The sequence below is a fragment of the Choloepus didactylus genome, chromosome 1, assembly GCF_015220235.1.
Source record: "Choloepus didactylus isolate mChoDid1 chromosome 1, mChoDid1.pri, whole genome shotgun sequence".
NCBI lineage: Eukaryota > Metazoa > Chordata > Mammalia > Pilosa > Megalonychidae > Choloepus > Choloepus didactylus.
Genome location: NC_051307.1, coordinates 228,610,650 through 229,187,365, shown reverse-complemented (window position 1 = coordinate 229,187,365; position 576,716 = coordinate 228,610,650). Strand labels below are relative to the sequence as shown.

The window sequence follows — 576,716 nt, the reverse complement described above, 5'->3', positions numbered from 1 at the left end:
GCAACTAAGGAGTCAAGTGTAGCAAAGAGAAAAAGTTATGATTCCTGCCTGCAAGGAGTTCTCCATTGGTGAGAATGAACTGTGTGAGGGTGTGTGTGTTTGTGTATATTATGTATTTGTCTATGCCTACATTTGACAGAGGCAAAAGTAAAAAGGAGAGGGGAGAAGAGAATAAATAAAACACTGGAATTTAGATTCCATATGGAAGACTAATAATTCATTCATACTATATGTGATTTAGACATGTTGAATTCTGTGGTGAGCAAAAAAAAGACTAAGTAATTGGCACAGGATATTTGGAGAGTAGACTTGGGACTTGAGGCTTTCATTACTTATTTATAGTATTTACTCGTTTATCCAAAAAATATATAACAAATACTACTACAGTATGTGCAAAATACATTGGGAAGTGTTGGAATATAAATAAACCCATGTCTAGAGTAAAACAGAGACAGATTGTAAAGGTGGGGAGATCTTTGGAGTAATTCAAGTGTTGTGAGCTTGATTATAAATAAATAAATATAGAGAGAAAATGTTTGTTCCCACAATGTAAGTATGCTGATACCTATTAAAGCAAAAATAAAGGGCTGTAAGAAAAACTACATGCTGTTTCTTTCATGAGCCTTTGAAAATCTGAAATGGACAATGAAAGTGATTTAAACAGAGAAACATTTTCACACACACACACACCCCGCTCCAAAAGCCTCTGGCTTTAGCTTGTAACTTTACTTTTTCCTGGAAAATCTTAAACAATACATATTAAATGCACTTTGCTTTCCTTCTTGAGGGGAAATTTTCATCTATTTGCACTTTTTTGAAGTGAACCTATGTTCATATCCAAAGAATACATAATTTTTCCAAGAATTTTTTTCCTTATGTATGAAATGGGTATGACAATAGTACCTACTTCATCTATAAATATATATATGCACAGAGGTACTTATTTCATCAGTTTTCTAATCTATAAAACTGGTATAATAACAATTAGCTTTTAAGACACTGTGGGGATTAAATGAAATAAACTATGTGAAACATCTAGCAGAGCACTTGGCACGTAATTAGGGCTCCATAAATATTAGTTGATGTTGTTATTATTCCTGTTAATTTCAATCTATATTTGTTAATTTTGCATGTATGTTGAGAAACTTTGGAGAGGGGATCCATTGTCTAATAACGTAATTTAAAAGCAGTGTTATTATATGAATGTTCACAGAATTTTAAAATCTGTAAAATCAATAAATCATTTTTAACAATAAAATTAACTGAGGAAAAAGGATATTAATGTTACTTAGAACTTTTCCAATAAATCTCCACAAAGTAAGGGTTAGTTTGAGATTTCATAATTTATGGTGATTTATACTGTGTAAATTCAAGGACATGAAAATATATTTCAGAATTTTCACTTCTGACTACAAAGGAATAACTAGTATGAAATTTGCTTCCCACCATAAACAATTAGAAAATTTCATCAGGTGTTGGAAACAACTGTTTCTATACAGTTGTATAAGAAGTACTACAGGACTGTGATCCCTGACAGAATGGAAGAAATGATGCACTTTATAGTTGCCACAACTTCCTACCTGGAGCTAATTTTAGGAAAATTACACAGGAAAGAGGAAGCCAAGAAGAGAATAAAGTTCTTTATAAGTTGAGGATAAGCAGATTAGAGTTTGGGAAACCTAAAGCATCTATAATCTGTGGGAGAGAATACTGGATGGGAATGAACGTTGGCAAAAAAGAGCTCCGAAAACCTGCAAGGGAGGTTTACTAAGTCTTTGGCTGAACACTAATGATGACTTTCAAAGGGAAAGATTTCATCAAGTAAAACTAAACTAACCTAAAATCAGATGAAGATCTTCAAGGTGAACATCCCAGAGCTCTCACAGTACTGAAGACATTCTCATTTTGTCCAGCCAGAGTAGTGAGACCTTGTTAAACACTGAAGCAATCATCAGAGGCACCAGAAGAGTCAAACCTTAATACCGAGGCTAAATTAGGCTTAGTGTAATTAGACATGCTCTAATAAAGCTTAAAAAGAAGACATTTAAGAAGTAAAAAAAAAAAAAAAAAAAAAGTTGATCTGTAAATACCTTGTCTAACTAAACAAACTTCTACAGTAAATACGCAAAAGAGTAGCACCTGTGGTCCATAATCAGTAAGGAGAACAGTCAATAAAAATAAACCTAGAAATGACAGTGATAATGGATTTAACCCAGAAGGATTCTAAAAGAGCAATTATAGTTATTAAAAATATGTTCAAGAATTTAAAGAGAAAAGTCACATAATTAAGAAATAAATGAAACACAAAAATAACTGGAATTTTAGAGCTTAAAAACACAATATTGTATATTGAAAATTCATAGACTGGCTTAATATCACATTAGATACTGCAGAAGAAAATATCAGTAAACTTGAAAATAAAGTGAGAGTAATCATCCAAATTAAAGTGCAGGAAAAAAGAAAAAAAAGACTAAAAAGTAAATGCACACACTTCCACTCAGTTCCACCATGTAAAGAATTGGGAAGTTGTCAGTCCTGTCATAACAAAAAGAAAAAGCTGGACAAACTGAAAGTCAATGACTTTTCTGGAAACTAAAAAGAAATCAGTTTGCAGGTCAAACCCCCATTCCTATATCCAGAGAGAAAGGAGGAATAAAGACAGTCACAGATAAGATTAACTTCCTTTGAGCAAAAGTCATAAACTGGTAGGAACACTTGAATGATAATTTTAAAGAATTGGTGGATAGGTGAGTAACAGTTTGAGAGGGAGAAACTCCTAGGGCCATACTCTTATGAATCCTAATGCTTTAGTGGGCTTTACATTCAGGAACCCCACCAGGTTCTCAAAGTGAAGATCAGAACAAGATCCTCTCATGGTTATGTGAATTTGTGAGGGAAGAATAATCACTGTGAAATAAACTCACATTCGACATAGTAAAGGTGTACTCTCTAGAGGAATAGATTATTCCAGAGCCTTCTCTCAGCTGTGGAAAGGTAATCCCTAGCCTTTCCAGCCTTCCTGCCTGAACTAAGAGAGGACAAAAGCTACACCACTGGAGACTCTACCCTCATCAACATGGCAGAGTGAGACACTCAGGGCTCCGTTCACCCACAAAAGCTTTGAAAAAACAGCAAGAACTGGCACAGGTATCTTTCTTCATGATCTGGAACACAGATGAAGCATTGTAACAGGGAAAATGCTAAGCCAAGAAAAAAGCAACTTAAAGGTGGGAGGAGAATCTCATGGCTCCCTTCTTGGCCCCTCCTCCACCCCTTCAATGGACCAATGTGGATCTAGCATGTGTTTTCAGTGTGGGTCCCTGATCCTGGTCTGGAAGGAACAGAGAAACCTTTGTGCCAACACTCTGGTGCATGTATATCTGTGCCAAACTGTCTGAAGGACTAAACTAGTACCTAGAGAAAACTCAAAGATCTCTCCTGAAGAATATTATAGGGGAACAGTCAAAGTGTAGTCGCCTGGGGCTAAGAAGTGCCCATCTGTGGTACATAGAGTGTAGCACCCGGGATTGGGAGGAAATCCTGTTTTTGGGGGAAATGAGGACTTCATATCCACACAAATGGGAAATTCCTAGGGCCACATTGTCTAGGACAAGATGCATGTGTAAAAAAAGACAAGGGGAGACCCAAAACTTTTGCCTCTGCCTGTTCTCTAAACTCATTATTAGGACAACTAAGCTCGAAATTGAGCTCTCACATAAGCCGATCTACAAAGAATAGGAAGTGTTTTTTTCTACCCACTTCCTTTTTTTATTGTTAACTCCTGGCATTCAAGGTAATCTCTCTCATAACACAAGCTGGATACCCCTTAAAAAAAAAAAAACATGCCTCAGAGTCTATATTCCAGAGATACACTAAAGTAGCAAAATGTCCAGGTTACAAAAAAAGATTACAAAACATATAAAGAAACAGGAAATGATGGCCCATGCAAAGGAGAATATTAAAACATTAGAAACCATCACAAAGGACACCAAACCTGGGAAATAACAGAAAAGACTTTTAAAAAAAATGGTCCTAAATATGTTCAAAGAGCTAGAGGAAAACATGAACAAAGAACTAAATGACATCAGAAAATGATAGATGATCACAAAGATAATATCAATAAAGAGACAGATATCATGACTAGGAAACAGAGCTGAAACCACAGTAACAGAAAATAAAAATTCCCTGGAGAAGTTCAATATCAGAATGGAGCTTGGAAAGAAAAAAGAAGAAAGGATCAGGGAACTTGAAGATAAGAAAATTGAAATCATTCAGTCTGAGGAGAAAAAAGAACAAAAGAATGAAAAAGTTGAACAGAGCCTGTGAGACCTTGGTAGTAGACCTTGGTTGTGGGAGTGCCAGAAGGAGAAAAAAAGAGACCATATTCAAGGAAGTAATGGCCAAAAGTCCCCAGATTTAATGGAAGAGATGAATATACACATCTAAGAAACTCAAAGAACTCCAAACAGGATAAACCCAAACAGACAAACATTGACACCTGTTATAATCAAAATACCTATTACCAAAAATTAGAAAATTCTGAAAGCTTCATGGGACAATCATTGTGTTACATACAAAGGGATCCTCCAAATCATAAAAGTTGACTTTTCATAAGGAACCATGGAGATCAAAAGTCTGTGGAATGGTAATATGCAAGTGAAGAAGAAAAAAAAATTTCAAGCTACATTTCTATATCTGGCAAACTATCACTCAAAAGTGAATAAGAAATTTAGACATTCTCAGATAAACAAAAACTTACAGAAGTTCCTGCTAGCAGACTTGCCCTAAAAAAAATGCTAAAAAAGTCCCTCAGGCTGAATTGAAAGGACACTAGACAGTAACCCAAATCCACATGAAGAAATAAAGAACACTGGTAATGGTAGCTAAATTGGCAAAAACAAAATACATTATTAACATATTTTTCTCTGTAACTCCTCTTTTTTCCTCTCTGATTTAAAAACAAACTAAATAAGGCAATAATTATAAATTGTGGGCCCACATGCTTACAGACCTACAATGTATAAACTTGTAATTTATGAAGATAACAGCAAAAAGGGAGGGGGTAGGAATGGAATGATATAGGATGAAAGATTTTGTATATTTATTGAAATTAAGTTGATAGCAATCCAAACCAGATTGTTATAAATTAAGGTGTTAATTGTGATCACTAGGGTAATCACAATGAAAATAATTTTAAAATATATTGTGGAAGAAATAAGGGAATTAAAATAATATACTATGCAAAAGAAGGCAGTAATCAAAGAACTGAAGAACAAAAAGATATGACATACAGAAAAAATAGCCAAGTGAGAAAACTAAGTCCTTATCATTATTACTTAAATATAGTAAACATAAACAGACTAAACTCTACACAAAAGAGAAAATCAACAAAACTAAAGCTGTTTCTTTGAAAAAATCAACAAAACTGACACATCTTTAGCTACACTGACCAAGAAAATATAAAAGAGAGGGGACTAAAATTACTAAAATCAGGAATCAAAGTGGGCACATTACTACTAAATCTCAAGAAATAGAAAGGATTGTAAGAAAATTCTATAAACAATTGTATGCCAACAAATCAGATAACTTAGGTGATAGCTAGATTTGATTTCTAGGACAAAATCCTAGAAACAAACAAACTAACAACAACAAAAAAAAACCTACCAAAATTGACACAAGAAGAAATAGAAAATCTGAATAGAGCTATAAGAAGTAAAGAAACTGAGTCAGTATTTTAAAAAAAAAATCAAAAAAGAAAAGCCCAAGACTGGACAGGTTCACTGATGAATTCTATCAAATATTTAAATGATTAATACAAATCGTTTTCATACTTTCTCAAAAAATAGAAGAGGAGAGAACGCTTTCAAATTCATTCTATAAGATCATTACTACCTTGCTACCAAAGCCAGTAAAAGATACCAAAAGAAAACTACAGAATGATATGCCTTATGAATATAGATGCAAAAATTCTCAGTGTAATACAAGCACACTGATTCCAGCAATATGTTTAAAACACCATGCACCAAGATCAGGTGGGATTTATTCCAGGAATGCAAAGTTGGTTAAACACTCTAAAATCAATCAATGTAATATAAATTATTAATAGAATAAAAGAGGAAGAAAGCACAGCCTCATCTCAAAAGAGGTAAAAGAAGAATTTGGCAAAAGCCAACACTTTGCTCATGATAAAAACTCTCAGCAAGTCAGGAATATAATGAAACTTCCACAATCTGATAAATGTCATCTATAAAAAAATCTATAGATAACATCATACTTAATGATGAAAGACTGAAAGCCTTCTTCCTAAGATAAAGAACAAGGCAAGGATGTCCATGCTCACCACTTCCACTCAACATTGTACTGGAAGTGCCAGCCAAATCAGTTAGGCAAGAAAGGAAAAAAAAGTCATCCTTGATGGAAAGGAAAAATAAAACTGTCTCTATTCCCAGATGTTATCATCTTATATACAGAAAACCCTAAAGAATCCACAAATACATTATTAGAACTAATAAATAAGTTTAAGAGTAGCAAGACACAAGATCAATATACAAAAATCAGTTGTATTTCTGTACACTAGAAATGACCAATCAGAAAATGAAATTAAGAAATCAATTCCATTTACTATAAAATTGAAAACTATAAAACACTAGAAATTACTCTATCCAGGGATGTGCAAGAATTCTATAGTGAAAATAAAAAATATTTTTGCAAGAAATTAATGAAATCCTAACTATATAGAAAGAGTAACCCTATTTATAGATTGGAATACGTAAGATAGCAATACTTCCCAAATTGATCCGTAGATTAAATGCAACTCTGATCAAAATTCTGATTGCATTTTTTTCACTTTTTTTTATTTTGAAATAAATTCAAAGTTACATGAATAGTTGCAAAAACAATACTAGCCCCATACACAGAATTCCATCATACCCTGACCCTCCTCCCCCGATAGCTCAATCCACCAACTTTAACATGCTGTCAAATCACTGTTTCTTTCCCTCCCTATCTATCATCCATCATCTACTGCTCTGTCTTCTGAACATATGAGAGTTAGCGGCACACATCCTTGAGCATACAATATAATTCACGTATGTACTTCCCATGAACAAGAACATTCTTTTATGTAATTCCATTAAGCGCAGCTAAGAAGTATGAGATTCAACAATGATACAATGCTTACATTCTATATTTCCTTTTCCTTATGTCTCACCTGTGTCCCTTCGAGCCACCTGTCCTCCACCCTCCAATCCCATCCAAGTTCATCCTTAGCATTCAATTGTCATCTAGTTAGACTGTCTTTTTTTTTTTTTTTTTCAGTTGTGGAAACATATATACAGCCTAAATCTTCCCATTCCACCCCCACCCTAGCCTTCCATTAGAGGGATTAATCACATTTAGAATGATGTTATGCTCTTTCCCACCATCCATTACTAGAAATTTCCCTTCACCTCAAAGAGCAACCCTACACTCCTTTCTTAACTCCCCATTGCCCCTTCCCCATTTCTCTTAACCCAAACTCTACTTTTCATCTCTATGGTTATATTCTCTGATAATTTCTTTGTGTTTATTGTGGGGCTTAAATTTAACCTCTTAAATCCCTATCAATCTTGTCTTTCTTTGATACCACGTTCACTTCAATAGGGCACATAAACTATGTCCCTATACTCCTCCATTCCCCCACCTTTATATAGTTGTCTAAAATTACATATTTTACATTGAGTTCAAAACCACTGATTTGTCCTTAGAATTTGTGTGTTTTTTATCATGTAGGAAGTAAATAGTGGAGTTATAGTTCAAAAATTATTGACTTCTATTTGTATTCCATTGTGTTTGGAGAATGTTCATTGAGTATATTCAATTTTTTTTTTTTTCAATTTCTTGAGGCTTGTTTTATGTCCCAGCTTATGGTCCCTTCTGGAGAATGATCTGTGATCACTAGAGAAAAATGAGTGTCCTGGTGATTTGGGATGTAAGGTACTATATATGCCTGTTAAAATTCTCTATGTCTCTTTCTCCTTTCTTTGTCTCTCTGTTGGTGGGGCTTTCTTTAGAATCTGAAGCAGGGCAGGTCTTTTATTGGCAAAGTCTCTCAGCATTTGTTTGTCTGTGAAAAATTTAAGCTCTCCTTCAAATTTGAAGGAGAGTTTTGCTGGATAAAGTATTCCTGGCTGGAAATTTTTCTCTCTCAGAATTTTAAATATGTCATGCCACTGCCTTCTCGCCTCCATGGTGGCCGCTGAGTAGTCACTACTTAGTGTTATGTTGTTTCCTTTACATGTGGTCAATTGCTTTTCTCTTGCTGCTTTCAGAACTTCTTCCTTCTCTTCAGTATTTGACAGTCTGATCAGAATATGTCTTCGGGTAGGTTCATTTGGATTTATTCTATTTGGAGTTCGCTGGGCATTTATGCTTTGTGTGTTTATATTGTGTAGAAGGTTGGGAAAGTTTTCCCAAACAATTCCTTTGAATACTCTTCCTAGACCTTTACCCTTCTCTTCCCCTTCTGGGACACCAATGAGTCTTAAGTTTGGACGTTTTATTTTAACTATCATATCCCTGAGATCCATTGCGATTTTTTCGATTTTTTTCTCCATTCTTTCTTTTGTTCTTTCATTTTCTGTTCTGTGGATTTCTAGGACACTGAGATGTTGTTCAGCTTCCTCTAGTCTTGCATTGTGAATATCCAGAGTCTTTTTAATTTGGCCAACAGTTTCTTTTACTTCCGTAAGATCTTCTATTTTTTAATTTACTCCTGCAATGTCTTCTTTTTTTTTTCATTTTTATTGAGATTGTTCAGATACCATACAATTATCCAAAGATCCAAAGTGTACAATCACTTGCCCCTGGGTACCCTCATACAGCTGTGCATCCATCACACTTAATTTTTGTTCAATTTTTAGAAACTTTTTATTACTCCAGATAAGAAATAAAGTGAAAGATGAAAAAAGAAAAAAAGAAAAGGAAACTCTAATCCTCCCCTATCCCTAACCAACCCCCTCAATTGTTGACTCATAGTATTGATACAGTACATTTGTTACTGTTTATGAAAAAATGTTGAAATGCTACTAACTGTAGTATATAGTCTGTAATAGGTATATAGTTCTTCCCTATATGCCCCTCTATTATTAACTTCTAATTGTATTGTCATACATTTGTTCTGGTTCATGGAAGTGATTTCTAGTATTTGTACAGTAGATCATGGACATTGCCCACCATAGGATTCAGTTTTAAAAACTCCCATCTTTTGACCTCCACCTTTCCTTCTGGTAACATATATGACTCTGAGCTTCCCCTTTCCACCTCATTCACACACCATTTGGCACTGTTAGTTATTCTCACATCTTGCTACCAACACCCCTGTTCATTTCCAAACATTTAAGTTCATCCTAATTGAACATTCTGCTCATACTAAGCAATCACTCCCCATTCTTAAGCCCCATCATATATCATGGTACCTTATATTTCATGTCTATGAGTTTACATATTATAATTAGTTCCTGTCAGTGAGACCCTGCAATAATTGTCCTTATGTGTCTGGCTTATTTCACTCAGTATATTGCCCTCGAGGTTTTGTCATCAACCCATTTTTTTTTTTATATGGTTTTGTTCACTCATCATACATTCCATCCCAAGTAAATAATCGATGGTTCTCTGTATGGTCATATATTCATGTGTTCACCACCTTCACCACTATCTATATAAGGGCATCTACATTTCTTCCACAAGGCAGGAGGGAGAGTCAAAGAAGGTAGAGAGGCAAAAGAAAGAAGAAAAAAAAATGACAGCTAGGAAGCAGAAAAAGGAAAAATAACCTTAAATCAAAGTAGAATAAAGAATCAGACAATACCACCAATGTCAAGTGTCTAACATGCCTGCCCTATCCCCCACTCTTATCTGCATTTACCTTGGTATATCACCTTTGTTACATTAAAGGAAGCATAATACAATGATTCTATTAGTTACAGTCTCTAGTTTATGCTGATTGCATCCCTCCCCCAATGCCTCCCCATTTTTAACACCTTGCAAGGTTGACATTTGCTTGTTCTCCCTTGTAAAAGAACATATTTGTACATTTTATCACAATTGTTGAATACTCTAGATTTCACCAAGTTACACAGTCCCAGTCTTTATCTTTCCTCCTTTCTTGTGGTGTCTCACATGCTCTCCATCTTCCTCTCTCAACCGTATTCATAGTTACCTTTGTTCAGTGTACTTACATTGTTGTGCTACCATCTCCCCAAATTGTGTTCCAAACCACGCACTCCTGTCTTCTATCACCCTGTAGTGCTCCCTTTAGTATTTCCTGTAGGGCGGGTGTCTTGTTCACAAAGTCTCTCATTGTCTGTTTGTCAGAAAATATTTTGAGCTCTCCCTCATATTTGAAGGACAGCTTTGCTGGATATAGGTTTCTTGGTTGGCGGTTTTTCTCTTTCAGTATCTTAAATATATCACACCACTTCCTTCTTGCCTCCATGGTTTCTGTTGAGAGATCTGCACATAGTCTTATTAAGCTTCCTTTGTATGCAATGGATCGCTTTTCTCTTGCTGCTTTCAGGATTCTCTTTTTGTCTTTGACATTTGATAATCTGATTATTAAGTGTCTTGGCATAGGCCCATTCATATCTCTTCTGTTTGGAGTATGCTGCGCTTCTTGGATCTGTAATTTTATGTCTTTCATAAGTGATGGGAAATTTTCATTAATTATTTCCTCTATTATTGCTTTTGCCCCCTTTCCCTTCTCCTCTCTTTCTGGGACATCAATGATATGTAGATTCTTGTACTGTTTCATCCTTGAGTTCCCAGAGACATTGCTCATATTTTTTCATTCTTTTCTCCATCTGCTCCTTTGCGTGTAGGCTTTCAGGTGTTTTATTCTCCAGTTCCTGAGTGTTTTCTTCTGCCTCTTGAGATCTGCTGTTGTATATTTCCATTGTGTCTTTCATCTCCTGTGTTGTGCCCTTCATTTCCATAGATTCTACTAGTTGTTTTTTTGAACTTTTGATTTCTGCCGTATATATATATGCCCCGTGATTCCTTTACAGCCTCTATCTCTTTTGCAATATCTTCTCTAAACTTTTTGATTTGATTTAGCATTAGTTGTTTAAATTCCTGTATCTCAGTTGAAGTGTACATTTGTTCCTTTGACTGGGCCATAACTTTGTTTTTCTTAGTGTAGGTTGTAATTTTCTGTTGTCTAGGCGTGGTTTCCTTGGTTATCCAAATCAGGTTTTCCCAGACCAGAACAGGCTCAGGTCCCAGAGGCAAGAAATATTCAGTATCTGGTTTCCCTGAGGGTGTGTCTTAGAAAATTGCTCCACCCTGTGATGCCTCAGGTAACTGTGCTTTTCTGCCCAGCAGGTGATGCCTGTTAGCCTATAATTCTTGACTGGTGTGAGGAGGTATGGCTGTGTTCCCCCAGGCTCTGGGGTCTGGTTCTGAATGGAAAGGGCCCCACCCCTTTCCTCCTAGAGAAGACAGACCCCCCCCAGGTGGATGTCATTAGCATTTCAATGGTCTCTCTCTCTGCTTGTGCTGTCTTCACCCTTCCCTGAGTCACAGCCCTGGAAACTGAAAATGACTGGGGCTTTCTCCACTGAGCCAAAAAAGAAACAGACAGTCCCCTTCAGACCCAGTCCAAGGTGACCCTCCGGCTCTCCAAGGTCAGTCGTCACCCAAAACCTCTGTCTGTTTTTTGGGGATGCGTACCTGTAGTGAGCAGTTCACACTCGCTACTTAAAACCCCAGTCGGAGCTCAGCTGAGCTATATTCGCTTGCTGGGAGAGAGCTTCTCTCTGGCATCATGAGGCTTTGCAGCTCGGGCTATGGGGGAGGGGGTCTCACGACTTGGATCCACAGGTTTTACTTACAGATTTTATGCTGTGTTCTTGGGCATTCCTCCCAATTGAGGTTGGTATATGATGAGTGGGTGGTCTCGTTTGTCACCCCGCAGTTATTCTGGATTATTTACTAGTTGTTTCTGGTTTTTTGTAGTTGTTCCAGGGGGACCACTTAGCTTCCACTCCTCTCTATGCTGCCATCTTGCCCTGCCTCCATAAGTGCCGCAATGTCTTCTTTATGCTCTTCTAGGATCTTCTTTATGGCACTTATATCCTGGGCCATGATCCTCTTGATGTCCTTTAAATCCTTTGCCATGTTTTCGTTCTTCGATTGTAGTTCTTTGATTAATTGTGCGAGGTACAATGTTTCTTCTGAAATCTTGATTTGTGTGTTTGGAGCTGGATTCTCCATATCATCTGGTTTTATCATATGCATTAAGATTTTCTGTTGTTTTTGGCCTCTTGGCATTTGTTTTGCTTGATAAGTTTCTTTCAAGTTGTATCAAAAAAAAGGATATCTAATTTTTCAGAGACACAGTTTGGTGACGTACACTTTCTCAGCTAACCAGCAGATGGCGTCTGTGAGTCACCTATATCCCTCAAGTCAGTTCTCAACCTTTTTTCCACGGTGTGTGGGAAAATGATTCTTGTGTGTTCAGTTGGAGAACTCAGTTTGGGTGTGTTGCTAGAGCCATCTGCCCTGAATGTGGAGCGTGTGTACGTGTGGCCAGGGAGGAAGGGCAGTTCTACTGTTCAAATCTCCAAGGTTCCAGGAGATTCAAGGCTGCTGCAAGAGTCTAAGCCTTCATTTCAGTTCAGCCCCAGACCCTCTCTCTCGCTGGCTCACAAACCACCGGACTTGGCATAGTGCCCCTGGGTTCTCTGAGCGGATCCCCCTTCCCAGCCGTGATCCTCCCTCAGCCGAGGGAATGCCATGCTACGTCATCAGTGTGCACCGTCCCTCAAGGGAAGCCCTGGGCCACCGGGCTGTGCCGCGGGGCTCTCAGCTTGTTTCAGAATGCAGAATATCTGAGGCTGTCTTTACTGCAACACCTTGAGGGCTGAGAACAGCTGAGGTTTTCTCCACAGAGAGAGAGCGAGAGACAGAAAAACTCCCAGGTTCACCCGCCAGCCAGATATAGCACCCGATCCTCTGGGCTCCCTATCCTGAGACAGATATATCCCCCGATTCTCCCAAGGTCAGTTGTCACCAAAAGCCTCTGTCTTTTGTTGAGGATTCACTGTCTGTACTGAGCAGTTAATATTAAAACCTCACTTGGAGCTGGGCTGAGAAAGTGCATGGCGCGGCTTCCGTGAGGGAGGGGCTCTTGGCTCTAGGTTCTCAGCTCTCAGCATGAGTCCGCAGTTTTACTTACAGATTTTATGCTGTGATCTCGGGCATTGTTCCCAATTCATGTCGATGGATGTTGAGTGGGCAGTCACGTTTGTCTCCCACTGTTATTCCAGGTTATTTACTGGTTTTTTGTTCATTTATGAATTGTTCTGGGGGAGATTAAGTCTTCCACTTCTTTCTATGCTGCCATCTTCCCAGAATCTCCCTGATTGCATTTTTTACAAAAAATCGACAAGATGTAGAATCAAAACTCATGTGGAAATGAAAGGAACTCACCAGTCGCTAAAACAATTTTGGAAAATAAGGTTGGAGAATTCATACTTTCCAATTTCAAAACTTATCACATAGCTACAGTGATTAAGAGAGTGTAGTACTGGCATAAAGATAGACATTTAGATCAATGGAATAGAACTGAGAGTCCAAAAATAATCCTATAGATCTATGATAAATTGATTTTGACAAGGCTGTCAAACCCATTCAATGGGGGAAAGAATGGTCTTTCCAACAAATAGTGCTGCAAAATTGTTTACCCACCTGCAAAAGTATACACCTGGACTCCAACCTCATGCCACAAACAAAATTTAATTCAAAATGGATCAAAGATCTAAGTGTAAGACCTAAAACTGCAAAATTCTTAGAAGAAAACACAGTGGTAAATCATTGTTTTCTTGGATTAGGTTTTTTATATATGACTCCTAAATTGAAGGCAACCAAAGAAATAATAGGTACATTAGACTTCATCCAAATTAATAACTTTTTTACATCAAAGCATATTACAAATAATTGAAAAACAGCACTCAGAATGGAACAAAATATTTGCAAAATATCTGATATGGATCTAGTATCCAGGATACAGGAAGAACCTTTACAACCCAGTGATGAAAAATAAACCAGTTTTAAAAAGAGAAAATAGACATTTCAAAGAAGATATACAAATGGCCAATATGCCCATGAAAAGCTGCTCAACAATCATTAGTCATTAAGGAAATGGAAATCAAAAGCATAATGAGATACCACTTCAGACCCACTAAGATGGATATATATGTATACTTTATCCAACAAGAAGCCACAACTTTACTAATGATAGAAATAGTGCAGATTTCAAACCAAACTGCAGTTACTCTTTTGAAACACCAGAAAAAGTTTTCATTTTCAAATGGTTACATTGTGTAATTCCACAGAAGCATTTACAACACCATTACTATTGTTCTTCAGGGCTTGGACAACCTTTGTCCTTGATACATTTGCTTGTCACATGACCAAATCCACGTCCATACCTGTTCATCAGCCTCTTCCTTTTCACTCCTCTTGCACAGTTGGAGTCTGTGTTTTCTTGAATGTTCAAGACAGCTTCACTGGAATTTCCAATTACTCAGCAGCTGTTAGCTGTGCTGCCTTAGATAAATCCTGGATCTTGGCTCCCCCTAAAACCATGTAGATATATGAAGTTGGCCTCTTGTAGACATCAGGCTTTGTGTTGACAAAGAGGATATTCTTACTAGTTACTCTAGTAACCCCTGTAACCTGTCAAAACCCAGTTTGGACCAAGTCTTCCTCAACTTCTTTTCTCTCTGACTTGGTTTTGCTTTACTGACTGCTTCTTCATCGATTTCAGCTGCTACTGTCAGCCGGGTCTTTTTTATGGTTGCTTGCGTGGAAGCCTATTGCTCTAGTTCTAGTACTGATTCATCATTGTCAGAATCTGTTCCAGACCCTGTCTCAGCCTGTGGCTATGGCAATTCCTGCTCTGTAGCAGGGACCATTTCTTTGGTTTCACTGGGCTTTTTGTGCAGTGAACATGGAAACCAAGGCTATATTTTAAACAAACAAACAAAAAATTAACAAGTGGCTGTGCAGGAAATGAAACTCTCAAACACTGCTGGAGGAAAGGTAAAATGGAACAGCTGCTATGAAAAACAGTTTGGCAGTTCTTCAAAATGTTAAACATAGTGTTACCATATGACCCAGCTACTAGGTGTAGACCCAAAGGAAATTAAAACATATGTTCACAAAAAAAAACACTTCATACAAATGTTCGTGTGTCAGTCAGGGTTCTCCAGAGAAACAGAAGCAAAAAGATATATGTATATATCTATTAAGAGATTAATTACAGGGAATTGACTTATGTGATTGTGTGTGTGGCAAATGTGAATTAATCAGGCAGACTGAAGGCTGGAAAATCTGGTGAAATGATGAGAATGAGATTGAATTCCTGAGTCCAAATTCCTTATTTGGGAAACTCTATTAGTGGAGGGTATGGTTTTGAGGCAGAATTCCTTCTGATCTCTGGAACCCTCAGTTTTTACTGTTAAGATCTCCAGTGATTGGATGAGGTGCATGGACATTACAGAGGGTCATCTCCTTTAGTTAAGATGAATTGATTGTAGATGCTAATTCCATCTACAAGATACATCCACAGTAGTAAGTAGGCCAGGGTTTGACCAAACAATGGGACACCATAACCTAGTCAACTTCACACATAAAATTAACCATCACAGTTCATACAGGCATTACTCATAATGGCCCTAAAGGAGAAACAACCCAAAGTCCATCAACTGATGAATGAATAAACAAAATGTGGTATATATATTGGCATATTATTTAGCAATGAAAATAAATGAAATACTGATACATGCTACAATATGGATGAGCCATGAAAACATTATGCTACAGGAAGGAAGCCTGATGCAGAAGGCTACATATTATATGATTCCATTTATATGAAACATCCAGAACAGGCAAATCCATAGTCAGAAAGTTGATTAGTGGTTGTTTTGATGTGTTCATCAGTAGACTGGACACAGCCCAGGAAACAATCAGTAGTTTGAAGACAGGACAATAAAACTTGCCAAAATGTAATATAAAACAAAATTTAAAAACAGAAGAGAAAATCTTAGAACATTTGTGGATTTTGAAAAATTGATATTAAAGTTTATATGCAAAGGCAAAAGACACAGAATAGCCAACACAAAATGAAGAAGAAAGTCAGAAGACTGACAGTACCTGACTTCAAGACTCTTTATAAAGTTACAGCAATCAAGATAAGTGTTGTTCTGGTGTTAGAATAGACAAATAGATCAATGGAACAGAATAAAGAGCCCAGAATAGATTCACACAAATGTGAACATGGAACAAAGACAATTCAGTGGAGAAAGTATACTCTTTTCAATAAATATTGCTGCAGTACCTGGATGCCCATATACATATATGCCCATATACAAAAAAAAAAAACAAAAAACAAAAAAACGGTTAATCTAGACAAGACCTTACATCCTTCTCAAAAATAAACCTAAAATGGATCACAGAACTAGATGTAAAATGCAAAATGTAAAACTTCCAGAAGAAAATATCAGAATATCTATGTGACCTTGAGTTTGCCAATGAGTTTTTAGCTACACCACCACAAGCATGATTTATAAGAGAAAAAACTAAGTAGTACTTTATTTTTATAATTAGAAACTTCTTCTATACAAAGATACTGTTAACAAAATGAAAAGAAAAACCACAAATTGGGAGAAAATATTTGCAAAAAACATATCTAATAAAGAATGTATAAAACCTATATACAAAGAAATCTTAAAACTGTAAAACAAGAAAACAAAAAAACCCAATTTAAAAGTGGGCAAAAACCAACTTGAAAGGTGAAATCACTGCCCTCCCCCCTACGTGGGATCAGACACCCAGGGAAGTGAATCTCCCTGGCAACGTGGAATATGACTCCCGGGGAGGAATGTAGACCTGGCATCGTGGGACGGAGAACATCTTCTTGACCAAAAGGGGGATGTGAAAGGAAATGAAATAAGCTTCAGTGGCAGAGAGATTCCAAAACGAGCCGAGAGGTCACTCTGGTGGGCACTCTTATGCACACTTTAGACAACCCTTTTTAGGTTCTAAAGAATTGGGGTAGCTGGTGGTGGATACCTGAAACTATCAAACTACAACCCAGAACCCATGAAACTCGAAGACAGATGTATAAAAATGTAGCTTATGAGGGGTGACAATGGGATTGGGAAAGCCATAAGGACCACACTCCACTTTGTCTAGTTTAGGGATGGATGAGTAGAAAAATAGGGGAAGGAAACAAACAGACAAAGGTACCCAGTGTTCTTTTTTACTTCAATTGCTCTTTTTCACTCTAATTATTATTCTTGTTATTTTTGGGTGTGTGCTAATGAAGGTGTCAGGGATTGATTTGGGTGATGAATGTACCGCTATGTAATGGTACTGTAAACAATCGAAAGTACGATTTGTTTTGTATGACTGCGTGGTATGTGAATATATCTCAATAAAATGATTAAAAAAAAAAAGTGGGCAAAAGATCTGAACAGACCCGTCAACAAAATACGCAAATAAGCATATGAAAGATAATCAACATAATTTGTCATTAGAGAAGTGAAATGAAAACAGCAATAAGATATCAATACGTACTCATCAGAATGTCTAAAATCCACCCCTCCCCCCCCCCCAAATTTTTTTCCAGTACCAAAGGCTACCTAGTTTTTGGAGCAAGAACTCTCATTTCATTGCTGTGGAAAGTAAAATTATGCAGCCACTTTGGAAGTCATTTTGGCATTTTCCTATAAAACTATACATAGTTTTATATGATACATAAATCACACTATTAGGGTTTACGCAATTGATTTGAAAACTTACATACTTATAAAAATCTACACATGAATGTTTATAGTAATTTTATTCATAAATGCCAGAAATTAGAAGTAACCAAGGTATCCAATAGGTGAATGGATAAACAAATCATTGTATAGCTGTACAATGGAATATATTTCTGTCATAAAATAAAAAAGAATTGTCAAATCATGAAAAGACCTGGAGGAACCTTAAACACATATTCCTAAAAATGAAAGAACTTAGTCTGAAAAGGTAACATACTGTATAATTCCTGTTAGATGGCATCCTAGAAAAGGTAAAACCACAGAAAGAGTAAAAAAAAATTTTTTTTAAATAAAAAAAAAAACAGGAGTAGGGGAGTTAGGGGAGTAGAGGGCAGGAGTGATAGGTAAAGCACAGGGGATTTCAGGGTGCTGCAACTATTCTGTATATGACATTCCCTATTTGTCAAAACTCCTAGAATTTTACAGCACAGAGAGGGAACCTTAATTTATACAATTAAAAAAAAAGTCATTCAGTAGGTTAGGGAATACCAGGAAGGAATTCAGACTATAAGACAAGAATCTAAATGTATTACAAATATATGAAACAATCTCATTAAAGGGGTCAGGAGAAAAGCTGATGACTTCAGTAAGTCTATATTGGATAAACCTGACAAACACTATGTAAGCCAGATGATAAAGGTCAAAGTCAACAGTCACACTTCATTTTGATAGTATGTACCAAAGAATGATGCAATGAAAATGCACTTACTCAGTGTGATCTCCCTCTCCAAAACCAATAACCTTAGTCTAATCATGAGAAAAACATTATTCAAATTCTAATCAAGGGTCATTCAACAAAATACCTGACCAGTCCTCCTCAAGGTCAAGAACAAGGAAAGTATGAGAAACTGTCACAGCCTAGAGGAGCCAAAGGAGACAAGGGGCTAAATGGAATGTGGTATCCTGGATGGGGTCCTGGAACAGAAAAAAAAAAAAAAGAAATTAGGAAAAAACTAAAGAAATCTGAATAAACTATGGAGTTTAGTAATGTTTCAGTTTTGGTTTATTATATGCAACAAACATGCCACATTAATGTAAGCTGTTAATAACAGGGGAAACCGTGTTCATGGTAGATGGAATTCTCTATCTTCATAATTTTTTGTACATCTAAACTGTTCTAAAAAAGTTTACATACAGAAAATAAATGAGCAGAGGCACAGTAAGACAATACCAAGTGGCCTAACCTATGTGTAACGGGAGTAGAGAGAAGACAGCGCAGAAAAATATTTGATATAATAAAAACTAAAAATTTTCCAATTTCAATAAAAGCTATAAACTGACATAGATCAGAGAAAAACAAACCCAAAGCAAAACAAATAAAAAGAAAACTGCATCAATGCACATTATAATCAAATGTCTGAAGACCAAAGATAAAAAGAAAAAAAGATAAATTACATATACTGAATCACAATAAGACTTCCTATCAGATAAAATGCAACTGAAAAGACAAAAACACCACCAAGAATTTTTAAAATGCCATCCTAGCATTATATCTATATATGATCTTTTAAACAAATTTCAAAATAAATGTGAAATCAAGACTTTATTATATCAATAAAAGCTGAGAGAATTCTTCATTAGCAGATCTCCAACTTAAAAAAAAACAGACTTGATTTAAAAGTTTTCAGGATGAAGCAAAATAACACCAGATGAAAACCAGAATCACAGATAAACTGGAAAACTTCATCACAGAAAATAATAAAGATCATGAGAAATGATGGCTATTTATAAAATATATACTATGAGTAAAAGGTTATGTTGTATAGTATATTGGATCAAATATTATGAATGTTCAAATAAAATAAGCATTTTTGTTTCCAGTTATTTAAAATATTCTTAATGCCATCAAGTTAGTTTATGAGAACCCCGGAAGCGGCAGAAGAGATAAGCTAGTATTTAATTGTCACATTGTTTTACAGAGAGATTTGCCTGCAGTTCAGCTGAAGATCCTTCAACAACCCAGCACACAAAATCATAAGGTACTTTTGACAAATTCAGTTCTCAAAAGCAACTGATACAGAACCTAGGCAAATAGCAGGAACAGAAAACAAGTTTTTAACCCCTTCAAAATATTCTCTATTGTAATCTCGCCATATGGATCCTTTAAGAATATGTAAGCAACTGACAGTACACTTACATCATCATCACCAGCTCTATTGATTCAGCCTTTCCTATTTTGAAAACACTGCCCATCTACTTTGTACTGAATTCACATTTGGTCTGGGGACTCCTCTCTATTAACAAGCATTTGTTAATAAATTTAAGTAACTAAATGAAGGTTACTAGCACCTACAGGGCCACTGCATACAGTAGTGGAAGTCTTCCTACACATAAATCTAGGGAATTTCCCTGTAGATGATAATGTGAATGGTGTCCCATAAAGTTGTGCAGTGCACAATCTGTATCACCATACATGGTGGCCCTGTGTATATTCTCAGCATCTGGTAATGGTTATGATCCACTAATGACTGCCTATTCTCCATTCTATTTTACGGGATGCTAGCGTGCTCTACACTGCATCGTGTTTCACTGTACGAAATTACAACTTTATGCAGAAAGTGTCCCCATGAAGCATTCTAAAACATGGTATTGATATATTCATTGTTGAGCCAATCAATATCCAGTTAGGAATGATAATCACGAGCCATATGTACATGGAATGACCTGTCTAGGGCAATTAAAAATGTCAAATACCAAGACAGTTTCTATAGCTCTTCTCGTGATGCTGCACTGTATTTTAAAGTTACATTACTTGATCTAAAGGCTGAAATCAATTTAGACTAACCTGTTATTTTAGATTTTTTAAAAAGTATCCTTAATACTCTAGAAAGTATATTTAATAATGCTCTTACTTATGACATATGTATCGCTATTAACCTCCTATTTAGTTTATAAACTCCTTGAAAATATTCAATACTCCTTTCTAGTATTCGTTATAATTTCCAGAATCCTTCATAAATTTTGGGATGATTTATTAATTGAGATGCAGATCAAAGTACATATGTTTTAATATCTCACTGATTAAATGGACCATTAAATTATTGAAATAGAATAATGCATTACTACAAAATGAATTACTAATTATTACCATATAACTCAAACTCACAAAATACTTCAATTCATTTTTAAAGGAGAGAGAAAAAATTTAAAGCATGTGAAGAAAAACTATCATACTTGACAGTTGAATTATTATTAATTTAAAACTGAAATTTCTGGAAAATTAAGCCTCAAAACCTAGACTGCTTTTGATTTTTGTGCCTAAAATTATAAACAGACATTATAACTTTGACTGACTTTTAGATTTTAAAATTAGCCCTCTATTATCTTCAATATCTGGCACCACACACTATGGCTTGCTACAGATATTCACGTTACATTAAAATTAAGTGGGTTATCTGTAGTTATTAGAAGAAATAGAGATTACTGAATCATAGTGTATTTTTCATAATTCCTAAAAGACCAATTTCTGTTTATAAGAACTCATTTTAGACAGAAAGCTTATATATAGTAAAATATCTAATCCACTGAATGTAATTTCCTCTTCTCTGTTCAGCACAGTGAAAACATTCAGAGAAACAAAACTTGAGCCTCCTGGCCACATTCTGAAGACATTTCCATGTGGGATGAAGTTAGATTTCATACTGTGGAAGATAGACTATTCAATGAAATATATATAAGGAAAGATCACTCTGCTCTTTTACTTGTGGCTCTCATACGTAACATAGCTTCTCTAATAAAAACGTCAATACATTCTTGCTTCCTTCACACATTTCATCTCTGAATGTACATAGATATCCTCAAAATAAGACCTAACATTTATCAACTGTTTAATATTGGCCAGATATACATAAATGCTTTAAATGTATTTTCTTATTTCATTCTCTCCACAGCCCTACAATAGATGCTACTAGTATCACCCAATCTCTCTCTATTTGCAGATAAAGAAAGTGAAGTCCAGGAATAAAAATTTGGCTTGTTCAATATCTCATAACAAAAAATAATGGAGTTTGGGCTTAAACCAAGTTATTGTGACTCCAGAGCTATCCTCTTAGCCTTTACATTAACTACTCATTTAAAAGAGCTCCTATATCCCATCACATTATTTCTTGCTTTAAAGATATCACTGCCTTGGAATTGAGCAGGAGTTGTGAAGTCATAATAAAAAAAAAAGACAAAGGCCTGATTCACATAATTCCTTAAGTATTTTCACATGTAGAAATAGTGAAGAAATTCCCAAACCTATGTATTTTGACTGAAAAAATAGAACAAAAGTATGAGGCGGTGGTTTGATTTGGTAAAGCTGCTGAAATGCAGTATACTGGAAATGGGTTGACTTTTACAATGGGAATTTATTAACTTACAATCTAGGCCATGAAAATGTCCAACTCAAGGCATCAACAGGACAATACCTGGACTCTGAAGACAGGCTGCTGGCATCCAGGACACCTCTGTCACAAGGGAAGGCACATGGCCGGTGTCTGCTGGTCCCTTGCTCCCAGGTTTCATTGCTTTCAGCTTCTGGCTCCAGTGGCTCCCTCTCTCAGCTTCTGTGGGTCCTCTCTTTGCTTCTCTGGGGCTTTTCTCTATAAGCATCACTTAATTTCATCTCTTAGCTTCTGTATGTGCTTTATCCTCTTCTAAAGGACTTCGCTGAAGGATTAAGACCCACTTTGAATGAGATGGGTCACATCTCAATCGAAATAACCTAATCAAAAGTCCCACCTACAATAGGTCTGCACCCACAGGAATGAATTAAAAGCACATCGCCTTTTCTGGGGGTATATAACAGCTTCAAACTACCACAGGTGGCAATTTCACAACAGAGCCCATTTAAGTTAAAGACACATGGGCTTGGTTTCATTACTTGGCCAGAAAATTTGGGTCCTTGTTATAGTGGTGAACAATGGTAAATACTTCTGGGTTTTGTGATTATTTTGGTGACTTCATCCAAGCAGACTGAGTTGATGCAGATACACAAAGAACCTAAATTTCAAAATTTTTAAGAAAGACCTTTCAACACCAATTCTTTGTCTCATGGAATCATGTAAATTTTAATCTATAACAACCAAATATTTTCTCTTCAGATAGTTGTCAGATTGTTTTTTTTTTTAATCTACTCAATAGCCACACAGTTGGTACATTAGTCATAGGACTTAGAACATCAGACACAAACTCTGGCAACAACCCACAGTGTCCTTCATGAAATATTGTTATTCATCCAAATACCACGTTATATAAATTTGGCATAAAGAAATCACATTTTGGTAACTAATAAAATTGTTATCCAAAGGCTCTTCTTTTTATTGCAGGAGCGCAGTACATATTCAGCATTTGGATAGCAGGCACAACTGACATTCTGACAACCTTACCAACAAATCTAGCCAAGAAGAATTGAAGAAGAGATGTTAATACAAATGAATACTTGCGCTCTCATTGTCCAAAGATAATTATCAGAAAAATCTTATAAGTATGAAAGCCAAAGAGTCTCAAAAAGAAATAGTGATAGGATAAAGAGGAATTTGGGGGAAAAGAAAAAACATGGATAAAAGAAGAAAGAAAACAAGGAATATAAACAAAAGATAGCTTGTAGTCATGTCATTGGGAGCATGAAGAGGCTGGGGAAAAATGGTTTGAATAAACAGTACCTGAAAGAGATGACCTTAAACAGAAAATACAACTCAGGAAACTATGTTCCTATGATAACTAATTGGTCCTTCAAAAGCACCCAAAGACAATGCTTTTTTTGGTGAATGCCATGAGTAATGGATATTTATAAAAATGACCCTCACTGAGGCAGGGCAAGATGGCGGACTGGTGGGCTATATGTTTTAGTTACTCCTCCAGGAAAGTAGGTAGAAAGCCAGGAACTGCGTGGACTGGACACCACAGAGCAATCTGACTTTGGGCATACTTCATACAACACTCATGAAAACGTAGAACTGCTGAGATCAGCGAAATCTGTAAGTTTTTGTGGCCAGGGGACCCGCACCCCTCCCTGTCAGGCTCAGTCCCATGGGAGGAGGAGCTGTCAGCTCCGGGAAGGAGAAGGGAGAACTGCAGTGGCAGCCCTTATCAGAAACTCATTTTACTGATCAAAATTCCAACCATAGATAGGCTGAGACCAGACACTAGAGAATCTGAGAGCAACCAGCCCAGCAGAGAGGAGACAGGCATAGAAAAAAACAGCACGAAAAACTCCAAAATAAAAGCGGAGGACTTTTGGAGTTCTGGTGAACATAGGAAGGGGAAGGGCAGAGCTCAGGCCCTAAGGCGCATATGCAAATCCCGAAGAAAAGCTGATCTCTCTGCCCCGTGGACCTTTCCTTAATGGCCCTAATTGCTTTGTCTCTTAGCATTTCAATAACCCATTAGATCTCTGAGGAGGGCCCCCCGCATTTTTTTTTTAATCCTTTTTTCTTTTTCTGAAACAATTACTCTAAGAAGCCCAATACAGAAAGCCTCAAAGACTTACCATCTGGGCAGGTCAACAGAAGAGCAGAACTAAGAGAGCTCTGAGACAAAAGGCAATAATCCAGTGGCTGAGAAAATTCACTAAACACCACAACTTCCCAAGAAAAGGGGGGTGTCTGCTCACAGCCATCATCCTGGTGGACAGGAAACACTCCTGCCCATCGCCAGCCCCATAGCCCAGAGCTGCCCCAGACAACCCAGTGTGATGGAAGTGCTTCAAGTAACAGGCACACACCACAAAACTGGGCGTGGACAGTAGCCTTCCCTGCAACCTCAGCTGATTGTCCCAGAGTTGGGAAGTTGGAGCAGAGTGAATTAACAAAGCCCCATTCAGCCATCATTTCAGCAGACTGGGAGCCTCCCTACACAGCCCAGCAGCCCAGAACTGCCCTGGGGGGATGGCACTCACCTTTGACATAGCACAGTCATCCCTCAACAGAGGACCAAGGGGTGCACAGCCTGGAAGAGGGACCCACTCACAACTCTCAAGAGCCATATGCCAATACCAAGGACTTGTGGGTCAGTGGCAGAGACAAACTGTGGCAGGACTGAACTGAAGGATTAGATTATTAAAGCAGCTTAAAAACTCAAGGATCACCAGGGAGATTTGATTGTTAGAGCCACCCCCACTCCCTGACTGCCCAGAAACACACCCCATATACAGGGCGGGCAACACCAACTACACATGCAAGCTTGGTACACCAATTGGACCCCACAAGACTCACTCCCCCACTCACCACAAAGGCAAAGCAGGGGAGAACTGGCTTGTGGAGAACAGGTAGCTCGTGGATGCCACCTGCTGGTTAGTTAGACAAAGTGTACTCCACGAAGCTGTAGATCTGACAAATTAGAGATAAGGACTTCAATTGGTCTACAAATCCTAAAAGAACCGTATAAAGTTAAGCAAATTCCAAGAGGCCAAAAACAACAGAAAATTATAAAGCATACGAAAAAACCAGACAATATGGATAACCCAAGACCAAGCAGCCAAATCAAAAGATCAGAAGAGACACAGCACCTAGAGCAGCTACTCAAAGAACCAAAGATGAACAATGAGACCATAGTATGGGATACAAAGGATATCAAGAAGACCCTAGAAGAGCATAAAGAAGACATTGCAAGACTAAATAAAAAAATAGATGAACTTATGGAAATTAAAGAAACTGTTGACCAAATTAAAAATATTCTGGACACTCATAGTACAAGACTAGATGAAGTTGAACAATGAATCAGTGACCTGGAAGATGACAGAATGGAAAATGAAAGCATAAAAGAAAGAATGGGGAAAAAAATTGAAAAAATCAAAATGGACCTCAGGGATATGGTACATAATATAAAACATCTGAATATAAGACTCATTGGTGTTCCAGAAGGGGAAGAAAAGGGTAAAGGTCTAGGAAGAGTATTCAAAGAAATTGTTTGGGAAAACTTTCCCAACCTTCTACACAATATAAAAACACAAAGCATAAATGCCCAGCAAACTCCAAATAGAATAAATCCAAATAAACCCACTCCGAGACATATTCTGATCACACTGTCAAACACGGAAGAGAAGGAGCAAGTTCTGAAAGCAGCAAGAGAAAAGCAATTCACCACATAAAAAGGAAACAGCATAAGACTAACTAGTGACTATTCAGCAGCCACCATGAAGGCGAGAAGGCAGTGGCACGCTATATTTAAAATTCTGAGTGAGAGAAATTTCCAGCCAAGAATACTTTATCCAGCAAATCTCTCCTTCAAATTTGAGGGAGAGCTTAAATTTTTCACAGACAAACAAATGCTGAGAGAATTTGTTAACAAGAGACCTGCCCTACTGGAGATACTAAAGGGAGCCCTACAGACAGAGAAACAAAGAAAGGACAGACAGACTTGGAGAAAGGTTCAGTATTAAAGAGATTTGGTATGGGTACAATAAAGGATATTAATAGACAGAGGGGAAAAATATATATGACAAACATAAACCAAACGATAAGATGGCTGATTCAAGAACTGCCTTCACAGTTATAACGTTGAACGTAAATGGATTAAACTCCCCAATTAAAAGATATAGATTCGCAGAATGGATCAAAAAAAGTGAACCATCAATATGTTGCATACAAGAGACTCATCTTAGACACAGGGACACAAAGAAATTGAAAGTGAAAGGATGGAAAAAAATATTTCATGCAAGCTACACCCAAAAGAAAGCAGGTGTAGCAATATTAATTCCAGAAAAAATAGACTTTAAATGCAGGGATGTTTTGAAAGACAAAGAAGGCCACTACATACTAATAAAAGGGACAATTCAACAAGGAGAAATAACAATCATAATTGTCTATGCACCCAATCAAGGTGCCACAAAATACATGAGGGAAACACTGGCAAAACTAAAGGAAGCAATTGATGTTTCCACAATAATTGTGGGAGACTTCAACACATCACTCTCTCCTATAGATAGATCAACCAGAGAGAAGACCAATAAGGAAACAGAAAATCTAAACAATCTGATAAATGAATTAGATTTAACAGACATATACAGAACATTACATCCCAAATCACCAGGATACACATACTTTTCTAGTGCTCACGGAACTTTCTCCAGACTAGATCATATGCTGGGACATAAAACAAGCCTCAATAAATTTAAAAAGATTGAAATTATTCAAAGCACATTCTCTGACCACAATGGAATACAATTAGAAGTCAATAACCATCAGAGATTTAGAAAATTCACAAATACCTGGAGGTTAAACAACACACTCCTAAACAATCAGTGGGTTAAAGAAGAAATAGCAAGAGAAATTGCTAAATATATAGAAACAAATGAAAATGAGAACACAACATGCCAAAACCTATGGGAAGCAGCAAAAGCAGTACTGAGGGGGAAATTTATAGCACTAAACGCATATATTAAAAAGGAAGAAAGAGCCAAAATCAAAGAACTAATGGATCAACTGAAGAAGCTAGAAAATGAACAGCAAACCAATCCTAAACCAAGTAGAAGAAAAGAAATAACAAGGATTAAAGCAGAAATAAATGACATAGAGAAGAAAAAAACAATAGAGAGGATAAATATCACCAAAAGCTGGTTCTTTGAGAAGATCAACAAGATTGACAAGCCCCTAGCTAGACTGACAAAATCAAAAAGAGAGAGGACCCATAGAAACAAAATAATGAATGAAAAAGGTGACATAACTGCAGATCCTGAAGAAATTTAAAAAATTGTAAGAGGATACTATGAACAACTGTATGGCAACAAGCTGGATAATGTAGAGGAAATGGACAATTTCGTGGAAACATATGAACAACCTAGACTGACCAGAGAAGAAATAGAAGACCTCAATCAACCCATCACAAGCAAAGAGATCCAATCAGTCATCAAAAATCTTCCCACAAATAAATGCCCAGGGCCAGATGGCTTCACAGGGGAATTCTAGCAAACTTTCCAGAAAGAACTGACACCAATCTTACTCAAACTCTTTCAAAACACTGAAGAAAATGGAACACTACCTAACTCATTTTATGAAGCTAACATCAATCTAATACCAAAACAAGGCAAAGATGCTACAAAAAAGGAAAACTACCGGCCAATCTCCCTAATGAATATAGATGCAAAAATCCTCAACAAAATACTTGCAAATCGAATCCAAAGACACATTAAAAAAATCATACACCATGACCAAGTGGGGTTCATTCCAGGCATGCAAGGATGGTTCAACATAAGAAAATCAATCAATGTATTACAACACATTAAAAATTCAAAAGGGAAAAATCAAATGATCATCTCAATAGATGCTGAAAAAGCATTTGACAAAATCCAACATCCCTTTTTGATAAAAACACTTCAAAAGGTAGGAATTGAAGGAAACTTCCTCAATATGATAAAGAGCATATATGAAAAACCTACAGCCAGCATAGTACTCAATGGTGAGAGACTGAAAGCCTTCCCTCTAAGATCAGGAACAAGACAAGGATGCCCGCTGTCACCACTGTTATTCAACATTGTGCTGGAAGTGCTAGCCAGGGCAATCCGGCAAGACAAAGAAATAAAAGGCATCCAAATTGGAAAAGAAGAAGTAAAACTGTCATTGTTTGCAGATGATATGATCTTATATCTAGAAAAACCCTGAGAAATCAACGATACACCTACTAGAGCTAATAAACAAATTTAGCAAAGTAGCGGGATACAAGATTAATGCACATAAGTCAGTAATGTTTCTATATGCTAGAAATGAACAAACTGAAGAGACACTCAAGAAAAAGATACCATTTTCAATAGCAACTAAAAAAATCAAGTACCTAGGAATCAACTTAACCAAAGATGTAAAAGACCTATACAAAGAAAACTACATAACTCTACTAAAAGAAATAGAAGGGGACCTTAAAAGATGGAAAAATATTCCATGTTCATGGATAGGAAGGCTAAATGTCATTAAGATGTCAATTCTACCCAAACTCATCTACAGATTCAATGCAATCCCAATCAAAATTCCAACAACCTACTTTGCAGACTTGGAAAAGCTAGTTATCAAATTTATTTGGAAAGGGAAGATGCCTCGAATTGCTAAAGACACACTAAAAAAGAAAAACGAAGTGGGAGGACTTACACTCCCTGACTTTGAAGCTTATTATAAAGCCACAGTTGCCAAAACAGCATGGTACTGGCACAAAGATAGACATATAGATCAATGGAATCGAATTGAGAATTCGGAGATAGACCCTCAAGTCTATGGCCGACTGATCTTTGATAAGGCCCCCAAAGTCACTGAACTGGGTCATGATGGTCTTTTCAACAAATGGGGCTGGGAGACTTGGATATCCATATCCAAAAGAATGAAAGAGGACCCCTACCTCACACCCTACACAAAAATTAACTCAAAATGGACCAAAGATCTCAATATAAAAGAAAGTACCATAAAACTCCTAGAAGATAACGTAGGAAAACATCTTCAAGACCTTGTATTAGGCGGCCACTTCCTAGACTTTACACCCAAAGCACAAGCAACAAAAGAAAAAATAAATAAATGGGAACTCCTCAAGCTGAGAAGTTTCTGTACCTCAAAGGAATTGCTCAGAAAGGTAAAGAGGCAGCCAACTAAATGGGAAAAAATTTTTGGAAAGCATGCATCTGACAAAAGACTGATATCTTGCATGTATAAAGAAATCCTACAACTCAATGACAATATTACAGATAGCCCAATTATAAAATGGGGAAAGGATATGATAAGACAGTTCTCTGAAGAGGAAATACAAATGGCCAAGAAACACATGAAAAAATGTTCAGCTTCACTAGCTATTAGAGGGATGCAAATTAAGACCACAATGAGGTACCCTCTCACACCGAGTAGAATGGCTTCCATTAAACAAACAGGAAACTATAAATGATGGAGGGGATGTGGAGAAATTGGAACTCTTATTCATTGTTGGTGGGACTGTATAATGGTTCAGCCACTCTGGAAGTCAGTCTGGCAGTTCCTTAGAAAACTAGATATAGAGTTACCATTCGATCCAGCGATTGCACTTCTCGGTATATACCCGGAAGTTTGGAAAGCAGTGACACGGACAGGTATCTGCACGCCAGTGTTCATAGCAGCATTATTCACAACTGCCAAGAGATGGAAACAACCCAAATGTCCTTCAACAGATGAGTGGATAAATAAAATGTGGTATATACACACGATGGAATACTACACGGCAGTAAGAAGGAACGATCTCGTGAAATATATAACAACATCGAGGAACCTTGAAGACATAATGCTGAGCGAAATAAGCCAAGCACAAAAAGAGAAATATTATATGCTACCACTAATGTGAACTTTGAAAAATGTAAAAAAAAAATGGTTTATAATGTAGAATGTAGGGGAACTAGCAATAGAGAGTAATTAAGGAAGGGGCAACAATAATCCAAGAAGAACAGATAAGCTATTTAACATTCTGGGGATGCCCAGGAATGACTATGGTCTGTTAATTTCTGATGGATATAGTAGGAACAAGTTCACAGAAATGTTGCTATATTATGTAACTTTCTTGGGGTAAAGTAGAAACATGTTGGAAGTAAAGCAGTTATCTTAGGTTAGTTGTCTTTTTCTTACTCCCTTGTTATGGTCTCTTTGAAATGTTCTTTTATTGTATGTTTTTTTTTTTAATTTTTTTTTTAATTTTTTTTTTTCATACAGTTGATTTAAAAAAAAAAGTTAAAAAAAAAACAAACAAGGAAAAAAAATATGTAGTGCCCCCTTGAGGAGCCTGTGGAGAATGCAGGGGTATTGGCCTACCCCACCTCGATGGTTGCTAACATGACCACAAACATAGGGGACTGGTGGTTTGATGGGTTGAGCCCTCTACCATAGTAACCTTGGGAAGACGGTTGCTGCAAAGGAGAGGCTAGGCCTCCCTATAATTGTGCCTAAGAGCCTCTTCCCGAATGCCTCTTTGTTGCTCAGATGTGGCCCTCTCTCTCTAGCTAAGCCAACTTCAAAGGTGAAATCACTGCTCTCCCCACTACGTGGGATCAGACACCCAGGGGAGTGAATCTCCCTGGCAACATGGAATATGACTCCCGGGGAGGAATGTAGACCTGGCATCGTGGGACGGAGAACATCTTCTTGACCAAAAGGGGGATGTGAAAGAAAATGAAATAAGCTTCAGTGGCAGAGAGATTCCAAAAGGAGCCGAGAGGTCACTCTGGTGGGTACTCTTACTCACAATTTAGACAACCCTTTTTAGGTTCTAAAGAATTGGGGTAGCTGGTGGTGGATACCTGAAACTATCAAACTACAACCCAGAACCCATGAATCTCGAAGACAATTGTATAAAAATGTAGCTTATGAGGGGTGACAATGGGATTGGGAAAGCCATAAGGACCACACTCCACTTTGTCTAGTTTATGGATGGATGAGTAGAAAAATAGGGGAAGGAAACAAACAAACAGACAAAGGTACCCAGTGTTCTTTTTTACTTCAATTGCTTTTTTTCACTTTAATTATTATTCTTGTTATTTTTGGGTGTGTGCTAATGAAGGTGTCAGGGATTGACATAGGTGATGAATGTACAACTATGTAATGGTACTGTGAACAATCGAATGTACAATTTGTTTTGTATGACTGCGTGGTATGTGAATATATCTCAATAAAATGAAGATAAAAAAAAAAAATGACCCTCAGTTTTGGGTCCTGTTAACAAAAGTTCATTGTATTCTGTTTCTTAAAGCAGAACAGAATACAATACTCTTGAGGAAAATTTTTGTTGAAGTGGATAAAATTTAAAATTATATCAGTTAGAGAGAAAATGTTCAGTTATCTAAAAGCCGCATTGTTTTCCAATGCCTGGTAGACCTGGCATCCATGAAACTAATACATCATAGTGTAAACCTCTTGCTGAGGTATGGATTACATGATGTTCAGTTGGACATTCCATAATTTCACCAATTTCCTCAACTACAAAGTGCAATTATATAACTTAAAAGGAGAAAAGTCTACAAATGAATCTAGAAAGAAATCTTAACAGAAATGTTATGGTATATGTTTATTTTATTAATGACATTTTTCTAATACAAATATAAAGTCCCTGTAAAAGAGAGTCCCTTATATATATATAATTTTTTTAAATGACATTTGCTCAACAAAGTAGAAAAGTATCACGTCCTTAAATCAAAAATGGTAATTGAAAGTCCAGATTTTATCTGATTTTTGAAATGATCTAATACCATCAATCAATAGCTCTACTTCCTTTTTAAAATCAGAATTATTAAAAAAAAAAAAAAAAAACCTCCAAAGACAGTGCCCGCTGGGCATTATTTGACGAGCATTGGGAAGAATTATTTCCTTTCCCAGCACACAAAAGCCATATTGCAAAAATATCTGTTGTCTACCTTTTTGTTATTAAAATAAAAATGGTGCTCATTGTATGTGTGTGTGGTTTGGTATGAGGGGTGGCAGAGAGAGGAAAGTGGTCAAAACCAGAGGACCTGGAAACTGAAGATAGAAACGACTGAAATTGTAATAGGTACCAAAAAGGAATTGAGGCCTCCCATTTATCTCCAATCATACTGATGGGCAAACAATTGTATTTAATTGTTACAGTAAAAGTAGATGAAAATTTTAAGTCCACTTACTAACATGCACAACCCAGCAAAGCTATGCAAATATGATCAAATTTACAGAGAAAACTACATAATTGTTATAAACCAACTTGAAGAACCTTTTAAAACTATCAGGGGGATAGGGATAGCAATTTCTAAATAATGCTAGAATGCATTTAACAAAGGCACTCTGGTTTTCAGCAACCTGATAACTTTTCTGAATGACTTAAAAAGCTAATGCACTGACTTTTGATTTGCCTGCTGAAAGCTTACAAGAATTGTTTAGAAATTTGAATGAAACCTTCCTTGTTTAATTGCAACAGATCGTCTCAGCCTTTTTTTTTTTTTTTAACCTGCTTATCAGTGAATGTCCAAGTGCTGAAATCCAAGGGGCTGATCATTTCTATGATGGTTTTCAAATATGTGGAGAATTTTGCTCCAGTTAGCCAATTACATGACCAAAAGTGAAAATGTATTGGTTATAAAATCATTGTATTTTAGAAAATCTAAGACATTATAATTATAGGACATGCCAATAATTCACATTCTACTGAAAAAAAGAAAACTAAATGGTTGCCAATTAAACTGATAATTCATTTTCAACACTTGGGATATTTATGTTAGAATACTGCAGAGCTCTTTTAGACTTAGCTAACAATTTAAACACGTCTCTCCTATGTACAAATAAAAGAAACTACGAGCCAAATAAATTGGGTAGGGTATTCTCAAAACATCTTCATATTCAGAGTGCAACTTTTCTCCTCTGAGCCATGTGTGTTCCATGTTTTTCCACATAATATCCTCCCCTGTGCCATCAATGTGATTGGTTATGAAGCAGCTCTCTAAAGATTGCTCCTCTAGTACTGACAAATTGCTGACCCACTTTTTGCAGGTTTTGGTTTAGTGTTTTCTTGACCTTAAACAAGGAACTAATGGAAGGTTCTGGACCCCAGCTGGAACTCATACTCTTTCTTTAGTGGGTTCACAAATGGTGTGTTAACTAAAAATTCGAGGGGTATTATTGTCTCATCATGGCACCACAAATTACAACCAGTTCTTGCATGCACAGTCAATGAACAATTGCATTACATTTGCTGCCTGGTTGACAATGTTTATGAGATCCCATTAATGTATCCTGTTTTCTGAGCCATTAAAAATGTGAAAATTTGTACATCTTAGCAGCAATAAAACATGAGATTTGGGGAAGACAACCTAGAATCTATTTCATATTTGTTCAATATACTTGTATAACATGAATATGCAAAATAGGCAGATCACTTTCTCTTAACCTGTACCCATTTTACCATAATCAATGCATAGAGATATCTTGTGTTCCTCCCCCGAAATTTCCTCAAGTATTTCCCTTTACTAGGGCTTAAATTTATTTGTTTTGAAGGGGGGAACACTGTCAAATTAACTTCTCTAGAATTTACTTATTTATGATGCTTATTATTTATTTTCTGTCTCCCCCAACTAGTGTATTAGACTTACCAGAACAGATATTTGGTCTGTTTTGTTCATTGATGTATCCCTTGTGTTTAGGATAAGGCCTGGCACATTAAGTATTAAATAATTATTTATTGAAAATGGATGACAAAGAATTTTGATCATTTGTCATTTAATGGAATTCATAATTGTGCCATTAAATTTTCCCTTTTTTATACCTTTATCATAACACTTGTCACATCATAGATTGTGAATATATGAATAAACCATGAAGTTCTGAGGTCAAGAATCACATCTTACTGATGTCTGTATGACAAAGGCGCTTCCTTAGTATCTATCATGGTGTGAGGCAAACAGGAGGGCCTCAGTAAGTATTTGTAAACTTCTAAGTATTTAGTAAACCATTATAGTTTCATCAAATGTTATTCTAAATAAAATTGAAAAGAAAGTTAGTCAAATTAATAGTCAGATTAGAGAAGCTAGGATTCATCAATGGAACAAAGATATTAAATAATTCCTTATCTAGACTAGATTTTGAAATATTCTGATGAGTTTTTAACTAAGTCACTGAATTGTCCATTTGCCATTAATGATGATCAATTTTGTGCGCATTGGATTTTGAAATGATAAACTTTTAGATAACTATGTTTGTTCCATATTCAGAGATTCATTTTGGATGGTGCTAAACGACAGTAATGCAAATCTGACTTGAAAGGGTCTGTGGCAGCTGTGTTATTGAACTTCCTGCAACAACAAAAAAGTATAAACGACAATAAGAATAACAACAGCTCCATGACTGTGTTCAGTGTGACCAGTATGAAAGCATGGAGCCCTAGTTGTCTATTCCTGTCAATTAAAGTAGGAGCTCTCCTATATAGAGTTGCATTAGTAGGAAACAGCACATAAAGGTTTTTCGAAGTTCCAGGGCTATAAATAATGTTACTTATGGCAATGAAGTAATCATCATAGCCCTAATTATTCCTAAAAGATGTTTAAGACCCTTTTTTTGGAAATGATGGAATAAGAAATTTAAAAAATCTTTCCCCTATTCACATATTGAAATCAATGGAAAAGTAGGAATAAAATTCAAGAATCCTAATACTCATTTATAGCCATTTAAAAGGTAATACTCATCCCTCTCATTCATACAGTCCACCTTGATTTGCAAAGAGCTTCTTAACTACATGATGCAGACTATGAGTTGTTGCAGAGCAAAAGAGGATAATTGCGATTAAACGCTCCAAATACCTGACTTATGCCAAGACTTTCTTGCAGAGGAGGCATTCAAATGGAACCTAAGAGAAAGAAAGAGGATACACTTTATTCTGTATGTTTTAAATCATCCACTTAAAATAGGAAGTATGTGGTGAGAGCTGGCATATGATTTAACTTGAGGACCTGATCTTCAGGAATATTTATTAATAAAGGTAGGAAATGCACTCCAGGATTATAATTCATCAAAGTGAAATCAGACTAAATATACATAGATATTGAATAGCATAGCGTAAGTTCCAATCAAACTGCATGTTAAAAATAAAGCTACCTCCTTCAGAATAGTTAAGTGTCTATCAGAATATAGCCTAAATCAAAAAATATGTTATTAGTCATATTAAATAATAATGTTTAAGAGCCATAGCTCCAGGGAGGAAAACTAAAAATTGACAAGTGGGTATTTCATTAGAACTTGCCAAAAACTGCAACCAGCTAAACATAATTATATACGTGTCAGTGGAAATATGGTGTATATTACAAATGATCAGTTTACAAAATGTACAAAATATGAGTACAAAATGTGAGTTACTTCAGCAAACATTTCTCTTACTGATAAAATAAGTTGTACTCTAAGAATCAAGAGAGAAGCCTCAAGGATGAAACATTTTGGATTGCCTTTCATTGACAGCCAGAAGTATAGAAGGTTGGGTGATGTGTAGTTTTAAAAGGTTCTTTGCCATCTGTCCTCTCCATTTTCTATAGCAATGATGAAAATGGTTAACAGTATCCTGAAGGGCATTCTGGACCTTTTTAGGTCAAGCATGCAGCCTTTTAAGGTTATTAGGGAGAACAAAATAGGAAATAAATAAAAAGAAAAAATGCAAATAAATAGCTCCGCCCACCCCCACAGTATGACATCTCAGCACAATGGGAAATATATAAAGACTGAGCCAAAACAATCATAAATTAAGGCATTTGAGAGGAGAAGACATTTCCCAGATTCCATCCAGGTTGTGTGAAAAGTGAGAAGAAAGGGGAAGGAATCAAATCAAACAAGCCCATATTAAAATATAAAGGCCATATTTGACAATGTATAAACCCACTGTAAAAGTAAATATGACAATTAAAAAAAGAAAAATAAAATAAAAATTAAAAAATAAATATAACTACAATTTATGAAAATCAAAACAGGAGAATACATATGATCAATGACTAACACAATCAGGGATCTCTGAAGGAAAACAAAACCACTTTGTGCATAGAACAGCTCTCAGGTAATCTATGACTTTCATATTTTCCAGCCCTTCTTTTTTCCCATGCAGTGGTCAGCCTTTCTGTTGAACCGACTGATAAATTATAATGAGTTTGCTGAATGGACTGGAACCAGAAGAGAAAAATAAAAGTGAGGTTGTCTGGTGGGCACAAGTAAAGCCTCAAATTCATTCATGAGAGTGAATTCATCTACCCCCATGTGGTTCTCATGTATACTGTGCTTTGTCACACACGTATCAAATCCATTTTCAATACTGCAAAGCAACATATTTTACAAAATATGTGTGATAACTTCACACTTCTGAGATTAGAATTTGGCTGATTGTCCTTTCAAATGCTAAATAAAAACCAGGTTGATTGCTATAGCACTTTGTCAAAGATACCAAATGGAATCCATATATCACAAATAGAAGTAGGGCAAACATGCCAAATTCAATGTCTAAAAATATAATTCTTCAAGAAATATATTTCTATAAACCACCTTTAAAATTGGAGTCTTCCACAGGGTTAGAATCTCTTCTCTAACATAACTGGGATAAACCATTTGAAAAATTGTTCTATTGGCACAATCTAAATGTTTTAAACATTTCTTATATTTTTAAGAATACCAAACTTTTCATCTTAGATCAACCTCCTGAGAAATGTTTATAAAATAACATTTAAAATGTGTAAAAATTCTTTATCTAGTGTTTTTGCTCTTTGTCAACTCCCTACAAAGTGATATAAATAATAGCAGTGAATACAGTGTGAAATAAATACAAGTGCACAAAAATGATATTGCAGCTAATCAGACTTTGGAAAAAAAATAAACTTAAGTGGACAAGAAAGGCTTTATGGCAAACCAGTACATTGTTATAACTATCATAATATCATCCGTACTGATACTTTTCCCTAAATTTAATATAAACTAAAATTTTTTGTAACAGTTTTTGAAAAGTTGATGCAGACAGTTCATTGTTGTGTTTAGAGACTAGAAATAGACCTGTAAGAATATGAAGGGTGGATTGAGGCAGAAAATTTCTGCAGGCAAACTTTTCCTGTTCAAGGTTTGTCAAATCTGAGAATGTAACTACACTATCTGATATTCCTTTCTAGAAAAGTTATGACCTATCAGCAGTTATTCAAATGTGGTAGAAAGTAGTCTTTACCTGATTGGATCCTATAAATCTTGAGATGATAATAGAAAAACTTCTGGGGAGGAGAAATAAATCCTTCAGTAATCCCATAAATCACATAAAAGAGCCTTCAATCCCTATGTATCAGGGTTAAATTTGCACATTTTAGCACACTTTAATATAATGTGTAGACAGAGATGAATATTGTATTGGGGTTGATTTATGCTAGTTTTAAAGTTTCTATAAAACTAGTTTTGTGTTTCTTTATAAATTAGTGTCACACACTTATTTGGAATGAGAATTTAATGGAAAGCTTTCATTAATATTTAAAATATAAATGTACACAAAATAAGGAAAGCTTCAATCATTCACTAGTTTCTGAATAAAATTTTGCCAATTCTTTTGAGTTTAATATCTTTCTGCAACAATAAATCAAGTATTAATGTCAAGGTATTTCTATCAGCAATAGATCTAGATGTCAAGGACAAGCTGACATTCATTAATCCATATTAAAAAGCAAAAACACAAAGGGAAGCAGACCATTTCTTATTTGGAATAAACTTGATTAATCAAGTGGTTAGACAGTCGTAGGACAGAAATGCTGAAACAGAAGCTAAATATCCATTTGGCCAAGTTGTGGAGGAGACTGGATGAAACATACTGAAAGGTGTCTTGATTCTCTGATTCTAAAATAACACAGGGATAACAATACGACTAAGGATGAAAGAGGGCTGAATTTCCAAAAAAATAAAATGGGAAGGATTTAGTAAGAATATACTGTAAACAGTTTATGTTATACAATCCCCTACAGGAAATCATATTTGGTCATAAACCTGCCTTATCCTGGTGTGGTAGCTGCCGTCCTTGCCCTGCCATGTCCTTTTGGCACTCACCTCTTCACACCGAAGGCTGCTTAATGGGAATGCCTGTGACCTCCTAATGGCTTCTGTCTGGCTGTGAAGCATCTGCGGACTGTGTACGGCAACCCAAAAGAGACCTTCTGAGAGTTGAAGATGCGGAAAGGAGCTGCAACCAATGATGAAAGAAGAGTGGGTGGACTTCCTTGCCCTTCAGTTGGGATAGCTTTGAGCTGTGCTCCACCCTGTCTCCCAGGGTTCTCCAATAGGATTTAACTCCAGTGGCCCATAGTGGTAAATATCTTGGCAATATTGCACCTTTTATTGGCTTTCCTATTTTCCCTACCTCATTTCCCCACTTCCTCCTGAGTTTCCTGAAATCATCTTCCAAATAAACAACTTGAGCAGGATGCCTCATCTCTGGTGTCCTTCTAGGGAAACAGAAACTCTGGGCAGAAATATTAACACTAGAAATATATGTGTTTAGTTAAATGAGGCTGATTAGCTTTGGAAGAAAAAGCAACTTGCTGGTTATTGACTAAAAGGATATTTTATAAAGCATGAATAGTATATGTAAATGCCTGAATACTGTTAGGTATTATAGCTAGGTTTCTCAGCTTGGATAACTGACTTGCATAATTATTTACTGTTAGGGGGGCAGGGGTTGTCCTCTGCATTGTAGGATGTTAGCTGCATCCCTAGCCCCTACCCACCAAAGGCCAATAGCACACTCCAGCCTGCTTTGCCAACGAAAAATCTCTCTAGACATTGCCCAAGGGGTGGGGCAAAATCACCCCCCACTGAGAATTGGATTATAGAAATTATTTCTTCATTTAAAGCATTCAATTAAATTCACTTATTAGATTCTCATCGACAGATGAGAGACGTATTAGGAGATGACAAAAACAAAACAAAACAAAAAAAACACATATAGTTCCTGCTTTCACAGAGTTTATTTTCCAGTCAGAGGAAAATAATTAAAACAGACAATTACCTCACAGTGAGAAATTGCCCATAATTCTGAAGCATTTTTCCCATGGACACAGTAGATGAAGAATTTCCTTCCACAAAAAAATACAATATTTCAATAGTGCGAATGAATGTATATCTGAAAATTGCTTATGGTTTTAATTCTGATGAAGTAAAAGACTGCTGTTTTTCACAGTAGAATTCTTGCATGGTGGGAGTTAAGGTTGAAAGTCTGCCCTTGGTTCTTACTCCATGTCTTTTATGCTGAAATACTATGGAAGCCTGACTACATTTCGTTTTCTTCCACTCCAGCAATTTCATTCCTTTTCTTCTCTCTTTGCATGTACTTTGTCCCTATCTTCCACCTACCTTCTCCCTAAAAGTTTTTTTACAGACCATGCATGCTACTGTTGAGGAAATTTAAATGATCATAATAACAGATAAAAATTTAAGAGGCCCTGGAAGGCTATTTTTCTTTATTTCTAGACTTTTTCCGTAGAATTTTTAAGAGATTTCTTCCTCCTAACATTTTATAACTTCTTTCTAATGAATCATATTAAAATCATCTTCATCATGTACTGCTAGGATAGTTGTAGGAGGCACTGCTGGGTAGGTGTGGAAGGTCTTACCTTGAAATACCTGAGACCCTCCACTGGACATCTTCCTCTTGTCCTATAGACCTGTCCACACACGGAGTAGAAAGCAGTGAGGCAATAAATGCCTCCAGATCGGACCCCAGAGAATGACGGATGAGCACTGGAGAATAACCATTACAGCATCTCAGACAAGTGTTCCATGCTGTCTTCCAGAGCTCTCCAGAGGGTTTGAGCCACAGTGTAACTTGCTTATTGACTTCCTTTCCTTTTCTGCCTCACTTCCCCACCCCCCTAGGATACTTTGTATCACTTCATCAATAAAGCATTCCAGTGAACCCTTCTCTCAGGATCTGTTTCTGAGGGAGCCCAGCTAGGACCACAGTGTTGATCATACATGTCACACAGAGAAAACTCATTTATGGAAATAATATTGATTTGAATATTGGAAAACCACCTCTCTTCAAAAACAGGATGAACATGACCAAATTTTTAAGCAGAATTAATTTATTTAACAAATATTTATTGACTACAAACCACATTAAAAGAACTCAGCCAGGGGTCCCAGGTTGGAATGATGGGCCAAATAAAGAAGGTCATCTCTTTATCAGAGTTCATAGTCCAGTATGAATGGTAGAATGCGTACATAATATATAAAGCATTATTATTCTCTCAGAAACTACATAGGGCCTGAAGTTAGTGGGCGAGACCCAGGCTGGGGAGATAAGAATATATCTCTCTATATATTACCTATATTGATTTTCCTTTTTGGGAGGGAAAGGCTAATGTTATGCTTTTTAAATAAAATTCTTTAGTATTTATTTTGATCAGTCTTTTAATATTTTAGAACATTTTTTGTCTTCTTTTTTTTACTGCCATACTGTTCTCTTAAAAGTCAGAATTTTCTTAATCAGTTTTCAGGGAAGCACATAAGAAAAAAACAATTTCTTCAGCAGGAGCATAATACTTACACTCTGATCCAACAAAAGCTACCTTAGGAGGAAATATCACATCGATAGCTCTGAAGGCACAGATAGGCATCTGGTATATCTGGAGTGATTGCATTTCTGCACAAACCCACAGATAACATTAAGATTAAAATGATGCCTGGTACTTCAACATGCAAAAAAAAACATAAATTGGCCAATTGTAGCAGATAACTGTATAATATGATGCCACAAACTCTGAAAGTCCAGGTCTTAAGGAAAGGAAAGCAATTTTTATTTAAAACATTATAATTGTATGTTTTACTCAGGTTCTGAAAGCCCATATTTTTTGTTTATGATTAATATATTACTATTTTGCTGTTTTCAAGTGTTTAGAAATATAGTGGTGGATGTAGTAAATTCTTAATACCTAATTTAAAATTGTTTTGTGCTCCTTTTTTTGGCTATGTTAAATGATAAAATGCACATATAATTGTGCATGTGAGAAGGGTGTTTTTAAGTAAAGAAACATTATTATAAGGGATAACTTTGCAATTCAAGATAAATATTTCCAATATGTTTTCATCTACTGAAAACAAAAGATTATATGACAGTGTGGAACTGACATGTACATTGTCTTGAACAGCTATTAAAATATTAATAAAAGAGACAAAATATAGCAATTTATGTGCTTCTTTATTAACATATTATTGAACAAGGTCTAGCAATATGTCTAATAACCACCCTAATGTCAAAGTAACGATGCAGTGTTTCCAGATATCTGCAAAACTTTTAAAGCAATATGAAAATATCTGTGATTTCTACTAGCAACAAAGTCATAGGGACTGATAATACAACTGTTGCTTTTTTGCCGACATTCATACTTAAAGGTCATGTTGAAAATGAAGATTTAATTTTGTATATTTTACTGCCCGTGTTTACAGTCCCCTGGGTGCTGTCAAAGGATCACTGATAAGAACACTTGTTTAAGAGTAACAATATGACAATGTCAGTATTGCTAAAAGAAACTTGAGGAACTTCTAATCTAATACTGTTTTAGCAAAGAAATAATTATGACAGGAATTTTTCAATGTTTCCACAATATATGTTTTTGTTTTCTAAATAGAGATTCTTTAGAGCAGTGATAGCAATTAAAATACCTGCAGGAAAGGTAAATTAATAAAATGGACTGGTTTTATTTTTTTATTTTTTATTTTTTAAACTGGTTTTAAAGCAATAGGAGATATGAAGAACATGGTAAATTGGCAAACACAGACTCTCTAAAAGAAATCATTGATAGATATGATATATATACATGTATAATATATATACTTACATATCAGTATAAATCTATATATCAACATATCTATGTTTATACAGATATATTGATGCATATTTATATTGATGCATAACTGTATCTGTATCTATATCTATCTATAAAGTCCAAATAAAATATTTTAGGGATCAACTGGCCCAACAACCCCCAATTTGTAACCACTGATAGAATGTTCAAAAGCAAAAGATGGCTTTGAATATTTTACATTTTTGAAAAATATTTGCAAATATTCTCTTTTATCTTTATCACCTACCTGTCTTGCTATAGACAAAAATATAACATTATCTCAGTTTCACAAGAAAGGAAAATAGGTGAAGAATATCTATGCCATGTAGCTACTTAGAAAATCTAAGCACAATATCTAGTATTCCTCTCTCCTCTAAAGAATAAGTCATTGCTAAGCCCTTGTGTTTGAGATCTTGAATTTTTGAAGCATGTTTTGCGGGAAAAGGTCAAATTTATCTTAGTGTATGAGCAAGCAATAAAAGTTGACTTGAAAATGAATGCATAAAATAGTAACTCCCTGTGTGCTGATTCTCTACTATGTGTGTCGTGCTTAATGCTTGACTGGTATATATTTTGAGTCTTCATAACAATTCTGCTAAGGTAGGTGTTGGCATCAATAGATGATACTGAGGCTAGTATTAGAAGAAAAGGGAGCTCATTCAGAGAAACCTCAAAACATCCATCGGCATCATAAAATTGAAACACCAGCATGAGTGATATATACATGCATTGGAATAGTATTCATGAAAAGCAGTGAAGTACTGATGTATGCTGCAATCTAGATAAACCTAGGAAACATCATGCTAGGTGGAATAAGCCAGACACAAAAGGACAAATATTTTATGATTCCACTTATATGAACTATATAGAATACAAAAACTCATAAAGACAGAAAGTAGAATAGAGGTTACCAAAAGGAGGGAGGATGGGGAATTATTGCTTAATGGATGTAGTTTCTGTTTTAGGGTGATGAAAATTTTGGCTAATGAATGATAAGGATGCTAGAACAGAACTGTAAATACAATTAATGTCACTGCATTGTACACTTAGAAATGGTGAAAATGGAAAATTTTATGATATATACAATTTTGAAAAAAACATAATTATAAAACAGAACATTAAAAGTGATACACACACACATTTTTGTATGCTGCCCACAAGAGACCTATTTTAAATATAAAAACAGTGCTCACTTTGGCAGCATATAAACTAAAATTGGAATGATACAGAGAAGATTAACATGGCCCCTGTGCAAGGATGACACACAAATTAGTGAAGTGTTCCATATTCTTTGAAATCCTACACACAAAGAACAGATAGGGAAAAGAATGTAAAATATGAGCAGGGTCTGAAGAAATTGAATGACAACATGAAGTACATGAATATACTTGTCATAGGTGTCCCAGAAGGAGAAGGGAAGGGAAAGGGGGCAGAAAGAATAATGGAGGAATAGTCACTGAAAATTTCCCATCTCTTATGAAAGACATAAAATTACAGGTCCAAGAAGCGCAGTGTACCCCAAACAGAATAAATCTGAATAGACCTACTCTAAGACACTTAATAATGAGATTTTCAAATGTCAAAGACAAAGAGAGAATTCTGAAAGCATGGAGAAAAGCGATCCATGACATACAGAGGAAGCTCGATAAGATGAAATACAGATTTCTCAGCAGAAACCATGGAGGAGAGGAGTCAGTGGTATTATATATTTTAGATACTGAAATAGAAAAGTTGCCAACCCAGAATTCTATACCTGGCAAAACTGTCATTCAGAAATGAGGGACAGTTTAAAATATTTACAGATAAACAGACACTGAGAGAGTCTGTGAACAAGAGACCTGCTCTACAAGTAATACTAAAGGTAGCACTAAAGACAGATAGGAAAACACAGGAGAGAGAGGTTTGGAGAAGAGTGTAGAAATGAAGACTATTAGTAAGGGAGGGGGAGAGAGAGAGAAAGAGAGAGAGAGAGAGAGAGAGAGAGAGAGAGAGAGAGAGAGAGAGAGAGAGAATGAGAGAGAGAGAGAAATAAAAATAAAATAAGATATGACATATAAAATCCAAAAGACAGAATGGTAGACAGTAGACATTATGTTGAGTGAATTAGCCAGAAGCAAAAGTATGGATACTGTATGGACTCACTAATATGAACTAACATTGATGAGCAAATTTTAAGAGATAAAGTTGAGAACACACATTACCAGGAGATAGAAAGAGGTTAGAGATCAGGCATTTGATGCTGAAGGAGTACAGAAGGTTCAGCAGGATTGATTGTATAGATCAAGAAAAGGATAGCACATTACTGTAAGATGGTAGCACAATGTTGTAAGTACTCTGAACAAAGATGAATGTGAGTATGGGTGAAAGAGGAAGGTTACGGGCATGTAGGACATCAGAAGGAAAGACAGAAGATAAAGACTGGCATTGTATAACTTAGCAAAACCTAGAGTGGTCAATAATGGTGATTAAATGTATAAATATAAGAATGTTTTTAAATGAGGGAGAACAAATGAATGTCACCATTGCAAGGTGTTGAAAATTGGATGATTTAGGGGAAAATTACAATCAATGCAAACTAGGGACTATAGTTAACAGTAACATTGAAAGATGCTTCCATTAATTGTAACAAAGGCAATATACCAAAGCTAAATGTCTATAAGAGGGGGATATAAGGATGTGATTTGGGGTTCTTAATGTTATTGTCGTTGTCTTACCTTATCATTGTATTTTATTTTATTTTTATTTTTCCTCTATCTTTTATATTTTTATTTTTTTCTCCTCTTCCTCTTTCTTCAGGGAAAAATGGAAATGTCCTATATGGATTGTGGTGATAAATGCAAAATTATGTGATTATACCAGGAATCATTGATGGTTACTTAGGATGGATGGTATGGGGTGTGAAAAAAACTTTTTAAAAAATAAACATGCCCTCCCCACTATGTGGGACCTGACTCCCAGGGGTGTAAATTTCCCTGGCCACATGGGACACACCCAGGGATAAGCCTGCTCAGGGCATTGTAGGATTGAGAAAGCCTCTGGACCAAAAGGGGAAAGAGAAATGAAACAAAATAAAGTTTCAGTGGCTGAGAGATTTCAAATGGAATCAAGAGGTCACTCTGGAGGTTATTCTTATGCATTATATAGATACCCTTTTTTAGTTTTTGAAAATACCTGAAACTATTGAACTGTACTCCAGTATCCTTGATTCTTGAAGATGATCATATAACTATATAGCTTATATGCTGTGACCAGATGACTGTGAAAATCTTGTGGCTCACACTCCCATTATCCAGTGTATGGACAGATGAGTAGAAAAATGGGGACAAAAATTAAGTGAATAATAGGGGGGACAAGGAGTATGAGATGTTTTGGGTATTCTTTTTTACTTTATTTTTATTCTTATTTTTATTTTTTGGAGTAATGAAAATGTTCAAAAATTTATTGTGGTGATAAATGCACAAACCTATGATGATACTGTGAACAACTGATTGTACACTTTGGATGATTGTAGAGTATGTGAATATATCTCAATAAAATTGCCTTAAAACTATAAAAACACAGATTAAAGGTAAAAGGTGGAAAATAAACTTACCATTCAAGTATTAATAGAAAAGAAAGATGGATGGATTACTGTAAACAAAAAGACAAAATACAACACACTTTGGCAAGGATGGGGAAAATTGGAGCCCTCGCACATTGCTGGTGGGTATGTAACATAGTGCAAACACTTTGGAAAACTGGCAATTCTTTTAAAAGTTAAGCATAGAGTTAACTTATGGCTCACAAGTCTACACTTTGGAATATACCTCCTTTTGAGGCTCTAAGGGAGAATCTTCCTTGCCTTTCCAAGACTGTAGAGGATGCCAACATTCCTTGGCTCTTGGCCCCATTACTGCAACTTCAAAGCCATCAATGCCTAGTCTAATCTTTCTCATATTGCATCACCCTGAGACTTACGCTCCTTCTGTCTCCTTCTACTTTCAAGGACTATTCTGATTATATTGGCACACCCTGATAATCCAGGATAATCTCTCTATTTTAAAGTCATCTGATTAGCATCTTTAATTCCATTTACAACCTAAATTTCCCTTTGCCATATAATTTAGCATACTCAGGTTCTGGTGGTTAGGACATGGAAATCTTTGAGTGACCATTATTCTGCTTACCACTTAAGCTTTAGTTTTCCTTCTGTACCAGTTATGATACTGCTATTTATAACAGAAAGCCAACTTAACGTTGGTTTAAGAATTAGAGAAATGCATTGTTTGATGTAACTGAAAAGTCCAGAGGAAGGAGCTGAATTTAGAATAGGCTTGATATCTTCAAAGGACTGGTTTCTGTCCATCTCATCTCTGCTTTGTTGAGCATTGACTTCATCCTAAGCCATTCACCCTTGTAGTTCCAAGATGGTGGTCAACAGGTATCAAAGATACAAATTTCTTCCTTAACAATGGCAATGAAGAGAGCATTTTTTTTCCCGAGATTCACTTTAAAGGGATCAGTTCAGAATTACATACCTATCACTCCACCAATCAGGTGGACAGAGGAATGGAAAGTATTCATTAGCTTAGTCTTGGTCACAGGCTCCTGGGATGGAGACAGCTTCCCTGGAAGAGGAATCCCCAAAAGGAAATTGCTTAAAGAATAAGAGGAATGGAATGAGGGGACATAACTAACGATGTTTACCGGCACCAATCTAGCATCCAGCATTACAACCTTCTATTAACAGGATTGTGAGTAACTTACAACACCCTGGTAGTGCTGAATTTTACCTAACAACATCAAGTAAAACCATGCAAATTAAAGGAAATATGTAGATTTAAGCCCCATATTGATTGAATTACTGAATCTCAAGTTAAAATTATCAGTCTCCATTGTTTGCACTGTAGCAATACATGCTCAGTCTCCCACAGTGATTATAAGGCAAGATGTGTTTGGGAGATCGTAAAAGCAAGGAAGAGACAAATAAAGTTTTATTCAATGTGATCAGATGTCTGCTGATTTTTCATAGGAAAGTTTTTGCCTATAGTAACTTTGTATTTTTGATTTTAAAATCTTTAAGTTCTTTTTTATTTTTATGTTAAGGAAAAAGATTAATGAGTTATCCAGTAGTTTTTTTCTGCCCCATTTTATTTGCCTACATTCAGAGACTTATAAGTAGAATTCCTTTGTTTCCATAATACTTTCTGCTTAGCACAGCTACACCTTGTAGTACCTTTCCTTCACAAAACCAAAGCCCTCTCACAAGAAGTCAGTTGGGAAATAATCCGATTAATTAGTTCATAATTGAAGCCATATTCTTCATGGTGGAAAATTTCAGAATTGAAGTAAGTATAGAGGCACAAAATGGCCATTTAGATTCTTCATTGCAAGTTCTTAACTAAGTGTAAAAACTTTGAGGGAAGGTTTTTTTTTGTGAGCAAAGTATTTTATTATTAGTTTTCTTTGTTCTTCATTTTATTTTCAAAATTAGCATATAGTAAAATTGATTCTTTATGTTTGTACAATTCTATGAATTTTCATGCATAGGAAATTGAGGATACAGAAAAATTCCAACCCCACAAAAAACTCCCTAGTGCAATTCCTTTGCACTCACATGCTCACCTTACCCCTAATTCCTGGCCACCAGTTTCATTTCTTTTTCAACACCATTTCTTGAAAAGACTATTCTTTATTGAACTTCCACTGCATGTTTCTCAAAAATCAATTGACATATTTGCGTGGCCATATTTCTTATTTCTTTTCTTTTCCATGTAAATTTTAGAATATTATCTATAACTCCCAAAAATGCTGCTAGCATTTTGTTTGGAATTATGTTAAAACTCAGCATCAATTTGTGAAGAACTGACGTCTTCACTATCTTGACTCTTCCATCCATGAACACAAAATACTCCTCTGCTTACCTATGGCTTAGTTTATCTTTTGCATTGTTTTGTGGTTGTTAGAATATAGGTAACATAAACAATTTGTTTGGTTTACACCTAAGTAGTTTCTTGTTGTTTCAAGAGCTATTGTAAAGGTGTATATATATATATATATATATATATATATAAAACATTGGCTTCTCTAATTGTTCATTGCTAATACTATATATAGAAATAAGACTGAGGAAGATGGCAGCATAGAGAGGAGTGGAAGCTAAGCAGTCCCCCTGGAACAACTAAAAAAAACAGAAACAACTAGTAAATAATCCAGAATAATTGTGGGGGGACAAATGAGACCATCCACTCATCATACACCAACCTCAATTGGGAGGAATGCCTGAGATCACAGCATAAAATCTGTAAGTAAAACCTGCAGATCCAATTCGTGAAACCCCCTCCCCAATAGCCTGAGCTGCAAAGCCTCATGGTGTCAGAGAGAAGCTTTCTCCCAGCAAGTGAATATAGCTCAGCTGAGCTCCAACTGGGGTTTTAAGTAGCGAGTGTGAACTGCTCACTACAGGTACGAATCCCCAAAAAACAGACAGAGGCTTTGGGTGACGACTGAGCTTGGAGAGCTGGAGGGTCGCCTTGGACTAGGTCTGAAGGGGACTATCTGTTTCTTTTTCAGCTCAGAAGAGAAAGCCTCAGCCATTTTCAGTTCCCAGTGCTGTGACTCAGAGAAGGACAGAGATAGCACAAGCAGAGAGAGAGACCATTGAAATGCTAATGACCTCCCCCAGGGGGTCTATCTTCTCTAAGAGGAAAGGTGTGGGGCCCTTTCCGTTCAGAACCAGACCCCAGAGCCTGGGGGAACACGGCCATCCCTCTTCACACCAGTCAAGAATTACAGGCTAACAGGCGTCACCTGCTGGGCAGAAAAGCACAGTGACCGGAGGCATCACAGGGTGTATCAATCTTCTAAGACACATCCTCAGGGAAACCAGATACTGAATATTTCTTCCCTCTGGGACCTGAGCCTGTTCTGGTCTGGGAAAACCTGATTGGGGTAACCAAGGAAACCATGCCTAGACAACAGAAAATTACAACCTACACTAAGAAAAACGAAGTTATGGCCCAGTCAAAGGAACAAATGTACACTTCAACTGAGATACAGGAATTTAAACAACTAATGCTAAATCAATTCAAAAAGTTTAGAGAAGATATTACAAAAGAGATCAAGGCTGTAAAGAAAACACTGGGCATATATACAGCAGACATCAAAAGTTCAAAAAAACAACTAGTAGAATCTATGGAAATGAAGGGCGCAACACAGGAGATGAAAGACACAATGGAAACATACAACAGCAGATCTCAAGGGGCAGAAGAAAACACTCAGGAACTGGAGAACAAAACACCTGAAAGCCTACACGCAAAGGAGCAGATGAAGAATGAAAAAATATGAGCAATGTCTCCGGGAACTCAAGGATGAAACAAAGTACAATAATGTACGTATCATTGGTGTCCCAGAAGGAGAAGAGAAGGGAAAGGGGGCAGAAGCAATAATAGAGGAAATAATTAATGAAAATTTCCTATCTCTTATGAAAGACATAAAATTACAGATCCAAGAAGCACAGCGTACTCCAAACAGAAGAGATCTGAATAGGCCTACGCCAAGACACTTAATAATCAGATTATCAAATGTCAAAGACAAAGAGAGAATCCTGGAAGCAGAAAGAGAAAAGCGATCCATCACATACAAAGGAAGCTTAATAAGACTATGTGCGGATCTCTTAGCAGAAACCATGGAGGCAAGAAGGAAGTGGTGTGATATATTTAAGATACTGAAAGAGGAAAATCGCCAACCAAGAATCCTATATCCAGCAAAGCTGTCCTTCAAATATGAGGGAGAGCTCAAAATATTTTCTGACAAACAGACAATGAGCGACTTTGTGAACAAGACATCCGCCCTACAGGAAATACGAAAAGGAGCACTACAGCGTGATAGGAGAAGATAGGAGTGCGTGGTTTGGAACACAATTTTGGGAGATGGTAGCACAGCAATGTAAGTACACTGAACAAAGATAACTACGAATACAGTTGAGAGAGGAAGGTTGGGAGCATGTGAGACACCAGAAGAAAGGAGGAAAGATAAAGACTGGGACTGGGTAACTTGGTGAAATTTAGAGTGTTCAACAATTGTGATAAAATGTAAAAATATGTTCTTTTACAAGGGAGAACAAGCAAATATCAACCTTGCAAGGTGTTAAAAATGGGGAGGCATTGGGGGAGGGATGCAATCAACATAAACTAGAGACTGTAACTAAAAGAATCATTGTACTATGCTTCCTTTAATGTAACAAAGGTGATATACCAAGGTAAATGCAGATAAGAGGGGGGGATAGGGGAAGCATGTTAGACACTTGATATTGGTGGTGTTGTCTGACTCTTTACTCTACTTTGATTTAAGGTTATTTTTCCTTTTTCTGCTTCCTAGCTGTATTTTTTTTTCCTCTTTCTTTTGCCTCTCTACCTTCTTTGACTCTCCCTCCTGCCTTGTGGAAGAAATGTAGATGCCCTTATATAGATAGTAGTGAAGGTGGTGAACACATAAATATACGACCATATAGAGAACCATCGGTTATTTACTTAGGATGGAATGTATGGTGTGTGAACAACACTATATTAAAAAAAAAAAATGGGTTGATGCCAAAACCTCGAGGGCAGACACATAAGGACAAATATTGCAGGGTCTCACTGATAGGAACTAATTATAATATGCAAACTCATAGACATGAAATATAAGGTACCAAGATATAGGATGAGGCTTAAGAATGGGGAGCAGTTGCTTAGTATGAGCAGAATGTTCAACTAGGATGAACTTAAATGTTTGGAAATGAACAGAGGTGTCGGTAGCAAGATGTGAGAATAACTAACAGTGCCGAATGGTGTGTGAATGAGGTGGAAAGGGGAAGCTCAGAGTCATATATGTCACCAGAAGAAAGTTAGAGATCAAAAGATGGGAATGTATAAAACTGAATCTTATGGTGGGCAATGTCCGTGATTAACTATACAAATATTAGAAATTTCTTCCATGAACCAGAACAAATGTATGACAATACAATTAGAAGTTAATAATAGAGGATCATACAAGGAAGAAATATATACCTATTTCAAACTATTTACTATGGTTAGTAGTACTTCAACGTTTTTTCATGAACAGTAACAAATGTACTATACCAACACTACGAGTCAACAATTGAAGGGGATTGGTTAGGGATATGGGGGGATTCGAGTTTCCTTTTCTTTTTTTCTTTTTTCATCTTTCACTTTATTTCTTGTCTGGAGAAATGAAAAGTTTCTAAAAATTGAACAAAAATTAAGTGTGGTGATGGATGCACAGCTGTATGAGGGTACCAGGGGCAACTGATTGTACACTTTGGATCTCTGGGTAATTGTACGGTATCTGAACAATCCCAACAAAAATTAAAAAGGGGAAAAAAAAAACGAAATGTCCTCAGCAGGTATGCAAAGAAAAGAGAAAAAAGTGAATAAAATTTATGACAAGTCCTGTCTCTACTAAACTCATCCTTGGCACAATTCGTTGAAAAAAGTCATCTCTAAGGAATGTATTTCCAATAAAATGTTTACATCTTATGTTTTAACATCAACATTTATAATATGCTTATATTGTTTTGATCAACTGTGCACTAATAATTATAATGCTAACTCAATTCAGGATATTTTTTAATACATGGTCACAATTTTTTTAATTAAAATTGATTGCTAATAGACTTCTGAATATAAATGTCACATAAAAGTCTGTGGGGATGTAGAATGGAAATAAAGGAATAATGTAAACTTTCAAAAAAAAAAAACAGAAATAAGATTGAGTTTCTTGTGTTGACCTCCTATCATGCAACCTTGCCAAACTCACTTATTACTTCTAGGAGTTTCTATGTGAATTCCTTGGGATTTTCTATATAGCAAATCATGCCATCTGTCAATAAGGATAGTTTTATATCTTCTGTTTTCAATTTGCATGCTTTTTTTTTTTGCTTGCCTTCATACATTGGCTAGGACTTTCAATACAATGTTAAATAGGGATGGTGAAAGGACACCTCTTAGTTGTATATTGCTGTATGAAAAACTTTCTTCAAATTTGGCATCTTAAAACAACAAACGTTAAAGCTGCTAAGTTTCTGTGGGCCAGAAGTCCAGGCATGGGTTAGCTAGGTTCTCTGTTCAGAGTCTTACAAGTCTGACACCAAGATGTTAACTGAGATGCATTCTCTTGTGAACCTCAGGGGTCCTCTTCCAAGCTCATTCAGGTTCGTGGAACAATTCAATTCTTTGCAGTTGTAGTACTGAGAGCCCCATTTCTTGCTGGCTGTGAATCCAGGGTCACTCCACTCCTGAGGCTGCCCTCTGATCCTAGCCATATGACCCTCTCATAACATGGCAGCACACTCCTTCGGAGCCTGCAGGAGCCTCTCTGTAGTGAACTGAAATAAAATAGCATCTTTTCATACTGTTGTGCTGCCTCAGCCTCTCTGACCCTGTTCTTATAATATAAGGATATAATATAAATTATGCCTCTGAATCTAGACCCTTCCATTAGGTTCCTGAGTGACCACCCCAGACAACTGCTTATACAAGATAAACAACTTCTCCCTCTCCTCCCTGCCTCCTACCTGGGTTTTGCCCCTGCAAAGTCGAATACAAACTCCCTAATACCCACTCTTGCTTGAGGAACCGCTACGGCTCCACCATCCATACAGCATTTATAAAGGAATAGCCCCCGGGTTCCCTTGCTCCCTGCCTGCTTGGTTGAGCCTGTGCTCCTGATGTGTTTTCCCTCATGGTCCTTCCTGAGAAGCATGCCACTCCTCTCTCTCCTAGGAACTGTGAATACTTATAAACTTCTATTTCACAGGTATCCGGTGTCATTCGTTCTTGCCCCATCTGACTTAAAGATCCTTTTAACACATTCTCCAATATGGTAGGACAGAGTCTTACATAACCTAATATAATTCTGGGAGTGAGTATTCCATCACCTTTGCATTTATTGTTACCTTAATCAAGCGAATGATTGTCCCAACATTTTCAGAGGCCCTGCCCACATTCAAGGGATGGTTTTATAGGCGCCAATGTTCTCAGCCATCTCAGATTTCTGCCTGCCGTAACATCCTTGCCCTCTTCTCAGTCTTCTTAAGGGGAAAGCAGTAAGTCTTTCATCATTAATTTTGTTGTCCTCATAACACAGATCAGAAGTATGATGCTTGTTCTATTTTCTGAAAGAGACTGTGTAGAGTTGGTGTTATTTCTTCTTGAACTATTTGGAAGATGTCACCAAAAATTTTGTTTGGGCCTGTAGATTACTTTTTTTGAAGGTTTTTAGCAATGAATTCAATTTCTTTACTATTTATAAGAACACTTATGCTGTCCATTTAATCTTTTTTGTTTTTTGTTTTTTTTTTTCCGAAGAGGGAAAGAGTTTTATTGCTAGGCATAAAGCAGGAAAGCAGATGGCCTATCAGCCCAAAATCTATTTCCCCAAATGGCAATAATTCTGATAGATTTATAGTATCAAAAGACGGGCAGTTTTTAGGAAAAAGAGCACAATGGCCCCAGATAATGTAATTAGAGGTGATCCAATTATTAAGCACATGCAGATCGATTACATGCTTAGTCACAGAATGTATGTAAGAAAATGGCAGCCTCATTATGATGATGGGCATGATTTTTAGTATTATAAGGAGGATGACTTATAGGTTAAAGTCTAAGATACTACACATGTCAGGCAGGCCCAGTTTAGTTAGATCAAGCTTTGGTTATCAAGATAACTTTTGTCCATTTCATCTTGGGTGAGTTTTTAGAAGTTTGTGATTTTTCAGGAATTGGACCATTTTATCTAAGTTGGCCAATTTATGTTTATAGAGTTATCTGTAACATTCCTTTTTAATGTCTGTGGGGTCTGTAGGAACAGCCTCTTTTTCTTTCTTAATATTGCAAATCTTTGTCATCTCACTCTCTTTTTTTGTCACTCTTGCTAGAGGTTTATCAGTTATATCAATCTATTCAAAGACCCAACTTTTGGTTTCATTGACTATTCTCTTTTGTTTTGCTATTTTTAATTTTAGTGATTTATTTGCTTGCTTTGGATTTATTTTACTCTTCTTTTTCTAGTTTCTTATAGTGGAAGATTAGATTATTGATTTGAGACCTTTTTCCTAATGTAAGTGTTTAATGCTACAAATTTCCCTCTAACACTGCTTTAGCTATATCTCACAAACTTTGATATCTTGTATTTTTTTTTTTCCATTTAGTTCAAAAATATTTTCTTAATTCCCTAGAGATTTCTTCATTGACCCTGGACTATTTGGAAGTGTATCGTTTGATTCTAAAAGTTTCAAAATTTTCCTATTTTCTTTCTGTTAATGATTTCCAGTCTAATTTCACTTTAATCAGAGAACACACGTTGTAAGATTTCAATTCTTTTCAATTTATTAAGACTTGTTTTATGACCCATGGTTTGGTCCCTCTTGATGAATGTTCCATGTGCATTTGAAAAGAATGCTGTTGTTAATGACACATCCTATAAATATCAATTAAATTGCATTGTTTGGTGGTGTCATTCAGTTCTCCATCTTTGCTGATTTTCTGTCTACTCACTTTGTCGATTACTGAGAGAAAAGTGTTGAAGTCTCCAAACATAGTTGTGGATTTGTCTGTTTCTCCTTTCATTTCTCTCAGTTTTTGCTTCATATATTTAATTGCTCTGCTCTTTGGTGCATACACATTTAGGGTATTCACTCTATTTTTCTGTTTCCTTGTTTTACCTTTCCTGCCATCTTTTGGGTTATCTGAACATTCTTTGTGTACAGTTACGGTGCCTTAGTGTATCTATTTTGTTTTTATTCCAGGGACTATAGTATACATACTTAACTTTCCATAGTCTATTTCCAGTCAGTATTTTACCACTTTCTGTGGAATATAGAAACCTTACCACCTTAGGGGTACCTTCATTTTCTCCTCCTATATGTTGTAGTTGTGTTATGTATTGTATATACGTAGATCAGAGACTCCATCAAATATGAGTTCTCCCTCTATCTCAAGTTTACTGCTGTATTTCATACTGATATAATTAATAATAAACAAACATGTCTTTTTGTTTTGTTTATTTTCACATGTTCCATATTGTCTCACTGTATTATGATTATATTAGCAATTAGTAAAGGAGGCATTAGTGCTGCCTCTTCTTATTACCATTAGCCTAGTAATTTACATTGGGAATTCTCGCCACACTTTGCTATTCTGTTCTAGTCTGTGTTGAGTCATCTGAGGTTTCTGGGGACAACTCTCATTATCAAATTAATTCTGAGAGAAATAAGTTTTCATCCTTCCCATTTTTCAAGAGAGACCCACTAACAGATGTTCTTCTCTGTTAGACACTTGCCCCTGTTATACACTTTGGGTGGGGTGCATGACTTTGCTTTATATGATGCAAATGAAGTGTGAATTTGAAAAAAGAATGGTGTCATTGACTTCTTCGTATTTACTTTCTTAACCTTTTAAATGTTAATAGAAAGTAACCTTTTTCTTATTTTATGTTTAATTAAATCTCTTTACTCTTCAAAGAAAATCTTATCTTTTTTTTCCCATAAGGAAAGCTTGAGATTGTTATTGAACATTTCTTCTCAGCCAATATCTATTCAATAATCTTTTCTCAACCAGCAAATATAGTGCCTGGTAAAGATGCATTTATTGGGTGAATGTTTATTAATTGTGTGTTTATAATGTAAATGATTGTGTCCACAAAGATATTGTCCTATAAACATAATTTGTTTTCAGATTAAAAGTGAATATTTAGATTTTATTTGATCATAAACCAGAATAACATAAAATAAAGATAGTTTCATGGCTGTGAGGTGTTTGTTTGTTTAACCATTTAAAATTCATTTTTCAATAGCATCTGTAATTTAGACAAAATACTCCAATTTAGAAAGCAGAAGTTAATTGCTACTCTGGTTGAAACATCCCAACTAGCTTTAATGAATCACAATGTATCATGTGTTTTTAGATGTATATAGTTCTAAAACTTTCACTACATATCTGCTTATGCTAAGAAACTTTTTTATGATCTTCAGTTTTACTGATGTTAAAATATTTTTACTTTACTAAATAAAATTCTCTAGTAGCATCCTTTGTAGAGAAAAAAGCACACATTCTAAATCCTCTTCTGATTTGGAGCTAACAGGGAAAATTAGCTATCACTTCATGATTATAGTAACCAGTCTATAGTTCTCTGTAATTGTTTTGTCCCCTGTGCCTAAGTCTACACTTTACAACTTAACTTGAAAGACTAATTAAGAATATTTTTGGTGACTTCTATGCAACTGCATTTCAATGGAGCCAAATTTAAAAGATGAAATAGGTCATATAAAAATGATTCATTCATTCAACAAACATTTATTGAGCTCTTACTGTGTTCCAGGTGCTGTTATGGGTGATTAAAATATATCAGTGAGGCTGAGAGAATTACAAATGGAGTCGAGAGGTCACTCTGGTGGACATTCTTACACACTATATAGATAACCTTTTTTAGGTTTTAATGTATTGGAATAGCTAGAAGTAAATAGCTGCAACTATCAAACTGCAACCCAGTAGTTTTGACTCTTGAAGATGATTGTATAACAATGTAGCTCACAAGGGGTGACAGTGTAATTGTGAAAACCTTGTGGATCACATTCCCTTTATCTAGTGTATGGATGGATGAGTAGAAAAATGGGGACAAAAACTAAATGAAAAGTTAGGTGGGATGGGGGCAATGATTTGGGTGTTCTTTTTTACTTTAATTTTTTTTATTCTTATTCTTTCTGGTGTAAGGATAATGTTCAAAAATAAACTGGGGTAATGAATGCATAACTATATGATTGTACTGTGAACAGTTGACTGTACAACCTGGATGATTGTATGGTATGTGAATATATTTCAATAAAACTGAATTTAATTTAAAAAAAACAAAAAAAACAAAAAAACTTTATTATGGTACTATGAAGAGTTGATTGTATAGCATGGATGATTGTATGGTATGTGAATATATCTCAATAAAATGGAATTTAATTAAAAAAATACATCTGTGAGCAATGAAAACAAATATTCCTGCCTCTGTAAATGGTAAATTTTAATTTTGGAGATAAAGAAATATACTATAAATACAACAAACAAGTAAATTATTTATGGTATAAGGTGACAAGTACAATGGATAAAAGAAAATGCTGACCAGAGCGAGAGGAAACAGGTGTTTGTGATTGTTGTGGGGGCACGTTTCAGTATTAAATAGGTGGCCATGATAACTATTTGAGGAGAAAGGTGGAGGAGGTGATGCTTAGCCATGTTTGCAAGGGGAAAAACACCAAGTCCTGGAGAATGATAAAGTGGCGAAAGGGAGCTTGATTTCTGTCTATGAACTGCGAGCACCTCTCATTTCACTAGGCTTACGTCTCCATGACTTTCAAACCCTTAGCTTCTAAAAAATTCTCCATTTATCTTTTGCAAATAAACCCAACAATTAAATATTTAGATAATGTTGAATTATTTTTAACTCAGTTAACAAACTAAAATTGGGTAACATTGCAGTTAAAAATTAATGCATCAAATATGTTCTGTTCCTATTTGAAAAAAAGCATCTGCAACAATCATCCCATTTTGATTGCAACACCTTATTCTGCTAGATTGCTACTGTGGCTAAGAAGACTCTGTGAGTAAATCAATATCTTAGGGTGTCATAATTGAGAAAATGTTACTAAAGGTCTTGGATCAGAAAGTCAAGCCTAGCATTACAAATAGTCACAGAGACAAGAACAGACCAGTTGTTTACCTTTAATTTAAATTGAAAGAAAAAAGGAAAGGAGGGAGGGAGAGGAGAGGAAATATGAGTGGTGAGGAGAGAGGAGAGCCTGCACAATGATCAAACAAACAAGATGCCGAAGAAAATAGGGCCCAAAATCTTGACATGTTATATGCACTATTGCAATATAGAAATTAGATCTGTTGGGAAAATAATAAGAAATAAATAAATGGCAAACACATTTGCTTCTCCCACAGTTTGACTAAATGGCCACAGTTTACTAGAAACTATGTGGAAATTAAGATGAAAGGTACCTAGCATTTTTCAAGCATTAGACAGAATTTTAATTGATGATGCATTTTAAAAAAACACAACACATTGAACCTAGATAATACTAACTAAAGCCTTTTATTTTCCAATGCAGAAATTACGCAGTCAGCTATTTGTTTCCTACCATAAATGTCAATATATTTTATACAGAGCTAAACTTACCCAGGTTAGCATCATTTAGGAGTTTAAAAATTGTTATTTCTCCATCTATCAGGCTTAGGAAAAAGTCAGCTTATTTGATGCTAAAATTTTTATAGCCCTCCAGATTTGAACAAAGGGATGCTGAAAAAATGTGGCATTTAAAAAGCATCCACTGACTTGAATATATTCTAAACTTTGAATAATCTGAGGCTTGAAGTCAGATGTTTGCAACTAGAAATTGAATTTCTCCTTTACTAATTTTGAGCATGCATCAAAATTAAAGTCAACTATTTTTGCTAAGTATAATAAAACCACAAAACCCATCTGATTATCCACAGTAGCTCAGGTACTCTGTTATAAAAACAAAGTATTTTTTACTACATTCATGTAGCCTACTTACTTATTTTTAAACATGTCAAAGAGAAAAATACCTGTATATTAACTAAGCTTGAACTTTGCTTTGGCCTCCTACGTAAAGTTTAATTCCTATGCAGTCAACTCCAAAATATGACAAATACATAACTCTGATCACGTACTGCTGCAATAATTTTTTTTAAAACTTGCAATAAATACTACCCTTCAAGAACAGTCATAATTATGGGGTTGAACAGGCTCACTGCTAAGGAGATGATTCTCACTGCTAATTACAGCAATGGGAAGTGTGTGCATAAATTAATATAGTTGTTTAACAGAATACTCTCAGCTTGATACCTGGGATAATTCTCTTCTTTTCAGCATCTACGAGTTACCCAGTAAAACCTCTTTTACACTAAATCCTGTAGCCAATGAAATCTCATATTTAGAAAATGATGTTATCAAATCTACAAAAAGCATAATCAATAGAGTTGGGCTCCCAGAATTGGCAACTGTCAAGAGTTGGCATTTCTGTATTTCACTGACACTCTTAATGGCAATCAAATAAATTCTATGTTTTTTTCCAGTTCAGAAATTCAGCATAAATCTCAAGTAGAAACCACGAACAAGAAAAGGTATTCCAAGTAACTGGTGACTATTATTTTTCTGGAATAGAAATGAAGAATTTTTCCAAAACAGAAAACATTGCTAACCTTGTTTATAATAGAACCATGGCATTTATGGTATGCTCCCTTCTGTGAAACCTATTTACCTCTGCGATTTCCCACCATAAATTGGGTGTATTTAGTAGGGACATTGAAAAAATACAAAGATTTGTAGGCTTAAATATCTGCAGAAAAGAGATAACTAGTGACATTCAGCACAGACTGATCCTTTCTCTTATCATCCACTTTGCAGCACAAATGATTGTATGTAGAAAAATTACAAATACACACACATATGATACCAAATATATATAAACACATATATATGATACCAAAATAAATATCTTTTGTGAAGTCTACAATGCAAAAGAATTCAAGCAAATGAAAAAAATAATCAAATGGTGAGGAAAGGGGAGAAGGAAATATGATAAAGACAAATAAATCCTTGAGTCTATCAGGGAATATACTACAGAAGAAGACTTGCCTTTTTGAAATAAAACTAAATTGTCTGGAATGTCAAAAAGCCCAACATTTAACAAATGAATAACCCAATGACCATCATGCAATTATCTACCCCATTCTCTTCTCTGTAAACATTCTGCTCCTAACATATCTAGTTCATTTTAGCCTAAAATCCTGAGGTCTCCCAGCTTTGGCATTCCTTATATAACTGTTCATTCAACATTTTCCATGGGAATCACTTATGGTGTATCTTACAGTGTATTTTTGGACACCTAGCAGCAGTAAGCAATATAAACGTCTTTATACCCTCCACTTGAAATTTATGACTAAAGCACATTTTCTCAATGCTTCAACATTTCAGCTATTCGCTCAGACTCTATAAAAGATGCAGAGGACTGCACAATTCTCTTGTTACTTGTGATATTTAATTCCTTGAGTTAGCCACATTGGTGTTGACATGTTTCAGTTAGGGCATATATATATAAAGGTGTGTATAAATATTTGTATATTATTAAGAATGGCTTCAGACCTTGTAAACTTTGTCACTGAAGCCCCAAGATATCCATGAACTTCAGCTTAAGAACCCTCTTGCAAGAATTCCTTAGAGCAGGCACTTACTTCCTCCCATCAATCACTACAAAGAGCAGGAGCAAGTGGCTGTGCTGAGAGTTGCTTTTCACTTTTGTCTAGAGGAGATGAATTATTGACTCCAGCCCCTCCACAAAACTGGAAGGTGTTTTTGCTCAATAAGGTTTTCCTTCAGTAAGTCAGTATATAATATTTTCTCAGTGTTTGCTGTGTGTGAGAACTTGTACCAATATTTTGGGGAGATGCGAAAAGTAAAAATAAAAATGAAATCTTTGAGGTGTTTGTGCAGGAATGAGTTTAAGGTGTAATTGGAGCTCAAAACCCCCTGTATCTCATACTAGTGAAGGGTGCCTTTATAGACTGACCTAGAGTAGGAAATCTGCACTTTTTCAATTGGACTTATCTTTGAAAACATACATTTTCTCAACAAATATTGAGCTCTGTGTTAGGAATTCCCAGCATCAGCCAACTGGACATGATTCTTACCATTTACAGACTTTGATTTTAACTACATCAGTAGAGCATGTTATTTTGCTAATTTGTTCCCTATATACAAACATGTTTCCCCTCTTGCTATATTTGGTTTGGGGATGAAATGTTCTCATCCTCAGTTTTATAAAACATTGTTTTGCAGAGGGCAAAGTTGACACTTGTCAGCTAATTGAATAGTTTATGGTAATGGGTACATTTTTTCATTCCAAGACTAAAAACTGCTGTTACATGATAGTACTCACCAAGCAGACTTGAAAGACAAGAGCTGCCTGATAGGACAGAAAGAGCACTGAATCTAGAGTACAAAGACTAGATTCATATCCTGGGCCCCAGTGTCTATAGCTGTTTGACCTTGTACTATTAACGTAATCTCTTTGGAGCTATTTCCCATTTAAAAATTGGCTATAATTATACCTGCCCTATAAACCACACAGAGTTATTTTGAAGCTTAAATTAAGTGATGAGCTAGATCTCCTGTCCCAGATATAAGGGAAAGAAACAAAGAATAATAAAGTGCATGAGAAAGCAGATAAGGTAAGTCGGAAATCTTTTCCAAGTTACTATTTCTAACTTGACTTATGTAATCATGACAGGAAATGAAGGCCAAAGAATATTGAAAGAGGTCATCAAGAAACCATCATTAAAGACTGTGTTCTCTTTTACAAACTGATTCTGCTTCCTACATCTCCATTTTCTGATCTGATTGATCAAGGGAAAAATTTACAGTCTCTAAAATATAATTCCAGAATAAGACCATGTTCCATTTTTTAAAATGCAACAAATTTCACAGTATTATAAAGGATTTCAGAAGATTATATATAATCAATTCAAATTCTTATAAATTTCTTCTAGTGTTTTTGATGATTTTCAAGATACATCTGAAATTTTTCAAGTAATAACAACAATAGAAATATCACACTAACACATGGTATACTCTGTGCCAGTCACTGGGCTAAGTTCTTCATATACTTTATGTTATATAGACCTAATAATAATATATGGCATTAGAATTGTTATTATTATAAATTTACATATGAAAAAATGAGGCTTACCAGTAAATATCGGAACATAGATTTGAATTTGTATTTGAATTCAGTCTTTCTGACCACAAAGTCCACATTCATCTCAAAATGCTACACAGTCTCTTATTGTGTAAGGTAATAGGCATTAGAAAACAAAGTTAGAGGAGACAAAATCCTTATTTTTAAGAAACACACAATTTAGATGAGGAAATAAGATGAATACTAATCATAAAATGAGAAGGATTAAAAGGAGAATAATAAAAGCTACTGTCTTAGTTGTCCAGGCTGTAACAACAAATACCATATGTTGGGTTGGCTTAAACCACAAGAATGTATTGGCTCACATTTTCTGAGGCTAGGAGTCTTGCTTTCTCTGGGGTTGGTAGTGTTCTGGCTGACTGGCAATCCTTGGGTTCTTTGGCTTTCCCATCACATAGCGTTGCATATGCCGATGTCCCCTCCTTTCACTTCCAGTTTCCTACTGACTTTCGATTCCCAGTTCTGCCCCATAGCTTTCTCTCCTATTATGTCTGACTTTTTCTGCTTATACGCAGTTGGGCCAAAACTTAACTAAAAATAATGTCTCTAAGGGATCCTATTTACAATAGGTCTGCACCCACAGAGGCATGGATTAAGATTGAGAACCATGTCTAAATTTGGATGCATTAACTGATCCTAGCACAATTACTATTTAATGATTATTATATGATGCCATATAATGATTATTATACTATTTAATGATTATTATACGATGGGTAATCAATATGCCCCAACAATCCTATGAGAGATATATGATTGGTATCCCTATTTTACAGATGGAAAGACTAAGGTTTCAGAAAAGTTTCATAATTTGTCCTAAGTCACATAGCTATGGAATAGCAGTATTAGGAAAGAAACGCAGAAACTAAGACTCCAGTAGCATCTGATAATTACTCCAAGAGAAGTGCAAAAGACAATGGAGTATAGACATTGTGATCAAACTATTGACAAGTTTTAGAGGTAGCAATAGAAAAGTTTCATGATTAAAAAAAATTAAACATATATGTATATCAGTATGCCTATGTATATAAATAAACTGGAGTTTTGTTTTCTTATCTAGTTATTATTTACCAAAAATTTCTGAACAGATGTCCAAGAAATTAATTACTTTTGGCCTGCCAATAACGGAGCGTGCTAGGATTTTGCAGGTGAATAGGAAATGACACAACCACATCTCTGAGCACGTACCATCCCCCCAAACACTAAATAAGTTCAGACCTTTAAGCACTGTCACATTTTTTTTAAATGGGCTTATTTTCTTCTGTTCCAACTGCCATCTGATTTTATATACACATCATCAGTGCTACGGAACGAGAAGAACTTTCATCTCTACCACATTCTTGAGAATTAAAGGTGAACGGCAACAAAGAAAGAAGGAAAAGGAGCTATTCCTACTGTGGAGGTATTTCAAGATGAAATTCAGTTAGTTAAAATGTTCAGTCATATTATACTGAAACCAGGTTGCTGAAGCATTGAAAAAAATGCTTCATTGATTTTGATTGGGGTAAAAGAAAATTCAGAGAAACAAAGCGAGTATGTGCACGGGGACATGTGTGATTACTGTAGGCTGTGAGCAACAGACTGCGGTGTTGGAGCATTAGAAATACATTTAGGTTCCGTGGAATCCCAGAATGCTCACATTTAACAAAAGCAAAATAAACCCAAAGAAGTCACCTGGACCCCATCACCCTCAACCTCCACCTCAAGGTAAACCATAGCCTCGTTTAATGCAGTGAAATAAAATACACTAATTTATGGCTTCTAGACATGGAGACCCCAGCTCCAAGCCACTATGAGCAATGCAGCGTTGACTTTCTAACCTAATCCCCAGGTAAGTTACAATTCCACCATACATAGATTCATATTTTCCATGATTCTAAAGCTTCCATCTTAATATATCACTAGCATGTATAACAATTAAATAGACTTGCTGCAGAGTATTATGTCTAGATATAAGGTCAAACACCTTCATTAGTTAAATGATTTCCATTTATGCTGATTGTATCTAAGCAACAGAGGGGTGGCTGGAATAAAATAATTTAAGTCTGCTTCCAAACCCGGTTTTCTGCAGTGCTAATAGAAAGTATATTTATATGCCAGCATGTACCTAAGAGAGATTGTTTGCCTTTCTGTTTAGTTATTCATAGTCTAACTAATAGAAATGGAATTTTACAGAAGCAAATTACATATGTAAGGCATTTTTATTTGTATAAACTCTATTAACATCCAGTTTCCTTTTATTTTTATGCTATGAAGGAAAAAATAGAGGTATTGCTAGTCTCCATGGACAACCTTTCCTGTCCTTTCAGCTGATTAATGGCAGGAATGAAAGAAACGCCCGTTTTCTAAATCGAATTCCAAAATTCTTCTTCTAGAATAGGCTACAATCAGCAACTTCCCTCTGTTATCTCTATGTGAAACAAGAATCCAAGACAAAGCAAGAAGCCTTGCAGATTGGGGAAGACCAAAAGGATGTAACATTGGGGGAAGTTAGAATAAAAACAAGAACTAGGCTTAAATCTGTGGCTGTCCCCGCAAGGCACAAAGTGAGATGAAGACAAGATATCGGTCCCCTGGATGGGATCGTTGTGGTCAGCCAAATACCAAACAATCCCGCGGAAGGAGGGCTCGGCCAGGTAGCAATACCTAGTTTCCAATCCAAGCTCCAGGCCTTGCAGGCTATGTGTTCAACAACCAATCACCTCACATCCTTAACTCTTAATTTCTTCAGCTATCAAACAAGGAAAAAGTGTTAATAACCACTAAGTGTTAATAACCCAAAAGTCATACATTCTTTACCCCCACCTTGGCAACCTAAACGTCAATAAATGGAGAATAAAATATGCCTGTCAGCCTCTCCCTCATGTGGTTTTTGTTGCAATGATTTGAAATAATGGTTGTGAAAGCATTTTGCAAATTATGGAGTATTCTATTATCTATTTTCAGAATCATGGTTTGGTGGTCTTTATTTAAGGTAAGCTTCGAATAATCTTCAAATTGTACTTCTATTCATCGATGTGTGACAAACCTTAATAAAGCAAAACAAAAACCCAAGACTGGATACATCGGTCATCTGTTTTAGCCAACTGATCTTTTAAGGAATTCCAAGGGTGATCTTTGAATTGTGGATTTGAATTATGGTGACTTTGAAGGTATTGATGAAAAGCATTTCATGTATTTAATGAATTCAATGGATTCAATGAATTCAATTGATTAAATACACTGGATTAAACCTTGTTTCTCTTCATAGACTTCAGCTTGTTTTTGAGAAATAACCTAAGTTTTGCTTTCAATTTTGTGCTTAAGTTTACAGGCATATGTGTTAATCAAAGAGACTATGAAATTGTTGTTGTTTCAATATGCAATGGCAACTAGCCAAAAAAAAAAAAAAAAAAAAAAACACAGCTAAAATGATAGAAGTTTAGACTGATTAATGTCGAATGACAAGATTCATAAAAAGAAATGTTATAATGAAATCATTTTGTCTATCAGAATCAGGGATCAAAGTTTAATGACCATCTCACAATTCTGTAGCCTTATCACTATCGCCCTCAACTCAAAAAATATAGTAATTTTTTTCCTTCTGAAAAATATTTATTTCCTACTGCAAAGAATGTGGTGTTAATATTCTTCTGAGTATATCATCTGTCTTAGTGGTAATAAGACTCTAGGATGTTTGCTAAAATTTTTTTAAATTGTAAATATACCTTTCTTAATGGCTTTTATTTTATTTAAATTTCAATTTAATAACTGTGTCAATATACTTTTATGTTGACCAATCAATTATTGCCTGATAGTGATCTGTTTAACTAGAAACTAAAAGATTATTGTTTCTTATCTTCGCAATAAATGAGACTTGAGTCTTTCTATTTTCTCTTTCTCTGTTCCTTGTCTCCACCATCTTTCTCTTCCTCCTTTCTAAACAGCAGCCTGCTTCCCTCTGATAAGCACTCCTCCATATCACCTCCTCTATATGACACTGAATGTGATGAGTTATACAAACCTGGAAATGCATGATGGAGAGAGTACCCCTGAGATTCAGAGTGGAAGTTGATATCACTTAGAGTCATTTATGATGTCCGCATCACAACATAGTCCACAGATCCATCTAAATGACCCCCGTATAAACTGAGAATCATATATAATACACTGGGAATAGCAATAGATTGGGGATTAGGAGATATATCATTGAAACTCATTTACTGAATGACGTTGGGTACCTATCTACTGTTTGGTACTCTTTTCTTAGTATTTTGCAGACCAATGATTTGAAATCTTTGAACTATTTAAGAATCACCTGGGAAGATTGTTTAAAGTAGAGATTTTGGGACCCTATTTCTAAAATACTCTAATTTAAAAGACCTGGGATGAGGGCTAGGAAATCAACAAGCATTTCAGGTGGTTGTGAGGCAGGGAGTACAATTGGTTTTTTATTTTTAAATTGATTTATAAATTTATAATTGCTTGTCTTTGGCCTTTTATAAACGGAATCATACTTATATAATTTGGGAAGTCTAGCTTCTTGTACTCAAAATATTGCTTTTAGCGTTGATCCAGGTTATTGGTCGTGTTCAATCATCTGCACATTGTGTTATATATAATTCTGTTTCTGGCATACAACACATATGTGGGTCTTGCTTTTTCATCCAATCAGATAGTCTGTGGCTTTTAACTGGAGTGTTGGACCATTACATTTTTTTTTTTTTTTTTTTTTTTTTAATAATAATTTTATTGAGATATATTCACATACCACGCAGTCATACAAAACAAATTGTACTTTCGATTGTTTACAGTACCATTACATAGTTGTACATTCATCACCTAAATCAATCCCTGACACCTTCATTAGCACACACACAAAAATAACAAGAATAATAATTAGAGTGAAAAAAGAGCAATTGAAGTAAAAAAGAACACTAGGTACCTTTGTCTGTTTGTTTGCTTCCCCTACTTTTCTACACATCGATCCATAAACTAGACAAAGTGGAGTTTGGTCCTTATGGCATTCCCAATCCCACTGTCACCCCTCATAAGCTACATTTTTATACAACTGTCTTCGAGATTCATGGGTTCTGGGTTGTAGTTTAATAGTTTCAGGTATCCACCACCAGCTACCCCAATTCTTTAGAACCTAAAAAAGGTTGTCTAAAGTGTGCGTAAGAGTGCCCACCAGAGTGATCTCTCGGCTCGTTTTGGAATCTCTCTGCCACTGAAGCTTATTTCATTTCCTTTCACATCCCCCTTTTGGTCAAGAAGATGTTCTCCATCCCACGATGCCGGGTCTACATTCCTCCCCGGGAGTCATATTCCACGTTGCCAGGGAGATTCACTTCCCTGGGTGTCTGATCCCACGTAGGGGGGAGGGCAGTGATTTCACCTTTCAAGTTGGCTTAGCCAGAGAGAGAGGGCCACATCTGAGCAACAAAGAGGCATTCAGGAGGAGACTCTTAGGCACAAATACAGGGAGGCCTAGCCTCTCCTTTGCAGCAACCGTCTTCCCAAGGGTAAAACTTATGGTAGAGGGCTCAACCCATCAAACCACCAGTCCCCTATGTCTGTGGTCATGTTAGCAACCATGGAGGTGGGGTAGGCGAATACCCCTGCATTCTCCACAGGCTCCTCAAGGGGGCACTACATCGTTTTTTGTTTTTTTTTTTTTTCCTTGTTTGTCTTTTTTCTTTTCTTTTTTTTTTTTTAACTTTCCCTTCTTTTTTCAAATCAACTGTATGAAAAAAAAAGTTAAAAAGAAAACAAACATACAATAAAAGAACATTTCAAAGAGACCATAGCAAGGGAGTAAGAAAAAGACAACTAACCTAAGATAACTGCTTAACTTCCAACATGTTCCTACTTTACCCCAAGAAAGTTACATACTATAGCAACATTTCAGTGAACTTGTTCCTACTACATCCATCAGAAATTAACAGACCATAGTCATTTCTGGGCATCCCCAGAACGTTAAATAGCTTATCTGTTCTTCTTGGATTATTGTTCCCCCTTCCTTAATTGCTCTCTACTGCTAGTTCCCCTACATTCTACATTATAAACCATTTGTTTTACATTTTTCAAAGTTCACATTAGTGGTAGCATATAATATTTCTCTTTTTGTGCCTGGCTTATTTCGCTCAGCATTATGTCTTCAAGGTTCATCCATGTTGTCATATGTTTCACCAGATCGTTCCTTCTTACTGCCGCGTAGTATTCCATCGTGTGTATATACCACATTTTATTTATCCACTCATCTGTTAATGGACATTTGGGTTGTTTCCATCTCTTGGCAATTGTGAATAATGCTGCTATGAACATTGGCGTGCAGATATCTGTTCGTGTCACTGCTTTCCGATCTTCCGGGTATATCCCGAGAAGTGCAATCGCTGGATCGAATGGTAGCTCTATCTCTAGTTTTCTAAGGAACTGCCAGACTGACTTCCAGAGTGGCTGAACCATTATACAGTCCCACCAACAATGAATAAGAGTTCCAATTTCTCCACATCCCCTCCAGCATTTGTAGTTTCCTGTTTGTTTAATGGCAGCCATTCTAACCGGTGTTAGATGGTATCTCATTGTGGTCTTAATTTGCATCTCTCTAATAGCTAGTGAAGCTGAACATTTTTTCATGTGGTTCTTGGCCATTTGTATTTCCTCTTCAGAGAACTGTCTTTTCATATCTTTTGCCCATTTTATAATTGGGCTGTCTGTACTATTGTCATTGAGTTGTAGGATTTCTTTGTATATGCAAGATATCAGTCTTTTGTCAGATACATGGTTTCCAAAAATTTTTTCCCATTGAGTTGGCTGCCTCTTTACCTTTTTGAGAAATTCCTTTGAGGTGCAGAAACTTCTAAGCTTGAGGAGTTCCCATTTATCTATTTTCTCTTTTGTTGCTTGTGCTTTGGGTGTAAAGTCTAGGAAGTGGCCTCCTAATACAAGGTCTTGAAGATGTTTTCCTACATTATCTTCTAGGAGTTTAATGGTACTTTCTTTTATATTGAGATCTTTGGTCCATTTTGAGTTAATTTTTGTGTAGGGGGTGAGGTAGGGGTCCTCTTTCATTCTTTTGGATATGGATATCCAACTCTCCCAGCCCCATTTGTTGAAAAGACCATTATGGCTCAGTTCGGTGACTTTGGGGGCCTTATCAAAGATCAGTCGGCCATAGATCTGAGGGTCTATCTCTGAATTCTCAATTCGATTCCATTGATCTATATGTCTATCTTTGTGCCAGTACCATGCTGTTTTGGCAACTGTGGCTTTATAATAAGCTTCAAAGTCAGGGAGTGTAAGTCCTCCCACTTCGTTTTTCTTTTTTAAAGTGTCTTTAGCAATTCGAGGCATCTTCCCTTTCCAAATAAATTTGATAACTAGCTTTTCCAAGTCTGCAAAGTAGGTTGTTGGAATTTTGATTGGGATTGCATTGAATCTGTAGATGAGTTTGGGTAGAATTGACATCTTAATGACATTTAGCCTTCCTATCCATGAACATGGAATATTTTTCCATCTTTTAAGGTCCCCTTCTATTTCTTTTAGTAGAGTTATGTAGTTTTCTTTGTATAGGTCTTTTACATCCTTGGTTAAGTTTATTCCTAGGTACTTGATTTTTTTAGTTGCTATTGAAAATGGTATCTTTTTCTTGAGTGTCTCTTCAGTTTGTTCATTTCTAGCATATAGAAACATTACTGACTTATGTGCATTAATCTTGTATCCCGCTACTTTGCTAAATTTGTTTATTAGCTCTAGTAGGTGTATCGTTGATTTCTCAGGGTTTTCTAGATATAAGATCATATCATCTGCAAACAATGACAGTTTTACTTCTTCTTTTCCAATTTGGATGCCTTTTATTTCTTTGTCTTGCCGGATTGCCCTGGCTAGCACTTCCAGCACAATGTTGAATAACAGTGGTGACAGCGGGCATCCTTGTCTTGTTCCTGATCTTAGAGGGAAGGCTTTCAGTCTCTCACCATTGAGTACTATGCTGGCTGTGGGTTTTTCATATATGCTCTTTATCATGTTGAGGAGGTTTCCTTCAATTCCTACCTTTTGAAGTGTTTTTATCAAAAAGGGATGTTGGATTTTGTCAAATGCTTTTTCAGCATCTATTGAGATGATCAATTGATTTTTCCCTTTCGAGTTTTTAATGTGTTGTAATACATTGATTGTTTTTCTTATGTTGAACCATCCTTGCATGCCTGGAATGAACCCCACTTGGTCATGGTGTATGATTTTTTTAATGTGTCTTTGGATTCGATTTGCAAGTATTTTGTTGAGGATTTTTGCATCTATATTCATTAGGGAGATTGGCTGGTAGTTTTCCTTTTTTGTAGCATCTTTGCCTGGTTTTGGTATTAGATTGATGTTAGCTTCATAAAATGAGTTAGGTAGTGTTCCATTTTTTTCAATGTTTTGAAAGAGTTTGAGTAAGATTGGTGTCAGTTCTTTCTGGAAAGTTTGGTAGAATTCCCCTGTGAAGCCATCTGGCCCTGGGCATTTATTTGTGGGAAGATTTTTGATGACTGATTGGATCTCTTTGCTTGTGATGGGTTGGTTGAGGTCTTCTATTTCTTCTCTGGTCAGTCTAGGTTGTTCATATGTTTCCAGGAAATTGTCCATTTCTTCTACATTATCCAGTTTGTTGCCATACAGTTGTTCATAATATCCTCTTATAATTTTTTTAATTTCTTCAGGATCTGCAGTTATGTCACCTTTTTCATTCATTATTTTGTTTATATGGGTCTTCTCTCTTTTTGATTTTGTCAGTCTAGCTAGGGGCTTGTCAATCTTGTTGATCTTCTCAAAGAACCAACTTTTGGTGATATTTATCCTTTCTATTGTTTTTTTGTTCTCTATGTCATTTATTTCTGCTTTAATCCTTGTTATTTCTTTTCTTGTACTTGGTTTAGGATTGGTTTGCTGTTCATTTTCTAGCTTCTTCAGTTGATCCATTAGTTCTTTGATTTTGGCTCTTTCTTCCTTTTTAATATATGCGTTTAGTGCTATAAATTTCCCCCTTAGCACTGCTTTTGCTGCATCCCATAGGTTTTGGTATGTTGTGTTCTCATTTTCATTCGTCTCTATATATTTAGCAATTTCTCTTGCTATTTCTTCTTTAACCCACTGATTGTTTAGGAGTGTGTTGTTTAACCTCCAGGTATTTGTGAATTTTCTAAGTCTCTGATGGTTATTGACTTCTAATTGTATTCCATTGTGGTCAGAGAATGTGCTTTGAATAATTTCAATCTTTTTAAATTTATTGAGGCTTGTTTTATGTCCCAGCATATGATCTATTCTGGAGAAAGTTCCGTGAGCACTAGAAAAGTATGTGTATCCTGTTGATTTGGGATGTAATGTCCTGTAGATGTCTGTTAAATCTAATTCATTTATCAGATTGCTTAGGTTTTCAATTTCCTTATTGGTCTTCTGTCTGGTTGATCTATCTATAGGAGAGAGTGATGTGTTGAAGTCTCCCACAATTATTGTGGAAACATCAATTGCTTCCTTTAGTTTTGCCAATGTTTCTCTCATGTATTTTGTGGCACCTTGATTGGGTGCATAGACATTTACGATTGTTATTTCTTCTTGCTGAATTGCCCCTTTTATTAGTATGTAGTGGCCTTCTTTGTCTCTCAAAACATCCCTGCATTTGAAGTCTATTTTATCTGAGATTAATATTGCTACACCTGCTTTCTTTTGGCTGTAGCTTGCATGAAATATTTTTTTCCATCCTTTCACTTTCAGTTTCTTTGTGTCCCTGTGTCTAAGATGAGTCTCTTGTATGCAACATATTGATGGTTCATTTTTTTGATCCATTCTGCGAATCTATATCTTTTAATTGGGGAGTTTAATCCATTTACATTCAACGTTAAAACCGTGAAGGCATTTCTTGAATCGGCCATCTTATCCTTTGGATTATGTTTGCCATATTTTTCCCTCTCTCTATTAATATCCTTTATTGTACCCATACCGAATCTCTTTAGTACTGAACCTTTCTCCAAGTCTCTCTGTCCTGTCTTTGTTTCTCTGTCTGTAGGGCTCCCTTTAGTATCTCCAGTAGGGCAGGTCTCTTGTTAGCAAATTCTCTCAGCATTTCTTTGTCTGTGAAAAATTTAAGCTCTCCCTCAAATTTGAAGGAGAGCTTTGCTGGATAAAGTATTCTTGGCTGGAAATTCCTCTCACTCAGAATTTTAAATATATCGTGCCACTGCCTTCTCGCCTCCATGGTGGCTGCTGAGTAGTCACTACTTAGTCTTATGCTGTTTCCTTTGTATGTGGTGAATTGCTTTTCTCTTGCTGCTTTCAGAACTTGCTCCTTCTCTTCTATGTTTGACAGTGTGATCAGTATATGTCTCGGAGTGGGTTTTTTTGGATTTATTCTATTTGGAGTTCGCTGAGCATTTATGATTTGTGTATTTATGTTGTTTAGAAGATTTGGGAAGTTTTCCCCAACAATTTCTTTGAATACTCTTCCTAGACCTTTACCCTTTTCTTCCCCTTCTGGGACACCAATGAGTCTTATATTCGGACGTTTCATATTATCTATCATATCCCTGAGGTCCATTTCGAGTTTTTCAATTTTTTTCCCCATTCTTTCTTTTATGTTTTCATTTTCCATTCTGTCATCTTCCAGGTCACTGATTCGTTGTTCAACTTCCTCTAGTCTTGTACTATGAGTGTCCAGAATCTTTTTAATTTGGTCAACAGTTTCTTTAATTTCCATAAGATCATCCATTTTTTTATTTAGTCTTGCAATGTCTTCTTTATGCTCTTCTAGGGTCTTCTTGATTTCCTTCATATCCCGTACTAGGGTCTCATTGTTCATCTTTAGTTCTTTGAGTAGCTGCTCTAGGTGTGTCTCTTCTGGTCTTTTGATTTGGGTGCTTGGGCTTGGGTTATCCATATCGTCTGGTTTTTTCATATGCTTTATAATTTTCTGTTGTTTTTGGCCTCGTGGCATTTGCTGACCTTGATAGGGTTCTTTTAGGGTTTGTAGACCAGTTGAAGTCCTTATCTCTAATTTATCAGATCTACAGCTTCGTGGAGTACACTTTCTCTAACTAACCAGCAGGTGGCGTCCACGAGCCACCTGTTCTCCACAAGCCAGATCTCCCCTGCTTAGCCTTTTTGGTGAGTGGGGGAGTGAGTCTTGTGGGGCCCAATTGGTGTCCCAAGCTTGCGTGTGTAGTTGGTGTTGCCTGCCCTGTATGTGGGGCGTGTTTCTGGGCAGTCGGGGAGGGGGGGTGGCCCTAACAATCAAATCTCCCTGATGATCCTAGAGTTTTAAAGCTACTGCAATAGTCTAATCCTTCAGTTCAGTCCTGCCACAGTTTGTCTCTGCCACTGACCCACAAGTCTTTGGTATTGGCGTATGGCTCCTGAGACTTGCAAGTGGGCCCCTCTTCCAGGCTGTGCACCCCGGGTCCTCTGTTGAGGGATGACTGTGCTATGTCACAGGTGAGTGCCGTCCCCCCAGGGCAGTTCTGGGCTGCTGGGCTGTGTTGGGAGGCTCTCAGTCTGCTCAAATGATGGCTGAATGGGGCTCTGTTAATTCACACTGCTCCCCCTTCCCAGCTCTGGGACATTCAGCTGAGGTTGCAGGGAAGGCTAATGTCCACGCCCAGTTTTGTGGTGTGTGTCTGTTATTTGAAGCACTTCCGTCACACTGGGTTGTCTGGGGCAGCTCTGGGCTATGGGGCTGGCGATGGGCAGGAGTGTTTCCTGTCCACCAGGATGGTGGCTGTGAGCGGACACCCCCCTTTTCTTGGGAAGTTGTGTTGTTTAGTGAATTTTCTCAGCCACTGGATTATTGCCTTTTGTCTCAGAGCTCTCTTAGTTCTGCTCTTGACTTGACGTGCTCAAATTTCAATTCTTTGAAGCTTTCTGTATTGAGCTTCTTAGAGTAATTGTTTTAGAAAAAGCAAAAAGGATTTAAAAAAAAAAAAAAAAAAAAAAAAAAAAAACCGGCCCTCCTCAGAGATCTAATGGGTTATTGAAATGCTAATAGACAAAGCAACCAGGGCCATTAAGGAAAGGTGCCCAGGGCAGAGAGATCAGCCTTGCTTCGGGATTTGCATATGCGCCTCGAGGCCTGATCTCCGCCCTTCCCCTTTCTGTGTTCACCAGAACTCCAAAAATCCTCTGCTTTTACTTTGGAGCTTCTCGTGTTGTTTTCCTTCTATGCCCGTCTCCTCTCTGCTGGGCTGGCTGCTCTCAGAGTCTCTGGTGTCTGGCCTCTGTCTATCTATGGTTGGAGTTTGAATCAGTAGAATGAGTTTCCGATGAGAGCAGCCACTGCAATTCTCCCTTCTCCTTCCTGGAGCTGACAGCCCCTCCTCCCCCGGGACTGAGCCTGGCAGGGAGGGGCGCGGGTCCCCTGGCCGCAAAAACTTACAGATTTCGCTGATCTCAGCAGTTCCACGTTTTCATGAGTGTTGTATGAAGTATGCCCAAAGACAGATTGCTCTGTGGTGTCCAGTCCACGCAGTTCCTGGCTTTTTACCTACTTTCCTGGAGGAGTAACTAAAACATACAGCTCACCAGTCTCGGACCATTACATTTTAAATAAACAAAAAGGAGGTCCTTACAATCACATTTTGATAAATGTTTATAAAAGTGCCAAAACCACATCCAGTTCTCCGCATATTTTTTCATCTTTTCTGACCACATTGGCAAGCAAATATAGTATTCCTGAAAATAAGTTGGCTAAGAGGACAACACTAATTTGTACAAACAAAATGGTGTTGCTATTGAGCTGAGGAGATGTGCCATTACAAAGTACAGGACTGTTCTAGTTTGCTAATGCTGCCAGAATGCAAAACACCAGAAAAGGATTGGCTTTTATAAAAGGGGGTTTATTTGGTTACACAGTTGCAGTCTTAAGGCCATAAAGTGCCCAAGGTAATGCATCAACAATCGGGTACCTTCACTGGAGGATGGCCAATGGCGTTCAGAAAACCTCTGTTAGCTGGGAAGGCACGTGGCTGGTGTCTGCTCCAAGTTCTGGTTTCAAAATGGCTTTCTCCCAGGACATTCCTCTCTAGGCTTCAGCTTCTCTCCAAAATGTCACTCTCAGTTGCTCCTGGGGCATTTGTCCTCTCTTACCGTCTCTGGAGAAAAAGTCTGCTTTCAAAGACCGTCTTCAAAACGTCTCTGTAAGCTGCAGCTCCTCTCTCAGCTCTGTGCATTCTTCAAAGTGTCCCTCTTGGCTGTAGCAAGCCCACTGCTTCTGTCTGAGCTTATACAGTGCTCCAGTAAACTAATCAAGGCCCACGCTGAATGGACGGGGCCACAACTCCATGGAAATTATCCAATCAGAGTTATCACCCACAGTTGGGTGGGGCATATCACCATGGAAACACTCAAAGAATTACAATCTAATCAACACTGATATGTCTGCCCATACAAGATTACATCAAAGATAATGGTGTTTTGGGGGACATAATGAATTTAAACCAGTACAAGGACTATAAAGCCTTCAAAAAACATGATTTGTAGGCATGTTTTGAAAAAAGCAGAGTAGAGTAGAAATTGAAAGCATTCAGAGCCTTCAAAGTATGTGGGAAAAACAGATACAATTGTCAAAATTAAACTCCAAAGATTTTGTTTTAAAAGCATCCTTTTAAAAAGAGAAATTTTAATAAATTAATAAAGGGAAAAGTAAAAGACCTATATGAGGAGAAAAAAAGTAAGTTATATCCAAGTAGAAATTTTTTAACTAATATGAAAATGTAATGGTTGGGGTAACACAATAGAAATGACTTTTGAGAAGTTACTGGTAATAGACTATTTTCTAGGAGCAGATATTAAACTATCTACCAGAATTAGTCATGAATTATTCATATAGGATTATGTTTAAATCTTTTGTCTAATATATTAAATCTTTAGTTTGAAGATGGAAATATTTCTATTTTGTTCAGGATTGTGTAATTTATTAAGGATCAGTGCAAGGCTTTTATTATCTAATATGTTTGATAGTATTTGCCAACTGTTTTTCTAAATCCTCTATATAGTTGGTTGTTATAAACAAAGGAAGCATTTGAAAGGGATTAGAAATATGTGAGTGAATTACCATTTAAATAAAGTTTATTCAGACCAGAAGTGACAACAGAAAGGCTTTCAGTTCCAGTAAATCCACTTTAATGTCAGTAAACAAATGGCCCAAAGTAGTTCTGTCTGTATCTGGCTGTAAAGGGTGAAATGCAAGAGACAAGACTGGAAAAACCATCTTTCTGTATTTCAGCCAGCAAGAGGGAACTGGCTTGATTGTGTGCCAGTGTGGCCTCAATTCCTCAGCTTAAATGTTATCTATTTGTTCAGTTGCATAACTCAATTTATCTATTTGAATATACTAAATGGAGATTTCACACAGGTCTTCAATTTCTTCTTTAAAGGGTCATAATAAAAATCCTAAATATAGTTTTATAAATGATCCATGATGGAATTTTAAATGACATCATTAAAAATCCAAAATGCATTAACCTTTTTAATGATTTAAATTCTATTAAATGACGTTCATGCTATTAACTGATTTGTATATTGGCAGAACCATGTGACATTTTTCCTCTAATGTGTCTAAATATTCACCTCTGCAGAAAGTCAACTTGAAATACAATTACTCTGAAGTATAAAGGTTATGAGACTCAAAGTAATTCTATATGTGTGTGTGTGTTAAAATTTACAGTTGAGAGAATTAATGCAAGGATAGTTGACAGTGGTGGTGCTAATAATGCCAAAATGGTGCATATGATCCTTCTGTCTCACCTGCCATATGTGCATTGTTTCAATTAATAGTCACAACTCTGTAAAGTAAATACCATTCTTATCACCCCATTTTACAGTTAAAGAAACTGAGGCACAGAAAAGTTAAATGTTGCCCAGTTCATTTAAAGCAAACTCAGGATTTGTGGTCAGATAGCCAGTCTACAGAGCACACACTATCTAATAAAGGTACACAGCTGTTATTTACGATACCTGGCACATAGTGAGATCTCAGAATATGTTATTTTGGATGATTAGATGACTTTAAAAGATTAAACACTGCTTTTTTCCGAAATTAATACGGAATTCCTCATTTTGGGGCTTCTGGATTAAAAGCCAAATACACTTCATTACATTAGTTCGGCTATTTCAGACAATCATTGACATTCAGATATGAGGGTCTGCATTGTGACAATGTTCTCCCTCTCTCTCTTATAAAAGATGTAATAAATATAATAAAACCTTTTATTTTGGAATATTTTTAGAGCAGAAAAAGTTGCAAAGATGGTAGAGAATTCCCTTAAGCTCTATCCTACTTCCCCTACAATTACCTTATGTAACTATGGTACACATTAACACTATTAACATACTTTATTTAGATTACATGAATTTTTCCACTAATATCCTCTTTGTATTCTAGGATCCAACTGAGAACTCTTCATTGTGTTTAATCTTCCCCAATTGTGGCCATTTCTCAATCTGGTCTTGTTTTCTTTGATCTTGACAGTTTTGAAGCATACTGGTCAGCTGATTTGTAGAATCTCCCTCAATTTGATTTGTCTGATGTTTTCTCAGGATTAGATTAAGGTTATGGGTTTGGAGGAAGAATATCAGGAAGGTGAAGTATCCTACTTATCACATCATATCAAGGGGTGCATGATGTCAGCATGTATCCCAGGTGATGTTAACCTTGACTTGGTTAAGATCGTGCTTGCTAGGTTTCTCCACTGTAAAGCTAGTCTTTTTCCTTTCCATACTCTTGTTCTTTGGAGGGAAAGTCCAGCCAATAATCAATGGAAGTCTTCTGCAAGGAAGAATTCTATTTATAAAAAGTGCCTCATTTTCTTTTTTCTTTTTTTGATTTTTATTTTGAAATAATTTCAAACATCTAGGACAGTTGCAAATATAATACAAACCCCATACAGCGAACTCCAACACCCCACCATCCCCAGATATCCATATCTACCAATTTCCATTTTGCTACCTTTGCAGTACCTTTCTTTCTTCCTTCCGTCCTTCCTTCCTCCCTCCTCCCTCCCTCCCTTCCTTCCTTCCTTCCTCTCCCGCCTCCCCCCTCTCTCTTTCTTTCAACTATATCTATTATCTTTCTATCAATTATCTATCTACCCATTTATCATCTTCTGAACATTTGAGAGCAGGTTGCTCTTTGAACTCATAACACTTCCATGTACGTTTCCTACAAACAAGGATATTCACTTATGTCTTTAACTTAACTGCAGTTAATTCAAGAAAATTAATATGGATATAAAGCTTAAATTCTATATTCCATTTTTTCCTTATGCCCCCTTTGAGCTTTTCTCCTCCATTCTTAGATCCACTCCAGTATCATATATTGCACTGATTGTCATTAACTCTTAATTAACTTTTTTTAAATTAACTATATCAAAAAAATTTTTTTAAAAAAGATATACAATAAAAAAAAACATTTCAAACAAACAATAACAAAGGAGTAAGAAAAAGAAAACTAACCTAAAATAACTACTTTACTTCCAACCTGTTCATACTCTACCCCAAGAAAATAACCTAATATAGTGATATTTCTGTGGACTTGTTCCTGCCATACCATCAGAAATTAACAAACCATAGTCATTCCTGGGCATTCCCAGAATGTTAAATTTACCCACAATAGCTTATCTGTTCATATTGGGTTATCGTTGCCCCTTCATTAATTGCTATCGCTAGTTCCCCTACATTCTACATTATAAACCATTTATTTTAGGAGTGTGTTGTTTAACCTCCAGGTGTTTGTGAATTTTCTAAGTCTCTGATGGTTATTGACTTCTAATTGTATTCCATTGTGGTCAGAGAATGTGCTTTCAATAATTTCATTTTTTTTAAATTTATTGAGGCTTGTTTTATGACCACTTAGCATATGGTCTATTCTGGAGAAAGTTCCGTGATCATTAGAGAAGAATGTGTATCCTGGTGATTTGGGATGTGATGTTCTATATATGTCTGTTAAATCAAATTCATTTATCAGATTGTCTGGCTTTTCAGTTTCCTTATTGGTCTTCTGTCTGGTTGATCTATCTATAGGAGAGAGTGATGTGTTGAAGTCTCCCACAATTATTGTGGAAACATCCATTGCATCCTTTAGTTTTGCCAGTGTTTGTCTCATGTATTTTGTGGCACCATGATTGGGTGCATAAACATTTATGATTGTTATTTCTTCTTGTTGAATTTCCCCTTTTATTAGTACATAGTGGCCTTCTTTGTCTCTCATAACATCCTTGCATTTAAAGTCTATTTTATCTGAGATTAATATTACTACTCCTGCTTTCTTTTGGCCATAGCTTGCATGAAATACTTTTTCCATCCTTTCACTTTCAATTTCTTTGTGTCCCTGTGTCTCAGATGAGTCTCTTGTATGCAACATATTGATGGTTCATAATTTTTTATCCATTCTGCCAATCTATATCTTTTAATTGGGGAGTTTAATCCATTTACACACAATGTTATTTCTGTGAAGGCATTTGTTGAATCAGCCATCCTATCCTTTGGTTTATGTTTGTCAGATACGTTTTTTCCCTCTCTCTCTTAATGTCCTTTAATGAACCAATATTGAATCTCTTTAGTACTGAACCTTTCTCCATCTCTCTCTCTCCTTTCTTTGTTTCTCTGTTGGTAGGGCTCTCTTTAGTATCTGAAGTAGGGCAGGTCTTTTATTAGCAAACTCTCTCAGCATTTGTTTGTCTGTGAAAAATTTAAGCTCTCCCTCAAATCTGAAGGAGAGTTTTGCTGGATAAAGTATTCTTGGTTGGAAATTTTTCTCTCTCAGAATTTTAAACATGTCATGCCACGGCCTTCTTGCCTCCATGGTGTCCACTGAGTAGTCACTACTTAGTCTTATGTTGTTTCCTTTGTATGTGGTGAATTGATTTTCTCTTGCTGCTTTCAGAACTTGCTCCTTCTCTTCAGTATTTGACAGTGTGATCAGAATATGTCTTGGAGTGGATTTATTTGGATTTATTCCATTTGGAGTTCGCCGGGCATTTATGCTTTGTATATTTATATTGTGTAGAAGGTTTGGGAAGTTTTCCCCAACAATTCCTTTGAATACACTTTCTAGACCTTTACCCTTCTCTTCCCCTTCTGGGACACCAATGAGTCTTATAGTTGGATGTTTTATTTTATCTATCATATCCCTGAGATCCATTTTGATTTTTTTGATTTTTTTCCCCATTCTTTCTTTTGTTCTTTAATTTTCCGTTATGTGGTCCTCGAGGTTGCTGATTCATTGTTCAGCTTCCACTAGTCTTGTACTATGAGTATCCAGAATCTTTTTAATTTGGTCAACAGTTTCTTTTATTTCCATAAGAGCATCTATTTTTTTTATTTACTCTTGCAATTTCTTCTTTATGCTCTTCTAGGGTCTTCTTTATGTCCTTTATATCCTGTACCATGCTCTCATTGTCTGTCTTTAGTTCTTTGATTAATTGCTCCAAGTACTGTGCCTCCTCTCATCTTTTGATTTGGGTGTTTGGGTTTAGGTTGTCCATATTGTCTGGTTTTATCATATGCTTTAAAATTTTCTGTTGTTTTGGGGCTCTTGGCATTTGCTTTACTTGATAGGGTTCTTTTAGGACACGTAGGATTATTTAAAGATGACTCTCTAATTTGTCAGATCTACAGCTTGGTGGCACACACTTTCTCTAACTAACCAGCAGATGGCATCCGTGAGTCTTCTATTCCCTTCAAGTCAGTTCTCCCCGACTTTGTCTTTGGGGTGTGTGGGGGTCTGATTCTTGTGGGGTCCAGTTGGTGCACCAAGTATGGGTGTGTTGTTGGTGCTGTCCGCCCTGAATGTGGGGCATGTATCTGAGCGGTTAGGGAGGGAGGGCAGCTTTAACAATCAAATCTCCCAGGTGTTCCTGGAGATTTAAGGCTGTTGCAAGAATCTAAAACTTCATTTCAGTCTTGCCACAGACTCTCTCTGCCGCTGACCCACAAGTCCTTGGTATTGGCGTATGGTCCCTGGGATTTCTGAGTGGGTCCCTCTTCCAAGCCGTGCCCTTCTAGGGCCTCTGCTGAAGGAAGGCTGTTCTGTGTCACAAGTGTGTGCTGTCCCTCAAGGGAAGTTCTGGGCTGCCAGCTGTGTAGGGGCATTCCCAGCCTGCTGAAAGGATGGCTGTATGCGGCGTGTTAATTTCCCCCTTTTTGCACAGCTCTGCCTTCCCAATTCTGGGATAATTAGCTGCAGGTGCACGAAAGGCTATTGTCCACGCCCGATATTGTGGCATGTATGTGCGTTGCTGGATACACTTCCTGTCACACTGGGTTTTTTGGTGCGGCTCTGGGCTGTGGCGCTGGCGCCGGGCAGGAGCATTCCCAGCCCGCCGGGAAGATGGCTGCAAGGGGCATGGTTGTTTTTTCCTTTTCGGCTAACCTCTGCCTTCCTCACTCTGAGACAATTAACAGCGGGTGAGCAAAAAGTTATCTTCCATGCCAGATGTTGAGGCATTAGCACAGTCAGTTCCTGCCATGCTTCACTGTGTGGTTCTCGCTGCTGTATCTGCAGCTGCTTTTGGGTATTTTTAAAAAAGAACTAGTCTGCCTCCAAATACCAATCCTCAGTTTCCCCACACTGTAGCGTGGATGCTGCATATTCAGTGGCTTACTCACTCATTTCAGAACACAGACTCCCAGTTTCACCAAGTGCACGGTCCCTGTGGATTTAGCAGACCTTGTCTGGCTGATGCATCGCTGGAAACGGTGTTCTGGGTCACTTTCTAGCTTTTATCTAGTATTTTTCATGGAGGTGCTTTTTTGCCCTGTCTCTCCTAGCCACCATCTTAGGTTCTCTCCTCATTTTCTTTTGAAAAGAAAGTGACAGAAAACAAAAAATCAGAGGAGAGAACCAATATTAGTAATGAATTATATAAATCTGATCAATTGCTATTGTCACTTTGGAAATTTGGCCTTGCCATAGGATTAGCCTTTTCCATTACTTAACCTTTGGGCAGATTTTCCACTCATAGCTCTTTGTCCCCAAGAATCAGACAAAAATTCCATGATCTCACATTCAGTCATATTATTTATTGTCTTTTATAATCTATCCCAAGGAAGACTTTCTTAGAAGTCTTGCATTCCTTAAATGGGCACAGCATCGAAAGGAATAAATAGGGCAAAAACAGAATAGGGCAGGGAGAGGAGTTAAACAAGGATGTGGTCTCAGTAGAATCTAGCCTTGGCCTGGGGCATGGGGGACTCTGGAACATAAATTTCACCATAGAGGGTAATCACCTTGGTTTAAGACATTGGATTTTATTTCCCCCTTATCTGCGGGTCACTGGGTAAGACCATCTGAGCGACATGACTTCCATCGGCCGAGGCCAAATCTTCGTTGAAGGAAAGAGCTGTGAGCTGTTAGCTGCCATCATTCACAGCAGCTGGCAAAGGTACATCAGGCTGGAGAAGCAGGGTCTTGCTGGGGAACCAACAGCATCTATCATGTGGTGTGCCTGACCTCTCAATCCAAATGACCAAATATGAGAACAAACTATGGTACATACACAGCATATTATAATGAGCATGATACATATGATTTTATGTAATTGATACATAGTTCTAAAACTCAAGGGCAGAATATGAATGATATAATATTAGTAACACTCTTCCTTGCCTTTGTTTTTTTCATGGAATATTTTAGTTTGGAAGACAGTTTGTTTTTTCTTACAGAAAACAGGCAGAAATATACTTTGAAAGGATACAGTCAAAATACTGAGACAGAATTTTAGAAAGTAGATTAAGATTTAATGATTTCCAGGGTAAATCCTGCAAAGCAATAGGGTACATTTTCACAATCTCCTGAATACTAAGAACAAAACATAATTCTTTATGTACAAAGCAAATGACATACTTTTGCTGTGTAAATGGCATGAAATTACCCTTATAAATAGGGCATCTGATAGCAAAAGGAATCAAGTTTGCTTAAATCGAGCATTTAAGACAGATGGCTCAGCTTTGAAAGAATTCAGAAACCAAGGTCTTCAAATAACAAGTGCATGAGCAGTCACCAGTGCATATCTTGTGGCTGAAGAAATGTAAAAAGATCTGTTGTGCAAAAATAAATCAACCCTTTTGAGAAAATAGGAGGTGTCAGGTAGTATAACTGGGTCAGATACAGAATATAAATCCTATCCCTCCTGGGTTGCTGGCTCAAATCCAGCAAACCACCACCACGGTGATGGACATAGGGTCTCAGAAGTCTTCCTGAGAGTAAAATGTTAAGCAGCCTGACAGTTGAGCTCTTCAGAGCATGGAGAATAAAGCTGATTTTAGTACAGAAAGGTACTAACACCAACTAGCACTTATTTTAAGGTCTCAAAGGCTTAGACAATATGAAATATATCAAAGTTTTAAATAAGTAACTAAATTAATGCCACAATCAATTACATTACTAATAAGTGTAGAGACTGGATCTAATTTAGTCGTGCCCTTATGACCTAGCGGAGGCCTTGAAATGTAGATGATTCTCCAATATCTCTGAATGAGTTAATGTGTGAATGAATATATTTCAGGAAGCTGTAGAATCATCATTCTTATCTCTGGCTCCTATAAATGTAAACAGCCACAGTGTTTGACAGGCCTAAGTTCCTGCCCTACCTCTGCGAACAGCTAGCCCTGTGACTTAATCAACAGTCTTAACCCCATGGAGCCCTCTTTTTCACCTGTAAGATAAGTTATTCAAGAGGTGATGAAAGGTTTCCAGCAAATCTGAGTGTCTAAAATTTGCTCTTTGACTAAAGCTATCATCTTACGGATGAGAAGAGAAAGCGTAAGTATGCAATGAAACAGTATCCTAAAGTCACCAGGTACATGGATTTGAAATCTGGACAGACACACAAGGTTTGAATCCCGGGGCTACCACCTTTTAGCCTCATGATCTGCCTATTTAAAAATTCTCTATTTGTAAAATTCAGATGTGATGAGTATTAAATGGTTTACTTATACAAAAGACCTACCTAATACCTGGAACATAATGAAAAGTTCGCAAACATTGTTACCTGGCTACTGTGGAAGATTTACAGAGTAAGACGGGGTTCCTTAGCATAATTGTGCCTTTGCATTCCTAGGTCTAGATATGTTATTGACAAATAGAATCAATGTGTTGAGAATGTTAAAAAAAAAATTTGGATACTATTATCAATTACAATTATATAAGTGGAACAAAAATCACCAGATTCTAGTGATAACTCACACATACACATACCTACCCACATATGCACATACACGCTTATATTCACACACACACACACACACACACACACATCCGAGCTTCTTGGATGGCATGACCATTCCAGATCAAAAATGAAGATATGATATGCAACATTGTTCCCCTAAGTAAAGTAGAAGCCATGGATATTTTACTCATTAAAACATTTAAAAAATATTACATGTTTCCTAATTTTGCTATGTTGTAATTGCCCATTGGTTTGTGTGGTAGTGATTAGTGCTAGTTCAAGCAATATTTCTTCAATTTGCTTCTAAGCACATAGTAGGATGGCATTACCTTCCCTTCTTGATGCTGGAAGGGGCCACGAAATTTGATGGGACCATTACTGTGAACAAATGGTCTATGTAGCTTCTGAGCTAAAGCACCTGATTGCCCTCCCAAGACCCTTAAAAGCTCTCTTTTTCTCTTGCACAGTGACCAGCAATGTTCTAGATCAGCACTGTTCAGTAGAACTTTCTACGATGGTTGAAGTGTTGTCGGACTTGTCCAATATGGTAGCCACTAGCCACATGTAACTATTGAGCACTTAAAACATGGCTAGCGAGACTGAGGAATTGCATTTTAAATTTCATTTGGGTTTAAGTCATTTAAAATTAAATGTAAATGGCAACATACAGCTAGAGGCTACCATCTTGGATAGCTGGCTCTGGGTACTAGCTACTCTCTCAACCCAGGTCCTGAAGTGAGGATGAAGCAGAGCAGAGCCCTCAGCCAGCTAGCAATGGAAATGTGTTAGAGAATAAGAAATAACACTCGTTTAAACTATGAGGCTCTCTGTCACCACGGTATAACCTGGCCCATTCTCACCTCATGGTTTGTCTTGCCGGCTCTTCTAGTTGCTGAAAACCTGCTACCCTCCCCACAGAAGCAGACTCCTAGCAAACATATTACTGACAGGTGACTCTATCACTGGCTGTGGCTGGTTGGCCCAAAGGTAGACAACTCATCCAAACTGGACCAATGAGATTCTCTTTATTATAATTTTAAAGACAGAGAGTCTAGTCACTATCGGCAGGTGAATCATTATGCCAAGGTTCTTGAATCTGTCTTTATTCTTGCCATTCACTGACAAACTCTTGTTTGGTTTCAGTATGGTAACCCAGTACCTTTCTAACAGACTCTTTTTTGTCATCCCAAGAATAATTATACCAAGGTATATGTCTGCAATGAGGGAAAAAAAAAAAAAACCGCTTGAGAACTTGGTAAGAAAATAGATAGGCTAATACTTTTCAGAAAGTTGAGAAGAAGAGGAATTAGAAACTTCTCAATGGTATCATGCTTTATAAAGTCCTCTCTGATAAATTTATTCAACAACTGGGTATTTAGTGCTTGTTATATTCTGTGCTTTATACTAGATACTGGTAACTCAGTGGAGAATAAAACCGATTTGGTCCCCATCTCCATGGCATGCAAAGAATGTTGGTAAGTTTGGGTTCTCCAATGGAGTCAAAAGTCTTTCATTTCTGAGTCTGCACCTGGAGCTTCACTGATGGCCTGGGAGCCACTAATCATTGCCTAGGTGGCCAAAATAATAGCACACATTCCCCATCTTCTGTGCATAAGAAAATTCAGCTGGAGCTTAAGATTAAGACTTTGGTGATAAAAATGAAAATCTCCTGATAGATTATTCTTACTAGCTTTCCCTGAGCATTCATAGGTAGCTAATTATTGATATCTTAAGAGATAAAAGTGGAATAATTCCCTGATTAATAAGACATCCTACCAGAAGGAAGTATCAACAATAATAATAACAATAACAACATAGTAACAGCAGTATCATTAATTGTTCCCTAACTTTAGCCAGGCAATGTGCAAAGGGCTTGTGCATAACTGACATTTAATCCTTACAAAAACCTTATGAAGTGGGTATTGTTGTCTATGTTTTATGAATCACGAAATTAACACACGCCTAGAGAGAGGTGGAAACAGGTCCCCAAATTAATTATGTTTAATTCAAAGACTCTGCTTTTAATCACTGCAAAATAAAATGGCTCAAGAATAGAAGAGTAATGGCAGGGCAAAAAAACTCCAACTCCCAGTATGTGGGATGTTTTAAACTTTTGAAATAAAATTTGTTCATTTTTCCATGCTGTTTCTGTAATTGACGTACTTAAACTTATTGATGTGTTTTTAACATTGGTAAACACAAAAGTTTTACTATACTCAGTCCTCTTGGTATTTTCACTGACGCCTGGAATTGATCGAGAATCAATATTTGAAAACCAAATTACTGTAGTGGCTCTACTCAGAGCGAAAAGTTTTGAATCACATTGACTGGGAAAAATGGGAAATAGTCAACCACTATAGTCTGTAAAGTATGTGTTTATTTTTATTTTTTTGAAGCATGTCCAAAGTCTGTGGCGTTCAACTTTGTATGTGTTACCAGTTTCTGTTCAGTACGTTCAAATTTAAATAGTTAAATTAAAATTCCAGGGGGTAAGTACTATAGAATGTGATGAAAAAGACAGAAACACATACACATTTCCTTTCAGTGACAGTTAAGTGGTGTCAGTTTCTGTATTCTTTTATGGATGATTTGCACAGTGTTTTATTAAACATTAGTGAAAACAAGAGTGAATATTTCTGAAGATTCACTATAAAAATCCTTTAGAAAATAATAAATGTACAATAATTATAAAGACTATAATGTGGAAAATTATAAAACGGAAGAAATTAATTTGCCTACCATTGTTAGGAGCTAACCAAAACTTGGAAATTCTTACAAATTAGACAAAAGAAAGAATATTCTGATTGGTAAAGCAAGGTGAAAAAAAATATTATAACTTGCAAATATGAATTCTAAAATGTGAATTCATAATCAATAAATTAATTTGGTTTGAAAAAACACACTTTTAATGAGTAAATGGAAAAATGAAAATTTCATATTTATCTTATGAATATCTATCTGTATGAACATGTGGGGGCATGTTTAAATTTGAAAAGTTTTAAATTTGAAAACACTGAGATTTCAATATTTTCAAACAGAAAAAGTAAGCAAAACAAGTTTTCTAAAAACAAGGAGGGACATTTTATCATAACATAATTTTGACTTTTAAATTGCAGTACATGAATATTTGCAAATACATACAATAAATTAAATATACCTTTATACCATCGAATTCATTAACTTGAAAATATCTACTACTTGTACACTTTTGAAAAAAAAATATCTAGAATGTATAAATGTCTAAAATTTACATACAAATATATACAGAAAAATCTACTGCTTGTACATTTCTTCAATTGGATTTTATTTTGTTTATAGAAGACTCAGCTTAGTCTCAAGAAGTACTCCATCTCTTACAACGGCAACATTATAATGATGGGGGAGACTCTCCAAAAGGGGTAAAATCTCCTTAACAAGGAGTAGGAACTTGATCAAAATGTGTTCAATCTAATTTAACTAACATTACAGAAAAGCCTTGTTACAGTGGACAACTGCAGTGCTAGGCTCTTCATTTAGAATACACCAAACAAAATATGCTGATGATATAACACCTTTTAAAGCACAGATTCTAAACATATAGTAGACCAGTACAATTCAAAAATATGATCAGTTTCTGAGAAATAAAACATTTTTCAAAACACTCTAACAAAAAGCTCTCTGCTTTAAGCCTTTCTCTTCATTGGCATTGTCTTTCCCATTATGTCTTATTTGAAATATTCAGAAGGGGGCTCTTCCAAAAAGTTATCAAAAACCATATGAAAATATTTCCATAAAATAAAAATCCTCAATCTATAATATTGCACCAATAAGTGCAATATGTTGTTGGAGAGAGAAGGGTTTACATTTTTCTTTATGGCCATTCTTTAAATCTTATTCTAAAATATTGCTTAGTGGTGAAAGTAAAAATGATTGCTCTTGTCATGTATGTGCCATGTAAAAAGTTTACTACCTAACAATGACAGGTTGGCCTTTGCTACAGAAGCCGGATAAGTGTGATAAAACACAGATGTTGGAGGAAGGTGCCCATTTCTACTTTTTCTGATGCTGAATGGTATAGTCTGATTCCATTTTTTCTTTTTATCCTCTCATTGTTTTCAAGTGAATTTTCGTGTAATTTTTGACTCATAAAGAAAAAAGCCTGGGCACTGGAGTAAGGAAACATATGCTTTTCTGGAGGAAAAGGAATATAGCATCCAGAAGATGTCATTCATCTACATACTGACAGAAAGAAAGATCCACTTCTGATCCTTCCAACAAAAATGTGTGTGTATGTGTGTGTGTGTGTGTGTGTGTGTGTGTGTGTGTGTGAATTGTGTGTATGTGTGTACATGGTTGTGGTTAAATGTCAAATCAAATAAATTTAAGACATCCCAAACTGCTAACATGTTCAAATTACTTCTCACTTTCCTTTATCTCTCAGCTGTATTCCATCTTCCTGAAGACATGAACACCTATGTAGTCGTTCCGTGTTCGTAAATCAAAGTGCGTTCCAAAATCTCATCTGAACTGCAAGGAAGCAGAAAAAAAAAACCACTTTTCTCAGGTGGCTTCACTTAGTTTCCACTTTTTGTTACTTCTTGTAGTCCAACAGTCTCATTGATTATACTATACTTCCTCCTACCAAAATTAATTTATTTCACAGATCTTTGAAATGTTTAGAATTATTACAATTAATTCTTATATTATTCATTCAACCATATGCATTTTTAAAATTAGCCTAATAATTCAATTATGGAAAGAAAAAATATGTCTTAGATATTTGGCTTTTTTTTTTTCCTGTTCATCATAACTTCCTTTGGGAAACCAGCCTTCTCTCTCTCTTTTATAAAAATCATGTCATAACTTTAGGGTCCCAGTTCTCTCCCCTAAACCAAAAGTAAGTGACCTAGGTCTGATGAGGACTTTGGTGCCAAGCAGCCTAGAATAGAAACCTGCTTTCACCCCTGTACGGATGGCTGTGTGACCGTGGGTAAATTATTTAACCTCTCCATGGCTTAAATTCCTAATGTCTAAAATAGGAACATAATAGGACCTATCTCAGAGAGCTGTTTGGAGATTAAGAGACTTAATCCACGTGGAGTACTTAGAATAGTTCCTGGTACATAGTAGATAAGTAACAAACATTCTCAGTATTATTATTTTGATAAAAATAATAGCTATTTAAGTTCCTAGTGACCATCTTGTTACCAAATGGACAGAGCCTCGTGATCCAGCTGCGTGTGAAGCAGGCCTCTCGTGTTCCCATTACGTAAACCCATAAGATAACACCCTCCATTTTTAATACATTTCTTTTTGCTTAAGTTCATTTGAGTTATGTGTTTCTTACCTGCAATTAAAAGATCCTTGACCAATACAAAATATAAATTTTTGCATATGCTAACTTTTTCTTTGTTTTCTTCTTAAAATTGATTAATTCATGGTCAAAGTTGTTGCACGATTCTCTCCGCCTTAAAGGACAGGCTGAGTTAAATTTATTTTAAACTTTCTCTTCAGCAAACCTAAGAAGAAAAACCTCCATTAATGGAGTCATCTAGAACCAAGAAAGGGCCAACAATGGTCACAACGTGGTTATCTTCAAAGTATAGTTATTTAGTTGGATACAAAAGGTACCGAGAGGTCATCACCACTGCTCTGAGTACTGAGACTTCCCTTGTGTCTCCGTTCTCCTTGTAAGCTATATTATTTCTGCATTTGTCTTTTTTTCTGTCATCAAAATTCCCACACTGACTTCTCACGAGTTCTCTAATTAACTTAGTTATCGCTGCCTGTTCTTTTCCTACCGATTGTCAATTCATATCTTTGTTGGTTATATATGAAGGGTGTTTGCATGCCATGTTCTACGGATATTTAAAAAGGGGTTTTCTGTGCTCTTTTTACAACCTCCCTTTTATTTTATTTCAGAGAAATGTGAAATTTAACTGGAACATGTGATCATTTTGTAACCATTTATAGCGATACTGATTTTCTTTTAATGATGAGCTTAGAAAATATCATGTAGCTGGATCCTGTACTCCTACTACTTCGTGCTCTTAAAAATTTTATATCTGACAAGAAACTTCCATAAAAGATGGACTTTTGCTGTGTTTCCAAAAGCTGATTGCACACCAGCAACAGCACAGCCTCCACAGTATCCGGGGCTCTTACGTCTGATTCACTGCATGATTTCATGCAGCTCGGGAACTGGTAATTTTAATAAACTGCATTGTGAACTATTTATTTGAGGAAAGCAAGTCTTAGAAAGATTCAGGGATTTCAAGTTTCCCAAGGATACATGGCTAGCTTGGGGCAAAGCCAGAATTAGAACTCAGGGTTTTAAATGCCAAACCAGGACTTTCTTTCTATACCAAACTGCCTACATTTCTGTTATGGCCATTTCTTGCAGCCGGCTTCTCAGCATCCCTTACACTTTCTACTCACTCCACTTTCCAGAGGGAAAATGCCCTGCCCAGTCCTTGCGGTTCTGGTAAAGTGGCCAGTCAGGAGTCTCCCATTCTTCTGGCCACAGAGGAGCCAACCGAGAAAGAAACTCTTTCTTCCTTTTTGACTCTTAAGCAGGAAAGATGTAAACCAGAAGTGTGAACATCCATGTTAACCCTCTCCCCCCACCTGGTCACCAACAAAGTGTCACAAGTAAGAATGAGAGAGAGAGAAGTGGGGAAGCAAGAGAATGGTCAATACGTTTTAATCTCTGGATTTCCTGAAATCAATTCCATCATTGGGATTTCCAGTGGCATTAGCCAATAAATTATCCTTCTTCCTTAAGATAATTTGCATTAGGTTTTTCTGCCAGTCAAGAGTGCCCTAAACAATATTCCAAATTCTAAACAGAAATGGAAATAGGGCTCCAGTTGGATGAAGTCAATACATCTTGGCTGGGCGTAGAAGTCCCTTGGCCTCACAATGAGTCAAGAAGACAGGAGGACAAGTCAGTACAGACCAGGACCCTACTCATGGGACAGCAAAACAGCTAGTGTGGAAATGGAGGAGTTCACAGAACCAGCAGGAATGGCACTGGTGTGCCACATTTAACTCACGCTTCTTGGGTAAAGTATATTCCTCTGGTGTTCATCCTTTAAACATCCTCCTTGGTGTGGAGAGCTCGGGATCACAGAGAGTGATCAAGGTCAGCAGGTGGTCAGCCGGTGGTCAGAGGTCCACAAGCCAATGTGCGTCCTAAGGAGATGCTATATCAGGTGTATGGAGATCAGGGAGCAAACAGATTTTATTTTCCTTGGTAGAATCAAGCAGTCTCAGCAGTGTGTCTTTTAAACAATGAGGGGGTGGGATTTGTTATTGTTAATGTGAGTCATAACAGTCCTATCTGGGTGAAACCCGTCTTTGTTCAAATGCATTCTTGAAGGGGCACATTTACTTATGAAGGCTAAGTCTCCTGGGTTCTGGCTAGATGGCTTTGAGATAGAAAAAGCACTAATTAAACTATTATGCAAAAGAAGTTAGCAGGGTTTGGGTGAGGGGGTGAGTGAGGAGAGAGCTGGATAGAAAGTGAAGTATTGAGGGACTGAGATGCATGTCAGAAGGTGCTCGCTTTAGCAGACACAAGGTCAGTGAGAAAATTCTTCGTGCGTTAGCTGAATGAATTTTAAGAATGGGGATAGCTAATACTTCATTTCTATGCATTTCATAAATTTATAATTTATAACTGTCATTTGCTGTGTAAAAGTGAGGTGTAAACCCTGCACTCCCCACCCCCCAACATTCCCGTTACACATACTAATGTACTGTGAGTGGGGTGAGGGACTTCGGCCATGCTGTACTCCTATTGCAGGGATAGGAGAAAAGTACAGCTCTGCAGGTGCAGTTCCAGTGAGGTGACAAATTGAGATAGAGCAAGAAATGAGAGAACAAGGTTACCATGAAAGCACAGGCTTCTTGGGATTCAGATGTCTTAGAATAGCATACTTCCTGCTGGAAGTGAGATAGCTACGAACTAATTTTATGTCAATCTCAGAGGACAGGGTGACTTGAGTTGTTATCTAGGTTATACCTAGAACATAACTGGCACCCACTGATTCTTCCTGAATGGCCTACTTTTAAGTGGATACTTTGGATATTTGAAAATCTATTTGTTTTTTTACAGTAAATATTTACTCTGAGTATTATGCATTCTGTCAGGCATTTCAACTAGTACTAATTGGGGGAGTGTGAAAAGTTATCATTTTGTACCTATCCTATTGGCAACAATTAATGATGATAAAATTTAATTACCTACTGCTGTTCAGGGTGAGAGAAAATATCCCTTAGGAACTTGCATGGGCGCCTATATTGGTTAAAACTTTCAGGAAAGCAATTCTGCAAGATTTATCTAAATTCTTAAAAAATATGGGTTCCTATCTAAGGACAAATCTTGTAGGGATTTGCCCTAAAGAAATGCTCAGAGATAGGCTGTGACAATTCCTATGATAATGAATTGGCTAATTAAGTCCTGCCACATCCATGCAAAAGAAAAATAATAAACAAAAAGGCAAATTTTAGAAACTGTTTCACAGCATGAGGGCTATTTTCTATATTGTGCTCTAAAAGCTCATATACAATCTGCCTATTATGACATTTATTTTGTAAAAATGTATATAAATGCACATGTAAAATTTTGAAATATATAAATATGTATAATATAATCTTAATCAAAATATTTATAGTATATATGAGCATAAATAAAAAATGGGAACTATATAATAGTAATTTAACATTAGTTATTTTTAAGCGATAGTGAGTGATATTTTTGCCTTTCTCTGTGTGTTTTGCAATTTATGTATAGATGGTAGCTTTGTGATCAGAATCTCCCCAACTGTGAATTACAATATACTTATAAAAAAATAAAAATATTTTAAAACTTAGAAAAATATATATCACTTTAAATTGGGGAGACAGTGTGTTCCAAAAGCCTGGATTTGAGTTCAGGTGATAGTCCAGCTTCTTAACTTGGCAAGTAGCTTAGTAAACCTAAGGTAGTGTCTTCATCTTTCTAATGAAAATGATAAACTTTGGCATGACTTCATTTTTATTCTATTAATTTAAGTGTGTTTTCGTTACAAAGTAAGAAATAAAAGCATTAACAAAATACAGAAATAAACAGTCTAATGTGAATATCTCAATACTTCATCGTTTTCTACCATATCCCTCACCACAAATGCACACGTGCACACACACACACACACACACACACACCCTGCCTCTCTCCTCTACTGAGATAATCACTGTTAACATGTATGAACTTTAAACTTATAGGTATATTTAAATATAGCTATATAATTACATTAAAATATATTGCAAGTGCTATACATACTTTCAGTGATGTTTTAACTTATTATATCTTGGACATTCCTTTAAGTCAGTACAGAAAAATCTATCTCATTGTAAGATGTCTGCATATTACCTCATGATACGAGTGCATCAGAATTTATCAAATTATGCCACTACTGGATATTTAGTTGTTTCTATGCTCTGGAACAGTTTATATAATGTAATAAATATTTGGACTTTTTTGGAATATTTTATAGTATTTAACTTACTTGAGGATATGCATGGGTTAAGGATATATTTGTGAATCTGAATTTTTCAGATTTTCATTTGTGCAGCTATACTACTTCTTGTTTAAATTTTGAAAATACATACTGATGAGAACTTTTCTCTTTATAATTAAAAGAACTTCATATTTAGAGTAAGAGAATTTCATGTCCTATGAAATTCAAGGAACAAAAACAGATCTCAAGGATTTATTCCCCTGAAAAACATCAAGACCCCTTTACATCTGAATAAATTTTCTGATGCCTCAAATTTACAAATGCATTTGGCCTCTTTTCAGATACATATTACTAGTCCATTCCTTTCTAATAACCTTTTATAATTAAGTCACTAAAGAAAGGCTGATGTCATCTGGGGTTCCTCTGTCACATGGGAAGGCACATAGCCAGAGCCTGCTGGGCCTCACTCGGGATTAGCTTCTTATTTCTTTTGATGTTTCTCCAAAATGTCTCTGGGCCTCTGTCTTAGCTTCTCTCTCTCAGCTCCTGTGCATCCTTGCTTGTTTCTCCCAGAATGTTTCTCTCTTAAGCATCTGGGGGTTCTCTCTTACTTTCTCCAGGGCAAACTCTGGATTTCATTTCTTAGCTTCTTTCCTGGTTCTAGTTTCAACAGCTGTCTCCAAAATGTCTCTGGGTATTTTCTGTCTAAGTGTCTCTGGGCTTCTGTGTGTCCTTGCTTGTTCCTCCTGGGGCATTTCTGTCTCAGTGTCTCCAAGCTCTCTTCAAAATGTCTCTGCCTTTTATCCTCTCGTAGAGGATGCCAGTATAGATGACTGAGACCCACCTTGAATGGGCAGGGTCACATCTCCATGAAACAACCTAATCAAAAGATCCCACTCACAATATGTCTGCCCCTCCAAGATGGGATTGAAAGAACATGGCCTTTTATGGGGTACATAACAGATTCAAACCAGCACACCATGTCGTCTCTGATCTCTCAGAGACCACTTAATTTAAAGAATCTTCTGATTCCTCTGTTAACTTTCTTTTCTTTTTTCCCCAATTCTTGTGATTTTCTTCCACTGTGTCACTTTTCCTCAAATGCTTAAAAAAATTGCTGAGTCTTCACAATACAATTTGGGAAGCAGATTATGATTACAGGAGCTTGCTCTCAGTAGTTTGGGGTTAGAAACAGAACATGGTTTTTATGGAATGGGCCAGTAGCTTTTCCGCTATGGATCACAGCACCCTGTTTATTATGGGAATTGCTAGCTCTCTGATACACTCTCCAAACCACTGCCTCATTCCTGCCCTAACAAGCAGAGCTGCCCACTACACGGCATGGGCTGAAGACGGCTCAGGGGCCACTAGCCATCTGACATATGGTTGCCCAATTAATCATTCAAATGAACACCTCAATTTCCCCTCCCACTCCATTGACTTTCAATCTGAAGTACTCCAAAGAGACCTCAGCTCTTTAGCAAGGATTCTCCCTGTTGTAAACGTTGTCCTATATTCCTGTGTTCTTATTTCTCTATCAATGTGTCTGTCCTCTTATTTTTCAGAAAATCTCCAAACCTTTTATGGATATACAGTAGGATCTCAATTTACATGAACTCAACACATGCCAATTCAGGTATACGTGAATAAAGGCAGAGAGAGAATTAAAATTTCTAAAAATTATTTCTATGATTAATTTTGTTTACTTTTTGTTACTAGAGTGTTTATTTGCCTTATTTATAAAAAATGTGTGATAGGTATGTTTGTATAAGAAATACTTGTTAAATAATGGTGTTCGCTATTATGTGTGCCCTACACAGAGCCTGGGAGCATGGCAGTAGCAGCACAGGGCTAGGTGTGTATGCAGAATGCTGACCCAGCCAGGGTCTCCAGGCAACGCCACCCTCTACCTCTCAGATGTCAGGCAGTTTCCTGGCCTCCCATTGGTCATGACCAATTCTTTCCCTCTAAGGTAGGGGGTGGAGAGACCTCGGGTTGGTAGGGGGCTGTTGGGGTGCGCTCACATGCACACACGAGAATTAAAATTTTTAAAAATTATTTCTATGATTAATGTTGTTTACTTATTCTTACTAGTGTGTTTATTTGCCTTTTTTAAATTTAAAAACGGTGATAGGTATGTTCATGTAAGAAATACTAAATTATAGGTTTCTCTATTTTGTACGATTTTCAACTTATGGAAGGTACTGGTTGTATAAAATGAGGTCCTACTGTATATTCATCTCTCTCTCTCTCTCTCCCTCTTCCTCTCCCTCCTTCTGTTCCTCTGTTATTTCAAGGGATTTGGAATATAAGGGGAATTTAAAGACCTGTACTCTATTTGTTCATGGATCTAGCACGGGTGTGTGTAGGTAGGTATGGTTTCCAACCTTGGATTCTCTTTGCCAAGATTATGTGACTGACTACTATAAAAAGGATATAATGGATATATTTTTAAAGCTATCACACTTCATTTTAAGAACCAGATGCAATAGAAATAAATACTTAACCTTGAAACATAGTTCCACATCTTCATCACAAGGTTTTTGTGAGCATTCAATAAGATACTGTATCAAAGAACTACATAAAATGTAGAGTGGTGTGTAAGTATTTTCATTAAACTAATGATATTTGTTTTCAGTTTCTAGAAAGCACGAACCTCATTTGAACCCCCCACTTTTTCATAGTTAAGTGCTCATCTATTCAACTGATTGATGAGTCAAAATCTGCTGAATGAATGACCTTATCCACATCACATTTCTTTTTATAACATATGACTTACGAGAAGAATAACATATTTTATTTGCACACTAAAAGCACCTATCTATGAAAATAGCAATATATTTACCAGTTTGCATTTATTCTACTTTTAAGATGCACCAGATACTCTCCTGGGCTTTAAGAACATTGTCTCTTTTGAACCTGACAACAGCACAATTGAAATAGATGCATTAATTCCACCCAATTTACAGATGTAGTAACTGGAATTTAGGGAACTTTAGGAACTCCCTAGATAAGTAACAGAGCAAGGCATGTCTGACACCTGCATCAGCACTATCAAATGCTACACTGTATCATTCAACTTTATATAGCTTTGGAGTGGTCAAATGAATACCAATTTTGCATTTTAGCACTCAACATTATTATAAACTGAGATGTATATTTAAATTTTAAGAACTTTAGTTAATGAGAAATATAAAGACGTAAATGATTTACCTTGAAAACAAACAAACAATACCCCAAAATGATGTCTGATCATTTGGGTCACTTTCACAGTAACAGTTTATATTTGTATACGTTCTACTTACAAAATTACTCTATTTCTCCTAATCTAATCATCACTGTAACTACATGGGTATATTACCATCCTCAGGGTACAAATGAGGAAACTGCTGCACACTGAGTGGCTTATCTAATCCAAGACCATGTGACCAGTGAGCGGAGAAGCCAGAGTATGGAACTAAGACTGCATCTCTAATTCATGGTCTCATACCATGACTCAATGCTGCCGTCCTCATTATGCATCATGGCTTTAAAACCTGAAGAACACATTTTATAAAATATAATTCTTGAAAATAGGCAGATGAAACATAAGTTATAAAAAGGTATGAAAATGAGCTTTTCCCCTCATATAGGTACTATCAAAATGTCAAAGGTTTAGATTATTGCCAGATTTGAAACAAAGCAACAGCTACCCAAGGGGAAATATATGCAACACGAGGGGAAAAATGGTTGAAAGTATTTAGTCCACTAAGATGAATAAATGAAAAATGTCAACACTCATAATCCATATGCTCCAGCAATCTAAACTGAGGCCAGAATAATATAGCCATTGATGATTATTATTACAGTTTAAATGGGACAACTAAGGCACTATATTTGTAATATGTAGACACCAACTAATTGCTCAACTGCTGCTGTCATTCGACCCAGCATCTAAGATTGACTACGGAAAACTCACTTTACATTGGCTCTGCATTAGTAATAGTAATACTAATAATTGTGGCAAATTTTTAAGTGATTGTATGCATCCGTACTCAACTCTCTGATCTAGGTATTATGGTCCCTGGTTTAAAAGTAAGAACACAACGTTTAGCTATTTGTCCAAACTTACAGGTCCATGAATTAAAGAGTCAAGATTCGAGTCACCAGGTGAAAACCACCACAAACCTATGTCCTTGATCATTATGCACGCTGCTACAATTTGATAGAGGATGATCAAATGTTGACAGAAACCCAGCACACAAGCCACCACAATATCCAAGAATTTCTTCAAATTGATTATAACTCCAATTGAAATTAAGAATGCTGTTATTAAATTGCCTGTCCCCTTGAATAGATTTAGATGCAGATATTATTATGTCGCTAGTTAGTATTGACAGTCTAAAGGGAGGAAAAAGTAATTATAGCACCACTACAACAAAAAAAATGCCTAGGTCATGTGAGTATTATTTAGAAAGATTCATTCTGATAGTATTTATTTTTTACATTTTCCAAAAGGCTTCCCATGTTGCTCATCTCTAGAAAATATTAATACAGAATAAAACTTGCTTCAAAGCAAACGTTCAAACTACAATATCAGCTGAGTAATTGGAAGAGAGTTTATATTATGTTAATGAAAGCATGATACCTTAGTGTGATATCCTATTGAAAATCAGTTGCCTGATTCCAAAAGTGGAAAAAGAAATAGAATAGAGAAAATATATTCCCATAGAATAATAGAAGAAAGTACAAGATTGACAGAATAAGAAATAATGGCAGAAGGGAAGTAAATTAACCTTCAGTTTCGTTGCAGTATGATAAAGGGAAATAGATTTGAAAGTTGCATTCAAAATTTCTTTCTAGATTGTGAGGAAATATTCTAGCTGCAACCACTCTTAGGGCGATTTGTTACCAGTAATAAAATGACTAAATTTAGACTATTAATTCAAGGTAGAACAAATCACTTTTCCATAGTTAATCAGTAAAATGTCCATTGATGTAAGATTTCACTAAGGGAGATTTGAAACGTATCATGCAGAATATTAAATACCCATATTCATGTAAAAGTTGAATTTACTTTAAAAATAAGTTTATTGACAATCTGGCTGCAACATTTGTAATATTAAAGAATCCTTTAAGAAAAATGATGGTGGTCTGTTAGTCAGCCTTTAAAATAATCTTAAACAATGTGAACATTTTTGAAGAAAAGTTAGCTCAATTACCATGGATTTATGTCAATAAACAAACCCTCTCTTTCTAAATTCCTTCTTTTACACAATTCCAAGAACACAGGTGATTTGGACTGATACCAGCCTAATCACAAAGGAAAAATCTCTTCTTTCTGCAAGACTGAAGCACCTGCCTTACCAAATCCTGATAAATTCGCAGTAAGTACTCAGCTGCTTTCGTTTTCTTCCCTTAAAAAAAAACCTTCTTATTTCCCAGGTTCTGGGAGAGCCTCACTTGGAGAGTTTTCTCCTGTTGCAATCGCCTGAATAAATTACTTACTCCGTTGTAGTTTGAATCTGGGATAATTTTGAGAGTTCAACATGTTATTAAAATGGCAACTTTTAAAGGAAATCCATTACTGAAATCTTCAGTCTTTCACATTAACCTAATAGAATTCTTAGACATATGTTTATTTTAATACATTATTGCCATGAAAAATAAATACAAACCTGTAAAAATCAAAATATTTAAGAAAAGGTTATTTATGTTACAGATATTTACACAAATTGGAGAAAGAGCCTCCAATAATAAATAACTAAATTAAAGGTTTTGTTCATTTGCATTTCAACATTGTAAATTTAAAGTGAAAATCCATTCACGCAGTATTGAAATTCTTTCTTCTAAAAATAATATATTAATATCCTCATGGGAGTAATCAAATGATATTTGGCACCCACTCACAGATGGTAACCAAACCTGAATAATGTTCTCATATGTTCTGCTTCATAAAAATCCCACTAAAAGTTTATGACTGTATTCAGTCAAATCTCTAGCTTAAACTCTTTAAAATACAGTCTCAAATTTTAAAAATTTCTTTCCGCCAATTGCTGAGGCGTTAAGAAACATGTTGTGAGATCTGCGATTTGATTTCTACCCTACTTACAAGATAGTTAAGTTACTTTGTTACTATTCATGGATCCTGGCAAAAGACATGAGACTCTTGAGACAGAGACAAAGGACTCCATCACTCACATCAAAGCACGAAACATGAGCATTAGCATCTCCGTGCCAGTAAACCTTGCCTCCAAGTCCCATGGAGGCAATGTGTCGGGTACCACACATAATGGCTTTCTGTCACAGCTGACAATACTGAGACTGGTGAATCTACTTTTATAGCAAACCGTAAGTAAGCCTGCTCTTTGCTCAGACAAGATGTAACTTCATCTGTCAAGGTTACCAGCTGTATATACAACCCTGAGAAATAGCCTGGATAAAAGCTGTTGGGGTCTTGCAGCTTTAGCTCACCTAGCAAGACATGTAGAAGAGCAGAAGGCCCAAAGAGTACTGTCTCTACCATCTGTCTCTTCAAACATAGGTAAGACAATAAAGAAGAGCAAAGGAAGAAAAAGAAAGGACTTCCTGGTAAAGACAAATCTGAGCCCTATTCTTAAAAACTAAGTTGTTCTCCCCTACACTCTGATCACTGCCCTCCAGCTATTCTAGTCTCCTTTCATTATTTCTTGATTTTTAAAAACGTCTCTTCCACCTCAGGGCCTTTGCACAGGCTACTATTCTTTATTTCTTCCTGGAATGTTCTTTCCAATCTCTGAATAGCTCCTTCTCATCAGTCAGGAAACAGTCTACATGTCATCGCCTCAGAGAAGCCATTCCTGATCCCTCTGTTTAAATTAGTTCTCCTCATGCTGGCTTCCACACCCCCTCATTATCCTCTACTTCAGCAACCACTTAATTTTCTTAAGGTGATTTTATCCAATATGCAGTAAATTTATTATGATCTATGGTTTTGTTTTGTTTTGTTGTTTTTGTTTTTGTTTTTTGGCAGTCTGTCTTCTTCACTAGACTGTAAGTATCAAATTGGAAAGATTTATGATATCTGATTACACATGCATACCTAGACTGCATTGGAAAATTATCTTTGCTTGCCTATTATAGATGTACTTGGGTACAAATTAGCATTAGAAGAAACATAGTTTTTAATAGCTTCAAAAACAAATCAATTAAACTACATTGGGTGGGGGGCAGTTTCCTATACATATTTAGATATAGAAGAATGACAAAAAAATTCATATTGTTAGAAATCAAGGGCAGGATTTGGCAAAAATTTCTCATGGATCAACAGTCTGAACCAAATGAAACTGCCACTTCTGTAAGTGAAAATGGCTGGATATTAGCATTTCTATATGGTTCAATCATAAATAATTTTATATGAATGGAATAAAGTTATTGACCTATACCCTTCTTTAATGTTATAAAAATCCAGAAGAATAATATCAGTTTCAGACTATGAGCTGTTTAAAAGGTTTTTTGAAATATCTCCGTTATAGGATACTAAGTAAATGAGCAATTACGTTCTAATATAGGATAACGGCTTTGTACAAGATGATGGGAAACATTTTAGGATATGGTTCTCAATTGCTTGGAGATGTGGATATGAAGAGTCTACATATGCTAGGAAATTTAGCATATGAAATATGAGCAGTAGGAGCAAAATCCACTCTCAAAAAAAAGAAAAAAATAGAACTGCCTCTACCATTCTAATTAAGAATTCCATGGCCTTTCAGAGGCTTGGAAATAGAAAAATAACCTCATGTTAGAAAATATCAGGTCTGTGTTGCTCCTGGTGAATTTTCATGGTGTAAACCCTCATCTAATAAAGATTATATTATTAGCCTTAATTTATTGAAATATATAAAATGATTTATTGGAATGAAAATAGCTAATTTTTCAGCTTTCTGGCAGTGTTCTCATCCCCTCTTCAGGTCATAGTAAAAGACAACCTGGCCCCAAAGGTAGCATGTGACCCAGGTCTGGCCCCTCAATCTGTTGAACCACATGAAACTGCCAATATTTAACCATTCTGAACCTCCAGAAACAGCAACTGCCATGTTGAATTTCATAGTTCAACCCTGGGCAACTGTGATTGGTTCAAGAGGTGGTTAAGTGACTCAAAGCAGGGCCAATCAGATGCTTTCCCTGGGTAATCAGCCATAGCTGAGGTTGCTATGTTGGTTCAGGCAGCCACTTGCTCCACTACACTGAAAGGCCTTGGCTGCAGCTGGGGGAAGGGGCCAGTATAAAGATTCAGAAATGGAAGACAAAAACCTGAGATGGAATGTGGTAAGCACTGAGTCTTCATCTACAGTACTAAGGCCTTAGATCTCTTCCTTTCATTCTGAGACTAACCATATCATCCCCTGATACACCATGAATAAATCAATTGCCTTTCTACCTTGAGCTAGTTTGCGTGTGTTTTCTCTTACTTGAAACTAAAAAAATGTGACTAACATGAGGGAGGTCTGAGAAGTTCATGGAAAAGCATGATGACTATGAGAATGAAGATGCAGAATAATTTCTTTCAGATCTTTCTCTATGAGGTAAGAAAATGGATTAGGACAATCAACGTAGTGTCATTTGATGGAGTACTTTTTCTTGAGGAGAAAATTGTAATAGGATCTGGATCTGGAAGTATAAGGGTTAATTTGTGTTGAAAGGACAAATACATGACATAATTAATCAATTAATTTTAAAAATTAAATAATTAACTAGATCAGACATATTCCTATAAAAGTATCACTTTATGCTGATATTTTTTTTCATTTTTATTGAGATTGTTGAGATACCATACAATTATCCAAGATCCAAAGTGTACAATCACCTGCCCCTGGGTACCCTCATACAGCTGTGCATCCATCACCACACTTAAGTTTTGTTCAATTTTTAGAAACTTTTCATTACTGCAGACAAGAAATAAAGTGAAAGATGAAAAAAGAAAAACAGAAAAGGAAACTCTAATCCTCCCCTATCCCTAATCAACCCCCCTCAATTGTTAACTCATAGTATTGGTATAGTACATTTGTTACTGTTTATGAAAAAATGTTGAAATACTGCTAACTGTAGTATATAGTTTGCAATAGGTATATATTTCTTCCCTATATGCCCCTCTATTATTAACTTCTAACTGTATTGTCATACATTTGTTCTGGGTCATGGAAGCGATTTCTAGTATTTGTACAGTTGATCATGGACATTGCCCACCATAGGATTCAGTTTTATACATTCCCAACTTTTGACCTCAAACTTCCCTTCTGGTGACACATACGACTCTGAGCTTCCCCTTTCCACCTCATTCACACACCATTCGGCACTGTTAGTTATTCTCACATCTTGTTACCAACACCCCTGTTCATTTCCAAACATTTGAGTTCATCCTAATTGAACATTCTGCTCATACTAAGCAACCACTCCCCATTCTTAAGGCTCGTCCTATATCTTGGTACCTTATATTTCATGTCTATGAGTTTACATATTATAATTAGTTCCTATCAGTGAGACCCTGCAACAATTGTCCTTATGTGTCTGGCTTATTTCACTCAGTATATTGCCCTTGAGGTTTTGTCATCAACCCATTTTTTTTTAAATATGGTTTCGTTTACTCACCATACATTCCATCCCAAGTAAATAATCGATGGTTCTCTGCATGGTCATACATTTATGTGTTCACCACCTTCACCACTATCTATATAAGGGCATCTACATTTCTTCCACAAGGCAGGAGGGAGAATCAAAGAAGGCAGAGAGGCAAAAGAAAGAGAAACAAAAAATGACAGCTAGGAAGCAGCAAAAGGAAAAATAACCTTAAATCAAAGTAGAATAAAAAATCAGACAATACCACCAATGTCAAGTGTCTAACATGCCTCCCTTATCCCCCCCTCTTATCTGCATTTACATTGGTATATCACCTTTGTTACATTCAAGGAAGCATAATACAATGATTCTATTAGTTACAGACTCTAGTTTATGCTGATTGCATCCCTCCCCCAATGCCTCCCCATTTTTAACACCTTGCAAGGTTGACATCTGCTTGTTCTCCCTCGTAAAAGAACATATTTGTACATTTTGTCACAATTGTTGAAAACTCTAGATTTCACCAAGTTACACAGTCCCAGTCTTTATCTTTCCTCCTTTCTTGTGGTGTCTCACATGCTCCTCACCTTCCTCTCTCAACCGTATTCATAGTTACCTTTGTTCAGTGTACTTCCATTGTTGTGCTACCATCTCCCAAAATTGTGTTCCAAACCACGCACTCCTGTCTTCTATCACCCTGTAGTGCTTCCTTTAGTATTTCCTGTAGGGCAGGTGTCTTGTTCACAAAGTCTATCATTGTCTGTTTGTCAGAAAATATTTTGAGCTCTCCCTCATATTTGAAGGACAGCTTTGTTGGATACAGGATTCTTGGTTGGCGGTTTTTCTCTTTCAGTATCTTAAATATATCACACCACTTCCTTCTTGCCTCCATGGTTTCTGCTGAGAGATCTGCACATAGTCTTATTAAGCTTCCTTTGTATGTAATGGATCGCTTTTCTCTTGCTGCTTTCAGGATTCTCTTTGTCTTTGACATTTGATAATCTGATTACTAAGTGTCTTGGCGTAGGCCTATTCAGATCTCTTCTGTTTGGAGTACGCTGCGCTTCTTGGATCTGTAATTTTATGTCTTTCATAAGAGATGGGAAATTTTCATGAATTATTTCCTCTATTATTGCTTCTGCTCCTTTTCCCTTCTCTTCTCCTTCTGGGACACCAATGATACACACATTATTGTACTTTGTTTCATCCTTAATTTCCCAGAGACATTGCTCATATTTTTTCATTCTTTTCTCCATCTGCTCCTTTGCATGTAGACTTTCATGTGCCTTATTCTCCAGTTCCTGAGTATTTTCTTCTGCCTCTTGAGATCTGCTGTTGTATGTTTCCATTGTGTCTTTCATCTCTTGTGTTGTGCCTTTCATTTCCATAGATTCTACTAGTTGTTTTTTTGAACTTTTGATTTCTGCCGTATATATGCCCAGTGTTTCCTTTACAGCCTCTATCTCTTTTGCAATATCTTCTCTAAACTTTTTGAATTGATTTTGCATTAGTTGTTTAAATTCCTGTATCTCAGTTGAAGTGTATGTTTGTTCCTTTGACTGGGCCATAACTTTGTTTTTCTTAGTGTAGGCTGTAATTTTCTGTTGTCTAGGCATGGTTTCCTTGGTTATCCAAATCAGGTTTTCCCAGACCAGAACAGGCTCAGGTCCCAGAGGGAAGAAATATTCAGTATCTGGTTTCCCTGAGGGTGTGTCTTAGAAAATTGCTCCACCCTTTGATGCCTCGGGTCACTGTGCTTTTCTGCCCAGCAGGTGATGCCCGTTAGCCTATAATTCTTGACTGGTGTGAGGAGGTGTGGCCGTGTTCCTCCAGGCTCTGGGGTCTGGTTCTGAATGGAAAGGGCCCCATCCCTTTCCTCCTAGAGAAGACAGACCCCCCAGGTGGAGGTTATTAGCATTTCAATGGTCTCACTCTCTGCTTGTGCTGTCTCCACCCTTCCCCGAGTCACAGCCCTGGACACTGAAAATGACTGGGGCTTTCTCCACTGAGCCGAAAAAGAAACAGACAGTCCCCTTCAGACCCAGTCCAAGGCGACCCTTCGGCTCTCTAAGGTCAGTCATCACCCAAAGCATCTGTCTGTTTTTTGGGGATTCGTACCTGTAGTGAGCAGTTCACACTCGCTACTTAAAACCCCAGTTGGAGCTCAGCTGAGCTATATTCGCTTGCTGGGAGAGAGCTTGTCTCTGGCACCACGAGGCTTTGCATCTCGGGCTATGGGGGAGGGGTTCTCACGACTTCGATCCGCAGGTTTTACTTACAGATTTTATGCTGTGTTCTCGGGCATTCCTCCCAATTCAGGTTGGTGTATCATGAGTGGATGGTCTCGTTTGTCCCCCCACAGTTATTCTGGATTATTTACTAGTTGTTTCTGCTTTTTTGTAGTTGTTCCAGGGGGACTACTTAGCTTCCACTCGTCTCTATGCAGCCATCTTGCCCCTTACGCCGCCATCTTGCCCCTTATGCTGATATTTTTAAAATGAAATTTTATCGCTAATTATTTACATGAGCTGGGCATAATCTGATGTTAAAAGGTAAAAATGAGAAGGGAAGATATTCTAGGTAGGTTATAACAAGTGAAGAAAAGGCCCAGACCCTGCTAAAACTGCATAAATTATGAAAGGTAGAAGCTAAAGCTGGAAGGAGAGGCCAGATTATATGAGGTCTTCTTGGAGCATCAACTGGTAGAAAATGCAGCTAACTGAACTTTGTTGTTTGACTTCCTGTATTCCCATCCACGACATTCTTTAGAAGGGCTGTGTTTTCAAAGGTCACACATTTGTTTCCTGTATCATTAAAGGCTTGCAACAAAGATATTGAGATAAAATCTTAGACACAAAGTCATATTTTGTAATATTGATATATGATTTTGATAATTGATAGTTATAAGTATGTGGCTTTAAGTGAGAAAGAGAGAAAGAGAGAGAGAGAGAGAGAATATGAATGAGAGTATGAGAGTGAGGGAGGCAGACCAGAATTCATCAATTCACCATTTTCCCCTTGAGCTTCCTATTCTATTTTTTATTTAACATCTGAGGATTCATCTTTTACTTATCAAACGATGTCAGAGTGACTTAGTAAGTACTAGTGGATGTGATTCAGAGAGCAGTGGACAAGGTCTGCGAAAGCCTGGTTCTGAACTTGTTACAAGTTGAGGAGAAAATTGAAGTCATAAAGATAATGATCGATAGATGTGCCACCATTCTAATTAAGAACGCCAGAGTCTGTCAGATGTTTGGAAATAGAATTGATGACCTGAAAAATAACCTCGGATTAGAAAATATCAGGTGTGATTTGCTCCGGAGGCTACCAAGACAGCAGTGTCGGCTGAAACAATCTTTCAACAGTGGATGAAGTCTGATGACTGTTGACAATATATATTATGGCATTCCACATAAACTAGGACTATCACAGAGATGTTTGTACATGTACAGGTATACAGCTTTAGAAGTAAGAAGGTCCATTTGAATCGAATATATCTCCATTTAAACATTTGTTATTCTAAGTGATAATTTCACTCGATTGAAACTGTTCACCTGTTATGAATAAAAACTAGAGAATACACAGGTACCTACTTTCTCCCATCTTATGAAAATTGTTACGGAATTCAGATATATGTTATATTTTGAACCTACCCTGAAATAATTTTAGGCTATCTTCATCATTATATGTAGACTTTAAATGAAAGCATATACTAATAGATATTCCCATTAGCATCCTCAGTAATTCACAGCTTTTAAGTTTCCTTATTTTTTAAGAAGAAGATATTTGTTTCCTTATAATTTAAGTATTGCATAAGTTGACAACCTCTTTTGGGGAATGCAGAATGGAAAATTACTAGCTTGGGCTTTCTTTAGAGATAGTACCATTTAAGTCTCATTTCTTCAGATATTTACTATTTCCTTCTCTTGCTATTTTCAGTTCTTATCAATGGTATTTGCTCTAAATATATTTCAAAATCCAGCCACAGTTAGGCTTGAAAGGGATTTCTTCCAACATCTGCATTCTACAAGTTGTAAGCTTAGATATTTTTAGGTTATTGTTCATGAATTTAAATTTCATAATATATTGTTTATGTAAGGAGACTTGTGGAACCATATTCTTAAAATAATTACAAAATGAAAGCCTTTTATGGGCCAAGCAAATACTCTTCTAATCTAAGGCTTTTGGTTCATATCCCGAATCACTAACTTCTGCACATCTGCTGTAATTCCCTTTGTTTCTCCCCCAGCAGAGGATGCAAAATATTAAACCTCGGAACTATTGCGTAAACTTGTATTAAAATATGGTCATTTACAAATTCAAAAGATTAAAAAAAAAATCCTTAATTGGGGATCGAATCACGTACTCCCAAAAAGTATGCTCAGGTCCCAACCCCTGGTCCCGTGGATATGAATTCATTTGTATATAATTCATTTGTGCTAAAAGTGAATCAGTGTGGGCCTTAATCCAACATGGCTGAAGTCCTTATAAGCAAAGGAAACTGGAAATTTGGAGAGAGAAGCCACGGAGAGCAGCCAGAATCGGAAGTCAACAGATCTGGAAGAGGAAGCAAATGCTGCCATGTGCATTGCCACGTGATGGAAAAGCCAAAGAACCCCAAAGATTGCTGGCCAGCCAGAAGATACCAATCCTGGTGGAGCAAGCAAGCCTTCTAGCCTTCTAGATGCTGAAACTGTGAGCCAATAAATTCCTGTTGTTATTCCAGCCCATTTAATGGTATTTGTTTAGCAGCTAGGAAACATCTGACTTGTTTGTGAGGAAGTACAATTAAATAACAGCCTCTTTGAGCAGAGGTTCATGATTGTTAGTAATCCTCAAGGAGACAACTTCATTGGGGAATTTGCAAAACCAGGGCCATAATAAGGACCTCTAGATAAGGCCAAAAAAAACTAACCTCAGATAGAGTAAGCATAGCATAGCAATATTTAGCTCTCTATAAATATATGCAGTTTATATTTTAAAAGCAGTAAAAAGACCACTGTATAACAATGATTCAGGAGAACTTCACATATGATGAAAAGTAGAATCATCCTTAGATACCTTGGATACAATCCACAATTAAATCCTAGAACAGCAATAGCTACATTAAACTATCCAACTCCAGGACCGTTATTTCTTTCACAAATCTTTATTATAACCTGATATGGCAGAATGAAATGATGGCTGCAATTCTTCACCCCTGCCTGTATCAATGCCTTTTGCCCTGAGATTTTTCACTTCTTTCCCTAAACTTAAAGTGTACTTCAGTATCCACACATTGACTTTTGGCATAGCTGCATGGTTTCTTCTGTTTTTTTGTTTGTTTGTTTGTTTGACCAACTAGATGTTAGCACTGTGATGCACCAAAGGCTTGAAACGGGTTTACAGGTTGGGCTTGCTCCCTTGCCCCTCTGCCATTACCATGAGAAAAGGTTCCCTAGGAAACAGCTGTATCTTCAGCTGGGCTCCCAGAGTGACCAAACACACTTGGTATACACTTGGAAGCAGAGCACAGCCTAGCTCAGTCGAACCCAGAAGTGTGAGCAAGAATAAATGATTGTTGTTTTAAGCCACCAAGTCTTGGGACAGTTTATTATGCAGCATTAATGGTTATGGTTAGCCAAGATGCCAGAATCCATTCTTCCCGTATAGGAATTTTCTTACATTCATTTTATCACTCCTTCCATTTCCTTACTATGAAAAATAATTATGGACTGAAATTTATAGTATAGACATTGAGGATATAGAAATGGGGGGGAAAAAGCATCATTGTCCTTGCGTTTTGAAGGTGTCCACTGAAAAATAAGATGTGGCAGATACAAACTAATAAACATCACATGATGGAAGCATATATATGGTGTAGTGAAAGAGCCAAAAAAAAAAAAAAACTGATTGAGAGGTAGCGGAGTGCTGCTAAGGACTATTTCTTTGAGGGGGCAAGCCTTTATACATTCACATAAACAAAGGCAAAATGTGGATTTCACTACTGAATACATCCAGAACATCAGCACACACACAAGACACAACTATATCTAAAACAAATGCAAACTGAATGATCCATGACATTTCAACAGATAGGAATTATGTACTGACTGCGCTCAGAATTCTGTGATGGTCTTTTCCTAGCAGATCATATCCTCCAGATGAATAAATACAGGTTCTATCTTCCAGATGATTGTGAGACTATCACAAGGGTTAAACAAGTACACCATAAAAAAATATAAGCATCCTCAAAGTAATGTATAATAGTTCTTGAACTCAAAGGGTTATTGTCAGTAAGGGTAGATGAAGCAGGTGCACAACAATTCTAATTCAAAGCAGAAAATAATGAATACTTCGTGAGAAGTTCAGAACTTGCTATGAGGATTTAGAGGAAGGAGGCATCTGGAAGGGTTCAATAGAAAGAGATACAATTTCAATGGGGTTTGGAGCAGAGGGCCAGAGGCTGCTTCCATTTTGAGGCTTTCCAGATATTAAAAATGTTCTTAAATGCCAGAAGTGGGTTATAAAAGTTTTGGCAGATTTTTAACGTTTTATTTTTAACAAACTAATGTCAATTACATAAACTCACAAAAGCAAGGACTACAAGTAAACCCTTACAAACTTATTTGGCAATCATTTTAAAGAATAATTTGAGGTGTTTAGTGAATATGAGACAAGAACTAAATGCCCCAGCTAAGCCTTCCCAAGTTAGGTTCTGGCTATGAAAGATAGTTTAGAATATAATCGAGTAAGGAAATAATGATAAAGGATCTCATTTGGGCTGGAATTGGGATTGTGAAATCATATTAAATAAATTTTCGGAAGTCCAAACCCTAATGTCTGTCTCAATGCCTTCACCATTGTGTGCAGTGCTGATGGGTGCTATTGCAATAATAAGACAAAAAAATAATACAGGCATGCACTAGAAGGAATCACTGTTTATGTAGGGCTTGCATTGTTGTGTGCCTGTGAAGTGTGCATTGGATTGGCAACAAAAGCAATCCAAAGTCCCAAGCTGAACACATATGATGAAGGTACAAGGCCATTTGTTGGGTAAATCACAGGAAAGGTGAACAAAGACTGCCCATGACCCCTGCTGGATAAACAAAACAAACAGACTCACAAAATTAGATTAAAAAGGTTTAGGGTACAAGATAATGATGATGTACTCACCCATCTGAGGGTATCTATTCATATGCCTTGGGTGAAGAGTTGACCATGGGTGGTTCTCATCTCTCACTTCAATCGAGAACAGGGTTATAATAATAATAATGATTGTCATTATATAAAATATAAAATCTTTGAGAGATTAGCATGTACCATATACCATTCCAAATGCTTATATACATTAATTCACATAATCCTCATAGCAGTGAGTACCATCCTGATTTTAGAGTTAAGGAAACTGTGGCATGAAAAAGTTAAGGATTTTAGCCAGATTCACAGCCTGGCTCTTAACCACTACAGTCTATTGCCTCAAAAATATAAATTTCAGATACTAAGAAGATTGAAGCATTGCCGTTATGTGTGTCCTGATGGTCTAGATTCTAGAGTATAGAACAACACTTCCCAAACTTTAGTGTGCACATGAATTACCTGTGGATATTGTTAAAATGCAGAATCTGATTCTGTCTATCTGGCACGGAACCTAAGGTTGTGTCTGTCTAACAAGCTCCCAGGTGATGCTATTGCTACTGGTTCCTCAGTCCAGAATTTGAGGAAGAGCAAAGGTGTCTTATAGACACGGATAAAGCCTAAATAGCTTGTCCAGGTCTTCTGAGACCATGTCTAGTGGGAAACAGGCAGAGGCAAAGCCTCAAGGATCTTTCTAGATCAAGAACTTGTCTTTGCATCCTATTTTCTATTGGGGGGGGGGGCAGAGAGGTTTATTGCAAAGCAGTAGGTAGTGACGTAGTCAACCAGAAACCTGTTCTATGGTTCTTATTTGCCTTCTGCACTCCAGGAAAGTACAAAGATACTTAATTCAAATGCCAGGGTCCAGGTGTTGGAACAATTAGCTTACCATCTGTGCCTTGTGATGTTTAATATATGATTAAACCTATGTTGAACATATGATTAAACATCTCATAAAGGCCACAGCCATCAAAACTCTGGGGCAAGTTTAAGCCTTCACCCTGGCAGAGGACCAGTCTCACCAGAAACATCTGTCTTTAGGAATGAAGCTTGATGTCAAGATTAGGTTTTGGAAGAAAAACTAGTAGAAAGATTTTCTGAATATCTTATGTGGCTGACTGCAGTCTCTGGAAGACTATGTTTCCCATGATTGAAACGCATGACCTCCAAGTAAGCAAAGAGTCTCCACTGCAATCCTCCTGTGTGTCCTAGCAACGGAACCAGGGAGGACTTGACAGCTGGTTATTTAGGGGAATAGGGGAAGGCAGTCAAGACAAGAAAGGTAGGCTGTGGTTTCTGCTGTATATCTGTTGTAATTTCCTGCTCAGCCTCAACTCCTTTTTCTTCTGGCTATAGAACCTCACTTTTCCTACCAGGACCACAGGTCCATGAGGTTCAGGTGAAGCTGAATCCATGCCTAATTTCAAGGATGGGAATATTATTCAGGTCTGTCAATCATAGCATTATGGTTCAAGGATAAGCAAATAACCCAAGGTAGGCCACTGAGTGCAATGAGACTTCATTCTGGAATTTTGTTGGAACTCTTAGGTTTGAGAGAAATCTCTTTCTGATGGACTTGAAGCTAGAAGAATGGATGCCTGGGGCTGCCAGGGATCACCAAATAGAGAGAACAAGTTTGATACTGAATTCAGGGCAGAGGATAGTAGAGGCAAGGAAAGAGAGACTGAGCGTTGGGATGATTTGAGGCTCTGGATCCAGCTGTGTCTGAAGCTATTGCTAGCCTTGGAGTTTTCAATTCTATGAACAAACACGTTTTCCTTTCTGTTTGTACTGTTTGATACCCAAGACACTGTGACTCAGATGGAGTCCGCTTGTGAGCAACCAAAATGTAATGCTGAGGAATTTATATTTAATTTAGTAAGCAGTTGCAAGTTTCTTGAGTTGAAAAAGTTGGGGGTGGAGTGGGGAAGAGGTGACAGGCTGTGAAACGAATTTGCTGCAAGTCAATTACAATTTACTTCAAAAAAGAGAAAGGAAGAGAGAAAGAGAGAGGTGGGCAGATAATAAGAGGGTTAAATGCACGTATGAGGAACCTTCTCTTTGCACCTACTCCGTGCGTGTGTTAAAATACTTAAAGGTCCTCTACGTGTCTTTTATAGCTTGGTCATGCAGATGGGTTGGGGGTGCGAAGAGGGGAAATATATCACAGACCAGAGGCATCCTGCTTGTAGTACATCCTATAAAATCACTGTTAATTGCATGGGTTTCAGAATAGAGAGCTGATCACATTTAAGACGGATTCAAAAAGACAACAGTGCTTTCGAAATGTCTAATCTACAAAACATTGCAACAGATGCAGGAGGTTGGAGGCTTTGACAATTCTATTTAGCAAGCAATAAAGGGAGAAACAAGGAAGGAGAGACACATTTTCCCCTGCTCTCCCAGATTTAATGTCCAGAATACTTCCTGACTCATTGTAGCCCATATGCCTCTACCCACTTTTATGTTTTAAGCCCAAATATTTTATTCTCAAATTGAGGGTATTCGAACCAAGTGGCTTTCCCGTTTCCAGAATGCAATGTTCTGGAAGCCAGAAACCATTTTAAAAATCACCTACCACCTTCCCATGAGTCCCGTAAGCAACCAGACGTGCTATACAGAGAAAATGCATGTATCTCACTGCTGTATGTGGCATATGAGCACACAGTTATCCAAGTAGAAGGAAAAAAAAATGATGTATTGGAAAAATAGGTCTTTAAAACAGATATTTATATTTAAAAATCTGTATTTAATATGGTGTGGGGGAAGAAAATAAATGATACATGGAATATAACAGAAAAATCTCTAAATTGAAATACTGTTCTCATACTACTACTCTTAGCTTGTGTTTTACAGACATGCTTCCTTTATTTTGCTTTTGGAAATGGGGTTTTGTTTTTGCATTGATGGGTCTTAGTCAATGATGAGATTCACTATGACTATTCATTACTTGTCATAGCTAAATCTCTGGTGAGGTGTGAATATTTATGAAGGCTGTTCCTTTTCTGATTGGCTCTGATCCTGGTAGCCTTATTAAGAATAAGGTTTACACCAGATTTGCACTCTTGCTAAGCAGCGCAGCATACCAAATATGGGGTAGAGTTGGAGTGTTTTCAACAAAGGCAGCACCTGGGAGTATTAAAACTTGGGAAGAGTGTGTGTAGCCCCCAGGCTGCTTTCTTGTAACGTATGCCAGTTTTGAAATTCTGCCATTCCTTGCTCAAAGTTAATGATCTAAATTTTAAATACAAGGACCCTCTAAAAAAGTGGTGGGAAAAGAGATCAACAATGGGAAAGAGGCAGGTTTAACCTCAAAGGATCTATCACTGAACAACAAAGCCGCATGTCCCAGAACCCTATCATCACATTTTAAAGCATGTGGTGTAAAATCTGTTGCTTAAGAGAAAGACACTAAAAAAAATTTGATTAGAATAATTTATTAAAATATGTACATGTATGCAGAAAAGGGATGGTGTGACTGTGAAACTGCATCGTTCTCTAGTAAGTATTAATTGCCTGCAGCTTGTTGGGTAGAATTTGAAGATCTAGAATAAAGTTCATGAGTGATTCCTGATAACAAATTTACAGCAGAAATTAGAGAGGACTCAGAAAGGAAAAATATGAAAATATACTCAGGAACAGTTTGCTTACTTATTTCTTACAAGAACAAATATCCATCCTTACTAAGTGAAAATTTGGACAGAATAGCTAAAAATTGAAAGCACTGCTTTTTAATACAATTCAACTAACCTGTTAGCGTGAATGTCTTTAGCCATCATCCCAAACATACATAAGAATCCAGAACATTCCAAGTGTGTGCAAAAGCAGAGTTAAATATGGAAAAGTACAATCATAAGCTCATTAGGGTTTTTCCTAGGGAGACTTTGTGGGCTCAAAAGAACGCTATGCTTGGTTTGATGTTGTTGCCTTGATAAGCTTAATAATTATACACCTGACCTTGTGTTCTCCAAGTGAAATCTGATGACTGAGCAATGGAGCGTGCTTCTGAGGAGAGGAGACATGCAATGTGCCTGTCTGCCATTCCTTGCCACCCATTTTACAGATAGTGTTTGTGAAGCCCCATGGGCAGAGAATTGCCATGGGCCACTATTACGTGTGGGAGTTGAGTGAGACTGAGTACAAAGTAAACTTGTTACACCCTGGTTAAGCAACAGCGCTGACTGCCCTGAGAGGTCACACTTTCCATTGGAACCAAAACTTGCTTCATATAAAGAAAGGAGGCAAAGGCATTCTGAGAAACAGTAATGACCAAGGAACCCAGCATATCCTCCTTACCCATATTAATTCCCTGTAGTAGGCAACCACTATGTGAAATTGTGACATAAAAGGAAACTGAAAGATAGGGCAACCCACTGTTTCTTTCCCATTCAGTCCTTCTTTCCTCATCAGTTAGCTGTAAGTGAAAGTAGAGAGCATCTGTAGAATGTGCGCATAACAAGAACAGAAATAACAACAGCTTGTGCAGCATTTCCATTGTTCTGGTAAGAACAAAATACATATGCATGTGGAAGCTACACAATTCAAATTGTGTAATTTCGGTGATTTCGCATACAAGTTAAATGCTCATATTTGCATTTACACCTGGTATTGCACAATAAAAAGATGAAAGGTAAAATTCATGCCAATAATTAATGATTAATTTTTCTTTACTTGGAATGATATTAAATAGAAATTTTTAAATGCCATGACAATTCAGGAGCGAGAACATGGAAGAAAAGAAAAAGCTTAATATATAGCGTTTATGTTTTTCCTGTTTTTTGAACATGGGGCCCTACATTTTCATTTTGCACCAAGCACTACAAATTATGTATTCAGCTCTGGCTTGCTATTAGGTATATATAAAATACACTGCCTGGCTCTCAAAGGGGAAGAGATCTTTCCTCTTCAATCATTTGAGTAATTATTCTAATCCTCTACCTTCCTTGTATTGTGTGTGTTTCCTACCACGAGGATCTTGAGGATGTTAAAACCACAAATAGCCCCAAAGAAATTTGTCAACGGCTCATAATAGAATTAGCCAAATACTAGTAATGCTTATTTCAAGAACCAGCAATCTTGTATAGGAGAACTTCAAAGCTCTCTCCCCACTGGTGGTGTTGCTAATAATGTGAATCGCTAACCCTTCATGTTAAATTATCTCTATTTTGGGTTCTAAGCTGTCAACTAGGCCTGGCCTGATAGCTCTCCTCATACTTTTTATCATTACAAACCTTCATTGATAGGTGTGGTCTGGTTTCTGTTTGATTCAGGGTCAAGATACGTAACTATCCACACTTGGGAGTTGTAGTTTATAAATTTCCAGACCTTTGTAGTTTTGAACACATTCATGCTGTAACCTGGATATCACCTCACTAACTGCAGTCACATCTACTGTTACTTATCTGGTCATCTAAAATGGTTTACTGGCAAAAGGGCTGCTTTATCAGCATTTTCATTGCTAGAATGTTTATCTAGTATATCTATGACGAATCATGTCTATACTTATCTTCCCCAGTGAGTACAATAATTGTCATAATAGTTTGAAGATGACTAAGTCACCTGAATTCTTGTTTCTTTTAATCTCATCTTAAAATGGTCTGTAGTTTAGGGTTGCATTGTAATTACTGAAGAAACAATGGAATACTTTGTTTCCTTTTTTTTTTTAACACAAGAGGATATTTAAGACCCTAGCATCTCAGACAGACATTCCAAGAAAGTCATCCATTTTTTCATGGCTTTCAAATTTAAAAATATTTTGATAATACTGATTATATCCTGCAGCAATTTAGATTTTGTTAAAAGAGAAAATATCAGAGTGATGTAACTCTCAGAGTATTTAATGAACCATGAGAGAAATCCTATAAGCAAACAAATGCTTGGAGTAGCAAGTGGCAAAGTATAATCCCTAAAACTATAATGAGCCAGAGCAATGGGCTCATCAAAATATTGTTTTGAATTTGAATTTTTCTGCCTGTCTCAATGGCATTGATGCAGGATAAAGGAGGAATAGGAAGAGGAAAAATATTTATGCTGGCAAATTCAGTGAAAATCATTCTTAATTTAGAATCCTGCCACATTCCCACTGCAACACGTTGGCTAAATGAGAAACACCAAAAACAAAAAGCAAAAGCAATGGAGAAATCACAAACTACAAGCCTTGTCCTTGAGGTTGACTTTAAGAAGTGCTTCTCAAAATTAGCTACAATTGGAATTATACGGGGAGTTCTAAAAAATACTAGTGCCTGGGTATTGACCCAGTCTCCAAAGTATAAGGTAAAGCCAGGGTATCTAGATTGTTCAAGTCCTCCAAATGTGTAGCAAAAGTCTCAGAACACTAAACTAAAGAATTCTAGCTATCAGTACCTCAAAAGGATATTTTATCATAACTTGCAGGACACTGTTATCGAGTTCCGACTTGGCGGGCCTGGGCCAGGGGAACTGATCAGCCCCTAGGAAAGGTAGTGGGGCGCGGGTGGTAGCGCCCTCCACGGCCCCCCGGGCCTGAGAAAGTGGAGCCGAATGCAGGCCCCATTTCCTCACCCCAAAGTACAACCGTTGGGGAGGGCTTGCCGGAGAAAACCCCCCCCCCGTGCCTTACCCGCACCCTCCACCCTCTTCGTTACCGGAGCAACTCCCGCCCCTTTTCAAACAACCTCCGCGCCCTCTCAGAACCAATCCAAGCCTTTAACCCCTACAGCTACCCCGCCCTCTAAACCGCCCGATATAAGCTTGTATTCTCCCCTAATAAACTCTCTTGGCTTCCTCACCCTCAAAGAAACGTGTCCCGCCTGTTTCTTCTCGCCGCCCTCCACACCTTGCACGCCACTGCCGGGGACCGGGCCCAGTCCCCCGCCTCGCCCTCGCCTCCGGGAAAGAGCCCCCGCCGCCGGTACCCTCCGAGCAATCCCGAGAGCCTAGGATTTAGCAACCGGCCGCCACCCCCCCCCCCCCAGATGAATCAACTGCGACCGCAATAACTGTGTACTCTAACAAGAAAAAAAAATCTCTTTTCCTTTAATCATTTGATAAGAATGAAAAAAAATCAGCAGTAGGTAATCCACATAAATTGTATGTAATTAGAAATATTTTTGGAAACCTTACCATCTGACACGTGTTCATTCAATGAACATTTTAACGTATATTGCATATTAGGCCACTGAGAGGCCCAAAGACGGCCCGTTTTATGGTAACTTATCGTCCATTAGAATCTTAGACATCAGCCGCACTTCAGCTGAACTCTGAAGCAAGTAAAGGACTCATTTTTTTGGTCAGTTGTACTGATGGAAATTACACATTCCACAAGTGATCGCTCAGTTACCAGAAAATGGTGGAAAAAACAGATATCTTCATTTTTACAGATCAAGTGGCCATGGTGAGAAGTTCTACAGTCATGACAGAATTGATTACTTTGTGATCTTTTCTACCTATGGCTATTCATACTAACGCTGCATTTTAATTAAAGAAAAAGTATTTCTATGGGTAAACTGGCTGAAATGTAAAACTATGCCTTATGCCTCCTTTTTCAGAGCCTAAAAGACATAGTTGGTTCAGATACCTATATACATTGTCAACAATATTATTCATCATTCTACCTTGTAGGGTCTGAGGACCCAAAGTTGGCAACTAAATCAACACAGACTTTTTCTCCTGGCTTGTTTCTTAGATTTCTATATCATATTTTCTATTTAGCGTAGTATTTTATCTCAACTTACTTTGTATTATTATTTTTATTACTTATACTTTACTCAAGATACTTTTTCAGCTAATCCTGGCCATCTTCCTCCATACATAAAGAACCAGTTTTTGATCTACATTTTCAAACTGCCCTATGAAGACCTTTCTTTAGCCTAAAGTTTCTGTAGCCTGTAACCCATAACATTCTTTGAAATTTGTTCTTTAATTACTTGTTAAATTGTACTTTGAAAGCTGTCACTGTTATGTATATATGTTAATTTTCACAATAAAAATGTATCAAAAAATAAAACATACATATGAAAGGATTGTTTTCTACATTTTAGCATATGAAAAGTCTGTCTTTGTTTCAAGAAAGGTTGGAAGTCTTGGCGAAAAAATTTAAGTAGACTAATGAAATAATTATTTATTAAAACCCACATTAAAAATGTGATGGGACAAATTAAAGGTGTGTCACTTTGTGCAAAAGCACATATTTTCATTGAAGTGGCATATGAGCCTAGTATCCTTGTCTTCAAAACATTATCATATTTAAATGGGAAAGAAAGTGTTATTCTCAATAATATTGGGGCCAAAAAATCTCCCCATAGAACATAAATAGGATTACTGAACTGGAAACCTATGTCACTGGGGTAAAGTCACATACATTAGAGTGAAGGGTCTTTATGTGTATTATTCTTTAATAAAGCTCCTATGTAACAGATTTTTCAGTTCAAGAGCTGTGAACTTCAAATGACCTCATTTCTTCCTTAGATTGTAATAATCTCATCCCTACCAAATCACAACTACATTCATGCATACTTTCTTTACCAACACTCTTAAACTTGCCAGTCTGTTGCTATGACAGATCTCCATGAAAGCTACCTTTAAAGAACTGACTGAGAGGAGCCAGAGGGTTTTGGTCAAAAAGAGCAGAGGACAAGGCATCAGGACACGGTGGTTCCTATCCCAGCACTACTGCCAATGAGCTGGGGAAAGTTACAGAATCTTCCTGTACTTTAGTTTCTTTCTCTGTATAGGAAATTAAAAGTCCTTGTAATTTCACTCTGGACTAGTCACTGTAAACCCAAAAGAAAGAATTCTAACGTGAATTTCATGATTTTATCCCTATTTAATAATTCATGTATTGTCTCTTAAAAATCCATTAATTCACCTCCCTAAAGTTCAGGAATTACCATGTGGTTTATATGTTAACATGAAAAGTCTGTACTATATCCTAGCTACTCAAAGAGACCACAAACACTGGTGGCATCTGGGATCTCATTAGAAATTCAGTCTCAGGCCCTGCCCCAGGCCTGGTGAATCAGAACCTGCATTTTAACCAGATCTCCAGCTAATTCATGTGCACATTAAAGTTTGGAAGTGCTGGATTAGATGGTCAATGAAATCCATTTTAACTGGCAGGGATGTATTTTACAGAGCAGAAAATCTGGAATTAGATTCCTTGATTCAAGGTCAAGACCTGCTACTTAAAGCTTGTGTAATCTTGGAATAATATGCATCAAATATGAGAGCTCAGTTTCCTAAGTCCTAGTTCCTTTCTCTTATAAAAGTTGTAAAGTAGTAGTTATCTCATGAGATTGTTGTAAAGACTGGCGGTAGTGCATATAAGCAATTAATGCAGTACCTGGCATACTGGAAGATCTTTCAATCATTTAACAAACATTTACTGCACATCTACCATATATGTGCTAGACATGTGTTGGGAGCTGTGACTGCAGCAGTAAACAAATTACCTGCCTGCATGAAGCTTATGTTCTAGTGGGGGAAACTGGTAATGAACAAATAGCCATGTTAAACAAACAAACAAAAAAAAGGTCACAGAGTGATCTGTGAAGTAAAGAAAATGGCAGCAGTGCTATTACAGACAGGAAGTTCAGCAAACTTCTTCAGAGAAGGAAACAAATAAGTAGACATCTGAATTAGCTATCATTACTTGATTAATGCTATCTCAGTTTGCTGTGCTGCTATAACAAATAACACTCACAGGATTGGCTAGCATCACAGGAATTTATTGGCACATAGTTTTGGAGGCTAGAAGGCTTGCTTCCTCTTGGGTTTGGTGGTTTTCTAGATAGCCAGCAATCCTTGGACTCTTGGCTTTCCTATCACATAGCCATGTTTTCTTTTTTCTCTTCCAGATTCCCACCGATTTTTGGTTTCTAGCTCCTCCCCATGACTTTCTTTTTACTATGTCTGATTTTTGTCTGCTTATTAAGGCCTCCAGGAATCCAGTTAAAGATCCAATTTCATTCAATTGGGCCATGCTTCAGTGAAAAATAACATATTCAAGAGATTCTCTTTTTGATGGGTTCACACCCACAAAAATGAGAGTAAGATTAAGCACATGTCTAAATTGGGATATTATCATTCAATCAACCATAAGTTACTCAGAGCTAAATTCTAAGCATAGAGCTAAGCATTTTATAGGCATTCATGATTTCAGAATCCTCTAGTTTTGATCTCCTTCCTAGAATAGTAGAGAATTTGCCTGAATAAGGATATTCAATTAAGGCAAAAGTTTCATGGATTTTTTTTTTTTTTTTGCCTCCTTTATGCAGTTATTGTAACAACCTTATTTCATTACTCCAATTTGGATACTAAAAACATTATTAGTCTTCAGTCTGACTCAAAGAACTTCTCAGGGTCATCCATCTCAGTGCTGGAGATAATCCGACAATTCTGTATACCCAGCAATATAGTCTCTGCATTCAGAAATGAATTACCAGTCTAGTACAGTAACACGGAAATGCCCATAGGACTTTTCTGTCCACCCATGGAAATTAAAAGACTCCAAACTCCTTTTTATAGAAATAGATGTGTTTAACTTAGTGGCTTGGCTACACTCCAATTTATACTTTTACCTGAAAATTTCACTCCACGGGTTTAGGGGATACTTTTTTCATTTCCTTTTGCTGCACAATAAACAAGCAAACAGATAACTGTTATGTGGTGTCAGTGACATGAAATAGCTTCTATATTCCAACACAGATGGGGTATCTTAATAATGGGAAGATGATCTCACACTTTAAAGAGCTTTGATATAAAAGGTGCCATATAAAAGGAAGTTATTATTCTTAGTTATAATGCCCTAATAAAAGGATTTGCCATCTAAATGGCTGCTGAAACTTAACTGCAAAATTGCTTATAATGCTGCAATCAGTTGAGGCCAAATTCAATAAAAACTCCATCCGGCATTCACACTGAGAAGACCCACATGTGCCTTTAATTTTTTTTTTTTTTTCATTTCCTGGGCTTCCGGCCCAGAAGTTGGATGGAAATTGTATTCAAACCTGCTCTTGTGTATCAGCTTTTGGTAAATATCAGGTTTTCAGTTGATTCACATTATGCTTTACATTTTAGGCAAAGGGGAAAATAAAATGATGCATCTCTTTCTATATACATATATTTATACACCTCTTACCTGTTCTGATTATAAAACTGTGACTCAGAATAAATGTTCACCATTACACCTACAAATTTTAGGATAGCCTTCCCTCTTCTGCTGCAACCATAGGATTCCAATTCCACCAATCTTTTCCCAGAACTAATAAATTTTCACCAGAAAAGGCAATGTAATCTGAGTTTGGAAATGACTATTCAGAGAGGGTAGCGAGGGGTTCAGGGTTTAGATTCTGTCTGTCTAATTTAAAGAAGAATCTCTGTTGTAGTTTTCCCTTGTCATTTTGCTGTCTGGGGCCAGCTCCCCCTTCTTGATGAAAATGCTCTTCCCCTTCGCATTAGATAGGGTATATACGTATGTATTGGAGGGAATGCATTATGAGACATCAACTTGAAAATATTAGGAGAGGAAGAGCCCTGTGATGGATGTGGGCACGGCAGTAATTGCACCTGCTACTTGCAAGGCATGAGCATAATTTGCATGTAAAGTTCTCTCAGCTCCTTCCAGAACATACCAGTTCTACCCAATAAAACATTTTGTCACACTCAGGGGGTTTGCCAACATGTTCCCAGATTGCAAGCAAAAAGATTATTTACAGTAACCAGTAACAACTGAAATGGCCATAAACAACCTTTCTGTACCTGTTCTATTTTATTTTCTTTTGCTAAGTAGAGAGACCTTAAGGAATCCAAATTTACTGTAATTTAATTCTGATGGGAAAAAGCATATTATTTTTATTATAGCAATATATGCCATCTATTTCTAACCACCCCTCCTTTAAAACATAAATAACTCCAGTTTTTTTTTTTTTAATCCAGACATTACTCACACAGAGAAGAGAAGTTTCCTGACAAAGTGAGTGATAAGGCAAAAGTTGCCAACATCAGAGAAAGTTTTCCAGTTCTGGAACCTTGCTGCATGTTCGAGGGGAAAGAGTGTCACTGCTGAAGCAGTTCTGAGGAGAGCCCACCTTGCTCAAGTCTTTGAAGGAATTTCTTCCAGCAAGAAGAGCAGTGCCTTGTATCTCACTGACCTGGGTTCTACCTCCTATCTTTTAAGACCACTCCTAGGGAGAGGTTTTTTTTTTTTTTTTTTTCCCCCAGAAGTTCAAATTTCATTCTGATTTCCAGGGGACCAAGGCGGGAGCACTTATTTCTGGAAGAAATGATCTAGAATAAGGAACAGCAGTAAAAATATCCTAAATATCCTCTCAGATCAACTTTGCCTAGGTTGCTCCCCTTGTGAGGGATTGCTTTCCTCTGATTGCAGGACTGAGGGAGAGAGGAGAGGAGAGGTAGCAGGGCTGTTAACTCTTGTTTAGGTCCAATTAAATAGACACGACTAGTTATATAATACACACACACACACACACACACACACACACACACACATATATATAAATGGAAAATAAATGTATGATAGATTTTTAAAACAATGACAAAGAATTATAAAATGAAAAGTATCAAGTCTCCTCAGCCCCAATTTTAGTCTCACTCACAAGGACTAACTATTGGTAACAGTATCCTGGGACATCCTTCTAAAAATTGTGAAAACACAAAAATGCAGGTAAGTATAGATGTTTCTACACAGGCATACAGGAACATGTGTAAAGCACAAACACTATATATACTTTCCTGTAGCTGCTTCTTTCTCTTAACAATACCTCTTGAAGTCACTTCATGCCAATACTTTTGGTTGTACCTTCCTCTCTACAGCTACTGCATTCTAGTCCATTGTATTTCTCTACCGTATTTTAATTCACCTTCTGATGGGGTGGTAGGTTGCTTCCAATTGTTTTTTCAATCACAAATAATGCCACACTGAACAACCTTTCCAGAGTTACTGGAGTCAGTGTACTGAGTTTGGACCTTAACGGGCTAAAATTCAAGACCAGGTTCTCCAACCAACCACTGTCTGTTTTGGAATATACTGTCTGTACTTGGGCAAATAAAGGGAAAGAGACCTACCTCATGGTGTCCTTGTAAAAATGTAGACACAATTATTCTGATAACCGGTTATCATTGACTTCTTAGGCATTTTAATTTCCTCATCTGTAAATCAGCGCCTAACAGATCCAGGGTTGCTCTGGGGACTGCATGCACTAATTCACTTAAATTGTGCAGCCCAGTACCTGGAACACAGCAAACCCTCAATAATTATCCAGTTTATTATTAAAATTGGCAATCTTTGCTCACTTGTGGGAGTCAAGCTGGAGACGGCTTTCCTAGAAGTCGAATTCCTGCCTTTTAACCCCGTGCTCCCCGGGCTCCAGCTACGCCTTCACGAGGCCATTCAAGTCAGGTGTGACTCGCTGACCGCCGCCCCCTGCCGCGCCACCGCCCAGGGTCCTGCGGAGGCCCGGCACACGTGTGCGCACGCGGCGCAGCGCGTGGCGGCGCGGGACCCGGTTGGCTGCGGCTGGCGCGCTCTCCGCCCCTCCCTCCTGGCTCCCCTCGCTCCCGTGCCCGCGCCAGAGCCGGAGCGGCGGAGGTTCAGGCAGCGCTCGCTTGGCGCCGGGAGGGGCCACAGCAGCCTGGCGCACCGCAGCGGCGGGCGGGCGCCGCGAGCTCGGCCGGGAACGGCGCAGACGGGGACGCTGCGGCGGCGGCAGCTCGCGCGGGCGCGCACGACGGCCCCCCAGGTCCCGGCGAACGGCGGCGGCGGGCGGGCCGGCGGGGCGGGCGCTTTGGAAGCTGCCGTTTTCAGGTAGGTCGGGGATGCCTGGCTCCTCGTGCTGGCCGGGACCACAGGGCTGGGCCACCTGCAGGGGCAAACTTGACGCACTGGCTTCAAGGCCCCTCAGCCCCAAAGTTTGTTCTAGGTTAAATGCACTTGATGGGTCGAGAATTAAAGATGCTTCTCCCAGTCGATTTGCTTTGGGGAGATTGTTTTCTCCCTTCTAGGGCGAGGATTGGTTTCGGGATGGGAAGATTCCACATCCCCAGCTCGTGCGCAGGTAGATGCAAGGTGGGTCCTACAGGCTTGCGCCTAGCGGAGCGAATGTGGCCATTGAAAGTTGGCAAAAAAAAAAAAAAAAAAAAAAAAAAAAAAAAAAGTTGTGAACCGTGGTTGGGTGGGGGCGGGGGTTCTGGGCAAAAATCCCAGGCACTTGGTCCAGGGGTTGGGAATGCGATACCTTTGTACCAGAAACCCCTCCTGGCCTCCGAGTTCTCCGGAAACCAGTTTTCCGAGCTGCGTTTTCTTTCCACTTGCAAATCTGCAGCCTTGGATGGAATCCTCTGTCGCGTTTATTTGTCAGGCTTTCTCTTATGGGCTGTCATCCAGGTTTTCTGAGCTCGGACCCTGGTCTTAGCTGCTTTCCTGTTCTCTGAGGAGCCCTGCAGAACCAGCCAAGCAGGAAACAAATACTAGGAACAGAAAACAAGGTTGTCCCAACCAAGTCACAGCATCATCAGGATTTTTTTTGGGGGGGGTGGGGGGACGGGGATTCTGAACTGAAGGAACGACTTCCGGGCTCTGCTTGTGCAAAGCTCGGCACGGCTCGCCTGTATTGCATTTGCTTATTGATTTACAGCAAGGAGATGCGCTCAAAGAGTGATTTAATAACAAACAATGCCCGCTATGGTGAGGACGGCAGACCTCGGTTCTCAGCCCAAGGGAGGGAACAGACAGAGCTCCGGGAAGGGGGTAGCCAGACACTGTTAACCTCAACCCAAGATGTGGGGAAACGGAGCTAGAGGAAGCAGCAGACAGGAGATATGCGATGTGCAGGAGGGAGGTCAGAAACCCCAGCCTATATGATGAGTAAATAAATTCAGAAATGATTTAAAAATGATTAAGCAAGAATAACTAAAAAAAAAAAAAGAAAAAGAAAGTAGGAAGACTGTATGTGCTGTGGTTTCTGTCTACCCCTACGGAGATGGATATCACACTAGATGGAAAAAAAAATCCTGATCTGTAAATAGATTAAAAACAGAAATTAATCAGAACAATGAGTCAGAGCCCTTAAGAGATTGAAAGGAGGAGTAATTGCCTTTGAAAGAGCTATTATGTCTCAATATCTAAGTCAGATTTGTTACTTTTGCTTTGCTGGCTGTATTTATATGACTTTGGCTGTGGTAAACTGGCATCTGAGTTGGTGGTTTTAACCCTTTGTGAGTAATCGCACTAGCAAAGAAGTTGTCTGCAGGTTAAGTTTCATATCCATTTGAGTGACATTTGTGGAATACCTAATATGTGTAAGACACTGATTGCAACGGGACAGGGTCTTGTAAATGTTCATAAAATCCATCTGATAGGATTCCGCTTCACTAATGGAAAGATGTTTGCTGTCAGTTAATAAAAAGAGTGGGTTCAGGAATTACTTGTCTTTCAGTGCTTGCTTGGAATTAGTTGAGAGTCAACATTTGGTTTGAAGATCCCCCAAAGGATCAATAAACACCAGGGAAACCGAGCAAATATCTGCCCAGTTTTGTTAGACAAATGGCGAGGTAGAATGCATATGTGTGACTCCTCCTGGCTAAAGATGGGATATCGGAGACACCAGTGGCTAACTGATTTGCAGGGTGGTAGATTCAGGCAGTGGCTGCTTTACACAATAGCATGCAACCTTATGTCCTACTTGTTGTCTGGATGTCTTTAATGTCTGCCTGAAGACATGAAGGCATTAGGTTCATTTCTCCAGGAAAACTTTTAAATATCCTTCACAACACAACCAGATTGCCCAAGCATTCCTTAAAATGACAATAAAACACTTAATAGGACCAAAGTGCTGAGCAATTTCAAGTGGAGCAGAGATTACCTGCGGAGAACAAGCGATAACCTCTCAATTGTTGATTTATATTCAATTTTATAACTGTCACATTTCATATATTCCTGGTTATGACAAACTAATAGCCTCTTCGCTCTGCTAGCAAAATATTCATCTTTCTCTTTTATAAGTTCCTAACTCCTTCTCATGCATTCAGTACACATCTTCAAGCTTGGTTTTTACTGCGTAATTTAACTGTCCAACTTGAAGTTCTCATTAACTCTTAATATGTTTTGTGCTGAAACAGTATATAGATATAATTGCCCCTTTCAAACTGCCAGATCTACTTATCTCTATATTGCAGGAATGCCACAAAACAGAGAGAGGCATATGACTCGTTCTGTGTTTTCCAGTAGTATTCAGAAAGTCATTAGCAGTAAAATAATATAAATTTGATGTGGTTGGAGATATTCACAAAGCAGGAGGACTTATTGATGCTATTTGAGTTGGCTTGCTGTCTCTGATTTAGCCTCAGAGAAAGGCTTTTAGCCTCCTTTTAGCCTTCTTTGTAGCCAGTTACTTTGTCTTTTTAAAGGGGAGCACCTCTGAGGTTTTAAATATGTATCTATTAGTCGCTTATGCCAGTGGGGCCATTTCCTTTTTTATGCTTGATCATAATGATTGAAGAATTTCTTTTTGCAAAGGTGTTTGGCAATGGAGTGTTTGGCCACAGAATAATTTAAGATAGAACAGTTCTTTGAAATGGAGGTGTGAGAGATATTAATCTCATATCTGATTTGTATAAAGATTTCAGAAATTGATCAAGTGTGCTAAATGGTTTGTATTTTTTCCCCTTCTGTCTGCTAAACACAGTAGAACATTTCTTTTGGAAATTTGCTGCAGGTGAAACGCACTCCCTGGTTGAAACTTTGTATGCCAAGTTTCAATCCATAGGTTTTATTTGCCCCCTTTTATGTACATGTTATAAACAAGAAATAAGGGTTTGTAATAGAAGTGCTGGAAGAACTTTATAGCATTTCAAACAGCTCTGCTACTTGGAATGTAAATATTTGTAGAATCTTTACTGTGCAAGAAGCTGCCTAGCAAAAAGTGAGAAACAAATGAGTATTTTATAAAGTAGGATAAAATAATTCAGAAGGTATGCTCATTTCTTATAGCAGACGTATGGACATTTTAAGGAATAGATTATATATGTTACAGCAATTCTGTTGAATTTTTTAAGATATCTTTATAACTCAGATCACAGATTCTCTGTTCTAAAACAGAATAATTTTGTCCTCTCTGTTTTTTAAGTGGTTTGACTTTGATTACTTTTCAAAGTTAAAAAAGAAATCATATCCAAAATTCAGAAACTCCTTTTGATTATATTAATGAGAAATGAGTCTGTTCGTATAATCATTTTTAAGAGGATAAGGAGTTCTTGAAACCATTACAGTATTTCAAATGCTCTTATTTTGGGTAACCAGTACAGTTCAGATCTTATGTAGCCTTTTGTTTCAAACTCAGAGATGTTTCTCAAATTTTCCCATGCACATCACCCTGCTCCAGGCCACCATCTGCTCTCCTGGGACATTTGCTCTGGCATCCTAAATGGCTTCCCTGAAAGCCTTCTTGCTTCTTCCCCTAAATCATTCTTTACACAGCAGGCACACACACACACACACACAAACACACACATACACACACATATATGGAATGAATATATATATATGTGTGTGTGTATATATATATATATATTTAATGAGTCATTACTCCTCTACTCAAAACCCTTAAATGGTTCTCTATTGCACTTAGAATAAAATCTAGACTATTAAATATTACCTACAGTGCTGTGTAGGATTTAACGATTACCTATCCTTCTTTTATCATCTAATTCTCTGCTTTTGGGAGCAAGAACTTCATAAACTTTCTTTCAGGTCTTTGGATTTACTGAGCTCTTTCCTTCTTTTCCTGTTCCTTGCCTAAAAGCCTACAGCCCTTACCCACAGACAGACAGGCATTTGCTCACGCGGGCGTTCACGCGCACACACACTCACACTCACACATACATCTGCCACCCTCTTTATGTTTTTTGATTCCTGCTCATCCCTTAGGTCACCATTTAAATATCATTTACTTACAGAGGGCTCACTAATTTCCCTCCTCTAAATTAGGGCACATCTGTTAGGCTCCTTCCATTCATTTCCCTGGGGCACTTATTACTTCTTGGAAGTATATAGTTCCTTGTGTGATTAATTGTTTACAGTTCTGTAAGCACCTTGTAAGCAGTTACCACATCTGTTTTACTCACTATTGCAAAGCAGTGCCTAACACAGTACCTGGCTTCTAGTGGAGTTTCATAAACCCGTGAGAACTAAGCTTTAGGGGATGCTGGGTTTGCAACATGTGACCGTAGCACTCTTGTGACTGCAGCCTAGGATCCTGTCAAGAATGCCTGTATTCATCTGTAGTCTGCCACTGACTTTCACGGAGTGTTCTTTGTCACATTATCTGTGATCTCTTGCATCTCTTGGATATCTGCCACTTGAAATCTGTTGTGTCCAGAATGGGATTCATCATGTTTTCTCCCAAGTTGGTTCTAGCATAGGTGATCCCTTCTTTATGTTTTTGTTTTATTTTTTACCTTCAAGGCATATGGCACCCATGGTCTTTGATGGCAACCTCTCCCTTTGTCCCTGTAACCGGTCAACTGATGAAAAATACAAACAATATTCATACAGTCATTCAGGCATTAGCATGTGCCAGGCTGACTTCTAAGCACTTGACTCCCTTTATACTTATTACCTAAAGGCAGCAGATTAAGAAATGATCTCTCTCCCCTCTCCCTTTCAGTCCGTGCAGTACATGCTGCTATACAATCCATGAACCAGGACCCCTGTCTCATTGGGCACCTACTGCCTAGAGAAAAAAAATATTACTGATGCAGCCTCTTAATTCCCCGCTGATACTTAACATTCCAACTACAGGGGCCTTCTTGAACTTCCTTGAAAACTCAGTGTGACAATCTTGACTCCAGGAGCTTTGCATGTGACATCCCCTCTGCCTTGAACACTTCTGGCTTCCACCCCATCCCCTGCATTCCCATCTCAAATCATCTCCACCCAATTCACTATTAACTTCTCCCAAGAATACTCCTACCCCACCATTTGTGTGGATCATACACACCCACCAATTCCTCCCAGACGCCTTTACTTCCACGCAGACTACATCTGAGCCCCATGCTATCTGTTCTCAACCACTTTTTATTTCTTCCTTAGAAGGAGAATCATTAGAATATAATTAATGTTGTAAAATTGTTTACAGGCTGCTTTGTCCTGACAGGTTTGGGGTGCAATGGCAGGTGCACATGTGGCTTTGGTAAATATTTGTGGAGTAAAAGGGAAAAAAAAATTTTATTGCCTGTCCCTCCTTATCCAATCTCCTTCATTGGTGTGGAATTATGTTGTGTCAATATAAATTAGGGCTTCCTTTTCTAGTGCTTAATTTTTTTTGGCACATAATTTTTAGAGCCCATTTTATTTTGCAGTTTCTAGGTGACAGATAAATCATTAACTGATAACACATGACTATCACTCTTGATATGGAAGTATCTTGAGTCTGAACTTGGAAAATACTGAGACAAACATATGCGTGAAAGGAAGCATAAGCTAAAGGTTGTCATTAGCAAGGGCTGGTCCTTGATTTAATTAGCTTATTTTAGTGTAAGAAAGTAATTTGGAATTCTCGTAATTCATTACCTTATTGGAGTTAAATATTGACACATGAGAGCAATAGCTCAAGACTACACCACAACAGATGAAAAACACATCTTCCTAAAATATAATTACTTTATATAGGGGAAGACCTCATGGGCATCTGACATTCTAACCAGTTATCTTTCAAGTAGAGAGCTCCTCTTACTGGGCTGAAAAAACTCTATTCTTCTTCCACTGTTTCCCAGCTTGTGGTCACTCTCAATAAACATTAACTGGGTTTCTGGTGGAAAAATGGAGATTCCTTGGCCTTTGCAAGACCCTCTGAAACATCTCTGGGGTAAGGCATGGTAACCTGCAGTTTAAAAGCTTTTTATTTTAAAATAATTATGGAATCACAGGAAGTTGCAAAAATAGAACAGACTTCAGTATACCCTTCTCCCATCTTCTGCCAATGGTGATGTTTTATGTAGTTGTAGTAAAATATTGGAACAAGGAATTGACATTGGTAGATACTGTTAGCTAGACTACCAGTATTACTCAGTTTTTACTGTTTTTTAACCTGCATTCATTTGTATGTGTGCATATAGCTCTTTACTGTTTTATCCATCTACAGATTCATATATCTAGGACTTTAATTTAAAGAGCAAATATCCCAAGAGTAGCAATTTCCGTGTGAGCATACACTGATGAAATATTTTTGCAACTATCTTCAAGGTTACAGAAATCCAACTTCCATAGACTTTTTCCATGCAAATATTTGACTTGTTGTTCTTAAATATGATGAACTCCTTCACCATGGGGATGGCTGTATATAAAAGTAAAAGCTGCTATGGAAATGGAAGTCTTGGCACTTTATAAACTGGTAGGTGATATTTGGGTGGCTCTCTGTTGTCAGCTGTTTGGGAAAGTGAGTAGACTTTTCATACTACATTAAAAAATTATGCAGCTAAGAAGTGTGTTTATTTATCAAGGTAATCAGGCTTGAACAGGATTTTTATGCCAGCAGGGTAAAAGGCACAACTGAATATTTCCATGTACGTTCTAACTGAATCACAGCCCATTTTTATTTCTTACATGAAATATCCACTTGTTAAAATAACTTAATGCATTTCAGAAGGTGGTAATGACACTTTTCAGGCAATTAAAATCAACCCGAACAATATAGCCAGTGAGCTAATCCAATGCCTGCCACACACTCGGGCAGGCAGCCTCCATGCATGTAAAGCAGCAGAAAGTTGCTGATTACCAGTCATCATTACTAATTCTGGTGAATTTTCTGAAGGCTCTGGAATACAGATAAGGCACTTCTGTACAAAAATCTGGTGCATGTGTCAGTACCTACCTCTCCTTGTCCACAAAAGCCTTTTACATTTGTATATATTAGACATTTTACATGATTTTTCTCAACTACATTAAGTTGCCTTAAAGTGACTTCATTTTATTTTAAGTAAAACCAATCAAAAGCTGCTTGCAGAGGCTGTAAGATTTTGAAATTTGAACCTTGTAGGGCAACGTTTTCACTTTATCTTTCTCTTATTCCAGTAAATAAAAATTTTCTCATATACAATGTAACAATATACATGTTTACATTTAGTAATAATTTATTGGATGGTTGTCTTACCAAAATACTACTTGCCTCTTTAGAGTGGATTCTGTATAATTTTTAAAAAGAACAAAAGCATCTCAATATATGGATTTTGTTATATCACATAACAAACCGCATATTCTGTGATGATACTTACAAATGGAGAGAATATTTTCTTATACTGGGAAATTCTAGAATATAGGCATTATTCCTTTTATATCTAAAAGTGCCACAGTTGTCTATTGCTGTAAGTTTTTTTTGCATTATGACTTGCTTGACTAATATCCTTTGTAATTTTTCTAAAAATGACTTATGGGGTTTTCTCCTCAGTCTTGATTTTTTATTCCATTTTTCTAATCTGATTATTTCCTTTTCATTCATTTCCCACCCCTCTTGACCTTCCAGCAGCCCACCATACACACACACACACACAGACACACACACACACACACACACACACACACAGTAACCCAAGATTAGATTAAGATAGGGTAAAATTCGTAAGGTAAGAAATACACACATGTAACCATTCAAGCAGAAGAGAATAAAACCAAATGATGGGGAGGAATTTTGGATCATATATAGGCCTTAATTTGGCTACATCATTTAAAGTTCATCAGTTCTTTCCTCCTTTTTTTCTTCTTCCTCTTCTTTCCCTTTTTTCTTTTCCTCAGTTTTCTTTCCCCTTTCTTACTTTTCTTGTTTCTGTTAGTCTTATTTTAGGTTTGACTCTTCTGTACTGACCCCTAGTGGATAAGTGCCTTCAACTGTCTCCAATTAGATAGGTTACATGTATTTGTTTGATTTTATGTTTTTTTTTTTTTTTTGGCAAGGAGATTCTGTAAAACTTATTAAGTTTGATCTTCAGAGAAAACTGACTTCAGTAAAAAGCAGAACAAAACATAACACATACATCAGCCTGTGGTAGACTGATGGCCACAATAGTACCTTCCATGTCTGTTTGCAGAGTGCCTTGCCTCTCTGTTGACTGGTGGAGTCTGTTTCTCTTCCCCATGAATTTGGGCTGGCCAATTAAATTAGGACAATAAAATCTGGCTGAAGTGGTTTCTTTGTGAATTCTGAATCTCAGCCTTAAGAGGCCTGGGGGTTTCCATTCTTGCTCTCTTGCTACAATGACACCACCAGGTAAAGAAGCCCCAGCTGGCCTCTTAGAGGAGGGGAGACCACATAGAGGTGGAGGCCCAGCCATTAGCCAAAATCAGCTGTCGCTCATGTCAGCCATGTTGGACAACCAGTCAAGCTGCCAGATGACTACAGTTACGTAAACCACCCTGGGAAAACTAGCACATGAACTCTTCAGCTGAGCTCAGTTCAAATCCATAATCATGAGCAAAAATGTTATGGTTATTTAAGTTATTAAGTCTTGGGGTTTTTATGCAGCAATAAATAACAAACCAACTCAAAAGCATAAACATACACACATTCTTGCTCTCTTGAGTTTTTCCTTTGGCAACAAGCAATCTGGAAATCTCTGTGGTTTCTAACAACCAGCATTCTTGTTAGCTTGTTAGCTGTCTGCCATGCTGTGGATTGACTGTGTGCCTGTTCTTTGTGCCTTCTCATTCTGGGATCCACATTGAAGATACGGCTACATGGTAGATATCATGGTGCTCCACCAGATCCCCTAATTTTGGGCTGACATACTAGCTGCTGGGAATGACTGCCACTGATGTGCTGAGATGCAGCCTCTCTGGGAATTTCCCTTTGCTGTATTTGCTATAGGGTGGTACCTCAGCCAAGGTTACGCCTTATTGAATAGTATACTTCTCCCTCATCCTCTTGGCCATAAAGAGTAACACATCAAATTCAAAGTCAAGAATGGGGAAATATCCTCTGTACTCTTTAGTGGGAGTAACTCCAAAGTCACCTGACATAGATACAGGAAGGGAAAAAAAATTGGTGGCCATAATGCAATCCACCATACCACCAAAACTCATAGCCATTAAGCATTATAAATACCCTCTAGATTTTGGTTGATTGATTCAACTAAATAAGATTTTAGTCTGATTCTTTCAAATTAGAAACAGGAAATGTAAAAGGTCACTTTGTTGCCTATGAATGAATTATAACTCTCTAAGTGCTCCCAAAATAAATCCTGCATGAGTCCTAATAATACACATGCACAGAGGTGCAAAATATAGTGGAAGCTGCTCTCAGGTAGTATACAGCATAATTGGCGTTTCGAAGAACTAGCATAAATATTTGGAAATCTAGTGAAGAGTAACAAGAAGTTCGTCCTAGTAGTAAAGTGTGTGTTTTTTTTTAATCCAAGCAAACTAATTGATTTTTCTAAGCCTCAGTGTCTTCATCTGTAAAGCTCAATATTGTTTCTTGCTGTGAAGATTTGTTCTAAGGAATATACGAGGGAAGGCCAGGCCCTTAGCAAAATGCAATATCTGTTGATGGTTGTAGCTGTGTTGCTGTTGAAGTCCTCATTATTCACTATATACATTTTATATGTATTCATAGAATAGTAGAGATGTGGTCTATGTTAAAGAAAAGAGAGTTGGGAGGAATTAAAGGAAGCTTTGGGGGGAATCAACTAGAATGATCAGGGAATCACGCTGAATCTAGGACTTGAGCTAAATCCTCCGGATCTAGAGGGTTGGAAGTCAAGGTGGGGGTTGTCTGGTTGATAAAAGCTGACCTCGCATGTTCCTGAACCAGTGAGTCATCTCCATTGCTTGTTGTAGTTGAGAGTGTGTTTAAGGTGATGATCAGCAAGTTGTAGTTGTAATAGTGGAAGACCTTGAGGTGCCAGTTTGAGTGTATTATGTCTCCCCAAATGCCATTATCTTTGATGTAATCTTGTGTGGGCAGACCTATCAGTGTTAATAAGATTGTAGTTCTTTGAATGTTTCCATGGAGATATGCCCCACCCAACTGTGGGTGATGAATCTGATTGGATAATTTCCATGGAGGTGTTACCCCACCCATTCAAGGTGGGTCTAAATTAAATCACTGGAGCCATATAAATGGACTGACAAACAGAAGGAACTCAGTGCAGCTGAGAGTGACCTTTTGCAGAGGAGCTACAGCCAAGAGGGGCACTTTGAAGAAAGCACAGGAGCTGCAGATGAGAGACAGTTTGAAGATGGTTGTTGAATGCAGACTTTTGCTTCAGAGAAGCTAAGAGAGGACAAATATCCCAAGTGCAACTAAGGGTGACATTTTTGAGGAACTGCAGCCTAGAGAGGAACGTCCTGGGAGAAAGCCATTTTGAAACCAGAACTTTGAAGTGGACGCCAGCCACGTGCCTTCCCAGCTTACAGAGGTTTTCCGGATGCCATTGGCCATCCTCCAGTGAAGGTACCCAATTGTTGATGCATTACCTTGGACACTCTGTGGCCTTAAGACTGTAACTGTGTAACCAAATAAACCCCTTTTATAAAAGCCAATCTATCTCTGGTGTTTTGCTTTCCAGCAGCATTAGCAAACTAGAACACTTGATTTGGGCAGAATGTTGGCTATTCAGATAGTGTTAGAACATGGAGCGTCTGAGGCCATGCTGTGCTCTGAATAAGTAATAAGAGATGGGGGAGAAAAAAAAAATCTAGGCAAAATTTATTTGTAAAAAGCTTCTGTCTGTCATCCAGAAGTTCTTACACAACGTAGAATGTTAGAATAAGCTTTACCAAAGTGGCTGAAAAGATCTGTAGAATGCTTCAGGACCAATAACAGGTTAATGGACTAACCAGAAATGGAACCCATAGTCCCCATGTCCGGAAGCAGTGCACTTTTCACTCTAGAACAGCTTCCACTTACAAAAATAGAAAGTATATAACTGTAAATGTGAACTGCTGCCTTGTCCTCCATAGTGACTGTGAAGGAATTTTCCCTTGATCTCAGACCCCAAGTGGACCCACTTTTCTCTGTATATGGGATTTTATCCACAGGACTGAAGTTGAGTTTAATTTTCAGAAGCTCCTTCAGCTTCTCTCTGTACCTTAATACATTCTCTTCCCTTCTTCCCAAGGTTTCCCCTTTTTACCTATTCTTTTGGTTGCAGTTTCTCTGGTTGGCCTGGGTCTCCTGCTCCGTTATTTTCCTTCTTCCTCATATGAATCATTTCTTTTTCCCTTTTTTCCTCTTCTTTTATTAAAAAACCCTATATTAAAAAAAAAAAAAAGTCATTTACCAGCTGAGCCTTCCTCTCTATTGCTCTAGATATATACCAGAATCATCTTAATGGCTTTCTTTACTTCTGTCAAAATCATATCCATCCTTTTCAAGATTCACCATAACACTATCTTCCATCTCTCCTTAGCTCCAGGCCAGCTTTATCAAGAGATCCAAACCAATTTGTCTAATTGTTAGTGGTGTTACGGCATTACCGTTCAGAAACTGTTCAGAATCACTGCCTCTCCTTGGAAGAGGAGGATTCTTCCTTGCCTCATTGATGATGTCAGGCTCAGTCATGTGACTTACTTTGGCCAATGAAATGTGTACCTTGTGTATTTAGTCACTTCCTGGCAGGGGCTTTGAGAGCCAGTGCATGGTTCCTTGTGTTTGTTTTCCAATTGAACTGTATGAGGGTAGGAAACTTGTCTTTCTTGGTTAACCCCATACCCCAGTGCCTGGCATATAGCAGTCTCTAAAATATATTGAATAAATTAGATAAAATCCACAAATAACCCCCAAACCACAATCGATCTTTCCCTGCTTGAATTCTTGTAACCCTTTATATAGTTTTGAGTTTTCAGCACCATTTGAGGTAGATTATGCTAATGACTTCATTTAACCTTCACAACAAATGAGCAATGCACTACTTTTTTTATGATGCTTAGCATACTTCCTCAACATAGTTATTTCCAAATTTTTAAAAATCTCTGCATCTAGATTTTTAACTCTTTGTTATGGTGGCATTTACTCTGCTGTATCATAAATAACTTATACTTGCCTATATACCTCTCTAAATTGTAAAATTTTTTTGAGTGCTGGTCCCTGTAGCCTGGCACAATACCTAGATCTTAATAGGCATTCTTTACATATTTATTGAATAAATAGGTATATTTAAGCTCTCATTAAATGATGGATATTAGTATCATTAATTTTATTTCAATGCCTTATACATAGTAGATAACCAAGGAAGTATTTATTCAATGATTATTTTATAGAATTCATATGTTATTTACCATATTAGGGATGGAGTGTAACTATGGAATTCACAATATATGGAAGTCAACTGAGAGTGTATCAGCAATCTATTGCTGGGTAACAAATCATCCCCAAACCTAATGGTTTAAAGCATAAGTTCCATTGTTTACAATTCCATATAGGTTGGGAATTTGGACAGGGCTCTGTAGGATTGTTCATCTTTGATTCACGTGAGGTTGGGAATTTGGACAGGGCTCTGTAGGATGGTTCATCTTTGATTCACGTGCTGTGGGCTGGGGAGGTTTGCCTGGGCTGGAGGTTCCAAGATGCCTTCACTCACTACGGCTGGGGTTGATGGAATGGTCCAGGCTTCGTTGGGCTGCTGTCTCCCCTTGTCAGCATTCAGAAATCTAGGCTGGGTTTCTGTACATGGTGGCGATACCATTTGAAGGCAGTGAAAGCAGAAGCTCTAAGGCCTCCTAGGCTTAAGTTCAGGACTTGCAGAATATCCTATCTACCTCTTTCTGTTGGTAAGAGCATGTCACAAGACCAGCCCAGGTTCAGGAGTAGAAAAAGCAGAGTGTATCTCTTGATGGGAAAGAGCAGCATGGTCCAGGGTTAAGAGGAATTGTTGGCTGTCATCTTTGTAGATGATCTTTCATTCTAAGGGAACTACTTGAATCTACATATCTTCTAAATTTTATTTTAGAAATTTCTAAGATATCCCCAATTGGTATGGGTGGTATAAAGTCTATTGTATCTACAGTCTTACAGTTCACTAAAATTAACATGATTTGTAAAACCTGAAGTAATTTAAAAACTCCTGAGTCACTAATCTAGCGCTATTTTCTACATCATTGCTGCATTTATTTTTAGTATTGCTGGAGTTATCTAATTTTTACGATTAAGAACAAAAAACAAAAATTAATCTTGATGAGTGAATTAAGATGAAACGCTTCATCTGGCAAGATGGCTTTTAACATTGTAAGCTTGTTTCCAATATGTTGTGATGATATTTGATTGGTTTTAAAATTTGCATATGCAAAGCACAATTTGCTGAAAAAGAAACTCCACTATCCATAGTAGTGCAAGTTAGCAAGAAGTTTTCTTCCTATTTGAGTGCTGCTCTAACTTTGTCTGTTTTTAAAAATAAATGTGCTGATCAATATCATGAATAATTAAGTGAAAGGAGTTGTGGGATTTGGGGCTGTATGCTTTTTAGTAATTGTAAATTCCATTTCACAAAACCACAGCTCAGTAGCTAGGAGGAACAAAGTCTGGGATACTCTTTATTCATTAAAAAAAATCTGTTTGATAAAATGTAGTTCGACAAAGAAATTTGCTTAGGAAAGATTTTTTTGCTAAGAGTGTAGAGACATTTCACATGTAGTATTAAATCATGTGAAGAGGTTTATATATCTAAAGAAATTGTTACTCTAAGGCTAATGATTAGCTCTTTCTTCCTGAAATGATTATAAAGGATAGTTTTCTAGTTCAGGACCAAACAACCCGGTATAAATCCAATTCACAGAAGATTGTGTATGATTCATTGATAGATTTTTTTGCACTGATAGTTTTCTCATGTCAGACCATTGAACTGATGGGGGTACTGAAAGGAGCCCCCCACACCCATATTAAATTTTTGGGTTAGAATTCTAAATTAATGGAATGGATGTTGTATTTAAATTGCCTATTTTCCCTGATCCTGTATTTGGTAGAATGGCAGGGACCTGAATCCCAGAGCAACATTGGTTTTTACTTCCCTTAAATGTGAAGTGATTAATTTGAGGACATTTGCCATCCTTAAGGCATATATTGATGCTATTATGCTGAAGACACTGGAAATCTGCCTCTTAACAGTAATATCCTATAATGACAGTTATACCGTTTGCAACTGAAAGGACCCTTGGTGCTCAAGTCCATTGCACTCATTTATTTTACATTCACTGACTTGCTCAGGGAATGGGGTTCACTGATTTCGATTTTGCTAATTTTTGTATATATTGCTTAATAACTTTTTAGAAATGGGAAATACAGTTTTGAATATGTAATCATAGTATTGTGCCTTTAATAGTGGCAGGGACTGGAGAGATTATCCATTAGTAAGTGACCCTGTAACCTAGCAAGCCCACATGGAGTCCGGTAGGAATTCCGCAGCAGACTGGATGCTTACAACCCGCTCAGAGTCAACCTGTGCTGTTGGGCATATCCCCGTCTCCACCCTGGGCATGGAGTGATCCTTTCCTTCATCACTGGAGAACAAAATGTTCCCCATGGAATTTCTTCTCTCCCCTTTCATTCTCCCCTAGATCCTTTATTCCCTCTGTGTCTTCCATTCAAAGTCCATCTCTTCTTCACTTTCGGAGAGTGAATTTTCAGTCATTCCAGCATGCCTTGGTTGGAGGCAGTGGAGTGTTGGGAGGAGAGACTCTTTTTCTGTCCTTTCTGTAAGAATTTACAAGCTGTGAGACAGCTCTCACTGTCAACGTGGGCCTCCTCCTGGCAGATGCTAAAATAATAGAAGCAGCAGCTAATATTGATCCCATTCCTAGAGCAGTCCCAGCTAGTGAACAGGGTGGAGACAAGGTTTTACCTAGCTTTGCACCACTGACCATGTCATCCTGGAAAGTTAAATTCACTGAGCTTATATCCTCATCATTAAAATTAACGTTGCATGGGTCTGATGAAATTAAAAATAAACTAACACAGTTTCTGATACAGAAGCATTTGATCATTGATAGTAACTCTATTTAAACAGGAATAGTATATTCTTAACCACTAATGAAAATATTGCCCCTTCCTGTGGGCACTTAAACTTTATAGTACTATTAGGAATTCTAGACTATTATGTTGTATTTTTGGAAATTTAAAGTTATGTGTAATATTCTCCTTTCAACTTTCCATGTCTGCCCATTGTTCTTTGATGTTCAATAGCAAACGAGAAGTTATTATGAAACAGAAGAGAAAACAGAGTTTCTTTTCTTTCAACTACTTATATGGCTTGAAATTTTAGAGAGAGGTGATTCAGGAGAATCCGAGGTGAAACTTCCACAAAACTAATGTATTATGTATGTCAAACCACAAAAAAGTCATTAATTAGCCACACTGCATTATAGACTGCTTGTCATAAATTGTTCTAAAGTGCAAACACATTTGCCAAGCTATAAATCTCACAGTTAATTTGCTAGTCAGACTTCGTGTGACATCTTCTAAAAAAATTAGCATTCAACAATATATATGTTAAAATATTGAATCAATTGTCTATTCATTTACATTTTAGGAAGCTAAGTTTATTTTAAAGCTGTATATTTGCCAGAAACAGACTCAACTGCTTGTTCTATAAAGTAATTAAAGGTAACAATTTGTGACTTAGGAAATGGGACATATTTTTATTATATAGACTCAGCAAAAAAAAAAAAAGAGAGATCCTGGAGAGAATTTACGGTCAATGAGATGCATAAAATCCAGTTCGGTTTAAGGCCTTTAAAAATGAATTTTTGAAAGAACAGTAGAGGCTCATCTTCAGTTAGATGTGTCACACAATTGTTTGCTTGAAAGGAAATTCCTATTAAGAGTCTTTTAGCCTAGTTTCCCTTTAGGAAAAGAGTGACCCAGAATATCAGCCTCAGAGCCAAGCCACATGAGGCAGCAAAATATTGAAGTCTGAGGGCTTGGAGGAAGTGTTTGTGTTACTTTCTTTAACTTCTTAAAATAGAAATACACCTGCCCTCTTAACTTCATTTCCTCTGCTTGGCTTTGATTGCCTTCCAGCCTGCCTTCTGATCTTACCACTCTAGAAATGGCCTCCCTCAATATCACAAGCAGTTTCTTAACGTCAAATCCAGTGGTCGAGTCTGTCCTCCCTTCCTCTAAGCTCTTAGTAGTATTTCCTTCAGCTCTTCACCACCACTTTCCCTCCTTTGACTTCCATGCCCCCACACTTCTGGAGTTCTTTTTATATGTCTCCATCTGCCACTCTGGCTGATTTTTGTTTTTCCTCCGTCGCTTGACTGTAGATGTTCTCTGATCTTCAACTCCTGACCACCTTTTCTTTCTCTCTCTCCTTTCTCCCCTTGGGGACTCCACCCTTGCTACAGGGCTGTTCTCCTGTGTCCTGATGCATATATCCTCAGCCTTGGCTTCTTCCTTGTGTGTAAGTCCCAGATCACTAGCCCCTGCCCACCATTTCCATCCTGATTCCTTGCTGTGTTGACTTAAACTCGAATGTATGTGAACCTGGACTCATCTTTCTCCACTGAGATGAGATACTCATACTCACACTTCCATATTTCTGTCTCAGGACCATTAGCCTTTCCTGTCCGGGAAACCAGGAACCTTGGAGTCATCGTTGATTCCTCCCTTACCTCCCAAACCCTGTCACTTATGACGGATTCTTCTTTGCAGCCTTCTTTAGATCTCTCTTCCAGCCCTTTCGCCAGCTGAGGACTTTATTATTTATTACATTATGATGACCAGAGTTGCCCCTTCACTGGTTTCTCTTCTTTCCATGTCACCCTACATGGTGCCATGTGAATTATCTTAGAATACAGCTGTCTTCAGTCCTCTTTCTCAATGCACAACTGTAATGACTTACTGCTTGCAGAGAAATGTAATAAAAACGTCTGTTAACCTGGCATTCAAAGCTTCCCACATACTGATTCCAGTATTATTCTTCCAATTTCTCTCCTTGGAGTTAGTGGTTCTCAAACTCTCTTTGTAAGAAATATTTTGTAACATCCCCTGATATGAAGTTCGTGGTTATAAGGAACTAACTTATACTAAAAAGTCAAGATAAGGCCCTATATATTGTAAAAGGAGAAATAACAGGAAATTAATTCATAATATACTAAGTTGTTTTAATCTTTAAGTGCTTACCCATGAGTACATCAGAAGATGGAATGAGGTTGCCAATGCTTGTCCCTACTTGTAATAATTAAACTTTAATTTTAGAGGAAAAAAGACAGAAGTCAACTAAATCTTAGGGTCCTTTTTCTTCACACGTGACCTTTAAAATGATAACTATGTTATAGAGTCACTGAATGTGACAACTCTGGATGCAGATCAGTATCAGTGAGTCACGTTGTTGACTGGAGTGCCATCAGGGGTGTTGCCAGTGGTGATGGGATTTTCTTAAAAGGTGGACAACTCTTGGTGACATTCTCAACATGAGAATTATAGTCTTTCTTTGATTTGTGTAGGAGTTGCTTCTTTATATAGTAAAACCATGCAAATAATTACTTGTAAGCTCAGATAAGGATACATAGGATGGCACTTATGTAATTGCCTCATTGTAAGCCACATGGAACTTGTGTTGTAGGACAGCTAGCATCTGTGCTTCCTGCTTTCTGAAGGCCGCTAGTATTCCCCAATCAATGAGTGGCTAAACATCCCGCCCCCCGCCCCATGCTCTCTGAGAACTGCATGGGCATCCCTGCCTCTGTGCCTGACATTCACCTTTCCTTCCTGTATTCTTCTCTTTTGGAAGGTCCTCACTCATCTGCTCCTCAAAATGTCATCCATGCCTAAAGCATACATAGTGCTCCTTCATCTGCTTCAAAATGCCCATGGTAATCTAGCATCTGTAATATGGTTGCATATATTTATTTTCCTTTTTCCGCATGAATATTGTTCCTTTTTGTATTAGAAAGAATACTGTTGGTTGCAAATGTCAGAGACTGGACTCATTCTGGCTCAAACCTTTGTTCCCTCCGTCGCCCTCCACCCATCCCAGTCTCCTCAAATGCATTGGCTTATTTTATTCAGAAGTCCTAGATCGATGTCTCTGGGCAGAGAGAGATCCAGGAGTTTTATGTAGATATGCCTGTCTCTGTCCCAGTTTCCTTCTCTCTTTGCCTATGTATTAGTCAGGACAGATAGAGTCTTCAAAATCCTGATCGCTTAATACAATTAAAATTTCTTTCTTTCTCATGCTACACATCCAGCATAAGTGACAGGTGTGATCTGCCCATAGTAGTTACTCAGGGACCCAGGATCAGGGAAACACATTTTTGATGTGTGTTTCTACTCACCATGATTGGGAAAAGGAATACGACACATTGTGCATTTGTCTTCAAGCTTCTGCCCAGAGAAGACTTAATGTCACTTCTCTTTGTATATCATTGTCCAAAGAAAGTCAGATGCGGATGCCTGTGTTCAAAGGAAGTGCAGCCCTATCCTGGTCCTGAATGAAAAGGAAAACCATTATATTATGTGTATAAAACCATTATATTTGTGTACACCCCTAAGCCCTAATGTTGAACTTAGTTGTGTTTCTATTGTGTTGTCATTATCTACTTACATCACCCTCACTCCATTTGAGCTTTACATCCTGCTACTCCAGTTTTTAATATTTTAATGTTCACATCCCCCTACGTATTTACTTAATATGAAATATGAATTGGTTCTTTTTGGCCAAGTCTGGGCCATGTGCCTGTCCCTGATACTGTGAGCCAACAGTGAGAAATGGGAAGTGCTCCACCTGAATTATATGGATTTTATGGATTGAGAATACCTGGGAGTGGCAGTTGGTCAAAGTAAAATCAAGGCCAAATAGGTGCTAGGCAAGCAAACCCTACAGAGATCCTTAAGCTTTCTAATTGGATTTAAAGTTACTTGTGGAAAGAGACCTAAACATAGTGTCATACTTGAGTTATTGCTTTATTCATTCATTATTTATAATTTAATATTATTATTTGGTAATGTGTGTGTAATACTTATTATGTATCAGGGACTTTCTAAGTGCCTAATGCATATGAATTCACTGAATGCTCACAATCACCCTGTGAAGTAGGGCCTATTATTAACCCCTTTCATGTGATGGGAAAGCTGAGGCTCCAGGAGATCACTTTACTTAACCAAAGTCTCAAAGCTAGACATTTCTGAAGCAGGTGTTTAAAATCAGCCAGTCTAACTCGGTTCGATCACTAGAATTATTTATTAGCAGTTACCTGATATATTTCTTAATACATTTTTCCTCAAACTGCAGCCTTCCACAGGATATCCCCTAACTACAAAGTGGGTTAAAAGACGGAGAAAGGGTATCCATTTTACAACATGAAGGGGATATTTCTGGTAGTCAATCCAGGTGAGGAAGTTAATGGGGAATATGTATTTCAGCATTCCCCCTCCAGGCTCTCACTTTATTTATGTTTATGTGTTTTCTTGATTAAACAATCCAAGTTTGATTGGAACCCTGCCCTATCACTATAGAAGAACAGATACTTTGATAAGTGATTTTCTCAGGTGTGGTGCCTCTATAGAGAAACCATTGTCCAAGGCATATGCTCCCCATTTTTTGGCTGCCTTGCTCCGTGACAGCCAAGAAAAGGATGTTTTACTTTTCTTTGTAGTTGAAAGATACCTAACAACTTTTCACAACTTCCAAATTCTTTGAGGAAACGAAGTCTGAATGCCATGACAGTAATTTCACCATTTTCCCAGTAGGTTGGTATCCTACTTGATACATTGTAATTTTAACAAGGAAGTTACAAGAAAAGAATTTCAAATTGTATTTCTGTGGAAAGATGCAATAAAATGGAATGCAATTCCCGTTCGTTCTTCTGTAGCTCATTTTGACAGCTAAAATAACTGTCTTAAATGGGCATGAACAGGTCCCTTTTTATCTGTTTATCTGACATTAAAATGCATTTTTAGCTGTTTTTATTTGAAGTAGTGAAATCATTGGATTTAAAGCCATTTGATATTTTAAAATGGTTTATGTAAGGTTTTACAAAGTTGAGTAAAATTTTTAATTTAGTGGTGTGCCTTAAAATATACATAAACTTAATCTTTAATGATCAAATAAGCATCTCAGGTTTTTAGTATGACCTACAAAAGATCAATATTGCTCCATAAAAGTTTTTGGGATGAATAAAAATATAAATTTTGATTCACTTTATTATGTTATAAAGAATGATCGGTCATTTATAGTGCTTTACTTGTCTGAAAACTGATTTCAAAATGAGTAATCCAACACAATTTAAGCCTACAAATGTCAGTAAATGATTAATTCTGTACTTTGCAAGGAACTTGATTTCACAGTTCTTTCACAGAAAATCCATAGTGTTTGTACAGTTATTCTTTAACATTTAAAGTAATATAAATTAAATACTACTTGAACTTTTATTTCAATCATACATAAAAGCAGTATGGAATTTACTACTTAATTTGTGATTCTTCTAGTAACTCCAGTTTGGCTTCATTTGCACACATTCAGGCTTGTGACTTATGGATACTGACCCTCAGAATCCTTAAATCTAGTAACTTTCCTTGTATGTAAAAAAAAAAACTCACCTACAATATTTTATTAAATTTAAATATGCCACTTTTCTATTTTTCAGAAGGAAATATTGAAGGGAAACACTCTTTGTATTAGTTATCAGACTGGGTCAATTATAAAGGATCAAAGAGGAAAGGAGACCCTCTCTCTTTTCCTTCTTACACTTTCTGATACTGTGTGAAGATGTGATACCTCATGTAGTACTACCACCTTGAAATCTTCAGGGATTAAGCTGATTTACTGAGGCTGCTGGAGTAGAAAAATGGAAAAAACGAGGGATCTTGGTATTGAGCTTGAGATGCTGGCTCTACCATGTACCCACCTTGGTATCTTGGACTATGACACTTAACTTGTCTATGCCTCAGTTTCCTCGACTGTTGAATGAGAGTAGTAATCATTATCTATGTAATAGAGATGTTGAAAGAATCCGATGTGATAATCCATGTGCAGCACATTGTAAATGCAATGCAGCAGCAGTTCTTACTTTTTGAGAAGTAAGATTATAATAGACATACCATTTTCCTATATATTATCTTATTTGGTTCTCAACAACTGTGTAAGCTGTCAAGGGCACAGCTATGTAAAGGATATATTTCCATTTTATTGTAGAAAATATATAAAATTTGTTGAATTCACTGTTTCGTAGAAAATACAAAAGAAGGAAATGCATATCACAAGTAATTGCCTGATCCAGATGGTTGTTTGATGTCATTTTTAACAGTATTATCACTAACAGATTTGCTGTGATTACTCTTATCAATATGTGATGTTGCTTGAGTGGAAGCAGATACTGCTATCCCCAATTTTCAGATAAAAAAGCTGGGCTTAGAAAAGATAGGTATCCTGGTGACCAGGCTACACAGATTTTGACACAAGAACCAGGGAAAAGAGCCAGGACTAGTAACTAGGTCTCTTGACGCAAACCCTGTGCTTGGAATCATAGCAATTAATTGTTGTCTCCTTCTGGGCCTTAAATAAAGGATAAACATGGACGTTAAATCGTAAGAATATCCAAAGTAATTCTGTGTTTCAAATGTATAATCTTCTCCAGTGGATTTTTCCCTTCAGTTTTTACAATTGAAGTAGAATTAATATATAGCCAAGGGCACAGACCTTATGTGTTCAGTTTGGTGCATTTTGAAACTTAATTTTACCCAGGTAGCCACTACCCAAAACAAGATATAGAACACTTCCACCACCCCTATCCCCAGAAATATCCTCATTGCCCTCTCCAGTTACCCTCCAACCCTCACTCCCACCCTGGGCACCACTTCTGTTTCCTGTCACAATAGTGTTTTGCCTGTTCTCAGACTTCGTATAAATAGAAACATAAAGCACATATTCTTTAGAGTCTGGCTGTTCTGCTTAACAGTGATTTTTAGATTTATCTATGTTGCATGGATCAGTAGGTTTTTTTGTTTGTTTTTAATTGCTAAGAAATATTCCACTGTTGTGATATATCACAAAGTGTTTATTCATTCTTCTGCTAATAGACGTTTTGTTTATTTTCCAGTCATGGACTATTATAAATAAGGATTATGTAAACAATTGTGTAGAAGTAATTCTGTGAACAGGTTTTTATTTCTCTTGGGTAAATGTCTTAGAGTAGAATTTCCATGTCATATGGTGAGATACATGCACATATGCACACACACATAAACACACGCAATTAACAGTTATCCAAAGTGGTTGTACTTTTTGCATTCCTACCAGCAATGTTTGGGTATTCCAGTTACTGCCTTCTTTGGCAGCATTTATGTGAGTCTTTTTTGATTTTAGTTGTTCTAGTGCATGTGAAAGGTTATCTCGTGGTTTTAGTTTGCATGGATAATGATATCAAGCATCTTTTCATATGCCACTTGATCGTTTATGTATCTCCTTTTGGAAAGTGTTTGTTCAAGTCTTCTGCCCATTTTTATTGGACTCTTTATTTTCATCATTTTTAATATAATCAGCTTACAAATACAGGTACTGCTAATATGTTTGTACTAGACCAGGGCTTGTCTATTGATTTTCTTGATATTTTTTGATGAATAAAATCTTTTAATTGTGAAGAAGTCCAGTTTACCATTTTAAAAAAATTGTTAATGCTTTGCATGTCCTGTCTATAGTCATGAAAATATTCTCCTATGTATTCTTCTGGAAGCTTTAGTATATTGATCTTGTACTCTGCAACATTGCTAACTTGTATTACAATAATTCCAGGAGGCATTATATTTCATTTTCTTTTTGGTAGATTTTATGGGGTCTTCTAAAACCCAGTCAAATTGTCTCTGAACGATGACAGTTCTATACCTTTTTCTGTCTCCAGTACAATGGTGAATAAAAGCAGTGAGAGAGGACATCCTTGCCTTTTTACTGATTGTTGGGGGCAAGGGTATATTTTTCACCATTGAGACTCATTTAGCTGCATGTTTTTATTTGATACCTTTTTTTTATTTATCATATTGATGAAGTTCCTTTCTATTCCTGCTTTGCTGAGAAGTTGATGACTTTTTTATCTTTTTTTCATCTTTTGAGATGATTATATGGTTTTACCTCTTTTTTCTGTTAATGTTAAACCAACCTTATATTCCTGGGACAAACCTCATTTTTTCATGATGTGTTCTTATTATATATTCCTGTGTTTGATTTGCTAGTATTTAAAGGATTTTTCATTTTTCATGAGAACATATTCATCAATAATTTTCTTTTTATATGTTTGTTACATTTTTGATATCAGGATAATGCAGGCCTCATAAATGAGTTTGGTAGTATACCTTATTGCTCTGTTTTCTGAAAGAGTTTGTGTAAGATTTGTATGATTTTTTCCTTATTATTGAATTTTACCAGTGAAGTCATATGACCTGAAGTTCAATTCTTTAATAGATATTTGGTTTAATTGTTATTTTCTATTTCATTTTGCATTGGCTATGGTGATTTGTGTTTTTGAGAGAATTTATCCATTTCATCAAACTTATTAAATTTATTGGCATAGAGTTGTTCATAATATCTTCCTTTTTAGTTTTCTGATGTTGGTAAGATCTTTTGTGATGTTGCCCTTTTTATTATTGACTTGGAATTTGTGTCTTCGTTCTTTTTTTTTCCACCTAAGTACTATGGCTAGTGATTTATCCATTTTATTAATATTTTCAAAGAAACAATATTTGACTTTGTTGATTTTCCTGTTTGTCTTTTTAAAATTTCATTGATTTCTTCTCTTAAATTTTTATATTTTCTTTGCTACATTTATTTTGAGTTCCATTTTTTCCTATTTACAAGAGTTTAAAGATACATATTTCTTGTTAAGCATTGCTGTCTGTTCATCCCACAATGTTTGATGTTTTGTTTTCATTATTATTTGTTAAAGATATTTTCTAATTTTTCTTGTAATTTCTTCTTTGACTCATCAGTTACTTAGAAGTACGTTGTTTAAGTATGCTGTTAATACCTGTGGATTTATCTACATACTGTTTTATTAGTAATTTCTAATTTAATACTTCTGTTGTTAGAGATTAAAACCATTTATTATTTCAATTCTTTTGTGTTTTAGAAACTTGGTTTATAGAGCAGTACATAGGACCATATGCTTGTGCCTCCTTGGAGTTCCCTTGAAAATCATGTGTGCCCTGGTTTAGTGCTTAGTAAATGCCAAATAGGTCCAGTTGGTTGATACTGTTGCTCAAATATTCTGCATCTCTTCTGATTTGTGTGTGTGTGTGTGTGTGTGTATGTATATTTGTTTCCTGCTTGTTCTATCCAGAACTTGAGTGAGGTTTGAAAATCTTCAACTATTATTGTGGATTCTTCTATTTCCCCCTTCATATCTGTCAGTTTGTGCTTCCTGTCTTCTGAAGCTCTGTTGTTAGGTGCCTGCATATTTAGGATAGTTATGTCTTCCTCATGAAATGATTCTTTCGTCATTACAGAATGTCTTTTTTATTTATATTAATACTCTTTGTCTTAAAGTTTACTTTGATGTTGGTTTGCAATGCTAGCTTTCTTATGCTTAGTGTTTGCATGGTAAATATATTTCTGCCTGTTTACTTTTAAAAAAATTTTTTTATTGTGATTGTTCACATACCATACAATTATCCAAAGATCCAAAGTGTACAATCAGTTGCCTGTGATATCATCATACAGCCATGCATTCATCACCACAGTTAATTTATTTTTTCAATTTTTAGAACATTTTCATTACTCCAGAAAAAAAAGAAAGGCAAAAAAAAGGAAACTCAAATCTTCTCATACTCCTAACCAACCCCTTCCATTATTGAGTCATAGTTTTGGTATAGTACATTTATTACTGTTGATGAAAGAATGTTAAAATACTACTAACTGTAATAGTAGTTTGCAATAGGTATATTTTTTTCCTATATGCCCCTCTATTATTAACTTCTAGTTATAGTGTCCTACATTTGTTCTAGTTCATGAGAGAGATTTCTAATATTTGTGGAGTTAATCACGGACATTGTCCACCACAAGATTCACTGTTTTATACAGTCTCATCTTTTAACCTCCAACTTTCCTTCTGGTGACTTATGTGATTCTGAGCTTCCCCTTTCCACCACATTCACACACGATTCAGCATTGTTAATCATTCTCACAATGTGCTGCCATCAACTCAGTCCGTTTCCAAACATTTAAGTTCACCCTAATTGAACGTTGTGCTCATAATAAGCAACTGCTCCCCATTCTTTAGCCTTGTTCTATATCCTGGTACCTTATATTTCATGTCTGTGAGTTTACATATTATAATTAGTTCCTATCAGTGAGACCCTGCAATGTTTGTCCTTTATGCGTCTGTCTTATTTCACTCAATATAGTGCCCTCAAGGTTTCTTCATCAACCCATTTTTTAAGATGGTTTTATTTACACACCATACATTCCATCCTAGGTAAACAATCGATGGTTCCCAGTATAGTCACATATTTATGTATTCACCACCATCACCACTATCTACATAAGGAAGTCTCCATTTCTTCCACAAGGGAGGGGGAAGAGTCAAAGAAGGTAGAGAGATAAGAGAAGAAGGAAAAAAAGAGAGAAACAAAACAAAACAAAACAAAACATGACAGCTAGGAAGCAACAGAAGGAAAGACAACATTAAACTAAAGTAGAATAAGGAGTAAAGAGTCAGACAACATCATCCATGACAAGTGTCCCGTACCCTTCCCCTATGTCCCCCCCCCCCACCCCAGCCATATGCATTAGCTTTGGTATATTGCCTTCATTATATTAAAGGAAGCATAGTACAATGTTTCTATTAATTATAGTCTCTAGTTTGCATTGATTGTATTTTCCCCCCAATCCCACCCTATTTTTAACACCTTGCAATGTTGACATTCGTTTGTTCTACCTCATGTAAAAACCTATCTGTACCTTTTATCACAATTGTTGAGCACCTTAGGTTTCACTGAGTTATACAGTCCCAGTCTTTATCTTTCTTCTTTCCTTCTGGTGTCCCACATGATCTTAACCTTCCTCTTTCAACCATACTCAGAGTCACCTTTGTTCAGTGTCCTTACATTGCTGTGCTACTATCTCCCAAAATTGTTTTCCAAACCTCTCACTCCTGTCTTTTCCTTTCTGTCTGCAGTGCTCCCTTTGATGTTTCCTGTAGAGCAGGTATCTTGTTTACAAACTCTGTCATTGTCTGTTTGTCAGAGAATATTTTAAGCTCTCCGTCATATTTGAAGGATAGTTTTGCCAGATATAGGATTCTTGGTTGGTGGTTTTTCTCTTTCAGTATCTTAAATATTTCACACCACTTCCTTCTTGCCTCCATGGTTTCTGCTGAGAGATCCGCACATAGTCTTATCAAGCTTCCTTTGTATGTGATGGATCGCTTTTCTCTTGCTGCTTTCAGGATTCTCTCTTTATCTTTGACTTTTGATAATCTGATTATTAAGTGTCTTGGCATGGGCCCATTCCGATCTATTCTGTTTGGGGTATGCTGCACTTCTTGGATATGTAATTTTATGTCTTTCGTAAGAGATGGGAAATTTTCATTGATTATTTCCTCTATTATTGCTTCTGCCCCCTTTCCCTTCTCTTCTCCTTCTGGGATACCCATGACAGATATATTCCTGCATTTTGTTTTGTCCTTAAGTTCCAGGAGATGTTGCTCGTATTTTTCCATTCTTTTCTGTATCTGTTCTTTTGTGTGTAGGCTTTCCGGTACCTTGTTCTCCAGTTCCTGAGTGTTTTCTTCTGCCTCTTGAGATCTGCTGTTGAATGTCTCCATTGTGTCTTTCATCTATTGTGTTTCACCTTTCATTTCCATAGATTCTGCCAGTTGTTTTTTCAAATTTTCGATTTCTACCTTACGTATGCCCAGTGTTTTCATTATATGCTTCATCTCTTTTGTCATATCTTCCCTAAACTTTTTGAATTGATTTAACATTTGTTGTTTAAATTCCTGTATCACAGTTGAAGTAAGTTTGTTCCTTTGACTGGGCCATGATTTTGTTTTTCTTAGTGTAGGTTGTAGTTTTCTGTTGTCTAGGCATCTGGTTTCCTTAGTTACCCCAATCAGGTTTTCCCAGACAAGAATGGGCTCAAGTCTCAGAAGGAGGCAATAGTATCACGTCTCTCTGAGGGTGTGTCTTAAAAGATTGGTGCACCCTGTGAGACTCAAGTCACTGTGTTTTTCTGCACGGCAAGTGGCACCTGTCAGCCTGTAGCTCCAGACTGGTGTAAGGAGGTGTGGCTCGTGGCTGTTTTCCCTCAGGCTCTGGAGTCTTGTTCTGGATGGAAGGAGAGTATTAGAACTGGGCCCCATGTCTTTCCTCTTAGGGAAGATACAGCCCCCAGGGAGAGGTCATTAGCATTTGAATAGTCTCTCTCTGTCTGTGCAGTCTCCAACCTTGTCTGGGTCAGAGTGCTGGGAACTGAAAATGGCTGAGGCTTTCTCCACTGAGCCAAAAAAAGGGACAGAAAGTCCCCTTCATGGCCAGTTCGTGGCCACCCTCGGTTTCACCTGTCGGCCAGAGACAGCACCTGGTTCTCTGGGCTCCCCCACCCTCCCAGACAGGTTCTCCGGCTCTCCAAGGTCAGTAGCCACCCAAAGCCTCTGTCTGCTTGTTGGGGATTAGTAGCTTGTATTGAACTGTCCACGTTTGTTAATTAAAGCCCCAGTTGGAGCTCAGCTGTGCTATATTCGCTTGCTCAGAGAGTGCTGCTGTCTATCACCATGAGGCTTTGCAGTTTGGGCCATGGGGGAGGGGGCTCTTGGCTCGGGTTCACAGTTTTTACTTACAGATTTTATTTTTTGATCTTGGGCATTCCTCTCAATTCAGGTTGGTGTATGATGAGTGGACAGTCATGTTTGTCCCCCCACAGTTATTTCAGATTACTCATTGTTCCTGGTTGTTTATTAGTTGTTCCAGGGGGACTAACTAGCTCACATTCCTCTCTATGCCACCATCTTCCCACTGCCCCTTTGCCTGTTTACTTTTAACTTGTCTATAACTTTACTTAAAGGTGTTTCTGGTCCTTTTTTATTCAGACTGGTAGTCTCTGTCTCTTAATTGCAGCAGGTAGTCTGTTTACATATTGCACAATTATTTATATATTAGGATGTAAGTATCCCAAATTGATATTTGTTTTATATTTATTCCATTCATTCTTCATTTTTCTGGTTCTGTTTCCTCTATCCTTTAGTTGACTGTGTATGTTTTTATTATTTCATTTTATCTCCTCTAATGACTTTTTAGCTATCCTGTATTTGTAGTGGTTGCTCAATTGTTTTAAGTGTGCATCTTTAAATTATTCTAGTTTATCTCCACTTAACAGTATATTGATTCACTAAGAGTGGAAAGATATCCAAAGAGTGTAATGCCTTACCCTCTCCCTTATTTTGTGCTCCTTGTGTCTTAAATTTTGTTTTAATATATATTTTAACCCCCCATAATACATTATTATTATTGCTGGTTTAAATAGCCAAGAGTGTTTTAAGGAAAAAATATACATAAATAGTTGTATTTTTCAATGAGTGCCACAACAGTATCTCACATCCCATATGCTCTTTAGCTTTTTGAACCTTAACACTTTATGAAGTGTTGGAGTCTACATATTCTCCTCTGGGCAGGCTCTGTGACTGTTCTGACCAATAAAAACAGCAGAAGTGAATCTGAGCCACTTTTTGACATTGATCTCAGTTGTCTGGCAGCTTTTGGATTTTACCTGTTGGAAGCCAGCTACCATGTGGGAAATGTATGTACCCTGAGATCAGCGTGCTGTGAGGAAGTGCAAGATAGCCTTGTGAAGAGGCAGCATGGAGAGTGAATGAGCTCTGCCAGTCCTCATCAGTTCCAGTAATCCCAACCTACAGCCACTCCTGTGAGTGAAGCAGGTGGCTGGAACATATCGGCTCCAACAGACCTACCATCTCAGAGCACCTGAGCCACTCCTGCCATCTCAACATTCACACATTATCTTGGCCCTTCAATGGTAAAGTCCCAGATATCATGAAACTTAAACAAGATTTCCCCCTTTGTGATGCCCAGATTCCTTGCCGATGAGCATGATGCATTGTTGCTTTTTTATTCCACTTAACTTTGGGGTAGTTTATTAAACAGCATAGATAATTGGAATTTTGCATATGAGAAAATTTATTCAGCATATTTGGTAGTGTGGGTCTACTGAAGATGAATTGTCTCAGCTTATGCCTATCTGTAAATGACTTAACATTTACTTTTGAATTATATTTTCTCTGGATATAGAAGAGACTGACCACCCCCTCCCCCCAATTCTTAAGGATAATGTTCTATTATCTTCTGGCTTCCACTGAGCCACTGGAATCGTTCCCCAACCTCAACATGTTTTGCGTCTTTTGTTCTCTTGCTGCTTTTAAGATCTGTTTTTTATTTTTGGTTTTTAGAAAGTTTGATTTCTATATGTCTTGGTGTAGTTTAATTTTATTAATTCTGCTTGGGAATTTTTGAAATTTTTCGATCTGTGGGTTGATATTTTTTTGTCATGAAAGTTCACAGCTTTTATTTCTTCCCCACAGATCTCACAAACAGTTTTTATGTTCTTTTGTGGTGGTTGTTTTGCTTGTGTTTGTGTTTTACTTTGAGTGAATTTTGTCCTGCCTTCATACATAGCACTTTTTTTTTTGAAATAAATTCAAAGTTATAGGAACAGTTGCAAAAACAATACTAACCCCATACACAGAACTCCATCATACCCTGACCCCCCTCCCCCGATAGCCCAATCCACCAACTTTAATATGCTGTCACATCGCTATTTCTTTCCCTCCCTCCCTCCCTCCCTCCCAATCGTCCATCATCTATTGCTCTGTCTTCTGAACATATGAGAGCTAGCTGTACACATCCTTGAACAAACAGTATAATTCACATATACACTTCCCATGAACAAGAACATTCTTTTATGCCATCCCATTAAGCACAGCTAAGAAGTACAAGAGATTCAACAATGATACAAAGCTTACATTCTATATTTCCTTTTCCTTATGTCTCAACTGTGTCCCTTTGAACCTCCTGTCCTCCATCCTCCAGTTCCATCCAGGTTCATCCTTGGCATTCAATTGTCATCTATTTAGACTGTCTTTTTTTTTTTTCCAATTGTGGAAACATATATACAGCCTAAATCTTCCCATTCCACCCCCTCCCTAGCATTCCATTAGAGGGATTAATCACCTTAAAATGTTGTAATGCTCTTTCCCACCATCCCTTATCAGAAATTGCCCTTCACCTCAAACAGCAACCCTACACTCATTTCTTAACTCCCCATTGCCCCTTCCCCCATTTCTCTTAACCCATACTCTACATTTCATCTCTATGGTCATATTCTTTGATAATTTCCTTGTGTTTACTGTGTGGCTTAAAATTAACCTCTTAAATCCATAACAATCTTGTTTTTCTTTGATACCACCTTCACTTCAATAAGACATATAAACTATGTTCCTATACTCCTCCATTCCCCCACCTTTATATAGTTGTCTAAAATTACATATTTTACGTTGAGTTCAAAACCACTGATTTGTCATTAGAGTTTGTGTATTTTATATCATGTAGGAAGTAAATAGTGGAATTATTGACTTCTATTTGTATTCCATTGTGGTTGGAGAATGTGCTTTGAGTATATTCAATTTTTTTTTTTTTTAAATTTCTTGAGGCTTGTTTTATGTTCCAGCTTATGGTCCCTTCTGAAGAAAGATCTGTGATCACTAGAGAAAAATGAGTGTCCTGGTGATTTGGGATGTAAGGTTCTATATATGTCTGTTAAAATTTTCTATATCTCTTTCTCCTTTCTTTGTTTCTCTGCTGGTAGGGCTCCCTTTAGTATCTGAAGTAGGGCAGGTCTTTTATTGGCAAACTGTCTCAGCATTTGTTTGTGAAAAATTTAAGCTCTCCCTCAGATTTGAAGGAGAGTTTTGCTGGATAAAGTATTCTTGGTTGGAAATTTTTCTCTCTCAGAATTTTGAATATGTCATGCCACTGCCTTCTCACCTTCATGGTGGCCGCTGAGTAGTCACTACTTAGTCTTATGTTGTTTCCTTTGTATGTGGTGAATTGCTTTTCTCTTGCTGCTTTCAGAACTTGCTCCTTCTCTTCAGTGTTTGAGAGTCTGATCGGAATATGTGTCAGAGTGGGTTTATTTGGATTTATTCTATTTGGAGTTCACTGGGTATTTATGCTTTGTGTATTTATATTGTGTAGAAGGTTGGGGAAGTTTTCCCCAACAATTTCTTTGAATACTCTTTCTAGACATTTACCCTTCTCTTCCCCTTCTGGGACACCAATGAGTCTTAAGTTTGGACGTTTTATTTTATCTATCATATCCCTGAGATCCATTTCGATTTTTGTTATTTTTTTTCTCCATTCTTTCTTTTGTTCTTTAATTTTCTGTTCTGTGGACTTCTAGGACACTGAGATGTTGTTCAGCTTCTTCTAGTCTTGTATTGTGAATATCCAGAGTCTTTTTAATTTGGCCAACAGTTTCTTTTATTTCCATAAGATCTATTTTTTTATTTACTCTTGCTATGTCTTCTTTGTGCTCTTTTAGCGTCTTCTTTATGTTGCTTATATCCTGGGCCATGGTCTTCTTGATGTCCTTTAAATCCTTTGCCATGTTTTTGTTCCTCAATTTTAGTTCTTTGATTAATTGTGCCAGGTACTGTGTCTCTTCTGATATTTTGATTTGGGTGTTTGGATTTGGATTCTCCATATTGTCTGGTTTTATCATATGCATTAAGATTTTCTGTTGTTTTTGGCCTCTTGGCATTTGCTTTGCTTGATAGGGTTCTTTCAAGTTGTAAAAAAAAGATACCAATCTGATTTTTCAGAAACACAGTTCGGTGGCGTACACTTTCTCTAACTAACCAGCAGATGGCATCTGTGAGTCACCTATACCCCTCAAGTCAGTTCTCCTCCTTGTCCCCACAGTATGTGGGGAAATGATTCTTGTGGGGTTCAGTTGGAGAACCCAGTTTGGGTGTGTTGCTGGAGCTCTCTGCCCTGAATGTGGGGCGTGTGTCTGGGTGGCCAGGGAGGAAGGGCAGCTTTAATATTCAAATCCCCCAGGTTCCTAGAGATTCAAGGCTGCTGCAAGAGTCTAAGCCTTCATTTCATTTCAGCCCCAGATCCTCTCTCTCGCTGTCCCACAAACCACCGGACTTGGCGTAGCATCCCTGGGTTGTCCGAGTGGGCCCCCCCCTCCCAGCCGCGATCCTCCAGGACCTCTGCCGAGGGAATGCCTTGCTACCTCACCAGTGTGCGCCGTCCCTCAAGGGAAGCCCCGTGCTGCCGGTCCGTGCCAGGGCGCTCTCAGCCTGATGCAAAGATGGCCGAATGGGGTGTCTGAACCCCCTCCTCCTCGCACAGTTCCTCCTTCCCTGCTCCAGACAACTGGCGGGGCCCTGGGCTATGGGCACAGCCCTGGGCAGGAGTTTATCCAGCCCTCCGGGGAACCAGCTGCTAGCCGTGGGGTTTCTTTCTGCTTCTGGCTCTCCCCTCTGCTCCCCCCGGCCCCGAGGGTATCTGCAGCGGGCTATCCTCCAGGCCAGACACCAAGAGGCCAGCCCAGCCCCCTCTTGCTGTGTTTTACTGCATGGTTCCCACTGTCACACTGCAGCCACTCCTGGGGTTTTCCCTTTTTTTTTTTTTTTTTTTTTTTTTAATTAAAAGAACCAGTCGGTCTCCAAACGCCAACCCCTGACTTCCCCATAGTGCCGCGTGGCTGCGGGTCTTCCAGCCAGCTTACTCACTCGTTTCAGAATGCAGACTCCCAGTTTCACCAAGTATACGGCCCCTGTGGAACTAGCAGACCTTGTCCAGCTGGCACATCGCTGTAACCAGTATTCTGGGTCACTTTCTGGTTTTTATCTAGTGTTTTTCACTGAGGTGTTTTTTTTGCCCTGTCTCACCTAGCCGCCATCTTAGTTTCAAGCCATACATAGTATTTTTTACTCCTGCTATAACCAATTTTCTGTTAGGCCACATCTAATGGCCATTTCATTTCTGATGTCATGTTTTGAATTTCTAGTGTTTCTATTTGGTTCTTTTTTTTAAAGCGTGGTTTCCAGAATTCTGTAGAAATTCCCTATGTCTTTACTTATTTTGATCACCTTGTATTATAGATCCTTCAGCTTTTTTATCATAGTCATTTTAAAGCCTCTGTTTAAAAAGGTCAACATTTGGGACATCTCTTTTTCTGCTTTTATTGACTCTTTTCTCTCTTGATCATTGGTAACATAGTCTCTCCTATTTTCCTTTCTTATATTTGGTAAATTTTAAGTGCATACCAGATAATCTTTGTAAAAGAACAGTAGAAACAGAAGCAAATACTATTTATGTCTAGCATGGCTATCCTCCTTGTGTTAGGGTGCTACTGTGAGGAATGGGGCAATCTCATCCTTGATTCAGCTGTGTCCAGACCTTGTTGAAGCTTTACTTTTATTCAGGTCATCATTAGCTTCAGATCTTTTAAGAGAGGGATCAGGATTTTCCCTTCAGCAGGGTCTAAGGTCTGAGTACCTTTGAGATTTCAGTGATTTGCCTGTGTAAGAAAGCCCTACAGCCTTTTGAAATATAGAAGCTCTCTCCCTGCTTTGCAACCTTGCTGGCTGCTTTTTGGATCAAAGAAGAATTCCCTTTGCTCTTGAATCTTCCCCTTGCTTTTTTGTTTTTAAACCTTTGGAGATCCGTTTCATCCCTGAAGGTGTTCTGAGTGCAGATGTCCTGCATTTCTGACACACCAAGAATGCCCTGTAGGAGTTTCTTTCAATTACTTTAGTTGAAAAACTGCAGTGTCTTGGGAGTTTCTGTCAGTCAGCTTCTGTGCCTGACCTTAGGTTTTCTTGGGTGGAATTTGGGAGTGTTTCAGGCAGTTTCTATCAGCTTGCTCACCTGCTGTCATCCTGCAAGCCATAGTGGTACTGATGGACTTCTCCTGTCTTTCCTGCCATTACTCCACTGCCACCCTCCCCTACTTTCAGAGTTCCATTTACCTCGGACACATTGCACTCAGCTCTCCTCCTCTGCCTTGCCATTGATGTGTTACCTTTGAGCATTTGGTGACGATTGTGGGAAAGAGGTGGCAGATGGTTGGATGATGTGTGTTTTCATCTGTCACACCAGCTCACCCGGGATTGTTAAAAGTTTATAAAAAGTCTAGTTGGCTTCTCTCCATTGTTTTATTGCCGACAACTTCCTTCCTCTGAAGTTTCTCCATGGATAAGAGAAATAGTAAATCCCTTCTCTCATATGAAGGGCTTGTCACTTTCTAGAGTTTAGGTAATTTTTGATTCTTTGTATTCACAGCTCTTTGAGGTGTTAAAACAAAACAACTGTGTTTTTGAAGTTTATTCAGCTTGTTTCTCTCAAAAGTGTGGGGTTGGCGGTCTCGGGCTACTTTCATATTTGATTTTAAATGAAAGGTGAATTCTTTCAAAAAACCAGGAAAAAAGAGACAGAAGAAAGAATTTACATTTACTCTGCAACATATTATGTGTTTTGGTACTTTATGTGTTCATTTCATATTTCTTGAAACAGTGCTGTGTGGAGTGAAAATGTGTAAAACATTTTGAGCACCCACCAAGTACTAGTCATTTGTATAATATTAAAATAAATACACTTTACACTATTGAGAACTTATTCTGCTCTAGTACCTGCAGTAGGCATATTACATATATTTAATCCACATATAGCTTTTTTTTTAGTAAATTAATCACTCTTCTCATCCCCATTTTTATAGGTAGAAAACTGAGCCTTAGGGCTTGGTTTAAGTCTACTATTAGCACTTTGACCTTGGCAGATTACTTAACCTGCCTCCAAGTCTCCAGCTGTAGGATTTAGAATTTACAGCATTACGTAATACATGTTAACTTGCCAACACAGGATTCAAACTCAGGTCCATTTGCTGCCAAAGGTCATACCTGTTTTACCCTTGGGAGGGCCACGGGAAGATGGGTTGCTTAATGAGTCATAGTTGCCAAATGCTTCTGCTTATTATAGGAGCAGACACCAGTTTAGCAGGCATTCATTTTGAGCTAGGTGACTGAAATATTAAAATAAAAGTCTAGACCCTGAGAAGCTACAGCGTACTTTATTGCCATCTTGTCACACTGGCAGGAAGGAGATTGGAAATACTGAAAGCATACACTTACGCTATTTGACATTTAGAGGTGAAAGCTTGTAGTTTATTTTAAATAAGTAGAAAAATTGTAGGAAATGTAGCAACTAATTGAAGCCGACTTTAAAAAATATTTCTTTACACTATATTCTCATGTATCTACGGAGTATAGATCTCACTTGCTGCACTGAGGAGATGTATTTCAGTTGTGCAGTCTAGTTTGTAAGGGAACAACAGCTTCACGTTAGGGGGCATAATTCCCACAGAAGCAACTCCCAAGGGTTGGGAGAGGATACACAATTGTTTTTTTAAAGGTGTTAAATTGAATATTCTAACAGTAAAGTACCAGGAAGTCGTTCATTACACAAGAGGATGAAGAGTCACACATATCCAAGCCTAACTTAGCTCTTTTTACTTTCACCAACTGAATATAAAAATCATTCAGGGTTGCTATTAGTGCTCATAATAAGGTCTGAGACAGATTTTTTTACTCCAGGTTCCATGAATAGAATTCAGAAGCCTCTCTGAACTTTGATGGAAAAATTCACTTCTTTACTTACTTACTTACTTACTTACTTTACTTGCTTACTCTAGCTGAAATTTAGCATTTTCTTCAATTCTGGATATAGGGAGGGCACCACATTGCTAATAGTAATGCCTGTAACTTGGTCACTAATAGAAGTCCTAGATCCTTTTTTTTCCCTAATACTTTTATGTCGCTTTGTGACAAATGTTTTGCTATGCCATTTCTGTTTATCACTAGTTCAAAATTACAGCAGTTCAGAGACCCACTATGAGATCCTGACATTAAATGTGTTGATAAAGTAGCAGGTGCATAACTTGATCACACACTTGAAAGGTCTTTTGACAACTACATAGCAATAGAATTGTTTTAGTTGCACTCTTATGTATTTTGTTTTATATGTTTACAAATATTATTCTGAAAAGGGACTGTAGTCTTATCAGGCTGTCATGGTGGTTCATGGCATGGAAGCCTGAGTTCTGCTCTGGGTTATAGCTGTGGGAGTGAGCAGGTGAGCCTAGGTCATTAGATCCCTAGAAGAGAGGAGTGTGAAACCCCCAGAGGCCAGGCTGTCAGCAGGATCACCACTGCATACTTTAATATCATCAAGACTCCTAACGAGAGTAGTATTCAAGAGAGTGGCAGTCAGCCAGGAGCTCAGAGCCCCGGGAAATTAGGAGGGGGGCTCTAGGGTCTGTAGACTCCAGCAACAGTGAGTGGTGTTGGTGACATAATTAGATGACATACAGCACAAAGTTGGGGATTTTCAGGGAGGAGGGAAGGAAAATGGTCTGAAAAGTGGCACCAGAGGGCAGGAAGGACATTAAACAGCACCTCCCAGCCTCATGGTGCAAGGGCTGTGGGAGAAAATATATAGCCACCACTGGGGAGGGCAGATGAGGAAACGGAGCCCTCAGGGGAGACCCAGGTTTCTGCTGAGCGAGAGGCTGGAGGGAAGGCTGGGAGAAGAGGTTGAGGATATAGGGAACTTGCTGACAATAAAGATGAGTCCCACGTGTATGTACTGGAAAATTTTCACAAATCAAGGAAGAGTGGGTGAAGGGACAAAGAATAGGGGGTTTGAAGAGCCTTACAGGACTAGAGTGTTAGAGATAAGAGATGGCCAGGGAGTCTGGGGGCCTGTCATGGTGATGGAGTTGGGGGCAGGAAAAAGGGCTTGCTGTGAGATGAGTCCTGGCAGCAGATCATGGGAGGAGGCTGTGGGCATTGGTGGAGAGAGATTATGCCAGTTTGGATATATTATGTCCCCCAAAAGCCATGTTCTTTAATGCAATCTTGTGAGGGCAGACATTAATCTTTTGATTGAGTGTTTCCATGGAGAGGTGACGCAGTCAACTGTGGTTGAGACTTTTGATTACGTAATTTCCCTGGAGATATGGACCCTGCCCATTCATGGTGGGTCTTAATTAATTAAATCACTGGCGCCCTGTCAGAGGGCTCACAGACAGAAGGAGCTCAGAGCAGCTGAGAGAGACTTTTGGAGAGATGCTTGGGAGCTGACAGAGATGCTCAGATATGCTCAGAGATGCTTGGTGTTGCGGGCAGATGGACATTTGGAGATGCTAAGCTAAGGCCGCACAGGAGCTGAGAGAGGAGCTGAAACACAACCTGAGACCAGCAAACTCCAGTCATGTGCCTTCTCAGTGGACAGAGGTGTTCTGGACGCCATCAGCCATTCTTTAGTAAGGTATCCTCTTGTTGATGCCTAAGTTTGGACACTTTTATGGCCTTAGAACTGTAAATTTGTAACTTAATAAATCCCCTTTATAAAAGCCAATCCATTTCTGGTATTTTGTGTAATAGCTGCATTAGCAAAAGGGAACAGGCATGGATGGAGCTCTGGAGCCTCTTCACCTGGTGCTGAAGATAGAAGACTCGATGTATGCTCATAGTACCAGCATGGGGGCCTGCTTGTGGTGACAGCGTAGAAGGCCTAATAAAGACATGGTCTAAGTCTTATACATAGGTTCACTCTTGACCTCTGTTGGGGAAGGGGACAAATTTACAGTGCTTTAAAATTGAAGATAATTACAGCTTTTAAGCCTTTTGCAACTAGTGATCAAAACCTTGTGAATTTGTTCCCAAGTGAAGTTTTTGGAACACATGGAAAATGTAATAAGTTCGTGGGACCCTTTATGTCACATAGCCTTTCTGGGATGTGCCACTTTACCCACTTATAATTTGTTAATGACTTGCAACTTCACAGTGGAATTCTCTCAGGATAAATGAGTGTGCTTGTAAATGAACTTGCAGAACAGGTTTGTAGATAACAGATGTCCATATTCCCTTGCCCCTAAAGAAAGCCCTTTCATTTAATTCTAGATGACCTGGCAGTATGTCTGAGAACCAGGGTGCACATTAACTCGCTAATGCAAGTGATGCATTACCTGAGAATAGCAGGTGTATGTGCATGCTTGTGTGTGTGCATGATTGTTTCTTGTAAAACTTGACATTCTTTTACAACAGTGGACAAACTTTGGACTATGGCATCTGGTATTACATTGCTTGCTTTTGTTTAATCTGTGTATTTTTCTCCTCTAATAATTTTATAATTTCTTTTCCTTTCACACGTTATAACTGCAGTATGGTTAAGGGTAGTTTGTATTACAGCTCTGTCAGTAATTTGCTGAATTAAAATGGGGATTTTAAGTATCTTCTTTTAAAAAAACAATCATCTTGGCTGTCTTTAATGTGGAGTTAATAAATAATGTCAACTTAGAATATCAAGGAAGTTGATGTTTTTAATGTTTAATTTTCAAAGTTACAAGGATTTATCAGACTTTGATTTCAATGAAAATCTGGAATGTTTAAATGAATATGTCTCTTTTAAAAAAAATTAAGATGAAACTTTCAACAGTTAAACATTCATTTGTTCATTCAGTAAATATGTATAGAATGCCTGCCTTGTGACAGGCAGTTTTCAAGACTCTGCAAACTGCAGATCTGTTGATAACATAATTAATATTAAAATATCTAATCATGGTTTTCTGCCGGTAACAGTCATCATTAGTTCAGTATAAAACTTGACATTTTCCCCATATTTTAGTGATTATATTTTTGGAATCTTCAGCCTTCTTTCATGTTAGAGAAAGGTGATAGGTTGCAAATGCTACTAACCAAGGACAGAAATGGCTTTTCTCTTTTGGGTAAGTGAGAACATATGGATGTTACTGGGAAGGAGTGATCATGAATAATTCAAAATAACTTGACATCTTGCATGGTAGTAAAAAATGAAATATGCATAGGTTAAATGAGAGAGAACTATGCTATTTGAGTTTGAGGTCATTTCAGTAACATACACGTACTACTGCTGTTTTTATCCCACTCTTGAAAACGTGTAATAGAATAAGTAATACCATAAAGCCAATTGAAGAATGAAGTGTCAGGCACATTTTAATGAAATCATTTGTGAAGTCTGAGCAGTTAGACCTCACAACTTCCAAGAAAGAAACTGCTGCTATCACTTGGATTAACGCTCTGTTTTAGTGAAATCTTTCTTCATTTTTATAGTATGGGGAAGCATTTGATACTTGTTTGGTATTAGTTTATCCATTCATCTAAAATACCTTTGGCATGGTTCCCTGATCAGCGGTTCTCCTAAATTTAGGTTGTGATGACTTCCCTTTGTGTTGTGGGTGTTGTAACTGGGTCTTTCTCCAGGGAGAGGTGTGTGTTTTATTTTCCTTCTTGCATGTGGCACAGGCACAGTAAACTCTGGAGAGGTATTAATTTACATTACCATTGGGTGTAATAAGGAGACTCAGCACTGCTGCTTCTACTAGCAGGCTAAGGATGGTCTCTAAGATTCTATAGGATTTGGCAGCTAATCTGAGAAGTAAAATAAACTTAAAAATGGGAGTTTTATCCCAGAAAATAAACACTCTGTGTTTCTAGTAGACACGTAGGATTTAAGATTTTATTTGTATTTGTGTTTTTAAAAACATGCACCTATAAAACAAAAGTACGTAGAAGTATTTTTTCCTAAATAGGAAAAAAAATCATTAAGCATCAGAGGATATGATTTTTTCTTTTATGTAGTATAAATTTTAAATTATAAAGTGAGAAACTTTCTAAAGAATAGATGCAACTTAAGAGCATTTCAATGTAGCAAAGTAAGAGCATTCTGATATTTATCTCAGACATATACATGAACTTCTTTTCTGGCTTACATATAAATGATTAATGTAATTTTAATTCTTATCGATTTATGAAATTGTTTCCTTCTTGCTTGTGGAAAGCAAGTGTTTTTCTCTACTCAGGAGAATTTGTGCACTCTCATGCTTTATTGTAAATGACTTTTTGTTGTTGTGTATTAACTAGACATATTATGTATGACATTGAATTTTACTTTTCTTATTTAAGTGGGAAGGAAGAACCTATGGAGATAATCCTGTCCACTGTCTTTTGTTTTATTGATAACATTGGGTGTTTATTTGATATGCTGAAGCTCAAAGTACAGTATTTATTTTCACATATGTGTATGGCAGGAACATTTATGGAGACCTGAATCTGTGTGATGTACATATTCTATTCTTCTGCCCTTTCTCCCAGGAAAGTTTTGAAGCTGAGGATTTGAGGGAGGAAAGAGATAAAAGAGGAGATGGATGAGGAGGGAAGGGAACAACGTGCACAGAGAGAGGAGGACGGATCTCTAGATTAGAAGGAGGCAAAGGTCTGAGACGGTAGTCGGAGCAGGCAACTGTGGCCAACCCTCTAGAGGTGGCAGACTCTTCTAGAGGGTGTTTTGGTTGGGGTGGGAAATGTCTGTGCTGGACGTAGGGAAACTAGATACTAGGTAACAGGATGCCAACCTGGGAAAAGTTTACCCACCCGGGTATAAAAAAGGATAGCTTCTGGAGTTCATGGAACCATGTGACAGGATTAGTGGGTATCTCCATAGTAATTCAGAGGGCTGAGGAGCCTCCCCGTCAGATTTCATGTGTTTAAGACAGGGACGCTGAGTACCGAATGAGACTGGGGTGGAACAGAAGCTGAGAATTGAGGTCTTTCCCCACATATCCACCCCTAAATCAAAGGCCACAAAAGACCTACAGTTTGAAGCATATTGTGTGCAGGGTGAGTGTGTGTGTGTGTCTGTGTGTGTGTCCGTGTATGCCCTTTGAGGGAGACTGGAAGGGCTATAAATCACAGTTGAATATCTCAAAAATTATCTGTTCACTTTTTCTAATGAATAGAAAATATTCCTGGGAAAAGCGTTTATTTCCCTTTCCCTCACACTGGGCAGTCTCCTCTGACAGCACTTGCACCTGTTCAGATAGAAGGCAACGTGAATTCCATGGGGAAATCTTTAACTTCCAGAGAGCAAGCCTTGTGCTTTAGTCATGATGGAACATAAAGCAGGAACTTTAGAAGTTCGATTTCAAGTTTAAAAATGTTGTAGATAGTTTATTCATATACCATGCAATTTGCCATTTTAAAATGTACAATTTGGTGGATTTTAGTATAGTCACAAGGTTGTACAGCCATCACCACTATGTAATTTTAGAATATTTTCTTCACCCCATTAGCAGGCATCCCCTATTCTCCCCTCCCCAATGCCCCTGACAACTGTTGATCTACTTACTATCTGTATGGATTCGCCGATTCTCAACATTTCATATATGGAATCATACAATATGTGGTCTTTTTGACTGGCTTCTGTCACTTTAGCATAACATGTACCAGTACCTCATTCCTTTTTATGGCTGAATAATATTCCATTGTGTGTATATATGACATGTTGTTTATCCATTCATCAGTTGATAAACATTTCGGTGGTTTGCTGTTTTGGATAGCATGAATAATTCTGCTATGAACATTTGTGACAAGTTTTTACATGATTATATATTTTCAGTTTTCTGGGTCTATACCTAGGAGTAGAATTGCTGGGACATATGGTAATTCTATGTTTACCTTTTTAAGGAAGAGTTGAACTGTGGTTCATATCTGCAGCATTTTACATTCCCACCAGCATAGTCTGAAGGTTCCAATTTCTCCATATCCTTACCTCCACCTATTCATTTCCATTTTTTTTCAACATTTGTAGCCATCCTTGTGTCTGTGAAATGGTATACCATTGTGGTTTTTATTTCTACTTCCTTAATGATCAATGATGTTGAGCATCTCTTCATGTGTTTATTATAAGCCATGTTTATAGCTTCCTTAGAAACATGTTTATTTGAATCCTTTGCTCCACACACAGTGGACCTGAAGTTAAGCCATAGACTATAGTTAATAATACAGTTATAAAAATGTGCTATCATCAGTTGTTACAAATGTACCATACCAGTGCAAGGTGTTAATGGTGGTGTGGTGTGTGTGAATTCTGTATTTTGTGTACAGTTTTTCTGTAAAAATACAACTTCTCTAATAAAGAAAAAGAAGCAAAAAAAAAATTTTTGTTCATTTTTAAATTGGGTTATTTGCCTTTATATTTTTGAGTTGTAAGAGTGCCAGGTAGAAGGCAGATTATAGGGTCATTAAGACAGTGGTCAGTATATGGCCCAAAGCCATCAGTGAAACATCTAACGTTACACTCTGATTGTCAAGTAAGGATAAATAAGCTGCAAGAGAATGTGAAGACAGGAATAGCAAAGATGAACTTGGGTAATTATTACTTAAGAAGAAAGTGACAAAATCTTAACAAGCTATTCAGAATTGATATTTGTAAAACAGAGAGACCCCAAGGTCTGTAAATTTTATTTCCTAGTTACTGAGTATAAAGTGATGGTTACTAATGCATGTTATGTAAATAAATGACAGGAGTATTTTGGCAAACAGTATCAATAAATATATGTGTTCCATGTTTCTTGCTGTTGTAGTTTTTTAAATATATCTGAATAATAGGTACAATTTTGGAGCATTTACCACAGGCACTTTGGTTAGTGCTTTACATATATTATGTCATTTAATCCTCATAATAACTCTATGAAAGCAGGCGATAAAATAATTCCTGTGTCCAAGTTGAGGGAACTGAAGTTCTGAGAGGTTAAGTAGCTTGTCCAGGTTGACACAACCAATAAAGGGCAGAGCTGGGAGCTATGTCTTAGGTATAGCTAGTTTCCTTCTTCAAAAAACCCACTGTTGAGGCTGCATTCCAGGAGAATGACATTAGAATCTGGGAGCTGGAGGAAGGCAAACATCTGGAGGTGATCTAAAGCTCCCCAGATGATTCATTGTCCAACCCAGGTAGGAATACTGTCTAAAATTCAGTGGTGCTCATTTTGTACTGGAGACCACATTAAATACTTTTCATGTATTAAATGGTGTTCAAACTATTTTTGCTGCAACCCACAGAAGGAAATATATTTTATATCATAATGTAGTAGAGGTATATAGATTTATGTAATTCATAAATTATATTTTCATGTAATAGCACTTATCTTTGCAAATATGATGTGCTGTTGTTTTCTGTTCTAGTGTTTTCTATTTTATATTCTATTAGAGATATCCCAATTCAAATATAAATATCCCTCCATTATCAAATCCTCAAGGAAAAATTGAAGTCCAAAGATTAAATCCCCTTAGAAGTTAGATACCAAATATATTCAAGTTCAAATGAGTTAATGTCTTCAATGAAATTTTTTGACTTTGTTACAAGTTTAAAATTCATAAGTAACATTAGAACCCCAAATCCATCCCCTCCAATTTATTCTGAGTGATGCCTCAGAGAGCTGATAATCCTTCAGCAGCTGCCCTGTGGATGTTCCTTCAAGACCTCAGAAATTGAGGCCAGGACACTGATGTGCTATGCTTTAAAAGAGCCAAAGGGTTACTGTGACATGCAATATTATCACACAGCATTGGTCCGCGGCAGCATAATCTGAGGGAAAAAATGTCAATCTCTAGTCTCTAGAGCAGTTATCCCAGGCAGTATTATGTGAACAAAACCAAGCATTCAATGTTGCCAGAAACCCGGTGCTCTAAAACAAAGAAGGGTTGATAGAGGGTATCTTGCTTTAATCTTCATTTGCAGAATTGTCTGCAAAAATTGAAACTCTGTCTCTTAATAAGAGGTTAATTTTGATCCTTTGCACTTAGCATATCTGGTGGAAAAATCCACCTTTGCTTACTGTTTCCTAACTCAGAAAATGACATTTTGGATATTACTGCTGTTTTGCAAAATGTTGGAGGCAGGATTCTAAGATGACCCCCAAGAATTCTGCTCCCCTGGTGTGCATGCCATGGATAATCCACTTGAGGATGGCTGGAACCCGTGGATGTGATGAGATAGCACTCCTGTAATATTGTTACATTATATAGCAAAGGAAAGAGTATTCAGTGGGCCTGACCAAATCAGATGATCCCTTTAACAGCAGCATGTTTTCTCCAGCCGGTTGCAGAGGGACAAGTTAGGGAGGTGTGTTCATGCTGGCCTAGGATACAGCAAACATCCATGTTGTGAACTGCCTATGTGGGAAATAACCTAGCGAGGACTCAAGGGCAGCTTCTAGGAGCTGACTGGTCCCCTGCTGACAGCTAGCAATTTAACAGGGAGCTTGGAAGAAGACCCTAAACCCTAGAAGAGATTGTATCCCCAGCCTCTTGATTTCAGCCTGATGATACTCTAGGGAGAGGACTCAGATATGCCAAACTCTTAACCCACAGAAACTGTGAGATAATAAATTTGCGTTGTTTTAAGACACTGAGTTTGTGTTAATTTGTTACGTGGTGATAGAAAATGAATACCTGAACTCAACAAAAGTTGCAATGATGGTCACCCTAAGCATCAGGTCTTATTTAAGATATATATATTTTTTTCTTTTTCAGCCAGTGTATATTAGATCTCTTCCTGTTTACTCAGCCCAGCTCTGAATTGACCGGTCTTTATCATCACCTGACTCAGCATGTCTCTCATTACTGAGCATTTTCCATTCTGTGTCACAGCAGCTGCTCTAGTGGCTCTTAGTATGGTGATGCTCAGGCTCAGTATCTCCCTGGGAAGGTTTCCCCCTTATCCTCTTAGTGTTTCGGCTGAAGACCTTCTTAGCAGATGCCTGAAGATGCTATTGTACTGCTGAAGCTTATGCCCCTGGAGCTACTGAAGAACAAAACTTATGCTTTGAGACCCTTTAGAATTCTGTTGGCTTCACCAATCTATTCCCTTGGGGCCTGGGCATTACATACACACCCACCTATTAATAGCATACTTTAAAGTCTCAAAGTAATCATTGAGTGTTTTCCACTGTTGAATCCATGGATAAGCAAAATGAATTCAGTTTTAGTCCCTCCACTGTATTTCTGCTTGGCCCAGAAAACAGAATATCATCTGGGGCCCTTAAGTTAGTTAGCCGTGGCTACCTAAGACTGATACTGCAGTTCTGTGGCAAGTAAAGAAATGTTGTTAAAAGCAACAGAAATTGTTATGCACACCAAAGCCTAAAAAAAAGGCCAGGAAATGCTCCTTTCCTTACTATAAAATCTTTTCATCAGCCTTGCCTGCCCAAGAACAGCTGTGTCTCCTTAATAACCTGCAGCAGCCAACACTTGAAGCTTGCAGATACCTTACCTTGTTAGAGATATATCCAGCCTTACACCCCGTCTCCCCATCTGGCTTTGGCTCCCTGTGCCTTTGCAGAGGCTTAAGCACTTTTGCTTAGGGCCCAGCCTCTGCTCTAGTTCCCACCTCTGAGGAAGTAGCCACTCACTTGGGACACAGCTCTGGTTTCTTTCTGTCTTAGTGATTGTGCTAGTTATTTTTTAAGGAGATGCTCCCAGAGGAGACTGGTAGGGGATCAGGGGAGGAGAATAGGAAAAGGGGAGAAGTAAAGCAATGGGCAGTTACGAGGCAAAGCCCTCCTCCACCTGCTCTTCCAGGGAGCTTTGGAATGTAAATTATACCCCAGAATTTGTCCTATTTTGGGAAAAGGGAGTTCGGCTTTCATCCTTCCACAATATTCAGCCATTGGCTTTGGGCTACCCCAGGGGATATAATTCCCAGGCATTTTCAGCTCTATGGTTATAAATGTGATGTGGCTCCAGAAACACATGTGCCGGCCTGTGAGGGAAGTCACAGGTAGGAGCCTTTAGAAGCAAAGTACTGACAGACTCAGAAGTAGGCACACAGAACCTGTACAATGGATCCACATGGGTCTGGGGGACACCAACCATCTTAGCTAACTCCTCGAAGTTCATGATACTATAAGCTCCAAAGCTTAAATCCTCTTGTCCAGGGCATAGCTGTCGAACCCTGTTAGTTGAATATAGGCTTTATCAAACCATCAAAGTTCATATCCTATGCCTACCTATAAAGGCTAAGATTTAAAGCCACGGGTCTTGGCTCCTTGAGAGCCCCAGTCATTTCAGCAACTTTAATACATTGGTGTGTATTTCATAGGACTCCAAGATGAGCTCATCAAATGTTGATCGGCTTTGGAAGGGCCCCCAATCAATAGAATAACTTTGCCCACTCAGATTCTGAAAAAAAAAAAAAAAAAAAAAAAGAATTAAAACAAAGAAGAGGCTGTGGAAGACAAATCCTCACCTTTATTTTGACAGGCCAGGTTAGAGGGAAGAACTTTAGTTCTGTTGGTTAATAGCTTGTTAAGGCTGAACTTTAGCAGACTTATCTACCCACTTCTGGGCAAAGATGGATGGTGGAGACCTCACCCTACTGAGCCGGCTCCAGAGGAGCAACAGAGCAAGCTTGGAACCAACAGCAAGAAGCATGGAGTGAGCTGAGTTTGTTCAGTTCATTCTTTCCAAGGAGTGAAGTCACTTTACATTCCCTGGAGCAGCAGAATAAGTAGGTGCAGTATTAAGTTAGTAATGCTTTGCCAATATGGGGTCAGGCAAAGTATTTTCCCCAAACCCATGTACCTATGGTCACATTCATGTCCATACACATAGGTACAAAATGCATAGGTGTGCTTAGAATCTGCATTAAGCTTTCATTATACACAGATAATAACATTCCCATTTGCCTCCATTAAATCATTTAGGAATCCCTACTCAAATGTCCTTATTAAAGAATGAGAATTTTGATGCCATACGTGCTGGTAATAGTCTCACTTTTTCAAAAACAGTAAATTGGTATTGATGACTTCTAGAATACTTCAAGAATTCTATTTTGGTTTAGAAATTTTGTGGAACTGCCACTAGGAACATTCTTTGGAACAAATCATCAAGTGGACCTCAATTAGCAACTCTCAGTTTATAGAGAATGATTGGGAATTGTTCAAGTCTTGCCAACTCAGATTTTTCTATATTTAGTTCTCATAGATTACCGATTCTCGAGGAGAGGTAATCCAGTAAATTATAACCAGCACTGTATTGAACCTAGCTAATTGCTTCCTCATTTGTATTTTCTTAGCTCTTTTGCATACCTCTTAAAACTGCCATCAGTAATGTTTTTAACTCATGCAACTCTTGAAAACAGGTACCCAGAAGCGTCACAGGATTCTGTCAGCAGAGGAAATGATCATATAAAATAAGCTCCACCCTTTATCATCTCAATGTTGGAAAAGCTCCTCTTTAGATGATGTGCATTGCCCCCCACTCCTCATTAGTTAAGTCGCTGCAGGTACCATCTTTCAGAATTCTTTGTCACTCTAGTGCAAAAGGGAGTCTTTGTCACACAGCAGGAACTCAAACATGCTGAATTGGTTTTAACTGTTTGATATTCATCTATCAAAGATTCAGAAGCCACCCTAGGTATTGTATTCATGAGGCTCCCTGTGGCTGTGATGTGAACTGTCCCTAATATAGGCTGCACTTGTATTTCCATGTGCCTTCTACAACCCTCTCCAGACTGCTCTGTGCCCCAAGAGGCTGACTTCTGTGGATCCTATAAAGGGCATTCTTGCCCTGTGGATTCTAGTTGGGTTCAGCCAGATAATGGCAGAAAGTCAAAGGGTGGGAGGAGAGTGAAATCAGAGTATTTATTACTTTAGCTGCTCCCATATTGGTTGCCATGAATTGGCTGTATTCCTGTGCTGGAGGCCAGCTTCTCTCAAGCAGACTTCTCTTGAGCTATAACCACTTTCTTCAGTGCCTGGTAATCTCTCCTTTTGTTCTGGGTTGAATTATGTCTCCCTCAAAAGATAAGGTGACTTCCTAATCCCTGACACCTTTGAATGTGACCTTATTTGGAAATAGGGTCTTTGCAGATGTAATCATTTAAAATGAGGTAATATTGGATTAGACACTAGATAGTGAATCTTTGTAAGGGGGGAGAGAGGGTGGTAGGGGAGAGAGAGAGATATGTGACACGGAGAAGCCACAAAGAAGGTGGCCATGTGAAGATGAGGCACAGATTGGAGTTATACCCCCACAAGTGAAGGAATGCCAAACAAAGATTGCCAGCAACCACGAGAAAGTAGAAAAGAGGCAAGGAAGGATTCTTCCGTAGAGTCTTCAGAAGGATAATGGTCCCGCTGACACCGTGATTTCAGACTTCTAGCCTCCAGAACTATGAGATAGTGAATGTCGGTTGTTTTGAGACACCCAGTACATGGTATTTTGTTAGAGCAGCCCTACAAAACTAAAACCCCCTCTATGCTCCCTCAGGCCTAGAGGTGGTAAAGGCTCTCAGCTGTTACTAATTTTAGGATGGCACACCATCTCTTGTGCGTTTCCCTTACCTGTTCATACGTTTTGGAATAGTCCCTTTATTAAACTCTTTTTCAGTTATCCTGTCTTAAGTCTGCCATTTCATTCCTGCCAGGACAACTCTGACTGAAACATCCAGTTTCCATTCTTCCCAACTTCCGTTCAATTATGGTGGCCTTACTACTATAGTAGCCTTACTACCCCTTACTATTGTCCTTGAGTTTTTGCAGGGCACTTGGTCACCCAGGTAGACTGAAATCCCTAGGCTCCTTTGAAGCTAGGTATGAGTGTCTGGCTAATTAATTTCAGGTTGGTGGGATGTGAGTGAAAATGATAGGTTTAATGTCTGGGTTCCATTCTGTGGTGAGCTGGATAATGGTTCCCTGAAGACGTCCATACTCGAATCCCTGGAACTTTTGCCTTACAAGGCAAAAGGAACTTTATATTTGGAATTAACTTAAGGGTTATTTGGATAATCTCAAGTGTTCTTTTTTAGAGGTAGGCAGGAGGGTTGGAGTCAGAGAGGAGATATGACAGAAGCAGAAGCTGGGGTGATGAACATTGAAGATGGAAGAAGGGGCCACAAGTCAAGGAATGCAGGCAGCCTCTAAGAAGCTGGAAAAGACCAGGAAATGAATTCTCCCCTAGAGGCCCCAGGAGGAGTGCAGCTCTACTTAACACCTTGGTTTCACACCATAAGACACTTTTAAGACTTCTGACCTCAAGAACTATAAGAACAAATTTGCATGATATTAAGTCACTAAGTTTTTGGTAATTTGATACAGCAGCATTAGGAAGCTAATATAGGTAGAAAATGAATTGTCCTCTACTTCTCTCCTTTCCCTTTTCCTTGGGTCAAAATGTGGAATTGGTGGAAGGTAGATTTGACCTCATGGTGGAGAAAGGTGAAACAAGGTAGAAGGAAACTAGATTCCTGGGTGACCTTGTGACACCCAGATCGGGATTGTGAAGTAAGAGAGAAATCAATTTCTGCCTTACTTGGGCCAGTGTCTGATGATTTTCTCTGTACTAGGCTATGTTCTCACAATTGCCTGTCTTTGTTCTATCCTGGTTATATCTGTGAGGATTCTAAGTTACAACCAGTGGTAACTGACTCTGGCTGTTTAGGCAGAGAGGAAATTCATTAAGAAGATATTGGAAAAAGCAAGGAGGAAATATTTGTGAGGGTCAGAGAAACTGGTGAAGGAATTGCACAGCCAAGTTCTTCAAGAATACCATGGACTGAACAGTTAGTATAATAAATACAGAAGACCTTCCTTGCTGCTAGAACTGCTGCTGCTGTGTTCTCTGTAATATGGATGACATTTACTGACCTGCTGCTATTCTTCACCAAGATGCAATCTGCCCGTGTATGTGTCTTTGTGCCATAAGCTTCCCATTTAAAGTCTGGGGTGGGTGCATTTCCTTGTCAGAAGGTAGGACATATGCTCCCCATAGCTGCAGGGGAGCCTGGGAAAATATGTTTCTGTCAATTGCAGTTCTGTTTGGGGGGGGCACATTCTACCTCAGAACTTGTAGTAGCTCTCACACGTAGTAAATGAAGATACTGGCTGCGCAGACAGAATAGCAAAAGTCCATTCCAGCAGTAATAGGAATGTTAGAGTAACTGTAAATTGAATTCCGTAATTACTTAGTAATAACATCATGGAGATTGGCACTTGTAAGTTTAACCTTTCCAATAGGCAATGATAGATCTACTTAGCTCCCACAATTTGAAGAGATAAGGTGGATGTTTTTCCCCCATTGGGCTTATTGGGTTTCGAATAAAAAAGGTTTTCTGAAGAGGGGAAATGGGAAGGTAGAGGCATCTGGACTTGGTAACCAAAAGAAGCACTAAGAAGAGGTAGACTGAGTGGCAGAATGTATGGAAATAAATAGATGGGAACCCAGCAACTGTAGTGAATATGCTGTTTAAAACCATTCCCCCAGAAAATCAACAGTAGGACCATCCGTTCTTGAATTGCACGATGTTGAGCTAATCAGACAATGTAATTGGCTGAACATCTGCAGCTGCTTTATCATTATTCTCAAAGGGACATTTTCTTTTTGCATTCCAGGGACACCTAAGTGTCTCTTAGCCCTTCTAAAAGAAGCTCACTGTGGATTTTACATTTCGCCTGGTTTTAATGACACTGAAATTCTAGTAATCAGCTTTTTAAGGTCAAATACAATTCTTTTTTTCTTTTGTCTGAACTGCTTTGAAGGAAGGGGTTGGAAAAGTTGATGTGTCCAGGATGAGGAGTGAAGAAGTAAGAGGTCTTCCTAATGACATGTGAGAAAGCACTCTGGTATTGTGTTAAAAGAAAGCATCCAGATGAAGTTCAGCGCTGAGTGTTGGTAGCAAAGAGAGGCAAAGATGGAAAAACTGTGTGTGGCCAGTGTTTCCAAAGGTATAAAAACCTTCACAGGCTTATTGTGAACTCATTTTTGAACAGAAGTATTTACCCTTATAGACCCATCATTAGCTCCTTGTTTTCCTTTTTGCACTTATTACTGGATAGAATGTGGGTCCATGCCTAAGCCCTAATTATTTTCAGTAATCACTTTCTGGGTGCTGTTGCCATAGTATCTAATTCTTTGTCAAACAGAGAAGAAATAACAATGATGTGTGTGTGCTTTTCTCTAAGTTTATGAAGCAAATAACAAAAGATTAAGAAAAGGAAATAAACAACTCAAAAATAAAAAAAAATAATTAAAAGGGGATGAATACAGTTAAGAGTTTGGAAGTTATGACAGTAGTTCCAGGTGCAAAAAAGAGCAGGTCCTAATTACCTTTACTTGGATTTGACTCTGTAAAACTCAATGTGCTTATTTTCACAGCTAGTCATTTATGCCCAAATTCATTACCTGCAAACATGTTAACAATTAATTTTTCTTTTGCTTTTCTTTGTCATCTGTTTCCATTAGGAATGAGAATAAAAAATGATGTTGCTGGTGGAAATATGCAGAAAATGCCAAGAGGCTTATAGGGTATCAGTGTGAAGGGACTGGGTGAAATGCTGTCCTGGATGAGTCAGGCTTGTCAGAATAGCTCACTTTTTATCCCCTGGAACCATTTTCAAAAGATGATGTGAGCCTGCATTTTGAATGCTAAATCCAATACAGCTGTTCTTATTTATATAATATATGGTCAGCAGAAAAAATAAATTTTTATTCCTATAAAAAATTTGACTATGGTGTTTTGGTGTATAAAAAGATATTTTCCTCTTAAAAAATGATATCAATAATTCATTCATTCATAAGATAATATTCATAAAATATTGTAGACTGTGCGGAGGATGTGATAGTGACACTCAGGCCCTGTCTCATGGAGCTGCCATTCTAGTTGAAAGAAAATATAAACAAAATATAAAGACATTAGTATAATAAGTCCAGGGAGTGATAATTGATCTGCTTTTAACAGCAGTGTTTGGTGATGGGGTTGGTAGGGGAAGGAGGCCCCTTCTCTAAGGGAGGGCCCTACAAAGCAGACACCAGGAACAAAAAGAAAGCAAGGCATGGGAGGAAGGGGCAGAGAAAGCTTTGCGGAAAGACTTCAGCAAGTGCAGATTCAAGAATAAATTTGGCTTATTTGAGAAAGAGAAGGACAGCTGCTGTGAAGGTGAAAGAAGAGGGGGAGGGAGGGAGGGACAGGGACCCAAGCGTGTAGGCGTGATGGCCTGGATTTTATTCCGTGAGTAGGGGGACTCCATTAGAGGGTTTTAAGCAGAGGAGTAACAAGTTCTGATCTAAGTTTTGAAAATTGACCTTTGGAAGGGGAATGAACGGAGGAGGGAACAGTAGAAGCAGAGAGACTAGTTAAATGACAATTACAATAATCCTTTTACGAGATAATGGTGGTTTGGACCAGGATAATGGTTCTGGAGATGGAGTGGCCTGGGTGGATTGAGTATTTAAATTTCTATAAGAACAGATTTAAATTTAATAAGAACAGATAAGATTTTGAGGGTGCTCTTAATGATATGGGAATGCTCAGGAATGACTATGGTTTGTTAATTTTCTTGTGGTATGGTAGGAGCATATTGGAAGCAATGAAGTTATTTCAGGATGTTTGTTTTTCTTATTGTTTTGCTATGTTTTATTTGGAATTCTTTTTTTTAGTTTTTGATGAATAAAGTTAAAAAAATTTCTGTAAGTATATGGCTGTGTGTATACACATATTTCATTATATATTAGTTTTATTTCTAAGGCACTTATAGGCAAGTAAAACATCCAAGGCATATTTTACTAACACCAGCCTTCTGTCAAAGTTGCCATCAAGAATGATAGCAAGGTCTTATAATAAGTGCTAAACTTTAGTAGGCACTCACTCTGTACCAGGCACTGCATTCAGTACTGGATTGCTGTTACCTTTTCTGGCCCTCAGAATGTGGGGCCGTTGTTATCCCTGTTTTAGAGACGAGGAGTCCACTCGTGGAAGAGTGAAATGATCTGCCTGGTGGCATCTAGCTAGTGCGTGCCCCGTAGGGATTGGTACCCGGGGCTCTCGGGCTTCGGAGCCTGGGCAGTGCTGGCACTGCCCATTGGCATCCTTTATGGTCATCTGTGCATGCATTTGGGTGACTGTGACATAACGTGCCTATTGAGTTGCCATTCTTGGAATGAAGGATATAATATCTTCGCTTCTTATAGAAGCATGTTCCAGACCAGGAGAACTGTTTTGGATTTTGAGATATTATTAATGCCCCAGTGTCTCAAATGTTGATGATCTCATCATAATCCAGACAGTTGCCTCCCTGGTTCTGGGTTTGGGCCATTGAAATCTACTTTGGGGAATTTGGGGAACCATAAAATCTCTGTACTATTAAGTAATTGCATAGTGTAATCAGGAACCCACCTAAAGAGAGGGAAGGAATATATATATTAATAACATATTTATTTATATTTATAATTAAAATAATCAGGACTGTTGCACCTTCTCTGCTAAGAAGGCAAATATTTTTTCTTTCTCCTTTTTTCTCCCCTTTGAGCAATGCACAAGTACTAAAATTGGCCTCAACATTCCTCTTTTTTTTTTTTTTTTTTTTAATTGGTCTGGGTTGGTTATGTGTGTCTTATTTTATTTTAATCTTTTCTGTTTACCCTTCAGTTCTGTCAGGACTGACTGCCAGCCACAGAGTTCCCTGCTGGCAGAGGTAGGCTGCTAAGCCACAAGGTACACAGCAGCTGCCACACGCAGCTCCCTGAGAAGGAGGAATTCTCCATGGCTCAGCAGCAGGCCTCTAATGAGGCCCCGGAGGAGCAGGGGTGGCCGTCACCTCTCCTTTGCTGCCAAAGAGTCGTAAGCATCTTTGGGGTTGTTAGAAATGAAGAACCCACTGATGCAAATCATTTGGGTCCCTACACCTAAAGAATTAGGTTTTTTTTAATTTATTTTTCTTTTGAGTAGAAAAATAGCTTAGGGACATTTCGTCCGCTTTCTTCATTTTACCCTTAAGGAAGCTGAGTTCCGAGGTGGAGAAGTACATTTTGTAATGTTTAAACCAAGTCAGATTTGGGGCTGAAACCTGCTTATTTGTTTTTGTTTTTTTTTTGTGTGTGTGTGTACGAATAATTTATTTATCATAATAATAATGGCTAATGTTTATTGAACTCTATGCTTAGTATTTTTCTACTTTTAGGTTATTTAGTTCTTAAAATGATACCCTGAGAATAGTTACTCTTATTAACCCCATATTACAGATGAAAAAATTAGGGTAGAAGATGTTAATTAATTTACCCGAGGTCAAAGACACAGTAAATAGCAGATTAAGTACTTGAATCCAGGTCCATTACACTCAAGACTATGCTAATCGTTTCTAAGCTCTTCTGTCTCCCATTTGATTTTTGAAAAAGATATTCATCAGGAGGGCTTTGTATATCACATACTATCATTTTTGAGATATGGCATGGGAATACATGGGCATGTCATTAAGAGTTGTGAAGAGTGTCGAACAATTTGACTTCTAATAATAGGGATGCATCTTAGATTGCATTCCTTGGCAAACAGACTCCAGGACAGAGATCCACATATAGGGAGTATATTTGAGAGTGGCCTCAGGAACATGCCCTTATAAAGGAAATAGGAGTGAGCAGGGGAAGGGGGAGCTGTGATGTAGTTGCATCAAAGACCCCAGCCAATCCTGTGGGATGGTCTGAAGATGGGATATCCTTTCAGGGTTGCCTGGCTTTGAGGAAAATATACCCTGCAAATACCAGGAATTACATGCAGGTTGTCCTTAAAGAGGGAGGTAAAACTGAGTAAGATGATTGTTTTTATCTGAGGGCAGTTCCTGGCGAGGGGCTCAGCTGAGAGCAGTCAGCTGCCTGTTTTCCCAGCAGCTCTGACAATAAATACCTCACTCTGTAGGGAAACAAGTACCATCCACCCCTGGGTGGCTCATAACCACTTGCTTTGTATGTTACGTGTTGGAAACAGCTTCTCCATGGTTCTTTTTTTTTTTTATTTTTAATTTTTATTGGGATTGTTCAGATACCATACAATTATCCGAAGATCCAAAATGTACAATCAGTTGCCCCCATACCCTCATACAGCTGTGCATCTGTCACCACACTTAATTTTTGTTCAATTTTTAGAGCCTTTTCCTTACTCCAGACAAGAAATAAAGACAAAGAAGTGGGGAAGAAAAAAAAACAGAAAGAAAAGGAAACTCAAATCCTCCCATATCCCTAACCACCCCCTGTCCATTTTTGACTTGTAGTATTGGTATAATACATTTGTTACTGTTTATGAAAGAATGTTGAAATACTACTAACTGTAGTATATAGTTTGCAATAGGTATATATTTTTTCCCTGTATGCCTCTCTATTATTAACTTCTGGTTGTATTGTCATACATTTGTTCTGGTTCATGGAAGAGATTTCTAATATTTGCACAGTTAATCATGGACATTGTGCACCATAGGATTCAGTTTTATACATTCCCTCCAACTTACCTTCTGGTGACATAAATGACTCTGAGCTTCCCCTTTCCACCTCATTCATGCACCATTCAGCCCTGTTAGTTATTCTCACAACATGCTACCATCACCTCTGTTCATTTCCAAACGTTTAAGTTCATCCTAGTTGAACATTCTGCTCATGTTAAGCAACCTCTCCCCATTCTTTAGCCTCGTTCTATATCTTGGTAACTTATATTTCATGTCTATGAGCTTACATAGTATTATTAGTTCTTATCAGTGAGACCCTGCAATATTTGTCCTTATGTGCCTGACTTATTTCACTCAATATAGTGCCCTCAAGTTTTTGTCATCAACCCCCTTTTTTTTTAAGATGGTTTTGTTCACACCCCATGCATTCCATCCTAAGTAAACAATAGATGGTTCCCTGTATAGTCACATGTTTATGTGTTCACCACCCTCACCACTATCTATATAAGGGCATCTACATTTCTTCCACAAAGCAGGAGGAAGAGTCAAAGAAGATAGGCAAAAGAAAAAGAAAAAGAGAAAGAGAGAAAGAAAAAAAAAAGACAACTAGGAAGCAGCAAAAGGAAAGATAACCGTAAATCAAAGTAGAATAAAGAGTCAGACAGCACCACCAATGTCAATGCCTCACACCCCTCCCCTATTCCCCCTTCTTATCTGCATTTACCTTGGTATATTGCCTTTGTTACATTAAAGGAAGCATAACACAATGATTCTGTTAATTATAGTCTCCAGTTTACGTTGATTGTATCTTTCCCTCAACGCCTCCCTATTTTTAACACCTTGTAAGGTTGACATTTCATTTATTCTCCCTCATGAAAGAACATATTTGTACATTTTATCACAATTGTTGAACACTAGATTTCACCGAGTTACACAGTTGCAGTCTTTATCTTTCCTCTTCTGGTGTCCCACATGCTCCTAACCTTCCTTTTTCAACCATATTCATAGTTATCTTTGCTCAGTGTACTTACATTGCTGTGCTACCATCTCCCCAAACTGTATTCCAAACCTCTCACTCCTGTCTTCTCCTGTCATTCTGTAGTGCTCCCTTTAGTATTTCCTGTAGGATGGGTGTCTTGTTCATAAAGTCTCTCATTGTCTGTCAGAAAATATTTTGAGCTCCCGCTCATATTTGAAGGACAGTTTTGCTGGATATAGGATTCTTGGTTGGCGGTTTTTCTCTTTCAGTGTCTTAAATGTATTTATCACACCACTTCCTTCTTGCCTGCATGGTTTCTCCTGAGAGATCCACACATAGTCTTATTAAGCTTCCTTTTTATGTGAAGGATCGCTTTTCTCTTGTTGCTTTCAGGATTCTCTCTTTATCTTTGACGTTTGATAATCTGATTATTAAGGGTCTTGGTGTGGGTCTATTCAGATCTATTCTGTTTGGGGTATGTTGTGCTTCTTGGATCTGTAATTTTATGTCTTTCATAAGAGATGGGAAATTTTCATCGATTATTTCCTCTGTTATTGCTTCTGCCCCTTTTCCCTTCTTTTCTCCTTCTGGGAAACCAGTGATATTTACATTCTTGTATTTTGTTTCGTCCTTAAGTTCCTGGAGACATTGCTCATATTTTTCCATTCTTTTCTCCATCTGCTCCTTTGCATGTAGGCTTTCAGGTGTTCTGTTCTCAGTTCCTGAGTATTTTCTTCTGCCTCTTGAGATCTGCTGTTGTATGTTTCCATTGTGTCTTTTGTCTCTTGTGTTGTGCCTTTCATTTCCATAGATTCTGCCAGTTGTTTTTTTGAACTTTCAATTTCTGCCTTACGTGTGCCTAGTGTTTTCTTTATAGCCTTTATCTCTTTTGCCGTACCCTCTCGAAACTTTTTGAATTGATTTAGCATTAGTTGTTTACATGCTGTATCTCAGTTGAAGTGTAAGTTTGTTCCTTTGACTGGGTCATAACTTCATTTTTCTTAGTGTAGGGTTGTAGTTTTCTGTTGTCTAGGCATCTGACCTCCTAGGCCACCCCAGTCAGGTTTTCCCAGACGACAACGAGCTCAGGTCACAGAAGGAGGAAATATTCAGTATACAGTTTCCCTGATGGTGCATCTTAGAGGATTGACACACCCTGTGCTTTTCTGCCCAGCAGGTGGTGCCTGTCAGCCTATCACGGGCTGCTGTAAGGGGGTGTGGCCCTCAGCTCTCCTCCTCCAGGCTCTGGGGTCTGATTCTGAATGTAAGGCAGGTAGTAGAGCTGGGCCCCTCCTCCTTCGTCTTGGGAAGCTGTGCTCCCTTCAGAGAGGTCATTTGCATATAAATAGATTCTTTGTTTCCCTGACTCTGCTATCTCTACCCTTGTCTGGGTCAGAGTGCTGTGATTTTAAAATGGCTGAGGCTTTCTCTACTGAGAAGAGCTGCGAGCTGAAAACAGCTGAGGCTTTCTCCACTGAGCCACCCAGGTTGACAGAGAAAGGGACAGAAAAGCTCCCAGATTCACCCATCAGCCAGAGATAGCACCTGATCCTCTGGGCTCCCCGTCCCGAGACAGATACGTCCCCTGACTCTCCCAAGGTCAGTCGTCACCAGAAACCTCTGCTTGTTGGGGATTCGCTGTCTGTATTGAGCAGTTAACATTAAAACCCCAGTTGGAGCTGGGCTGAGGTACACTCGCTTGTTCGGAGAGTGCTGCTCTCTAGCACTGCGAGGCTTCCGTGAAGGAGAGGCTCTTGGCTCTCAGCGTGAGTCTGCAGTTTTTACTTACAGATTTTATGCTGTGATCTCAGACATTCCTCCCAATACAGGTTGGTGTATGATGAGTGGACAGTCACATTTGTCTCCCCGCAGTTATTCCAGGTAATTTACTAATTTTTCTGTGGTTTATGAATTGTTCCAGGGGGACTAACTGGCTTCCACTCCTCTCTATGCTGCCGTCTTAGCTCCTCTCTCCTCCATGGTTCTTATTGATCTCTTTTCCTGAAGAAAGTTTAAAGGGATAAGTTAATGGGACAACCGACAGTCTCCTCCTCTCCAGTTGATCGAGGCCACAACTGATATGCATTGTCTCCTTCCTCTAGTACCCATTCTTGGTTCCCTTTGGTTGGCATTTCCTTTTCTTTTTGACTTGCCTATTGATCTGGCATGAGGATGCTGAAGTGTCAGGGCAAAACTCGAGCATAAAGTTTAATGGGACACTGAATGTGTTCCTTGGTGGAAATCATCCCTCTTTGGGACCAAGGACTCTTAATCTCTCAGAGTTTCAGGGATGGGGAGGAAAATGACCCATGTGGGTCAGTGGGGGTCATGATAAGTGAGGCCACTTATGCGCCCACCCCTTGGTTCCTAAACCTCTGTATTCTGCCTTTTAAAGACACAGTACCATATTATGGTCATTGACTTAGTGTATATGCTGGATCCTGGAGCATGACGCCACTTTCTTGTAGGGGATCATCTTCAAGGTGCTTGAATTGCACCTTCAAAATGTCTTTACAGTGCTGGGCGAACTGGATATCCTAGTACTATATACAAAACTTAATGCATTGTGCACTATAGGGCTAACTGTAAAATGTAAAACTATAGATATCTTAGAAGGAAACAGGTGTAAATAATCATCACGACCTTGGATTAGGTAATAGTAGATGTGACATGAGAAGTGTGACCAAAAAAGCAGGAATAAATTGGACTTCATCATAATTAAAAACTTTGTGCTTCAAAGGACACCATGAAGAAAGTGAAAAAGACAACCCAGAGAATGGGAGAAAATATTTGTAAGTCTTATATATGAGAATGGTCTAGTGTTCAGAAAATATAAATAACTCTTATAATGAAATGATAAAATGGCAGATAACCCAATTAAAAATGAGCATAGGATTTGAATAGATTTTTCTCCAAGGGTGATATAGAATGGTCAGTAAGCATATGGAAAGATGTTCAGCATCATCAGTCATTAGGAAACACAAATCAAAGCCACGAGATACCACTTTATATCCAGTAGGGTAGCTAAGTGAAAAAGACAGAAATAGCCAGTATTGGCAGGGATGAGGAGAAATTGGAACATTGCTAATAGGAATGTAAAATGGTGTAGCACTTTGGAAAACAATTTTACAGATCCTTAAATGTTAAACATAGAGTTACCATATGAGTCAGCAGTTCCCCTGCTGCATATATAACCAAGAGAGATAAAAACATATGTCCATCGAAACACTTGTACACAAATGTTCATGCAGCATTATTCGTAGTAGCCCAAAAGTAGAAACAACCCAAATGTCCATCATCTGGTAAAACAGAATGTGGTTTATAAGTACAATGGGGTATTATTTCAGAATAATAAGAAGTGTTCCAACACTTCATGGATGAAACGTGAAAATATGCTAGGTGAAAAAGAGCCAGTTAGAAAAGACCATGTATTGTGAATGCTTAATTTGGCAAACCCATAAAAACGGAAAGTAGGTTAGTGGTTGCTAGGGGCTGGGGGAATGAGAAGTGACTGCTAATGGGTATGGGATTTCTTTTTGGGGTGATGAAAATGTTCTGAAATTAGATAGTTATGATGGTAGCACAATTCTGTGAATATACTAAAAACCACTGAATTGTACATTTTGAAAGGGTTAATTTTATGGTGTGTGAATTTTATCGCAATAAGGCTGTTATTAAAAATAGCCATTGCATTATTTTATCAGGTCGGCAACTTCTGAGTAGTGAGGCGTGTGTTAAGACAGGTGGATCTTATAATCATGTGCCTACTGATACATCTCCCATGCTTTAAAGTAGGCTCTTTGATATGTTGTGATATTATATAAGATCTCATGTCGGAGGATCAGAAGCTGTAAAACCTTGGACAGTAGCATGGGCAGGAAAGGTAAACTGATACCTGGAAAGTGGGTCAGTTTCTGACTTGATGAAGTGATTACTGCCCCTTCCAGGGTGTAAGAGTTCTCCTGTCAATCAACTTTTCACTGAGGGGCTTGCTGGTTTCCTTGAGGGATACTGCTGTGTTGGGGGTTCAAGGTTGGTCCTGTGTTGGCAGCTTGGAGTAGCTTTGGAGAGTGGGGTGTCTGTGCTTTTAGGCCCATGCATAGTCTCCAGCCATGTCACTGCTCTGTCAGTACCCCATTGTGCCTGCCCTATGGGGGCTCATGACGGAGGCTGGCTGATACCAACTGGCTAAGTTATCCTGCCTAACGTACTTCTTCAGTGCTTCTTCCATGGCAGCTGCTCTTTGATTTCTCTTAACTTCTGATTCTAAGATCTTTACACTTTGTGCTCATGCCCATATTTCTGTCCACATGCCTGTTTCCCAGCTCACTTTGTCCTTGATAATCCAATCTTTCTCCCTTAAGGCTCCTGACCAAGTAGCTAAGCTATTTGCCACTGCTGGTGCATACGTGTGTATGGGTACCTTGGGCCACATTTCTTTTCACCGAAAATGGATGCTCTGCCCATTATAAGGATTTCCAGCTCACTGATTTCTTTCAAGGCCATCTCCGATGGAGGATGTGGTGCTAGTTTATTTTTGACTTGAAACCACATACCAAGCTGGCTGATCTGAACCCACTCATGCCCGATCTAAGATATACCATTTCCATATTGGGATAGGTTTCTGCTGGGCCTGCCTGACCTTCTGACTTGGTGGGACAGACACAGTCTCATTCACTCTGAATGGTCTTGTAATGTCCATGATCTATACCAGGGCTCAGTTTTGCAAATGGTGTGTAATTTTCTACTGCAGATGGTATGTCCATGCTCCAGAAGCCAGAGGGTATATGTTGTGATTGTCCTATTGTGGCTTGCCAGATACAATTCTGCAATGTATCTTTACTCACCATTGCTTCCTCTGCAGCCGTAGCATCTGCCATGTCATATGGCCCAAGCAGAAGGGCCGTTGGCATGACAGCCCTGACCTGCTACAGAGTCCTTTTCTGCTTTGGGCCCACTTAACACAGACATCCTTTGTGTCATCTTGTAAACAGGTCAGAGCAATATTCAGAAGAGAAAGAGGCCTAACTGGTATATTGCTTCCTTCTTAGTGGTCAGAGGTTTGAGAAGCAGTGATATGTCCTTTGTTTTGGTGGAAATGGTCCAGTATGCTCTAGACTACTAGAACCTGCCAAAAGTAAATAACTTCAGCTCTCTGGAATCTTGGTGGGTTAACCGTCCACCTTTTGGAACACATGTTTTTTCAAGGTCTCTGATATACTTGCCTCATTATACCTATTTGGTTTGGTTAACATAACGTTATAGATACAATGGACTGACATGAAGTTCTGCAGAATGTCTACATAGTCTAAGTCTCTTGAGACTGTATTATGTCAGTGGGTCAACGTGGATTAAAGACTTAAATCTGAACCAATAAAAATCTTAGAAGAACATTTGGGATACCATATATTTAATTTAGTGGTGGGAAAAGTTTGCTTAATGAAGACAGGCAGCCCTGAAAATAGACAAACCCTGGGGCAAGACCATAAATGCATTCAGTTGTCTATTCCAAGTGAATGTCCTAGAAAAATATAAAAAGCTTAGAAATTCATATTGTGCCACATACATATTTTAATATCAAAATCTGATACTATAATAAGAAAGAGGAATGGCTACTATACTTATTATCATAGGAAAAATATGAAAAAATTCTAAATAAAATATCAACAATTAGAATTCAGTCTTTCATTACAAGGATAATAACTACGACCAAGGAAGATTTATTTCAGGAATGTAAAAGTACTTCAAAATGTCGTTAGAAGTAAAAACTTATGTTGGAAAAAACATTTAATCATATCAATACATACTGGAAAGCCATGTTATTAAGTTCAGTTTCCATTCGTCATTTAAAACAAAGGTAAAATGGGAATAGAAAGTACTTATATTTGATACAAACTATTTATCCCAAATACCAAAACCTTCATGGATTAGTCTAATTGACCAACCACTTAGATTAAAATCAAGAACTAGACATGGATAGCTTTGATCACAATTATTTCCAAAAACATACTCTAAAGCTACTGTAACCAAATATATATGATATTGACATAGAATGGACACATAGATTGGTAGACTGGAACAAATAATCCTAAATTAGATCCTAGGATATATATGAGAACTTAATATATACCAAAGGTGGTATTTCAACTTTGTGGTAAATGGATTGTTCATTTAATAAATGGTGCTGGCCAAAAAAAATGGCTATCTGGAGGAAAATGAAGGTAGGTTACTTTATATTATATATAAAAATAAATTCTATGTGGATTAATGACTTAAATCTGAACCAATAAAAATCTTAGAAGAACATTTAGGATACCATATATTTAATTTAGTGGTGGGAAAAGTGTGCTTAATGAAGACAGGCAGCCCTGAAAATAGACGAATCTTTTACTATGTAAAACATAAAAACTATTATATACAAAGCATTAGCATAAAGAGAATCAGTGGACAATGGAGAGAAGAAAATTTGGAAAGTAGAAGATAGGCAAAGGATTAATATCCATAATATCAAAGACGACTTACAAATTGACATTATTTAGCGGCTGTGAAAAATACCCTACAACCATACAATGATTTGGCTTATGCAACAGGAATTTGTTGGCACACGGTTTGGAGGCCAGAAGTCCAAAATTGAGGCATCAGCAAGGCAGTGCTTTCTCCCTGAAGACTGTGGCGTTCTGGGACTGGTTGCTGGTGATTCTTGGTAATCCTTGGGGTTCCTTGGCTTTTCTGTCACATGCGATGCACATGGCAGTGTCTCCTTTCTTTTCCAGTTCCGTTGACTTCCAGCTTCTTGCTTCTTCAGTGGCTTCTCTCTGTGTCCTTCTCTAAAAGGACTCCTGTAATAGGAGTAAAACCCATCCTGGTGCAGTTGGCCACACTTTAGCTAAAAATAACATTGTCAGAAGATCCTATTTAGGATAGGTTCACAGTCATAGGAATGGATTAAGGTTAAGTACATGTTTTTCTGGGATACATAACTCCAAGCCACCACAAATATGTTTCTTTATGAACAGTTCAACAGGTAGGTGAACAAAAAAAAAACCAGGCAATTCATAGAAAATATATTTTTTAAATGCTTAAATTTAGGATAGTCATGACAAAAGTGAAAACATGGTGATCTTTGCTTGCCTGCCAAGTAGTCGTATGAATAGTTTCACCTTTTTAGTAAAGCAATCTGGTGCCTTTACTATTAATCTATTAAGATGAAAATAATTCACATATTACATTTATTTTTTTAAGCAGCATTCTCATTTCTGGGAATCTATCCCATATAAATGAAAGTGTGTGTATGTGTGTGAGTGTTACATACAGGAATATCAAAACATTGGAAATGATTGAACACACTTTGATATATCCTCTCATGGCATTTTATGTAACTGTTAAAATGATGTGTTAGAGCTATGCCTGCCAAGTTGGATAAATTTTCATTAGATGTTATTGAGTAAGAATAATGAATTGCACGTAAAACATTGTGTGCAAATTTTATAAATCAGTGACAAAAATTCTATCCAGGTATAAATTTGTGCACACATATACATGTTTAAATTAAATTCAGTCAATTAAAATGGCAAAAGTTATGGAAGAATAACTATTCTATTGGCTTGTTAACCTGGAGGAAGTGGGATAGCAGTAGCAAGGTGATGTGCATCAAGGAGATAGGAGTGAAGTGCGGAAAAGAAGCAATAAAATGATGAATTAATTTTACTAAATCATCTGCCCTAGGAGAAATGTCAACAAATAATGATACAAAACAAAATGAATGGAAATTTAAACATTATTTTGGATATTGTCAATGTGGATATTTGTTGACTGATTGCTTAAAGTATCAAGAAATAAAGCCCAGTCAAGAACAACTTAAAAAGTTACCAGGAAACAAGCAACCATAATGTCCGTTAGCAGGTAAATGGATAAACATAATGTGACATGTACCTACAATGGAATATTATTCAGCTCTAAAAATAAATGAAGTTCTGAAACATGCCATTACATGGATAAATCTTGAAGACATCATGTTGAGTACAGTAAGTCAGACACAAAAGGGACAGATATATGGTTCCATTTACATGAAATAGCTGGAATATGCAAACTCGTAGAGGCAGAAAAGTGAACTACAGGTTACCAGGGGCAGGTTGGGAGGGAGAATGGGGAGTTAATGCATAATGTGGGCAGGGATTTTGTTGGAAGTGATGGGAAAGTTTTGTTAACGGATGGCAGTGAGGGTAGCATAACATTGTGAGTGTGATTAAGCCCACTGAACTGTATGCTTCCTAGTGGTTGAGATGGGAAAGTTCATGTTGTATATATGTTTCCACAATTTTAAAACAACTGAAAAAAAAGTTACCAAGTTATGCTGTAGTTGAGTGGTTAATATCAGAGATTGGACCAGGTTTCAGCTCTGCTTTTTATCATCTCAGAATGGTAGTACATAAAGTGCAGGCTACCATAACCAATATATAACTATTGATGCTGTGTTCTAAATGGTCCTAAAAACAACAACAACAACAACAACATTTACTAATTTTTTTTAAATAGCGTATTGCAGAACAAAACAAAGCAATCTTTGACACTGTTTGCTTTATGTTACTAAATATCTGGGTATCCCTAAGAAAGTCAGTTTCATATTTAAAGATTTAACCATTCTGTATTTTTGGTCAGAAGAAAAGAAACTTGTCCTTGAAGTCCAATATAGATAAAAGATCTTTCCCCTGACATTAATGCATTTATAGCCTAAATTCGCGCAGCTACTAGACCCATGAAGGAATAAATAAACTAATTACAGTGATGCCTATGAACAGACAGATGAGGTTTTACTGACACTTTACACATGGTGGTAGGCTTTGAAGCTGGTGAAACTGACATCGAGTGGACTTACAGTTATTAAAATATTAAGGATGATGGAAGGAGGAGTCCAAAAAGGCAATTTCCACAAAGTCTTAAAGCCTGAGAATGTGGGTGGGTGAGGTGGCATAAATACACCCAGGAAATTATTTTGACAGAATTGAAGTGTCAGTTGGCATCTCATGAGAGAATAGAGATTTTTAGGATAGCTTCCTGTTTAGTAGATTTTAAAGGCAAATGATAGACCTTCTAATTTTCATTTGGGGTAGCAGCCACTAATTGCTGTGAGTTTTTTACAGGCATACTTAAAGCAGTAGCTCTGGAGAGCAAAATTCCCAACAATAGCATTCTGGAAATTTTGTGATATTGTATATTGGTGTTTTGGAATGATGTAAGGTTTTGTAAGATCGCTTGTTGTTCCTTGCCTCAAAATTGTTTTTAAAGATTTTTCTCTTCTCAAACCTCATCATGCGAGGGAATCACCTAGGATACATGTTTAAAATGTAAGTTCCTTGGCCTCACACTGATAATCTCCTTCAGATAATCCAGAGTCAGCTTTGGAATTGGCCTTTTACATAAGCACCCCATGGACTTCTGATGGAGATATTTCAAGCAATATCCTTTTATAAACATTCTTGCTATGTCTAATTTTGAATAGAATATAGAGTATTCTTCATACTGTAGAAAGTTTGTTATGTACTTGTATATAGCAGTTCTGGGCTAAAATGAAGATATCTGTAAATCATTTAAATAACTATTAGTGTTCATAAAACATGAAAAGCAAAGCATTCTGACATGTTCAGTGACAGTTTTGACAGTATGACCTGAAAATGAATAAAGCCTCCTTTAAATGTCAAAGTTTCTTAAAGTCAGGCATGTTACATCCTTCAGCTGTTCATAGTATATTGTTATATCATAAGGTTGTGGTTTCATATCATAATTTATTGAGAAAAAATTCTAATGCCTTTCCCCTTTCAATTCCAGTCTGGCCTCTCATGAAGTCTCCCCAATTTATGTTCTGCCTTGTGGTCTGTGATCAGTATAGGAAAACCAGTTTGTGTTCTCTCTGACTATTGCTTTTGTGGAGTTGCTGAGTAATTTAGACTCAATGACTCCAGAAGCTACTCCATTGGAAATTGAAAGTTTAACTTGAACTTGTCAGTCAAATATGATTTAAAAACATTTGGGAAGAAGTAGTAGTTTTCTTTCATGTTCTTCTAGCAATCTTTGTACTTGACTTTCCTTTCCACTGGAAAAACTCTTCATTCGTTGACTTGGTTAGATGGTCACCAAATACCTGCTTTCTCCAGTTATATTTCCTATGCTTTCTCAAGTCTTCTGCCTGGACAAAGAAAGTGCTTTGGCATTTCTGTGATCTTCTCAGACAATAAAAATAGGGTGTGCCGTTTTTGTTCAGTGAACCATCATCGACTTATATGCTTTACTATATATTGTTTGTGTTTGTGCAGTTGCTATCATAAAAGAGTCATTTATTTTGGGGGAGGGGGTGGTACAAATTATAAATGTACCTAAAATATAAATGTTAAGAATACCATCTAGGTAAAATTGGAAAACAGTGTTGAAATTCTGATTAATGGCACTTCTTGTGGTCTTTTTCTAAATTAGTTTATAACGTTTTACCTGGAAAATATTTTAGCTCATTTATATTAATTCGTATTTCCTATCAATGTGTATTTTCATCCTTCACCTCCAGTTTGGATCTGTGACTGTTTTCTCACATCACTTCAACACCAGTTCTCTGGGAAACATTGACGAGTGTCATGACCCAGCACTCTGCCTGTGGCATTAAATTCAAAAGCTCTGCCTGACCTAGGTCATTTTTTTGTGTTCTCAGATGATCTGTTACCATAAAAGGTTTACATTCCCAAGCAATAAATTATATGCTAGTTTTAAGATTTTTGGGGGGTGTGGGTGGGTCACATTTTCTTCTTAAATGCCCATATATTGCCTTTTATCTTGATTATTTGCTTCACTTTCCTACATGTCATGTATTTTCTGCCTGCTGAATCTTTTGAAACTCAGCACATGACATTTTTAACTGTTTGGTAAATTTGGATAGCAGTTATTATTACTCTTTAAAGGAGAAAAATTGATAATTCCTTCTTTGAGTATTTTTTATTTGATGAAGAAAATATAAAGTCATGAGAACTTTTTGAATTGTAAAGATAGAAAGGAAGAAATGGGAGCAAAATTCTTGAATTTTAAACGATATGAATATTGACAGATTTATACTGTTACAGTCAAGACTATATGATTACTAGAGAGTCTTGTCAAATTGAAAAATTTGTGATTTAAGTTATTTGATACCGCTTAATGCTTCTTAGCTGAATAGTTAAGGTGTCCCTGAGAGCTTACTTAGTTATTTTCAAATAGCTGTGTGTCTTACAATTGCGCTAAGAGCTTTTCCAAATACATACATTCCCAGGCTTCAGATTTTGCTTGCGTAGAGCACAAACATGAGGATTTTGAAAAAACCTCCCTAATAAAAATCAACTATTTTAATAGTCTCATGTACATATTTATAATTTTGCAAGCTGGTTAATTTTCCCAAAGCACTCCTTTAAATATGTCTTTACTCCAAAGACTTGGTAGCTTCTCAACTCTATTGGACAAAACCCATACCTTTTAATCTTTTATTAATTTTTTATTAATCTTTTCATAAAGGCTGGAACATACTACATTTGCAGCCTCATTTCCAATATCTCATGCACAAAAATGGCCAAACACCATGAGTCACCGTGGCTTTCTCCAGCACTTAATGGTGGCACTCCTTCCAGCTGAACTCAGTTTTGAACTAAGCTTTCTTCTTAGCAGTTTTCCAGAAAGCTGTAGCCAACTGTGAGAGCTTACATGTAAGATAAAACCAGTTTGCCATCGTATTCTATCTGAACCCTTTGTTCTAGTCTCCAACTTTGTAAACTTAAAAATAATTTTTAATATTGGCTTTGGTACTGAAATATTTCACCATCTAAAGAAATATATATGCATGTTTATAATAGTCTTGTACATGTACAATAATTTCTCAAGTATGTACATCCAGGAGAGAAACTGTTAAGCCTTCAGCTTTACAAAAGGATGATATACTGTCATTGATTAGTATGAACCTATACTCCCCATAATTAGGGTATAAGAATTCATTTCACAGGCTCACCATCACTTGCTATTATGTAACTTTTTAATTTTGTTGCCAATCTGATGTGTATAAAAGCATATTTAATTACAGGATTAGTTTGAATTTCTTGATTACTGGTGAGGTTGAGCATCTTTCAGCATCTTTTGATATGTTTGTTAGTGTGCCGGTTTGAATGTATTGTGTCCCCCAAATGCCATTATCTTTGTAGTTTTGTGGGGCAGAAGTTTTTGTGCTGGTTGGATTTGCTTGGAATGTGCCCCACCCAGCTGTGGGTAATGAGATGTTCCCATGGAGGCGTGGCCCCGCCCATTCAGGGTGGGCCTTGATCAGTGGAGCTATATAAATGAGCTGACTGGGGGGAGGAAAGGGAGTGCAGCTGGGAGTGATGTTTTGAAGAGGAGCAAGCTTGCTAGAGAGGAACGTCCTGGGAGAGAGCCGTTTTGAGGCCGGAGCTTTGGAGCAGATGTCAGCTGTCTTCCTAGCTAGCAGAGGTTTTCTGGACGCCATTGGCCATCCTCTGGTGAAGGTACCCGATTGTTGAGGTGTTACCTTGGACGTTTTGTGGCCTTAAGACTGTAACTGTGTAGTGAAATAAACCCCCGTTTTATAAAAGCCTATCCATCTCTGGTGTTTTGCATTCTGCAGCATTAGCAAACGAAGACAGTTAGCTATTCATATTTCTTTTGGCATGATATGTTTCATCATGCATTTTATTCATTTTTCTGTTGGGTTGCTTGAATTTTTCTTATTGCTTTGTAGGAATCATTATATATTTAGGCACATAATTTTATTAATATATGACGCAAATATCTTCTTTAACTGTATGGTTTATATTTTTACCTTTTATTATATAATATGATAAGACAAAATTTAAATGTTTAATGTAGAAAATTTATCTTTTTCTTATGATTAGGGCTTTTTGAATGTTACTTTAAACATATGGCTCTCCTTCAAGGTCATTAAGATAATTCTTAAATATTCTTCTAAAAGTTTTAAAGTTTTGTGTACTCTAGCTGTTAGTGAGTTTTGATAGGGTAGTTTGTACTCCAATTTAACTTCTCTCCTGTATAGTTAACCAGTTGTCCCAGCACCATCTATACAATAGTGCAGCAAATTCTCAGTGTGTTCTGGGGACTGCTAGCATCCTTGAGGTCTTTTTAGGGATTCTATGAGGTTAAAACTGTTTTCATAATTACACCATTGGATTATTTTCTTTTTTACATATATTCTCTCACGAGTGTACAGTGGAGTTATTAAGAGGCTCCATGACATGCGACATCTCAAAAGAAAGCAGAAGATGAAATGAAAATCCAGTTAGACATTAGATATTTGCAAAAGTATAGAACTTTTTTGTTTAGAAAATATAATTGCTTTTATTAAAATATTATTTATGCAAGAACATTATGGGCTTAAGTTATCTATAAATTAATGAACAGATATATAACTTTAAACTTTCTGTTTGAGGTGCTAATATTGTAAATATTGGTAGATGTAACTCTAATCCACATAAACAAAAGCTGTTTGACATCTTAGCCAGTCTTTGATATAGTCTTTTTTGTTTTGTAGTAATTCTTATGTACTATTGCATTATGGTTTGGTTTTTCTCCTGGTGGCTAATGAAGTTGAGCACATTTTTTGACATTTATTGGCCATTTGGATATCCTCTTTTGTAAAGTGCCTATTCAATTTTTTGATAATTATTTTTCCTACTGAGTTATCTTTTTCTTATTGATTTTTTGAAGGATATATTGTACATTCTTGATATATATATATATGTTATTTCATATATATATGAAGAATGAATTGTTTCATTCTCTTAGCAGTGCTTTTTTTCATGAAAAGAAATTCTTAATTTTCATATATTCTAATTTATCAATTATTTCCTTAAAGTTAATAATTTTTGGGTCTTTGCCTCTCCTAAAGTCATGGAGCTTTTCTTTCATGTTTTCTCTTTGAGACATTATTGTTTTACTCTTTATATTTATATCTACAACCCATCTGGAATTTAATTCTGTGTACAGTAGAAAGTATAGGTGATGATTTATTTTTTTTTCACATGGATATCTACTTGATCAAGTACCGTTTCTTGAAGAGACCATCCTTTCCCCACTGCACTCCAATGTCAGCTTTGCCATATGTGAATGACCCTCTCTGTATGAGTACGTTTCTAGATAATCTGTTTTGTTTTATTTATTTCACTATCCTTGAGCCAATGACCTCACTCTCTTATATACCATGATTTTGTAATAAGGATTGATATCTGTTAGTATAAGTTCTACAGCCTTGTTCTTTTTCTTCAATATTGTCTTGGCTATTATTGGCCTTTTGAATTTCCATATAAATCTTACAATCTTATTGGTCCCTACCCAAGACTCCCACCCACACCCCTACCAAAAAAAAAAAAACCCCAAAAAACAAAAAATTAAACAAAGAAGAAACTGCTGGGTCTTGGTTCGGATCTGCATTAAATCTGTAAATAAGCTTGGTGGAGAATTGATATCTTTACAGACCTGTGTTTATAATTTAGGTATGTGATATACCTGTCCATTTATTTAGATTTTTTATACTTTCACTCAGTAATATTTTGTTTCACTTAATATAGAGGTTTTTTATGTCTTTTGTGGGAGTTTTTCCAAAGTATTTGATATGTATTATGCTTGAATGTCAATATTTGAGATTACTGTATATATGCTTAATAATTTACCTTCTCTGAGTTAACTCTGTGGCTTTAGGGTTCTATATATGTCCGTTAAATCCTGCTTGTTAATTGATTGTTCAAATCATTGGTATCCTTACTGAATTTTTCTCCATTTTTGTATCCATCACCGAGAAACCATAATGGTATTTCACACTGTGATTGTATATTTGTCAGTTTTTCCTTGTAGTTTGTCAAGTTTTGCTTTACATATTGAGATTGTTTTATTAGGTGAATACAGACTTAAAATTCTTATATCCTTCTGGTGAACCAAATCTTTATTAGTAGGTTAGTAAGGTTGTTTGTCCTTAATATTGGTTGTTTGTGTTAAAGTCAATTTTGCATGATAATCACCATAGTTGCTTCAGCATTCTTTTAGTTTGTATTTGCGTAACATAAATTTTTCTATTTTCTATCATTTTCTTTCGTCTCTTCTCTCCCTTGTCTTGTCTTGTCCATCTTCCCTTCTCTTTCCCTCTCTGCTTTCCCCTCTCCTCTCTTCTCTTTTTGGTCTCTATTACTGTTGTTTTTCTTATGAAGATTCATGTAGTTAATTTCCAGTACTCCCATGCATCACCACCTTCCAAACCCAGTATTGTCTTCTGGGCATGATTTATTTTTTTCAACTATGTAACCTCATTTAGAGCATGAATGGTGCATTACAGCTTCTCATTATTATAGTAAGGACAAGTTTTAAATCCTTAAATACAGATATGAAATTTTATAAGTAGGGTATAAGCACTATGTAGAATATTAGCCAACTTTTCAAAAATTATATGCTCTGGAGAAGAAAAAAAATGCCAGATGTGTATGCATCACCATATTTAGAATGACTTTATCTAGATTATGAATTTCTGGTGACTTCTAATACGCTTCTTTTTGCTTTTTTTATATATTAGTCAATGGATTTGTATTATTTATTCAATTAAAAGAAAAGAGATATAATTAAAACATTTAATGAAAAAATAGGATACATAATTTGTACATTGTGGTTACAAATATAAAAATTAAATACACTGTCCTTGCATATATGCATATGAAATAGAAAGAATGATTGACTGGTACTGCTTGGTTAAACTGGACCACTTAGACCTATCATTTTTTCTTACACACTTGTTGACTTAGGAGTTAAAAAGGTAGTTTGGATACAGAGGCAGAAGAAAGTCTTTGGTAGGAGGCAGTGCAGAGGCATAGGGTGGTTGGGCTTTGGGGATCTTCTACGACCTCTGTCGCTTAATTATCCATGTGTGGTTGGTTACTTGAGCAAATTACTTAATCTCTCCAGTTCCTCGTCTGAAATTCCTCATCTGAAATTTGATACCAGAGTAGTGTCTGCCCCCTCTGTTTGTGAGATTGACATTATCTGTGTAAAGCACTTTCTATAGAATGGGCATATAGTAAATGCTCAGCAAACTTGGGGGATTATTATTAAGGTATTTACCGTATGCTTGGAGAAACGGCATACATAAAGAAAATAACAATATACAAAACCTGTGCTAAGTGCCAAAACCAGACCAATGCATCATTTATAACCAAATAAATGTTTATACACGCTCATATGGTAAGGATAGATGTATTAATTAAGCAATACACAGAGGTAATCCCCCAAACTTGAGAATCTAAAAGTGTTCGTTATTATTTGTCTAGTAAATACTTTTCTACCACCCCCTCGTCTTTTACTGAAAGATAGTAATCTATGAAGAATCTATGAGGAAAATCTCAGAAAAAAAAATATATGCAGAGAAATAGAAATCATAGTGGAATTACAGCTCACAGAACTGGCTTTCTTTTTGAGGTATAGGCTTCTTTGAATATGGATAGCTGCTGGCTCTCAAAGAGGGAAATGTTTTGCTAAGTATGGGTTTTTATAGTTCTTAGAAACATTGTCCCCTGGAGTGGTAACCTTGTAGAAGCCGCCCTTCTATAATAGAATATGCTGCATGACAGGCCATGCAGGTCTGGATTTTATGTGTGCAGTTTTGGAAGGCTGTCTGCCAGGTCATTCTATTGCTTCTTCAGAGCAAAGGGAGACTGTTTTCTGAACAGATAGTGTAGAAATGGAAACTAATGCCTTTATGTTTAGGTGTTATTGCGGAACTTTTCATCGTATCAGCACATTCTTTCTTCCCTCTCACTTTCATTCCTAGCTCTTCACTTGCCCACTCCATCTCCACTCCCAAAGTCTTTAAAATATGTGCCAGTGAACTCAAATGTAAACAGGGAAGAAATGATAACCTACACCCGACAAAAGACCAGCCCTGGAATTACATGGTGGAGATATCTGTGTAGTGACTGCTTGGACCACTTTAAGGATCATGTTGTATTAAATTGCTACTTTTGAGTCATCCAAGAAAGAATTGGTGAAGGGTCTCATAGATTTTCTAGGAGGTGGCAGGTACAGCAGTGAGAGTCCTAAGATTCCACTAGACTGGCCTCCTTATTAGCTGGGTGATGGTGGGCAAATTTCTTCACTTCCCGAAGCCTTAGTTTTCTTCTCTATAAATGGGAATAATGATAGTGTCTTATTCATAGGGTATTTGTGAGGATTAAATTAGCTCAGTGTCAGTCACAAGATGGTCAATAAATGACAGAAATTACCATTAGCATTTGCCTTTTAATACTTTAAAAGATAATTTCTTAGCACTGATATTTGGTACTAAATACTTTTTTTAATATTCATTTTATTGAGATATATTCACATACCACGCAGTCATACAAAACAAATCGTACATTTGATTGTTCACAGTACCATTACATAGTTGTACATTCATCACCAAAATCTTGGTACTAAATACTTTTAATAAATAAAATTCTAAAGTTTCAAATTGACATTCTTGCTCAGAATGGTACATTCAATACTTGGAACCTCATTATCTCCCTCCTGTGTGTTCAGGGCTCTGGGCTAGGTTCATTCATTTACACTCAGCCCTGTGTCCATGGGAGACCATGGGAGGAGTAAGAAGAATTTATCCTAGCACACACTACAGTTAATAGGGGCTTTGTTTATGAAATGTTGGAAGAAGGTCATTTTATCCTCCTGTGTAATGTGAAAAGTCAACTGAGCTATTTGTTTTTTCTGATGGGCCAAGGGTGATATTCAAAATATTTAAGAAGGAGCATGGGACTGCCTGATCACAATGGGCAACAGCTGTGAACAGTTGGCACAGCTGTGCTGTGTACTCCTAGACTAAATACCTACCTAGAATGTGGCAGAGGTAGGGATTGGGTTGTGGCTGCAAATCTTCAGCACTTTCCTGGCTTTTAGTAATTAGTACGTCTAGAAAGTGCAGCTTTCTTGTTTTTTTTGTTTTGTTTTGTTTTGTTTTTCCATTTCTTTCTTCCAATCCTGTGTCAGGGAAGTGCATTTTACACACACACACACACACACACACACACACACACACACCCCCACACCCACACCCACAAACACAGATCTATATCACCTATCATGGACTTGAATATCCATAATTCCTTTGTATCTTTTGTATCATAAAGCCCTTAAGTATTCACACTGCCCAAGTGATAATGAACGTGTATTCAAATACACAGGCTCCAGTAACATGGAGTGTCTCCAAAAGGAACGTTATACAGAAAGAGTTTTATTATGATTAGCTGGAATCCGTGTTTTTTGTTGTTCCTTTAAAAGTTGTTTTAAAGCACCCATTTTGGTAGATAAAACAACTAGAAAGACGCTGCAAATAATTGGGATTAGGATGAATATGTAAGGGAGAGGAAAATTTTAACTGAAGTTCAGCAGTCTCAGTTTTCTTAGCTTGTGATAAGATCTTAATCACTTTGCTCTCAAACTGTAAAATTAGTAGATTATGTAACCAAAAATAGGGTTCTTATTGCACACTCCAACGTGTTTCACAAACTGATGAATCTGCACAAAATCCTTTCTAATAAGCATCATCCTAGACAGGTTTTAGGGGTTTGAGTCCCAATCGACAAGCTCAGGTGCACAAATCCCACTTCCTATTTTTCTATAACTCACTTTAGGTTTTGTTTGTTTGTTTTTATGGCAAACACTTATTCTGCTGCAGTCCCTGTGGGCTCCCTCTCCCCCTACCCCCCTGTGTCCTGTCATATTTCCCATAGTCATTGCTGAGCTTACAAACTGGGAAATGGAAAATGAACAGGGCTTGGAAGGGTGGGGTCACGCCTGGAATTTTGCATAAGCCCCTCTCCTGGGAAACCATGTAAACATTCTTCTCTCTAGTCTTGCTACTCCCCTGTAGACCTACAGACCTCTATGCCTCTAAACCCAGGGAAATAATTTCTTAGTCTTGAAGGAAATTCTCCCTTCTCTGTCTATGTGTTTCCTGTCAAGGCTTTTGTTTAATTTCCTCAGTGGTTTTTTGGAAACGACTTTTGCTTTTGGAAGGAACTCATTTGGGGAAACTCCTTGAGCTTTCCATCCTGCCTCAGCCTTCCCTGCAGCAAGGAATTACAAAGCTAGTGAAAGAGGGAAATAAACCGAAGTTCAAAATGTTAAAGCTACCACGGAGGTGAAGACAGTTTTCACTCCTGTCCCTGACAGCTGGGATTGGAATTTGGAAGGATCTTGTGTCCTAGCCAGTGGTCCTAAATGTATGGTCTACGCCACATCAGAATTAATTTGGGAAATTTTTAAAAATTATAAATTCTGGGCCCGCTGCCTGGAAATTGATTCAGTGGGACCAGGGGATCTGTGTTTTCACATAGGTTCCCCAGATGGTTTGATATGGAGTCAAGTGTGGCAACTAGTGCCCTAAATCTGATGTTCATTAATTTAACACATATTGTTTTGAATGTCTGCTGGGGCTGGACACCGTGGTAGGCTTTGTGGCATACAAAGAATGTGCATGGAAATAACCAGGGAAAAAGGGGCCACAGCAGAGCTTGTCTTTATTTGAAGAAGAGTTTCTTAACAGATTTTGATGATATTGTTCTAATGTTCCTTTCCCACAACAATGTATATTTAGAGACCTCACATTCCTGCCCTGTGAGCCCCATCTTGTCTGCTGGGTTAGCATTTGGCAGCTCTCTGTCATACCCACCTGAGACTGTTCACTCATTTACAATTCCTGACAGTTTCTTTAATATATTACATCAAATTCTGGGTATATTTTAGGGAAGTTGGAGTATATACTTTTGAAAACTTCCTCTGAATCTTGTTGTTCTGAAATGTGAAAGTTCAGTGAAGGGGATTGTTCTGATTCTATAAAATAAAATTATGTCTTCAAATGTCCATGTTGTGGCACTTTATCTAGTGAGTCTAGAGAAGCAGGAAGTAAGCTGAATCAGTGCTCTGAAAAAAAATGAGAAATCACTGAGACCACTCCCCAAAGCATATTTAATCATAACTGTATTCATCCAGGAGTATTCAAGATGCTGAAGAAATATATTGCTCTGGTATTCGGAGTTGAACCTTTACCTCCATATCTGGATGTAACGTTAAGGTAAATTCATTTCCACCCCACTCCCCATCAGTCTGACAAAATCTGGGGAAATGACAAAAACTCTGACGACTGCTCTGTGCATTAAAATGTGTCAACTCTTAGTTCAGCCTCAAAGTCTTTGTTAAGGTCCTCAAACTTTTTTTGCCAGTAGTTACAAATGCTTCTCTAATATTCCAGATGGCACGCATAGAAAATGTTGGTATCTGTATGGCACCCACACTTATAGAGTGGAGGTTTCCTATGGCCTGAGGCAACTGGCCGCAGCCTGTGACAAATCTCGTTTGGGCACAGGTTTGGGGACCCTCTGAACTTTGCTGCTAAGCTTTGGGTGCTTAGAGATGAGCTCAGAAGTGGATGAAAGAGAACCTTCTTGGTGCATAAAATAAATATAATGAGACACTTCCTAAGTAACAGTGATTTTCTCCTGTGAAAACTGGAGGAGGTGAATCTTCTTTGCCACTTTCATACCTCTCCCAATGAAAAACTAAAAAAAAAAAAATGTTTTCTAAAAAACTGCATTCCTGGTTTTTAAAAAATGATGTCTTTCTAATACGGAGTGTGACACATTTCTCCAGGAGCAGTTACGCTTTTCAGGATTATGGGTGAGAAAATGAATCTTGTGCGGAGGTATTGCAGACATATTTGTGAGTGCACAGAAATGTTTTTGAGGTTATTGTGGTTTTAATTCGTTGCTTGTTAATGTTGAAGAACTGGGAGATCTCATGTAAAACTCCAAATGTCCAGGGTCTTCTGAAAAATTGGGCCAGTCTGGCAGCCCTGTGCTCAAACTGCAATGTGTCAACAACCCTAAAGCTGAGTTAGGGGTGCACATGCTCATGTTCTGGGTCTCCTGTGGTTTTGTATCTGGCCTGTGTGATCCATGTGCATTGCAGATTATTCCATGCAGGAAGGGAGTTTGAGGTCCCTTCTCTCCCGTCGATTTGTGGGCCTCATTGGAACTATTCTCTATTTGTATGAAAAAATGGAGGCTGGTTGTGTGTGGAAGGGGTGAGGTGTTTCTCCTCTGTCTCCTTAGCTGAGATGATATTGTGGATATAAATTCAAACTGTTATCGCAGTTTGCCTCAATTTAGATTCACACATTTTTGTTGATAGAATGGATGTTTTATACACCTAGAAACAGCGCCCAATAGGTGTGAATTCTAAGCAAATAACTATTCATAGCCTCTGTTAGCATTTCCAAAAGGTGTCAGAATCACTCCTTTCATTGTGATAAAGCAATTTTTAAAAACATGGTTAAACAACTAAGTGTTTTAAAAAAAGATGTAAGCAGTCCATGAACTGTTAAACTCTCTTTAAAAAGTCAGCAACCCATGTTTGAATCCATGCTTTATTAAATCTTTGGGTTATCTCCAGATTAAGTGCCCATATTTAATTTCATGAGAATAGTAACAGTAACCACCAATTCTTGAATATCAAGGAGATAGCTCAGAATATAATCACAAGATTGATCTTAATTCTCACAATAAACCCATTATGCACACATTTTCCATCCCTCTTGCACACGTGTAAAATTGAAGGGCATAAGAAGTTTAAGTAACTTTCTCAAGATTATAAAACCAAAAAAAAAAAAAAAAAAGAAAAGAAAAGTAATATTGCAACTGTGATTAACTTAGCTCATCCTCTTTCTTATGTATTTTAATCTATTTTTGAACACCACTCATAGTAAGAAGTGCTAGTTATTTCAGGACTTAGTACTTACGTACACTGGACTTCCATAGTATCATTTTATAAAAGTGTACTAATCTTTATTATATTCAGTGCATTCTGATACATTTAAAAAAGAGTTAGTTGTAGTCCTCTAAAAGGGACACAATCTGAATTTTTTGGAAAACACTGTATTAGCAGCTAACGTGTTAGGGAAGCCATTGCTGATGGAGTGGTGAGAAAGAGGGAAAGGGAGGGGTGCTCATTAAAAATGAGGCCGCAATTCAAGGGGGTTTGCTTCAGAATAATTCATAAGCCCTACATTTGTTCATTGTATTCATGTTTTACCTCACAATAAAATATATTTTAAAATTCCATATTAAATATGGTATAGATAAGATTTGTGCACTTTAAATATGCAAATTATATCTAAAATAACTATAAAAATAATAATCAAGTAGAGGCTGAGGTGGGGGTGAGTGGAGCTATAGATAAAACAAAAATGGCAGAATATTGATGTTGATGGAAGTTGGATAATGGGTATGTGGGGGTTCCTTATACTATTCTGTTCACTTTGTATGTGCTTGGGTTTTCCCTAATAGAAACTTTATTTAAAAATGAAGGGCCACCCCCTCTCTCTCTGGCTAAGCCAACTTGAAAGGTGAAATCACTGCCCTCCCCCCTACGTGGGATCAGACACCCAGGGAAGTGAATCTCCCTGGCAACGTGGAATATGACTCCCAGGGAGGAATGTAGACCTGGCACCGTGGGACGGAGAACATCTTCTTGACCAAAAGGGGGATGTGAAAGGAAATGAAATAAGCTTGAGTGGCAGAGAGATTCCAAAAGGAGCCGAGAGGTCACTCTGGTGGGCACTCTTATGCACACTTTAGACAACCCTTTTTAGGTTCTAAAGAATTGGGGTAGCTGGTGGTGGATACCTGAAACTATCAAACTACAACCCAGAACCCATGAATCTCGAAGACAGTTGTATAAAAATGTAGCTTATGAGGGGTGACAATGGGATTGGGAAAGCCATAAGGACCAAACACCACTTTGTCTAGTTTATGGATGGATGTGTAGAAAAGTAGGGGAAGGAAACAAACAGACAAAGGTACCCAGTGTTCTTTTTTACTTCAATTGCTCTTTTTCACTCTAATTATTATTCTTGTTATTTTTGTGTGTGTGCTAATGAAGGTGTCAGGGATTGATTTAGGTGATGAATGTACAACTATGTAATGGTACTGTAAACAATCGAAAGTACAATTTGTTTTGTATGACTGCGTGGTATGTGAATATATCTCAATAAAATGATGATTAAAAAAAAAAAAAAAACACACAGGATCTAAAAGATCTGAATATATTGGACTAGTTGAGTTTATCACTGCAATGTGAAAAGAGGATTTAAAAAAAAAAAAAAAAAAAAAAAAAAAAAATGAAGGGCCACCAAGCTTTTATATTCTGTTTTCCCACAAGGCTAGTGGTGGTATGTGTGGAGAACACAAGCACGATGTAGTGTGATCTTTCTTCAGTGAAGTTGTGAGCTGTTAAGTAGCGAGGATGGAAAGAAGCTTCTTTTTTTTAAATTAACTTTTAAAACTATAAGTGGGGCAGAAATGTATAGTAGTTAAATGCACAGGCTCTGATATTAGATAGCTGTGGGCTTCAATCCTGTTTCTGTGAACTTGACCCAGCATCTCATTTCTCTGAGACTTGGGTCTCGTGTAGAATGAAGCTATTGATGACCCTTACTTCCTAGGGCTGTCTAAGGATTAGAGAAGGAAGCTGGTTTTAGGGTCTTTCTGAGGCTAAGCTGCTCTAAAGTTGGCTTCTAACCTTGTCGCTATTGACATTTTGGCCAGATAATTCTTTGTTGCATTGAAGGATGTTTACCAGCATCCCTGGCCTCTAACCACTAGATGCCAGTAATGCCTTCCTAGTTGTGAAACTAAAAAAAAGTCCCCATACATTGCCAGGTGTCTCCTGGGGGGGTGGTGCCAAATCACCCCCTGTTAAAAACCACTGCCCTGGAGCTAAACACATCAGGAGTATATATGCCTTCCCAAGCTTTGAACAGAGGCATAAAGCTTCAGAGAACCAAGTTCTATCCATGCCTTAGGGTGAGCCTAGAATAGATTTAGTAGAGTCCTGGCAACTAGGGATTGAATAAAACATACCAGACTTGAGTGGAGTCATCCATGTGAACTTGGTCATGTTTACTTATCCTTTCTTGACCTTGATGACTTCATCTGTAAAATGAGGATAATGATAGTACCTCCCTGGTAACCTCACTGGCATTTATATTTATATGCACTTCCCTGGTACACATTAAGCAGTTTAGTGTTTCCTGGCATTCTCTACCTGGAACGCACTGTGCCTGAATTGCAGTTTGTATATCTGGGAGATAACAGGATTCTCTGAAGATCTGTGATAGTATCATATTTTGTTGTTAGTGTTCTTAAATGTTTCTAAGTGCTTTGAGAAACCAAGAATGCTTCCTCTTGAGTGTGCTATCTGAGCAGTTTCAAATTTAAGAGAAGAAAGTGTAATAGTACTGCAGCTGGTTTTTAGAGCTCCTCAGAATGGAATGATGCCATAAAATCAAGCCATAATTTCTGAATTAATTTAACAATTAATATAAAAATACAACCACAGGTGTACATGGGCATGCTGGGTGTTCTTGTCCCATTTTTGAGACTTGGAGACTGATAAGGAGCCCCAGAGACCAGCCTGACCATACTCCAGAAAAAAGTCTGCGTCCCAGAGTCTTTCTTTGCTCTTTTAGCCATGGAATAGTAGGGAATCTCTTCTCTTTCCTTTTCAGTATGCTTTTAATCGTGTTCATTGGATTTGGCCGAGGCAGAATCATTGCCAAACAAGTTACCTCCAGGATGACTCTCCCTCTAGAAAAACAGGCCCTTTCCTTCCTATATTTTGAATTTTTCCCTTCAGTTTATAAATAGGCTCAGGAATTTTCCAACCAGAAAATGCCCTCCATTACCTCTCTATTGACCCTCCCCCCATCTCTAGCCACCATCCCACCTCCCTCATTCTAACTTACTGAAAGAATAGCTGATTCTCACTGTCCCCACTTCCAGGCTTCTGTTCACACTTCTACCCATCATAACCTGGCTGATACAGCCCTGGGGTCACTGACACTGGGCTTGATTACATCACCAGAGGCATTTTTGTGAGCCCTAATTTATAGGCCATCTCTCTCCTTTCCCTTTCCACCTCCCTCTCCCCCTCTCCTTCTCCCTCCCTCCCTTCATTCTTTCTCCTTCTCATCCTTTCTTTCTTGCTCTTGTTTTTTTTCCTACTATTTTGCTTCTTGTCAGCCCTCCTTTCCCCTCTGTCTCTTTCTTCTGTTTCCTTTTCTTTTACTTTCTTGAGGTAAAAATTACATACTATAAAGTTTACTCAGTTAGGGTACAGTTCAGTGAATTTTAGTAAATGTACAGGGTTGTGTAACTAACACCACAGTCCAATTAGAGAATATTTCCATCACCCTAAAAAGAACCCTCAAGCCCATTTGGACTCACTCCCCATCCCCATCCCCATCCCTAGACAATCTGTTTCTTTTGATGCTCTCCCTCACTCTCTTGCTAAACTAAAGCCTCTGTACCTTCAACTTTCATAACACAATCCACACGAGTTGCACTGAAACTCTCAGAATGTCCCGTGACTTACTTCTCCAGGGAGCTCATCTTCCTCTGCTAATGCCTTAAATGTTGGGCTTTCCCAACCTTCTCTCTCAGCCAAGTGCTTCTGAGTTTTCCCTGAGTTATCTCATTCACTCCCATGGTTTAAGTATTATCTCCTAAGTTGCTGGATTTTGCTGATGTTGTCACATGCCCCCTTCCTTGACTCCTAGGGAAGCCGTCATCTTGCTTTAAGAATTACTGCGGCTGCCACCTATTCTAAGATGTGTCTGTGGTGTCTCCCCATTTCCTAGCCATTGATTATATTCCTTATCTATAACTGTACATTGAAGAGGCAAAACTCAGGAGATGTAACCCTCATGCAACTTTTATTTGCTGTCTCCCCCCACCCCCCTTATATTCTTTCCATGGAGTCCGTCTCCTCATTCCTCCCCTGCCCTGAATGAAAGTGCAGGTAGCACCCCAACACTCTGCTTTTGAAAGTCCTTTGGTAACAAACACAGTTTCTCACAGTGACTCTCTGGTGGGTTCCTTAGAGATCCCCAGACCCTGGGTGTGTGTCCCCCTCAGATCTCTTAAGGTGAGTGATATACTCTCCCCCAGCTGGTCATTCCATTACCATATTAGAAATGAGTTTTTTTCTTCATTTTTAAATAAATTTATGTTTTTGAATAATATATGTATGTTTTAGAAATTTTCAAATATGTAAAATAATGCACAGAGAAAAGTATTTTATTTTTCTATTCCATGTCCTTAGGCACAAAGTTCCCTTCTCCAGAGACAACCACTTTTACTATTCTTGGGTATCCTTCCAGAGGTAGGATATTCTGTACATCAATGTATATTCTATACATGGACGAATGTATGTGTTTCTATGTTATTTTGTCCTCACACAAAAGGTAGCATATTTGCACACATTGTTTTGCCCCTTATGTTTGTGATTTAGGTATATCTTGATGATATTTTAAGTCCAATTAAATTGTATGCTTCTTAGTTCGTGCCTAGTATGAGATGGTACGTTATCAAAGTGCGTATACTTGAAATCAAACAGAAAAGTTGTTTATATAATAGTCCAGTCCTTTCCCTTACAGAACTGGTAACTGAAATATGATGCATTATTGCTTATGTGACTAGTTTCCATTGCTGGTTCTATTAATGCAGACCTTTAAATATAAATAAAATATCAGGTTATGCTTTTGGGTGCCTAATGGTCTGATTGCCCAAGTGTTCCATTCGATACCTGTTGTATAGAAAAAAAAATGTTGAAGGTACTCAGCCTCTATCTTTGTTTCTCCTGGGCGAGTTCCTTATCCTGTCTCTACTTCTCTTTCTTCATTTGAAAAATGGGATTGATGACAAAGGGAGCCTTGGGGATTGCTGTGAGGATTAAGTGGGTTATTATAGGGAAATGGCTCAGAGGAGTGCCTGGCTCATAACCAGCACTCAAGAAAAGTTAGTTAATCACTATTTGCTTTTCTTTCCGGGATTTTGAAAATCATCTTTGTAGAAAAGTCTTTCCATTATAGTTATTAAGCCACTTTATTTTTTTTATTTTTAAGTTTTTTTATTGTGAACTTTAGCATAACTTTAGCATAACAGTGATAACTTTCAAAGTACAATTTCACAAGTTGTTAGAAAGCAAATTTCAAAGAATGTCATGGGTCACAGTTCCACAACTTCAGCTATTTCCATTATTGTAAAATCTGATATACGTATAGAAGGGTGTCAGCTCTCAATGTACTACATCTAAATAAGTAGTCATATAGGTAATTTCAAAACTTGTTATGGGTTACAGTTCTATAGTCTCAGTCCCTTCCCTACTATTATGCAATAGAAAGTATATACAAAAAGGTGAAGACTTTCAAGGCACAATTCAACGAAGAGCTATAGAGCAAATCCCAAAGGATGCTATAGGCTACAGTTCCACCATGTAATTTGCCTCCTTCCAGCCATTCCAACAACCCAGCATCCAAAAAAAGTATATAATTATGTAAAGTTTTAGTATTCATAGATCTTTGTTAAATCTTGTCTTGTTTGTTGCCACCCCTGCCTCTTACTTAATCTCTTTCTCCATCTTCAGGGGAGTCTAGGCAGTGAGCACCCTAACTTGTTCATATTGAAAGGGCATGTTGGCAGTATGGGGAAGGGGGCTGCATCTGATTGTTGTTCTTAAAGAAGCTGTTGCCTCTGGATTAAGCCACTTTAAATGCTAAATAAAGAGAGGATGGAAGGAGTGTGGTTTGCAGACTTAGGACAGGTGCGCTTCTCCTCATGGCCATGTAATGAAGTCGAGAGTACTTTCCCATTTGGTAAGAAGGAAAGAAAACCTGTACTGCCCTTATAATTATGAAAATTAGTCTTTGTTCATTTTGTTCCTTATTTAATTTGGAAAATGTCAAGGGTAATAATATATTATGAAATTTGCTTATCTTTTAGTTTTCCTTTCATCATTAAATGTGATAGGACACAAAAGTCACAGTCCCCCATTTGTGGTAGGATTCTGATTTTCAATGGAAGCATGAAACTTAAAAGAAAAATGTTAGACAAACACCTTATGTCTATCCTGGAAAAACGTTAGACAGTTCAGATCTTTTTTCAGTGGTGAAGATTCAGTTTGAAAATATGGCAGCTTTACTGAAACTTGGACTTGCTTCAAAACAGAACTCTTAGAAACATGCTGCAAGGGTGATTACTGTGTGCCAAGTAAAAGTCATCCACAACTGGAGACATGTTTGTAAAGCCATGGGGCCTGGAATTGGCCAGGTTAGTTTGAGGCTTAAAGCAAAGCCAGGAAATTGAAATAAACCCTCTGTCAAATATACTTATGAAGAGTTGACATTTCATCTAATATTTTGAATCAAGTCATGAGTTGGCATGATTTGGTAGCTGTGTCTTTTCCCTTCTTCTTGCATTCAGATGAAACTAGTAGAACAAAATGACAACAGGATTTATAATTTTTCCCAACATATCATCAGTGATGTGGGTCTTGCCAGAGAAGGTCTCTTTGCGTTATGCCTTTTAGAGACTCTGAAATCGATACAAAGCATCTCAGAGTGTTCTGACACTACTTTTTATATATCTGATCCACCTATTGCAATGCATTAGCAGCAAGAATTCTGATTGCTACTCCATATGCAGACTAATTGCCAAAACATCAAAAGCAGAATTCACTGGCTGTAAGAAATAACATGCATCCCATATTAAAAATGACTTCAGAATTTCGGCTTTTTGTCAAGCCTTTTAACAGTGGACTTCTCAGGAACATTTATTTTTTTGGACCGAATTTGTTTTAATTTCTATTTGCACAATGTAGCTGTATTTCTATTTTATAACATCCATTAATTTATGTATGGAAAAGAATATATATGCATATATGTGTATAAATGTATATTTATCTACAGACACATATAAACATGAGGTCTATGACAAATAAATTATTTTTCAATATAATAAAATAAATTGTATGTACATAAGTTAGCCTGTGTTTGTCTGTGTTCATTTGGACTGGAGGGACAGGTGGGTCTGGAGATTTTGTTGATTCTCAACAGGGACCTTGACCTAAAAAGGTAACGTCCCACTGGTTTTTGCGGATTGTAGTCTAGTTGGAGGGAGAAGCCCTGTTGTAAATAAATATAATAGAAGGTGTTGAAAGTGTTGAGGGCCTAAGGAGGAACGTAAAGTGCTCTCAGTATCCACAGGAGCTTGAGATGACTTCCAGCTGGCATTTGCCTTATTTGCTGATTGTGCTACTGTAAACACAGAGCTGCTGATATGGAAGATAACGTCAAACTGAGCACATTATATTCTCCCCTCTCCTTAGCTGCTGAACACTTGTGAACTGCAGGGAGGATGGGTGTGAAGTTGTCAGGAATCTTGGATTGGAAGCCCAGACTTCATGTAAATTCCATCCCCTGCCAGGCCAGTTCCTTTTAGAAGGAGGCAAGTTTAGTAGGCAGAATGGATGAACTACATTATTGGGTGATGTACAGATTATGACTGAATGAATGATTATGATAATGAGTGAGAACAGAGTGTGTGTATCATGTCTGATTTCTGACCTAGCAGAGTGTACAGTCTGATATAGCAGGTAGACCCATTCGTTAGTTGACGACCACGGTATGGTTACATACCCTGATGGAGGATTAATACAAGTTCTAGAAGATGCAGAGTACAAAATCTTTAGGTATCAAACTTCTATCAGTTAGTAATTGAACATGTTACTGTATTAAAATTCTACAGCCTGCTCAAGTTTTGTTCTTGTTTGTTTGTTTTCTTTGTGGAGGGTGGGGTGGGAATAGTGTATAGTCATGAATACAATTTGTTTCTCAAATATGGAAGTTGGAAGTAACTTTTTGCAGAGGTGAGGGATGATGGTACATTAAGCAGTCCTTCTAGAAAAAATTGCTATACGGTTTGTCTTTTGGAAAACAAAATACTTACTCTTAATATGATGCAAGTGAAGCTAGAGCATTCTTACACCTTAAGTTTCCACTACATCAAAAAACTTAATTCTCTGAGCTTTTGCTAAGACTATATTCAAAGTTGTCTATATATATATTTCAAATTATAAATTATGTATCAATACTTTTTCATCCATAGACTTAGTAGTAATTTTGTAAAGTATATGGCAAAAGCCACAAGTTGTTCTAAAAGAACTTTGGAACATTTTTGGTTTTTAGTCCAACCAAGGCCTAGCATTTTTTGTAGCTCAGCTGACATTAAGAATAGATAGTACAGTTGTCAATATGTACTAAATTTTGGGGCTATTTAAAGACTGCCAACTTGAACATGTTGTGAATATATTTGCTTTAGTCCAAAATGCAAAGGTCTGTTAGTTGAGAAAATTCTAAAGAATATCTTTTATTTCCCTTGGATTTAAAGCATTCCCATTAATAGTAGACTATTCCTACTGTAGCAGGTGACATTTTGAAGAATATTTGTTTTGCTCCAATAGCTTCCTTTGTATTTATTTTAGCTTTGTGATTTCAGAAGTTGAATGAGCTTTAAGATGTCTCTTCTATCTACCATAATACGTGGCAATGCTGGGAAGTAAGGTCATGATTGTATTAATTACCTTCATTATTTATAAAGTCAATGCCCTACATTAACATTGATTAAAACAAGCAACATAGTTTTTAAAAATAATCTTGAATGCAGTTTCTTTTTACCTTCAAACTTCATGCAGTGTGTATGTAGATATGAATGTTAGAATATGTCTGTTAACAATTCTCATGTCTTAAATCAGAAAGTTTGCCTAATACTGTCTAGCCTCTGATTTATATGCATTTGTAGGTGAGAATGAATTTTGGGTGTTAAAAAATGTTTTCTTTTCATCCTCTTAAGCAAGTTACAGATGAAAAGATATCTGAGTTGAATGTTCCTTACAAATCTGATCCTTTCAACTCCCTTTGTTAAAATTGCAGGGACTTTTCAAAGGGCTTTATCCTGAGACAGAAGTTCTTAGCCAGGCCTATAAGGTTGACCCCCATTAATCATCTGCAGTCGCATGTCATACACAGTCAATTCAATCATCTGCTCTCCATCTTAATAGTGGTCTTTCTTTTTTTGTAGCAAGTCATGAACACTTACGTTACAGGGCCTTTGACTATTCTAGTCCTTATGCCCAGAGTTAACTGCCAAAATAGTTAACCAGCATCAGGTCATGGGCCAGACAGTAACCCTTAGGTGGTGGAATCAGGGAGGTGCCACAGGCCAGGGCAGCTTGGGAGATGAGGTGGTGGGTGACGGGGGTGGGGTGGGATCCAGACAGCGGCTATTCACCAGCCTATTAACCAGCTCCTAAGGCCATAGCCAGCCCTTTTCTATAACTGGACAATTTCTTCTTTGCAACTCCTTCTTCCCCCCACCAAACATACACACGTGTGGTTTATGACATCTCTTCATCAGGCTATACTCCACTTCCTCAGGGAAGCCTTCTCTAACCTTCTGATGAAGGAGAATCTCATTTAGACTTTCATAGAACCTGCTACTCTTCTATCATACCTTTCACAGTAGACAAATTATAAATACTGTGTGATTCTTTGAATAATGTGTTACTCCCACTGGTTGGTATGTTGCATGAGGACAGGGGTCATCTCTTCCTCTCCAATCTCCCCTCCAACCTTCCTCCAGAATGTTAAGTCCAGCACCTAATAGGTGCTCAGTAAATATTTGTTAATTGAATGAATTTCCAAAAAGATTTCAGAACTTTCTTGCACCTGCTCATTCTTATTAAATGTAACTGATACGCATTTTACCTTGGGGATGCAGTGATGAGAAGATAAAATTTTTCAAGCTCTTATTTTCCATATGCCTTCTTACATACTTTTCTGAAATAATTTTCAAATGGTGGCTCAATCCCATGCTGTGATTCATTCTTTCATTTCAGTAGAAATGCTTTTCACTCACTTTATATCCAGTGCAACGATTAATCTCCCCTGTTGATTTATTCATTTTTCTGAAAGCACAGCAAGAAACATGCTTGAAAGCCTCCTATATACCAGGGTGTTTGGAACATTGGAGCAAAAAGTGATGGATAAGTTGTGGTCCTACCTTCAGAGATTTATCAGTCCATTGATTGGTTCCTTATCCTGTTTATAAGAGTTTATAACATTCTATTTTCAATAAGGTATTAGAGCATAAACAGTATTTTTTTGTTACCTGTATGACGTATCACAAAGCTTGGCATATTTATCTGGGTGCTTTTGAATAATTAAGATGAAGAAGAGGATGATGATGGTGATGATGATGATGACGATGATGAGTCCTTTGCCAGAGTTTTTCCTAATTTCCCCCTGAAAATCCCAACTGCTTTTTCTTTTTAGTTTTATTACTTTGATATAACCAAATTCTTTCCAGGTTAGTTAGGGTTTAAACTGTATATCCATAACCTCTACAAGGAAGGAAATACCAGTTCAGCCAATATTATACTCCTTAAGCCTTTCAAATTGTTGAGTCTCACCCACTGTTCCGCAACTTTAATGTACCTTGCCATCTCCCCCTAACTTTCCATGAATCTTTGACATGTCATGTGTCTTCAATTCATTTTATGTTTCCCATGCCTTTTGTGACTAATTGTCATCATATTTTGTTTGACAGTTCTAAAAATTATTGGCTATTATATGTATATATATGTATGTGTGTGCTTGTGTGTGCATGTATATATGTGTCTCTTTAGGTATGTGAGTGTGTGTGTGTATAGAAATAAATATATATATATTTATCTTACTCTTATTTTTGTATTACAGTTTTCTCGCATGCATAGAAGCAGGTTTTTGACGGTTATGGCTATCAGGTATAAATTATATCTAATCTAGAGTGATTTCAGTTATTATTTGAAGTAGTAATTGAAAATAAAAATTATGCAAATAAAAAGGCCTAGGAACCTCAGAGGTGTTAACATGGAAATAAGATGTGTTGCTGATGCAGCAGAAGCCAAGGAAGCTAGGCTAGGTAGCTGAAAGCCCTTGGTCCTAGGAAGGAAAATCAGCCACCGGAAAGACTTGAACAGTATGATGATTGATTGGGGTGGAATGTGGGTCCCTCTTGTGTACTTGAATTCGTCAGTATTTCTGACTGTTAGTCATCTGAGACCTGAAGTTATTGAAATTAGCTTCAAAAAGTGCGAGTTTCATATCCATAGTGTGGCAGACACTATGTGTGCCTCATTTACAGTCTTGCCTTTGTCACTTCAGTACACACGCTACTTCCATTTGCCAGCACCTGCCTTTCTTTACGAGAAGTCTTATTTTTTTTTCAGGGAAGGGATGTTCTGGAATCATTTTGCTGGCTCAGTGGGAGACTAGAAGTGCTGGGTAATTAAAACCCCTTGGGAGCAGCCCCCAAACAACGAGTAATGGGAGTTGGTGTATAAGTAACCCAGCTCCTTTGCACCTTGGTGGGACAACTAGGACAAAGGTTCTACACAGACTGACCCAATGGGAATAAGCTTCAGCCACCCTCAGAGGTAGATGGCTTTCTATCTTATCCTTTCTTGGCTGCCTTCTATCCCCTGTCTACCAATTTTGTCACTTGCCTCACAAGTAAACTGCCTGTACTTGGATTCTTTTCACAGTGTTCGCCTTAGGGCGAACCCAAACTAAGACACAGGTTAATAATGGAGAACAGTGAGAGGAGGTCAGAGATCCCATGAGGGTGTAAGTTTCTAACCTGCAGTTCTTGGAACAGTAGTTCTCAATTGTAATTCCATCTGTGCAGCTCCCATGGGCTTAGTCAGAGTTATGCTGAATCCCAGACTTTCTATCTGCAGTTCCACCTCTTATTTCTCACACAAGAACTTGCATGTCAATAAGAACAACATGACTATAGGAATGACTGATCTGATGTATTATTTTAAGCATATAATTTGCAAATCATCATAATTGCCCTCTTGAAATTATGATTATTTGGGACGTCCTTAATATCAGATTGAATACATCACCTGTCAGGAACCCATGGGTGTGTTCATGGTTATGAAGCTGGGATTTCTCCTTTTAGTTCAGCAACTACTAAAACAGCCCAGTCAGTAGCAGCTGCTGAGTCAGAGTATTGTAATGCTACTCTGCTAATGTGGCAGACTTTAAAATAGTTAATTCCCATGTGGGTAGCGGCTGAGTTTCAGCATTTGTGGAAAGGCTACTCTAATTTTAGGTGTTTGTATCTAGTCTGCTTGATCATTAAGCATGCAAATTAACTACAAGTTGCTATGGAAAGTTACATAGGACTTTCACATAATTATTTCCTCTCATCCAGCATATACAAATTTATGAAAATTCAAGAAAGCAAAAAAAAAAAAAAAAAAGTTAATTTCCAGGGTTCTCAGAGTGAGCAGTTTCCACCATTAGCATTTAGATGTGTTTTATGCAGCATGTGTAATCAGGGGCATTCTGCAAGTGCCACTGGAAGAAAAACAGGCTTATGATGGACATTGTTCATTCTATTTATAATTTGTATAACTTATTAGGGATTTAAAGACTACAAGATGCAGTGTTTCAAGATATCTGCTTTTTTTTTTTTTTAGTTTCACCAGATGTTATCATTAGAAAAAATGAAAAAAGATAGAATTTCAAGTAATAATTGATTTGTTGCAGTTATTATCTAGCAAAAGTTTTAATATTTTATATAGTAATTTTTAGTACTTTAGTATTGGTGAAAATTTCTAATTCTGTAGAGGCATTTCCATCCGCATAGCAGTTGCATAAAGTATTTTAAAGTATCTACATTTCAAACAAGGCCTCTATTTTGTATCAGAAAAGATTTGTTTTGTTTAAGGATTTTGAGTGTCTGAATGTTGTGGTTTTATGAAAAGAAGAGAAATCTGTTTTAAAGCACTTGCTTTTTTTTCCTCCAGGTCTAACTTCTTTGTACATATATTTTACAGATTAAAGGATTTGTCTGAAGACAAAGCATTCTATTCATCGGTGACTGGACAAGAGTTACTTTCGCTTTTAGCAATTAAAGATGATGTTGTCATGGAAACAGTTGATCCTGCTTTCATTCATTGGCTGCCTAAGAGGTAACAATAAGCCATATTTTCTAAATTGAGATTATAAGTCTCAGGCTTTAACAATTTTTTCCCCATGCAATAATTTTATTTGCTAAATCTGGCAGCCCTATATATCTTGAAATTCTTTTTTTAAAGCAATTTTGTTGAGAAATATTCACATGCCATACAGTCCATCCAAAGTATACAATCAGTGGCTTTTAGTATAACCACAGAGTTGTGCATTCATCACCACCATCAGTTTTAGAACATTCCCATTACTCCAAAAAGAGAAATCCCATTCTTCTTATCAGTCACCTCTCAGTCCCTCTATCCTTCCCCAGCTTTATGTAACTACTAATCTAATCTGTCTCCATCAATTTATTGACTTTTATATTTTATATGAATGAATTCATACAATACATAGTACTTTGTGTCTGGGTTCTTTCACTTATAATGTTTTTTTAAAAAATTTTTATTTTAATTAGAGAAGTTGTAGGTTTATGGAAAAGTCAATGTAAAAAATACAGTGTTCCCATGTAACCCCCTCTTGTTGACATTTTGCATTAATATGGTACCTTTGTTACAACTGATGAAAGAATATTAAAATAGTGCTGTTAAGTAGAGTCCATGTTTTACATTAGGTGTATTTTCCCCATATACCACTCTATTATTAACACCTTAGGTAGTGTACATTCGTTATAATTCATGAAAAAGCATTCTTTTATTTGTACTATTAGCCCCAGTCCATCGTCTATAACAAGGTTCACTGCATTGTACAGTCCCGTGTTTTAGCCTCTAACTTTCCTTCTAGTAACATACATGAATGAAAACTTCCCCTTTCAAACACATTCACAAACTAATTGATCCCTGTTAATTGTGCTCACAATAATGTGCTACCATCATCACTATCCATTTCCAAAGATTTACAATCAACCTAAATAGAAATTCTGCTTAAATTAAGCTTCGGCTCCCCATTCTCCACCCCATTCTATCCCCTGGTAATCTATATTCTAGTTTCTAACACTATGAGTTTGCTTATTATAATTAGTTCATATCAGAGAGATCATACAATATTTGTCCTTTTGTGTCTGGCTTATTTAAATCAACATAATGTCCTCAGAGTTCACCCTTGTTGTTGTGTGCATCAGGACTTCATTCCTTCTTGCAGCTGAATAATATTCCATCGTATGTATATGTCACATTTTGTTTATCCATCTGTTGTTGGACACTTAGATTGCTTCCATCTTTTGCAATTGTGAATAATGCTGCTATGAACATTGGTGGGCAAATGTCTGTTCGCGTCCCTCTTTCAGTTCTGGGTATATACCTAGTAGCAGGATTGCTGGATCATATGGCAATTCTATACTTTGCTTCCTGAGGAACCTCCAAACTGCCTTCCACAGTGGCTATACCATTTTATATTCCCATAAGCAGGGAATGAGTGTTCTGTTTCTCCACATCCTTTCCAAAACTTGTAGTTTTCTGCTTTTTTTTTTTTAATAATAGCCATTCTAGTAGGTGTGAAATAATACGTCATTGTGGTTTTGATTTGCATTTCCCTAATAGCTAGTGATGCTGAGCTTCTTTTCGTGTGCTTTATAGGCTTAAATAATTTTTGAATGTTGAAATAAAACTCCAACAATAGCAAGAAAAGCAAATATTCTTTTACCAGATGGAATATTCTAATTCTAATTCTATTCTAATTCTGATAATTTGATTCTTGTTTCCTCCCTAATTTTTACAAGCCATCTAATTTCCATAGCAAATACAGTGACACTTAATATGGCAGATCTACTGCAGTGTTATGGTTAGTGTTAATCAGTACTACTGTAGGACCTTGTTTTACAAGATCCTTTATGTAAAGACCCTTTATGTAAGTTGAGAATTGTGCATAATAGCGTTTGCCATTTTTTAATAATTATTTCTTATATGAGTGTACATATCCCACTTTTTAAATAATAAGACAAATAACACTCTAGTAACAATAAATAAACAAAATTAATCATAGAAATAATTTTTAAAAATATTAATTTTCTCTGTCTTTTTTTTTAAATTTTCAGTCATGTGTACCTGCATTTATGTGTGTTAAACTTGTGTAAGATGAGGTCCTACTGTATATAAATATACAAATCAAAATTTGAGAATATAATTCATGACTATTTTTCAAAAGGAGCTAAAAATTGTAAACTCTGTTGTACTGGGCAGAATATAAATTTTAAAGAATGCTGGTATTTCCATGTACAATCTTAAAAGCAGTCTTATTTATTTTTGTTTTTTAGCAAACTTATTTAAGGAACTCAAAACCAATAAAGGCCATTTTCTTTTTTAATTTTGGAAAATTTGAAATTAAAAGTAGGAGGAAAAAGGACCAATTTTCATGTTTGTACATTATAAATGCTATTATAAATCATTTGATGTATTTCGTTTTTGTATGTTTTGTTTTATGGAAGAGTGGGTAAGAGAAGGATTTTTGATAAAGGAGTATATATGTAGCTAATAGTTTTTTGTTTATTTTATTGTTTCCCTTTTATTAAAAAAATTCTCAGGCACTGAAAAAAGTTGAAAGAATAGCACAATAGAATACATGTCTATTCACCATTTAGATTTAGCTATTGTACCGTTTTACTGTATTTTTTCCTATCTCTCTGTGGGTATGTGCATGTATTTTTTTCCTTCTATTGTCTTTTTTGGTAAGCATTTTGAAAGTAAGCTGCAAAAGTCATTGTCTCTCACCCCTAAAGATTTTAGGGCCCATCTCCTACAAAGATGAAAAATTTTCTACACAAATACAATTTCTTTATCATTCCTAAGAGAGCTAACAAAAAAGTACCTTGTCATTTTTTTTTTTCTGAGATGAGAAAATCTGTGTAGAATGTAGTTAACAAATAAAACACATTATTTGAAGACATGTATTGTTGGAGTAGACTTCTTTCCTCTTATGTCAAATTTCAAATATTCTTCAAAATTTGAAACGATAAAATATGGCAAAAATCAGTAATCAATAATAGATTATGGACCAAAACCTCCAATTTTTAAAATAAAGTTTTAAAAAAGTTTCCCACTACATTTTCTTTGACTGCTTCTAATCTAGCACTGAGGAAAAAGGGGGTAGTTCTCAGATTTCTGCCTTTTTAAATGGACCTCAGAAAAAGATCAATGCAGATAACAAAACTAAAATATTGTGGTTTTTCTTTAATTTCTTCAAAAAGATTCAAATTTGACTTCTGTTGTAGTAGGAGCAAAAATGATGTGGAATATACTGCAAGAATATTGTTCAGTATATCAATTTTTGAAGAAAACTATCCTCAAATTTCCAACTTAATCAAAAAGAAATTTACTCAGAAAATACATCAGTTTTTCAAAGTTTTAAAAATTTAAGCTGTGATTTTGTACCATGTGCAAATTGTATTAATTTGTATTTCAGCTGATTTTGAAAAATGTTTTACATGTTTTTCAAAAAATTTCCAGCAAATGCAGTGTCCATTCTACTAAAATGTTAAGACTTAATGAAAGAATTTAAAGGCCAAATTGATTCTCCGAGTATGGTGGTAAGAAAACTTTAAGGATTTAGAAGGGAGAATTGGATAAATTGATAAGGACAAAAATAAATTATATATAAATTAGGATATTGGCAATCTGCCTAATTATGTTATGGGGAAGAATTTGTCTCTCACCAAGTCTTCAAAGGGAGCTGGTTTTATGCTTTTCTTTGTATGCTGAATATTGGTGCTCCTTTTGGATCTATATAAAATTTTGATTAAAAGCCCACCTTGTGAATGTGATAGTCTAGTCACAAATATTGGGGCATTTTATATGAAATAAAATTAAAAACTGTTACTAATGCAGGAAAGATGCCATAAATATAGATATTATTAAATGGCAAGGAGAAATATTTTACATAAATTCACTTAGTGTCTAATCAAAGATATAAAATTATTAAATGCAGCAAATGCTTGATGATTTGTTTTTTCACTTCTAAAAGCCCAACTTTTTGTTATTCATTATTTTTTTGTAATTTTTGTATTTTCTTCTGTTATTTTGTTTTCTCCTGCATCAAAGAGGCAAATAATAATTTCTTGCCAGGAATTTATCCTAAGATGAACTTGACTAATTTTTTCCCTCAAAAATTCTGGGCTTCATTCATTCTTAAACAAGTATTTATTGAGCATTTCCTGTGTGCCAGACACTGTTTTCAGTGAAGAAAATGAATGGAGAATTCTGTCCCCATGGAGTTTACATTCTATCATGTTGTGGTAGACAGTGAGATTGAGTTAGGAGGTTATAGTGCTTTTGACTGGTGGGGGAAGGGGGAGGAAGCAGAATAGCATGAGAGTGTAGGGATTGAGATATGGGTTGCAATTTCAAATAGAGTCGTCAGGCTTGTCCTCACTGAGAAGGTGAATTTTGAGCAAAGAGATAGAGATGGATGAGTTGACTTGTGGATATCTTGGGGAAGAAGGTTCCAGGCAGAGTCAAAAACACATGTAAAGTTCTTCAGTGTGAACATGCCAAGCATTCCAGAAATAGCATGAAGGCTGGCCTGTTTGGGCCAGGATGAGCTGGGCTAGAGAGGTAGTAAATGACTGCCAAGAGGTAGTGTGGAGTGGACACAGCAGAAAATGTAGGCCTCTTGTAAACCGCTGAGAGAAATTTTGATGCTTTTCCTCTGAATGCCCTCAGGAGTCCTAGTGTGGTGTGAATGGAGAAGCGATGTGATCTGACTCAGGCTTTAAAAGGATCTCGCTGGATGCTGTGTTGAGGATTCACTGTAAAAGGGCAGGGAAGCAAGCAGACGCAACAGTTAGAAGCCGGTGCAACAATCAAGCAAAGGGCGATGGTGGATGACTCTGGGATTGTAGTAGGGTTGGTGTTAGACTTTGGATGTATACTGAAAGTAGACCATGGGATTTTTTTGATAGAATAGGCATGGGATATAAGAAAAAGAGATGAGTTAAGGATGGCATCAAGGTTCTATGTCGCTTTGCTTCTAGAGAAAATTATTACTGTCCATGACAAGAGGTACACCTGGTGTGTGGAATTAAGACACAGAACAACATATGGATGAGAGTTTTTCAATCTGAAGGTCACCACCAAATTGTCATTAGAAGACTTAATTTAGTGGCTGATCACCAGTATTTTTTATTAAATAAGTAAATTAGAATTTTTAAAAAATGGAGTAGAAAATATCAGTGTCTTGCTCACTTGATAAAATATTGGCTGCCGAGCACTTCTAGGCATTTGGGGTATGACAGTGAACAGTGAACACAATAGATAATATCCCAGTCCTTGTGGAGTCGACAATTTAATGCATGTATATTGGGTCATTGTTCCAGTTTACTAGAGATGGCACTATGCAAAATACCAGAAATGGATTGGCTTTTATAAAGGGGATTTATTAGATTACAAATTTATAGTTGTAAGGCCATAAAAGTGTCCACACTAAGCATCAACAAGAGGATACCTTCACTGAAGAAAGACTGATGGCATCCAGAATATCTCTCTTAGCTGGGAAGGCACGTGGCTGGCATCTGCTGGTCCCTTGCTCTTGGATTGTGTTTCAAAATGGCTTTCTCCAAAATGTCTCTGGGCTTCTGTCTTTGTTCTTCTGTCTCAGCTCCTGTGTGTCCTTGCTTCTTTCTTCCAAGGCCATTTCTCTTTTAAGCATCTGGTGGTCCTCTTATAGCTTTTCCAGGGCAAACTCGGGGCTTCATCTCTTAGCTTAGCATCTCCAAAAATACTTCTGTCTGCAACTCCAAGCCCCTGCAAGCATTAGCATCTGTGTCGGCTCTTGAGCTCTCTTAAATATTCCAGTGAACTAATCAAGACCCACCCAGAATGGGCGTGGCCCACACCTCCATGGAAATAATTTAATCAGAGTTCCCACTCACAGTTAGGTGAGTCTCATCTCCATGGAAACACTCAACTAAAGGTTCTACCCAACTAGACTGGATTAAAAGATCATGGCTCTTCTGGGTCCATAACAGTTTCAAACCAGCACAGTTGTGTTGTTACATGCGTTTTTACCATGTTGCTTTAAAAAAGTGCAAAAGCCAGAGACTTAATTAGAAAGCAGAGAGATAAGGAAGAGAATAAAATAATAAAATCAGAACCTTATCATTTTGCAAATGTTTTTGAACATACAGCCCAAAGAGAAATCAAATTAATTAAGATAATTGGGACATTTTTGATTTCACATGAAAAGCCTTAAATACTTCCTGACTGCTTACTACCTGCAAGATAATCCTTTGCAAGATGATTTCAGGTTTCAGGTGTCTTTAATCAGTGCATATGATACCTTCTTGTCATATGTTCTGTTTTGTTTTTAGTTTCATCCTTCTCATTGGACTAGGTAAGTGCACATAGTTCTTGTGGAAAGTGAAATTTCCTTGTATAGCTAAAATCACCAATGATGCCTAGTTAACAATACTGTCATGGAAAATAGCATATTTCTGTAAAAGTTCCAAAATACTTTTATTGCACCAAGTCCTTCTCTTAAAATTGTAGCAAACAATCAACATATCAAGGACTACTGCTATTTTGGTAGTTCCTAGAAATTATATGCCAAAGTAGTCACTAATTCTAGAAGGGCCTGATAAAGGAGGGATAAGTTTCAGTAGTCCTTAGCCTTCTTTTAGTGGTAGGCTCTCCCACATCTACCCCATTCTACAGCCTTTGAGCAGCTCTGAGGGTTGGAACGGGTTGACCACTCATAGTACTCCAAAGATGGACCTATTGTACTTGCCCCCATGACTGGCTTAAGCCATTCAGCCCAAGACTTTTTGCTGGCCTTAGATATTGATTGTTTCTAGGACTTTTTATTCAGATTTTGTTGTGGAAAGTGCCCTCTCTCTTGGTGCATCTTAATGAGGAATTTTGAAGACAGGTTGCTACAGGTGGCCAACCAGGGAAGTCAGCCTGATGGAAAAGCTGATTCTGTGGATGCAGATCAGAGAGATCAAAAATCTCCCTGGCAACACAGGATATGACTCCCGGGGAGGAATCTAGACCAGGCATTGTGGGGTGGAGAACCTCTTCTTGACCAAAAGGGGGATGTGAAAAGAAATGAAATGAGTTTCAGTGGCTGAGAGATTCCAAAAGGAGCTGAGAGGTCGCTCTGGTGGGCACTCTTATGTACAATATAGACAACCCTTTTTAGGTTCTAAAGAACTGGAATAGGTAGCAGTAAAGACCTGAAACTATCAAACTACAACCCAGAATCCTTTAATCTTGAAGATGATTGTATAAAAATGTAGCTTATGAGGGGTGACAATGTGATTGGGAAAGCCATAAGGACCACACTCCCCTTTGTCCAGTGTATGGATGGATGAGTAGAAAAATGGGGGCAAAAAAAAAAAAAGGGCACCCAGAGTTATTTTTTACTTTAATTGTTCTTTTTCACGATAATTTTTATTCTTATTATTTTTGTGTATGTGGTAATGAAAATGTTCAAAAATAAATTTTGGTGATGGATATGCAACTATATGGTGGTGCTGTGAACAATTGATTGTATGCTTTGTATGACCGCATGGTATGTGAATATATCTCAATAAAAGTGAATTATTTTAAAAAAAGAGAGAGAAACCAGCATGTACGGTCCCCAAACATGAACCTTGGCATTTTTAACATTGTAGATTTAGTAAGGAACAAAAACTGCAAACAAAATTCACATTTGGGGAATGGATTTGAAAATCAGAAATTCTGCTTGTTTTAATGCTTTAGTGGAAGTGTGTGCAAATACAAACCAAGCCTACCTTTACAAATCTTCAAGTGCTCTCAGTCACATCATTTCAAAGTAAAGCTTTGAAAGCAAAGTAATTTTTTCAAGTTGCTCCTGAAATGATTGAGGAATATTTTTCAATCTTTTTAGATAACATCACCCTTGTAATAAATGAGAAAATGATAAAGGATTTCTGCTGGGCTGTGCTTAATCTCAAAGCAGATTTGGAACTCTCTCTTTGTGATGTTAGATGTGGCACTTCAAGTAAACTCTTACCATAAACTCAAATGACTGTTATTTCTTCTACAGTATTTACTTGTATTGTAATATGATTTGTTAGCTTTGATACTGAAGAAATGGTGATGTCTCTGATCTCTGCTTATAAATCTTGGCATTCTCCAAGTTTTTGCAGATAAACTTGTTTCACATCATCCCCCTCCATTGCAACATCTTAAATCTTCAATTGCTTTTCATTTATCCCATTTAAATCTCGACATTTTATCAGAGTATGCATGTGAGATTCAGAATAAAGGACCCAAAGCATTCTTGGTGTATTTTGTTCTTATAACCTTGATCATTGAAAACTCCGTGTATTGGTTTGATGGTGACAAAGAAGGTATTCAGAGAACTGAAAATAATGAACAAAAACAGTATCTTGGAAATGCTTTTAGAGGTCAAGAAACACTCATAAGATTAAATAAAACCCACAATTTTATTTAGGTCTTAAAATAGCTATTTTCTCAAAAGGAACTGGTGATTAGTACATTGACTCCTGCAAATAAAGTGCTCATTCAAGCCAATTTAATTGATTATTGCCTAAATGTTAAACTGTCTTAAAGTACTCACCACAAAGTGTTTTTAAATACCCCTGTGTATATTATGCATTTTCCATGTATTGTACCAGCAGAGCTAAGTGGATTGTAATCTTGCTATATAAGAGTGCCTGCAGACTTAAGTATTATTAACTCATGAATAATGGTGAACTTTGCATATCAGATAGACATACAAAGACACATGCATTTTGACGGAAGCCGTGTCAAAAGGAATCTTGATTCTGGCCAATAATGTCTATCTTACAAAGGTACCTTTAACCTAAGAGAAGGGAATTCTTTATGCTGCATTAGATAGTGCCACTACATTGCATTTCCTTGTCATTCTCCCTTGTTCTTATCTCTATCTTTATTCCTGTTTGCACTACACCTTTCAGTAGGGAGTTCAAATCTTTATTCTCTCTCACCTGCATTATTACTCCATCCTTGCTCCTCATCTGTCTGCTTTCTTTTCTTCCCATTCTCCATTGCCTCCCACATGTTGCACCAGGGTTATCTTTCTGAACAGCCATTCAGCAGTCATTACTGAGCGTCTGGTTTGTGTAATGCATGGAGATAAATGGTATGGAGGATTCCAAGATGATTCAGGCTGCTGCCAATCTAGGAAGGAAAGAAGGTACTCATAAAAATGAGAGGAGAAAAAAAAAACGCTAAGGGTTTTAAGAGAAATACAAATAAAGCGACGTGGATGTATGGAGAAGAGACAACTCACTTTTTGAAATGAGAACAGAGAAATATTCATGGAGAAACCAACATTTGAGCTGGGACTTAAAATAATGAAAACCATGGCTAACATCTCATGAGTGCTTCCTTTTCATCAAGCACTGAGCTAAAGGGCTTGTTTGAAATACCTCCTTTAATTCCCTTGGCAATCCTCAGAGATGTCCAAAATTGTTATCCCTATTTTACAGAAGGAGAGACTGAGGCTCCAATAGGCTGAGGAACTTCCTAAATTTCACCTACCTAATAGATTTTAAGCTGAAATTTAAATACCAGAGGTAGCCTCACTCCACAGCTCATGGGCAAAACCCTTATGTTAGAATGGGCAGGTAAGATAATTTAAGGTTAGGGAAAGATGTAAAATAGGGATGGTTCCTAATCATATATAGCAAGCATGGAGAAGCTTTGATCATCATAATAGCTAATCTATCTTGAAACTATGTTGTATGCCAACCCCAGCTTAAGCAATTTATTTCTCACAACACCCCATGAGATACATGTTATTACTATATTACTTTATGTGAGGAAGCTGAGATATAGAGAGATTATTACCTTGCCTAAGGTCACACACAGTTATTAAGTGAGATCAGAGTTCAAACTCAGGCTGTGTTTCTCTCGAGATGTGGCATTCACTATGACAGGCACCAACCACATGTGGCTAATGAGCACTTGGAATGTGGCTACTCAGAATGGAAATTTTGTGTAAGTGAAAAATACCCACTGGCTTTCATAGACATCTCATTAATAATTTTTATTGATTATGTATTGAAGTGATAATTTTTGATATGTTGGGTTACAGGTTTCTATTAGAAAGAGCAGCTTTTGACTGTGCCCTTACCATATATGAAAAGAAATGGAGAGAAGTCTACAAAGAATGGTTGGGCCAAGAGATTCTTAAGTAAGGAATGTTAGCATCTTAGCTTTGCTATAAGAACTCTGCTCCAATAGAGTATATATGCAGAATAGGGTAGAAGGAGAAAAAGCTAAAGGAGAGAAGACTTGCTTGGGGGTTACTGTAGAATGTTAAGTGAAGAATAATCTATGCCCAAACTAGCGTAGTTGGAGTCAAAAGATAAAATTTGGAAGAAATTACAAAGTCAGAGCTGCAAGGATATGGCAAACAATTGGGTGATTGTGCCTGATGGGCGAGGAGAGATTGTTGAATTTTGAAATTGCATGGGGAGATAATGACATAATTAACCAAAATAAGAAACTAAGGAGGTCGGGGTTTGGCTGTGTTTGGGGTCTGTTGAGTTTTGAGGTACTTGAAGAGTACCTGGGTGATATGAGCTAGAAGGCTGTTGAAACCGTAGAATTGCAAAGAACAGAAGAAGAAAATGGGGAGGGATTTGTAGTGTGTCAGAAACTGAAGAGATGAACTATGAAGGATTAAATGAAAGGAAGCAGAACTGAACCCAGTGGTGGGTCTGAGAGGTAAAGAAAAAGCAGAGATACAGAGAGATCGAAGAGTCAGCAGGTGAATGTGGAAGTCGAGGAAGCCTTTTGGGGAAAAGGGGAGAAAAGGGGAGGGGAAAGAAGATGGAGTCTGAGAAAAACTGCCAGCCTGTGAAAAGCGAGCCCTGGATTATTGTTGTGTAGAGCTTTAAAGACAAAGTGGTTGGCCAGGAGGGAAGAAGAGACGTTGATAGCAGCAGTACTTTGATAAAACAGACATATATATATATGTACATGTACATATGTGCATGTGTACACACACACACGCACACACACACACAGTGCTTTCCAGGCCTGCTTATTTTATACATGAGAACAGTGAAGTTTAGAGCATTTTAGGTACTTACTGAATGCCACACAGCTAGTTAGGGGCCCAGTGGGGACCTGATCTTGATTGTCTGAATTTTGTCCGAGGGGGCTTTGCACTGCAGTAAGCCTTGTGTGAGTATGGCATGCTGTAGATCCCTTTTTTTTTTTTTAATAGAAAAGAACCAAATAGTTCATCCTTGATGGTGGTGAGGGGGAGTGTTGTTATGTTACTGTGTTTGGGGGCCAGGTGTTTATGTGCCTTTATGTGTATAGATGCACCCTGGAAGGAATTGAGGGGACTTATCTATTGAGAATATTTCTGCACATGGGAACTACTTGTAACTGCGCTCAGGACATGTTTTGGTTTGCTAAAGCTGCTAGAATGTAGTATATCAGAAATGCATTGGCTTTTCCAATGGGGATTTATTAACTTACAATTTACAGTTCTTAGGCCATAAAAATGTCTAAAGTAAGGCATCAGTAGGATGATACCTGGACTGTGAAGACAGGCTGCTGGCATCTGGGACACCTCTGTCACATGGGAAGGCGTATGGCTGGCGTCTGCTGGTCCTTCTTTCCTGTTTTTTTTTGTTTTCAGCTTCTGGCTTCAGTGGCTTCCTTTCTGTTTTCTGTGGGTCCTTTCTTAGATTTTCCAGGGCTTTCCTCTGTGAGGTTCTCTTTATTTCATCTCTATGTGTTTTATCCTCTTCTAAAGTACCCCAGTAAGAGGATTAAGACCAACCTTGAATGAGGTGGGTCACATATAAATTGAAATAACCCTATCAGAAGGTCCCAGCTAAAATAGGTCTGTGCTCATAGGGATGGATTGAAAGAACATGATCCTTTCTGGGGTACATGCAGCCTCCAAACTATCTCAAGGTAAATAGTCTTAGGTGAATGGACAAAAGCTGAAGTGCCTTGGGGAAGTTGGGCTGCTGAAAGGGAGGTGGTTCTTTTGGAATAGAGCCCTGCCAAAGTCAAACACTTTGAGGCTTAGTTGCTAACAACTGGCTAGGAATTTCCTTCAAGTTCCAACTGGCATTGCAGATTAGAATCCTATTCACAATACAGTGGTGTTAATATTTGGTTAAGTGCTTGCCCTGGCTTCTGTTTTTAGCTACCTTGTCTTTCCCTCCTGAAGATTGTACAGTGCTCTCCTGGAATGAGTGGTTAACATATAAGGTAATGGTTTATTGCTTCAAGTAACACTTGCCATTCTGAGTGTTTGGGAGACTGGATCCTTAAATGTGGTTTGCATTTCCTTTACACTACATTGGTGCCATCTTGCTGATCATTATACGAGTTTGATGATATGAAATAAGCCATTTCCTCACTACTATCAGTTGCTAGTCAGTGTCTCTAAGTGTGCATAAAATAATGATCACCATTGATGAACGATTCTCATTGGTAGACACTGTGCAGGGTGTTTTACATGCATTTTTCTGTAATTCTCCATCAACTGTGCAGTGGAACTTCCGCATTACTTCCTAAATTCTCTTTACTCAGAGTTTTTAATTTTTTTTTTTTTCTTCCTAATATATCACCCAGTCCCTCTGGCAGTGAAAATGCCTTCAAGTTATTCCTTGAAAGACCTCTCCACTACTTCCTAGGGTACCTGCCATTAACCCTTCCTCCTCTTCAAGCCTCACACATACCCCAAACTCTACCCCCACATCCATTAACTCATGTGATGGTCAGGTTCATGTGTCAGCTTGGCCAGGTGATGGTGTCCAGGTGTCTGGTCAAGCAAGCACTGGGCTAACTGTTTCTGCAAGGACATTTCATGACTGGTTAATAAACCAGAAGGCTGGTTTATTAAATCATCAGTCAATTGGCTGCAGCTATGACTGATTACATCTAAAATCAACTAAGGGAGTGTCTTCTGCAATGAGAGAATCCAATCAGTTGGATTTAATCCAATCAGTTGAAGACTTTTAAGGGAGAAGAGAGAACTTTCACTTCTTCTTCAGCCAGCCAGCCTCTCCTGGGGAGTTCATTGAAGACCTTCAACAGAGTTGCCAGCTCGTGGCCTGCCCTATGGAATTTGGACTCGTGCATCCCCACAGTTGCGTGAGATACTTTTATAAAATCTCATGTTTACATATATCTCCTGTTAGTTTTGTTTCCCTAGAGAACCTGACTAATACAGTTTGAAACTGGGACATAATAAAATGCCCATCCTTAGAGACCCTTTCTGCATTCATATTAATTTCAAAGCAAAACCCTAACTCAAAAACTGCTGCACATATTAATTTGAGAAGTGGCAGGGCCCCTTGCTCTTGTTTTGTTAGTGAGCCACTGCCTTGAGATGCCATGTGCCTTTTTGGTTTTTACGTCGATGAGATATACAAACACAGTTTGTGTTTACCTTTCTGTGTTTGCTTCGTTTGAATGTCAACCAACACTTCAAGTGTGAGACAATGTCAAGTGACAGAACTCTCTGGTTGTGACACTGGATGCTATTTCAGATAGAGATATTTTAAATTGAAAATTATTTTATTAGAAAAATATGCAAAGAACAATCAAATTATGTATGCATCTTTACATATGCAAGTATCTGTGTGTGTAATTTGAAGACATTATGGGAGAAAACAAGTCATTTTACCTTTTGTGATATGACTTCATAATTTGAAAGCAGTATCACATTATTGAACAACTTTTGGAGTTTTTGTTGCCAACTATGAGAGAGCTTGAACTTAGATATTTTCTTATGGCTGCTGATTATCCTCAGTTGACATGTTTTTGTTTTGCCTAAGGTCAACTAATATTGCCCATAAGGAACACTATAGTAATTTTGTTGAAGTGTGAAAATTGGAAGGTGGCAAATGAATTCTAGAAAGACTAATTGTTAAGAGTTTGTTTATCCACCAGTAAAGAAATATATAAATGAAGATTATTCAGTGCCATCTTTATTAATTTTTGGTCCTTTGATCTGTTGACAGAATAATTGGAGCCCATAATAACTGTCATTGCATTGGAGATTCATTTTTGAAGTTTTGCATCATTGAGATACTACTACTCATATAATATTCCACTTTAGATGTTAAGATTAAAATGTTGGTGATAATGAATTCTTTGCTTGACATTCTCTTCATTTTGAACAATGTTTATTGGGTGTAAAACACTGTCTTTTTTGGTCGCACTACATTGTTGGTATTTTTTACTTAAAAAGGAAGAAGGGGATGTGAAATGAAATGAAATGAAATACAGTTTCAGTGGCTGAGAGATTCCAAAAGGAGCCAAGAGGTCACTCTGGTGGGCACTCTTACACACAATATAGATAACTCTTTTTAGGTTTTAATGAAGTGGAATGGCTAGTAGTAAATACCTGAAACTGTTGAGCTGCAATCTTGAAGATGATTGTATAACAATGTAGCTTACAAGGCGCAACAATGTGATAGTTAAAGCCTTGTGAATCACACTCCCCTTTTTCCGGTGTACGGATGAATGAGTAGAAAAGTGGGTGCAAAAAAAACTAAAGGAAAAATAGGGCTGGGGGAACAATTTGGTGGTTCTTTTTTTATTCTTATTTTTTTCTTCTTACTTTCACTTTTCCTGGTACAAGGAAAATGTTAAAAAAATAGATCGGGGTGTTGAACGAACAACTATATGATGATAATGTGATCAATTGATTATATACTTTGGATGATTGTATGGTATGTGAATAAATCTTAACAACATCAACAAAAAACAAAACAACAAAAAAAAATCTCTGTTCCTGACCTGGCAATGACTTATTAATGTACTTTCTCTTCTAACTTCTGCCCAGCAGCTAAGAAATTAGCTCTTATCTTGGTATTTGACTTATTAAATTTCTCTTTCTACCATGTGTGTTTACTTTTCTTGATTATCAGACTGCTGGAGACAAAAGTAATATTCCTCCCTGTTACTTAAAGAGGAGACAGTTTGTTCCTTTTTACTAAAAGGACATTTAAAGAAAAGGGGATGGGGGCGAAATGTCTACTCTGGCAGAGTTGAGCTGCCCCAGCGTGTGGTAGGCGACCTTGTCAAACAATTGCTAGGAAGAAGCTGCTCTTTTCTTGGAATTACCGCAGAGTCATTGAAGGCCCAGCAACAAGTTTGTGGAAGGTGGCCAAGAAAACAAACTCAGGGGCTGCTTGCGGGCACTTGTGATAGTGTGTGATGACTTCGTGACTCCATCTAGTTTCATTACCTGGACATCTCTGTTGTGTAGGCTGACTTGAGGGAGAGGAATCTGTAGGCTGGCATGTGTAGGCTCTGGTTTCTTACTCATCATTTGTGCCAAGAATGAGAACATTTGCTCCTCCAGTCCTACAAGCAAGGAAGGGATGGGGAAATCTGCTATTGACTGGCCTTACAGCATCAAGGCAATTCTGGGATTGGTTGCTGCTGTAGTGACATTGATTGATGTTGCTGAAAACATGGGGCCCTGGTGAGTTTAGATTAAAGGATTATTCCAAGATCACCTGGATACCTGGAGTAGTATGTCCGTGCTTTACAACCTTTATAGTGACACTGACATGCACTCTCTCTTGTTTGAAAACTTTTGCAACATAAAGGACAGTCTGGATGTGCCACCCAGGGATGTTTAAATGCAGATGGCAACAATTTGTGGGTATTTGATATTAGTGTTAAATTTTTTAAAGTAGGACCCCTAGACTTTTACTCTCCAAATAAATTTTCATTACTAAGTGTACTTTTATAGGACTTAAAAAATATCTTGTCTGAGTTTTTGAAATAATTTTTTCATTCTGATCCCGTGAGCGTATGTGCATATATATGAATATTTAAGTTCGAACATATGTACAGAAAGTCTAGAGAAGTGGTAATATGCTGAGCATAGTAATGTGGATATTATGAAGTATTGACTTTTGAACAGTGTATACATGGTTTTCTGAGTGGACATCTATCTTTTAGTTAAGGGATAATATTTACTGTAGCATATACAAGGACACAAATGACTTTTTTTTTCCTTCTTTTTTTTGCTTGACTACGCAGCAAAGCAAATTGAGAATACTCAGTGCCATGGCCATTATTCCTATTATGGGAGAAGAGAGAAAATAAACATTCAGCTAACAACAGCATAAAAGACTCTAATGCTTTTTTCCGCCTCATGGGGTTTTTGAAAGCTCTTTGCTGCTTATTTTGTTGAGTTTCCCATTGATACTATTTTGGTGAGTAATTATTCAAAGACATGATGGAGGGTAAATACTTATTGGAACATTGTCTTTGAATGAGAATTGTTGCAGTGGGCATTATAAAGACACTTTTTTATTTTATTTTTTGTAGTTAACACCCTCCACAGATTAATAAGGATCTTTTGTCTTAGACATAATACTTGCAATTATTTGCTCAAACCAGATAACTGCTCACAGGTGCCAGTGTTCACAACCACCGTGAAGATAAGGGCAATCCCATCCTATTTTTCATGCCATGTAGATATAGCTCTCTAATGAATGAAGTCATTTAGTAGATGACCTTCTCATAAATTATTATTCTGCAGTCAGATGTAATTAAAAGTTTGATGCAAGGGCTAAACAAAAATATGCAATAATATGAAATACCGTTTGTTGTACTGCTGCTGCACTAAGTAGAAAAAAAATACTGCTTATTCTTACATCAAAACCCTGTAATATTGATATCATTGCCGTTTAACAGTGCAGAATATAGTGGCTTGGAGAGTTTAAAAACCCAGAGGTAGATGGTAGAATCAGGGGAAAAAATACCATGTCGGTCTTGGACCCAAAGTCACTGTTCTTTCTAGGTATACATGATTCTCCTAAAGAAGTGTCCAGCGAGCATATTTATAAAGCACAAGATAGTAAATACTTTTGGCTTTGCTGGCTGTATGACTTCTGTCATAACTACTCAACTCTGCCATTGGAAGGTGAAAGCAGCCATAGATAATACATAAGTAATTGAGTGTGGCTGTGTTCCAGTAAAACCTTATTTATAGGCACTACAATTTGAATTTTATATCCTTTCCACAGGTTGTGAATTATTATTTTCATTCACAGGCATACAAAAATAAATGGCAGACCAGATTTGACCCATGGTGCGTAGTTTGCTGACCCATTCCTAAAACACAAATATGGTTTTTAAGATCTTGTTTTTTGTTTTTTTTTAATCAAGCACTTATGTTATCCTGTGCAATGTATTTTGCAATGTGCTGTGAGGGGAGAAAAAGAGCTTAGAGTTGAGGAAGAAGGAGACAATATGGGAAAGGTAAAATCCAATGCAATATTGAATTTTTGATGAAGAGGGATTTATTTCTGGCTAGACTATCAAAAGAGGCTCTAGACCTCCAGGATACAGGGGAGAAGCAGTCTAGGAAAGAGAATGGCATAAATCAATCTACAATAACTTATTTGGCAAAAAAAATTTGTTTTTTTTTTTTGCATGTCATTGTAGGTGAACTTCTTACTGACAGCCGTGGATGTCTTATTGCCTGCAGACTTGCAGTCAATCTGTGAAAACTGAGTGTGTGCTCCAGCTATAAGGCACTGCTGCATTGAGAATTGCCATGGTAGAAAGTCGGCCCAGCATTGCTAGTTCTTTGAATGTTTTTTAAGGAAACTGAAATTTGGCTTTCTGCATGATCTTTTTGTATTTTTAAATGAGACAACTTCAAGTATGTGTTTTTGCCTGAATATTCTGTGATACGCATCTAAGAAGCCTGCAGGATAGATATAGTTCAATAGCCACCCATGTGAGACTCTGCAAATCAAAATTTCCAAGTATGATGGGGCACATGATATATATAGTCATATGATTTTTCCTTTTTAGTCTGTTGATGTAATGGATTATGTTAATTGACTTTTGAAGGTTGAACCAAACTTACATGTCTGAAATAAATCCCACTTTTTTTTTTCTCTGGGTTAGTCTGGCTAGAGTTTTGTCAATTTTGTTCATCTGTTTAAAGAACCAGCTTTCGGTGTTGTTAATTTTCTCCAGTAATTTCCTGTTTTCAATTTCATTGATTTCTTCTCTATTTTTTTATGTTTTTTTTTTTTTTCCTGCTTACTTTGGATTTAATTTGCTCTTCTTTTTCTAGTTTCCTAAGGTGGAAGTTTAGATTATTGATTCTAGATAGTTCTTCTTTTGTAATATATATATGCAATGATATAAATTCTCCTCTAAGCACACTACTTTTGTTCAATCCCACAAATTTTGGTAAGCTGCTTTTTCCTTTTCATTTAGTAGAAAGTATTTTTAAATTTTTTCTTGAGACTTCATCTTTGACCCATGTGTTTTTTAGAGGTGTGTTGTTTAATATCCAAATATTTTGAAATTTTCTAGCTATTTTTCTGTTACTGATTTCTGGTTTAATTCCATTGTGTTCTGAGAGCAGACTTTGTATGATTTTTTTCTTTTGAATTTGTTAAGATGTGTTTTATGGCCCAGGATGTGGTCTCTCTTGGTCGGTGTTCCATGTGAGCTTGAGAAGATCATATGTTCTTTTGCTGGATGAAACATTTCATAAATGTCAATTAGATCCCATTGATTGATACCGCTGTTCAGTTCTCTTGTATCCTTACTGATTTTATGTCTGCTGTATCTATTAGTTACTGATAGAGAGGTGATGAAGTCTCCGACTCTAGTAGTGGATTTATCTATTTCTCTTTGCAGCTCTATCAATTGTTGCCTTATGTATTTTGACTCTGTATTGTTAGGCACCAACACATTCATGATTGTTATGCCTTCTAGGAGAATCGACCGCTTTGTAGTTATTCAGTGCCCCTCTTTATCCTTTATAATTTTTCTTGCCCTGAAATCTCTCTGATATTAAAATAGTGTCTCTGGCTTTCTTTTGATTAGTGCTAGCACAGTGTATCTTTCTCCATCCCTACACTTTTAATCTAGCTTTGTCTTTGTATTTAGAATGGGTTTCTTATAGATAAAATACAGTTGGGACTATTTTGTACACTTTTTAAGTTAACTTTTAGTTGATGTAATTAGATCTTTCACATTTGAAGTGATTATTGATATAGTTGAATTAATATCTACCATATGTATAACTGGTTTCTATATATTGCCATTCTTTGTTTTTTCTTTCTTTAAGTCTTGTCTCCCTTTTCTGTTTTTAACTGAGCATTTTATAATATATATGTATATATATATCTATATATATATATCTATCTATCTTACTTTCTCTCTTCTCTTAGCATATCAATAGCGTTTTAAAAATGCAGTGATCAGCCTAGGGTTTGCAGTGTATATTTACAACTAATTTAAGTCCCCTTTCAAGTAAGGCTGTACAACTTCATGAATAGTGCAGGTGCCTTATACAAAGAATTCCCAATGCTTCCCTCCCTCCCAACCCTTATAACATTGCTTTTATACATTTTACTTACCCCATAAACTATAATCATCCATTATATTGTTGTTTTTATTATTATGAATGTATTGTTATCTATTAGGTCAGTTAAAAATAAGAAACATAAAATATTGTGTTTTACTTTTATTATTTCCTTCTCAAATGCTCTTCCTTTCTTTATGTTGGTCTGTGTTTCTCACCTATCTCATTTTCTTTCTCTCTGGGTGGTTGGCTTGCTCTGTGACCTCACTTCTATGATGGATCTATGAAGAGTTACTGATTTTCAGTTTGTTCCACTTTCTTCTTGTGAGGATGGGAGTGCTGACTTCCAAGCTCTTCACAAGAGCTGGAACACCGTTTCTTATAATTAAAGGATCTCAGCTTTGCCAAGTCCTAAAGAGACAATCCAGCCCAATCCCTATCTGAAAAACAAACGTGGCTTCCTAAGTCAAGCTCATACTTGGAGATTTAGAGACAGAAATGTTGAGTGTTGTTCTGGCAGCTGGCAGGTTGATTGACTTGAATCCTTACTTTTAATGTTAATCTTAGAAAATTTAGCTTAAGTAAGAATTTCATGTTTGGTTATGTGTTAACTGTAAAGATATGGTTCACCTAGATATTTTATCATGGATGTTTGGTGTATTTTGCAAAGTGATTCATTCCATGGGAACAGTAAGACCTGTGCAAATGTTGGCCCTTCTAAACAGAATATCAGGAGGCCCTCTTGAAAATAACATTAACCATTGAAATCTTCTGTAGAAATCTGAGGAATGAACAGCCTAGCGAAGGCTAAACTTTTTTTTTCTCCCCTAATGACTAGAGCAGCTGTCATGTTCAAGTAAGTTATTAAATCCCAGAAATGGGATTTCGATTTAGCACTCAGATGTTCTGCCAGAGGTTACTAGAGTGTTGTTGCTGCTAAAAGTGCTATTTATGTGTGCATTTTAGTTGTGTTTCTGCTTTGTAGTACTTGCATCTACAATACTCGCCAGGAGGTGGATTGGGGTGTAGGTGACCAGATGCCTCTGTTAGGATGCAGTGAGGGGATTTTTTTATGGAGTCATAAATGTGGTCACTGAATTAGCTTCTTGTATAAATTTGCTTCTTGTGTAAGTTCATATTTTGATACAATGAATTATTTTTAGTTGAATGTACCTATTCCATGTGGAGAAAGGACAGTTGTCCTGGGAATGGCCAGAGTCTTTGATCAGATACAGCATTTTGTAAATTAAAACCATTTTCAATGCGGCATACACACACACACATACACATATCACACTTACTCACAGATTTCAATTCTAACATTAATTTATGAAATAGTTCTCTAATATATACAGTATGTTAAGCATGCTTAGGGGATAAGAATGTGTGTTAAATATTGTCACTGTCCTCTGAAAGTTTAAAGAGTGGGGGTGGGGGAGATAAAAGAGAAAAACAAGTAAACATAATATATGTTAGTATAGGGGTATTGTAATGAGTAGAATACAAAAAAATTGTTCTAAGAATGTAGAATGAGGAAAGCTCATTACCAAGATACAATACCAACGAAGGATTAATGAAAGAGTTGATAGCCTACCTTCTTTAGACTTTCTACATATTTTTGCGGTATTTTGTTAATTTCACTTTGTGGGAGGTGTGGTAAGGCCAGATGCAGATCAAATGAGAGAGCGAGACCAGGCCATTCAGGGCCACGAGGGGAAAACACTGAGGTCGGTCCCCAGGCAGAGAAACCAAGTGGGACTGAGAAGGTGTCTCCATTGTGATTTCTGTAGGAAGCATGTGAAGGTGAGGGAGGGGCGTGCTAGCATGGGATTGGCTTTGCTATATTTGAAAGAGGTGCCCTGTAGCTGGAGTCAGAATTACTTGGGAGTAGCAGATGTATATAGGTGGGCATGGCCACCTGGACACCTACAGATGTTAAAGCATCAATGTACAGATGCTTCTACTACATGCTGCTGAATGGTTCTCCAGAATGTTTGTAGACCAGGGAATATCAAATTCAGGATAGGAACTGATTGATAGCACTATAGTAGTTTATGTCTAGCTTTTAAAAAACAGGATAGGACTAAAGCAGGAGAAGGGAGGGGAGAGTAGGTGGGGGAAAAAAATATATCAGGGTCCATCCAGGATGCAGTAAGGATTGGTATTATTTCGGGAAACTTTTTTTTAATCACTTGTGTATGTGTGTGTAAACATGCACATTGGGTAAATCATGTTGAAAATTGGTATTTTACTGTGGGTCAAATAATGAAAGAAAAAAGAGTAAAGTAAGTCTAGGCAACTCTGAAACCCCGACCCCATAGTTCTAGATGCAAATTTGCCAGAGGACATTCTCTTCCTTTGGCTCGCTTGAACTCTTGGATCTCTGAACCTACCCATCAACCCGGCTTAATCCAGTGGGCTGCAAGTATAAAAGCAGGATCCTTGCTTGGCAAAAGAAGTGGGAAGAGAGAAATAGATGGTATTTCATGTACTCAGAAATTTGGAAACAAATTACTGGCTTCACCTGCTGAGGTGGAGGAGGAAAAGATTATGCTTCTCTCTTTATGAGATTATAGCAGCAAAAATACTAAAAAATCTAATTAGCAGCTAGTATGACTTCTTAACAGTTTCTCCATTACAACTGGTTTATAGTAGGAAATTTTTATTGCATAATGATTTTTTTATAGAAACAATGGCTTTGAACTAGAGTTTTGTATGAAACATTCTTTGTAAAATACTTAAAAGGAATCATGTCTGGGCCCAAGAAGCCTTGACCCGATCTTTTTGGTGAAGAATAGAAACCACAAATGTAATAATCCCTATTGAGAAGTAGACTAAAGGGATGTTTTAGAAAGAATTGATTAATAAAGTCTTTTTGGGCTGATTGTTGAGAACCTTGTGAATTGGCACGTTTTGAAGGTATTCAGTGGAAGTTGGCATAATAGAAAGTGGGAATGTGTTTTTTCTTTCCGAATGGACCATAGATTGTGTTCTCGTGGGTATATTATTCATAGTGCACACCACATCTAACAATAACATTCTAACTTCTTTTATCATGTGGAGTTGCTGTGAAATCATCTAGCAAGAAATGAATGGCTATGGGCTGGGAATTATGGAAGGATGTCAAGGAGGTTAAAAAGCACTAGAATTCACATTTATAAAAGATAACCACAACATGAATTTAAATAAAGCAAGCCATGAAGTACTATGAAAATATTTTAATCTACAAAGCCTTCAACCCATCTCTTCTAAATCTGTTTTCCTTCCAAATTACATTATGTATTTCCTTTAGTATAACTCTAAATTAACTTATATTTTATTCAATTGTAAAGAACATTTCAACAATCAGAGGTGCAGCCTACAGATTTAGAAAGTATCAAGATAAAGTATTGGGCATCTTTAGTCACTGCAGAGTGAATATTGATAAATCCAGTGAAATAGATCATAAAAATTATCAAAATCTGTGGTTAGTTTATGTAAAGCAAAATGTTTAATTTTGAATATTTAACTTTGAATATGAACCATTGTGTATATATGTGTGAATGTGTGTGTGCATTTTTTGTGTTTTCTTAGGCAGGTTGCAATTAAGGGATGAAGGCACTTGGTACAAATTAAAATTCATCACCCTTTGAAAGGGTTCTCCCACTTGAAGGAGGAACAGTTTTGTACATGCACATTTTTTTCTAACACCTGTAAAGTTTAAGCGATCCCTTTCAACTCTAATTCTCTAATTATTGAATGCTGCTTTCCCTGCAGTTTCTCTATTTCTGTTTATGGACAAACAGGAAGTAGTGAGGAAAATCATGTGAAAAACTATTAATTTGGCAATTTAAAGAATTTTATCACTTACACTGTTATCTGTTATGCTAATTATATTCCAGGTGCATGACATACTCTTGTACTTTTTTCTTTGATTTAATTGCTTGATAAATATTTCCAGATGTGGAAAACAGACAAATCAGTTATTCCTGATAAGTATATTATTTTTCTTTCTCATTTTATGTACACTATATTGCCTTTTCTTCTTTTTTTCTAGTGAATTGGTAGCAATGCTTTCTAGCGGCAGCTGACAAAAATACATTAGAGTTTTTTTTTTTTTTTTGCTTACTGCAATGACATTTAGAGTTATATAATTTGTGTTGGTTCTGGAACTCAGGGATGTGAGGGCTCTGAGTTGGCTTTTCTGTGATTATATATATATATCTATATATATAAAATTATATAAATATACCTATAATTTAGATATATTTACACACAGCTATACATACACACATATATATTAAACTTCCCCTCATGCCCTCGTGTGTCCAGATGGCCACACTTCCTACCAATATTCCTTCCTCACCTGGCAGTTCCATATTAGAAAGGAAGGGAAGTAAGGTCCGTATTTCTTTCTTTCTTCTTTGTACTTTATTTTTAAATAAGCTTTCCAGAAGCACTCAGCAGGTGTTCTCTTACCCGTCTTTGTCCATTACTGTTGCATGCCCCAATCTCCTCTGTCTACCCTGCTTCCCAGTCAGGAACCTCAGAGAGTTCTGGGAAGCTAACATGTTTGACAGTTTTAGTCTGTGTGATGAGAGGCAGTTTCTGAGGGCAGGGGAAAGAGGCGATAGCTGTTGCGTGGACAGCCAATAGTGTCTGCCGCAGCTAATTTTTCACATGCTGCATGTGTGTGGTATTTAAATACTTGTTAAAGAAGTGAATTAATCTAATTTTCTATCTTCCACTAGCTTTGGAAGAATGGAAATAGAATTTTATTTTTGTTTTTCTTTGGCATTTTCTAGCCTTAAACCAAGAATGCCAAAAAGGATAATGTCATACTGCAAAAAGAAAATTTCAATTTTTTTTTCCTGTGGAATAGTAGAACCTAGAAAACAGATCTCGTCTCATTGACATCATTACTTCCTCTGATTCAGAGTAGAGCTTAAGAGTTCATTCTATTTGGTCAGATACCTGGTAAGTACACTGAATATTCCTTTCAAGGTTCATCTTTTAAATTCTGCCTTTAATAGCACTACCCACCCTAGCCCCCTTTTATGTTTTACCAACTCTTCATGTCAAAATGCATTTGCTGTTTTGTTTCATGTAGATATAATGTAAATCGCTAAGGGGCAATAGGATGTGCTTTCCTTTTTCCCTAGGAATTTCAGAGATAATAGCATTTCCTTTTAGGAATTTCCTTTCTTTTAGCTAAAGTAGTGCAGCTATTTGGACTCCCTTGTGTATTCCCTTTGTCAGCCTTCATAAAAATTGCATAAAGTATGACCATTATAATTGATTGGCCACGGTTTGATCTTTCATGTGGCACTACCTTAGGAACTCATAAAGCTTGTACTTACATTCAAAGGCAGTTATTCCTAGTAGCCTGTGGGTGTTAGGGGAAGAAGAATAACACCTTAGGATTGGGTTTTTGGACGTATTAGTCTGTTCGGAAATGTTATACACCCTTTATTTTAGGTTGTAAACTTAAAATGGAGTTTTGGAGTCAGGCTAGCGTATCAAAAAAATGTTATACTGTCACAAAAGGTAAAGTTTAGCATCGATCTAAATGTTTTATTGAATCCATTTAGTTGGCCAAAGGTCCCCTTATAGTTTTAGCCAAGCTCCTTTTCTTGGTTATGAATATCTGTGTGAAGAATCAAGAGTCTGTCATTTTGAAGATCAAAATTCACCTTCAGGAAAATGTTGGATAATTAAATTTCTTTTAGATTATCAAAGATTTCATAATGTGTTTCTTTTAAGTTTATATTGCTGGCAAGTGTGAGTAGAGCATTATCCCCCAGCATCTTTCGTCACCTGTTTTATTCTGCTGTATCAAGAATGAATGGCCTTTATCTGTTTTCCGAGTATGAAACATGGACAGATCTGTCATGTTTGATTATTAATTTGTGCTTATATTTTAAGAGTCATTGGAAGCTCTGGAATGGCTGCTGGAGATCTGCAAAGCCTTTAGGAGCCTTAAATTTTAGAGATTCCGGGTATGAAACTCACAGGCTGTTAACTCCAGTGTCATCAGGAAATACTGAATTTGATAAAGCAGACTGACATTAATTTTAGTCTTTGACCATATTTAAGAACAATGTGGTTTCATAGAAAGGGAAACAAGCCCAGAATCTAAGGACTGGTGTCTGGTCCCAGTTCTCTCACCAAGAAACTGTCTTACTATGGTGGGATTATTTAACGTCTAGGTGCCTCATTTATCCTGGGGAGGCCAAAAAACATACACATGGGGAATATAACCTGTGGAATTAAAATCCTAGCATAAAATAGTATCTGCCTTATACAGAGTTATTGTGAGAATTCCTTCATTCACCTTTACCATTCATTCAGCAAATACTGAGTACTTAACTAAGCTAGGAGCTGGGATACAACAGTGAATTCAACACAAATCAATACCATACATATTATGTAAACACATGTTTAGTTTTATGTGGTGAGATAAAGTGAGGTAAACAGACAGCCACCGTGACAGGTGGAACTGAGGGGTGAGTAATGACTTCAGATTGAGGGGATGGTTATGTTTAAGCTGAGAGGGTGATATTTACGGTAAATTCTGAATGATGAAAAGCAACCAAACTACAGTAATAAGAAGTGCAAGACCCCAAAAGTGACAGCAAGCTCAGCATGTCTGAAAGGCAGAGAGAAGGATGTGACTGTACCTCAGGGAGCAAAGGACAGCTCCATAGGAGATGGGGTCAGAGGAAACCTGGAGATAAGAGAATGAAGGAGTATAAATTGCTTGTAACATGCCTGGTTCATGGTAAGCATTCAATAAATTGTAGCAAATTAGCTTTATTATTTCAGAGGCTTCTGAGAATGCTTCTGGTCATTTAAGTCATTCATCTAAAATTAATGGTGGTCTCCGGAAAAGAAATACAGTAGAATTGGGGTCTGGACCATTATTAAATGGCAATGGGATGGATATTTGAGATTTTATTGTGGTAACTAGTAGGGAAGTTTTGCAAAGCACCTTTCTTTGCCACCTTCATTCAAATCATGCCTTCTTACATATATCTAATTTTCTTTCTTTTGGTTTCCCTTTCTTACATATCTGTTATTTCCAACATTATAACATTGAGTTCATCTATTATTGCTTTAAATATTTATACATTAGAGTTTGTGAAAAAGATGATATAATATCCAGTTAATGAATAAGATATGTAGTGATGTGAACCTGTTAAACTGGAAAAAAATGCCATGAAAAACTTACTATTTTTGCAACTGTTTACACAATAGATGTATTTTCAGCTTTCCAAGATAATAGTCAATAAGTAAAATGGATGTGATTATTTTATTTTTATTTATTTGTTTTTATGCAGTAAACTAGTCAAGGGGAGAAAGTTGAGGAAAAATACTGTTGGTTCTTTTCCATTAGGGGTATTAGAAATTATTTTAAAATCCATTTCTTCTGTAAGTTGTCTTTTCCCACAAAGGAAATTGAGGCCTTTTTCCTCGTGGCATTTTCCACTTATGAATAAATGAAGTTCAAGAGGGAACCAGGAGGGTAAGCAAGCTATGTATATTTTTGTTGGTTATTTTTTATTAGAGAAGTTGTGGGTTTACAGAAAAATCATGCATAAAACGCAAGGTTCCCATATACCAACCTATTATTAATATTTTGCATTGATATTGCACAATTGTTAAAACTGATGAAAACACATTTTTATAATTCATGGTTTAACTTAGGGTTCACTGTGTTGTGCAGTTCCTGGGATTTAAAAAAAAATATTTTTATTCTAGTAACAGATATACAACCTAACATTTCCCCCCTTTAACCACATTCAAATACAACTTCAGTACTAGTAACTACATTCATAATGTTGTGCTACCATCACTACCATTCATTACCAAAACTTTTCCATTATCCCAAATAGAAACTGTACATTTTTTAAGCCTTAACACCAATTCCCTACCCACTTCACATTCCCCGGTAACCTATATTCTAGATTCTGACTCTGTGTACTTATTCTAATATTACTTCATATTAGTGAGATCATACTGTGTTTGTCCTTTTGTGCCTGTCTGATTTCACTGAACATGATGTCTTCAAGGTTCATCCATGTTGTTGCGTGTATCAAAACGTCATTCCTTTCTCAGGATGAATAATATTCCATCATATGTATATACCACATTTGGTTTATTCATTCATTAGGGTTGCTTCCATCTCTGGGCAATTGTGAGTAATGCCATTATGACCATAGCTGCGCAGATATCTAATCAAGTCCCTTTCAGTTCTTTTGGGTATATACTCAGAAGTGCAATTGCTGAGTCATGTGGTAGTTCTATACTTAACTTCTGGAGGAACCACCAAACTGTCTTCTATAGTGGCTGCACCATTGTACATTGCCACCAGCAATGAATGAGTGTTCCGGTTTCTCCACATCCTCTCCAACCCTTATAATTTTCCATTTTTTAGTGTAGCCACATTAGTAGATATGAAATGGTATCTCATTGTGGTTTTGATTTGCATTTCTCTAATGGCTAATGATGTTGAGCATCTTTTCATTTGCCTTTTGACCATTTGTTTATCTTCTTTGCAAAAATTCTATTCAAGTTTTTTTCCCATTTTTCAATTGGGTTGCTTGGATTTTTGTTGTTGGTTTGGGGATTTCTTTATATATTCTGTATATTAAACCTTTACCAGATATTTGGTTTTCAAATATTTTCACCCATTGTGTAGGGTGTCATTTTACTTTCATGATAAAGTCCTTTGATGCCCCAAAGTTTTTAATTTTGATAAGATTCCATTTATCTATGTTTTTTCTTTTATTTCTTGTACCTTGGGTGTAAAGTACAAGAAACTATTGCCTAATACAATATCCTGAAGAAGCTCTCCTGCATTTTCTTCTAGGAGTTTTATAGTTACAGCTCTTATATTTAGGTCTTTCATTAATTTTGAGTTGATTTTTATATATGGGGTGAGTTAGAGGTCCACCTTCATTCTTTTGCAAATGAAGATCCATTTATCCCACCATTATTTGTTGAAGAGACTGTTCTTTCCCAATTGAGTGGTCTTTGCCCCCTTGTCAAAAATCAGTTAGCCATAAATGTATGGGTTAATTCTGAACTCTCAGTTCAATTCTATTGGTCTGTATGTCTGTCCTTGTGCCAGTACTGAGCTGTTTTGATTCCTGTGGCTTTATAATTAGTTTTAAGATCAGAAAGTGTGAGTCCTAATATTTTTCTTTTTAAGGATGGCTTTGGCTACTCAGGCACTCTTACCCTTCCATATTAATTTGTTGATTGGCTTTTCCTTTTCTGCAAAGAAGGCTGTTGGAATTTTGATTGGGATTACATTGAACCTGTAAATCACTTCGGGTTTAATTGGCATCTTAACAATATTTAATCTTCCAATCCATGAACATGGGATGTCCTTCCATTTATTTAGGTCTTCTTTGATTTCTTTTACCACTGTTTTGTAGTTTTCTGCATAAAAGTCCTTTACATCCTTGGTAACTAATAGAATCATTGTATTATGCTTCCTTTAATGTAACAAAGGTGATATCCCAAGGTAAATGCAGATGTCTTAGGCTGTTTTTACTTCTTATAATTATTTTTTCTTTCTGCTCTTCAGCCTGACTCATTTGAATTGTCTTGTCTTCAATTTCATTGATTCTTCTTCCAGCTTCAATCTGCTCTGAAACCCTCCTGGGAATTGTTCATATCAGTTATTGTAGTTTCAACTCCAGTAGTCCTGTTTGTTTCATTTTTAAAATATCTGTCTCTTTTTTGAGATTCTCATAATTTCATTCATTGTTTTCTTGATATCGTTTAGTTCTTTCTCTGTATTTTCCTTCATATCTATGAGCATGTTGAAGATCATATTTTTAATGTCTTTGTACTTTATGTCCACAGCATGATTGTCTTCATTTATGTTTTCTGGATTATTGTCCTCTTCCTTTGGATGGACCATCATTTCCTGTTTCTTTATTTTTCTTGTTATCTCTTGTTGCACCCTGTACAGTTTTAAAATATTTTTAAAATCTTGGAGGGGCAAGATGGCAGCATAGATAGGAGTGGAATTTAGTTAGTCCCCTGGATCAACTAATAAACAACCAGGAACAACTAGTAAATAATTTGGAATAACTTCTGGGAGACAGCTGTGACTGTCCACACATTGTACACCAACCTGGATTGGGAGGAATGCCTGAGACCACAGCATAGAATCTGTAAGGAAAAGCTGCAGGACCATGCCAAAGACAACCTCACCCCCCCCCCCCACCCATGGCAGTCTGAGCTACAAAACCTCACTGTGGTAGAAACTAGCAGTACTCTCTGAGCAAGTAAGCGAATATAGCTCAGCTGACCTCCAACTGGGGTTTTAATTAACAAATGTGGACTGCTGAATACAAGCTACAAACCCCCAAGAAGCAGGCAGAGGCTTTAGCTGATGACTGACCTTAAAAAACCAGAAGACTCATCTATTCCAGGAGGGGGGCCCAGAAGATCAGGTGTTATCTCTGGCTGAAGAATGAATCTGTGTGTGTGTGGGGGGGGGGGGGGGGGGCTGTGTACTGGTTCCAAAAGGAGGCTTTCTGTCCCTTTTTCTCTCTCTCAACCTGAGGAGCTTAGAGGAGATACAGCCACAGCCATTTTCAGTTCCCAGTGCTCTGACCCAGACGGGTGGAGATAACAGAGTCAGAGAGACAACAATTCAAATGCAGATGAAAACTCTGAAGGGGGTTTATCTTCTCTAAGAGTAAGGAGGTGGGGCCCAGCTCTCCCTTCAGAACCAGACCCCAGAGTCTGTGGGAAAACAGGCAAAAGAGAAACTGAAGTGGCCCATCTCCTTACACCAGTCAGGAGTGAGAGGCTGACAGGCACCACTTGCTGGACAGGTTAGGAAAAGCACAGCTACTGGAAAACTCACAGGAAAGTCTGTCATTCCTCTAAGATACATCCTGAATATAACCCCATTCTGAGACTTGAACCTGTTGAATATAACCCCATTCTGAGTTCTGGTATGGGAAAATCTGTCTGGGTAACCAAGGAAACCAGATGCCTAGACAACAGAAAACTACAATCAATATCAGGAAAAACGGAGATATGGCCCAAGCAAAGGAATAAACTTGCACCTCAGTCAAGATACAGTTGAGATATGGTTTCGCTTTAATGAAGCAATCTATTAAAGATTTTCAAAGAAATATACTAAATGAAATAAAAAACCAAATCAACGAGTTCAGGGAAGATATAACAAAAGAGACGAAGGCTATAAAGAAAATACTGGGAGAACATAAGGTAGAAATCGAAAGTTTGAAAAAACAACTGGCAGAATCTCTAGAAATGGAAGGCACAACACAAGAGATGAAAAACACAATGGAGACGTACAACAGTAGATCTCAACAGGCAGAAGAAAACACTGAGGAACTGCAGAACAAGCACCTGAAATCCTGCACACAAAAGAACAGATAGGGAAAAGAATGGAAAAATATGAGCAACGTCTCAGGGAATTGAAGGATAATATGAAACACGCAAATGTATGTATCATGGTTGTCCTTGAAGGAGAAGAGAAGTGAAAAGGGACAGAAGCGATAATAGAGGAAATAATCAAGGAAAATTTCCCATCTCTTATGAAAGACATAAAATTACAGATGCAAGAAGCATAGCGTACCCCAAACAGAATAGATCTGAATAGGCCTATGCCAAGACACTTAATCAGATTATCAGATGTCGAAGACAAAGAGAGAATCCTGAAAGCAGTAAGAGAAAAGCGATCCATCACATACAAAGGAAGTGTGATAAGACTATGTGTGGATTTCTCAGAAGAAACCAGGGAGGCAAGAAGGAAGTGAGGTGATATATTTAAGATACTGAAAGAGAAAAACCACCAACCAAGAATCCTATATCCAGCAAAACTGTCCTTCATAAATGAGGGAGAGCTTAAAATATTCTCTGACAAACAGACAATGACAAGAGTTTGTGAACAAGATACCTTTTCTACAGGAAATACTAAAGGGAGCACTACAGACAGATAGGAAAAGACAGAAGTGAGAGGTTTGGAATACAGTGTGGGTGATGGTAGCACAGCAGTGTGATATTCTTGAATTTCATGATCCAGAAGGAACAGGAAAAACAGAAATGCTTTATTATTTAACACCACAGTGTACACTTTGAAAATCAGAAGGCAGACTGGAAGTAAAAATCTTCATTGATACAGACTACTACTTTGATTTGCTCTGGCTTGTTACAATTCCTGAGCATAGACTCTCCCAAAGCTCTGAAGAAATAATAAAATACTGCCTTGGAAGATTTTTTTTTGTTGTTGTTATACTGCAGTAGTAGCAGACAGTTACTTCTGACACTCTACTCACTAAAACTATGTTTTGTAGTCACCTCTTTCTGCCTTTTGATTTTAGATAGGCTGTCAGCTTTTTACTGGGTAGACCAGGTCAATGGAGGAGGAAGTATTAACTTACAGGAGTCTATTCTGAAGAAATGTTCTTTGTTCTTAGAGAAACTATTAAATGAGTTTCACTTGGTTCTTTTTGCAGCAACACAAAGAATAATGCAGAAAACCTCAAGCTCAGCAGAAGGACCTTCCTTTGCCTTTAAACATCAGTGTAATACAGATGTAGAGAATAGACCGTATCTCTGTAAGGCATGGCAAGAAATGCTAAAGCATAGATTTTTTTTTCCTAACTAGATGGTTCTAAAAGCAGCAGCCAGCCAGTTTTCTTTAGTTTCACGTCATTTAAAAAGTAAGAATACGAAAAAAAAAGTTTTTTATTGTTAGAGAAAGTGGGGTTGACTTTTGTTGATATGCATCATAAAATAGTCTTTTGCAGGATATCATGCAGTGTTTAAAAAGTCTTTCATAGGCTAAGTGGTTTGAATCTAAAATTTTAAACTCTAGGGGAATTAAACTACTACATTAGGACAGAAAAATCTCAGACTATTCTGTTTCTAGATGACTGAAGGTTAATCAAAGTGATATTAATAAATTTTGTATTAAACTTTTTAAAAACTAAATAAATTACGATCACATTTCAACCTAAAAATTTTTTTTAAATGTTAACTCTGGGATATAGTCCACGAAATGTGTGTTTCTTAATTTTGTAACTAGCTGGTGATATAGAGATTTTCTTGAGAGTCAGGAGGAGCTACAAAACAAAGCAAACCTAAGCAGAAAACACCTTTCATAGTCTGTGCAGATTACTTTTGCATTGGCTGGTGCCCTCCTTCAGAGTTCAGCTCTTCTAACAGGAATATTAATTAGCCCAAGGCAAATACAAAATGCAGAGTCCTCCCTGTTTATTCTGGGCCTGTGTCCTGTCCTGGGTCTGTGTTTGCCAGTAGTCTTAGGAGTTCCCTCTTTTAAAGGAGTTTGAATGTCCCCTCTACTTCCCAGGAAACAGACCTTCTCCCTCTCCTGGGTGTTCCACTTCAGTGTTTAAAGCTGGAAGCCTCTGCCCCAGGCCATCCGCTTCAGCTGTTTCTTATACTGCTTTCCTTGCCTCAAGCTGCTTGTACCTGGGGGTTACTTTCTGGGAGGTAGGGCACACCAGAGAGGAATTTCCCAAGTCAGTCTTTCCCAACTGGAATAAGTCTAAGGACCCACAAAGGGTTTGCAGGCTGGTTCCAGACTTCTCTGAGGAGAAGATGTGTGATGGGCCAGAAAGAATGCCAGGAGTTTCTTGCAGGACTCTGCCCAAAGTTATGCTTTCCTGCCTTGGCCCTTGGCTAGCAATTGCAGTCTTTCAGCTGTCCTCTGTAGCTCTGAGGTGGGTGGTATACTGTCACGTCTCCTCCACTGTCTCTGTCCAGGGCTGGTTGGAACAATGGCCACCCTCCCAGCCAGGCCCGCAGCAATTCATAGTAGCTCAATCAAAAGCAGTGATGAGTGATTGGCCTGTGCCCTTCTCAGATCACGGGGAAGTGGATTTTTATGTCCCACTCTGGCACCAGCAAGCTTCCAAAGCAGCCGGACACCACTGCTGCCTGTCACAGGTGGTTGTTAGGAGGTGGTAGCCACTGTGGAGAGAGCAGTTCACTGGTATTTATTGTAATTTACCAGCCTGTTCCTCCTGCTTCTCCATCGATGCTGTTCAGTGTTCTCCTGCACTCCAGAGTTTGGAAATAGTTGATTCAGACAGCTCCTGCCTGTTTAGTGGTTGTTCTGTTGGAGGGACTGATTGCCGGAGCTTTCTACTTGGCTGTCTTTCTACAGTTTCCCTTGCACATTGTCTTAAAGTCTGTGTTTAGACTCTGGGGTCAGATAGTCTAGTGTGCAGGTTGTATATTCAGAAATGCTGTTATCTTGCTTATGTCACTTAACTGCTGTTAGGTTCTGTGTTCCTTTTGTGGATGTAGGGGATAATTACAGTACTTACCTGTAGAATGCAGTGAAGATTAAAAACCAAGTATTATTTTCATTATCACATTATCATTTTATCAGTGTTTCTATAGTAGTTTTCATAATATTATTATTTGGAGTGCCCAGAATCTAAACCCATAGCTTCTGAACCTGTTTTGCTGCTTTTTGATCTCTTTTAGTTTGTCCTAACTTTTCATGGAATCTCTCCCTCTTAGTCTGTTTATTCATGCTGTGTTTCAATAGGAACTCTTCCGTAATTTTGCTGACCATTCCAAAATAGGAAAATAAGGAACTTTTTTCCTGGGAATTTTTTTTTCCAGAAATACTCTCAGAATAGTTATACAACTGCAGTAGCATAAACATTTGGTGATGGCATTAACTTGTTCATTTTTAAACTCATAGATCAAAGAGAGATTTTTATATATGGGGAAATTGTCCTCAAGAGGAGGTTCAAGTTCTCTTAACTGAAACAGAAGCCCTTTTGAAAGACGCTTGCTCCCTGCTACATCCTTCTCTTCAATTTGATAGTAATAAAAGAAAATCCCACCAAATGTTGAGTAATTTTTGTTCAAAATCTCAAAATAACAATATACACCTTCACATTTGTATGTCTAGCAGATTTTAGGAGAAAAATCATACTAAACTATTCAATTGTTTTGAATTCAGCATTAATTTTGTATAGAAACATGTCAGAAAAGAAACATTTACTCACCAGTAAGAATGTAGGTATAGTTTATTACTAAGAAAAGTTATAATTATGGCCTTAATTAAAGATTTGAGATATCTTGTCAATATGGCAATGTTTTTTTTATACCAACTTTCATTCCCTTAGCTTGACTAAGCATTAAGAATGGTTTCATTGATGCTCCTAACAAAGCAATGCTTACCAGGAATGTCATTTTGTGAGCAAGTGAAATATTGCCTGCATTTGTTTATTTTTTTAAGAACTAACTACTTGTTTGTTTTTCTTCTTAAATTCTGGAATGCGAATTTTATATTATCTTTTATTTACCATTTTTGTTTGTCTCCCACCCATATAGGTGAGCTTCTCTTACAAGGTCCAGTATTTATCAAAGAACCCAGCAGCAGCATTTTCCCTGTTGATTCAGAGGATAAAAAAATAACTTTAAATTGTGAAGCAAGAGGCAACCCTTCACCTCATTACAGGTACAGTGGAAAGTTTGAAAATTCAAATAAAAAAAAAATCAGTTTAGCAATTGTGATTATTTTTGGTGTCATATAACTATACCATCAGTACTAAATACTGTATTACCTGTAATTGTGTGTACACTATGTTAACCAGATCTGATAAGTAAACATTTAGAGCCATATAGTATATATTTGACTGATTATCTACTTTACAGTAAGATTTCTTGTCTAAAGAAAAACATTGAATTGTACTGTGATTTAATGTATAAATTTGATTTACATGTAGTCATTAGGAACACATCCATTGTAGAGTGAGATTAAATGTGTTCTAAAGAAATGTGGAGATCATGGCTTAAAAAAATACTTCAATGACCTTTCTTTTTTCTCTACCATTTTACTGAGTATGTATTCTGAAGGTTCATTAAACATGAAAAAGTAAAATATAATCTTACTAAAATGACTAATCATTCTTGAAGAGAAAAATATATTTAATTCATTAGATTTTTTATCATGATAAATTCTGTATTTCTGGATTATATAAATAAGACCTTTTCACTAAGAACTTTCAAACTTTGCAGAAAGCTATAATGACAAAAGGAAAAAAAATCACATGAAGTCCCACCTACCAGAGAAAAAGACAACATTTTGGGCATGATGATGGATTATTTGGATCGGATGGGTATTTACTTTATTAAATAATACAAAATTAACAATTTTTACTCTAGGGGAGCTTAGGGGACTCACTTTAATGATGAAATGAATTATTTATAAATAGCATATGCTACTTTTATTTAAGGGGCTCTGATAAAGTGCTCGAGGCACCTTGAAAACACCGTATTCTTTCAAGTACTCTAAGGGCCCACCTTAAAAACTTTGTTTACAGGGTTTATTTGTTCAGCAAAACCTTTTCTAAAACTGCAGAACAAGCAAATTGCAGCCTATGTGATATGGCTCTAAATGTTTAGAGACTTTATTTTAGATTGTATTGAACTTCTATTGTTCTCTTAATCCGTATAAATAATGGAAATCAGCAGTCATTGTTAAAATTGGGTCATGATTGGGTTATAATGCAGACCTTTGCATCTTGCATCTGGAAGTAATCAAGGACAGTTTTTTAAACGTTATTTTAGAACAAATTTATGGAGTATTTACTGTGTACTTTCATAAAAATAAACAACATGGTTCCAGATGACTGGTAAGAATTGGCAAAGGAGAAATGAAATATGTTTTATCTCTGTTTCTTCCTCAACCTGTAAAAATCAGAAAAGAATAGATGATTTAAAAACCAAGAGAGTGTATTTTATGAGCAGGTTCAATTAATTATTTATAAGTATGCATAACATCTGGAAATGTCTTCTTTTTCTGGGGGAAAAGAATTACAGATCAAATTAACAGGGTATTATCCTGGAAATATTTCTTTACAATGCTTTTGTAGTCCATTCTAACACTTGCTAAGTGCATCTGTTTGTGTCTTCTGGAAATGAAAGATCACCCTTATAAATTTGGCTGTAAATATGATAAAGAATCCATGTGAATGACTCATGTGTGGTCTGTTTTTCTGTGATCAGTAAAGTTGTATTTCCTGGCATTTATCTTAATAAATAATTTGATGATAAGTGTGAAAAATTGTGAGGATCCAAGATTTAAAGTTTTACAGGAATACATTTTTAAATGAATAGATTAATTATGCTTGTAAAGTTTTATGAAATACTCAAAAGTCTTGGGCTTAGGAATCTAGAAACAGCTTTTCATGTATACCAGGTTTTTATTGTTGGATCATGGAGTATGTGTTTAGACATATTGATAAATATGTAAAAAGTGTTGATAAAGAAGTTTTGCTGTTTGCACAATGCTTATTATTTTTATTAGATGTCCTGGGATGTCATCCTAGCGTTTCTAACTTGCAATTTAAACTAAATGTGTAACTGAGACAGTGAGGTATGTGACTTAAACTGATTCATCATTTCAAAGTCTGATAAATAAAGAGATTTAGCATTCTAGATATTGTTTATTATATTTTAAGATGCTTGGCTTGTGGTCAAATAGACTAGACACTTTAATTCCAGCTCTAAAGATTTTCTAAGGTTAAGACATCTAACATAAAAAATTTCACTTAAAGTTTATATTCACTAGGAAATGAAACCTTGAAAAAGCACAAGGGAACCTCTTTTCATTCTGTAAAGTATTAAGCTTTCCTCTAATGAGCAACAACTTTGTTATTCATGTTATCTGTATAAGAAATATATTATGTTGATGGAGTAAATGGAATATAGAAAAATATGGATTTAAATTATGTCTTTATCTATTTAGACACCTTCATTTTGGCCTGATTTTTATTCTAGTCTATTAGATAGTATACTATATGTTATTCTTTAAGTGGGCCAGAAGAAAATATGTTTTGTCATTCTTACTTTCTCCTAACCTTAAAAAAGTAAACATAAATAGTGTAAGTATATAATAACATTTAGAACATGACAAAGAAGAATGTGGGATTTTTAAACATAAAGTCAAGGGGGATATATTTTGTGTGTGTTTATAAATATAAGCACATATATCTATCCAGATAGCCAAAGAGGAAAATTAGTGAGTCAAGTGAAACCCACAAGTTAAAGGCAACCCAAATTTGTTTCTTTTCATAGATTTAGACTAAAGTTTTGGACCCCAGAGCCTGTCTGGTAGACTGAGGCAAACTTTTCTGTCAAGAGATTTTGTCTTTGTTATTATCCCATTAGGTAAAAAGAACTCTTAATTGTCCCATTAGGTAAAAAGAACTCTTAGTTGGCCATGTTAGAAATCTGAAAGATCAGAAATTCTCAAGAGAAATGGCTTGTCTTAGGGTTTAATTGAGAGTTTTATTTTTTCTTTCTCATTTTCCTGCCTGAGCCCCAAAGCTTATATTTAAAAGTTAATTAGTATTCAGTCTCATCTTAATTGCTGATGGTGCTAAAAGAGGTTACCCTGAGAAAGTAGTATTACTTTTTTTAAATAGGAAGGATATTTTCCTACTTTTCATGGGGTTAGAAATGCTCAACATTTGCTAAGATGAAAGACCCCCAATAAGAGGATCCCTGATCACTTCTCCTTTAATGCCATTCATCACTAAAGGTACCACACATTTGGGATTGAGTGGGGTAAATTAGGCAAAGGCTAACACTGCCAGCAAGTAGCATAACTGAATGTGGTAGGCAGAACTTAAGAACATACAGACACCTTGAGTAGTGATTGGAGACTGTCATGCTTTCAACCAAATGCTCATTGAGTGGACACAACCACTTGTCAGCACTGGCCAATTGTTACCATCTAGGAATCTGATCCGGTATTGCAAAAGCTTTTCAAGAAGAGTTTAAAATTCAGGTATTTTCTTTGATAAATCTCTACTTTTAAGTGTTGACTCTGTTTTTCTTTCTAGTTATACTCAAGGCCAGAGAAAATAAGTCTTAAGGCTTAGTGTGGCCTGTAAGGGCTTTGTATTTTCAACTTAGACTAGCACAAGTTTCTAGAGCTGCACTTTGCAATATGGTAGTGAGTAGCCACATGTGGTCATTTAAATTTAAATCAATTAAGTAAAATTAAATGAAAAATTCTGTTCCTCAGTCATATTAGTCACATTTCCTATGCTTGGTTGCCACCTGTGTCTATTGGTTTTCGTATTAGACCATGCAAACATTTTCCATCCTTGCAAAAAATGTTTGATCATACAACACTGCTGTAGACTTTTGTATCCACATCTCTTTCCTATAAATGTTCTTCATTTTTTCTCTTTACTCTCAAGCAACTAGAAAATCATTCTTTCCATGCTCCATAGAACAATTAAACCACTTTAATAAGGTACAGCATGAGGAATCTTGGTGTGCTGGTTTGAATCTGTTACGTACCCCAATAAAGCCATGTTCTTTTAATCCTATTTTGTGGGGCAGACATATTGTGGGTGGGGTTTTTGATTAAGTTCTTTCCATGGAGATATGACCCACCCAATTGTGGGTGGGACCTTTTGATTGGATTATTTGCATGGAGATGTGACCCCACCCATTCAGCCATTCTAAGTGGGTCTTGATTAGTTTACTGGAGTCCTTAAGAGAGCTCAGGGAGAGAGCTTAAAGACAGAAATGCCCTGCGAAAAACAAGCAAGGACGCACAGAAACCCAGAGGCATTTTGGAGAGAAGGGCCAGCAGACGTTGCCATGTGCCTTCCCATGTGACAGAGGAATCCCTGATGCCAGCTGCCTTTCTTCAGAGTCAAGGTATCTTTCTCTGGATGCCTTAATTTGGACATTTTCATGGCTGTAGTACTGTAAATTTGTAACCTTATAAATTTCCATTGCAAAAGCAAATCCATTTCTGATATTTTGCATTCTGGCAGTTTTAGCAAACCGGAACACTTGGATATACAGTTTTCAAGTTGTAAAGGCTAAGTATTATTCCAAAGTACAACTTTTTCCTGGCCCCAGTTTCCCACTCTTAAGTATGGTTCCCTAAAATGGACTCATATCCTCCACATATCAAATTTACTGAAATTTAACCAAATGCATTCGGTATAAGAAAACCAAGGAAAATAAAATAATAGACTCAATTTACATTCCATTTATTTAAGCAGTGAATGGAGGAAGGGGACTCTGAATTTCTTTCTTGTGTAGTTAGTTTCTGAATGGTTTCTGAACACAGTAATATATGTATACACATGGTAGAATGGTATATAATACTGTATAGGCTTATATATGTGTATACTGAATATATATATGTGTGTTATAAATTCTATATATGTGCTGCATCTGTTCTATGACTAGAAATATAGTATGTAGCATATGTACAGTATATAATATGCTATGAATATACATTTGTATAGGCTTATATATGTGTATACTGAATATATTTATGTGTGTTATAAATTCTATATATGTGTTGCATCTGTTCTGTGACTAGAAATATAATATGTAGCATGTGTACAGTATATAATATGCTATGAATATATATTTGATGTAATCATGTATCATATAACAGTTTAGTATTTAGTTTTAATTGCAATTTTGATTGTATACCACTTATATCTGGCATTTATTTTATTCCTACATAATATATGATGTTACTGTTATTTCACTTTTATGTCTCAAGGCAAATAAGAGCTGTTGATCCTCTAAATTATCTTGGCTTTTAAGGAAACATATTGCTTTTTGCTAAATTTTCTAGGCCCAAGTCCCTGTGTTTATCGTCAAGCTTAACTGCTTTCAGCATCCTGACTTCTCCAGCTGGTGATCTGTGGTCTCCATACTCACAATCAGCCACTAAGAGTGATGAAGTGTTCATATGGTTGGAATGATTGCAAACCATAAACATAAAGATAGCTGCAGTGCTTGAGACAAGCAGAAATAGATGTAACCTCATACAGGAACTTTTACATTTGAATACACTACCACCTTTCCCAGGAAGCCTTTTCTGGGTCCCATGCTCCAACAATGTGCTGTCCCTTGAACTCCTGCCTGTATCAAAATGAGATGTGGCTCCTCCAAAACAGCTAGTGGGCATGCAGGAAGCATCTGAAACAACTGTTCTGGGGCTCTGGAGGCCAGGGGAGCACTGTTCACCGTCCAGGAATGAGCAGGGTGAAGAGGTTGAGAAACTGCAGTACAAAACTGAGTACCTCGCTCTGTGGTATCTGCCATGCCCATCCCCCATTCTCAAAGTGGGCTGCCTCGGGGTCTGGTCCCTGGCTGGTTGCTGAGGAACGAGAGGGACATGGAAGCCCTCCTCCCCAAGAAAAGAGTGGGGTGTGGCTGAGCACTGATCATGGATTTTGACTGGCAAATTCACATCGCTGGGTCATAGCCCCAAGCTGCAGTTTCAGCCCACTCTAGACAGGAATGACTACAGCCATTGTTTCAACCCTGCCCTATACAGGGGCATAGGCAGTGGAGGTTTAATGACTTAGTGCTTCTCTAGGGCTGTGAGAACAGTTTGCTAAAGGGTGTCATCTGTTGGGAATGCCAGGAAAGTGAAGCTTTGTGGACTTGTCAGAAAAGATTTTGGCGTCTTTCAGACCCTCTCCCTAGGGCTCTTTGGAACAGGTCTATGTCCCCATCATGAATCCCTGGCTCTTTTTGACTGGGAAATACTGACTTGGGAAAGACTTCTCTGGGGTGACCCTCCTCCCAGAATTTGTCCTCCAGGGAAAAGCTGCTAGAGGCAATGGAAAGAGTATTAAACAAACAAAAACCTGTAGAGGCAAAACAAAAACACAGAAATATCATGATTCCCCAAGAAGGAACAGATGAAAGGAAGTTTTCTTCTGTGGGTGAAACAATTTCACAAATAGTGCAATCTTAAGCATAAGCATTGTACCACATATCCAGGGCAAGAATCAGATGAATAATAGCTGAAAAAAAATCTGATCAGTTAAACATGGCCATTCTAAAGGTCTGGAATAAGTACAAATAATTGCCAAAGAAGAGCCTTAACACAAAGCCAATTGATAATAAAACCCTAGGCAAGAGAGAGAAACTCCAAATAAACTCATGAAGATTATCAGATGCCTAGATATCAGCAAAAAATTAAAAACCATACTAAAGAGCAGGAAGATATGGCCCAATTAAAGGGACAAATTAAAACTTTATTGGAGACACAGAATTTGAAACAACTAATCAAAAATGTTCAAGCAAATCTCCTAAATCAATTCTAGGAGATGAAAGGAAGTATGGTTAAGGAGATGAAGAATATTAAGAAGACACTGTGTGAGCATAAAGAAGAATTTGAAAGTATAAAAAGAAACATAATAGAAATTACAGGAATTAAGGCACAATAGGAGAGATTAAAAATACACTAGAGGCATACAATAGCAGATTTGAACATGCAGAAGAATCAGTGAACTAGAAGACAGGCAGTCAAAATCTTACAGATAAGAACAGATAGAGAAATGATTGGAAAATACTGAGCAGGGTGTCAGGGATTTGAGTGACAGGACAAAGTGCACAAACATACACTTCATGGGTGTCCCAGAAGGCAAAGAGAAGGGAAAATGGGCAAAAAGCATATTTGAGGAAATAATGGCTAAAAATTTCCCAACTTTTATGAAAGACATAAATATGCATGTTCAAGAAGTGCAACGTATTCTAAACAGAATAAGCCATAATAAGCCTACTCGAAGATATATACTGATCAGAATGTCAAATGCCAAAGATAAAGATAATCCTAAAAGCAGCAAGAGAAAAGTGATTCATCACATACAAGAGAACTGCAATAATACTAAATTCTGATTTCTAATCAGAAACCATGGAGGTGAGAAGGCAGTGGTATGATATAGTTAAGGCACTGAAAGAGAAAAACTGCCAACCAAGAATTCTTTATCTGACACAACTGTCTTCAAAAAGGTGTGAGAGTTTAAAAATTCACAGATAAACAGAAACTGAGGGAACTCATCAATGAGAGACCTGCCCTAGACACTTGGAGATGCAGCCCAAAAGATGTTTGGAGATGCTAAGCTAAAAGATGAAGCCCAGAGTTTGCCCTAGAGAAGCTAAATGAGAACCCACAGATGCGTAAAGAATCAGAAGCTAAAAGCAACACAACCCAGGAGCAAATGACAAGCAGACAGTCAGAGATGCTTAGAGAGAAAATACCCAGAGATGTTTTGGAGACAGCCATTTTGAAATCAGAGCCTGGGACAGAAGGACCAGCAGATGTCACCACATACCTTCCCTTGTGACAGAGGGATACCAGATGCCTTCAGGCTTTCTCTTATTGATGTCTTAGTTTGGACACTTTTATGTCCTTAGAATTGTAAATTTGTGAATATAAACCCCAATTGTAAAAGCCAGTCCATTTCTGGTGTTTTGCATTCTGGCAGCCCTAGCAAATCGGAACAACTGGGAAAGGTATTTTCTTTTTCTCTTCTTTTTTTTTCCCCCTTTCTTTTGCTAGCTCCTGGCACTTACGGAAATTTCTGTCCTAACACTAACTGCATACAAGCTTAAGGCACAGATGCCTCAGAGTCTAAACTCCAGTGATAACACTTTAAAATATCAAATGTCCAGGTTTCAACATACAAAGAAACAGGAAGTGATGGCCCAGGCAAAGGAGAGGATTAAAGCATTAGAAACCACCAATGAGGAAGATCAGACCTGGAACATACCAGTCAAATACTTCTAAAAAATGGGCCCAAATATGCTCCAAGAGCTAAAAGAAAATATGGGCAAAGAACTAAAGGAAATCAGGAAAATGACAGATGAACACAGAGGAAATATCAATAGAAAGATGAAAATTATGAAAAGGAACCAAACAGAGCGGAAGACCACAGCAACAGAAATTAAAAATTCTTAGAGGGGCTCAGCCACATATTGGAGCTAGCAAAAGAAAGAATCAGGGAACTCTAAGATAAAACAATTGAAATCTTCCAGTCAGAGAAGCAGAAAGGAAAAAGAATGAAGAAAAGTGAACAGAGCCTGAGGAACCTGTGAGATACCATCAAGCATACCAATATATGTACTGTGGGAGTCCTAGGAGAAGAAGAAAGAGATAAAGGGGCAGAGAGAACACTCCGAGAAATAATGGCTGAAAACTTCCCAAATTTAACAGAAGAATGAATAAACACATCTGAGATGCTCAACGAACTCCAAATAGGATAAACCCAAATAGACCCATCCCATAGCATATTATAATTGGACTGTCAAATGCCAGAGATAAAGAGAGAATTCTGAGAACCACAAGAGAGCAGCAACATGTCATGTACAATGGAGCCTCAATAAGATTAAGTGTCAATTTATCATCAGAAACCATGGTGGCAAGAAGGCAGTGAGATGACATATTTCAAGTGCTGAAAGCAAAAAAAAAAATTTCCAACTAAGAATTATATGTTTGGCAAAACTGTCTTTCAAAAATGAGGAAGCATTTAAGACATTCCCAGAGATCAAAAGCTGAGGGAGTTCATCACTGCTAGGCCTGACCTGCAAGCAATGCTAGAGAGTTCTGCAGGTTGAAAGGAAAGGACAATAGACAATAGGTCAAAGCTACTTGAAGAGATAAAGATCTCCAGTGAGGGTAGTGACATGGGTACATATAAATGCTAAATTCATAGAGTCAGAAATATACAGTATAAGTTACCTGGGGGGTGGTGGGTGGTTAGGGGATGGAGAGTTAAATGTACAGAGTTTCTTTTGGGTTGATGGAAAAGTTAGGTAATGCATGGTAGTGATGATGTCAACCATTGTGAACATAATTAGCAGCACTGAATTATGCATTTGAATGTGGTTAAAAGGGGCAAAATGTTGGGATGTATATATGTTACTAGAATAAAAATTAAGAAAACAACATAGGACCATACAATGCAAACAGTCAACTGTGTTGTAAGCAATGGACTATAGTTAATAGTGCAATTATAAAAATGTTCTTTAATGAATCGTAATAAATATTACACACTAATGCAAGGGATTAATAACAGGATGGCTTTTCTAGTTTCCTAATGCTGCCAGAATGCAAAATAACAGAAATGGATTGGCTTTTATAAAGGGGGTTTATTTGGTTACACAGTTACAGTCTTAAGGACATGAAATGTCCAACAACAGAGTACCTTCACTGAACGATGGCCAATGGTGTCCAGAAAACCTCTGTTAGCTGGGAAGGCATGTGGCTGGCGTCTGCTCCAAGTTCTGGTTTCAAAATTGCTTTCTCCCAAGACGTTCCTCCCTAGGCTTCAGCTTCTCTTCAAAATGTCACTCTCAGTTGCTCTTGGGGCATTTGTCCTCTCTTAGCTTCTCTAGAGCAAAAGTCGGCTTTCAAAGGCCATCTCCAAAATGTCTGTGTAAATTGTAGTTCCTCTCTCAGCTCTGTGCATTCTTCAGAGTGTCCCTCTTGGCTGTAGCAAGCTTGTTCCTTCTGTCTGAGCTTATATAGTGCTCTAGTAAACTAATCAAGGCCCATGCTGAATTGGTGGGGCCACACCTCCATGGAAACTATCCAATCAGAGTCATCACCCAGAGTCATCACCCACAGTTGCTAAATTCATAGAGTCAGAAATATAGAGTATAAGTTACCTGGGGGGTGGCGGGTGGTTAGGGAATGGAGAGTTAAATGTACAGAGTTTCTTTCGGGTTGATGGAAAAGTTAGGTAATGGATGGTAATGATGATGTCAACCATTGTGAACATAATTAGCAGCACTGAATTATGCATTTCCATGGAAACATTCAAAGAATTATAATCTAAACACTAATATGTCCTCCCACACAAGATTACATCAAAGATAATGGTGTTTTGGGGGACAGAATATATTCAAACTGGTACAGTGGCATGTGAGAACTACTCTGTATTTTATGCATGATTTTTCTGTAAACGTACACCTTCTTTAATAAAAGAAATATATAAATACTAAAGAAAAAAAAAGAGACCTGCCCTACAAGAAATACTGCAGGGTGAAAGGAAAATACAGGAGAGAGAGGGGTTGGAGTAGAGTGCAGAAATAAAGATTATCAGTAAGGGTAACTAAAAGGATAAAAAGAGACAAAAATAAGATATGGCATAGAAAAACCAAAGGATAAAATGGTTGAAGAAAGTACTGCCTTTACAGTAATAACATTGAATGTTAATGGATTAAACTCCCCAATCAAAAGACACAGATTGGCAGATGGTTAAAAAAAATATGATCCAACTATATGCTGTCTACAAGAGACTCATTTTAGACCCAAAGACACAAATAGGTTGAAAGTGAAAGGTTTGTAAAAGATACTCCACGCAAACAGTAACCAAAAAAGAGCTGGGGGTAGCTATGGTAATATTGGACTAAATAGTATTCAAATGTGAAACTGTTGAAGAGACAAAGAAGGACCCTATATTTTAATGAAAGGGGCAGTCCATCGAGAAGAAACAACAATCATAAATATTTATACATCTAATCATGGCAACACAAAATATGTGAGGCAAACACGGGCAAAACTGAAGGGAGGAATAGACTTCTCTACAATAATAGTTGGAAACTTCAATATACCATTCTCATCAATAGATAGGACATCTGGGCAGAAGATCAGTAAGGAAATGTAAACTTGAATACTATGATAAATTAACTAGACCTAACAGACATATATAGAACTTTGCTGTATATACACACTAATCAAGTTACATGGATCATTGTCCAGGATAGAGCTCATATTTGGTCACAAAACTAGTACCAATAATTTAAAAAGGTTGAAATTATTCAAAGCACTTCCTCTGACTGTAATAGAATGAAGCTAGAAATCAATAACAGGTAGAGAACTGTAAAATTCACAAATATGTTGAAGTTAAACACAATCTTAAACAGTCAGTGGGTCAAAAAAGAAATTGCAAAAGAAATCAGTAAATATCTCAAGACAAATGAAAATAAGAACACAACATATCAAAACCTATGAGATGCAGCGAAGGCAGTGCTGAGAAGGGAAATTTATAGCCCTGAATGCCTACATTAAAAAAGAAGAAAGTTAAAATCAATGACATAACTGTACACCTGGAGGAACTAGAAAAAGAACAGTGAACTAATCGCAGGGGAAGCAGAAGGCAAGAAATCTCAAAGATTAATGCAGCAATAAATGAAATTGAGAATTAAAAAACACTAGAGAGAATAAAGAAAACCAAAGTTGGTTCTTTGAGAACAATAAAATTGACAAACCATGTAGATAGACTGACAAGAAAAAAAAGGGGAGAAGATGCAGATAAATGAAATCAGAAATGAGAAGGGGGCATTACTATTGACCCCACAGAAATAAAAAGGATTATAATAGGAGAATACGAACAACTGTATGCTAACAAATTAGACAACTTTGATGAAGTGGACAACTTCCTAGACACACACGAACAGCCTACACTGACTCTAGGAGAAATAGAAGACCTCAACAGACCAATTATAAGCAAAGAAATTGAATGTTATCAAAACCTTCCAACAAAGAAAAACACAGGACCAGATGGCTTCACAGGTGAATTCTACTGGTCATTCCAAAAAGAATACCAGTCCTACTCAAAGTCTTCCAAAAAGGTGAAGAGGAGGGAATGCTACCTAACTCATTCTATGAATCTAAAATCACCCTAAAACCAAAGCCAGGTAATGATAATAAAAGAAAGGAAAATTACAGGACCAATTTTTCTAATGAATATAGATGCAAAAATCCTCAATAAAATACTTAGAAATTGAATACAACAGCACATTAAAAGAATCATACACCATGAAAAAGTGGGTTTTATCCCAGGTATGCAAGGGTGGGTCAACGCAAGAAAATCAATTAATGTGACACAACGCATTAACAATTCAAAGGGAAAAAAACCACATGATCATCTCTGTTGGCGCAAAAAAGGCCTTTGACCAAATCCAGCATCCTTTCTTGAAAAAACACTTTGAAGGATAGGAATAGAAGGAAATGTTCTCAACATGATAAAAAGGCATGTATGAAAAGCCCACAGCTAAGATCATATTCAATGGTGAAAGGTTGAAAGCTTTCCCAATGAGGTCTTGATTTTTAAAAGCCCTTTGTATATAAAAAAAAAAAAAAGAAAAAGGAAAAGAAATATTACCCTGGTAGACTATAACTCTCTTTAAGTTGAAGATGGTATATTCTTCATCCTTCCATTCTAAATTCCTAGCAAAGAATGAATGCTCAATTGGTAGCATTGAAAAAAAAAAAATAAAGGAATAGAACTACCAGGATGGAAAACAAAGAGAATTTGGAATTAGATAACTTTGCAGGAGTTAATAATATCATGAAGGATCACAGAAGCAGAAGTGGTCAATATTTTTTATTCTATATGTTATTCTTAGATTTGCATTGATTTTCCTCTTTTTGCTCCATTTTGAGACAGACCGCCCTTTAGGTGACAAAGATGGCTGCCTACAACTCCAGGCTTCCTTATATCCTATCCTCCCTGTAATACCAAGGGGAATAAAGAAGGCATCTTTCCAATTAGTGCCATCAAAAGCCCTGGAATGCTGTCAGCAAAAAGTAAAATAAAAATGTAGCTAATACTAGCAGCAGTTAACACTCAGCAGAAGTGTAATGGTTAGACATTAAAACCTCTGGAAAGGTGTCATCATAACGTATCTTTTCACGTCTTTATTATTGTGTGCTGTTTTTCTTTTTCAGTGGACTGAGGAGGTGGGATATATACATACTGGCCAAATACAAGTTAAATCAGTTGGACCACATTCTAAGGAATCACTAAGGCCTGAGAAATGGAATGTTCTGATTGGCCAGGCCCCAGTCCTGTGAGAAGTGGTCTCTTCAAAGGAAAATAAGGGAGCTGTTAACAGAAAAAGTCAAAGTGGATTCAGGGATGGTAGAAATAGCAAACATCTTCTATTAACTCTCCTCTGAATGATTTTAATACCATCATCTATCAGTTTTAAATAGGATATAACTATGTAAACTGAACATGTTTTTATTCCCAGTGTAGCTCTAATCTGGTTTTTGTTTTTAAGTTTTTTTTAATATATTTAAAATTTATCAATGAGTGAGAAATGGGGGACTATGTAATGAAACACATTTTAAACACTCAGTTTTTAAAAACACAGCATCACAATTTAAGTCATTTATTTCTTCAGCAATTATTGCTAGAGCCTAACTAGTTATTTTTGGATAAAGTATTGAATATGCAAATTCAGGCACTCATTCTTTCAAGGGCTGCAGTTATTCTCATCACTTCAGTAAACATATTAACAAACATTGCATTTGAAAACAAATGCATTTGCTTATTAACTTGAAAGCGCATCTAAAACCTCAAATTGCTTCTCTGATTGAATTCCTAATTTTCCTGTCAAAACCCAAATAAAGAATTGCCTGTTTATTTAACAAGTGTTTAGCATGGGCATATTTCCCAAAATGAACCCCAGCCTCCTAAAGATTTTAGTGAATTATTTTATTCTTTTTGCCTTGTTCTATGTTGAGGTCTAAAATGTGACATATGTTCTTCTCCAAAATATTGTGTATACTTGGATTTTCCTGAGCAGATTTTATGTGACAGCATAGATACGCTGAAGGACAATAATGTTGTACAATCAACAGCAAGGTGCATTCTATCGTGGAATTATTTTTGAAACCACTTGATATCATCCAATTTATTTTTATTTTTGTTAGCTTAAACTTCAAAGGGTGATGTTCTCTAACCTTGTCATCAAATTTTAGAGGAACACCCAGTTTAGGACTTGGAGGCTTAAATTATGCTGACAATAAAATATATCCATATTTATATTCATTATGAGCCCAGTTTTGTTTAAGAGATTGCTATATCTCATGATAGCTAGAATGGTAAATAAATAATAATTAGTTAGGTAAATGACAATTATGACAATAATTCCCCATGTCTATGATGTTTATGAATGACCACAGTTAGGAAGACAATATGGAGATTAATTATGGCTGGGGTAGAGGGCAGAATGAGATTACTCTGTTCAGGAAACTTCTGTGAATACCTAACATGTGAAAGTATATGCCAGATGGTAGGAATTCAGTAGGGATTAAAATAGTCATGATCCAGTGGTGCTTATGTGCTTTGAAAAGCCCCTTTCAGCCTTAAGAATTTCAGCTTTTACAGTGATTTAACTCATTGTTACGGAAATTTGCTTTACACACACACACACACACTTACACATAGCATGTTCTTTGTAGTGGAAGGCAGGGATCCATAAACACTTAGCCATTGATGTTTTAGCTTGTTTTCTGGAAGTAACAATTATATTTTTTGTCATTTAAAAGTAATGACTACCAGTTTTATATATCCCTTGTGTCAGGCACCTTATGCTCTATGTTCAAGATTCAAAAACCAGTGGCCCAAGGGCATTCATGACATTGAAAAGAAATTGCATTTGAATATTTTAGGTGGAAATTTGCCATCATCTCCATCATTCTCTATTGCAATATACTTGACCTAATTTTCCCACTCATTGTACCTGCCCTCTTGCCACTAAGGTAGATACTTTGAGTATCCCTGATGTATAGAGACATTTGGAAGAAGTAGATTGATCTAATGCCTGCCACCTCAGGGGGGCCAACTGAGTCAGCAGAACAGGACGTCCTGTTGCAGTACCCCATGTTAACGCTGAGAAACAGATGTACATGTAACCTTGACCCCAACAAGTAAAGGGGATGAGAGCTCATTGACCAAGAACCAGTAGATTGGTGAAATATGAATAATAAATCGTTTCTCACTTGTGGATTCTGAAAGCAAATCCTAATTTGTGTAGAATAGGCATTTGAACACTGATCTCTCAAGAGAGTTACAACATGGGGATTGCACCAAGGTGCTTGCGAACTTCTAACATTACCCCCCAACAAAAGCTACAAAGTTAGTCTAGTTCTAGAGCACAGAGTAAATGTTAGAGGATTGAAAGGCTGGTGTATGTAGCCCCAAGAACCGTGGAACTGTCTTCTTTTGCTCCAGATCACTGCGTTAAGCCTTTTGAAATGGAATTCAGGAATGCAGATGTAATTTTATGAAGTTTTTAATAATTTCCATATTTCAAATTAATTTCACTCTGAGACGTAGAGCTTCGAGTGAACTGCAAAATTCCTTGATAAAAGTAGATCTCTGTAACTTTTACAAAGGATTCTGAATTGCAAAGCTTAAAAGGCAATATCTGCCTCTAAGCTTCTCAAATTTATGACTTGAGTGTGTCATTTACCTGTCAAATTTTACTACTAAATATTGTGTGTTCATGAACCGTGAACAGTGGGATTACAGTTTCCCACAAAGAAAGAGTCTAATTTGTAGATTTATTGGGCACATACTTTGGGAAAGAAGGAGCTGTGAAAGCCTTCACTTGTCGTGATTATACCTTAGACAGATGACAAATACAAGGTTTAGAACTCTGGCCCAGTATGACTATTTTGCTTTAGCAACTTAAGTACACTCTTTTGTTTTTCAGGATGATATAACCTTTGGAAACCCAGGCCCAGAGATTATTTACACAATTAGGAGTTTAAACAAAGGCAGCCCTTTTGAGTTCAGCACTATTTTCAGCAAGAGGAGAAATCAATGTTTAATGAGATACTGAGAAATTTTATATCACCTTGAGATGAGTTCCATTTAATGATAAATAGTGTAGAAGTGAGAAAAATAATTATATTGCTTGGGTCAAAGTAACAATCTTCAAAGGATCTCAGGTAAATCTTAACTCTGAACAGTTTGCTAAAACAAATGTGCTAATGCCTTTGGTATGGCAGAAACATTTAAAAGAGAATTGCTTTTTACCTTTTCACACAGTGAAATAATTTAGGGATTGTTTCTATATGATGAAGCTCAGGCTAAAGGAAGTGAGAAACATCTATGCATAATGGAACAAGTCTTCCATTTTGGCTCTTTAGCCAAAACCTTAGGATGCTAGCTTTTAGATCTCAGACTCCTACTGAAATAAAGTATTTTTCCCGCATACTTTATGGTGTCTTAAATCTTTCCAGCTATTAAATCGACAAGAAGAAGTGCTTCTCCATATTTTTATTTATCTTGACAATTTTCCACACAGCTACTATACCTTTATTATTTACCAGCTAAACACAAAAGCACAATTTTCAAATGAAGCTATCAGGCATGTTTAGACAGGCCATAAACATTTTAACTTCAAAGCTAAAATCATTTTTCCATTTACAAAATATACTTTGTAGATAAAAAAAACCACAGGTACCCTTTGTCATGAGACTCTTGCACTAGGGAAAGTGTGATATTAACTACATCTTTCCTGATTTGAGTCTAGAGGCTTTTTTCCCTGCCTGCAAGCATTTAGGTCACTTTGTAAATGACAGATTCTTTACAGTTTAAAAATTAAACCCACCCGCTTGTGATTTACTGTCAGATTTATTCTTTGAAATTTGAGCCTAACATGAGCTTCCATCCATTTTTTGCCGACTTCTCAGGACAGTACAAATGCAACCAAACCTTATGTGGGAGATTCTGTCTGTTCCAGGTCGGAGGAGATGACCAAAAGCAGTGAATCAAGCAAGTTACCTGTAACCAATGTGGCCTTGATGGAAATGGAAAAAATGAAAACACAGTGAACAGAAGGGTTTGCAACTTCAGGACTTTGGTGGAGCGTCTGCCCACTTTAGCAATGGCACCTAGACATTTGCTGAGGCCCTAGCTTTTGCCAAGCACTGAGCTTTTGCCAATCCTTTGCATTCATTGTCTAAATAAATCTACAGAATAGATGGGATAGATGGCATCCTCTTCATTTTACCTATTAAAGACTTAGATTCAGGGGAGCTTAGTAATTTTCCTGTGGTCACCCAGCTGATGAGGTGTAGATCTAACCTATAAACTGAAGAGTACTTGGTTGGTTCCGAATCCTATTTCTTTTCATTTCGCTGTTCCATGAAAGATATGGTAAGGCCTGGGGATTAAACAAGGGAGGTGTAGGAAACAGAAACTAATTAGGAAAAATGTCCCCACAAAAATGTAAGCTCAGTGAAGTTGGGGATTTTGTTCACCACATCCTTTAGAACCTAGAAAGTTTCCTGACATGGTGTCACTCAGTGTATGTTTTTTGATTGACTGACTGACAGAAAGGAAGGAAGGAAAAGAGGAGGGAGGGATGGAAAAAGAGAGGAAGACAGGCTTTAGTTCAATGTGCAGAAAAGCTTTCTAATCGGAGTTACTGAAAATGGAATAGACTCAATCAAGAGGGATGGAATTCTGACCTGCTTGTGTGCCAGCATGGGCAGGCCATGGTTGCTTGGGGGGAGTGGGTTGGTATATACCAGTTCTTCTCAAACTTGGAGATATCTCTGAGATGATCTGGGATGGGGCCTGAGAGTCTGCATTTCCAGCAAACTCTGATGATGACAATGCTGCTGATCCACAGACCATACGGTGGTACCAGGAGTACAGAATAATCAGAGATAGAATGTGGCTAGACCGATTTCCTTTATTTCCTTTGCTTTCCTGAATTTCTGTAGGGCTAGAGTTTTGGGATAAGTAAGACGAGGGAGTGATAAGAAGTGCCCATGGTTCAACTTCAGAATTCTAAGGGCAGAATTGAAGTCAGCAGTGGAAGAAAAAATAACCCAACACGCTCATGCACATACGGACTTGTCCTGGAAAGGATTCTGTGAGGGTTAACCTGCAAACAAAGCAGAACAAAAACCAACTGCAAAGACAGCAGAGATCTGCCACAAATGAGAAAGAGGTTATAGCTCTTTCTACTGCTTTCTATTTCTCTCCTTTTAAGGTCAAAAGAAAAGAGTTGGGGCCACGAGTTTGATTTATTTTTCCCATCTTAATTTCATTTGGCCTCTTAGTATAATGTTGCTTTAGATCTTGGAGACTTGTATGTGAATAAAGAAAGAAAAGTCAAGAAAATCTTGACTTTAAAAATGAGTAAATGATAAAATATCACTTCGAGCAGTAGGAACAAAACTTATAAACTTACACATTTCCTGTATCTCTCAATCATTAAAAATTTATTATGCATTATTTCAGATATAGAAAATTATACTGACATACAATAAAATATGTTGGTGAATAGCCATATAACCACTAATCAGTTTAAGAAATAAAACCCCCAAACCTTAATTTGCCAGGTTAATCCTCTAAACAAATACCACACTCTCCCCATGAAAGCTTTAAAATACCTTAAAGTTGATAATCGTTGTTTTCGTACATTTTAAAAATACTTCTACTACATATTTATTATTATTTTGTGTGCCTTAAAGCTTTATATAAATGGTATTAAATCGTGTTTTTTAAATTTGCTTTTTATTCTCCATTGTTGGTGGCAGTTTTCCATGTTTATAAAGTGCATCCATTTTCACAGAAATCCAGTATTCCAGTTAAACTTACCCATTTTTGAGTTTGAGATGGGTTTTCACATTTCATATCTTTATTTGTTTTCCCATGTATAATATTTCCAGGTGAAATATTTTATATATCAATAGAGGAATCTTTAGGTCTGTAATGGAATTAAATAACTTTATGCTAGAATTCAAATGGGTGCTACTCCTGATCCAGTCAATTGAGTAACAATTCACTCAATTTCTGCTTTATTGTAATCCCCACCTATAAAATGAATGTTATATTACCTGCTGTGCTTACTTCTCAAGATTACTATAAAGAGTAGAGATGATCATTTTGATAATATGTTAAAATTTATAGAACTGATGGCAATATAATTTTATTTTAAGAACTGCTCCTTGTAGGAGTCAGATACCTTAATTTATGCAAGGATGTGTTCTTGAGATTATGGTATTTGAATGAGCTTTTTAAGGTGAAATCTATTTTGATGTGTCAATTATACTTACTGTTGAAAAACTTCTGGCAAAAACTCTTGTTTAAAAACCAGCTTTTTTTTTTTTTTCTTTTGGCTTCCTATTGATAAATATGGCTCAGGGATTATTGCTTTTACTTTTTCTGACCTCCTAGGTAGTGTTTAGTGTCTTTTACCACAGTGTACCATTTAGTAAATAGCAATGTGATGGCTTAGGAGAGTAGAGAGTGCCTTGGGACAGTATTGACCCAGACAAATTGAAGTGGGTAGTTGAGCACTTATCCAATTATTTTATTAAATGTGCTCAGTCAATCTGGATAAATAAAAAAATGTGCTTTTTCCCCCCTTTATCGTCAGCACAAAATTGGCCTGAAGTATCGGAGATGGTTGTCTCAACATTCCGCTTCATTTTTGCCTGTAAACACCTAGCTTAATTTTCCCCTAGTGAACAAACAAAGTTACTCTCACCTCTTCAGAAAACCTTTAAAAATGTGTGATTCCTAGATGCTACTCTGTTGAACTTCCTTCTGTACTTTACCTTTTGTATATTTGAACATCAGTCATGCCTCACTTGCATAATGTGTGTGGTACCTTTCAGTTATGGGAGGGATAATGTGTAAAGTAGATTTCATAATATGGACTCTTTATATTATTATCATTCAAATATACTAAGAGGGGGAGAAATCTTTTGTTTTACAGATGGCAGCTGAATGGAAGTGATATTGATCTGAGTATGGAATATCATTATAAGTTGGATGGAGGAAATCTTGTGGTCACTGACCCCAACAGAAATTGGGATACAGGAATTTACCAGTGCTTTGCAACTAATTTGCTGGGAACAATTGTCAGCAGAGAAGCTAAACTCCAGTTTGCCTGTAAGTTTATTATCATACATTTAGCAAGACCAACATGTAACACTATGTAACTTAATTTGTGTTGTTGTTTTCGGTTTTAGAAACACTGTGTGAGTTTTATTAATTCAATAAATAGGTTGAAAAAATTTCTATTTTTAAATGTCTGTATATGGCATGAATCAGAACTTTTTGAACTCTACATATGGTATGTGTGTATGTTTCTCTCTGTGGTTTTTTTTTTTACTATTTTGTAAGAATTCTTTTAGGAGAGAAAAAGACTCCAGTTAAGTATATGTTTATTGAGCTGCTACTCTGTGCTCTGCACTGTGCTAGAACTGAAGAATCTGAAACAATTAGACATGGTCCTTCTCCTTGAAGAACATTTAAATTAGAGAATTATGTCTGAGAAAGGTGAAAAAATAGGAAGATAACCAGTGAGAAGAAGAAATAATGTGGCCTATTGTTGATCTCCCATGGGGTTTTGCCCAGCAAATGATGACCATCTGGGCCAGCCCCACCACAGACTGGTTCTCCTGGAGCCACGTTTGTATCACGTCAGTTAGACCTGGGTGGACATATGGCCCAAACTGAGAAGAATCACATTCTTTGTCCAATTTGGAATTGAGACCTGAAACCCAATTAATTTTTTTTCCTGTTCTCTGTTTGCCTATTTTCTTCTTTTTTTTTTCTTTTTTCTCTTTGTTTTAGTTGTATATTTCATATATAATGCATATTATAGTTTCTTCAGTTCTAGGATTTCTTTTAGTTCTTTATTCCTCAGTAGTCCTGAAATTGGAATGTAGGTTTTCTTATAATGTGGTAGTTTTCTCCCCCTACTCCTGCCCCCAAAAGCCTTTATCAAATTGATGTGTTTTAATGCATGGCTTCTTCTATGGCTTTATGATTTTATAATGACAATTGTGGGCATTATGCCTGCCATCATATTATATGCATTCTATTTTTCATACTTACTTGCACTTTCCTTTGTTTTCTGCATTTTGCTGTATGGACAGTATTTTTTATTTACTTACATATTCCCTGGGTATTTTGATAGCTCTATGTCGTGTTTGTGTTATATGAGTATTACCTTCAAGTTTTCTAAAGTACTTTGTATATATTTCTCTAGTAGCCAGAATTTTAAGGTCTAAATTATTTTTTCAGAGTCCCTCCATTTAAAGTTTCCTTCCTTTTTTTCTCTTATTTATACTTCACAATCTTTGTGATTTCCATGGTTATTTAAATTGTTGTTACGTCATTCTCCTAAATATATTATGTACTATATATATAATATTCTCCTCACAAATAATTTTATATGTGCATATAATTTTTAACCAAAACTTTGCCAGGACATTTGAAATACAGCCATTTTTCACACATCTGCATTTTTAAGAATGCCATTATATTGCTTTAAAATATGGAGACACCTTTTGGTTGGTGTAAATCTTAGATCCAAAATCTTTTTGTATCAACAAATTCTGAGTGTGTTGTTCTACTGTCTTCTGGAATTAGCATTTCTGAATTGCATTCTGGGACTAGAATAACTTTTGTTTCTTAGAACTTACCACCTCCCTTTTATTTTTGGTTCATTTGGTTGTATCTGGGAATTTTTTTCTTCACCCTTTCAGTAAAAAACATTTTTATTTCCAACATCTAGCTTAAGTTAAGTCTCTTTTAATTTAGCTTGCTTAGAACTTGAAAAATTATTTTATTATACTTCCGTATTTTGTCCACAGTTCAGTAAAGTTTCCTTCTTTTATGTTTTTGTGTTATGATATATTTTATTGCATTTAGAAAGGCTACTGATGAATATGTAGTGGATATCTCTCTCACTCTCTCTCCTCTCAATTCTTAACATTCTTTTCATCTTGGCCTCTTCTTTCCTGTGAATTTTGGTTCCTGACTCACAGACACTGTATCTTACATGCATTGTTTCGGGGATGTCATCTGTTTTTTGAAATGTTACTTTGGACGTGAGAGGTGGGCTTCCCTCCACAGCTTGCATTTGGTGTTTCCTTTCCTTAAGCCGATATATTTTCAACATATTTTAAGAACAGATGTGCCCAAACTCTGCCTTTGTCAGCACATGGTGTCATTGGACTCCTTTGGTCCTTCCTGCTTTCTCTGGAATGTTCTGATATCATATTCTCTTCTCTGATCTGTCAGGAGATGTGCAACTTCCAGTCTGATCCCTGTTTCCAGGAGTCTCTCACCAAGTGCATTATTCCTCTTCTGTAGTGCTATTATTTTTCTACTACAGATTTTTGATACCCTATAATATGTGAATACATATACTTAAGTTAGGGTTTCTTCCTCAGTCAGCCTCTGCCTAGAGAATATGTCTTGTGTGAAAAATACCTCTAAGATTATATGGTGCCTTTATTTCCTAGCCAGAACTTTATTAGCAGAGTGGAATGAACGTGTGGACTCTGGGATTTGATTCTACCCTACCTAGAACTAATAAGCTAGCCTGTTACTATTTCACAGATGCTAGTAGAAGACTAGAGACCTCTGGGTCAAAGACAAATGACTTCATTAATCTCAGCGCAGAAAGCACGAGCATCAACATGTTTGCTTCAGTCCCTCTTGCCCCAAGTCCTTGGGGGTGATGCAAGATGGTTGGGATGTCTGCTCCACACGCAATGGGTGTTGTGATTTGGAGTGACGTACCCCAGAAAAATGCGTTCCTAAATTTAATCCATTCCTGTGGGTACACACCCATTGTAAGTGGCCCAGAATGGGTCTTAATCCTGTTACTGGAGTTCTTTTGTAAGCAGAGTGAAATCCAGACACACAGAGAGAAAGCCATGGGAAGAAAGAAGCTGAAATTCATCAGAACCCAGAAGAGAACAGAGAGTCTGGGAGAGGCCACCGTATGCATTGCCATGTGACAGAGGAGCCCAGGACCAAGGATTGCTGCAGCCAGCCTCAGAATGCTGGTATTTGAGGAGAAAGCATTGCCCTGGTGATGCCTTGATTTGGACTTTCTCTTAGCCTCAAAACCATAAGCTAATAAACCAGCCACTGCATGGTATTTGCTTGAGCAGCCCAGGAAACTAATACACTGGGTTTTTGTCATAGCCAAGGAGCACTGAGCTTGGAGATCCATCTCTTTTATATAAGCAAGTAATAAGCAAGCCTTATCTTTCAAGGTTGCTGTCTGCAAACACAGCCCTGAGAAACAGGCCTGTTAAAGAGAAGGCAGGCCTTTTATTCCTGGCGTGCCCAACGAAAACCTGCAAGGAAGAGCACAAAGTAGATTGCCTCTCCCAAAAGAATTTGCTCATTTTCTTTGTTGGGAACTGTCCTTGAGTTTCTGAGTTGGGGTGTGCCATATCAGAATCCATGTGGTGAGTGGGGTACAAAATATTGTCCTACCTTTATTGCAAATTCTCTCTTTAATAAAGCAAACTCAGGATGTGCCATTTAGTTCCATGAGTTTTCCCTCAGTCTATTCTCATCTACCTTTCAATAAGTTTTAGTTACTCCTGTGTTTGGGTTTAGATTGTTTAGCATTCTTGGTGTACAGTGATATTATGAGGATTTTGTGCGTGTGTATGCATGTGTGTATATATTTTTGGTGTTTTTCTAGGTATTTTATTTAGAAGTTATAGGAAGCAACAATGGATATTCTTAGTCTGATGCTCTATGGGACTGGAAAGGTAATAAATTATTTTTTGAATCCGTATGGTTGGGATACAGATTTCTGGCAGAGAAACCAAAGAAGGTTGAAAAAGAAGTGGAGAATATTTAATACATCAGAAATTTCAAATGGTAAATTATAGGAGAGCACTGCTTTAACCTTGGTAACCTCGAAAGAATGTAATACATTTTCTGAAAGGAGGGATTAGGATAGAGACACTATGTTAGTAAGATACTAATGACCCCAGTTCACGAACAATCTTGACTGTCTTAGCTGCAGACAAACAGATGGTCAAGTGTTGTTTTTGAAAAATATGTTAATTTTTCAATATAGCCATGTCTCTCTTTCTGATCATATTGTATGTCTGTAAACATAATTCTTTGTTTCTATTAGCCATAGAGAAAGTACTTAATATGTGTTGCATGGATAAGTGAATAAATGAAAATAAACTCAAAGCACTGCTTTAAAAATGCTGGTGAAAAGGCAAAGAAATTTCATCTTAATTTTTAAGTTGCCTGAAAATAATGTTTGTCATCAAACGAAAGTGAAAAGGCCATTCATAGTTTATGGAGCCTGCTTTCTGTTAGCATTCTCCATCCCTTGTAATAGTATCTTTGTGAAACAGACACAGAACCTATGTAGGGGGAAAGTATGTGAAAATAGTGCAGTGTTTGAATTGTAGGCATTTTCTCCGTTAATTTCTGTCATGTTTGCTATGTGTATATTTTGGTACTTTTAAAATATATTTGGAGATGTTTTTGACAGCTTCTTAATCTCAGCTGCAAATTGGGGATATACCTTCAAAACTCCAAATAATGTTGCTTTGTTAATAATTAGATGTATTCCTGAATTTCTGAAGTATTCCTCAATTTCTTCTACTTCTTTATGTAAATTGTTTTTATTTGAAACATTTTTGAGGTACCACTATGTTTTGAAATCATGAATTATATCAGACATACAAATTGGTGAAAAGTTTAAATAGCCACAACCCTAGGTTAAGATTTCAAGCATTCGAAGTACAGGTAAACCTACCGGGTAACTCAGCCTGATCACATTTCTTTCTCTGCTTTCCCCCTCCCAAAAGTATCCTATTCTGAACTAAATGTATTTTGTTCCTATGCATTTTTAATACTTTAACTACAATTGCATGTACTTCTAAATAACATATAAAAATTGTTTTACCTTTTACTTTTCAAAAAATGTATATAAAGTCATCACTCAGTATGTGTACATCTTCTTTTTTGCCCCCTCAACATTATGTTTGGGAATTTCTGTTCATCCTCATTCTTGCCAACACTTGGCTGTTGTTCAGTTTTTTTAATCTGAATAAATCCAGCGAACACAAAATTGTTTTTCATCACACTTTTACGTTGCAGTTCCATGATTACAGTGGAACTAAGCTCCTTTTCATATACTTATTGACCATTTATCTTTCTCTTATCAAGATAGTTTTCTATTGTTAGACTTTTTGAAATGAATTATACAGGTCCTTTATATACCGTGGATTTGCATTTTTTGATGCTGCAAATATATTAGGCAGTCACTGACTATTTTTTAGTTTAACTTTGTTTTTTTCCCCTTAATACTGTCAAATGATGAACAGACAGTCTAAATTTTAACATAGAGGAAAGTATCAACATTTTCCTTTATGGCTTATCTTCTCTTCTGATTTCTTTAAAATGTTTTTTTATTCTGTAAACAGAAATGATAAAGATATTCTCTCAAGTATACTTACAAAAATTTTAATGTTCTCCCTTTCACATTTAAATGTTTAATCTTCTGGAATTGTCTTTGTATATGGTATGAGGTAGGAGCCACATTTATTTTACTGCTGTATGGGAAACCATCTTCACCAGCACACTTGATTGAAAAATCCATTCTTTCAACCAAAATGCAATGAGTATTCACTGTGCCTCGCTGCTTTGGACTTTTTGGTTTGAAGAATATTATTTTGGTTCACTATTAAATCAAATTTGTTAAATTCGAGTTTCTCATTCCTTACTTCTGAATCTGTATACTATGTCTGATTCATTTTATGCTACTGCTGTTGTTCTTCCCAAGTTCTTGGATTACTTTATTATTTCAAGTTCTTAAATTACTTTACTTTTCTTTTTCTAATTTCAAAGTTGTTTGGTTAACTCATTATATTCCAGCCTTTCTTTTGTTATAAGATGCACATGCACACACACACACTGAAATGTATACATATAAAACTATACTTTCTAGGGAAATTTCCCTGGAAAGTATAATTTTAGTTGTATACCAAAAGTTTAACATGTAGCATATTGGTTAGGGTTCAGTTCTTTAAATTTTATAGTTTTGTATGATTTTCTCTTGTTTAATGGGTTGTCTTGAAATTCTCAAACACATGAATTTTCCTAGTCATTTTTTTGTTACTGATTTCTAACCTAGTGGCACATTGTGAAAATGGACCCTGAAATCTTAATTCTTAGAAACTGTTAATATTTGTTTCTATGGCCAGTATGTGATTAGTTTTTTGAATGATTTATTCTTCATCAAAATTTTAGCCTTCCTTTGTTTGAAAATGGGTCAGGAAGAAGACTGGAACCAGTTTCCAGTTGCTTAATATTTGAATATGCATTCATCCAAGTCATGTTATTACAGGATTTTATTGGGCCACAGTTTTGGTTAGATCAGTATTCAGTATTTATCTTATTACAACCTTGTAAATGATATGCAGAGCTGAGTCTTGTATTAAACTGTATTGTATTTTTCCTTTCATGCATAAATTTTTCTTTTTCCAAAATCTAGTAATTTTATTCTTACTTAATTTTTAAAAATTACTTAATGTTCTCTGGTCTTCCTAACTCAACCAAATTTTTGGCCAATTTTCTGAATATTGCCCCAGATCCTGAGATACAGCATAGTCACCTTCACTTTGAGGATCCACTACTTTTCTCTGTTGTTTCTACTTCCAGTTATCTGTCTTGCATATCTTCGTCTGTCTTGGTGTACATTGTCTTAGAGCCCCACATCCTCAGTGTCCTAAGAAAAAAATGATAGTCATATTATTTGAGACCATGCCTTCTAAAAGTATGTTTACTCACATACTTGATTGAAAGTCTTGGCGTGGTGTAAATACTGTGTTGGAAATATTTTTCCTTTAGAATTTTAAAGATATTTCTCCTTGTCATCTAGCTTCCACTTTGCTGCTGAGAAGTCTGATGCCATTGTGATTCGTGACATTTTGTATAGAAGGACCCACTTTTCTTTAGAGGAAGCTTGTTGGATCTTCTTTTGTCTTTAATGTTCTGAAATTTCACAGTGATCTAATTTGGTATGGGTCAGGTTTTATCTTACATCCTGATTATTCTATGGGTCCTTGTAGCTTCACAGCATAAGTTCTTTGGTTCTGGGAGATTTTATGATTTCCTCACCTTAGTTTTCGCTTTCACATATCATTATATGCATTGTGGACTATCTTGACTAGATAGTCCCTCTCCCCCAAGGCTCTCCAGATTTCCTACCCTTTGACTTTTTTATTTTTTATTTATTTATTTATTTTTAATCTTCATTTTATTGAGATATATTCACATACCATGCAGTCATACAAAACAAATCGTACATTCGATTGTTCACAGTATCATTACATAGTTGTACATTCATCCCCTAAATCAATCCCTGACACCTTCATTAGCACACACACAAAAATAACAAGAATAATAATTAAAGTGAAAAAGAGCAATTAAAGTAAAAAAGAACACTGGCTACCTTTGTCTGTTTGTTTGTTTGTTTCCTTCCCCTACTTTTCTACTCATCCATCCATAAACTAGACAAAGGGGAGTGTGGTCCTTATGGCTTTCCCAATCCCATTGTCACTCCTCATAAGCTACATTTTTATACAATTGTCTTTGAGATTCATGGGTTCTGGGTTGTAGTTTGATAGTTTCAGGTATCTACCATAAGCTACCCCAATTCTTTAGAACCTAAAAAGGGTTGTCTAAATTGTGCATAAGAGTGCCCACCAGAGTGACCTCTCGGCTCCTTTTGGAATCTCTCTGCCACTGAAGCTTATTTCATTTCCTTTCACATCACCCTTTTGGTCAAGAAGAAGTTCTCCATCCCACGATGCCGGGTCTACATTCCTCCCCGGGAGTCATATTCCACATTGCCAGGGAGATTCACTCCCTTTGCTGTCTGATCCCACGTAGTGGGGAGGGCAGTGATTTCACCTTTCAAGTTGGCTAAGGTAGAGAGAGAGGGCCACATCTGAGCCACAAAGAAGCATTCGGGAGGAGGCTCTTAGGCACAATTATAGAGAGGCCTAGCCTCTCCTTAGCAGCAATAGTCTTCCCAAGGGTAAATCATGTGGTAGAGGGCTCAACCCATCAAACCACCAGTCCCCTATGTCTGTGGTCATGTTAGCAACCATCGAGGTGGGGTAGGCCAATACCCCTGCATTCTCCACAGGCTCCTCAAGGGGGCTCTACATATTTCCCCCCCCCTTTTTATTTTTAACTTCTTTTTTTTTTTAAATCAACTGTATGAAAAATAACAAAATAAAAAATAATAATTAAAAAAAATACAGTAAAGGAACATTTCAAAGAGACCATAACAAGGGAGGAAGAAAAAGACAACTAACCTAAGATTACTACTTTACTTCCAACATGTTCCTACTCTACCCCAAGAAAGTTACTTAATATAGCAACATTTCTGTGAACTTGTTCCTGCTATACCCATCAGAAATTAACAGACCATAGTCATTCCTGGGCATTCCCAGAACGTTAAAGTTACCCATGGTAGCTTATCTGTTCTTCTTGGATTATTGTTCCCCCTTCCTTAATTGCTCTTTATTGCTAGTTCCCCTACATTCTACATTATAAACCATTTGTTTTACATTTTTCAAACTTCACATTAGTGGTAGCATATAGTATTTCTCTTTTCGTGCCTGGCTTATTTCGCTCAGCATTATGTCTTCAAGGTTCATCCATATTGTCATATGTTTCATGAGATCATTCCTTCTTACTGCTGTGTAGTATTCCATTGTGTGTATATACCACATTTTATTTATCCACTCATCTGTTGAAGGACATTTGGGTTGTTTCCATCTCTTGGGAATTGTGAATAATGCGCTATGAACATTGGTGTGCAGATATCTGTTCATGTCACTGCTTTCCGATCTTCCGGTTATATACCGAGAAGTGCAATCGCTGAGTCGAATGGTAACTCTATATCTAGTTTTCTAAGGAACTGCCAGACTGACTTCCATAGTGGCTGAACCATTATACAGTCCCACCAGCAATGAATAAGAGTTCCAGTTTCTCCACATCCCCTTCCAGCATTTGTAGTTTCCTGTTTGTTTAATGGCAGCCATTCTAATCGGTGTGAGATGGTATCTCATTGTGATCTTAATTTGCATCTCTCTAATAGCTAGTGAAGCTGAACATTTTTTCATGTGTTTCTTGGCCATTTGTATTTCCTCTTCAGAGAATTGTCTTTTCATATCTTTTGCCCATTTTATGATTGGGCTGTCTGTACTATTGTCATTGAGTTGTAGGATTTCTTTATATATGCAAGATATCAGTCTTTTGTCAGATACATGGTTTCCAAAAATTTTTTCTCATTGAGTTGGCTGCCTCTTTACCTTTTTGACAAATTCTTTTGAGGTACAGAAACATGTAACCTTGAGGAGTTCCCATTTATCTATTTTTTCTTTTGTTGCTTGTGCTTTGGGTGTAAAGTCTAGGAAGTGGCCGCCTAATACAAGGTCTTGAAGATCTTTCCCTACACTATCTTCTAGGAGTTTTATGGTACTTTCTTTTATATTGAGATCTTTGGTCCATTTTGAGTTAATTTTTTATGTAGGGTTTGAGGTAGGGGTCTTCTTTCATTCTTTTGGATATGGATATCCAAGTCTCCCAGCCCCATTTGTTGAAAAGACCATTATGACCCAGTTCAGTGACTTTAGGGGCCTTATCAAAGATCAGTCGGCCATAGATCTGGGGGTCTATCTCCGAATTCTCAATTTGATTCCATTGATCTGTATGTCTATCTTTGTGCCAGTACCATGCTGTTTTGACAACTGTGGCTTTATAATAAGCTTCAAAGTCAGGGAGTGTAAGTCCTCCCACTTGGTTTTTCTTTTTTTTAGAGTGTCTTTAGCAATTCAAGGCACCTTCCCTTTTCAAATAAATTTGATAACTAGCTTTTCCAAGACTGCAAAGTAGGTTGTTGGAATTTTGATTGGGATTGCATTGAATCTGTAGATGAGTTTGGGTAGAATTGACATCTTAATGACATTCAGCCTTCCTATCCATGAACATGGAATATTTTTCCATCTTTTCAGGTCCCCTTCTATCTCTTTTAGTAAAGTTACGTAGTTTTCTTTGTATAGGTCTTTTACATCTTTGGTTAAGTTTATTCCTAGGTACTTGATTTTTTTAGTTGCTATTGAAAATGGTATCTTTTTCTTGAGTGTCTCTTCAGTTTGTTCATTTCTAGCATATAGAAACATTACTGACTTATGTGCATTAATCCTGTATCCCGCTACTTTGCTAAATTTGTTTATTAGCTCTAGTAGCTGTATCATTGATTTCTCAGGGTTTTCCAGATATAAGATCATATCATCTGCAAACAATGACAGTTTTACTTCTTCTTTTCCAATTTGGATGCCTTTTATTTCTTTGTCTTGCCGGATTGCCCTGGCTAGCACTTCCAGCACAATGTTGAATAACAGTGGTGACAGTGGGCATCCTTGTCTTGTTCCTAATCTTAGAAGGAAGGATTTCAGTCTCTCATCATTGAGTACTATGCTGGCTGTGGGTTTTTCATATATGCTCTTTATCATATTGAGGAAGTTTCCTTCAATTCCTACCTTTTGAAGTGTTTTTGTCAAAAACGGATGTTGGATTTTGTCAAATGCTTTTTCAGCATCTATTGAGATGATCAATTGATTTTTCCCTTTTGAATTGTTAATGTGTTGTAATACATTGATTGATTTTCTTATGTTGAACCATCCTTGCATGCCTGGAATGAACCCCACTTGCCTACCCTTTGACTTTTATCTCTACTTCTTGGTAGATGATTTCATACTTAACTATTGCGTTTTTAACACCTGCTGTCATATTTTAAAAATATTTTTTGTATGCTCAATTTGTTTTTAGATCTAATTCTAGTTTAATAGTTTTAATATGTTCTCATACACATATGAAGATCTGAATGATTTTTTTTTTCCCCTTTCTGTTTTCTCCTCTGATACAGACTCTGTTTTTTTCCCATGTTGTTTCATTTCTGTTTTGTGTTGGTTTCTTTCTTTCAAATGAGAAGTTTTCCCCAAATCCCCAAATATCTGGTAATCTTTAGTTATAGGCATAGATTTAGGAGTGGGGAACTAAAATCCCAATGAGAATCTCAGTGTACATGGCTGGAGTTGATCACTGTGAGGTTCACATCAGTGTGGCTCAGCTCACTGGGGGTGCCCTAATATCAGTATTTTTAGTTCCTTTTGAGCAGGTCAGATTCCTTAGAATAAAAATAATGTAACATTCTTCCTGGAGGCCAGAAGCCTCCACTATCATTCTGCGAGTCTAGTGGAGAAGAGTCCTGGGGGATCTTGGCATCCAGTGTGTATATGCCAATTTAATCTCCTGTTTTCCTTACAAGACTTGTCACAGAATGTGCCTCATGACATCTACTCCAAACAGCCTCTCTTTACCCTCTTTAGAGTGTAATTCACTTCTAAGCTTCCTTCATTATGAGTTTCAAAGTCACCTTTCTCCAGTATGCCAAATCAGTTAACACCATCATGCCGACTTTCCAGCTTCCAAAATTTTATTGCAGTTGGATCTTCTATTTTTCCTGTTCTTGTGGGTTTAGTTCTTCAAAAAGTTAAAAATCCGATTGCTGCAATTAAACCCTAGATTTGGTAATATTTTTCAATACAGAAATTAGATATGTTATTTATATGTGTTTTTCCTAGAAGCCTTATTATTATTTTTGTTTAGATTTACCAAAAAGTTAACTCTCTTATGTGTACCTTTTCTTCTGGCATATGGAATCATTTTCTTTCCTTACAATCTGTGACTGTGAAAAATCCTTTCAGTGCATCCCTGTGGGTGCTGAGTACTGTTTGGTGTTTCTTCTCTTTCCCTGTTTGGTCTGAAAGTTTGTTTATTTTGCCCTCAATATTCAAAAAATAATTGGGAGATAAAGTGTAGTGTTAAAAGCACAGAGGCTGGGAGACAGATGACTTTTAATCCCACCTCTGTCACTTATTAGCCATGAGACTTGGCAAATTATGAACCTCTCAGTACTTCAGGCTCTTCACACAAGGATAACAGTTGAACTTACCTCATATGGAATGAGGACTAAAGAAGTTATTATAGGTCACACAGCTACATGACTGCCTGCTATATTTATTTTTTACAATTCTAGGGTGAGATTCCTGATTCTTGGGTTCAGGTCTTATGGAAACTGGAAAGCTATCAGCTCTTTTCTCTCCCCGTTTTGCTTATCCCATGCCTAGTGTTCACTCCTTTTGGTTTTCCTTTTGAATGTATTTTGAATTTTTTCCTCGATCTCTTTTTTTTCTAACATTTATTGTGGAATATAACATATATACAGAATCTTTCAAAGACGATTTAACAAATAGTTAGAGAGCAAATTCCAAAGAATGTTATGGGTTACAGTTCCACAGTTTCATTTATTTCCTTATTGTGAAATATTAGATATATACAGAAAGGTGATAACTTTTAGAGGAAAATTTAACGAGTAGCTATAGAGCAAATTTCAAAGAATGTTATAGGTTACAGTTCCACCATTTCAGTTATTTCCTTCTAGCTATTCTAATACCATAGCATCTAGAAAAAAATTTATATAAAAATTCAGTATTTGTAATCCTTTGTTATATCCTATCTTGTCTGTTGCTACTCCTTCCTCTCGTTTAATCACTTTCTCAATCACCACCCTAACTTGTTCATATTGAAAAGGGGTGTAGACATTATGGTAAGGGGGCTGCATCTGGTTAATGTTCTTGAAGAAGCTATGGCCTCTGGGTTTTGGCATAGGGACCCTCTGTTGGATTTCTGTTTCTGAAAAATAAACTTAGTGAGTGAAACTTCTTTAGAGTCTCACATAGGGACCTAGGTATTTCAGGACCACTGTTGGTTTGGGCTTGGCATACTGTGGCCATTTGGGATATCTAGATGGAGCTCACAAGAGAGTAACCTCCATGATAGCCTCTCAACTCTATATGAGATCTATTAGCCATTGTAACCATATTTTTTTGCATTTCTTTCCCCCATTTTTGTCAAGTAGGCATTTTCAGTCCCTTGCTGCCAGCGCCAGGCTTATTCCTGGGAGTCTTACCAACATTGCATGGAGACTCATGCCCCTGGGAGTCATGTTCCATGAAGGAGGGAGGTTAATGAATTTATTTACATGATTAGGCTTAGACAGAGAAAGGCCACATGTGAGCAACAAAAGAGGTTCCCTGGTGGTGCCTCTTAGGCATAATTATAGGGAGACTTAGCCTCCTTTTTATAACCATAAGTTTCATAAGAGCAAGCCTCAATATTGAGGGCTTGACTTATTAAGTAGGGGGTTCCTAATTTCACATAGCATATGTTCTGCAAATGATAATCAGTCTGTGTCTCACATTATCTTCACTTGGTTGTATACACATCATCACTTTCAATTTTAAATAATTATCATAACACAAAACACCCCAGAGCTCTTATCAACCCCTACTTATTCATCCCTAGTATTACTGTAGTACTGGTAAGGTATTCCTATTAAATATAGTCTATAATATGCAATGGGTAGTTTTTTCCCATATACTACTCTATTGTTAACTTCTTGTATCAGTATCATAACTTAGAAGTATATCATGCAAACACTTATTTTTATTTGTAGTGCTTATCTGTGGGATATATGCTTTAAACACCCACTTTCGATCAAGTTCGCCTTTAATGCATCACTGATACCTATAATCCCATTCCCATACCTTTATGTTCACCCTCGTTAACATGTCTGTACATATTAGGTCATCATTTTCCCTTCACTAGCTTCTGACTATCTCTGGGTCCCCTATATTCTGCATTAAAAGACACTGATTTTCCATTGTTTAGCTAGTTCATAGTAGTGGTAACATACAATATCTCTCCTATTTTGTCTGACTTATTTCACTTAGCATTATGTCTTCAAGGTTCATCCATGTTGTCTTACATTTCAGGACCTCGTTCCTTCTTATTGCTGTATGGTAATCCATCGTATGTATATATACCATATTTTGTTTATCCACTCATCTGTTGAAGGACACTTAGATTGTTTCCATTTCTTGGCAGTTGGGAACAATGCCGCAATGTCTGTTTGTGTGCAAATGGCTGTTCGTGTCACTGCTTTCAAATCTTCTGGGTATATACTGAGAAGTGAAATTGCTGGATCATAGGGGAACTTGATATCTAGTTTTCTGAGGAACTGCCAAACTATCTACCAGAGTGGCTATAACATTATACATTCCCACCAGCAATGAATAAGAGTTCCAATTTCTTCACATCCTCTCCAGCATTTATAGTTTCCTGATCTTATTGGTGTGAGGTATCTCATTGTGGATTTGATTTGCATTTCCCTAATAGCTAGTGAAGATGAACAGTTTTCATGTGTTTTTTTTAGCCATTTGTATTTCCTCTTTGGAAAAACGTCTTTTCATACCTTTTGCCCATTTTATAAGTGGACTGTTTGTACTATTGTCATTGAATTGTAGGATTTCTTAATATATGCAGGATATCAGTCTCTTATCAGGTATATGCTTTCCAAATATTTTCTCCCATTGAGTTGGCTGCCTCTTCACCTTTTTAACAAAGTTCTTTGAGGTACAGAAGCTTTTGATTTTGAGGAGTTCCCATTTATCTATTTTTTCTTTCATTGCTTGTGCTTTTGGTGTAAGGTCTAAGAAGCAACCTCCTAATACTAGGTCTTGAAAATGTTTCCCTACATCATCTTCTAGGAGTTTTATGGTACTGTCTTTTATATTGAGGTATTTGATCCACTTTGAGTTAATTTTTGTGTAGGGTGTGAGGTAGGGGTCCTCTTTCATTCTTTTGGATATGGATATCCAATTCTCCCAGCCCCATTTGTTGAAGAGACTGTTCTGTCCCAGTTCGGTGGATTTGGGGGCCTTATCAAATATCAGTTGACTGTATATCTGGGGGTCTATTTTCAAACTCTTGATTCAATTGCCTTGAGCAATATGTCTATCTTTGTGCCAGTACAAAGCTGTTTTGACTTCTTTGGCTTTATAGTAGTCTTTAAAGTCAGGGAGTGTAAGTTTTTCCACTTTGTTCTATATTTTAGACTGTTTTTAGCAATTTGAGGCCCCTTTCCCTTCGAAATAAATTTGATAACTAGCTTTTCCAAGTCTCAAAATAGGTTCTTGGAATTTTGATTGTAATTGCATTGACTCTGTAGATCATTTTGGGTAGAGTTGATATCTTAATAATGTTTAGCCTTTCTATCCAGGAATACAGAGTGTCTTTCCTCTTACTGAGGTACCCTTTGATTTCTTTTAGTTAAGTTTTGTAATTTTTTGTAGAGGTCTTTTACATCCTTGGTTAGGTTTGATTTTCTTTAGTTGCCATTGTGAATGGAATCTTTTTCTTGAGTATCTCTTCAGTTAGTTCATTTCTAGGGTATAGGAACATTACTGACCTTTGTGCATTTATTTTGTGTTCTCTCACTTTGTTAAATTTGTTTATTAACTCAGGTATCTTTGCCATCGATTTCTCAGTATTTTGCAAGTAAATGATCATGTCATCTGCAAATAATGACAGTTTTACTCTTCCTTTCCAATTTGGATGCCTTTTATTTCTTTGTGTTGCCAGATTGCTCTCTCTAGAACTTCTGGCCCAGTGTTGAATAATAGTGGTGACAGTGGGCATCCTTGTCTCATTCCCGATCTTAGAGGGAAGGCTTTCAGTCTCTCACCATTGAGTACTATGCTGGCTGTGGGTGTTTCATATATGCCCTTTATCATATTGAGGAAGTTTCCTTCAGTTCCTTCCTTTAGAAGTCATTTTCTCAAAAAAAGGGTGCTGAGTTTTGTTGAATGCTTTTTCAACATCTTTGTAGACGATCATTTGATTTTTTCCCTTTTGATTTGTTAATGTGCTGTATTACATTGATTGATTTTCTCACGCTGAACCTCCCTTACATGCCTGAAATGAACCCCACTTGGTCATGGTAGATGATATTTTTAATGTCTTTGGACTCTATTTGCATGTATTTTGTTGAGAAGTTTTGAATGTATGTTAATTAGGGAGATTCACCTGTAGTTTTCCTTTCTTGTAGTATCTTTATTTAGTTTTTGGTATTCAAGTGATGTTAGCTTCATAAAATGAGTTAGGTAGTGTTCCTTTTCTTCAGTTGTTTGAAAGAGTCTCAGTAGGAATGGTGTCAGCTCTTTTTGGAAAGTTTAGTAGAATTCCCCTGTGAAGCTATCTGGCCCTGGACTTTCATTGTAGGAAGCTTTTTGATGATGTATTGGAGTTCTTTACTTATGATTGGTTTGTTGGCATCTGTTTTTTTCTTGAGTTAGTCTGGGCTGTTCATGTGTTTCCAGGATATTATCCATTTCCTCTATGTTGTCTGCCTTGCTGGTGTACAGTTGTTCATAATATCCTCTTATGATTTTTTAAAATTTCTTCAGAATCCACAATAATGTCCCTCCTCTCGTTTCTGATTTGTTTATTTGGAACTTCTCTCTTTTTGAAATTGTCAGTCTAGCTAAGGGTTTGTCAGTCTTGTTGATCTTCTCAAAGAACCAACTTTTTTTTTTTTAATTCTCTCTATTGTTTTTTGTTCTCCATGTCATTTATTTCTACTTTAATCCTTGTTATTTCTTTTCTTCCACTTGCTTTAATGTTAGTTTGCTGATCATCCTCTTGTTTCTTCAGTTGCTTAGTTAGGTGTTTGATTTTAGCTCTTTCTTCCTTTTTAATGTTTGCATTTAGAGCTATGAATTTCCCCCTCAGCACCGCCTTCACTGTATCCCATAGGTTTTGATATGTTGTGTTCTCATTTTAAGTCTCTGGATATTTACTGATTTTCTTGCAGTCTTCTTTGACCCACTGTGTGTTTAGGAGTGTGTTGTTTAACCTCCACATATTTGTGAAATTTCTGGTTCTTTGGTGTTTATTGACTTCTAGTTGCATTCCATTATGGTCAGAGGATGTGCTTTGAATAATTTCAATCTTTTTAAATTTATTGAGGCTTTTTTTTTTCCCCAGCATAGATGAGTGCTAGAGAAGAATGTATATCCTGGTAATTTAGAATTTAGTGCTCTGTATATGCCTATTAAGTCTAATTCATTTATGTCACTGTTTAGGTTCTCAGTTTCCTTATTGGTCCTCTCTCTGGTTGTTCTATGTATGGAAGAGTGTGCTGTATTGAAGTCTCCCACCATTATTGTAGAAATGCCTATTGCTTCTTTCAGTTTAGCCAATGTTTTTCTCATTTACTTTTGAACACCTTGATTAGGTTTATAAACATTTATGATTGTTATTTCTTCTTGGTGAATTGTTCCTTTTATTAATATATAGTGTCCTTCTTTGTCTCTTTTGACATTTTTGCATTTAAAGTCTTTTTTGGCTAATACTAGTATTGCTGCCTCTGATTTCTTTTGGCTGAATCTTGCGTGGAATATTTTTTCCATCCTTTCACTTTCAATTTCTTTGTTTCACTGAGTTCAAAGAAGAGTCTCTTGTAAACAGCATATTGATGGATCATAGTTTTTAATCCATTAAGTCAATATGTGTCTTTTAATTGGGAAGTTTAATCTGTTCACATTAAATATTATTACTCTGAAGGCAATTCTTGAACCAGCCATCTTATCCTTTAGTTTTTATTTGTCTGATCTGCCCCCCCCTTTTTTTCCTTTAAGTCAACTTTACTAATAATCTTCAGTTCTGTGTCCTTCTCCAGACCTCTCTCTCATTTCTTTTTTTCTCAGCTGGTAGAACTCCCTTTAATATTTCTTGCATGGCAGGTCTCTTCTTAACAAATTTTCACCATATTTCTTTGTCTGTGAAAATTTTAAATTCTCCTTCAATTTTGAAGGAGAGATTTGTTGTTTAAAGAATTCTTGGCTGGCAGTTTTTCTCTTTCAGATTCCTGAATATGTCATACCTCTGACTTCTTGCCTCCATGGTGCTCATTGAGTAGTCAGTACTTAGTATTATATGGTTTCCCTTGTATGTGGTGAACTGCTTCTCTCTTGCTGCCTTCTGCAGTTTCTCCTTCTCTTCAGCATTTGACAGTCTGATTAGTATACATCTCAGCGTGTGTTTATTTGGATTTATTCTGTTTGGAGTTTATTAGACATCTTTGATTTACGTATTTATGTCACTTAGAAGAATTGGGACATTTTCCCCAACTATGTTATCAAATAGTCTTCCTAGCCCTTTACTCTTCTCTCCTCCTTCTGGCACACCAGCGATTCTTATATTTGTGTGCTTTATGTTGCCCATCATTTCCCTGAGATCCATTTCAAAATTTTTGTTTATTTTTCACCATTTGTTCTTTTATGTGTTTGCATTCAATGGTGTTGTCCTCTAGTTCACTTAGTCTTTCTTCTGCCACTCAAATCTGCTTCTGTGTTTCTGTATTATATTTGTAATTCTATCAATAGAGTCTTTTATTTCCATAAGAGCTGCTGGTTTTTTTTTTTTTAATTTTATATTTTATTTTGAATTAAATTCAAACTTACAGGAACAGTTGCAGAAGCAATACCAACCCCATACACAGAACTCCATCATACCCCTCCCCCCCAATGCCCCGATCCACCAACTTTAACACTCCACCGTTTCTTTCTTTCCCTCCCTCCCTCCCTATCATCCATCATCTATTGTTCTGTCTTCTGAACATATGAGAGCAAGCTGCACATCCTTGAACAAACAGTATAATTCACATACACATTTCCCATGAAAAGGAACATTCTTTCATGCAGTCCCATTAAGTGCAGCTAAGAAGTTCAAGAAATTCAACACTGATGCAAAGCTTACATTCTATATTTCCTTTTTTTTTTTTTTTTCTTTTGTCCCAACTGTGCCCTTTGATTCTCCTGTCCTCCATCCTCAGATCCCATCCAGGATCATCCTTGGCATTTAATTGCCATTATCTATGTAGACTTTTTTTTTTCATTTGTGGAAACATATGTACAGGCTAAATCTTCCCATTCCATCCCCTCCCTAGCATTCCATTAGTGGGATTAATCACATTTAGAATGTTGCAATGCTATCACCTTCCCACCCTCCATTACTAGAGATTTCCCTTCACCCCAAACAGAAACCCTACACTCATTTCTTAACTCCCCATTGCCCCTTCCCCCACTTCTTGGAACCCCTACTCTACTTTTCATCTCTATGGTCATATTCTCTGATACTTTCTTTGTGTTTTGCGTGGGACTTAAATTTAACCTCTTATATCTATAGCAATCTTGTTTTTCTTTGATAATGTTCTAGTTTGCTAACGCTGCGGAATGCAAAACACCAGAGATGGATTGGCTTTTATAAAAAGGGGGTTTATTTGGCTACACAGTTACAGTCTTAAGGCCATAAAGTGTCCAAGGTAACAACACCAGTAATCAGCTACCTTCACTGGAGAATGGCCAATGGCGTCTGGAAAACCTCTGTTAGCTGGGACGGCATGTGGCTGGCACCAGCTCCACAGCTCTGGTTTCAAAATGGCTCTCTCCCAGGACACCCCCCTCCAGCAAGCCTGCTCCTCTTCAAAATGTCACTCACAGCTGCACTGAGTTCCTTCTCTTTGAGTCAGCTCATTTATATGGCTCCACTGATCAAGGCCCACCCTGAATGGGTGGGGCCATGCCTCCATGGGAATATCTCATCAGAGTCATCACCCACAGCTGGGTGGGGCACATTCCAAGCAAATCTAATCAGCACCAAAACATCGGCCACACAAGACTACATCAAAGATAACAGCTTTTGGGGGATACAATACACTCAAACTGGCACATTCCACCCCCTGGACCCCAAAATGACATTATCTCTCCAAATACAAAACACATTCATTCCATCACAACATCACAAAACTTAAATCACTTCAGTAACAAAAGTTAAGTGCAAGATCCCATCAAAATCAGTTATAGGCGTGGTGGGTCCTAAGGCATAATTCTCCTTTAGCTTTGGATCTGTGAACTTAGAACAAGTTATGTGCTTCCAGTATAAAAAGGAGGGACATTCACAGGGTAAACATTCCCATTGCCATAAGGAGAAACAGGAAGGAAAACAGGGTTAACAGGACCAAAACTGTTCCTAAAACCCGCAGGACAAACTCCACTAGATTTCAAAGTCTGAGAGTCATCTAGAGAACGAGGTTGCATCCCTGGGGCTCGAGAGAATGGGAGTCCAACCCCTCCAAGGACCCCCTCAGCAGCCCTTTCCTCTCCAAACACTTGGGTGAGTGCTTCAACACATCCACACATTGGGGAGACCACCCTCTCTCGGCCCCACCCCCCTCAAACATCGGGGCAGCTCGCGGAATCCCCTCCAGCTCTGGGGCACATGCTCAACCCCTTTAGAATAGTGTGGTGGCAGCCAGGCTCTCCCCAATTCCCTGGGAATGTGCTCCACCCTCTTTGGGGCTTGGGGCGGCAGGACATTTCCTGAGCATCGAGGTGGAAGGCCTGCCCTCAACCTCCAGGGCAAACCCACCCCCTCCATGCATGTGAGCTGCTCCACTCTCCCAGCCCAAGACTTCCTGACTCCAGACCTCAACCTCCATGGCTCTGTCTTTGAAGAAATTCCTCCCTCTGTCTGTTCCCCGTCTGTCTCCTCCAGTCCAGACTGGCAGCGGCTCTGTCTGTAAAGATCTCGCAAAAATCCTGTTGGCCTCGCATGAAGCACACAAGGGTCAAAGCAGTCAGACAATAGGACTTTCCACAAATCCTATCTGGATAATTCCATCTCCAATCTTGGCTTATACTGAAATGGTGGCTGGGCCCCATGTTTGGTTACATCCTCACGGGCTGCAGCTTCTGGGATTCCACCCCCCCGGAAGCTCGTAATTTTCCAAGCCATCAGCTTCTGGTTTCTTTGAACCCAAGAGTTCAGTTCTGAGTTTGTCTCTCTCCGCTCGCATTTTACTATAAGCTGCAAGAAGAAGCCAGGGTACATCCTCCACACATAGTCTGGAGATCTCCTCAGCTAAGTATTCCAGGTTATCACTTTCAAATTCTTCCTTCTGTCTGACACCAGGACTCAATTTTGCCAAATTCTCTGCCACTTTAAAACAAGGGTTGCCTTTCTTCCAGTTTGCAACAACACATTCATCACCCCTGCTCAAGTCCTCATCAGAAGTATCTTTAGAGTCCATATTTCCAGCAACAGTCTCTTCAAAGCAGTTTAGGCCTTCTCCATCAAGCTACCCACAATTCTTCCAGAATCCTCTCCTTATCCATCTAAAAAGCCATTCCAACATGTTTGGTATTTGCAGACTCAGCAGCAAGAGCACCCCACTTCTCTGGTACCAAAATCTGTTCTAGTTTGCTAATGCTGTGGAATGCAAAACACCAGAGATGGACTGGCTCTTATAAAAAGGGGGTTTATTTGGCTACTTAGTTACAGTCTTAAGGCCATAAAGTATCCAAGGTAACACACCAGTAATCGGGTACCTTCACTGGAGGATGGCCAACAGCGTCTGGAAAACCTCTGTTAGCTGGGACGGCACGTGGCTGGCACCAGCTCCAAAGCCCTGGTTTCAAAATGGCTCTCTCCCAGGACACCCCCCTCCAGCAAGCCTCCTCCTCTTCAAAACATCACTCACAGCTGCACTGAGTTTCTTCTCTTTGAGTCAGCTCATTTATATGGCTCCACTGATCAAGGCCCACCCTGAATGGGTGGGGCCATGCCTCCATGGGAATATCTCATCAGAGTCATCACCCACAGCTGGGTGGGGCACATTCCAAGCAAATCTAATCAGCACCAAAACATCTGCCCCACAAGACTACATCAAAGATAACAGCTTTTGGGGGACACAATACACTCAAACCGGCACAGATACCAACTTAACTTCAATAGAACACATAAACTATGTTCCTATACTCCTCCATTCCTCCACCTTTGTGTAGTTCTTGTCAAAAATTACATGTTTTACATCGAGTCCAAAACCACTGATACATCATTACAGTTTATATATTTTAGATCCTGTAGGAAGTAAATAGAGGAGTTATAAATAAAAAATACAGTAGTATGGGTATTTATGTTTACCATGTAATCTTTACTGGGAATCTTTATTTCTTCATGTGGTTTCAATCAATTGTTTAGTGTCCTTTCCTTTCAGCCTGCACAATTCCCTTTAGCATTTCTTGTAGGACTGATTACTGGTGATGAAGTCCCTCAGCTTTTGATTATCCAGGAATGTTTTCATCTCCCCCTCATTTTTACCCTCCAGGTGTTTGTGAATTTTCTAAATTTCTGATGATTATTGACTTCTATTTGTATTCCACTGTGGTCAGAGAATGTGCTTTGAATAAATTAAATTTTTTAATAAAATTTATTGAGGTTTGTTTTATGTCCCAGCATATGTTTTATTCTGGAGAAAGATCTGTGATCACTAGAGAAGAATGTGTGTCCTGGTGACTTGGGATGTAATGTTCCATATATGTCTGTTAAATTTCTCTATCTCTCTCTCTCTTTGCTTTGTTTCTCTGTCTGTAGGGCTCCCTTTAGTATCTGAAGTAGGACAGGAATTTTATTAGCAAAATCTCTCAGCATTTGTTTGTCTGTGAAAAATTTAAGCTCTCCGTCAGATTTGAAGGAGAGTTTTGCTGATTAAAGTATTCTTGGTTGGAAATTTTTCTCTCTCAAAATTTTAAATATGTCATGTCACTGCCTTCTCACCTCCATGGTCGCCGCTGAGTAGTCACTACTTAGTCTTATGTTTTGTCCTTTGTAGGTGGTGAATTGCTTTTCTCTTGCTGCTTTCAGAACTTGCTCCTTCTCTTCAGTATTTGACAGTCTGATCAGAATATGTCTCGGAGTGGGTTTATTTGGATTTATTCCATTTGGAGTTCGCTGGGCATTTATGATTTGTGTATTTATAATGTGTAGAAGGTTGGGGAAGTTTTCCCCAATGATTTCTTTGAATACTCTTTCTAGACCTTTACCCGTCTCTTCCCCTTCTGGGACACCAATAAGTCTTAAATTTGGACATTTTATTTTATCTGTCCTATCCCTGAGATCCATTTCAATTTTTAAATTTTTTATCCCCATTCTTTCTTTTGTTCTTTCATTTCCTGTTCTGTGGTCCTCATGGATGCTGAGTCATTGTTCAGCTTCCTCTAATCTTGTATTATGAGTATCCAGAGTCTTTTTAATTTGGCCAACAGTTTCTTTTATTTACATAAGACCTTGTGTTTTTTAATTTACTCTTGCAATTTCTTCTTCATGCTCTTCTAGGGTCTTCTTTATGTCCTTTATATCCTGTGCCATGCTCTTCTTCATGTCCTTTATATCCTGTGCCATGCTCTCATTGTTTGTCTTTAGTTCTTTGATTAATTGCACCAAGTACTTTGTCTCTTCTGATCTTTTGATTTGGGTGTTTGGGTTTGGGTTATCCATATCGTCTGGTTTTATCTTATGCTTTAAAATTTTCTATTGTTTTTGGCCTTTGGCATCTGCTTTACTTGATAGGGTTCTTTCTGGATGTAAAAAATACCAATCTCTAATTTGTCAGATCTCCAGCTTGGTGGCATACACTTTCTCTAACCAGCAGATGACGTCCGCGAGTCACCTATTCCTCTCAAGTCAGTTCTACTCAACTTTGTCTTTGTGGTATGTAGGGATCTGATTCTTGTGGGGTTCAATTGGTACACCACATTTGGGTGTGTTGTTGGTGCTGTCCGCCCTGAATGTGAGGCATGTGCCTGGGTGGTTAGGGAGTCAGGGCAGCTTTATTAATCAAACCTCCCAGGTGTTCCCGGAGATTCAGGGGTATTGCAAGAATTTAAGCCTTCATTTCAGTCTTGCCACAGATTGTTTCTGCCACTGACCTACAAGTCCTTGGTATTGGCATAGGGTCCCTGGGATTTCCCAGTGAGTCCCCCTTCCCTGCTGTGGTCTCCCAGGACCTCTGCTGAGGGAAGGTTGTGCCACGTCACAAGTGCACACCTGCCCTCCAGGGAAGCCCTGGGCTGCCGGGCCATGCAGGGGCGTTCCCAGCCTGCTGTAAAGATGGTTGAATGGGGCGTGTTAATTTCCCCCTTTTTGCACAGCTCTGCCTTCCCAGCTCTGGGACAGTTAGCTGTGGGTGCACTAAAGGCCACTGACCATGGCCGATATTGTGGCATGTGCGCGGTGCTGTGGGAAACACTCCCCGTCACACTGGGACCCTTGGCGCGTTTCTGGGCTATGATTCCGGCCTTGGGCAGGAATGTCCCCAGCCCGCCAGGGAGATAGCTGCAAGGGGCGTGGTTTCTTTCTCCTTTTGGCTCCGCTCTGCCCCCCTGGCCCCGAGAGAATCAGCAGCGAGTGTGGGAAGGGCTATCCTCCACGCCAGATACCGAGGCATTGGCACAGCTCGCTCGTGCAGTGCTTCACTGCACGGTTCTCTCCGCTGTATCCGCAGCCGCTCCCGGTTTTTTTTTTTTTTTAAAGAACTAGTCTGTCTCCAAACGCGAACTCACAGTTTCCCCACACTGCAGCGCAGCCACCGGACCTTCAGCCGGCTCACTCACTTGTTTCAGAATCCAGACTCCCGGTTTCACCAAATGCACGGTCCCTGTGGATTTAGCAGACCTTGTCCAGCTGGTGCATTGCTGGACTGGTGTTCTGGGTCACTTTCTGGGTTTTATGTAGTATTTTTCATGGAGGTGTTTTTTTGTCCTGTCTCTCCTAGCTGCCATCTTAGGTTTTCCGGTCAAGAGCTGCTATTTTTAATTTACTCTTTCAAATTCTTTATGCTCTTCTAGAGTCTTCTTGATGTCCTTTTTACAAACTCATTGAATTTGTTTTGGAGATTAGTGTGTACTTCCTTGATTAATTGCTCCAAGTTCTGTGTCTCCTCCAGTGTTTTAATTTGGTCCTTTGTCTTGTCCATATTTGTTCTTGTTTCTTCACGTGCTTTATAATTTTCTGTTCCCTTGGGACATTTGCTTATTTTGATAAGGTAATTTTGGGAAATGCAGGATTATTTGAGTACACACACACACACACACACACGTAGAGCCACAGCTTGCTGGAATGCACTTTCCCTGTCTTCCCATTAGTTGGCACTCTTGAGCCACCTCACACCCTCAAGCTAGCTCTCCTCCAACTTCGCCTCTGCATTGTGTGGGTTCCAAACTGGGTGGAAATCCAATCAGAGCCCCTGTTCTCTGTGTGTACTGGAGACTGCCAGTCCTGTGGATGGGGAGTAGCCCTGCACAGTTTGTCAGGGAGTCTGCTCAGGGTACAGTGAGTCTAGTAGTTCCCTGGATTCCGACTGGACCACTCTGGGGCTGTTGGGTTGCATGTCTCACCCTCCAGCTCAAATGCACCACATTCCCTGTCTACCATGCTCCTGTGAGCATCGGATTGGGGACAGCCTCTTGGCACTTCCTTCTAGTGCCCTTGCCTCTCCCCACCTCTCAGCTGTGCAGATAGTAGGCTTCCATGGAGGTAGAGTAAGTGCAGTCACCACAGTTCCACTGAATCCCAAGTTCCCTCGTGGGAGCTCCCAGCCACGAGGCTGTGAAGGGTTAAATCTCCCCAGCCAACTGCTAAATGGGTGCAGGGGGCATGGAAAGCTGCTCCTCCCTGCACTTGGTAGCCAGCTCCAGCTGCCAATCCCCAATGGTGTTCCTGTCCGAATGTACTCATCCTGTCCTTTCAGAAGTGATTTCTCTGCCTCTTCATCCAAGTCCCCGCTATGTGTTGTAGCATTTCTTTCCAGCAGGTCGCACCCTGGAACTGCCATTCTGGGGTGCTTTCTGCCCTTTACCTGCTTTGCTCTGCCTCTCCTAATCTGCCATCTTCCTGGAAGTCCCTCTTCCATCTCTTAACTTCTCCTTCATAGTTCTCATCTCTATCCTTTTTTGCACTGTTCATAATTACCTAATTAGTTCCAACCTGCATTTCTCAAATTCTTTCTCCATTTTTTCCTAATTTGTCGTTTGGATTTTTAATTTTAGTGATTACTTTTTTCACATCCAGACATTGTCTCTGTTTCTTTTTATATCTTCCTGTTTTTTAAAAAATATTTCTTTTATTCAGGTTATTCTGTTTAATCTTGATTTTGTCCATATACCATCTCCTCTCAGGTGCTCTCTGTCTTGGTAAAAGGTACTTTTTTGTTGTGTTGTTCAGGCCAAAAAACTCAGACATCCTGTGCTCTCTTTCTTGCATACTCCACTTACACTCTTCAGTAAATCCTATTGGTTCTGTCTTCAGAATATACCTGGAATCTGACCACTTCTTGCTCTGTCAGCTGCTACCACTGTATTCCAAGGTAAGCTCACTTCTCATCTCGACTACTGCAATGATAATCTACTTAGTACTATCCCCTCCCAACTGTCTATTCCTTACACAACAACTAGAGTGATTCCTTTCATTTCATACTTGTCAAACCAATCCCTCTCTTGTTCCAAACCTCCAGTGGTTTCCCATGAGAATAAGAATAAACCTCATGCACTACCCTTGCCTCCAAGGCCCTGTCCTGCTCCTCAGAGTGATTTCTTACTGCTTCCCCTCACTTCTCCCTCAACAGCCATGTTGAACTTGCCTGTCCTTGATGTCTTGGGGATGCCCTTGCCTCTCCGTCTCCCCCTAGATTTGCATGGCTCACTCACTTTCTCCAGGTCTTTGTTTAAAGGTCACTTCCTAGAAAGACAGATGAGTCCTTAAATGGCATTCTTTCCTCTGTATTTTCACCTTGATCCTTATGTGATGGATTATATCTTTTTGTTTATTTGTTTATTCACTCTCCCATTGGATTGGAAAACTTATTGTTGTTCACTGCTATATTCCTAGAACCTGTAAGAGGGCCTAGAATTTAGTGGATGCTCTTTCAATATTGGTTCAATGAATGAGAAAATGCAAGAACAGTGTTTCCGGAACAAATCACTTTTCAAGATAAACCGGAAACCCATTCTTTACATAAAAAGTCTTGACTTTTAATTGTTAAAGGCAAAATTAAAAATTTTGTGAAAAAGAAAGATATACGGACCAACCCTATCTTCAACAAACTAAAAAAATCTAAAGGTCAGATGTAAACCATGAGTCACCAATTTGTGACCTCTGACCTACATAATAAGAGCAAATACTCTATGAAATTAAATCATTATATTGGATCATAAATGATCTAATATTCTTCTCTTAGCAAGATAAGTTAGCCCAGAGTTGTTTTTCACTTTTTAAAAAAATTTGCTGCTTTGCCATTTTTCAGTCTTTTTGCACAAAACAGAAATTGACCATGTTGCCCCTGCAAAGAGTAACTCCTTCCCTTACCATCAAAGGAAGTAGCAGATGCATTTACTTTTCTTATATTATAATTTTTACAAATACTCTGGACTCAGAAAATGAAGTTTTCAGAAAAATTAAACAAATGCAGAAAACTTTAGCAATGAATCCCAGGGTGACTGGCTGTATCTGAAAAGAAAAATTATGAAAGACTGATTAGCTAAAATTGTTGTGTTATAATTAGTCGGTACAGTTTTTTCTGTGAGGTGTAGGCAGTGGTATTTCTTAGAACCAAATACTGTGGCTAAAGCATAAATTTCATCCTGGAATATAACTGACTTTGGAGAAATTCAATACTGCTTTGCTCTGATGGTCTAAAGACAAGTTAAATTTAAAACCAAAGGCTACAGCTTTATCAGTACACCATTCACGCTGTATGAATTTAAAAGCAAAACAAAAAATTTTTTTAGTCAAACACAGTTTTCAACCCAGTAATAGAGGAAGGTTTTGGTTTTATAAATTAAGATCCTGTAAAAGGCTAAAGAAGAAGTCAAGACTAGAGTGCACAAGTTCATGTAAGCCATTTTATTCTGTGCACTTTAGAGGCCATTAAGCAGGGTAACATGTTCTGGTTATAAAGATTAGATCAGAAGCGATAAAAAATTCAAACAAGGAGACCAATAGGAGAAGAGTGCTGTTGTTTACACAGCTGATGATTTTTGAGGGAGAGATGGGGATTTATCACTCTTGATAAAAATGACAGAATGTGATAATGGATCAGATTTGGAGCATTTGGAATATTTGGATGAATGGTGGAGTAGTTCACCATATAGGCAACATCAGAACACCAGGATTTGCTTATTTGGGGTATGTGGGAAGAAGAGGTGCGAACGGTCCTTGTAGGTCATGTGCTTGTTTTTAATCATGTTGGTTTGATGGCATCGTCTGTAAGTAACCTGTAAAGAATCTCGTCTTCCTGGTTGGGCATCAGAATGACCTGCTAACCAGCACTGCCATGGATGTTTGGGCAGGCCATGCCCTGTCCAAGGGCTAGCAGAAATCCACCTAAGGCTTCATTCTCCAGTGATGTAGCCTGACCCAGGTCTGCGTTGTCATCATGGAAGAAGGGGTGACTTTCTAAATTCTCTTTGCAGAAGAGGCAGCTTTTTTATAATTCCCACAAAACAATGGTTTATGCTAACAACAGGTGCTGATAGCTAGACATGTGGTTCGCCTGGACAGTTTCAGATGATATTTTGTTACAACAGCTATATTAAGATGTAATTCATATGTCATATATTTCACCAAAAGTGCGCAATTCATTTGTTTTTAATGTGTCCACGGAGTTGGGCAAATATCACCACAACCAATTCTAGAAATTTCTACCGTCCCAAAAAGAAATCTCTTACCTGTCAGCATTTGCTTCCATTTCCCCCCATTTGCTCTTCCGCTCCCCAAGACTTAGGCAACCACTATGCTACTTTCTGTCTTTATGGATTTGCCTATTCTGGACATTTCATATAAATCATACAATATGTGGTTTTTGGTGTCTGACTTTTGTCAGCATGAAATTTCCAAGGCTTATCCATGTCCATGTTGTAGCATGTCTCAGAACTTCATTCCATTTAAAAGCTAAATGATATCCCATTGTGGGGATATACCACATTCTCTTTATTCACTGTTCAGTTGATGGATAGTCGGGTGGATTCAACTTTTGGGCTATTATGAATAATACTGCTACAGACATTTGTGTACAAGTGTTTTTGTGTGTGAACCTGTTTTCATTTCTCTTGAGTATATACCTAGGAGTGGAATTGCTGGGTCATATGGTAACTCTGTGTTTACCTTTTGAGGAACTGCCACACTGTTTTCCAGGGCTGCTATACCATTTTACATTTCCACCAGCATATGAGGGTTCCAATTTTTCCACACTATCAACATTTGTTATTATTTTTCTTTTTGATTATAGCTGTCCTAGTGGGTGTGAAGTGGTATCTCACTGTGGCTTTGATTTGCTGATTTTTAAATTTGATGACGGTGAGCATCTTTTCATGTGCTTATTGGGCATTTCTGTATCTTCTTTGGGGACATATCTATTCAGATACTTTTCCCGTTTTAAAAATTAGGTTATTTATCATTTTAAAAATTGAGTTGTAAGAATTCTTTATATATTCTAGCTGTAGGTCTCTTCTCAGATATGTGCAAATATTTCCTACCATTCTGTGAGTCAAATGATGATTTTTTGAGTCACCTCTTTTCAATCTTTGAGGCTGTTTATAGGAATTTGCTGTGATTAGTTAGGCTGGAAAGGAGTATCTTCAATGTAGGAGTCATCCAGCAGGGTTAAAAGGGAAAACTATATGAATCAAATCAGTGTGCAGGAGTGGAACGAATTCATAATTAGAAGTTGAAGATGTTGGTTTTAGTACTAATTCAGCCACTAAATGGTAGTCACTTGATCTCTTAGGGCCTTAGTTTCTTTGTGAGGAAAGATTGACACATTATTTAAAATATTCTTCTGTTCTAACATTCTGTGATTCTTATTTAAAACTTTAACTTTTTTAAAACAGATGACGCTAATTTTCCTTTCATAGCACAGATGCTATCTTCTAGGTTGTAAAACAACTGAGATCTTTGGATGAAATATGTATTTTTTCTTTTTTTCCTTGAGAATTTACCAGAATATCACAGTGCAACAATGGCCTTTAGAATCCTCTTACCATTACCCTTCCAGGCCTTATTAGTTGAAACTAACAACTAAATAACAGGCTTGGAAACTCTATTTCTGTAAGGTGATGTAATTCACAGTTTGGAGAGCACTGTTTAATCTTCTCCAAAATCTGCCATCAAAGGCAACTCTCTGTCATATGTCCATGGATGGTGATCATTGGAAGTGGCACTCATCTGCTGTAACCACAGGGTTGTTACTCTCGAGGGTCTAGAAACTTTCTTATTACTATGTTCAAAGGCAATAGCGTTTGTGGAAATCCGGTTGACTGTTTAATGTGGTTTGTTGCTCTTTGCTGTAGCTCAAGTTTTGTCTGATTCAATCTTTCTTTGCAGATGCCATAGTTAAAAATTTGGTCAGTTTTTTGTAAGAATTCAAATAAGTCTTTTATCTCATGGGTGTTGGTATTGGGGTGGGGACCATCCCACCAATATGGGCCATTTTCTGGACGTTTTATGAAATTCAATAAGTTAGATTCTTTGATACTGTTAATAATATGCCTCAGGCCTGAGCATCTAAAAGATTTCTGATGTGCTTATTGGGTACATTTTATTTTATTCAATTTCATTAAAAAGATTAGATCTTTGATGTGAAATCTTGGCTGGATTTCAGCTACCCCTTCTTTTCTGTCAGTTACCAGTCATGGGAAACTTCTAGTCTCATAATTTTTCTTACGATATCAACAGCATTTTATTTTTAAGCTCCTGTCAGTGTTTGTGAATATAGAACATGTTGTATGTATTGCTGCATGGATCAAAGGAAGAATCTGATTAGCTTTCCATGAATTCCAGCAAAGCTGATTCACTTTCCTTCCACACTGAATGCAATTTAAAAAAAAGTCCCTTGAAATCCTGTTTTATTTGAGTCCAGTATCCCAGAGACTTGGAAATTTCCTGAGGCTGGCAATATCCATCAGCCCATTTGGCTCTTTGATTAACTGGCTTTCTTCCATATGGGTTTTCTTCTGTTCCATTATAATGCCATTATGGTAGAAGTAGATGGAATGCTTCTCAGAATAGATCAGTTTTATTTCCTTGAACCTCAGAAAGGTTCTTGCTTAGAAATCATCTGCCTGTTGTTTTGTTTTATTTCCATTTGGTCACTGTAGGAGGGTTCCTTTATTGCTTTTCTTTTGGGATTTCTTTTTTTTTTTTTTTATCACCTCTTCTTAAGAACTTTGAAAGCAATTTCTTGTCTATAGCAGAAATGCTATGGCTTGCCTGTGAAAGAAAGGGGTGCCTGATGAAAGTAGCAGCTGCTGGGGTGGTCTGTTTTAAAGTTAAAACCAAATGGCTTGTGAAAAGGCTAGAATTGAACTCAACCCTTTAATTTCAGATAAAGCACTATTATATGTGTGTGATGTTTTATAGTATATCGTGTACCATAACTTTTAGGCTGTAGTGTTCTCCTGCAGTAGCCTGGTAAAAATATTCTGTAATTTCTTCTTCTACATGAACATCTACTTGAGTTCTGGTTTAATGCTCATTATACTGCTGTGAATCTATTTTGCAAATGTTGGAAATATCTTTAAAATCATACCTGGAATCCTGTAATTTTTAGAGTAATGATTCTTTTGGAAGAATTTTTTTTTCTTTCTCTTTTTTTTCCCTCCCTTATTTTTGCCAGGTTTGGACTTATGACTTTAAAAATCAAACTAGCTTGGATAAGTATAGAATATCTCAGTCTACATCTATTCATAATCCTACATTTGTTAAAGTATTCCTTGTTTGCTGGTTGTTTTCTTTTGTAGAAGGTACACTGATGCCACTTGTTATTATTTTTTTTTTATTTGTGAATTTTCTGCCCTAATCCTTCTGTATTGAAGCAAAGAATATGCAATTCAAAAGAGAGTATATCTTCTTTCTTTTGGTTTGGCATAAATTATACTTCAGAACTTTATCTTCAAAACCTCAATGGATGGTAGTTTAGAAAATGGAGTATTTCATCACTACAGTTATTTGATTAGGTAATGTTATTGATAAAAATTTCCTACAGTGAACAGTGATCAGTTTTTCTCCTTTATATGGTCAGACTATGATTAACATTATGCTGTCACTTTCCCACTAAATTTTTATTTTTTTGTACTCAAGAACACTGATTTGTAATGATTTAAAGTCAATGTATTGTATTCATTTCTTTCACGCTTATCTTTTGTTCCTTATATCTTGATTATGACTTCTAGATTATCAAGTTCAGAAATTTTATGATAACTTCCTTCTCAAATTATTAGATTTGTTTTATGTGTCTACTGAAAATGTTTCTTAAAAATCCATATTTTACTCCAGGTTGTCCAAGTAGATAACTTGCTAATAAAATTTCTCATTCAACCTCTTGATCTTTGAAGTAATTTTCCTCCGTTACCACTCATTTAGGCTTAAAGTTCCCATTAAGATAGGTATGAATGATGGGGCATATAATTATACATAGTCCAGGTTTACGAACTCCCGAAATAGTTATATCTCCCAATGCACAATACTAGTTTCAGCATAATATTTTGGGAAAGGATCTCAGTTTCACATTGATATTTTTCCTCCTTTCTTGACTGTGAACATCTTTGTAAACAATATTTTATTCATGCTTTTTTTTTTTTTTTTAACACCATAGTATGTTGTCATCATTAACTCATAATCGTTTTGTTTCTACTGGGCCCTGACTTCCTCTGCAAGTAATTCAATGTCCAATAAGTCTAAGGTTATGCAACTTATATTTATCTTCTCCTTCCATCTATTACTTCCTCCTAAGTTCCTCTACTCTTGCTCCTGATAGTGGTCCCTCCCCTCTCACCAAGCTCACTTGTTTTCTCCATATTTCTCTAATTCTGGCAGCATCTCTCTGTGTCCGCTCAGGTCCCACTTGTTTTAGTTTGGAATCTTTCAGTGACAAGTTACATAAACTCACATCAGAACTGGCTTAAGCTCCAAACGAGATATCTGGCTCCCACAGCTGAAAAGACCTGGGTAAATGGGCCTAGACCCGGCTGGATGCAGGAGTTCAAATGACCTCAGGCCTTGGTATCCCGTCTCTGCTTTCCTCTCTGTTGGCCTCACCCCAGGGCAGCCTCCTTCTATGGGATGTCAGGATTGCTGCTGGCATCTCTCAGTTTAGCAATCTCAGGAGAAGGGGACCTGCCTCCCCCTCAGAGTTCAGACAGGAATCCCAGGTGTCAGCTTGAGGACACATGTACTCCTCTGAGCGGTGGGTGGAACACACCAGTCAGCGGTGCTTCATTCGGTCTTCATGTGAGGATGGGAGTTGGGGTCAGGGAAGTTGCCTAAAGGAAATTAAAAGTTCAGTTACTTGAAAGAGGGTTGAATGTTGCACAGACAAAACCAAATATCCTGCTATAACTTTTTTCTTAGACAGAGAAATGTGTTTTCGGTGGGAAGGGGACGAAGATAGGTCCTGGCAGGAATAAAAAGGAATTTAATACCCTCAGAGGTATTATACCATTTAGGCTGCTTTCTGGATTTTGTTTAGAGTAACAACAGTGAAATCCATTTCCAAGGTGGTTGATAGATTAAGGCTGTTGTCCAATTGTCTCCATATTTTTCTATCTTAGTCTTTTATTTTCTAGTATTTTTAAGAAGTCATGTGCCAATCTCCACACTCCTTAACTAACTTGTGAGTACAATAGCACAGTGACCAGGACCTATATTTATTTATTGTTTATTCCTCCCATCCATCCACACAGCACTTAACACTCTCTGTGATGTCATTTTATATTCTTGTGTCTGCAACTGGAACACAGTGTCTTGGGGGAAATAATGTTGAAAGATAGCTAATAGGTACTCAGGGCCTACCTGGTACCAGCCACTATTCTAAGTACTATGCAAAACTAGTATATATTTTTTTCTGAGTATGCTTTTCACATTCTCTTGTCCGGGTCCAGTTGCTCTTCAGTAAGTGTTTTTGGTTGACCACCTGTTGACTGGGTGTAAGTGCTGTGGACCTTGTCAGCTGAATTTGACGCTCTCAGCATGTTCTTCCCCTGTCATTCATTCATTTAAATCCCTCTCCTCACATCTTGCCTTAATGCTACATTTCTGCATTCCTGCCCTTACATCTGTATATAGCATTAACTATTTCACTGAAGGGGAAATCAGAACACAAATTGGTAATCAGGTCCCATAACAAAGTTTATTTGGAGGCCAGGAAATAATACATTCAGTTGAGAATTGTAAGTGCTGTTTAACAAAGGACCACATTTTATGATATTTTTTCATACATATTTTTGAGATATAGTAAACAGAAGTAATAGTTATTGAATGGTTTTATGGACCAGGCACAGTACTAAAAGAACACTTTGTAATCATCTCATTTAATTCTCATAGTGACTCTATGAGATAAGTAATATTAATATCCTGATTTTGCAGATTAGGCACCTAGGGCTTTGAGAAATCAAGTAACTTTCCCAAAATCACACAGCTGGCAAGTGAAGAACCATATTGTAAAGCCTGGGATTTTTCACTCCAAAGCCATTCTTTAACCAATACATAGATTTTGACTCCAGGGAAAAGGAACTATGAGAAAGCATTTAAGGCCCAGATAAATCTGTTAGGACATTGACGTTATCAAAGGATTCTTAGGGAATAGTTATTAATAAATTTCAGCTGGATCAAATGTAATACAAGCAGTAAAACCAGGTACATATCCTCTTGGCTGAGAAACTATCGTTTCTTTTCCCTGTGGATTTTCTGTTTTCTAATCCAACAGTTGTGTGCTATGGATTGATTTAAAGATGTTGGTAGACAGAACAGAAGATTATTTAGACAACAGCAGCATTTCATTAGAGAGAAAGTGTAGGGTGTGAATAAGACATGCTGGCCTTCCAGGAGATGTTGACCTGGGAACAAAACAACAGAATACATGCTTTTCAGGTTCCCTGAAATGACTGACCATGAAACCAGCCAGAACAGTGTTAAATTTGAAACATGCAACATTTCTAAGAAAGTCGTCCCTGCTGTGAGAGATGTCTGCATGAGGTGCAAACTCATTTGACATCTTGTATAGGAAATCTGGAAGCCAAAAAACCAATTAGTTCCTCATAGTGGCAATCATGAAGGGAGTCAGCTTCATAATGAGAGGAAGAGTAGTGGATTCTAACAGCAGGAGGCTGGGGTAGATGTGCCCCACTCTTTCTCCTACCCACCTGGTAGAGTCCTCTTACCTACATAGCCAGCTGTTAATCGTACCTTTTTTACTTACCAACTGAAATTCATATATATTAGTATTGCTGTTATCTATCAAACATATGCAGATATTCGGAGATATTAAGCTGTAAGGGAGAGACAAAAAAGGACATGCCATAGACTTATGAAGTTTCCAGTCTTACTGGAGAAGGGAGATGTATACAAAAAGCAGATTAGCCAAGTCTAGACTATGTAGAAATCATATACTTAATGGATCAGAGTTGTTGCATATTTTCACTGAACCAGTGATTACTAAGCTCATTTGATGCTTTTTTTGAGGTTATTTAAATTACAATCCTGCCATGAATATGTTCTAACTGCCACTCACTGTGCTAAATAAGGGGATGATAAAGACATGTTATGTGCCCTTAGTTTAGCAGGAAAAGACAGACTGATCTGCAATTAGCAATTTGAAGAAATTATGGAAGCACAAGAGTTGAGTGAGATTAACCAGGCCACAGTGAATATGGAATATAGAAGGTATCACTTTGGAGATGCCAATTGCTTTTAAAACTCAAGAACATGTAATTCTTTGTAAAATAAATAAAGTGAGACAGGCTTTGTCCTAGGGACTGTAAGGGGATCAAAGATAAATCAGACAGCTCTTAACCTTACCAAGTTTACAGACTAGCAGGAGAAATGGCATTCGCTCTAACTATTAAAAAGGAAGCGGTGTGATGTTTCCTGTTAAGACCTGTATCAGACTGTGGGAGTCTGGGGAAATCAACAAAGGTATTGCAGAGCAAGTGGCCTGATAAGTAGTTTCCTGAAGAATACTGAGACTTTGGAATAGGACTGCTCTTCATCTGGTACCCATGAGTGGAGTTCACTAGCGGCAGTCAATCATATTTGTCATTGCTATGTTACACAGGTCATTAAATACATTGACTATTGCTAGCACCTTAGCTATTTGGGCATACAAAGTCATATGGATATAAGTATATTGTATATGAAGGGGATTGGTGAAAAATAAGTTTAGACAGCATAAAGTCTTGTATGCCACTGTATGGAATTTGAGCTTTGGGTAATAGGGAGTCAATAAATGCCAGGTTTGGCAAAATGATTAAATGGGTGCTTTAGGATATTTAATCTTCCAATATCATATGATGGTTTGGAAGTCAAGAGGTTAGAAAATGAAATACTAATTAGGCTGCATAGATAAAAATAGTTGGAAAAGAGGCAAGTTGATATATGTGATAAACATGTCAATGCTGGACTTGATTGGACTTGGGTGAAGAAGAAAAAAGCTCTTAGCTTTTGGATTCAGGTAAAAGAAAAATTGAAGCGTGTTGTGATAGCTGGAGAAGACTTGGTAAGATAAGTTTTTCTTGTTTTATTTATTTATTGTTCAGCAGCTGATATTTCCGTTGTCATGTCCACTTAGGGGAGAGATTTGCAACCTTAAGTGTAATAAAGGGATGGCCACATTGTCATTGAAACTCCCATTATATTCTAATTTAGAAGGATAAATCACTGGAGAAGGATATGTGACATAGGCCATTTCAGACATAGGATGCTTCCTTAGTATCTAAATGGTCATTTTCCAGTTCATTGTAGTGATGAAGTAGAATTGACAAATGAACGTCATCTTAACAAGGAAACATTCATTAATGAACTGTCCACTTACAAAATCATTACACACTGAAATATCCCTCCCTGCTTAACACTAGGGTCTGCCATGCAAAAACCTTATTTATTTTTTTGTCAAGCCACCTCAGTGATTGTCTGATATTGTAAATATGATAAAAATTGGATGCAAATAGACAAAGTGAACTTGCAGATTTTATTACATATTCCAGATTATCCGAGATGAATGGCTCTAAATGGGTGGGAAACTGGTAACACCTGAACCTACTGACCATTTTAAACTTCACTAAAGAAGGAGCATCGAGAATAAGGTGCCTCCTTATTTGATGTCTTAGGAAGTATACAGCACCATCTGTGGATTATTAACTAAAAGCAATCACATGACTCTAATCAATCCTCCATATCTAACTACCAGCTTAGGGAATAGAATTACCAGTTAAAAGACAGCACAGGAGGCCCCACCTCAGTCAAGACAACAGAATGACATGCATCAGGGCTCTGTCCCCCCAGAGAGGCTTTGAACCATCAGCAAAAACTGGCAAAAACATTTTTCTCAGACCCCCCCAGAAAACAGCTAAAAGACTGCAGTAACAGGGCAGCATATGAAAAATTAGAACATAGACTGTAAGATTTATATTTCCATCAAGGTTAAATTTCTTGAACTTGGTAAATTTCTTGAACCACTTAAGGTGGTTGCATAAGTAAATGTCCTTATTCTTAGGGAATGCACATGGCAGTATTAAGTGGTCAGGTAGCATGAACACTCAGCTGCTCAGAAAATGTAAACGGATTGATAGATAGATTGACAGAGATGGAGAGTCAGATGGATGGATGGATGGGTGGGTGGATGGATGGATGGATGGATAGAGAAGTGAATGGATTGATAATAGGACAATATGGCAAATGTGACAAAGTGTTAAAATTGGTCAATATAGGTATCTGGGGGTGCGGGATATGTTGGAGTTGTCTGTATGGGGTTTGCATTATTTTTGTAATTGCTCTGTAAGTTGAAAGTATTTTAAAATAAGAAAGTTTAAAAAGTTAAAAAAAAAAAAAGACATCCTGTAGATAAAATGAGCCTAATCCAAACTCAAGAACATAAATGACTGAGTCTCTTAAAGAAATAAATTGCAAGAACAGCAACAACAAACAATAGTGAAAGGGAGTAAACAGAGTTGTAGATGTAAGAGAGAGCTTTTAGTCTGGACAAGGTAAAGTAGATATGTTTTTCCCTGCTACTTTAAGTTCAAGCACAAACCCTGGAAATAATGCAAGAGGCACGAAAGGAGAACTTGGAAAAGTGGAAGAAGTAGGCAAACCCAGGAATGGAAGAAAAATTCAGGAGCAGGGTGTTCTATGACCCCCTCATCCAGTAGAAGAAAATACTCAGATTTTGCATTTTCTGACCCCCAAATTAGCAACTTCGTCCAAACTGCAGTGTCCCCTTCCTCTCCTAGATTCAAGGAGAGCCCTTTGACACTGGAAAAAGAGATCTGTCGGGAGCACTGTCAGCAATGAGCAGCCAGAAAAAGTGCTGTCCTTCTCCACCGGTCCTGAGATTTCTCCCCTCTTCTGAAAGATAATGAAGCAGTCACTTGTAGCCTACCAGAGAGACCCACAGAAGCAGCCTGGTCCAGCAAGTATCTCTATGTAGACCTGATTCTCTCCCTGCCCGCCCCCTTCCTACAGGCATGGGAAGAGATGGGGGCACCAGTAGGTTGATCCCACCCCAACAAGTGATGACTGCAGGAAGCACTCTCTATGCCTGATGGGCGGAGGGGATACTGCCGCAGCAAGTACCGAAAATACCCAACTCTGGAAGTCCATGGCCTGAGACTCACCGCCCCCTCCCCCCACAAAGAGATACCCTGTCAACAGGTCTGGGAGACCCTTCCCACCCCCTCAGGCAGCACTAATAGTTACCATTGAGAGTACCAGCACACAAAATCAACCAAGGAGAGCAAATAGCAGAGCAAACACTCTGAAAATTAGCTTATTGTTGGAACACACCACAAAAGTAGACTGGTACCTGAGTGCAAAACCTAAAATAGTGACTGCAAGCTGAAATGAAAGAATGAAATAGGGCCCAGAGTCTCTGGGCAGAATAGACGAAGTGTCCAGGATATATTAGAAAATCACCTGCTATGCCAAGAGTCTGGATCACAACTTGAATGAAAAATGATAGTCAATACCAACACTGAGATGAATCAGATGTTGAAATTATTTCATAAGGATTTTAAAGGAGCCATCAGAAAAATTTTTTCAGTTTTCAATAAAAAATTACCTTGAAACAAATGAAAAAAACAGAAAATCTCAGCAAAGAAATATGTGTTACTAAAATAAACCAAAGTAAAATATAGAACTGAAAAAATATAGCTGCAATCAAAAACAAAAACAAAAACAAAAAAAGACCCTGGATAGGATCAAGAGTTCACAGGATGTCTGTAAACTCAAGGACAGCTCAATAGAACTAACCTAATCTGAAAAAAAGAAAGAGAATAAACGGAAATAAAATGAAAACAAGAAACACAGAGACCTGTCAGACAATAACAAATTGTCCAACATTAACATCATCAGAATCTCAGAAGGAGGGGAAAGAGTGGGGCTGAAAGAGTATTCAATGAAATAATGTCTGAAAACTTCCCAAACTTGGTGAAAAATACAACCATAGAGATTCAAGAAGCTAACTAAACCCCAAAATAGATAAAGCCAAAGATATCACCTAAGATACATTGTGTTAAGTCCTGAAATCTAAAGAAAAAGACAATTTGTGAAAGCAGCCAGAGAGAAATGACACATTACCTATAAATGGAAAAGAAATAAATGGGATTGAAAATAATTAAAAAATTAAAAATCAAATAAGAAATCAAATTGGTAAATCCCCATTAAAATTGTCAAAAATAAAAAGGGAGATGACAAACATCACCAGTATCAGGAATAAAATAGAGAAATCACTACAGATCCTGTAACTGTTAAAAATATTGAATACAATAAATAACTTTACACTCATAAGCTCAGAAGCTTAGGAGACATGTATCAATTCCTTAAAAAACAAGAAAAAGCAAAGCAAAGCTCAAACAGGATGAAAGAGATAACCTGAACAGCCCTATACTATCAAAGAAGTTGAATTTGTAAATAAAATGCTTTCGAATAAGAAATCCCCTGACACATATTGTTTCACTCAATAATTCTCCCAAACATTTAACAAAGAATTAAGACCATTTTTACACAGTCTCTTCCAGGAAATAGCAGGTAAGAGAACAGTTTTCCAACTTGCTTTATGAGGTCAGCAATATCCCTGGCACCCAAACTAGACAAAGTCATTACAAAAAAAAGAAAGAAAACTGTAGACCAGTATCTCTCACAAACTTAGCAAAATTCCTCAACAAAATATTAGCAAAGTTAATCTTAACATTGTGTAAAAATAATTATAGACCACAACCAAGTTGGGTTTCTTGCAGGAATGCAAGGTTGGTCCAGCATTTGAAAATCAGTCAGTATAATTCATCATACCAACATATCCAACACCCATTTGTGATTTAAAAAAATTCAAAGCCAGTTAAGAATACAGAGAAATTACCTCAACTTAATGTACTGTTATCTCCAACAAGTCTGCAGCTAGTATCATATATAATAGTGAAATACTGGATATTTTACCACTAAGATCAGAAGAAGGCAAGGATGTCCATGTTTACCACTCACATTCAACCAGTACTGGAACAACTTCTAGCAACTGCAATAAGGAAAGGAAAGAAATAAAAGGCATGCATACTGGAAAGGAAGAAATAAAACTGTCTGTGTTTACAGATGACACCCATAAAACCCCAAGGAATCTATAGAAATCTCTTATAACTAGTAAATGAGTTCAGCAACGTTTAATCAGAACATTAAAATAAATTGCATTTTTTATACACCAACAATGAACTGATTGGAAACCAAGTTAAAAGCACAATACCAAATGAAATTGCTCCAAAGAAAATGAAATACTCATATATACACTTAAAAACACGTACAGAGTCTGTAGTCTGAAAATTACATAATGCTAATGAAAGAAGTCAAAGACGACCTCAATAAATGGAGACATATTGTGTTCATGGATTGGACATCTGAAGAAGTAGAAATGTTAAATTTTCCAAATTGGTCTATAGATTTAATGCAATGCCTATCTGAATATCAGCAGGGTTTTATGCTTTGTTTTCTGTTTTTGTTTGGAGGGTTGTTATGTTTTGAAGACATAGAACAGCTTATTCTAAAACTTAAATGGAAAGGCATGGGCCTTGAAATACCTAAAGAAATCTTGTTTTTAACTTTTTAGTTTGGAATAATTTCAATCTTACATGACAATTGGAAAAGTAATATGAAACCCATATGGAGAATAACAACATATCTCCCACCCAGACACCCAAATCAACCAAATTTTGCCACATTTGCTGTATCATTCTATTTAATTATCCATCTATCTATCTGGCCATTCATCCATCAATCTATCTGTCTATCCATCTATTTATCTATTTTGTAAATATTCGAGAGTAGTTTGCAAATGTGTTCCTTTGAAACTTAATACTTTTTGTACATTTCCTAAGAAAAAAGAATATTCACTTGTGTTACCACCTTAAGTACAGTTATCAAGTTTGAGAAATTTAATATTAATATAAAGTTTATAGTTATAATCTAATTTTTTTCATATATACCTTTAATGTCCTTTTGGGTTTTTTGTCCTTCATTATTAGATCCAGTGCAAGATCATGTATTATATTCAGTTATCAGTGTCTCTTCAGTCTCTCATTATCTTGAATGTGGAAATATATATACAACATAAAATTTTCCATCCCAACCACTCCCAGCATACAATTCAGTAGAACTAATTACCACCCTCACCACCATCTATTACCATAACTTCCCATCACCCAATACAGAAACTTTGCACCCATTATATGTTCATCATTTTCTTCTAAGGCTTCATCAGAAGTACCTTTAGCACCCATATTTCTACCAACTTTCTCTGTAAAGCATTCTAGGCTTTTTCTATCACTCACCCGATAATTCTTCCAGCATGTACCCATTATCCAATTCCCAAACAGTTTTCACAGTTTTGGTATTTGCAATAGCAGCACCCCACTCCCCTGGCATCAAAATCTGGTTTAGTTTCCTGGGCTTCTTAAGCAAATACCATTAAATGGGTTGGGTTAAACAATGGAAATGTATTTGCTTATGATTTTGAGGCTAAGAGAACATCCAAATCAAAGCATCATCAAGACTGTGCTTTCTTCCTGAAGACTGGCATTCTGAGATTGGCTGCTAGAAATCTTTGGTCCGTAGCTTGTCACATGGCAAGGCACATGGTGGCGTCTTCTGGTCTCTTCCTTCTCTTCTGGGTTCCATTTCAGTTCCTTGCTTCCTGTGGCTTTTCTCTCGTGTCTGAATTCATAACATTTATAAAGACTGTAGTAACAGGATTAAGACCATTCTGATTGGTCTGGGCTATACACACCTTAACTGAAGTAACCTCATGCAAAGTTCCAAATTTCAGTGGGTTCACACTCACAGGAATTGATTAGATTTAAGAACATGTATTTCTGGAATACGTATAGCTTCAAACGACCACACATCCATTATTCAATAACTCCCCTTACCCTCCTCTGCCGCTGTCTTCAGGGTTCATCCATGTTGTAGCATGTATCAGAACTTCATTTGTTTTTACAGCTGAATAATATGCCATTGAATGTATATACCCCATTTTGTTTATCCATTCATTGGGTTGCTTACACCTTTTGGCTTTTTGAATAATGTTACTATCTGCCTGGGGTATTTTTTCCATCCTTTTACTTTCAACCTATTTGTGCCTTTGAACTTAAGATGAGTCACTTGTGAACAGCATATAGTTGGGCCATGCTTTTTTACCCGCTTTGCTATTCTCTCCCTTTTGGCCATAGAGTTTAAGCCATTTAATTTAAGTTTCCATTGATAATGCAAGACTTACTTCTGCCATTTTGCCTAAAGCAATCTTGACATAAAAGAATAATGTATGAAGATTCACTCTAAGGATTACTATATAGCTACAGTATTCTTTGGTGTAGGGAGAGGAACAGACAAATCAATCAATGGAAGAAAACGGAGAACCCAGAAATAGTCGCGCCCATATATACTTAATGTAACAGATTTTTGACAAAAATGCAGAGACAACTAAAGGGAGGGTGCTAGCGTAAGTAATTGGATAGCTCTAGGCAAAAAAATTAAAAAAAATTAAAAATGAACCTTGACCTATTCCTTACACTTACACAAATATTAAATCAGAGTTGATCATGGACTTAAATGAAAGATGTGAAACTATAGCAGTTTTATTTTAAAAAGGAAAAAAACTTTAGGATCTATGGGTAGGCAAAGAGTTGTTAGATTTGATACCAAAATCATGATCTATAAAAGGAAATATTGATAAAGTGTACCTCATCAAAATTACTAATTTTTGCTATAGAAAGGAACTTGTGAGGAGGATGAAAGGACAACCTTTAGAATGGAAGAACATATTTTCATACCACTTATCCAGCAAAGGACTGGTATCCAGAATGAATAAAGAATTCCCAAAACTCAGGAAAAAATACCCCCCCCCAAAAAAAAAGCATAAAAAGAAAATAAAAATAACAGTTCACGAGAAAATGAGGAGAAGACCTTAACACACCTTTCACTGAAGAAGATGTCTGGGTGGCAAATAAGCACATGTAAAGATGTTCATCATTATCATCCATCAGGATAATGCAAATTAAAACCACAGTGAGATATCACTACACATCCATCAGAATGGTTAAGATAAAAAAAAGACAACACCAAATGCTGAAGAGGATCTGTAGAAACAATGACTCATACTTTGCTGATGGGAATGTAAATAGTACAGGCATTCTGGAAAACAGTTTGGCAGTTTGTTAAACACCTAAACATGCAACTACCATACAACTCATTAATTGCATTCTTGCTTTTATTCCAGAGAAATGAAATCTTATGTTCATATGAAAGCCTATACACAAACATTCATAGCAGCTAGTATGTCATGTCAACAATAAAATACTAGTCAACAATAAAAATGAATGGACTGTTGACATACACAATAACTTGAATGAATCTCCAGAGAATTATGGTGAGTGAAAAAAGTCAATCCTAGAAGGGGATGAAGGTTATAAAAGGGATCCATTAGGGATCTTGTAGTGATCGAACTCATATATCCTGACTGTTGTGATGGGCACATGAACCTTCATGAATCTACACAAAGGATAAAACTATATAGAACTAAACCCGCTCAACAAATTATTACAAGTAAAACTAGAGGAATCTGAATAAAAGTGGTAGATTGTATCAATATTAATATCCTGGTTGTGATTTAATACTATAGTTTTGAAAAACATTTCCATGAAGAAAATTAATTAAAGTGTACATGGGATCTCTCTATATTATTTCTTATAATAGCTTGTGAGTCTACAGTTTTCTCAGTGACAATTTCAATTAAGAAGTGTAAGAGACACATTAATCAGATGCAAATTCAGATTCTCTATGGATCCCAATTGGAAGAGACTTAGTATAAAGAGACATTGTTGATGCAGTTAAAGGAGGCCAGGAAATATATTAAAGCCAGGACTTAAGAAATCTGATTAAAAGTGTGATAAGAAGTTATAACAGAGAGAAAAACCTTGTTTGGACATTAAGGCATGCTACCTTAAGGTTAAAAACATGTTTTAAGTGAGAACTAATGGGTGTGTAAGGAGTGAAGGAAGGAAGTGAAATGTGGGAAGAGAGTTTCATCAGAGGGAGTGGCATGTGCACTCACCTAGCGATGGTAAAGGCACTAAGTGTGGGATGTTCAGTGGTCTGAGAGGAGGATAATGTTTAGACCCTATGATTTGTTTCGGTTTGTTGAGAGATGTAAGTCTGACGAGACAGGCAAGACAGAGAGCTTGCAAAGTTTGTTAAAAAGTCACACCTTTGGGAAGCCATTGTGTGGTTTAAGCAGGAGAGTGAGAGGATGAGATTTGCGCTTAGAAGAATATTGTGCCTGGCTGCTAGAATGGACTGGTGATGGTGGCCTGCACAAGGATCTTAGCTTTGGAGATGAAGAGGAATGGATCAGGAGGTATTCAGAGGTAGAAGTAATAGCACTTGGTGATAGATTGAACATGAGGAAGAAGATAGCGCATGCCTTCTGGGTCTTGATGAGCCAGAAGTGCCAATGAATTATGTGCCAATATGGAGAAAAGAAGGCAGGCTCTATGGAGGAAACTTTGTACAATATAGAGAAAAGGATTCAAGGAGCTTGGTTGAGGAATAGTCAATTAGAAAACCCAGGAAGGATGTGGCTGATCTTTTGTATGGTAGATGACTTTAGCAGTCTTTTATTGAATAAAATGTAGTGCTCTTATCTAATCAGAATTTGAATTGAGCCTAGGGTTTTACAGTTGACCTGTGGCTTCAAACTGGAAGTGAACTGAACTAAAAAGAGGGAAAGCTGTGTTCAATGCAGTCTGTATGGCTATGAGGTTTGTATTCAAACACATCAGATTAGTTTGTTTTTCCCTTTTATTTTATGCAGTGAAATGCATACTATTTGGTATATAGATCTAAGATGCATACTATTTGGTATATAGATCTAAGAGTGTAGACAAATGCAGTAGTGACACAATCAAGATACAGAACAGTTCCAAGTCCCTCTAAAATCCTCTCTGGCTGCCCCTTTGCAATCAAACCCTCTCTCATCCCTCAACTCTGGCAACCACTAATCTGTTCTCTTTCTATATATTTTGCCTTTCCCAGAGTGTTATATAAATGGAGTCATGCATATATACATACATACTCTTTTAACTTTTTGAGAATTATAGGTTCTGTTTCACAACTACTTAGCTCTGCCTTTGTAGCATAAAAACAGCCTTAGACAAAACATAAATGAATGGGTGTGACTGTATTCCAGTGTTTGTGGGTGTTGAAATATTAATTTCATGTAATTTTCACATCATGAAACATTTTTCTTCTTTTGATTTTTTCCAACAATTAAAAACTATAAAAATAATTCTTCCCATAGCGTATTCAAAAATTAACTCAACATAGATCATCTGCCTAAATGTAACAATTAAATGTATAATGTTCTTAGAACAAAAGGGGAAATGTTCACAACTTTGAATTTGGCATTGGACTTCTAGATATGACACCCAGAACACAAGCAACAAAAGAAAAAATAGATATATTGGTTGTCACCAAAGTTAAAAGCTTTCGGGCATCAAAGGATATTATTAATAAAGGGAAAAGTCAACCTACAAAATGGGAGAACATAGTTGCAAATCATATATCTGATAAGGGTTTAATATCCAGAATTTATAAACCCTAAAGCTCAACAAAAAAAAAGAACGTAATTCAAGAATGGGCAAAGGACTCGAAAAGAAATTTCTCCAGAGAAGAAATACAAATGTCCAATAAGCACATAAAAAGATATTCAAGTTCATTGGTCATGGGGGAAGTGCAAATCAAAACTGCCATGAGATACCATTTCAATCCACTAGGATGGCTTAAAAAAATAACCAAACAAATGAAAAATAAATATTGGTGAGAATGTGAAGAAACTGTAATCCTCATGGGTTGCTGGTAGGCCTATAAAATGGTGCAGCTGCTATAGAAACAGTTTGGTGGTTGCTCAGAAAGTTAAACAGAGATTTACCATATGACCCAGCAGTTCTACTTCTAGGTATCTGCCCAAAAGAATTGAAATTAGGGACTCAGATACTTGTACACCAGTGCTCATAGCAGCATTATTCACAGTAGCCAAAAGGTAGAAGCCATCCTTATGTCCATCCACGGATAGATGGATAAACAAAATGTGCTATGTATACATACAATGGAATATTATTCAAGCATTAAAAAATATGAAATTCTGATACATGCTACAACATGGATGAAACTTGCAAACACTGTGCCAACTGAAATAAGCCCAGACATAAAAAGTCACGTATTGTATGGTTCGACTTTAGGTGATATCTAGAATAAGCAAATTCACAGAGACAGAAAGTAGACTAGAGGTTTCCAGGGTTTTAGGAGAAAGGAATGTGGGGAATTATTGCTCAAGTGTTACAGAGTTTTTCTTTTGGGTGATGAAAAGGTTTTGGCAATGTATGGTGGTGGTGATAGGACAATACTGTAAATGTAATTAGTGCCAATGAATTATGTAAGTTAAAATTGTTTAAATGATTATATATATATATATAAATAAATAAATATATATATATTCACAGTTAAATACATAAATCACACTCTTAGCTTACAGGCTGACAAAAACATTGAAAAGGGCTAGATTTGGCTCTCAGGCCATAGTTTGCCAAACCTGGAATCTTTAGTCCCAGGCACATAGTAAGTCTGGAAAAATGAAAGCAACTTTTATTATTTATGACTATATAAGGTTTCTGAATCTTGGTTGATAAATAAAATGGAGGAGGTAAATATTACTCCAGTAGAGATCTGTGTCCCCATGCTTTACCAAATAACTGGCCACTCACTCCCTTAGTATCTGCAGAGTTACCTTAACTAACGGATTCAAGGGTGATACTTTGTACCGACTTGCCTGGGATGCTTTCAGTTTATACTTGTTTCTCTGCTTCTTGCTTAGTTAATGCCTGTTTTCACTTTCAGAAGTGTCCTGGCTTGAATGAAAAATTATATGTTCCATCTGGGATAAGCTCGTCAGCCCATATAAAGATGCTGTGAGAAACAGTATTACACACTCAGCATCAGGTGCCCTGGGCAGATGCGATTGAGGATGGTCTTTTTATACCAACAGAGTCCTCGAGCACCCACAAGAATGCTTCTTTTCTTATCCTGACATCATGCATGGTTGTGTTTCACCTTTGGAATTAAAACAAACCAAACAACTTTCTGGACATTGTGAATTAGATAACCAACCAAATGTCCTTTTTCTTCATGATTAGAAAGCTCAGAATGAAATTTGGACCTGAATATAACTTATAAGAGTTCCTAAATACATTGTATATGTTTTATATCCCTGCCTTTACTTGTCAGAATTTCTTAGATCCTTCTAATTTGTTGTTATGTATTCATTTATATATCCTTCTGAGCCATGTAAAACTCCTTAGGAACAGGGCAAGGCATTAAAAGTTTAATTCCTATCAGGCTTTCTTTATCAGTACTAAATGTAAAAGATTTTTTTTTTTCCATAGTGAGTGTGCATGTTGCACATACGTAAGGAATCATAAACATTTTCCCATTTGTTTTAATTATTTTAAAGCTTAGAATGGTTACTGGGTAGCACCCCCCCCATACTAGAAAACTAGAAATAACATTTTAAATTTGAATAGCAAGGTTTTGGTGGGGGGCTATCTTATTTAACTGAGTTGTGATAGATGATATTATTCTAATATTCCTATTTTACTCATGAGAATATTTTACTAATGAGAATTCTGAATCTCAGAAAGTTAAAATAATTTGCCTTAGATACACAGTTGATGATAAAATCTAAACTCAAACCTTAGCCACATACCTGTAAGTCAAAGGCGGTTAAATGTTGTCTTAATGGCAAGTTATTTTCTGAAAACTGTTACCCATTTGGAGTAAAGTTTTCTCATCAGTCAAGGCACTGTTTAATTGCTCTTACACTTTCACTAAATGGTGATTTCTTTTATTCCACCAAATGAAGTTATGTAATCTTATATGTCAGGTTTTAATAATGTTAAAATCAAAAATACCGTAAAATGACATTAATTTGTTTATCATAGAACCTTACAAAATATAACTTTTTAATAATATTAAGGTAAAGTCTATCATTAACAGATTGCAGCATATTTGTGAAAGAAGTTTTCTAAACATTGTGTTTATTGGCCTTTAGAATTATTTTATGTGCTTTATTTTTATAGTATGTGGACTGTATATTAAAAAACTTCTTGGTAAATAGATTTTATTTTTCCTTTGAGTGTACTCTTAGTAATTTGCAACTTCAACAGACAAGGAACATTTCCACATCTCAGCTAGATGAGATGAACACCACATTTTCATCTGCCAAAAAAGTTTTAACTCAAGTCATAAAAAGCAAATTCAAAAAGTTTGTGTTATTAAAAATGTGAGTTAGCTACAATGAAACTCCCTGCTAGTCACTGAATTCCTATTTAAGGAAGTGTTCAGCAGTCCAACTGTTTTAGACAATATTATTTTCATCTCTGAAACAGTATGAATATCAGGTGCTTTCACCAACACATACCACCTAAAGGTAAATGAGCAGATTATCTCTTTCTGTCTTCATCTGTTCCTACATGTTGACGTTAAGTTACTATTTTAGCATTGCACTTTACTGCTTTGAAAGAAACACACATTTTTCTTATCTATCCCTGTCATTCTGAATACATTAATGTAACATCATCCTAAGAGGATGCCAAGAAAATGTATAAGTGGAGCTGGCTTTGGGATTCTCCGGATGTCAAATTTGATGCTACTGCATTTCCTTTGGATTAAAATGCTCTTGGCCTAGGAAAATGAAAGAGGTTTGTAAGTCAGTTGAAAAGGAATTAAACTTAAATATTCTGTGATAATTTTCTTCCTTTATTTTTAGTAGATATAGCTGTACTTAATAAAAATATATGCATATTTAAAAATATTAAAACATTAGAGCTATTCAATGAAGAGGATGTCTTCTTTCCACCCCTATATCCTTGGTTGCCAGGCTGCAACCCCATATATGCCTATATAAGCACATGTGGGGTGAGATCCTTTAAAGTAGTAATACCAAACACATTGCCCAACATCTTGCAACTTGCATTCAATATATTTTAGAGATTATTACATATCAGGATATGGCTCTGATTTTTATTTCCCACAGCTATATATTGACCAGAGGTTTCAAAAGGTGGGTCCCTGAACCAACAGCACCAACTTCACCTGGAAACTTGTTAGAAACACAAATTTTTGGGCAATCGCCTTTGACCTATACCAACTAAATCAGACACTTTCTTGGATAGGGCCTAGCAACAAGTGTTTGAACAAGGCTTCCAGGAGATTCTGTTGCAGACTAATATTTGCAAACCAGGGCTTCAGGTAAACCATGATTTTCTATTAAGAATCATTCTGTTGTAAATAGTGTTGCAATGATCATTATAGATCCTTGTATGAAGATCGATAGAAATTTGTCAAACTGCTTTCCAAAATTATACCAATTTACATTCCCAATGATAATGAGATTTTTCTTAGTATATCCAAGGCAATCTTTCTTGACATTTTCTTGTATATTTTTATAGCTAGAAGATTCAAAGATTTTGTTCTTTTTTCAATTTAAATTAAAAACATGTATATTTTACAGCTATGTCTTAGGTAGTTAGAAAGCAGAATATAAGACTTTCCCTATCAAAGTAGTCGATGATTGAAGCACCGTTTATTGAAAGCCTACTATGTTTGACAAAACATAAGTCGCTTAAGTTTTGTAACCCTGTAAGCAAAGCATCAATCTCATTTTTTTTTAGATGAAGGGAGGGGAGAGGCATAAAGTGATTCATTATCTTGCTGTTAAATGATTACATAGCTACATATGATCATAGTTAATATAATTGAGATATATTTTAATATGCTTTTTGGAGAAATGCAATTAAATTGCTTTATGTGTCCAGAGCATTCAAACAGGTCTCTTGCTGAATGGCAGAGTTCCAAGAATATTCCTCTGAATGCTAGGGTCTTGTGTAAATATTTTTGGCTCACTGTGTAATGGACTATTCAACTATTCATTATGAATATTTGGTAGACCAATTAATGCCAAATATTTTCTGGCAGATGTCAGTATCTAGATGACTTTAATCAACCCAGGCTTACATTTTAATGAGGGCAAAGATGTGTCAGAGGGTTTGCCTGTCATGGAGGCCATCACTTTACACAAAATCTCCAATCATGTGGCCCTCAGATCAGCAGCCTTAGGTAGCTGTTGTGCTTTCTATTTAATACACAGACCCAAAGCCCCTCCCCACCTGTTGAATAAGAATCTTTGGGGGTATGGCCTGTGAACCTCTTTAAACATGCTCCCCTGCTAATTATTATAAACCAAAGTAGATTTCACTCTTCTTTCTATCAAAAATGAATGCTGTTTTTTTTTTTGTTTTTTTTTTTTTTCTAGTTGGGACCACTAAAAAGATTAGTGTTCTAAAAAGAGTATAAATAATTCAGTTTTAAACTATTTACTGCAGTGGCATGATTTGCTTAAGACTCAGAACTTCATCTAGAAATGATTAATTTAATTTTCAGTCCCTTTCTCTTCCTTCATCTTTTTTGTGGTAGGATGTCAGTTGGCAATGAAGTGGCCCCAAAGCAGGCATAATAAAAAGCCACAAAGAATCTGCATTCATTTTTATTATATTATACATAGATATTAATTTATACCTGAGTGACTTCTGAAAGGACTTGAGGTGGCATACAGAGAGAAATTAATATAAAATAGGACAAGCACAGATAAAAATAGGAGACCATTTATAAACATTACAGGCACCTGGGAGACATTAATTCTAACAGCTGGGAAGTGTCCTGATAGCTAAAACCAAAATGGAAACATGTTGGTTTATGAATTTTTCATCCTGACTATAGAAAGCATATACAATTATCAGAGGAAGCATACATTTTCTAGAACTAATCAAGGGATGAATGTGGGGTATATGGTGACAAAATTTGTCTAACAGAGAGAACAGGGCCTTCAAGAACTATTTTGCAAAAGATTCAGAAAAATGTTTTCAAATTGACTATTGTTCAGTCTATAGGAATCTCATTAAATATAGCCATGGAAGGCCATTTCTGTTTGTGTTGATACCTTGTATTAACAGCTAATAGTTAGTGTTTATCCAGCCCCTGTATAGATTATCTCATTTTATACTCATGACAATCCTAGTAATGTAGGTAAAATAATTCTTCCTCTTTTACCTCTGGAGAACCTTAGGTGTAGAGAGATTAAATAATTCATGAGTCCCTCAGATTTGCAAGTGGCATGCTGACTCAGCTTATGTTATTATATTCGGCGCTCTATGTACTTCTCAGATTCATCTGAATGGTTTGCTTTCTGATGATATAAACTAAAATAGTAAATTATACAAATTGGAGAATAAAGATTAATGGAAAGTAAGTATGTACATTGTTATAGTGTCTTTCATTTTTTAAGCCAAGAAAACTGTCTTGATCACTTTAGTGTCACAGGATGAAATCTCTAATATCTAGTTGTTCTATTGTTATTCCGTTGTTTAAAAAAAGCCTACATACATATTTGTTTTATTTTACAACATGCATAATGTAGACGTGTTCAAATGAATATAAACATCAAGGAAGAAAGGCAAAGTTGTACTGCAATCCTTCTTAGATACAGGGGTTACCCACTTCAGTGTGGATGTGAGTCATAGAAGTATCTGGAGGAAGAACAAATCATTGCTATGTACAGAGAAGATCTGTGAATCATATTGAGTAAGTATATAAGTAATTGGCTAAAAACCCCTAGAGTTCTGTCCCATTTAGCAATGAAGATAAAGCTTTAACCTGGAAAATCTTAAAGCAGATGTTCCCAGCTGCCTGTCTCATCCATAAAATGACACCAGGAATGGGCTACATAGATCATCCAATTTTAAGCTGGCCTGCGTCCTGACGGGTCTGCCAGATTGAATTATTCCACAAGAAGCTGAAAATATTGACCTTTGAGATTGTTTTTATTGCTTCATTAAAATAACATTAATGTTTTCAGATAGAGCAGTTTAATTTGGGGTCCAGAAGTTCCTGTGCCTACTGGTATTATATTATCTAGGAGCAGTGCAGCTCTCCATGAGCTCTCCACCAAGGAATAACCACATCTGCAAAACAGATCGTTCATCCAAGAGGGAGAAAATTGATGGTAAATCTTGAAACTGAAGATAGGGTGTAGAGTAAAAGCATTATCATGACATCACTGAAAACATCAGAACCCATAAGTAAATTCAATTCAACATGTTTTGGGGGCTCCTTAGTATGCCTTGTTTTCCATGCAGTTGCTGGTCCGTTTCATTTACTTGATGAGAACCCTCTGTCAGGACAGTGAAAATGTATATTGTGCTGGAGATCTTCCATCTGTCTGTCCAGACCCACTGTCTACCCTGCTCTAAGCCCCAGAATACCGTACGGTCTACATCAGAGGGCTCCTTACCTTCTGGCTTCTGGGCAGGTTGGGCCAGTGGGAAATGATAACAGGAAATGGAAAGTGGGAAAAGGGAAGGTCAGGGAATTTATTCCTCTAGCTCCCTCTCTGCCTCAGGATCCTCCTCCTGGAGGGCACAGTTCCAGGCAGTTCTCCTCTTCATGAAGCTATCCTCTCTGGGTTCTCCTCCCTTCAACCCCCACACCTACGGGTGTCATGGTTCCTATTAGGCACTGAATTGTGTCCCACCAGAAAACAAGCTTGTCCTATTCCCTGGTCCCATAATTATGATCCTATTGGAAATAGGCTCTTTAAAGATGTTATTAGTTAAGATGAGTCCAAAATGGATTAAGGTGGGCCCTATCCATGACTGGTGTCCTTTTGATGAGGCAAAATTGGGACAAAGTTAGTGAGAGAAAGGGAGAGAGACAGACAGAGACGGCCACGTGACAGACTCAGAGGTTGAGTTACATGGCGACAAATGGAGTGCCACAGATTACTGGCCACCCACTAGATACCAGGGAAGAAGCATGGAATGGATTCTACCCCTTAGGAGGAAGCGTGGCCCTGCTGACACCTTGATTTTGGACTTCCAGCTCCAAGAGCTATGAGACAATAAATTTCTGTTGTTTAAGTCAGCTAGTCTGTGGTATTTTGTTGCAGCAGCCCTGACAAACTGAGACAGTTCCCCACTGTCACTGTTGTTGGAACACTGCATCTTCCCTTGTTGATTTCTTTAAACCCTGCTGTTTGTCGAACTCTCCTTAAATTACTCCTCTTAAATGTGCCATTTGCACACTGTGAGGAGCCGGATGATTATTTCTGTGAAATAATTGTAAATGGAACAAATGAGGAAAAATGTCTTTGGTCCTTCCAAACTACTTTGTATTACATTCACAAATGATAAGACTTGGAATGAGATGAATATTTGTGCAGAATATATTAGGGTGAAATTTATTGGTGATCCCTGGAATGCAAGTCTATCTGTCTAAGAGTCAAAAACATTCTATCCAACCCTGTTTTCTGGGAATGTATGTGTGAATATTTTGACTTCTAGAAGCAAAATACTCCATTGCATCCTGTCAAATAGACATATAATGCTGGTCGCATAACTAATTGAAAATTTTCCAGTACCGTGTTTGAAAAAGTAAAAATAAACATGATTTTTTTTCCCATTTTTCTCTGAGTTCTTTAAACTTTTAGTTTTGAAATACTTTCAAACTTATGGGCAGTTACAAAAATAATGCAAACCCCATGCAGAGAACTCTAACATATCTCTATCCCCCTCCGACACCCTAATCTACCAGTATTAGCATTTTGCCACATTTGCCATATTATTCTATTTATCCATCAATCCATTATCTATCTATCCATCTTTCTGTTTGTGTGTATCTAGCTATCTATCCATCCAGTCATCCATCCATTTTCTAAACACTTGAGTGTAGGTTGTATACATCATGCTCATTGAACACTTAATACTCCCATGTACACTTCCTAAGATCAAAGATACTCATTTCTGTAACTATTTTAAGTGCACTTATCAAGTTCAAGAAATTTTAGCATTGATTTAAGCTTTTCCTCCTATCTTAATAGTCTCATCCAATATCACATATTGCATTTAAGTATCATTGTCTCTTTCGTTGCTCTTGTTTTTAGTTGTGGGAACATATGTACAGCATTAACTTGTCTGTCTCGACCATTCCTTAACATGCCATTTGGTGGGATTAATGGCATTGACAATTTGTAGTACTCTTACCACCTTCCATTACTAAAACTTTCCTATCACTCCAAATAGAAGCTCTCCCCCATTATGCATTAACTCCGCATTCTCCTTGCCCCCTGCTCCTAGCAAAATGTACTCTGTTTTCTGTCTCTGATCTTGCATGTTCTCTGATAATTTCTTTATAGTTACCATGAGGCTTAAATTTAACATCCTAAATCTGTAACAATTTGTTTGCTTTGCTACCAACTTAACTTCAATAGTATACAAAAACTGTATTCCTGTAACCATTTGACTCCCCCGCCTTCATGTAGTTCTTGACAAAAAGTACATATTTATGCATTATGACACCAAAACCAGTGATTTATCCATACCTTTTATGCATTTGCCTTCTAGATCCAGTAGGAAGTGAAAAGTGGAGTTACATACCACAAGTACAGTGGTACTGGCATTTATATTTATCCATGTTACCCTCACTGGAGATCTTTATTTATTCATGTTGCTTCAATCTATTGTCACTCGCCCTTTCCTATTAACCTGCAGAACTCTTTTTAGCAACTCTTCTCGGGCAGTCTAGTGGTGACAGGCTGCCTCGGCTTTCTGTTGTTTATCTGGGAATGTCTTAGTATCTCCCTCATTCAGTAGTTTGATTGTAATATGTCATGGTGTGGGTCTATTTGGGTTTATCCTATTAGAGTTTGTTGAGCATATCTGATGTATATATTCATGTCTTTTTTTTTTTTTTTTTAATTTGGGAAGTTTTCAGCCATTATTTCTTTGAATATTCTCTCTGCACCTTTTTCTCTTTCTCTTCCTTCTGGGAATCCCACAATGCATGACACAATATGCTGGATGGTGTCCCTTAAGTTCCTCAGGCTCTGTTCACTTTTCTTCATTCTTTCTTCTTTTGGCTTCTCAGGTTAGATGGTCTCATATTCAAGTTCTCTGATTCTTTCTTACACCAGCTGCAATCTGCTTTTTGAAACCCTCTAGGTAACTTTTTATTCCTGTTATTGAGGTCTTCATCTCTATTTGGTATCTTTTCATAATTTTTGTCTTTCTTTTGATACTCTTTGTGTTCATGTATCATTTTCCTGATTTCCTTTAGTTCTTATTTCTGTATTTTTCCTTTGGCACTCTGAGTTTATTTAGGACCATTGAAAAAAAGTCTTTCTCTGGTATGTCCCTGGTCTGATACCCCTCATTGATGATTTCTAATGTTTTAATCTTCTCCTTTGACTAGGCCATCACTTCCTATTTTTTGTTTCTTTGTTTTGTTTTGTTTTGTTGTGTTTTTTTTTTTTTTTTTTTTTTTTTTGGTATGTTTTGTAATCCTTTGTTTCAGCCTGGACTTTTTGATGTTTTAATATTCACTGGAATTTATACCCTAAGTTGTCTGCTCCTTAAGCATGTATTCAGCTAGTGTTATGACAGAGCTTTTCTTGAATGCTAGGAGCTAACAAAAAAAGAAGAAAAAAGAATACACCTTTCTGAGTTTTTGCAGACAGGAGTGCTCTCCTTCAGGGTTTATCTGTACAATGAGTTTAGAGAATAGCTAGAAGCCAAAGTATAGGGGAATTTCTGTGCCGTTCTGCATGGGTGTCTTGTCTTGGGAATGTACTTGTGGCCCTGTTTACAAGGATATGAATGTTCCCTCTTCCTTAGGAAACAGTTTCTTCACAATCAGTGGCACTGCACTGCGTGTCCTAGAGCCAGCCATCTCTCACTGCAAGCAGCCACAACTTGACTGCTCTCCCGAAGTGTTACCTAGGAGAGCTCTGTGCATTGCCTTGTACATGCAGGGCAATTCTGAGATGGCAAGCCTGCAGAGAAGATCCTGGTGCAATACATCAAGCTGCCACCAGATAGATCGGTCCAGGCATACATGTTTCCAGTATGTACATGAGGATTACTCTGCTCTCACCAGAACTGGGACCAGGGACCTGACTTGGAGCACTGGCTGGCTCCATGCCATACTGATTAGGGGTGAGGGAGGTGCCAGCCAGGGCACCATAAGAGCCTGCCACTTTTAAATGGTCTTTTTCTTTATTTGTCACTTGCTCTGTTACTGTGGTCCCTTAAATATTTTCCGGTGCTTTGAGAAAGATGCATCTGCCAGTTTTTGCTGGTTGTTCAAAGGTTCTATGGGGGTTGGAACCCTGAAGCTTCTTACTCTGCCATCTTGATCAGAGCGGGAAATTGTGAAATTAATTTAAAATTTTTTAAATTTAAGCCAGTACATCTGAAATATTATCCTGACATTTTAAATTCTTTTTTTCATACTATGTCTTAGAAATCATCATATAATTTGCAGTTACAGCACATCTCAAACCAGACATATACACACATAACATATATATATGTGTATACATACATGCAGCAACTCTTACAGAATCCTCTGCCGATCTAAATAAATCTTAAAGGCCTCCCTATCTGCAAATCTAGGTTAATCTATTTATGACTAGAATTAATATATGCAATTCATTTAGAAAAGAGCCTGGTATATAAACCTTTAAACCTTCAAATATGTCATTTGTTGTTATTTTTTTTCCTCTTCTTTTTCCTCCTTCCTCTCCCCTCCTCTTCCTCTCCCCTCCTCTTCCTCCTCCTGTTTTCTTTCCCCCTCTTAAAATGTCTAAGGTAGTCCAAGTAAATATTACTCCCATCTTACATATGGGGAAACCAGGTCCCAGTGAGAACAATAGATAGCCCAGAGTTAAGAGATATTAAGCAACAGATCTTGGAGTTAATCCCAGTTCTCCTGACTCTAAAACCAATTCACTGGAAGTCAGATACTACAGTTTTGACTGGGGAAATGTAGTTTGGACCTATTGGGATTGAAAGTAGGGAAAGGAGAGAAATTCATATCTGATATCTATTGACCTTTCCCCTAGGCAACGTCACTGTGAAGGAGTTTATGTGGTAGGGAGTAAAGATCAGGACTAAGAGCTTTAAGCAGAGCTCCCTTGTACGGTTGTGATGATTGAGCACTGCACAGCTCCTGGGGATGCTGTTCACATCACCGTCAATGTGAAAGATGCCCCCTTGAATTGTGCAGTGTGCAGCCTGTGCAGCTGTAGGTGGCAGCCCTGACTTCAGGTTCATTTGTGTCATTAGCTAGTGAGTTTAGGCCCATTACAAAACTTTCCCATCTAGTTTTTTTTAAAACAAATAAAGACTGTTTGCCCATGACATTGCAGAGGCCCTGTCTTGTTCTGTGATTCTTAGTGATGGAGCACATCTTTCTCTTCTAGCGTTACTGTAGCATTCTTCATTTTTTGTTACCACTGCTTTGACAATATACATTGAGGTTGCATAAAATGGATTGCTTTCCAACTTCATGCTTTAGTAGTGCTACTTTTGCTTATTGTCATGGTTAAATACATATCTTAGTGAAGTATTTCTATTTAATTTCACTGATTCTAGTCATTCATAAAACAGGAGTCATTTTTAATGTTTCCATGGGTTATTTTCAGGAGACTGTGACATTTTAGAAAGTGTTGCATTGCAAACATCATTTATTCTCTGAACTAAAATGTATCATTAATGCATTAAATATTATGAATGCTGTTAGTGGCATCAAGCATACTGAAAGGCAGTATTCATCATGCAGTAATAATGTAACAGCCATCTAGATATAATATACTTCATTTAAGCTAATCTGTTTTCAAACTTCAGGAAAGCTAGCTATTTTTAATTCCTTTTATTCTATATGTATTTTAATTATTTTTTAATATTAGTGGGTGTCACATTATGGGTTAGATTTTGGTCCTATATAAAAATATTCAAAATTATTTATAGTTAATATTTCCTAATTTTATCAATTTATGGGTTTTAATTAAGATTGATTTTATAGTTGATAATACCCCTTAATTGAGCAGTAAAAGAACAGGCCTGACAGGTTTATAATTGAGAAAATTTAACTTTTTCACTGAAAATGCCTCACTTAAGTGGTTTTCTCAGGAGTATTGCAAAACTTAGTTAAACTGGCTATTAGAAGTGACACCATGCTACATTTAGTTTAAAATACCATCTGGTATGGGGGTAGGGGTCACCACGGAAAAGAACATTTGCTGAAATCTAGAAAGTTAGCTCTGTTGGACATAAGAAAAGTCCAGAGAATTACATCACGATCTTGAAGCTTCTTATTAAACATGGTCCAATGGCTGATCTGTGAAAAGTTCAGGGACTAGAGATGGAAAACCTGGCCTTCAGCAGGGTATCTGCTGCTCGGGCCTTCTGAAACATACGTAGGTAGTGTGAGGGATGCTCAGGTCTCTATTCTTGAATGTCCTTTCTGCGCTGGCATAACATTTCCTCTTGTTTTATCTATTCGTCTGTTCACCACCTACTAAGTGCCAAGTCTTGCCCAGGAGGTCCCTCCCTCCTGAAGCTCACAGGGTACTTATACCACTGTGCCATGATAAGGAAGGTATTAACAAAGACCTCCTATAGGGAGATAACAACTAAGCTGACACTTGGGGGGCGTGGTTAAGGATAAATAAATAAACGGATTGTAAGAAGGGCCTGAGAAACCCAAAATAAATGTGACCTATGTTAGTTAGAGACAGGAGTTCAGCCCTAAGTGTATTTATGTCGTGGTCCATGGAAAGACAGAGTTTGGATGCCTGGACATGGAAGCCCCCCCAAGGAATTTGGATTCATCTTTAGGACAGTGAAAGCCGTTTATTGAAAGATGGTAGCAGCAGGATCTGACGTGCATGTCAGAAAGACTAATCTGGCTACCATTGATAGAATGGATTGCAGGAGGCAAGACTGGTCTGGAGGAGAGTTTTATACAAGGGCATAGGCTGAGTGCTAGTACTTGAATGTTCAGCACTGAAAGGGGCTGGTGAAACAGGAAGTGGATGACAAGACTAAAAGGATCCCAGGGCCCAAGAGAGTCAGACAGGCTGGGGACCGACTGTCACCCGCAAGCCACAGCTCTGGCTCTAGTTTACTCGCTGCTTCTTTCCCTTTCTTTTCTGCTCTCAAACCAGGACTTGTGCCTTAAAGCTGCTACTTTCCTCCCTAAGGTTGGAGTTCTTTTCCTTTCAGCCACTCCAGGGCCTTTGCATTTTGTCTTTCTCGTCAAACCCGAAGACAAAGGTGGTATCTAAACAAACTCAGTGCACAGATCTTGTTTGAAACATCCCAATTGGAGGCAGATCTTGAATGGTCAGAAGCATAGTGGTTAGGAGCACAGACTGTGGAACTAGGCTGGAAGGCTTAGTCCCAGCTGCATCACGTACTAGCAGTGTGACCTTGCAGAAGCTACCTAATGTCACTGTGCTGCAATTTCCCCTGTAACATGGGAAAATAAAAGTACTTCTTCCTAGGATTGCTGTGAGATTCACTGTGAGTTAATTGTTGTAAAGAACTTAGAGGAGTAACTGGCACTTAGTAAGAACCCTTTAAATGTTTGCTGTTATTATCATCATTCAACTGTTGCATCACCCTTCCAGTGATCAGGTGATCCACAGTTCCAAGGCATGAAGCTATAATGGATATAGTTTTTCTCTGTTTAGCCCAAGTCTGTCTTCTTAAACTTCATATATAATCCTTGTATGACAAGATGGCCTGTGAAATCACAAAAGGGTACAGATGTGCCTGCATGCACACACGCGTGCACACACACAGACACACCAACACCTCTAATAGTTCCAAGGGTGCTAAGAATTGACTTATTTGTATTTATGGTGGTCCCCCGCCCATCATCACTCACTGTAAGGCCCACCTCGTGGTTACATGAGGTCAGCTTTCTCATATCCCTTAAATGTGCCTAAATACACCCGATTTTCTTCTCTTTTTCTATACTCAGGACCATCGCTAAGTATCATCAGGCCTGTCTGCATTTGCTTATGCTCTCTACTGCTGAGACTGTCTCCTTCTTCCTTCCCACCAGAAAACAGCCTATTATATTGCCCCACCCCACTGAAATAAGTGTGTCCCTTCTATGCCCTAGCACTTTTCATTCCTTCTTTATCCACATGTAGAATCAGTCACATAATTTTATTTATTAGAGGTAGTTCCACGATTCCTCTTTTCCTCTCAGTCCTATTTCCATGTCCTTAATCGGTCTCTTTTCCTATCTAATTTCTTTTGCGGTAAAAGCCTCCTACCTGGTTATTTAATCATTAGGTAGAAAATGAAATTGAGTAAAACAGGAACATAGAGGCCTTGTTGTTTAGAAAGTCAAGCTTCCAGAATATATATACTTGTGGGGAAATATTTTCCATTAGAATAGTAGCCTAATTTATCATGTTGGCTAAATGCAAAAGAGAATTTTTTCTATGAAAGGAAACATTATAATGATCGAGTGAGTACATTTCTCCTACCAGTGTAATGATATTTGGCACTTTTGATAAGCAAACAGGTCCAAAGGATAATATAACCCATTTAATACATTGGCACGTTTATCTAACTAAAAGATGTTTACATTTGTCCCGTATCTACTTCATTTTATCCTCTCTGTGCGTCAGTACATTTGCCCTAATTGCTTTCTAATTGGTATACATTTTTGTTCTTTAAAAATTTAAACTAGAAAACATTTTTCAAAGGCTCCTTAAGTGCCAGAAGGATGGGGTCTACTAAGCTAATGGATCCAAGTGTCACCTAATATCATGTGTAATGCATTTCTGTAGCATGAAATTGCATGCTTGTGCTTATTCTAGATCTCTCATGTAACTTATAAAGAAAAACAGATAGTATGAATTTGTCCTTGTTTGCTTAGCCTGAGAAGCATAGGCAAAAGCATATTCAGAGGGATGCTGATAGCATTGCTTCCAAGACAAGTGGAATATCATAATATTTATATCCCTCTCTTATGCTTGAGTTTATGTTAGGGTTTGATGTTAAAATGACAAAATAATATACACCTTTATTTTCCTAAATAACTTTATATTAAGTCTTTTTTTCAGGGTTTAATGTTTTTAAAGACTTGCCTCATGAAAATTAGCAAGAAGTCACTAATACAAATGTAATTATTTCTTATTCCCCCTAAGTTTAAATTACATACATTTGTTTGTAAAAGTTCTGAAGTTCCTATACCTGACATAGTAAGTCTGACTCAGTCTTAAAGTTAGGGGAAAATGCACACACTTCTTTACATTCAAAATTATATTTTATGGGAGATTTTTTTCTAGCTACTTGCTTTCATAAGCTTTTAGCTTATGATTCGAGGGATCTGCAGAAGAAGAACAGAAATCTACTATGCAATCTAATGATCTAAGATATACTCAGTCTCCCACCAAGGAACATAAACTGTTTTGTGTAGGTTAATGAAAGGGGTATAAAAGAATGGGCTCTTATATTGAAACCTTATGATAACACATCTATTTCTGTATTCAGTATATAATATATGCTAAGCACTATTTGTTCTCAAGATATAACAGTGAGCCAGAAAAAAAGTTTGTGATCTTATGAAGCTTGCATTCTAGCGGGGGTGGTGGTCTAAACTAACTAAATAAAAAATAAATATACCTAATATAATATAATATACATAACGTAACATAACATAAACATAACATAACTGCTTTGAAAAAACCTAAAGCTACATAGGGTTATAGAGAATGACAACTAATGGGAGCCAATTACACCTAAGAGTCGTGTTGTCATTTACATTATGAAAGCTCTGTCTTACTGATTATTGACTTTGATCTTTATATTAAACCCTCTGGGGTTCCTGGGCAGGTTTTATTTCTAGTTGCAAAAGAGGACTGCAAGGCACTGCATGGTCAGGGAGCCGGCTGGCAGGTTCACAGAGGCGAAGCACATGCTTCTGTCACTGAGCCTTGTGCATATAATTCTGTTTGTAAAATAATTAAATGAATGTTTGAAAGAATGAATGAATCTTAAATACTACTTTCAAATTGGGCAAATAGCCATTTCAACTTTTTGAGGGTGAAATTCCCAAAGAGAGAAAAGAAGTCAGAAGCTTAAATTTTAATTTGGACATGATGTTTCTCCTTTTTCTTCATGACAGAAATCAGGGGATGTGCTGACAGCCTGACTTTGACAATGAACTAGCAGTGTGATTCAGGCAAAATCTAACCTCTGTTGGCCTTGGTTTTTGCATGTAAAAATTTTGAATAATCATCCCTATATTGCCTATCGCACAGTTTTTAAGAATAATCTGAGATAACATTTGTGAAACTCTAGAGGGCCATGTACATTTAAGTTGTTTTTTATCCTTTAAATAGGGATTAAGAAGTAATCTCCATTTCACTGACCCAGGTAAATATCTTTTTAGCTGGTTCAAAAGTAATCTTTAATGTCCTTTTCTTGTTTCACTGAAAACTTTCAGTATGAAGTAACCATATAATTAAAAAAAATTAAACCTTTGTAGCTTATTTCTCTGTAACCAGGGTGCTGTTTTAATAACAGACTACAGGAGTTCTCCCCACCTGTGAATATGCTGTTAAGTGTGGAAAATTACTGCTGTATGAATTATTTAAAAATAGGCAATCATTTATAAATAAGGGTAAAGATTACATCTGATACATTTTTTCTTTTAGAATTAGGAGAATTATTGCAATATGCTAATTTATTTTTTATTTTTCATTATTCCTATGATGTATGGAAATAAGCTTATAATATTATCTCATATATTCATTGCTAAAATCAAATGTATCTTAAAGGCAACCATTCCATGAAATTCCTGAACAGTCTTGATAAGTGATATATTCAGCCAGCCACAGATGGTAAATATCAATATTTAAAAATAATTTTGTATGTTAAATTCAACAAATCTTACTTAGCATATTACTTCACTACTTTCAGGGAGAGAAAAATAGAAATTATGGTGTTCCTTGGGAAAGAGATGTGTATAAAAAGCAAGAGGAAAATTTGATAACGTAGAATACATGTTGAAAGCTCCAAAGGAGATAGCTGGGCCTTGAATGACAAATAGGTCTGGATAGAAGAGGCTAGGAGGAGATGTAGAAGTTATTGTTGCTTTGAGAGGGAAAGCCACATGCTAATTCTTATTGAGCACCTAATATATTACAAGCATTTTACATTTATTTCCTCATGTAACCCTCTCAGTAAGCCTATAACATAGGTTATTTTATCTGCGTTTTTCTGTTGAAAAGCCTGAGCTTTAAAGAGTCTTAGCAATTTGTGCAAAATCACAGAGTGTGTTTTAGTAGTAGATTTTCTAACTGAAGTCTCACTTCAAAATCTTTTTGGAAGAAGTCACTGAGACATTTTAATCCAGATTATTAAAAAGGCTTAATTTTTTTCTTTTTTTGAGAACAGAATTAAGATAACTGCATTGAAGTGGCATAACGTGTTCCCATATTCAGAATTTCGTCATTTTATGTGATTATTTCTAAATTTCTAAGTAGATGCTTCCAAGTGAAAGGAACAAGTACATTTTTTTGTATAACTAATAATTAAAACTGCTCTGTGGCACATCAGGTACAGTGGTCAGCTTTTGAAATATGATGCTCTTTAATAGTTTTAAAAATACAGCTTTCTTTATTCGATGTTATGTTATGTAAGAACACTGGCTTTTTCTGTTGTCCTATTAAAGTCAAATTGATGTTTAAAATGTTATTTTCATACTGATTTTCTGAATTAGCTAAAACCTCATGTAAACCTAAAGATCTTTGTTTCAGAGAAAAGAAAAATTATTGCAAGTATTACCAGAAAAGTGAAAAAAAAAAATGTTGTTTTGATGACAAAGCTGGGATTTTTTAATGATACATAAGCTGTAAGAAGAAAAACCTTTATAAAGTAAGAATTTATTTTGCTCTTCAGTTTACATTGACTGTTCATGTTTCAGGCATTAGCATTATAGGTGAAATTAATATTCATAACCCAATGGAGAGAGCATTTAGTTTACTTTTATATTTTCCTAAATTTTGAATACTGGAAGAGCAAAAATGGATTTTTGACCCACTCTTCTTGGGGATTGAATCATGTCTCCCATAGAAAGCATGTTGATGTCCCAATCTCTGGTCCTGTGGGTGTGAACCCATTTTTGTTTTAGCAGCTGGGAAGCTAATAGCACTGTCAATAGCAGAAGCTCTTCATGCCTTCTCCACCTTCATGGTATTTCCCTAATAACTTAATTTCAGTGAAAAAAGGTAACCAGCATAAGCAGGTTTGTTAACAAATACAGCTGGTTCTTGGAGAGTCTGCAGCCCAACCAATGGAAACAGAAGGAGCATGCTGGAGAGTAGCTACTAGGCGTAAACATTCTGTTTGCCCTGGATAACTGGCAGTATTGCCCATCGAGGGCATATATCATATGGTTAACTTGAGACCGTGTATACTGAGTTAGCTGCTATGAGGCCTGTGAAAGGAAACTAGACAATGCATGAGGTCGCAGCCCCCAGCTTTAGCTTTATTGGACAGACCAACCCCAAACACCTAATTACTGTGAGCTCAGAATGTTCAGAGAGTGCTTTCTTCACTTGGGAGGAATATATTTTTTTTAAATTCAGTTTTATTGAGAAGTATTCACATACCATACAGTCATCCATGGTGTACAATCAACTGTTCACAGTACCATCTTATAGTTGTGCATTCATCACCCCAATCTATTTTTGAATATTTTCCTTACACCAGAAAGAATCAGAATCAGAATAAAAAATAAAAATAAAAAAAAGAACACCCAGATTACCTCCCCCCCATCCCACCCTATTTTTCATATAGGTTTTGTCCCCATTTTTCTACTCATCCATCCATACACTGGATAAAGGGAGTGTGATCCACAGAGTTTTCACAGTCACGGTCACCTATTATAAGCTACATTGTTATACCACTGTCTTCAAGAGTCAAGGCTACTGGTTTGGAGTTTGATAGTTTCAGGTATTTACTTCTAGCTATGGGAGGAATATTTTTAAATGGACCTTGAGGATATATAGACAACATAAGTTGACAGGTCTTGTTCCCTTGTGACACAGGCACATATTTCATATATATGTATGTATTGGAAATGCAGGTAGTTTTTGTTTTTTTTCAACAGGTATTGAAATTAGGGGTATATTTTATGAAAAAAAAAACAACTAAATTTAACTGAATACAGGACAGATGGATTTGATGGAAGAGAAGGGATTGCAGGTGGGGAGACCATTTCAAAGGTTGAATAGACATTTTGCATAGTTTAAAGTTAAAAGGAAGTGGACTTGAAATCAGTGGAACTAGTTGTGGGTCTTTGCTCCACCACTTACTGCATCACCTTTGTCAAATTCCATAAAAGCTATGGGCCTCATTTTTATGGAAACTGGAGAAACAATACCTTTTAAAGAGTTTTGTGAAAATTGGATGGGATAAATTTCATAAGCTTTCTGTCACAGTGCCTAGCAAATCCATCCCCGTCCATTATTTCCTTCATTTATCCATCTAGTGAATGTTGATGCTTTGGGGATGCTCAAGTTTGAACCATCCTAGGGCTTTATGCTTATTATTACATGCCACCTGAATCTGAATCACAAAATTGTTTCAGGAAAGTGAATATGGTGGTAGTGAGAAATGGAAAGAGAGACACTGAACTTTGTAAAACAGTTGACACGTTCAAATTTAATGGATGGAGTAAATGTAAGAAAGGGAAGAAACAAATTGAACTTTAGAGTTTTTTTAGAGAATAATAACAGAAAGATGGACATTGGAAGAAGAACTGATTTTATAGGGGCCATTATGAACATAGAAAAATGATAAGTCAATATGAGATGGCAATTGAATGTCCATAAATATCTGAAAAGAGATACATGGTTTAAATAAAAATTTTGATGGATGCCGCATTAATGTAGAGGTGGTAGTAGAAACTTGAGACTTGGTGAGGTTTCTGGGAGAATGTAAAGAAAAAGAACAGCTATCATTTCTTGCAAAGTATTGCATTTATAAGTTTGGCAATATTTTATATAATTTGCGTGTTTTATCTTACTTCTTCTTCACAATAGCAGAGATTATTGCTATTATTATCCTCAGAAACAAATAGAGAACATCTATTTCTTATTGTCTGACTCCACAGGACACAGATCTAAGTTCAACCCAAGTTAGAAAGTAAAAGGAAACAGTGAGATGTTCATAGACAGAGGAGGATTTTCAAAAAGTGGAGTATAAGGCTTATTTGTTTTTAATTTCAAGACGGATGATCTGAGCATGTTTGAAACCATAAAGGAGAGATGAGAAGGACTGAAATAGGGATAGTTGTGAAACCACAACCTCAAAGGAATAATGAAACCTTGCACTGGTATAATTCTTTTCATTTTTCAAAGGGCTTGCAGATCTGTGATGTTAAATTTCTACTCTCAAATATTCTTTGAGGTTTAGAGGGTGGATATTGTCCCCACTTTAAAAATGGAAGGCCTGGTGGCACAGAGTGATCAAGTGACAATGCCTCCAAGCTTATAGATCTGGATTATGGTAGAGCAAAGATGAGAACCCTGGTGTTCCTATTCTTGTGTTCTTTTTCTAAATCTCACTGGTAGGAAGTTATGAAATCTTCCAACACGGACACAGGAATTGTGGAGAGACCCACCATGGTAATTCCAAGGAAAAATTAGTTGAAGGATACAAAGACATCAAACATCCATCAATGACTTACACAATGCCAATAAATGTGATGTATTCTAGATATATGAATATGAAAGTTACATCACTTTAATCCTGACAGAGTCCCCAGAATAGAAGGTAGCAAGATGTGAAAAATATAAAAGTATACAAAATACAGAAATCTGAAGGTGATTTCTAGGGTTTCCAGGAAGTGATACTGCTGAAGCTGGATTTTGAAGATGAATAGAAGTTTGCTATGTAAATGAAGGAGTGGGAACCATGAGCATGAGAGAAGGGCAAGGTTTTTGTGCTTGGAGAAATCCAGGTCATTTGTTACTGCTTCAATTTATGTGGCTGGGAATTGGGATGTTGAAGTAATGGGCTGATGAGAGACAGAGATGAAGTTGGACTGTAGAATGCCTGTCTGGTGGGGTCTTGTGGAGCTGATTTAGGAGCTTAGTGTTCACCCTTTGTGCCCAAATTGTGTTAAAAAAACACACAATCAAACAAACAAAAACTGTTCCTGAGATGTTAAGATATGATTAGGTGCTTTCCTGTTTCAAGTAGACTCAAGAAACTACTGATTACTTAAGTCTCTGCTTGGAGACTTACAGTACACACCTGCTTTATACTTCGAAAAAGACTGGCCTTAAGTAAGAAATCCACTTACAGTGTGCATTTTTGGTGCCCTACATCACATCCTTTCTGCCTATCTTGGATTCATTTGTAGCACGGGTAGTCAGTTCCATGCAGGTTCACAATGGGAGCTCTGACAAGCATGGGAAAAGTATTGCCCCCAAGGGAAACTCTCTGTCAATGAGATTGGGAGCCAATATATAAATGCCACAGACACCCATCTTTCAAAGAGCTGATTCTGAAAAGCATTCTGTATGCTTGTCAGAAGTTCATGCAGAATCAAGCCCCCACTGCTTACAGTAGCAGCTTCAGTAATGCATCCAGATGCTGGCTTTTCCTATTTCCATCTCTTCCCACTCCCTCCCTTCTGCCTTTTGAGATCCCCACCAGGTAGACAACCTCACTCAAGTCCTTTGTTCGGCTTTGCTTTGGGGATACCAAACTAAGATACTATTGAACTTTGTTGTTCAAGCCATTGTTTTTGCATCGGGGAACATTTTTGGTTTCCTATGACACATCTATTGCCTTAGAAGTTCTTTAGGGACATTGCAATTAAGTGTTTTGAGAGTTGAGCTGATATGTTAAGTAAGAAAAGGAAGGAAAAAGGGAGAAACGTTGAATTTGGGTATTGGAGCTAGTGGTTGAGTTTTGGACATGCTGATACTGACGATAATTCAGTCAGCTGGCTCTGTCTTATATTCAGATAGGTTTGGGAGATCTTCCAGATGCTTCTGCACATGTCAGGAAATAGAAGGGTGGTGGTTGTCCTTTGATCTTGAGCTTTTTCTTCTTATGTGGGGACATGCTTTAATGAGATTTGTATACTAATTGACATTTTACTTCTTGACCCTGGAATCATTGCATTCTGCTACTCTTTATTTATAGTATCTCATACATGAAGATGCAGATGAAGGCTTTAACAGAACTACAATCTTGATTTTTATTGCCTTTTCATGTGTGTTAATTGAATTTTTTTTTCTTTAGCTTTTGATGGTAGTGGAAAGCTTTCTTTTAATGGCATCTACCTTATTCTCTCGAAAGGAAGTCTTACACTATTTGGGTAATGATTTAATTGCTAACTACCCATCGCTAAGAATTTCAATGGTAACACTACATTTAATCACTCATAGTCACCCTCAAATAAGATTGTAGTACAGGAGTAAAACTCATGCAGTTTTCAGTGATAATGATTTTATTAATTGCTCATGCTCTGATCGCAAGTGATCACAACATATTTTGAGGCAGAGCTCTAAATTTTTGAACTTTAGAAACATTTAGTCTGCTGGTCCCAGTTTCAAACATATGCCACTTTTATCTTCCATTTTATTCCTTTTAGGGGGAAATGGTTTGGTTTACTTTGCAGTCTCTTATTGTCATCATTTTTTTAAAATTTGCATATTAATTGCACACAGGTTTATGTAAGCAACTTCCATGAAATGTTCTACCCAGAATTCTTTGTTCAGGTATGCACAGGGCACTCTGTAATATCTCCCCCATCTTAGTGTAGACTTTATCAGTGTACATTTTGTGTTAAACTCTCATTTAACTTGGCTTACCACAGGGTTTCCCAGGCTTGCTCATTGGGAAATGATGGTCATCCTTTCGGCTGATTGTAAACCATAAAAGGTATACTTGTGCAGCTATAGCTCAGTATAACTCTAGTTATACCGAGTGACATTTCACTGACTCTGCTTGATAGTTGACTACCTGGATGAATCCACCTGGAGAAATCAACAACAGCAATATATAGAAAGTGGAGTCAGTTATCAAAGTGAACACTTTGAAAATGAAAGTCAGTCATCCGTCTCTCTTCTTTATGTGCACTGATGGTTTCCTGTAGTCTTCCTCTCCACAGGTGGGGAAGATCAACCTGAAATTGAAGTGCTTTAGCAGCCCATAGAAATCCAACGTGAGGAATTGACAGACATGTAGCAAGGCAGAGACTTTTATACAGCTGAAATGATCCAAGTGAGTTTTCACACAAGGAAAGCAGTCAGAATGTCGAATATACTTCCCTCAGGGCTCTGCTTGCCTCACTCTTTTTTTATGTATATATATATATATATATATTTTATTGAGATTATTCACATACCATACAACTATCCAAAGATCCAAAATGTGTACAGTCAGTTGCCCATGATACCATCATACAGCTGTGCATCCATCACCACAATAATTTTTTTTCAATTTTGAGAACATTTTCACTACTCCAGAAAAGAAATAAAGATGATAAAAGGAGAATCAAATCCTCCCATACCCCTAATCACCCCTGCCTTCATTATTGAGTCACAGTTTTGGTATAGTACATTTGTTACTAACTGTAGTATATAGTTTGCAATAGGTATATATATTTTTTCCTATATGCCCCTCTATTATTAACTTCTAGTTATAGTGTCATACATTTGTTCTAGCTCATGAGATTTCTGATATTTGTGCAGTTAATCACAGACATCGTCCATCACAAGATTCACTGTTTTATACATTCTCGTCTTTTTATCTTCAACTTTCCTTCTGATAACATACGTGACTCTGAGCTTACCCTTTCCACCACCTTCACACACCTTTCAGCACTGTTAGTTATTCTCACAACCTGCTATCATCACCCCTGTCCATTTCCTGATGTTTAAGGTCACCCTAGTTGAACATAATGCTCATAATAAACAAATACTCCCCCTTCTTTAGCCTCATTCTATATCCTGGTACCTGATATTGCATGTCTATGAGTTTACTTATTATAATTAGTTCATATCAGTGAGATCCTGCAATATTTGCCTGTATGTATCTGCCTTATTTCACTCAAAATAGTGCCCTCAAGTTTTCTTCATCAACCCATTTTTTTTAAGGCGGTTTTGTTCACACACCATACATTCCGTCTTAAGTAAGCAATTGAGGGTTCCCTGTATAGGCAAGTATTTGTGTATTCAGCACCATCACCACTATCTATATGATGACATCTCCATTTCTTCCACAAAGGAGGAGGAAGAGTCAAAGAAGGTAGAGACAAAAGAAAAAGAAAAAAGCAACAGAGAGAGAAATCAAACAACAACAACAACAAACATGACAGCTAGAAAGCAACAAAAGGAAAGATAGCATTAACCTAAAGTAGAATAAAGAGTCAGACAACATTACCAGTGCCAGGAGTCCCATATCCTTCCCCCATTCTCCCCCACCCCCATATGCATTTAGCTTTGGTCTATTGCCTTTGTTATATTAAAGGAAACATAATACAAGATTTCCATTAAATTATAGTCTCTAGTTTGCATTGATTGTATTTTCCCCCTAATCCCACCCTATTTTTATCACCTTGCAGTGTTGACATTCATTTGTTCTACCTCATGTAAAAACATATTTGTACCTTTTATTACAATCGTTGAGCACCCTAGGTTCCCCTGAGTTACACAGTCCCAGTCTTTATCTTTCCTCTTTCCTTCTGGTATCCCACATGGTCCCAACCTTCCTCTTTCAACCATACTCACAGTCATCTTTGTTCAGTGTACTCACATTGCTGTGCTACTGTCTCCCAAAATTGTGTTCCAAACCTCTCACTCCTGTCTTTTCCTTTCTGTCTGCAGTGCTTCCTTTAGTGTTTCCTGTAGAGCAGGTATCTTGTTCACAAACCGTCACTGTCTGTTTGAGAATATTTTAAGCTCTCCCTCATATTTGAAGGACAGTTTTGCCGGATATAGGATTCTTGGTTGGTGGTTTTTCTCTTTCAGTATCTTGAATATATCACCCTACTTCCTTCTTGCCTCCATGGTTTCTTTTGAGAAATCTGCACATGGTCTTATCAAGCGTCCTTTGTATGTGATGGATTGCTTTTCTCTAGCTGCTTTCAGGATTCTCTCTTTATCTTTGACATTTGATGATTGGATTATTAAGTGTCTTGGTGTGGGCCTACTCAGATTTATTCTGTTTGGGATACGCTGTGCTTCTTGGATCTGTAATTTTATGTCTTTCATAAAAGGTAGGAAATTTTCCTTGATTATTTCCTCTATTATTGCTTCTGCCCCTTTTCCCTTTTCTTCTCCTTCAGGGACACCAATGATATGTACATTCTTGTATTTTGTTTTGTCCTTAAGTTCCTGGAGATGTTGCTCATATTTTTCCATTCTTTTCTCTATCTGTTCTTTTGTGTGTAGGATTTCAGGTGCCTTGTTCTCCAGTTCCTGCGTGTTTTCTTCTGCCTCTTGAGATCTGCTGTTGTATGTCTCCATTGTGTCTTTCATCTCTTGTTTTGTGCCTTTCATTTCTATAGATTCTGCCAGTTGTTTTTTTGAATTTTCAATTTCTACCTTATGTACGCCTGATGTTTTCATTATATGGTCCATCTCTTTTTGAATGGTCCTGCCTAAACTTTTTGAATCGACTTAGTATTAGTTGTTTTAGTTCCTGTATCTCAGTTGAAGTGTAAGTTTGTTCCTCTGACTGGGCCATAACTTCATTTCTCTTAGTGTAGGTTGTAGTTTTCTATTGACTGGGCATGGTTTCCTTGGTTACCCCAATCAGGTTTTCCCAAACCAAAATGGGCTGTGGTCCCAGAAGGAAGAACTATTCAGTATCCAGTTTCCCTGAGGGTGTGTCTTAGAAAATTGGTACAGCCGGTGAGACCTCAGGTCCCTGTGCTTTTCTGCCCAGAAGGTGGCACCTGTCAGCCTGTAGCTCCCAATTGCCTCACTTTTAAAGCAGCAAGGAGATCCCTTTCCTGTGGTTTTCCTGGAGTCCTGGGCCAGCTAGGAAACCCAGCACAGCTTACAGCGGGAAGGGGAATCAGGGGTAATGATTTCCAGCCTGTAGGTAGTGTGGAGAAAGAGGACAGAAAGAAAGAGGAAATGTGGAAATCTGTTTTTTTCTCTTTGTTTGCTTTAAAGAAAATAAAATTTCCCCAGTTTTACTTGTACTCATTTAGGTGGTATATTTAGTTTTATACAGTTTTATCGTTTGTATACCTTCATGTATCCATCAACATAGTCAAGATATAGAACAGTTCCAAGCCCTTAAATATCCTTTGTGTTGTGCTTTTATAACTATTTACTTCCCTATCTTCCCTAATCACTGGCAACTCCTGATCTGTCCTCCATTTCTAAAATTTTTCCACTTTAAAAATGTTAGTTAAATAGAATCATACAGTGTGTAACCTTTTGGAATTAGCTTTTCTCATTGTAATTCCCTGGAGAGTCTTCCAGTTGTTGGATGTGTCAATAGTTCCTTTTTTTGGTTATTGCTGAGTTGTATTCCACAGTATGTTTATACCACTGTTTAACACTTTACCCGTTGAAGGAAAACTCAGTTGTTTCCAGTTTTGGACTATTATAAATAAAGCTATATGAATATTCCTGTACAGGTTTTTGCATGAAATATGTTTTCATTTCCTTGGTTTAAATGCCCATGAGTGCAATTGCTAGGTTATAGGTAGTTGTTTGTTTAGTTTTATAAGAAACTGTCAAACTGTTTTCCAAAGTGACTGAAATTTGACCTCCCTGCTAGCAGTGTATGAGGGTTTCAAATTTTCATATCCCCACCAAAATTTAGTGTTGTCACTAATTTTTTTAGCTATTCTGATAGATATATAGTGATATCTCATTGTGGGTTTTTGTGTGTGTGTGTGTTTCCCTGATGGAGAATGATTTGGACCGTCTTCTCGTGCTTATATGCCATTTGTATATCCTCTTCAGTGAAATGTCTTTTCATGTGTTTGGCCCATTTTCTAATAGAATAGTTTGTTTTTTCAGTGTTGAGTATGAGATATCTTTACCTATTCTAGATACTAATCCTTTGCTGGACATGTGGTTCACAAATATTTTCTCCCAGTATGTAGCTTGCCTTTTCGTCTTCTTCACATGGACTTTGGCAAAGCAAAATCCTTTAATTTTGATGAGGTTCTATTTCTCAGGTTTCTCATTTATGGATCATGCATTTGGTATCAAGCCTAAGAATTATTTGCTTAGCCCTAGATCCTGAAGATATTCTCCTACATTTTCCTTTAAAAGCTCTATAGTTTTACATTAAACTTAAATTAAATTCCTGATCCATTTTGACTTAACTTTTATATAAGGTAAGAGGTTTAGGTCCAGGTTTTGTTTTTGTTTTTTTTTTTTTTTTCCAGGCCAGAACCTGCCTATTTGTACCAACTAAGCAGCAGGGCCCCTTCTCTTGATAATGATGACTGACAACCCCCACCCACACCCCCCAACACTGCTGAGTTCTAGCCCCTTGGTGGATCCTGGCTACACACCTGGCACATCTTTGCCTGCATCACCCCAGAACCTGTGAGTTCTTTTGTATAGTATACCTTTCCAACCCATCTGCTGTCCTTCTCTGAGTTGCAGATGAGGTTCAGGTTCAGTCCCTTGCTCACCGTCACCTGTTTCTATTGCGGTAGGGGAGATCAGAGATAGTGATCTTGACCTGCAAAGTGAGGCCAAGAGATTGAGCAGAAAAACATTGCCATGACGGTAAGGAGAACTTGGTTTGAGGCTTAACTCTGCAGCTAACTAACCTTCATAGCTATTGTAGGTCCAGGTTTATATTTTTCCCTGTAGACGTTCAATTGCTCTAGCATCGTTTGTTGGAAAGACTATCTTTTTTCCTTAGAATTATTTTTGCACCTTTGTAAAAAATCGGTTAAGCTTATTTGTGTGGATCTGTTTCTCGGTTCTCCATTTTGCACCTACGTGTCTATCCCTCTGTTGTACCACATTGTATTGATCACTGTGGTTATATGGTAAACCATGATATTTGATAGAATGATTCTTGCGTTTTATTTGTCTTAGTCAAGATCATGTAGTTATTATAGAGCCCAAGCATTTCCTTATGAATTTTAGAACAAATTTATCAATATCTTCAAAAAAATTAAAAGGAAAAAAAAACTTTTGAGATTTTGATAGAAATTGCATTAAAACTATAGGCCAATTTTGGAAGACTTGCCATCTTTACTGTGTTGAGTGTTCCAATGAATTAACGTGGTGTACCTCTCCATTTATTTAGGTCTTCTTTCTTTTTTTTTTTTTTTTATCAACATTTTGTAATTTTCAGCATACAGATCGTTGCCATGTTTTATTATGTGTATAGAAAGGTATTTCATTTTTTTAGGAGCAATGGTAAATGGTTTTGTGTTTTAATTTTGATTTCTACGTGTTCAACATTAGTATTTGGAAATTGTATACTGCAACTGCTTAACTCGCTTATTTGTACAAGGAGTTTTTATTGCTGTTGTTTGTGGATTCCTTCTGATTTCCTATATGTATACAATTATGCCACCTGCATAAAGGGACAGTTTTATTTCTTCCTTTCCAAACTGTTTGCCTTTAATTTCTTTTTCCTGCCTGACTGCAGTAGCTAGAACTTCTAATAGTATTGGATAAGAGTGGTGAAAACGGACATTCTTATCATATTCCTGATCTTAGAAGGAAGCAGTCAGTTTTTTATGATTACATATGATGTTAGTTTTTCTGTAGATGCTCTTTATCATGTTGGTTTGTTTTTAAAGTCTGGCTAATTAGAGGCTCCAGAATATTGGCAGAGTTTAAAGAATTGAAAAGAAGACAAAAAAAAGCAAAATCTGAGAGTTTCTACCCAAGAAGGACTAGAATTACTTTTTATTTCGACACAGAATGGGCTTCTTCTAAGATTCCTGCTAAGTTTGGACCATGTGCATGCAGCCTTGACCTGCATTTGAGTTATACGTAAATCTGCCAGGAGATACTTCAGTGGTATGAAACTTTCTAGACATTTACACTACTTTTCTCTCTCTGGAGGTTCTGTTCTATCTACCTGGGAAACTTTGTTCTTTTGGAATTTCTTTCATTTCTCTAGGTCAAGTGTTCCTTTTTCTGTGTTCTTACTTCCATTATAGAAAGTGACGTTTTAAATGAGCCTGTTGGTCTGAAGTCTGCCTGGTAACCAGCCAGGGCTCTTCTTGAAAAAAAAAATGCCCCCAGAAATTCTTACCTTCAGAACTTAGCATGTGGTAGGCTGAAGTTTTGTAGGCCCTCAGTAAATACTTGTTTAATAATTAACTGCACTCTTTTGTATTCCTTTGCCAAACAGATGTTTAACAGAGCTGTATTTTATAGGAACAAGGTGATATTTGGTGTGCACAAGATACAGCTAACAAGCTTGTAAAAAATACAGATCCATGGGCTTAACTACCAGAGATGCTAATTCACTTGCTTTAAATGATTCCCAGAAATCATTTTTTAAATAAGAATTCTAGGTGATAATGGTGCAGGTAGTCCTCAGACCACACTTCAAGTAACGTAAGATAGGAATTTAAAAGATACTGTTTTATGGAAGGACATCTCTTATAATCACAGTGCTGTGTTGTCAACGAAGCCCTGGGAAACGTGTGACAGCCCCTACACTTAAATTGTTTTTCTTTGCTGTTCTTGATGCATGTACTCTGTGAACTGGCCTCATCAGGTATCCAAGAACAGTGTTCTCTACCAGTTAACACTTGGTATACTGTAGAGAGAGCATCAAAGAAAGTGTGCAAAACAGTGGACAGATCTGTGCCAGACAGTATTAGTGCTTAGGCAAAAGATGTTACTTTTGGGGGAGACATCAGTAGCTTCTGTAGAACTATTTTTATTCTTTTTGAACATTCTAGCTAAACTCAGTGTTGAATACCTTCCACAGTATGAAATTATGTGGCAGAAGAAAATAAGGAATTGGGAAGTGTTTTAGTTTGCTAATGCTGCTGGAATGCAAAACACCAGAAATGGACTGGCTTTTATAAAAGGGGGTTTATTTGGTTACACAATTATAGTCTTAAGGCCATAAAGTGTCCATCAACAAAGGGAACCTTCACTGGAGAAAGGCCATTGGCATCCGGAAAACCTGTTAGCTGGGAAGGCACGTGGCTGGCATCTGCTTGACCCCAGGTTGCGTTTCAAAATGGCGTTCTCCAAAATGTCTGCATCAGCTTCCAACGGCCATCTTCAAAATGTCTTGTCTCAGCTCCAGCTTGCTATGAGCTTCTTCTGTCTGAGCTTATATAGTGCTCCAGTAAAGTAAACAAGGCCCACATTGAATGGGCAGTGCCATGCCTCCATGAAAATTATCCAGTCAGAGTTATCACCTACAGTTGAGTGGGTCGCTTCACCATGGAAACAGTCAATCAAGGACATACAATCTAATCAACACTAATATGTCTACCCACACAAAATAATGCATCAAAGAACATGGCTTTTTCTGGGGGAGATATATATACAAACTGGCACAGGAAGGAAAACAGCAGTGATGTTACGTAGTTGGTTGCCAGAAAAGAGTCTTTTGAAACTATTTTTCCGTGTGGAGGCTACATTCAGATACAATATACTCCCCCATTTAGCTACTGGGAAATGTGGATGACCCAGTTTCGCAGATCCATTTACCCTCCAGGAACCCTAATGTTTGATAAGGTTGCTGTTAGTTACAGATTTAAGATGATACAATGCTATTTTATTATGTATTTTCTGTAAGATAATCTCTGATTAAAATAAGTCCATAAAGAATATTTTTTTCTTCTTTAATGGACACACTTTGAGTTTTGCTGAGTCGCTTTACTCCATGATTATAACTGAGCAATTTAATACTGTTTTGAAGTAACAATAAAATGAAGCCATAGGCCTTCTTATTTCTCTCCAAAGAACTGATTCATGGTGCTTAGAATATTCTTAAGTGTCCACGGTTTGTGCTTTTATCATTTTGAAGCTAAGTATTTTGCTTTTTAAATTTCTTAGGGCAAAATTGAAATTTTCCAAGTTGTGTTCTAAAATACATACACTGCCTCACTTTATGTAGTCACCATGTAGGCCATTTATATCAACCCTTAAGAGCTGTGAAGTGAGTATATTCTGTCACAAATTGACAGTGCAATTGTTCTGATGCAGCAAGTGATACCATTGAGTGTATTAACTGTGTAATTCACAAACATCTTGTTATTTTATTCAGAATTTAGAGAAATGGTAGATTTTTCTTCCCTTTGCTCCCCAGTGACTTAAACTTTTTAAAAAAATGTGACCAATAAAATTTTTTATACACTGTAATTTAAACTAGAGAGTATAAATCAGTGAGTATTTGCTATCTTTGTTACTGGAAGAAATGAAATGTTTTCTACAAATAACTACAGATGATTAAAAATAGTATTTGTCCTTGATTACTATTTCTTAAACTTTTTTAAACACTTAAAAACCTTTTTGTATTATTAGAAAAATAATTTGTATTTTTTTCACAGCTATAAATAGAGGAGAATATGTAGATTTAATTTACTATTTTCCTGTGAATTCTATTTGTTAATTTCCAGTGATACATACCTTCCACAGAACAGTTCAAAATATGGGACAAATGGAACATGTACCTGACGCTGATTATTTTCAACTCATTTTTTAAAAAATAACAGCAGTAATTATAGATATAATAAAACTGATTTTAGTTTATTTACAGAAAGTATTTTAGGAAAGAAATTCTTGAATAGAGTTGGCCGTCACTGCAAGGTTGGAGTAAAAGTCTGCCAGTAAGTTGGCGAATTCACGGTGGCAGATTTGGAAATCGTATTTATATGTATATTTGGTTCAAAATATTTCATTTCCTTCTTTGACTCGTATTGTCTGGTTAACTAATTCTCATATATGTTTTGCATTTTTGGATAGCTTGTACCATTTTTGACACTATTAGAAAGACATGGGATCAGTGGGTCTGTATTTATATTGTATTGCTGAATTCTGGAAGTCTTAATAAAGAAATCAGAATCCTACGCTTTCCTCTCAAAGCCAATATTCTCCTGAGGTTCCTGAAAACAGATCTTTTAAATTGTCCTCCAAAACAAAGGAATGTCTGAGTGAAAAGTTTAATTTTATTTTCCTTTCTGAAATTCAGTTTTGTTCTGTTTCATATCAGATCTTGAAAATTTTAAAACCAAAATGAGAAGCACAGTGTCAGTCCGTGAAGGCCAGGGAGTTGTTCTGCTCTGTGGTCCCCCACCTCACTCCGGAGGTAAGAAGTGGTCAGTTTTTGTTTTATATGTTTATTGAGTAAGTTTCAAGGCAAGGCCAACAGCGTATGTCCTCTTATTGCTTCCATAGATTACTCTGAGAAACTTGATAACCTGAGCAGCATTGGATTTTGTCTGCTGAGCTGGAGTATGAGAAACCCTACAAAAGATAGCCCATCAGAGAAGTTTATAAACACAGTTTAGTCATTGCAACAAGGAGGGTTTTAAAAGCAAGAGAGATGAAATTCGTTTCGATTACCTGTGCTGAGCAATGCTTTATCCTTGCACCATTATCATTTGTTATTTAGCTTTAGACCATGACACACAATGGAAACTGGAATCTTTGCAGTCTCTCTCTCTCCCTCTCCATCTTCCTCCCCCTCCCTCCCTCCCTGTCTTTCTCTGTTTCTCTCTCTCTCTCTCCCACACGTGCACACACACACACACACACACACACACACACACACTTACGTACTTACACATGCTCATTATTATGTGCTGTTGGACCTCTATAATATATGTAAATTATGTATATGTTGTTTTTATGTATATATTACATCATTTTCATTGCGGTGTTAGAATTGCAAATTTTACACTACATTGGAATAATGTGAAATTTTGGTAGAAATTCAGAAGCTTAACAAAATAGCTACCCAGAATGAAAATGAACTTAAGCATTTAAAAAATAACTCAATAAGCACTACTACCCAGTTTGAGCCTAGAGTGCTGGTTTGATTTTACTCTCGTGCTCATAAAGCAAACTTGGTCACTTGTGGGAAGAAAGAGGGCATTATTAATGTATAAATCACTGTTCTCAGATAAAGAAATACATTCTTACTGAGAGGATGAGAATTATTGAGAAATAACCAGGTTAGAGAGGATCTTTCTGACCAGAGGCAAAGCTGAGAAATGTACTTCCCATCATGGTAGAGCTATTCAAATGAAAATATGCTGGACTTTGTTTGCACTGTGGCATACAAACCAAAGTCCCTTTCACATAACCCTGAGGCCAATAAAACAAAGATTTCCCATCTTTGGGATCTGACTGCCTGAAAGATGTGGGCCACCTGGAGATTGCAGACATGGGTTGTGATTGATAGGGATGATTGACATTTTGTCACCTGGCAGGGTTTAAATTGGGTTCCCAAATCTCCTTTAATAGTGTGCATTTTGTTGGAAACTTGAAATTCCATTGGAGCTTTAACTTTGAAGGGAAGCAGAGTTTTTTGACTGCAAAAAGCAAAATAAAAATCAGAGCTCACATTGGCTTCGAGGATACAGGAAGTTCCCTGGCCCACATAACTGGATCTTCACAGATTTCTGGTATGGCTGTTTTGGTGACACAGAGATGCAATACCTACAAGGACTTGCTGCCTCGCTATGGGGAGTGGGGTCAGCGGACGACTTCTAGCTCTCGGTGACTTCCCGGTCTGCCTTAAGTACAGAGAGCCGCCTCGCCTGAGATCACACCTTTCCTGCAGTAGCCCACATCGGGTAACTGAGCAAGGCAGGGGTGTAAAAGGCTTGGACATATCTGCCCAATTCTGGGCCTCTCTGCAGTTTTCACTCCGGGGCTTCCTGCCAGGTTGACCAAGCTTTGTTGGGCCACGTCATAGTGCCACTTCTTCTCTGCCCAATCCCTTCTTCCTCTTCCTTGTTTTCAAAGGTTTTGATCACTGATAAAAATCCACCCCAAACTGTCTCTCAGGGTCTTATCCATTAGAACTCAGTCCCTGGATGCAGGGCTTCAACCGGTGTCATAAACAATCTTTCTCCATATCTCTTGGCTCTGCTTCGCCCCATGTTGACTCCATTCTCCTGTAGACCCCTTGTGTTGGTAAAGGCGTCCTCTGGCAACACCAGGCTCCTTTGGTCCTTAATGCTAGAGATCCTAATAAACCAGAGGGCCTATTTCTCAATAGCTCTGGCAAAATAGCAGGGTGATTCTAATTGGATCAGCCCTGTTTATGGGATTATCCTTGCAGCTGAAGGCAGAGGTACCTCTACCAACAGCAGCTTCTGGAACAAGGAAGAAGTAGTTTGCAAAAGAAAGAAGGGTTCTATTATGAGAAATAAAGGGAAAGTTGTGTTAGCTAGAAATAAATAATATCAAGAACTATGCCAAGTAAGGAAGTAATAAAATAATTTAGATTTATATTGGATGAACTCAATTTACAATGCTAACTGGATGATCTCATCTGTAATGAGTTTTGGAAATGTTAACCCAATTTAAGATTCTGACTTAATGCCCTTTCTTGTTTTGGAGACTGGATATACTCACTGATAACACAGGAGGAACCTTTTGTTTAACAAGGCTTACACGCAGTGAAAATATCTTAATAAGCTGTTGAATGAAACATGTTCAGAAAGATGAATCTTTTTAAATGTCATTAAATTAGAGAACCTGCGCCAGTTGGATGTCCTAAGTAATGTCTTTGGTGACTTCACTTATGTCTCCTTTCATTTTTAAAGTGCACAGGATGGGGTGCCTAGAAATCAAGCAGGGCTGTAGGCGAGGAGGGAAGGAAATCTACCAGATATAACATTATCTCTTAGGAACCTGGAGCATGCATGGGAGAGCAAATAACCAAGCACAAAAGCACACCTCCTTGCTAGATTGTGCAGGAAAATGATCAGGGCCAGAGTGTCAGATTTCCATGCTGAAAATATGATCCTCCTTCATCCCAGTTTCCCCAGTGCTGGATATTTACAATCACATCCATGGTATCTAACTCACTGGTGTGTGTTCACCTTGAGGACAGGGTCCTCGTCAGTGTTTGTTCTGTATCCCAAAGCCCTAGTACGGGCTAGTTTATGATATGCAGTCAGTAAATTTCAGAGGAACAAATGAGCAGAATGAATAAATGAATCCTTTTTTAAAAAAGGTTTGGCCTGCTGTAAATGCTTTCTGAGATTTTACCAGAAACTTTGTTTCCAGAGATACAAGCATTTAATACTCAATATGCCCTCGGTGTCAACCAGACAGGTGCAGGCACTGACAGATCTTAGTGACCTCTGTCCTTAAGCAGCTGGTATCAGCCGTGCGTAGTCCTCTAGGTGGACTTAGGGACTTTTATTCAGTAGAGGGCGTGAGCCAGGTCGGAGAGAGCTGAAGCAGTGGCTCCAGGGTTTATCAACACGTGTGACATGTGGCACTCATGGCCCGTGCTGTGCTCCATTTATTCCTCCTCCAGCAAAGTCCCACAACCCCTGTGGGACATGCAAGTGCCCTTCTCTGTCATCACCACTTTTTACTACATTTATTCACTTCTTCATATTTCTTCAATTCTACTTGGTCCCTTCTAGTTGGAAATGTTCAATTTTGTTGATACTTTTCTCAAAATTTAAGATAAGACATCATCATACTTTATTCTAATCTTTCATGTTCCCTTCCATGTTGGCCCAATAGAGTAAGCACAAAAAAAGGCAAAAACAACAACAACAGACAAACCAAACAAACAAACAAAAAACAAAAACACCTCTATTGAGTGCTGCTTTGATGCTAAGCAGTGTGCTAGGCCCAATGTGGAAATTATCTGCTAGTGAGATTCTTTGGTTAAAAGTATGAGAGGAGCAGCAGGATGAGTGACAATCTAAGGCAGTACTGGGGATGCCGAGAGATTGTGCTTGGATATCTTGAGGCCAAGACTCTTGCTTAGAAATGACCGAGGAGGTAGGAGGCCAGAAATTGAGCCTCAGCCTGGAACCCATCAGCATTTCATGTAGGGCTGAGTTTGGCAGCTCAGCTGAGTAAGTGGCCTAATTGCTGTGAAGAAGTAGAACTAGAGCCTGGATGCCCTGACTGCTGACCAGAGCACTTTCTATTGTACCACCCTCTAAACCAGGACCTTTTTACGATTCTGAGTTACTCACGATACAAGGATACACAGAATAATACAGACTCTGTCCTACGCAAAGGGCTTTTGATGTTTCAGACCGGAGGTAGCAGAATTAATGGTTTTATTTTAAATTCCAGCCCACTATTTATACACACAACCATTTGGCTGTGCCCTGAGTCACGTTAGCAGAATGTCCCCTTAGTTCACCCAACTGCCTAACTCATGCACCCTCTAACCCAGTGCTTCTGAGACTCCGGTGTGTAAATGAACCAACTGGGGACTTGGTAAAGTGCTGATTCTGATTCCTTACTCTGAAATGCTGCCTTTCTAATAAGCTCCTGGGTGAAGCTGGTGCTGCTGGTCCACGCACCACACCCTGAGTAGCAAGACCTACCATGTCTTCGTTTCCATTGAGCCTGATCCGTGATGATTTTCCTGTTACCCATGTCAGACTGTGACTCTCCCTTTTTTCTCTTCCCCTCTCCTGCTCCTCAGTCTCGACCCTGGAATGTGTTTGGCACTCCAGGATCAAAATATTGTCTCCTCACTGAAGGCCTTTTCTTTCCTATTCAAGACTGAAGCATTCTCAAGATGCTTCTCTTAACTCTGCTTTAGTCCCCTGTTTGGTGGCCTCCCAGGTCTCCAACAGATTTATAACATGTTTTAATGCTGCATAAAATTCTGTTTGTCTTTTATTCTTCCTAAGCTTAAGGGCTGAAGGGACACCAGTACCTATTTAAAGAAGATCCCTGAGTCCCAGGGGTCAAAGAGATCTTGGTTCACCTCACACCTTCTTGGCTTCCAGATGTGATGTCAAAGGCAACTACAGCCTCTAATTTGGAGTTGGTTTAGGTCTAAAGACCCATGGAGAAGACCTCACCTAAAGCAGACTCTTTTCATATTTTGAAATTAAATTTTGTAACACCAAGTGCCCTGTAATAGACATTGATGGAAACCACCATCAGCCTGGTGTTTTAGTTTTTCCTCAACTTGAAGTTATCTCAAACCTCTGGGTGAGATCATGCTTTTATTTTTAATCACAAGGAGGTGGAAATATCAATACATAAAGAAACAGCAGTTAAAGTATCTCAAGCACTTTTTGTTCACTGACTGATGTGATGTGCCCCCAAACAGCTTTATCTCACCCACACTGTCCTCTCCTCTTTCCTTGTAGAGGAGACTCTTCAGGAGTCCAAAGGGTCTAGAAAGGCATTACTCATTTAGGGGTTTGGGATTTGGGATTTGAGACATTGGAACTAAAAACAAAGGGTTTTTGTTTTGTTTTTGTTTTCAATTGTTCCTCCCTTTAACAACATAATCTAGTAAGGATGATTGCAAAGCTGTTTATTAAGGAATAGTAAGTGCTGTCCTTACTTTTTTGGTATGTCGCAGGTTCTAGTTCTCATTTTAGTATGGACCTCTAATGCAATTGTATTAAAATCTCTTTACTTGGTGAAATAAATTTGTGACTTTCTTTTGATTTTATGGGATAAAAACCAGACATGTTCTCCCAAAAAAGGTTATCCAGATAGGCATGAAAAGAGCCTAAATAAGAATCCTCTGAAGCATGGAAACACCACCAATTAATCATACTCCATTAATTCATCTCTGCAGATAATTCACAAGAAGATGTCAGCAACCCATGGCTACTTTGCTTAAGAGCAATGGCCATTCATCTGATGCCACAATAAGGGAAAAATTGTTTCATGGTGGGTGACAATCAGGAATTCTTCCTATAAGCTCCTATAACCCCTAAGCAATACATGTTGCTGTCATTTGACGGAAGGCTCATCTCCCACTCCTTCTATGACATTTTTACCACTTCCTGTTCATTATCGTCTCTGCAGAACAACCAAGTGCCCATCTGGGGCAAGAGGAATTAACATTCCAAAAATGGTTGGAAAACTAGGAATAGAGATTCCAGAAATAAAGGACTGTCATGGATTACCTGTAGTGCAGGAGTTAATGTCGTTACTCAGTAGTGTGAAGAGCTTGAAATTAGTGCCATTGCTGATATCACTACAACATCATTAAACCCAAATGCACAAGGATAATTACCCTGTTATCAATAAGGCCACAAGACTGATTCGTGGACACCTCATGATGAGTATTAATTAGAAAGGAATCATAGGTTAATCAAGTTATGACAAACACACATGTCCATAAAGAGTTGATTTTTGCCTGGTGATGGCTGATGAAATTTATTCTGTCTAGAGGCAAGTCTTGAGTTTTCCCAGTGTTTAATCAGCAAACAGCTTTGGTCTCCAATCCAGCTTGCCATGTCTGTGCTCTCGCATATTCGTCCTGAAATGGCAGCCCTATGCATCGGCATCCAATTATATCAGCATAGCCTTTGGGGTGTGAAAATGGGAATGTGAGATGCCAAACAGCAGGTAGTGGAGGCTGGAGCAACTGTATGCTAAAAATTATGTTGTAAATCTTGGTGTGACAGAGGTGAGAACTATTAGCGGCATAACCAGATGGCATGGGATTTACACCCTCTGTATCAACATCTTTATTATTTTTTTCTTTCCCCAAGATAGACTGAAAAACAAAGTCATCTCAAGTAGGCTCAGATGGGGGCACCTGAAGAAACGGTCCGAAGTAGGAATTTTCATCTCTGCAAAGACTCATCCAGTTGCTAGAGCCTTTGTTGAGGCATTGGGGCACATTGCCTAGTGATTTCAGACACAATGGTGCCTGACAACAATGATTTCCCCAAATAACTTAATTTGTAATCTTAACATCATTTGTCCTAGTCAATCATCTTTTCTTGAACCACCTTCTCCACTGTTGTGCTTGTAATTAGCAAACTTAAAACTGTCACTTTTCTCAGAACTTTGAAGTAAACAATATGTAATATGTTTCTGGGCGGCTGAATATTCTTTCTGACTCCCATCTCATTTGCATCCCTGGTCACTGTATAAAATGATTCTCCAAGAACACAGTGGTTTCCATCTTCCCTAAACAGCATGCCTGCGAGTTGCATCGCAGCAGGCACTTGCAATATCATTGCAATTCGTAACATCTAGATTAAGAAGCAAATGATTAGAGAGTTTTCAAGGAATTACCATCTGCATCATAGAATGTTGTTGCTAATTTATTGCTTGTAACCTGGGGGTAGGTAAACATGTTATGGCAAAGAGTTAAAGAATCCATCGTAGACCAAATGGCTAATATATCACAATTTGTAAAACTATTTTTTAATATATGTCAATATTAATGTGACTATTAACATTTAAAGGATTCCAAAATATTAACAAATGCATAGCAGCATTCATACAAGTAGGTTCTGAATGAAGTGACTCATAAACCTCAGATATTATTATATGGGTAACTGTAAAAATTTTTATATTTAAAGGGAATATTTGTCATGATGGTTTGCCCTAATGGCTCATATCCACTTTGTAGTTGGAAATGGAGACAGAACATCTTGAGTCTCTCCAAAATATTCGAATATGGATGAATGCATTTCCTACTTCCTTTTTCCCCCTACTTACCTTCCTTCCTTCCTTCCTTCCATCCGTCCGTCCAGTTCAGTCATTGATTTACTCATGCATCCATCAAATACATGTTGATGTTTGGAATATATTTTATGTCTCATAACGATATTTTACTGTGACAAATATGGTCCTTCACCTGAATAAGCTTAAATGGGGAACAAAACTGAGAGCATTGCTGATAAAGTTGATAGGAATATATTCAAATCAATATTTATTGAACTCCACGCCAAACCACTCCTCTAGTGAAAAACACTGGGCTCAGTGTTGTAGGAAATAGAAATGTAAATGAGAATTCTCCTGTCCTCAGGGACATATGTCCCACAGGGAGTGAAAAATGTGGGCTGCTGGTGACTTGTCAGTACTGTAATAACACTAATTGGCACTGTTATTCAGCCAGGCACTGGGTTTATTGTTCATAACAGGTATTCAAGGAAGGATGCATCATTCTCATTCTACATTGACAGCCTGAGGCTTGGGGCAGATGGGTATCTTGTCCAAAGCCACACAGCAGGAGATTTGGGATTCAGACCCAAGTCTATTGCTTTTTGATGCAACATTTTCTTATGCTCACAAAAACTACAGGCTTCTCCCATGTTGGTTTTTAATTTGCACATTTTCTACCTTTTGGACTGTATTAAAATGCTTCTGATAAATGCATTGCTCTAATTTAAAAGTTTTTAACCCCTTCTCACCGCATACACACAGATATACACTCATATTCACTCACTTGAACGTATGCAGGAGGCCCAGAAAGTACATACCAGGTCTCTAGAGCTAGACTACTTGTATCCTAGTTCTACCTCTGACATTAGTAGCTTGGAAACTTTAGGTAAATTGCCTAACCTCTGTATCTCTATTTCTTATTTGTAAACTGGGGATAATCACAGAGCCTTTTCTTGTAGGATTATTGTGAGGATTCAAGAAAGTAATACATTTGAAGTGTTTAAAATGTCTGATTTATTTACACAGATAAAAGTACACCACAGTTCTAATACATTTACTGTATGGAAAAACATAAAAATTAAAAATATCTAAATGAGGATAAATCCAGAATTAGGGTTTAACATATTTTCTTCCTGCAACCCAGTGGATTGTCTTGCTTGAATTGTTTGCACCCCACTTTGTGAAGCATAGTTCTAGAAAATGTTTGGGTTTCTCTCCTGGTTAAATTACCTGTGATTGAGCATGAGGGACAGAGTTTTTTGTTTAGCAGAACAATTATACTTAGAGATAGAGAAATGGTGATGCTTTTGGAGATGCCATACACGTCCAAGCCTCCCTGACTGCCTCCGCCACTCTGAGTTCCCTCTTGCCCTCCACAGGCTGGACCCACAGTGAGTGTGTTCCAATTGGCCTTGGCTTAGTGGTCCAGGGAAGGACACCTGGCACAAGGTGGACCAGTCAGATATTACCTGGGAATGTGGTATATCTGGACTGAAAGGCTACAATAATGAAGGGTGGAACTTGGGGCAGACCTTTATATCATGTTGATTAGGAAGCCAAAAAAAAAAAAAAAGAAAAAAAAGCCTGAGCTACAGGGAGCAGAGACGCAGCCCTGCAGAGACAAGCCAAGATAGGTCTTCAGAACTGCCTGGTCTCTGGGCAATACAACCTTCCTCCAGAGGCTGCTGCTTTCTTGCCCTTTGTGCTATTTATCTGTTCTAGTTTGCTAATATTGACAAAATGCAAAACACCAGAAATAGATTGGCTTTCATAAAGGGGGTTTATTTGGTTACAAAGTTACAGTCTTATGGTCCTAAAGTGTCCAAGGTAAGTCATCAACAATTGTGTACCTTCACTGGAGGATGGCCAATGGTGTCTGGAAAACCTCTGTTAGCTGGGAAGACACGTGACTGGAGTCTGCTCCAGAGTTCTGGTTTCAAAATGGCTTTCTCCCAAGTCATTCCTCTCTAGGCTGCAATTCCTCCAAAATGTCACTCCTAGTTGCTCTTGGGGCATTTTTCCTCTCTTAGTTTCTCCACAGCAAAAGTCTGCTTTCAACCACCATTTTCAAACTGCCTCTCATCTGCAGCTCCTCTCTTAGCTCCTGTGGGTTCTTCAAAGTGTCCCTCTTGGCTGTAGCAAGCTCGGTTCTTCTGTCCAAGCTTATATAGTGCTCCAGTGAACTAATCAAGGTCCATGCTGAATGGGCAGCACCACACCTCCATGGAAAGTATCCAATGAAAGATCCCGCCCACAGTTGAGCGATCACATCTCCATGGAAATATCCAATCAAAGTCTCTAAGCCAATGAACACCAATACATTTCCTGCCCACACAAGACTGCATCAAAGATAATGGCGTTTTGGGGGACATAATACATCCAGATCGGCACAGTATCTTTATTGCAATCCCCATTCTTACTTAAGCTGACTTTTGTAGGTCTATGTTCCTTGCACCAAAGACTCATAACCAATGCAACAGGCATTGTTTTTAGGGCTATACAAGTGTGTCTGTGTGTGTGTGTGTTTAGTATTAGAACTGGTGGAAGTAAAATAAGAAATTTAATATAAAAAATGAATAAAGCACATACACGTTTCAACAAGTATACTAAGGCTCTTCCAACAGCCTTTTATGATTAAAGTCAGCATTGAACCCTGGAACCAGGCGGGGTTATGTAAGACGATTTGAAGTAACTGAAGATTCATTACAACTTGCATTTTCAGTCTATGGGTGAGTTTCCCCCAAATTTCGGAGAGCCAGTGGCCATTCCTCATGTATTTTCTCAGAACAGTGTGGCTTTATGTCTTCCCTCTCATTGCATTTTCAGATCCCTTATAATAGTCTGCAAAAGTATGATGAGAAAATCGTTTTTTCCACTCTGAACACTGCCCAGAAGTCAGAAGGAGCCTTAAGCCCATCAAAAACATTACAGGCGGAAACTTGGGAGTTTAAAACCACTGTTACAGAGAAAATGCTTTAACAAGGTTTATGTTTTTAAGTGCAGGGCTCAGACTGATGTTTTCTGCTATAAGTGAAATTTAGGTTGTTAATTTAGTGCATGTTCAGGTTGGTAAAGGCTTTGTTTCCTAATATCCCAAGAAGAAATCTAGGATGGTCATCCACTGGTGCTTTGTGTCAGAAAATCCACCATCCTGTCAATAAATGAAACCTAAAAATTAATCTGTGTGTTAGCAAGAGGGAGATCTAAACTTTTGTTGCTTTGCCATGAAAATGCAGTCGTATGTACTGAGTGTTTTAATTATGACTACACAAGCAGTTGTCACAAACAAACCTGAAAATGTATTGGCTCAGACCAAAATGTAGTCCTTGCTTGTCTGATGGGGATTGAATCATGTCACCCATAAAGACACGTTTGGGTCTTAATGCACGCCCCTGTGGGTGTGAACACATAAATAGGACCTTTGAAGATGTTATTAGTTAGGGTGTGGACTCAATTGTGAATAGGATCTTTGAAGATCTTATTTAAATGAGGCCAAATTGTATCAGGGAGGCCTTAATCCGTTTGACTGGAATTTTTCTAAGGTAGGGGAAAGTTGAATCCAGCCAGTGAGAAAAAGTCAGAAGTCGGAAGTCATCAGAAATCAGAGGAACAGACAGGAGGAGAGAGAGATCACCATGTGATGGGGGCAGAAATGTGCAAGCCATTGAACCCCAAGGATTGTGGCAAGCCAGCACCAGAATGCTGTAGACATTGGGAAAAAGCATGGCCTGCCAATACCTTGTTGTTGGACATGTAGCTTCCAATATCATGAGACAATGAATTTCTTTTGTTTAAATCACCACATTGTGTGGTATTTGTCTTAGCAGTCTTGGCAAACTAAGACACTCTCGCAATGTCCACAACAAGTATTCTTGCTCAGTATGATCCATTTAGTTCCCCTCCATTTCAACATGTAACTTCCAAGGTCACTGGCTCTGCCTCTATAGCTTGCAAAGGGGAAAGGGTGAGAGTTGTTTTTATGGAATAGACCTGGATGTTTCACACATGACATGCACACATTCTATTGTCTCATGGCCATGCCTGAGAGTAGAGGGGGTAAGGAAACATAGCCCACTCTGTGCCAAGAAGGAAGTGGGAGAATGATCACCAGTTTGCCATGCTTGGGTAGACCTGTGCTTTTGAAAATAAGCTCTTCACGGCTATAGCCATGTAAGACACAGTCCTGTGTTGGATGGGCCGTATTTCTTAAACTCTAGTGGCTAAATAACCAAGCTTGTTCAGGTGCTTGTTTAAAAGGGAGATTCCACACTTCTATCATAGTATGTGCCATTCCTAGGAATCTGCACCCTTCATAAATGACCCAGGGGATTTTTGATTCAGATGGTTCTTGAGCCATACTTTGAGACACACTGTCTTCAAGTCATTCAGCTTTAAATGTTTTCAAAGGATAAGAAATATCGTTTATGATGGGGCAAGTATAAGAGTTGAAATATTTTAATGGTTGAGTTTTATTAAGTAGGACATTTTAACTATAAAAGGGTGGTGGAATTCTTGGCTTACATAGAACGCGTTGCTCACTTATTTATAAGTGAGGCAGTTCCTGTGGCTCAGCTGGGTTTTTTCTTTAGTATCTTCAGCTGCCTTACAGAGCATGATTGCTGGTGTGCCTAGGCCTGTGACGGAAAATTCCCTGGCTTTCCTCCAGCTCCCCAGGTGAGCAGTAGCTGGTAGGCACCCATCATTCAGCTGCGTCTGCAGAAGGTCACAGAGGGCTGAGCACCACATCTGGCACAAGGTGAAATTCGTGTAGCTTTTGATCCTCTGCTTGGCATCTCACCCCGGAGTAGCTGAAATTGGTTTTGTTATTGTTGTTGTGTGTGTGTTTTTTTTTTGCATCCTAAGGTGGTTTGTCTTTCTAGAGTAAAACCCAGACTGGGCTTGTGAGGAGGAAGTTTCAAGATTGATCACCTTCCCTTTTAGCTCTGGCTCTTAAGTAAAACTTATTTTTCCCTATTAATATTAGCAAATTGGATGTTGAAATGTTACCACAATTTAAAGGTAAGAAATTGTGGAAATGAAGCCTGTGAAAATTTTTCAGTAAGTTGCACAAAAATTTTTCAGCTAATTTCTGAACTCAGTGACCAAAATGCCACACTGATCACCTTTCCGTATCCTCAAATGTGTGCAGAGGCCAGCAAAATGATGTAAATGAGCAGGGAGAGAGAGGTTTTGAGACCTAATATTTTTTCCCCAGTAACATAGCTAAATCTCTTAACAGCATCATTTCCTTTATTTGCCTTTTTTTTTAAATGTAGAAAATTCATCTCTCCTTTGAGTTCATTAAGCTTTTTACCATGCATGTTTTCCATTTGCTGGTCACAGTTCTTACCATGGCTTTTTTCCTAATGTCTTCTTAAGTTAAATGCATTACACACAGGAACACACTACAGACACACTTTGCAATTAAATACATAGAGATACTTTTCACTATCAGTATGAAATTTGCCTTCTATCAGTCAGCTTTTGCAGGTTTTGTGGCAGTAACAAGCAAGTCTAAAGTCTCAATAGCTTAAAATAAAAAAAGTTTGTTTCCTATTCATGTAGTTTGTAGGCTATAGGTTGGCTACAGCTCTACTCCAAGTGTCATTTTTATTTTCAATAGGAGCAGCCCCTATATGGGACATGGAATTCTTATGGCAGAGGGAAAAGAAAAATGGGTGAACCATGCAGTCTGTTCGCAAGTGCTGTATATATCATTTCTGCTGTCATTCTATTAGCCAGAACAAGTCTAATGGCCAACATTGACTAAATCGGGCAGAAACTATCCTTTTACAGAGAGAAGCAACAGCTAATTCTTAATAATAATATAATTTACCCTATGTTCTCTCTCATTTATTCTTTAGCTATTTGGCCTTTGTGTTCTTTCATACATTTCCCCCACATTTGTTAGAGAGCTATTTACAATAACTAGCTTACTCTAGTCTAGCTCTACCAAGGAGAAAACATAAGGACAACCATTTATCATGATGAAAAATGTCATCAGCCTCAGAGAGAGGGACTATCAGGAACTGAAGAGAACAGTCTCCATCAAAATGGTTCAGAGGGTGCTTAGCTCCAGCTGAGGATTGTTGCCATGGAGAAGGTAGCTTTTTTTTTATTTTTCAAGAAAAGCTAGAAATTATTTATACATTAGCAAGAATTTCCATTTTTTTTTAAAACAGTATACGACCAACAATTCATGTTTTGAGGGTGCCTCCAGCCATTGGGCCACAGTTAGAAATCTCTTCCCCAAGGGCATTTAATAAATGCTAATTTACTAGTGAATAAGCTTCATTCACTGAACATTCTGAGGGGATAAAAGTTTGAGAGACTATTAAGGATATATTAAGGATATGGTTTATAGCCTTTAAAAATTCACTTTTATGAGATTCAAGAGTACATAAAATAGTTCTAATAATACTAATTATAGCAACTAATTACTGACTCTTGGAGGCCTATGGTATTTTTTAAGTGCCATCTCAATCCTTCTGGAAATAGTTTTCCGAATTTGCTTTATATACTTTTTCTGAAGTAATTAAGTGTTCTCTCCTTCTAGTCTAGTTTACAACATCACTTTCCTTAGCAAATATTTTATGTCCCCTAAATGAGGATAAATCAGTCAGTTAAGCACACCAAAGTAGTGGGAGTCTAATGAGGAAGGTTTTCCTGTAGATAAGTACGCTCTCCTTAATGTTCAAGGTTGATTTTATCTGGAAAGAGATGAATTTGGAAGCTCAGTGATAGATGTCAGCCAAAATCCAGTTCTGGTGAAAAGGTACTGTCTTCCCAAAAGTAAACCAAACATTACACAGAAACTTAACTAATTCCACTGTTATTATAAATAAACCATTTGTTGTTCCTAATGTAAATTTTTATGTAAATCTAGAAAACGAAGGCCTTTTTCTATTTTATCTAACATTCTTTTAATGTTTTCAGTAACATTTTGATATTTAGATTATGCATTTTGTAACCCATTCCTGTTACCTCTTTAAATTATCATTTGAATTTTATAAAACCTGCCATGTACTCCATGACCCACTAGCACATAAAAATATCATATCTGCCATTTATTGATTACCTTTACAGATGAGGAACTTTGCTATGCCCTGCCTTACTGACAAGACTACCAGATTAATGGGCTGATTGGTTAAATAGAGTTGGTAAGGTAAATTCTGTGTTCTCACCATGGACCCTTATTTTCTCTTGTGTGTGTGTTTTTTTTTTTTAATTTTATCAGCATAATTTATCTTCAGCAACCATTTGTGTGACGTTGAGCAACATTTTTCACAGTGTTCATGTGCACTGGTTATAGGTAACATGCAAAATGTTTGGACAGGTTTTTGTTAAAGCCTTTTAAGAAACTCTGAGAAAAAGAAAAGAGAACCTTTTTAAATAATATCAGAGCTTTTAATAGGCCAATATTAATTCTGAACATTTGAAAGAGGACTCCAGCATGCAGAATGCCCTAAACGTACTTAAGAAAAGAACACTTTACTCATGGAGCATCGGACTGGATGTTCTCAGGAACATATGTCAGGAAATGCTGACTGACCTTAAAGATCAGAAATGCCTGCAATTTTCAAAGCATCCTATGCAGGGTTCTCTAAGGGTTTCTGAAAGGACCTGAGGGGGCAGCTTAGGGTACAGGCCTCTAATTTCCCCAACTTCCTCTCCAAATAGAACAGCTCTGTTTTTCCTGTTTATATATTGTTCTTCCATACAATTATTCTTTAAATCAGTATTCTGTACTAGCAAATTAAAAAGAAAGAGAAAGAAGAAGTAAAGGAGGGAAAGGGAGAAGAGAGAAAAAGGGTTGTACTCCCATAAAATTATAATTTAAAAAAGTATTCTGCCCTGACAAATTAAAAAGAAAGTTAAAGGAAGTAAGGGAGGAAGGAAGGAAGAGGAAAAAAGAAAGAGAAGAAGGAAGGGAAGGAGGGAAGGAGGGAGGGGTCTAATCCCCCTATTTTATCAGTGAGCAAATGAATAGAGTATCTTGCCTGAATTTGCCCAGAAATTTAGCTTAACTGTGGAATTCTTGACATGTTAGGGGTGGTTTCTTCATTATATCATAATGAAATCTGGGGGAGAAAATTAAGGAATGTTTTTACTAATTAATGTACTTCTGGCATTTTGTAAATTCACATTTGGATCACAATACATCTGTTATAGTAATAACAGGCTGGTGTTTTCTGATGGGGAAACTAGTCCATCAGTCATCTATAATCATTGATCTTCAGATAAGGGGGTGCATTCTGGCTAGCTGACAGTAACCATAGTGTGTTTTCAGCTCTACTGCCAAAACATATTGTATTCCACAAATCTCTTAAGAAGGACTGTTCTGTTTTCACATGAGATATGAAATGACATCTGAAGTGGTGATATATGTAGACTTAAAGCAACCTTTTTCGATCATTATAACCTTTAAGCACCACTCACATCCCTTAGGATTCTTTGACCTTCTCTCTGTATTATGCTTTTTGACAGCTCAGAGAGAGAAGTAGTATACCTGACATCTGGTATAAATATGAAATGTTAATTCTTGACACACATTTAATGTTGCCAACCAGTTACAGATACTCAGGCGGTGTATTTTGTTTTTCCTGTGTATGTGACACAAAATCAGTCTGACCTTTCTTAATCTATTGCTAGTAAGTAGTAAAAGTAGTTGTTTTGTTTTGTTTTGTTTTGTTTTCTGTAGCTGTGTTCTGAGTCTGAGATTCATTGCTGTGGGTTAGGTGGGAGGCAGAGGTTGACGAGGCCTGAGCCACAGAACGAGAGGACTTGGTTCTCTGCAGGACCAGGGTAGACAATATGGGGAACATGTAGACTAACAGAACAGGACACAGCTGCATAAGGAGAATTGCACCATCCAGAGGTTGCAATTGAGGTACTCAAAATCTTTCTATGAGCAGCTCTTCTAGGAGAAGCAAACTTCTATATCTACAAGAGGATTTGGTTCATACTAGATGTCATAAACGGTAAAACAAATCCGTGATTTCTTTCTGATTCTTGGAGTCACATATTCAAAGTTATGAGGCATGGACAAGAATCTTCAACTAAATTGAAAGAAATTCTGGTTTGCTAAAACCAAGTCATTATTAGCAGAATGTCATAATGCAATGAAGGAATTTTCCTAGTAGGAAAAGAAGTTGATGAAACCCAAAGTTCAGTGCATGTCCAGATATCCCCAAGTTGGGAGATGTTCATAGGTTTCCCAATAGTTGGGGGGACTGCCAAAGGAGGCAGGCATTAAACGGACAAGTCGGGAATTTCCGTTGGAAGTGTTATGCAGAGCAAGTGAAGAACCAAAAAAAGTGGGTATTTTGCCCAAGGAATAGTATCTATGAATATTTTTGTTACATTTGTCTACTTGTAGTTCTTATGCACATGCTTAGACTCCTAGAAGAAATTGTAATAGGAATTGGAACAATTAGCATTTGAGCTGCTAGAACTGTGATAAGACATCCTGAAAAGAGATATAATATACAACCCTTATATATTTGCAAGGATATTGCACAGTGTCATGGAACACTGCTTATTCTGAACTGTGTGTAGTGTTTGGCAAAAGGACTTGAGAACCTTTACACTTGGAATGGAAAAAATAGAAGCCATGGGTATGGGGTGAGAATTGTATAGACAATTATATTGTATCAGCTCCAAAAGAATGCTAGTATAACTTAGGGAAATCATTCTTTAACTGGTCTCTCTTTTATAAAGATAAGGCTTCATTAAAAGACAAAAGGAGACATGAGCTATATGAAAATTCATTTGGAATGAAAGAACACAGGATCCTTGCATAGGGTCATTACCCTGAAGAAGGCAGAGGAGGCCCTTAACAAAGCCGTATACAAGATTCCACATGGAAAGTGTGCCAGTTTGAATGTATTATGTCCCCCAGAAAAGGCCATATTCTTTAATGCAATTTTGTGGGGCAGACAAAATTTTTTAGTGCTGATTAGATTGGAATTCTTTGAATGTTTCCATGGAGATGTGCCCCACCCAACTGTAGGTGATATCTCTGATGAGATCATTTCCATGGAGGTGTGGCCCCACCCATTGAGGGTGGATCTTGATTACTGGAGCAGTATATAAGCTCAGACAGAAGGAGCCAGCTTGCTACAGCCAAGAGGGACACTGAAGAAAGCACAGGAGCTGCAGATGAGAGACATTTTGAAGACAGCCGTTGAAAGCAGACTCTTGCTCCGGAGAAGCTAAGAGAGGACAAATACCCCAAGTGCAACTAAGAGTGACATTTTTTGAGGAACTGCAGCCTAGAGAGGAACGTTCTGGGAGAAAGCCATTTTGAAACCAGAACTTTGGAGCAGACACCAGCCACTTGCCTTCCCAGCTAACAGAGGTTTTCCAGATGCCATTGGCCATCCTCCAGTGAAGGTACCCGATTGCTGATGTGTTACCTTGGACACTTTATGGCTTTGAGACTGTAACTGTGTAATCAAATAAACCCCCTTTATAAAATCCAATCCATTCTTGCCTGGTGTTTTGCATTCTGGCAGCATTAGCAAACTAGAACAGAAAGTGTAGGACTTTTTCTGGAGAATGCCAAGTTTACTTACAAAGGTTCAGGGCAGTTTCCACAGAGAAATGAGGGTAAAGGGGTATGAGTGCATATGGTTGCAAATGGTGGCAGCAATCTGGGCCAGTTTGGAAATGCATCTGGTTCCAAAGTGTAAGCCAGTCTCTGGTCTGAGTCATGTCCCTTCTAAAGACAAGGACAACTTCCAAATTTAAGTACAATTCAAAGAATTAAAATATGCACTGCCTCATGAGCATGCCTTATTCTTGCTTTTCTTATTTCTGTGATGACTTTTAAAAACCAACCACTGTTACTTTACTAGGGAGATAATCCAGGGATAGGATTGACTCAGCACACACCTTTTTTTAAAGGCCCACAACATTATGATCTGGGGAATTTTGTTTCCCTTTTCTTAAACGCTAGTTAGATCAGGTTTTCAAAAGCTCATCAGAAACATTCCTAGTCTTAAAGCTAGTTATTTATATAACACAAAGTTGCAAAACCAGCGGGAAATTAATTTCCTTTGAAGCGCATTAGCTTGACGTTTTCTCCCTCCCATGGAGGAGCAGAATTTATTCAAGCATTGTTGATGGCCTCTTCCTTCCCTGAGATATAAGCTGACAGTAGGAAGCCAATGATTGCCTGGGCCATTCTAAGTTGGAAAATACCAGTTCAAAGAAAGGTAAAGTGGAGGCTCATCACGTTACTCACATCCATCAACAACCACTGGAGAACCTACTATGTGTATGGCCCCTGGAATGTGCATCATATTGAAATAGTAGGAGAATGTTCTTTTCTTTTCTTTTTTTTTAATTATATTCAGTTTTATTGAAATATATTCGCATACCATACAGTCATCCATGGTGTACAATCAATTGTTCACAATACCAGCATATAGTTATGCATTCATCACCCCAATCTAATTTTGAACATTTTCCTTACATCAGAAAGAATCAGAATAAGGATAAAAAATAAAAGTAAAAAAGAACACCCAAACCATCCCCCCCATCCCACCCTATTTGTCATTTAGTTTTTGTCCCCATTTTTTCTACTCATCCATCCATACACTAGATAAAGTAAAGGGAGTGTGATCCACAAGGTTTTCACAAACACACTGTCACCTCTTGTAAGCTACATTGTTATACAGTCGTCTTCAAGAGTCCACACTACTGGGTGGAGTTTGATAGTTTCAGGTATTTACTTCTAGCTATTCCAATACATTAAAACCTAAAAGGTGTTATCTATATAGTGCATAAGAATGTCCACCAGAGTGACCTCTCGACTCCATTTGAAATCTCTCAGCCACTGAAACTATTTTGTCTCATTTTGTGTCCCACTTTCGGTCAAGAAGGTATTCTCAATCCTATGAGGCCAGGTCCACATTCATCCCCGGGAGTCATATCCTGCATTGCTGGGGAGATTTACACCCCTGGGAGTCAGGTCCCATGTAGGGGGGAGGGCAGCGAGTTCACCTGCCGAGGTGGCTTAGCTAGAGAGAGAGGGCCACATCTGAGCAACAAAGAGGCACTCAGGGGGAGACTCTTAGGCACAATTATATGCCAGTTTAGCCAGGAGAATGTTCTTTTAAAAGGTCAGCAAGTTATTATCCTTCATCAAAATGAGAGATACCTTTGAATGGATGCAATGTGGTGTTATATTTTACCATCAGGTATTTATTTACCAGTTGTTATGGGTTGAATTGCATACCCCAAAATGATGTGTTGAAGTGCTAAGCCCCAGGAGCTGTGAATGGAACCTTATTTGGAAATAGGATTGTTGCAGATGTAATTAGTTAAGATGAGGTCATATTGGAATAGGGTGGGCCTTAATCCCTTACGACTAGTGTCCTTATAAGAAGAGGAGAACAGACCCAGCGAGGGGAGCGCCAGGGGAAGATGGAGATGCATGTGCATGGAGAGCCAGGGATTGGAGTTTTGCTGCCACAATGCAAAGATGCCCGAGATCACCAGAAGCTGGAAGAGGCCGGTATGGACCCTCCCCTAGAATCATCAGAGAAGCTTCTCCGGAACCTTGTTTTCAGATGTCTACCTCCAGAACTGTAAAATAATCAGTTTCTGTTGTTTTAAGCCACCCAGTTTGTTATGGCAGCTATAGGAAACTAATACACTAGTGTTTTCCAAACTTGCTGTTCAAGATGCTTTTGTGGGGGAAAAAGCTCTGGGTCTTCTACTAATAAGACCGGTTGGCATGCCTATGTTTTAACCACACCCTCTGGTTCTCAGTTATGATTTTCCTGCTAATCAGAGGAAAAACATATTCTTCAGTTTGTTGTTGTTGTTGTTTTAAGTTCTGCATTGGTTCATCTTGGACAGTACATAGAAATATATAACAAATTCCTGTTTTAATCCTAATACTTAAAGTAGAGTTCAGCATTTAATTGCAAGGGAGAATGAAAGATCCATTTGATTCTGCCACAGCGTTCTGTAAATCCTCAGGTCTGAGAATATTCTCGGCTTGCGAACTTTATTTTTCTTTTAATTCCTTTGTGCAGGTTTCAAGATACAGTGTGACAAACAAAGTGGAGTTGTCATTTTAGCCCTGAAAAGAATTAATAAGTGCATGTTCACTGCTGAAATTCTCCTGTGTATCTTTTCATTGTTACTTTCTTCTCTGGTAGAAACAAAATAATTACTGACAATGAGAAATAATGTACCCAATTGGCAAAGGAAGAAAACTGTCTGGATGAAGGAAAATTGCACACATGATAAAGAAAAGTTTTTAGTGGTATATAGTCCCCATTCCATGTAGTTAAATTAAGGAATATATAAAAAACAAGATTTCAAAATGAACCCACCTTTTTCCTAGAAGATAGCTAAAAAAAAATGTAACACGAGTCATGGATATTTTACAGATGATAAAAGCAGTGATGCTGACTTTAGAACATTAAAAAATTTAGCAGGTTTAAATCATACAGTAAAATTCATCCGTATTGCCGCAATGCTGAAGTAACCACCATTTAGTATGCTTACTTTCAGTCTTAGTTTTTTTACACTTTTTTTTTCTAATTTAGAAGTTCTGTACAGATGAATTTGTGGGTTTCTTTTTCTATTAATATTATAGTGTAAGCCTTTCCCAATGGTAGTGTAAACTACTTAGAAAAAATCATTTTTGTAAAAAGACATTATAATTTTAACTATAAAAAGAATACCTTTAAAGCATTCCTTATATTTTAAGACAATATTTTGTTTGCCGTATATGACACATTTTTTTCTAATTTATCACCTTTATATTTAGTAGATAATTTTGTTTGTTTTGATTGTTTATTTTGCCTTATTGAAGTATTAAAATTTTATATAGTCAAGTCTCTTGGATATACATATGGTTTCTGCCTTGTGTGTCATTTTTGTTCAAGTCTTCTTCTCCCCCATGTTGTATATATGTCTATATATTTATATTGAGTACTTATATGATTTTATTTTATTTATATTTTCAACCCCTCTGGAATTTATTCTATATAATGGGTGAGATAGGATTTGGGCATCGTTTTTGCCAGATAACTAGCTAGTTATCCCATCCCCCTTTAGTAGATAACCCACTCTTGCCCACTTCTTTGAAATCCTACCTCAGTCATATAGTGCAAATCTTTAGAGACATGCATGCATAGATCAATTTTTAAACTCTTTTTCCTTTGTTATTAATGCATTCCTTCAGCATCGCTCTAAAGTATGAAAATGTTATACATATTTTAATTGCCAAAATGTGTTTGTAATTTGTAGGTTAAGTCCCCTGTAATGCAGTCTATTTTGTCAAAAAAAATTGTCTTTTCAAATACACTCATTCTTCTAAATGCACATTAGAACCATCATATTGAAAACAAAAAGATTTTGATTGGAATTATCTGATATTTTTGTATTATTTTGAGAAAGTCAATATCTTTATAATATTGAATTTTTTACATCCATGTACATGGTATGTATCTTCACTATTACAATTATTATGTTTTTCAATAAATTGTTGTTTCATTGTACATTAATGATCTGTAAATATGTTTTAAAAATGTTATTCCTAATCTAAAAAATAATGTTATTGTCTATGCAGCCTTTTCCAGATTTTTTTTTTTTAATTGGGGCTGTTTTACAAAAAGACTATCTGGTTTTCCATATTTACTGCAAATTTACTATACACTTTTTTAGTTCTAATGGATTTCCATGTGATACTCCTGTGCTTTCAGGAGGTATAGTGAGATGAGTGATTTTTCAGTTATCTCTAAGGTCATAAAAATTTCATTGCTCTTTCATCACAAACAGTAATGATTTCTTCTGTCTTTGATAGATACTCGATCATCATTAATGAAGTAGGCTTTCATTCCTAATATTCTTATTTTAGGACATACAGATAGTTCAGCTTTTGCTGTTGTAATGCTACAAGGAGTATCTTAGAATATAAAATTCATTCTGCATTTTGGGTTATTGTGAAATAATTTTCTTTGAATTTTCATTCAAGAGCACAAGTAAAACAAATTGGGAATACGGTTTCCACAATTGGAATATGAAGCACTGTTGTCCAATTCATCTTTTTTCACTTCTTTTCCCTGACTCTAAGAAGTCTCTCCAGACAAACACACACACACACACACACACACACACACACACACACACACAAATGAAATTAAACAAAACAAAAACAAAAAATCATTATCTGTAGCGCAAACTGCATTGTTTTATAACTGTTTCAGTATTTTGCTGTGGTGTGAAACACCTAGTAGAAAAATCTCATCTAATTTCTTTTACAGATGAAGAAACTGAGACATCTATAGATCAAAAATTGCTTTGAGTAAAATCACATGGCATGGTTACAGGTATATACTAAAACTCAGGTTTCCTCATAACCTCAATCTTTCATTGCACTGCAGCATGGCTGCCTTTAGGTTATATTAACAACATGTTGAGTTCTACAGGGAAAGTTCTTTTGAAAACTTTTCTTAAGAGGAAAAAGGCTCAGTTTGGAAATGTATTTCACTTAGCTGAGTTTTGGTTGGGAGAGATGGTGGGATTGTAGTCAAAGAGCGGCTGGTACCTTTTCCTCATGTCCCACATGTCCTGATGAGATAAGCCAGAGTTGAGGGTATTGTGAAGACTTAGCAGCCATCTTCCCTTTTTTTGTTGGTTTTTTGTTTGTTTGTTTATTCATTTGTTTATCCAATGTGTTCAGAATCCTTGGCATACTGAAAAGGCTTATTAATTAGTTATTGCATTAATGAATGTCTGTGAGTTAAACTTTCATCCAAATTCAATTTAAAAAGAAACTTCTTGATTCCCTGGCATCTGCTCTACAGTATCAATGGGCTCCTTATGGAGATAAATTTGGCCCAGAAGTTGAGCTTGTTGTTTATTTTGTTTATATTTATTTGATGTTACTGTATTCAAGGCACTGTGCTGAGTAAAGGGGTTCTATCAAAAAAGATGAATCATAAATATTTTGTTACTTGGAAGAGGGAGAGTTAGATATGTGCCTAAATAAGAAAAGATCGAGAATGGTGGTGTGCCGGTTTGGATAGATTATGTCCCCCAAAAAGTCATATTCTTTAATGCAGTCTTGTGGGGGCAGATTTAGTAATCTTTTTGATTAGAGTGTGACCTCTTGATTGAATGTTTCTGTGGAGATTTGATCCTGCCCACTCAGGGCAGGTCTTGATTCCTTTACTGGAGTCCTTTAAGTGGAGTTCTCACAGAGAGACTTTTGGAGAGATGAAAATGCCGCAGGATATGCCAAGCCAGGAGACCCAGATGTTTGTTGATGTGTTGAGGTGCTAGCCCTGAGTTTGCTCCAGAGAAGCTGAGAGAGACTTTGGGAATCTTGGATACTTGGGAGCTGCGGACAGAAAGATGCTTGGAAATGCTAACCTAAGGACACACAGGAGCTGAGAGAGAACTGAAACACAACCCAGGACAAGCAGACAGCTGACAGAGGTATTGAGGATGCCTTTCTTCAATAAAGGTTTCCTCTTGTTGATGCCTTAGTCTGGACACTTTTATGGACAGAACGGTAAATTTGTAGCCAAATAAACCCCCTTTTATAAAAGCCAATCCATTTCTGGTATTTTGCATAATGGCAGCATTAGCAAACCAGAACAGGTGTGTTCCATAGAAGCCAAATGGATGAGAATGTAGTGAGCTTGAAAGAGGGAAGGCATGGAGGAGGTAGCATGTAAAACATTTTTTTACATGCTCTGATAAAGGGATGGAGTTTACTAGTTGAGGGAACTCTGAGCAGGCAGAGCAGGGACTGCCATCAAATCTAGGGACAGGAGAAGAAAGAGAACCAGAAGTCTCCTTATGTTCGAGGATCTTATGTTAATGGGTTTAATGACCAAGAAGAAGAAGGAGGTCAGAATACTAACAAAGGTCCAGGAAGTGTTTTGTTTTGTTTTGTTTTGTTTTTAACAGGCACCTATTTACTATAACATTTTTGGCTATGCTCTTAAAATTTTTCTAAAAAATTGTTTAAAATATTGAACATGTCTCACCTTGTTGTATGAGGATGTCTGAGGAAATTCAAGCACCAGGTCAGTTTGTGATTGGATTCGATTTTAAGTCCTGAGTGCTATTTTCCTTCCTATTAGAGAACTGGAGTTTCTGAACTGATAAATTTGAATCCTGAAGTTTGTGGGTGGAGTCCAAATTCCAGTTTAAATCTTAACTCATCACGTACATGCTTTGTGAGCTTGCATAAGGTATAATAATCACACCTCCTAACTTGTAAAATTGAATGAAAAAATGCATGCAGAGCACTTTCATATAGCACTTAACACTTAGTAGAGAGTCAGTAAATATCACATATGTGCTGTATTCTTCTCTTTCCCTTATATTTCATATTCTGTCAGCAGTTCCCCTCAACAAAACCTTACACACTTTTCCAACCTCACTACCAATTTAGTTGAAACTTCCAGTCCCTCTCACATGAGGAATCTCCTAACTGATCCCCTCTTTCCACTATAGCCTCTCCCTATTGTCATTCCCACACAATAGCCAGACTTACACCTTAAAATGTAAATTAAATCACTTTACTCCCTTGCTTAAAGCACTCTAGCATCTGCTTTTTACAGGTAAAGTCAGGTCCAAAGTCCTCGGATGCCTAAAGATCCTCTGCTCCCGGCCTTCCCCATGACATCTCTCATTCCATCATTTTAGCCTTAATGCGCAGACTAAATGTCTTGTTCCCCTCCAGAACTCACAGCACCATGTCCAGCCTGAGGGGTCTTGCACTAGCTGTTTCCTCTACCTTGAAACTTCACCCCGAGAATCCATGCCTGGCTCGCTTCTCTTTGCCTTTAGGGTTCCGCCGAGATGCCGTTTACTCACCATTGCATCTAAAGAAGCAGTACCATTGTCTTCCACCTAACTGGTCATTTATTTTGCATATTTTAAATTGTGTTTTCCCTTCTCCAAATCTACTTCCATGTGAGTTATGACTTTGCTGAATTTTTCAGGTGATACAGAGGTTTCCACCGTAAAGATTAATAGGATATGATTTGTGATGTAGAACAAGGAGGAGGAGACATGGCTGTAAATAAAATAAGGCAGAAAGTGGTGAAGTCCAAAGATTTCCAGTTTTATGAGCTTAGATGAGGTCTCATTTGGTGGGCTATTAGAAAAAAAAATGACCTATCATTAATGATCCCAGTTAGATTATTAGAAACCTCATCTATTCATGACATAGTTCCCTACCCTTGGTATTAGCAGTGCTTCTGTATTTTTCACTGGAAAGAGGAGAAAAAACGCAGACCTTAGGCTTCTGGGACATAGTCTTAGGAGAGCAGCTGCATGCCCAAGTTTCCTTTGAAGTCTCGTATTTTACGTTCGAGATTCATACTGCTTTTGCATTCTAGCCCATAATATATCCACATGGTAAAATCAATGCCTGGGGAAGATATGCCTTGTGAATTCTGAGGCTTCACATAGCCTGAGCACCCAGGCTTCTGCCCCTGGGAATGTACCCTCCAGTTTAAGAAGCATAAAAGGCCTTCAATCTCTTGCAAAGTTTATTCTTAGGAGAAGATGGGCTCATTCTTAAGTGTTTTCCAGCCAAAGCCTATTGCTTCAAACTAGGTATAAAATGTTTGCTGATATAATAAGTTTATTTGTTCAAGAAAAATGAGAGTGTTTTAGACTGGGGATTTTCTGGGAAAATGACTCCCTCAGGAGCAGAGAACTAAGAACTAGGTGGGGGTACAGAAGTGAGAGAAAATGAGAGAAAAGAAGAGGGTGGGGGAAACAGTTAACAATGCGTTCCAAACTCTCTATTACTGTAGTTTCATTTAGCATTCCCTGGCATCAGTTTATCACACCACCTTACATTATGTTGCCTGATGGAGGTGCTATAAGGGTTCAGTTATGTTCTTCAGACTCTATTTACTAAGGGAGGGAAGTTTGGTGTTTTAGGATGATTCTAACAAATACTGTTTTTTAATGTTTAGTTGGGCCCTTAGATCAGCTTACTTCAGATACCTGAATGTGTGTGTGTGTGTGTGTGTGTTAGAGAGAGACAGAGAGACAGAGAGAGAGAGAGAGACAGAGAGACAGAGAGAGAGAGGGAGAGAGAGAGATTGAGACTTGGAACTTGGAGCCGAGATAGTAAAAATTGGTTCCATAAGTAGTTTTCCAATTTTCCTTTTTCATTTCTTGTATCAGGTTTTTTTTTATTAGAAGTTGTAGGCGTATAGAAAAATCATGAAGAGATGACAGAGTTCCCATATACCTGCCCAATCCACTGTTTCCCCTATTATTAACATTTTGCCTTACCTAGTTGCCTTTATTACAATTGATGAACCAATAATATAGTTACATTATGAACTGTAGTCAATGGTTTACATTAGGGTTCACTGTTTGCATTTGCATAGGATACTTATATGGGCTTTTTAAAAATTTAATTTTTATTCTGGTTACATGTAGACAACATAAAATTTCTCATTTTACCACTTTCAAGTGTATAATACAGTGGTGTTAATTACATTTACAATGTTGCACTGCCATCCTTATTACCTTGAGGACATGCTTTATGAGAACTAGTGGTTACAGTAAGAACAGTTTGAATCTCGTTTAGTATGAACAGATAAAAAATTGTAGTTAAAGAAAAAGTCACCTTGTATAGTTACTGAGTATCAAGAGTAAATTAAATTACATCTTAGTAGTAGATCCAGAATGCATTAAACTTTTTTGTGGGTATTTTCATTAATAACTGAGTTTGTCTCACAGTAGCAAGGCACATATAACCTGTCAGTTAAGAAACATTTCTCTATTATAAGATCACAAAGTTTATCCCTGTTGAGTTTTTCTTCTCTCCTCTTCTTACACAAGCATTGATATCTTTAATAGAAATACTGAAAAGCATAGAAGTGTTCTTAGTTTTAAATCCAAGATACAGGGAACTTATCTTTGCTTTGGTCTCACAACTGACCCTCAAACTTATACAAAATAAATTCTAAATTAAAGTTTCCTTTGGGGTGCGTTTAATTCTAACATTCATAATTACTGCTGGATTCTTAAAAATGATACAGTTTTCCAAGAACTGGAATGTTCATATGTACTTTGTGATCCAAGATAATTACCAGCACTGACTTATAAAGCTGAACTGTCCGAGCTTTTACTTTATCCTCTGTAAAGGTCACCTAGTATAGCACGCATGGTAATCTTAATCCTAAAATAGTCCTCTAATTCCTAAAGAGTAAACAACTAGAAAGATGCATGTTGTGTTACCATAGTTGCAGGAAATTGTTGATCACATTTACACTGTTTAAACTAAAATAGCAGGATGGTGTTCTCAATGGGCTGCACAATTTGCTGAAAGAAGTCTTTCTCATTTGGAAATGTTCAACAATTGAGTGCAACAAAAGATGATTTTATTTTGAAGGGTGAAGAGAATGTGTTAATGACTAGGAAGCAGATTCTAATTGAAAGAGTAATGGAAGATGCAAGACTTCTATCATGATCCCAACTGGGTTGTTGCTCTTCCTTAAGAAAGCAATTTCACAGCAGCTCTGAACTTCAGTGTTCCCATCTGTTAAATGGAGAATATTATGAACACCTTCTGTTTGAAGATAAACAAATGAGAAAGTTAAAAGAAAAAGTAATGGGTTTTTGAAGGGGAGAAAGAAAAAAAAGAGCCTTAGGTTAATTTGGAGAATCTTTCTTTGTGTAAATTTTACTGACAAATTTTAATTAGACACCTCATTCAGAAATTTGCTTTTATCTATTTTAAATCTCAGATATAAACCTTTATCCAACAAAGTCAAACCTTTCTATTCCTATGACATAGCCAGGAATAAAGCAGACAAGCCCGTGATTTAAGATTCTTCTGATGTTCATTTAATTCACCAAGCATTTGTTTTACGCCCACTCTGCTGGGCATATAGGAAACATTGATAAATTAGACATCATTGTTTGCTTCACGCTGCTCAAGTTCTCGTGCGGGAGAGAGGCATGTAATAACAATACATATGAGCCGTGTGTTAGGAGATTAATTTATACAGATTACACAGATTGCAATGGGAGTGGATAGGTGGGAACCACAAGTTAAGCAAGTTACTCATATTTTCAGCCTTATCTAATAGACATGAATACCTTTCTCAATGTATAACTTTTCATCGTTGAAACACACTTAACCCAAAGTAGAATATTTCAGAACAGAGTTTGGACAGATATTAAAACAGTTTAGCTAAATTAGTTTTTAAATTTTAGATAAAAGCAGCGGGGCATGAGGGAGTGGGGGAGCGAGGTGCAGAAGTCATGAATCTTAAACACCTGCATACTGAAGACTTTTCCATTCATTTTCTCACTCTACTCCTAACAAAAGCTCTGCAAGGTAAGAAGTATTGTTCTACTTTTCCATGATAAGGAAACCCAGTCTAGGAAAAGCAAAATGACTTGCCCAGGGTTGGCTAGCTAATAGCCAGCATGACCTGGACATATTTTTTTTTTTTTTAAATCAAGCACTTATATAATTCTCACTAAATGCTGGTCACTATCATAAGTGCTTTATAAATATGTACTTATTTGTACTCAGACTTGTTTGTCTTGCTCTAATCTCAGGGTCTTTCCAGTTCACCTCTTTTAACAAAAATACACATGTGCACACAGACACGCGTGTGCACACACACATCAAGCTATGGGGAATGTTTATCATACTGATGATTTCAGATCTACTGAGGCAGGCCAATCCTGATTTTATTCTTCAAGGAAGGTGTGTTGAACTCAGTGGCATTTGGGTGGGGTGATTCAACTACATTGATTCTTACATTTCTGAGCTATAACAACATCCCACACTCGGGTGCCACAGACTGATGGTCCTGCCCTGCTCAGGGCCTAGTAGGAGAAACAGAAAAAGGGTAGTTTCACGGCAACAGAATAAATAGTACACACATGTGCAAGCCAGTGTCTAATCTAAACTTCTCAGGCTACTCAGAGTTAATTACAATTTTTAGATCGCAGTATCAACTTGCATTATTTGCATTTTTATCAAGTTACTTTATTAATAGATATTTCATTTGCATTGCACATTAATCATTTTCCAAATATTTCTTTATTTGAAATAATGAGAGTCCTATATTTATAAACTCTTCTCTGAGTTCAGAGCACTTCCACACACATGGAATTACTTATTGCAGTAGAGCAACAAGGAGTGATTATAATCTAATCTTTTAGTTAGAAAGCACTGACAATAATTGAAAGAAACCCATGGTTTTGGTATTTGTGACGGTTGTTTTAATATTTATCACAAAGGCTTGAAAACTAACTTCCTTCTAGCTTTGTTCATTCCAAGCCAACATTTGGAATCAAATCAAGGCTTTAAAAAGAAAGATTAGCTTTCCTTTCAACATTTGAAAAATTTCATGTATCTCTACACAAACATAAATGCACTTTCCTCAGTATTTACTATTCTTTGCTTCTTTTCATGGAAGGCTCAGATCTGATGATCATTGTCACCATCTTCATAATGTTTTTTTACTGCTGACCAGATAGACAAATTGCGATTGGGTGTCATGATCCCAATGAAATGTCACAACTTGATGTTGCTCGTAGGATAGCTCCTCTGCCATCTTGCACTATACTGTATTAGAAAATGAAGCCTCCCATTTCTGTTTTCTAAAAGCTTTAGAATACATTGCTCCAAAGTCACATTACTTTTCTGTTGCTATATACTGGCATGTGGAAGCTGTATATATTTTATTGAGGCTTACTATGTAATATTTATACTGATCAGATTCAGGCTTGTTATTTTTTTCTATTTTATAGTTATTAACTTACTGCAGTTTGAATTTTTGATTTAATAATTGAGAAAAGCAGCTTGTCCTTAAATTTAAATCTCAGAATCCCTTGCCTGCACAGAGTCATGTCTATACTAATTTGCGATGAACATCTCCACAGACTGGTTTAATTAGTTAAGTTTATTTTTGATGTGTTGTTGGCTTTTCCCATGAGGAGTAAGCAATTTTCCAAGTTCTCTTAGTGATGTGTCTTATTCTGTAAGTCAGTATCTTCTCTGTCTGATATTTAATCTTTTGCCTTCTTGTTATTGAGATTTTTATGGAATGCATCTTTATAATGTTCTAAGTGCTTTGAATCACGATTGTTGATCTACTTTTATTACTATTAAACCTTCAGAGACATACTGGATACAGTTATGCTTGTCATTTTCTATTCATGGATGGATGGTAAAATGTCAGGTTCAACATTTAAAACTCTGCAAGTGGAACAGGGAAACTCTGCACTCCCTGGCAGATTTTGCATCTCAGTACCTTTGGTGGCTCATGCCTCACTCTCTGATCTCATCTGTACTACTTTCCCCCTTTCCTACCATGTCCCAGCCACACTGGCGTTCTTACATATTCCTCCCCCGTGGCAGCCTCAGTCCTGCCTGAAGGCCTTTGTCCCTCTGCCTGGAGCTCCCTGCCAATCACATCCCAGCTTAAGTCTTACCTCCTTGAAAATATTCCCCTTGCAAATCATCAAGAAAGGGAAGACCATACACATCAAAAAATGGGCCAGAGAGAAAATCCATGAATTGACAGAGGAGAGGAGAAAATGCAAAGGTTTGAAAACTGTATGAACAGAGTTTCAAAATGATGAGAAGTGAGAGCATGGAGATTTCGACAAGCAGACATGCACTGCGGGTGGGAGCATGGAGAGGTATGGCATTCTGGAAAGCAGTCTGTTACTATTTGGTCCAAGCATTATCCTCATAAAGTCTGACCCTAACTTCTACTCCTAGTCATTTATTTTTATTGACATTATTTTTAAACTAATAATAATTCTCACATTGCTCAGTGAAGATTCATGTATGAGGATGTTGTTTGCAGTATTATTTGGTCTGATAGAAAGTTGGAAGCAAACTTGGAATCTATTTCTGGGAAAGAAGATGTATAAAATGTGGTTGGCAAACATGGAATATTTTACGGAGATTAGAAGTCGTGGGTCAATGGTTCAATATGATGTGTCTTAAAATAGTATATTAGATGTATAACACAATACCACATGAAAAACTAAAATAGAGGAACCTAATTACTGAGAATGTTCTAGACCTTAATCTGGATGGTAGTTAATCCAGGTATATATGTATACATATATTCATGTCTATATATATTCCCCTAGCTTAAAATTATATACTGTACTATATGAATGTTGTACCTCAATTCTGAAATTAAAAAACGAATTCCCATCCCTGGCTACTCTACCCACAGTGGTTTTTGCAATCCATTTCTATTGCATCAACTTTTAAAAATTCTCTTCATAGCTCCTATCATTTTAAAACATTTTCTGATATATACTTATTTGTGTGTCCATTAACAATCTGATCTGTCTCCCTCTACTAGAATGTGAGCTCCCTGAGGACAGGGAATTCCTCTTTTTGTCACTATATTCCCACCATATCTGTTAGCACTCAATTATTTCAGTTTTGTTGTGCTACGGAATGTCTTCTCTAACTAATATTGAATCCTTTGGCTTTTGTTATTGAGATTTTTATAGAATGTACTGTTATAATGTTCAACCCTTAGTAATTACTGAATAAATATTTGCTGGTTGAGTGGAAGGAAGGAGAAAGGAAGAGAGAAAAGAAAGGAAGGGAAGGAGGGAGGGATAAAAGGGAAGAAGGAAAAAAGAAGGTAAGAGGAGGGAGGGAGGGAGAAAGAAAAGTAGAGCCATGGGCGTTTCTCAGGGGCCCTCTCACTTCTAACCTCCTTCTCTAAGAACAGCCCCTCTCTGTTGGAGAAGTGCTCTTTAATGAATTTCCTGAATTCAGTATTTAACATTCCTAGAATCTGGTTTACTCTCTGTCATCTGTCCCTCTTGTCTCTGATCTCTCTTTCCTTCACTTCTCCCTCCCTCTTATTCTCTCCTCCTCTCCTTTATCTTTCCTTCTTTTACCCTCCTTTTCTTTCTAGGGCCTTTCTCTGCTTCTTACCTGAATCACATGACTATTGTCATCAACATTAGAAAATAAGTCTTACTTAAGGACATAAGTATGAAGGTACAAAATAATAATAAGAATAAAATAAGAATATAATAACTTCTAACGTTTACTGAGCATTTAATATGTTCTAGGCACTGAGCCACACTTTACATGCATTAACTTATTTACTCTTCACAACAACCTCATAAAGTTCAGGGATGTTATTTCCCCATTTTACTTATGAAGATACTGAATCTCAAAGTTACTGAGTAACCTGCCTGAGCCCTTATAGTTAATAAGCAATAGGGCCAGACCCAGGTCCTTGCTCTGGAGCACTCTTTGATACTGTCTCCCAGCACAGTAAAAAATACTGAGTATTTACAGAGTGTCCACACCATTAACAATTGTAGGTCTTTATGATAGTATAGTCTTCCATATCTTCTTTAATCTGAAAAAATATATAATTATTGCAAACAGTATATGTAGCTCAGCAAAGCAGATTATTCAGGTGGATCTTTTTCCATTAAGCAAGGCTGCTAACTTCAGCATAAATCTCTAGATGATCATAATATTTTATTTGGCTGCCAAATTCAAAGTTATTAAAACACCTTCATTCATATTACATGTTGTTACATGTTTAATTTCTTCAGTAAGACACATCTCCAGTAATTCATGACCAGAAATGGATTCTTATTACAATTTGATAAATAGAATGGTGGCAGAGGAACTAATAAATGTAAAAGAAGATGCTTTCGGAGTCCACGATGCTTTTTACTTCCATCTTTTCAGCTAAATTAACCTTTGTATCATAACTGACATTTTGGCCGGTTACATTTATCGTTTGAACCTTGCTAAATCTGACTTTTATTGTTATTCCATTACCTCCTTTATAGTGGTGTCATTTGTGCTGGGAAAGCATCTGCTAAGTGTTAAGTAGGTTTTAATTTAAGGAATGTATGAGTGGGTGGATAGAAGGGACTAGGAAAGGTGTTGGGCTGACTCAAGCACTCGGGCATACTGTGGTGTGTTTGCAGATGAGGATGGTGGATGTGATTCTCCAAGCAGTGACCACTTTCTTTCTTTCTGTGACTTCTGCTTTGCTTTCTGGTGGTGCCTGTCTTTCAGACTGTATTATGAAGCTTCAAAGATAGGATGAGTCTTTTTGTTGATTTTTTTTTTCCCCTAATAAAGATCAAAGCTTTCTGAGGCCTAATGGAAGAAAGAACATTGACATAGAGAACTGTGGAATCAGAGACAATGACTTTGTCATGAAATAGCCTTTTTCTGCAAAAAAGAGCAGACTGTCAGCTCTTCAGAGAGATAAAGTATAAAGTGGCATGCTGTAGGGCTGTTTAACATTTTTCTTCTATTTTGTTGAACCATTTAACAAAAGCTGTCATTCTATGCCTCCGTCCCACCCAGCTCAAACACCCTGAAATTTGGGAATCTAGGTCTGTTAGGGCTTTAAGTTGGCTGCTGGAGTAAAGTTCCTTAATGAGATCATTTAGTTAATAAATGGTATTTTTGTTCTTAAAAGTTCATGGAAGGGGCGGAAGAAGATGGCAGCATAGAGAGGAGTGGAAGTTAATTAGTCCCCCCAGAACAACTAATAAACAACCAGGAACAACTAATAAATGATCTGGAATAATTGCTGGGGGACAACCGTGACTGTCCACACATCATGCACCAACCTGGATCAGGAGGAATGCCTGAGATCACAGCATGGAATCTGTGAGTAGAAACTGTGGACCCAGGCCGGGAGCCTCCTCGCCCCATGGCAGCCCAAACAGCAAAGCCTTGCTCTGATAGAGAGCAGCACTGTCTGAACAAGTGAATATACCTCAGCCCAGCTCCAACTGAGGTTTTAATTGGCAAATGTGGACTGCTCAATACAAGCTGCAAATCCCCTACAAGCAGACAGAGGCTTTTAGTGATGACTGACCTTGAAGAGCAAGGGAACTTCTCTTTCCTAGGAGGGTGATCCCAGAGGACCGTTTGCTATCTCTGGCCGATGGGTGAAACTGGGGGCCATGGACTAACCCTGAAAGGGGGCTTTCTGTCCCTTTTTCTCTTTCAACCTGAGTGGCTCAGTGGAGAAAGCCTCAGCCGTTTTCGCTTCTCAGTGCTCTGCAGTGGAGAAGGCTTCAGCCATTTTCAGTTCTGGCACTCAGACCGAGACACGGGTGGAGATAGCAGAGTCAGAGAGACCAAGAACCTATTTAAATGCAAATGAAAACTCCCTGGGTGGTGTATCTCCCCTAAGAGGAAAGAGGTGGTACCCAGCTCTACTACCAGCTTTCCATTCAGAACCAGACCCCAGGGCCTAGGTGAAAACAAACCAGAAACAACTTAAGCTGAGAACTAAAGGGGCAACACCTCCTTACACCAGTTGGGAACAACAGGCTGACAGGCACCACCCTGCTGGGCATGTTAGGAAAAGCACAGCGAATTGAGGCATCACAGGGTGTGTCAATCTTCTAAGACACACCCTCAGGGAAACCTGGTGCTGAATAGTGCCTGCTTCTGGGACCTGAGCCAGTTCTGGTCTGGGAATACCTGAATAGGGTAACCAAGGAAACCAGATGCCTAGACAACAGAAAACTACAACCTATACTAAGAAAAGCAAAGGTATGGCCCAATCAAAGGAACAAACTTACACTTCATCTAAGATACAGGAATTGAAACAACTAATGATAGATCAATTCAAAAAGTTTAGGGAAGATATGGCAAAAGGGATGAAGCATATAATGAATACACTAGGCATGCATAAGGTAGAAATTGCAAGTTCAAAAAAAAACAACTGACAGAATCTATGGAAATGAAAGGCACAACAAACGAGATGAAGGACATAATGGAGACATACAACAGCAGATCTCAAGAGGCAGAAGAAAACATTCAGGAACTGAAGAACCAGATACCTGAAATTCTACACACAAAAGAACAGATAGAGAAAAGAATGGAAAAGTATGAGCAATGTCTCAGGGAATTGAGTGACAACATGAAACACTTGAATGTACATGTCATTGGTGTCTCAGAAGGAGAAGAGAAGGAAAAAGGGGCAGAAGCAATAATAGAGGAAATAATCAATGAAAATTTCCCATCTCTTCTGAAAGACATAAAATTACAGATCCAAGAAGTACAGCGTACCCCAAACACAATAGATCTGAATAGACCCACACCAAGACACTTAATAATCAGATTATCAAACGTCAAAGATAAAGAGAGAATCCTGAAAGCAGCAAGAGAAAAGTGATCTATCACATACAAAGGAAGCTTGATAAGACTATGTGTGCATTTCTCAGCAGAAACCATAGAGGCAAGAAAGGAGTGGGCTGATACATCTAAGATACTGAAAGAGAAAAACCTCCAACCAAGGATCCTGTACCTGGCAAAACTGTCCTTTAAATATGAGGGATAGCAAGACAGGAGTGAGAGGTTTGGAACACAATTTTGGGTGATGGTAACACAGCAATGTGAGTACACTGAACAAAGAAGACTGAGAGTATGGTTGAAAGAGGAAGGTTAGCATGTGGGACACCGAAGGAAAGAGGAAAGATAAAGACTGGGACTGTATAACTCAGTGAAACCTAGGGTGCTCAACAACTGTTATAAAGTGTACAAATGTGTTTTTTTTTTCATGAGGGAGAAAAAATGAGTGTCAACCTTGCAAGGTATTAAAAATAGGGAGGTATTGAGGGGAAGAATACAATCAATGCAAACTAGAGACTGTAATTAACAGAAATATTGTATTATGCTTCCTTTAATGTAACAAAGAAAACATACCAAAGCTAAATGCAAATAAGAGGGGGACATAAGGGAGGGATATGAGGACTCTTGGCATTGATGATGATGTCTGATTCTTTATTCTATTTTAATTTAATGCTATCTTTCCTTTTGTTGCTTCCCAACTGTCATGTTTGTTTGTTTTTTCTCTTTCTTTTTCTTTTGTCTCTCTACATTCTTTGACTCTTCCTCCTGCGTTGTGGAAGAAATGGAGATGTCCTTATATAGATAGTGGTGATGCTGGTGAATACATAAATACATGACTATACAGGGAACCATCAATTGTTTACTTAGGAAGGAACGTATGGTGTGTGAACAAAACTGTCTTAAAAAAAATTGGTTGATGAAGAAGGCTTGAGGGCACTATATTGAGTGAAATAAGTCAGGCACATAAGGACAAATATTGTATGGTCTCACTGATATGAGCTAATTATAATATGTAAACTCACAGACACGAAATTTAAGTTACCAGGATATAGAACGAGGCTAAGAAATGGGAAGCGGTTGCTTATTATGAGCAGAATATTCAACTACGTTGAACTTAAATGTTTACGAATGGACAGAGATAATGGTAGCATGTTGTGAGAATAACTAACAGTGTTGAATAGTGCGTGAATGTGGTGGAAAGCGGAAGCTCAGAGTCATGTATGTCACCAGAAGGAAAGTTGGAGGTTAAAAGATGGGAATGTATAGAACAGTGAACCTTGTGGTGGGCAATGTCCATGATTAATGTACAAATATTAGAAATCTCTTTCATGAACCAGAACAAATGTATGACACTATAACTAGAAGTTCATAATAGAGGAGCACATAGGGAAAAAAATATACGTATTGCAAACTATATATGATAGTTAGTAGTATTTTAACGTTTTTTCATCAACATTAACAAATGTACTATACCAGTACTATGAGTCAACAATGGAGGAGGGATGGTTAGGGGTATGGGAGGATTTGAGTTTCCTTTTTTCGTCTTTATTTCTTTACTACAGTAATGAAAATGTTCTAAAAATTGAAAAAAAAATTAATTATGGTGATGGATGCACAGCTGTATGATGGTGCCGTGGGCAATTGATTGTACACTTTGGATCTCTGGGTAAGTGTATGGTATATGAACAATCTCAATTGAAAAAAAAATGATTTATAAAAAAAATTAAATGAGGGTGTGTGCAAAGCACCTGCACATGGTGTATGAAAAAAAAAAGTTTGTGGAGTACTTTTGGAAGATACTGAGTGATAGACGAGAGAGCCATGTGAATAGGGGATAAATTTATAAGAAGAGAGCTGAAGAAACATGAAGGTTTAGTTATGACTCCTGCAAGTCCACACTGAGGAACTGCTTATTTCTCAGAATCATGTCTTTTAGGAGAAAAAGAAGGGCTTTCTCCCAGTCATGAGGTTTGGGTTCTAAATTTTAGGCCTTCAGTTTCTCTCCTTTATCTTTGGCATATAGAATAGAGCTTGAATAAGGTGGGAGGAGGGATGATAGCAAATGTGAATTAGTGAGTGCAGAACTGCTTCCAAAACTAACCGTAAATCAAAATTCAGTGACAATATCAGGGTGATTTAATTTAACTAAGTCTTTCTATAGGGTAATGACTTTCTATAGCCAATTTAATTCCATAAAGTTTACCTAAATATATCAACTCCTTATATACCTCACTTGAAAGATGACTCAGTTTTCTCTTTTAGTGTTTATTAGCATATTTTTAATAACTAAAGCTATATTTTAAATTCTTTAATTTCTCCTATCAATTACTTGCACGTAAATCTGCATGTTGACAGTGTGAATCCAAAGTAAAAAAAACTAATCAGTTGTGTTGGACAAATGCCAAGAGGACATGTATTGATCTCTAGTATGAAAAACAGCAGGAATTAACTTCAATAATCAAATTAAAACTTGATATCTAAGTTAAGAGATGGGAAAAAAAGGAACTCTGGTGGACTGGTTGGTCTTTTTTAAAAATCTGATTTCCTTGATTTTATCCAAGACTTTCTACCACTTTGACTACATGGTTCTTTCTTTGTTGAGGTTGTAAAGGCCAATCAATTTCCTCTCGCCTTTGTGCCTGTAAGTGATTTTGTGGGATGTCCTGTAAAGAAAAAAGGGTAAAATATATTTTGTATCCAAAGACTATTTTGGCTGCCCTGTAGAGTATTACTTCACAAGAAACACTTGTTCAAATAAATGTAATTACTGGGATTTATTTTATAGCTTTTTGTAGGAAAGTTTTTAATATTTTATAGTTTTTTTTTGTAGGAAAGTTTTCAATAAAAATATATATTTTGCTAGATTTTAAAATCTTTTTCCTGTGGTTTTTTTTTTTTTTTTTTTTTTTTCTTTCTCTTCTTCTTTTTCTTATTAACAGTTATGGAAACCTTGGAGTATTCACATGCTATGCTTTTTCTCACAGTGTGTTTTTAAATGAGATTTCAAGTACTTAAAATTCTAAAATCAGTGATTTGACAGTCCCTCAATCTGAGTGCATCTAAGCATAAGAATTATTATGCAACTGTTATTTCCTGGATGCTTTATATATCCAATGTATTTCTAAACGTATTAGGTTCTCAATAAATATTTTCCAGGGTAGAATTTTATTTAAATTTATATTCCTTTTTAATTTATCAGTATTAAATTAGTTGTGTTTACTGTCTTTTAAGTGCCCACCCTTTGTGAAATACTATGGTGATTTTAATTCAGTAAAATGATTTTTATCAAAAACCACCCTGACACAGTGATGAATAATGGCTGGCTATTCAGTGAACCGGGGATGGGCCCTGCTGCCTGGCCGTCATCCAGGAGGGCTGCTGTGGGCTGCTCTCCCTGCACTTATACATTCTCCCCTTAACCCAGAGGTGAGAATTCATCAAGTAAAGAAGAGCGAACGTTTTTAATTACCAAGCACCCATTTTAAATTTATAATGCTAGAATGTTTAAATATAAATTAAGTTTCTTTTCCCACCTTGTGTTCTTATGTCATCATTAAGGTTCAAAAGTTAAGTGAATTGGAGACCTTTTCTCATTTCCATTTAATTTTTGTATACTGTCCAAAGTGGTGGCATGGAGAGGAGGATCTAATTAACAGCTTTTCCGATTTTAAGGGCAAAACAAGCTCTCAGTCTCTTCATAGGGATGTGATGAGGTATTTCCATGCCTTAAGATTAGAGATAGTCAAGATGACATTTAGAAATGATTAGTTCCCATTTGGAAATATTTCCAAAAGCAAGTTAGAAATAGAACTCCAAATCTTTACTAGCTTCCAGAGCTGTGCAGAGTGGCGTACCCATTCATCTGCTCAGTCTGCACCACCTGAACTGTGAACGCCTGCGTTTATGGCTAACCTAGCGCTGTCTGATTAATTTAGGAGAAAAGGTGGCGTAGTTTGATCTTTTCGTTTTGAATATTTCTCAGAATCAGAGTTCAGTTATGTGAGCTTACCTTCAAGCAAGACCAGTTGATTTTTTTCAGAGCACTTTTCATTGGCTTATATTTCCTCTTGAAAGTCAAATTTTAATTTTGATTTTCTGTATTATTTTTTCTGCCCCATCCAGTTCTGTCTTGGTGTGCTGAAAGTTTATTCCTGCCATGTACCCATTCTGTTTTACATGTAATAATTATGTACCTAGTACTGTATAGCTCAGTGTCTCTTAAAAGCACATCAAAACACTGTTAAAAAGAAACTCCCACCACTCAGTCTGGTTGGTTATCCTAGTCAGGTGCATCATCATTTTAGCAGTTTCAACTGTTAACAAAGCCTGGAAAACCTATTGACATGTGTTTTCCTTGTCCTCTACCATCAGCATCTTAAGCTCCTCATCTCATTTGGTCTGCTGCCTAGATTCGCCAAAGCAAATGATACTCAGTTCTTCACCACTTGAAGCAGGGAGGGCTGGTCTGTGGAGTGTGTGTTATTTAGCCCTGTCTCTCTCTGCTGACTTCACAAAACCTTCATTGTAAATATTTAGTTTTTGTAGGATCTCTGCCAAGTCAATCAGGCAAGACCCAAACAACAAAATGTAACACCATCCACGAGCACTTAGTAAACACTCCCCATTTCTCTTGCATGCCTATGTGTAATTTGTTTGCATTTTCTTATTTGATCTGTAAAAGAAGCCTATTGCTGATTGCTTAACTGCTTTAATTGCCTCATCTACAAAATGAATGTTAATAGTTATTTCCTCCTTGATTTTCGTGAGAATAAAATAAGGTAATATGTGTGAGTTGCTAAGATTGGGCCTGGCTCACAGTGGGTACTCAACCGAGGGTTTTCTATTGCTTTTTGTAGTTTTGAAAGAGAAATATACATGATACACCAAAGTTACTATGAATTCAGTAACACTTTTTAACCGAATATGTTTTTGTTCATCACAGTATAGCTTACACATTTTAAATAGCAGTACCTATATATGCATAACTTATAATTTGTTCAGTGTCTCCATCAAGCGCAGCATACATATGGATTCCCCAATCCCTTATGGTAATCCCATAATCTCCAAAGAATCCATATCTCACAGATTGGCAGCCAGAGTTTGTATGCTATCTCATGCAGTCCCCTCATTTTTCACCTAAGAAAAAGCTGATATCGGAGTTTATGTGAACTTACCAAAGGCATATACTTGGAAAGGGACAAAGTCAAGTCTAAATCTCAAATCCTGTGACTCCAATGCAGAGATCGTTTCTCCATCCAAAGATGCCTCAAAAAGCTTATTTCAGGTTGTTTTTATAATCAGCGAGACAGCTTGGCCAAACACTGTTGTATCCTTAAACAGTATTTTGTGTTCTCTCTAGATTTCTGTTATCCACTCTGTCTTTTCTGTTTTTCCTTGTTAGCTGATAAGAAATTTTCCTTCATGTCTTCATATATCAGGAGCCAAAAGAAATGTGGAGAGATACTCCAAGGTTCTGTCCACGTGTCACAATTAAAGGTCACCTGGCTCCCTAAGGGTTGATGATCAAATGCTTATTTCTAAGACTGTTTTCTCTGCCTTCCTGCATGTTTTCTCTGGGGAACAAGTGGTTCAAAAATAGATTCTAACTAATATTTGAAAATCTTGCTTGAAAGAAGGGAGAGAAAATTTATTATTTTTATTAAAGCCCAAGTATGATAAGCTCCTGTGAACTATGGAATAAAATATAGCCATGAGGTGGCTTGATCTAAAACATGGCACTCTAAATATACTTTGATTTATTACAGTCAAATTGGCAGCCAGAAAGGCCCTTCATTGCGTGCCAGCTGAAGGTCAATTAATTGACTTAATAAAATAAAGAGATGAAAGAAATAAACATGCTCATAGATTTCCCAGAAGATACGTTGTTGAAATAAAATGTGGTGCCAAACAAGTATGAGCAGTTTCAGTAATTCCCATGGCCTTGTACAACATATGGTCTCAAAAAAGACAGAAGTGTCTAGAAGCAAACAACTAGAGTTTCACTGGATAGGTAACATAGATGCATTGCCTTCATTTGTAACAGAATGTCAGCTGCCTAAATTTGTAATTGATAGAAAAGAAGGGATTTTTATATCTTTTTATCACCTGACGTAAAATTAAGGAAAAGGAAACAAAGTAAGCAGGGTTAATCTACAGGACAAGTTGCTTAACATGAATTTATGTGAAAAATAATAATACAATATTATTAGGGAGAATAACTAGAAGTAGTGTTAAATTAGAAGCTGAAAGAGTAAAGTTCACTATCCTTTCACTTGAAAGCACATCAGTGAACTTTTTTTGTAAAATAGAGTAGATTTCCTAGGTAAGTTTATTCTTGACTTCTGATCAAGGCAGAATCTGATGATGTTCTTATGCACAAATCTACATATGTGTTTCTTGAAAGGAAAAGTTTTTCATTATGTTGGTTGTAGAATATATGATTGCTGTTTTTATCTTTTCACAAGGAAACCCATCTCGTTTCTAAGAAATGTTTATGCAGAAAGGTTTGAAAGAAAGAGCAGGTGTTATATTGTATTGTTTTGTATTGTGTCATATAAATACATTTGGAGCCAAATAAAACTAGTACTCTTACCACTTCTAATATGAAAAATGTAAAAGAAAAAAATAGAAGTAGAAAAATACAAATTTTACTACATTTTAGGATCAACCGTAAATGGAGCTATCATACTTGGATCATCTCAAATATTTAGGTAGGTTTAAAATGGCCAGCACCCTTTTTATCAATTGTGGTTGATGACACAAGCTTTGAAATTTCTTGGTGGGAGGGCAAAAGTGAGCTCAGTTAGTGATTTTAAGTTGAATTAGGACATTTATTTTTTATTTCTTTAATGGCCTCAGTGGACCTCTGTTCTATCATTTTGAAAATTATAATGAAGTCAATATTTCTTCAGTATTCTTATATCAGAAAAAGAATCAATTTAGAATAATGGTCTCTTTTAGAATGAATAGAAGGCTCATTAATCCATTAACCTAGTAAAGAAATGTGACATCTGCCTAGCACTGGAATATAATATTATAGAATTCCTTGGTAAAAATATTGCTGTTGACAGACTGTTTGTCAGGATGCTACTCATCCGTTCTTATGTATCTTTATTGATCGATACAACACATGTCTTAGTTAAATATGGTATGATTGAAAGTAGATAGATGGGATGCTGAGAAATAAATGGGGTGAGGGAAATGCACTTAAGTAGCAAGGATAAAGCTACTACCAGAAATTTCTATTTAATAGATTAAAAAGACCTTCATAAAACTTAGACACTTTCACTTGATATAGACAGCCATCATTTTGAGGGGCTCATAATGACAGGGTATGGATAGAATAAGAGCAATATATGATTTTCTTGCTAACTTTTCATGTAACTGTCCCTTATCACCTGGTAGTAAAAACTGTGAGACACCAAATTAGGGACATTCAGATATTTAAGTTTGAATCTTTCAGGGACCAGAAATTATTGTTTGCATTGATGAGGCTACATTGTAAAGAGGGAGGATTGACTAGAGAGGGACCAAGAATAAAGCAAAAAGAATATGGAGGATTTGATAAATCAGCAAGTCAGTCAACATGGTAAATGCTAACAATCACAGATCAGAGAGTTAGACTATTTCTAAAAGATTCAAACACTGAACAACTGAGAATTTTAACTGAAGTTTGATTGTGAGCAGCAACCTTGTATTTCTTTTTGTATGTTTCTCTCTAGCATAAGCAATTTATTTTGCTAGATTATTAAAATCACAGAGAGGTCTGGTGCAATTTTTTTTCCAGGCTTTGAAAGACATTTCTACAGAGTAAAAGAGTGATAGATTTTTTTCCCCTGTACCTTTCTGCATTTTTAAGATAGTCAAGAGCTACAAAGATAGTGAAGGCAAAGAAAATACATGTGTAAACATATATGTTTATTATTTTCCACAACAAGCAGAGAAACATGAAGTAGTTTAAATGCTGTTTTTCTTATTCTGTCTTCTGTTGGTTTTCCTGAAGCCTGCAAAATCTTTTGATTATTTATTTCTATGGGCAATGTTTTTCCTCATGTTTATTTCAGCTGTTCCAGCATGATTGCGTGTCTGCCGTAATCAAATGTTTAAATAGCCAATATTTTTTAAAAGTCAGGTGACTTTGTACTATCTTAATGGTGTAATTTATAATCAAGTCATCATTTTTTATTTAATCCATCATACAGAAAAATCAGGCAGATCAGAAAGGGCAAAGATCTCTTTTTAAATAGGTTTTTTATTAGTGTTGAACTCTATTATGATGAACATTTGGATGTGCTACTAATGTTAAGTAGTAATACTGTGTATGGGGGGGGGCATTAATTTCTCTGTCTTCCTGTGGAATTATTTATTGTCCCTGGAGGACCCTTGTGATTTGACAGGGTGGCTTCATCTTCTGCTAATGACATCACTTCTATTTACTAGCAAAAATGGACATTTTATCCTGCTTTTTAAAATCACTCATTTAGCAAGAATTAAAAAATCAAGGCACATGACATTGCCTAAGGAAGGAGCTTAAATTTTCATCAAGTAAAACAGGACCCTAATAAGGATTGTCAGGTACTGTGGTGCTGCTCCTTTGTTTACTGGTCCTTAATAACTTCAATTATTTTATTGCACAATTTCCCAATCTGCAGGATTCTTTTGTATTATTTGCAATGCTATGAAGCTCTTCTCTGGAATTAGCTTCTGAGAGTTGAAGTGGGAATTATAACCCAAGAGCACCATTTCTGGATTCTTTAAAAGATGGGCTTTCTGTAGTTAGCTTGTGCTCAAGAAAATTTCCATTTTGCAAGGGCAGTGTAAATTTTGCATATCATTTTAATAGCAAGGAAGGTCAATCAAATTATAATTGGCTCCAATTAGTACTCCCATGAGGTATCAGATTCTTTACCTTCCCCTGGATTTTACTTAAAAGGAAAATACTATTTCATGTCACTGATGTTATAAATAAAGTGAATACTTTTTAGTATAAGTGAAGAGGAAAATGCAAATCTTGCAGCAGGGCTTCAGTATATATTTGACATCTGCCTACCAAAACGCACATTGTCTCAAGTGTGGCAGTGTAGAGATTCTGCTGTTACAGTGCACTTTCTTTCAAGTGCACAAGTAGATCTTGGCAATAAAACTTATAGTCATCAGTAGCGTTTTGGTTTTCAGCTCATATTAAGGTCATTTTCCACCAAGTACATTTTCAGAGTCTCTGAACTCTTTCACAGAGGTACATTTTTATAATAAAAGTGAGGAAGCAGAGAAGAAATATATCATATTTTCAAAGTTTAGTCTATCTCAAGTTCCAAGTGTGTTATTTTGGGGTTCTTTTCCCAAATCTTGTCACTGTACCAGCAAATCTAGGCACAAGTTGGGGTGGTGGCAAATGCAAATTGGGTCTGTGGTCTGGGGGGGATTGTCACATCTTCATAAAGCTCCACAATAACTCTCTCCAGTCCTCATTTGGTCTTATTTTCTTTTATGAAAATTTTGTACTCCTTTCTTTTAGCAGTGCCGTGCTGCTTTAGCAGCTTTGCCAAAGGCAGTATGTCAGTAAAGTCCTTGCCATGATTTTTCCTAGTCCTTCTGTTTATCCCAAACCATTGCTCAACATCTTTTTTGGAGGGCCATTGAGTTTGGCTCCACTGCAGCTTCTCAACTTCAGATCTAACAGAAGCAAGGAGGGAAGACTGGGGTCAGTCTCATGGAAACAACTTGAACAGAGAATGGGAGGGGAGAGGATTACTTTAAAAAAAAAAAATTTTCTTCCTGAGAAAATGGAAGAATGCATGTATACAAGCAAAAAGGACAAAATAGTCCTTGGAGGGATTCTCCAAATGTCTGCATTAACAAATGTGGATGGAAGAGCTTCCCTTAGGCACCTGGAGAGGCCACCACATCCGAGATGCCGCCACATCCATGGCAGCAGTCATCTCATCGGGGAAGAGGTGGGAACAACTGTTTGGAGAAGAGCTCCCCTTGCAGAGGTATTAACAGTGAAGACAACCTTTGGCAGTACTTTGTAGCATCAAACTATGCTGGAAAATGCTGGTACCCACTGAAAGTGCTAAGGTTCCTTAAAGAGAAGGGTAGAGTGAGGAAAGTAGGTAGAAAGCCAGGAACTGCGTGGACTGGACACCACAGAGCAATTTGACTTCGGGCATACTTCATACAACACTCATGAAAACGTGGAACTGCTGAGATCAGCGAAATCTGTAAGTTTTTGCGGCCAGGGGACCCGCGCCCCTCCCTGCCAGGCTCAGTCCCGGGGGAGGAGGGGCTGTCAGCTCCGGGAAGGAGAAGGGAGAACTGCAGTGGCAGCCCTTATCGGAAACTCATTCTACTGATTCAAACTCCAACCATAGATAGACTGAGACCAGACACCAGAGAATCTGAGAGCAGCCAGCCCAGCAGAGGAGACAGGCATAGAAAAAAAACAACACGAAAAACTCCAAAATAAAAGCGGAGAATTTTTGGAGTTCTGGTGAACATAGAAAGGGGAAGGGCCCTGAGGCGCATATGCAAATCCCGAAGAAAAGCTGATCTCTCTGCCCTGTGGACCTTTCCTTAATGGCCCTGGTTGCTTTGTCTCTTAGCATTTCAATAACCCATTAGATCTCTGAGGAGGGCCCATTTTTTTTGTTTTGTTTTGTTTTGTTTTGTTTTGTTTGTTTGTTTTGCTTTTTTTGTTTTAATCCTTTTTTCTTTTTCTAAAACAATTACTCTAAAAAGCCCAATACAGAAAGCTTCAAAGACTTCCTATTTGGGCAGGTCAAGTCAAGAGCAGAACTAGGAGAGCTCTGAGACAAAACGCAGTAATCCAGCGGCTGAGAAAATTCACTAAACACCACAACTTCCCAAGAAAAGGGGGGTGTCCGCTCACAGCCATCATCCTGGTGGACAGGAAACACTCCTGCCCATCGCCAGCCCCATAGCCCAGAACTGCCCCAGACAACCCAGTGTGACGGAAGTGCTTCAAATAACAGGCACACACCACAAAACTGGGCGTGGACATTAGCCTTCCGTGCAACCTCAGCTGATTGTCCCAGAGTTGGGAAGGTAGAGCAGTGTGAATTAACAAAGCCCCATTCAGCCATCATTTGAGCAGACTGGGAGCCTCCCTACACAGCCCAGCAGCCCAGAACTGCCCTGGGGGGATGGCACTCACCTGTGACATAGCACAGTCATCCCTCAACAGAGGACCCGGGGTGCACGGCCTGGAAGAGGGGCCCACTTGCAAGTCTCAGGAGCCATACGCCAATACCAAGGACTTGTGGGTCAGTGGCAGAGACAAACTGTGGCAGGACTGAACTGAAGGATTAGACTATTGCAGCAGCTTTAAAACTCTAGGATCACCAGGGAGATTTGATTGTTAGAGCCACCCCCCCCTCCCAGACTGCCCAGAAACACGCCCCATATACAGGGCAGGCAACACCAACTACACACGCAACCTTGGTACACCAATTGGACCCCACAAGACTCACTCCCCCACTCACCAAAAAGGCTAAGCAGGGGAGAACTGGCTTGTGGAGAACAGGTGGCTCGTGGACGCCACTTGCTGGTTAGTTAGAGAAAGTGTACTCCACGAAGCTGTAGATCTGATAAATTAGAGATAAGGACTTCAATTGGTCTACAAATCCTAAAAGAACCCTATCAAGTTCAGCAAATGCCACGAGGCCAAAAACAACAGAAAATTATAAAGCATATGAAAAAACCAGACGATATGGATAACCCAAGCCCAAGCACCCAAATCAAAATATCAGAAGAGACACAGCACCTAGAGCAGCTACTCAAAGAACTAAAGATGAACAATGAGACCATAGTACGGGAGATAAAGGAAATCAAGAAGACCCTAGAAGAGCATAAAGAAGACATTGCAAGACTAAATAAAAAAATGGATGATCTTATGGAAATTAAAGAAACTGTTGACCAAATTAAAAAGATTCTGGACACTCATAGTACAAGACTAGAGGAAGTTGAACAACGAATCAGTGACCTGGAAGATGACAGAATGGAAAATGAAAGCATAAAAGAAAGAATGGGGAAAAAAATTGAAAAAATCAAAATGGACCTCAGGGATATGATAGATAATATGAAACGTCCAAATATAAGACTCATTGGTGTCCCAGAAGGGGAAGAAAAGGGTAAAGGTCTAGGAAGAGTATTCAAAGAAATTGTTGGGGAAAACTTCCCAAATCTTCTAAACAACATAAATACACAAATCATAAATGCTCAGCGAACTCCAAATAGAATAAATCCAAATAAACCCACTCCGAGACATATACTGATCACACTGTCAAACACAGAAGAGAAGGAGCAAGTTCTGAAAGCAGCAAGAGAAAAGCAATTCACCACATACAAAGGAAACAGCATAAGACTAAGTAGTGACTACTCAGCAGCCACCATGGAGGCAAGAAGGCAGTGGCACGATATATTTAAAATTCTGAGTGAGAAAAATTTCCAACCAAGAATACTTTATCCAGCAAAGCTCTCCTTCAAATTTGAGGGAGAGCTTAAATTTTTCACAGACAAACAAATGCTGAGAGAATTTGCTAACAAGAGACCTGCCCTACTGGAGATACTCAAGGGAGCCCTACAGACAGAGAAACAAAGAAAGGACAGAGAGACTTGGAGAAAGGTTCAGTACTAAAGAGATTCAGTATGGGTACAATAAAGGATATTAATAGAGAGAGGGGAAAAATATGACAAACATAAACCAAAGGATAAGATGGCTGATTCAAGAAATGCCTTCACAGTTATAACGTTGAATGTAAATGGATTAAACTCCCCAATTAAAAGATATAGATTCGCAGAATGGATCAAAAAAAATAAACCATCAATCTGTTGCATACAAGAGACTCATCTTAGACACAGGGACACAAAGAAACTGAAAGTGAAAGGATGGAAAAAAATATTTCATGCAAGCTACAGCCAAAAGAAAGCAGGTGTAGCAATATTAATCTCAGATAAAATAGACTTCAAATGCAGGGATGTTTTGAGAGACAAAGAAGGCCACTACATACTAATAAAAGGGGCAATTCAGCAAGAAGAAATAACAATCGTAAATGTCTATGCACCCAACCAAGATGCCACAAAATACATGAGAGAAACACTGGCAAAACTAAAGGAAGCAATTGATGTTTCCACAATAATTGTGGGAGACTTCAACACATCACTCTCTCCTATAGATAGATCAACCAGACAGAAGACCAATAAGGAAATTGAAAACCTAAACAATCTGATAAATGAATTAGATTTAACAGACATATACAGGACATTACATCCCAAATCACCAGGATACACATACTTTTCTAGTGCTCATGGAACTTTCTCCAGAATAGATCATATGCTGGGACATAAAACAAGCCTCAATAAATTTAAAAAGATTGAAATTATTCAAAGGACATTCTCTGACCACAATGGAATACAATTAGAAGTCAATAACCATCAGAGACTTAGAAAATTCACAAATACCTGGAGGTTAAACAACACACTCCTAAACAATCAGTGGGTTAAAGAAGAAATAGCAAGAGAAATTGCTAAATATAGAGAGACGAATGAAAATGAGAACACAACATACCAAAACCTATGGGATGCAGCAAAAGCAGTGCTAAGGGGGAAATTTATAGCACTAAACGCATATATTAAACAGGAAGAAAGAGCCAAAATCAAAGAACTAATGGATCAACTGAAGAAGCTAGAAAATGAACAGCAAACCAATCCTAAACCAAGTACAAGAAAAGAAATAACAAGGATTAAAGCAGAAATAAATGACATAGAGAACAAAAAAACAATAGAGAGGATAAATATCCCCAAAAGTTGGTTCTTTGAGAAGATCAACAAGATTGACAAGCCCCTAGCTAGACTGACAAAATCAAAAAGAGAGAAGACCCATATCAACAAAATAATGAATGAAAAAGGTGACATAACTGCAGATCCTGAAGAAATTAAAAAAAGTATAAGAGGATACTATGAACAACTGTATGGCAACAAACTGGATAATGTAGAGGAAATGGACAATTTCCTGGAAACATATGAACAACCTAGACTCACCAGAGAAGAAATAGAAGACCTCAACCAACCCATCACAAGCAAAGAGATCCAATCAGTCATCAAAAATCTTCCCACAAATAAATGCCCAGGGCCAGATGGCTTCACAGGGGAATTCTACCAAACTTTCCAGAAAGAACTGACACCAATCTTACTCAAACTCTTTCAAAACATTGAAGAAAATGGAACACTACCTAACTCATTTTATGAAGCTAACATCAATCTAATACCAAAACCAGCCAAAGATGTTACAAAAAAGGAAAACTACCGGCCAATCTCCCTAATGAATATAGATGCAAAAATCCTCAACAAAATACTTGCAAATCGAATCCAAAGACACATTAAAAAAATCATACACCATGACCAAGTGGGGTTTATTCCAGGCATGCAAGGATGGTTCAACATAAGAAAATCAATCAATGTATTACAACACATTAACAAGTCAAAAGGGAAAAATCAATTGATCATCTCAATAGATGCTGAAAAAGCATTTGACAAAATCCAACATCCCTTTTTGATAAAAACACTTCAAAAGGTAGGAATTGAAGGAAACTTCCTCAACATGATAAAGAGCATATATGAAAAACCCACAGCCAGCATAGTACTCAATGGAGAGAGACTGAAAGCCTTCCCTCTAAGATCAGGAACAAGACAAGGATGCCCGCTATCACCACTGTTATTCAACATTGTGCTGGAAGTGCTAGCCAGGGCAATCCGGCAAGACAAAGAAATAAAAGGCATCCAAATTGGAAAAGAAGAAGTAAAACTGTCATTGTTTGCAGATGATATGATCTTATATCTAGAAAACCCTGAGAAATCGACGATACAGCTACTAGAGCTAATAAACAAATGTAGCAAAGTAGCGGGATACAAGGTTAATGCACATAAGTCAGTAATGTTTCTATATGCTAGAAATGAACAAACTGAAGAGACACTCAAGAAAAAGATACCATTTTCAATAACAACTAAAAAAATCAAGTACCTAGGAATAAACTTAACCAAAGATGTAAAAGACCTATACAAAGAAAACTACATAACTCTACTAAAAGAAATAGAAGGGGACCTTAAAAGATGGAAAAATATTCCATGTTCATGGATAGGAAGGCTAAATGTCATTAAGATGTCAATTCTACCCAAACTCATCTACAGATTCAATGCAATCCCAATCAAAATTCCAACAACCTACTTTGCAGACTTGGAAAAGCTAGTTATCAAATTTATTTGGAAAGGGAAGATGCCTCGAATTGCTAAAGACACTCTAAAAAAGAAAAACGAAGTGGGAGGACTTACACTCCCTGACTTTGAAGCTTATTATAAAGCCACAGTTGCCAAAACAGCATGGTACTGGCACAAAGATAGACATATAGATCAATGGAATCGAGTTGAGAATTCGGAGATAGACCCTCAGATCTATGGCCGACTGATCTTTGATAAGGCCCCCAAAGTCACTGAACTGAGTCATAATGGTCTTTTCAACAAATTGGGCTGGGAGAGTTGGATATCCATATCCAAAAGAATTAAAGAGGACCCCTACCTCACCCCCTACACAAAAATTAACTCAAAATGGACCAAAGATCTCAATATAAAAGAAAGTACCATAAAACTCCTAGAAGATAATGTAGGAAAACATCTTCAAGACCTTGTATTAGGCGGCCACTTCCTAGACTTTACACACAAAGCACAAGCAACAAAAGAGAAAATAGATAAATGGGAACTCCTCAAGCTTAGAAGTTTCTGCACCTCAAAGGAATTTCTCAAAAAGGTAAAGAGGCAGCCAACTCAATGGGAAAAAATTTTTGGAAACCATGTATCTGACAAAAGACTGATATCTTGCATATATAAAGAAATCCTACAACTCAATGACAATAGTACAGTCGGCCCAATTATAAAATGGGCAAAAGATATGAAAAGACAGTTCTCTGAAGAGGAAATACAAATGGCCAAGAAACACATGAAAAAATGTTCAGCTTCACTAGCTATTAGAGAGATGCAAATTAAGACCACAATGAGATACCATCTAACACCGGTTAGAATGGCTGCCATTAAACAAACAGGAAACTACAAATGCTGGAGGGGATGTGGAGAAATTGGAACTCTTATTCATTGTTGGTGGGACTGTATAATGGTTCAGCCACTCTGGAAGTCAGTCTGGCAGTTCCTTAGAAAACTAGATATAGAGTTACCATTCGACCCAGCGATTGCACTTCTCGGTATATACCCGGAAGATCGGAAAGCAGTGACACGAACAGATATCTGCACGCCAATGTTCATAACAGCATTATTCACAATTGCCAAAAGATGGAAACAACCCAAATGTCCTTCAACAGATGAGTGGATAAATAAAATGTGGTATATACACACGATGGAATACTACGCGGCAGTAAGAAAGAACGATGTTGTGAAACATATGACAACATGGATAAACCTTGAAGACATAATGCTAAGCAAAATAAGCCAGGCACAAAAAGAGAAATATTATATGCTACCACTAATGTGAACTTTGAAAAATATAAAACAAATGGCTTATAATGTAGAATGTAGGGGAACTAGCAATAGAGAGCAATTAAGGAAGGGGGAACAATAATCCAAGAAGAACAGATAAGCTATTTAACGTTCTGGGGATGCCCAGGAATGACTATGGTCTGTTAATTTCTGATGGATATAGTAGGAGCAAGTTCACAGAAATGTTGCTATATTAGGTAACTTTCTTGGGGTAGAGTAGGAACATATTGGAAGTTAAGCAGTTATCTTAGGTTAGTTGTCTTTTTCTTACTCCCTTGTTATGGTCTCTTTGAAATGTTCTTTTATTGTATGTTTGTTTTCTTTTTAACTTTTTTTTCATACAGTTGATTTAAAAAAGGGAAAGTTAAAAAAAAAAAAAAAAAAAAACAAGGAAAAAAAAAAGATGCAGTGCCCCCTTGAGGAGCCTGTGGAGAATGCAGGGGTGTTCGCCTACCCCACCTCCATGGTTGCTAACATGACCACAGACATAGGGGACTGGTGGTTTGATGGGTTGAGCCCTCTACCACAGGTTTTACCCTTGGGAAGACGGTTGCTGCAAAGGAGAGGCTAGGCCTCCCTATGGTTGTGCTTAAGATCCTCCTCCCGAATGCCTCTTTGTTGCTCAGATGTGGCCCTGTCTCTCTAGCTAAGCCAACTTGAAAGGTGAAATCACTGCCCTCCCCCCTACGTGGGATCAGACACCCAGGGGAGTGAATCTCCCTGGCAACGTGGAATATGACTCCCGGGGAGGAATGTAGACCTGGCATCGTGGGACGGAGAACATCTTCTTGACCAAAAGGGGGATGTGAAAGGAAATGAAATAAGCTTCAGTGGCAGAGAGATTCCTAAACGAGCCGAGAGGTCACTCTGGTGGGCACTCTTACGCACACTTTAGACAACCCTTTTTAGGTTCTAAAGAATTGGGGTAGCTGGTGGTGGATACCTGAAACTATCAAACTACAACCCAGAACCCATGAATCTCGAAGACAGTTGTATAAAAATGTAGCTTATGAGGGGTGACAATGGGATTGGGAAAGCCATAAGGACCACACTCCAGTTTGTCTAGTTTATGGATGGATGAGTAGAAAAATAGGGGAAGGAAACAAACAGACAAAGGTACCCAGTGTTCTTTTTTACTTCAATTGCTCTTTTTCACTCTAATTATTATTCTTGTTATTCTTGTGTGTGTGCTAATGAAGGTGTCAGGGATTGATTTGGGTGATGAATGTACAACTATGTAATGGTACTGTGAACAATCGAAAGTACGATTTGTTTTGTATGACTGCGTGGTATATGAATATATCTCAATAAAATGAAGATTAAAAAAAAAAAAAAAAAAGAAAGACATAATGCTGAGCAAAATAAGCCAGGCACAAAAAGAGAGATATTGTATGTTACCACTAATGTAAATTCTGTGAAAAATGTACAATGTTTTATACTGTAGAATGTAGGGGACCTAGAGATACCAATTAGTGGAGGGGGAATGATAATCTAATAAGAACAGATAAACTATGGAGGGTAATATCAATGTTATGGGAATGCTCAGGAATGATTATGGTTTGTAAACTTTCTTGGATATAGTAAGATCATGTTGGAAGCAATAGAGTTATTTTAGGTTTTTTTTTTTCTCTTATTCCTTTGTTTTCTCAGGGGTTGTTAATTTTCTTGGGGTATGGTAGGAACATGTTGGAAGCAATGTAGTTATTTTAGATTATTTGTTTTTCTTACTCCTCTGTTTGGACATGGTTTATTAATTTTCTTGGGGTATGGTAGGAACATATTGGAAGCAAAGTAGTTATTTTAGGTTATTTGTTTTCCTTAATCCATTGCTTTGTTTGAAATGTTGTGGGGTTTTTTTGGTTGTTGTTTGCCTGTCTGTTTTTAATTTTTTGATAAACAAAGTTAAAAAATTGAAAAAAAATCAGTAGAAAAATGGGAGTAAAAACTAAATGACAAATAGGGTGGGATGGGGGGATGGTTTGGGTATTCTCTTTTCACTTTTATTTTTTATTCTTATTCTGATTCTTTCTGATGTAAGGAAAATGTTCAGAAATAGATTGTGGTGATGAACGCATAACTATATGATCATACTGTGAACAGTTGATTGTATACCATGGATGACTGTATGGTTTGTGAATATATTTCAATAAAACTGAATTAAAAAAAAAAAAAAGAGAAGGGTAGAGCAAAAATAGTGGTCATGGAGCACCGCCAGAAACTGCATTATCTTTTGGAATGCTTCTATTATGCAGTGGAAATGGCTTGTAAGTGTCCACTAAAGGCAGTGGCTAAACCAAGAGAGAAAAGGAGATAAGGCTTAGGGGACTAGCATCAGCTTTGTGAGATTTCATGTCAGGGTTAGGGGTTAGGATAGCATATAGGCCCTAGAAAGGAAAGAGAGGAGTAAAAGTAAAATAAGACAGATAAGGGGTTATCAAATTAACAACCTGCACTACAGATAATACTGAGCCACGGTGGCCAGCAAAGCTTTTCTAAAAAAGATAAGGTAGCAAATATCTTAGAATTTGTGGGCTATATAGTCTCTGCCAGAGCTACTCAGTTTTGCCCTGTAGCATGATAGCAGCCAGAGACAACAGAAAATGGATGGGAATGACTCTGTTCCAAAAAACTGTTGATTTACGGAAGCAGGCAGCAAGCTGGGCTTGATACCCAAGTCGTCGGTGGCTCACCCTTGGTCTAGAACCAGCTCTAAAGTATGAAAGGAGGAAGGAAATGTTATTTTCAATTTTTCCCCTGCTGCCTATTGTACTCCTTATGTTAGAACTCTCACAACTCAGGCTTGTTAGTGCTTTAAATCAAAATGGGTTAGATAGACATTTTTAAGCTAAACAGGGAAAACTGCTTCGTATAACGTTGTCTCTGTGGAGGAATGGATCCAATAGCCCCAAAGCAATGACTTAACAGTTTTTGAAGGACACATTAAAATGTTATAGGTGCTAGTATAGGTAGATGCCTTTTGTTTTGCTGTACAGACTCCTCAGTCCTAACCACTGATCAACTATTCGTTGAACCTTAAATTGCCTTCAATTTCCTGGATTGTTTTAGATGGTTGAAGATGTATTGTATCTAGACCTGCTGCCCATATCCTCTGTAAACTCCACAGCAAAAGTTTCTTCCCAATTGTAAGAATCAGTGATAAAGATCTCGAATGGAATCAAGCAAGCTTTCATACCCCTTCAAATGTCTCTTGTTTTAAAGTAGGTCAAACTTCCCAGTTGGCACCACAGAAAATGACCAAAGTTACTTTAACAATTTTGCCTGACTGCAATTTTCTTTGACAGAATTTCTTCTAGAAAATGCCTACACAAAGGATTAAATCTCCCTCATAATAGAATTTTATAATGGAACCAGAAGTAAACCCTTGAATGTCAGTAGCCTGTGTATTAATGCATCTCCAGGTAAACACCAGAGTGACATATTTCTTTTTAAATTGACTAGCCTTGGATTTAAGTGACCCTGGAAGACATGTAGGTGGAGGAGTAATGCCATTCATCACGTATTACTTTTTCAAAAGCTGAATTTCTGTACTTTATTTTCTTAATTTATGGCTTTGATTGACAAAACCTCTTTGCTCTCTAATAAAAAATATTTCACAGTCCTAATATTCATGTAGCATTGTTAACAGAAAGCCTCGTGTCCAAGTTTTGGCATAATGTGTTTGAGATTTATGCAAGAGGTTCTGAGAGGCTTTATAAAGTCTAGCTTGTCTGAATATATAAAGTTATCATTTTTAACAGTTTTTTATTTATCATAGTACATAAAATGATTTTGAAAAATCTTCAAAAATGCTAATTTGATATATATTTCACATTGTACCATATGGTTATCATTTATTGCAAATGCAGATTTTTATAACTAGACTCTGATAATGTGGTGCCAATATGTATTTTAACACAGTCATGCAGGCAGTATTAAGTGATCTTCTCTGTAAGACATAAAAGTTACGTCTCAATCCATCTCAAAGAGAAAGTCCATAAAGAAAGGTAGGTGCTACAAATTTCTATATACCTCTCATGACTCTGTGTACCATATTAAATGTGGATTTGATTTCTTTCCATAAGTCTATAAGGGTGTGAATCTTTGTAAAAACCAATCAATCGCTGATTCTTTTGTTTGGCATCAACCCCTCCCCCCCATTGCATTTATCTTATAAACAGATTATTTAAGACCTTATTCTTCCTTAAGCTTTCTAAGGGCAGACTTTCTTCACTTTTTTATCTTTAGCTACTTGTTTTTCTTCATAAATCTTATATACTTAGCGCTAGACTTGGTACCTAGTAAACACTCAATTATTTTTAGCTATTATCATTCTTTGTGTTAGTTTCTTATTGCTGCAGTAACAAATTACCACAAACTTAGTGACTGAAACAACATGAAATTATTATGTTACGGTTCTATAAGCCAGTCCAACTCAGGTCTCACTGGGCTGAAATCAAGATGTTGGCAGGGCTGCATTTCTTCTGCAGTCTCTAGAAGAGAATCTGTTTCATTCCCTTTTCCAGCTTCTAGAGGCCACCTGTTTTCCTTGGCTTGAGGCCTCTTCCTCCACCTTCAAGTGAGTGCAATAGCAGCTTCAAATTCCTAACGGATGGTCATGATGATAGCAAAATATTGTGAATGTAATTAACAGCATTGAATTATATATTTGCAGGTGGTTTAAAGGGGAAATTTTAGGTTGTATATATGTTACTAGAATAAAAATTTAAAAAAAAAAAAAACATAGGGAAGGAAGGTGGGAAGATAGAATAGTAAGAAGCTCAAGGATTCAGTCCTTCTACCAGAACAGCTATTAAACAAGAAGGAACTGTCTGAGTCAGCTACTTTGAAATTCTGGAGTCCAGTAGAACCAATCTATACCATCCAGGGTAGAGTGGGAAGAGGGAGGCTTGTAAATTAAGATAAATTCCAGTAGATTGCCCTCTCTATGTAACAGTTACCGGTGCATATCCCCCACTGTCATGGCAGACAGCAGTGTGATTCAGCCACTGGCATAGCTTGCTGTTGCAGGAGAGGAACATAAAATTCCACTTACCCAGTATGGGGTGGGAGTGGGGTGAGGGTGATCACTGGTCATGACTTTTGATTAGCGACTTCAGATCTCTGGGGGTCCACCTCTAAGGGCAGCTGTTGTTCTACCCCACCCCAGACAAAGGCAGTGGAGGAGACTTTAAGAGAGTACACTTCCTTAGAGTTGCAAAGAAGAGTTGAAGGCCTGCATATGCTGGGCATGGGCTGAGTCAAGAAAACAGCTTTTGGGAGCTGTAGAAGAAGCTCCTGGAACCCGTCTTGGCCCCCTCTTTATTCCCTCCCCAGGGCAGTTTGGAGCCAGACAGCACCACCTTTGAGGGTCCCTGGTAATTTTCCGGCTGGAAAAACTAACTTTGAAAACTCCTTCAAGCACACCTACTTCCCAGAATTTGCCTTACAGGGAAAAACAGCTTAAGACAAGGAAAGCAGTGTAAGAAAACCCCGAGGTAGATTGCCAGGGGCAAAGCCTTACCTTCTTTACCTATAGTAGAAGACCTACATGAGAGGTAGAGGATCTCTTTCCTGGGAAGGGCATTCAAAAATAGGGGACAACAGCTAGTGGAGGGGGAACGATAATCTAATACAAACAGATAAGACAGTGAGGGTAATCCTAATGATATGAGAATGCTCAGGAATGACTATGGTTTATTAATTTTCCTGTGGTATGGTAGGAGCATATTGGAAGCAATGACGTTATTTGAGGATATTTGTTTTTCTTATTCCTTTGCTGTGTTTTATTTGCAAATGTTTTTTAAATATATTTTTAATAAATAAGGTTAATAATTGAAAAAAAAAAAAATAGGGGAACACTTAAGGCCACTAGTAAGCACAAGCTCAATTCAAGACACAGACCCAGAAAAAGACAGGGAGGACCCTGCAGGTTGCGTTCTCCTTGGGCTGACCTTCCTGATAGGGCTGAGCTCTGACAGAGAGCACCAGCCAATGCAGAGTCAATATGCAAAGACGGTAAGAAGTGGTTTTGCTTAGATTTGCTTGGGTTTGTTAGCTCCTGAGTCTCAGGAAAATCACTGTCATGTCATCAGTTGGTTACAAAATCAAGAAACAGACATCACAGTGTTAACATTTTAAAGTATTAAAATGTGGAGTGTGCAACAAAAATTACAAGACAAAGAAACAGGAAATGATGGTCCATCCAAAGGAAGAGGATGAGAATCCAGAAAATATCAGGGAAGAAGACCAGACTTTGGACATAGCAGACAAAGACTTGAAAAAACTTTAAAAAAACTTGAAAAAAGACTGAAAAAAACAATATGTTCAAGGAGATGAAAGAAAATACAGAGTAAGACCTAAATAAAGGACATCACAAAACAATGAGTTAACAATATGAGAATTTCAATAAAGAGTTGGAAATTTTAAAAAGGAGCCAAATAAACTTACTAAGTTGAAGACCATAATAACTGAAGTAAAAAATTTCCAGGATGGTTTCACCTGCAGATTGCAGGTGGCAGAAGAAAAAATAAATGAACGCGAAGACAAGACACTTTATATGAGTCAGGCTGAGGAACGGAAAAAAAAAAGAATTATAAAAAGTGAAAATACCCTAACAGAGCTCTGGGACACAACCAAGCATTCCAATATATGCATTATGGAAGTTCGAGAAGGAGAAGAGAGAAAGGGGTAGAAGGAATTTTCAAAGAAATAATAACAAAAACATCCCAATTTTAGCAAAAGACATGAATATGTACATCCAAGAAGCCCAGAGAAAACCAAACAGGATAAACTTGAAAGAAAATATGCCCTGCCACATACTGATCCAACTCTTGAATGCAAAAGACCAAGGAGAGGGTTCTGGAAGCTGCAAGACAAAGGCAGCGTGTTATGTACAAGGGAGTCCCAATTAGATTAAGTTCCAAATTTCTCATCAGAAACCATGGAGGCAAGAAGGCAGTATGCTGAAAAAAAACAACTGACACCCAGGAATTTTATATCTGGCAAGACTTTCTTCCAAAAATGAGGGAGAGATTAAGACATTCACAGATAAACATCATCACTACACCTGTTCATCACCACTAGATCTGCCCTACAAGCTGTTCTAAAGGGAGTTCTTCAGATTGAAAGGAAAGGGCACTAGACAGTGGTTCAAAGCAGCATAAACAAATAAAGACATGTGGTCAAGGCAACCATTTGGGTAATTACAAATGCTAGTAGTTTTGTATTGTATTTTTTGGTGTGTAACTCCACTTCTTATAGCCTACAGGTGCTGAAATGCTAGTAATAATAAAGCTATGGTTTGGGACATACACCAATGCAAGGTATTAATAATAGGCACCCCTTAAAGTGGCTAAGAGATTTCTAATAGAGTTGAGAGGCCATCCTGGAGGTTACTCTTATGCAAGCTCCAGCTAGATATCTCAAATAGCCACATAATGCCAAGCCATAACCAACAGTGGTCCCAAAATACCTGAGTCCCTACCTGAGACTCTATAGAAGTTTTACTCATTAAGTATATTTTTCAGAAACTTAAACCTACCAGCATGTTCCTATGCCAGTCAAGTCCTAAAACCCAGAAGCAACAGCCTCTTTAAGATTATCAACCAGATGCAGCCCCCTTCCCCATAATGTTGACATCCATTTCAATATGAACAAGTTAGGGTGGTCACTGCCTAGACACCCCTGAAGATTGAGAAAGTAATTAAATGAGAGAAAAGGACAGTAACAGACATGATAGGATTTAACAAAGGATTATGAATACTGAATCTATATCTATCTATCTATCTATCTATCTATCTATCTATCTATCTATCTATATCTATCTAGCTATTTAGATGCTAGGGTATTAGAATAGCTAGAAGGAAATAATTGAAATGGTGGATCTGTAACCCAAAACATTCTTTGAAATTTACTCTATAGCTACTTGTTAAATTGTACTTTGAAAGTTATCGCCTTTCTGTATCTTATGTTTCACAATAAGGAAATAACTGAAATTGTGGAACTGTAACCCATAACATTCTTTGAAATTTGCTATCTAACTACTTGTTAAATTACACTTTGAAAGTTATCACTGTTCTGTATCTATGTTAAATTTCACAATAAAAAATTTATTTATTATAAAAAGGGAACCCTCTATTTTATGCATGATTTTTCTATAAACCCACAACTCCTGTAATGAAGAAAAATTCTTGAAAAAAAATGAACATAGGACTGTACAACACAAACAGTGAAACCTAATGTAGACCATGTACTATAGATAATAGTAGTACAATTATAAAAATATTCTTTTTTCAGTTGTAATGAATGTATCACACTAATTTCAGGTGTTAAAAATTGGGGAGGGGGGAGGCGGTAAGTGGAAACTCCGTGGTTTCTGTATGGTTTTTCTGTAAACTTGCAACTTCTCTAATAAAAAAAAAAATACACACACATAAAGTCCCTCTTTCTGACTATGACCTCTACTTTTGTCCTCACATTTTCTTCCCTGTGATTCTGATCCTCCAACCTCCCTCTTTCAAGGACCCTTGTGATTATATTGGGTCCACTCAGATAATCCAAGATAACCTTCCCATCTCAAGATCCTTATCTTAATCACATCTATATAGTCACACCCCATAAAAAGTAACATATTCACAGCTTTCAGGGATTAGGACTTGGACATCTTTGGGAGACCATTCTTCATCCTACCCTAGTCCACCCTGTAGCTTCCAAAGATTCATGTCTGTCCCATAAGCAAAATGCACTTACTCCATCCCAAGGTCTCCTGAAGTTTTGACACATTACAACAGCAGCTCAAATCCATAATCCCTCCTAAATCTCAACAGTTCAAAAGTCCCAGATCACATCATCTGAATCTTCTAAGGTATGAGTGAGGCTCTAAGTATGATCCATCCTGGGGCAAGTTTCTTCTCCATCTTTTGACCTGTGGAACTAGAAAAAAGTTATTTGTTTCAAAAATACCGTGGTGGGAAAGACATAGGATAATGGTTATGGGCATTCCCATTCAAAACAGGGAAATATGAAACAATAAAAGGAGTCACCAACCCCAAGCAATTTCAGAATCTGATCAGGCAACCCAGTTGTGTTTCAAGGCCTGGGAATAATCCTCTGAGTCTTGCTGCTCTGCCTTCTGGGCCTGACTTCTGAGTCATCCTTCCTTTTTCATGAAGATTAGCACAGGTTTGCAGCTGAATAGGTTTATCAGCCCGTTTCCTGCCTGTAGAATTTTGGTTGTCCAAGCACCTTCTTTCATTTCATCCTCTTTCTGTCCCTTTCAATCAAGCTGGCGTTTTTTCTGCTGGTATAACATTTTGAAAACCTTGTGGATATCTCATGTATATCTCAGGGATTCACGCTTTTAGACAAGGGATTCTTCTACGGATCTTACCTGGATAATCTCATCTCTAGTCCTGGATTCTGCTGAGATGGCTTAAAGGCAGCCAGGAGTCATACATCTAATCTCTTCAAAGATCTCTCCCTGTCATTGAATACTCTTGAGCTTTTGAACCTTCCCAGGCACTAAGCAAAAGACTGTTCAGCCACATCCTTAATTTACCCTCTAGACGTGAATTCCTGACAGTGCATCTCCTTATTTTAGCAACTTTTGCAATCTGGATGGTGTGGGATTTTTCAAAATCCCCAAATCCTGGTTCCATTTTCCTTAATAATTCTTCTCTCAATTTTTCTCTTTACTCTAGGATTTTACTGTAAGCAGAGAGAAGAAACAGGACACACATTCAGCTTTGCTTAAAAATCTTCTCAGCCTACTATCCAAGTTCATCAGTGACAAATTTTGCTTTCCATGTAATCATAGAAGCAATTGAACTAAGCTTTCTGACACTAGATAAAAAGGATACCCTTTCCTCCAGTCTCCAATACATGTTCCTCATTTCCTTTTGAATCCTCCCCAGCTGTACTTTTAACATCCATATTTCTACCAAAAGGCTGTTTATGATGATTTAGGTATACTCTAAGACAATGTAGGTTGTCTCTCGTGTGCTCTTCACTTTCCTCTGAGTCCTCACCAGCAGTCTTTAACATCCATATTTCTAACAGCCTGTTCAAGGCAATTATGCTCCTCTAAGTTCTTTCAGCCTCTGTCCATTGTCCCATTGCAAAGCCACATCCATAATTTTAAAAAGTGTTTATTACATCAGCACCCCACTTTCCAGTACCAAAATCTGTATTACTTTCCTACTGCTGCTGTAACAAATTACCACAAACTTAGTAGCTTAAAATAGCACAAATGTATTATCTTATGGTTACAGAGGTCAGCAATCTGACATGGGTTTCACTAGGCTAAAAATCAAGGTGTTGGCAGGCCTGTGTTCCTTCTGGAGTCTCAAGGGGAGAATCCGTTTTCTTGACTTTTGCAGCTTCTAGAAACCATCTCCCTTTCATGACTTATGGCCTTTTCCTCCATCTTCAAGCCAGCAGCACAGCATCTGCACATCTCTCTGCAACCCCTGCTTTCATCACCATACAGGCATACTTCGGAGATACTGGGGGTTTGGTTCCAGACACCACAATAAAGCAAATATTGCAATAAAGCAAGTCACATGAATTTTTCGGTTTCCTGATGCTTAAAAGACTTATGCTTACACTCTACTCTCTTCTATTAAGTGTGAGATAACATTGTCTAAAAAACAATGTACATAGCTTAATATGTAACACAGAGACTGAAATGGGCATATGCTATTGGAAAAATATGCATCAATAAACTTGCTTGATTCAAGGCAGGGTTACCACAAAACTTCAGTTTTTAAAAAAGCACAGTATCTGTGAAGTGCAATAAAGTGAAGCACAATAAAACAAGGTATGGCTGTATTTCCTTCTCTCTGACTCTGACCCTCTTGCCTCCCTCTTATTACAGCCCTTGTGATTACACTAGGCCCAGCTGGATAATCCATGATAATCATCCCAACTCAAGATCCTTCACTTAATCACATCTGCAAAGTCTCTCTTGCCATGTAAGGTAACATAGTCACAGTTTGCAGGGATTAGGATGTAGACATCTTCAGGCGACCATTATTCAGTTTACCACATCCTTATTAACCTCAAACTCTCTCCTAAGCTTATATTTAATATTTCCAATGGGCATTTACTTCTAGGATGCCTGCCTGAGTCTCAAAATCTATTCTTGGTGCAAAACCTTCCATCCTCACAGTAGCTCTTCCTAGTTTTTCTGTTCTTTCTTCTTACCCCAGCTCAAAACCTCAGAGTAATTTTGCTGTTTTTGATCAAAGATTGATTATGTTCTCTTGATTTTCTGAGGATGTATTTGTGGGAAGAGTGGAAAAAGACCATATTTTTCTAATTACATCCTGTTCCAACAATTAGGTCATATTATTGCACTTTTAAAATTAAAATTTTACACACTGAACTGTTAGCATATGAAGAGAAAGAGGGTGTCTGTGAAAACTGTTTAATATGTCATTCTATACTGTGTACTATATACAGGATATGTATTTTACATATAATTTTGTGAGGCTCACATCTGAGGACGACAGTTTTGCATTGTGTGACTCTTCAAGAATGTAAGCCTTTGTAATTCAAGGGATATCTGTATAGCAGTCTGAGATAGAACTCTAAATCTGCATGATTACATTAATTCCTGAAAGAATAATGCAGGAGTCCTAACCTCTACAAAACAACTTATCTCGGTTCATTTTCAAATTGTATAACTGCTTCTGCTCAGTAGTTTAGCCCACCAAGATGAGGGCCCCATAGATGGAAACTATTTTTCTTCTTTGTTTGATGGGAGTCTCAGTTTGAATTTAAACTATTTTCACTCTGATATGCCAGCTTGTCTGGGTCTGTCTGGAAGGCAAATGCTAAGAATCAATCAGGAGTCTACATATTTCAAGACACCGGGGGTAAAGTGGGGGAGATTATCTTGATGAAAGTTGGAGAGAGGGATAATTATCCTTAGGAAAGGAGACATCAGCCAACTCGGTTCCATGCAACAGGTTCTCTTGAAGTGGAAGTTAAACGGGACAGCTCTGTGGTTATTCCCTGATTCAAACTCCCTGATTCGTACATATCCAATTTTTTAAACTTATTTGGGGAGCAGGCTTAAAATGATATAAACTTTGACTTCCTTCCCTTCATATAACAGCCAGTAGGTTACTAGGCCATCTAAGGCAAAGCCACTGCAATATCTCTAACAAGATAATAATAGCATCATGCTTTAAATATTAATAATATTAATTTTAGTATTAAAAGAAATGCCATAAATAGAAACACACAACATGTAGTGTTGTGTTGAGCACTTTCAGTCAAAATTACCTTTAGGATATTCATTCCAAGTTATCCTGTATAGTTAGTGTTCATTCATTCTCATTGTTGTATAATATTCTCCTGTATGAATTTTCCAGATTTTGGGTTTTCTGACTTAGAATATGAGTTCTTTCCCTTAGCCATTCTCATTTTAGTATAAACTGGTTTAAGACTGATTTCTTAGTTATAATTCCCAGCTGAGATCTGCTTTATTGGGGAGCTTTGGGAGTTGTCCTCTGGATGGGTCAAAGGGAAAGGGAACAAAACCATATTCATTTCATACAGAGAGCCCTGTGGAAACCTAAGGTGAGGTTGGGGGTCGGGGGAGTGCGGAGCTGACTCGATGCTTAAGCAGCAAGAAGACCCTGAAGAAACAGCTACAACAGTTTTCGGTTTTAACAAATGAAGAAAAATTCAGCTTACTATACCAGCTTTATTTTCCTTTATAGTTTATTCAGTAGTATTGCAAGAGAAAATCAGCATCTTGAATAGGCAGGAGGTCAGCTCTGGACCGTGGATGCTTGAGAGGCATTTTTAAGAGGCAATCCAATAAACAACTTTAGATTTCACAGCCCAATACATGACATATTGGAATTTCATGAAACACTCTCTCCTTCTATGATAGCATGATTTAAAGATCAATTTGAAGTTAGAAATCACTATCTGGTAGTGGCTGTGCCGTTTGCTGTTGGCTTGCTAATGTTTGGAAACATCAAGCATTTGCATGTGCATTGAGGGTGGAAGGGGGTCAGTCATCATGTTTCATTTCCACACCAGGTACTTACTGTGCTCTCCCTCAGATTGTCTTTCATGTGCTCTTCCTTGTATGAGGAGTACCTTTTACCCCTCTTACCAGAATGTTCTCCTGTCCTTTAAGGCCTTCTCCTCTGGTCATGAAGGAGATGTCTCTTCTCCTTCCTCTGAACCCCACCACAGCCCTCACACGGCCTGTACACATTATCTTGTTCTTTGTGGACTGATTTACTGCCCCCACTACCAAATGGAAATGTTCTTCACATTTGGAATTATGTCTTAGATATATTTTTGTACTTGTTATTAATTAAATTTATTTTATTCCATGTGTTTTCCAAAAATCTTTTGATTTATAAAATCATAAAAGAAAACAGTGTCAAGGAAAGAAGGAAACAAATATACCAACCACAGTTGCTATAGTTAAAGATCAACTTGGCTCTGAAAAATCCAGGATCTAGAACAAAGCAACATAGTGGAATTTAGCCAGCATTATCAAAAAAAGAGAAAACCAACCAGTTGCTTTGGAGAAAGTTGTTTTTTACCTTGGTCCCAAATGCCAATAAAACCTCTCATATTAGACTTTACGTAGAGATAGTGGCATAATTTTATCCTTGATTCACTCAATAAACATTCATTGAGGACCAACGAATTATCTTTAAATTTTGCATTTTAATTCTGGGTGAGGGAGGTGCTGGATACAGATGGTGGGAGGGTGGACATGTAAATAAATTACTATAATGTAAAGTGACAATTGCTTTAATTGAAATAAGCTTAGAGTTGCTTTATATAGAAGCACCAACCCAGATGAGATGGATGAAGGGCTTTTCTGAGGACATGATCCCCAATGCCAGATCCAAGTCTTGAACACCATTTGGAAGTTGTCTAGGCAGGATGGGGTTTGGTGTAGAAAGGGAATAAGCAAAAGAGTGGGCAGAGGTGCAGACCCAGGTAGCAGCCCGTGCCATGGCCCAGGTGCAAGAGTGAGAATGGGGCTTCTCAAAGTGGTTAAGGCTTTGAGTAGGGGCTTAATCACAAAGGGTTTCGAATTCAGGTTAAGCAATTTTGCATTATTCCTGAGAGTACAGAGGAGTGGCAGAAAGTTTATGTCAGGAATTGACATGATCTGATTGGTAATTTGGAAGATCATAGAAAGTGCAGTAGGGAGATACAAATTAAGAGGGAGGAAGACAGAAGCCAGAAAGAACTGTTGGGAGACATCTGGGATAACCATACTGATGACAGTAATAATGTTGCACCCATAAAAATGCTGATCAACAGTGTCCTGCAACACAAACATTGAGCATGACCTTGAAGTAAAGGTGAATTTGCAAAGGGGCAAGCAAATGTGGCCTAACGATTGAGATTTTAGCTTTGGATTTAATCTAATAATGTCTAGAGCTCTTGGCATGGTCAGTCTGATTGTATTGTTCGTAAACACCACCTCTCTCAGCCTTTTTTTGATAGGAGCAGAATCTTTATACTTACGAACCACAGATAACTCAGCTGGGTCTCTGAGGAGGTCCTTTAATATGCATGTGCTCTGTGCCAAAGAAGGGGCACTCTTTTGATTTGGAAACCAAGTAGCTGGATTGTGGGATGGCCACTCATTTATAAAAAGTCATTCTATTCCTTGACCCATAGAAGCTCACCTTATATTCCCTGGGCTGAAGAGCTAGAAAATTTCACTCCATACCTCCAAGTATGTATTACGTTTTGTCTAGGCTGTGGCGTTAGACTGATATGCTCAAGTCTAGCTCCGGCTTCTTTCAAAGAGGTGAATGGATGATAGTGAAGGCCCACGGACCAGTCGCTGTTGCCTGGTTCCATGTGACTCTGTTCGTGTGATGCTCATTGTTACTTTCTCTGTAGTGAATAGAGCAAATGATGTCATGGTAAGAAATTAGATCTGGATGATTATCCAGTTTGCCCACCATGCTGGGGTTTTTGTGGTCATGGCTCTACTTCCCAATGGTGGAACTGCTTGGGGCTTTGGGCAGCTTTGCAGCATTACCCCTGAATAGGCCAGACACCATAGGAACAAAAGTACTTTGGGAAACTCCAAAGCTGCCTTCCCTGAATACCCTACCTCTTGATTTTATCTCATCTCCTTGACTGACACCTGTGTCTTTTGAGGTTTTTGTTTTATTTTTGAGTTTTGTGGCAGTAAACATACACGTATAAATTTTACGTGTCAAACCTCAACCCAGTGCTCTGTAGGACTAATTCACTACTTATTACGTGTCAGTCACTGTGCAAGGCAGACAGTAGGATTATAACATTAAAGCACAGAGAGATGGTCCTTTATGGAAACAACATTCTACATGGGATTTGGAATAACCTTCTAACTGGTTTTACCAGTTATCTATTCTGCACATGATTCTCACACTCATCCTAAAACAGGACTTTGTAAATCAGGACCTAATATGGCTCACAGTCTCTGTAAGATTGATTTACTCAGAAAATATTTGTTAAGCACTTGCTCTGTGGCAGGCTCTTTGCCGAGCCCTGGAGCCCTGGTGTGCAGAAGAGCAGGACATGGACACAGTCCCTGCCCTCCAGTCTCTCACTACCTGTTGGCTCCATGCAACTTCATTATCCAGTGTGCCCGTGGGTTACATTTTTGACAAACTATGGAAAACTTTCATGAGTAATGAAATGCCTTTCTCTTCAAAAATTTTACCAGAACTATCATATGCTTGGATCTTCAATGAATACCCATCGTTTGTTGAAGAAGATAGTCGGAGATTTGTCTCTCAGAAGACAGGGCATCTCTACATAGCCAAAGTGGAGCCCTCTGATGTGGGAAATTACACATGTGTGGTGACGAGTATGGTGACAAACACCAGGGTACTAGGTTCTCCAACTCCTCTGGTTTTGCGTTCCGATGGTATGCAATATTTCATAGTGTGATTCTGAGTCCAAATGTTGGTGTGCATCCAAGTAAAAACAATAGGAAAAAGTGAAAAGTATTTCTCAAAAATTATTATTTCATTTATTTCTGAATAAAGAATACTTATGAGTAGATTGTCTAAAATAGTTCCATAACTCGTAGATCCCTATGCATAACCCTGACCCAGGACCAATTACATAAGTAATTGTAATTTACTTATGTGAGTTGCAGGGCTCAATAAAAATTTGGAGCCCCTTGTTCAAAAATTATTAAGAATATCAAGATGGTGACATCAGAGCATTAAACCAAGAGCGGGGCCCTTCTGAGCGTGGGGTCCTGTGCAAAATGCACAGGTTACATCCCAGGAGGCCTCACTGACCTTACCTTTGCCAGCTTGAGCTTTTTGATGCTCCAGATATTTTGTTATAGGCTAAAAAGCATCTCCAAAAAAATTCATTAAAGAGAAAAATTTGTTTCATCCAACCTTTGATGGCTTTTTAAGGGGAGCCCATGAGATATCTGATACAGCAAATGGCATGACTGCAAAGTATCTGAGCGCTTCTTTCCAGCCAGTTATAATTGAATTTGATCTTTCCCATTTACTAAGTCACTGTTTCTTGCCTCCAGGGAAACATTTAATAAGTTTAAGATTCGTGTCTGTGTTACCAAGCTATCATTAAGTAAATTCCCTGCTGTAATTTTGCTCTTTAGGAAATTTAAGAAAGTCATAATTCATTGTATATTTTAGTGTGACTAGAAATGTCCAAATTGAATACAGAATAAGAAAAGGCTCCTATTTTATATAATGTATATAAAATATAATCATTCTCAGAAACACTCTGTAAACAGTAACTTACGAATTCCTGAGTCTAAAATTCCTAAATGTTGATTAATGTTTCATGTTTGACCCAACTTACCACTACTCCTAAAGCGCCTAACTGATAGCTAGTTAGTAATGTAAACCAGTAGGAGAAGCTTGTTCAAAATGGAGCAAGAGAACTTTTTATTTAAGAAAAACAGGATAATTCCAAGGGAAACATTAAAATTAATAACTTTGTATTATGTATTTACAGGTGTGATGGGTGAATATGAACCCAAAATAGAAGTTCAGTTTCCAGAAACTCTTCCAGCAGCTAAAGGTTCTACTGTGAAATTGGAATGCTTTGCCCTTGGAAAGTAAGTTTTATAACATTTGCTCCTATGTGCAGATGTATTAGGTTACTGTGAGAGATCAGGGTGGTTTTTGACAGACTCTTTCCCTTAATTTCCAAAATTACTTTCATTTAGAAGCAAAGGAAAAAGGCAGGGAAAGTGTACAATGTATAAAATTGTTTGAAATGTTAATGGCAATATGGAGAAAACACCCGATTAATTTCATACACTAAATTGGTATCATTTTTCCTTTGCTTGTACATTTGTTTTATTACTTGTTTCAGGTTTTTTCTCTAAATAATGAATTAACTTTAGAAAATATACAGTTTCTTTGATCAGAATTTCAGATATCAGAGGTAAATCTTTGCATCAGGGTTATGTAATTGACAATGGAAGTGTTCTGTATTTGAAAACCTGTGCCTTTTTGCTCTATCCTAACAAAAACTTCATTTTGTCAAGGCTTAAAGGCTACTAGCCATCAGTTCAAAGTGGCAAATAACTTGACAATTTTCTTCTTAGTCCTGTACCTCAGATTAATTGGAGAAGAAGTGATGGACTACCATTTTCCAGTAAACTTAAATTGAGGAAATTCAATGGTATGCTTGAAATTCCCAATTTCCAACAAGAAGATGCAGGTTCATATGAATGCATTGCTGAAAATTCTCGAGGAAAAAATATCGCCAGAGGGCGTCTCACTTACTTTGGTGAGCATCCATCTTGGGCAGATTGGTCACCGCTTTTTAACCTCTTTTTAGCTTTTGCTCTTTCAATCTGTAAAGTGCTGTTGAGGGGTGGGGAGAGAGGATATCATAGCACAGTTTGAAAGTTCAGGTTGTTCTGTTCTACATTGTGTTAAATGATGGCAAACATTTTTCATGGAAGAAATTAAAAACAGTTTTGTGATAAAGTTGGAGGAAGAATACATTTTATTTGCATTTAAAAATGTTTCATATGTTAATGAAATAGTCTGTATTTCTTTCCAAGAATAATCTTTACACACTTAAGCATACCAGGGAGAGATCTCTTTTCTGTCCATTCTCTTTTCTAGAAAATGTGATTTTTATATCTTTTCCTGTTACCTTTGCTAAGCAGAAGAAAAGCTGTCTACTGGGAAAAGTTGCAATTACTGCATTAGACAAACCACATCTTGTTGAGTTCATCAGGGTTATTCTATTCTATCCCTTCCAATTATGTATCTGTGCCTTGTTTGCTGCCTTTAATTTGTAATCAGATTTATTTGATGTAGTGTTCAATTTGGATAAGGAAAGGATAATAATGTTATCTTTCTTTAGACTATATATTTATGGGAAAATTAGATTATTTTCTTCAAAAATTTGTTTCCAAATCCCTTTTATTAAAAAAGAAAAACAGATTTTTGATGACAGCATGATTTAGAAAGTATAAGTAGGTCATTTTATAAAATGCACCTGTAAAATAAGTGAAAACGTAAGTTTCTCTGATTATATGTTTGCAATTTAATCATTGGAAACATTGTAAAACTAGTGAGAACCGACCACTTTTGTGAAAGGCAAATTGAATTATATTCTATTTATTTTGGAAATTAAGAATTGAAACACTTTATATTGTAAAGTTGTATACCACACATAAATATCACTGGGATGAAAAAGTTTGCAAAGACAAGTTAAAATCATAGGACTTATAATCTTTATAAAAAATTTTTGACATCTGCAAGTACATTAGATCTGATTAGATTTTCCTTTATTTTAAGATTTTAGGATATGTAAGGACCAAAATGGAGGCATGGTGTAGGGGCATGGGATATTCTAATTGTAACTCTTTCATTTGGTTACATGATGAGGTTAGAATATATACCACAGACATTATCCAGGTATCAAGGTCCTTGGTAGGATGTCATGGAGATGGAGGTTGGGGTTTAGTTAACCCACATGGCTGAAGAGCTTTAACTCAGCCTTAAGGGAAGTCACTTTTTCTCATACCCTGCCTTAGTTCCTTATTTCTGAATAGTCATTACCTTACCCAGGATGAGAAAATGCAGGGTATTCTGACTGCCTTAGTGTTTTGGGCTACATGTAACTGCAACCTTGCATAAATAATAAACAATTGTATTGCCTCCTGTGATAGAAAATCCAAAGCTAAGTTGACCTTCAAGTACTTTGTACTCAGATCCTGGCACAGTTTCTCTGTGATTTTTTTTCCTGCCCTTCTCTATTGTTCTACTCTGTCCACATGTTAGTTTCTCTCATGCTCACAAAATAGCTGCCAGCAGTGACCATGATTCCTTGTTTATCCTCCCATTTCCCCAAAACATTTAGGAATCCTCTCCTCACATCTCATTGACTGCATATTCATTCCTAAACCAATTACTGGCAAGGAAAATGGGATGGCTATAATTGGCTTAGAGAAATTAAGAGCTTTCCCTGGATTTTATGGATAATGTAAGTTGAGGGAAGAAAGGTTAACTGAACAACAATTGGGATTCTTTTAGGGATAAAGGACTGAGGAAATAGATGTACGACAGACAACCAGCAGCATCTGCTATGCTTAGAAGAGGAGATAGACTATTGCTTTAGTCTGTTACAGGAGTAATATGTTATGTTCCTAAGATATCCATTAGAAATTAATGAGATAATGAGTTTCATGAAGGTTACCCTACAATTCTGGCTTTTGACTAGTACATTCTATAAATGCCCTACAGTTCTCTGATTACTTGCTCTAATATTTCATGGAAAAAAGTGATCTGATAGAATGATTGGATCTCCTATGATGGAATAAAGGGAGAAATCACCATTAAGTCAGCAGTCATAATCTCAGAATTGGCTTAGTTCAGCAAATGTTTCTTCCATTTGGAGCAGAAGAATATTAGTATGGGAAGCCAGTGGAAATTTTTTGCTAGAAACTCAGGTCTCAGTCAAAGGCTCATGTATGGGTCTATTTGCAGTCTCATTCCATCCTATGCTGATAATTCCCCGAAAGAAGAACATTTGTTTTAAAATAAAGTGGAGAGAAGTGATTTTGGACTCAACTACACTTCAGACTGGGCAAGTAGTTTATATGTATATAAAAAAATAAGATAAAACATAGACCTGTACATTTTCTCTAAAAGCTAAATAGCCATAGTTTCATTTCAATTTCATTTATATAAAAGCTATTTTATGAGATAGAAATGGAAAGACAAATCTTCCCTTGGTTGCAATTAAATAGAAATAGATAAACTGTATCGCCATATGGAGGATGCAAATGAGAATCTCACAGTACCCATCCATGCATTATGCAATGTGAAGCCAGTAAAACAGCTCACCCCCCAGTTTTGGATCTAAAACACAAGCCGAGACTTGGCTGAATATATCATGTGTATTGAGTGACTTGATAGTAAATGGTATGTTGCTTTCATCGTAAGAATTTTCCAAATATCTTTTAAAACATAAGTGAAAATGATAAATCCACTTGATCCAAGTGATTTGCATACATAATTTAAAGTTGCGTGAGTTACTTGTTTTTTTCAAGTAGAAAATCATTTTATTATTCAAACTGAACCAGTTTGTACATCTTTGATGGCTTTCATTTTAATTTGCACAGAGGTTCATAAGATGCTCACTGGTTTATGTTTAATTAAGATTTATTTCTAACTTGAGAGAAATGTTTTTCCTCAGCTATAGAAGTTTATCTTCTATGGATGTTAATTTTTAGTGCATAATTAAGACTGGTATCTGCTGTCACTCATGTATTAAGTTGTCATCAATTGTGATCTCATGATTCAAAAATACACTTGGAAAAGAAAATCAGTTTTGTGTACCAGCATAACTATCTACTAATAGACATCTGAAGAATATATTACAGTGCCTAGAATTTTGAATGCAGAAAAAGCATAATGAACTTGGCTTAGGAAATGACAAATTGCAACATCCTTTCTCAAATGTACAAATATTTCATGTTTCCTCTTAGTAAATAGTCAGTAAATGAAATATAATTCTAGTCACTATGCTTACTTTAATCCATTGCTCACAGTCTTATGTGCATTGATAGCTACCTGGATAAGGTATTTATTTTGTATTTGCTGGGTGTTTGATTTTTTTTTCTCTTTAATTCAGCAAAGCCTCACTGGGTTCAGATCATCAAGGATGTGGAAATAGCTGTGGAGGACAATCTTTATTGGGAATGCCGGGCAAGTGGGAAGCCCAAACCCTCGTACCGCTGGTTGAAAAATGGAGAGGCCCTGGTGCTAGAGGTAAGGCAATGTGCCTGGTTAATACCCCCTCTCTCCATTTTGTGTTAAGTAAATGCTTTCTGTGGTACTTAGTAATTAAGAAAACTGTTGAGTTTGCACACACTTTCATTTGTATCTAAGGAGTGATGCAGGGGAAATAAACAAAACAAAACAGAAGCAAAACAAAAAACAAGCACCTAGCCTGCTAAGGAGGAGGTCTTTTCAACATTGACTTTCATTGGGAAAAGGTGATTTTGTGAATTGAGTCTATAAAGTAATATACTATGTTTTTGGTTGAGATTAGAGAAGACCTTACTTTAATCAAATGTAGAATATAGTTTCCTTTTTCTGTTTAACAACTTGACATGGCCTCTGGAAAATAAATGTGTCTATTATTTGGCTACCCTATTACATGGTTACTTATTTTCTCAATCACTTTCCTTCTCAAGTCATGTCATTTTTGCTCTTTTAAAAATTGTGTACTGAGTCAATTATATGTTATTTCAAATTTCCATACATAACCTTTCAAACTACCTAAATACCCTGATTAATATTTGTGTTCCTATATCCTGTTTAAATGCACAGAAGTTTTAATGCCTTGAACTTATGTGATTTAAAAAAATGGGAGAAACCTTTCTGATTGACAGGAGAAAAATCAGTCTCATGGCATGTTTTTGAAAGATTGAAACTTTAACCATAGGGAAAAAAATTGAATGTCTGTAATATTCATGTTTTGTTATTTATTTTACTAATTTAATTTTAGATTGAAGGATGTTTATTAGTATTCCCAATGTGTGGCTGTTATGTTAAATCAGTCTTTCACATTTCAAAAGAGGAAAAGGATAAATTTCAGATCAGATTGCCTAATGCTCTGAGGAAAATGTGGGAGGTGTATGTGTGATTGAAATGATAGTTAATGGTATTCATTTTCTTCTAAAATGGTATATTTGTTTATATGTAAAATGCTTTTGTATTAATCTAGGAGAGAGTACAGATAGAAAATGGTGCCCTTACAATAGCAAGCCTAAATGTGACTGATTCTGGCATGTTCCAGTGTATAGCAGAAAACAAGCATGGCCTCATTTATTCCAGTGCTGAACTCAAGGTTGTTGGTAAGACTAATTTTCCCTGTTCCTGTCTTATTTTATTTTAAATTAAATCCTCCATTGTACCAGAAGCAAAATTATTTACTTTTTATATTAGATTCCTACATTTAATAATATCTACAATATTATAGCGTAATCATCAAGGGTTTTTAACCAAGGTATACATTTTAACAATTACCTAAGAAAAGGCAGCAATTTTGGTTGGAATCAAGGCCCAATGATTCAAAGTTTTGGGCTAAGACATCCTTATCCAACTCCAACATTACAAACTAAACAGTGTCTTTTAAGAGAAAAAATGACTTTGGTGTTCTCTGTGGCTGGTCCATAAGAGTAAATACCAATATTTGAATCAAATTTTTATTGATTAGAAAGGAATTCCTTTGTCTATAATAACCTGCTTGAGACAGCTGACACTGGACATATTGAAACCTTAATCAACTAAGGCTCAACTACTTGAAAGTCTGAATTGTTTTCTACTTGTTGCACTACAGGTATAGGAGAAGAGGAAAAGAAAATGTTTGTATCATGCTTTGGACAGTTATCCACTAGGATACTTTAAATCGTGAATGACTGAAAATCCAAGCAAAACTGTCTTTGCTGAAAGAGAAAAGGAGGGAGAATGAGGGAGAGGGAGAGGAAGGGAGGGAGAAATGTGAAGGAGAGAAGAAAGTGGAAGGGGGCAGGAAAAGAGGATGAGAGGAAGAAGGGAAAAAAAGAAAAAGAAAAAGAAAAGAAGAAAAGAGGAAAGAAAGGTGGTGTGGTTTAATATCATCACTATTGCACCATTGTCAGGCTCAGAGGGTGTTCTCCAACATGTTTAGTTATCATTACCACAGTCAATCTAGTGGAAGGAAGATATGTAAAATGATGCACACATATATGAACATATATAAGTTTTTATTCAAATAAAAAGAATTTCTTCTGTTTCAGTTAAAATTAGTGTTCTTTCAGGATCTTAATTTTAAAGGTCAATTATCTTTGTATAATAAATTATATAACCCACAATTGTGTAATTCACTGTACAGTTTCTATTTATCAAAAAATAAATTATATTCCCTGAGGTTTTCCATAAGACAAAGCATTAGATATTTGGGGGATACACTAGGTTCTTAATGTTTTTCTACATTCGCTATAAAAGGAAGAGTGACTTTCTGATTAACCTTTAGCTGTTAATTTCCATATCATTTCATTCAAATGATACATTATTATGACTCTTGAATATTCAGATATTTTTTCTGCATCTGTATTCCATGCATTACAAGCAAACATAATGTTTACTGCATAGAATAATATTTAATATAATGTTATAATATTTGATATAATAAACATAATATTTCCAACTGTGAAGTAAACCTAATTATATGAAAATTTTATAGTAGTTCTTGATTTTTTTTTTACAAAAAATAATATTAATTCAGTACTCGGCCTTCATTTTAAAAACATTTACTGAGCATCTAAAAGTGCCAGGTACTATGCCAAGTGCTGTGTCCTAGAGGTCAACAAGAGAGACCAACACTATCACTGCCTTCATGGAACTAACTTTTAACAATATCCTATAATAAATTTTAGTTCCTTTTATTTAATTGACTTGTGATTGTGGTATTTTCAACCTTCATTGTAAACTTGAAAAATTCCTGTAAAAGTTATTTTCTTGAAGATGGCAGATGAAATGTTTCAGGGCTCTGTCCCCTCAGAGAAGCTTTGAACAATTAGCAATAACTGGCAGAAACATCTTTCCCAAAGCTCCAAAAAACAGTTAAGGGCTGTAGAAACAGGGTGGGTGCGAAATAAGGAAAAAGGCCACTTACAAGTGATGGGATCTCATGGTGAGGCCTGGTCATTCCACCACCCCCTCACCAGCTCTGCATGGAGCCAGCAAGCCCCCACTGTGCGTCCCTGGTCCCAGTTCCTAGGGAGCACAGTAAGTCTTATGCAGACACTGGGAGACTGTATCTCTGGCAGTCTGCCTGCTGATGGACTGAGGGATTCGCTGTCCCAGAACTTTCCCTGCATGTAGAAGACGGCTCACAGAGTTCTCCTACAGAACACTGTAAGAGAGCAGTCAAGTCCTGCTGCCTGGGAAAGGATTGCTGGCTGTAAGATAAACAGTGCAGTGACCGGGACCATCAGGATATTGTTTTCTAAGCAAGAGGAGATATTTGGAACTGTGTAAACAGGGAAATACCTTAAGCCATATCTTGGATGCCCAAGACAATATATGTGCAGAAAGGACAAGGGAAGCTGCCACGCTTTGGTCTGGAGCTATTCTTTAAACTCATTGTCTGGATTAGCCCTGAAGGAAAACACTTGCACAAGTAAATCTGCAAAGAAGGAAGAGGTGTTTTCTTTTTTTTTCCTTTTATTTTCTTATTAGTTCCTGGCATTCAAGGAAAGCTGCCAAAACACTAGCTGGATACAAGCTTAAAGAACAGATGCTTTCGAGTTTAATCCCTCTAATAACATGTTAAAGCATCAGAAAGTCCAGGTTTTAACAAAAGATTACAAAACATTTGAACAAACAGAAATGATGGCCCAAGAAAAGGCAAAGAATAAAGCACTAGAAATCATCACTGAGGAGGATCAGACATGGGACATACCAAATAAAGACTTTAAATTAACAGTCCTAAATATGCTCAAAGAGCTAAAGTAAAACATGATCAAAGATCTAAAGGAAATCAGGAAAACAATAGATGAACAGAAAGAGAATATCAACAGAGAGAGGGATAATGAAAAGAAACCAAACAAAGCTGAAGACCAGAGTAATAGAAATTTTAAAATCCCTACAGGGATTCAACAGTAGACTGGAGCTGGCAAAAGAAATGATCAGAAAAGAAAATTGAAATCATCCAGTCTGAGGAACAGAAAGAAGAAAGAATGAAGTAGTGTGAACAGAGCCAGAAGAAATGCATTGTGGGAGTCCCAGAAAAAGAAGAAAGAAAAAAGGGGCAGGGAGAATATTCAAAGAAATAGTGGTTGAAAACTTCCCAAGTTCAATGAAAGACATGAATAAACAATCCAAGTTGCTCAATGCACTTGTGCCAGTTTGGATGCATTATGTCTCCCCAAACGCCATGTTCTTCGATGTGATCTTGTGGGGGCAGATGTATTAGTGTTGATCGGGTTGGAATCCTTTGATTGAGTGTTCCCATGGAGATGTGATTCAATCAACTGTGGGCGAGACCTTTGATTGGATAATTTCCATAGAGGTATTACCCACCGATTCAGGGTGGATCTTAATTGAATCACTGGAGCCATATAAAAGAGCTGACAAACAAACGGAACTCAGTGTGCAGCTATAGCCAAGAGAAACATTTTGGAGATGGCCATTGAAAGCAGACTTTTGCTGACACTTTGCTCCAGAGAAGCTAAGAGAGGACAAACACCCCAAGAGCAACATTTTGTAGAATGCTCAGGAGCTCAGAGAGGAGCTGGAACACAACCCAGGATAAGCAGATGCCAGCCACATGCCTTCCCAGGTAACAGAGGTTTTCTAGATGCCATTGGCCATACTTCAGTGCAGGTACCCTGTTGTTGATGCCTTACCTTGGACACTTTATGGCCTTAAGACTGTAACTTTATAACCAAATAAACCCCCTTTATAAAAGCCAATCCATTTCTGGCATTTTGCATAACGGTGGTATTAGGAAACTGGAACAGCACTCCAAACAGGATAAACCCAAATAGGCTGAAGCCACAGCATATTATAATCAAACAGTCAAATGCCACATATGAAGAGGATTCTGAAAGCTGCAAGAGAGAAGCAGCATGTCATGTACAAAGGAGCCTCAATGACATTAAATGCCAATTTCTCATTGGAATCCGTGGAGGCAAGAAGGCAGTGGAATGGCTTATTAAAGCAAGGAAAGCAAAAAATTGCCAACCAAGAGTTCTGTATCTCACAAAAATGTCTTTCAAAAATGAAGGAAGGTTAAGATATTCCAGAAAAAAAAAAAAAATAGCTGGAGTTCATTACCACTCGAGTTCTGCAGGTTGAAAGAAAAGGACAGGAGACACTAGATGAAAGCCACATGAAGAAATAAAGAGCCCCAGTAAGGGTAATGGCATTGGTAAATGTAAATGCCAGTACTATTAGTATTTCCGGTTTGTAACTCCCGTTCTTATTTCTTACAGGATCTAAAAAGGAGATGCCTGAAATGTAATGGCATATTAGTGGTTTGGTACTCATAATGCATAAACCTGTAATTTATGACAAGAACTACATGAAGGTGGAGGGGATAAAAGGAAATAGGAACATAGTTTGTATACACTATTGAAGTTAAGTTGGTATCAAAGCAAATTATGTTCTTATAGATTTAGAATGTTAAATTTAAGCCCCATGATAATTACAAAGAAAATATCAAAGAATATGCAAGCTCATAGAGACAGAAAGTAGAAGACAGATCATCTGGGGTGGGAGGCAGGAGAATGGTAACTTAATGCACAATGGGTGTAGGGTTTGTGTTTGGGGACATGGGGAAGTTTTAGTAATGAAAGGTGGTGAGGGTACCACAATATTGTGAAAGGATTAATTTCACTGAATGGTATGCTGCGGCATGGTTGAGAATGGAAAGTTTCTGTTGTATGTATGTTTCCATAGTTTAAAAAGAAAGAAAGGGCAACTAAAGAGACAATGGAAATTATATGCAATATATGATCCTGGATGGAATCTTGCAAGGGAGGAGAAAAGGCTCAAATGGACATTAATGGGATACATGAAAAAAATTAGAATATAGAGTATAAGCTTTATATCAATATAAAATTTCTTGAACTTGGTAACTGCACTTAAGATGGAAACATAAGTGAATATCCTTGTTATTAGGATATGTACATGATGGTATTAAGTATTCAAGGAGCATGATGTATACAACCTACACTCAAATGTTCAGAAAATGCATAAATTAGATAGGTAAAAGAAAGAAAGGAGGGGGAGGGAAAGAAGGAAGGAGGGAAGAAAGGAAGCCAAGGAGGGAGGCAGGGAGGGAGGGAGGGAAAAAAATGGCAAATGCGGCAAAATCTTAAAACTGGTGGATCTGGTATCTGTGGGGTAGGTTATATTGGAGTTCTCTGTATGGGGTTTATATTAGTTTTGTAACTGTCCTGTATGTTTTAAAGAACTTCAAAACAAAAAGTTTTAAAAAATAGCAAGCTTCTACTGTAAAGGAAAGGGGTAATTGTCTCAAGATTTAAAACTTGCCAGAAAACGTAATAACGTAAATTACTTTTTAGCACTGAAATTCTGCAAGGTATGCAGTAAATCTTACATCAAGTTCTGACATCCTGTTTGCCGAGCAAATTTTAAAAAATGGTTATAAAGTCTACATTTGAAATTTACAGGAGGTTTTTTTTTTTTTTTATTTAACCAATTATCCATTTCTTGTTCTCTCTTGTCTTTCTTCTTTTGCAGCTTCTGCTCCGGATTTTTCAAAGAACCCCATGAGAAAGCTGGTTCAGGTGCAGGCGGGCAGCCTGGTGAGCTTGGACTGTAAACCCAGAGCCTCCCCCAGGGCTCTTTCCTCCTGGAAGAAGGGAGATACAGTTGTGCAGGAGAATGACAGGTATTCTGTTGTCCCACAAGTGGTGATTTACTCTCTTCTTACTTTCTGTGGGTATGTTGAACTAAGTTTGCAATATTCCAGCTTTTCTATAGAATGCGGGTTGGTTAGTAACCACATTATTGTGCTTTTGTTCTGTATTACTCTCCTTTTGGTAATAAACATTTTTTGACATCTGAAACTGGAGATACACCTGACATCTCCCCACCTAGAATATTTTAGCAAGGGCTTCCCTTAATAAAGGAACTTGAGTCCTGGACCCAAGCCCTCACTCCCGTGGCTCAACATCTCAGGACAAATAAGAAAAGATGATACAGTGACAGCATATGCAAATAAATGCCACTATTGCCATTGCCCCTTGTTGAGATAATTTAGCATCCCTGGTATTCAGTTTAAACAAAGGCTTATTTGGTTTCCCAGTTATTATAAGAACATTTAATATAAAGAGTACAGTGGAGTTTAGTTTAAAACTGAGATCCTGGAGCCAGAGTGCCTGGGTTCACATCTTCATTGTGCCTTTTACTAGCTCAGTGAAGTGACAAACTTTCTGTGCCTCATTTCCTCATTTGTTAATGAAGAGAACAGTACCTACTTCATGTTGTGGTGATTGATTATTTTGTGGATCAAATGTTCTAATATCCATAAAATACTTAGCAAAGTTACGACATTTGTATTTACTATGACTACTATTTATTGAGTACTTACTACATGCCAGAACCCTATGCATATGTTACATTATATGGCAAAGGTTAATTAAAGTTGCAGGTGGAATAAAGGTTGCTAATCAGCTGATTTTAAAAGAGGGAGATTATCTTGGACTTTCTGGGTAGATCCAAAGAAATCACCTGAGCCCTTGGGAGAGGAAGAGGATGGCAGGAGGGTTGGTCAGGGAGACGTGATAACAGAAGAGGAAGCGGGAGGGGTTTGAAGGCTGAGAGGAACTCTGACCAGCCATGCTGGCTTTCAATCTGGAGGAAGGGGGCAGAAGCCAGGGACTGTGGGTGGCATCTATAGAAGTTAGAAACTGCCCTCAGCTGATAACCAGGGAGGAAGTGGAGACCTCAGTCCCATAGCTTCAGGAAACAAATTCTTCCAACAACCTACATGAGCAAAGAAACAGCTTTCCCTTGGAGCCTCCAGAAAGGACATAGCCCTGACGATCCCTTGTTAGCCCAGGAAACCCTGTATTAGTTTCTAAAGGCTGCCATAAAAAATTACAACCAACTGTGGCTTAAAACAACAGAAATTTATTTTCTCATAGTTCTGGAGGCCAGAAGTTCACAATCAAGCTTTTGGCAGAGCTGTTCACCCTCCAAAGGCTCTAGGGGAGAATTCTTCCTTGCTTCTTCCAGGTATCCCTTGGTTTGTGGCAGCATAACTGCATTCTCTGCGTGTGTCTTCTCTTGGCTTTCTCCTCTAGGTGCTTTCTCATAGGCCATTGAATTTAGGATCCACCTGGATAATCCACAACCAAAATGATCCGTCTTTAAACATCCTTAACCTTATTTTCATCTGCAAATACCTTTTTACCAAATAAGGGCACATTTACAGGTTTCAGGTGGGCATATCTTTTGGAGACCAACAGGGTTGCTACAGATTATACTGGACTTCTTATCTACAAAAATGTTAGATAATGAATTTGCGTTATTTAACGTCTCACCAAGTTTGTGGTAATTTGTTGCAGTAGTAATAGGAAACTAATACAGACCTCCACAAGCATTATCTCACTTAAATGTCTCAGCGACTGTATGAGGTGTCGTTCCTATTATCTCCATTTTACTAATGAGAAAACCACAGTTTAGAGACATTATGTAATTCATCTGAAGTCACATAGCCAGGATTTAAATCCACATCTGCTTAACCCTAGATCACATTAGCTATTTTGATGCCACATTTTGTGTAGAGAGATCAGAATATTAGTGGTGATCTCATCCTTAGAAAGCATGAAGTCCAACATTTGGGAAATGAAGGAAAATAAACGAACAATAAAACCTTAGGCCAAGAAATGTGGATTCACTTTCTAAATCTGCTTAGTTATATTGCAGATAAACAAGTTATACCCCTTTTGTTGTACAGACCCAAAGGTGTTTTTATATGAGTTGGTTAAGACAGTACAATCTGCTTTCCCTCCAGTTTTTAACTGGAGACGCCTTCATTAAAAGGCAGGCACAGCAGGGTGACAAGGCATAATTGGAGACTGAGTGGTTAAGCACACAATTCAGTCAAATGCCAGGCCACTGCAGAATGAAGTTCTGGAACAGGAAGTTAATTAGCAATTTGGAGACTGATTTTGTAAACTAGTTTAAAACACGTACAGGTTTTTGGTACAAACTAGTTAATTTGGATATGCTGGAAGTTAAGTTTTATTGTCTGCTGATTTTTTGTGTTAAAACATTTTTATACTAATGGTTTTAACTATATACTAAATTAAATAGTAATTATGTCGCAATAATAACTGTATTTATCTTCTCAATAATAACGTGAGTAGGCAGAGGTTTTAATCTTCATTTTGAAAGGGATAAAAAGATTAAGAGATTTAGTTAGCCAAAGGTACACAAGGAGACGTTTACTTTGACATAGTGTAGGGATCACGAAGAAGAAAAGCATGTGAGTTTCAGAGTGTAACTTGAGATTTCTGACTCTTACCACCTTGGTTTTGTTAGCTAAGTTACATAATATCTCTGAAACTCACTTTCTTCATCCATGAAATAGAGATAATAATTCTTACTTTACATAATTGCTATAAGGTAGGCAATTATCGTATTACCTCATATTTGTAGGTTAATGATTGGTAAGAATGGAGTTGCATTACAAATAACAAAACTCCAAAAGTAATGGTAGCTGAAAAAAAGATAGAAGTGTTTGTTTCTTTGTTTGTCTCTCTAGAGGTAGCAGTCAGGGCTACCTCAACTCCACAGTCCTCGGGGACACAGGCTTCTATCTTGTTGCGTTACCATTTTCACCTGGTGAACAAAGATGGCTGCTTGGGCTCCAGCCTCCTGGTAATGGGAAGGAGGAGGGGAGAAGTAAGTGTACACACTCTCCCTTTAAAGAGACTTCCCAGAAGCCTCATTCAGTACTTTCCTTTACATCTTACTTGTCAGAGTATGTCCCCTGGCCACACTTAGTTGCAAGAGATGCTGAGAAATGTAGATTTTCTTTTGTTCTAGGGGGCTATGTGCCCACTAGAAGACTGAGATTCTCTTTCTAAAGAGAGAGAGGAAAATGGCTGCCACTCCAACATTATCTTGTGGTCGTAGGTTAGCTCTCTGTCCTGTGTAGACCCCCTGACCTTAAGGACAATGAGAAACTTACAGACATAAAAATGGAGTTAAATAGAGGAAACATCATTAAAGGTGCGGGTCCGTAGTGCTATACTCTTGCCCGTGTTTATTGTTTGGATTTGCTTTTATCTCTTCGGACACCAAAAGCACCAATGAGCCAGATCTTGCTGCTGAACAAAAAGGCTGCTAGAAGCAGTTATTGAACATGTTGCTGATTTGAATTTTCTGCAAGTTCATGTGAAATCAAAGTGGGTCTCAGCCATCACTTGACCGTAGAAGCTCCATATCTAGCTCTTATGACTTGGTCTCAGACTTAAGCCGAATCAGGAAAATACTCTGAATGGTAGATTTATTGTGGTTTTTCATTTCCTGGCTGTTCCAACTCTACAGATGCAGATGCAAATCTCATCTTTGGAACAAATGAATTCACTAATGCATTTGAAAATATAAGGAGGGACAAATTTTGTTGATGGAGTGTTCATGGCAAGATTTTAAATCCGTTATTATTTTTTTAGTGAGTGTTTTTTGGTAGGTGAACGAGTTTGCCTGTGCTTAAGAAACATGTTTAATAGTGAAGCTTTTCCAGCCTAGCATAGGGGCTGTTGGTAGCTTTCTGTTTTTAAAGTTCTTTTTAATTTCTTTTTAAAATAAACTTTAATTTTTAGAGCAGTTTTAGGTTTATAGAAAAATTGAGCAGAAAGTACTAAGAGTTTCCCATATAACCCCTCTCCTTCCCATCTCCCTCCTATCCCACACACAGTTTCCTCTATTATTAACATCTTGGATTATTGTGGTACATTTGTTATGATTCATTAGCCATTATAAATATATTGTTAACTGAAGTCCATATTTTGCCTTATGGTTCACTCTGTGGATGTACAGTTCTATGGGTTTTGACAAAGGCATGTCCCGAATCTTCTATTACTCTTTCATACAGATCCTAAAACTCCCCTCATCTCCCCTGCTCCCACCAACCCCTGGCAACCACTGGCCTTTATGCTTTCTCTATAGGTTTTTCCTTTTTCCAGAATGTCATACAGTTGGCTTCTTTCTCTTAGCAATATGCATTTAAGGCTCCTCCATATCCTTTTTGTAGCTTGATAGCTCATTATTTTTAATGCACTTTTATTGATATATATTCACATACCATACAATCATCCAAAACGTAGTTTTCACAGTATCAACATATAGCTGTGCATTCATCCCCACAATCAATTTTTGAACATTTTCATTACTCCAAAAAATAAAAATAAGAATAAAAATAAAAGTAAAAAAGAACACTCAAAACATCCCATACTCCACCTTTCCCCACCTGATTATTCATTTACTTTTTGTCCCCCTTTTTCTACTCATCTGTCCATACACTGGATAAAGGCAGTATGAGCCACAAGTTTTTCACAGTCACACATTCACACCATATAAGCTACATAGATATACATTCATCTTCAAGAATCAAGGATACTGGATTGCCATTCAACAGTTTCAGTTATTTACTTTTAGCTACTCTGATATACTAAAAACTTAAAAGGATATATATATATATATATATATATAATGCATAAGAATAACCTCCAGAATGACCTCTTGGCTCCATTTGAAATCTCTCAGCCACTGAAACTTGATTTTGTTTCTTTTCTCTTCCTTCCCATTATTTTTTAATATTGAATGATGTTCCATCATATGCATGCAGCTTGTTTATTCCTTCACCTGTTGAAGAACAATTTTGGTTGCTTCCAGTTTGGGGCAATTGTGTATAAAGCTTTTATAAACATTTGCATGGACATAAGTTTCCATTTATTTGGGTAAATACCTAGGGTATGGTTGTTGGTTTGTATGGTAAGGCTATTTTTAGCTTTGTAAGAAACTGCCAGATTGTCTTCCAAAGTAGCTGTACCATTTTCCATTCCCACGAGCAATGGAAAAGAATTTAGTTGTTCTACAACCTTGTCAGCATTTTGAATTGTCAGTATTTTAGATTTTAGCCATTCTGTTAGGTACATAATGGTATCTCATTGCTTTTTTTTTAAATTTGCAATTACCTAATGACATATGATGTTAAGCATCTTTTCATATGCTTCTTTGCCTTATGTATATCTTCTTTGATGAGGTGTTTGTTCATATCTTTTGCCCATTTTTGCAGTTTTTTAAAAATTTTATTTTCTTCAGATTGAGTTTTAAGAGCTGTTTGTATATTTGGCTAAAATTCCTTTATCAGCTATGTGTTTTGCAAGTATTTTCTCCCAGTCCATGGCTTGTCTTTTCATTGTCTTAAGCAATATTCTTTGACTACAACAATATTCCTTTAAAACCTGAATCAGAAAAATACATTCCATGGATTAAAATATGCCTTTTCAAAAATCATACAGGCTTTGAAATTACTATTTTTATTTTTATTTATTTATCTATTTTGTGTGTGTGTGTGTGTTTTACCCTGCAGGAAATAATTTTGCTGATAAACAGAAATGCCACACCCTTTTGAGCATCCAGTAACATTTCATCAGGCATCGGTGTTTGTTTTCTTCTGTTATTCACTGAAATCCACATGATTTAAAAAAAGATGTGAATTAAAAAAGGATTTTTTGTCTCCTTTAAGCAAAGTAAAACTGAAAAAGACCCTTGAGATCATGGTTTGCGAGTAATAGTAGCTAGGTGGCATATTTTAAAGTATGTTTAGTTTTTTGCATCACTTAGTGGTGCTTAAAATGTATTAGCCAATTATTTTTTTAAAATGGGAACTTTTACTTGAATGTTATTGCTTATAATAGTAAATATTTTATTACCATAGCTTCAGTTCAAAAGAGAGCCAAAGAATGGCCCATTACTTCTAATTAAGCACATTAAAATAATTTCAGATATTCTATGCAGTATTTAATACCATAGAAATTAAGGAAATGGTAATGATTTTCCCCCAAATATTAATAAGTAGAATCTAGACAATATTTTAAAAATGTGTTTACCAATTCTTAGTATACATATATTTTAAAAACCTAATAATACTGTTAATTTAACTTCAAAAACATTTCCGCATTCTAAACATACAAAAAAATAACAGAACATTGCAAATTGTGTTTTAAGGACAGAAGCTTCTTGAACTTTCATGCAATGGCTCTTCACTTTGCTGACAGTGAAGAGTTCTACAGTTTGTTTAAAAACAATTTTAAAACTACCGCACTTAACTAAAAAAATCCAAACACTTCTCATGCCAGGAGACTGCCCCCGTTTTGCACAGCTATGAATGGCAGCAGAATGCTATGTCACTATATACAACAACAAGACACCCTGAAGCTAAATGCACGCCCACTGCAGTGCCCACAGGGCCAGCCTCCCAGCACATGCCCTGAGCTGCGGCCCTACGCCGAGCACAAACCACCTGAGAATTTCCCTCGTTTCATTCATTTTTACAAACTATGGATATGTACAGTTGATAACAAGAGTTCTAGCCAAAAAAACCATAGTCAACACCACCATGAAATCAAAGAACAACAACAAAAAAATGCCAGAAACATTTTTCATTGCCTTGTGACACCAATAGGTAAGTGCACAGTGAGAACAGCAGAGCACCTTTTCATTTTTAAAATGTTTGGGAATATGTACAACTTTGATACAGTTTCAGGAAGCTCTGGACACCCATGGCCACTTCATGTAAATCACTTACAATTTCTAGAGCCGTTCGAGAGAACTACAATATGATGATGATCCAATTTGTAATTAAACATCCTTCAGCTTCGCCGCCTTGTTGTTATAAGGCTGCTTCTCATTGTCACTTGGGTTGTTCCACATCTCACCCAGCTTCCTGGCCATGTCTCCAATATAGATGCCAGGGTTTGTGGCTCTGATCTTGGGGCAGAATTCTGAACAGAACAGGAAGAATCAGACGGTGGCGTTTTGGAGCATTAGGATCCTCCCTCTTCTTGCCTCCCTTCCCTGGCCCATGGTCCTTCATTTCCCGATTTGTAACGTACTCTGTCTGCCTTCACCATTTCATCAAATTTAGATTTCTCCTTCCTGGACATTTTCTTCCACCTCTCAGAGCACTTCTTGGAAAATTCCTCAGAATTGACAGGGACCTTGGGATTTTTCTTCTTATGTTCCTCTGCACGTCTGCACAAAGAAGGCATAAGCAGACATCTTACCCTTTGGTTTCTTGGGATCACCTTTAGCCACCCTGACTGTATTGTTTGTCAGTCTGGGCAGCGCAGGGCACGATGCACGTCTCAGCACTACCAGCCTCACACTAGCTGCCTCCCCGAAAACTGCCTCTATTCTTAATATATATTTAAATATATTTTGAAGCTGGCTTTAAAATGCAGTGGATCTGGCATGCTGTATAATATCTTTTAGTTGATATTCCCCCCAAAAGCACAACTTTACGGTCAGAAAACAGATCCCTGGTTGCCAGAGGCTGGGATTGCATGGAGAAGTTGCCTATCCAGGGGCATTGGAAGGTTTTCAGGGTGAGGGAGCTGTTCTAACGTTTTGATTGTGGTGGTGGTTACATGACTGTATGCATTTGTTAAAACTCACAGTGCTGTATGCTAAAAAGGGAGAATCATACTGTTTCTAAATTAAAATTTAATAAATCACAATTTTACATTCATCTCCTGATTTCATTGGAAATCATTGGAGCCTCAATATAGAAGTGTAAAAGCTCAAGAAATGCTCCCAAAGGTCACTTTTGCCTTTTGTGAAACACTGATCTATGCTGGTTATTCCAGTTTGCTAAAGCTCCTGGAAATGCAGTGTTCCAGAAACAAGTTGGTTTTTTCAAGGTGGATTTAGTAGTTCCCAAATTTACAGTTCTAAGGCCATGAAAATGTCTCAGTTAAGGATCAAGAGGTAGATAACCTTCTCTGAGGAAAAGGCCGATGGCGTCTGGAACACCTCTGTTAGCTGGGAAGGCACGTGGCTGGTGTCTGCTGATCTTTGCTCCTGGCTTGCATGGCTTTCAGCTGCTGATCCCAGTGGCTTTCTCCCTAAGCATCTGTGGATTCTCACTTAGCTCCTCCAGGGCCAACTCTGGATTTCATCTCTTAGCTTCTCTCCTGGTTCTGGTTTTAATGGCTGTCTCCAAAATGTCTCTGGGTGTCTTCTCTATAAACGTCTCTGTGTCGGGTCTCTTCAAAATGTCTCTGCTTTTATCCTCTCATAGAGGACTCCAGTGAATTAATTAAGACCCACCTTGAATGGGTGGGGTCAAATTTCCTTGGAAATAATCTAATCAAAAGGTCCCACCCACAATAGGTCTGCCCCCACAAGATTTGATTTAAAGAACAGGGCTTTTGTGGGTCACATAATAGATTCAAACCAGCACAACGGTACATTAGAAATGGAATCTAAACTTTCGCCAGCTCCCAGGATGGTTCTGTCAGAGCAAGAACTACTTGGCAGTTCTGGCATTGCCATTCCTGTGGCCACAACCACGCTTGAATAAGTTGTATCTAGGAGCTTCGTTACTATCCTGTAAAGCTGTTAGATGGCACTTACGTGTAGCACAAACTCAGGTGAAGGAGTAGGGAGTCCTTTGCCAAATAATTTCTGTCTCTGCCCCTTCCTTGTTCACTTATTCTGCTTGTATCTCCTTTCTCTTATCACGGGAGCCTGTTTCTCTTCTTACTGTTCAAAATGATGCTCCCTTCCCTGCTTGTCCCATTGCCCCTTTGTTCAAAGGGCCTGATTCTAATATCTTCCCCTTCACCCATAAACTGCTCATTCAATGGCTATTCCTTCACAAATATTAGATAGGTGTGGAAGGTCAAAGAGTTTTAATTCATCTAGCCACTGGTACACAGCTGAGGACTCAACCAGTCCTTTACTCCTTTACCCTTTACCCCAAATTAGTCTCTGATTTTTGATAGGAAGCATGTAGTTTAATATGTACAGTGCTGCCACTGGCAGGAACTGAATATTAGCTGATGAGGAACTGATGTCCCTAGTCCCCACTGGTAGGGAAGGTTCTCCATGATGCATATTAATTTTCTCAACCCTCTATTCAGCATTGGGAACATATAGATAAATAAGAAATATCGAGAGCCCTCAAGGAGTTCACAGTCTGTTTGATATGTTGGAAAGCTATTGATTACTGTACACTGAGATACATTATATGATTAAGGAGAACATATAATTAATTCTACATACATACATTTTGAAGAGAGAGGGCACTGTTAATAATTACCTCCAGGACAATGTGCATAAACTGGGACTGGCCTGGAAACTGGACGTTGTCACCCTGTCTATAATAGAGGTGTGTGCCAGCAAGTGAGAAGCCACACGTAAGGGATGTGATCTAACCCTGGGGAGCGGGGAAGCAGCTCTCCCTCAGGGCCTGCATCTCAACACAAGTGATGTTGGAGCTGCGTTGTGAAGGGTCTGCAAGATCGAGCCAAGCAAAAGAGTAGGGAAAATGCTATCTAAACAAAAAGAATTTCATAGTCAAGTAGTGAAGCTCAATGTTTATACTACTGTGTCAGTTGGTAAAGTTCAAATGAGATCATGAAAGCCTTGCCTGAGTTCTTTCCCAAAAGAAAACCATCCCTTTTTCAAAAGGAGTTGAACAGTGTTGGAAGACAATTTTTCTTGAAGGAGGGGCGAGATCAATGTGCAAGAATTTCATTGAGTAGACAACAGCTCCCTTTCCTATGTGGGTTTCCCAACCTGTACCTACTTTTCTCTTGGTTCCAGCTGGAAAGAGGAGGTGAAAGGGTACCTTTGCACCATAATTCCCAGATCCTATGAGGATTTATGAGAGTGAAGATGATCAAGAGAAGAGTTAATGCAATCCAAGACTTCTGGTTTGGGGTGGGGCTCATGGGAAGGCATCCTAACTCCTTCTCTGTCTTGCTGCTTGCCCTACCATCAGCATGTATCTTCCTCTATTAACCACAAGACAGCAGAGTTTGTGTGTTATTTGTATCATTACTTACATAAGTTGCTTTTTCCTAATTGTCATGCAGTATGCTAACTACAATGAGCATTGTGTCATATGATGTTAAATGTGTTTTATGTGCTCTTTATTTAATTTTCAGACATGGAAAGAGCAAAGCATTGAAGACAGAAAGACCTAGATCAATCTTGGCTCTGAGATTTCCCATGTAACGTGGTAGTAGACAAGTTACTTAACCTCTGAGTTGTGTGGTCCTTATTTGTAAAATGAGGCCAGGAATTCTTAACTAGTCAACCTTTTAAGTGACATTTACTTGGCACAAACTCTTAGGAAGAGGGGAAATAAAGAAACTTGTTTCCCTGAGAGGCAGAGAGAAGAAACAATTTCATTTGGACAATTTAATTCCAGCTGCATCCCTGCCCTCTTTCTCTCGTGTTCCGGGGCTTCCCTTTCTTGATTTCAGTAGACCCTAGTTGCAAAGGTAAAAATAAAATAATGTGTGTAAAACATCTACTGTAGTTGCTTCTATGTAGGCTCTCAGAAAAAGGTACCTGCTACTGTTGACATTGCTTTTTTAAGTTATTTTTCCTTCTTCTTTGTTGGAGAACTTGTGGGTTTACAGAACAATCATGCATAAAATACTGGATTCCCATGCATCATCCCACCAGCAACAACTTGCATTGGTATGGAACATTTGTTACAATTGATGAAAGAATATTTTTATAATTGTACTATTAACTATAATCCATGGTTTGAATTAGGGTTCTCTGTTTGTGCATTGTAGATCCATGGATTTATTTTAATTTTTTTATTCTTTTACCATACATACAATCTATTACTTCCCCTTTAAATCTCATTCAGATATATATTTCAGTGTTGTTAATTATGTTCACAATATTGTGCTCCCATCTCCAGCATCCATTAGGACAACATTTCCAACATGCCAAATAGGAACTTTGTATATTTTAAGCCTAAACTTCTCATTCCCTATCCTTACCCTTTCTCCTGGTAACCTTTATTCTAGATCATGAATCTAAGAGTTTGCTTATTCTAATTGTTTCAAATCAGTGAGATCATACAGAATTTGTCCTTTTGTGTCTGGCTTATTTCATTCAACATGATGTCTTCAAGGTTCATCCATATTGTCACATGTATCAGGAGTTCATTCCTGTTTACGGCTGAATAATACTTCTTTGTAAGTATATACCACATTTTATTTATCCATTCATTGTATGCTGGATACTTGGGTTGCTTCCATCTTTTGGCAATTGTAAATAATGCCACTGTGAACATCAATGTGCAAAAACCTTTTCAAGTCCTGCTATCGTTTCTTTTGGGTATATATCAAGTAGCGGGATTACCAGGTCATATGGCAGTTCTATCTTTAGCTTTCTGAGGACTCACCAAACTGTCCTCCACAGCAGCTGCACAATTTTACGTTGTCACCAGCAATGAATGAGAGTTCCTATTTCTCCACATCCTCTCCAACACTAGTAATTTTCTGTTTTTTCAATAGTAGCCATTCTAGTGGGTATGAAATGGTATCTCATCGTGCTTTTGATTTGAGTTTCCCTGGTGGCAAATGATGTTGAGCATCTTTTCATGTGCTTTCTGGCCTTTTCTATATCATCTTTGGGGAAATATCTATTCAAATAGTCTTTTGCACATTTTTAAATTGGGTTGATTGTCCCTTTGTTGTCAATTTGAAGGATTTCTTTATACGTTCTAGATATTAAACCTTTATTGGATATGTGGTTTCCAAATATTTTCTCCCATTATGTAGGTTGTCATTTTACATACATGATAAAGTCTTTGAAGAGCTTATGTTTAGGTCTTTGATCCACTATATTTTTGTATATGGTGTGAAGTAGGGGTTCTTTTTTTTTTTTTTTTTTTTTTCAAATAGAGATCCAGTTTTCCCAACACCATTTATTGGAGAGACTATTCTTTCCCAATTGAATGAGCTTTATTCCCTTGTCAAATATCAGCTGGTCATAAATGTCAGAGTTGATTTCTGAGCTCCCAATTCAAGTCTATTGGCCGACATGTCTACTCTTGTGCCAGTACCATGCTGTTTTGATTACTATGGCTTTGTAATAAGTTTTAAGATTGGGAAGTATCAGTCTTCCAAATTTGTTCTTTTTCAAGATGGCTTTAGCTGTTCAGGGTTCAGGGTCCCTTACCCTTCCATATAAATTTGCTAATTGGCTCTTCCATTTCTGCAAAGAAGGTTGTTGGAATTTTTGTGGAGATTGCATAGAATCTATAAATTGCTTTGGGTAGGATTAAAATCTTAATGGTAGTTGGTCTTCCAGTCCAAACATGGATGTCCTTCCATTTATTTAGGTCTTTGATTTCTTTTAGCAATGTTTTGTAGTCTTCTGCATAGAAGTTCTATAAAACCTTGGTCATATTTATTCTTAGATATTTGATTCCTTTTATTGCTATTGTGAATGAAATTTTTTTCTTGTTTTCTTCTTCTGATTGTTCATTGCTTGTATATAGATTTTTGGGTGTTTATCTTGTACCCTACCACTTTGCTGAATTCGTTTATTACCTCCATGAGCTTTGTTGTGGATTTTTCAGGACTTTCTGTATGTAGGATCATGTCATCTGCAAATAGGGGAAGTTTTACTTCTTCCTTTCCAAGTTGAATACCTTTTTAAACTTTTCTTGCCTATTTTCTCTGGCAAGAATTTCCAGTACAGTGTTGAATGACAGTAGTGGCAGTGGACATCCTTGTTTTGTTCTTGATCTGAGAGGGAAAGCTTTCAGTCTTTCACCGTTAATTTGGATGTTACTGTGGGCTTTTCCTTTGTCATGTTGAGGAAGTTCCCTTCTATTCTTAGTTTTCTGAGTGTTTTTATCAAGAAGAACGGGTGCTGGATGTTGTCAAATGCTTTTTCTACAACAATTGAGATGATTTTGTGTTTTTTTTTCCTTCATTCTCTAAATGTGGTGTATTACATTAATTATTTTTATATGTTGAACCAACCTTGTAAAACCCACCTGATTATGGTGTATGATTATTGTAATATGCTGTTGGATTCAGTTTGCTGGTATTTTGTTGAGGAGTTTTGCATCTAAATTCATTAGAGATATTGAGCTGTAGTTTTCTGTTCTTGTGGTATCTTTATCTGGTTTTGGTATAAGGGGAGTGTAGGTCTCAATGAATGAATTAGATAGTATTCCCTCCTCCTAAAATTTTTTGGAAGATTTTGAGCAGAATTGGAGTTAAGTCTTCTTGGAATATTTGACAAAACTCCCCTGTGAAGCCGTCTGGTCCTGAGCTTTCCATTGTTGGAGGTTTTTGCTTAATGATTCAATCTCTTTACTACAAATTGGTTTGTTGAGATCTGTTTCTTCTTCAGTCTATGTATGTAGTTTGTGTGTTTCTAAGAATTTGTCCATTTCATCTAGGTTATCTAATTTATTTGTGTAGAGTTGTTCATTAGTATATTCTTAAGGTCTTTTTTATTTCAGTGGATTTGGTAGTAATGTCCCCCTTTCATTTCTGATATTCATTGTGTTTATCCTCTCTTTTTTTCTTTGTCAGTCTGCTAAAGATTCATCAATATTATTGATCTTTTCAAAGAACCAACTTTTGATTTTGTTGAATCTATTGTTTGTTTGTTTTCTATTTCATTTATCTCTGCACCAATCTTTGTGATTTCCTTCCTTCTGTTTACTTTGGGTTTAATTTGCTCTTCCTTTTCTGCGGTCTCCCAGTTTTGACTCTGCTTTGAAATCTTGCTTCTCTTTTAATATAAACATTTTGAGATATGAATTTCCCTCTCAGCACTCCTTTCACTGCATCCCATAAGTTTTGGTATATTGTATTTTTATTTTCATTCACCTCAAGATATTTCCTAATTTTGCTTCTGATTTCCTATTTAACCCATTGGTAGTTTAATTTCCATGTATTTGTGTATTTTCCATTTCTCTTTTATTGATTTCCAGCTTCATTCCATTGTGATCAGAGAATATACATTGTTTGATTTCAGTACTTTTAATTTATTGCACCTTGTTTTGTGATCTTATATATGGTCTATCCAGGAAAAGATCCACATGCTCTGGAGAAGAAAGTGTATTCCATTTTTATGTGTGAAGTATTCTATATATGTTGTTAGGTCTAGTTAATTTAGAGTATCATTCAGGTCTTTTATTTCCTTATTGATCTTCTCACTAGATGTTCTGTCCATTACTGAGAGTGTTGTATTTAAATCACCTACTGTTAATGTAGAGTCATCAATTTCTCCCTTCATATTTGTCAGTATTTGTTGAAATATACTTTTCTTATACCACCTTTTCCCCCTACAGTTTTTTGTACTTGTTACCACTTATATCTTTGTACATTCTATGTCCAAAAAAGGTAGATTAATCATTACTTCTCAGGCATTTGTATTTTAGCACCTGTAATAAGTAAGAAATGGAGTTACATACCAAACATCAATACTGTACATTAATACTGGCATTTATTATTATGCACAAGTTTACCTTTACCAGAGGTATTTATCTCTTTATGCCACTTTGAGTGTCTGTCTAGTGTCCTTTCCTTTAAGCCTGAAGAACTCCCTTTAGCATGCTTATAGGGTAGGTCTAGCAGTGATGAGCTCCCTCAGATTCTGTTTATCGGAGAATGTCTTATTCTCTTCCTCAATTTTGAAAGAAAGTCTCACCTGATATAAAATTCTTGGCTGGCAGTTGTTTTCTTTCAGAAGTATAAATATTTCAACCCACTGCCTTCTTGCCTCCATTGTTTCTGGTGAGAAATCAGCAGTCAATCTAATTGGGACTCCCTTGTATGTAGCACGTTGTATTTCTCTTGCAGCTTTCAGAATGCTCTTCCTTGTACTTTGCATTTGATAGTATAATCATTATATGAGAGGGTGTACTTTTCTTCACATTTGTCCTGTTTTGTGCTCTGTGGCCTTCTAGGATGTGCATATTCATGTCTGTTGCCAAGTTTTGTTAAGTTTGCCATTATTTCTTTGAATATTCCATTATCTATGCCTTTTTCTCTTTCTTCTCTTTCTGGGACTCACGTAAGACATATATTGGTGCTCTTGATTGTGTCTGAGAAGTGTTTTAGGCTATTTTCACTTTTGATAATACTTTTTCCTTTCTGCTCCTTAGCTTGATTCAAGTGTCTTCAAGTTCACTGATTCTTTCTTCTGCCAGCTCCAATCTGCTATTGAAATCAACCTGGGAATTTTTTTATTTCAGTTATTGTGGTCTTCAACTCCAGTAGTGCTGTTTGGTTCTTTTTCAGAATTTTCTGTTTCTTTACTGAGACTCTCATGTTGCTCGTTCATTGTTCTCCTGATATCCTTTAGTTCTTTCTCTGTATTTTCCTTCTTCACTTTGAGGCATTTTTAAGATCATTTTTTTTTAAAAGACTTCGTTTGGTATGTCCACGCTCTTGTCTTCTTCCTTGGGGTTTTCTGGATTTTTATCCTCTTCCTTTGGATGTGTCTTCGTTTCCTGTTTCTTTGTCTGTCTTGTGTTCTTTTGTTGTATACCATACATTGTAATATTTTAAAATGTTAACTTTGTCATTTATTCCCTGAGGTATCTTGATTTTGTATGCAGCTGGTGATAATGCAGTGACCTTTTTATGCTTCACTGCTCCTGTCAGGTAGGGCTGCCCGAAGTGAATCCATCGTGCAGGGTTTTCCCTGTCTTTCTGGGCCTCTGTCTTGTCCTAGGCTTTTGCTTCTTAGTTGTTTTGCACTTCCTCTGTTTACAGGATTTTGTTGCCTCCTCTGTTTCCCAGGGGACAGTCTTGCGTCTCCTGGGTGTTTGATGCCAGCCAATCTTTACCCCGTATTCTCTTCCTCTACTGTTTCTTACTCTGCTTTCATTGTCTCAAGCTGCTTTTGCCTGGAGGGCAAATTCTGAGAGGAGGGGCTTTCCCAAGTCAGTCTCCCACAGCCAGAGAGTGCATTCCAGCTCCAAAGTACCTTGGGGAGAGGATCAGAAGGGCTCCAAGAGCTTCTCCGATGGTTCCCCAAAAGTAAGCTTTCCTGGCCTGCCCAGCAAAAGTAGCCCCTCATATAATTGTCCCCCACAGCTCTGAGGAAGCACAGCATTTGTAAGTCTCCACGGCCGTCGCCTCTGTCCAGGTAAGCTGAAACCATGGCCGCCCTCAGAAACAGGTCCCTAGCGTTCCAAATTTGCCGATCAAAAGCCATGATCACTGATCAGCTGTGCCTACTCCTTGTCTTGGGAAGACGGAGTTAAAAAGAAAGGCAAGTACAGACCTTTCTTTCTCAGGACTATCAGCTGAGTTTTGCATTATTTAAAGCTTGTTAAATAAATATATTCCACCCAAAAACTATTTTAAAGAAATTGTTGTCTAATAGTTGCTACAGTTGTATCAACTACTTTTTTTAGCAGGTGATCACATGGTTTTTTAAATCCATATTTCACATTTATTTTTTATGGATTATACAAGTTTGGACCACTGTAAAAATATTTTGTCAGTGTTTTGATTTTGGGAATGAACCTGAATGTGCTGGGCATTGGAATACATTTCAAGCTTTGTAGGAACTAGGTAAATTAATTCATTTCTCTGTTCAGTGTAAATGTTTTATTTACTGGGAGCAGCTCCACATACCATATTCTTTTGGCCACGAAGAATTTCTCACTCAAGCCCCAGAATCCCACCAGCACTTGTCCTCAGCCTGATCGATTGCTCACTGAAACATCAAAGAAAAAAAAACTAGAGTTATTGCACAATTCTGTTGCATCAATGCATTTTTTTTGCATTTTTTTCCTGCTAATATGTTTGATAGGAAAAAAAAAAGAGGAGCTTTCTTTCTTTTGAAATAAGAGTATTAACTGCTTTAACATTATCAAGAGTACAAGAGTGCCTACCATTCATTGACTTTTAAATAATTTTTAAAAGAAAGGAGAAGGAAGCAGAATTTTCTTTGCATTCTGCATTTATAGTCCTGTAATTTATTCTAGATGGGATTTCTTTTCTTCCCAACCTGGAAAACCCAAAGCTCAGCTTTTTTTTAATAGTTAGAGCTGTTGTAGGTTTACAGAAAAATCATGCAGAAAGTGCAGAGTTCCTATATATGTACCCATCTCAAGAGGGGGATTTTCCCTATTTTTAACATTTTGCATTAGTATGGTATCTTTGTTACAATTTATGAAACAATATTATTATAATTATGCTGTTAACTTCAGTCCACTATTTACATTACGGTTCACTCTGTTGTACAGTTCTATGGGTTCGTGTGTGTATGTGTGTGTGTGTGTGTGCAGTAACTTTCTCTTTTTATCTGTATATTTTTTTAAATATACAATTTTTTTTCAAAATATATCTGTATATTTTTCAAATATACAATTCAGTGGTGTTAATTACATGCACAAAATTGTGCCTCCATCATCATTATCCATTGCCAAAACTTTTCCATCACCCCAAACAGAAATTCCATACCAATTAAACATCAATTCCCCATTCCCCTCCCCCACCAGACCCCTGCTAACCTCTATTCTAGTTTCTGAATTTATGAATTTGCCTATTCAGCTTATTTCATGTAAGTGAGATCATACAGAATTTGTCCTTTTGTGTCTGGCTTATTTCACTTAATATATTGTCAGGGTTCATACAGGTTGTACCATATGTCAGAACTTCATTGCTTGTTATAGGTAAATAGTATTCCAGTATGTATATATATATTATAGCACATACTGTTCATCCACTCATTTGTTAACGGACACTTGTGTTGCTTCCAACTTTTGGCAGTTGTGACTATTGCTGCTATGAACAGTAGAATGCCAGGTCCAGCTTTATTTTTACCTGCTGCAGGAATCCTATCCCAAGCCCAATTGGCAGAATTAATTGCTCTTTCTTCTATTTTACCCTTGTGGTTTCTTTACATCCAATTGCAGGACTTATCCCAGTGCATTATGGCTGTTAGTGCAGAAGGCCATCTCACCTGGATTCTTGCAGAGCCCATCTTTGTGTCCTTAAGCTTCTACTCCATAACTGTTTGTTCATTTCAACATTCATTTATTCATCAAATATTTATTTAGTACCTACTGCTCCCATTAACTATTGTTCCATAACAAATCACCATGAAACTTAATGGCTTAACACAATCTTTTTTTTTTCTTTCTTTTATCTCCCAGTTTTTGTCAGTTAGAACACAACAGGGCAGTTTTTGCTCAGGATTTCTCACAGTTGCATTCAGATGGTGGTGGCTCTGGTGCAGCTGGGAGCTGGCTGGTCATCTTTTTCTCTTTCTTTATATAGCCCCATGTCCTTTTCATGTGGCCTCTCCACCTGGCTTCCTCAGAGCCCGGTGGCTTCAGGCTAGTCAGAATGCTTGCATGGCAGCTGAAGGCTTCAAGAGGGAATATACAAGCTAACACGTTGAAATCTGATTCGCTAGCACTCAGACACTACAAAATGTCACTTCCACATTCCCTTGTTTATCAGGAAGTCACAAGCCTACACAGATTCAAGGGAAGAAGAATTAGTCTCTACCTCTTAGTGATAGAGGTGAAAGATTCTAGAAGAGTATGTGGGATGGGAAATCTTATAGTGGTCATCTTCGAGAAACACAACCCGTGACACCTAGTATGTGCCATGCATTGTCCTGGGATCTGAAGGTACACCTGTGTGTTCATTTCCCTGGGCTGCTGTAACAAGTTACTGCAAACTGAATGACTTAAAGCAACAGGAATTTATTCTCTCACAGTTCTGGATGCTGGCAGTCTGAAATCGAGGTCCCAGCAGGCAGGGGTGGTTCCTTCTGGAGCTCTGAAGGAGACTCTTTTTGTTCTTGTGTCCTAGTGGAATGAGAAGCCATTGGAGATTTTCTGTCAGGGGTGTGATGTGAACAGTGAAAAGATAACTGACTGCAGTGTGGAAAGTAGGTTGAAGAGGAAGGAAGTAGTGAATCTGATTAGGAGGCAAATTATAGTTGTCAGGGCAGGATCCTGTGTGTTTGGAAGTAGAACTGGATAGATTCATGCCTCACATAGAAAAATGCATTTTATGGTTAGTTGTGCAGAAACTGTCTATATCTCCCTGTTACCCATCAGATTGTAAGGCTATAAAGGATAGGGGCTAGTTCTTGCTCATATTTGTACTTTCCAGAACACTTAGTATATTGTAAGTACTCAACAAACATTTGTTGAAGTGAATTTCATTCATTTTTGGACAGCTTTCCATGTCTTAAAAGTACCTATACTTTTCTGATTTAATTTACTATGACTATTTCTTAGAAATGTATAAAATTGATTTTTTTATAGATTTCTGCTTGAGGCTTCCCATTAAAAAATGGAGAGTGCTATATTTTAGTATATTCTTTCTCCTTCGTCAAGCCCCTCACTGAAACAGAAGTGGATGGAAGGAGGATGGTTGAATGGATGGATGGGTGAGGCTCCACTGCCATTTTAATTCTATAAAACAGGAATAATCAAGCAGATTGGTGGTGACTGTTGCTGTCTCCCAAATTCTGGTGCCTGGAAAGGAGTTACTCATGATTTATGATCTAATGAGCTGGTACGCTGAATTAAATTTCTCACCACCTAACAAACTCAAAAAGTTCATTTTATCCTTTGACCTGTTTTCCACTTGCACGTTCTGCTCCTGGTATTTTATAATTCTACTTAGTGTACATTTCATCAGTTGAGCAGTTACTGTGGGAACGCGAGAGTGTTTGACCCTTTGTGAATTTGTCATCCTGAAAACATTTATAATTGAGTTCCAATATATAAAAATCTATCCTGTTTTGAGAAAAAAAAAGAGATTATTTTATAGCCATTTAGGTTCAAATCCTAAAGAAAAAGGCACCTTTCACTTTAATTTAAGGATTTTGTTAGCCACTTAATTTTGCCTGGTATTTGTTAATTGCTTAACTGGGAGAAATCATAGCATTTTTAAGATTGGTATAAATCTTATGTTTTTCTAGTTTAGATAATTAAAACTTACACCTCACTGTATTTATTATTTCTTCATTACTCTAGCTTGGTTTTAATAATTTTATGTTTTTTAGTTTACTTTGTTTACTTGTATCCATGTCTCACTCCAAAAAGAATTTGAGACAGCTTAAGAACCCAAAAGGAACATTGAGAAGAAAAAAATATGCCAGGATTTTAACTGCCTGGAATGTAAATTGCATTGAGACAAAATGAATCATCATTATTAATCACAGAGCATATTCCATAGTAGATGTTCAATAAACACTGGTATGATGAATGAATGAGGTTAGCTTACAAAACATACACCAATAGTTCCATTCACTTACTTGAGACCCACAATTTTGGCTCAGAGGTTTCTGCTAATAAATGAGCAAAGAGAAAATCACTGTTAATTACACAACTTGTTTACAAGATGAAGTAAAACCATTTGATAAAGAGATATGCAGCACTTCTTAGTCCAAGATATGTGAATGTGTATGGCCCAATTCAGCAGTGCTCGTTGAGAGACTACCAGGTAATATAGTATTTATACCCAATGTCTTTAAAATAAAATACCACGAGTTTTAAAGGTTTATTTTTTTCTGGCTTCTCATAATATTTCATCAATACAAGGGTAGCTTTGAATATTAAGATTCAATGTTCTTAAGAAATAGATCAGCCACATAACACTTTAGCTAATCTTCCATGAATATTATTTCTAAAATGTACTTTTTAGTGTAATTTTTATTGTAACATATATACAACCGGAAATTTCCTGTTTCAACCACTTTCATGGGTACAACTTAATATATTAATTACATTAACATATTGTAATAACCACCATCCATTATGAAAATATTTTCATCACCCCAAAGAGACACTGTGTTCCCATTAAGCAGTTACTCCCTATTTCCCCTTCCCCCCCCAGCACCTAGTGACATGTAATCTACTTTCTGTCTCTATACATCTGCTTATCCTGTGTATTTCATAGAAGTGGAAGCATACAATATTTATTCTGTTGTGTTTGGCTTATTTCACTGTATTACATGTCTGTTTTTAATATGTTTGGAGTAGAAATTATGCCAAGATTATGCTCAATGTCAAGAATGTGGAATACAGAGAAGAGTCAAGTGGCAAAGTGAATGAGTCAGTTGCATTTTCTTAAAGTTTGTATCATCTTATGACAGATATAATGGCTCAGTCGACCCTGCTTCTTAATAGATGATCTCACCTCTTTGTGAAGGTGGGACAAGAACACAAGTTGTCAGGGCTGAGATTTTTCTCAGGAAACGGTTTGTGACCCATAGTAGTGGTGGCAAGGATGTGTGACCTGAGGCCCCATGTTCTTGATCTATCAGCTCTACCACTCTAATTTCAAGCAAGATAGTTTTAAGTCAGTAGTCATCAATTGTATACTGTCATCAGAAAAGAAAATCTCAACCAAGCACTTCTAGGGAGGCTAACACTGAAGCGTCTAAGATAAACATGTTTTAAAACGTACCCCTCTGCCAATGGATGAGTTGAAGTGCTAGCAAGAGTTTCTAATATGACATGCATAGACCCTTAGATAATCCATCCTGAATCCTATCAAAACTTTAAGAGTAGTTGTCGTTGTGTGTTTTCTGCAGAGAAAGTCCTCAGCTTTTCAAATTCTCAAGGAACATTGCGCACCAGAAAATTTGGAAACACAGCATGAGGTTGTAAATGAGCCACTTAAATATTGATGGATATCTATAAAAGATGATGACCTTGAAATTAGAAAAGTAGAACCAAAGGCTTTCTTTCTTGTAAGAATTCAGAAGCAGGATAGGTGTTTGCTAAGGCCACTCGATTTGTGCTAAAAACTTGTGCTTTGTACACAGATTGTTTATAAACTCTTCACATTTGTTGAGACAAATATTCATTGAAAAAATACTGTGTACCAGGCACCAACTTTTAGTAGTTTGTGTCATGTAGAGATTTGGGAACTCTAGCTGAGAATTAGTTTAAAGATATTATATGGATTGTAGGCTAAGTCACAGAACCTGACTTAAGAATGGTCGGGAAACGGGGATTCTAGGACTCTCCAGGAAAGATTGTACCATTTTGCTAGGACAAGTGCTGGAATGAATGAGTCACAAATCCAAGTCAGGGAAGGGAGAGTCTAAGGGGTGTAGTTTAGAATTCTGCTTCCCTAAATGTCCCCCTCAGCAGCACCTGGGAACTTGTTAGAAATACACATTCTTGGGTCCCATTCCAGACCTAATCTGGGGGTGGGCCCAGCAGTGGTTATTTTAATGAGTCCTCTAGGTTAGTGGTGCATGGTAAAGTACTTGCTTGTGTCTGGTGTCTACCCTTCTGGTAGTTAAGAACAAAGGACCTTGATTCATAGTCTCACCAAGGCTGAATACACCAGGGGGAAGAGAATTGCCCAAAAGAAAGTCAGCGTGTTGGTTATCAAAGAAAGGGTGGTCAATTCTGGGCAGCCAAAAAAAATGTTCATCATCTTCCACATCCCCTGAGTTGATGAAATGCCTCTTATACATACATTGCACTATAGCATTATGTTGGAGGTGACATTCCCTTCTAGTTGAAGGGTGGCCATTAGAGTAACACTTATACCTCTCTCCACTCCCTCCCCAGAGGAATTGTCTGATTCATGAGTTTGGATGGAAGACCTTGACATTGTAGCTCTTCCCCCTCCTATCTTTCTCTATGGTTTCTGCCTGCCCATAGAGAGTGTCTATTTTGCTTTTCTCATTACCATGCATTAAAGGAACTCGCCTCTATTGGGAGGGCCTGTGGTTGTCCACCTGTGCTAGGGAGGTTAAATCAGCCTAATTTTGGATGAAGTATCAGGAAACCATTGTCATTCATCTAAGCAGTTTTGCATCAGCTATATCTGTAATATAATTAATAAAGCAGACAGTTTTATCTTCATTGATTTAATTCCTGAATCTCTCTCTCAGGCAGAGAAGGATGGTTTCAAGTAATAGGCTCCTTTGAACCCTAACAATTATTTATTTTGAGGTTTTCTTATAAGACAAGAGCCATCAGATAACTGTTATTTGTTTGTTTGACCACCTCATACATCTAGGTATTCATAATTTTTACAGCCACTCCCCTATATGGATTATTGCACAGACCTCATGAATTACTCATATGGCCAGTTCTATATCATCATTCAAAGTGGAAATCCCCTCTTAGGTGCTCTTTTTTCTTTAGGTTTCAGATTCCTGAGTCAGTGTTATAAAAAGGAATGTAATTCCAAATCTATTTGTTGTGGTAAGCATTTGGGAAGATTTTATAAAAGGGAAGAAAATACTCCTTTATTGTTGATTATCTTCATAAGAATACGAACAAGTGTTAATTCCTATGAATGAAATGTATTTATCTAGGCTATAGAGTGAAGCCAAGCCCATCCTCTCTAGGACCTCCGGTGGCTGCTCCATGTAACGTGTTATGTTCAACAAAATAACAAAGCCACATATTATTAACTTGGCGCTTACTCAATGATAAGATAATTAACTGCTGAATCTTCCCTGCCTTGACTCTCTTTTCCAGGGAGATTTTCTAACCAATAAATCACTAAACTAACACTGTTGAACTTATTAGATGAAAGCCTAAAATGGAATAGCTAAAAGAATGAAAATTCTAATATTATTTTCCTAAATCCTGTTTGCAGGTTATCTTTGAACTCAAAGGGAAGAAGTTATTTAGTCAAGCTGGGGTGGGGTGGAGAGGGCAGCGTGGAGAGGTGGGGAGAGGAGTTGTAAATGAGAACGTATACTATCCGCTCATTTTCTCTGACATTTATTTTCTCATACATTTTCATCAATATATATTTGCCTTTTTTAACTGTCATTATTTACCCTATAATATATGCATTGTGAGTACTTTGCTTTTACAGCTAATTGTAAGCATCCATCTCTTAGAATATGTACTCAGAAGGAACCATCGAAAACAGCCTTGTTATTTTTTTATACAGCAGTTTAATCATTACAGTCTCATGTGATCTCATCTCCACTGAGTGGTACATCCTGAAAAAAAAAAGAGTTGCAGCATGTTTGTTAAAATTCAAGTTGAATAAATTACCATTAACATTCCAGACACAAGCAAGGGAAGAGTATTTTCAGAAATCCTGACTTGCCTGTATAATGCTCCACACTGTTCCCATTTTAGAACTTACTGTGCTATCTTGGATGCTTAAATGCCACCATAAGTACAGGTCAGTGTTGCCTAGACAACAGTGTTTGTTCTGAGCAAACAAGATTTCTTAACAATCATAAATTCAGTGCCATCACTGCATTACGACATGGCCCATTAGAGCAGCTTAGAGCAATTATGTTTTGTTATCCCAAACTAAGCATAGGCTATGCAAAGTTAAATGAAATAATTAACCTCATACTACAAAAGGGACAACCAATAAAAGAGTACATATAAAGTTATATTGTGAAACTGATCAAGGAGTTAATATGCCACAATGATTTAAATTACACATTTCTTGAAGTAAACATGAGTACATACCCTGTTTCAGAGTGTTCGTCTCATAAATCTTCATTTAATTCTGTGTGCCAAGGCTAGAGTCACTCGTCTACATTTTCAGCTCTATCCATTCGCAGAAACACTTGTTGCCAGGAAGCTTAGAAAATAATTTCATTGATAGTGAAGTGGTATAACATTTTCACTTCAGATCTCTGTAGGGAAGCGTGGGTTATTAAAGGTTTTCTGTTGAGAAACAATTACTCCATCCATTTACTGAATATTGTTTATTTTTATGTTGTGTGAAATGCTCTGTGGGCCTCTTAGAACTTACTGGAAGAAACAATTTATGAAGAAAATATCCAATTAACTCAACATATTACAGTGTATGCAGAGTCTGTATTCTTTGCTATTCAATATGTTTGTTTTGGAGTCTGTGTGTGATTCCTGAGGTATCACACTTGTCTTTGAAATTGCTCCTCGTCTCAGCATGGTCTTGAAGAAGGGTTTGCTCATTTAAGGTACTAAATCCAAACGCTAAAGGATTTCTAGTTCTTCCAGTATTCCAACAGTTCTGCATTTATAGTGAAAGCTTAGCTTTTGCGCTTAGAAGCAGGAGAAAATATCTGAAATTGCCTCTGTCTCTTTTATGGTATCCAAATCAGAACCTCTAAGCTTGAGCTCAATATTTCCTCAGCCAACAAAAGAGGCATTTTTACTTTGTTTTAATGCTTGGTAATCTCAGAAGCTGGTAGGTTTCCCAGCTTCTCACAGTTTCCAATTGTTTCTCTACTCTGTAACTGAGCAGATGTGTTTGCCTCACCGTTTAAATAGCTTTGAGTCCTTCTGGTCTCATCTACTAGCTTCCTTTCTTCACATTTTAAAATGTCCAGTGAATCTGCACTTTCTTTTTAATAATAATGATAGGTAAAATTTATTGAACATTGCTAGGGGTCTAGTACTACTCTGTTTTCACGTATGGGACTTGCAGTAGAAATGGTTGGAGAGCATTGCTCCTGATGATATTTCCTCCTTCCTATATCAGTTTCTTCTCTCTGCCTCTTTGCCGCTGTCTTTTCTCTCCCTTTACCTTTCTTTCCCACCCTCCTTTGTCTTCATTCATTCCTTTTTTGACTGACTACTTCCTCAATAATACAAGTGTATTTGCAGTTCTGGAAAAGGCATGTATCTTCATCTAGCCTGCTGCTGCCTCACATATATATGTAACAGTCTGCACACCTGAATCTATTTCCTTATTATCCATAAGTCCTAAGGTCCTTGCCACATGGCTTCACTAACCCCTAGTCTTCTACAAAACCTCTCTGAAGGCTAGGTTCTTTACTCAATACACGAATGTTGTTTTTGAACATCTACTCTGTTCCAGGTGCTGTTCAAGGCGCTAGGATTTTAGTGGTGGATAATTCATACCCCAGTCATGCCATCAGAGAGCATACAGTCTACTAGAGGACAGGCATATTCATCAAATAAGCACACAGTCTGTAATTGGCAAGTTATCAAATGCTGTAACAAAATTTCAGACGGTGTTTTGATTAAATACAAGAAGAACTAATCCAGCCCAGGTATTTGGGAAGTGACTGAAATCTGAAGGATGAGTACAAGCTAAGCAGACGTAGGGAAGGTTTTTGTAAAGACCCCAAGTCAAAAGCAAGCAAGCACTAGAATTTAGTATGCCATTTGAGGATCGAGAGACACCGGGGTCTGATGCTAGGGTATTGTTCAGGCTTAGGATATAGGCTACCCATTGTCAGAGAAGAGGGTCTAAGCAAGGGTTGGGCAAGTGGGGGTACGAGTGGGGTCGCATGATGAAATTTACATTTCTTGGTGTCTACATGTCTCTCAACCCGTCCAATGTCCATAACCTAAGTTTCCATTCATTTTTACTTTTCTGTAAAGTTTTCCTCTTTTAGTTATTGTTGCATACTCTTTAAGAAAATCTTTCTTCTCTGATAAGCTAAAAGAGATTTTTCTTAAAGTTCTTTCATCATATCTCCTAGAAAAATGATGGTCTTGGATTTCATAAACCAACAAAGTGGTCGGGATCTCCTGATGAGAAATGAGATATAGCGCCATTTTCATTGGTTTCTAGGAATGTTCTTGCAATTGTATCTAGTTCCTACCTAGTTCCTCAAATTGAAATACACTGCCATGTGTTTCTTAATTAGATTGCTAGGCCATTGTTCTCAAACCCATTTGTTTCAAATATAAATTAACATTGTAAAAAAAAAAATATCACATGAGCACTAAACATTCCTGAATAGCTCTACCCAAGATCCTGAGCAGGCCCCAGTGCACTAGCTCTAATTCCACCACTACTTTCATACTCAAAAAATTATAACCAGGATGCAAGGGAAAGTGAATAACAGGCTATTTAAAGAACAGAAATGTGGGTGTGGGTGTGGGTGTGCACAGACATATAATACATATTTTGAACATATTAATACATAAACTAGTACTGGTAATAAAATGATTGACACCTAAAAATCTTGCAACAAATGTGATATTAGTTAGAGACTGTGTTGAGATGCTCAACATCTTTCTATTCTGGTGAATGGCCCACAAATTGGAGGCCTTCATTACTTCAAAGAAAGTTTCCTTGAGAGGTTGCCGTCCATTTGGATAGATAGGACAAACATGTGAATCATAGAAGATAAAAGCATTCTAAGTATCAAATGCATGGTATGGATAGTAATGACTTTAGTGATTGAAAGAAAGGGAATATAATTATGGGCACAAGTTGGAAAATAAAGGTACAGGAAACAGACCAATGATGGGTAAACTCCTCATTTTTATTTCTCAGTTCTGTGTCATCACCTCTAAGAGGCTTTTCTGAAACACCCTGTCAGGGAAATACTTCCTCAAGCAATGACTCTGTCATATCACCCTGTCTCCTTCAGAATACTTCTCAAAAATCTGAAACTATCACATTTATTTATTTCATTCTTCAGTGTCTTTGCTGCCCACTAGAATATATTTCCATGAAGGTAGGGACTTTCTATCATGCTCACACAGTGCCTGGCACAGGTTAGGCACTCTCTGTGTTGTAAAACTTTATTATAATAACTAAATATAAATTTATTTATAATTAAATATGTAAAATAAATGCATATATTTAATTATATTTATAATTAAATGTATAAAATAAGTGCATAATTTATTTATTTAAATATGCAATTAAAGGAAATTATATATTTCTTAAATAATTCATTAGATTCTAAAGCTTTAAGCACTTTAGGTTTATGCTCAGAAACTCTAATGTAATGTTCACTTGGGTTGCCTGGATTGTTTGCAGTAGCTCAAAGGTGACCATGTAAATGTTCTTTGCAAAATGTGGACATACACTACATGGAATGCGACTCTCCTAGTTTGTAATGAAAGGCAAACAGGTTTCTTATTTCTCATATGGAGTTTAAAATTTAAAAGAAATTGTCTCATACCTACTTTTTAGTTTCTCCCAGCTGATAATTCCGCACTTATTTGATAATTAGGGCAAGGTTACATGGTGTTGCTAAGTAATGCTGCATAAAAATATGTGAAGTTCAAATTGATAGAGCATCTTTTCTCATTCGACTGGGCGTGTGTTTATGTGTACTTGTGCATATGAGTATGTGTGTTTGTATAAATTGCTTTTAATTTTCTTTATTTCTAGTAAGGCTAAAGATGGGTTTATCATGCCTTAAAAATACTAGCTTAAGACAACACATCCTGTAAAATTTTGCTATTTATTTAACAAAACATTACTATTTGTATCCTTAATTGTTTAAACTGTATTTCCTTCAGAATTTCATTCTTAAAAGATGGAGGGCTCAAAATAGTCAATGTGACTAAAGCTGATGTTGGAACCTATACCTGCACAGCAGAAAACCAGTTTGGGAAAGCAAATGGCACAACCAGCTTGGTTGTTACAGGTAGGTACATTTCTCGAAGACTGCTTTACATGGGGATGCACTGTACGGTATCTTATTAAAGCCCAAAAATTATGTTTTTCACAATATGCAGCACACTATGAAATTAGAACCTGTGTTTGCACTTATGCTGCTTTTAAAAGGCAACAGTCAAGAGAACAATTCTTAGTATTTCTTTCGCATTAGTCCTTGTGCTGTGATGATGTGCAATAAGAATTACTAATATCACATGCTTATGACATATCTCTTTTATGATATTCTATTCTCAGAATTTTCAAGTGCACTTTCTCTTTTTCATTGTCTTTGATATTTTGTTGAGACACTCAAGTCAGTTCTTGATATGAGCAACAATAGCATAAAGTTGTAGATGGATCATGTTCATTTATTCCATCAAGAAAACTTGAGCAGGTACTATGAGCAAGTGCTTGGGCTATGTCACTAAACAAAACTGACAAAGATAGATACTGCCCTCCTAAATCTTAAATTCTACCATAGGAAGAAGGAAAATAAGCAATAGGAATAATTAAGTAAATTATTACAATTACAAGCAATTGAGAGAGTAGAGAAGTGTATGGAGAGAGCTAAGTTGGAGCATGAAATATGGTGAATAGAAAAGACCTCACTGAGAAGTAGAGATTTGAAAGATTTCTTGGAAATGAAAGAGTTAACAAAAAAGATTTCTAGAGGGACAATCACACAGGGACCTTGAAAACCATTGTTAGAGCTTTAGCTTTTTATTGGATTGAAACATGGAGCCAGTGCAAGGTTTTGAGTGGAGGAATGACACTATCTAAAATACATCTTAAGGGATTATAATCCTTTAAAACAGACGACAGGAAATCAAGGGCAGAAGAGGGAGAGTTCTCTGGAAGCCACTGCAGTCAGCAAGGCAGAAAGTGATAACGGCCCAAATGAGGGTGATATCAAAGGAGTTGATGAGAAGGGATCAGATAAAAGCCAACAGCATTTGCTGACACATTGTATTTGAAGCCCAAAAAAAAGAAAAAAGACTTCATGACTGCAGGGTTTTTGATGAGCAATAGTCAAATTACATTTAAAGCAGTTGAAATGGGTATGTCTGGGGCTTGGACAGGTTTGGGGAGGAGGAATTTCAGGAATTCAGTTTTGAACATATTGCATTTGAGATGTTTATTGGGCTTCGTTTCTACAAAACAGACCTGACTATTCTGCATGAACAAAAAAATCCAAGATCTCAGTGGATTAAAAGAGAAAAGGTTTATTTTTAGGTCATACTGCAAGTTGGTGGTGGGTCAGCTATTCTGTCCTCAGTCAAGGCTGAAGACTTGCAGTGTCTCCACCATCTGGCCTGTTGCCCATTACCGTGGCAGGAGAAACAGGACAAGTAGAATGACGTGTTAGTTCTTCAAGACTTCTGCTTGGCAGTGATCCACATAACTTCTGCTTACATTCCATTGGCCAAAACATAGCATTTAGCTATGCCTGAATTCAAGGGGGTTAAGAATTTGCTTCTAGTTTATGCCCTAAAGGAGGGAAACAGAGAATCCTGGCAAACAACACTATGTATTTCCTAAACACCCAAGTAGAGGTGAGAGAGCAAGGAGATATATACATACATATCGTAGTTGTTGGTATATAGATGGATGTTTGAAGCCAAGAGACTTGATAGAATTACCAAGAGAGATGAAACACCAAGAGAATTAAAAAGCACTGAGGACTGAGTTTGAGACACTCTTAACATTAAGAGATTTGGAAAAAGAAGAGGGATCATAAAAGGAGCCAGAAAAGGTGTGACCGACGTTATGGAAGAAAATTAAGAGAGTACGATGTCATGGAAACCAAGCAAAGAAAATGTACCAAGGTAAAGTCAAACTGTAATGGATAACGTGAGAATTTCATAGAAGAATTGGAGACAACCTATGTAGACGTCTCCGTTGAGGGCTGTTGTTGTAACATGGAGCAAAGAAATGGGCAGTAGCAGGGGAAAGTGGGATCAAGAGAAATTTAATTCTCTATAGATGGAAGGTCTGTAGTGATGACAGGGATGAAGAAATGAACATACAGACATTCACATTGGGGGAAAAACAGACATTAACATTTTAGCATAGACTTTTTTTGTACCTATTTTAAGCATCTTATGTAGAGTCTTCCAAATCCATGGTACCCTTAAATTTGTGGGTTGATTTATATTTTAGTGGTACTGCATTTACCAGCCATTCAGAGTTGGTAAAAACACAATATTTTTTCTTTCTACTCCTGTCTTACAAAAAACAGTAAAAGTAAGCTGAAATTGGTTTTTGTAATGGCCTTATTACCCATGTTTACAGGCGAATTTGATTTTTAAATTTAGATATCCAATAAACACAGACATCCTAATTCCTATGACAAAAATTTGTGAATCCATTGAAATGTGGCACATCAAATTGTCTATTTTAGTCATGCAGACTTTTAATTATATATATGTATGTATGTATATCTATCTAGGCACACATAAACTATAATTTAGATTAACAATATGGCTGTACAAATTGTTTTCATCACAATAAAAATACTAAGGTTCACATAAAATTTATTTCCCCAATAGAACCAACAAGAATAACTTTGGCACCATCAAATATGGACGTCGCGGTTGGCGAGAGCATCATTTTGCCCTGCCAGGTGCAGCACGACCCCCTGTTAGACATCATGTTTACCTGGTATTTCAATGGAGTCCTCACAGATTTTAAGAAAGAAGGATCTCACTTTGAGAAAGTCGGTGGGGTAAGTGATGATGCCTTCTTCATGCTTTCCAAACTACATGTGGCTGTGACATGCGGTCGCAGCTAGGGGCGGGCACCCACAGAACCCTCTGCGCTCAGCGTTGCTTGAGGGGTACCGGCGGTGGCTCTTCCCGGAGGCGAGGGTGAGGCGGGGGACTTGGCCGAGTCCCCGGCGGAGGCGTACAAGGTGTGGAGGGCGGCGAGAGAGGGACGCGAGACACTCTCCTTTAGAGGTGGTAGAACAAAAGCCTTTATTCAGGGGTGAGGGCTGGCATAGAGGGCGGGGTCGGTGTTAGGGGTGTGGGGTCCTTATATGGCAATGCTGAGGGGATAAAGGCTAGGATTGGTTCTGAGAGGGCGCGGAGGTCGTTTGAAAAAGGGCGGGAGTTGCTCTGGCAACGGTGTATGCGCACTGGCGGTGGCGGGAGTTGCTCTGGCAACCCGGAGTGTGCGGGCAAGATAAGGGGGGCGGTTTTCTCTGGCAAGCTTCCCCTAACGGTTGTATTTTGGGTGAGGGAGATGGGGCCTGTAGCCGGCTCCACTTTCTCAGGCCCGGGGGGCTGTGGAGGATATTACTGCCCATGCCCACTACCCTCCCCAGGGGCTGGCCAGGTTCCCTGGGGGGGGGCTGTGGAGGGCGCTACTGCCCATGCCCATCGCCTCCCCCAGGGGCTGACCAGGTTCCCTGGCCCCGGCCCGCCAAGTTGGAACTCAGCACCAGCAACCCGCAGTGACACATCCTCTTAAGAAACATCTGGCATATAGGCGATGCTCAAGAAATGTTTGTTAAATGAATGATCCAGGCATTCCCAATTCTGTTTTGGTCTAATTTTATTTTTTTAAGTGAGCACATTTGCTTTAACCTCTAATTTATAATTTTAATTATAATTTAGGTATGTTGTATTTATCTTGAACATACTTCCCTGAAGCACAACTCCTCCTACAGTGCTATTTGGGGGTGAAGGAACAAGGCTTCTCCAATTCCAGTTGGAAAAATAGAAATGCACAAAACAATTTATATTTAGTTGTTTTCCGCTTATCATTTACTCAGTCATGCACACAGAGGCTCTGTTGCTATTTAAAATGTGATTGGCATCCCAGCAGTGTGTAGATCAAGCCCAATGTTTTGTAAGAGGAATGCTCCAAATCCACCCCCAGTAGAAACTCTGTAAGATAGATTGAAACTTAGAAAAAAGACTAGTAGGAGTCAAACCAAGATGTGAATGAAAAGATAAGCAAATATTTAATAGACAGATATAACAAAAAGAAAGGGGGGAAAAGGGCATAAAAAATGTTAATTTCAAATAAAGAATAATTCAGGGCAAACCTTAAGAACAAAAAGGATAAATTTATTTTGGAAGATGGCCACTCTACCATGAAGATACAATATTTATAAAACTTAGTCTAAATAATGTACCATTAAAATATATCAAGTCAAAAACAAAGAGAAATAATGAGGAACAAAACTGTTACTCACACTTTAGAGCTCCTCTTTCCACCACCAAAAATGCCGTTTGCCAAAAATTATTTAAAAAATTGATATTTAATTATCAGATTATATTTGATAATGAAAGAAGCTAAAGTAACATACAGATAAAAATTTACCCTGCAAATACAAAATACATATTCCTTTTCACTCTTTCCACAGTCTTTTAAAATTTAGGAAAGCAAAACAAAACAAATGTGTAGTAAGGAGGTGGAAGAACAAATGTTTGTCAAAAAGCAATAGATAGGAGGGGATTAGAGAGTTATTGCTTAATGGGTACAGAGTTCCTATATAGGATGAAGGAAAAGTTTTGGTAATAGATGGTGGTGATGGTAGCACAGTATTGTGAATGTAATTAATACTGTTGAATTTTACACTTGGAAGTGCTGAGTGGGAAATTTTGAGTTGTATATATGGTACCACTATAAAAAGTTACGTTAAAAAAAGCAATAAATAACCTCTGGAAAATACCAATGAACAGTAGAGAAAGTAAACGTTTCTGGGGAAATATAAACTATCAAAATTAATAATAATTAGAGGCACTTAATCATGAAAATTTTTTAACCAGTTAACCTTAAGAAAAGAATTCTAGGGCTAGATAATTTTACTGGTAAATTTTTTCAAGTTTTTAGGAAACATATAAATTCTATGTTATATAAACCACTTGAAAACATGAAAGAATATCTCAGGAAATGTACATTGTCATGCAACTACATCTAAAAATAAAGATGACATATTCTCAGTGGGTACTGAAAAGATATTTAATAAAATTAATGACCAGTTTCTGACCTGTAAATCCATATTAAAGTAGGAATAGAAACACTTTCTCTTTGTCCTCCCCACCAAAAATGTCTTTAAATGAAAATACCAGAAATACTTGAAATCGATTATAAGGATGTTGCCCTAGTTTGCTAATGCTGCCTTTTTGCAAAACACCAGAAATGAATTGGCTTTTATAAAGGGGGTTTATTTGGTTACAAAGTTACAGTCTTAAGGTCATAAAGCATCCAAGGTAAGTCATCAACAATCAGGTACCTTCACTGGAGCGTGGCCAATGGTGCCCAGAAAACCTCTGTTAGCTTGGAAGGCACGTGGCTGGTGTCTGCTCCAAGTTCTTGTTTCAAAATGGCTTTCTCCCAGGACATTCTTCTCTAGGCTGCAGTTCCTCAAAAATGTCACTCTCAGTTGCTCTTGGGGCATTTTTCCTCTCTTGGCTTCTCCGGAGCAAAAGTCTGCTTTCAACGGCCATCTTCAAACTGTCTGTCTCTCAGCTGCAGCTACTCACTCAGCTCCTTTGTGTTCTTCAAAATGTCCCTCTTGGCTGTAACAAGCTCACTTCTTCTGTCACCTCCATGGAAACCATACAATCAGAGTCATCACCCACAGTTGGGTGGGTCACATTCCCATGGAAACATTCTAAAGAATTACAATCTAATCAACACTAATATGTCTGCCCACACAAGATTACATAAAAGATAATGGTGTTTTGGGGGACATAATACATTCAAACCAGCACAGATGTACACAAGTATCATTACTGTAAAACCATTTGGATATGTTTTGGCCAACGCAATAAAGTATGGGACAGGAATAAAAGTTCTGACTTCAGAAATAAGGAAATAAAATGTTCATTATTTGAAGATAATATGATTAAAAGGGCTACTCAAAACCCAAAAGAATCAACTCTGAAATTCTTGAGTTGATTAGAATTTATTCAACCACTTGGATACAAGATACATTTACAAAAAATAACTTTCTCACATAACAAAACAAAATCCAGAAAGAAAGTGTAATGGGACAAAAAAAGATTTCCAGAAAGATAGAGCAAATACATATTAATAAGTTGAGCAATAAATGTATGAGGCCTAAATGAAGATAAACAATGCTAAGGCAACCTGGAAAATATTTTCTGGTTCTGATTCCCACTTTTATGGGCTCATTACTGGGTATGTTCTTTTAATGACTCTTCAAATTCAGCTGATACTTTCGATTTGGACAAGATAAAATTCGTAAGATAGTCCAAGGGTGAGCAGTTTAAAAACTCGGTATTACCACAAGTAGTTTTTGCAATTAGAGTGCATTGCTTGATAAGGATTTAAAGTCCTCATGTAACCTTTCACATAGTTTTGTATTGCTAATACAACTGGTATTACCAAACTGTTAGTCCTCACACCCAAATAACCACTTCATATTATTACACACAAAGTATTACTTTCAAAGATATTCTTTTTTTACCACTGAGAGCTGGAAAATCCATCAAGTCTCAAGCTCACGAATTGCTGCTGTAACAAGAGTGGGACTGTGGCCTGTGGGAGATAAATCATCCCAAAGTGAACCAGTTAAATGTATGGCATATTTGTTGTCACGGCTAAACTTCTTATTGCTTCCAGTGACTTTTATCCACACACATTCTAATTCATCATCAATTCAGTTCCACAAAATGTTTGTAAAGTTGTACAGCTTTGCTCTAGACACTCTTCATTTTGAAAGTATTTGTACCTCATCAGGTTTATCAAAGTATATCAGTTTAAACATCCTTACAATGTACATGTGGACTCCCGACATATAGGATGCTTATGTTCACAAGTTAGCTTATTAGGGAAGTCGGAACTATCCTAGACTATCCCTAAATCATACTTAAATCAGCAGGCCCTAATCCAGCCAACAGTGGTCTTTTGTTTCCCTTGAACTTTGGGCTATTTCCTCCCCTTTCCTGTTAGTGGAAACCAAGTAAGTTCTGCGGTCGCGGTCACTACTTCTAGGGGGAGAGGCGGCCGGTAGCCGAGCCCTCAGCTCTCGGGGCTGCTCAAGGGGTACCGGCGGCGGGGGCTCTTTCCCGGAGGCGAGGGCGAGGCGGAGGACGTGGCCAGGGTCCTCGGCGAGAGGCGTGCAAGGAGGGCGGCGATAGGGACAAGACACTCTTCATCCAGTAGGAGTATGCGCCAAAGAGATTTATTCAGGGGTGATTACAGGTTATATAGGCTGGTAAGAAGGGCAGGGCTGGAAAGGAGGTGAAGCAGCCTTAAATGGCAATATTGAAGGGATAGGGGCTAGGATTGGTTCTGAGAGAACGCCGGAACCGTTGCAGCGGGGCGGGGGTAGTTCTGGCCACGGGCATGCGCGCTGGCGGTGGCAGGAGTGGCCTTGGCACCAGGGAGTGAGTGGGTAAGATAAGGAAGTGGGGAAAGGGCAGTTGGGAGAAAGGCGGTTTCTTCCGGCAAGCCTCCCCTGCCAGTGACATTTTGGGTGAGGAAAAGGGAGCTGCCTTGACCTCGCTCCCCAGGCTCGGGGGGGCTGCAGAGGGCACTCACGCCCGTACCTACTACCCTCCCCAGGGGGTGATATCAGGTCCCCTGGCCCAGGCCTGGTAAGTTCAGGTACAAGCTCAGACACCCGCAAAGTTCTATTTGAAATTTGGAAAGAAAAATGTTTTACCAGGGTAAGTAATGGAATTGCTTTCTCTGGCTGAGTGCATGGTTAGGAATTCTGTGTGTTAAATATGGTGTGCCAGTTTGAATGCATTGTGTCCCCCAAAATGCCATTATCTCTGATGCAATCTTGTGGGGCAGATTGATTAATCTTATTTATTGGTGTGACCTTTTGATTGAGTATTTCCATGGAGATGTGACCCACCCAACTGTGGGTGATAACTCTGACTGGATAATTTCCATGGAGGTGTGGCCCCACCCATTCAGCCTGGGCCTTGATTAGTTCACTGGAGCACTCTATAAGCTCAGACAGAAGGAGCGAGCTTGCTACAGCCAAGAGGGACACTCTGAAGAATGCACAGAAGTTGAGAGAGTAGTTGCAGATGAGAGTGAGTTTGAAAACGGCCTTTGAAAGCAGACTTTTGCTCCCGAGAAGCTAAGAGAGGACAAATGCCCCAAGAGCAACTGGGAGTGACATTTTTGAGGAACTGTAGCCTAGAGAGGAATGTCCTGGGAAATAGCCATTTTGAACCCAGAACTTTGGAGCAGATGCCAGCCACATGCCTTCCCAGCTAACAGAAGTTTTCCAGATGCCATTGGCTGTCCTCCAGTGAAGGTACCTGATTGTTGATGACTTACTGTGGACGCTTTATGGCCTTAAGACTGTAACTGTGTAACCGAATAAACCCCCTTTTATAAAAGCCAATCCATCTTTGGTGTTTTGCATTCCAGCAGCATTAGCAAACTAGAACATATGGGTATGATAAAACAGCACCATAAGCATACAGTGGGGCCTGTGGCTTTTCTTATAACTGTGCATGTCTATGTGAATGTAAACACTCTGACTTACACAAAAGCAACTACATATGAAGATATTTAGACATGTATATAATATCTTCAGTTTTATGTAGATATTATTTCCCATGTAGTCTTTCATTAAATCATCCTATGAGTTCGATGTATCTTTACTGCTTTACTACTTCATTCCACAAATGTCTATTGAGCATCTTCTATGTGCTAAAAACCAATAGATTCTTTGCCTGCATACAGATTACAGCCATTTGGAAGCTGCAGTAAACCAGCGTGCAAATAATTCAAAAATTGTAAGGAAAGCAAAACATGGCTTCTGTGAAACCTTGTGAAGCCAGAGGGAAAAGGAAAGGAATTCAAAAGTAAGTGATGACTCAGCTGAAATCTGAGGGATGAGTGGAAGGCAATCAGGCAAAAAGAAGCTGTTGATGTTCAAGACTGTATGTCAATCGGCTTCAAATTATTGGGGCTTTTTGGGCCTCTGGATTTTTTCCCAACAGGTGTGTGTTTTTGAAACATAATAAGTGAGTACTGAATACCTAATAAATTGTAATCCCAATGAATTAGCTGAGTAGGAGTTGTATTTTCCATTATTTAAACTACCCGTCCTCTCTGTATAAACATGGCACTTACTATCCACCTCTCTAAGCACTTTCTCGTTTACCAGTCTTTTCCCTCACAACTTCCTGCTTTTCAAAATGGTATATATCCGTGAACATACTGGGCTAAAAAACAAGCTGACTTTCTGGGTATTAATTTGAATGGAATGCTGCAATAAATAGAGAGCTGTTATATGATTCCCTTCTCATGCATCAGAAAGACAATTTACTTAAAAAACCATTAACTTAATTGCCTGACCTTAAGGGTAGTATCATTTTGTATAGCTTACCTGTTTGTACTGATGGGAGATGATTAAGTTACTAATGGGACAAGTCAATAAAAAATAAAATTATAGGCCATGAAGTACCATGCTAGAAAAGAACAGAAATGGCAAGTGATAGCAATAATTTATGAAATTTCACAATTCAGACACCTGACTCTTGTACAGATATGGCTTTATACCTTATATAGGACCTTATGGTGCTGTGTAAATCATAAGCAGTTAAGGCATATTGTAAACTTTAATATTCCTGCCTACAAGCCTCTCTTACAGAAAGCAGCAGTGTAGCTCAATATTTATAATTTTTTCTTGGACACTGTTTGATGCATATTTTAGAATTAAGCTACTTTGAATTTTTGTTCCTCAACACACATTTGTTTTGCGTTAATTAAAATGGAGGGTATTGTATTCGTTAAAATATTATCAACAGCTTATAATCCACCTGATAATTTGCAATTACCTACATTGCATGGCAAAGATAACTAATATTTTAAATCAAGTTCAATATCTAAGTATTAAAAGTTAAGTGAAGAACTAGAGTTAGAGAAGATTCTCGCTGAATTGGAGAAGAGGTTTTCACTAAGCCATTCCTTTCCCTTTTACTGAAGAAAAGGGAAATGGTAGGAAACCCTGAGTATGACTTAGAGAGCTGGCTGACAATACTGACATTATGCCCTTTTCTGCTGAGTAGAGAAAATTAGTGACTTTGAAAATGGACATTTAAACAATAGTAGAAGAAATGCTAAACGGATATAGCACTACTTAAAGCCTTGAATCTGTCTGAACAATTAAGAAAAGCTAAAACTTTTCTCAGTGTAAATACAGATGATCAAAAGCAGAAATGGGTACTGAAACTGCACTTAATTGTAGCTAGGTATCTAAACATCTAATTGTTGTTGTTTCCCTTAAAAGACCATCCTTTAACACTGCACAAGAGTCTAATACATAACATATATTTATAATTTTAATAAGCAGTTTGTACAATGAATGTAGCTGAGTTGTCCATCAGGTGGTTTTCAGCTTTAGTGAAGTCTAGACGTTAAGTTCGTAAGGACAAAACTCAAACTTGACTTTGCAGCCGTTGACAGCTCACACCAGTAGGATGATGCTTCCCCCAAGTTGATGCAAACAAGCTTGCAAGGGAGACAGACCATGCGATTTTGAATTCACAGATGCAGTGAGACTGATGCGGGATCTGCTTAGTCTGCATGACTCACCAGAATTGAGACACTTTACAACAAATTTCTTCAAAGTGACATTTTTCCTCCCAATCTGTAATCCTTTCTTGTGTGGCATCATTACAAATGAGGAGATAGAAGAAGGTTGGAAATAATTTTCTTAACCTGGCAACAGAGTGACTTTCAAAAGTTTTCAAAACAAAATACAGACTGCCTCAGGAAAACTAGACAGATAACACCAGTTTCATTCTTTCTTCTTCTTTTTTTTTTTTTTTTGCCAAAACCAAAGGAATGAAACTTACATTTGCATATGTCAGATTTTGGTCTTATCTGCTTTATGTGCCAATGGACAGAGTTTTCATTTAGTGTCACAACAGTAAATCCTTCACTTTTACACAGTAATTCCAGGATGTTCTGTTCGTTTTTTTGTCTCATAGGCTTCCACTTCTGTAAATCGCAAATTCGTATCATTTGCCATTTTCTCCTATTGGAATTCAGGACTTTTGCTTTATAGATTTGCAGTAGGCCCTTATGTAATCAAGCTAGTAATTGTTTGTTTAATTCATTGCAGATACCTTCTCCGAGTATTTAACTTTGCTTATCATGTTCTTCATTTTAAAAAAAAATCTTTCATTTTCATGTAGTCATCCAAATCTATGTTCTTATTTTGCTATGAGTTTTCATAACTTTTCTTTGGTTGAGTGGGATAGACAAGCTCTGGGAATTGGAAAAGGGATATGGCAGAGATTTTACATCCAATGTTCAGAGAGAGATTCAGAAGAACATTTTTGGATGGCAGAAAGGCTAATACCACTGGGAGAGAAACTTTGGGAGAAACAGATATTTAGAAAATGTTTTGGGGAGATTTTGCTGTGGGTTTCATCTTGTTTCCCCACAAATCTTCAGCAAAACTGCACTACTTGGCAATTTGTAGGAGTTAGATTTTCTTTTCCTGGGGAAGGGAGAGTATTAGTGGTTTGCTGTTAATATTAGGACATACTGAGATTCCACTATTGGGACCATCCCTACCTTATCTACTGCAAAACATAAGCTACTTCGAAACAGATACTGATGTGTGTGCTTGTGTACCTGTGAATATGTATGCATATATACCTGCATATGAAAATCTAGATACATTTATTTACAGAAACTTAAAAATCTCTAACAGTTCTAAGAGAGTCAGGAATAATTCATTTGATTTTGCTTATAATTCCTTGAGATCCTCCAAACTGTAACATACTTACCTGCAACTGTGATTTGCAAGCTAAAAAATCTCATCTTTGTAGGCTAATGTGTGGAAATAACTAGTAGTTGGTGGAAATGACTAGCTTTTTTTAATTTTCATTTTGTTTTGTTGGGTGGAAATGGGGTGGGAGGTCAGGTTCATGAATATATCCTGCACTGGGGAACTGATGTCAAAAGTAGGGTTAAATATGATGAAACTAATACATGAACAAGTAAATCAAACCAAATGAGGAGGGAAATGGTATCTGCTGATCTTAGCTTTATCTTTTTCTTGTACTGCCTTATATATTTTTAAAGAGCTTTAATTAAATATAATTTACCTACCATATGATTCACCTACAATTCAGTGTACAATTCAGTGGCTTTTAGTTTATTCACAGGATTTTGTATCCATCACCACAATCAGTTTTAGAACATTTTCATTAACTCCAGAATTAACCCTAAACCCCTTAGCCATCACTGCACAATCCCCCCTCCACCCAGCCCAAGCAGCCACTAATCTACTTTCTGCTTCCATAGAGTTATCTATTTGGGACATTTCATGTAAATAGAATCTTACATGTGATCCTTTGTGACTGGCTTCTTTCAATTCATAATGTTTTGAAGGTTCATTCATGAAGAATTTGTACTTTATTGTTTTTTATTGCCAAATAATATACCATTGTATGAACATATCACACTTTGTCCTTTCATCAGTTGATGGACATTTTCATTATTTCCAATTTTTGTCTATTATGAATAATGTGACTCTGAACATAACTGTAAATTTTTTTGTGAATATATAATTTCATTTCTCTTGGGTGTATATACCTACAGGTGTAATTGTTGGCTGATATGGTAACTTTATATTTAACCATTTGAGAAACTTGTCAGGCTGTTTTCTAAAGATGATGCATCATTTTGCATTCCTATGAGCAGTGTATGAGTTTCAGTTTCTCTACATCTTCAACAACTGTTATTTTATTTTATTTTTGATTATAGGTAGTGGGTGTGAAGTAGGATCTCACTGTGGTTTTTATTTGAATTTCTCTGATGGTTAATGATGTTGAGCATTTTTTCATGGGCTTATTGGCCATTGTGTCTTCTTCAATAATGTCTATTATTTACCCATTTTTAAATTTGGTTATTTGTCCTTTTATTATGGAGATGTAGTTGTTCATGCTGGCTTGGATTTTATGCTCCAAAGAAAATAATTTTACTTTGTGAAAACTAACATTTAATTATACCATTTAATTGATCTGTGTGTGAATAAGAAAGTGAAGAATAAATGATTAATTTGGGGCAATTTAAAATTTTAGACTCAGATATCAGGAATTTTAGGAGTTTTTTTTTTTTTGTTTTTTTGTTTTTTTTTTAAAGAAAGCAGCCTAATTTTATAAATTGTTTTTGTTATATTGGCTGTAAAATTTTAGATCATGCTCTCTACTAGAAAAATGGTCTACTTGATAGTCACAATTGTCATCAAACCTAGACTTTAACTTCTTTATCATTTCAGTATAACTTTGAGATGAAAAATCCAGCATTTCCGAAATATCAGAAAAACTGTTGGAATGTATCAGTCTGCATTTCTAATATAGATAGTATCATCTCTTTGGGAGCAGCTCTCCTGAGGGAGGAAAAAAAATAGTATTCTCTCCGAGCCCTTTAGAGTTCCTTTCCCCAGCCCATAGGCTACAGGCCTGAAATGAAGGGTGTCTAAACCAGGATTCTATTTTTGTTTTTGTTTGTTGATTTTAACCTCTTTTGCATTGTAGGCACAGTCATCTCAAGTTAACCCTGGAAGTATGAATCCTGGTGCACAAATACCCCAAACTCACTCTTCTCTCTCTCTCTGGGATCTCTTGATAGGAGAAACCTAAGGAACAGGCAGAGGGAAAAGGAGCCCTTTTAGATAGTCCATATAGGTCAGTCACCCAACACAGAGCAGACTGAAGGGTGCAGAATGAATCTGGAGGAGTGTGCAGATTGTGTTTTCCAATGGTGGCTTCAACATTTTCTCCTTATAGTCTGATCCTGACACCCCTCCCCACTGAGTGGTTGCCATAGGGTCCCTGCCCCTTGAAACTGAGCAGATTTTCATGACTGCCTCAACCAGTAAAGAACAGCATGGATAATGCCGTATTTTGGAGGCTGGCCATTAAAATACATGTACTTCCACCTTGTTCCATTGGCACCGTTGCTTTTGGAATCCAGACACCGTAGTAGAAAGAAGCCCAAGCTGATTGTGGGAAGTCCACACCAAGAGGAACCAGGGTCCCCAGCCCACAAGTCTGGCTGGGCTCCCAGCTGACAGCCAACAACAACTTGCCAGTCATATAAGTGAGCTTGCCACACTCCAGGCAAGTCACCCACCAGATGAGGTATGGAACAGACTAGAGCTGTCGCTACTAACCCCTGCTCATATTACATGTTCTTGAGCAAAATAAATGATTTTTGTTTTCCTAAGCCACTAAGATTTTTTATTTTCTTTTGTTTTTGTCTAGGTATCTGGTTTCCTTGGTTTTCCCAATCAGGTTTTCCCAGACCAGAATGGGCTCAGGTCTCAGAAGAGGGCAATAGTATCAGGTTTCCCTGAGGATGTGTCTTAGAAAATTGACACATCCTGTGAGGCCTCAAGCCAGTGTGCTTTTCTGCCCAGCAGGTGGAACCTGTCAGCCTGTAACTCCAGACTGGTGTAAGGAGGTGTGGCCCCTAGCTATTTTCCCCCAGGCTCTGGGGTCTGGTTCTGAATGGAAGGAAGGTAGTAGAACTTGGCACTACCTCCTTCCTCTTAGGGAAGATACACCCCCTAGGGAGATATCATCTGCATTTGAATAGTCTCTCTGACTCTGATATCTCTACCCTTGTCTGGGTCAGAGTACTGGGAACTGAAAATGGCTGAGGTTTTCTCCACTGAGCCAAAAAGGGGACAGAAAGCCCCCCTCGGTTTCACCATCAGCCAGAGATGCCACCCAGTCCTCTGGGCTCCCCCTCCCTCCCAGAGAAGTCCTCCGGCTCTCCAAGGTCAGTTGTCACCAAAAGCCTCTGTCTGCTTGTTGGGGATTCATAGCTTGTATTGAGCAGTCCACATTTGTAATTAAAACCCCAATTGGAGCTCAGCTGAGCTATATTCGCTTGCCGGGAGAGTGCTGCTCTCTAGCACCATGAGGCTTTGCAGTTCAGGCTATGGGGGGAGGGAGCTCTCGGCTTGGGTCCACAGTTTTTATTTACAGATTTTATGCTATGGTCAGGCATTCCTCCCAATCCAGTTTGGTGTATGATGTGTGGACAGTCACAGTTGTCCCCCAGCAGTTATTTGAGATTATTTACTAGTTGTTCATGTTTGTTGATTAGTTGTTCCAGGGGGACTAACTAACTTCCACTCCTCTCTATGCCGCCATCTTCTTCCACCCATTTTCTTTTGTTTTTGCTTGTTTTTAGTAATTTATTTTTCTATTGCGGTAACATATATGTAACATAAAATCTGCTATTTTAAATATTTTTAAGTGTACCATTCAGAGGCATTACTTACATTCACAATGCTATGCTACTATGTTAGTCAGGGTTCTCTAGGGAAACAGAACTGACAGGAGATATCTGTAAATATTATGAGATTTTGTAAAATCGTCTCACACAATTGTAGAGAGGTGTGAGTCCGAATTCCATAAGGTAGACTGCAAGCTGGAAACCTGGAGAAGCTGACTGACTGAAGTAGAGATGAAAAGTCTCTCTTCTGACTGCTGAAATCATCACTTCTTTTAAAGCCTTCAACTGATTGGATGAAACATTTCTCATTGCTGAAGGCAGTCTCTTCATTTAATTGTAGATGTAATCAGCCATAGACGCAACCAACTGATGATGATTTAAGTCCATGAAATGTCCTCACACTAATAATTAGGCCACCATCCATTACTAAGACTTTTTCATCACCCACAACAGAAACCGTGTACCCATTGGGGAATAACTCCATTCCCTCTCCTCTTGGCCCCTAGTAACCTTTAATCTACTTTCTGTCTCTATGAATTTGCTAATACTAAATATTTCACTTATGTGGAATCATTCAATATTTGTCCTTTTATGCCTGGCTTATTTCACTTTGAATAATGTTTTCAAGGTTAATCCACAGTGTAGCATGTATCAGAACTTCATTCCTTTTTAGAGTTTTATATTACATGCAGATACCACATTTTGTTTATGTATTCATCTGTCCATGGTCACTTGGGTTATTTACAACTTTTAGTTATTGTAAATAATGTTGCTGTAAACATTAGTTTCCCTGCTTTCAATTATTTGGGCTGTATAGCTAAAAGTGGAATTGCCAGGTTATATAAGCCACTAAGTTTGGGAGTAACTTGTTATATAGCAATAGTAATTGAACCTAGGGATAAACATAATATGTTTGGTACAAATTAGGTTATGTTTCCAGGAAAGGAAGTCTTTTTTCGCTTTGTGTCAGTGGATTCTGCTGGGGGAGTCAGGGACACAGCTCTTGGCCATCTCCCAGCCCTTGCCTACACCCACTTTCTTTTCTATTGTGTGCAGACATTTCAATATGTTTCCATTCCACAGCTTGGGGAGTCGTAGGTCTAATGAAAAGGCTTGACAATACCTTAATACTGGAAATAAGCTGTCCCAGCTGCTTATCAGGGCAGGGACGCTCATTGGGAGGGTCCCTTATCCATGTGGTCTGTAAATACCCACACTCGGCAGCACAGATTTGCCCCTCCTTTCCATTGCCAAATGGAGCTTGTGGAGCTGCTGTCCACCAGCCATGACCGAAGCAGTTATTGATCTCCTAGGAGACCAACTATGATGGAACCTCTTTCTTTGCTCTTTTGGACCCTTTGTGCTGTGTAAGTAATAAGGGGATCATTTGCTGAAAGTTTCTGTAGTTCCTGAGTCTGTGTTGCCATGACTCACCATGTAGCAATTTGCTCCACAGATTTCTTTTCATATCTACCAGTCTTACTGTTCTACAAGCGACAAATCACATTCCTTCCGTGAGAATTTCTCTGTCCCTTCACTCTACCCTCAGTATACTTGATGTATCCAATATTAGGGTAAAGAAAACAAAAAAAATGAAATTTGCTCAACAAGTTGAATTGTACCTCAGGGTAAGCTCATTTGTCTAAAAATAGTTTCATTCTACTCAAGAACTGTTACATCAATCCAGAGTAATCCTAGAGCTATTCAAGTCGACTAATAGTTTTCTGCACATATCATTAAAAATCTATCACCTTGTTAAATTATTTCAATGACTAATTTTTGTAAATCAAGATGAACATACCAGTGCAGTTTAATATCAAGAAAAAGACCCTTGTCCTTGGCGCAGAGTACGTGCTTCACAAATACTAGTTTTCTTTCCCACCCCCATGATGACAAATATATAGAGAAATGGTGTTCTCAGCTTATTAGCCCAGCAATATGCAGCCTAACTTAATGATTGCTTCATGTATTTAGTAATTGCAGAATTTTAGAGTTAGGGGAGAGCCAAGTGATTATCTTGAGCCTTTTATTTTGAGGAGGAGAGAAGATGAAGAATGTGAAACCCCAGGAGATTTAACGGTTCTTGACTCCAACTCTTCATTAGAATCACCTGGAGGGCTCCTCTTTCTAGTTGGTTTAATTGTTCTGGTGTGTGGGCTAAGCATTTCAGGTATTTTTAAAAAACTCAACCAGGTGAATTTATTGTGTTGCCACCATTGGAGAACTGTTGGGCTTACTAAAATGGATAGCACCATGTTTTCCAAAGCACAGATCCTGCTACTCAGAAGACAGTACTAATAACGTGAAGTGAGAGGGCTGTTGTATTTTAAATTTTGTTTCATTCATTTCAGTTAAATCAAGGAGAATGGTTCACTTTGGTGTTAGGTCTGTTGTTGAAGATTCTATGATACTTCCTAATCCCACTTTTTAGTTAAGGGAGAAAAGGTCTCAGGCCCAGAGCCTTGGACAGTGACAATGACATCAGCTAGAAGTTACTGATATTTTTCTTCCCACCTTATGCATTTGGCAGTTGGCTTTTATTTTGATGAGTGATTTTTCATTAAGATAATCATATATTTTCCATAACAAATAAATTTGAGTTTAAGAAAGTAAATCCATTTAAGAAAAAAAGTAAATAATAGAAAAACACAGTGAGCGTGGTACTCAAATGATCAAAGTGTAGTAAAGACTGGGTTAAGGCTACTGGAAGAGGACTAGGTACCCTGTGATCTCAGTACCCGGTTAGCTACTTCATCAACGTACTGCATGCCCCTCCCCCCCCAAAAAATCCCCATTTCCTATTTGTTGAAATAGAAAAGCCCAATACCTTTAAAGCAATTTGGGCATTTGACACAACCTAAATTATGCATGAAATGCCTTCAGCCAAGTTTTTGTGATCTTTAATGTGTCACTTTCAAAACAATTTTGATGTGGCAAGCTGGGACTCTGACTCCTGTAATGGAACAATTATTCCTGTTTATTGGTACTAAAGACAATAGAGCAAGTTTTGAAATTAACAGATGGATTATTACCTGTCTTAAATATCACTTGTTCATGCAACCAAATGACAGATGAAATTATTAATCAGTCAGACAAATTAAAACCATTTACAATGGTAGGACCTGTTTTAATGTTTCAGTACCTGTCAATTATATCTGTTCCTTGGGTCAGAAAAGTGCATTTTTAATGAAGATGACCTTGTTGTAGCCAGTTTGGGTTGGGGGGAGGCAAGGTTTAATTTGGTTGGTCAGAAATGCAGATTTGACTCATGTCCACCATCAGTTCCTTTGAAGACCTTGACTTTGACAAATGCCAAACAGGTTCCAGAAGGGCCTGTAGGTTCAACTGCTTTCAAGGCACTGTAGATGATTTACATGCAGCGTCAGGGTTTGGAAGGATGATAGGGTGCATGATGAATATTGGAAGTGATAACGGTTACAGGCTGCACAAAATGATAAAAAGTAGGAGGACTGCCTATTCAACCTCCCTTCCAAATAGCCATCATTTCCCACCCACCCCCCCTTAAACTGGAAAATTATGCTTCTCAGCATAAGCATTTACACTGAGAATGCTTTCCAGGGAATATGCATTTGCTGATAATTTGTCACGCATGTTACTTTTGCTGTGTTCAAGAGGTTCCCCCAACTCCCAAGTTTATTTTATACCTTGATATTTAGCATCTGGTAAATATCACAATATACTTTAGGCATACCTGTAATTAGTAATGATCTGTTTGCTTGTTTATTTTCACCTAGCATGGGTTATCACATCATGCAGTGTTTTTCTTTCAGTGCAGAATGGTTTTAAATTGCATCAAAAATTCTGTTAGCTGTATCACCTAAGAAAATATGGGGGAAAAGTTAAATAGGCCACTCTTCTATTTCATTTTACGCACACTGAATTATTCCTTAGCATTTATTTCAAAGATGATTTGGCTTATAAATCTACTTACTGTTTATACCTGTTACATGGTTCAGAAATATGCTTTTTTTTGTCTTTCTGGGAGAAATCTTTGTGATTAGATTGACAAATAATTGAATACTCCAGGGATTCTAGCAAAACTTAAAAATTGCAAAAAATACCAAAAAATAAAAGTTTACAAACTGTCTTTAAAATGTAAACATGAACCTGAACTCAGCTATAGTAAACTTTTAATTTTCTGGAGACCGATTAATAATTTGTGGATTAACTCAACCGCTGACACTCCCTGTAACTCCCCCATCCCCTACTCCTTCAGCCAGCTGCCTACCTGACTTGGAATTACTCAGATCAACTCTGTTCTCTCCTACTTCAGGCTCTCTGAACATACCCATGTAACCTAGTGTAGACTGTTTTTTTCCTAGATAATTTCTACTCATATTTCAAATCTTATCTCAACTATCAATTCATTGATTCCCCCAAAAATCATAGATTTCTCTGGATACTTAGAGCTATATTTTTATGTTTATTTATGTAGTTATCTAGTCAATGTGTTTTTCAACTGTATGCTTCATGAAGATAAGAACTGTTTTCTTTTTTCCTCACTATTGTATCCCCAGCGCCTAAAGTATAGTAGTCACTTAATAGTTTTCAAATAAATGATCCAATTTTTTTTTAAAATAGTACATCTGAGAAAGAACGCAAATTCATATAACTTGAGGAAATACGTGCCACTTCTTAAACTCCTGTGTAACCCATTGTAATAGGCCCCTTTTGTGGCAAACACTCTTTTCCCAAGTAAATCTGTGGATAACATTATAGAGAAGGGACATATGTGCTCTCTGGAAAGACTGAGAATTTCAACACTGCTGCTGGGCTTTTAGGGTAGGTTTTAAGGGAGAAAAAGAAAATGAAGCTTTGCCCAGTTCTGATCCATTCTATTTGCAGGAGGGGAGAAAATAGAAGAATTTAAGAAAACAGTACAAACAAACAAAAAACAGACTAGCAAACTAATTTAACAAATAGTGAATCATAAATTACTTGCATTCAGAGAATTATTAGTGTTCCTAAGAATTTTTGAAAGATTGTTAGTGTTCTTAAGTTGCTTGATTTGAATTATTTTTTTTTTTTTTTATATATATTTTTTTCTTTTTTTTAACTTTTTATTTTTGAAATAATTTCAAACTTACAAGAAATTTGCAAAAATAGTACCGAAATATTACAGAGAATTACAATATACCTATATATTCAGATATATCAACTTTTGATATTTTGCTATATTTGCTATATTCTCTCTCGCTTTCTCTCTGTTTTCTAAATATTTGAGAGTAGGTTGCTTATATCATACCTTTTTTTTTTTTTTTACCATTTAATACTTGTATGTACATTTGCTAAGAACAAGGATATTCACTTATGAAACAACATTAAGCACAATTACCAAGTTCAAGAAATTTAACATCGATATAAATCATGAAGTCTATATTCCAATTTTTCCAGTTGTCTCAATGACGACCTTTTGGGTATTTCTCCTTCATTATTAAATCCATGCCTGGACCATGTATTGCATTTAATTGTCATAATCTCTTTAGTATCTCTTTTTGAAAAAAAAAGTCAAAAATTGCTCTCTTTCTCCCTTCTCCCCATCTTGTGGTAACCTCTAATCTACTTTCTGTCTCTGTGTATTCTTGGAATTGATATTATACAATGTTTGTCCTTATGTGCCTCACTTATTTGACTAGGAAAGTTTTCAAGGTTCTTCCATGTTGCAGCACATCTCATAACTTCATTCTTTCTTATGGCCAAATGGTATTCCATTGTGTGTATGTACCACATTTTTTTATTTTTTTCATTTTTATTGAGATTGTTCAGATACCATACAATTATCCAAAGATCCAAAGTGTACAATCACTTGCCCCTGGGTACCCTCATACAGCTGTGCATCCATCACACTTAATTTTTGTTCACTTTTTAGAAACTTTTCATTACTCCAGACAAGAAATAAAGTGAAAGATGAAAAAAGAAAAAAAGAAAAGGAAACTCTAATCCTCCCCTATCCCTAACCAACCCCCCTCAATTGTTGACTCATAGTATTGATATAGTACATTTGTTACTGTTTATGAAAAAATGTTGAAATACTACTAACTGTAGTATATAGTTTGTAATAGGTATATAGTTCTTCCCTATATGCCCCTCTATTATTAACTTCTAATTGTATTGTCGTACATTTGTTCTGGTTCATAGAAGCGATTTCTAGTATTTGTACAGTTGATCATGGACATTGCCCACCATAGGATTCAGTTTTATACATTCCCATCTTTTGACCTCCAACTTTCCTTCTGGTGACATATGACTCTGAGCTTCCCCTTTCCACCTCATTCACACACCATTCGGCACTGTTAGTTATTCTCACATCTTGCTACCAACACCCCTGTTCATTTCCAAACATTTAAGTTCATCCTAGTTGAACATTCTGCTCATACTAAGCAACCACTCCCCATTCTTAAACCTCATCCTGTATCTTGGTACCTTATATTTCATGTCTATGAGTTTACATATTATAATTAATTCCTATCAGTGATACCCTGCCATAATTGTCCTTATGTGTCTGGCTTATTTCACTCAGTATATTGCCCTCGAGGTTTTGTCATCAACCCATTTTTTTTTAATATGGTTTTATTCACTCACCATACATTCCATCCCAAGTAAATAATCGATGGTTCTCTGCATGGTCATACATTTATGTGTTCACCACCTTCACCACTATCTATATAAGGGCATTTCTTCCACAAGGCAGGAGGGAGAGTCAAAGAAGGTAGAGAGGCAAAAGAAAGAGGAAAAAAAAATGACAGCTAGGAAGCAGCAAAAGGAAAAATAACCTTAAATCAAAGTAAAATAAAGAATCAGACAATACCACCAATGTCAAGTGTCTAACATGCCTCCCCTATCCCCCCTCTTACTGCATTTACCTTGGTATATCACCTTTGTTACTTTAAAGGAAGCATGATACAATGATTCTATTAGTTACAGTCTCTAGTTTATGCTGATTGCATCCCTCCCCCAATGCCTCCCCATTTTTAACACCTTGCAAGGTTGACATTTGCTTGTTCTCCCTCGTAAAACAACATATTTGTACATTTTATCACAGTTGTTGAATACTCTAGATTTCACCAAGTTACACAGTCCGTCTTTATATTTCCTCCTTTCTTGTGGTGTCTCACATGCTCCCCACCTTCCTCTCTCATCCGTATTCATAATTATCTTTGTTCAGTGTACTTACATTGTTGTGCTACCATCTCCCAAAATTGTGTTCCAAACCACGCCCTCCTGTCTTCTATCACCCTGTAGTGCTCCCTTTAGTATTTCCCGTAGAGCAGGTGTCTTGTTCACAAAGTCTCTCATTGTCTGTTTGTCAGAAAAATATTTTGAGCTCTCCCTCATATTTGAAGGACAGCTTTGCTGGATACAGGATTCTTGGTTGGCGGTTTTTCTCTTTCAGTATCTTAAATATATCACACCACTTCCTTCTTGCCTCCATGGTTTCTGCTGAGAGATCTGCACATAGTCTTATTAAGCTTCCTTTGTATGTGATGGATCACTTTTCTCTTGCTGCTTTCAGGATTCTCTCTTTGTCTTTGACATTTGATAATCTGATTATTAAGTGTCTTGGCGTAGGCCTATTCACATCTCTTCTGTTTGGAGTATGCTGAGCTTCTTGGATCTGTAATTTTATGTCTTTCATAAGAGATGGGAAATTTTCATTAATTATTTCCTCTATTATTGCTTCTGCCCCCTTTCTCTTCTCTTCTCCTTCTGGGACACCAATGATACATACATTATTGTACTTTGTTTCATCCTTGAGTTCCCGGAGACGTTGCTCATATTTTTTCATTCTTTTCTCCATCTGCTCCTCTGCGTGCAGGCTTTCAGGTGTTTTGTTCTCCAGTTCCTGAGTGTTTTCTTCTGCCTCTTGAGATCTGCTGTTGTATGTTTCCATTGTGTCTTTCATCTCTTGTGTTGTGCCTTTCATTTCCATAGATTCTACTAGTTGTTTTTTTGAACTTTTGATTTCTGCCGTATATATGCCCAGTGTTTCCTTTACAGCCTCTATCTCTTTTGCAATATCTTCTCTAAACTTTTTGATTTGATTTAGCATTAGTTTAAATTCCTGTATCTCAGTTGAAGTGTATGTTTGTTCCTTTGACTGGGCCATAACTTTGTTTTTCTTAGTGTAGGTTGTAATTTTCTGTTGTCTAGGCATGGTTTCCTTGGTTATCCAAATCAGGTTTTCCCAGACCAGAACAGGCTCAGGTCCCAGAGGGAAGAAATATTCAGTATCTGGTTTCCCTGCTGGTGTGTCTTAGAAAATTGCTCCACCCTTTGATGCCTCAGGTCACTGTGCTTTTCTGCCCAGCAGGTGATGCCTGTTAGCCTATAATTCTTGACTGATGTGAGGAGGTATGGCCGTGTTCCTCCAGGCTCTGGGGTCTGGTTCTGAATGGAAAAGGCCCCACCCCTTTCCTCCTAGAGAAGACAGAGCCCCCAGGTGGAGGTCATTAACATTTCAATGGTCTCGCTCTCTGCTTGTGCTGTCTCCACCCTTCCGCGAGTCACAGCCCTGGAAACTGAATATGACTGGGGCTTTCTCCACTGAGCCGAAAAAGAAACAGATAGTCCCCTTCAGACCCAGTCCAAGGCGACCCTCTGGCTCTCCAAGGTCAGTCGTCACCCAAAGCCTCTGTCTGTTTTTTGGGGATGCGTACCTGTAGTGAGCAGTTCACACTCGCTACTTAAAACCCCAGTTGGAGCTCAGCTGAGCTATATTCGCTTGCTGGGAGAGAGCTTCTCTCTGGCACCACGAGGCTTTGCAGCTCGGGCTATGGGGGAGGGGGTCTCACGACTTGGATCCGCAGGTTTTACTTACAGATTTTATACTGTGTTCTCAGGCATTCCTCCCAATTCAGGTTGGTGTATGATGAGTGGATGGTCTCGTTTTTTTCCCCCACAGTTATTCTGGATTATTTACTAGTTGTTTCTGGTTTTTTGTAGTTGTTCCAGGGGGACTACTTAGCTTCCACTCCTCTCTATGCCGCCATCTTGCCCCGCCTGTCACCCTCTCAGATTCTGCCGATTTGAATTATTTTTATGTTCTAAACAATGACAAATGCATTACTAAATCTATCTAAATATCAGGTGCAATTTTATTGATAAATATGTTTAGAGGTAACCTATTAAGTACTATTTTACCACATTTTGACTAATTTTACTTGATATTATTCTGGATATTCCTATCCCATCCTATTTTAACACAGCTTATCAATAATTAACTTATTAAACCAGTAAGAGTGACAAAAAGATGGAGACAAGATTTGGTTTGATAGAAATTAAAATTTCTCTTTCCATCCTTTCACTTTCAATTTCTGTGTGCCCCTGTGTATGAGATGAGTCTCTTGTATGCAACATATTGATGGTTCATTTTTTTTGATCCATTCTGCGAATCTATATCTTTTAATGGGGGAGTTTAATCCATTTACATTCAACGTTATAACCGTGAAGGCATTTCTTGAATCAGCCATCTTATCCTTTGGTTTATGTTTGTCATATATATTTTTCCCTCTCTCTATTAATATCCTTTATTGTACCCATACCGAATCTCTTTAGTACTGACCCTTTCTCCATGTCTCTCTCCCCTTTCTTTGTTTCTCTGTCTGTAGGGCTCCCTTTAGTATCTGAAGTACAGCAATTCTCTTGTTAGCAAATTCTCTCAGCATTTGTTTGTCTGTGAAAAATTTAAGCTCTCCCTCCAATTTGAAGGAGAGCTTTGCTGGATAAAGTATTCTTGGTTGGAAGGTTTTCTCACTCAGAATTTTAAATATGTCGTGCCACTGCCTTCTCGCCTCCATGGTGGCTGCTGAGTAGTCACTACTTAGTCTTAATGCTGTTTCCTTTATATGTGGTGAATTGCTTTTCTCTTGCTGCTTTCAGAACTTGCTCCTTCTCTTCCATATTTGACAGTGTGATCAGAATATGTCTCGGAGTGGGTGTATTTGGATTTATTCTATTTGGAGTTCGCTGGACATTTATGATTTGTGTATTTATGCTGTTTAGAAGATTTGGGAAGTTTTCCCCAACAATTTCTTTGAATACTCTTCCTAGACCTTTACCCTTTTCTTCCCCTTCTGGAACACCAATCAGTCTTATATTTGGACGTTTTATGTTATCTATCATATCCCTGAGGTCCATTTCGATTTTTTCGATTTTTTCTCCATTCTTTCTTTTATGCTTTCATTTTCCATTCTGTCATCTTCCATGTCACTGATTTGTTGTTCAGTTTCCTCTACTCTTGTACTATGAGTATCCAGAATGTTTTTAATTTGGTCAACAGTTTCTTTAATTTCCATAAGATCATCTATTTTTTTATTTAGTCTTGCAGTGTCTTCTTTATGCTCTTCTAGGGTCTTCTTGATGTCCTTTATATCCTGTGCCATGCTCTTCTTCATGTCCTTTATATCCCATGCCATGGTCTCGTCATTCATCTTTAGTTCTTTGATTAGTTGCTCTAGGTGCTGTGTCTCCTCTGATCTTTTGATTTGGGTGCTTGGGCTTGGGTGATCCATATCGTCTGTTTTTTTCATATGCTTTAAAATTTTTTGTTTTTGGCCTCTTGGCATTTGCTTAACTTGATAGGGTTCTTTTAGGATTTGTAGACCAATTGAAATCCTTATCTCTAATTTGTCAGATGTACAGCTTCGTGGAGTACACGTTCTCTAATTAACCAGCAGGTGGCGTCCACCAGCCACCTGTTCCCCTCAAGCCAGTTCTCCCCTGCTTTGCCTTTGTGGTGAGTGGGGGAGTGAGTCTTGTGGGGTCCAATTGGTGTACCAAGCTTGCATGTGTAGTTGGTGTTGCCTGCCCTGTGTATGGGGCATGTGTCTGGGCGGTCAGGGAGTGGGGGCGGCTCTAACAATCAAATCTCCCTGGTGGTCCTGGAGTTTTAAAGCTGCTGCAATAGTCTAATCCTTCAATTCAGTCCTGCCATAGTTTGTCTCTGCCACTGACCCACAAGTCCTTGGTATTGGCGTATGGCCCCTGAGACTTGCTAGTGGGTCCCTCTTCCAGGCCGTGCACCCCCTGGTCCTCTGTTGAGGGATGACTGTGCTATGTCACAGGTGAGTGCCGTCCCCCCAGAGCAGTTCTGGGCTGCAGGGCTGTGTAGGGAGGCTCCCAGTCTGCTGAAAGGATGGCTGAATGAGGCGTGTTAATTCACGCTGCTCCACCTTCCCAACTCTGGGACAACCAGCTGAGGGTGCAGGGAAGGCTAATGTCCACGCCCAATTTTGTGATGTGTGCCTGTTATTTGAAGCACTTCCTTCACACTGGCTCTGGACTGTGGGGCCGGCGACGGGCAGGAGTGTTTCCTGACCACCAGGATGATGGCTGTGAGCGGACGCCCCCCTTTTCTTGGGAAGTTGTGGTGTTTAGTGAATTTTCTCAGCCACTGGATTATTGCCTTTTGTCTCAGAGCTCTCTTAGTTCTGCTCTTGTCTTGATCTGCCCAAATTGCAAGTCTTTGAGGCTTTCTGTATTGGGCTGCTTAGAGTAATTGTTTTAGAAAAAGAAAAAAAGTTAAAAAAAAAAAAAGGGCCCTCCTGGCAGATCTAATGGGTTATTGAAATACAAAGAGACAAAGCAATTAGGGCCATTAAGGAAAGATCCACGGGGTAGAGAGATCAGTTTTTCTTAGGCATTTGCATATGAGCCTCAGGGCCTGAGCTCTGCCCTTCCCCTTTCTATGTTCACCAGAACTCCAAAAAGCCTCCGCTTTTCTTTTTGGGTTTTTCTTGCTGTTTTTGCTATCCCTATCTCCTCTCTGCTGGGCTGGCTGCTCTCAGATTCTCTGGTGTCTGGTCTCAGTCTGTCTATGGTTGGAGTTTGGATCAGTAGAATGAGTTTCCGATAAGAGCTGCCACTGCAGTTCTCCCTTCTCCTTCCCAGCGCTGACACCCCCTCCTCCCACGGGACTGAGCCTGGCAGGGAGGGGCGCGGGTCCCCTGGCCGCAAAAACTTACAGCTTTCGCTGATCTCAGCAGTTCGACGTGTTCATGAGTGTTGTATGCAGTATGCCCAAAGTCAAATTGCTCTGCAGTTTCCAGTCCACGCAGTTCCTGGCTTTCTACCTACTTTCCTGGAGGAGTAACTAAAACATACACCTCACCAGTCTGCCATCTTGCCCCGCCCTCAGAACTTCCTTTTGAAACTTTATTTTTCTTTTTCATTTTTTGGAGTGTCTGGGAATACTCAACTGCATCTTGATAAGAAATTATAAGATATGCTGCACATTTTAATTATTATTGTTAAATATTTAATTCCTTTGAAAGAAATTGCATTTGGAACTACCAGAATATTTTTAACTGCTTCAGCCTATAGTCCTATTTAAAACTAAGTGTTTAGAGGTATAGTTTTATGTAATAACTGCATTTTGAAATACCTTGTATGCTACCATGCAATTTGTTTCAACTCCTTCTCCCCTGTTCTGTACTTGTTGCTGTTATTCACGTACATTTTAATTGAAGTTCTACATCAAACCAGGAAATGCAAAAAACCTAATTGTATAGTGCAATGAATTTTCACAAAATGAACATAACATTCTCAGGTAACTAATATCCAGATCAAGAAACAGAACATGACCTGGAACCCCCCATCATGCCTCTTTCTAGTCACTAATGACTTCTACAAAAGTAAACACCATCTAGACTTCTAATACTATATATTAGTAGCATGTACTCTTTTCTGTCTGACTTATATCTGCTATAACTTTCCGACTTAGCCATGTCAATCCATGTATTTGTGGTTCATTCATTTTCATGACCTAATAGTATTTCATTAAATGAATATTTCACAACGTATTTATCTCTTTTACTGCAGATATACATTGGTTTGTTTAAATCGTTTAAAAAAACCATAATGGATAGCTGTTGTAAACATTCTATAAGGCGTTGTAAATGTCTTTTGGTGGACACATGTATGCATTTCTGTAGGTTATTTACTTAGGAATAGAGTTTCTGGGTCATAGGTTTTACGTGTACCTTGCCTTAGGAGATACTTACAAACAGTTTTCCAGAGTGGTTGTACCAATTTACATTCCCATCAGCAATAATAAGAGTTCCCATTGCTGAATATTCTCAGCAGGACTTGAAATTGTCCATCTCTGTCATTCTGCCATTGTGGTAGGTGTGTGTGCCATGTGATTTTATTTAACCTTTGTTAAATAAGCTTTTTGAACTGGTAAAAATAACTTGGTCCACATCTTGTTACCCTGACTTGGTTTGCATCCTGGAGAGCATGGACCATGTGATAATACTTCTCCATCCTCTGCAGATGTTTGATGCACTTTCATTAAGACGAATCTTGGCTTTATTAAAAGGCAAGAGTTGGGGGTGGGATAGAGAAAGCACTAGAAGAGAAACAATACAAATACAATTTATTGAGAGAGAGAAAAATTGAGGAGATGATTCCTCTTAATTTTTGTTAAATTTTATTTTCCATTCATGTATTTATCTACTTGTTTATGTTCATGCTGAAAATTAAAAAAAAAAAAAAGAAAAATCAATGGTTCCCACTGTCCGCTGTCTACGAGTCTTAGCTAACAGCTTTCTTTTCCTATGGTATGGTATAAAAAGATAATTAAAAATTATATTTCACCTGATGGTAATCTTGACTACATTTCAAGATGATTTGATTTTTACATAATCTAGCTAAATTGGATAAATTGACTTATTTTCACATTATGAGGTAAAGTCTTCAGAATTCACAAAAAAGAACATGCATGAGTTGTTGGTAGTACTATTTTTCTCTCTTCACCATCAATATCAAAAGTGACCAGAATGACAAGTCCAATATCAAACTTCTCTTACTTTGTCAAGAAACAAAACCAGCCTGAAAGATTTATTCAGGTGAGTAAATACATAAAGAAAGTCCTGTTATAATTCTCTTTTACCCAGCTGTTTTTAAAATAACAAAATAAAGGCAGGGAAGAATAACAGCCTTACCCCAATGTTTTAATAGTATTTAATGGTAACGTTTCTTACTTCACTGAAAATAAGAAATTTCTATAGAAATGATAATCAAACTCCTGTGAGTGTATAGAGCTCATAAAACCTGAAGAGTTTCTAAAGGTCAGCAAGCACTGGAGGTTTTCTCCTTGGGATAAATTTCTAAAAACCCTGAGGAGAAAGAGAGAGGGGGGTAAGAAAAAAAAGTTCAATCAGATGAAAGTAGAATGTGCAAACCTAACTGTTTCTGGATCATCATTTAATTACAGCCATCAATCACTTCACATCTGCCTTCTTCCAGTACTCAAGAAATTTAGTCTAAAACCAAACACTCCTACCAATAGAGAATATATAGTCCATTAAGAATCCTAAGGCTAGGAAGCAATATTTAATAAATTACCCTGTAGAAGATCTTAGGAAATTACCTGAGAACAGGATAGCAGTATCCATTTTTGAAGAAATACTAGAAAAACCCAAGAGAAAAACTATTTTTTCAATTAATAAGATAAACACTCATTGCTTCTTCCTCTGTACTAGTTCAGAGATTTTTCAGTAAGTGATAATTTTAAAAGGGCTTTGCTCTCCAAATCATTTTATTTCAATCTGTATCCTTATTAACTGCGTGAAACTGGCCAGCAGTTAGTTATTTTATGAACATGATTTTACATTCTTTTAAAATGAGGACCATTTAACATTGAGCTTTTAGAAATACATTTACTCCTTTATTTGGCACTAGGGGATGCCAGCAAATGTCTTTATGAACAGCTGTTATTTTTAGGGTTTAAAATGTTTTAATTTTGTATTGAGGCATCATACTGACCGTCCCTAAACTCTGTAGCTAAGGAATTCAAACGTGTTGGGTTTTTTAAGCTCCAATGTGTTCAGAAAAGTGTTTCAACCATGGTAATCCTCTTGTCGTGTTGTATTTATCCCCCACCAGATACCTAAATGCTTCCCTTTTTTTCTCAGGCAGATAATTGCAAAGGGGTTGGAGCCAGAAGAAAAGTGTTGAGCTGAGCAGTGGATATAAAATAAGAAATGTCACCTTAGTGGAAGTAAAGAGAGTCTGAGACTGTCATCTCTGCCCCTGTTTGTGTTTGAAACCATAAATGCCAGGGGAATGCTTGCCATTTATGTGGGTAGAGAAAAATCCATCTGCGGTCATGTGTGGTTTTTAGCTTGTTTTTATTTTCAAATGTTGTATTGTAGCAGTCTTCTGTCTGTCACTACCTACTTTTTCTCTCTAAATGTGGGTTTTATCCTAATACTGTTATGGACCGCAGCCTTGAAGATTGTGTGTGTTTTCAAAACAACAGTGTGATCATTACCTGTTTTTCCAACAGAGTTCATCTGGTGATTTAATGATCAGAAACATTCAGCTGAAGCACAGTGGAAAGTACGTTTGTATGGTGCAGACAGAGGTGGACAGTGTCTCATCTGCTGCTGACCTCATAGTCAGAGGTAAACATTTAATGCCTCAGTGTGCTTTTTTAACTTCACATTCTTAACTTTGCATCCCTTCTTGGAGGAAAATCACAATGAGACAGTACATGAGTATGTGCGTGACAACATTGATATTGTCTTTCTACCATAGACCAAAGGACCTGACAATTAAGATAGGTGCTGATTCAGAGAAGGAGAAATCTCAGTTCTGCCCCTCAAATAGCTCTCACTGTAATTGGCGTTCCACAGCTACTGCCAAGCTGATGTGTTTTTAAGCATTTCATTAACTCCATGATTATATTTGATATGAGAGAGAATTTACTGTGCATGTGTGCGTGTGTGTGTGTGTGTGTGTGTGTGTTGTGTGTATGTGTGTACTTCCAAAAATTGGGATTATCTGGAATACCTGAGGAAAGTTGCCAACCTAGGCTACTGTCTAAGGTACTGATTTGCTACTGTGCTAAAAAATGACCAGGTGCATCATAGGGAAAACCCACTCTAGGTAACAAACTGTAGAGGTGCACCAATGGATTAAAGAAAAAGGACATTGGAGGTGAGAAAGTACATCAATCCTGCTGAAGATACTGGAAAAAGGAAGCGTCATCTGCAATCATGGAGTATTATGGTTTGGGAATTACTGCCTCATATCAAGACTTAAGATCTAACAACATGATTGTTAAAAAAAAAGAAAAAAAAAACATGGTGGTTTTATTGCCACATAAATGGCCTCTTCCCCAAGTGCTTGTGAAATTGGGTTCAGCTGGAGGTGTTGAAGCGGTCATGTGACATATTCTTCACTGTGGTAGAAGAGGATGACATTTAAGAAATTGCTTCCCATATGTAGAAAGTGTCCTCAAAGGTCTGGCTGTGAGCAGTGGTTTTAGATAGTGGGTCCCAGGCTCAGAAACGCTTCTTTCTTCGTGTTAAAGCCACTGTTTGCTTTCTTGTCTTCCTTAGGTTCACCTGGACCACCAGGAAATGTGAAGGTGGATGAAATTACAGATACAACAGCCCAACTCTCTTGGAAAGAAGGCACGGATAACCACAGCCCAGTTATATCGTATTCTGTCCAGGCCAGGACACCCTTCTCTGTGGGTTGGCAAACGGTCACCACAGGTAATAGGGGAGAGGTGAATGTGACTGGCACCTATAAAATGGATTTCAAGTCAAAGCTAGGACACTTTGAAATTTTCAACACTCTGAAATATTCCTTTGTAGTGCCTGAGGTCATCGATGGGAAAACACACACAGCTACTGTAGTTGAGTTAAACCCATGGGTGGAATACGAATTTCGGGTTGTAGCCAGCAACAAAATTGGAGGTGGAGAACCCAGTTTACCCTCAGAAAAAGTAAGAACTGAAGAGGCAGGTTAGTGTTTTTGTTTTCTGAGTAATGACTTACTAGGTTTCCTGGGGAGTGTATTTTCAGTTCCATTGGCCCTGGTCTCCAGGCCAGCAAGTGATTGGCCTCAATAATCCGTTGTCTTTGTCGCAGTTATCTGACCTTTCTAATGTCAGAACTGGCCATATGGCATTTGTCAAAAGGAACACGTGTAAGTGATTCTGATGCAGTGTGACATTTTCCAAGCATTCAGATTATCATAAATGATTATGAGTGCATGTTGAGTGAGTATGTTTTTGTCATTTAAGGTTATAATTACTATCTGACATAGTTATCCTGTTAACAGGGGAAGTGCTGTTATCACTTGAAACAAGCATTGACAAATTGGTAGGATAATAACATTTGGGAGTTCTGCTGCTAAGCAATGTCATTCTGACACCAAGCTCTGTGAATGAGCTTAAGCAATTGATGAATAGATATGTTTTGGCTCCTCAAGAATTAGATGAAAAAAAATCATTGTTAAAAATGTCCATGGGAGGCAATTATTAATATAAACCATAGAACTACTTTTAGAATTCCTAACATTAAAACTCAAAATTAGAAATTATGCATAGTATCTCATTATTGAAACATCTAAGACCTAGGGGATTTCTTTTTCAATATCTGTAATATTAATTAATATTAACAGAATGATGTTTGAAATTGTATATTCACTTGCAGAACTGAGCTAAGATAGGAGTCATGGAATGTGGTTCAATAAATTTAATAATGTTGCTTTACTTAGGATAAGGCCCACAGTGTTTATGCCAAGCATCATGAGCAATAGAGGAAGCATGTCTTCCTTGGCACTGTGGTCGTTTATTCACACAACATGTGTTTATGTAGTAGCTGCTGTGTGCTAAGCACTTTCTAGATGTTGTGGAGCATGACAAAGACCCAACCTCAGGGAACTTATATTCTAGTTGTGTCATAGGGTCACTGAGCGTAAAGTTCTCAGTGTGAACAAGAAATCCCATGCCTGTGTGAGGTTCATAAAGAATACCCCCAACAGGATTTGAGTCTGAGTCGTTCTTATGCAAAGCAAGTGCTGTTTGGGGAATTATGTGTTCATTCAGAAGAGTCTCAGCTAAATGTTCATGTGAGGTTGATTTCTCATCAGCCCCGGTGAATGGTTTTTTCCTGTTTTGTTAACCTTCATGTTAGTCGAAAAGTATCTTCCAACCAAGTCGTTTTTGTCTTACTGTTAGAGAGATTTTAAATCTTTTTTTATTAATTTCATGCAAGTATATTTTTTATGAACTTCACTATATATACATATACACATACATGTATGTATATACAAACACACACACACATATAAATAAATACATGTAATGTGCCAATGATCAACCTATTTCAATGTCAAAAAGAAGCAACATTGAATTCTTTTCTTTCAATTAAATATTAGTAAATGCAAGCAGGATTTCATGTCTGTCTCTCTGGTCCACACAGTTCCCGAAGTGCCTCCTTCAGAAGTCAGTGGAGGGGGCGGAAGCCGCTCTGAACTGGTGATAACCTGGGATGTGAGTGTTTGGGGCATCATCTTCCCCTCAGGGTGGTACTATTTGCATGTGTACCTTGGCCTCCTGGGTGGTGCTGGGGGTGGTGGCTGGGAGTAGCTAATATTTTCAGACGCCCACTCTGTGCCAGCCGCTGTTCTTAGCATTTTACATGTATTTTTCTTATTTCATCTTCACAACATTTTATAGATGAAAACACTAAGACACAGAAATATGAAACAACGTGACAAAGGTCACTTGGCTGGTAAATACAGGGATGGGAGTCAAATCCTGGCTGTAGACTGTAGAGCCCTGCCTTCGTGGCCTTCCACACTGCCCAGTGCGTTCCTGCCAAGGGACCCTCATGCCATCATATGTTTAAGTCTTGTCTCCATTTCCTTCCTGCCCATTCTTTCAGCCCTTGGTTTGTGTCATAATTAGTGTAAATTTTAATGAGCATGTTTAAAGTCAGGAAATGCCAGAATTGTCTGAATTATTTGAAGATGTTGATAAAAAAATATGAAGTTGAGATTGGACTGGAGTGTCAGTAGGAAATTTGACATGGCCCAAATAGAGCTTTGAGTATAATAAGCTGTTTTTACTTCATCCTTTTTTTAAAAATTTCTTTGTGCTTAATTATCATATCAATGTGTTATTTCTTTCCCTAAAGTCAACATTAGGGATTAGATCATTTTCACTTGACATAAGAGATAAAATATGTTCACCTGAAAGTTTATTTTATTATTAGGAACTCAGATTGGGGCTATGAAATACTCGGATATTTGAATAATTACAGAAAGTTCCAGTTCAGTATCTGGATGGCTATAAAAAAGAGTGACATGTCTATTTAAAAGCAGCTGACTGTTCCACTGACGTTTTAATTCTCTTTTAGCCAACTACCCAGTGCAATGTAGATTATTTGATGGTTTTCAGAAAAGACCACGGATTATAGCTCCACTCATCTTTGCCTTGTACTCTGTCTCTGTCATTTGCGAAGATGGTTTAATATGCCTTTCTTTTGTAGCCAGTTCCTGAAGAACTACAAAATGGTGAAGGTTTTGGATATGTTGTTGCTTTCCGCCCTCTTGGGGCTACCAACTGGATTCAGACAGTGGTGACATCCCCCGAAACCCCAAGATATGTATTCAGGAATGAAAGCATTGTGCCATTTTCACGCTATGAAGTTAAAGTGGGTGTTTATAATAACAAAGGTGAAGGGCCATTTAGCCCAGTGACAGCAGTGTTCTCTGCAGAAGAAGGTATGGAAAATACTGTATGTATCAGTTATGCTGCAAAAACTGCTTTGGAAGTTCTTTGTAACTTCAGACATATTTCTTCAAAAGAGCAATGATAGAAGTTGTAGTTAGATTCTCAGTCCAGGTCAAAAAAGAACTGTAATGTACTTGAAATAAAAGACGCAATGAATTCTTAGGGGGCGTAAAAATCAGTTAAAAATCTATTTATGTGGAATACATCTTGAGTTCCAGCTTATGAGTCTGGTACGGCACAGCCTCTGAGAGCTCGTTCTTCTTGTGATACGAATGAGATACTCCCTTGGCACTGCCCTAGTCTCAAGGTGTGTAGTGGTTCTCTTGGCCTGGGTAAAGACGTTAGCAGCATGGAAACGGAGGACCAGAATCAGGATGTCCAAAAGGTGTGGAATGCAGGGGTTTGGAGCATGTGAGTTCCATCTGTTATACACATACATATGTCACCCTAGACCCACTCTGTCTTTCTGCCTGTCTTTTATACCCAAACATTAAGCCACCTACACTTTCTTCCAAGTCCGCATCAGAAAATAATAATAGTGTTAGGGGAATCAGTTGCGATTTTATAGATCAAAAACAGCTAAACATTGGCTATTTCATGCGGTTCAACCTAATAAAAATGGCAGGAGCTAATAAGTATTGAATGCTTATCATCTGCCAGATATTACTTTGAATTTTCAAATGAGATTTAGGTGCTATTATTATTCCCTATTTACACATAGGAAAATGGAGGCTTGATGAAAGATGTTAATAAACTTGCCAGGCTTCATACAGTGAGAAGTAGAGCTAGTATTTGAACCATAGGTATTTGCCTTTAACCATTACTGAGCATTTGAAACATGATTTCAGTTTCTCCTCTCCCCTTCAGACCTTGTAGTAAATTACAAAAGGTCTTTGAAGCTTGTCTGGACTTTATTCCTAAAAATTATGAGTAAATCAGTTTTTCTTAATACCCCACTCTATTACTCTTGTCTTCTCTTTCTTCACTAAGTGCTTAGAGAGAAACAAACAGGCATCATAGACTTCTTTGCAAAGAGATTTTGCATTCATCACCATACCCTATTGCCAAGAGTTGCTGGTGATTTTCTTTACAAGAACAGATCAGGGGTCTGGGGAGTGATGTCAATTAACCACAGAGCTTTCCAATACTGCCTACTCTGTGCACCTCGGACCCAGAGGACCGACATTTGGGGTGTCAGAAAGGGACAGCCGCAGCCTTTCACCCTCTTTACCCCTCTGACTTTCCCTCTCCTGTCACTACTCTTGCTCCCACTAATGAGTAGGCTAACAGTCTTTCTGTTCCAAATACCAGACACTGATTCTTCTTGCCAAAGGAAAAATAAGGGATTTATTAGAAATGTACTGAGATGTCTCATAGAATCAAGGGAAGATTTAAACAGTACACCTCTTGAGGAGCCTTATTCAGAAACGTTTTGGGCACTTAGAAACTAGAATCTCGTTCTGCCTCGCTGGAGTGCCAGAGCGCTTGTGTGCTTGGCCCCAAGTACCTGCTGTCTTTCCAAACCAAGTTTTAAATTCACAATAGACAGAAACTAATAGGCCCATCTTTAGGCCAAGAGTCTATCTCAGTATCAATCAGCCATGGCCAGAGGAACACAGAAGTGGATATTGGGGCATCCCTGTATCAGAGCTGTGCCCTGAGAGGGGAGAACCACAGTGAACTATATAAAGCCCCCAAGAGTTGTTTATTACAAAGGACATCTTCTTACTGTGTAATTATCTACGTGCATGTCTATCTATGCCTTCAAAAGAGTGTGCTCCTGGAGGTTGTTCTATGTCATCTATATTTGCATCTCTGAACCTGGAAAACTCACAGAATATTAACCAAGTAAATGAACTCTGTAGACCTTGACCTCTGGCAAGCTAAAAATTAAGTAACATTTGTGGACATAAGAGTTCCCAGACACCGGCTATAAGAAAAAAGGAGGAAGGAATAAAGACAGGGTGGAGAGAACAAAGGGCAGAAAAGGAAGATACCAAGAAAGAAGTACAAGGGAGGGAAGTACAGGTTTCTGCGACTGTTTAGCCAAGAAAAGTCTGTGGTGATGATGCCATCTATTCCTAAGAAATAGCAGTTGACCAATGTCTTTATTTTCAAGAATGGGTCAAATTTCCAATTATTGTGTATTTTTAATATGTTTATTTTTAAAATAAGAACTTCAGTAGATTTTTAAATTAACTACCAAGATTATAATTGTTTTTCAATTTCTGTTTCTAAACAGAGCCAACAGTAGCTCCATCTCAGGTGTCTGCAAATAGCCTGTCTTCCTCAGAAATTGAAGTTTCATGGAATGCTATTCCTTGGAAGTTGAGCAATGGACATTTACTTGGCTATGAGGTAATTGCGTATAAAATTAATTCGTGTATGTATGCGTGTACCAGGCTACCTTGTCTCTTTTTTTCTAAAATTCTTAATATTGACATCTTAGATGAAATCTTACTTTTGTTGACATTTTATCAGTGCATTGCCCCATCTAATTATTACTGGATATTTAATTTAGCACAAGTTAAATGAAAATAACTTCAGTTGGGGAAGAAAGTTTTTTAGTAAAACAAAAGGAAATCATGCGTCATGTGGACCAAGTCTTTTAGATGAGTTGACTAAAAAACGAGAGTGAGACTGAGCTGTAGTTTTCAAGTTTGTGGGAGATTTATGTCAATAGAAAGTCACCTTCCTCCAGCACTTTGTCTTACCTCCAGGGTGGCCTTGTTACATTTGGGGATTCTTTTCTCAGCTGTCAAAAAGAAGGTATTTGTAACATAATTCTTGCCTTCCAAAAACTCTCTCTTTGCTGGAACAAGATGAAACAGATATCTGAGACAGAGGATAAAACAAGACCAAATGTAATGAGCATCAGAATAGGTCACTCAAACAGTGAATGTTGGAGTGCTGGATAAGGGTGGTTAAGGATCAACAAGGCTCCAAAAGAAAAGTTAGTCAATAAGCTTTCCGTATTGGGCATGGTGTGTTGGAGGATTAGAAGGAGTAGGACCCACCTGCAGAAGAAGGTCCTCTAGGCGGCGTGATGACAGAAGGGCACAGGAGGGCCACATCAAACACAACTTTGAATGCTAAGAAAAACCATTTGGACAAGATTCTAAGGGAGCACATAGATGTTCTTGAGCAGAGAACTGGCAAGAAGAAAATTAACTAAGGCAACATTTCTCTGAGAGTGATGCTAGAGCAGTTGTATTCTGTGATTCATCCCATCGACAACAATCTTCTTAGGAAACTTCCCTCTGGCATATAACTTCTGACTGATGGCAGGCTTCCCCTGGCAATTTGAGCCACAGGGCCACATACCCCTCCTCTTGCCACCACAGCCTCAGATGATTGTACAGTATGACCAGGTGATCAAAGGCAGCTGATCCATGGACAATTAAACTGAGCCAATCAGATTCTTGTTTGAGATTTACGGTATTATAGAGATTGCAGTTAGTGAGTGTTATGCAGTACTATGCCAAATTCAGGGCTCAGTTCTTTCTCAGTTAAAGCCATGGAAAAGAACAACAACAAAGCTGGTCTGCAGAAATGAGATAGAGTAGACATACCAAAGCAGCCCTAAAGAATAGAGGAAATCAAGGTCCATAGATCCTTAAAGAGAGAAAAATAGAATAGCTACTTGACCATGGTCCTATTTTCAAGTGTCCTGGCTGTATCCTTTTTCATAATATTACCTTGCCATTCCTTTCAGTAAACTCCCTTTTTATTTGAACTACCTTGAGAGAGTTTCTGTTCTTTGTAACCAAATAAATGCTTACTTCAAAATGTATTAACACTGATGTAGTCCTTCTGTGGACTACCACCATCAGAATTACCTGTATTTCTTGTTAAAAGTTGAGCTCCCAGAACCCTCCATGGACTCACTGAATCCATACATCTAGGAATTAGTCTTGTTGATTTACATTTTTAGTAGGTTTCTATAAGGAAACTGCTTTCTGCACACTTACATTTAAGAAACAGTGATCTTGACAGACTTCAATTAGAGATATGAATGAAATGGCCTTGGTTAGCACTGAGGTAAATCAGACTAAAGGATAGAGGATTATATGGACTGTATTTTAAAACTTCAACTCCTGTGTGAGACCAAAGGTAGAGATGTTTATTTAGTGGAAAATTTTTATTTTCTTTAGCATGCTGTATAATTTATCTTGTATGGTCGGTTTATTCAAACACTATAATTACCTGGAACCTTGACTAGGGAGTGAGATCTGGTTTGTTTGTACATGTTAGTGTAAAGCCCCACTATATCCCAGAAATTCTGGGGTCATAGGAAAAAGAAGTATTTGAAAGGCCCCCTTCAGGGACTGGGGAAAAATGTGGAAATATTAAATTTACCCGCTGTGCAAATTCCTTATATTCTCACAAATATTGGGGACTACCAATTTAATGGGCCAAGCCTTCAATCTTGGGGTTTGCCCTTAAGAAGCCTGTTACTGCAAAAGAGACGTCATGCCTACTTATAACTGTGCCTAAGTGTCACCCCAGAGAACTTTTGTTGCTCAGATATGGCCTCTCTCTCTAAGCCAGCTTGGCAGGTGGACACACTGCCCTTCCCCCTAAGTGGGACATTACCCTCAGGGGTGTTAATCTCCATGGCAACACTGGACATGACTCCTGGGAATGAGTCTGGACCCAGCATCATGGGATTGAGAAAGCCTTCTTGAGCAAAAGGGGGAAGACAAATGAAACAAAGTAGTTTCATGGGCTGAGAGATTTCAGATTGAGTCAAGAGGTCATTCTGGAGGTTATTCTTATGCATTATATCGATATCCCTTTTTAGTTTTTAGTGTGTTAGAATACACAGAAGGAAATACCTGAAACTGCAGCCCAGTAGCCTGGTTTCTCGAAGGTGAGTGTATAAGTATATAGCTTATATGGTGTCACCATGTGATTATAGAAAACCTTGTAGCTCACACACCCTTTATCCAGTGTATGGACAGATGAGTAGAAAAATGGGGACAAAAAAGTAAATGAATAATAGGGGGGATGTGGGAGATGGGTTGTTTTGAGTGTTCTTTTTTACTTTTATTCTTATTTTGATCTATTTATTTTTTTGACCAATGAAAATATTCAAAAATTGAATGTGTTGACGAATGCACAACTATATGTTGATACTGCGAACAACGGATTTTACACTTTGGATGACTCTATGTTTTGATACTATATCTCAATAAAATTGCAAGAAAATGAAAGTTTAAAAAAAAAAAAACAGTGATCTTGAGATCAGAGACAATCATCCAGACTTAATGAGAGAATGAAAAACTAAAACCACATAAATACTTGTATCTATAAATGCATGTTCCATGTATCCTGCAGAGCAAATTGTTCATCATCTTAAAGGAACCCAAAAACATTTGGGTGGAAGCTTCATTTAATTTCACGAATGTAGGTAATCAGGGAACGATGGCTGGGAAGCCAACGGTAGCTCCCAGTGATGACAGAGTTGGCAGCGACATTGGCGGGAAATGTACGTGGAGGGGGAGGAACACAGTCTCAGTGGAAGGTGGTTCTGAGGTCAGACCTGCTCCAGTTCCCCATTCTGCCCCTTACTGGTTGCATTGGAAAAGTTACATGAACTCTGTGAGCCTCATTTTCCTCACCTGCAGAATGTGGATGATAATAGGCCTAACTTCATTAGGAGGTTTAGATGATCAAAGGAGGTTAAATATCTAATGGGCTTGGCACAGTTTCAGGATCATAATATTAAGCAATCAGTAAGTGTGAGCCATGTCTCAGGAAAATTTCTGAGACAGTAATATATATATATTTCCCAGTAAACATTCTCAAAAATGTTCTCCAGTAAAGATTTGACTCTAAGCTTCCTTGCTTCAAAGGAGTTTATGGAAGGATATCAAGAAACGTTGACTGCAAGATACTTCCCTTACTAGCTTTGAATCTAAGGCCATTAAGGCAATTGTTCCATGGTTCTTGGAGGGAGAGAAGAGACGAAAGGCCACTGAGGAAATAATAGAAAAGTAAAGGAGGCATTTCCTTAGAAACAGAGAGATCTCTGATCTTGGAGGAAGTAGGTGTGAGACTTTGAAAAGCTTGTGGGCTCATACCTTTCTGCCTGGCAGTGCCAAGGTTGGTGGCAAGATCACAAGAGTGAAAAGCTGTGTTTTCCGCATTTTGCAAGGATTTCCCCTTCCAGCAAGCATGGCCCAGAATAGCCAAACTAAGGGGATCAAATAAAATGTAACTGTAAGTTATCTTGGCAAGGCTTTGGGAGGTGAGCCCCAAGAGTCACTGAAGTTGAATTTCCCTTTAGCTGAGCAAGATTGGGATTCAATGTTAAATCCAATTTACTTAAAGGAAATGTAGGAGCAGATTTTTCATTCTTCAGTCAGTGGACTGAGGTGCACACCTACCATTAATAGCATCACCCTTTACTAACCATATGACAGGGTCATAATTCTTGAGCTGATGGTACTTTGTGACATAGTTAAGAGAAATGGGCTTTATGGGCTTCCAAGCACCACAGGAATGTTAGCAGTTGATGGTGATTGATTCTTTGACAGCATGATGCAGGTAGATGTTGATGTCTGAATGTGTAAATTTAAGTTGAGACGGAGTTGTTCGGATAAAGATGTTCTGTAAGAAAGCAGAATTACACCACTGTTGTTTGTGTCAGGAAAGAGAGATTGAGAAAGAGAAAACCAAAGAATCCTAGTATGGCCAGCCAAGTTTCTATTTAAAGTCACATAATTTTCAATTTAGACAAACCTGGGTTCAAACCTGCTAGATTAGAATATGAGGTCCACAGCCAGGGAACACTGCATATTTGTTCACCGATGTATCACATGCATCTAAGGTAGTATCTGACACATACAAGGCATGCAAAAAATATCTATTAATGGAACAAATTCCATTCTGTCTCCTCCGTCTTAACTGCTGTGTGACTTTGAGCAAGTTGCTAAAGCTCTCCAAGGCTCAGTTAAAATAGAGATAACAGAAGTAAATAAATCACAGCATAATTTGAGAATTAAATAAGTTAAAGCAGCCATTTTCAAGGGGTCCGCAGAGATGCAAGGATTTCACTTTGCTATGTTTTGAATATTGGGCTTTGGAATAAGATTGTAGTGACGTGGTATATAAGCACATAGCCCAATCACAGTGTGTGCCTAATGGATGTTGTTTCTTTAGCTGCTGGTGTGATACTAGTATTTGGATAGGAAGAAAAAAAGATGAGAAGAGCAGTAAGAAAAAAAGAGGACTCTCCTTGAAATTAATTATGGGGTAGAATGCATTGCATCTTGCCTATCTGTGTGAAAAGTAGCAAACAGAAATTGAATGTAGCATGAATACAAATTGAAAAGGGAACCACCAGTAAAAATGTCTTTCCCATGTGCTCAGTAAATATGAAGAGAAAGAGAACAAGCTAAGGGAAAAAGATACTAATTTGGAAGATCTTAAGAAATAATTTATATAATTGTACCAAGATGAAAACATGTCTTTTCTTAGTTTCGGTAATGATTTAAAAATTAATCTGGAAAAAAAAATGGCCTAGTAATTATCAGTCCTGTGGCTAACTTTCTGGGTTGCAGTTTCCCCAATTTGGCTTTAAAATTTTAATAGTTCCTGCCTTTTCTCTCATCTCAGTAAGGGTTGATCGTGTGCCATGTGGCATGCTGAGTACACATCATCATTAGCATCTAGACTGATTTTCTTCCTGATTTCACCAAGCAGTAGTTGAGGACCTCATTTCCCTGGGCTACAATTTATTTCATCTGCTAAGCCATTACACTCAGGCTCGGATCTTTTCCTGCGCACTGTTGGACAGGAGACAGAGAAAAAGATGTTCTGAAGAGGATGCAGAAACCAATGGGTGGTAATGTCTGAGGAACGAAAGTACCAAAGTCGAAGCCTGTCATATAGAGTCAATTTCTTTAAAGTCATTTTGAGTAGTGAGAGAATAAAAGTGGGGAGAATGACCTTGATGTGTGATTGAAACAGAAGTCGACACTTGAGAAGTAATGCATATTAGCATATTTGGGGGAGCCGAGTCAAATTTAAAGAGTTCGGCAGAGGGACCTAACTAAAAACGTGTGGAACGCCAAAATGAAAATTCAGCGATGTCTTCGTCCAGCCTCCTGTTCCAAACACGTGTACAGAATGTGTTTAGTTCCTAATATTTTAGTTAGAATAGGAAGAGATGTCAAATATTTGAGTGCTGTTTTTGAGACTGAAATTTATGCTGGAAAAAGGACATATGCTTTGAGTCTGCTTCCCTGCTATCGGGCAAAGAATTGATCCTTCACTCTAGAGTGAGCCTAATGTACATAGAAAAATTGGATATAGACAGTTGGGACACACTTAAATAAATATAAAGCTGGCAAAAATACATCAGGTAAATAAATCGCAGGGCTTTGGAGTGGATAGGGGGTTGTTATGCTGGAAGGAGCAGTAGCTGAAGCTACTGCAAGGTAAGTCTTCCTTTTTCCTTACTGCTTTTCTCTTCTTTTTTTCTTCCTATCTAAATACCATTTGGTTGTCCAAATGCAGCTGTGTTCTTTATTAGGTGAAGGTTCCTACCAAACCTTGGCTCAGCATTGGGGCATCCAGGAGAATAAATATCCTGTTCTCTCTCCTCCTACCCTCCCATCTCCTGCTTTCTACTGGCTAAATCCAATGGGAAACCAGAGGAGGAGCTAGCCAGACTAAAATAATTTATGTAGGTCAGCTCTCAGTGCTGAGAACAGTGTTAAGAAGAGTTGAAAATAGATCTGGATTCATCTTCCTAGATGATGCTCAAATGCATTTGTGCCTGCCTTATATTTATTTAAATGTATATTTATTTAAATGTGTCTGGCTTAACAGCTAAGTTGAAATATTTGTCTCTGAAAATCTTTAACCAGAAATATAGTTATTTTAGCCTATTAAAATAGTATTTCTGACTCAATACCTGTATTTTACTGGCTAATATAAAAAGGTGTCATTTTTCAATACATCATTTTTATAAACTACTTTTCATTTTAACTTTAAATTAAGTAAAATCTTTGCTGCAGTAGTATTAAGGATTCCTCGCAGTAGGAACATTAGTTTTTGGAGTGAGCAAATCACTTGAAGATATAGAGATAGCATTTTAAAGCATGACATTCCTCAAATTTGTTTCTGTTTACTTTCCCAGATAAAAATACATTGACTTGTGAAATGGTTTTATGGTTCTCAAGAAAATATATATATTTTCTGTTCAAGAGAATTAGAGTTCCAGTATTTAGTAGACATTTAGAATATTAGGAATTGAATATCTAGCTTGGTGTATCTTAGTGGTAGGAAGCAGGGAGGCATGTTTAAACTGTGTTTGGTTAGGTTATTCAACAATATTTATTGAGTGTTTAGTATGTGCTGGCTTTTCTCTGTGCGTTGGAGTTTTGGTGACGACTGGGACAGATAAGCCCCGTCCTCGGGAGTGTTATTCCAATGTTGACATCCTCCTGCTTTCCTCAGTATCAAAAAAAAAATAAAATGCAGAAAATTCCCCTCACACATGCACATTCATTAGCAGCCAAACCACACTGAAATTGTTAAAGGAGATGAATCATATTCCTCTGGTGTGTAGAAATGAAGAAATGTTGGGAAGTGCAATTCAATCTTAATCACCTTCCTTCGGAGTGGATTTTCCATTGCTATTTCCCATACTAAACTGCAAGTGAATTTGCAGTATGAAAACTCCCATGTTTCCTCAGTTATGGGAAATTATCAGACATTTTCTCTTTTAATATTGCCTTTTTCTTAATCTCTTCTTCTGGGACACTGGAACTTTTCATTCTGTCCTCAATGTCTCTTAACTTTGCTGTCATCATTTTCATTTTTCTCTGTGTTATGTTCAGAAGTAATTTATTCTCTGCCCTCTGGTCTTAGGTGATTTTTTACCACTGATTTCTTTTTCATAATTGTATTTTTCAGGTCTGTGGCTTTGGCTTATTTATTTCTCAAATCTGCTTGATTTTTTTTCCTAATCTATGTTTTGTTTTTGTTTTTGTTTTTGCATTATAGATCCAGTTCCTTCTTTAATAAATTCTAACATGTTAAATATACTTATTTTTAAATCCACTTTAAATGAGTGTGTTGCAGCTAGTTCCCCAGATGGGATGACAGGTCTCCCACAGACATGTCTGTTGACCTTCTCTATTGGTAGTGGGGTTCCTTATGGGCTTGGTGGTGTTTGTATCTCTGCTCATCTTTTGTAGACACTGTCTTCCTGTTGTGTTCACTTTACATTAACACTTTCCTGCCCAATTATATTTCCAGAGTTTATTCCTTCAGCATAGGTAACTTCCTTTCTCCGTCCCAGTATTGTGGTTGTACCTATAAAGTGGGTATCTCTTAGGTGTACTACCTTTTTTGTTTCCTAAGTGCTAAAACAAATACATTGCAATGGTTTGACTTAACCAATGGGAATTTATTAACTCATGGTTTTGAGGCTAGAAGAGGTCCAAAATCAAGGCATCATCAGGGCAATGCTTTCACTCAGAAGACTGGCGTTCTGGGGCTGGCTGCCCGCAATCCTTGGTCCTTGGCTCTTCTGTTACATGGTAGTGCACACAGTGGCCTCTCTTGGCTTCTCTGAGCCCTGTTCACGCCTAGCTTGTTCCCTGTTGCTTTCTTCTCTGAGTCTCTGAATTTCATTCCACTTATAAAGGACTCCATAATAGGATTAAGACCCACCCCAATTCACGTGCGCCATTTCTAACTGAAGTAACCCTATTTACAATGAGTTCACACCCACAAGAATGGATTGTGATGTTTTTCTGGGTTACATACCTCCCAGCCACTATAAGTCCTTTTTCATTTAAACCCAGAACACAACTGAAAGAGAAAATGGGGTCTTTGCCTTTCTTATTTCTTTTTTAGCTTTTCAACCTTTCTGGGTTTTTTTTTGTTTTTTTTGTTTTTCATGATCTACCTTTACCTACATAGTTTTGGGCAAATTTTTAAAGAATGCAATATAGAAAATTGCAAGTAAAATGTCACTGCTTTGTTTACGTTTGTTATGTTTTAATTATTTAAAAAGCTATTTAAGAAGATTATAATGTGTGTGACACAATGACCTTGTTTAAGTTACTTAACCTCTCTCTTCTTTTAAGTAAGGACTATATTAACTCGTATTTATGAGCTTTTCCCCAATCTATGGTATATCCCAAGAACACAAGTTTTCATGCTTTTTAATCATGTTTTATTGTAATTAATTGGTTATGTATCTTTCTTAGTTAATAATTAAACCATGCTCCCAAGGGCATGGAAAACGTCTAATCCTTTTGGTATCATCTAAACCTAACGGTACCCATGGTGTTTGATACTGGTAAATTTAGAATGTATATGAGCTTTTAGCATCTGTGAACAGTTTTCTTCACTGTGGCTTTATTAAAGACAATTCTGCATGTTATTTTATTTTAACTGATGAATAAAATATTTGTACTATGGTAAATGGGGTCTGTCAGATCTGTGGATTTTCTTTTTCTAAAATGTCATTTTCAAGTTTTGGTGTTAGTTTGATGCTTTAAAGCCTTAGACACTACACATTCAAGTCAATCTTAATCAAATGGGGCTCACAGCCCCCTTCTGAGATTCATACAGAAGTTAATAACTATTTTCCCAGAAAAATGCACATACGTATGTGAACACGGTGGGGCAGGGGGGAGGAAAGAGGACTATTGCTCTAGTACAATACTAGTTTGCTAATTTGGGATCATTATTGGAAATCTGAGATTTACATTTTACTACTAATTTTTGAAAGGAAGAAAAAGTTGCACATTAAGAAAACAAACATTATCTTCTAGTGCCTTTTGCTCAGAGGACCGAAATTCATGACTCTTTGCAGCCACAAACACTTTTTGTTTGGTCCACATGGTACCTTTAAGAAAATTGAGGTGACCTTAAATTTTCAGGTTAAAATTGTAGTTCTTATTTCTCATACATATATTTATAGATAAAAGAATCTATAAATACATATCTGTGTATGAACTTGTCAACACTGGGCCCACCTTCCTCCAATCAACCAGGGCGGTGAAAGGCTCCATTATTAAGTAGGAGCTTGTGCTGTCCAGCTTGCACAGCCACACGAGTCCTTACTGCCTCTGTAATTCCAAAGCCAAGGATTAGTTGTCATTTTCATTGTGCTCAAACTGCCATTTACTTATAGCATGGAAATGGCTTCCTGTTTTCATATTTTTCTATCAAGAGTAGATAAATGAAAGTCAGAACAAGAAGGATACATACTTCAGGAGAAGCAGGAGACAGCAAATTTCTTCATAAAAGTAAGAAAGATGCCAATGCTTTTAATATTTACCCATCTGCTTTACATATTTATGTTAACTGCCTGCCCTCTGCTTTAGATGGTCAAATTGTAAAACCTGGGCTAAGCACAAGTAATCATTGAAATTTTCCTGAGCCATGTGTTTGCTACATTTGTTGTTGTTCTTATTGCTCGTTTGGGTGTTTTTGTTTGTTTGTTTCTTTTAATGTAGTGACAACCTAAATTTTCAAGCAAAGCACAGCAGAGCTTTACAGCATCAATTTAAGGCATCAAAGTAACATGTCTTTATCTTATTTTTTTCTACCCTATTCCTCTTTCTCTGAAATAGTCTTACTAACTTACTATCTATCTACACACATATGTATATTATCCTGTAAAGACAGATATATCTTTATAAGAAGTCTCAGGTCAGCTTGCATGATTCTGAATAATGAAATATGTAAATATTTTCACATATATTTATATTTAAAATTAAATGTTTTAACTGCCTGCATTTTCTCTGCAGCAGCTCCATGTACACAGTTGGTCTTATATACGTTTGACCGTCACTGTAGGACAATCCAGTGGCCAGTGGGCTTATTGATCTCTTTTCTCTTATAGTTCCCATTCCTCCTAGATGGAGCCTCCACTGCAAGGAGGTTTGAGCCTGGTTGCCAACATTCTGGATTTGAGCTTCCGGCTACGAGTTGATTAGAGGCTGAGAAAGGGAACAGCTCACTTGATTAGATATGCAGATTTTCCCTTAATTCCTCCATTTATAATTCTGTCGTCTGGTAGTACTTAGCATTTACTCTCTCTGAATTTATCTGGTTCATTTGTTTACCACTTTATCATCCGCCTCCTCCTAAAGTCTCTTTTCTGTCTTTTCACTGCTGTGCCACAAAACCTAATGCAGCACATAGCACATAGTAAGTCCTTGGTAAATATTTATTGAAAATAAATAAACTACAGTGCTCATTTTAACTAAAATCACTTAATGTCAAGGGCAGTATTTTGTCAACCATGTGCATGGTTTATGTCTCTGTCCACCAGGTGCGGTACTGGAATAATGGAGAAGAAGAGGAATCATCAAGTAAAGTGAAAGTGGCAGGAAGCGAGACATCAGCCAGACTCCACGGCCTGAAGAGCAACCTGGCATATTACACAGCTGTCCGGGCTTACAACAGCGCTGGTTCCGGGCCTTTTAGTGTCACAGTTAATGCAACCACCAAGAAAACACGTATGTGTCTTCTGATTTTTTTAAGTATTTTTTTATTGAGATGAAAGTCACATAACATAAAATTAACCATTTTAAAGTGTGCGTTTGGTGACATTTAGTACATTATTCAGCCGCCACCTCTGTCTAGTTTCAGCACATTTGCACCACCCCCACATAAAGCCCTATCCCCATTAAATAGTCACTTCCCATTCCCCACCCCCCAGAGCAAGTCCCTGGCAACTAACAAGAAAGCTGGCTTTCCGTCTCTGTGCATTTACCTATTCTAGATATTTCATATAAATGGAATCATACAATAGTTGTCCTTTTGCATCTGGCTTCTCTCTTCACAATGTTTTCAAGGCTTATTCGCATTGTAATATTTATCAATACTTCACTCCTTTTTACTGCCAAGTAATATTACATTGTATGGATATTCCACATTTTGTGTATCTGTCATCCATTGATGGGCATTTGGGCTGTTTCAGTCATTTGGCTATTGTGAATAATGCTTCTATTTATATTCATATACAAGTATTATTCATATTTTTTGAAAAATAATTTGCATTTTAAATGGCAGCCTTCTTTATCATTTTAAATGGACAACCCAAGTAATTAATTCTAATGATCAATATAAGTCTAATTCCAAATACTTGTAAACTCAGAACCACACATGTCTTCATCTTCATTATATCCCTAAATCTTTGGGTATAGACCCTGTTCAAGAAAATGAATGTTCACTTTTTGGAAAACCTTAGTATTCTAGTTTGCTAATGCTGCCGGAATGCAAAACACCAGAAATGGATTGGCTTTTATAAAAGGGGTTTATTTGGTTACGCAGTTATAGTCTTAAGCCATAAAATGTCCAAGGTAACACATCAGCAATTGAGTACCTTCACTGGAGGATGGCCAACGGGGTCCAGAAAACCACTGTTAGCTGGGAAGGCACCTGGCTGGCGTCTGCTCCAAAGTTCTGGTTTCAAAACGGCTTTCTCCCAGGATGTTTCTCTCCAGGCTGCAGTTCTTCAAAAATGTCACTCTCAGTTGCACTTGGGATATTTGTCTTCTCTCAGGTCCTCCGGAGCAAGAGTCTGCTTTCAAAGGCTGTCTTCAAACTGTCTTTCATCTGCAGCTCCTGTGCTTCTTCAGAGTGTCCCTCTTGGCTGTAGCTCCCCTTCAAAATGTCACTCAGAGCTTCACTGAGTTCCTTCTGTTTGCCAGCTCATTTATATGGCTCCACTGATCAAGGCCCACCCTGAATGGGTGGGGCCACGCCTCCATGGAAATATCTCATCAGAGTTATCACCTATAGTTGGGTGGGGCACATTTCCATGCAAAGCTAATCAGCACCAAAATATCTGCCCCACAAGACTGCATCAAAGAATATGGCTTTTTCTGGGGGACATAATACATTCAAACCAGCATACTTAGTATGGGGTGTTCAGTAATAAAATCTATCCATTTTTCTTTTACAATGTTATAAGCAAAATTGGGTTTATTTTCATCTTTTTTCAGTTTGCCAAAGCTTGATTATTTCAGATAAGTATGAATAAATTAAAGTTCAGGACAAGAAGTCAGGAGTTATTTTTTCCCTTTTTTTCTTTATTACATTATTCAAAAGATGACAATGTACTTTAAAATGTCATCAGAAAATGTTGGTCCACATGAATATATTGACACTTTAAAATCTTTAACCAGAGATGTCAGTGTTACCTGGCAAACTGAGTCTGTTAGCTATGTATTCACAGGTACATTCACAAGTCCCAATTATGAGTTAGACTTAACCTGGCTTTAAATTAATATACAAGAAAGTCAGTATTCTGCAATTTCATAGACTCCTGCATATATTTCAGTTAGCCTGATAGCAAAAATGTATATTTAGTCATTGTATTTTATAGCCACCTGCTCACAATACAACCATTTGCGTTGCCATCACTGCCATCAAAATTGCTAACCATGATCTATAATATTCTGCATCTCAAGTGCTTTATGTGCATTCCCATATTTAATCCCCATAGCAGCACATGAGATTGGTACCATTATTATTTCTATCTTTAAAGTGAGAAAAGTGGGGAATGGAGAGGTTAGGCAAATTTAGCACAATGATATATTAATTTTACTTACAGACAATTGGTCGTTTTTTCCCTTTATTTTCAGAATTTTTTAATTCACTAAAAGTCTCTGCTTAACTGGCTTTATATAAAAATGAGACAATTATTATGATGGATTGTCAATTTTATTAATGCATTTCTACATTTCTTCTATAATTCCCAATCTGTTATAACATACATTTGTTGCTAAGAACTCTAGTAATAAAAAAGATACCTATTCTGTTTATTCTCAACATTGTGAATATAATTGGCTAGCATTGTTGTATATTATTTAGAATCTATGGCAAACATCATTCTTCTATCTTGGATTTTAATTAGCCAGTGTTAATTGATTCAGGGAAGCTCAAATGTTTATCTTTGCATTATCTATAGAAAAGAGAGTCTGGCCACCAACTTACTAATGAGCATTGCAAAGCAAGAGTTTAGCAACAAACCATTTTAATCCCTTTAGTAGCATCCATTTGCAAACAGCCACCTAACGTGAGAATTAATCATTATCCTTAAATAATTATTAGGGGAAATCTGACCCAATCCCTTATTCATAATGCATGATTGCAGATAGGCCAGGGAGCACGTGTGTTTGGAAGTATTAAACTGAAAATGTTCTGTATTTATAACTCTTTCCTAAGTATGTTTAGTCTTCTCAAAAAGAGTTCTGAATTAGTAAGGTTTAAATATGCATCATTATTTATACATTCAAAGCACAGCATCAATCAAAAATTCTGATTGCAAAACTATATGCAAACAAGTTTATCTGGCTCTTTCCTCTGATATGATGACATGCTAGGAAATTATGATTGTAAGAGACACAGTGTGACATCATGGTGAGATCAGTGGAGGGCAGAGTGAATGATGAAGGCAGAAGGAAAAGATATTTTAAATCAATAGCAATATTATGATGATGTAAAATGAATAAAATTTTAAAAGAAGCAAGTCTCCTTTAGAATTTAGAGACAGTGTATAAATACTCGATCTAAACTGAAAATCTGTGCCTTATAACAGTGATGTTAATGGCTTAGTTTCGTAGAACTGCCCTAACAAAGTACCAAAACGTAGGTGATAAAACAACGGAAATATATCGTCTCACAGTCCTGGAGGCTGGAAGGCCAGTGGTTCCTCCGAAACTTGTTTGGGGGAGATGTCCTGGCCTCTTCTAGCTTCTGATGTTTGCCAGAAATCCTTGGCGTTCCTCAGCTGTCCCTGCTGTGCTTCAGTCTCTGCCTCTGTGGTCACACTGCGTTCTCCCCCATCCCTTGTCTGTCTGTCTCTGTTCCAAATTTCCTCTTCTTATAAGGACACCTGTCATACTGGATCACGAGCCACTGTAATCCAGTTTGGTCTCATCTTAACTAATCACATCTTCCAAGGCCCTTTTTCCAAATAAGGTCACATTCACTGTTTTGGCGGGGACACGGTCCCACCTAATAATAATGGCTAACACTTACTGAGCACTTTCCAGTCACTGTTCCAAGCACATTTTAAGTATGGGTTCTTCATATTCACAGCAGCATCATGACTTAAAAGCAGTTAGTATACTCATTTTACAGATGACCAACTGAGATCACCCAGGATGTGGCAGGATAGGTGTCCAAACCCAGAGATAGTCTTAATCACTGTGCTATACTTTTTCAACCACAAAATTAGAATATTTATGATTCATTTAATACTAGTATTTATGGAGAATTTGATCTGTGCTGAGGAACTGGGTGAGGTGATCAAAGACAAACCAGACTCCTGAGTTCATTGAGCTGTAGTCTAATGGGAATTCCAACAATTGAATAAAATCCCTTCAAAATAATATATTTGTATTGCTTCAGTTCAACTAATATGGATGTTGATCTAACAGTGTTATTAGGAAAAAGTTTCCTACATTGGGTGGGAAATTCATATGGATAATTAAAACCCCTAGGCATTTTAAGATTGTATGTAAAGAGCATCTGTTAATTTTCAAAGTTCATATTAAAATCCTCTTTACAGACATGTGTACATTGTTAAAAAGCAGTACATTTTAAAACCATTTCTAATATTGCCAATGGTAGCTCTTAATAGTTATCCTAAGTTTTGACATTGGTTTAGCTTCAAATCTTTTTTAAGAATTTTGATAAATTCATTGCTATGAGGTGAATTAATCCTCATGCCTCAGGCATGAAGAACTAAAGTAACACTTTTGTTTGCTTGCTTGCCACCTGTCTACCCCTCTGGATTGTAAGCTTTATGGGGAAAGAGTCCCTCTTAGTATTGTCCACCCAGCCCCAGTGTCCAGCACAAATGCATTACATAGTAACCACTCAGTGTTGAATGGATAGCTGAATAAATGAATGCAACCTAAAGAAGCAGGCATCCTGAAACAATGTTATTAATAAAATATGTGTCCTCTAGACTGTTCATTATGAATTCAAAACACATGCTGTAGTTCTCTATCATTGTGCTTAAAATGTGCAGGTTTCATGCCGTTGTTATTATGGAATTTCATAAGCAAGGCTTTATATCAGTACAGATCATGGGAGATATTTTTGATTACTTGAACTATCACAAGAATTCTTAAACTAAGTGTGTTAGCTTCCATTTAACACTAAATTTTTCATATTAAAATACTTGTGTTTTTAAAACCCGATTCTAAGTTAAACACTAGTTAGCCTCTGAAAAGTTGGGTCTAATTTGGGTCACTTGCAACCCAAAGAGAACTAGCTCTTATCTAAAGGGACTGATGGACAATTTGCAGATGGCTTTTAGTTGATGAAATTCATTGACATCTAAAAAAATTGAGAGTTTTCTGTTCAGAGATTGCAAGAAGTAATCCGTAGGGCAAAGATTCTTGTTTATATGACTGAAAATTTCAGTGATAGTTTTGGTTTTATGCATGGCTGGCCTCAGACACTCAAACAACATCCTCATGGATTGTTTAATAGGATCGCAAACTGAACATTTCAGAAACTGAGTTCTTGGTTGCTTCTTCACTCCATTGAAAACTTGTCCCTTCTACAATCTTTCCTGTCTCAGTAAATTCAATTTCATTATTTCATTGCACTGGCCAGAAATCTTGGAGTCACCATCATCTCCTCTGTTTCTCTCATAATGTACAACTAATCCAAAATCTGACCTAAATTTATCCAAAGTCAACCACTTCTTACAGCATGCATTGCTGAAACCCTGATACAAGCGGCATCCATCTCTCACATGAATTGGGGTAATGGCCCCTTTACTGTTCAACCCATTTCCTTCCCTTAGGCCAGAGTGATGCTGATTATTTGACTTCTCTGCAGAAAACCCCCCATGGCTTTCCATCCCACCCCTGATAAATGCCAAATCCTTAAATGCTTGACAAGGCCTCATACAATCTGTCCCCCAATTCCTGCTCCAACTCGTTTCCTACTGTTCTTCTTGGTTCTTCTTTCATTTTAAGGCTCTACATGTGCAGTTTCCTCAGCCTAGAAAGCTCTTCCTCCAGATACCCATGTAACACCGTCCCCCCATCTCTTCAAGGTCTCATTCCAGTGCTACATTTGAGGTTGCAGCCCTTCTCCTCACATTCTCTTTTTCCCTGCTTTAGTCTTGTGTACGGCATTTAGATAGAGCCACCAAACATATTACATCTTATACTTATCTATTTTATTTTTCTCTTCCCCAGTCTGCCCTGACTGAAATCTAAGCTTCTTGAGGCAAATGTGTTGCCTCAAATGTGTTTTGAACATTACTCTATGCCCCATGTCTAAGGGATCATAGCTGGTGCCCAGTAAGTATTTGTTGAATACATGATTACTCTTTCCATCTCTTGCCTCTGGTCCATGGTTGCATTATTTTCTATAGGGTCCCTCCTCATAACAAGATTGCCAATAGCACCTGAAGGGCAATTTTCTTTCAACCAAATGCTTTGGAAAACATGGACAACTCCTTTCTTACTATTCCACTCAGGGCCAAGTAGAGTTCTCTTTGGTTCAGCTTAGGCTGATGTCCAATCCTGAACCAGCTTTTGTAGTCAGTTGGCAGAAAAATTCGATTGGTCTGGACTGGATCCCATGCTGAGACTCTCTTGGAACAAAGGGGGAGCCTATCTTTTTATGCCTTCACTGATTATTGTACATCTTTATCCACTTGGGAAAATAGAGTAACATTAAATGGAACAATTAGTTTCACACTAGTGTCTTTGCTTTCACAAGTGGAAAAAGAAACTCATCCATGTAAGTTTAGCCAAAATCAATTGCCTGAGTTTAAGGAAACCAATTAGGTGTATCTTCAGGAAATAAAAAGGAAATATATGTAAGACAAACACTAAAATTATCTGAGTCAGAATATTTCAGTTTTTCTGATAAAATGGATATTGCTTCAAGCACATAATTTGAAAATTCTAAGATTTTTGTATATACAATTAAATTATGCAATCCTCTACTCTAAGACATGGCTCTGGATACATTTTAATGAAGCATTTCCCACAATTTATATATGATCCACCATATCAATTTTTGCCATTTCTGTAGGCCTCTCCTAATAATGTGTACCCAATATTTTTCTTAAAAATTAACCTGTAATTTTTATTTAAATTTTAAAAAATGGGAACTAATTTCCATTACTTATCTGAGTAATGGAAAACCAGTATCATTGCCATAAACAGATGTCAACAAAATTATACATTTAATAATAATAATAATAAACAATGAAAAAACCTACCCTCCATTTTAAATTCTAGCAAAATACCCTTGAATGTACAAAACTCTGATCTTGCTCCCTCGTTTTTTAAGATGTTAATATTAGAGGAATATTAAAGACTTATAGCCCCCAAATCCAACTTTTCCTTTGAGGTAATGGAAAAACTAAAAGGGTGTTTCTCTCTAGGTAACCAAATGTTATTTGGTGACTTGTCTGTGTATCACATAGCACACATCTGACATAGCACAGATCACACACACAACACTGGAATACACTGCTTTATTAATGTATGTTCCTCAGATGTGGTAGTTGCTCTTTCCCTGTGTATGGACTTCAACAGATTTGTTCCTGACTTTGTAAGCTCCAAAGAAAGATAACAATATAATGTTGAACTTTACCAGAATTCAAAGAGAAAGTTTCAGCTAATACAAAATCCAGTAATACCTCTGGCCAAATGTGTGAATGTTATGAACTTTACTTTGTAAGGACCTTGGCACCTTTTTTTGCCTATGAATCCTGGTGACAATTGTAAATGTTTCTGCTTGGAGTTTGCAAGTGCTAATAATTTCATTAACTGAAGGAGAAATTTTGGTCAAGGAAATTTCCAGTCACTGAAAACAAAGTATATCTTTCCTGACTTTTGAGGTTGGAGCCCCCTGGCCAGTATTTTTGGAGTTGTTGCCAGTGAGTCTAGAAATAGATGTTTCTGTCTTGTTTTTAAAAATTGATTAGATTTCCTATGATAAGGACTGAGATCTAGTAAAATAGTGTGGGTAATTCCAAGACAAATATACCTCATTATTTAAGAGAAACTGGCTTTCTGCTACTTGATTTCTGCACAATGCTACTTGCTTAAGCAGTTTAATTATAAATGTTGATTATATTCTTCTCAAGTGAAGTCCAAGTGCAAAGTATTCTTAGCTACTAGTGATAATAAGCACTTATCACTTATGTCATCTAATTACCATCAGGTGGTCTAGGAAAAGAGTTGAGAAATATATTGAATTTTGTATAATTAATCACAGCAAGTACATGTTCTTAAAATTCTATATTTTAAATGTAAATGCCAGCTTCACTGTCATCACTATGGAGATCAGCATTGAAAACTCTGTACAAAATTATTTATTTTAGGAACCTCTACTTTTTATTATATAAAGGAAAATATATTATTTGTGGAAAATTTGGAAAGAAGAAAGTTGTAGAGGAGGAAATAAAAATTTTCCATAATCCTATCACAAAGAAAATATACCATCTTTAATATCTTTGACTGTTCTTTCCAGACTTTTGCTCTGTAGAGTGTTTTTCTTAGGCAGTGGAGATTATGCTGTATATTTAGTTACTATAAATTGTAACAATTTCTGCATGCCATTAATAATTTCTCATAAATATGTTAATATATATATAGTACTCTATTGCAACACTACACCAACATTTATTTAGCCATTTTCCTATTGGCAGACATGTCTTATAATCCTAGATTCATCCAATCAACAGCCTTATAGTAATAACTTGTTTGCAGGCAAGTGACAGCAGATAAGTAAAATCTAAAAAGCTTATGTTGAAAAGTTTAATAATCAAATCCACAGAAGAAATCATAGAAGGTGCTAAAAGAACAATAATAATAAAACTTCTCCAGATAGTATTATTTTTGTCATGTAGCATTTGAAATAATTTTATAGGCTATCAGTTAGCATTATGATATAAATCTAATGATATGCCACCTTTATAACAGAAATAAAATAGTTTTTACCATTTGTCTACTTCAGTATAATATCCGCATTAGAAATTGAGTTGACAGAGGAAACTATCAGATCTGAAATTGAGAAATGATTTCTTAAAAATTCAAAATATAGTCCATCAATCAAGTTAGGTCAGATAAAGTTTGGAACCGATTCTAGTTTGGGTTTCCACAGAGGACAGAACATGAAGAGTAAAATTAGAAGTCATAGGAGATAGGCTATTAGCTATTTCCTGCCCATTCTCACCTCAGTACTTGCTTCCATGCCTTTACACAAATTCATTCTGTTGCTTCTAAACTATTTAGACTATTGGTTAATAGCTATGTCGGTCAGATTAGGCTAGTCTAGACTGCAGAACCACAAACCCTCAAACTTCAGTGGCATAAAATCACAAATGTTTATTTTGCATTTATACTACATGTCCATCACAAGTGAGATTCAGATCTGATCCATGCCATATTCACCCCAGAACCCAGAATGAAGGAGCAGCCACTCACTGGGACATTCTCATGGCAGAGAAAACAGTGAGATTATGCTTTTCAATGACTTGTAAAGCTTCTGCTTGCAAGTGGCACATGCCACTTCTGCTCATATTCCATAGGTTGAAACATGTCAAATGACCAAGACTGATGTCAGTGAAATGCCACAAGAGGGGGAAGTATGTCTTCCTCTGGGCTGGGGCACCACAAGTTCCACGCCCAAGCCTGACCTCAATGAGGTAGGGAAGCATAATCCTAAGGGTGGAGCAGGGGATTTGCAAATATTTAAAACAATAATTTAATTTACCCTATCAGTCAATAAATCAGGATTATATACAAAACGTCTCTGAAAGATTTAAGACTGTATGTCTGGTATCTAAGGATCCCTCCCTTTTCTGCCTGCACCCCTCTTCCTTCATATTCCCTCCTTCAGAAGCCACAATCTCAAGCCTTTCTAGAAATGAAAATGTTGTTATATTTTAGAGATTTATGCCACAAGTTAGATTACTTACCTCAGTAGGTCAATAAAATGTCTTCTTAGCTCTAGCCTATTCTTGTTCTCCATCAGTGTAGGCCCAATGTTTCTGATCTTTTGATTTTCCCCAAGAAACCAGAAATCCAGACCTTTTTTTTTTTTCCTCCATGAATGTCTTTATTTTATTACTCATCTACCCATACACTGGATAAAGGGGCTGTCAGTCACAAGGTTTTCACAATCCCATGGCCACAAGATGCAGGCCATATAATTATACAATCATTATTAAAGATCAAGGCTACTGGATTACAGTTCAGCAATTTCAGGTATTTCCTTCTGGCTATTCTAGTACACTATGAACTAAACAGAAATATCTATACAATGAGTCTATAGTTACAGTTGTTTGTTCAATCCTAACTTCTCAGTTACACCTCCTCCCTCTCATTTGATCAGTCTCTCAATCTTCAGGGAGTTATGGGCCATGACCATTCTAACTGACCCGTGCTGAAAAGGAATGTCAACATTATGGCTAGAGTTGATATTCTTGGAGTAACTGGTACCTCTGGGTTTCAGGGCTTATCTGGCATAGGAGCCATCTGGAGAAATCCAGATCTTAAATGAAGGTGCTCAAGGTTTAAATTTTGGCAACTAAGTAAGAAAACAACTAAATAAAATATAGTGTTTAGGTTAGACAAAAAGCATCTGTGAACTGGATTTGGTTGAGGAGCTTTCTGGTTGCAGCATCTGATTTAAAGCTTCAAAGTTACGAAGTATTTTCGCATATTTAGAATCTTTTAATCTGAAAAGAGCTCTACCAGCTTTTCCCCTCATTTTACATGTGGGAAACTGGCTTCTTTTAGGTAAAGAATGGTTGACCAAAGACTGTGACTTGAAAAGGGCCCCATTGAATTTTGCCTGCCTGAAGCTTCTTAGAAAGACCTTTTGTGTAGTATTATAAGATTACTCCCTGATGGTAGGGTAGCCTTTTTTAGAGAGAGTTTGTGAAAGAGTGCATACTTGAGCTTTGACCTTAGAAAGATATACAGGAATGGTATATAAGGCTTATTATGAAGAAACTCAAGTTCTGGGAGGATGGAAACCGAAACTGGGAGGAAAATACTAAAGTGTTGGAGCACACCAAAAGTAAACTTGACCTTATTCATAATTTGCCCAGTGTTTTCCAACTCCAGTTACTCACTGATTCTTTGTATGATTTTTTTGCCATATACCAAAAGAACTTGCATTATTATTTACATAATATGCTACCTTTAGTACTTAAGTAGATTTGTTAAAAGGCAACTTCATATTACTGCTATAAATAGAAAATCGATAATTCTCTCCATTACAAGACAGTAGCCATAAAAAGAATTCTATGAAAATGAAAATAAAGCAAGTATTTAATAGAATAATATATATTTAAAAATGTTTAAAGACACAATGAAATGCAAGTAAAAAACCTAATTGATTTACAAAGAATGCATACTTGAATATAAGTTTTGCCATGAGTTGATCAGATGGTTTATGATTAGTTATTAACAGAGGGATATTCAGCTCTTGGTCACTTAGTTTAAGGTAAGTTATTTGTACCTAATAGTTTCCTTAGGTAAGATTTGGTTTATCTGTGACTGTGTTTTGGAGTCCTTACCAGATATGTGTGCATTCAGATGTATGCATCAGATGAATAAATCTGAGTCATTTGTGTTTACATAAAAGCCTTTGTTTTACACCCTTATTTAGAACCTAATTTCAGTGATCTATGTGTTTCTGTGTAAAGTGGATTACTATAAATGTATCAATATTGACCTTATCCAAAAGAATCCTATCTTGTGATCAAAGTTGAATTTGATTGTTTTTTCCTAACACAAAATATATAAATATTTAAAATTTAAAATGTGAGCTATCTAAAACCATCCTCAGTGGTACACTTACAAATCCAGTCTTTGAGAAACACTTATATGGCCTATAGTTAGAAGTCAGAGAACATGTTTATCTCTGTGCTCATTGTACTTATTAAGTATGTAGATACTGGAAGAGAATTCCAGATAAAGATGCAATGTTCCCCAGGGTCTGTGTCATTCACTCAGTCTGCCAAGCTAGAATTATCCTTGCTTCTCATTACCACAACTGCAATTATCTCAATCATCTTTAGCTGTTGAGCCATACACAAATTTCAGATCTGCCCCACCCCTCCAACCCCACTGTCATCACTCTCACACGTGCCTTTATAATCTCTTACACAAAATATTAACAGTGCACTCCCAATAGTTCTCCTCCCAAGATTCTCCTCCTTTTCCCTCTGTCTCCCAGAAGATATATGAAAACAGACCTGAAGATATCAAAGGTCTGATCCCATCCTTTCCCTACTTTCAGTGATCTGTACCTTCTCAACTGCCTGCAGGAGAAATCCTTTTCTAGCACCTTTGACCTTCTAGACCTTTTAGCATCTGGCTTCTACCTGCTTCTCCAGCTGCATCTGCTATGATCCCTTTGCCTCACCCCTTCATTTTTACCACTCAGTTTCTGAGTTCCTCAGTGCACCTTTCTGTTTCACTCCTTTCTACTTTGGCATGGATGTGTCTCTCTGCCTGAGATGCCTTCCCCTCCCCTACATGTAAAATTTATATTCACCTTTCAGAATTCCACTCCAGAGGTCACCTTCTTATTCGTTTTTCTGATAACCCTTGAAAATTCTATTATTGTTAGTAAATAATGCTCATTAAACATCTATAATGCATTAGGCATTGTAAAATGTGCTTTTATATTATATAATTTACTTAATACTCATTCCATTGCATTACAACAATGTTCATTTCTGTTAACCTTTTTTCTGTTAACCCTTAACTCACATGAAGGGATGATAAATATGTCTTGACTAACCAATTCAAGTATTTAATTCATACATCAAATTTTTGCTGTTTTTCTTGTTCTGGTCTTTCTTTGTGTTCTCCTCTTTAACATGCAAATCTCAATATGGTTATCCATGTTTAATTTCAACTCTCAAGACTGATGACCAGTGTTACATGACCCAGTTTTGTCTTTGTGAAATTTATAGCATATATTGGAACGTTCCCTGGAAAACTTTCAACAATGTCTCTAGAAAACTGATTTAATTCTGATTTGCCACAAATAAGAAATGTCGCCGGCAAAATGTTGCCCTGCTTCCACTATGGTGAACTCTGTTTTCCTGATACTTATTCTGCGCCTTTACCCTATTGATACTACAAAGTGATTCTTTAATCCCTGAGGATGTGTTTCTTTCATTCAAACATCAGTTAGTCACACAGAAATATTGATTTGATATCTACTCTTGGCAAAGCACTGGTTTAGTGGGGAAAAAAAAATAAAAACAGAAACAAAACAAGCACATGGCTTTATTTATGTCAGAAACCAAATACCTTTGTTTGCAGGACACTTAGAGTTTAGTTAGGAAACTGGGTGTTATTTAAAATAAAACCACAATTAAATGTAAAGTTGTACTTGTGATGAGGACTTTGAAGAAAAGAATATTTGAAAAGAGCCCTACTTCAGTTCAAAAAGTCAGGAAAAGCTTTCCTAAAATAGTGAGAGTTCAGTGCATTTTGGAACACACAGGTTTTGTTATTCATTTTAACATCATTTGTAAATTTTTTGTTAGTCATTTAAGAGTTAAGGTCACAGATGGTTAGCACGTTGTAATGATGTGATATGAGAAGCATCAACTTTGGAGTTTAAGTGGAGCTGGTTTGAATCCACATGATAACTCTTATTGTGCATCTTAGCAAGTTTCTTTCTCTCTTTCCTTCTTCCTTCCTTCCTTCCTTCCTTCCTTCCTTTCTTTCTTTCTTTTTTTAATTCTCTGGGACTGGACTACCCATGTACAGAACTGAACATTGTTGTAATGGAATGAAATACGTATTAAGTAAATTATATTACATAAAAGCACATTTTACAATGCCTAATGCATTATAGATGTTTAATGAGCATTATTTGCTAATAATAATAGAATTTTGAACATGGAAGGAAAGTTTATCTTGACCCAAATTGTCCCAATGGTATTATTCTAACCAGTGGTGGTAAGAGAGATGATTTAAGGGTGGTTCACAAACACTCAGTCAAATGGTATGAATGCACGATTGTTAGAACATTTTCAAAAGTCTGTAATTCTCCGTGGTCTATTAGCACTATACAGGGCAGGTTTGATTTAATGCTGCTCAGATAACATACTTCGGCATGCTTTGTCCTACCAAAAGATTAGTTGAATGAATTCCTAAACAATAATATTCATGAATTAATGAACTTGATCTGCTATTTACAGTTGTCTGCTACTCCCTAAAATAAAGAGTTTAAAAATCTTTGTGAGGCACTTTTATTTTTAATGGCAAATATATGAAACAGGGACGTAACTGATGCTCAGCAAACACCAATGTTATTGAAAATAAGAGCCATCAGACACAGAGTAAACCCTTTATGTTTGCTTCTTTTCCATTTTTCTTTTTTTTGTTCTTTTTGTCCTTCCAAAAAATTATTCAAGCCAGGCTGAACCTGTTCAACTAATCTATTTTGGGACTAGTACAAGATCACTCCCAAAGTTATACTTGCTGTCATTTCTTCTGCAAGACTGGTGAGAGATAGGTGACTCAACCAAAATTACTCCAATTTCCTTTAACTTCCAAGAGCATACCTTTTGGTAGAACAAAACAAGCTGAAGTAGATTATCAGAGCTGCAACAAATCAGACCTGTCTTTTATAGCGTTAATGGTCCACAAGGAATCACAGACTTTGGGAAAATATTCTAACAGTTGTGCATTCATTCCATCTGGATTGAGCCATCAAGTCAGGGTTATTCATATTGTAACCCTAAGACACACACACACACACACTCACACATATAAAATTTATATTAATATATATAACAATATAAATGTATATATATAATTTATGTGTGTGTGTCTATATATACACACACATATATATATATAATTTTTGTTATCAAACCATTGCAGCCTGGACAGTCTTAGCTGACCCAAACTCATTGTTAATACCAAATCACAAAATTTTAAAGGCAACATGGAATAGTCTTAAAGAGCAGGCAAGAAGCAAATCTTATACAAGGAATATAATTTTATTTGTCATTAGTCATATAAATACATCTAAGAGGCCTTCCATCTGTAACTCCAGCCATCTTTCTCTCATGGCATGAGTCATTGATGTTTAGAAATTTCTCTGGACAGACATTCATTGCCCTGTTACAAATTCATTTAACCAAATCATATTCTGTGGTTAAATCCAGCACTGTTTGGGGTAATTACGATGTTATGATGCTGTTGCCAAATGCATAATATTATGTTTGCTATTTTGTGACTGACAGGAAACTGCATTTTCAGTATTCTGTCTGTGTTGCTATTGACAAGTCCTGTTTACCCCTAAGCGTGAGTTTACTATTTGTGTTCAAGAGAGGGAACTAAACTAATAATCCAAGTTTATAAACCTCAGAGAGTTTCTTTCATTCTCTAATGGAATTCTGATTGACCACTTAATGTTTTGTCTTCTTTTTCTCAACAATTGATTTAAACTTGGAAAAGGAAGACATTAATATATGGTCTCTGGTGCAGTATTTCATGTGTAGCTATTACATCATGGGAATAAATCCAAGTAATATTTATTTTTGTTTGCCATACATTTTGCACATTTCATCATACAAGGCTGGCTCAAAAATCATCCACACTTATCTAAATTTTCTAAACGGTACAACTCTACAGTTGATTTGTTCAAACACCACAATTGCATGGAACTTTGAATAGGAAGTGAGATACGGTAGGTTAGTATAGGCTGGAGTGAAATAGTGACACATCCCAGAGTAATTTGGGCAGATAATAAAAAATATATTTACAGCCTCCCCCTCCCCAGCCCTGAGGATCTGGGGGAAGGTGTGGATGTGTTGGACGTCCTCACCTGGACTGGTGTTGATGTTGTCACAAACATCGGGACTGGCGGTTTGATGTGCTGAGCCCTCGAGCATGGGACTTGCCCTTATGAAGCTCATTACCACAAAGGAGAGTCTAAAGTTGTATGTAGTGGTGCCTAAGAGTCTCCCCCTGAGTACCCCTTTGTTGCTCAGATGTGGCCCTCTCTCTGTCTAACTGAGCCATCTCGACAGGTGAACTCGCTGCCCTCCCCCCTACGTGGGACCCGACTTCCAGGGGTGTAAATCTCCCTGGCAACGCAGAGTATGACTCCCGGGGATGAATGTGGACCCGGAATCATGGGACTGAGAGTATCTTCTTGACCAAAAGGGGGATGCAAAATGCGACGAAATAGTTTCAGTGGCTGAGAGATTCCAAATGGAGTCGAGAGGTCACTCTGGTGGACATTCTTATGCACTATATAGATAACACCTCTTAGGCTTTAATGTATTGGAATAGCTGGAAGTAAATACCTGAAACTACCAAACTCCAACCCAGCAGTCTGGACTCCTGAAGACAATTATATAATAATATAGATTACAAGGGGTGACAGTGTGATTGTGAAGACCTTGTGGATCACACCCCCTTTATCTAGTGTATGGATGAGTGGAGGAATGGGGATAAAAAACTAAAGGACAAATGGGGTGGGATGGGGGAATGATTTGGATGTTCTTTTTTCACTTTTATTTTTTATTCTTGTTCTGGTTCTCTCTGATGTAAGGAAAATGTTCAGAGATAGATTGTGGTGATGAACGCATAACTATGTTATCATACTGTGGACAGTGGATTGTATACCATGGATGATTGTATGGTGTGTGAATGTATTTCAATAAAACTGAATTTAATAAAAAAAAAAAAAAATCATCCACACTTCATTTGTTGCGACTTTAATCTGCTCATTGGCAATTTCTCTCAGCCTCTATTTGTCAAAACTGGTCACACTCCTTGGCTCATCAACAAGCATCCCTTTAGTGGTGAATAAAGGAATTTCCTTAGTGCTACTATCAGCAGGTTTGCCGTGAAACATGAGAAATGGCCGAAAGTATATGATGAATAAGGTAAAAATGCATTATCTTGCAATTTAATTGAGATGCCTTTGTAAAGGGAAATTTAGCTGGTCTGTTATTTTTCCTGTTTCCACATATGTACCATGCATTATCAAAGAAAAACTATTCTACTTCTGCTAGCCTCCTATAATAGTCATTTATCTGCTCCCATGTAAAATATCACTCAATGCTCAAATTTGTTTTAATTTCTCATTTTGCATGTAAAGCTCCAAGTCAGCCACCTGGAAATGTTGTTTGGAATGCCACAAATACTAAAGTGTTACTTAATTGGGAGCAAGTCAGAGCAATGGAGAATGAATCAGAAGTAACAGGATATAAAGTAAGTTGAATAATTAGCAATGCATTCTTTCCTTACTTCTGGCAATACTTTCTAAGGAAAGCTAAGTTTAAATGAATTGTCCTAAAGTTCATGACATGGTTCCTATAATCTAATTTTGGCATGCAGATATGAAAATTTTAATAAGAAAAAAGTATTTTTCCAAAGTGATTTCTTAAGTATAAATTTAAGTGAAACCATTCTGCTCAAATTGGAATTATGGACATAATGTTTGTAAATTGTTCATTATGTTAACCAATTTAATGTTTCTGGTGCTCATTCATCTACTACTTAAAAACTAGCTAAAGTATTGATTCTTAATTCCTTAGTCTGGCTTTCAAGACCCATATATGGTCATGCCCTACCTTCCCAGTCTTTCTAATACCCAACCCAGCTTCTTCCAAAGAAGAAGTTCACTTTTCCCTGTCCTTGATTTTGGTAGCCTGATGAGTCTACATTTAGAGCTGTGAATGGGACTTATATTCTAGTGGATATAGAAAGACAAAGTAAAGAAGATAATTTCAGAGTGATAAGTGCTATGAAGGAAAAAAAAGCAGGCAATATAGTAAATAATAAGTGTATTTGTTCATGCATTTTAGGTTTTCTATAGGACTAGCAGTCAAAATAATGTGCAAGTCCTGAGCACAAATAACACTTCAGCTGAACTTTTGCTGCCCATTAAAGAGGACTACATTATTGAAGTAAAGGCCACAACAGATGGAGGGGATGGGACCAGTAGTGAACAGATCAGGATTCCAAGAATAACCAGTAAGTTGGCTGAAGTTTACATTTCCTTTATTTGTAGCATAAATGTTCTGAGCCCCCAACAGTGAGTCAACCAATGCTTCCTTGTTCATCTTCGTTCCCACCACGTCATTCACCTGAATCCTGCAAAGTTATGGAAAGTAAGAGATGAGGGCAGGAGGAATGGAAAGATAGAAAAGACATTGAAAATATTTAGCAAAGCTTTATTAATTTGAATTTTTGTTTTCTCATTCTGAACTCTGCCTTAATTTGCCTTTGGATTGCCTATAAAAATGGAGCACCCTAAACATTTTCTCAAGGGCCAAATTGAACCCACAGACTATTTTTAAGGACTTTTATGCTTCAGTTATTTGTCTCCTACAATATAGAAGAATCGTATCAATTCTTTTATAAGTAGAACAATTAAATTAATACCATTAAGGTCATAAATCACTTATGTTTTCCAAACCAAAAGATACATCTAGAAAAATTTCTGAGTTTCAGATTTGAAAGGAGGTTGACACTAATTCTTCCTTTCAAAATCTAAAGGAAACCTATTTTACTAAAGAAATTATACTTTTGGAATTAAGGGAAACAGACTTCTGCATCTGTATTTTACAGTGACAATGGTAAAACAAATTTTATCTTCTCTTTTAAATCCCAAATCTGAGGTTTTGGGGCCTGAATTTAAGTAATCATGAGTCTTCGTATTCCTGTCTTTATAGTCTATTCTGTAGATTTTAATGGCATATATAACTTTGTTCCCTGCTTCCTTTCACTGATCTTGGCCTAATCTAAAATACTAGGTGATAAAGATTGAAGTCTTTGTCTTTAAATTTAGAAAACAAAATGATTTACATCATTAATAATTTAAGAAAAAGGGAGATGTAGGAATTTTATCTTTCTGTGAAAGCATAAAGACAAGAATACTTAGACAAATAAAAACTAACTAAATTAAAATAAGCAAATGGAAAGTACTTTATTCCAGAATTGAGGGCTTTCTAATATAAAAAAATTGTGAAAAAAAGAAAAAAAAATTCAGAGTACAGACTTTACTGAAACTGTGCTTCAGAAGGGCAAAACCAGGAATTAACTTAAGCTTTTATTATTACTTTTTTTTTTAGGTTTTAAAATAATTAAGACATACTCTCTTGTTCCTAGAATAGAACATGGAATAAAGTTAATATTACAATATGGGCAAAATGGTACTATTAAATGGAGTAGGTTCTGTGGTTTTGCAGGGGCAGCCAATATTTTATCATTTTAGGGCTGCTGAGTCAAGAGTAGCCTTTTCATCTGACATCGGAGTCTTGCTGAGCTTGCATAGAGCAGTGGCTGCACAAGGCCATCTTTATGAAAATGGAATTTGGATTGCTTTTTTAAAGATGATGGTTCATACTATAGGCATTAACTTATCTGGAAATATGTCAAATATAGATACATGCACGAAGTTAAGAATAAAACTGAAGATTTTTCAAACCCTATCCTATGACATTTTCTTTAATTGAACCAGTGAATTATCTCAAAATTATTAATGCTAAAGTACAATTTTTTTCAAGATGATTAAGTTGTTAATCATTCAATATTAATTAAAGTTAAATAATACCAGATGATTAAAGTCTGCAGTAGTTCAAGAAAGTTAAACATATCAGTATAGATACTCTTGGCTCCTAGTATACAGTGCACTGATAAATAAGATGAGGGCTAATTATAAATTGTGGTTCCAGGTTAGGTTCACGCTGTGATTTGATTTTGATGAGAGGCATTACTTTTGCCTTAATTACTTATATTGGTATAATCCTTATTAATGAGATGTTCTTCCTCTTTGACAGATATGGATGCCCGAGGATCCACTTCAGCAAACTTGAATGTCCACCCTATGTCAAGTTATATACCTATAGTACTGTTCTTTATTATAAATGCTCTGTGGTGATAGTAACTCTTTTATTATTATTGTTATTATTATTATTATTATTTACTGGAAAGTTAATTGATTACCAAAAAAAGTGCTTTATGAAATGCAGTGAATATGCATGTTTTTTTTCCCCAACTCTGTATTTTTAACATTCTACTTCATTATAGGTAAAATATGAATACAATAAACAAAACACAGTAAATCCTTTTAGGGAAATCTGAAATGCCTTAATATTTACTTGATGAACCAAAGGAATTTACATATCGCATACTCAGAATTTTGATATAAATGTTCTTAAACTATGAGTTTAAACACTGCCTATGGATAAAGACACACTTCCACTCGTACGTCCACACAAAAGATTTTTTAAGCTGAAAAAGTTTTATTTAAGCCAAATGCGATTTGGAAGACTTAATCAGTATCATTGTGAAAATGCTCATGTTAATCCCCAAGGGTGAAAAATGCATTTTAAAAAATTATTCTCCTTGGAAGAAGTGATTAAACAGTGTTTTGGGAAAGTGATTAAACAGTGATTAAACAGTGTTTTGGGAAAATGCTAAACTATATCTTGGAAGAGTGCTATTTGGGTCAGAACACTCCTAATCGATTGTGAGACTACGAATCTCTTTACTCTCTCTACCTCTCAATTACTCATCTATGAAATGGGGAGATAATCATACCCATGTTATCTGCCTCTGCCCAGGAATTAGTTATTAAAAGATAAAGAAGGATATGTAAAAGTGCTTTGTTACCTTCAGTGCATGGCCTGTGGAAAGTGTTAGTATGACTTTCTTTAACCATATAAAGTCATGATTACCAGCCACATTTTAAAGCTTACATTCCATTGTAGATAATGCTTTCTTTTTCATTAAATGATATAAAATGGAAATGACTACATTTTATCTGTTCTCAAAAATTAGAAAAAGCGTTTTAAAATAAAAATAATTATTACCCCCACACCTATGATCAAGCTTTCAGATTTTATTAAAATATGGTGGATAAAATAAGGAACAACCTAAATCTCAACCAAATATTATGCAAAATTGTCATGATCCTTCATTTCCAATTTCTGATTCCATTAAGGGAGCCTCTCTTTTTTGGATGGCAGAGACGGTTTTTAATGAAATCCAGCCATCTGAGTGAGTCTGGCAGGCTTTTTAGTTCCTGAGTTAAATCCGTATTAGAACCACGGCAGCGTTGCCAACTTTGATGTGTATGACTCACTCTTTCAATATGTGGTTTTCAAAAGATTGTTGAAGACATGACTTCATAGCAATATGTAAAGAATTTATGAATTCTGGCAGATTGAGCATTAGACATTGCAAAATCAATTTTTACTTCTTTCTTACCACTTTCACATGTTGCAGGAACTTGTTCTTATTTCCAAAGATATCCGATTTTGAAACCAAGTTTAAATATCAAGAAAGGAAAAAATAGCAAAATTCTTATATCACCATAAAACATTACTTTACATTTAGACATACATTTAAAATAAAGTAATTGTACATAGAGGAAAGAAATATTTATAGCTCCTCCATCTGTATATACTGTATATATCTAGAAAAAATCTGAGTGACTTGTAGGTTTCATATGACCATTGTTATTTCCAGTCAAAATGTGGGAAATCACTTTCTCCAATTTCTGTATTTTATGCTAAATATAATGAGGTTATACCTTTTTATTAATTAGTAATTCTTATAATGTGTTCCTATACTTTTCATTTTCCAGATAATTACTCTGTTTCATGTCATTTCTAGCAAAATATCTCTATGAGATATGTACCTTGTTTCATATTGAAAAGTATGAAATTTACCTTTAAACTCCTTTGTGTGTATCCTATGGTTATCTGTATGTATTATTTTCTATTGTTCTAATAAAATTTATAACAGTAACATGCCCATGCATTATTAAATTTGGTATGGTCAAAAAAGACTTCTAATGAGAAAAATAGGAATCCACAATAATAATTATGCTGATGCTATCTTTTTCTAATATTTTTTAGCCAACCTTTGGCTCTCTGCTCTTTTAACAGGATATTTAAAAAAATAATTTTATAACCTCCTGGATAAGTAAAATCAGCAATTTGAGACAATGACCTCTGTATTAGAGGTATTTCAGGTATGGAGGAAGGGGCAGGAGGATGAAGCATTAACATTCACTTTACAGAATGATGGTGCTGGTTTCTTCTGTCTTTTATTTGGTTGAGGGTGGCCACGCCCATATTTTTGATCATTATGTTCTTAAAATTAATATTAACATCAACTTACAAGTTCTTCATGGTCTTTCATATTGGTATCACCATTAAAGAGAGACTTGCTGCTTGTTTTTAAATGATCTTTATGGTGTAACTATTCTAAATATATTTTTAAAGTATAATAAAAAATGTTAGTTTTTAATTAAGAAACAGTTCAAACTGTTGTAGATATAATGGAAATTAGAGCTATAATAAAATTCATTTTCTTACATGAGAATTGAAAAATTTGTTTAGAGGCAGGAGAATTAAGTGGCAAAAGTCGGGAGATTGTGTTTTGTGGGTGGGGATAGGGAATTTGGGCATCGATGCACATGTATGTGTGATGGGGAAGAGTGAGGGGTTGATTTTCAGTTTAAGTTAGTGGTCATAGGTTCATTAGTGTACCCTGTTAAAGGTGAAAGACCTGGGGGATCTTCAGAAAGAGATTATACCACGCAAACCAGGACACCAGTCCCAGTGTCCTCCCCAGAAGCCTGGACTGATTGACATGGTAGGATCAGGGCAGCTCTAGAATCACACTGCCTTAATTTGAATAATAACTATTTACTGGCCATGTGACCTTGCAGCATTTATATAACTTCTCTCAGCCTCAATTTTCCTCTCTGCAGAATGGGGACCAAGGTAACTTTGTCCTCATACAATTGCCAGCGTCAAATGAGACTATATACATAAAGTGGTTGAGTTGGCTCCACAGAGCATGGGGTGAAGCACTCTGGAAAGAGACTGCTTGGGTCTGTACCATGTGATTGGTCTTCAGAGAATGCTAAACCCTGCTGTGGGGCAGTTTCCTCTTTGTGAACTGAGGTCATCAGTGCTACCTCCCTAAAAGGGCTGGGAGTTATTAAATGAAATGATATATGGAGTGCCTGGAGCCATGCTCTCGTGAGTCCTCCATCAGACAGGAAAACAGATGGCATGGAACACAAAAGACAACCTTCTGAAGGTGGCTATGCTTTAGTATGTTTAGAGCTTTCCATCCATCTTATTCTACCGAGAGGAAAACTGTATGATTCCAGGGGTTTCTAGAAAAGGGTAAAGCGAGTCTGGTATCAGATTATTTTTTCATAGAAATATAATGTTGATGATGGCAATTTCCAGCTAAGTACTTTACCTGTTGTAAGTTAACCCTCACATCAATTTTATGAGTTAGGTACTATTATCAAGCTCATTTGACATGAAGAAACTGTGGCTGAAAAAGATTAATTGCACAGGGTCATCCTAGCAAGGGGAGAAGTCTAATTCAGTCAGTCTGGCTGTAACCCTGACCTCTCTAAATCAGATCCTTCAGATGTAGAATTTCTGAATAAGCCTCTCTAGGAAGAATTTTTAGTATGTTTTGCTCTGTTGCCATTGTTGATCAGAATTCAAATTAGGAAATGGGAAACCTGGGAACCCTTCTTTTCGGTATTGTGAATTTTGTATTTTCTCATTTTTATATAGAGAGCTGTCCAAACTAAAATTGGCCCAACTTCAGGATTCTTTAAGTACAGATTTAAAAAAAAATATTTTCTGTATTGGAAATATTTTCTAGGCTTTAGGTTTAATTTTTACCATATATTTCTCTTTAATTTTGAAGAGTTTGTGTAGATTCCCAATCATTTCACCCTTTGCAGTGACAAATGTAATAGTATAATTTCAGTGGAATAGAGGAAATACAAAATGATTAGAATATTACAAATTCTTTTTTTCCAATTAAAATCCCCCCTGCCGTTTCATATTCTTATAATGCCAGATTTTTTCAATGTAAAATGAATCTTAATTGGGTTCATTTTTTCTGAAGTATTCTACCCTTTTTAAAAATGAAAATTGCATGGATATTCATTATAATTTGGATACACTTCAGTAAATATTGGAGGTAAAATCAACCCACGGCAGCAATTACAAAATTAGCAATTAGTAAATTGTACCATTCTTTTGTAACAAAATATGTAAACAGAATAGGAATATGGTTTGTTCAAATGGTTGGATTATTCTACTGTTGTTTTTATTTGAACCAAGAGCCCTCATTTAATGTCTTACGTTACATGTAGGTGATAATTGCTACTTGAACTTGCATCAGAATAAATGCACTGATACAAAGATAAACCTGTAAGAAAAGGATGCTTCTGGTTTTTGTGTCTTCATTCTTATTCTTTACTGTTATTCTGGCTGTTGAAATTATCTGAAAGCCTGATGATTCTACCTTGATCATCAGATCCTCCATAATTGGATGTTACCCAGGAAAACTCAGAAAACTGGAGACAAATGATAACAGCTTCAAATTAGCAGATTTCATTTTGGCATCAGTCAGTATAATGTGACAGACACAAAGCTAATGTCAAATGTATATCTAGACTGGCTAATGAGGAAGTGAAACGTCCATTCTGTGTGTTATTTTATTGGCATTTTCCAAGCATCCAGCCAAGAATGGCTGCCCTTCCAAGACTAAACTTAGAGATCATGCAGTGAAATGGTCATTGGGAAATTAATCTCCGGTGCAGTACCATCATTGTCTGTGGCTGGTCTTAATCTAAGTGCTCAGTACAAATTTTCTGAATTAAACCAGTGAACTTTTCACCACTTCCTCTCATCCTCTCCTGTTTTGTTTACTTAGCTTTTCCTCCTTCATTGCTTCCTAAAAATAATGAGAAGATGATTAGGGTGAAAAGGAATCAAAGATCTTCTATAATTATATTTGAAATAATTACAAGCAGTAGATGATTTGTATTGTGCAAGTTGACCAGTTTTGAGAGGGAGGCAGTCTAGGGTTTAATGACATTTGTTCACGGTCAGGGATCTGGGTTGGAATCCCAGCCATGTCCCTAAGGAACTGTATGACTGTGGGCAAGCAGGTTAATCCCTCTAAGTCATAGAGTTTTTCATCTCTAAAATCAAACCACCTGCCTTTGAGAATTGTGGAGAATTACATGACCTCATCACCAAAAGCTTTTATTGTTTGGCTCATGGGCACTCAATAATGTAGTTTAATAAGTTAATAACTACATTGTTGTTATTATTATTGGACTTTTCCTCAAATACAGATTAGAAACGGATCCACCTCCAAGGGTGGTTCATTCATTTATTCAGAGTTTCAGACACTGGTCCATAGGACAAGCGATATAAGATAAGAGCTCTTTACTCATGTATGTTACATTCCAGTGATAAAATCAAGCAACGGAACTACAGAGTAATTGAAGGTGAGAGAGAGATTTAGAATACAAGCTCAAGCAGTTGTGAAAACTAAGATAATGTGTATAAAGCCTTTAACACAATGCTGGACACTAGGAAAAGCTCAGCCTTTGCCAGCTGCAATTCTCATTTTCTCAAAACAGGATCAAAATGGTAAACAGCTCAGAATGTTGCCTCAGATCATGGGCAGCAATCTTATGCTTATTCAGAAGGCTGTTAAATCTTAGCCTAAAGGTTTGTCTTATGTTTTAGGAGTCTTCCTGAAAGAAGTCAGGGCCTAATATGACCCCAATTGTGTTCCTACTGAAATACAGCAATCAAGTTGAAAGGAGAGTCACTTCACCTGGCAGGGCTGTCTGAGGCTGCAACAGCTTCTGAACGTTGGTCTGAAGAGCCAGAAGTGCTGGGGAGTTTTACAGAGCATTGGCACAGAGAAATATGTTGGGTAAAAACTTCCTCTCTACCAGTCATGTGAAGCATATCCAAGAGAGGCCCATTTCAAGAACAAAATACTGTCGTTGTCTTGCTTGGAGCAAGTTACCTAAATTGCCAGGACTTCTCTCCATGAGTGACAGAGCAGGTTCTATTGGGACTGGAAACTAAAGGAGAGCCCTTCCTTTAGCGGCTGCTACCATGGGGAAAAAGTCCTTCTCCTTTCAGAAATTAAGCAAGTCTGATTCTGTGCAACCCCTAGGTAAGCCTTTTCTGTAGGAAAGAATGCCATTCTCTTCTCCATGCTAAGGAACATGGAATGGTGTAGGAAAAAAAAATCCATTTATGGCATACCGCATGTCTGAAGATGGAAACTACTAGCATAAGTAAGGAAATCGTCCTGAAGAAGGAGAGAGGAATGAAAGTGGGGCAAGATTTGGGTCTAAAGAAAAGGTGAAGCAGAGAATAAGTATCAGGTACATTTTCCAACTTAATAATGGTGAAAATATTTCACTTATTTTCAGAGATAATGCTTTCACTGAAAAGTCATTCGATGACTTCATTCAACAAAGAGAATTTTCTTTAAAGCAACATGTACCCCTACTTCTATACACTAAGTCCTGTGGAAAGCCTTCTATTTACAGCCGGCGCTCCGTTTAAAAGGCAATTAGTAGGCCACAGGTGCTTCTGATGGCTGATTGGCCCCTGCTGCTGAGAGACGTGACAGAACGCAAGGCTCCCAAACGACTCAAGTTACTTGCTGCAGTTGGTAACTTTCCCTGAGGAGGAGTTTCCATATCTGAGAAACAAACTGGTGGGAAGGAAAGTATGCAGAGCTGTGAGCCCAGCGACTGAGTCTTGGTAGGTAAACACCCATTGTATATTTGAAGTGATGATAGAAGAGGGTTTGTGAAATGATTATGTGCTTTGGAATCAGGAAGCTGCCGAATCTGCCAGTCACTCGCTTTGTGCCTTACCACAAGTTGCTTAAACATTCTAAATTTGTTTTTTCACTTGTGAAATAAAGGTCAGAAGTGCTTACCTCTATTATGTGATAATTAAATGAGGTAATGCATTTAAGGTGCTTACCACAGTACCTGAGGAAGTAAATCCTCTATACTACACGCTTTTAACTTAACTTCTGCTTTTCTCTAATATGTAATATTAAAGAACTATTACAGATGCAGAAATGGGAAGGTAAATGTTAGCGTCTTAATATTTAAAATGCTTTGTGCATTTTATTCCATATTTCATATCATTTTCATTGATCCGTTTGTAGACTTGCTTGCTCATGGAAGTGAAAACTCACAGAGCATTTTGAACTGAGGTGTCCACAGCTTTTTCTGAGGTTTCTTAATAATTCAGCTCAAAAAGGAAGACAGCTTTCTTTCCTTTACTGGTCCAGAACAGTTTCACAAAATGATCAAATGTAAATATTTTCACTGCCCCAAGTCCCTAAGAGTTTCATTTTAATTGTTCTTCCTTGAGACTAAATGCCATTTTTAAAAGAAAAAAAAAATCACATAGGAAAACATTCAGCAGTTTTTTTCCTGATCTCTACGAGCATATTCAGATCTCAGTTTTTAAAATTGCGCCAAAGTCTTTGTATGTAAAGAGTAAACATGAATCTTCAATACAATCACATTTTTATGTGCAAAACGTGCGTATCATCTTGGCAAGTCATCATGCTTAATTATATCAATGGTGGCTTTTGGGAATTTGGACAACACTCTAACACAAAAACAACAAAACATAGTTGATTTTGTCATATTCTTCAGACCTTCCATTCTGATTTTAAGAAGAAAAGTCCCTTATATAAACATAATGATCTGGGTATTTTTTCTTTTTCATGGATAAATTTTGGGTCATTTATCTGTGCCTGAAAGATGTGTCACTTTCCCACAAGCAGAACAATCCCAGGAAGCTTTTTAACCATTGAACCAACAGCCTTGGGGTAGAAAATCTTTGAATGCCTTCCCAGCCGCATCTTCTACTGATTGTTGCTTGGTGGTTTCTTGAGAGGGCAGAGGTTCCCAGGCTCAGAGGGATGCTGTGCACTGCTGTTTGTGATGGATAGATGCTCTGATGTCCCAGAAGGATTAGAAATATTAGCATGCCCCACAGCTTCCTATATGAGGACATCAAAGTTTATCATCTAGATACTGCCGCCATGGTTGCAATGGAGTATTCATGGAAATGTCTTGTACTGAGAATTAAGTTTAAGAGAAGTTTAATAGATGAGGGAGTTTATTTTTAAGTCTTCTCTCTATATATTAGAGATTTTCAAACTGTCTAAGGGTGGAATTAGGCCCCTCCCAAGTTATTTTGAATCAAAATCTCTCAGGTAGAGGTAAGGAATCTACAGATTTTTGGCTAATAAGCTGATTGAAATGATCCTGCAGGTTTGATGTCTAACATTCTAAAGTACAAATGAGTGAAAAATATGTGACATACAGAAAAAACATTTCTTAATAAGATAACTGATATGCAAACTAAATTCTAACATAAAGGTTGTTGAAAGAATGAATCTAATTAAACATGACTTTCACATCAAAATATGGGCTAAGTAGTATTAGAAGGATGTCCATTGCATTGTCTGGGAAAGAAAAAAGTGAGAACAATCTAAATGTCCATCAGAAGGGAAAAGATCAAGTAAGAGGCGATACATTTATGCTATGCATTACTAGGAAATCTGTGTGCAAAGAACTGCAAGACAGAGTGTTGTGTACTAAAGTCAAATTCTGAATGAAAACTGAATATATTGCCACTTAACATGAAAGCTTTAAATGTTATGGGTACATACATACTCATTTATAAAAGCATAGCAATTTGGAAGTCTGGGATGAAAGTCTGGGCTGAAATGCATTAAATGGACAACAGTGATTATTTCTGAGATGGGGTGGCCACACTGGGATTGGAATTGTAGTCAAAGGCATATTTAGTCTTATCTGTACTGTTTATATTAAAATAATGCAATATATGTGTTAAAATTTGCTTAGGTGTATATAAAAATAAAGTGGTAAAGGATTTGCTGCTGGGAAATACACATTGGGGTAAGAGAGCAGTTTGTCATTAGCCTTTTGTTTACTAGTGAGCTGAATATGTGTATCACCTCTCAGTAACTGTGCATTAGTAAAACCGTGATCCAATTTAAGAGCCAAATGTTTCTTGCCTCCTGTTTTTTGTAAAGAAAATTTTGTTCGAACCCAGCCATGCTCTTTCGTTTACATTTTGTTGATGGTTGCTTTCATTCTCCAATGGCATTTCTGAGTAGTTGTAACAGAGACTACATGGCCTGCAAAGCTGAAAATATTTGCTGTCTGACCCATTACCGAAAAGTTGCAAAACTTGGGTTCAGTTAATAAATGATTTATTTTTAAGAAAAAGGACGTTGTTGACTATCTCTTAGACATTTTAAATAGAGTAGATGCCCTCAGTTATCAGCCTAATATTGACCTACAAGAATGTGGGGCTGAAAAACAATTTCATCAGTCATTATCAGCATCATGATACTATAAGTATTAACTCACTTTGTAATGGGAGTATAATTCCAGCTGAGAACACAGAGAGCGAACATCAAAGCCTGGGTGGGACGTGTTCAAAGACCAGACTGTGACACATACAGTCAAGGGGGCAAGGATTTTGGTGAGGTCACTCCTGAGTTTGAATCCTGTCTTTATGTCTTAATACGTGACCTTGGATTTAACGTCCCAGGGTCTCAATTTTATCATCATAAAATGGAAATTGCACCTACTTAACAGTGTTGTTTTAGGAATTAGATATAATTATGGAATAGTTTTATGTGTGGCCATATTGAAGGCTGTCAAGTAGTAGCTGTAATGTGTATCATTATTACTATTGTTATTAACATCAATAGTATAGTAAAGTTATGGTGAATAGCAAGATCCATGGGATGTAATTGTAAAGCATCTTATTTTTGTCTCACCATCTCTTTAAATGTATCCTTTACAAGGCTAGTTTTTCTGTTCCCCTGGATGTCATTTAGGGCAAGTCCAATGTCATGTCTGGTCACTTTCTTATTTTTTTCTTTAAAGTGTTGCAGACCATAATTAATGGGTCCAACCTAAAGTATCCAAACTTAAAACAATGCAGAATTCATGAACTTTTTCAACTTGTGCCTGCTGTAGGTTAGCAGTCTGGGAAAAGTGGACAGAGTTAGTTTCTCTCTTTCCCTTATCTGGAACTTCTGTTCCTCCACTATCTGAAGGACCACAATTTCTAATATCAGCAGAGAGAAAGAGGCAGGAAAGGACTTAGTATAAAAGTATCTACTTGGCATTTGTTCCTTAATTTGTGGCTGTGGTAGATTAAAGATGCCTGTAAGCTTTTGGTACTCCTCCATCAATAGATGGGGTCTGTGTCTCTTCCCCCTGAATCTGTGTTGGCTTGTGACTGCTTTGACCAGTGGAATATAGCAGAAGTGATGCTAAGCCTGTTCTGGGCTTAACCTGTAAGAAGACTGACAGCTTCCCCCTTGGTCTGTTGGATCCTTGTACTGCCATGTAAGAAGTCTGGTTATCCTAGGAGCCATCACACTGTGAGAATCCCAAGATCAATGGAGAGTCCCTTGAGGTCACTTTCATGGGCATTTTGGAGACAGCCCCCTCACCCCACCCCACCCCATCCTTGGGAATGCTTACCTAAATACCTTGACTAAGGGGTACCATGGTCCCTTACTCCTCCTCAGCCATTAGACATTTGGATCAGTTCCTCTAACTTGATTTGCTAAGGTTTGGCAACTTTTCAGGTGACATGTTCAGGTGGGAATAATAATTCCATATGCTCTCTTACATGGCCCACATCTTGTCTAAGCAGCACACTTAAGCATTCTTTGCCCTGGCGAACTCTAGATTTATGAGTTTTACCAATACAGCAGCAAATTCATCTTTTTTTTTTCTTTTTAAAAAGCAGTTTTATTGAGGTATATTCACATACCATACAATCCATCCAAATGGATCCATCCACCTAAAATACAGTCAGTGGTTTTTAGTATATTCACAGAGTTGTGCATTCATCACCACACTCAATTTTAGAACATTTTCATTACTCCAAATAGAAAAACCCCATTCCCCTTAGCAGTCACCTTTCAATCCCTCTATCCTTCCCCAGTCCTATAAAACCACTGATCTATTTCTGTTTCTGTAGATTTATTTATATTTTATATAAATGGAATCATATCATATATAGTACTTTGTTCCTGGTTTCTTTCACTTAGCATACTGTGGTTTTTTGTTTTTTCTTTTTTTAAATTCAGTTTTATTGAGATATATTAACATATCATACAATCATCCATGATGTACAATCATCTGTTCACAGTACCATCATGTTGTGCATTCATCACCCCAATCTATTCTTTTTTTTTTTACATTTTATTTTGAAATATATACAAAGTTATAGGAACAGTTGCAAAAACAATACAAACCCCATACACAGAACTCCAGCATTCCCTGACTGCCCCCCCCGATACCCTAATCCACTAACTTTAACATGTTATCACATCGCTATTTCTTTCCCTCCCTCCCTCCGTCCCTCCCTCCCTCCCTATCAACCATCATCTATTGCTCTGTCTTCTGAACATATGAGAGCTAGCTGCACACATCCTTGAACAAACAGTATAATTCACATATACAATTCCCATGAACAAGAACATTCTTTCATGCAATACCATTAAGTGCAACTAAGAAGTACAAGAGATTCAACAATGATACAAAGCTTACATTCTATATTTCCTTTTCCTTATGTCTTAACTGTGTCCCTTTGAGCCTCCTGTCCTCCATCCTCAGATCCCATCCAGGGTCATCCTTGGCATTCAGTTGTCATCTATTTAGACTGTCTTTTTTTGTTTTTTTTTCCTCAATTGTGAAAACATATATAAAGCCTAAATCTTCCCATTCCACCCCCTCCGTAACATTTCATTAGTGGGATTAATCACATTTAGAATTAATTGTAATGCTATTACCTTCCCACCATCCATTACTAGAAATTTCCCTTCACCTCAAACAGCAACCCTACACTCATTTCTTAACTCCCCATTGCCCCTTCCCCCATTTCTCTTAACCCATACTCTACTTTTCATCTCTATGGTCATTTTCTCTGATAATTTCTTTGTGTTTACTGTGGGGCTTAAAATTAAACTCTTAAATCCGTAACAATCTTGTTTTTCTTTGATACCAACTTAATTTCAATAGGACACATAAACTATGTACCTATACTCTCCATTCCCCCACCTTTATATAGTTCTTTCAAATATTACATATTTTATGTTGAGTTCAAAACCACTGATTTGTCATTAGAGTTTGTATATTTTATATCATGTAGGAAGTAAATAGTGGAGTTACAATTAAAAAATTATTGACTTCTATTTGTATTCCATTATGGTTAGAGATTGTGCTTTGAATATGTTCAATTGTGTTTTTTTTTGTTTTTTTGTTTTGTTTTGTTTTGTTTTAATTTATTGAGGCTTGTTTTATGTCCCAACATATGGTCCATTCTGGAGAAAGATCCGTGATCACTAGAGAAAAATGAGTGTCCTGGTGATTTGGGATGTAAGGCTCTATATATGTCTGTTAAAATTCTCTATATCTCTTTCTCTGTATCTCCTTTCTTTGTTTCTCTGTCGGTAGGGCTCCCTTTAGTATCTGAAGTAGGGCAGGTCTTTTATTGGCAAACTCTCTCAGTATTTGTTTGTCTGTGAAAAATTTAAGCTCTCCCTCAAATTTGAAGGAGAGTTTTGCTGGATAAAGTATTCTTGGTTGGAAATTTTTCTCTCTCAGAGTTTTAAATACATCATTCCACTGCCTTCTCGCCTCCATGGTGGCCGCTGAGTAGTTTAGTCTTATGTTGTTTCCTTTGTATGTGGTGAATTGCTTTTCTCTTGCTGCTTTCAGAACTTGCTCCTTCTCTTCCATATTTGACAGTCTGATCAGAATATATCTCGGAGTGGGTTTATTTGGATTTATTCTATTTGGAGTTCGCTGGGCATTTATGCTTTGTGTATTTATATTGTGTAGAAGGTTGGGGAAGTTTTCCCCAACAATTTTTTTGAATACTCTTTCTAGACCTTTACCCTTCTCTTCCCCTTCTGGAACTCCAATGAGTCTTAAATTTGGACGTTTTATTTTATCTATCATGTCCATGAGATCCTTTTCAATTTTTTCTATTTTTTCTCCATTCTTTCTTTTGTTCTTTCATTTTCTGTTCTGTGGACCTCTAGGACACTGAGATGTTGTTCACCTTCCTCTAATCTTGTATTATGAGTATCCAGAGTCTGTTTAATTTGGCCAACAATTTCTTTTATTTCCATAAGATCTTCTTTTTTTTATTTACTCTTGCAATTTCTTCTTTCTGCTCTTCTAGGGTCTTCTTTATGTCCCTTTTATCCTGTTCCATGGTCTTCTTCATGTCCTTTATATCCTGCGCCAAGTTTTCGTTCCATGATTGTGATTGTTTGATTAATTGTGCCAATTACTGTGTCTCTTCTGATATTTTGATTTGGGTGTTTGGGTTTGGGTTCTCCATATCATCTGGTTTTATCATATGCATTAAGATTTTCTGTTGTTTTTGGCCTCTTGGCATTTGCTTTGCTTGATAGGGTTCTTTCAAGTTGTAAAAGAAAAAAATACCAATCTAATTTTTCAGAAATATGAGTTGGTGGCATACATTTTCTCCAACTAACCAGCAGATGGCGTCTGTGAGTCACCTATACCCCTCAAGTTGGTTGTCCCCAACTCTGTCTCTGTGGTGTGTGGGGAAATGATTTTTGTGGGGTTCAGTTGGTGAACTCAGTTTGGGTTTGTTGTTGGAGCTGTCCGCCCTGAACGTGGTGTGTGTGTCTGGGTGGTCAAGGAGGCAGGGCCGCTTTAATATTCAAACCTCCTAGGTGTTCCCGGAGATTCAAGGCTGTTGCAAGAGTCTAAGCCTTCATTTCAGTTTTGCCCCATATTTTCTCTGTCACTGACCCACAAACCACCGGCATTGATGTAGCGTCCCTGGGTTTTCCAAGTGGGCCTCCCTTCTCAGCTGTGATCTTCCAGGACCTCTGCTGAGGGAAGGCTGTGCTATGTCACTAGTGCGCATCATTCCTCAAGGGAAGCCCCAGGCCGCTGGGCCGTGCAGGGATGCTTTCTGCCTGATGCAAAGATTAGCCTATAATTCTTGACTGGTGTAAGTTCTGAATGAAAGCTAGGTAATAGAGCTGGGCCCCACCCCTTTCCTCTTAGAGAAGATAGACGCCCTAGGGGGAGGTCACTAGCATTTCAATGGTCTCTCTCTGACTGTGCTACACCCTTGTCTGGGTCACAGAACTGGGAACTGAAAATGGCCGAGGCTTTCTCCACTGAGTCGAAAAAGGAACAGAGCTAGTCCGAGATGACCCTCTGGCTCTCCAAGGTCAGTCGTCACCCAAAGCCTCTGTCTACTTGTTGGGGATTCGTACCTGTAGTGAGCAGTTCACACTCGCTAATTAAAACCCCAGTTGGAGCTCAGCTGAGCTATATTCACTTGCTGGGAGAAAGCTTCTCTCTGGCACCATGAGGCTTTGTAGCTCGGGCTGTGGGGGAGGGGGTCTCCTGATTTGGATCCGCTGTTCTTACTTGCAAATTTTATGCTGTGATCTCGGGCAATCCTCCCAATTCAGGTTGGTGTATGATGAGTGGACGGTCACGTCTGTCCCCCTGCAGTTATTCCAGATTATTTACTAGTTGTTTCTGTTTTTTTTTTAGTTGTTCCAGGACTACTACTTAGCTTCCACTCTTCTCTGTGCCGCCATCTTAGATCCTCTCTAGCAAACTTGTCTTTAAAACCCAACACAGAAGAGCTGGCTGGACTGCTTGTCCTTTAGATCGTTCCATGTAGGAAACACATACCAATGTTCTGTGCCCTCAAAATACAGGTGACACATAAAGTGGCTTCCTTGAAACCTTTATTTTAAATTGAGGTAAAGGTTCTTCCCAATTGGGGTAGAGGTGTGGGTGTGATAGTAAAAATCCAAACCCTCCGACTCTTTTCTCCCCCTAAAAAATCCTTCTCTATTCTCTCATCTTTAAACTTCATATACTTGGGAATATGCATATGATATTTTTAAGAAATGGCTAATAAGGATAGGAGGCAATTATAAAACATCTGCATGCATGTGTGTCTGCTTACTTTATTCTATTGTCATACAGAGCTTGTTTTTTTACCTGATTCTTTTTGCAAATCGCCTATGGTAGTCTATCCATACACTCTAAAATGTGGAATCAATTGTCCTTAGCCTCATCTGAAGGTTTATATTTTGAATTCTTTTACCAAACCATTTGTATCTCAGGGGTGGCCTGGGTGTCTTTTCTATTATGTAGATTATAGACATGGCAGGAGTTGAAATAATGCTAATCTGAGCAAGAATTTTAAGAGAGAGAACACTTTGTACTTCTAATCCCTTGTAACCAATGAGATGGGCCATGCTAAGACTTAAAATGCAGGGTTTCTTCATTGATTTACACGTACAAATGTTCGATGCTATTAGCAGAAACTTTTTCTTTCATAATCTTAAATAATTCCTGGATCCAAATAAAATAGGGCAATTTTGGGCTCTGATTTTGAATGATACCCTGAAGCACAAGCCAAATTTTCCTCTCTGAGGAAGTGGGGCAAATGGAGGATTTCCTTCTGGAGTACTTGGTGATTAATAAGGAGAGTTCAGAGGAGTTTCTGAAATGCTTTTTTTGGGAGGAGGCCCTAAAATCAAATTAATACCACTTACATAGAGCCTGAGTGAAAAATATGTTACGTAAAATCTGAGTGTTCTATTTTTTTTGCTTTAGTCTCCTTTCCTTTTCTCTGAGGAATAGAAATTCTTTCACTTTTTTTCTTTTAAACTGTAATCTCTGAGAATCTGGAATAATACAAAATATTCATAACTGAAATAGAAAAGAGCCTACTAAAAACTGAGTACAGAGATTACCCTGAAGTTCTACTGAAGTTTGTTAAAAAGTATGGGAGTATATAATACTTTGGTGCTGTATGAGTGTCAAAGAAGAGAAATATAGTTGAATCAAGGGTAACAATGGAAATATAACAGACTGTGCAAGTCTTAAGTAAAGTGAAAAATACTTCAGGGATGGAAATGCTTTTGTTGAGTAATTGTTTTCAACTAGGTACTTATATTTCCAGGAATGATAATTTGAAAAGATTCTTTAAATGTGACTTGTTGGTATAAAAATAGCACTTCCCTTGCAAGACTATTGACTGTTATAGCTATCTAGTCTAGGAGCAATTATATCCTTAAGAATTAGGGAAAATCAGATTTAGATAGTTTGCCTGAAAAGGGTAAACTTGTCTCTGTATTGTGAGAATGTACATGTTTTAACCATCTGTCAGGCGGTGGCACTTAGGAATTAAATTCAAACAATCAAGAATGATGTTTTGCATTAGAACACACAATCTGATAGCTTGATGTCTAAAATAAATAATATGATTTAGGGGAGCAAGATAGATTTATAAACAGCCAACTCTTAAGAAAACATTTTTCTTGTTTCCTAGTAATATGGAATTTTCTAATTACATGTGAAAAAAAGTTATGTTTTATATCTGTGTAATAGGGTTGGAGTCCATAGTTCTTTAACGAATTGTTGTATTTTTAAAGTTTCTCTGCTGGCTCATAAACCATCTGACACTCCTTATTTATACAGAAGAGTGTTCATAAATATCACCTATTATAGAAGTTATCAGAACAATTTTTATTATTAGTTTACATGTCTGTCAACTCAAGTGATAGTTACTGCCTCTAGGGCATGGAATACATTTTATTCATGTTTGTAGCTCAAGCATACAGCATACTGCTTGGCATTTGGTAGGCAATCAATAAATAAAAGAATTAATAAAATGATTTAATGAATGTGTGTTCTGGATCACACTCTTCCATCTTTCTGTCATAGGTAATCCCATTTCTCTGTTTTCCTATGCCAGTCTCCAAAACCTTACATTTCTCCATAAATCCTGGGGAAAGACAGGAAATATCTTTTCTCTTAATTAATTGGGCACTCCATACAACCAGAGACAGAAGTTAAACCAAGATTCATAAATGATTAAGCACAGTAGTACAATTTGCTGTACCTTTTCATAAGCCCAGGAAATGATTTGCTGAAATGTTCTTAATTCTGTGGCCTATTGGGATAAAAGACATTAGATACCTTAGTCTGCAAAATGAGCATAGTGGTCATAGCAACTCAGTGAGGTTGTTGTGAGAATTAACATAGGAGAAGTGTAAAGCATAAAGCATAACAGCTGGTGCCTAGAGGTGCTCGATTAATAGTTATCACCTGTGAGCTGACAGTTTTGATAGAAAAGAGCTTCAGATTGGGCTTCTATCCAGTTTGAGGCAGGAAATAAGTTACATAAACAAAATCATCATGCTCTTAAACGTGATTTTTCAGCATAAATTCAAGAGTTTTTCCATTGTCATTGCAATATTTTCCTTCCTTCTATTTATATTCAATACCCTACTGATATGGTTTTTTTTTAAATGGCTAATAAGGATAGGAGACAATTGTAAAACATCTGCATGGGTGTATGTCTGTTTATCCTGTTGTCATTTTACTCATGCATCTGTAGAACTTTCAACTTTGGTGTGTTTGTATTTATTAATTTATAACCTGATTGCCTCTTTTGGGTGAGTCTTCATGCCAACCAGCCTGTCCTCATGGCTTCCATTCTATAAGAAGTAACAGGCATTAAGCTAGGGATGAAAAATGAACAGAATAACTGTATATTGTGAAGTAAATAAACAGTGAATGGATGAACAATGGCAATGGGAGGAAAGGATGACCCAAAAAGTGAGAAGTTGGGGGGAAGAGGGAGAGTACAGTGAAAAGCTAAAGGATGAATATTTCCTGTACATGGAAGGAATTAAGCCTGTAGCTTTCCAAACATTTCCAGATCACTAAGACGGTCTGAAGGGAGGAAACAGGATCAGTCAAAGTAGACAAGATCCAGGTCAGGCAGGGACTTACAGGACATGATAAGGACATTGGGTTTTATTCCCAATAAAATGGGAAGCAGTTTAGTGTTGTAAGCAGTGGTATGATCTAATTAGTTTTTTGAAAAATCATACTGGCCCTGTGTGGAGAATGGATTGAAGTGGGGAAGCCAGATAGGAGGTTGTTGCTATAGTCCTACTGAGAATCTATGGAGACTTAATAATTTCTCTGTTTGGAAATCTATAGTCTTAACTAGAGTGGGGGGAGGTGGAAACACTTGGGAGATTTTGGAGGTAGGATCATATTTAGTATTGATGAATTAGATGTGGGAGGATATGGGAAGCTAGGAAAAAAGGATGACTTCTCATTGTGTTTGTTTTTTATGGTTTTGTTTTTGCTTGATCACTCAACATAAAACTCTTAGACCAATTCGTTTTTCATCATTCACAAAATCCCTGTTGGATAATCCATGAAGTATTTGTTTAATATGTACTTTTTTTGTTTTATTTATACCATGGGTTAATACATGCTGTCTTCTCTTTGGATAGATGTTATACCATTGCCAGAAAAATTAAAAAATCCATCCTATCCTTAGAAAGGTTTAATATTTTTGTTCAAGTTTATTTTCATCTTCATATAAATAATACTCCTGCAAAACTTAATTTTCAGATTGAATCTATTTTAAAAGGCAATATTGAATTATTTACCATATAAAGCATCTTTTAAAATCCAGATGTTTTCCTAGATGTATAATGCTTCCAAGTAAAATAGAATTTATAAGCATACCAATGTTTTTGAAAATGTACAAAAGATGTTTAATGCGATAAAGCTTTGTAGGTTTTTCAAATCCCTCTCAAGTTTATTTGTAGAATTTTAATTCTAGGTTAAAACAAACAAAAAAGCTGCAATGAATTTATCTTATTTCTAGTAACTAAGATAAGATGTATCTCATGGACATGTTTAGGAATGTGCAGTCAAAGAATGAGGAAAAGTGGAGTGCTTTATAGATCTGAGAATCATCACTGTCTTTGAGTTATTAGTCCTCTGATTTTTTTTTTTTTTAATGTAGAGAAGTTGTAGGTTTACAGAAAAATCAAGTAAAAAATAGAGTTCTCATGTCTCTTCCCCCATTATTAACACTTGGCATTAGTATGGTATCTATGTTACGATGAAAGAATATTATAATTGTATTATTAACTATAGTCTATAGTTTACATTAGGATGTATTTTTTCCCATATACCACTTTATTATCATTGTTCTATTAACTATAGTCTATCATTTCCAATGCGATTCACTGTGTGGTACAGTCCTATGTTTTATCTTTTAATTTTTATTCTAGTAACATAATTACAACCTAAAATTTCTTCTAAAATTTCAGTGCTGTTAATTACACTCGCATTGTTGTGCAACTATCACCACCATCCTGTTCCAAAACTTTACAATCAATCTAAATAGAGATTCTGTACCAACTGAGCATTAACTCGCCATTCCCTATACCCATCCCAGTGCCTGGTAACCTATATTCTAGATTTGAATGCTATGAGTTTGCTTATTCTAATTATTTCATATCAAGAAGATCATACAATATTTGCCCTTTGTGTCTGGCTTATTTCACTCAACATACTGTTTCTAGGATTCATCCATGTTGTCACATGAACCAGAACTTCATTCCTTCTTAATGCTGAATAATATTCCATTTTGTGTATATATGCCACATTTTGTTTATCCATTCAAATTCTCAGATTTTTGACAATCATTCGTCCTTACTAGTAAATTGTGGACTATCATTAATAAAACTATTTTGGCAAACCCTTGGCATTTTTTTAAAGTGTATTTGTTAAGAACTATGTCCATGTCATTGCTATTTTATCAATCATTTTATCTGATAATATCTAGATAGAAGAAAGCCAGGGTTACATTGAACCACATTTGATTTTAACTTGACTGAATAGCACAAAAGTTCCACAAGCCAGTATTACATGTAGAAGTCATAGCTTATCACCCTTTTGCTTCTGTATAACACAATATCAAAAATATTTATCTGCCAGTATTTGATTTCTCTGGTGACCTTTGACATTTCTGAGCATATATTCTTAAGCATCATTAAAGGTTTCATGCCAAACCAGTAACACACTCCTTTGTTGTTTCCAAATGCCTTCTAAAGCAAAAGGTTAATGATCAATAAAATGCACTGAAATGGTTTTTTGATGTCATAGCTGATCTATTTCTCTTTTCACTCAATCTCCACAAGCTTTTAATATTTCCTGAGTAGCCTTTGTTTTTTTCATTTAATGAAGAGTAACTAATGTGCTATTATCTCTTCATGAAGTAACACTCTAATAGGATGCTATCCATGGGGACCAGTCATATTAAAAATGCCTTTTATTTGCCCTACAACAGTGGTTAACTCACCATTTGACAACTGGGTATGTTTAAAACTTAAAGGTCACCTATAGAATCTTCCATCTGCACAAGTTTGCAAAATATGGTAAAATTCATGTAAATGAAGTATGGGTTAGGGAACTATGGCACTAGTGTTGGATGTTAAAAGCCATTAAAGTAGGCCTCAGCAAACTGCAGGCCTCAGGCTGTCCAGAACAAAGCCTGCTTCTGCAAATTTAAACACTTCCCCACCCATTTGTTTACATATTGTCTTTAGCTGTTTTCAGTCTACAATGGCAGAGTTAAACAGTTGTGACAGAGACCTGATAGCTTTCAAAACTGAAGATAGTTATTACCTGGCCCTTTTATTGCTTACCCTTGATCTAAAGAAAATGTAAGCCTGTTTTTTTTTGTTTGTTTGTTTTGGAGGCAATACAATCATAAGAATATAGTAGTTGATGTTTATAGGTTATCAAAACAGAGATATTTATCATGTAGCGAGGCTGCAAACAGAAGGTTAACTTGCAAATAAAATCTGAACAATTGTCCCTTTTTAAAAATATAAAACCCAAATATTAGTCAATGGTTGCACATGCCTCTAAAATGAACCAAATGTAATAAATGTTTATCCTTGGGGAGGAAAGCAAGGTAATTTTGACTTTTGACTCTGTATACTATTATAGCTTGGGAAATACTCTATAGTAGGCACATGCTATATTAGTATAGTTTTCTTTTAAATAAATTTGTTATTACTAAAGACTGTCTCCTTCACTGGCCCAGTCAGAACCCACTGCAATTATCATATTATTCATATATTTAAATTAAGAATTTTCAGGATTTCTATTTACATGCAGTTATTCAATAATATTGCTTTACAATTATGTGAAACAGAACTATCAGTCAGTGTTTCTCTTGAGCTGCATTACAACCCAGTGAAATAGGGCAGATATTTTATCCATTTCTCAGAAAACAAGTTATGCTTGGAGTAGATGACTCCTCTGTGATAATGATCGCTATTCACCAGGTCTTCAACATTAAAGTTAGTTGCTTAAACTATCTGGTGAGGCTGGCGCTATTATTCTTCTTTTACAAAAATAAACAAAAGGATAACAGATTCTGAGTGGCAAATATCCAAATGTTTGACACCAATCACCAATGCCTGTCCTCAATCATTATGTGCAGTGCCTCCTAATAAGTTGAAAGAGTACATTTAACTACTTCTAGGTTACAATGAATGGGTCAAGTATGTTTATTGAAGTTCAAGACATTGTGACAGGCTCTGCTCTTTTGAAGAATTAGTTTAACTAAATTTTATTGTTTACCTACTATATATCAGATCTCGTTCTAGATGCTGGGATTCCCAGAAAATTTTAAAATTGCCTTCTCTGTAATAATAAAAATCTAGGGAAACTAGCCATATGCCTTTTTAACTCCCTTTTGCAAGTAATACCTTTATAAGTATCCTGGTCAACTTGTGTGCATATGGTAGGCTTGTATTCTAGAAATGACATCTCAAGGTCAAAAGTTAAGCATATTAAATATTGATAATTATTGCCAAATGACCTCCAAGTGGTTGTACCAAAATAGTCTCATCAACGTTTTCCCAGGATAGCCATTTCCTCCAGTTTTTTTAGTAGACTTTATTTTTTAGAGCAGCTTAAGTTTACAGAAAAACTACAGAAAGTACCAATAGCTCCCATTTATTCCCTACCTCCACCCCCACATTATTATTATCTCCTATTATTAAAATCTTGCACTATGTTACATTTGTTATAATTGATGAACCAATATTGAAACCTTATTATTCATTAAAGTCCATAATTTATATTATGTTTCACTCTTGTACAATTCCATGGTTTTTGACAAATGCATAATTTTATATTTCTACCACAGTATCATGCAGTTTAGTTTCTCTGCTCTAAAAGTACCCTGTGCTTTATCTCCCTTACTCCCCAGACCCTAGCAACCACTGAGCTTTTTGCTGTCTCTATAGTTTTGCCTTTTCCAGAAGGTCATATAGTTGGAATCATACAGCATATAGCTTTTTCAGAATGGTTTCTTTCTCTTAGCAGTATGCATTTAACATTCCTCCATGTCTTTTGGTAGCTTGAGAGCTCATTTCTTGTTACTGCTGAATAATGCTCCATTGCATGTCCCACAGTTTGTTCTTCTGTTCACCTATTGAAAGACGTCTTGGTCACCTCCAATTTTTGGCAATTTTGAATAAAGTTCCTACAAACATTTGTGTGCAGGTTTTTGCATGGGCATAAGATTTCAACATATTTGGGTAAATACCTAATAGCATGATTGATGGATAGTATCAGTGGCCTATGTTTAGCTTTGCAAGAAACTACCAGACTGTCCTATCTTCCAAACAAAGTGACTGTACCTTTTTTTTTTCTTTGCATTCCCACCAGCAATGACTGAGATACTTTAGTTTTTATTAAGGGATTTCCTTAGTTAGAACTACTAGCATCCCAACTACTTAATATCCAGCAAACATCAGTACATACTGATCTTAGTTCTTAACTACTCTGAGGTTTTTAACACATTATAATATGTATCTTTATAGGAGCAATAAAAGTAATTGATGAATATATAAAACTAACACTCAGTAACTATTGAAGAACAAGTGGGTTGTCATTCTTTGAAGAAGTATCTTCTGAGATGGCTGTCAGAAAATGTGAAAGTCTATCCTGACTTCTGATTCATTGTCTTACCTTGAACAACCGTATTCACTTCTTTCATCTTAGGTTTCTCATCCTTCAAATGAATGTTGGATTAGATCATCCCTAAAGGCCCTTCTAAATTTAAATTTGCATTAATACCTTAATGGGGATATAACAAATAATGTAGCACTCATTCCTAATTATTGATTTTTTTGTTGTTGCATTCAGTTTATCTAACAGTTTGTGATTTAATCCTTTTAGAAGGAAACACAAATCAAAGGCCTGGAGCACTCAGTTTTCCCCTACTTGTTTTTAAGCTCCACGAGTATCTACCTTGTTCACTAGCTCTTTGTGCCCATAGTACACACTAGCTTTTTGATGGATGGGTGAAATAAATTGTATGACTCTTTCACCTTTATTCTCTTTGTGTGAAAACATTCAGTAGAGCAAACTAGAAGATTATTCAGTTCTCAAGTTCAAACCTGAATAAAATATCACAGAGGTTATAAATAGGTAGTTGCTTGGGTAAACAACTTCACATTTTTCACCATATACCGGGAAGATTTTTTTAATTATGATAGGCAAATTAAATAAAAGGTTCATATGTTTCTGCCACTAATTATTAAGGGCCTCTCCAAAATCTGAGCACATAAAACAACTCTAGAATAAAATTTATGTAACTTGGTATTTTTCTTTGAGGATATTTTGAATCTTCTACTTTGGGTTGATTAAGTATTTATAATGATAGATTACTGAGATGTTGTAATAGAACTTAGAAGTCTATATTGATTTTTTTTGATTGATGCTCATTTGACATTTTAACTGATTTACTCAACAAAATTTGGCCGCTTTCTATATGCCAAGCACTCTGCTCATGCTGTGAATATAGCCAGTGAACAAACCAGAAAAAATCCTGTCCCTGTATGGTTTTGTTAGCTATGTCAGGAAGTACAATAGTTGGGCATAATGATGTTTTTTTTTTTTCTGTTGAGATCCTGAGACTCAGCTAGGCCAGAGTACTTCTTTACATTGCTAGTGAAAGATCACTATCTTGATTAAAGAAATACTTTGATCCAAAATAATAAGTCCGCTTTTTCTTAAGATGGTGATATTTAACCTTTGTTCATCTAACACATTTTAAGGATCTTAAGGAAGCAATTGCCCTTTCCCTAGGAAGGAAAAATACATTTAGGCATTTGCACTCATAATTTTGTGCACAGGGATTCTGGAGTCCATCCATTGAGCTAAGAGCTCCAACCTAGACTAACTATTTGATGGATTAATAGGATTAAAAATAATGTGCTATTAGATATTTATTGAGATATTTTAAATCCGTAAAACATTGTTGCTTATTACATGAATATCCACAATATCTTTATTAATAATATCCACAAATTTTAATGTCCACCAAAAGGAAAATGAATAACCATTTTGTGACATAGTCATTTAATAATGTCAAAGTGCATCTATCAAGAAAATATAATGATTAAAAACATAAATGCATGGAAAAACGGAGCATCAAAATATACAGAGGGAGAAAACTGACAGAACTGAAGGGACCAATATAGGTTTCTACAATAGTAGATGTACACCTCAAATTCCCAAGTTCAAGAATGGATAGAACAACTAGACAAAACATCAGCAAGGAAAGAAAAAAAATAAACAAAACAAAACAAGAAGAAATAATGAACAAAAATAAATACTAAAAAATTTTTTAAAAGATCAATAAGGAGACAGAGGTGTTTAGAAGTACAACACTAAAAACCAACCACACCCAGCAGCTCAGACCACGTGTAACCCCGCAGCATTTGTAAAAACACTGAAATCATAAGTATCTTCTTTGACCAAGATGAAATGGAACTAGTAATCAGCAGCAGAAGGACAACTGGAAAATTCGCAAACATATGGAAATCAAACAATAAACTCTTCAATAAGCAATGGGCCACAGAACAAATCACAAGGGAATTTAGAAAATACATTGAGACAAATGGAAATGGATACACAACATATAGGTACTCTTAGGATACAATGAAAACACTGCTCTTAGAGAAATTTATAGCCACAAACAAAAGAGCAACCATCTCAATTCAATAACATAATTTTATACCTGAAGGAACTAGAAAATGAAGACCAACTAAACTGTTCACCAGTCTATTAGATATCTTAGACATATTTTTAGGAACACACCAAACCTTCTTTATAATATTTACTCTTAAATTTTACTGTTCTGAAAAAAGTTGTAGTGTGTATTTAATAGCAGGTATTTTAGGTAATCATGCATTATATTTTTAAAGCAGTTTTATTGAGATATATTCACATACCATATAGTCCATCCAAGGTGTACAATCAATGGCTTTTAGTATAGTGAGTAGTGAATTGATCACCACAATCAATTTTAGAACATTTTCATTACTCCAAAAAGAAAAAACCCATACCACTTAGTCACCTCTCAATCCCTCTATCCTTCCCCAGCTGTATATAACCACTAACTTAATTTAAATTTACCTTTTATGCAAATGGAATTGTACCATACATAAGACATTGTATCTGGTGTCTTTCACTTAGCAAAATGTTTTTTGTTTTTTTATTGTTATTTTTTAATTAGAGAAGTTGTAGGTTTACATAAAAGTTATGTTAAAAAGTACAACATTCCCATATACCCCCTTATTGTTGACATTTGCATTAATATGGTATCTCTGTTACAATTGATGAAAGAATATTAAAATGTTACTATTAATTATAGTCCATAGTTTGCATTAGGTGTATTTTTTCCCATATACCACCTTATAATTAACACCTTATAATGGTGACATACATTTGTTATAGTTCATGAAAGAATATTCTTATATTTGTACTTAACCACTGCCATGGTCCACAACAGGGTTCACTGTGTTATATGCTCTTATGCTTTATCCCCTAGCTTTTCTTCTAATAATGTATTCAGTCACACTCCCACACATAATTCAGCATTGTTAATTTCACTCACAATAATGTGCTGCCATTACCACTATCCATTTCCAGACATTTACAATCAGCCTAATTAGAAATTCTGCACAAATTAAGCATAAGCTCCACATTCTCTACCCCGATTCTGTCTCCAGTAACCTATATTGTAGATTCTAACACTATGAGGTTGCTTATTATAATTAGTTCATATAAGTAAGATCAGACAGTATTTATGCTTTGTATCTGGCTTATTTCACACAACATAATTTCCTTAGGGTTCATCCATGTTTTCATATGCATCAGGACTTCATTCCTTCTTACAGCTGAATAACATTCCATCATATATATACACTCTATTTTGTTTATCCATTCATCAGTCGTTGAACACTTGGGTTGCTTCCATCTTTTGGTACTTGTGAATAATGCCACCATGAACATCAGTGCACAAATGTCTTTTTGGGGCCCTGCTTTCAGTTCTTTTTGGTATATACCTAGTAGCAGAACTGCCAGAGTAGATGACAGTTTTATTCTTAGCTTCCTGGGAACTTCTGAACTGACTTCCACAGCAGCCATACCACCTTACAGTCCCACCAGCAGAGAATGGATGTTCCTATTTCTCCACAACCTCTCCGACACTTGAAGTTTTTCTTTTTGTTTTAAAGTGGCCATACTGGTAGGTGTGAAATGATATCTCATTGTGGTTTTGATTTCTATTTCCCTGATAGCTAGTGATGTTGAGGATATTTTCATGTGCTTTTTAGCCATTTGTAGTTCCTCTTTGGAAAAATGTATAGTCAAGTCTATAGACAATCTGAATAGTATGTGTCTTGGAGTAGGTCCATTCAGATATATCTGTTTGAGTTATGCTGAGCTTCTTCGATGTAATGTGATGTCTTTCATAAGAGATGGAAAATTTTACTGATTATTTTCTCTATTATTCTTTCTGCCCCCTTTCCCTTCTCTTCCTGTTCTGCAACACCCATAACATGTATATTCCTGTGCTTATGTTTTAGTTCAGTTCCCTGAGACCCTGGTCTTATTTTTCCACTCTTCTGTATCTGTTCTTTTGTGTGTAGGATTTCAGATGTCTAGTCCTTTAGTTCACTAATCCTTTCTTCTGCATCTTCAAATATGCTGTTGTAAATTTCCATTGTGTTCTTCATCTCTTCGATTGTGCCTTTCATTCCTATAAGTTCTGCTATTTGTTTTTTCAAACTTTTGAGTTCTTTCATATGCTCACCCAGTGTCTTCTTTATATCCTTCATAACTTTTTCTAAATCTTCCCTCAACTCATTGATTTGATTTTTGAACTGATTTAACATATATGTTTGAACACCTTTAATTAGTTGTTTCAACACCTGAATCTCATTTGAAGAGTTAATTTGTTCCTTTCACTGGGCCATATCTTCATTTTTCCTACTGTGTCTCATAATTTTCTGTTGTGTCTAGATTTCCTTGATTAGTTTATTCTAAAGGTCGTTTTCACTCTTTTACTTAGGGTTTTATTTTAGTTGGCTTTTTTCTTTATCTGTTCTTTGGCATTCAGTTCACCTTATTCTAGACTACTAGCATAGTTTCTGTTTCACTGATCAGAAAATTTCAACTCTTGTTATTCTGGTCTTGTCCTGCCTATATGGAACTTTTTTTGAGGCAGAGGATCTACCCAGATATGATGGACCCCAAACAGGTTTTCCCAGAACAGACAGGCCCAAGTGTCATGAAAAGGGTGTAATCAGTATCAAGTTTCCCTGAAGAGGAGGCCCAGAAGGTTATCAGACTTTTTTAGTGAGGCCTCTAGACTCTTTGCTTCTCCTATCCTGTCCAGCACATGTTTCTCGTCAGCCCGCAGCTCCTCATAAACATAAAGAGGTGTGCTGCCTTTAATTACAAACAGACTCTATTCCTGCCAGAGGCATGGTTGAGACTGAGGATGAGTGAGAAGCCAAGCTTAAGCTGTTTCTGTTTGTTTATTTTTTTCCCAGCCCCTGAGATCTGAGTTCTCTGAAGGAGGGCTGCCACTTGAGCTGGGCCCCACCCATCCTTTTCTTGGGGAAGATATGCCCTTTAGGGAATTACCTTCTTCACCTGACTTCTGCTGTGTCTCTCAGACCCATTTTAACTCCCTTGTTTCCTGGGTCAACACTGACAACTGAAAATGTCTGAGGCTTTCTCCAATGAGCTACTTAGAATATTTTTAAAAAGAGAGAGAGGAAAAATAATCCCCTTTTCAGAGCCACTACCCAACCCCAAGTTTTGTCAGTCATGAGCTGGAGTTGGTAGCTGGCTCTATGTGCCCCTTTTCTTAAGGCTCAGGCCTTATCCAGTATTCTGAACTCAGCCGGCTCCAAAGCCCCTGTTTCAATTTTTCATTTTTTTTTTTTTTTCATCAGCCCTGCCCCCTCTCTGCTGAGAGAGACCTCAGGGTTCCTTTCCTGCTTGTTCCAAGTATATCTGTGCTCATAGCTTGTATTCCATAGTCCAAATTTGTTAATTAAAACCACAAGTGGAGCGTGGTTGAGCTCCCTTCCCTTCCTCCTGGTAGAGACTGCTTCTTTTTGCCCACAGGGAAGTGTTCCAACTCAGCCTGCCAGGCAGTGGGGGAGCAGCACCAGGCTCTTCTGTTCAGGGAGCTTTTCTTACAGTTCTACACAGTGGTCTCAGCCCTTCCACCCATTCCAGACTGGTGTATTATGTGTTTCTGGCCATGGATGTCCCTCAGACAGTTTTTTTCAGACTATTTACTAGTTGTTCCAGGCTGTTTACTAGCTGCTTTTGAGGACTAACTAAATTTCACACCTGCCTACATGGTCATTTTGCCCCACCTTACCCAATATTACTTCTTTTTGCAGTGATTGGAAGAATTCACTTATGAAGCAATCTGGTACTGGGCTTTTCTTCATTGGGAGAATTTTTATGATTGGTTTGATATCTTTATTTTAAATGGTCTTTTGAGGTCTTCTATGTATTCTAGAGTCAGTGTAGGTTGTTCATGTGTTTTCGTAAATTTGTTAGTTTCATCTAAGTTGTCTAATTTGTTGGCATACAGTTGATCATAGTATTTTTTTTTTCTTTTCAGCAGATTTATTGAGATATAGTCACATATCATGCAATCAATCCAAAGTATATAATCAATGGTTCACAACCAGGTGATAGTACTCCTATTCATAGTACCCTCTTACTCATTTCTGGTTTTCTTTCTTTCTTTCTTTCTTCTTTCTTCTTTGTTTGTCAGTCTAACTAAGGGTTTGTCAATTTTATTGATCTCAAAGAACAAACTTTTGGTTCCATAAATTCTCTATTTTTTTTTTTATTCTCCAATTCATTTATTTCTGCTCTAATCTTTGTTATTTCTTTCCTTTCCTTGCTTTTGGGATTAGTTTGCAGTTCTTTTTCTAGTTCCTGTGGGTGTGCAGTTTGGTTTTTTATTTTAGTTCTTTATTCTTTTTTAATGTAGGTGTTTATGGCCATAAATTTGCCTCTTGTCACTGCCTTCACTGTATCCTGTAAGTCCTGATATGTATTCTCTTTTTCATTTATGTCTAAATATTTACTGATTTCTCTTGCAATTTCCTCCTTGACCTACTGATTATTTAAGAGTGTGTTGTCTAGCCTCCACATATTTCTGAACTTTCCAGTTCTCCATCTACCACTGATTTACAGCCTCACTCAATCATAGCCAGAGAAAATGCTTTGTATAATTTCAGTCTTTTTAAATTTATTGAGACTTGTTTTGTGACCCAAACATGTGGTCTGTCCTCGAGAATGACCCATGAGCCCTTGAAAAAAAAATGTGCATCATGATGTTTTGGCATGAAATATTCTGTATATGTCTGTTAGATCTAGTTCATTTATCACATTATTCAAATTCTCTGCTTATTTATTGCTCTTCTGTCTGGATGTTCTATCCATTGATAAGAGTGGTGTATTGAAGTCTCCAACTATCATTGTAGAGACATCTATTTCTCCTTTCAGTTGTGCCACTGTTTGCCTCATGTATTAAGAGGCACTTTGGTTAGGTGCATAAATATTTATGATTATTTCTTTTCGGTAGATTGACCCTTTATTAGTATAGTGTCATGTTTTCTCTCATATTTTTTTCATTTAAAGTGTATTTTGTCTGATATTAGAACAGCTACCCCAACTCTTTTTTGGTTACTGTTTGCATGGAATGTTTTTTTGCAACCTTTTACTTTCAACCTATCTGTATCCTTGGATCTAAATTTAATCTTTTGCAGAGAGCATGTAAATGCCATTCTGCCAATCTGGTTCTTTTGATTGAGGAGTTTAATCCACTAACATTCAATGTTTTGTAAAGGCAATACTTACTTCAATCATTTTAGCCTTTTGTTTCTATTTTTCTTATCTTATTTTTGTCTCTCTGTTTACCCTTTTAGTTACTGTTACTGATGATCTTCATTTCTTCACTCTTCTCCGAGCTTCTTTCTCCTGTCTTTTCCTTTCAGACTGCAGAACTCCCTTGAGTATTTCTTGTAAGGCAGGTATATTTTTTACGAATTCTCTCAGTTTTTGTTTATCTGTGAATATTTTAAATTCTAGCATATTTTTGAAGGACACTTTTGCCAGGTAAAGAATTCTTGGCTGGCAGGTTTTTTTTTTCTTTCTTTATCAAACCATTGACTTCTCACCTCTATGGTCTCTGATGAAAAATTGGCACTTAATCTTACTGTGGTTCCCTTGTATGTGACAAATAGCTTTTCTCTTGCTGCTCTCAGGATCTTTTCTTTATCTTTGGCGTTTGACATTCTAAGTATGGGTTTCAGTTTACTAGGATTTATTCTGTTTGGCATACATTGCCCAGACTCCTCTGTCAACAACAACCCAGGGACCTGTGCTTTTCTCCCCAACCGTCTATCTGGGCATTTCATAGCTTATTCATTAAACTCTGCATTTTTTTCTGCACACATTTCTTTGAATACAGATGTTTTATATGCCAGATACTGTGCCAGGCAATATTATTCTCAAAGCAATTGTTTTTGTATGCTTACCCAGTATGTGAGTTTCATGATAAAACCAATCATCGGAGCATCTTGAGTGAACCAAATTCAGCATTTATCCAAAGTTCTTGGGAAAACATTTATACCTTTGTCAAGCATTACTCCCTTCCAGCTTCTATCAGGAATTAATGAAACAAGAGGACATTTGTTTCTTCCTCTTATCAGGATTGAAACAAAATAAATTGAGTATATAATTATTAAAAGCCTACATTTCTTACAAAATAAGTGAAAATAAAACTAGGAGATTCTCTTACATTCTAGTTTATTTCCATTGTAAAGTGCAAGAATAAACAAAACACTGAAATTATAAATAGGACCATTCACTGAATTCCAAAAGTTAAGTTGCTGAATTCTTTGTATGCCTCTCAAGTATTTGTAATAATTTGAAGCACCATATTAAATAGTGCATTTTAATTGACTATCATAGTTTAATTTTTCCAAGTGGCACTGGTAAGTGTTTTAATGTAATAAGCATCACAACTTTAGATCAGGTCTTGTGAGACCAAATGACACCAGAATTATAAATAGGAGAGTGTTTGCTATGAAGTTATGCATCAATTTAAAATCAACACACTAAGGGACCTTATGGTTACAAATGAGATTTTAGTCCTGGAACTGCCTCTTTGTGACTTAATCTCATGAATTGTTTCTGTCTGTGATTAAGTAGTTACAAGAAACACAAAACTCTCTTATTTTAAGTTACTAAATCCTTACAAACATAGTCCCAGAGAGGTTATGTGACATTCCAAGTATTCCATTTTTTTTTAATATTGAAACTAGAATGGAATCTATGTCTCCATGTCAAGTCATTATATCTTAAAACAATAAAAGAAAATTATCAATATTCAATAAAAATAAAAAATCTGTTAAGGAGAAAGGAAAAATATGTAAATTTCTTCTTTACATTTGTAGCTGTGGAATAATCTATGTTATCTCTAATAGTTTTGTTCCCAGAAATTAATTTTAGCAATATATATCACCCAAATCTAAATTATAAATAATGCAAAAGTTATCCTCTTGCTTCCATATCTAACTATGGCAGAAAAGAAGTTAGGACCAACCATTCTGCTTTAAAACAACAGCAAAATAGGAAAGGAGGAAGAGAGAAGGAAGGAAGGAAGGAAAGAAGGAGAAAAAAGGAAAGGAAATGAAAGGAAAGCAAACATAAATCTCACAACAAATTAAGAACTCAGCCCAATAACTGAGTCAAGGCAAGAACCCAAAAAGAAATTGGAATATTGAAGCCTGCTTTCACATTCAAGGCACACAATAATCTCAATTTTCCTGAGTATCATTTTTTTGACATTTCAGAGGACTGGGATGGGGAATGGGGGCAGAAGAGAAAAGAATCCCACACCTGAGCTGAAGTGAGAAAGTCAAAGAGAAGATTCCTTTCCTTATAGTTAGAGTTCAAAAGTATACTCCATGTGTTATGGTTTGCTAATGCTGCTGTTATGCAAAATACCAGAAATGGATTGGCTTTTACAAAAGGGATTTATTTGGGTACAAATTAGTCTGAAGGCCATGAGAATGTACATATTAAGGCATCAACATGAGTATACCTTCACTGAAGGAAGGCCGATGGTGTTTGGAAAACCTCTGTTAGCTGGGAAGGCATGTGGCTGGCATCCACTGATCCCAGGTTGTGTTCCAGCTCCTTTCTCAGCTCCTGTGTGTTCTTCAAAATGTTGCTCTTGAGGCTTGTCCTCTCTTAGCTTATCCAGAGCAAACTCTGAGCTAGCATCTCCAAAGTTTCAGCAAAAGTCTGCTTTCAGTGGCTGTCTTCAAAATGTCTCTCTCAGCTGCTCTGAGATCCTTCTATTTGTAAGCTCTTTTATAGGACTTCAATGATTAAATCAAGACCCACCCTAAATGGGCAGGATCCATAGCTCCATGGAAATAATTCAATCAAATGTTTCACCCACAGTTGATTGAGTCACATCTCCATGGAAACACTCAAAGGACTCCAACCCATTCAACACTAATAACGTCTGTCCCCACAAGCTTCCATCAAAGAACATGGCATTTTGGGGGACATAATATATCCACACCACCACACCATGTCATGGTCAGTTACAGACAACTGTGTTTTTCCTATCTCCAAATTTGGCACTGACTTAAGGAGTAAAAATATCTCCCCAGAAAATATATATCCAGAAGCTGACATTTACACAGTTTTGAAAAATAAATTTATACAGTTTAATCAGTCCAAAAGAATCCCAAGCCAGGAACTTAGATTTAAATGTTCCAAAGTAGTAGTACATTCAACTTCTTTGCCAGAACCAGATGGCAAATTCCCCCAGGAGGTACCTACCTTCATTCTATACCTCAAAGAAATTTCATATGTAAATTTACAAGCAAAAAGGGCAGTGAGAATTTAAAAACTAATAAATACATAAGGAAACCACACACCATGAGTGAAAGCCAGCAGAAACAACAGCAGAATAAACTCACCTTGAATACAAAATGGATAAATTGTCATCATTGGTATGGGAATAATAACTCATTATCTTAGAAAAAAATAGATTATCTTATAGTCATAACCATTTCATCACTATTTCTCTTGTAATATACAATGTTAATATGAACTGGTAAGATAGGATTCACTGTAACATAATTATAGAACTTTGGGAATGGTGCAACGTCAGAGAGGTTGCCATATGAGGAGGGAGTTTCATTTCATTTTTTTTTTTTTCATTTTTATTGAGATTGTTCAGATACCATACAATTATCCAAAGATCCAAAGTGTACAATCACTTGCCCCTGGGTACCCTCAAACAGCTGTGGATACATCACCACACTTAATTTTTGTTCAATTTTTAGAAACTTTTCATTACTCCAGACAAGAAATAAAGTGAAAGATGAAAAAAGAAAAAAAGGAAAGGAAACTCTAATCCTCCCCTATCCCTAACCAACCCCCCTCAATTGTTGACTCATAGTATTGGTATAGTACATTTGTTACTGTTTACAAAAAAATGTTGAAATACTACTAACTGTAGTATATAGTTTGCAATAGGTATATATTTCTTCACTATATGCCCCTCTATTAACTTCTAATTGTATTGCCATATATTTGTTCTGGTTCATGGAAGCGATTTCTAGTATTTGTACAGTTGATCATGGACATTGCCCACCATAGGATTCAGATTCATACATTCCTATCTTTTGACCTCCAACTTTCCTTCTGGTGACATATATGACTCTGAGCTTCCCCTTTCCACCTCATTCACACACCATTCGGCACTGTTAGTTATTCTCACATCTTGCTACCGACACCCCTGTTCATTTCCAAACATTGAAGTTCATCCTAGTTGAACATTCTGCTCATACTAAGCAACCGCTCCCCATTCTTAAGCCTCATCCTATATCTTGGTACCTTATATTTCATGTCTATGAGTTTACATATTATAATTAGTTCCTATCAGTGAGACCCTGCAATAATTGTCCTTATGTGTCTGGCTTATTTCACTCAGTATGTTGCCCTCGAGGTTTTGTCATCAACCCATTTTTTTTTTAATATGGTTTTGTTCACTCACCATACATTCCATTCTAAGTAAATAATCGATGGTTCTCTGTATGGTCATATATTTATGTGTTCACCGCCTTCACCACTATCTATATAAGGGCATCTACATTTCTTCCACAAGGCAGGAGGGAGAGTCAAAGAAGGTAGAGAGGCAAAAGAGAGAGGAAAAAAAATGACAGCTAGGAAGCAGCAAAAGGAAAAATAACCTTAAATCAAAGTAGAGTAAAGAATCAGACAATACCACCAATGTCAAGTGTCTAACATGCCTCCCCTATCCCCCCATCTTATCTGCATTTACCTTGGTATATCACCTTTGTTACATTAAAGGAAGCATAATACAATGATTCTATTAGTTACAGTCTCTAGTTTATGCTGATTGCATCCGTCCCCCAATGCCTCCCCATTTTTAACACCTTGCAAGGTTGACATTTGCTTGTTCTCCCTCGTAAAAGAACATATTTGTACATTTTATCACAATTGTTGAATACTCTAGATTTCACCAAGTTACCCAGTCCCAGTCTTTATCTTTTCTTCTTTCATCTGGTGTCTCACATGCTCCCCACCTTCCTCTCTCAACTGTATTCATAGTTATCTTTGTTCAGTGTACTTACATTGTTGTGCTACCATCTCCCAAAATTGTGTTCCAAACCACGCACTTCTATCACTCTGTGGTGCTCCCTTTTGTATTTCCTGTAGGGCAGGTATCTTGTTCACAAAGTCGCTCATTGTTTGACAGAAAATATTTTGAGCTCTCCCTCATGTTTGAAGGATGGCTTTGCTGGATATAGGATTCTTGGTTGGTGGTTTTTCTCTTTCAGTATCTTAAATATATCACACCACTTCCTTCTTGCCTCCATGGTTTCTGCTGAGAGATCTGCACATAGTCCTATTAAGCTTCCTTTGTATGTAATGGATTGCTTTTCTCTTGCTGCTTTCAGGATTGTCTGTTTGTCTTTGACATTTGATAATCTGATTATTAAGTGTCTTGGCGTAGGCCTATTCAGATCTCTTCTGTTTGGAGTACGCTGCACTTCTTGGATCTGTAATTTTAAGTCTTTCATAAGTGATGGGAAATTTTCATTAATTATTTCCTCTGTTATTGCTTCTTTTCCTTTTCCCTTCTCTTCTCCTTCTGGGACACCAATGATACGTACATTATTGTACTTTGTTTCATCCTTGAGTTCCCGGAGACGTTGCTCATATTTTTTCATTCTTTTCTCCATCTGCTCCTTTGCATGTAGGCATTCAGGCGTTTTGTTCTCCAGTTCCTGAGTGTTTTCTTCTGCCTCTTGAGATCTGCTGTTGTATGTTTCCATTGTGTCTTTCATCTCTTGTGTTGTGCCTTTCATTTCCATAGATTCTAGTAGTTGTTTTTTTGAACTTTCAATTTCTGCCTTATATATGCCCAGTGTTTTCTTTACAGCCTCTATCACTTTTGCAATATCTTCTCTAAACTTTTTGAATTTATTTAGCATTAGTTGTTTAAATTTCTGTATCTCAGTTGAAGTGTATGTTTGTTCCTTTGACTGGGCCATAACTTTGTTTTTCTTAGTGTAGGTTCTAATTTTCTGTTGTCTAGGCGTGGTTTCCTTGGTTATCCAAATCAGGTTTTCCCAGACCAGAACAGGCTCAGGTCCCAGAGGGAAGAAATATTCAGTATCTGGTTTCCCTGAGGGTGTGTCTTAGAAAATTGCTCCACCTTGTGATGCCTCAGGTCACTGTGCTTTTCTGCCCAGCAGGTGATGCCTGTTAGCCTATAATTCTTGACTGGTGTGAGGAGGTATGGCCCTGTTCCCCCAGGCTTTGGGGTCTGGTTCTGAATGGAAAGGGCCCCACCCCTTTCCTCTTAGAGAAGATAGACCCCCTAGGGGGAGGTCATTAGCGTTTCAGTGGTCTCTCTCTCTGCTTGTGCTGTCTCCACCCTTCTCTGAGTCACAGCCCTGGAAACTGAAAATGACTGGGGCTTTCTCCACTGAGCCAAAAAAGGAACAGATAGTCCCCTTCAGACCTAGTCCAAGGCAACCCTCTAGCTCTCCAAGGTCAGTCGCCACCCAAAGCCTCTGTCTGTTTTTTGGGGATTTGTACCTGTAGTGAGCAGTTCACACTCGCTACTTAAAACCCCAGTTGGAGCTCAGCTGAGCTATATTCACTTGCTGGGAGAGAGCTTCTCTCTGGCACCACGAGGCTTTGCAGCTCGGGCTATGGGGGAGGGGGTCTCATGACTTGGATCCATAGGTTTTACTTACAGATTTTATGCTGTGTTCTCGGGCAATCCTCCCAATTCAGGTTGGTGTATGATGAGTGGATGGTCTCGTTTGTCCCCCGCAGTTATTCTGGATTATTTACTAGTTGTTTCTGTTTTTTTGTAGTTGTTCCAGGGGGACTACTCAGCTTCCACTCCTCTCTATGCCATCTTCGTTTCATTTCATTTCAAGGAAGGAGTATAAAGGCTCAAAATCTGAGATTGAAATCAGACAGACTGAGATTTAGAGTCCTGCAATACTGGTTGCTCAGGGTCCCAACTGGTAGTGGGTTTAGACTATAAGCTTTGCTTTCCTCATTTTTAAAATGGCCTTATAATATCCATATTACCAATACCCATAATGGGTTGCTGTGAGAAGTGAGAAAAGGCATGTGAAGCACTTACCAAAGCTAACTGTATGACCTCTTTTTCCTTGTCATATACTAGTCCCATGAGACAGAGTAACTTAATCTTCTATGTTTTATGGAGGAGAAGGATCACCTGACCCCATGATTATCAGTCTGATTTATCCCATGCATACATTCTTCACTGGTTTATCACTCCTCAGTCTCCAGGTGGGTAAATTGGGCTTTTAATTTATGCTTTTAAACCTGTGATGTATAATTATTCGCCAGGTCTTTGGATAATGCAAGGATGCATCTGATAGTCATCTGTCAGATAATATTATAATTTCCCTGGCAAACATGTTTAACATTATGGGATAGACTTGTGTAATAGGATATGAGAATTTTCAAAGCATTTTCTCGTTGCAAAATCCCATAAAATGGGTTTGGTCAGTGAACACCTGCATATTCTCTGTGGCATTTTAGTTTGTTACACCCATCTCTGAGAGTGAGAAACCTGGCTTCCATTTTCCTTAAGATGTTCACTTACTTGATCAATTTCTGTCTTAGTTTCCCAGCTGCTCTGACAAATACCACACAATGGGTTACTTTAACAATAGGAATTTATTGGTTCACAGTTTCAGGGGCTAGAAGCCTTGTTTCCTCCTGGGGTCTATAGCATTTTGACTGGTGGCAATTCCTGGGTTTCCTTGGCTTTCCTGTCTCACGGTGATGTCCTCTCCTTTCTCTTCAGGACTCCATTGACTTATGGCTTCTTCTCTTCTACTTGGCTTTCTCCTCATAAAGTGTCCAAAAACAGGACTAAGGCCTAACATCATTCAGTCAGGTCACACCTTAATTAAAAGTAACATCTTCAGAGGTCCTATTTACAATGCGGTCATACCCACAGGAATGGATTAAGATTAAGGACATGTGTTTTTCCTGGGATATGTAATTATTTTACCCCTGGGTATCACACATGAGGAACCCCTCCTCACCGGGCTCTGCCTCACCACAGTGCTTCCCACCACACAGACCCCCACCTGGACACCCCTCCGCTCACCCCACGTGATGACTTGAGGCTTGAATTGTTTGGGAAGACCCGAGGAAGAGCTACACCACGCTAATTTTAATCACGAGCACAGTCTAGCTGATCACTTGGTCCAGAAGCAAACTGAAAGGACCTTTACTTTTTGATTCCTAAAATATCCAATTTTCTATTTGAAGTCTCCCAAGTATTGAGAGTCCCTTTGTCTTTGAGGAGGTGAATATAGGACAGGACATAGGAAAATGAATACATCGGATTAATACATGCTGTTTGTTTCCGCAAGCATATACTTGTATACACTACTCCAAAGGTATCCCAAATCTTTGAAAATTAACTTTCATTTCAGTGGTGTAATGCCTGATTTCTTATAGGAAGGGACTGCAGGGTCACATAATAGGAACTGATATTTGAGATTTGCTGGCTGATATATTTGAGAAATGGTTTACCTCCCATTGCCCTTCACCTATCAAACTCCCTAAGCTGTAAAGACTACATGAATAATAGACTTAAACTTAGTCCCTAAAATGGACTTTTGAAGAAGAGGTTCCTTAAAACTTAGCTGGACAGTGTTCTATTGGGTGGTATAAAGAAGGACTTCTCAGGCATTTAACTGTATTTGCTTTGGGACACAAGGATCATGATTGACACAAAGGGGGAGAGGGTTTCCCAAGAAAAGACTGAAATCACTGTGTGCCAGTTAAGATGTATGATGCCCTTTGGGCATATTTCTAGTGTTTTATATAGAAAAGAAAAGCTCTAGCCATCCTTAGCATGTCCACATACAGTAAGGCACAAATCTGAGTAAAAACATATCTTCTCAGTCTCCCAACTTCTTCTGAGAACAACATTTTACACCATACTATATTTCTATGAAATTTTCATTTATAGCTAAGGCTGTTCACCAGATATAGGGGCTGTTAAAAACCAGGTTTTCAGTGAATTACATACTTCATCTCTTGGATAGAAGAGAAACCTTATGTAAGCCCTGTTCATTACATTAAATAATTTCATATGAAATTTCCAGTATAATTCTCTTTTTATTACCCAGAACTCATTATAGAAGAGAAGTGCATTAAAACAGTATTCACACAGTGAGTGGAATGATTTTCAGGTTAAAACAAGTAGGTACCTGCTTGTAACCTTTTATGTTATCAGGTTGACATTTCCATTTGCTTGCATATACAAGTCAGGCTGTTAATCAGTTTCACTCACAAAGAGAATGTATTTGAATATTATTATTTGGGAAAACATAATTCCAGTGCTTTAATATTAAATTTCAGTACCTTTGCTATGTTTTATTTTGGCTCAAAAGAGGGAGAAGATGGAGATTTTCACATTCCCATATAAATATCATGGGAAATATTCCACAGGATTTATTAGAACTGCATAGGTGATGCCTTTTCTAAATAATTTATGGATGGAAAATGAACTGAATATTTGGTAGAACTGATCATTTTTAAAGACAAGTATTTCACAGCAAGTAGATGGTGGCGATGTTGCTGATGACGTAGCTATAATTCTCAGGAGTTGCATTTAGTCTGAAAAATGATTCTGTCTTTAGAGACCAAGCTATATGTGTCCCCAAACATGAAAGATGATATACTAAAGCTTTCCTGAAGGTGGCCTTTCGGATTTTAGTATTTAATTGAAATCTTTTGTTTCTGAGGCAAAACAATGCCATGTATATTGTGAAATCTTAGAAAGATAAGGGTCATTCTGAAAGTACATTTTTTTAGTAATCAAAAGATTACCTTCTTAGGTGAAAGTCTGTGAAGTGGTACTGGTCAACTGGATGGCTTGGGCATTTCACTTTAGCATAAATTAACTTTAAACTTGTTTGTTAAAAAATAAAAATAGAGATATACATATGAATATATGTAAAGTAGTACCTGTCTCTTGAAGTGGCTGATGTCGAAAATAAAGCGGTACCTGTAAGGGAATAAACGCTCACTCCGTTCTGGAGGAGAAAAGAATTTATTTACCATCTTGCAGGAAAGGACACACAGCCAAACACGTCGTAGGCTGGTGCACCAGAGGAAGAGAATGGCGATCTTTAAATCTCCTACCCCTAATGCGCAAATCCCTCCCCTGTTTCCCCATTGACTGGGTACTACAGAGGTTACAGTCTATCCGAGAGAACTAACGAATTCATCTTTGAGATTTTAATTTGTACAGCCAATCCCAGAGAGCCAACTAGCTCATTATTGAGATTTTGAACTAACCAGCCTATCCGAGAGAGTTCAGTTTAAAATTTTTTTTTTCCTGGGAGTTCCCGCCTCTGATTTTACCTCATATCTCTTTACATTCCAGTAACCATGGTTAATTTTCCATATAAGGAGCTGGCACAGATTCTCTCTTTCTTCCCTTTACCACAGGGCTTGTTTAAGCTGGTTCTGCCTCCATTTTCCTTATTCCATGCTGTCTCTATGTGAAAACTAAACTTACCCCTTTCTTACAGTTGAAGATTAAGTTAGAATGCATTGCAGCCAAAAATGGGTAATGCATTGTAAGTCCTTCATAAAGTATAGGTCCTATGAATGATGAGGCAGAATTAGTTCTTTCCAGCAGGGCTTAAATTAGACTAAAATTTATCCTACATGTTAAAGAAAATTTTTATTTAATAATGGCCAGTTTAGCAATTTATGTTAAGGTGTTCTTTTGCAAACATGAGTTTGCTATGAAACTGTACTCTCCTTCAGCTGAGGGAGAGAATATCTACGAAGCTAGTGAAGGGAAAAGCAAGGTGTTTATACATATATGAAAAATGTAATAATTTTCTTATTGTGAAATGGATTCTTTTTCATAGTTAGCCAATAATCTAAGAATTTTGCTTATAGCTTTAAACCTCCATGAAAATGTAGCTTTCATTGATGGACTCACTGGCTCTCTTGACATCTTTCAAGGAAACCGAGTCGTTGTTAGGGTGCTGCTTGTTGCTAGCATAAGAGCTGTTATAGGGTTTATCCCATAAAATCATTAAACAGGGCGACAAGAAATTAGAGCAAATACACAAAATAATATGTAATCAGTAAAAGATTGAATACAAAAGTGCATAAAGAAGTCTTCAGAGCAAGATTGAGTTGCCATTTATTTTGACTTTGAGTCTAGCCCCCTTATCTAGTTTCTGGTCAGTCAGTAGTCTGGGCAGAGCCAAATGGAAATCTGTTAAGTTTATTGATTTGGGGTTTAAGATACAGACCCAAGGCAACCTTAAGATCAAGCTTTTTACGTGGATACTCATCGATTGGAACCAGAAAACTATTTTAAGAAAAATCAGTTCCAGAGCCAGCTCAAAAGATCCAGAATCTCTGGGCATGCATGGTCTCTCTGCCTCCAGATCTTTGACGCCAAAACCTAATCTCCTAACCACTGTACTACATTGTCTCAACAGATATTAACGACCAACACAATTAAAAGTCTAGGCCATTTTTCTGAACTCCCAGACCTATATTTAAGAGACCCGCATACTTGTGACCTCTTGGTTGGCTCATAGGCATCTCAATCTGAAAATGTCAAAACGAACCTCTGATCTTCCATGTCCCAAACATGGGGGAAACGACACTACCATCCATATCCTTGACAGTTCCTGCTACCTTAATCACCCATACTCACTTTGTCACCAAATTTTCTTGATAGTTTGCCTTCTGAATCTATCTCAAATCTGCCCCCATTTTCCCATACCTAGTGCCACCATTTTCATCCAAGCTACAACTGTGTCTGTCCAGAAAGACTGTAATAGTTTACTCTCTTTCCATGTGAGTCCTCTCCAATCCAGTCTCAACACTGTGGCAAAAGATATTTCAAAAACCAAATCTGTTCATACCACACCTAACTTGTAATCTTCTACAGTTTTCTATTGTTTTGAGGATAGAGTCCAAATCTTCAACAAGGCCACAAAGGATCTGACCTTATACTCTTCCTGACCTCTTGCTCACTCAGCTCCAGCCATATAGCTTTCTCTTTCTTCACTGCCCCAAACTGTTTCCCAAGGCAAGGCCTTCTCTCATGCTTTTCTTCTCCCTATCCTGTTCCCCTGAGACCCAGCACTGTCACACACATCCTCTTATTCCAACTGAGACCTGAAGGGACATCGTTTCCTCAGAGCATCCTTCCTTAACACTCCCTCTGTCCTTAGCTGAAATTTGATCCACCCTTACACCCTCTCCAGGGAATCTGTATTTTTCTGTCATAATATTTGTGACAATTCTATGACAAGAATTACATTTTGTTCCTTGGTAGCCTTGATACCTACCTAGCCCAGTGCCTTACACGTGCTTAAGGATTTGAATGAGTGAGAGGAAAAGGAAAGAGAAGGTAAAAGGGATTTTTAGATCATTAGCTTCAATGTGGGGATCTTTATATGAGCACACCAATTGTTTCTGTAAGGACCAAATGGGGAAAAGTGACTAAATTTAAACTAGACTAATTTACATATGAAGAACTTAGCCAACAGGGACAGGAGAGAAATCTGTTAAAGGTTTGACTAAGACATTCCTCTGGATATCTGTATCAGTGCTGCTTTAAAACATCTTGGAAGTTAATGATTATGTAAAAAGATATGGTGATGATATATTCTTATGCATATATTATTATGCAATATGTTTATGTATGAGGCAATTTTGAAGACATCATTGACATTTTTGTCTATATAGACAAATTGAATCTATACAAATTGACATAGCTGCTTCCCCAATCCTTGGGTCCTAATCTGTCAATCCCCACTCCTGCATAGTTATAGTACGAAGACCACCTGGGACTGGATGTACTCCTTATTAATGGTGATGCGTCCTTCAGAGATTCCTTGCTGATCTCTTACGCAAATGAACAAGGTTGGGTGATTTGGGAGCCTCCAGAATCACAGCAACTTAAAATTGCTCCAGTGTACAAAGCCACCATTTCTGGAATGGACATAAACAAGCTTGCCCATCTTTGCTTTAATAAAAAAAAATCCTTGTTACATTTTCTCATTTTCCCACCTGCCTCTTGATAGGGTCTGACCTGTCTAGGGCAGAGGAGAAGTTCTGGTTACTGTAATGCTTTCCTCTTTAAAACCAAGGGCAATGACCAATCAGAATGGTTCTGGAGCTTCCCCAACCCCACCTCCAACCCATGGCAGGTATTAACATCTGGGTGGGCTGAAGGAAGTGGTATCAGTACTGGGGAAATGACTAACCTGTGCTCAGGGAAGCAGTTATTTAACAACCCAAACAGAAGTATTTTTATATTTTGAAAACCAGCAGAGATACAGTGTTAGGAACAAAATATCATTTGTGGTCTAGATTATCTCTTGGGATTATTTGATCCATAACAAGTTTTATTGGTAAAACTGCTGCTGTTGTTTAGGAATTTTTTACTTTGAAGTTTTATTGCTAATGATAAATGGATAATATACTTTTGATCAGTAGTTCTTGACATGTAGTCCCCAAACCTGCAAAGTCAGCTCACCTGGGACATTGTTAGAAGGGCAGGTTTTTTTGTTTTCACCTCAGACCTACTGGGGAGAGGCCCTCTGTGTGATGCTGATACACATTGGAGTTTAACAATCACTGCTTTTTATCATCCACCCACCCCACACATGTGTCAGAATATGCTCACCTCTGACAGTTTTGAGTAGCTCAGAGCCTTTGTTAATGCAGACTGGTGTTTGCGAGGTATATAGCTGATGAATGAGCACAAGTTTCAATCAGTAGCTGCCTGACTTGTTCTTGAGTATACTGTCTCCCACCCCCATGGCAGGTATTCAAATGCAGGTCTCAAGAAAATTTCAAGTAACTACACTACATAGACAGTAACAGTCACTGCTAATTGTCAAAATCACAAAATATAAAATGTGTGAATGTCAGTGATCTACTGTGTTTTTTATGAAAGTGTTAAATTTAAGATGGGCAAAATAGATTTAAATTTACAGAGTCTGGGACTGTACTCATGTTGAATTCTTAAAAAGTAGGTAGAATAGTACTGTTATATTTAAAGGTACCTTAGAAATCAGATTATTAGTCTATGTGGGAAGGACAAATCTATAAAAAGGGTCATTGTGTTGTCCTCAAAAATAGGTTACTTGAAAAATTATACTTAGAAAGTAAATATTAGATTCAGAATCCTTTTAGAATGAGGAAAGATACATTTAGTTTTTCAGTGAGACTTCAGTCATCTCTCTATCCAATAAGAGGCCGCCCCAAGTGAAATAGGCAGCAAAGAAACATTAGACGTGTTTGGTACTAATGATTGCCCAAGCTCAAATGTTGTTTTGAAATGCTCTTATTACATATTCATTTTTCCTTTGAAAATGTTTACCTAATTATGTTTCATATGCTCTTTAGTTTGTGGATAGAAAATTTTAGTTTAGCAATAGAAATAGAAAGTTCAAAGCTAAAGATTTAAGCCTTCAGTGGTTCATGGAAAAACAAACATTGACAAAGTACTATGTAAATATCTTTGTTTCAAGGTATTCATCATAGTTCCAATTACACAATGGGTATAAGGAGCCTTGACTATTCATTTAAAGAGCCTTTGCTTGTTTATAGGATTTTCTTTTTAATTATAAGCATATTCACCTCCACGGTGTTATGGTTAGGTGTATTTTGGCTCCAAGACTTTAGCCACCACTCACCACCATACAGGAAACAGAGTTTTCATCATTCTCTAATTTTGCATAGATTCCAATATTGCTTAAAATTCTCAAGACCAAATTCCACTTCTGCTTTCAGCCATTTTTCCGTTCAGTCTATGGAGTTTGTGGTGGACGTCTGTAAGGTGGTGTCTGCCCCGAGCCTCCACCGTCTCTAAGGAATCGCTGCTTCCTCCTTCCACATGTTCTACTACTACTATCATTCTAGGGCCTGGCATCCCTCTGTAGTTGTGCATGTTGCACAAACACAAGAGTGAAATCTGATTTGAGCTCCCTTCTTTAAGCCCTGGCCCTAGGGGAGGACTGCTACAGCCTGGAGGAAGAGGTACCTTTTGAATGCACCTGCCTAAAGAAGGTGCCACTTTTAGTTATCTGCCCAAGGAGGGTGCCATTTTATTATTCGCAAAAACGCCACTACCCAAGTGCTCTTGGAGTAATCTGTGACCCTGTCCACTGTCTGAAAGGAGGACTCCCGCTTCAAGCAGTATCAATTAGAGCCCTTCAATTAGATTCCAAATGAAAGAAAGAAACCTTTGTTGAATGCATTTTGATACTGAACACTGAACTGGATATTTAATATCCTTTTTCTCATCATTGTCCCGTCTTCCAGAGGAGGTAACTGAGGCTTAGTTCCATAAAGGGCCTAAGATCCATGAGCTAGAACATACAAGATCTGGGATTTACGGTTCTTAAATTGGTGTTCTGCACTCCCTACAAGCTGTGATGCTGATATGGCTATCCTGTTTGTCACTTTATCTCAGGACATAATTCATCTGGCTAGGCTGGTAACCTCTTAATTTCCCAGCACTGTTTGGCAGTAATGACTGTCCCATGATTTTTGTAAATGGAGGAAGAATTGACAGCAAGAAACCAACACAAGCAGATGATCAGATGTGAGGCAAAAAGGGATAGAGAAGGAGGCAAAGATGATGAAGGGTTTCTAGTTTTGTCTTTAACTAGAAGATCCTTCCCTACAACCTCTTAATATGATTTTAGATGAATTAAAAGGAGATTTTCTTGTAAACGAGATTATTAGACTCATGCCAGAATTATATCTAGTACATTTACCCTAATCTCAGCCATTCTCAACTCACCACTGGAAAAGAAATATGGCTTACATGAATGATTTGTGATCATTCAGTAAAATTGTAGGTGCCTATATGGGTTAGGATTAAATTTTAGCTGCTTATCACAAGAGTAAAAATAAAAGTGACTTAATTAAAACAGAAGTGATTTTTCCCTCACATAGAAAGATCACTGTTAGGAGGTGCAGGTGTAGGCCAGTAACTCGAGAAGCTTCACAGGGACTTAGGACTCGCCTATGTTTCTGCTCAATGGGGTACATCTTCAATTCAACAGATCATCTCATGGTCCAAGGTGGCTGGTTGGCGCTCTGTGCCGGTTTGAGTGTATTGTGTCCCCCAAATGTCATTATCTTTGTGGTCTTGTGGGGCAGAAGTTTTGGTGCTGGATGGATTTGCTTGGAATGTGCCCCACCCAGCTGTGGGTGATGATTCTGATGAGATGTTCCCATGGAGGCGTGGCCCCACCCATTCGGGGTGGGCCTTTATCGGTGGAGCTATATAAATGAGCTGACTTGGGGGGAGGGAACGGAGTGCAGCTGGGAGTGATTGTTTGAAGAGGAGCAAACTTGCTAGAGAGGAACGTCCTGGGAGAAAGCCATTTTGAAGCCAGAGCTTTGGAGCAGACGCCGGCTGCCTTCCTAGTTAGCAGAGGTTTTCTGAATGCCATTGGCCATCCTCCAGTGAAGGTACCCAATTGCTGATGTGTTACCTTGGACGCTTTGTGGCCTTAAGACTGTAACTGTGTAGTGAAATAAACCCCCATTTTATAAAAGCCTATCCATCTCTGGTGTTTTGCATTCTGCAGCATTAGCAAACTAGAACATGCTCCATCCATTATATCAGCATTCGAAGCACAGGAAGTGAATAGAGGGGCCATCCTCTCCCTCTGAGGGAGATGCCCATACGTAATACAAAACGCTTCCGCTCACATTAGAACTCATGTGGCCACATCTATCTACAATGGAGTTTGGGAAATCCAGTCCTTTAGCTGTGTGAAAATGTGTCCATTTAAAAATTGCAGTTTCCATTAATAAAAAAGGACAGAAGAGGTGGATCATGGAAAGCACCGGGCAGGCATTTCTGAAATGTCACTGTTTAAACCTTGCTTTCTTAGAGCTTCTCTCACCTCCCTAATGTTCAGTTGCATGTACTGAATGCTGCACTCTAATGTACAACTGCTTTTTGAGTTTTCTTATTAATTTTTTATCTTCGTTTTATTTGTTCTTAAGGAAATCTTTCCATTTGAGTAAGGCTAGATAGCCTTATTATCAGTATCACCAATGCATCACCTCTTTATTGATCTTGTTGATTTCTATGCTTAGTTATGTTTCTAGCTTCTACCACTGATATTTTATAAGACTAAACTAGCTATGAATCTGTTGTGTTTCGGAGTCTAGTAGAGGAATTTTTCTTTTGTCTTTCTTTCTGAGGGTTAGGCTCCTTTCACTCTCCTTTGTTGGAGGTAGGCACCCTTTTCATAATGCTAGGCTTGTAGTATGTGTTCAAAAAGCAATCATTGATTTAAATAAAGATGAACTACATTACAAAATAGCAACCACAGCAATCTGGCATTCCAAAAGGAAGTTAAAAAAAAAAAAAGAACATGTAAAATACTAAATTATACAGAAATGTGTCAGTAACAATTCTGTAATTTAAGAATCCAAAGAGTGAACAAAATGTTTCCCCAAGAACCTAGGAGAGACAAGGAACTGATACTGACCATAAGGAGACAAAGACATAATTTTACATTGTCCTTTGTCCTTGCTCTCCCATATACCTGGAAGGGGAAGTTACAGAAAGAATATCAACCCAAGTGGATGTTGTGAGGAAAAAGGGGGAGACTGTAAAGATGCAAAGATGGTGAAAGATTTAAAGCCCTGTCTTTAACTAGAAAACACTGGGTCAACTAATGTTGATTTCTAACTCAACCACAAATCATGCTACACATACCTTTGACCAAACAGGGAAATTAGCAAATGAAGGAATTTGTGCATGGAATGGAGACCTAGATTATGAAACTGGTTGAAAGGTGTGCTAAATGTAGGCGGAGAACACAGGTCCAGAAATGTTGATTTGGATAGTTTTCCAAACAGTGATTATCATTATATTGGAAAAAATCCACAATAAACAGCCATCACCACAAAAACAAAAACAGATAACATTCCTGAAGGGGAATATACAAATATATTCAAAACTAACCTTCACATTGACAAGCAAAAGAAGACTAAATCATTTTATAATAATGGAGAATATCATAGAGATGCTATTTCATAATAATCACATGATATAATATTTAATCTACTAAGCAGTGCACTGAGATTAAAACTTGATATTATGCCAGGCAAAGGGCACTATACAAGTCTTTAAACATAATATCTTATTTAGGAGCAATCACAATTGGTGAAGGGATCAGGTAAGGAGTTGTATTTGAGAAGACCCACTGACTTTGTTTCTTATAAAAGACAGAGAATTTTTCATTAGAGAATGCTTGGGGTTCATTGATAGAGGAGGGCAAAATAGGGTTAAAAAGAAAAGCACCCTTTGTATTTTTGTAAACAAACAAAAAAAATAGCTGCACTTGACCACTCAGATGTAAAAGAAAATGTAGTGTTATGTATTCCTTTCAATGAAATACTAAGCTTCTTGCCTTGGAGATGTTTTAAATCCTTAGCTGTATATTAAACTAGTGATAGAGCTACCTTATATAACTCCAGGTCATTGTGTTCCCGGCACGGGTCATTTCCTGCCCCCAGATACTCACCCTGATTACGGATTATGATGTTCTCTTTCCTATGACCCATTGCAACTCGTGGGTTGGGGATTTATCACCCAAGCCATCTAAATATTATACCTGCCCTCTCTGATACTGGTTACTTACACAAACCCTTTATAAACTTTGCCCACTCTGATTCTAGGAGTGAATATGTTGCTTTGCTTCTCACTTTAGAAATTGGGGGTGTACCCCATGTTGCACCCATGTGATTAATGTGTATTTGTGGATGTCACTACATCTTAAATTCACAACTCTTCTTTTTTAATCTCTTCTTTCTCATCAACTTTTGATTTAGGTTTTTCATCAAAATAGTTAAATCATATATGCAACTGTGCCGGTTTGAATGTGTTGTGTCCCCCAAATGCCATTATCTTTGTAGTTTTGTGGGGCAGAAGTTTTTGTGCTGGTTGGATTTGCTTGGAATGTGCCCCACCCAGCTGTGGGAGATGATTCTGATGAGATGTTCCCATGGAGGTGTGGCCCTGCCCATTCAGGGTGGGCCTTGATCCGTGGAGCTATATAAATGAGCTGACTGGGGGGGGGGGAGGAAATGGAGTGCAGCTGGGAGTGATGTTTTGAAGAGGAGCAAGCTTGCTAGAGAGGAACGTCCTGGGAGAAAGCCATTTTGAGGCCACAGCTTTGGAGCAGACGCCAGCTGCCTTCCCAGGTAACAGAGGTTTTCCGGATGCCATTGGCCATCCTCCGGTGAAGGTACCCAATTGCTGATGTGTTACCTTGGACGCTTTGTGGCCTTAAGACTGTAACTGTGTAGTGAAATAAACCCCCATTTTATAAAAGCCTATCCATCTCTGGTGTTTTGCATTCTGCAGCATTAGCAAACGAGAACAGCAACCCAGAGAATGACCTTTCTTTCTCTAGATTGTCAAAGTTTTTCAACTTCCAGAGAAGGATTACTAGATTGTATTTAGGATATGATCACTTTTACATAAAGGGTGGTTATAACAAGACCAGTGATAGAAAGTTTTTCTTATTTGTTCTCTCTTCAAGTTCTCCTTATGTGCATTATGCCCCCTCTCAGGCACATGAGCCCCCAAAATTCAACAGTATTTCTTGTCAAGGTTGGCTCCTCTCATTGTCTTACCCAGTGTTCATTGGAATCAAGATGTAAACTTGTTCTAAAGCTATTTGCATTTTTAAGCCTTATCTTCAAAGTAAAATGAAAAGCTCCCTCTTCCCTGCCTTATGGGAATTTCAAGAATCATTGTGTACCAGAAGGTTGACTCATGGTAGTTCCATAAACTTATGTTTGGTGTATGAGAGAGGGGCAATAGATCTTTCTACAGAATAGTTGTTTAGATCCTATTCCCTTTCTCCCCATCATGTGAAAAAATGGGAACCTTAAAGTTTCTTTCTTTGATTTTCTCAAATGATATCTGTTCTGAAAAAAATGAATAATATCTCACCTGTAGAGATGTAAAGCTACATAGTGACAACTTTTGAATGGCCAACTAAAGCAAAGAGATCCCATGTGCAAAAGCATCTCTTTTTGTAATTATTAGACTATGGTAATTTCCTTTAGGAGGCTGTTCAAGAACATTGGGACAGATACATTTATTTTTAGAATAAATAATAGTTGACTATTTGAGGGGAAAAACCAAATTAGATTCCTACTTCACAAAATGTTTCTGAATAAATTACAAATGAATTATAATAGAATATTTAAAAGCAATATAATAAATATTATATAAGATTAAATAATAAAAGTATAAGAAAAATACATATAAATAGGTAACAAATATAGGGAAAGGAAAATTTTTCTAAGTAGAAAGTCAGAGAAAGAAACCACAAATGAAAAAACTATAGCTATAGCTATTTAAAGTTTAACATCTTTTATATATAATGAAAATTTAGACCAGAATGGAAAAAAATTGACTCATGTATTATAGAATAAAGTTAATATCTGTAATGGATAAAGAATCCTTAGATAATAATAATGAAATGATAAATGTCCCTATTGATGTCACAAGTATTCAAGTATTCAAGGAAACATAAATTAAAAGAGCAAAATACTTTTTTTTTACCTGACAAATTGGCAAGTCCTTTGGTTTATCTTGTGGTCAACCAAAAGAAAAAAATTATTTCAACTCAGTAGGAAAATCTAGCTGTATTCGACTTCCAGAAGAATGACATATTTAAGTTTCTTTAACGTGATTCCTTCCAGAAGGGATTTTTAAGGGCAGTCTTAAATGTGTCTTAATGAAAATTTCCAAGTGTAAAGAAATGTAGAGAAAATAATACAGTGAACCCCCATATACCCATCAACTAGATCCAACATTTATCAAGATTCAAAAGCAATTTTGATCAAAAATATTTTGTTCTATTTTTGGATAAGATACAAGCATATGGTGTGTCACTGTGGTGGCTTGGAGCTATGTACCCCAGAAAAAATATGTTCTTAAAGTTCATCCATTCCTGTGGGTATGAACTCTTGTAAATAAGACCTGTTGATGAGGGTATTTCAGTTAAGGTGTGGCCCCACTGAATCAGGATGGGTCTTAACCCTATTACTGAAGGCCTTATAGGGAAGGTCACAGAAAGAGAGAAAGCCAGAGGGAGTAACGAGAAGCTGAACATCAGCGGAACCCAAAAGAGAGGGAAGAAGTCAGGAGAGGTGCTTTGTGCACTGCCATGTGACAGAAAAGCCGAGGACTAAGGGTTGCCAGCAGTCAGCCCCAGAATGCCACAGTCTCCTGGGAGAAAGCATCATCTTGACAACACCTTGATTTTGGACTTTTCCTAGCCTCATAACCATGAGCCAATAAATTTCCATTGTTTAAACCAAACCAACCATTGCATGTTATTTGTTTTGGCAGCTAGGAAACTAAAATGGCTGCAAAAGGCTTATAATGTGCAAATGATTTGACCTGCACTTCATCCTTTAGCATATATATTTTAAGACAATAAACTAGGATTTGAATTATGATTTGTGTTCCAGATGTTAAGAACAATGTTATGTGTATTAGCAAAAATGGAAAATAGCTTATGAGTTTCCTTTTCCTAAACTAAGGTTTACACAAGTTATGAAATCAGCAGAAAACAGTTACTCTACTTAAAAAAAAGAGTTGGTACTCAACCCACACCGATAGACTATAACCCTACTCTTTTCACAACTTCTCCTAATAGCTAATAGGTATTAAGCTTATAGGTCAGACACGCACAGTACTCAGTGACTTAATATGTATACTTGCATCCTTATAAAAGCTCTAAGGTTGGTACTACTGTTATCTCTAGTTCCTAGTATATGACCCAGTGTTCCCAAACTGAGACCATGTTAGCCTCTGGGCATCTGAGTTCCAGCACGTCTACATTCAAGCACTAGACCAGTTAGTGCTATGCTAAAATAAGAAAATGGAACTGCTTTAAAAAATGAGTAAATTAAGGATGAACCCAGAATAAGGAATCCTGAAAATATTCCCAGTATTTATTTTGCTTTATTTTGTTGGGTTTTTTTAAACCAAAAGGTGTTTATTTTTCTTTTTAAGTAATTTAACCTTAATATTGTCCCAGTA

The 576,716-nt window shown here is 37.3% G+C and overlaps 1 protein-coding gene, 1 long non-coding RNA gene, 1 other non-coding gene and 3 pseudogenes across 3 annotated transcripts; 3 read left to right on the top strand and 3 right to left on the bottom strand.

The window, feature by feature from the left end:
- Positions 1–14,343: 14,343 nt before the first annotated feature.
- Positions 14,344–14,954, bottom strand: LOC119527021 (annotated as a pseudogene).
- Positions 14,955–43,311: 28,357 nt separating this feature from the next.
- On the top strand, positions 43,312–43,418 carry LOC119510854. The gene has a single exon (XR_005212050.1). It is a non-coding gene; the product is annotated as a U6 spliceosomal RNA (small nuclear RNA).
- Positions 43,419–87,277: 43,859 nt separating this feature from the next.
- Positions 87,278–91,283, bottom strand: LOC119507294. The gene is made up of 3 exons (XR_005211191.1): positions 91,140–91,283; positions 89,432–89,603; positions 87,278–88,611 (listed from the first exon to the last, which is right to left on the bottom strand). It is a non-coding gene; the product is annotated as an uncharacterized LOC119507294 (long non-coding RNA).
- Positions 91,284–124,021: 32,738 nt separating this feature from the next.
- Positions 124,022–526,534, top strand: CNTN3 (contactin 3). The gene is made up of 23 exons (XM_037800451.1): positions 124,022–124,077; positions 215,161–215,295; positions 249,932–250,058; positions 269,930–270,105; positions 348,525–348,620; positions 416,329–416,532; positions 417,609–417,711; positions 418,207–418,391; positions 421,758–421,894; positions 422,856–422,985; positions 428,384–428,534; positions 456,879–457,006; positions 459,567–459,742; positions 487,544–487,661; positions 488,601–488,759; positions 488,862–489,011; positions 490,476–490,546; positions 491,547–491,781; positions 494,034–494,149; positions 505,104–505,290; positions 521,930–522,042; positions 522,639–522,807; positions 524,616–526,534. Exons 2-23 carry the CDS (start codon positions 215,241–215,243, stop codon positions 524,714–524,716), a joined length of 3,087 nt encoding a protein of 1,028 aa, XP_037656379.1. The 5' UTR covers positions 124,022–124,077; positions 215,161–215,240; the 3' UTR covers positions 524,717–526,534.
- On the top strand, positions 246,593–247,335 carry LOC119510319 (annotated as a pseudogene).
- Positions 435,524–444,889, bottom strand: LOC119510314 (annotated as a pseudogene).
- Positions 526,535–576,716: the final 50,182 nt, after the last annotated feature.

Bases quoted from the DNA above. Each gene is read 5' to 3' on its own strand.
- CNTN3 (XM_037800451.1), top strand. From the start codon at position 215,241: ATGATGTTGTCATGGAAACAGTTGATCCTGCTTTCATTCATTGGCTGC. The intron at 490,547-491,546 runs GTGAGTGTTTGG...TTTCTTTTGTAG, and splicing joins AACTGGTGATAACCTGGGAT to CCAGTTCCTGAAGAACTACA. The intron at 522,043-522,638 runs GTAAGTTGAATA...CATGCATTTTAG, and splicing joins CAGAAGTAACAGGATATAAA to GTTTTCTATAGGACTAGCAG.